Source organism: Leptinotarsa decemlineata, unplaced genomic scaffold (genome assembly GCF_025532065.1).
Source record: "Leptinotarsa decemlineata unplaced genomic scaffold, Ldec_3_MD MMD2_tig00001393_RagTag_RagTag, whole genome shotgun sequence".
Taxonomy (NCBI): domain Eukaryota; kingdom Metazoa; phylum Arthropoda; class Insecta; order Coleoptera; family Chrysomelidae; genus Leptinotarsa; species Leptinotarsa decemlineata.
Window position 1 is genome coordinate 1,962,948 of NW_027412562.1, and position 576,716 is coordinate 2,539,663.

The window sequence follows — 576,716 nt, forward strand, 5'->3', positions numbered from 1 at the left end:
TGGGAAAGATTTCACACAGAGTCAGACCATCTCTATTGACAAGTCGAAATCAGTTTGTAGAATCATGGAACTTGCGACAACAACAAATCCAGTGGGCCAATGATCTGTAAGGAGTAATTTCCCGATGGCCAAAGGCATCAGAACAGACGGGTCTCTCGAAGTTTTCCTGGCTATTGTTGGTGCTATCTGAATGGCCATTGAAAAATTCCTAGTCCTACTCCCTGTCAACTTCCTTCTGTAGAGACTTTCTTTCGTTGTACACTGCACTAGACAGGCTTATGCAGAGCATATCAGACTACTGGCTGACTCTGCAAGTCATAGCGGTTTTGGAATGACCTTTAATTTCATGCCTACAGTAGTCACCAATGATCTACTTTGTACAGACCTGATCCTGGGTAGAATTAAATGGACCCTCTGGGACGAAAAAATACGAGGAGCAGATAGCTGTTGGTTTACAGATGGATTGAATGCAGCTTCTGGTGATCTGGAGCAGGTGTGCACAGTTGCAGTCGCAGGAAAGTGATATCTACGTCATTGATTTATATATGGAAAAAGCTGAAACGAATACATTAATCGATTGAAATATTTTCAGATAGCAAAGCGGCTCAAGAAGTACTTGGTTCTCACCAAACTATCGAATATTCAATTAGTAGTGAACTGCCACAAAAGAGTTTTCTCGATGGAAAAATGTGAAAAACTACCTCTTGTTGGGAAATTTAGATTTTTACAAAAATAATCATTCTCAAGCATCGAGACATACATAGAGATCAGCAACACTTGCTTGTAGATACTCGTATATCTGTGTTAAGTTGAAGCTAATAATGTCTTCGTTATACATCAATATATTCGTATGTTTGTACCTAGTCAATATTAAACACGATTCACAAAAATAAAGCAGCCAAAACATTTCGGTGAAATTTTCAGCTTCAGACAATAATTAATGATGGCATAAAATTCTGAAATAGGATCACCGGGATTTACCAAATTCACAGCGTGAAATTGCCTGAACAACCCCGATATCCTTCCAAGGGAGTTTAGAAATAAATGGACAGTAACGAAGCGCAAAACGATCCATGCGGCCGACAAAGAAATGAGCGTATTTCAAAACAGATGTTCAACCTTCACACCGGCACAAAAAATCGTGCAGCTTCAGGACCATCTGGCCCTGAAAATGCCGTCTGAAAGCTGCGGCCTGAAACGCCATTTTGTAGAAAACGTAGGCGTGGTGATGAGCCATTCATCTTTGCTCATCAAATGGTTTTTTCACTTGAAACAAGTTCCGTATCCAAACAAAAATAGAAATTAATAACATTTAACACGATTTTTCAAAATTTTATTGAAGACAAAATTCTTCCACTCATCCATATCGATACAAAGAAGCGAAATTTGATGGCGCGTGTCAATTTGTAACAAATAACGTAACGTAAACGCGAACATGTTACGTTACGTTTAGTTGAGATGGAATACAGTTCATTACCACTTTCAAGTTTCCGAAAAATACTGCAGCTTCATGACCTGATTGTATTTTTCCCTCATCTATTCGATAATACCCACTCCAATGATCTTATTTTCTGTACTAGTTTGTAAAGATCCCCTGAATGTTTGTCTTTTTCTTCTGGTCGGAGTACAAAACAGTAGAGGAAGGTTGCCTAAATCGTACCTCTTTTTACATTTTATTTTTTTTACACCTTATAGGGAGAACCTGTGCAAAAGTACCGTAACCCTAAGAAGTATTGGTTATTTAAACAGGTAAATCTAAATTTTATTATCTGATATGGTAATATTTGACTAAGGTGAATCACTTTTTGTAAAGCGATGCAATTGGTACGATTAAGGAAACCAGTTACCCAAATCGTACCTCCAACTTTGTAAATCGTACCGCCTTAGATAAAGTTAAAAATGAAGTGAATGAAACAATGGAATGGCAAGAATGGTTGAAGAAACTTTTATTCAATGAAGTATTTTCTTTTACTTTTTAGATACAAAGTGTTTCTCTTGGTCTGTGTTTCATTAAGAACTAGATACAATTTGAGCAAACAAATTTCTTGATTTTTGCCTTTGAGCCGACACAACTTTCATGAACCCATTTATCACAAAGCATGCACTGCACCATGTCCTCGATTGAATTTTCCTCACAAACCGAGCAAAACCAATCTTCAGGTTCGATTTCAATGATGATGTTACTCTGGGCAGAAGTTCCAGCTTGGTTTAAGATTATTAGATTTGGATCTGTTTTCGAAATGACAGCTTTCTTTAGTTTTTTCCTTAACGGTGTCTCGGCAACTTTCATCTCTTCAGATAAAGGCCGTATTTTCATCTGGGGCTCTTTGACCTTCTCTTTAGCCAATTTCAGCTCGTGACATACTTCAATTTCATTTTTGTAGAGGCTACTGGTTAATATAACTGCTTTTTGCATCTGATCTGAGTTTAGATCCATTTCTCTTTTTGGGTGGTTTTGGAAGTGGAGACATTTCCTTGATCGAAACATTTAGTTTTGAAGTAAAACTTGTTGGCCTGTTAGGTGAGGTTACTTCAATATCAAGAGTCTGATTTTCACCCAAGCAAGTTTACTCTTGATCAAAACATTCACTGTCTTCTCGATTCTGATCTAAAGGTGTGTTGAGATATTCTGCTGGCAAAAGGTCTGACTCTTTGAAAATGGAGGAGTCAACGGGCCACACACCACTACATTTGAATCCGTTACACGAATTCTCAATCATCGCAGCCTTACCATATGCTTCAGTTACTAATTGTGAAATCTGGATTTGTTCGTAACCATTTTTCTACCGCTTGGGCAAAGTAACTTTTGAAAGGCTCAAAAAATGACCTGTCTAATAGCTGCAGTAGGTGTGTTGTGTGTCTTGGTAAATGCAGCATAATTACTCCAGCATCTCGAGCGATTACCAATGCTTCTAAGTTCTTAGAATGAGTAGAATGGCCATCAAGAAGGAGAATAACTTTTCTTTCTTTGTTTGGCTTTACAATATCGATGAAATGACGAAGCCACTTTACGAACAGATCTGAATTTATCCATCCACTCTCTGACACATCAACTAATCTTCCAGGTGGAGCTCCAACCATCAATTCATTACACATCCTCATTCTTTTGAAAATAATCAGGGCTGCACTTGAACAGCACACAGCAGCATTATTGACACCTCTTTCTCCACTAGATATCGACCCTATAGCACGTTTTCCCTTCTCAGCTATCACCTTCTGACATTTGTTTTGTATGGTGCTTACGCCTGTCTCGTCAATGTTGAAAATAGTAGTTGCATCAATTTTATTTTCATCAATAGTATTTTTCAAAATGTCAAAGAATTCTTTGACATTGTCTTTAGAAAACCCTTGTGCCCTTGCCAGGGATGTAGCCCGAGGCTCACGAAGGGAGATGCCCTTGTGACGTTTCATGAAGTTGTAATGCCATTTTTTACCAGCGATCTGTTTCTTCTCATTAAATGCGTGAAGGATACCATTTCTGACAACAATTTGAAGTGCGAGTTTACGCACGTCCGTTATTGTGATCCCAAAGAAACACGCTTCTAGTTTTTTTGGATGGTCTACAAGCTATTGCTCTACATCGGATGGTAATGTAGGGTGACGTCCCATAGCTTTGGTACCTTCATTGGCCTTTATATTTTTACTGTCTAAATGACGCTTAAGTGTCGGTTTTGGAATTCCATACTTTCTACAGCACTGATTAAAACCCATATCTCCGTTCTTATAAACAGCTAGAGCTCTTTTCATATCATCTTCAATCCACGTTCCATACTTTCGTTTTGACATTCTGAAACACGAAAATTGTGTTACAATCAATTGCGCTACTTTATTTATTCAAAAAACAAACTAATCCCAGCAATATATCAGTATTCACATACAAAAAATGTATGTGAATACATACATTTTTTGTATGTGAATATCTATCATGGTATTTAATGGGCTCCAAAATCGTACCGGTACAATTTGAGAAACCATTAGAGGTACGATTAAGGCAACTTGAACTCTCCGAAAACATTACCTTATTTCTAATATCACACACTCGTGGAAGCATAAAACGACTGATTAAAACACTCAATATTAGTGTTAGTTCTACAAATTATTAATGAATAATATCAGTACGTTTCTTGGCAGTCAGTAGGTTCTTACGAAAAAGTTTCCAAAACACTATCAACTAGCTCCAAAACAGGAAATCTTTCTCAACAACAAGAGTAACCGCACACGCCTCAAACTTAGTCTCGACACTACAATTAAGCAGTACTTGCTAGTAGCACTGTACGAACGCTGTAGTCACTCTATTTCGTATTAAAATTAATGTGGTAGGATTTAGGAGACGGTACGATTTTGGCAACTCTCCTCTACACTGCTACACAACGTAAAATATTCCCATTCACGTTGTGGGTCATTTGTTAAGATGGGTATCTATGTGAGACAATGATATGTAACGTAACTGCGACCATGTTACGTTACAACTAGTGAAGGCTGGGTACCTACACTAGGTATAGCAGTAGACCGTAACATGGTGAAATATTTTTTTTGTTACCAAGTTTTCGGAAAATAATGCAGCCTCATGGCTGACATAGTTTGGATGAACATACTAGTGATATTTCCATCAAACCAATTCATTGTTTGAAATTTTTAGGTTTATCTGCATAGATGAAGATTTAAATTGAAAAGAGTATTGTTTCAATCCGATTTTCCTCCTGAGCCATATCTGTTGGATGTTCGATACAACGAGCATGGCGGTCAAACAATTTTTCGATAACATTTTTATAGTACTTGCTTTTAGCCTCAAATGAGGCCTCAGTTTCGATGATTATCTCTTCATCGGCACTGAATTCATTTTCAGTGAGTATTCTCTTGAGGTTTGAAAAAGTCACTAGATAGAAAAAAGTCGCTGGGGGCTAGATCTGTAGAATACGGTGGATGTCGAAGCAATTCAGCAATTTGAAGCCCAGTTCAAGCCGAAATTACTTTCAAAAACTCAACATATCTACAGTTCCTTCTATTTATATTTATTTGAGTTTACTGGAGATTCACAAAAATTACCATACATATCCTAGAAGTGACACAAACCATACATGGTTCTTTCCTTCTAAATAAAAGATTTAGATTAGAGACTTCACCTTGATACAGTTTAAATTTGAACCTTTATAATTTTTTGCCAGAGTACTATAAAAATTTGAATTATGTCGAATTTAAATTCAAGATAAACAAACTCTTAATAGCTCACAGTCTCTACACAGTGAACGAATATTTTCAGATACCGACTATATGTTGACACAATAATTCTTTATTATACTTTTTTATTTTTATCTTATTTGTGTAATATCCTGTCTGTATATTTGTTTTTTATATGTGACTGTATATGTGCATGTATATATGTATGTATGTATATATTCATCTCATATTTTTATTTATTTTGATAAGGTGCTTTGATTGTCACATATATCTTGTAATTGACCTACTACAAATAATTTTTCTTGTAACGTAGTCAATAAATGAATTATTATTATTATTATTACTGCAGAGCATTTGTCACACTGTATCCTATACATATACCTACCTGATTTTTTGATTCTATCTCGTTCTGCCCAAATTAGTATTACCTACTTATGAAAGCTATTGTTATTTTGTATTCAGAGAAGTAATTTTGAACGTTTTCTGAAAGTTTACCTGTGTAGTTGATGCTAGTATACTTAGCTATATTGTGTTCTCTGCAGAGTTTGGGTGTAATTACACTCATAAGTGTTTTATGAATTTTACCTTATATTATCTTTTCTATTTGAGAAAATGGAACCTGATTGTTTACTGCAATTTGCTTAATTATTTTCAGTTCGTCCTGGAAATTATTTTCAGCTAAAGGGTTGCGAAAGTTCTGTGTACCATTGACCTAAACACGGATAACTTATGTGAGAGTGGGCTGAAAGAGCCAAAGAGAATTGTATAGTCTGTGAACGTGTTTTTCCGGTGAATATTGAATCGAAGACAATTATTGAATCTTGAAATATTCAAATATAAGAAGTTAATTTAATTTTGTTTTGCAAACTCTTCAGTGTCGAATTTTATAGAGGCACCCTGGTTCGTTTAACTACCTGTCCATCTATCTTACCTGAAAACTTCTGATATAACCGAGTTTGCAAATTTCACATTTTAGTTTTATTCTTGATAATGGGGTTAAACCCGAAACCGGTCGTATAAATAAAATTAACTAGTGGAAATTTGACGAAAATGTTTTTATACATTTCATTAAAGTGATCATGAATTACCACAGAATAAACAAGTCATCAGTCACACATATTGTTAGTTTTCGGTTACATAGCTGGTATAAGGGGGGCCCTGCTATAGGCTTATGCCTCGACATCATAAGTATTCGATATCTTCAGGAAAATAAATGCATTATTGAAAAATGGATGAGCACATTTGAAAACAGGTGTTAAAGCTTCACTCCCGCACAAAAATTCGTAAACTTTCAGGAGCATATAGTCCTGAAACTGCAGTCTGAAATCATCCTCCTGAAACGCCATTTTGTGGAGAATGTAGGCGTGGTGATGAGCCACTTATCTGTGCTCATCCAACGGTTTTGTAGTGAATATCAGAACGAATCACGGCGGAACCAGCGAAGACATGCGCGTGTTCGAATAACGCATCCTACTATCATTCTGTATCTGTCCGCTCTTTATTGAGCGCGTAGTTGTATCGTCCTTATTGCCTTGCTGAGGGAAATTCGCCTTCGGTTGTCGTGAATGCAGGGTTCTGGATTACATCAAATAGTAGGAAGTGGAACTAAGATATGAATTTGGTTTTTTGCAAGTCGCAAGTCGTAGCGTCTTTTGTGTTATGATCACCTAACTTTTTTTCTGTAATTCTCTAGTGGTTCACACTTCAATAAATTTTCTGAAACTTTTACCTTTCTGAATTCAAACATTTTCTAGGATTTTCGATTATTATCATCAAAATGCTACCTCTTCCTTGAGAACAATACTTTTTCATATGCAATTGCATTTTTTGAAATGTGGAGTGTTTTGCCTCAAATCTCTGATATTTTAGACTTTGAGATGATGTTGTTGAAGTTCTCTCTTTTTTTTTGAGAGACTCATTCTAGGGTTTCCGCCGAGAACTAGACCCTCTCTAGAGTATCCTCGCTGATCGAAAAAAAAATTAGCGTTTGTTCCTCGAGGTTACCCTGTAATTTTCTTTTTCGTGTTTTGTTTGTCGTTGTGTCTTGTTGATAAATTTTGTTATTGATAAACGCTGTTCCGTCTGATTATTAATTCACGAGTCCCGACATTTGCATTTTTCGAAATATGGACTGTTTTATAGAGTTTTCTACCTTTTTTTTCGCAATTGGGATTTTTCCTCGAAATCTGATTTTCTTCCACAAATCTCTAATGTTCCAAACTTTGAGATGACCTTGTTGAATTTCTTTCTTTTTTTGAGAGCTGAACCACTTTCTGTAGATCTGCAGTTTGAAATGTGTATATTTTATAGAGTTCCTACTATCTCTACTATTTCAGACTTTGAAATAACGATTTTGTTAAAGCTTCATTTTATATTTTTAGATCTGAACCACTTTCTGGGTATCTCCACTTTTCTGAAATACCTATTTTCTTTTCAAGATTTAGCCGTTTTCTTTGTAGATACTTGAAGTTTTTCCATCGGAATCTTGACTTTTTTAAGAACACTACCTTTTCATCTGCATTCTTGTTTTTGAAATATGCACTTTTTTCCTAATATTTCCGAATATTTCTTTCCTCGAGATTTCGACTTTTTCTTCAGATTCCTCAAACTTTTTCTTTGGAATATCAATTTTTTTTTCTCGAAATCAGCAGTGTTTCAGATTTTGAGAACTTAATTTTTTCGTTATCTTGTATTTTTCTCGAGATCACTACAACTTTTCCAAAATTTCAACTTTTTTAAATTCAGATTTTTCAAGACTTTTGCGTTGGCATTTTTTGAAATGTGGACTCTTCAAATATCGATTTTTTTTCAGTACCTAGGTACTCAGACATTTTTCTATCTAATTGCAAATTTTTTCATCGAAACCTGTTTTTTATTGCGATCGCTACTATTTTTCATCAGATTTTTCGAAGTTTTTTCTTAAATTTCAATATTTTTCTCGAAATAAGTAGTGTTTTAGATTTTGAACATAACATTTTTTTGGTATCATGTCTTCTTCTCGAGACCACTACAACTTTTCCAAAATTTCAACTTTTTGATATTCAAATTTTTTTAAAGACTTTTGCGTTGGCATTTTTTCAAATGTGGACTTTTTCAACAGTCCTCTACGTTTTGGGACCCTATGTTTTATCGAAATCTTCAGTATTTTAGACTATATCTAAAATTGTTGTCTCCGAAATCTCCCCTCAAAATATCGATTTTTCTTTCAATACTCAGGCATTTTTTAGGCAATTCAATTTTTCTTGAGAACACAACTTTTTATTAGAATCTGCATTTTGTTGAAATGTGGACCTTTTTCTAGTTTTCATCTTTTCTCCGAATTCAATTTCTATTATAAGATATTTCAGATTTTTATTATGAGATCATATTTATTTTCTTGATATCTCTACCACTTACTCAAAATCTCTACTTTATTGAAATACCTTTTTTTTCAAAATTTAGGCATTTTCTAGGTGAATCCAACACAAGAAGAAATCTAATCTCCTGAAAACTCCATCCCCTGAAGACGCAAACTTGATATGTGAAACGCGCGTCGAGAAGAGTGGATTGACGTTAGACGTTTCAGTTTTACTTTTTATTCTCGAGGTATCTAACTAATTGGATTTTTTTCATCAAAATATGTTTGGGAGCACTTCTTTTTTTCAAAATATTCACCGTTTTAGAAATTAAATTTTTTCAAAGTTATCTATATATTATTATTATTTTTTTTTTGATATGGACTTTTGGATTTTTTTCATTATAGGATCTATAGATCAACATTTCTCTCGAAATTTTATGTTTCAGACTTCAAAATTCCGACCTTTTTTGAGATCTCAACGTTTTCTCTACTTTTTTTTTCAGAATCACCACTTTTTTTATATCAAAATATCTTGATTTTTTTGAAATCTTATTTTTTTAATTCAGAATTTTTTGTAGAGATGAAGTTTTTTCAAATCAACTTTTATATCCATAGGTATTTTTTTATGGATATCTTGACTTCTTCGGGGCATTTACATTTTTTTTCATCAATATTCTGTCTATTTTAAATGTTAATATTTCGACTCAGATTGAGATCTCTATTTTTTTCTCAATATCTCTACTTCTTCGAAATGCCGATTTTTTTTATTGAAATCACTTTTTTTGTTATCTAGACATTTTTCTGTAAAATTTCAACTTTTTTTCCATCGGAATATAGACGTTTCTTTTTCGGTATATAGTGTGTTTTAGACTTTTTCATGGCTCTTATTGTTTCTCGATATCTGTTCATCGGTTTAGGAATGGACTTTTTTCTAAAATGAATGATTCGAAGGTGTTTTTGTATTAAAGTGTATAATTTAAAAAACTTCAATACAAAAAACCCCTTCGATTCATTATTTCAAATAAATGTATTCAGCTTCTCCAAATCTTTTTTTTTCTAAAAAATTCGAAGTATTTTTCGAAACATACTTTCCGTTATCTGGATTTTTCATAGAAATTTCTACATTTCTTTGAGATCTCAACTTTTTCAGAGATCTTGAGATTCCTCCAGAAATTTCGTTTTCATCGACTTTTTCAGGGATATCTGATTTTTTAACATTAACAATACCTCCATGTATGGTAATCATAGAAACGCAGAACAAGTCAATCGTTTCTAAAATCACTACTGTGAAACATTTTTATCTGATATTCAATAAAAACTACATGTTACTACATTATGACGTGTGTCATAATTCTCACAGAAAAACCATAACCAAATAAGGGCATTCTTCCGTCACCCCAGAATTTTATCAGGGTCATTATCGTGACCATATCGTCCCACTGTGTCCACTCAACAGATCAGTAAGGGTAGATAAATGATTACAGTGGCTCACTCTTGAGGAGGTATTTGAATATTTCGTCGATGAACAGGTATACTTACACAATCTTCAACGTTATTAAAATTAAGTACCATAATCAATATACCGGGTGTCCCAGAGCTTTTAGGCCAGCAGATATCTCAGTTACCTGCAGAACAAAAATTAAAACAAAAATATGTATCATAGGAGAACACAAGCACTTTCATGCAGCATAGCAAAATCCACCCCCTGGTAAACAACCCCCAAGAAACCACCCCTAACTTTTGTTTTTCAAATGGCACGCCCATGTTTGTTTTGGTTCAACTTACAGTCTTTTTCATTTCTCGGTCAATGATGTATCATGGTAGGTAGAATGACATGCAGAATCATAGAAAATAAAAACACAAATGAAATATTAATGTTTAAGGTCATCTGTATTTTGATACATGATACTACAGAAAATGTTCAAAATGTTGGCCAGCACTTGCCACACATGCTTCAAGTCGCCGAATCAGCGCGCGAGTACAGGAAGCCCTAATCATTTCCGGAGTAACGGTATGACAAGCCTCTAAAATTTCAGATATCCCCACAGGAAAAAGTCCAGTGGCGTGAGATCTGGAGAACGTGCAGGCCATCGCACAGGTCCACTATTTCTAATCCAACGGTCTCGAAAAGTATCATTGAGGAATGTAGTAACTACATTATGGTTATGTGCAGGAGCACCATCTTGTTGGCACCACATTTGTTGTCGTTCTTCAAGTGGAATATCTTCCAGGAGGGCAGGTAAACAATTTTCCAAGAAATGTAAATATCGGTGGCCCGTCAAAGTGTCTTGGAAAAAATGGGGCCCGATGAGTCGTCCATTATGTAAACCTCACCACACGTTCACACCCCACATTGTTTGGAAATTGGTTTCTCTAATCCAGTGAGGGTTGTCCTGTGACCAATATAGTGCATGTTATGTCGATTAACAGTACCATTATTATGGAAGCGGGATTCGTCACTCCACAAGATTTGATTGAGGATGTTTGGATTGTCATGGACTAAAACTTGAATGTGAGCAATGAATGCCGTTCGTCTTTCGAAATCAGTAGGTCTGAGTCCTTGGTGTAAATGAATTTTGAAGGGATGATACTTGTACTGTTTGAAAATTCTTACTGATCCCAAACTCTACCGCCAATGCACGAACCGAAATATGAGGATGTGCTTCGGCGTAGGCCAACACATTTATGCAATTTTCCTCAGTTCGCACGGGAGTAGTATGTACTTGATCTGTTTTTCCTGGAAATGATCTCGTTCGCATGGTATTTTCTACATACGAAAACGTATTACGACCTGGTTGTCGATGATCAGGAAAGCGCTGCCCATACAGCCTCTCCGCAGCACGTTTATTCTTTCGGCATTCACCAAAAATTAAAAGCATATCAACGTATTCGTTGGGAGTGAAGGTAAAAGGCATTTTGATATACAACAACAATATCACGACTGATGGCAATGTGTCATCCAGATATCAGAGGAATGAAAGGAAGCACAAAAAGTTCTAACATTTAATCGCCTCTTTTTCTGCGTAGCGTCCACTTTTTCTGGTGTCTACAGTGCAGAACAATTCGATCAGTCCAGTTAATAGTACCCACTAACGTATTCAATTTTCTCGAACAATTATGATATATCGTTGGTTGAGAAATAACAAGAGCTGTCAGTTGAACGACAAACAACATGGGGTTGCCATTTGAAAAACAAAAGTTAGGGGTGGTTTCGCAGGGGTTGCTCGCGAGGGGGTGGATTTTGTTCTGCTACATGAAAGTGCTGGTGGTCTTCTATGATATACATATTTTTTTTCAATTTTTTTCTGCAGGTGACTGAGATATCTGCTGGCCTAAAAGCTCTGGGACACCCGGTATATACTACTCCCAAGATATAGTTATAGTTGAATCGGCTAAGAAAAATGTATCCCAGTAACTCTTGCAAAATCCCCACTAGTCGTGGTCATAAATACAGTCAAAAGGGTCAACCACTTGTGCCCGAATTCATTGTCTAACTCGATAAGAGTGTTAACGATCAGTACCTACTCGAAACATCCGAAATGGTTTGGTTCTAAATATTCATCTGTTTTTTGGCATTAAACTTTCGTTTGGAGAGAAGAGAGCATTTCAATGATATGCGATGGAAAAATACGAGAAAAATAAGTAAAAATAGAAATAAAAGAATTAATATGAAAACCCAGGCAGATAGATATTTTGAACACCTGCGCGATAAAAGAGTTATGAAAAGTTAATTTTGTAATATAAATTTATAATACAAAATTAAAATCAATAAAGGAATGCAATGTTTCTAAAGTAAATAGTTATAGAAAAAACCCTACACTTCCAACCACTTATCTCATAATTAGAGTGACGGAAGTTATCGTATAGCGAAACACGTGTTGTGTTTTGTAAAGTTTCAAGTGGAAATCACACATTCAAGTGTGGTATTTGAATACATTATACTGGATTTTCATAAAATATCAGTCTGTTCCATCATGTTTTTCAGGGTATGTCATTTCCTTACCCAAAAGACGATTCCAACCCGTTGTTATTGGTTAGTATAATCTGAATTTTGTTATTGTTGAATTCGAAAGGCATGAAATATATATGTGGAGGTTCATTCTTTATATATTCATTTATATATTTCAAAATATCTTAAATGTTCCAAAGTGTTCAATTGTATATTTGCCTATGTACGAGGTCAGTTTAAAAAATATGTTGACTTTTTATTTTTCTCAAAAAATACTTACTCATTCATCAATAATCATTTTGTTCCCTTCAAAGTAGTCTCCCTCAGGCATAATACACTCTTCCCAGCATTGTTTCCAATCCCCATTCTTTTTTTTAAGACTACAGAAATAACCTTAAGGCGCTCTCAGAGCGGTGTCTGTGCGAAAGTAACGATTCACACTGGATTTGAATCGCTTAAGATTAAATCCATTTGGAAAAACGTTCCCAGGAAGTTTATTCCACATAAACGCAGTTCTCCAGATGAAAGAGTTAGGTTAGTTTAGTCAGTTAGTGAGTGGGCCTATTGGGCCCTCCACCACAACCCGCAAGGGTTTATTGTGGCATACAATCCTGGAAGATTCTGTCAGACGTCCATAAATCTTCTTGCCATCCAGGTGTTTCTGAATGGAATTCAGCAACTTCAGGGTATGTTTGGGGGCAGAGCTCCACACATGAGAACAATACTCCAAAGAAGGTCTGATCTGAGCTTTATAAAGCTTCAAAAGTTGCTGAGGTGTGTATAGTTTTCTGCTTCGGAACAGTTTTCCAAGCTTTTGAGAAGCAGCCTTTGCAATTACAGCCACATGATTGTGCCAAGACATATTGGTGTCCATTTTAACTTCCAACAAACTTATCGAAGCAGATGTGGAATTGGCCGCGGTGGTAGTGCGCCCGACTCACAATCTCAAGGCCGTGGGTTTGATTCCCGCCTCGATCAGATATTTTTCTCGAGAGAATTTATCTGGTTGCAAACGTGTTAGGAATCACACGTTAAAAGGTAAGACCTCGTTAGTTTTTAGCTCGCACAAGTTTCTCAACTTCTGAGAGTTGTCGTTCGTATGGGGGCGACAGCTGATTAACGGAAAAACAGATTTTAAACAGATTTTAACAGATTTTTAAACAGAAATAGTTTGACCTAACATTATTATATCGGGTTCGGAGACATTTATGCACTTGGAGAAAACCGATGCCTGGGTTTTTGTTTCATTAAATTGCACTTTTTGGTATGTTTTTGAGCTCTGTCAGCAATTCGCTTTTTATCTTCTCAATCGTCGCGAAATGCTATTCTTCCATAGATCTCTTCAATTTTGGGAACAGAAAAAGTTACAGAGGGTCTAAATCTGGTGAATACGGTGGCTGAGGCATGATAACGGTGCTGCTTCTGGCCAAAAAATCAGGAACAAGCAATATCGAGTCAGCAGATGCATTATCGTGATGCAAAAGCTATGCATTGTTTTCCACAAACCCGAACATTTTCTTCGTATTGCTTTTCGCAAGAAGCACATAACTTCAAGATCATACTCCTTATTGACCGTACGTGGCAAGAACTCTTGATGCATTACGCCACGGTTATCGAAGGAAACAGTGAATTCTTGACATTTGATCGAACTTGTCGTGTTTTTTTGGTGATGGCTTTCTGGTCTCTTCCATCGGCACGATTGGACATTGGTTTCGATGTCATAACCATGTACTTTTATGCTTCTCACCAATAAACTGAAATGCTAGACAGCAGAAATTAGGAGTTTATGTTCGAAATTAGTGTACCAACATAAAAAATCGCTATTTGAATCTAAGCCGCCCGCGAAATGTGAACACTCAGAATGTTTATTCATGAATTTATTGATTTTTTCAGGATACAAGCATCAAAACTTCAACATAATTTATTATCAAATATATGCTTATAAAAAATCAATTTACTGTATATAGATGAACTTTTTTATCGCCACTATTGAAATTTCATCAACGGTTGAGTTTCTTTGTGGTGATGAGACACCTGGTATACAAATAATTAGAAGCTGTACTGCTGCTTACGTCTTTCAAAAATTGAAAAACATTCCAAGTCACAAACCGAAAGCAGTATTTTTTCATAAACGACTTTGTTCTGGTGTCTAGTCATTTCCTGTCATCGCACGTTGAAAGGCAAGACCTTGTTAATCTTTAGCTCGCAAAATATTCAACTTCTGAGGGTTGTCGTTAGTAGGGGGCGAAATCTGCTTGATGGAAAAACAGATTCCAATAGATATGTAGGAGCTATTTCTCGTTATACAAGGTTTGATAGCGATGCATATTTTTTTTTAGAAAATGTAAATACTGTCCCAATACACTACACTGTACAGAATGATTACCCAAAAAAACTCGATTTCGTTTATGTAACCCTAATACCGACATCCAGTGCCACCCCCAGTCTCCGCCAATGCCTAATGGAGGAGTCCATCGTTCGGCTTGTCGTGCATCATACTTTTATTACATCGTGATTTTTAATGGACCCGATTTACATAATAGATTATGAAGCAAAAAAAGGGTTCAATCGTTTCGCACACAGGGGTGAGTTTCCCTTGAAAAGTCAGTAACGGAGTGCATTTTTCCATATCATTTTTTAGCGTTATCGTAAACAATTGCTGGAAACGAGTGTTCCAGAAGTGGGGCCGATTTGAATAATCGTTGTGGACGACTGAAATCGTGATGAAGGAAGAAGTAATAAGGACAGTCATTATCTTTGTCGTGGAATATGGAAATGGTATCGCCCAACTGTCACGGCACCTCATTTGCATTTATGACGAACAGGAAATTAAACGTGTGTTGGTGGTGGTGTAACTGATGTCCTTAAAGGTGGAATAGGCATGTCGACAGTATCAAAAAATCGTCGATTCAATGGTTTTGGGGGAAAATTCATATTGAAGAACGTTAATACACAGCTTTAGTTTCATTAAAAAAATCAGATTATTAAGATTTTTCGATGAAATAAATCATTTAAACACTGCAATTGGCCATTTTGACTGAAACACCAACCACAGTGCATAACGTCACGTTTAGGTAAACTCCGCTGTCAATACTCTCATTCACTGTTTTGTTGTGAATACTACTGATTACGCATTTGGATTGATTTTTGTTATTTTACGTGTGATTTATTGATTCCACTCTACTATAACAATTGAACCACGCATTGTGAAGACAAATAGCTCAAATTTGTCCAGGACTGATGTAATCTTGTTGGGCGACTTTCTCACAAAAACATTTTGCTCGTCTAAGTCTAGAAACGTGAAAACTTCCTTATAAGTAAATTTTGTATCTATCTTTACCCTAGTAATGTTTTGAAGTCATGCGAGTTTATTTTACTGTCATAGGTTATTTTTACAATAAACTTGTCATTGTTCATTTTTGAGATTGACTCCTTTACAGCTTGCATAAGCTATTTTATAGTTGATACCATGTTAATACCTGATGAAACTTATATGGATTGACGATTAAAATTGAAAATAAAAATGATAGTCAGGACCAAAACAAACATAACCTCAAATAATTAGTTATTCCATAGCCTCAATATTCCAAATATTTCACATCAAACAAACGTTTTGAGTTTAAAACCCATCGATATGTAGGTTATACCGATATTCGTGACTACGTCGTTCAGCTTTCGCCTTGCGAGCTTTAACCACTCATTTCATATTATTTTTTTGTTTGAAACATGTACAAACACTTTGTTATTTGTTCTTATTAATGTGTTTTTACACTGCGGTACTGCACACCACTTATAAACTTTATAATGAATTAATTCAATGTTTTGTTTACTTTCTTTGGTACGCATAGACACACTGACATGTTTACCTAAGCGTGACGTCAGAGCAGACGCCATGACACCTGCAAGCTGTTTTCATGCACTATTTCGTGCACTATTGAAAAAATATTAGAAAAATGGCTATGAACTTCATTAAACTGAAGTTTATTACCGAAAAAAAGGTTTTTTCGTTAATAATAAATGAGTACCCACATTACCGAAGAGTATTTCAAAATCTTTCGTCACGCCTTTTGCACGAATTGGCTGAATTATGTAAGGGGACAGTCTTTTAATTGAATCTTAGTCATTTCTTTGAGTTTAAGAACTGATGATATAAACAACGAAATTTGCAGATCCTTATGAAAGGAACGTTCATGAAAAGAATACAGTTTCTCAGTTTCCTGGGGGCCGTCTGACTTGTCAATTTCTTCTAAGATTGAGAAAAATTTGCAGCCTCAACACAGCAAAAAGAAAAGTGCGAAATTACATACATTATATTATGTACTTTTAGATGCGATTCGGTATAATACACACTCGATGTAAATATTACATGATAATTTATGTGAATATACTAATTAAACTCGTTATACTTGTCGTGAAATCACACAAGTTTTCATTATCGCGTTGAAATTTCAACAAAGTGTGAATTTTACTGTATGAAACTACACAAAAAATTTCAATTCACTAATAAAATTTTTTTGTAGAAATATTCGTTATAGAATTGAATCAGATATCATTCACAGAATTTTTACACAATATACTGAATGAGAGAGGTGAAATTTCTCTTTAATGGAACACTGTCATACTCACTGGTAGACATCGATGTTCCGCCGTAAGACCCTTGCTCCATCGACTCTTCAGTACCAACACCTGAGATATTGCCGATTCTAATGCTTCTTGTCTGGTAGATATTCTTAGGTGTGCCGCAAAATATTCCAAAATTGCAATTTCAATATTTGCATTTGTTAAGCACCGATTTATTTTTCTGCAGGAGTGCACAGTGGGCAAGAAAATCACAGGCAGTCGGTTTCGCGTTGCTCACAAGAACTCAGCCTTTCACAGACCACAAATTAGCGAATTTTGCGTCGTGACTTGGACCTGCACCTGTACAAATTCAACTGACCCAGGAACTGCAGGTGAATAACCATAATTAATGACGTGTATCTGTAGAGTAGGGAGGGTGGGTGTAGGATCACAGCACTTAGGCCACATATGACCCAATGTACATCCTCACGAGGAGTTGTCCTCCTAGGTCATCGTCCATTCTGCCCTTTCCAGGAAGGTGGACAAGTCACTGGAAGTCATTGTCGTTGTGCGGCTTCTTCAACCTTCTTGGGGTTCCCTCCGTGGTGGTGCACAAGTGAGGGATCTTTCTTGCAGGGGCAGCCAGTTCCTTGGCTTTTTTCAAGACGAAGCTCTTGACGTCCGCCGCAGAAAGTGCCCTTGCTGTTGAAGGTGGAGTGGGGGAGGAGGAGGATGCACTTATAGTAGCTGCCTCTCCTGCCTCTTTCGTTCTCTTTCTCCTTTTGGCCTCGACGCCGCAAATGCGCTTACGCCTTGGCCTTTATATTACATCTGCTATGCCCAGCCTCATTCCAAGCGGTAGATTGGGGTGGACATTTCTGTTTATCCCCAGCCACCACCTTAGATTGGAGTGAGCACTTCTGCCCAGCCTCGGGATTGTTTTATTTTGTTATTTATGTTTTTGTATTGTTTCTTTCATGTGTGTTCCCACGAGTAGCAAGGGAAGAGTTGGTCATCTCTGTTAGAGCCCCGCATTACCAGAGGTAGGCTGATTACAATGAGGTTTCGCTCAGTTCCCCAAGGGGATCGTTCGTGACCGTATATCACCCTGCTGCCATTCAGCTGTCGGCACGATTCCTTACACCTCAGCTTGGGTAGGCTGGTCCACGGTGGCATATTTTGCAAAGGCTTTTGAGGAGTTTTAATTCCCCTCACCCTACTCATTTCTACCACTGACCAGGAGTCCTGCGACTCCGCGATCAAGCCATTGAGATCGTGCGTTTTGCCACAAATTACAGCGATTCTCAAAGACAACATAACCCATGCCATTGGTCAAATTCAGCCTGATTTATGTGCCAGTGTTACGGAAAATTGGACTTTTTTGGTGCGCTCTACCCAGAGGGGCCATATGTTATTTTCAGATTGATGGCTTCATCATTTATTTTTGAGGAAAAGAGATATTGAAATTGCATATAGAACAAGTAGTACGTTGGGAAAGTTAGTTAAAAATGATAAAGAAACAACATCCAAATTGGGGAAATCAGGAGTATATAAATCAAAGTGTGGAACGTGTCCTAAGGTATATATTAGTCAAACTGGCAGAACTTTCAGGAATCGAATCCAGGACCATCATATGAGCAATTTAAATAAGAAAATGAGTTCAACATATCCAAATAATCTTCTAGAGGAAAATCATATCGTTAATGAAGAGTTCGAAATTTTATACACAGAAAATAAAGGTTTGAAACTGAATCATTTGGAAGCAATGGAAATTAATCAACTGGATTTGAATAGACCACTCTTAATAAACTTGTTTTCTTAGAAATACAGAAGTGAGGTAATATGCTTCAGGTGATTATAATTGAACAGGTACCTTTGGTAGATGTTTAGGTAATTTGTTGGAGGTAGTCTCAATTATGGTTACCTGTAGTGTATAAATTTTAGTGTGAAAAGCAAGTTGTAGTATTCAAATCACTGTTGATAAAGCTACTGTCTTAGCAAAACATGTCGTGATATATTTTTCAAATAAAGTTTGTGGATATCAAATCGTGAGGTGTAGTTTTCAACACATAATGGCATCGATAGGTCTTTCACTTTCTATCCGCCTATGAAACAGCTACTTAAAAACGATTCATTACTCCGCTGCTTCAGAAAATGAACTTTACTCGATACCCATGCTCCAATTTGGCTGAGTCAACTGAGGATAATAATGGGGATCGTTTCGTCCAAGGCCTCAAAGATAGAGAAATTGAAAGTCAAATCATATCATACCATTACGAAGTCATCTTGGCTGATACAGCATGTTAATACGAGTAATGTCTACGGAAAATATGACTATGAAATGGACAAGATCAACGGCAATGATGCCATTCATCTTTCCCAAAGGGTGGCACAAAGAGCCCTTGCAATCTATAATTGCATCTATGTGTCGCATATGAGTATTTTTATGTGAATGTGAAATGGGGTAATGCGTTATGAAATCACGGATAAAACAGTTGACCCTTAAACACCGTGTATAATTTGCTCAGATAGAGGAAACCGCACGCAATGGAATAGTGCGGTAGATTTGATCACTGTATGAAAAGAGTTTATTACACTCAAGCGTTTATAAAATATGGAAAATGAGGCGTGAAATACTATATTTCTTCCACTGTTACGATCTGTGATATATTTTTAAAACCCAATTTCTGGCTGTATGAAAGCTGGTGACATACATATTTCTGTCAATATGAAGAAATAACGCATTGTAAAGAAAATTTGCACAATCATTTTTTCATGACAGCAGATATTGACTTGATAGTTTCATGTACTTGTGATGCACTGTTTGAAACCTTTGGTGTAGTAACCGTTATTTTAACACCTCGACACGTGTTTCGATCACCAAGTGATCATCTTCAAGAGGAAGATCAAACTAAAAATAATTACAATGTTATCCTTATTTATACCGTAGATACTTCTTCTAGGTACTTGCGACTTGAGTGTCTTGAATTAATTTCACAATATTGTCTTATCTACTAGTCTTAAATTGATTTTACAATGTGACCTTATGTAATAGGCAGGTAAATCTAATAATTGAGAGATTATTTCAACAAGCTAAATAGTATACCTACTATTAGGTATTAGTCCACCATCGTTATTCATAATATTATTATGTTTACTTATTTCTGCACTCTCATAGGCATCTAGATGGCTGTTGTTAACTTGTCTAACTGATCTTAATGAACTAAAGTCTATGAAATGGTTTTGTTGCAAAATATGATTGGCGACTGCTGATTTTTCAGGTGTGTCAAATTTCAAGTGCGCTAAGTGTTTCTTATATCTTATATACATCGGCATCTGCGATGCAAAATTTTAACGGTTTGGTGTTGGGAAAAAACTCCAGTAATATTGATAGTTTCAATTGATTTGTGGAACTTACCACATGACTTTTTTAGGAAAGAAATTTTTTGGCTTCCTACTTCTCCATCTTTCCAAAAAGAGGAAGGAAACAATCAATTTCAATAAATTACCTATCTGCAAAAATCATGCATTATCTACACATCTCAGCAACTTCTCTAATAGTGTTTCGACGATTCTCCAAAATAATTTTCTTTACATTCTCAACATTTTCATCGGCTGTTGATAGAGTGTCCAGAGCAAGCGTTGTCATTCACATTTTATCGACCATCTGTGAAATGATTGTACTATTTGTGAACATTTTTCTGACTCGGAGTACACTCGCCGTATGTCACAAGGGTTTTCGAACGCTTAATTGAATTTTTTACACAAAATTTGATATAAATCCTTCGATCCATTTTTTTCGATAGCAGAAAATCGTCGAACATGCAAAACTTTTCTAACTGTTGACTGTTGTACCTCTCACCAACAAACCAAATAAGAAGTAACTTCCAGACATGAACTACAATAAAAAGCCCTCTCAAAACAGCTACTTTCATATAAAAATGGAAAATTCCTGATTTCTTTTGTATCAAGTAAACTTGTTCTGAATAGTTTCTAAACACGTTTTCATTTTGGTTTTGCCTGGATAACAAATGATTGGAATTTGATTTCGACCGGACCCCAAACGATTGCAGAAAATTTCATTCGACTCCTAATTAGGCTATAGTGAAAAGTTTTTATTGCTTGAATATTTTTGAAGTTGATCTTTCAACCAAACCTTGAAGTTTTTGTACAAGTATTGATGAGAAATGAAAATTTATTAACAAGAAATGAAAATTAAAAATTAAAAGATTCCAAGCCAAGTTACTTCACGATTGTTGGTATCCACAAACTTTTTCGGGTGATGACTGGACTTCCTCCGAGATTTGAATATTTATAGGTCATTCGAGTGCTTTCACCCTCTTTCCTCTCTTCATCGGTTTTAGCAGGAGATGACCGTTTGGCGGGAGTTGGTAGTGTTCCGCTTGAGTATAGGTTTCCATATATTCCGTACCTCTAAGTTAGTTTGGCTAAATGCGTTGTTGGATAACATATATGCGGCTTCTTTGAATTTCCTCCTAAACCGGTGTTTCTTCTTGTGGATGATTTCAGCTTGAGACCATTCGATATTATGTTGATGAGTCCAAACATGCTCCGCGTGTGTGTTTCTTGGCAATGCGAACTTCCAATGGCCTCTTAGTTTCACCGATGTAGGATTCTCCACACTCGCAGGGTATCCGGTAAATGCAATTCTTGGAATCGCAGTCCGCGTTTGGTGGCCTAGTTTTTGTAAGGCTGCTACGGATCGTGTTCCCTGATCTGAAGTACGTTCTGATGTTATACTTGGACCCAATTCTTGTTATCCTTTCCGATAATCCTCTGATGTAGGGAAGTACAAGGAGTGGTTGTGGCGACTTTTCGTCCCTGTGAGGCTCTTGCTGTTTTCTAGCCAAAGTTATTCCATCATCACTTTGGAGTAACCATTCCGTTGAAGGTCATTTTTGATGATGCCTATTTCCTTCTCGAAACCTCCCTTTGTATTACAGAAACCGAAAGCATGATCTACTAGAGTCTTGATGATTTCTTTCTAAGTCGAATGATGGTTCTTGGATTCCTGGTTCAGATATTGTCCCGTGTGAGTGGGTTTTCGGCACCCCCACGCTTGTATAAACTATCCAAAGTCCACAAGAAGAATGTTCCACTCAGACCGAGCATTAGCTCTGGAGATTCAGCTACTCACACCTGTCCAGATTTTAACTACCAATGATAAAATCACTGCAAGGAAAAAACATTTTTTGTGAAGAATTCAAGGCATTTTGTCGAACCACTAAGAGCAATCGTAGTCACAGAGCGGGATCAACTAATCAGTTTCGATATGGAAAGCCTCTACACTAAGGTTCCTGTCGAAGAAGCATTTCAAATCATACAGAAGAAGCTATCAGAAGGTGGGGACCTGAAAGATAGAACAAACTCACCGATACAAGTAATCATGGAATTACTAGGATGCTGTGTACCAAACTGCTACTTCCAACTGAAAGACGAATTCTTTACGCAAGATGAGGGACTGCCAATGAAATCGCCACTTTCACAAGTTATATATTATATGTTGACGACACCTTCATAATATGGAACCATGGGAATACAGAACTAAACACCACGTATTGGTGAAGAGGACCAACACTTAATGGAAAACATCTGTATACCGAAAACCAACTCACACGGGACAGTATCTAAATCAGGCCCTTCCTTTCAGGCCCTGTAATACAAAGGAAGGTTTCGAGAAGGAAATAGGCATCATCAAAAATGACCTTCAACGGAATGGTTATTCCTAAGTGATGATGAAACAGACTTTGGCTAGAAGACAGCAAGAGCCTCACTAGGACAAGAAGGAGGATTGTTGGAAAGGAAAAGAAGAATTGGGTCCAAGTATAACATCAGAACCTGCTTCAGATCTGGGAACACTAGCCATAGCAACCCTATGAAAACCAGGCCACCAACGCGGACTGCGATTCCAAGAATGGAATTTACCGGTGAAACTAAGAGGCCATTGAAAGTTCGCATTGCCGAGCACAAGAAATACACAAAGCGAGGAGAAACCAGCAAATCAGGAGTAGCAGAGCATGTTTGGACTCATTAACATAACATCAAGTGGTCTCAAGCTGACATCATCCACAAGGAGAAAATTCAAAAAAGCCAAGCTAGCGTAGAGATACGCAACATATGAAACCTATAATGAAGCGGAACACGACCAACTCCCGCCAAACGGTCAGTTCCCGCTAAAACCGTCATCACCCGAAGATGATATTAACAATCGAAACGTCGGGAATTAACTTGGCATGGAAACTTTAAATTTTTGTTTTTCATTTCTTGTTAATAATTTTTAATATTTCATTTCTTGTTGATAGTTTAATTTTCAATGGTTGCTTGTATTTTATTTTATTGTAATTTTTTTTTGCCTAATATAATTGTTAATTTTTAGGTTATCTTTTTAGTTTTTATAGATTCTTTCAGGGATTTCAAATCAATTTATATCATATTAGAAGATGGAAATCCAAACTAATGAAATGCACCACGAAACACTGTCAACCACCTTCAAACAAATTGATACTTCATTTATTTTCTTCGAGTATCAAGTCGTTATATTCAACAACTTGAACTTTTTCTTCAGGAATAACTTTACATAACATTGGATTTGGACTTTATAGAATTTCAGTAAGCTCCTCAACAGCCAAATAAACCTTCAACCTCCCGTACTATGTCGTAAGTGCTCAGATAGGACCCGCGAGCAAGTTATGACTGATGACGGCGATCCACGCCTTGTGCCGTGACAATTTCAACCCTCTGGTTTCATCGATATGGTAAGTTTTTGCGGCGGACACGAAAATGAAAAAAATCACGTTAATGACGCCTTTGACCGATGAGAAAAATGACTGAAGCGGATCGTTGGGCTTTGTATACAAATATTGCGGGTCGTGTTTTTACGAAGTGCATGATTTTAATTTACAATTGTAATTGATTGCAGGATTTCACGAAATGTGCATCTGGTGGTCGAAGAATAGGGTTTTCGAAACGTTTTTATAGCTTCTTATCGCCTCTCTTTGACTCAGGTTTTGTTTCGACCCATGCTCTTATTTTCAACTATCCGTCTCCACTGAGCAAGGGTATGTTTAGAAAGGATTAAATATTTTGCTGCTAACGGCCAACCAAGCACCGCAAAGCGTTGTATTCCTTGGTTCCGAAGGTCCGCAGTAGCACCATCATTTGCTTCCATGAGCTCCTGAGTATAGGTATTATCTTATAAGCATGCATTTTATTTTCTTTTGGAATGTTTACTATCGATATATGGCTAACATTGGATCTAGTGAATGCCTTTCTACTCGATGTATGTGGGGTTTTCTCAAACTCAAGCATCACATATAATTTGAGGTCATCAGTCATTGCATTGGCAGCTGCTTTTTTCATCTGCCCCACATGACCAAGCTCGCGAAACTGCTTCTCTATTTTGATTATTGTTCCTTGAGATTTCAGCGGTGAATTAGGAAATTTCTCATGAAATATGCGGTTTTTATCTCCGTAACCAATCATTTGTAAAACTGTTATTTTATGCATTTCCGTTAATTTTACCATTTGACAGACTTGAAGTTAACGAACTTTGAACTTGAATTGAAATACTGACAACTACTGTTGTCAAAGCGTTTTAAACTAACGTTGCCACGGAAATTATTTACAGTTTTTTAAAGGAAACTATCTAAGAAGAACATTGCTGTGGTTTTTGCTTACTTTCTTATTATCAATACCCCAACATGAAATAAGTTTTAGTATATTGCAATAAGTTTTGAGTGTATTTTATCGAGTTTCAGTAACTACATGATTGTTGCAATAAACTTAAAAGCGATAACATTTTTGAATAGAAAAAGAAGAGACCTGTCATTCGCCTGGAGTTTAAGGTAGGGGTAGCATTTTTCTGTTGAAAAATTAAATTTGACGTGTTTCAGGATTTTGTTAAAATATGTTGTGGAATTGGTCGCGGTGGTAGTGTGCCCGACTCACGATCGGAAGGCCGTAGGTTCGATACCCGCCTCGACCATATATTTTTCTCGAGAGAATTTATTCGGTTGAAGCTGGGATGATTCTGCAACCGTGTTAGGAATCACACGTTGAAAGGTAAGACCTCGTTTTATTTAGCTCGCACAAGTTTCTCAACTTCTAAGAGTTGTCGTTCGTATGGGGGCGACAGCTGATTAACGGAAAAACATATTTTAAACAGATTGTTAAACAGATGTACCGTAACCGAAATAATGAATTTATTCCATTCGACTTTTATACATTCTATGTGGTCTATCATCTTTTTCGAGTGATTAATCTGTACCCTGAAAATAGTGAACACTGACAATACCTCTTTTATGTGAATCAATATGATGGTTTCATTTTCGGTTGGGTTACCTACTATTTGATGACATTGAAACTTTTGAAACAACCTGATAATTTCAAATAAAATTTATTCTGGAGTATTCCATCTCTCACTGCCTACCACCCACTCAGTTGACCTGGTCATATACTCATATTCAATGATTATTCTCAGAATCACCGTACAGTAACCTGTAACGTATTCTGTTCACATTAAGTTAACGCGCAGAAATAAAAGGAGAACACATAAATAAAGTGAGTACGTGATGAGTTTGAGATGGTAGTAGCAGGGCGAATCTCTGAACACGTTCGGTACTAGAAAGTCTTGTTCTTCTCGGGTTATTTTCAATTTTATCGCTTGAGCTGCGAGCTGCTGATGTTTTAGAAATATTTCAAATGCAGGATGGGTACTGTGTTTCCGCAGTGATTTTCATAGAACCGATCAAATGGACCTTTTTCGTGAGTAGTTGTCTCAAAATCGAATCAAAACTATGGTCGTGACGTCACTAACATTTGATATGAACTTGGCAACACTGCAAAACTCATTCACATCGCAAAATTTGATTTTCTTCTTCCATTATTCATGTTGTTCTGACGGTGCGTGGGACGTTGCAACTTGTTTCTGAGGTCGATATGATAGTCAATCCCGAAATGAGGAAGCATTTCAAATTACGAAACAAACACTTCATATTTGTGATTTTGTATTCATGTATTCTTTCCTGCTTTACAAAAACCGCAAAGCAATACGATCGATTTTCACCTCATATCGTTCAACTCTTACCTTTTAACGTATGATTCCTATCATACGTTAAAAGGTAAGACCTCGTTAGTCCTTAGCTGGCACAAATTTTGAGTTTTAAGAGTTGTCGTTCGTAGGGGTGCGACAGCTAGTTAACAGATTTTGAAACAGAACTACTTTTTGGAGCGTTGTTTGAAAGTGAGGGGTGAGTTTCAATGGTAGTGACATCACATTCACTTGTGGGTGTAACTTTTCTATGAATTTTTTTTATAGAACTAACAAATTGCTTCCCACAATTTTTGTATAGAAATGATGAGGCCAATAGCCAGAAACACGTGTCCGCGGTCTGCCCTCTTTTTTTGGAGTGTTGTGTCCACTAATTGTTTCATTTTTGATTTGTATATCATACACACTCGATAAAATCTCTCTCTCTCTCTCTCTCTCTATATATATATATATATATATATATATATATATATATATATATATATATACACATATATATATACATATATATATATATATATATATATATATATATATATATATATATATATATATATATATATATATATATATATATATATATATAAATATAAATATAAATCGATTCAATTCATATTATTGTAGTTGTCCTGACGAAGGTGTGAAATATACCGATAGCTTGACATATAACAAAGAGTTTCCTTTGTAACAGCCCAGCTATTGACTGCAACCTCACGAATTGAATTAATTTATAGTTGATCCAGTCACTAATTATTCTGTTGCAGCCAAGTGTAAGGATGAGCAACACTTGGTTACTTTAGATATACAAATGCACGGAGCCACCAGCAGGAGCCAACCGCACATTTGTGGTTTCAGTTGATAGATCTTGTGTTTACAAGAAAACTATCAAAATCACAATGGAGGCAGCTATAGCTACCTGCGTGACATCCGGGTTCAGGAAATTATACAAAAATGAAAGTTATTGATTATCCAGATATAGAAACAGAAGTTAATAATCGGACATAGCACTCAAGAAAGTGGCAAACCATAGACACGTGTTTCGGGCTTTTGGCCCATCATCAGTATGGTGCAGCCAAGTGTAAGGATGGGAAATACCAAAAGATAGAAATACTATGGCTCCGTGCATTTGTATACAAAAATGGCAAGTAGCAAATCATAGACACGTGTTTCGGGCTTTGGCCCACCATCAGTATGATGTAGCCAAGTGTAAAGATGGGCAACACTTGGTTACCAAAAGAAAGAAATACAAATGCACGGAGCCACCAGCGGGAGCCAGCCGATGGGTTTCCGCGGTCGGTAGTATGTTGTCGTTGACTTCCAATTGACCCATGTCTGGACTTTTGTGTTCGACGTTTCGGCTTCCATTTTGGAGCCATTTTTAAGAAATTGATGTGACTTTACGCCGGGGCCCCCATCTGCCTACTCCCCAGTTCTCAATCTGCCTACTCCTCAGTAGTTCAATCTGAAAAGTAGGTCTCGACATGAGTTCTGTCTAAGGTCTCATTTTGCCTACTCCTCAGATTGAACTACCAAGGAGTAGGCAGATTGAGACCTTAGACAGAACTAATGATTTATATATTCTGATCATTTATACTTAAAAAAATAAGCGAATTCTACGCCTTCAAGAAATCTACAGGGCAACATATTTATTGCATTACCGGATAAATACAAAACGTATATACATCATATACAGTCGATAAGTTTATTCAAAGACATCATAAAAATTTACTTACATGTGACACGCAGACTGACTTGAGTGTTTATATATTGTTATCGAGTTAGTTTTACTTTCATCTGTTGCAACTATATTATATACATTATTTCATTTATTTATATTATATGTTACACACATGATTGTGATATTGTATGTTCTCATTTTTCTGTTTGTTAGTTCCCTTCAATGTACTAACTCTATTATATACTTCATTTTATGCATTTATACTCGTATTATCAGCTCTACTTTATTCACTGCATCTGCGAATTCTAAGTATTCTGTCGGTTGTATATTTTTCTTCTTACTCATTATTTTATTATAATATTTATATAAGCTGCAATTATATAGCCTGAATATTCATTTGTTACTCATTATTTCATTACAATATCTATTTTTATAGCCTGAATGTTGACTGTTATACTTTATAATGTTAAACTGTCTATACTGTTATACGTTATACTGTAACTAAATGTCTGGGAAACCCATGCGCAACTCTAGACTCCTCTTTGGGTGTCCCTGACTCATTTGGTTACATTTTGTGGAAAAACATACAAATGCAGATGGAAAAACATTCAAAAGCAGACCCATGTAAATAATTTCGTATATTACTGTTGTTTATTCATTGTTGAAACAAAAAATTTATTATTATTATCAACAAGCTCAATTTGGCGTCACCAGTCAAAATTGAATGAATGTGAAACCCAATGAAAACAACCGCTCGTGTTATCAGACGAAACAACCCCGTCAAGACAACCGAGTACAAATTAATGAACTCTGCAAACCGCAAGAATCTGTTTGCGGAGCTTTATCCAAACAAGAGCCAGAATAGAGCAAACAAATTACATATGCATCAATCTAGTGGGACCGGTACACAGCCCGGGGATGGAATCCGGGAGAATACCCGGACTATCCGGAGTATCGACCGTGATGTTCTTATCTACCCACCACTGGCGTGGCATCTCCGGAGGCGTGGATATGCGCACGTATTTGCGCACAATGAAAATAAAAACGCGCGACCTACGCCGCCTAGATATCTGTCTCTCCAGGTGGAAACAAACGAGAGAAACAAAAGAGCGGGCAGCAGTCTTTTATTCTGTCGCCGGCTAACCGCGATCCAAATCAAAAATTACGGCACAGTCGCCCCGGTGAAGTGATAAAACATGACAGCGAATAGAGCACTCTGATTGGTCCGAGAGCGTATGAAAAAAGACGATCGGGATTCTTATTGTCTCCGTCCATACTGTCTTGACTGTTCCTCCGATGTGTTAGTTCATGATATGAAGACGGTCCGAGGTTCGGTTGTTTTTATTGACATTTCCTGAGTTTCGACAATGAGATCTAAATCTGTTGCGCGTAGAGTCGCTGCACAAGGTAGGATTGTTTTCTTATTTTTGGCCCATTTGCTGGCACTGACCTAGATTGACAGATTCGACAGATATATTGATATTTTTTCAAAATGTTTTCAAATTGACACACGGAAAAGTATACTAGCACATTGAGCTTGCAACAAGTTTACTGAAAATAACATAATGACGGTTTCAGGATGATGTGGACCATAATGAAGCATCTACTCGTAAATGACCGAATGGGAGGGGTCTTTTACTAAAGACGCCCCTCTCATTATTTGAAAATTGAATATTATATAAGTAGGGGTCTGCATGCATTTTTAAATTTTGAGGCTGCAAAAGAGTTCTGAAAAACCATTGTGGTCATAACTTCTTTCAGGAAAGAAAACTTTTACCATTTCCAAATCAATTGCATGTCAGTAAAGTGATGACCAGACAAGTGTTTTCTTGTATTGAACATACTTTACAAGTTTTTCATTTTAGAGAAACTATACACCATTTTCAAGCACAGTTGTCAAAAAAAGCTCAATGAAGATCTAACAGCTCTACTGATGTGTTCATTGACAATTTGCTTACTGTCGGATATGATTCCTAAATATCTGAAACTCTCGAGAATAGCATGGCATATGGTCAAAAGATATTATTGAGATACGTTGTAGTGTTATCTACCATGTAAATATATAATTTATTCATTAAAGTCAGGTATTGAGCTTTCAACAACGAAAACAAGTCCCCATCATCTAAGCACAAATGAAAGATGTTCGGAATATATTACTGAAGATGAGGAACACCAGGGAACCAAAATTAGATCCTTGGGGGAAGTCGCTATGATGGTAACTTCCTTAAATTGACAGGAGTATAATTTTGGGAAAGGAATGTTTTGGGTTTCTACTTCTCCATCTTTATTGCTTCCTTCCTTTCTTTGGAAGATTCCCCAATTTTTTTTGTATCAAGATGGAGAAGTAGAAAGCCGAAACATTCCTTTCCCAATAAAGTCATTTCCTTTTCACAATCACTGAAACTTTCAGAAATTACTCGACTTACGCATGCCAAAAACGTTTCCTTTGGTATTTTGTTCACAAAACCTTGTCGATTATATGGGATAGTATTTATAACTTAATGCCAGATGAACCTTGCAAAATAATCTAAAATAACTCTCTAAGTTACAAGTTATTTCGATTTATCTTCTATTTTATGGTTCAGCTGAGTCTCCAGGCATTAGAACAAGACAGATATTTTTGTAGTTTGTAAAAAATTGGACATCTATTTCATTTTGAAAGTATGACTTAGTGGCTTTGATAGAATTAGTTTTCCTTCAAACAAGAACATTAAAACTATGTCAATCAATGAGTTATTCAAACAATTCATTCAATTATTATTTGAAGAACTATGTTTTCATAGGTGAAACTATACAATGTAAGTTTTTCAGGAAATAGGTATAGATAAATTTAGATCTATAATGATTATCAGTAATACTCACCTGTCGTTGAATAGCTGAAAAATGAAAAAAATATAAAGTTTTTTGTACAATTCAGTGTTCATATAAAAGTGGTTGCTTCGAAAGTATTTTTATTTCGTGTAATTCAATGTGTATATGAAACTAGTTGTTTAAAGAGAGCTCTTTCTTTCAGTCTGTCTGGAAGTCACTTCTCTGTATAAATTACAAATCTTTGTTCAGAGTTTATTTTGAAATTAATTGCTTCCTAATACCTTTCTCTGGAGGATTCCCGCATTTTTGTATGAAGATGGAAAAGTTGAAAGCCAAAACCTTCCCTTCCCAAAAATAAATCCCTTCCATTTGATAAAATGAAAATTACATAGAATTATAGATAATGACGTAATAAATAAAAGTTTTGTGTTTCGAAAAGTGATCAAATCATTGTCAGAACGTGTAAAAAATTCAACCAAATGTATCATGAATTAACACCAATGAACGAGAGGAAGTTTGTAAGGTTACAAAATAATTTCCTTAACTATGGCTCAAAGTTTCCAAGGAACAACTGTACTAAAAATCAGTCATTTCTAGGTAAAAAGTAAGATTTTGTGGGCTAAAACATGTGAAAGTACAGACAATAACAGAATAGGATGATTCAAAATAACAAAATTGTAAACAAAATATCACATTTTCACAATAAATGCTGAAAATGTTGTCCATTACATTCTGAACACTTTAAAATGCTTTTTTTGTAAGCGACTTGTGGTTGCTTTTTCAATTTCCTGGAGATACAGATCTTCAATACTCCGCACTATTCGCCGTCGCAATTCTTCTTTCAAAATACCCCATAAAAAAGTCAATTGGCGTGAGATCGGGTGATCTCGGTGGCCAATCCCACGGCCCTAAACGCCTAAACCAACGATCGTCGAATAGTTCGTCAAGTTTCTTGGAAACTTCCTGGGTGGAATGAGCTGGCGCTCCGTCCAGTTGAAACCACGAATTCCTATATTCCTCTAAAGGCAAATTTTCAAAAAAATCGGTTACAGTCCTCATTAATATTTGGAGATATCTCTCTGCATTCAGTGTGTCTTCATAAATAAAAAAGCTAATTTTATTGTTCTTCAGAATACAGAAAACATTCAGGTAAATTTTTTCTTGAAAACCCATTTCTTTTGTAACATGAGGATTATGATCAGCCCAGAAACGTTCATTCCTTCTATTGAAAATATCATCCCTTGTAAATTTCGCTCCAAATTATTTTTGACAAAAATTCCCGATCTTCCTGTGTATGAATCAAAAGGGATTCACAAAAATGCATTCTACGTTCGAAGTCTTCTGCTTTTAGAACTTGAACTTTAGTAAATTCATATGGATGCATTCCGTGATTTTTCAAAATTCGTTGTACTGAAGCATGTGAAACACCTAAATCTTTTTCTGCACTGCGAATGGAAGCTTCTGTATATGCATAAAAATATGCCAAAACGTTAACAGTATTGTCCTCATTTGAAGTAACAGGTTTTGGTAATGTTGAAGGCGCTTTTAACATGGAGCCATAGTTAAGGAAATTATGTTGTAATCTTACAAACTTCCTCTCGTTCATTGGTGTTAATTCAGGATACATTTGGTTGAATTTTCTACAAGTTCTGGCAATGATTTGATACACTGTCCGTGTATAATAAATAATTTCATAAGAACTTCGTTTGAATAGTCAATATTTGCATTCATTTTTGGCGATTTTTTGAAACACCGTCAATAACCATTTATCAATTACTTATAAAAGTCACCAAACTGTCATAAGCTTGATATTTCCACGGCTATCTAGAAATAAAATTCTTTAAAAATTATTTTTTGTACACCTGTTATTGAAAATCTCTTTGATAGAAACATTTCAATCAGAACACCTACAAAAAAATCATTTAGAAAAGTTCACACATACAGTTCATGCTACTGGTAATATTAAATCCCTGTGAAGTTACTGACGATGACGAAGTAGTATTCAGTCCAACTGTAGAAAGTCCTTCATGACTAACCAATAATCCTCCGTAAAATAACGTGAGTTGGCGTATGTATTTGTAACATATGCCTTGTAATCCAAAGATCGTGTGTTCAAATCCCATGGACCCTATAATTTTTTTCATTATCAGCAGTAACGTTATACAAAAAATTTGTATGATACGTTTGTTTAAAGTGATTTCATTTTGCTCGTGAGTTTGCTCCACTTGCTGACGCTCGTTTTGCAATAATCCCCACTCACAAAATAAAATGCCACTTTCAACACTTGTAGGTAAAACGTGAATAACTATTTTTCCACAAAAACGGCTTTATTAAGAAAACTAGACGATTTAGGTATAGGGACATGTATATCATCTTGAAGCATTTTTCACCATTCTTCAATTTAATGAGTAATATACAGGGGGTTTCATTTGAAAAAATGAACTTTCGACTACTTTTATGCACAATGGAAATAATAGTAATTTTAGCACGCCCTGTATGATATGAAGTCGATTTCTTGGTGTTATTTGAATATATCGAGTTTGTCCAAACTATCATCAAAATATCAACTTTTCATGAATTGAGAGTACTGATGTGCTTAATTTCAATTAAGGCTAGGTTTTGGACCATATTTAGCACAATTTATTTTTAATCTCGAAAACAGATAGAGATAGGTATAAGATATTATTGACAAAAAAGTATTAAAATACTAGAGCGATTCCAAAAATTTATTAATATACGGGGTGTTCTATTTAAAAAAATATAATTGCTAGGACTTTTTGATAGAAGTGGCAACGCCGCAATGCTGAAAATATTTTAGATCGATAGAAAATGTAAGGAAATGTGAGAGGTAAAGTTTTCAGAAAAATCATGCTCTGCATTTTCCAGAAACGTCTAACCTATCATCGACCGTGAGTCACGCTGTATATATATATATATATATATATATATATATATATATATATATATATATATATATATATATATATATATATATATATATATATATATATATACGACGTAATTGTATTGCAGTTTTTACACTCGAACACGACGAAGAACATTTTTTGTCTCTCTGCTCCTATCCTTGAATATATTTCGAAACGACCAATTGGAGGACACAAAAAAAAGGACAGGATCGGCATGAGTAGATTTGAATATCAGGAATAAGTAGTAGAATTTCATCAAAGTAAGGTTCTTGAAAAACAACAATTTGAATTATTTGTCCGCATAAATTGTAAATGCAACCTAAACCATATTTACTAGTGTGAATCAAAAATAATAAAAAAAAAGAAATAAAAATTTAATGTTTGGTAATGAGGCGGCTGAGGTTTTCATTGTCACTGTTTTTCGAGTTTGAAAGCCGTGGATTTTTGGAATTTCATCCTGACGTTTTGCTGGCGACAGTGGCTTGCTTCTTCAGAGGTTTGACCATCATGGCTTGCTGTCCGATGACTAACTTTTAGGCTTCGTGAAGCGTATTTATGCCTTGTCAGGTAATCAGTTGTATTGGTACCTGTATTTGTACCTGTACTTGTACCTGTACTTGAACCTGGAACATTAACAATCTTGCTGCCTGTTGTCATTCTGTTCGTTATTCTCGAATTCTTCAAAATGGGGTTCCATAATCGATTGAGGTTCACCGCTTCTTCTTTTCTGTTGAAATTCTCCGTGTGTTTGTGGATCTCTATTTCCTCCCCTACCAGTCGGCTATAGATTCCCTGGTTGGTGGCAATTAGTTCTGTGTTTTCAAACAAAATTATGTGGTCTCCCTCACTAAGAGCGTGTTCTTCAACGGGACCCAACGCAATCTAAGTTAAGGAACGTGAACAAAATCATTAGATCTTCCTCACTGACGGAAACCACACATAAAGCCATTCTTAGAACTGAAGCGTTCCACCTAGGCTCTACGGGCTTCCGAAAATCAATGAAACCAACATGTCACTAAGACCGTTAGTCAGTACCCCGGGCTCTCCGACCTACCACTCCTACAACCTCATGTGGGAAAGACCGACTCCTACGTCAAGGACTCGACAGACTTCGTTGGTAAAATTAGGGGCTTAACGCTGGAACCGACGGATATTCTGGTCAGCTTCGATGTGGTGTCCTTGTTTACCAATGTCCTACTGGAAGACTCTCTGAGGGGGTTAGCCCACGTGTTCCCGAAAGACATCGTCGAACTCTTTAGAGCATGTCTCACAGGAAGTTACTTTCAATGAACTTCTATGAGCAACTAGATGGCGTTGCATTGGGGAGTCAACTTAGCCCAGTGATAGCAAATTATTTCATGGAACGGTTTGAAGGAAAAGCGATAGACACTTTCGAATTGAAGCCGACCTTGTGGTTACGTTACGTGGATGATACTTTCGTCATGTGGAAACAGGGAAGAGACGTCCTGAACCGTTTCCGAAACCACTTGAACGCCCAACACTCTAGCATAAAATTCACCATGGAGATTGAGCAGGACCAACGGATAGCTTTCCTAGATGTACTAATAGAACGATGTGGTACCAAACTAACCCACAAAGTGAATCGAAAACCCACACACACAGATAGGTACTTGCACGCACTATCGAACCACCATCCTAGCCAAAAGAGAGGAGTCATCTCTACGAACAGGCTCGGAGAATATGTGAACAAGAACATCTTGGGAGGGAACTGATATACTTTGAAGTATATCAAATACAGATCCCGAGCTTGAGAGTTACAAACAAACAAACATACATACATATATACAGGTGAAGCTAATATAAAGCGTGTAAAAAAACCTTTCGAAAGTCGTATTCTATTCCATTTTTTCAAAAGATTTTTATGGTCGTCTGTATCCAATAATTGAAGCAGCATTTTTATATAAATACTAAAAAACTTTCAAATAAAACTTATGTTGGAAGTTGAAGACAGTGCGAGACTATAATTTTCATGATTTGAATAAATTAACATTTCCAAAATATCAACAATAAACAAATAGCAAATGATAGACGTAGAGTTTATAAAACAAACTTCGAAGGATGAATATAAATGTCTCTGCTGACTGTCAAACATACAATTTATGGGTTTGAGCGTGAAGCCCGAAGATATAAATAACGCATTGAGGAGTGGAAGAACGTTCAATTTCATAGTTATTCATTATAGCCAATTCGTTCCAAGACAGATTATTTCAGATTAGCAGAGGTCATATAACTAATATTAGATTTTATGATGTGCCCCGTTCATAATTTAAATGAAGTTTCTGTTTATAAACAGAAATGTTATAGCTCTTGGATCATGTAAAGGAACAAAAATTTCAGAGTTTTGAGTTACTCGAATAGTTGAGTCGGTTCAAATTGACCGAAGGAATCAGTAAATAGATACGTTGAAATTGTGTCGACACTATTTATGAAAATATAGCGGAATATGTGCAGTTGTGAGCTTTTCATCTAATTTTATTTCAGAAATTAAATACGCGATGAAAAATAATTACTTAGGATAACTGGTGAGATTATTAAAAAGTCGAAGAAGCAATCTATATTAAATCATTAAGTTGTTTGGGAAACACCCAACTGAGAGCGATATATTGGATGGTTGGTGTACAGACTTTCATTATATCTATTTATTGGCGATTTCAAAGTAGAAGTATTTGTTTTAGAGAAGTTCTTGTATATGTTATACACAAATAACAGCTTCATATAGGCTTTCTAAAGATTTTCTTCAGCAGTTTCGTCTTGGGCAATCAAACCACCAGCAACACTCTGTCGTTGAACGAGTATCCCATTTTTCTTGGTGACTCTCTTTCTTTTGTTTGAAAGTGGTTGACAATATTTCATGTTGAATTTTACTAGTTCGAACTTCCATTGTCTAATACGATTCTAAAATGATTCGAAATCTATGAAAAAACAAATAAAATATGAATGAATAGAAGAAATATCAATTATATCAATTGGCCCCATTCTGTTCTCTCTATATATATCTGACTTGATCATTACACAGTGCATCATTATGCAGATAACACTCAGTTGATTTATCGGTTTCCTCCAAGTAACTGGCAGGTGGCAATGTAAAAAATTAACACCGATCTACAAAAGTTACTGGATCTATCTATAGCCCATAACCTGAAATTGAATTCTAAAAAATCTCAGCTGATACTTTTTGGCACGGAACATAAATGGTGGGAAATTGAAGGAAGAATTGAAATCAAACTTGGACAAGACTTATTACAAATAATTACGTAAAGCAAGAACTTGGGTTTGTGGCTAGATGCTGATCAGAGATTTCACAAACATATGAATTCACTATGTCGTAGCTCGTAGAGTATCTTACCTCAACTCTATCAAAGTAAAGATATTATGACTTCCAAATTGAACTTGAAACTTTGCGAAACCCTCATATTGCCTAGATTAGCATATTGCGATATAATCTACGGACCTACCTTGATACAAATTGATGTAAATCGCTTACAAAAAATACAATTGCATTTGTGTTTCATATGATGTGAGAAAATTCGACCATATATCCCCCAAATTCGAGGAGTAAGCTTGATTACCGATTGCTAAAACCTGGCAGTTCCACCTACTCGTCAATAAACATAAATTCCTCATTTACAAAGAGCCAAATTATATTTATAAAAGATATAAAACTTTCAAATCTCAGAATAATTCGAGGACACGAAACCGTCACAATTTTATTATTCCAAAACATAGCCTGCTTTCATTTACAACTCTATCAAACAATATAAAACTCTGCCCAGTGAATTCAGACACTACTCCATATATAATTTCAAGAAAAAGTTGAGAACATATGGCTATATATAATACATGTTATCCCCTAGGTTAAGTTGTAAAACAGTCTCTGCTGAACTTCGCCTTTCACTGATTGTTCTATCTTCTTCTTCCTTACTAACAATGTATGTCAATGAATGAAGCCCATTTATTATTATTATCATATATATATATAAAAATGGATGTTTGTTGGTTGGTTGGTAAGTGATAAACTTCTACATCGCTCAACCGATCGTGATGGAAATTGACATGTATATGTAATTTTTCATAGAGAAGGTTTATAGGCTACCAATTTTTTTGTTACTCGCCACTAGATGGCGCTGTAGAACAATTTTTTGAAAGCACTGTTCTATAACGCTGCGCACGCCTTAGTTCGTTGATTCTGATTCTGTCAAAACATTGGAACAGCAGCGATACAGCAACATGATACTAGTTATTACATATAAGTAATAAACTCTGATCGGTCTACGAAGAGACAACACCTTCAAGTTCCTACCTGCAGATAAGGAAAACGCTGGTGTTGTGATGGATACTGATCTCTATGAACAGAAGATCAAAGATGTTCTTCAGAAAGGATAATATACTCGTAGATTGTAGGGATCCCTACTGCATCAATTGGGAAGAAGTACCAGACTCCAAAAAAATACCTAGTCAATCTTTCGGAAAAGGAGAGACCATCGCTAACACCATTGTGAGCCCCCTCACCTGTATGGACTACCTAAAATCTACAAGTAGGGTTTTCCGCTCCGACCGATCTTCATTTCCAAAGAGTCAGATACTCAAAACTTGTTTAGATTTTCACTTCTAATTATACAACCACTAACTACAAAGTAAAATTTCATCTTTTGTGAAGAATTCAAGACATTTTGTGAAATTATTAGAAGTCACAGACTGAGTCAATTAATCAGTTTCGAAGTGGAAAGCCACAAACTTCCCTTTCGAGAAAGCACTCCATCATACAGAGGAAAGAGGAAGATATTCGAAGACCAGGACCTGGAAGATAGAAAGAACTTATCCACAGAAGTAATCATGGAGTTAATGGGATGCTGTATCCAAATAAATAATTCTTTACGCAAGATAAGGTACTGCTAGTGATATCGCCACGTTCACCAGTTATAGCCATTGACCATTGGAGGAGCCCAGAAGAAGCCCCGAGTCTTGTTGAGATCCGTTAACGACACCTTCATGATATGGAATCGTGAAAATAGAGAACTACCTTCCCGAAGCACCTCAACAGCACCTCTCCAATGCGAAGGAAGATCTCGAAAAGAAACTAGCCATCATCAAAAAAGATATTTAGCGGAATTATTACTCCAGAGTGATGGTGGAACAAACCTTGACAGAGCCAGTGCTTGTATTTCCCCACATTAGAGGATTGTCGGAGAGAATAAGAAGAGTTGGGTCCAAGCACTACATCAGAACCTGCTTCAGATCCGGAAACACCATTCGAAGCAGCTCCACGAAAACCACGTAACCAAACGCGACAAATCCTGCAACGGTGAATCTGAAAGGCCACTGAAAGTCCGCATAGCTGAGCACAAGAGAAACACACAGCGAGAAGAAATCAGCAAGTAGAGAATAGCAGAGCATGTTTGGACTCATCGACATAACATCAAGTGGTCCCAAGTTCATATCATCCACAGGAAGGAATACTGGTTCAGGAGGAAGTTCAAAGAACCTGCATATTTGTTGTCCAACGAAGAGGGAATAGGTGGAAGCGCTCGATTGACCTATGAATAGTCATCTTTTAGAGGAATAGTCCAGTTATCACCTGAAAACGATTGGTTTGAAATCTTTTTTTGTATTTTATTCAATTTCTTTTTTATTATTTTGCTTTTTTGTCTTACTTATATTCCTTTTTTTCTGTGGTCATTTTCATGATTTATCTTGATTATTTCATTCATTTTATTGTATTTTCATTTCACGTTTTATTGCTTATATATAATTGATAGTGTAGCTATTAATTCTGAATTTATTTGTTCTTTCATACATTCAGAATATTGATGTCTGAACTAGCAAAACATCTTTCCTTGCTTTTCATTTTCTGATGGAATTACTCTCCTTAATTTTTGCTTTTATCTCTGGGTCTGATCTCAAACAACTGTTAGAAACACTTTGAGATATCTTTCGTCACGAACTAAACCCGAAAATACTTTTGGAAGAACAAACGATTGTATTCATAATATACCTTGTTCCTGTGGAAAAAGTTATATGGGTGAAACCTCCAGACTCATAGATGTGAGAAAAAATGAACATCGTGAATATATAAGGAGAAGACAGATGGCAGGATCGGGGTTAGTGGAACATATTCTAAAATCATCTGTTGATGACGCTATGAAATGGAGTGGAACAAAAATTACCACCAAAGAAACTCATTGAAAAATTAGAAAACTCAAAGAATCCGTGTATATTATTTTTGCAGCAGCTAGTGTTTTTCGAATAGTTATGTGGAAGTGAATCATACCTGGTTTGATTACTTGGAAGAGAGGTTTAAAATGGTAAGATGAACCTCAACTGAACAGAATTCTCAAAAATCTTTTAGTTGTGTGTTCATCTAGAGACTGCCCCATTGACTTGTGTCAAAAGAAATTAGAAATATCACAGTTTGAGGCGAGATATTTATAGTGAATACAGATTTTGAAAACGGAAAAGGGTTGTTTGCCGAAATGTTACCTTCTCAAGAAAGCTAAGTAAGTATTAATATTTATTTGAAGGTGATTGACAATGTTTCGTGGTGTATTTCATCAGTTCGGGCTTCCATTGTCTTATATAATATATTATATAGTATATTATATATTATTAATTAGTGATGAACGTGAAAAAATTTGAGTAACAATTGAATTTGAATGTAGAACAGTGAAATGCATCAGATTCTTCCTTTCAACAATATCACCAAACTTTTGATTGTCTGACTTGTTGGACTGCATTCCACAATTAATATTCCGGGACAATATGTAGCTACGCCCCTGAAAATTATTCCACTACTTTATATACTCTGCGTCAGCAGGAGAGGTCTCCGCAGGATGAGCAGGAAAGACACTCCCAGAGATCCTCTCTCTGTCTGAGATAAAAGATACTGCGAAACATCTTTGCTTTCACATTGCGCAGTGTTATTTGTAGAATAGGCGTGACCTTTTATATTTTTTGTCATGAAATATAGTCTAAATTAATGAAAAGTCCAATGAGATATTTGATAACAGTTAGTAGTTATCCACATTGTGGATATATACTCAAACAATGACTTTGAAGTTTTGAAAATTTCTGAAACTAGCTAAAATTTTCAGGTAACAATATTAACTTTATGGGGCCTTCACTGAAAATGTTCTCAATGTTCTTGGAGATTATTGAAATCACTTTTCTATCATGGAAGTCCACCGAAAACAAAAACTCATCGTGACCGTATATATATATATATGAAATGACAATTGAACAGAAATGACAATTGAATCATCATATTTAGTCACTATTGACAGTTTTATCATGGACAATAATTCTTTCAAAAACATTAAATAGACAAAGTGGGTCAAATTGGACACTTTTGAAGGTAAACTTCTGTTTTCAAACCAGATATATGAAAACTGATAGCTGGTCTCAGGGTCAAATCTTATGACAAACTCAATGGTGAAAATCGCAAATCGATATCTATCATAGTTTCTGAGTTGCAGCATGTTTTTCAAAAATGTGTATTTTCAAAAAGTTGCTGTAACTTTTTTCCTGTGGAAAATTTCTTGTTTCTATGAAAATATTCCCACAGCACTTTCTTACATAGAATTCAATGGTGTGAAAAACTTATTTTTTCAAATGAGATATCAATAGATATTGATGGAAAATTATTTTTTAATGAGACATCCTGTATATTCCTGCATATGTTAATAGATATTCAAATTATCTTTCGAAAAATGTAGAATAATTGATGTTTTGCTAGAGTCAACTATGAAATACAGAGCTTTCAAGTTTTTTCATATAGACTTTCATACGCACATTTTGATCAAGTAGGCTTTGGGATTGTTGGGATTATTCTTTCAGCAACAGCCTTTTTATATAAAATAGATTAATCGATGTAACCCTCAGCTACTGTTGTAGCTCCGTGCTTCTTAATATCCGTTATATTTGCTCCTGATTCTGCTAGCAAAAAAGCAGAAGAACTTCTGAAACGGTAACCTTTATATTCCTTTGGTTCCGAGAGGTTCAGAAACTCAGTAATGGTAGAGGGAATTTTTCCAAACGTGTTTATACCAACTGGGTTGGCACTGAATTTTTAATTTGAGTATTTCAGAAAAGAAACGTTGACGATTGATAACAGAAAGGCGTAATGCAAAGTATTTATTTGAATAGTCAATGTTTCTTTCAACAATGCAAAAAAAACGACATATTTTCGTTTTTGTATTTAGAATTTGAACAATCGATGATTTATCCATTAATTTAATGTCTTCTATTAATAAATGACACGCTGGCAGGCCCCATTTATACCGAAAATAGTAGCAACTTTTATCATAAAATATTCTTTATCTGGTGCCTCATTTATAAACCTCTGGACTTGTTCAAACGTAAGAGTTTTTGATTTTTTGGACCTATTACTTTCATTCTCCTTTTCAAGAATGCTATTACCTTGAAATATTCACTTGTACTCGAAACGGGTGATTTTTGAGAGGTATAGGATTTGATTTTCAAAACAACACAAAAAATTTGAAAAAATTGATGAAATCTTTAATGGAATCGATAGAACGATCAATATAATTTAATGTTTGGAGCTGTTGTCTGCGGCTCCGCTTTAGATGGCCCATGCCCAGGGTTCAATTTTGGCACACTCTCTCTAACATATCGCCCATACCGGGCGATATGTTATAATGCTTAAATATATGTATAAATACTTCAATATCAGCTTCCAGAGCGTCAGTCGTTGCTGGTTTATCCCTGTAGACATGAGCCCTAACATGACCCCACAAGAAATAATCCAAAGGCGTTAAATCACACGATCTAGGTGGCCAATTGATGGGCCCCAAACGTAAGATAAACTGTTCAACGAAGGCGGCTCTTAATTGGGCCATTATTTCGCATATGGTGTGGCAAGTGGCCACCGTCTTGTTGAAACCACATGTCAGGCATGTCCAATTCTTTCATTCTGGACAATAAAAAGTCGTCAATCATCACATGGTAGCGCTCGCCATTCATAGTAACGTTCCGGCCATTGTCGTACGGCCCGATGATGCCACCGACCCATAATCCACACCAAACAGTGACTTTTTCCTGATGCATCGGTAGCTCTTGCAATGCTTGTGACTGGTCTTCACTCCAGAAGCGGCAATTTTGCTTATTGATGTGTCCATTCAACCAGAAATGAGCCTCGTCGCTGAACACAATTTTTCGATAAAAATGTGGATCTTCCTCCAACTTTGCCAGCGCCCATTCACCAAATGATAGACTTTGTGGGAGGTCGTGTGGCTTCAATTCTTGCACCAGCTGTATCTTATAAGGTTTTACACTCAAATCCTTTCGCAAAATTTTCCACGTAGTAGAGTAACAGAGGCCCTATTGCTGCGAACGGCGGCGAATCGACATTTCACGGTCATCACGAACACTGGCGGATACAGCCGCAATATTTTCTTCGGTCCTCACTCTACGTATGCGTGTTGGTGGTATAATGTCCAGTAATGTAAAAGGGGTTCGAAACTTAGTCACAAGCTTCCGAATAGCTAGTAGGCTGACGAAACTGCCCATAAATTGGAAGAAGTGCACGATACACTTTCTTCAACGAGCATGAATTTTGATAATAAAATTCAATAATTTACAAGCGTTGTTCATTCGTAAGTCGATTCATGGTTGAATTATAGACCAAACTGAACAAGTTTGACAATTACACAAGACACGATTCACGAGTAATCTGTCAAAAAGCGTGTTGCCAAAAAGATACCAGCAAAAAAAATCACTCATTATTAACACCATTTTTAAAGAGTGCACTCGACTTTAACATTGAAAACTTGCTCAATAAAGTTGGCAAGTTGCATATTTTTGATTTGTCTTTTAGATAGGCTAAGAAGACGGTTTCGCTGAAATTTCCTTCAACGTTTTTAAATCTACACCAGCTAAGAAAATTAGAATATGCGATGTGGTATTACCGAGCCGATTTTTTTTGTAACAGTTCAATTGAAACTCTTTTTGCAGCCTCTTCCATATCGTCAGGAACACACAATTCCTCACTATTGTTCTTCATTATGAAAGACATTTTAAACACCAGCAAGAACTTTAAATAAAACGCGTGAGCTGTAAACAAAACTTTGTTGGTAACCAGTTGATTCGACGTCACATGACACGGCCATTTCACAGCAAATGCGATGACATGTAAATAGTTAACTGATAAGATATGTCAAAATGTGTATTCATAGAAATATTGAATTTATCTATTTTATTATGAAAACAGGACAGTTGTACAAAAAACTTTGTATGATATTTGTGTTGAAACTAAGTTTTACTTTGTTCGTGAAATCGCAAACTTTTTCACTCACGAAATAGAACCTTACTTTTAACACTCATATCACAAATAGCTATTTGCGTGGAGAATTTTTTATCAAACTGTTGTTTAATATGATCTCAGCATCAAAGTTATGTTGCATTTTCATTTGAAGACATCGATATCAGAAGTTGAACGATATTTTACTGTATATTTTCATCAAAATCAATCTCTTTGTTACATCAGCGCACCTACTTATCTGTAGTGGGCACACAAATCTATAAAATGCGGTCGTTTCAATTTTATGATAATCAACTTTGAAACACACAAACTTTTATGTGTTTTCATCTGAAATACGTGAGCAAATTCCGCGGAAATATTTCCGAATGGCCGAAACGATGTTTTTGAAGCGACCATGATCTCACCTGGCTACATCTCGCGTTTGTTTTATGTTCCATCACGCCATACACCTGTGATAAGATAAGGCGAAAACAATTGACTATTCAAAACCGCTGTACTTTATGGAAAACAAACGCTGCTACGTGATTTAAAGTCAAACATTAAGGCGTATTCTTCTTTCAGATTGTTTAATGATCATAGAAGTCACGACAGTGAAATCATTCAGCGTGAAGTTGTAAATATCGCCATAGGAAGAATACCGATATTGGTGTTCAATTGATCTTTTTAAACAATCATTTCATATAATGCTAACCAAGCTTGGTTGGTGATAAACACGCATGAAAATACTTACAGAATAATTACAAATATGTATCTTTGAAGGTTTAGCTAATATAGATAATTCAATGAATAGTTTTGGAGTTCAACTAGTTCTACGCAAATCTACATGGACTCTAATGGTTTTTTGTACAACTGTCATTAAAAGTGACATCTTTAGTGGTTGTCAAGAGTATTAAAAGATGATGTTTACAAGGTAGTTTGTTAGAAATATTTTTACCAAATAGCAGTAAACAAAACATAATTATTTAATTTTCAAGGAAGTTGGTTTTATTATGAACAACAGATATAGATACAATTAAATTCTGTTACAAATGTATTATATACATTAATCACATTATTATTATAATCAATATGAACATCAATATGAAAAGTACAATTGGAACAAGTGGTGATATTATTATATACCTTGCGATGTTGAAGAGCCTTGTAATATATTTGAATTATATGAGTTGACAATTTCATGGGCATTAATATTCAATTCTTGGAAGTAAAGAGGACGATGCTGTAACACTGGAGCCAACTGCTGCTGTAATCCCAACAGCTAGTTGGGATTACATCAGCAAAAGTGTGTATAACAACTGCGTTGACACTGCATTTATAATTTGAGTATTTCAGAAAAAACCTTGATGATTGATAACAGAAGGGCGTAATGCAACGTATTTATTGAAATAGTCAATGTGTTTTTCAACAATGCAAAAATAACGACTTATTTTCGTTTTTGTATTAGGGATTTGAACAATCAATGACTTATCCATTAATTTAATGTCTTCTATTAATAAATTGCACAGCGCTTCACGCCGGCAGGCTCCGTATATTCCGCAAATAGTAGCAACTTTTATCAAAAAATATTTTTCATCTGACGCCTCATTTATATACCTCTGAGCTTGTTCAAACGTAAGAGATTTTGATTTTTTGGGCCTATAACTTTAATTTTTCCGCTTCAAGAATACTATTACCTTGAAATATATGCTCATATTAACACCATTTTTAACGAGCGCACACGACTTTATCATTGAAAACTTGCTCCACAAAGTTGAACAAGTAAACGTATGAAGAGATATCCTTCCCCTTCATAAAAGGATTATGAATTGTAATTAAATTATTTTAAAATTCATTAATAAAATACATTATTCTATATTGGCTTCTCCACAACAAAACATATTTAAAATCCATAATGGATCCCTCCTCAAGTTGGTACCATTATTTTCAACATGACACTTGACTTGACACATTCTGTCTCAAGTTGACCTTCTTCCATATAATACTTTGACTGTGTTGCGGAACGGCTAACATATTCATTTTTATTTTCTTAATTTTGCCTCACCCTGTACCCTCAAAACGACTTCATTATGATTGCGCCCTCTGTGGTGTGTTGGAGCGATGAAAAGGGACGAACAGTGTTGTTGTATTGGTTTTCTATGTGCTTGATTGTCCGCCATTCTCGACTGCCCAGTTCAACTGTGAATATTCGTTTTTTTTTTGCTGATAATATTTAAGTTTACCACACCGCATAATATCGTGCTTCTTGATACACGGACTAGCTTCGACCACAAGAACTGGTACCAATCTCAGGACTCTGATGAGACAGTCGCAATCCACTCAAGGTAAGTCGTCTTTGAGGGATTTAATTTAACATTTTGTTAAGTATCATAACGGTATACAGTCCCTACTGTTCCTATTACCGTTCCGTTACATGGTCCTTCGAGCCGCGATTAGAATCATTCCTGTTAAGTCAGAGTTTTCTATAAGAATTTTTTTTATATCATTCAAAAGAAAAAAATTTTTTTTGAACCGCTCATTTTTGAATTTCATTCTGAAAATTGCTAATTTCAAAGTGACTCTCTCAAATCTGCATAATTTTGTGAATTCCGTAGCGAAATTATAATTTCTAATAAACATAAAATTGAATTTTCGTCTCTATTTTCATATTCTTGCCAAACAGTACTTTCGTTGAAAAGTGGAAGTGTATCTACAGCGCATGACCAACTAATTATCTTGCGCTCAACATACCATTGCTCCGTCGATCGCTGAACTGCTTTTATATTTTTTGGAATTCCTCAATTCCCGCTGTCGTTTTTGCTCGCGTTTTTTATCACCTGTTACTTTCTGGGTATTCCTTTCGAATTCACTTTGTTTATTTGCTCCCATATCAAAATGGATAAGGTTAAAAAATACAAAATTTATCGTAATTCTGCTATAAATGAAATTACAGTATTGAGAGCCCTTGCAGATAGGGTTAAAACTGATAAGTCTATTCGAACTTTATTTAAAGTTAGATGCGAAGAGTTGGACTCGATAAAAGACGAGTTCACAAAACAGCATAATTGTATTATCAGTACATTGCTTACACTTCCAGATGAAGATGCCGCTCCAGAGGACGCGGTAAAAGAAGCGTTTCTTGCAGAGTTTTACGCTGTAAAGGCTGTTTATATGGAATTCATTGATGACGTGGTTAATACCACACAGGCACCTGTTTCATTTCTTTAAACGAGTACGAATTATTCTAAAGTTAAGCTTCCAAAAATAGAACTTAAAAAATTTTACGGTGAATATAAGAATTTTCCATCCTTTATCGATCATTTCAACTCAGTTATTCACAATAATGATACCTTATCGAATGTGGACAAATTCGATTATTTGATTTCTGCTTTGCAAGGTCCGGCCTCAGGAATTGTAAGGACATTGAAAGTAACAGATGAAAATTATGAAATTGCATACAATGCATTGAATAAACGTTATTCGAATCGGAGATTGTGCGCCCAAGATCTTTGGTATGAGATTGATGGAACTTCAAGAGTGAATGGTGATTGTTCTTCTTCAATCCGAAAATTATTAGATACATTCGAAGAAAATATAGCTTCTCTCAAATCTATGAATTTTCCCACAGATGAATGGGATTTTATGTTGGTTATGATGCTTTTGAAACGTTTAGACGATAATACAGTCACCATGTTTGAAATGAAACATTGTTCATCCGAAGTTCCAACATTTTCAGTTTTAGTTGAATTTTTGAATGACCGCTGTGTTACTCTTGATACTTTGAAAATTTCTCGTACTCAATCGAAAAAAGCTATTGGCATATCCAATACTAGAACATACAATTCTCCAGCTCGAATAACGTCTTTATTTGCGAATAAATCTCCTGCATCAAATTGTTTATTCTGTCAGGAGAGTCATTCACTTTATACATGCCCAGCTTTCGCGAATAAACTACCTTCTGAGCGTTATAACTTTTGTAAAAACAAACATCTATGCTTCAATTGTTTGAGTAGATCACATGATTTGAATAAATGCCGATCGACTGCTTGTTGTAAAAAATGTTCTTCGCGTAGTCATCATACTCTTCTACATTTCGATAAAAATCCTGCTGTGGGGGGAAGTGGTGCTACTTCATCCACAACTACTTCTGTGGAAATTATTAATGCCAATCAAGATAATTCTCCTCATCTTACCGCTACTAGTATTCTCGCTGCTTCGAATGTTACTGCCAAATCTCATAATGTTTTATTGGCAACCGCTCTTATTGATATTTCTGACAATTCAGGAAATTATCAAACCTTTCGCTGTTTAATTGATAGTGGAAGTATGAGTTCGTTTATCACGAAACGAGTTGTAATGCAATTGGGATTGCCAAAAAAAGCCTTTTCTATTGAAGTCAAAGCGTTGGGTTCGATGAAATCCTCGACTTCTGAAGGAAAAGTTTCTCTTTCGTTCAAGCCCTCATTTAAAAATGAACCGATATTCCACACCGATGCTATTATTCTTGATAAAATATGTGACAATCTTCCCAATTTCCGCATTGAATACAAATCATGGAATCATATTTTGAATTTGCAACTTGCTGATCCTAAATTTTATTGTCCAGGGAATATTGATATTCTTCTCGGGGCAGACGTCTTCTCTCAGATCATATTGAATGGAAAAATATCTGGGAAGTGTGATGAACCATATGCTCTGAATACAGTTTTAGGTTATATTTTAATAGGAAAGACCAATAACCACCCGCCTGCCATAACTTCTTCTTTTTTTTGTGAGGCTTATGCGCCTAACAATGTAGAAAAAATTCTCAAATCGTTTTGGGAAGTAGAGTCTGTTCCTGATACCCCACACAATACCTCTGATGATATTGCTTGCGAAAAAAGTTTTGTCGACAACGTAACTCGAGATGAAACTGGTCGATATATAGTTGCATTGCCCTTGAAGAATGAAACGGTCCAATACCAAGGTATTCGTGACCTTGCTGTCACTAGGTTTTTATCATTAGAACGCCGCTTAATCAAAAACTCGGAGTTATACCAGCAATATTCTGCGTTTATGAAAGAATATTTAGACCTTAATCATATGGAGCTGATCTCTAGTATGGACATTCCATCCACATGTTATTACATTCCACACCATTGTGTTTTGAAACCCGATAGCACGACTACAAAATTGCGAGTGGTATTCAATGCCTCAGCAAAGTCTTCGAATCAAATATCGCTCAATGATAATTTATACACTGGTCGAAAATTGCAACAAAATCTTTTCAATATTATCGTCAATTTCCGCATTCATCCTTACGTATTGTGTATGGATGTGACAAAAATGTATAGAATGATTCTTATTAATCCTTCTCATCGAGATTTTCAAAGAATCATTTGGAGATTTGATCCCAAATTACCGCTACAAGATTATCGTCTTCGTACTGTAACTTACGGTATGAACTGCTCGCCCTTTCTTGCGCTCAGAACACTTGAACAATTAGTTAAAGATGAAGGTGGTACTTTTCCGCTCGCTTCACTCGCACTCAGTTCCACCTGCTATATTGACGACTTCGTGATGTCTATTCCTACCTTTGAAAAGGCTCACCAACTCAAAACTGAAATTATTACCTTATTACGAAGAGGAGGCTTCGAACTTCGAAAGTGGTCTAGCAATGACCTTTCTTTGCTCTCTGATTTGCCTCCCTCTTATTTGTCCAACGAACCGCACACGTTTTCTGAAGATATCGATTCTTGTCTGAAAATTTTGGGATTGCGTTGGAATCCTTCTGCTGATTGTTTTTCTTTTATTGTCTCTGCAATTCCAAATCGTCCTTGTACTAAACGAACAATTTTATCCGAATTAGCTCGCATATATGATCCCTTAGGATTCATTTCTCCAGTTACATTTTTTTGCAAACATCTCATTCAACAACTATGGTTGTCCGGTATTGGTTGGGATGATATTCCCAATAATGAAATTATTCGTATCTGGAATCAGTATCAAACTGATCTACCCGTTTTATCCAGTCTCAAAATTCCGCGGATGTTCACAAACTCCCAAGCAATCGCTTATGAAATTCACGGATTTAGCGATGCATCTGAGAAAGGATATGCTTGTGTTATTTATCTGCGTTCTTTTGATGCCAATGGACTGAATCATGTTAGCTTCGTATGTGGAAAGTCCAAAGTTGCACCAACTAAGAAAATTACTATTCCGCGTTTGGAGTTATGTGCAGCCGTTTTATTAACGAAGCTGATTTCATCAATCATTTATCTTATTACACCCCAATTAAATCTGAAACGTGTTTACTGTTGGTCCGACTCCCAAATAGTGTTATATTGGATTAAGGGTCATCCACACCGTTGGAAGACATTTGTATCAAATCGTGTGACATTCATCAGGGAGAAAGTCGCTCCTGAACATTGGTATTACGTAGATACCACCAATAATCCGGCGGATGCTGCTTCCAGAGGTTTGTTACCCCGTCAGATGATATCACATTCTATGTGGTTCACCGGTCCGCCTTTCCTTAAAAAACAAGATGAATGGCCTAATTCGCCTTCTCTGCCCCCTGCACCCCCGGTGGAGGAGGAAAAATCAATTCCAGTATTTTTAACCTCTAGTAATGACCATGTCATTGATATTTTATTAGAAACGCATTCTTGTTTTAGATCGCTACAAAATGTTCTAGTTTACTTGCTACGTTTCATCAACAATTCGAAAAAACCTTCTCAAAAATTCTTAGGCTCAATTGTGCCATGCGAGCGCCACAACGCTCTTGTTAGACTTGTTCGACATGTCCAAAGTATCCATTTTTCTGTAGAAATCGAAAGTAAACGTTTTTCAAAACCTTTGAGAAAACTTCAAGTTTTTTTGGATTCTGAGGGAATTTTACGTGTTGGAGGTCGTCTGAAACATGCCTCCCTCTCCCATTCTGCCAAATATCCTATGTTGCTTCCACGTTCAAGTCGTTTGACTATACTTTTGATCAAATATTTTCATGAGAAGTTTTTTCATGCAGGTTTTCGCACGACTCATTTCCTTCTGTCGCAACAATTTTGGATTTTATCTCCAAAAAGAGCTATCAATTCAGTTCTCTCTCAATGTATTCCATGCTGGAAACAAAATCCTAAGACTTTTCAACCCCTCATGGGCAATTTGCCTATTTCTCGAGTTTCTCAAGTTAAACCATTTTCTCACTCAGGTGTCGATTATGGGGGACCCTTTTCGATAACTCTCAGTCGCCATCGTGGTGTGAAAACAATAAAAGCATATTTATGCATTTTTGTTTGTTTCGCTACCAAGGCGGTTCATCTTGAACTTGCCAGCGATCTCTCTACTGACAGTTTTTTAGCAGCTTTGCAAAGGTTTATTGCACGTCGTGGACGTGTATCCCATATTTATAGCGACTGTGGCACCAATTTCTTAGGTGCCCAGCGTCAATTACTCCGTTTGCTCGAATCTTCAGCTTCTCACGAGAATATTGTTTTTCATCCTACTCCGGCAAGTGCACCTCATTTCAATGGGTTATGCGAAGCCGGAGTAAAGAGCGTTAAATCACATTTGGCTCGTGTTATCGGCCAACAAATCCTCACCTACGAAGAATTTTATACCGTGTTAACATTAATTGAATCCATATTGAATTCGCGACCCTTAACGCCCATGAGCGCCGATGTTGATGATCTCAACACTCTCACTCCCGGCCATTTTTTAACTATGGAACCTGTCTCCAGTCTACCGCTACCTGATTATTCTGATGTACCCCTAAATCGTTTAACGAGATGGCAACTATTACAACGCCTACATCGGGATTTCTGGCATAGGTGGCATAAAGAATATTTGCACACTTTGCAGCAAAGAGGTAGGTGGTTGAATGGCGGTACTTCCCCTCGCATCGGTACTCTTGTACTTATCAAAACTGATAACCTTCCCCCATGCAAGTGGTCGCTCGGTCGTATCTCCAAATTGCATTTTGGTGATGATCAAATTGCGAGGGTAGCAACAATTAAAACAACGCATGGTACCTTGAAGCGCCCCCTGGTCAAGTTGTGTCCACTTCCACTTGAATAGTACACGACTTTTCACTTTTCTTTTCAGCATTTTTGTTTTATTTGATGTTTTGAATATTTATTATTAATTTTATTCAGTTATATATTAGAAAATGCCTTCTGCATTTTGCGGGCCAGTAAATGTTGCGGAACGGCTAACATATTCATTTTTATTTTCTTAATTTTGCCTCACCCTGTACCCTCAAAACGACTTCATTATGATTGCGCCCTCTGTGGTGTGTTGGAGCGATGAAAAGGGACGAACAGTGTTGTTGTATTGGTTTTCTATGTGCTTGATTGTCCGCCATTCTCGACTGCCCAGTTCAACTGTGAATATTCGTTTTTTTTTTGCTGATAATATTTAAGTTTACCACACCGCATAATATCGTGCTTCTTGATACACGGACTAGCTTCGACCACAAGAACTGGTACCAATCTCAGGACTCTGATGAGACAGTCGCAATCCACTCAAGGTAAGTCGTCTTTGAGGGATTTAATTTAACATTTTGTTAAGTATCATAACGGTATACAGTCCCTACTGTTCCTATTACCGTTCCGTTACAGACTGAACCACATGGCCTCAATCTATAACATGTATTTCGTTAGTTATTAGCCTATTGAGTTTTATATAAATCAAATATTACAAATGTACTACGCCCTCGTTTTTGATACTTCCTGTTGCCTGACAAGTTGCCTACAGTTTAAAAACGAACATCTTGATCTTTGATTATTCAATAGAAAATGTTTCCCTAGTGAGACAATCAGAAACATTTACTGATCTTAGCGTCACATTTAACACTGCACTATCATATAATAAGCATATCGATAATGTTGTAACCTCCTCCTCTCGTTTGTACGGATTAATTGCACGTAACAGTAATGATTTCAAAGAAACTTTTATCAATCATATTGATAGAATAGAAGCAATTCAACGACGATTTTGAAAACTGCTAAGCCTAAAAACCGATGGCATTTATCCTCCAATAGGAACAACCCACTCTGAATTGCTACAAAAGCTCAACTTTTTCAGTCTCGAAAAAAGGCGTGAATAGTATAGTGTTTTACTAACCTATAAAATCATCAAAAGCATAGTTGACTGTCTAACATTACTAGAAAAGTTTAATATTTGCATTCCTAGAATCTGTTTCAGACACCCAAGTACTTTCTATATAAAATATCTCGCACAAATGTTCTGGAGAATTCTCCGATACATACCATGTGTAAAGTGACAAACTGTGTTAGCGATAATTTAGATATATTTAGTTGCAAATTATCAAATATAAAATCCCACCTCCTAAAATAATTGTTTTGTCACCTATAATAAATGAAAAATGTGTAGTCTTTATAGTCACTTGTTTGTATTGTTTGTAGTGTTTGTAGACTTTACAGTGATTTGTTTATGATGTGTTTATTATACTCTGTTATTTCCTGCTTTATAATTGGGCTATGTCCTGTAGAGTATTGTATCACAAATAAATAAATAAATAAAGTGACCATAAATAATTTTTCACAAATTCATAACCTCAAAAGATCTTCAGATGATGTGGTGCTGCAGATTTTTCCGGGTTTTCCTGCAGCTGAAAAAGCAAATGCGCCACTGGAGTCAATGAAGTCGCCCCTGAGCGCCAATTAATTTTTGTTGTTGTTTTATAATTTCATGATTTGTATAATAGTAACACATGGATCAATAAGTCCCGAGACTAACAATGAAAACAACATTTTTTTTACAAATTTTTTTTTATTCATCAACATAATCTCCTTTTAGGGTGATACAATGGTTCCAACGCTTTTCCAATTTTTCAATACCATGTTTATAAAAAAATGTATCTTTCGCTTCAAAATAAGTTTCAGTTTCAGCGATGACCTCCTCATTTGAGCCAAATATTTTTCCCTGGAGCATATTTTTAAGATCAGCAAAGAGCCAGTAGTCACTGGGGGCTAAATCTGGTGAGTATGGGGGGTGGGGAAGCAGATCAAAGCCCAATTCGTTTAATTTTGCCATTGTTTTCATCGACCTGTGGCAAGGTGCATTGTCTTGGTGAAAAAGGATTTTTTTTCTCTGCATGTGCGGTCGTTTTTTGCGATTTCCTCCTTCAAACGTACCAGTAAGTCAATATAATAATCACTGTTGATCGATTTACCTTTTTCGAGGTAGTCAATGAAAATCACGCCATGCGCATCCCAAAAAACTGACGCCATCACTTTGCCAGCTGACTGCTGCGTTTTCGGAGGTTTCGGACGGCTTTCGCCAGCTGTGCGCCACTCAGATGACTGCCGCTTTGACTCTGGAGTGTAGTGATGTATCCAGGTTTCGTCCATGGTCACGTAACGACGCGAGTAAATAGCGATAAACAGCTTTCTGAATCATCGACTCGTTGCTGTTTTTGTTCCATCGAAAGCAATCGCGGCACCCACTTAGAAAAAACCTTTTTCATGCTCAATTTTTCATGAAGGATAGTAAATACACTTCCATATGATATCTGTGTCATCTCAGCAATCTCACGGAGCTTCACTTTACGATCTTTCATTACAATTTTTGTCACTTCACTCACATTTTCCGGTGTAACAGCTTCCACAGGTCTACCCGAGCGTTCTGCGTCATTTGTGTCGGTACGACCACGTTTAAACTCGGCAAACCACCGACAAATCGTTGCTTTTGATGGACAAGAGTCCGGGTAACATTTTTCAATCCATTCTTTCGCTTGCACGGTGTTTTTACCCATTAAAAAACAATGTTTTATCAGAACAGGAAACTCGGTTTTTTCCATTTTTTAAACAAACTACAAAACGACTTTACTCTAACCTCGATAACTCTGCTGTTTCTGGTCCGATCGACTTAAAATTTCGACCCGTTTCAAGCAAAGGTTAGTACTCTAGAAAGACGTGGTTACTGGTTTACTAAGAGCGCCATCTCTGGGTTAGTCTCGGGACTTATTGATCCATGTAGTATATATAATAAATATTCCTTGGTGTTAGTACCTCAAAAATGATGATGACGAAAGTCGCTTTGCAATAATTTTATAAATACACACTTTCATACAAAACCTCTTCGATCCATTTATTACCTAAATAACCCCCTTACTCAATTTGCTGTCAAGTTTTGAAATACCCAGTATCAAGAACAAAAAATAGGATTTAAGTTGGAAATACAATTTTTGTGGATCTATTGCAATACAATTTTGAAAACCTGAGAAATAAGCTGAATATTCACAGAAAAAGTAGGGATTTTTGCACAACCCTGTATGTTCCCCCTAATTTGGGTCGCACGCAACCACAACGGCCTCTAAAACAAAACCCGAACCCCAACAAAACGGCGATCTTTCATCTCCTGGCAGGATGTTCTTTGAGAGATATTACAGACAACTAAAAGAATCTCTGAAAAATAATACGATCGCCGAGACAAACAGAAATTTCTTCTAATCTGTCTAGATCGCGGCGGAAATGTGCAAACTGACGAACCGGGGCGGATTGTTTACCTTTGTTTGCGCCGGATGAAATTGGGAGCTTCTTTTCTTCTTCTTTTCATTCAGATTGCTCTCATCAAGACAATCTCACGATGAGTACCTGACATCAAGGAGTGATTCGGGCTATTCAACACAAGTGAAACGACATATGATTTGGGATGGACTGCCTCATTGAAATAATAATATCAATAAATAACAATTATTCCTTTTAACAATAGTAATAAAAATAATCATAATAAGTGAAGCTTTATTGTTAGAGGAATGTATCTCATTGACAAAGCATGTATAAATGAATAAAAAAAAGTGTACAATATGAAACCTATGATGAAAACATATAGGTACATTCGAAGTCTGTTTAAAAAATAAGATGAATTTTAATTTTTCTCAAAAAATGTTTATTTTTTCATCAATTGTGACGATTTTCCATTCAAAATCAGGCAAATTCGTAATCAATCATATACAACGGGAAACTGAAAAATTCCCCAAAACTGGAGACAGGTTAGTAAAGGAGACTAAACTGAGGTTTTGTTGATCTGAAGTTATCCTGAGTATCCTTTGATGAGACCATAAAGAAAACTAATGCGGCATTGCGAAATATACAGCACAATTTGTTGTACATTGTGATTATATACCATATCAAATTATGTTTTCTGATACGTCACACTTGTGTTAGAATTGAATTTGATTTCTGTAATCTGGCTGTTGAAATGATAGATGTACCAAAGTAATGAGAACCCAGACAGGCGAATTGAATATTTTCCAGTTTTTCTTTCAACATGGTCCATTTCATATCAAATATTATTGAGTATTCAATTCCTCTCCACCTTTTTTTCAGTTTACATTCAAATTCGGTTGTTATCAGTGAGTATGAAGATATTCAATTGAACTCTCGGTTATTTTCTACATACTTATCCTCGGTTGTTATTCACAGTAACTCTGTTGGTTTTTTGTTACGTACTCTCGGTTTTGTGTCACTTACTTTCGGATGTTTTCTACGTACTCTCTATTGTTTGCCACTTACTCTCGCTTATTTGTCACTCATTCTTGCTTACTTGTCACTCATTCTCGCTTTTTTGCGATGTACCATCGGTTGTTTGTCATTCACTCTCGGTTGTTTGTCACTCACTCTTGGTTGTTCGTCATATACTCTTGCTTTCCTTTTCAAAAACTGCACTTGACGATTTGATCTCCACAAACTTTATTTGAAAAATATATCACATGTTTCGCTAAAACATTAGCTTTTTCAAGTGATTTAGGTATATATAAATTATACATAAATCACTTGAAAAAGCTAATGTTTTAGCGAACCATGTTGTGATATATTTTTCAAATAAAGTTTGTGGAGATCAAATCGTCAGCTGTAGTTTTTGAAATTACTATGGATCTTCATCAAGTAACGGCCGAATGAATCAGAAAAAAATTTTGCTTTTTTGTCAGTCACTCTCGACTGTTTGCTACATAATCCTGACTTCCCACTCTCGGTCTTTGTCAGTTACTCTCGCTATTCTGCCACTTACTTACTCTCGGTTGTTTGTCAATTACTCTTGCTAAGTTGCCACTTACTTACTCTCGGTAGTTTGTCACTCAATCTCGGTTGTTTGTCACTTACTCTAGATTTTCTGCTATGTACCCTCGGTTGTTTGTCGCTTACTCTCAGTTGTTTGTCACTTACTCTCGGTTGTTTGTCACTTACTCTCGGTTGTTTGTCACTTACATTTGCTTTTTTGTCACTCACTCTCGACTGTTTGCTACGTACTCTTGGTTTCTCACTCTCGGTCGTTTGTCAATTACTCTCGCTAATTTGCCACTTCCTTACTATCGGTTGTTTGTCACTCACTCTCGGTTATTTGTCACTTACTCTAGATTTTTTGTTATGTTATCTTGGTTGTTTGTGACTTAGGATAGGTTAGGTTAGGTCCAAAGTGAGTGGGTCTATTCGACTCTCCACCGTAACCCGCAAGGGTTGATTATTTTGTATGGTGAATGGTCTTTCAGGTCACATGGTGAGAGTACGGCTCTACCAAACTCCAAAGACCTGATTCGGTTCCCAGCGGGGCAGGCACGAAGTATATGCTCTGTTAATGAGGTAGTCAGATAGTCAAGATGCAAGATTCCCACCTCGATACCCACGACAACCTTCCCATATGAGGGTTTTTGCACGTCAGCTACACCTGACGATGCCTTAGATTCAGCCGTGCAGGGCTTTTCCGCCTCTGGTTTTGGTGAATCATATCTTTTGCGCAAACGTTTGCTAACCTGCTCATGGGCGGTTTGTTCTCCCACCTGAGACAGATTCTGCGTACGCCGCTCAAGAATTTGGTGCAAAGCGGTTTTATAAGGTACCTCGCTCTTGAGGAAACGACTCAATCATTTCCTGGCTGCACCACAAAATCTTTTTTTCAGGTTCAGTTGTTGGATAAGGAGTTGGGGATTTGAGAAGCTCTCGCTCTCGAACTAAATTTACAGGGAGGTCAGTTGGAGTCGTAAACTTCACATCCATTTCCTCTGTAGACTCGCCCCTGAAGTAAATTTACAGGGAGGTCAGTTGGAGTCGTAAGCTCGACATCCGTCTCCTCTATAGACTCAGCGTCAGAAAGAATTTTTGAATTTACTCTTTTGATAAAAGTCCCACGAGTAGCTAGAGAAAGAAGGTCAATCACGGCAGAGCCCCGCATTACCGTGACAAGGCGATGCTACGACGAGAGGGCGCCCAGTATCTCGAAGGTTCCGTAGAGACAGCTGATAGGCCTTAGGATAAAGCCATCGATAGGATGCCATTCAGTTAGGGAATAACAGAACCACAAGTCTGTCGTTTCCGTATCCAGCGGGGAAACGTGAAAGCAGGCATCCGATGGCCGGTTTGTTCAACCCCCACTCGCCGAAAACATCATACACACTGGTTCAGGCAATGAAAGATGAACAAGGACAGCCAACACGCCTGTTTATCACTTACTCTCAGTTGTTTTACACCCACTCTCGGTTGTTTGTCACTTACTATCGGTTTTTGGGCACTTACTCTTGCTTTTTTGTCACTTACTCTCGATTGTTTGCTACATACTCTTGGTTTTTTGTCAATAACTCTCGGTCGATCGTCACTTTCTCTCGCTTATTTGCCATGTACTTACTCTCGGTTGTTTGTCATTTACTTTCGGTTGTTCGTCACTTACTCTCGCTTATTTGCCACGTACTTATTCTCGGCTGTTTATCACACTATGTACTCTTGGTTGTTTTGTCACTTACTCTTGGTTGTTTGTTACTTACTCTCGGTTTTTTCCCACGTATCAATTCTTGGTTCTTGGTCATGTAGTGATAATAATCCCTTTATCACTGTAGCTCGAGTGAACCAGTACATGATCAAACATCCAAGGTGATTTATCAACTGATGTTTTCTGTTACAAAACACTTGTGTTAGAGTTGAACTTGATTACTATAATCTGATCGGTATAATGCTGGTGACGATGATGTTGACCAAAGTAAGAGCTACCAGAGGAATAAAGACCCAGGCTAAGGGAATATTCCACAGTTCTTATCTCAATTTGGCCCATTTAATATCAAATTTCACTAAGTAATCGATTCCTCTCTGCCTTTCTCTTTAGTTTACAATCAAGTTTCGTTGTTATGAGTGATTATCCAGCTTTTCCGACCTTCAGTCGCACAATCACTCAAATCCTATGTATTTTATGAGGTCCTAGAACGTTATCCTTCCTCAAATCTAAAAACCAGCGCGGGATGCTAGCAGCAACGGGGGTGAGCACTAAATCACCGGACATGCAACTGGACAATCTTATCGGCGACACAAAGGACAATATGGCGGAACTCGCGTGCGATAGCAGGATCGCGTGTCGTCTTAGCCTTTCCTTCAAATCCTTTCGCTAAAGCTCGGCCCGTTATGCTTTTCACGCCAGGAACATATAAAGAGCCTAATGTGTGTTTTATGATGACTACAGTTTGTTCTTTCAATATAAATTCACTCTCAACTTGGGGAGAACGACGGTGGAAGTTTTTGTTATCTGATTCGAGGAGGGTTATATTGAGACAGAAAGTGTTAGTGGTAGTTTTGATTTGAAGCTTTTCATTGAACAGACTTGTGTCAATGTTCAACTCAAAAATTAGTAGTGTTCGATGAGAACAATATTCGTTTGTATATGTATGAGAATAAAGTTGAAATTAATTAACAATTTTGTTTATCTGTTTCTGTTTAAAATCTGTTTTCCGTTAACCTGATTCATAAATATAAAATGCTGTGAAAATTGTGTGGATTTCAATCTACCAAGAGGGTAGATTTCACATTTACTGATCCTTGAGATAGACCAAATATACTTGAGCTCAATGCATAGATAATTGCACACTTTAATTATAAAATATAAAAATATAATTACATTACTGATGACTTGATTGTGTGTCGTACTGTGATTTTGATTTTTTTTTGCAGGAGGCTGCTTACTTTCAGTTTCTGTATGATCACTGTCAGACATATTCAAACTTTGATTATTTTTAGAAATTATTTTGAGCAAAACACAGGGTGTGATAATGATAATAATATACTTTATTGTCATCAAGAATAAATCTTGTGGACAAAGCTTGTGAAAAATAAATACAAATGTAAATATAGAAATATGAATTGTGAATATAAAAACACCTAAAAAAAGTAAAGTTAGAACATACACTATACAGTGTCACACATAATGTCCGCATCAAATGGGATTTTTTTTTGTTCATCTCTTCAAGCAACTTTTGATATCTCCATTAGGTTGTGCTTTAAAAATGTTGCCAAATGACATGCATATGACCGATCAAGTGATTTTTCTTCCCTGTCCAATTTGACATTTTTTCCAAAAAATGTTCAGAAAAGCAGTTATTGCTCAAAATTTCGAAAATCGGTAAGGAGAAAAGATGATTGTTTTTTCATTTTTTACCCATATACCAATTTTTAGCTCTCTAGTACAAATTTAGTTTTTTTTACAGTTTTTCGAAAATTTTACATTTGCCGATTTCTCAAAATTAGCCAAACCTCAACAAAGTTAGTGCTTTATGCCTAACTTATCTTTCCAACGCATATATATTACCAATTGCAATTCTAAATACAACGTATTTCGCAAAAATTTAAAACACCAGAAAAAATTATGCCAAAAATGATGCAAAGTTGATACAGTTTTTAAAAACAGATAAATATTTCACTTTATTTCTACTTTTTGCGAAATAGCTTGATACATAAGCATAATTAAGAAACAATATCAATGAAAAGTCGATAATTTATTCTTTACTGCACTTTTCAAACAGTTAAACTTTGATTTACTGATTACGAAAAATTACAACGCAATTAAACTAAGGGAAGGAATTATACGAAAGTAATTTCACATTAACTAAATATCTTTTATGGGGTATGAATGAACAAAATTACTTCAGAAATCAATTTAGATTTTGTTGCCTAGAAAACTAAACCGTAAAAAATTCCTAACAAACATCTGTTAAAATAAAGTTACAATTTAAATTAAGAACACTAAATCAAATCGAAACATATGCGTAAACCATGTAGATACGAATAGAAATACAAAATAAAAAGTCACATTTCGGTGTGCCTTCCACCACGTTCAATGCAATCAATTGTCCTTTTTAAAACATTTAACTGCATTCTTTATACTACGGGGTTTCGTGCTTACAACACATTCTCGAATAACTGCCTCTAAATGGTTTATATCTCGAAAAGGTCTTTACTTATACACCTTTTGTTTTAAGTAACCCCACAAGAAGAAATCTAGTGGGGTTATATCAGGAGATCTAGGCGGCCAAAAGTGTTCCATATTGCGACTGATTACTTTGCCCCTAAATATTTCCAAAAGACGCTCTTTAACCACCCTTGTAGTATGAATAGGTGCACCATCACACTGATACCACACAACATTTCTTACATGGCATATTATCCAGATAGTTCGGTATTCACAAAGTGTAGGTAGTCCGCAGAATTTAAATTATGTCTAAAAAAGTATGGTCCTATAATTTGATCGTTTAATATGCCACACCATACGTTCGTCTTAAACGAATATTAATCTCGACATTCGATTACGAAATGAGGGTTTTCTTTTGCCCACCACCTGCAGTTTTGCGAGCTCACAACGCCATTTGAAGAGAAGGTCGCTTCATCTGTCCATAAAATTTGATAAGGAAAATGATAACTTTCTTCTTTTTCCCCTTGAAACTAAAAAGAAAAATACAAGCGCATATCGAAGTCCCTTTCTTTTAATGTATTGATAAATTTCGGTTTATAAGGCGTGAATTCATTTATGTGTAAAATACGTCGTACACTCTCTCGGTTAACATCTGTTCTATCTGCAATATCTTGAATACTTGTTTTTTTATGTTCTACGACATCCAAACATATTTCAAATTCCACTTCTTCAGTATGTCTAGAAGGCTGATGTGCTTTTCTAAAATTACTCTCAACCGAGCCTGTAGATTTAAACTTAGCTATTATCCTACTAACTGTTAACTGATGAATATTTCTTGCAGGATGTCTGGCATTGAAAATATCAGCTACTTGTCGGTGACCGGTATTGTCGCCGCATATTGAAACGATTTCAATTTTCTCTTGAAGATTCAGCATTTTCAACAACACACTAGACAACGAATAAACTATTTTGAATCTGAAACTGATAAACACTATTTTGAGTTATTCAACAAATGTCATATGACAATAAAATATTTTGCTTATTCAGTTAAGTTCAATTGTTTCCACAGTACCCTTAGTTTAATTTCGTTGTAATTTTTCGTAATTAGTAAATCAAAGTTTAACTGTTTGAAAAGTGCAGTAAAGAATAAATTATTGACTTTTCATTGATATTGTTTTTTAATTATGCTTATGTATTAAGCTATTTCGCAAAAAGTAGAAATAAAGTGAAATATTTATCTGTTTTTAAAAACTGTATCAACTTTGCATCATTTTTGGCATAATTTTTTCTGGTGTTTTAAATTTTTGCGAAATAAGTTGTATTTAGAATTGCAATTGGTAATAAAAATGCGTTGGAAAGGTAAGTTAGGCATAAAGCACTAACTTTGTTGAGGTTTGGCTAAATTTGAGAAATCGGCAAATGTCAAATTTTCGAAAAGCTGTAAAAAAACTAAATTTGTACTAGAGAGCTCAAAATGGGTATATGGGTAAAAAATGAAAATACAATCATCTTTTCTCCTTACCGATTTTTGAAATTTCGAGCTTTAACTGCTTTTCTGGACATTTTTTGGAAAAAATGTCAAATTGTCAAATGTCAAAGCACAACCTAATGGAGATATCAAAAGTTGCTTGAAGAGATGAACAAAAAAAAATTCCATTTGATGCGGACTTTATGTGTGACACTGTATATAGTTCAAGCCGAAATTTTTTATCAACATGGTTGTGTACAGATTTGTTTGAAAATATTATCAACACTTATATAATAGACATATAAACATACAGGGTATTCCATATTCGAGGGTCTATTAGACGTATCTAGAGAACAAAAAAAGATGAAAGTTTCAAATTTTGGAAATCGATGTAGATGTCTGTGATCTATCGTTTGAAAATATTTTCATCATCCCATTGTTGCCACATCTAAATGTAACAGACATCAACGGAAATTTCAAATGGAACACCCAATATATTATATCATTTTTGAATTCTGCATTGAAATCAAAATTACTTTTGTAGACCATGTTCTATACCTATCTCTCACCGTTTTTAAAATACCAATTATATTTTGTAATTTCTATTGGCGAAAACATGGTATTTTTAATTTTTAATATTTAATATTGCATGAACTATCTGATACATCGAACTCAAATCGTATCTTTGAAAAACGACCATAACAAATTTTTTTCAAACGGAACACCCTGTATCAATCACCTTCAAACAAACGTTAAAATGTTTATTCATAATTAAAAATATTACGAGTGAAAGCTTTGTAATTCACTACAAACTGTAGTTATTGAAATACACATTTCTCAAAACTGTTTGTGAATAACTATTTCATTGAGGCATAGTAAATTTAAAAACGATTTTGAAAAATTTGGATATCCATTCAATAAGTCTGTCAATCAATCAAATATTAGTTATTGTATGTATACTGTAGTAAACATAATTATATACACTATATGTATTCCAGCGTAACGGCGAACCAGTGGAAAGATAATCGCACAGTCGCTTGCGCATGGGAAAACTGGAAATGTCAAATATCTCGAAAAGTGGTGCCCCACGATTGAACGTGATGGATATAAAGGTTCCTGACACAAGGTGCAGGGTCTGCTGCAAGGCGTCCGCGACCCTTATGCACTTACTATCAGCATGTCCAGCATCGACATAACGCGGCCCTAAGAGTACTATATTATCATCTACGGCACTCTTACAGTATTGACGAGACACCGGCGTTGCTCTACGCTCCGGACATATTGAATTCGTTGTGGGAAACAAGAAGTGCCGAATTTATTGGAACTATTCGTTCCCCACCCTCAGGCTCATACAAGCTAATAAGCCTGATGTTGTCCTTCTCGACTACCAGAGAAAAACGATATTTGTCGTGGAGTTTTCAGCTCCTGGCGAGACGAATATCGTCAGAACAGAGGAGGAAAAACGGATAAAATATCGAGATTTTCTCTTCGAACTCCGCAGACTCTATCCAGATCACTCTGTCAAGATGGTTGTTCTGATTATTGGAGTCCTTGGTTGAATGATGTTCTCTCTACTCTCGAATCTTAAAATCATACCGGCTTGCCGCACTAAGGCAGAAATCTTAGCCGAACAGATGCAGAAGGCTGTCATTCTTGGCTCACTGCGCTTGTTCAGGACACATGATTCTCGGACCCAGTGATCACTTGTCCCACGGTGTGGGAAGTGGTCATTGGTTGATAATGCTGGCGCGCCCTAACGAATGTATCAGGGCTTCGGGGGATAGGGACTGACTATCGCATACTATGGTAAAAAAATGTTACCACAAAACTTTGTTCTGAAGTCGTCGACAGAATAGAAGCAATGCCTCAGCAAATAATATTTTTCAATTTTCTCTTGTAAGGATTCAGACTGAGCTCTTTGAAATCTTGAGGCAAGATATTGTACAGAGAGTAATCTATATAATTTTTTTGCGGTAAGTGGAGACGAAATCGATTAATTCCAATGTGGTAAGCGTTTCGTGTATCATGTTTATGGATATGACATTGTTACGCCAAGAATGGTTTTTTCTTATGTATTTCAATCAAAATATGATGAAGGAATAAAGTTGGCAGTGGCATAATTCTGAGTCTTTAAAAATTTTCTTGACAGTGATCCCTGTATCCAATATTAGCCAGCACTCTCAATGCCTTCTTTTGCATACCAAATATTTGAATTGAATGACATGAATTTTCCCAATGTTGTACACCATAATCAATATGGGAGTGAATCCGTGAAAAATATGAGGTTCTTCATATATTTGCACTAGTGATATACTTCTATTGGCGAAGAGCCAATAGAGAACCCGAGAATTTTCTCTTCAGTTGAGAAATATATGCAGTCCAGTTGAGTCTATTATCTAATGTAATGGCCAGTAATTTAAATTTATTAGTTTCACAAGATCATTTGAATATTTGCAGAAATCTGGATGTATTTATTGTGACTTCTGACCATTTAGTTTCAGGTCATTCGATATAAAACACTGATTGACACTATTAGAGACCTCGTCGAGATGATGATGATTCAAACAAACTAACTTTTCCAAAACGTATTGCTACAAATATGACGCAAAACTTTGTGAACATGCCTATTCTTAAAATCAATCGCTCCATGACATGAAAGATCATAACCCAATATATTACCGAAATGAGTTTCGAAACATAAAACACCAGTCGAGTGTTTCTTTATAATCTCCAGTCAAACATCAAGTATTCATTACATCCATCGACGTGGCCACAGCTGCAGCTGACAATAAATATTTCAAGACAGACAAGAGGATAAAACATTTTTTAAAACAAAGATCGCATTCTTAAATGTCGTAAGTGGCGTTGAAACCCTCGTGATCTCATTTCTAGATTTAACCAATAAAGGCCACAACAATTAGTCATAACCGTTAAGATCTTTATGCAAGTGGTTCGAATGGGGTTTAGACTGAATACGAGTTCGATGAAAAAGTTCACCCCTCTTGTAGTTTCTGTCGAGATGAGAGTGTTTCGGAAGTTATAAGGTGCTTTCACTTTCTTTTTGTAATGCCGGGAACTCAAGTTTGGATTGAAGAATCACCCTATTTGGCGTATCCACCAATTAAAAAAACCCAGTAAATGAAAAACGGTTGGAAGATTGATACAACGGCATATGGTTCAGAAAAAATAATCTAATGTTGAACGAAAATACAACATATGCATCATTTTTACTTCAAACACCTCTTGGGTTGAAGGGCACAATATAAAACTTTTCGGTAAATAACTAGATGATACACAAAAACAATAATAATGTTGCAAAAAAATTCCGTAGAGATATCATCTAGGGCAGGTTTCTCAAGCTCCTGTTAACATCATTTTCTATCGTTGATAATAATGACGGAACTTTCTGTTAATCTGTATCAATTATTGATAGATATTCATTGAAATAAATCAACACAAAACAGAAACTGTAATTTCCATTATCATGAGACAAGAGGATGTGATTTGTTGACGGTAGATTCAGACTGAAAAAGTCAAGCAGAAACTCAATCGATGTTAACCTCTACACTATTCTACTTCGCCCAACTTTCAATGTCCATTTCATAATAATTACCACTTCTATATCTATATGTATCTCGTTCGTGAACTTGTATTTTAGACTTATCTTATTTGTATTGTTTTATACATCTTCCAGGTGTATAATTTAAGACAAAACTTCGAAGAAAACCATTGGGGATTATTATTGACCGAAACTCATCTTATCCAATATTTCGGAAGAGATGGAAAAAATTCTTGAGAACATAATTTATATTCCAATTGATAGTTAAACAGGGTTGTCAACCGAAAGATAAATTACGTTTTGGACAAATCGAATTTGTTATCAATCAGATGCAAAGAAAACGCATTCTATACAGTTTATAATAATATCTTGAACAATATACTCGGAGGTCTTGACTTTAGAGGCGAAGCTTTCGCACTAATGAAAACTCACCTCCAAGGCAAAGATCAGTGGGTTTGAGTGTACAACGCTTTGAGAGATATCTTCATTGTGAAATCTGACGTTCCGCAAGGCACTATCCTGGGGCCGCTCCTATTTACAATTTACATAAATGGGGTCTTGAAACTGGAAAGTTCTGAATATGTATCTTCATTTGCTGATGATACAGTCATTAAGTATGATGCTGAAAACTGGATGGAAGTGAAAATTGAAGAGAAAAAAATCAAACACGAATTGAGTAAATGCCTCTGACTTACTGACTAAAGATTTTGTAAAAAGAGAATACGTACCGATCAGCTGTCATCCAACCAAAATCCCGATGGTATTTTTGAAATAGATAGAGTGGTTCAAGCTTCCTACGACTCACCAGTTCAGAGAAACAGAGATGGAAAGGTAACTCTCATATGTGAACGCTCCCCTTTTATCTCTAATGAGGATTCCCCAGTTGTAATATCTGAAAACTCCTTCTTAGTATGAATCTAAGACCTAAGAACCACCTAAATATCAAATTTTAGTTTTCTACGACCCACCAGTAGGGAGAAAGAGAGATGAAATGTTAACTCTCATTTGTAAACGCTCGCGTTTCATCCTAAGGGAGAAGGCCCAGATGGAAAATTCAAAAATATTTCTTTAGTGCGCATCTAATACCTAAGAACTACCTATAATCAAAGTTTAGCTTCCTATGACTCATCATTTCGGAAAAACAGAGATGAAAAGGTAACTCGCATATGTAAACGCTCCCCTTTTATCATCAGAGAGGGCGCCCCAGTTGAAATATTTGAAAATATTTTCGTAATGCGCATTTTAAAGCTAAGAACCATGTATCTACCAAATTTTAACTTCCTACGGAGCTAGTACGGAGGAAGAGAGATAACTCTCCTATACAAACGCTCCCCTTTCATCCATAAAGGGAGCTCCCCAGTTGTTATATCTGAAAATCTCTTCTACGTACGCATCTAAGACCTAAGAATCACCCAAATATCAAATTCCAGCTTTCTACGACCCACCAGTAGGGAGAAAGAGAGATGAAATATCAACTCTCATTTGTAAACGCTCGCCTTGCATCCTAAGGGAGAAGGCTCCAGTTGAAAATATTTCTTCAGTGCGCATCTAATACCTAAGAACTACCTATATATCGAAGTTCAGCTTCCTATGACTCATCATATCGGAAAAATAGAGATGAAAAAGTAACTCTCATATCTAAACGCTCCTTTTTCATCATCAGGGAGAGCGCCCCAGTTGAAATATTTGAAAATATTTTCGTAATGCTCATCTTCCGAATTTTAGCTTCCTATGACTCACCAGTACGGAGAAAGAGAGATGAAAAGGTAACTCTCATATACAAACGCTCCCCATTCATCCCTAAAGAGAGCTCCCCTGTTGTTATATCTGAAAATCTCTTCTACGTACGCATCTAAGACCTAAGAACCACCTAAATATCAAATTTTAGCTTTCTACGACCCACCAGTAGGGAGAAAGGGAGATGAAATGTTAACTCTCATTTGTAAACGCTCGCCTTTTATCCTAAGGGAGAAGTCTCCAGATGGAAAATTTAAAAATATTTCTTTAGTGCGCATCTAATACCTAAGAACTACCTAAATATCAAAGTTTAGCTTCCTATGACTCATCATTTCGGAAAAACAGAGATGAAAAGGTAACTCTCATATGTAAACGCTCCCTTTTTATCATCAGGGAGGGCGCCCCAGTTGGAATATTTGAAAATATTTTCGTTATGCGCATCTAAGAGCTAAGAACCACCTATCTACCAAATTTTAGCTTCCTACGACTCACCAGTACGGGGGAAGAGAGATAAAAAGGTAACTCTCATATACAAACGCTCTCCTTTTATCCCTAAAAAGGGATAAAAGGGGAGTGAAAATCTCTTCTTAATACGCATCTAAGACCTAAGAACCACCTAAATATATATCAAATTTTTGCTTTCTACGACCCACCATTAGGGAGAAAGAGAGATGAAATGTTAACTCTTATTTGTAAACGCTCACCTTTTATCTCCAGGGAGAAGGCTTCAGTTGGAAAATTTGAAAATCTTTTTTTAGTGAGCATCTAATACCAAAGAACAACCTATATATCAAAGTTTAGCTTCCTATGACTCATCATTTCGGAAAAACAGAGATGAAAATGTAACTATCATATGTAAACGCTCCCTTTTTATCATCAGGGAGGGCGCCCCAGTTGGAATATTTGAAAATATTTTCATTATGCGCATATAAGAACCACCTATGTACTAAATTTCAGCTTCCTACGGCTCACCAGTACGGGGGAAGAGAAATAAAAAGGTGACTCTCATATACAAACGCTCCCCTTTTATCCCTAAAGAGGTCTCCCCAGTTGCAACATCTGAAAATCTCTTTTTAATACGCATCTAAGACCTAAGAATCACATAAATAATAAATTCTAACTTCCTACGAGTCACCAGTAGGGAGAAACAGAGATGAAATGGTAACTCTCATATGTAAACGCTCACCTTTTATCCCCAGGGAGAAGGCTCCAGTTGGAAAATTTGAAGAACTTTCTTTAGCGCGCATCTAATACCTAAGAACTACCTATATATCAAATTTTACATTTCTACAACTCACCAGTGCGGAGAAAGAAAGATGAAAAGTAACTCTCATATCTAAACGCTCCCTTTTCATCATCAGGGAGAGCGCCCCAGTTGAAATATTTGAAAATATTTTCGTAATGCGCATCTTCCGAATTTTAGCTTCCTATGAGTCACCAGTACGGAGAAAGAGAGATGAAAAGGTAACTCTCATATATAAACGCTCCCCTTTCATTCCTAAAGAGTGCTCCCCAGTTGTAATATCTGAAAATCTTTTCTTAGTGCATATCTAAGACCTAAGAACAACCTAAATATCAAATTTCAGCTTCCTACGACTCACCAGTACGGAGAAACAAAGTTGAATGTGTGAGTGATAAGAGAGTGACTTTCGAATTTATAAGTATAGAGGATAGAAGATAGATTGGTGATACTGATAAACCATTGAAAGTGCATGAAAATTAACATTGAGATTGAATTAGAACTAGACAATTGACAGGATCAACATTGTCAAAACACATTTTGAAACCAGACGGTGAACATCGAGTTGATTGGAACAAGACGAGAACGATTGCCAATGAACTTCACTGTGAGAGACGAGAACTGAAAGGATCATCGTATATTCTCAAATTGGGAGAAAAGTGTATTTCAAAAGCTTCTCAGAAATGGATCGTATTTGGCTACCCACCTTGAAAAAAAAATATGATATTACATCGAATGTTCCAGGAATTATATCAACAACATTGATATAATTAGTTTTTCATAGCAATTTTGAGACGTTTAAAGCTGCTGCACCTTATATGAAAATTTAGTATAAGAAATCAATACTTATAAAATTTGAATTGTCGCTAATAACCCTCGAGGTTGATGCGACATTATATAAATGTAAAAAAAATAATATAATTCACATTTCAAAACTCTGGACATTTGTCAATCGACAAAGGAAAAGCTGCATATAGACTTAAACATTGTTCATTTCTGAAGACGGACGCAAATTTTGGCCTTCGAATATATTGTATAATTCCTTAGATTTGATATGACAAGTTGATGATAAATAAAACATTTTTTGTGAAAAATACTTTCAACTTACGCAGTTACTAATCGGGGTGTACTGAAAAGTTTGCCCTTTCTACACTTGTTTATAGTTCTCCATTACAATTTTCATATTTTTCATATAACGGAAGATGAAAATTGAAAATACCCAAAGAAGGTAGGTAAAAACTGATTTTCCTCCACAAAAAAATGGCTTTCGTTCAATTTTTTTCATCTTGTTGCTGCACTGGTTGAGTTCAATTTAAATGAATCCTTTTCCTGTTTCATTGATGTCTGAATTGGAATCAATTGTTATAGGCAGTAACAACAAAAACTGAATGATTTATGTTACCCTGCCTTTGTGCCTTATGTACATTATTGTGAACGACAATTGTTTGTTTGAAGCTTGTGTGTAATTTACAGCTTCGTTTGATAATTTCAACATGCAACTGAAATGTTATGAAATGAACTGTCGCATTTGAGTAATAGGTATATGAATAGCGGTTTTGTCTGGATTTTGTTTTTCATTTACCTGCTTATAGAACAATAAACAACATAATACTATTCTGGATTTCAATAATTCAGGGGAATAATTCCTACTATATCAAAATACACAAATCATATTTTGAAATTTTCAACTACAGAACTTGCTATAAACCCACTGATGTTCAAGTGGTTTCTATGAATTTTTCGAATATGGAAAATTGTTTCCTTCCAACAGATAAATTGGAATAACTTTTTTCGAGATCAATTGCCCTAACACCAAACTGATATTTTTGCACTCGACACCTGTTTCGCCAACAAAGTTAGCATCCTCAGGAGAAGAAAATTGATACCTAATCTAGTCTGGTTAATCCTTATATACTAAAATGTGTTACCTGAGGTTGTATACCTGAAGTCCAATATGGAATTTCTCGGTAATTAACTACCTGCAAATTCTCAGTAATTATTCTCTTCCGAACAGAAGATTAAAAAGCGGGCTAAACGGGATGGGTCCCTTATCGCCATTCATGCTGTTCTCACATTTTGCTATTTCTTCTCACATGCACCGAGCAGCCTTGTGACATGCACATGCTTAATCAGTTTCAGATTGTTTTCACCAATTCTGTGGTCCTTGTCTAGAGCATGTTGAGCGATACTGGATTTTCCTATCCTTCCGTATTTCATGTGTGCACAAGGCTCCTTGAAGCGGGTTTTAATCGCTCGTCGGCTCCGGCCGATGTATTTGCTGATGCAGTCTTGACAACTGATTTCGTAAATTCCCGACCTTTCTGTGTTTTCTAGTCTATCTTTTGGATTACCAAGGAGCTTTTGCAATTTATAAGAAGTTTTATATGTAACTTTCATATTTACTTTATCGAATATATGTTGAAGCCCTCTCGTGTTTTGGTGTTCATATGGGATTACTATAAACTTGTTATTACTCTCCTCTTTTGAAAAGTCGAAGATTTACAAAGTGCTTCCCTAAACTTGCATTTTGTAATTATCTTGTCAGATAATTAGAAAATGCAAGTTTAGGGAAGCACTAAGCATTGGTGCATTGTGCACACATGAAATACGGAAGGATAGAAAAATACAGTGTCGCCCAATATGCTCTAGACAAGGACCACAGAATTGGTGAAAACAATCTGAAACTGATTAAGCATGTGCAAGACACCAGGCTACTCGATGCATGTGAGAGTCTAGAAATAGCAAAATGTAAGAACAGCATGAATGGCGATGAGGGACCCATCCTGTTTAGCCCGCTTTTTAATCTCCTGTTAGGAAGAGAATAATTACTAAGAACTTGCAGTTAGTTAATTACCGAGAAATTCCATATTGGACTTCAGGTATATAACCTCAGGTAACAAATTTTAGTATATAGGGATTCCCCAGACTAGACTTGGTATCAATTTTCTTCTCCTGAGGATGCTAACTTTGTTGGCGAAACGCGCGTCGAGTGCTAAAATAGCGGTTTGGTGTTAGGGCAATTGATCTCGAAAAAAGTTATCCAACTTTCACACCAACGGTTCCAATCTCATCACTATTAGATAAATTGGAGTCATGAATGAAAATAGTTTGGATTTGGCTCTGAATTCAACCAATCAGATTTGAGAAAACTTTTGGTATTAGATCGGATGAACTGGTTATTGCTTTGATGTGCTTTCTATTGCCATGCATTAGACCAAATAAAACATTGTGTGAAAATGATCAGTTGTTATCGTCTCCTGTTGATGCCAAAACAGTACAAGTGTAACATACGAAGTCTGTTCAACAAACAAGGTGAATGTTCAAATTTCGCTGGCTACGTTCATTCGATGAGCGTTTTTTTATATTAGTACACTCGTCTCAAACATATGATCACAGTTTTGGCTGTTTAGTATGTTTAGTTTGTTATTGAGAGACATAAAAGTGGAAAATATTTTGCGTGTTTAGCGATTTTCCGCTATTAGAAAAACTGGATGAAGGAATTTGAAACAAATTTTGTGTAAAAATGGAATAATGTAGTCAAAAAACACTTGAAATATTGACAGTGGCATACTGTGATTGTACTCTGGTATGGTATAAGCTTTTCACAGGAGATCGAGAAGATGTGAATAATGTCGCTCGACCTGAACGTTCCAGGACACCAACAACCGATGAAAATGTTGAAAAAATGAAAAAATTGTTAGTTATGGAGAATGATAAAATCACTGTCTTGTCTTCGATTGAAGACAAAATGAGAAAAAAACCAAGAAAGTACTTGATAAAAAAATCTGCGTAAACACAAGCGAAACATAAGTGGAACCACTTATTGGTGTGATACCCAAGTCAAATTGCCAAGTTTTTATGTAAGTGTTGGTGGTTTGACCAATCTACCGCATTTGTCGGTTTATTGGTCAAACCACCAACACTGACATAAAAACTTGGTTGACTTAGGTGTCATACAAATAGGTGGTTTCACTTATGTTTCGCTTGCGTTTACGCAGCTATTTTTATCAAGTACTTTCTTGGTTTTTTCTCATTTTGTCTTCAATCGAGGACCGCCCGCCCGGTACTGACGATGCCCAATAGGCTGAAACAGCTGTCTACCGGTGGCTCTTAAATTGAAATCAATATGGGAATGATCAAAAAGTACTTATCTATTTATTTTTTGATTTTCATGGAATTATTTTCCAGCAGCTCGACCGTATTAACCTTTCTAGAAATACTGCTGTAGTCTCTCTCATTTCTGAACAGACAATAGTTGGGTAGAAAACGTCCCAATATGCTCTACATTGTTTAAAAAATCTGTTTAAAATCTGTTTTTCCGTTAACCAGCTGTCGCACCCCTACGAACGACAACCCTCAGAAGTAGAAACTTGTGCGAGCTAAGGATTAACGAGGTCTTACCTTTTAACGTGTGATTCCTAACACGTGATCCGTTGTCACGTCGAATGCTATAAAGCTGTTGCCCACAAACTCGATTGCATTGACTTCAGATTTTACGGTTTTCCAGATTTTTCATTTGAAAAAAAATATATTTAACCAAAGTTTCTGTCAAATGAAATGAACAGTGTGTCCTAAAGCTTTTTTGGGTGCATATCTTTCAACAATTTACCTTTCTTTAAATTATTAAAGTTTCGGAAAATAATCGTTTTTGTTTTCAATTTCTAAAAAAATTCAGTTGCAAACAACACCTAATTTGACCAACATTGTATCTTTCAAATTCGCCCATTTTGCCGTGCTGACCCTCTTCATCTTGACTTATTGTAAATTGTAAATGTTGGTAATATTTCATCATCGTTGCATATACATTTTTTCAGTTTCAAATTCCTATCATTTCAAACTGAAACTAGGAATTTGTTAAAAAAATCTGTTTGAAATCTGTTTTTTCGTTAACCAGCTGTCGGCCCCCTATGAACGACAACTCTCAAAAGTCGAAACTTGTGCGAGCTAAGGACTAACGAGGTTCTATCTTTGAACGTGTGGTTCCTAAATCGAAAAACTGCAGGAAATATTCATCCTCTTATACTGCATCATGACTACTCTGAATCTTCCAGACAGGAAATTCGCAATACTCCGAAAAGAAGACCTAAAATGTCATGTTCACTTCCATCTCAAACGGCAAAGCAAACACAACTCCATAACTTTTGACAAAACGTTTAATCAGGTCTGTTGTTTATACTGACGCTTCACCCCAATTCAAATTAAGTTGAAGGTTTTCTCACGAGATGAACAGACAACAATCGCTCTATATTTACCTCATTGACAAACTTAACATCAAAGAGGATACGGTGTACAATAAATCAAAGTTAATCGACTTTCTGATATCATCATGCTGTCTTAATTAAATTCAGAAGGGCGTACCGTGGAGTAGTGAAAACACACATTAAACTTAAGAAGGGTCTTTATTGCACAATATATTCCAAATTGATTCCATCAGCATAAAGAGTGGGTGCTCGGGATTCGATGAAATCGATGGAGGCTGTTTTTGGCCTGGTCCTGATTGGTGAAGGTTCAACTGGTGAGAATGTTATGGGAGTGCTTGAGATGATGGTAGTTGGTTGAAAAGAGGTCTGGGGATTGTGGCGGGTGAGGTAGAACCTCAACGGTGAATTCGTCAATTTTTTTGGACGGTGATTTGTGAAACTTGCGGACAAACTTGATTGTGGACCGGGATCAAACCTCTTCTATTGACCAGTGCCGGTTGCTACTGACGCAGAAAGTTATAGAGACCACCATACAGTAATCATGATCTTTTTTGGGAAGTGCCTGGGTGGCTCATCGGTGTCTACTACTCTCCTGAACGTCTTCTTTTGTCGTAGGGGAACTACTTTCCATCACACGTGATGATACGATCAGGGCAGGACCGCCCCTGTGTGTGAAGTGTGCGGCGCACACAGGCTCTACGACAATAGAGGCGTCGCCATCGAAATTATTTTTGTTATACTTGCACAACAACATAATCTTTGTATTGGAGTATCGATAGGTATACTAAGATGATGCCGCCGAAGTTACGTCCGTGCCTCTGCCTGATACACCATTGTCACCGCCAAGACAATGGGCTTGTTTCATGATTTTTGGTTCATAGTTCACTTGATAGAAATTTTAAATTTGAAAACAGTGTACTTTGGTTCATCTCTCTAAGTATCGTAGTTTTCCCGTAATTAATTATCAAAATTCGAATGTGGTAGGGTGGTGACGTCACGCCCCTATTCCCACTTCTAGTTCGATTGACCAATAGGAACAATAGAAATAATCAACATTGCCAAATCGTAAAATTTAGGAAGCCTATAATTATTATTTTAATTATGGAAGTGTATATGAACTCGTTAACGTTTCAATTAAAAAAATATTCTCCACATGGAATAAAATGTACACAAAAAATCATGTTCGTGAATAAGTTCTATATTTAAAATCAGTACACAAAGTCGAAAGTTCACAAAATTTTTACCTAAACTATGATTTTATGCATTATTTAATAATATACAGTTATGAAAATCAAAAAATATAGCAAACTGGATCAAATATTAAATTTTTTCTACAATCCTCAATCTGTACAACTGCAATTTATTATAAAAAAAAAGATTCCTACATACATACCTCTTTCTAATATAGCTAATAAATTCAAGCGTTATAGGCTCGCCTAGGTAATCTGTTGAATCTTCCAAAACTTGAGAGGAAGGTTGAACGAGGTCAAGTGTAGACAGAATTGATTGTACTCAAACTGATCCAACAAAAGTTTCTGAGGTAATAATACCATTAATCATATGATAATATTTAATTAATTTTGTTTCATTCTTTCAGTTACAGAATTAACTCCAGACAATACTTTCTGTGGAGAATACTTGAAGTTGAAATAAAAAATTCTGCCATCAAATTCAATATTTTTGTTCCCCTTTCATTTATAGTCACTTTTTGAATGATTTCTATAAAGTCTTGGAATAGATTTCAAACAGATTTTTGAACAGTAGAAGGATTTTAGTTCTTTTTTTTCAATACTTTCACCCCTTTTTTTCTCATCATTTTATCCTTTGGGAACCTAAACTCATTATATGAAATAACTCACTTATAAACCAATGCGCTTTCTGTTTTCTTGTGCTTTTCCGCACAATTAAAATCAGCACAAGAATGCATCATATTATTATTCAAATATATCTCTGAAACACTTTCAAAACATACTAAACTCGATGAACAAACGAATTGTTCCTACGCGAGCTGTCAGCTGAGAAAAAGTTGAAACTCAATGTTGCAAAAACAAGCAGAATCGATCCGATCCGATATGACACACATTTTAAATGCTGAATAAAAATGCTGGAGGGTAGGTTGCCAACTGATCCAGAGCCTATTCAGCGAGCACGCGTCGTTGTCTATGGTCGTTTACCTTCAGTTCCAAGGTCATTTGATTTTTAGGGGTGCAGGCCTAAGGCACGATACTAAATTTTCCAAGTTGTAGTCTGTGAAAGGCCAAGTTCTTGTGAGCGAAGCGAAATCGATTGCTTCGAAATATCCTGCACACTCTCACACACAGCGGGGATGTTAACGGCAGATCTTGCGTTTCGTCGACGAACGAGTGTTGATCAATCGTTTACTGAACCAGTGGACTCAAAATTATCCACCAAATGGCGAATAGTCCTCTCGATAGGACGATTATGAAGACCGTGAAATAGAAGTAGCGCGCGGTACGTTGCCCGAACAGAACACCCATTTCATCGATGGTGATTTGGCAAAACAGACTGAATAAATGACAATTAATTTGACAGATGCAGAGCGTTATCAATTGTCAAGATGACCGTTATCAATCAAAGTTCGGAAGTCCCCGTTGAAAGATCCTTTACAAGGACTAGTTAGTATATTTAGACACTCGTAGGCCTCTCTCCATTCGTCTGTGTTCGTCAAAATGCTCTTTCTTGCATATTTAATACATGTAAAGCACAACAAAACTTTTATTTAGTGACGATCTGGATTTTTAAAAAACATTCGATAATTTCAACAACAAAATTTCACTGAATTAATGACATATCTCAAAAACTATTGAAAATTATTCAAATGATTGAAAGAAGCGGAATACAATAAATGAAACTAGAAAATGACAAGAAATGTTTTTGATGGTTATCATATAGGACACAGTTTTGAATCCTGATTCATCCAGACAAAAATCAGTCATCAGATTTATTTCGACATTCCAATATGTATTCCAGTATTCCAATATGGTGTTCATACGGCAGTTTATATGAATAGTTTGACGATCAGAAGCTCACATTGCGTTTTGTAACATGTCCAACAACAGTAACTTTAAACTGAAAAGCTGCAATTTCCAGGCCGAATACGAACGTCAGCACCAGTGATAAACCTAATTTTACTCATATCTGAGTTTTGAATGAACCACTCCTATGGTGACAGTCAATTGAAAGTTTATGAAGTGACCATTGGTCTGTCGTCAATATAGGGACAGTTGAATGTGCATGCACAGCTAACTTCGCGCTTTGTGAGGCCACGGTCGGTGACTCTGTTTGTGACAGGGGTATTTTGACCGCAACGCTTTGAACTTTATAGAGCTTGTAAATACACTGCTTTGTTCATTGACGTCCCAGGAAAGGGACTTGAACGGAGATGCATATGTTACTCACAATAATATCGTTCATATTTGAATACCTTCAAAAGAACCTATATAATTTTCATTTTCAAATCTTAGTATTGTAACACACCTGATTTCGAGTAAAACTCCTCATGAACAGAAAATACAGGACTAAATTTTAAATACAGGGTTTTTATTAAACATGCGACAAAAATCCAAGGAAGTTTTTTTTTGGCTATTCTAAGAATATTTTGTCCTTTGATGATTTTTGATAGAGCGCTTTGTATATATCCCTTTATTTAGTTGAAAAACTAATTCATTTACAATATTAAATACATTGTCTACTATATAAAAATGGATGTTTGCTGGTAGGTTGGTTGGTAAGTGATAAACTTCTACCCCACTCAACCGATCGTGATGAAACTTGACATGTATAAGTAATTTTTCATAGAAAAGGTTTTTAGGCTATCGCTTTTTCTGTAACTCGCCGCTAGATGGCGCTGTAGAACAATTTTTTGAAAGCACTGCTGTATAACGCTGCGCACGCCTAAGTTCGTTGATTCTGATCCTGTCAAAACATTGGAACAGCAGCGATACAGCAACATATTACTAATTAGTACTACAACTATCAAATTCTACGCGGGCGAAGCCGCGGGCAACAACTAGTCACATCATAAATAGAATAATATGAATATGAAAAAATACAAACATTCTGATTGAAAATACAAATGTATAAATAAATAGTTACATGAGAACGTCATGCATAGGAATATACCATATTTTCATTAAGAAATCCTTCAATTGTCTTTTGAATATATTTATCGAACCACTGTCTTTAATTTCTTGAGGAAGATCATTAAAATAATTTACTTCTTTATGAAAGAAGAATTATATGAACATTAAATTGATGGATGTAGCCGTTACTACGTGGTAGGAGATCATAATGAAAAGAGAAATGAAAATTTTTATGTTTTTCACTACTTTTATTTGTAACTAACGTTACTGCAGTTTCGTCCTGTATGGACATTCTCAAACTTATACAATAAACTAACAATGATTCATTACATTCGCCAATATATACCATTCAGGTACTTGATTGAGTACTTGAATTTACAGTTCACAATGCGGATGTGCCAATTCAAAAACCGGAGAGTAAATTAAATCGATTTGATCATTTAACAGGTTGCACTCGCAATGTTTATGCTTGTGAATTTCCAAGGATTCCAAATAATTGAGTTTGCAACCCTTTCTTGCATAGTGCAGAATTTCCGTATTGTTTAGATTCGGAAACTTGTGGTTGCATGCCAAGGAATGGGTTGAAAACGTCGAATCATTTTTTCCTAGTCTGAAGGACCTTTCATGTTCAGTATACAGTTTTTGGAAATTTCGTCCGCATTGTCCCACATAAACACTATTACACTCCGGACACTCAAGCTTATAAACTCCAGATTTTTCCAACTTGTCGACCTTATCTTTGGCATTGAAAAGGAAATTAGATAACCTGGCATATGGTCTGAATGCTACTTCCACATTGTTTTTCCTGAAGAAACCTGAGATTATTTCTGCTCATTTTCCAAAATATGTTAGCGTTACCCATTTCTTGATTTCTGGTTGTTTGACCTGAGGATATATTAATCTGTGAGTGAATTTCCGGCTTTGTTTCCTGACTAACTTCTGGATAGTATCTGCGTTGAAACCATTATTATGACCTATCTGTGTAATTGTATCAATTTCCCTAGCTAGATTGTCTGCAGACAAAGGCAGTGGGAAAGCTCTGTGCAACATTGATTTGTAGGCTGCTAATTTATGACTGTCTTGATGGAAAGAATCGCTTGGGATGGTGATGTATGTATAGCTAGGTTTTCTGAAAACATTGAACTCGAATTTATTCTGATTGTGTGTAATGGCCAGGTCTAAGAAATGTATCTGTTTCTCTATCTCTGTTTCGAGTGTGAACTGAATGTTGCTATTGAGATTGTTCATGAATGTCATAAATTGGATCAGCTGTCGTGTAGTACCTCTGAAACAGGCAAGAATATCATCTACATATCTGTACTAAAAATGAATATGTTTTTTACCCAGGTCGGAGTTTACTATAGTGGTCTCCAAGTTGTTCATAAATATGTCTGCTAAAAGTGGACTAAGTGGTGAGCCCATTGGTAAACCTGAATCCTATTTATAGAATTTGTTTTTGAACTGTAGGTAGCTCTGATTCAGACACACATCGAAAGCTGTTGAAACTTCAAAGGAAGTGATATGGTCTACTTTGGCTTGATCTAATATGTCTGAAATGAGGGGCTTACATTCGTTGTACGGTATGTTGGAGAACATACTCTTCACATCGAATGAAACTAAAATTGAATAAAGTGGCGTAGTTTGGTTCCTTATGTTTTCTACTAAAGTCAGTGATTTTTAATGCTGTGGGGTGGGACGAAATTGGTAATATTTTTGAACAACTTGTTAAGACGTATTCCTAGTTCTCTTACCGGACTATTTATATACGAAACTACCGGTCTTAGGGGGTTATCCTCTTTATGTGTTTTCATCAGGCCATACATTTCAGGACAGGAGGGGTTTATGTTGGTGATTCTCCGTTTCAATGATTTCGTGAAACTGATTTTAGCATCTAAGAGGAAATTTTTCAGTCCATTTTGACTATTTTTCATCTACAATGACTGACTCAATTTCATGTTCAGACGGAAATTCTGCACTATGCAAGGGAGGGTTGCAAACTCAATTATTCAGAATCCTTGGAAATTCACAAGCACAAACATAGCGAGTGCAACCTGTTAATTGATCAAATCGATTTAATTTACTCTCCGGTTTTTAAATTGACACATCCGCATTGTGAACTGTAAATTCAGGTACTCAATCAAGTACCTGAATGGTATATATTGGCGAATGTAATGAATCATTTCTCAACTTTTATGTTGTTTCTGTTTCCAGTATTATGCCCATGTATTTCAGCCACATAATTTAATTTATTCTGTAGACATTTAGATATACAGATAAATATCCAATTTTGATTTTAAAAATGAGAATTAGTGTTTGGTACTCGAAGAGTTTCTTCACTGGTAGCCATTGAAGGGTTTGCAACATATTTGCTATGGGTGTTATCCTCGAACATTGTAAAATTATTCGCATAGCACGATTCTGCATCTTTTGTAGTCTGTGTTCATTTCATTTTGATTGAGAAAGAACAGAATGGCAGAACAATATTTCGAATGTGGAAGGATTATGGAGTTCAAAACTAAAAATTCAGATCACTGGCTCATATATGGGGAACATCTTCCTAAATAGTTGATTTTGTAAGCTATTGTTTTGATAACTTGATTAGCATGTTTCTTGAATTTCAATTTGCTGTCAATAGTTACACCCAAGTACACGAATTTGTTTACTTTATCTATATTACTGTCATTCAATCGTAGAAGTAGGTTTTCATTATTGTGATCTCTATGTTTCACTAATAACATCCATTTTGTTTTATTTACGTTCACCTTCAACAAATATGCAGAACAATATCTATACACCCTTTCAAAACTAGCGTTTATAGTATCAACACACTCATGTACATTTTCACTACTAAAGTACAGTAGGGTATAACAATGGTCCCAAAATAGATCCTTGGGGTACACCTATATTATTTTGCATTTTATTCGAATAAACTTCCTCTAGTTTCAACCTTTGCTGTCTATTACTCAGATGACTCTTTATCCAGTTTAGTGATATTCCATCAATACCTACGCTTTCAATATTTCTTATCAGTCTGCATGTATCTACAGTTTCAAATGCCCTTTGAGGGCCAAGAAATACTGCAATAGTATACTGATCCATTTCCACACCTTTCTTCCAATGTGTTAAAACACATTGTAACGCAGTTTCACAACTATGTTTGCTCCGAAAATCTGATTGATACTCACAAAGGACCCTGTTACTTTCCAAATAATCCACTATCTGTTCATATACAGCCCTTTTCAATACTTCAGCTGTAACATTAATCATGTTTATTGGTCTCAATTGAATAGCTTGGTTTGTATTTGGTCCTTTTGGTATAGGTATAATAGTAGAAAAGAAGATACGGAGCGAAAAAAATTCGAAAATTACAATTTATTTCCAAAAATTACATGTAATGTTTCTTAATCTACAAGAAGTATTGAAAATGATAACCCCTTGCTCGGATGTAAGAATCCAATCTTCTGGTCATCGAATCCCGAACTCTTTTAAAAACACTCAAAAGATATACTACTTAAATTGAATGTATGCAGCCGTTTGTAGTAATCGGAATGTTGTTGATAGGTACTAACGGAATAGTTGGAATTTTCATCCCTTGGTAGGTCCAGTGTAGTACGCTATATTTTTATTTCAGCTATGTTAATAATTTTTGCTCCTCAAGGAATAGACCATACTTGGCTCCCCATCTTGAAGAAAAATTTGGATAGTGGCGAAATGGCAACAGACTGATATCGGAGAGAACCTTGTATTACATCGGATGTTTCAGTTGTCAATCAACAACATTGATATAATTTCATATTTTAAAACTCCTTTGACATCTGTCGAAGAAGTAAAGAAATAGATAATCAAAAAGAAATAACTGCCAATATATTAAAATTTTTTGTCCATTTCTGAAGACGGAGGCAGATTTTGGCCTCCGAAACGTTAAGATGAGTGTTGTTTTATTTTTCAAACATTTTTTTGATAGGCAAGATTGTCAAATACGACAAATTACAGATAAATAGAAGATGATTCTTTTCGAAAAATACTTTGATTTTCACGCAGTAACTCATCAGGGTAAACTAAAAAGTTTGCCCTTCTACACTTGTATAAAGTTCTTCATTATAATTTTTATATTTTTCAGATTATAGAAGGTAACGAATACTCAAAAAAGGGCGTTAAAAAACTGATTTTCCTTCACAAAAAAAATGAATTTCGTTGAATATTTTCATCATGTTTCTTTCGTGTCAGAAATGATAACTGCGGAGTACCCCAAAGGACGGTTCTTGGGCACGTGTTATCAATATTATATGTGGATTATCTTTTTCTACAGAAACAAAATGGACATATACTTAGTTTCAAAGGTGACACTGTAATATTTCACAGATTGGTATGAATTGAAAGTCGAAGTGTATTTGAAAATGGACACTTGATATGGATTGAGCATATATCATATCTAGTTAAAAAACTACTTTGCTTATCATTTGAATTCGAACAAATCATCTCTCACATAGATCTCAAATCAAAGTTAAGTGGAGACTCATTAGAGTTATGGGATCAAGATATTTCAAAATGATTCTGCAGAAAGATCCAAATCAGGGTTATAAAACAACTTTATACCGTATCATTATGCATCAAACTTTTTGATCTTTCTATCTTCACCATCTACCCTCTCAACTACTGGTTGCCTCGCCCTATCACAGTTTTCGTAACGCTGTCGTCACGCTTTTACCAGCTTACTCTCCAAATCAATAGCGTTGTTGAAGTTTCACTTCAAAAATTAGGCGTTGTGCTCTGCTAGTATGAACCAAACCGAATATTCCTAATTAGTTGATATCTTCGCCAAACGAAAACTGAACATGCTTCAGAATTGATTGATTTCGTGACAATGGAATATACAAGTTCACCTGAACAATAAAATTAGATTTCCATATAATTACACCCATTGAAGATAATAAATAAGAAATATCTGTCATCAAATAATAAAAACAGTCGCGCGCAATAAATCAAAACACAAACAGAAATACTTTTACATCTTTCGTAATATCATCCGAGATTTTCATTTCGTATTCCAACTATTCAATTCAGTTATTAATTATGAGACAAGTAATGGGTCGTATCTTCAGCCTATTTCAATTAGAGTTAATTAAGAGAGTGGGTCTCGCAATTCTCCAAGTCGTCATAGCGTTATTGAAGGCGTTTGGAGATCCAAGTTGGCACCACTTGTCACAGTTCTAGGGTCTTACTCCCACTATATTATCACTGCTTCCAAATTATGTCTTTGAGTTCGCCTTGAGCTGCCAAGAATAATTATGGTTCGGCCGTTAAAAGTTTAGAATTAATATCTCAATTTGTAAATGAAATCGTCGGTTTCAGAGACAAATATTTATTTTTGGTTCCACAGAGGATATTTCACAAATTGTACTCTCTACAAAGGTCTTTTGTTTGAACTTTTTCCAATGTTGTAGTACTTTATTGATGAATCAATACATATATGAAAGTCGACTGATTGAATGAAAAATTTTAAAAACCACGTCAAACATTAATTGGGAAAAATATTATGAAAATACTTTCACTAGTTCGGACTTCCATTGTCTACTATATAAAATGATTTGAAATCCCTGAAACAAGTAAAAAAGAATAATTAAAAAAGGATAGCTGAAAATAACAATTATATTGAGCAACAATAAACCTGAAATGAAATGATTGTGAAATAACCTACAAGTAAAAATATAATAATTGAATGAATAAAAATTAAAGGAATGGAAAAAGAAAATAATAAAAAAGTGTATAGATTCCAGGTCACGTTAGTTCACGACGTTTCGATTGTTGGTATCTACAATCGTCTTCGGGTGATGCCACAGAACGATTCGAAGAAATAAGAAGAGAGACATTGGAAGATGATCATGGATCAATCTTTGCCAAGATTGAAAGCACGTGCTTGAAGATCCGTCAAGACATGGAGAATACCCACAACAGAAAGTGGGGGAAGTTAGTGAGGAAACAATGCCCAAATACAGACAGTCATCACCCGAAGACGATTGTAGATACCAACAATCGAATCGTCGTGAACTAACGTGACCTGGAATCTCTACACTTTTTTATTATTTTCTTTTTTCATTCCTTTAATTTTTATTTTTTCAATTATTATATTTTTACTTGTAGGTTATTTCACTATCATTTCATTTCAGGTTTATTGTTGCTTAATATAATTGTTATTTTCAGCTATCCTTTTTTATTATTCTTTTTTACTTGTTTCAGGGATTTCAAATCATTTTATATAGTAGACAATGGAAGTCCGAACTAGTGAAATTCATCACGAAACATTGTCAATCACCTTCAAATAAACGTATGAAAATACTGTTCAGTTGATTTGATTGGAAATCAAAATCATACATCAAAAATGGACAAATACATGGGAACTTAATGAAGTGAAAAATCTGGAAAATTTCAGAAACTAGAGTCGCGGGAAATAACATTTAATTGAAATGTTTGGTTATAAAATCATTCACGATCAGTTTATTTTCTAATTTCAACTGTAGAAGTTTATAATGCATTTTAATTTTTGGAGAAATTTAGACAATATCAGAATAAATGTGTCCACTATCATTCATCAAAATACAATTGTAAATTATACATAATCTACAGTTTCAGCTGTCGTAAACATACAGGGCGTTCCAAAGAAAACTTGACCCACTGTAAGTCAGAAATGAATGTGTAATCGAAAATATAAAAAAAGACGTCGATTTTTTTTGGGGGACTAATTCTGATATGGAAATCATACCCGAAACTTCACTCCCCTGCGGTCAGCAACTACCACCCCTATTTTTTGAATGGCATGGGGGGTTGAGTGATACATCATTTGAAAAGCCTTTTGTCCTTCTATTACATCTGTAATTTTTTTCTAAATTGAGAAATTAAATGTTGAACGTTTTATTTAAGAAAAAATAGAAAATTCGCTGTCGCTCATTTTATCGAGGAAATTAACAAAAGTAATATTGAATGATAACACAATCAACGGATAAAGTGTTTAAAATAACCTTCATCTAGTTTCATACAATAATACAGTCTACTTTCGAAAGCGTTCCTCATATTATTGAAGATATCCGGAGTCAGAAATCGGCATTCCCAAACAATTATCTTTTGCAGGTCTTCTGGATTTGTATAATTTATTCAATCAGTAGTAAACGTTTTGAAATGGACGACAGTGTTAGTTTTTTCTGCACTGGTAGGTATTGTTGAATCTAATTGTCGCAGAACAAAAAGTAGATATTTGGCCACTGTTCACTTCTTCACGAATTATTATTCAGTCATCCTTGTTCACTATGTTCCAACAAGGTTTATTCTACTGCAGGAAGAATAGGAATTGTTGCAACCTATTATCAAAATAATGAATGTGCTAAAGGTGCTGTAAGAATTTATAATACGAATCATCCAGACCACAACGTTGAACAGAAAACCTGCGACAGATAATCGTTCGGGAATGCCTATTTCTGACTCCCGACATCTTCAATAAGAATAAGAATAGTGTTTCTAGCACATATGCAAGTATTGAATTCGATGATGTTATTATTGAAAATGATAATATCAAAATGTCAAATAGTCTCAATGAATACTATGTCAAAAGTATTAACGATATCACTGATTCAATTAAAATACCTCAAGACGAAATTCCTCTTATAGTTAGTCCTGTTTCACATAAATTGAGATATTTCATGATGATTACCATTGTGAATCTCAAGGAAATAATATTTTCAATGACAAATAAAAATAGTACAGATGAAATATCTACAAAATTGTTGAAAGAATGCTTCTCAACCATCTCTAAACCACTTTTGAATATGATAAATTATTCTTTCGGAACTCATAAAGTGCCTGATGAAATGAAAATTGCAACAATTATCCCAATTCCCAAAGTCCCAAATACGAATAAAGCTTGTGAATTGAGACCAATAAATATGATACCAATTATAAAAAAAGTACTAGAAAAAGCGGTCTACAATCAAATTGTGGATCACTTGGAAGGTAATAAGTCCCTTACATGTGTTCAGTCAGGGTTTCGTAATAAACACAGTTGTGAAACTGCTCTGCAATGTGTGCTCCACGATTGGAAGAACACTTTAGAAAAAAATCAAATAACAGTGACCGTTTTTCTGGATTTGCAAAGGGCTTTCGAAACTATTGACAGAACCAGATTATTGAAGAAATGGGAGTCAGTTGGAATTGTAGATGCAGCATTACAATGGATTGCAGACTATTTGAATAACCGGAAGCAAAAATTAAGACTTAACCATGTTACATCTGGCACACTCGATAATAATATAGGAGTACCTCAAGGTAGTGTTCTGGGTCCTTTATTGTTTCTAGTTTATATAAATGATATGGTTGAGGTGGTGAAAGAATGTTGTATACACCTCTTTGCTGACGACGCTGTTATTTATTACACTGGGAATAATCATTCAACATGCTTCAATGCAATCAACGAAAGTTTAGAAGCCATTCAAAATTATTGCTGTGGAAACTTATTGAAAATAAATACAAACAAAACAAAATGGATGTTAATCAGTAGAGATAAAATGTATAGGGAAGTAATGAAAACAGAGCCAAAACTTTCAATCGATGGTGTCCAGATAGAAATGGTTGAGACATTTAAATATTTAGGGGTTTTGGTTGATCGTCAACTGTATTTTAATGACCATGCAAAAAATTTTATAAGAACAATTGCCATGAAAATTTATTATTTGAGGAGATGTTCTCCGCATCTCACTCAGTGGAGTAAACTTATAATTTATATTACACTTATTCTTCCTCATTTCAACTACTGTGCAACAGTGCTTTATCTGGTAAATCAAAATGTGCTAAGCCGTTTGCAAAAATTGCAAAATCGAGCTATGCGAATTATTCTTTGTTGTGCACGTGACACGTCAATAAATTCTATGCTCGATACTCTTCATTGGTTACCGGTTAAGACTTATCTATTATATCACTCCTTAATATTCATTCATAAAATTAAAAGAGGTATAGCACCTGAATACTTGCAGAATATCTTAGTTCTCAATCAGGATGTTCATCAGCACGATACTAGATGTAGAGGTAATCTTCGCGTTCCTCTGGTTAGCAGAACATATAGCCAAAACTCTATTTTTGTTAAAGGTGTAACCATGTACAACAATATTTCGGTTTATGTAAAAAATTCTGAAAGTCTGAGTATATTTAAAATCAAACTCAAGAAGCACCTATTAACGGATGGAAGTATATTGTAGTAACATTTTTTTTTATATAAATGTTGTGTGGTTCATTTTATATATTATATTTGTTTGTAAGTTTATACACATGTGTGCGAGTCACCTATTTTATCTTTTATCATTGTATATTTGTATATTGTTCACAATGTTTTTATTAGTTTCATGACTAAATAAGGATCTATATGTATATATATATATATATATATATATATATATATATATATATATATATATATATATATATATGTAAATATTTTACTTTGTTGACTTCAGTTCTATAGAACGACGCGACGTTTAATTTATTAATTTCACTTATAAGATTTTACAATATATTTGAGGTGAGATGTAAATTAGTAATTAATTATTTTTAATATAAGTATATTACAGCTTAATGACATTGTACAATGTCAACTATTTTTTTTCAACTATTCTTTTTTAATTATTCTTTTTTACTTGTTTCAGGGATTTCAAATCATTTTATATAATAGACAATGGAAGTCCGAACTAGTGAAATTCGACATTGTACAAGTTACAAAAAAAAATACTATAATTTTTAGATTGTATCAATTTCTTTAAAATTGTTATTCACTTATATGTATAATTTATTAGTCTTTGACTAAATAAAGGATTTATATATATATATATAATAATGTAAGGAACGCTTTCGAAAGTAGACTGTATTATTGTATAATGTTTGTTCTTAAATAAAACGTTCAACATTTAATTCCTCAATAACGAATGAACCAATCTCGAAAAAAATTACAGAAGTAATGAAGGTACAAAAGTATCACTCGACCCCCCATGCCATTGTAAAGAATAGGGGGTAGTTGCTGACCGTAAGGGTTTCGGGTATGATTTTCATATCAGAATTAGTCGTAGAAATAAAAATCGACGTGTTCTTTAAAATTTACACGATTACACGTCCGTTTCTGACGTATATGAGGGGTTCAAGTTTTCTTTTGAACGCCCTATATATCCTATGAAAGCACGTCAATTTAGCCGACCTTGGGAGTACTTTAGGATATAGATATGGTCGCTGTTTTTAGACATAACTTGGATAGGAAATGTGAGGTTGTCTTTTCTTGTTGCCAGGAACTCATTATTGGTGGAGGAGTACAACTCCCAGATTGAGAAAAGAAATGGTGAAGAAGCTGAGCCGAAAAATCACGAAGACCACTACACTACATAGTGAAAATGATTATTTTAGGAACGACCAAGACATTGCTAATGTAACATTTTTTCAATTTCTGTATAAAACATTGAAGTCTCCTTTCTTCGCATAAAAATTGAACTATCTTATTCCTGATAAGAGTATTTGTAGGCATTATATTATGATTATGGAAAATAACAGATATTAATTCACTACTAAATGATATTCAGATGGTGCTGAATTGAAATTGACAAAATTTTCTAAGGATTATTGTGGGTTTTTCATTTTTTCTGTAGTTTTGGTGATAAAACCATAATAATTTTTTGAGTGAAATGTATCGATTTTTATAGATTATCATTCATGTATCCCTTCTATTGAGTGAGGGTATTCGTGAAATTTGTAATATGATGGTACAAAGTGGAAAAGAAAAAGGCGGTATCAGATTGAGCATAATTTTCAATAGATCAACATATACTCTTTCGAAGTGGGTGAATATCCCGTTCCAAATTTTTGCCTGTAAAAATTATCACAAATAATTCGTAGATTCCTCAAAAAATAATTTATCCACACCGTATTTTAAATACCACGTCAGCTATTTGTTAGGAATATATTATGAAAATACTGTTAAGTTGATTTGATTGAAACATTGCTTATACATTTCCTCATTGATCAGAAAAGGGCAAATACATTTTTTTGAACAAAAGCACTACAGAAAAATCCTCAGGGCGCTCTCAGAGCGGTGCCTGTGCGAAAGTAGCGATTCACATTAGATTTGAATCATTGGAGATTGAATCCATTTGAAAAAACGTTCTCAGAAAGTTTATTCCATATAAACGCAGTTGTCCAGATGGAAGAGTTCTTGAACAGTGAAGTTTGAGGTGTACTGAGTTGAACTTCAAAACGATGAGCAGCTGCAGCCCTTTCTGATATGTACCGCTCTTGGCGGAATCAAATGTGCCAAGTCACTTGAACACCTTCCGTAAAAGTATCTATGGAGGAAAGACAAATCTCCAACCTTTCTTCGATGTTCCATGCTATCAAGGTTTTACGTGATGTTCGCGTCTCCAATCAGTCGGATGGCTATTTTCTGGATGGAATTCAGCAACTTCAGCAACTCCATAGAGGGTCTGATCTGAGCTTTATGAAGCAACAAAAGTTGCTGAAGTGTGTATAATTTTCTGGTTCGAAACAGTATTCCAAGCTTTTGAGAAGCATCCTTTGCAATTTCAGCGACATGATTGTGCCAAGACATATTGGTGTCCATTTTACCCCCCAACAAACTCATTGAAGCAGAAAGCGGAATTGTCTGAGCTGACATTATTGTATCTGGTTCGGAGACATTTATCTTCTTGGAGAAAACCGATGTCTGGGTTTTTGTGGCATTGAATTAAACCAGATAACTTTCACCCCAATTCGAAATCATCTCTAGATCTTCATTAAGATATGCAACCTCCTGCTGCTGGTAAAGATGTGCATCCGCAACCGATATCCTGGAATCCAAATGTGATGAAGAGACAAGTGTGCTGTCGTCAGCAAAGCAATATATTGGATTTTTCCAATAAATCGTTGATATACAATTGAAAGAGGTTTGAAGACAGTATGGATTCCTGCGGAACACCAGCGTTGATGGTGAAAGTATTCGAGAGATATCCATAGACGGCGACTTGCAGGAAATGTCTCTTCAGGAAGCTGGAGAGCCATACACAGAAATGATCCGACAAGCCATAGCATCGAAGTTTGGCCAGCAAATCATCATGCCACACACTGTCAAAGACCTTAGAAATATCAAGCGCAATAGCTCTTGATAGAAGGTCGACTGTTGATCTTAGTTTTCGAAAGCCATATGATCGCTCAAGATGTTGAAGCCTTCCAAATATTTGGGGATATAGTGGTTTACTACTTTCTCCATGAGTTTTGATATCACTGATAGCAAAGCGACTGGTATATAGTTATTTGGAAAATTTTTCTTGCCTTTTTTGGGCAAGAATGCCGGAAAGTAATTTCCGGCATTGTGGATTCTAGTGTGAGAATAGTGGGTGGTGCCTTTTCCAGAAAATCGACAGTGAAGTGGGACGCAAATTGTTCAGCTAGTAGAATTTTCTACAGTTGAAAAATCTAGGAAACTCCAAAATCCGTAGTCGTCGTGGAAAATAACATATAAATGAAATGTTTGATTGATTATTCATCATGAAGAGTTCATTTTCTAATTTCAACTGTTAAAGTTTATAATGCATTTTTATTTTTGGGAAAGTGCAGGCAGAATCAGGCTGAATTTATTTATCGAAATACTCTGCTCATTTGTATGTTTTTGAAAATTTCTACAAAAATTTGCACATTCAGAAAGAAATATGAAAAATCTTATTGAGAGAATCATGATGATATTCTCTCAATGTTCCCAACTTCTCCAACTCCAAAATTCGCTTTCTCTCGATATAAACTCATTTTTTCTACACCCGTACTCTAACAATACACTTATATGACCATAATCCGTTTCATAATGATATCCATTATGATACAGATTTTTCATAACGATACAGATTATCAACCAATAGAAACCCATAATTTTTCAATCAATAATCCTGTTCCTTTGTTTGTCCTGGATCCTAACCTAAGTAACTAATTGCTTCATTTGTCAAAATCAGTTTTCATATTACCTACCTATATTATCAAAATGTCTGAAAACAGCGATATAGAAGGAATACCATTGATTCAATATTTTTAAAAGATCAGATTAATTACAGTTGTTATATTCAATATAAATTTAATTAGAATCTTTATAGTTTTCATATATTTATGATAATACCATTAAGTTTGTGTTTTTTTAAAAAAATATGAGTTAATTACTGTAAATGTGTTCAATACAAATATAATATTTATAGTTTTTCATTATTTATCGAGTTTAGAAAAAATAGCGTATGCAACTCTCATGTAATGGTTATTAACACACTCGCATATACCATACAAAACTCGCCTTCGGCTCGTTTCGTATCCCGGTTAATGCTCGATCATTACATGATCGTTGCATAATATACTATTTTTGGCGTCAATAAGAAATGATAACAACTGATGGTCATTTTCAGACGAATCATCTGTTTGGTCTTATATTAGGCGGTAGAAAGTTTCAGAGTAGAAAAAAGTAATCGTAATATTTACAGTGACTTTTTGTTATGTTGTTAGATCAAAAGTGAAATAACGTTAACAATTGAACCAGGATTTACAAAAACAAACTGCACTATTGAGCTTGGAATTGACTTATGAATGCTGATTGAATTTCTGGTCTTAAACAGAATCTCATATTTAGGAGAATTGATAAATGAAAAAACTTCCATGTGAGTACAACGATAATATTTCGAAAACAAAAAAATTAAATGATTCCGAAGCCTTCGAAAGATACTTTGGAGTGCTTCATATTAGGTTATTCTATTGATAGAATCAAATTGTGCCATACCACAAACTCACCCTACACGTCATCAAGACTTTTATGAACCTCAACTTCCCATCAACCCCCTTATAGAACGGAAATCATTTTCCAACTTCCAAACTCCTCATAACAGTGATTCACTCCATCCGACAAGAGTTCCCCACAATTCAAATTGATACCCTTCTATCTATATTGATGAAATAAGTACTTAGGTACAAGCCGGAGTCGTGTAACTCCGGATGGAGTTGTTCACGTGATCGCGTGTCGAAACACCATTGTCGGCTTGGAAGAACTAATTAAGGATTACGCTCAATCTGGCTGGTTCGAACTTTCCGCTAATTTGATATCTATTCTGGGTGTATTCCGGCAGTCTTCTAAAGGCTCAAGTTGATCCCGGTGATACAAACAGTCACGAAACACTTCAAAGCCATCAATATTTCCGCTTTCGCTATCAGTTCATTACTCACCTCGATTCGACAGATTAACTGGAATGACAAGCAAGTGTTTATTATACAGAGGCATATTCAATGAAAATGTGACAAAAAGGCAGCAAAACATATCTTGCAAGGAAAAGATTGTTGCCGGATCTTAGATTCGATAGATCTTCGTTATTTTAGAAGACCTGATAGTCTATTTAATCTGTCATAAAATAATACAAGGTGGGTCATCGAAAACTTATGGAGGTTTTGAGTACTAATCTTGCAAATCTTCCGGAATGATTTGGTGACATTCATTTATGATTCCTTGCCGTAAATCTTCAAGTGATGCAGGGGGAGTACAGTAAATTCTGCTTTTCAAATGACCCCCACAGAAAGACATCTAACGGCGAAAGGTCTGGTGATCGTGGTGGCCATTCGATAGTGCCCCCAATCCAGTGATCCGGAAAAGTCTGGTCTCCGCATTATACTCTCCCGAACAGGGAGAGTATAATGCGGAGGAGCCCCATCTTGTTGAAATATTAACAGATCCTCCCGATAATTGTGGTCATTTTCAATAATATCAGTGAGACAGGAATTATTGGTATCTTCCAGAAGCTCCAGATACATTTTTCCGGTTCATACATTTAATTTTTCAGTACCTATGCACTTCATGAAAAATGTGAGGGTTTGAATCAGCCCAATAGCGACAATTATGGCGATTAACTGTGTCATTTAGAAAAAAAATAATAGTCCTCTCATCAGAGAAGAATTACAAAATTTACAAAAAAATAGCGCAAAAAAGAAATGAAAGAGTTCCAAATACATTCCAACTTAGCAGTGACGTACAACAATTTGTTGCTATTAACAATATTGAAAAAGTAAATTATCGGAAAAAACTCTTTTCAATACTTCCGAATTCAAAAAAATATACACAATTGTTTAGAGAATTTCAAGATCTTTCGAATGTCGTGCGACTCGCCCCCTATACCCTATTGAAATTCCAAGGGTTGTTCACCCCTCTGCTCCAGGGTTGAAGTGACGATGCTGTAAATGGGGAAAAAACTGTCCCCCTCCCAATAAAAATCGACTTGTCTGAGCGTTTTTTGGGATTTGCAAGATTAGTACCCAAAACCTCCATGGCAAGTTTTCGACGGCCCACCCTGTATATTAGATTGTTTTAAAATTGTTGTCCGTTTCAATCTCATGTGTTCCAGTAGCTCCATATTTCAATCAATACTTATTCTGATGTATCATGGTATATAATGATCTATAGAGAATTTTGTACTCTATACATTGATGCTGTTGATTTTATTTCCAAATTGTAATTTCTTGTCTCTTCTCAGCTTATTACTATATGATATCGTTGAGCGATTTTTGGCCAATTTTTCTCTACGAATTCAAGTTGAACTGAAGCGCTAATAAACAGCACAAAAAATAACCCAGGTATTTGATGGTAATGAACACTGTTCGGTGTTGATTTGCAAAACTTTGTTTCGGAGATTTTAGCTTTGGAGATGAGCTCCGAAGTGCGACCAACGTAATATAATAAACGGTACGGATACAGAGAAGCCAAAGCAACACAAGATGCATACTAGAATTCACAATGCCGGAAATTACTTTTCGACAACGTCTAGTCAGGTGAACTTTGAAACAACTTAATATCAAAAAGGAGTCTGGTCCTGATGAAGTGCCCGTCTGTCTTATGGGGAAGGGGGTTTTCCTTCTTGTTGGAAGATTGCTCGCGTTTAACCTAACCTAACCTAATCTAACCTAACCTAACCTAACCTAACCTAGCCTATTCCTAGAAAGGGCAAAAAAAAATCTTGAAAATGACTATAGATCAATTGCTTTGCTATCAGTGATATCAAAAATCATCGAGAAAGTCAAAAGAAAAAGGCCACTCACACAAAATTCATAAAGGAACAATTAATGAGTTTTACGGTTAACCAAAAATTCATAAACCAACACTCCAACCCAGACCTACTATTTCAGGTATCAATAGGCCCAATAGGGATGTAGCACAACTTGTCACTAACATACTCACATTATCATATAACAGCAATAATAATTATTTTGTTTAAGACTCTTTTGAATTTTGCTCCTTCATTAATAAATTTCAACTCCCTTTTGATGCCAAAATAATCAGTTTAGACGCCGTCTCATTATTTAATAATATCAAAATACAATTAGCAAAAGAGAGTATTTCCAGACACTGGACGGATATTTCTTCACATTGCAATATTTCACAATCTTCATCCTTGGAATTAATCGACTTTTCATATGACACAACAGTTTTCAGTTTTGACAAAAAAAATTTTTAAACAAGTTCTAGCCATGCCAATGGATAGCCCAGTCTTTTCTATTATTGCACAATATGTGATGGATGATCTCATTGACGATTGTTTAAACAAATTTCAATTTGAAATAACCTTTTTAAAAAAATATGTAGATGATATTATATTGAGTGCCCCTCAGGACAAATTACAGCAATTGTTACTAGTTTTCAACTCCTATCATGAAAAATTACAGTTCACCATTGAAGACGAAGACATTAATTCTTTCCTTCTTAGATACGAAAGTTATCAGAAGAGACGAGAACAAATTAATCACTAGCTGGTGTACCAAACCTAGTGCTTCCGGAAGGTTCTTACATTATGAATATTACCACCAACAAAGACAAATAATAAACCTAGTGCTAGATATGAAAAACAGGGTAATAAAAATAAGTCACATTTCATTAAGCAATGACAATCTCAAAAAACTTTTCATCAACTGTGGTTACCCAAAAAAACTGTTACATAAATTAATCTTCAATAGGTCATCCATAGATATTTACCCCCTTAAGAACAATAAGGATAATTCTAATAATCATTCAATTCAACAGAATTTTAACCTTACAATACCTCACATTCAATTTTCGAATCATAAATTCAAAAACATTTTTTCTAAAATTTGGATTTAGATAGCAGTGGAATTATCAAGCTTATAGCAGTTCGGTTACTTTTATAAGTAATTTATAAAGAGTTTTCGAAAGTGTTTCGAATCATCTTCCAAAATGAATACAAATATTGAATATTCAAACGAAGTTCTTATGAAATTATTTTTATACACATGAACAAATTGATCAAATCATTGTCAGAACGTGTGAAAAATTCAACCAAATGTATCCTGAATTAACACCAATGAACGAGAGGAAGTTTGTAAGGTTACAAAATAATTTCCATAACTATGGCTCAAAGTTTCCAGTGAACAACTGTACCAAAAATCAGTCATTTCTAGGTAAAAAGTAAGATTTTGTGGGCTAAAACATGTGAAAGTACAGACAATAAAAGAATAGGATGATTCAAAATAACAAAATTGTAAACAAAATATCACATTTTCACAATAAATGCTGAAAATGTTGTCCATTACATTCTTAACACTTTGAAATGTTTTTTGTACGCGACTTGTGATTGCTTTTTTCAATTTCCTGGGGATCCAAATCTTCAATACTCCGCACTATTCGCCGTCGCAATTCTTCTTGGCACTGGAGTACTGTATAGCCTTACTTTTAAAACACCCCATAAAAAAAGTCAAGTGACGTGAGATCGGGTGATCTCGGTGGCCAATCCCACGGCCCTAAACGCCTAAACCAACGATCGTCGAAGAGTTCGTCAGGTTTCCTGGAAACTTTCTGGGTGAAACTCCGTCCAGTTGAAACTACGAATTCCTATATTCCTCTAAAGGCAAATTTTCAAGAAAATCGGTTACAGTCGTCCTTAATATTTGGAGATATCTCTCTGCATTCAGTGTGTCTTCATAAAATAAAAAGCTAATTTTATTGTTCTTCAGAATACAGATAACATTCAGGTCAAATTTTTTTGAAAACCCATTCCTTTTGTAACATGAGGATTATGATCAGCCCAAAAATGTTTATTCCTTCTATTGAAAATACCATCCCTCGTAAATTTTGATTCGTCGCTCCAAATTATTTTTGACAAAAATTCCCGATCTTCCTGTGTATGAATCAAAAGGAATTCACAAAAATGCATTCTACGTTCGAAGTCTTCTGCTTTTAGAGCTTGAACTTTGGTAAATTTATACGGATGCATTCCGTGACTTTTCAAAATTCGTTGTACTGAAGCATGTGATACACCTAAATCTTTTTCTGCACTGCGAATGGAAGCTTCTGGATATGCATAAAAATATGCCAAAACGTTAACAGTATTGTCCTCATTTGAAGTAACAGGTTTTGGTAATGTTGAAGGCGCTTTTAACATGGAGCCATAGTTGAGGAAATTATTTTGTAATCTTACAAACTTCCTCTCGTTCATTGGTGTTAATTCAGGATACATTTGGTTGAATATTCTACAAGTTCTGGCAATGATTTGATTACACTGTCCGTGTATAATAAATAATTTCACAAGAACTTCGTTTGAATAATCAATATTTGCATTCATTTTTGTCGATTTTTTGAAACACCGTCAATAACTATTTATCAGTTACTTATAAAAGTCATCAAACTGTCATAAGCTTGATATTTCCACGGCTACCTAGAAATCAAATTCTTTAAAAATTATATTTTGTACAACTGTTACTGAAAATCTCTTTGATAGGAACACTTCCATCAGAACACCTACCAAAAAATCATTTAGAAAAGTTCACACATGCAGTTCGTGCTATTGGTAATATTAAATCCCTGTGACGTTACTGATGATGACGTAGTAGTATTCAGTCCAACTGTAGAAAGTCCTTCATGACTAACCAATAATCCTCCTTAAAATAACGTGAGTTGGCGTATGTAGTTGTAACATATGCCTTGTAATCCAAAGATCGTGTGTTCAAATCCCATGTACTGTATAATTTTTTTTTATTATCAGCAGTAACGTTATACAAAAAAATTTGTATGATACATTTGTTTAAAGTGATTTCATTTTGCTCGTGAGTTTGCTCCACTTGCTGACGCTCGTTTTGCAATAATCCCTCCCCACTCACAAAATAAAATGCCACTTTCAACACTTGTAGGTAAAACGTGAATAACTATTTTTCCACAGAAACGGCTTCATTAAGAAAACTTGACGATTTAGGTATAGGGACATGTATATTATCTTGAAGCATTCTTCACCATCTTTCAATTGATCAAGTAATATACAGGGGGTTTCATTTGAAAAAATGAACTTTCGACTACTTTTATGCAAAATGGAAATAATAGTAATTTTTAGCACGCCCTGTATGATATGAAGTCGATTTCTTGGTGTTATTTGAATATTTTGAGTTTGTCCAAACTAACATCAAAATATCAACTTTTCATGAATTGAGAGTACTGATGTACTTAATTTCAATTAAGACTATGTTTTGGACCATATTTATATATATATATATATATATATATATATATATATATATATATATATATATATATATATATAAAATAAATTTTGCAGACAACGAAACAGCTCCCATTTTGATTTATTCATGAAATATGTACTAGTATCGACTAACTCGTTTATGAACCCATCGTTGACGAATTAATGATGGCCAAACTACACAAACTGAATGAAATTTGATTTGATCATTTTAAGATACTGATATTATCTACAACAACGTTTTGAATATCGAAATTGAATTCTAAAATTGTTTCCTTCTCACTGGTAGTTCAAAAATTCGACTGAAAATATAGACAGCATCCAGACAACAACATCATAAATAATTAATATTGACCGGCTTTTTACTGTCGAGAAATAGTCGTCGTTTGTCTGGAACGAAAGTGACACCAGTCGGACTTAAAAAAATATTTTAATTGATATTTGGAACCGAACAAATCGCCTGTCATAAAATTCTATCGATTTATCCCTAACAAATGGGAATACAATATAATTGGAAAGCTCTAATAAACTTTTTATGATCTGAGGCATTAACACTAACATATCGGGTTTCTCGGGTGTTAATCCCGTATTACACCGTGTTTACTTTACCGAAAAGACTATGCGGTTGGCCTCTTTGGAAGGTGTTGAAACTTGTGCCCGCAAGAGTATCAAATTTCCACAAGATTTTCGGCGAATGTGACATGTATTCGGCAAGTCTTCAGTGACCAAAAAGTTTTGTTTGTTTTGGATTAACATCTATGTTACACAGCCCTTATGGTGATAATTCAGCTTTCATCTCCATTTCATCCCGCCGTCAAGATGGCCAATTTGGAACAAATGAAGAAGTTTTGAAGTGAATCAATCTAGAGGACATTTTCATGCATTATTGTCAAAAATTCCTAGGAGTTTCTGAGCACTGTATGTGATAAAACATATTAAATAGATATGAAATCTAACATTGATGTAGGGGAAGTACGTCCAAAATGAACTATCGTTTTATTAATCATCAATAACTTTAATATTATTCATAATAGGAACATATTTTTTTCTTAAAACTTTGCTTATATTAATTGGTTAACAGGAGTCATATAGATTTTGTCAGAAAAATCAACACTTAAAAAAATATTCAGTATTAAATGAAGATCAAGAAAAATCCGTTTTGTCCATACCGTATGGACAAAACGACACGAGTCGTATGGACTAAATGACATACACAGCCATCAACATAACAAAAAAGATAAAATAAGATATAACAATAAAAATTAATTGCACAATTCGCAAACAAAATTTTTGGTACGCTTTGGCAAATCAGCACAGGCTGCGTGAACCCAACGACTGCACCGCCTGCACCTCAACCACCCCTCACCAGGCTTCGAACGTGAGTAGAGATCGTTGCAGTAAATACAGGCACAATCATCTTCTTCGTCTTCTTGATCAGAGCGCTCTTCATTTGAGTCATCATCAATGTAAAGAGACTTAGTAACTGCTTGTTTCCTTTTACGAGTTGGTTTTTCAGCTGCAATCTCTCGTTTGTACTTTAATTCTGCCATATTTGGTGATGACGTAAGTAGGAATGTTGTTTCTTTGGCTTTCGTTTACCCTGTCCACTTACAAATTTACCACTGGGAAGTGGAGAAACGACATTAACTGGAACAGCTAAAGAACTTGTCGATGCAAATGAACTTGTGGATGGTTGGGAAATGTCTAACGGGCCAGTTAGTGTGTTATGAATATCATTAGTGACTGCTATTGCGTCTGAAGAATCCGATGAAGTAAATGGTTTACAAGAACTAGTGGATGGCTTTGATGAAGATTCAGGGGCCTCATTCTGTTCCTGGGCCATAATCTCGCCAGCCTCCGGTTCTATTGGCATCGATGGAGATTCTGATCCTGGATTGAGTCTGAGTTATCAGCTGTGGAAGCTATTGGCATATTTGTTGTTTCAGCTGGTTCAAAAAAGTGATCTGGAAATATGTCTGGATCAACTGGCGATAGTCCAGTGTTTTTAAAACCATTGCATGCATTTTGAACTGAAGCAGTCTTTCCATAAGCTTGATTGGATAAATATCCGATCTGAAGAGCTGTCACCACTCTTCCTGGATGATTTCTAAGCCAGACAGAAATTTCTTGGTTAAAATATGTCTTTAGCGGTCCATAAAAGCACACATCGAGAGGCTGCATACGATGGGTGCAGTGTGGAAGAAGACAAACAATTTCGATTCCATTCTCCTTGGCAAAGTTCAAAGCTTCGAATGACTTATGGCTGGCATGGCCATCGACAATAAGAAGGACTTTATCATTATGACTAGATTTTACAAAGCTCTGAAAATGCTGGAGCCACTTCACGAAACTTTTAGTGGTCATCCACCCGCTTTCTTGAGCTACTCCTACCGTACCAGTTGGTGCTTCATCCACGAGCTCGTTTTTCATATTTTTCTTTGGGAAAATCATGAAAGGAGGTACATACGACCCAGCTGCGTTCATGCAACACACAATTGTCACACAAGATCCCCGCTCCGCGCTTGTAATGGTACCTAATTGCTTCCTGCCAGCGGTAGCCAGGATCTTTTGAGGTCTTTGGAGAGTAGACAGCCCCGATTCGTCCACATTGTAGATACGGTTTGCGTTTAATTTGTGTTTGTCTATGTATTCTTGATAGTTATCGGAAAACTTTTTTATTTGAGGTTTATTAAAAGCTTGGGCTCTGGCTGCGGAGGTAGGCTCCGATTTTCGTAAAGATATGTCTTTATGGCGTTTTAAAAATCCATCTAGCCACTCCTGGCCAGCTTTACCCTTATCTTCATTAAAACTGTGTGAAAAGCCATTTTTTCAGCCAATTCGAAAGCGAGTTTTTGGACCATTGTGCGCGTTAATCCAAACATGCGAGTTTCAAGTAGCTTGATTTGCTCAACCAAGTCTCTCAATTCCAAGAGGAAATGTTAGCTGAAATCGGCCTAAACCTTTTGCTGCAGGTGCAACTGTTTTATTTTGTTCCAAAGCATGCCGCCTTAGTGTAGCTTGTGGCACTTTGAAGGTCTTAGAAGCCAGAAGCCAACCCCTTTTTTTCTCTTTAACAGCTTCAATAGCTTTTTTCATCGCTTCTTGACTCCATGATTGCCGATTACTTGTCCTTTTATAATTTCGGGGCATATTGCCATTCTGTAAATTAAAAAGATTTACGTAGATTTACTTAAAAAAATTCTTCTTCTCGTTTTGTCCATAGTGGTTGTATGTCATTTTGTACATAGCCTCAAAAAATATTACGATTCGAAGAATAATCTTGTTGCAGTGACAATAATATTTTGAATTCTACGTGATCACCTTAAACACAAAATGCTTCGAAATATAAAATTATAGGACAGTAAAATAACAAAAGAAAACTTACCGAAAAACAAAAAACAAATAACCACTAACAAATTTCTTTCCAACCTCAAAACACAAATGTCAACATGGCGTCCGTTCTGTATTTTAAACGGCTCTCAAAAGTCCAATGGTATATTTCCGGTGTAGGTGCTTCTTGATTGGCTAACTTTTGACAGTTTATACCGCGCAGTTTTTTAAATATAACTAATGTATCGTTTTGTCCGTATATTTCATTTTGGACGTACTTCCCCTACATTTATAAATATATTCCAATCGGATATTTCACAAATAGACATGTTGTTGAAGTAGAATATTAAAACTTACAGGGTAGATATCAAAAACAGGCATCAGTTCAACAGATACAAATAATAATGAAGAATGGAAGTTTCAACAAGGAAGTACATAATGAATATAAAAAGATATTTACTTATATTTTATGTAAATATATTGACTGATACAGTTATAATAGTTCCCTTGTTAAAATAGAACACAGCTTTTTTTTTAAAGTTAAAATAAACAGTGGTAAGTTGAAATTATAAAAAATAATTGTTGTTTTCTTCAATTATACTGTTATCAAATTCGAAATACACATCACGAGGTGATTTCTCAATTATTTTTTGTATTAATTACATTTCTCACATTACTTCTGTTTGCTAATACTTGATTTTTTACCGAAAGTTCAAACTTCTTCAAAGATTCCATAGTTGAAATATTTTGAGGTAACGAGTTTTCAATAACATGTCTTAGATGAGTTGCAGTTCTATGTCCTTTTTTTCATGTGAGGAACATGACAAGTTATTTGTCCTGGTATTATATCGACTTGAAGAAATATCGATTGGTATATGATGCTTGAACATATGAAGACCTGTACTGAAAAAGTATGTTTATCTCATGTGAAAAAGTTAAGTTCTCTGTATAGTTTTTTTGATGAATATACAGCGTGACTCACGGTCGATGGTGGGTTAGACGTTTCTGGAAAACGCAAAGCATGATTTCTCTGAAAATTTCACCTCTCACATTTCCTTACCTGTTCTATCGATCTAAAATATTTTCAGGATTGCGGCGTTGCCACTTCTATCAAAAAGTCCTAGCAATTATATGGATTTGCATATGCGCAATACTTATCACCATGCGGTGTGCCACAAGGCTTCCATCTAAAACCCCTGCTCTTCCTCATCTTCAAAAATGATCTCACCTCCGAACTTTCGTATGGCAGCTTATTTTTTGCAGACGACTTGAAGTTCTTTTCATCTATCACAGGTTTAGAGAGCTGCTCTTATCTCCAGTCTCCATTACACCTGATAGATAACTGGTGTCGAATCAATAAAGCAAAGTTTGCTCCTTTACACGTAATGCCATTTTTAATTGAATATTTTTATACTTTCGAGGATGAAATACTCCTTCGCGAAGAAGCTGTCAAAATCTAGGGGTGACATTTGACAGCAGATTGACATTTGTTGGCCACACCAATACTGTCGCGGCATCGGCTAGAAAAATGCTTGGTTTTGTTATGCGCAACTGACTAGAGGAACTGAACACTCCCCATTACTTCATAGATACGGTCTGCCTTCCTTAGAGCAATGTAAAGTTTCATCAAGTTTATATTTTACAAAATTTTCAATTGTTTCATTGATGCACCCTCGATACTAGAACAAATCAACTTCAACGTATCTTAAGCTACTACACGTAGACAGATCACTTTCTATTCACCTTTTACTAGATCCAGCCTTGAAAACGTGTCTCCTATAAATTTAATATGTGATAATTATAATACCTACTGCAGTCAATGCGATATTAATTTCGACCCACTGAAGACCATATTATCCAAAATTGAACAATCCATCATCTAGCTTACTGTCTTCATTTCATGTTATTTACCAATAATAATCGAAGATGTTTTTTTTCTTAATTCAATGATATATGTAAATTTATTCGTCAATTTATCAAATTCTTGTCCTGTAAATGGATGCATCTGTTGTGCACTAAATTTTTTTGTTTTTCATATCTTTTCAATACTTTGAATTGAATTTTTATAAGAATCGGAAGTCAAACTGCGAACTCACGAGATAGTCATTTCCACCAGGGCAATACTATTATTTTCTTAATAAAATAAGAAAATAGTAAGAGTACGTCATAAATTATAGCAAGCTTTTTTATATCCTTTCACTGCACTTCGAAAACACCCATGTGGAAAACTTTTCATATTATGAAGAATCATATGTTGTTCATCAATAAAGTAAACAATCAAATCCTAATTCAGTGTTTAATGATCCGATTCATTTACATATGTCTCAGCTCTCTTTGTCTCCATATTTCCCATCTTCGCTTCACACATCAAGATCATCCTGGACAACAATATTAATTTAGAGTCAGCGTTAGTGAAAATGTCAGTACTGAAAACAAGCAAAGTATCCAAAAGTGTATCTGTTACCCTCGCATCTACTTGAATTCATAACTTTGAAACTACTTTCAGTGTAACTACAAATAACTGTATCGATATTGAAACAGATACAAGTTTGTGTTCACGATTACGGATGAACTTCTAACCGAACTGATTTCAAAATGAATGGCTACCAACAACAATTTTTTGGATTCATATGCAGAGGAAATTATAGATACAGTATCTGTGAAAGTAAAATGTTTATGGCTTTCTACTATTCCATTTCGATACAAAAAAATGTGGGAATTTTCCAAAGATAGAAAGGAAGCAATCAATTTCACTCATAAAAATATAACCTTTTAAATTGAAACGTTTACTATTTTTTTCTTTGATATTCATATAATCATCAACAACGAATTTCATTTCGACACAACACCGAAATCATTTCATTTGAGTCAATGAAAGAATACACATACGTCAACAATTTGTGCATAAGATATATATACGTATAGTCCAGAAAAAACAGGCTAAAAAAAGTCATAATTTTTGTTTTTTCCCATCTTTCTTGAATGGCGAAAGCTACCAACAAAATAATTCAGAGAAACTTTATAGATACTGAAATTCTCTACAAAAACGGTACTACAAATTATTGGTTGTTTCGAAAGTTGTTTCCGTTTTTACTACTTTGAACTGAATTTCACTGAATATTAATTGAATGCAATCGAAATAAGCATCATTTGGATTAGTGCACTTTTATCAACGACACACGAGTCGATTCATTCTGTCAGCATTAAAATTAGATGCTCGGAGATCGATGAAGTCAACAAAGCCGTTTTTGCTTAGTCCTGATTGGCGTAGGTTCTACCGATGAGAAACTTATCGAAGTGCTTGAAAAGATGGTAGTCGTTTGGCGAGAGGTCTGGTAGTCTAGTTCACATGTACTTTTTTTTGTAACATTTTTCAGCCCTGTCCAAAAATTACGACCAAGGTGTCATTCGATTCGTATTTTCGCCTAGAAAGTTTAAGGGAAGGTCCGAAAACGCGCCGATAAAAATTACAAAAGTTATAAACAATCTAGTGAAAAAAAATGGGGCTTTAGTTTTTTCTTAATATCTCGGAAAATTTTCAAAATTTTGGAAATTTGAAAAAAGGTTTGAAAAGATCAATGAATTTTTGTGAAAAAAGTCCCCACTCCCGAAACTGTATCTCGATTATTTATAATTTTTACACAGCTCTGAAAATAGAGCCATAAGCGGGTAGTCTGGCTTCCGCGCCTTTCGTCACTCTGACATAAAAACATAAAAAATATTTAAACATATTAAATGTGAATATTAAGGAATAAAAAAATTCATCAATGTTGGGATACATCAATGAACAATAATCCGCAGTCAAAAAATTTTTATTCCAATTTTAACGTTAATTATAAATTTGTTAATTAGGTTATAACTTTTTCTGAATTGAAAGTTAATATAAAAATCCCTATAATTATTGAACTAAAACCCTGGCACACAGAGTACTGGACAAAAGTACCTTGCAACAAACACAGTAGAACCTCCATTAGTTAACCATCCGAGAAAAGAGCCGAAGAACTACTTCAATACAGTAGGGATCGGCTCAGAATAATTACAGGGTTACTTACCGGTCATTGTCCGCTTGGACGACACCTGAATAAAATGGGGCAGTAAAATGGAGACATCAGCTACAGATCATGCAACGAAGGGATAGAAACAGCTCTACACATCTTATGCGAATAGGAGGCACTGAATCACAGGAGGCAGGCAATATATGGACGTACAAAATAACGTCCAGACGAATATGACGAACATCCAACACGGAACCTGTACAAACTAGTACAGGAAACGAGACTGATGGAATGGCTGTCATGAGATGATGGGAGAATAAACGCAATAAGCCCAAGAGGCTGCAGTGTTTTCTGGAGACTTGGACTAAATGGACAAGCCAGAAGCTCCAAAGGGACAAAAAAAACAGGTTTAATTCAATGCCACGGAATCCTAGCCATAAGTATTCTCCAAAAAGATAAATGTCTCCGATCCGGATATAGTGATGTCGGGACAGACAATTCTGAGTTCTGCTTCAATAAATTTGTTGATGGACACCAATATGTCTTGACATGTCACTGGAATTGTAGAAACTGCTTCTTAGGAGGTTGTAACAATGTTCCGAACTAGAAAACTGTACCCAGTATCTTTCGATACTTTATAAAGCTTCTTTGGAGTATTGTTTTCATGTATGGAGGGACCTTCGCCCCTAAGCATAACCTGAAGCTGCTGGCTTTCCTCCAAAAAAGAGCTATCTGCCTGATTGAAGACATAAACATCACATGCAACCTTAATAGTCTGGAATATCGAAGAAAGATTAAATATTTGCCAATATTTTATAGATACTTTCACGGAAGATTTTCAAAAGACTTGGCACATTTAATTCCACCAAGAGCGGCACCTACATCAGAAATACGCGACGGACTCTGGCTGCTTGTCGTTTTGAGGTTCAACTCAGTACACCTCGAACTTCACTGTTTAAGAACTGTTTCATTTGGATAATTGCGTTTATGTGAAATAAACTTCCTGAGCGATTCAAATGCAACATGAATCGCTACTTTCGCTATTAGAGCGCCTTAAGGTTTTTTCCTGTAGTGCTTGTATTTTGTCTTGCAAAAAAGGAATTTATCATCCATCCTTAAAGTACTCCGTTACTCTATTTTTGACGATTATCTCTATAATTTTCCTAATTATCGAATTAATTGATATAGAATGATAGTTTCCAGGTGAGTCCACTTCCCCTATTCATGTCATAGTTTCCAGACCTTTCCATATCAGTCATTACTCTAAGGACCTTATTGGGTGTGATAGGGAATAGAAAAAAGGACTTCGGCTTCGAAGGCAAATATCAATGGCCGACACTGTGGTTGCTGGTAATTGCTCAAAGAATCTACCCGCGATCGTTGAAAAATATGTAGGGAAACCGTTTGCAGACAGATTACATGGAGTTGTAACATTTTCAGTGAATTTTGGTAAATGGTGGATACATATCTACTCAATTTGTGGTAACCTCGGGTGTCCCTCAAGGTTCACATTTGGGTCCGTTAATGTTTCTAGTATTCATAAATGATTTGAAAGATTGCTTCAAGCATTCACAAATACTATTATATGCTGAAGAACATCTTCAGAAAAGTAACGACAATTAGAGATTGCTCAAAGATTCAGGAAGACCCCAATACTTTTTTAGAATACCCTTACCTCAATAAATGAAAACTTAATGTTAATAAATGTGCATGTATATCTTTCTACAGAAACAACATACCGAAATGACTTTCAATCCCCATTAGGATTATGTGATAAATTCCTAAAGCAAAACCTTGGTATTTTTCTGCAAAATATGCAGACTTCAACAACGAGGCAGGAATCAAATCTATTTACTATGCATTTGTTTACTGTGAACTCAATTTCGAGTGTCACAATAATTACGATTAGAAAGGCTCCAGAACTGATTCGTAAAGTTCTTGCATTTCAAAATAACGGAGACTTATGTAATACTTGGCATTAGCGAAATTCGATCTCACTACAAAATACAGCTTCTAGAACAACGAAGAATAATAACCGACTCAGTTTTCATTTATAAAATTATAACAAACTGTTATGACCCACACAATCTAGTATCAATGATTCTTTATCACGTTCCTCATAGAAACAGTAGAAACAGAATTTCAACACAAATTTGGGCAAAAACTCCCCAATTACTAGAATGTGTGATTCTTTCAACAAATACTGTATTAACGTAAATGTTTTCTTTATTAGGTACGTTGAATTCCTTTAAAATAACCATGAAAAGTATATTCAACACATAGCAGAAATAATGAATAATTGGTTAGTATGTACGAAATTTATTGTCATTAATTTTTATTTTTTCTTGTATCTGTTGACACCGAGTGTCTCTGTAACCACTACTATAAGTGGATGCTACTATGATTATTTGCCTGTTTGTATCCCAAATTTTGAATAAATAAATAAATAAATGACAGGTACAACGATAACCGTTCTACTTTCATTTCAACTGAATGCAGTATTTTGAAGAAAACTCTTTACAACATCAGTAACAGTATTGTTTTCAGTATTGACAAGAACGTTAGTGCTGATATATATCGAGATCAATTCTGACCTTAGATTCATCCTTGTCTTGTCCATATCCCAGCTGGCGTTTCTCCCGTTTCTGTCCCTGGCGATGTAACTGATAATCAACTTGCCTATAAAGGTACATCTTTTCCGATGATGGTCTATACATTATCTTCTCATAAGATTCTGGATCTGTGGCCCATTCTACAAATTCCTCATAACGCAAGTCGATGAAAGTGGTGCTTTCGTTCATATATTCAAGGTCCATTTGTATACCTAAGAGGGTGTCATTACCCGTACCTGAAGGTAGTGAAATCACCAGAGGTCTACCGTTCACCTTTGATGGTTTCTTTCTTCCATGGACTACGGCAGTTATATAACACTGTTTCGTCATCGTTGTATTGACATTGGAACAGAGCTCGAGATTGCGACAACAGTAATCCTTATCTCTATGCCATTTCGAAAAATGAAACGGGTCTGTTTTCATAATATCGACATGCGCAATCTGAAAAAAATAACACGTTATAGCAATATTGTCGTATACAAAACCATTTCTTGGTATTTTGACTTGACGACTCGTTGCTGAGACTTCGAGATATAACTTTCGTCCTGATGATGTATGTCGCAGTAGCGGATGAAACTTTTGATATCTAAGGTCCTATTCACTCTGGGTTTTCTTCTCTTCAATAGACTACATTTTATTATAGCCCCATATTGGTGGATGCGCCGGTCATCAAGAAAAGACTTTCAAAATTTTATTCAATCATTTCATCGGCTAAATATACTTGTGACCAGCATCAAATGGTGTTTTTCATCAACAATGGGGTATTATTTTTCAAAATATCGAAGGGAATCAACAGTTCATTGGGTTTTACTATCTATAGTAACTTCACAGGTGTGTAAGTGTAATAACATCATGATTGAGAAAAACACGGAGATAGTGGTATAAATTCAGGCTTTTCATTCCATCAAGTTATGAAATTTCAGTTCAAAATCTCTTGGGAGCCTCGTTTAGATTTGATATTCATAGATTTAGTCTTGTGTCGTTCCCATAGATGTCGTCTTTGTTGAGATCTGTCTTGAATTATGTTACGGAAAAAGTTTTTATAAGTAATAGCATTGTACTTCACAGTGATTCACGAGAATCGTGAGTTGAAAAAAATTCAATTGAAATTAAATAAAGGTCGAGAGCCCTTGCGTTGATATGACCATCAATCACTTACATTTTGTCATAGCGACTTTCATTTGATACTGCGCATGGAATAAAAATCAATTTGACAGGAGAAACGAAAAATTTGAAATTGTATCAATAAGAAATGAAAAACAAGTCAAATAATCAACAATCTTTTGTGAGTGAAAATTTAAATGTCTCCTATGGACTGAAAAGAAAATTGTATTCAAAAAACGAACAATTTCTTTCCATAACTGTAACTGATATTTTTATGAATAACCAAATAAAAAAAATTCCATATGATGGGTACCGTACCAATCACGTTGTACAAAAGGAAGAAGGTAAGTACTTTGAGAGATTAAAGGAAAATGTAGATACCGATATAAATAAAGTCCTTCTGGAATTGTCTTGATAATAGATAAAAATATTGTTCGAATTCAAACTATTTTTGTTACCAAGAAAATAAAGTATTAGTTGATGAAACTACAGAATACTTTGCAAAATTTTCCTTTTCCACTTTTTGCCAACAATGAGCCTCATGTAATGTGAATTCTAAAGATATTGTCCTGTGTTATAATGGCACATTTGTAGTAAATCGATCAGATAGATGAATCTGATTTTAATAATGCGGCAAAATAAATTAAGCCAAACAAGTCAGATGGTGTGGATGGCAAACGCCATATATACTTGAAAGCTGCCCTGAAGAGCTGAGAATGGCTGCTTTATATTTTCAACCTGATGATAAATAGTAAAACTTTTCCTTCTCTTTGGAAAACATCTATAATTACGTCAATACATGAATCACATGATGAAAAGGACATAGAAAACTATAGACGAATTTCAATACTGTGTTCTCCAGCAAAATTTGAACAAATTATTCATACATAGTTGTTTATTTATTTATATATTTATATCCAAACAGACCTATCGATCTCATTACATGGATAAATTAAACATTGTGACTTAATATTAAAAAGAAAAAAAGTGCATAATGTAGCAACAGCACACATAAGAGCATTATACACTCAAATCTAAGATATAATGCAAGCAAATACTTCTAAATTCACTTTGTGGGAGAGTCCAATCCAAATCAATATACCAATGTGCAACATGGAGTTATGATTAATGAATCAATTGAATCCAATCTATGTCTTTCCAGTATTTGTGTCTCTGAATGTTTTGAAAATAAGTCCCAATTGAATATAGAGAACGAAAGTCATTTTTTTGAGGAGGAAAATCACTTTTTTATCGACCTTTTTCGGGTATTTGGTACCTTCCACAATCTGAAAAATAAAAAAAAAATATAATGGAGAACTTTATACAAGTGTAGAAGGCTAAACTGTTTTGTTTACCTCTATAAGTTACTGCGTAAAATTCAAAGTATTTTTCATAAAGAAAAATCTTTTATTTATGAGTAACTTGTCGTATTCAACAATTTTGCCTATCAAAAAATTTGTTAAGAAACAATACAATACTTACCTTAACGTTTCGGAGGCCAAAATCTGCCTCCGTCTTCAGAAATGGACAAAAAAAATCAATATATATTAGCAGTTATTTTTTTTTGATTATTTATTCCTTCTTCGACAGATGTCAAAGGAGTTTTGAGGACCTTGTATTACATCGAATGTTTCAGTTGTCAATCAACAACATTGACATAATTTCATATTTCAAAACTCCTTTGACATCTGTCGAAGAAGTGAAGAAATGAATAATCAAAAAGGAATAACTGCCAATATATATTTGAATGTTTTTGTCCATTTCTGAAGACGGAGGCAGATTTTGGCCTCCAAAACGTTAAAGTAAGTATTGTATGTTTCTTAACAATTTTTTCGATAGGCAAAATTGTTAAATACGAAAAGTTACTGATAAATAGAAGATTTTTCTTTGTGAAAAATACTTTGAATTTTTCGCAGTAACTTATCAGGGTGAACTAAAAAGTTTGCCCTTCTACACTTGTATAAAGTTCTCCATTAATTTTTTTTCAGGTTGTGGAAGGTAACAAATACCCAGAAAAGGTCGGTAAAAAACTGAATATAGAGGTTAGGTTAGGTTAAAAGTGACTGGGTCTTTTCGACCATCCACCGCAACCCGCAAGAGTTTACTGTGGGTCATATCTATTCAAACTCGACCAAGTAAACCCAGCTTCTCAACGAATCCGATTAGTTTATATGGTGATTGATCTTTCAGGTCAGATGGTGAGTGTGTCTCTGTCAAACTCTGAAAACCTGATTCGGTCCGCAGCGAGACAGACACAAAGTATAAACTCTGCTGTTTCATCATTTTCCGAACAGAAACGACACAAACTGTCTTCCAGAAGTCGATAAATCTTCTTGCCATCCAGGTGTTCAATCTTAGTTTGGCAAAACCTAAAGCGATTCCAATTACAGGTTCTGGTCCGATAAAGCTTCTTGCAGCACCCTTTTTTGCAAGAGTCAGCAGCCTGATGGCTGCTGAGAGTCATAGTTACGACCGCACCGGGGGGCTTGGGGGGCCGGTTAGGCCGCCCAGGCCCAGGCGTTGGATGTGATCGGGTGTGGAGGGGTGGATTTTCTGGAAATCCTTGCGGGTACCGCCCCTCACCCCACACCAACAGGATTTCGCAGGGCTTCCTCCCGCTCACCGAACCCGGAATTTCTTCCTTACATCTACTTAGTGTGGCTAACCAAGAGACAGGACCATCGGCAGCGTTCGACCGAACGTTCGTACAAGTTAACTAAGCTCTTCTTTCGCCAGAGAGTGCTCGCGTCGCACACCTGCCCCCGCCAACCATGCCAAATCAATTGGGAATATGGTCCCGGAAGTGGCCGGTCGGGGTCCTAAGCTCGGATACTAGTAGCTCCGTCCAACCGGGGTCCGACACCTCAAGCGTCTGCCTTGGTGCCCTCCAAGACTAGACTCGGATACTAGAGCCCGGAAGGACCGCAAGCCCCGACACCTCGAACGCTCGGATCCGTACAGAAGCAGGCGAGAATCACGGAACAGCATAAGCCGTCCAGTGCCTCAGTATGGGGCTGCAATGCACCCATGAACGGACTACCGCAACCCTGTATCCCTTTACCCGCTAGCGGAGCCGCTTCCCCTAAGAGGCTAACGCCAGTTGGAGATGAGGCTCACTAGCCTCCAGCCGCGAGCGGGCACTCACCTCCCCCCTAGAACTCATGTTAGGAAAGTTCCCTTTCCAACGTTTGATGAGTAACTGTCGAGGACTCTCTCGAGCATCCTCTACCACACATCATATGTCGAAGATGTCGCGCCCATTACCCGTGTAGGTGCGGGATATGGCGGTTCATCAACAACTTTTGGGTGTACGCCGTGTGGTCTGCACCGCATACCCTTACGTTACCCCAAGGGGCACTCATGTTAGGAAAGTTACCTTTCCAGCGTTGGATGAGTTACCGCCGAGGGCTCTTGCGAGACACCTCTCCTACACATCTAGCTTGAAACCGGCCAACGCCTGTTACCCGCAGGTGCGGGATTGGGTGGTTGACCGATAACTTTACTGGGTGAGTGCCGTGTTGTCTGCACCGGGGGACTGTCAAACACCCATAAGAGAGAGACAGTGATCCCCCGCCACTCACCCCGGCCCCCACTCACCACGGCCCCACTCAGTATGGCCAGGAATCCAGACCGGAGACAATTTGTTAGGTCTTTCTATAGAGGAGAGTCGTTTTTGTAAATTTGCTACCAATTTAGACGTTGCTTGGTAGAAGCCAAGAGCTCACAAAGCAATACTGATTTCAGCAAAGCATCAGGTGAATCATGATGAATTACTGCATAAGTTAGGAATGTATGGAATAATAGAAGAGACATTACAGTTATTTTCAAATTATCTACAAAATATATTTTTTACGGTTAGACATTATCGAAATATATTTCCCTATAACTTCAGGTGTCCCACAAGACTCTAATTTGGGGCCTCCCTCATTCACATTGTTCAATAATGATCTTACATCAGTGCTGAATTATTCATACGGTTTTCATTTTGCAGACGATTTTACAGAAAGATCTGAATAATATAGTAATTTTTAACAGGCGATGATCGACTGTATTGTCAAACATGCGCCAAACTAACTGACTGTTATAAGGAAACAAGTATAGCTGAGGCACCAGTCAATCTAGTAATAACACTGATGATTTTCAAACAAGACTCAACTTCTAACGGAAGCAAGAAACTCATTGGAAGGTTCGAAATACATGAACATTTCAACCTAGCAGACCACTATTATGATATTCATGCAGTCATTGTTCACTGTGATTCTGGCGTTGAATTTGGTCATTATTACGCCTTGGTCAAAGAAGAAACGGACTGGTTTAAGTATGACGATAGTCGTGTCACGAAGTGTTCTGGTGATGCATTGAATTTATTGGAGCCTCTGGAGACACCCTACATTTTGTTTTATGAGAGAGAGGACATTGTTAGATCAAGATCTTCAGATGATGTGGTGCTGCAGGTTTTTCCGGGTTTTCCTGCAGCTGAAAAAGCAAATGCGCCACTGGAATCAATGAAGTCGCCCCGGAGCGCCAATTAATTTTTATTGTTGTTTTTATTTTATTTTTATCGTTGCTTCATTACTTATATTTTTGAAAAAAAAATATAGTAAATGGAGTCATGATAATAAATGTTCATTCAACATAAGTAAATGACATGTTTTTACTATGAGTAGGATAAAATAAAAATGTTCATCACACTATAGATACCTAATAAAGAGTGAATGAAGGAAGTTAAAATTTAACTTAAAATCCAACTTTTTTTGCCAACCATATTCGCAATATCAGGAAATCTGCTAATTGGATGTTAGGATAAACATTCCGAGAAATCAGGCATTTCACCAGTATAGAAACTATCGAAATACTTCATCATACCTTAGTTCGAGTAGATATCCACCCAAAGTTTGGTGATACTAAAATTCAACTCAATTAGGTGAGCTTGTAAAAGTGCAAAATAAATTGCTAGATATATGTACGAGTATTTTGAAAAATAGCACCAATAGGAGGATTATAGGACGGTGCGAATATAAAAACTTGGAATAGAATTTAAAATATTATCTCTGCAGCAAAGGTGTGTTTTGACTATCATGATACTGTTTTCGTCAATTTATATTGTATTATTTGCTAAATATTTCTGTATAATTTTTCCCTGGTTTTTTGTTCATTGACAGTTGCGGTTATGAACGCTTTGTATTGTAATTATCATGTACTATTATCATTGGGTATTAGTATTGAACTGAAATTATATATTTTATTTATGTAATAAACATGTAGCTAGGTTAATCAGCCTGTTTGGATAAATAAATAAATAAATCTGGTCTCAAAACTGAAACCAGATGTTCCTGAAATTATCTATTTTGATTCATTCACTCATTTCATTACCTCATTTCCACCCCAACCTGCTTCGATTGCGACCTTCCATTCCACTTCTGAATTACCAAGTGCTAGAATTTTCACTTTTTCGGAAAAGTCCGGAACAACTTCTAGGATATAAAGACCATCGTATGGAGATGGCAGCCCAACATCTTTTCCAGAGAAAACTTTCATAATGCGATGTTCAACACCTCCCTTCAAGAAATATCGGCTCTCGGATCTCACTATACTTCTATAAAAGTCATTACTGTTGAAGGGATCTCGGACACAGTCATCTCCGGTTAGAACTGAAATTAGATAAAAAATTATCACAATTGGGAAGATTTCATCATCCAAAGCTCAGCCTCAATTTCATTTCAATGTCTTAGTACTTTTTCCCATCTTAAACCCAAGAAGCGAAAAAGGAATGTGAATATTTTGAATGGAACAATTCATTATTGTATTTTTGTGCTTGGTCTTGATCGATGTAATAGTGGAAGCAAAATAACAGTTTCTGGTCGACTCGTTGTTACTTTTGATAATGAAATTAGAGAATACAGGATCAAAGTGTCCACTTGATATTATTCACATAAAACTGACAATTCTGAGAGGATTTTTTGACAGTTAGATTGCCTGTAGACACAGTTGTTGCTAATGTCCAAACAATCAATAAGCTCTACTTCATAATATTATTTGAACTATATTTGGAGAAAACTTTTTGGCGAGATCATCAGAGTAACCATAGTAAATGCTAGCTAGACACTCAATACGCGACGATGGGGGTCTATTTATATTTCGGCAACACTAATTACAATAGGTAGAATGTGGTAACAGTACGATAACTTCATCGTGTCAAATTCGCATAAACGTAGGGTAAAAGAGGGTAATGGGGGTCACTTAAACGAGAACTCGAATAAAAGTGTAATCATAAACAAACTATTTATTGCAACCGCCTTTAAACATCATATAGGTACTTAATTAACTATCATTAGAAATAATTATCAGCCACTCTGGCAATCAACATTGGATATTATAAAATTAATAAAAAAAACAGTTTTGACTCCCATTACACCAATATGAAGGTAATGGTGGTCACCCTGGGGGCAATCAAAGAAAACCTAGCACATATCGCAGACATAACCTTCAGCTGAGTTACACCCAGTGCATTTCGCGTGAGCCCATAGCCCACATGACGTGCATCTGAACCACATCTCGTTATTCTTTCCAAAATCGTTGCATACCAGGCATCTGTTTCCAGCATCTTCTGCGTCAGTGTCAACATCTGATACAGAAGTTTCATTTGCTTCTTGTAGTACTTGGCGCTTTGCATTTTCAGGACCCCTCTTCTGTATTGTAGTCTTTTTTCCCTGACCTTTACCTTTCCATCTATTTTCTTTTTCTTCATCCCCTGATTTTTTCATTTTCTTATTTTCTTTTTCTAACAGCTTTCCTTTGATTGGCGTTGAAGTTAAAATTGTAGCGTGGTGCTTCTTTCGGCCTTTTCTTGTATTCATAACAGGTGTTTTATCTGGCAACTTGATCAAATCGTGCAAATTAGCACTAATTTGATTTGACGTGGCAGCTGCTGGTGATTATAATATTTGGTTCAGAATCAAGTGGGCCTACTCGTTCAGACATCCCAAGAACCGGTGGATCAATTTTTTTTTGAAGTACTCGGAACTGGTGAGTGGAATTCTTTTGATGTGCTGGGAATCATGCTGGTAGCTGCGAGAGTTTCATTGCAGTCTTGGATTACAATAGTCTCAGATTGGAGAGTTTCTGCAGCGAAGACATTTTCTTCTGTGAATACTTCCGGATTTAGTGGATATATTCCAGTAGCTCTAAAACCCGATTCTCCTTTACTACTAGACGCAACTTTATTGAATGCTTTTCTCACCAACGATGCTACGTCATAAGGTGTTATCTTTTCTGCAAGATGGCTTTTCAAAAATAAGTCACATTCTTTTTTTAGGCCATTTTGAGCGGACCAAAAAAAGAAACGTCCAGAGGTTGCATTCTGTGTGACGTGTGTGGTGGCAGAGGCAACATATGAATATGATTGGACTTGCAATATTTGTAGATGGAAAGAGAAATGTGACTAGCATGGTTGTCTAGTATTAAAAGGATGGGTTTATCTGCAGACGGTTTAGCGTGCTGTTTAAAGTGCACCAACCATTCAAGAGAGAGATTCTCATTATTCCAACCGTTGTCCGAGAATTTGTAAAGCGCTCCTGCTGGACCATCCTTTTCGAGTAGAGGAGTCAACCTTTTCCTGGGGAAAATGAACATCGGTGGAATGTAACCGCCAGCAGCGCTCATAGCACACATCAAAGTGATGTTTTTTTCTCTTTCCCAACTGGTTATCGATCCCACTCTCTTCTGTCCTTTGGTAGCCAGAATTTTTCCAGGAGTTTGAACTGTTGAAATACCCGTTTCGTCGCTATTATAAATATTTTTTGGAACAAATATAAGTTATTCCATCAGCTGGCCAAGTACCTCGAAGAACAGACTCATTTCGGTTTTATTAAAAGCTGTTATTCTGTTTATGCTGGTCGCCTCAGGTTTCCTAATAGAAATGTTATGTCTGGTCATAAATGCATGCAACCAATCGCGTCCAGCCATTTTTGAAGATTGATTAAAATTGTGCTTCAAATTCAATTTTTCAGCATATTCGAAAGTCACTTTTCTAATTTGTTTAGCAGTGCAACCATAAAGAATATTTGCCATTTTCTTCACCAAGTTTGCTAGCTCGGCTTCTGTCTCAGCACTAAAACAGTAAACCGTCCTAGATGTTGTCCTAAGGTAGAACCTTTTTTATCCTCTTTTGGAGGCTTGAAAAGGGGATTCCCATTAACCTAGCAGCATTTCTCATAGAAGAATCTCCTTCAACAAGCTTTATAGCTTTTTCAGGCTATCAGAAGACCAGGAAGCCTTTGCAGTTATCCTGACCCGTACTTTCGGCATCTAAAAAGAAATAAAAATGACGTGATTCAACATGCAAAGTTGCGGGTAATAGTGATCACTTGCGGGTAATGGGAGTCACCTGACTCTCATTTCCCACAATTACACTAATGCGAAAAAAAATAAAATAAAAAAATTCTTCAAAACACTGACATAATCTGAACTGCCCATTAAAATTTCGAATGTCTAACTAATTTCGTGTTAAAGTCTCAATCGCATACTGCAAGGTATTCGATACTTACCTTCTAATTTGCAATGAGGTAAAATTATATCAGTGGAGCACAAAAACAAATCACCTTCGTATCTCAATAGCGTGGGCACTGACTGGCGCAGGCTGTTCCAGGCAGCACTGTTGGGTCAGAGCGGGGGTAGGGATGTCATTTTTGCGTTGCTCGCTCGTATTGTTTCGTGAATGTGAGGGTGACTCTCATTACCCGCTGACTCCCATTACCCTATTCTCCCCTACTTACAACGTTTTGATGTACAAGTGCTATTCGTTTTGTTTACAGTGAGTTGGGAAAATAAATTTGACCGAAAAATGGAAATTTTAAGAAAAGGTTTTCGTTGGTTTTTTGCTACAAATTTCGACCTGGATTGTCTCAACAAGAATGTGTCGATAAACGCAGTTCTTTGTGTGGCAATAAGCACCATCAAAAACCACAGTGTATCGCTGGTATAGTGAATTCAATCGTGGTCGTAGTGCGGTCGCCGACGAATTCCGTGAAGGTCGTCAAAAATCGGTTGTTGTAATACAAAATATGGATGCAGGGAGTGAACTGGTAATGCAAGATCGTCATGTGACATATTGTGAGGTAGAGGCATACTTGGACATTAGTTCCACTTTTTGGATGGAATCCAGCAGCTTCATGGTATGCTTGAAGAGCGGATGTCCATACTTGAGAATAATACTCCAACGAAAGTTTGATCTGAACTTTATAAGGCATCAAAAGTTGCTGAGGTGTGTAGAGTTCTCTGGTTCGGAACAGTGTTACAAGCCTTTGATATACAGACTGTGCGATCCCAACGACATGATTGTGCCAAATCATATTGGTGTCCATTTTAACCCGCAACAAACTCATCGAAGCAGAAATCAGAATTGTCTGTCCTGACATTATTATATATAGTTCGGAAACATTCATCTTTTTGGAGAAAAGCGATGCCTGAGTTTTTGTGGCATTGAATTGAACCTGGTTACTCTTACACCAATGGGCTTGTTTCATGCTATTGAAAATAATACCCATTTGCTTATAGACTGATCAAGTTAGGGGTATATTATACTTATCGAGCTTAATCGGTCCCAATACCTCTTTATATTTGCAGAAAAAAAAATCGAGAAGCAAGAGTTTAAATTGGCCGCGTGTCTATCGACCAATAAAAATTGATCGTGTCTACAGCGGTGTTGCCAAGTGGTCAATTATTTTACCAAAGATACGAAGTTATGAAACATTAGAAAGAATACATTGTCTCATACATTCAAGAGAGATATTGACAGGGCAATATGGCTAATATATAACGTTGAATTTCTTATTTTTGGTGTGTGGCATGAATGCATACTTGATTATTTTCATTGGATTCATGAGCCTTCGAGAACCATTTAAAAATATAGCTCGTTAAATTCTATTTGGAACCATGGTTTTCCAGTACATTTCATTTCATATGGAGAATTTTTTCATGAATTTAAACGTTAACGGGTTCATATACACTTCCATTATTAAAATTTCTGTGATATCAACATGAAAATGTCTATTGCCGGAGAAATTTCAAAAATGATGTTTTTATTGCGTTTTGTGTTATTTGGATCCCATGTATAATTAATTCTTCTTTCTAATGCATTTCTTACACTTTCTTCTTAGATTTAGTTGTCGGAAGTGAGTGTGATTTTATTTTGAATCACAAATGAATCAGAAACTGTTTATGAGCTCCGTGAATTTTACAATTTGGCAATGTTCATTATTTGTATTGTTCCTATTGGTCAATCAAACAAGAAGCGGGACTAGGCCCGTGACGTCACGGGCCTTTAAAGAGCCGAAACAAAGTACACTATTTTTCAATACAGAGACAAAATGGAACAGGAAACTGAAGAAAATATGATAAATGAGGTATATATGAGGTAAGTTAGACATTGTGTCCTTTTCAATAAAAATTAATAATTTGCAGATAAACATGAACCCGGGGAAATCTACACGTCAAATTTCCACCGAAATGAATATTTGTCATACAAGTGCTTGGAGACATCTCAAAAAAGCAGTTGAAAATATTACAAAATACACATATATCAAAAATTGCATCCAGTTGATCACGGAAGGCGATTAGAATTTTGTAATTAGCTAATAAGTATACCTGATTTTTCTGTTTTCCTGGAAAATGTAATTTGGACAGGTAACAGAACTTTTACGAATAGTGGGACATTCAACCAAAATAACGAACACATTTGGAGCATAAACAACCCCAGGTAGTTCCGAGAAATTCGACCTTGAGTGATATTTAGTATTATCCTGTGGGCCCTCATTTATTCCACTGAATTCTGAATGGAGAAACCTATCACCAGTTTTTAATGTCGATTTTCGAAGACTATTTGGATCATCTACCTTTGGCTACCTATAACAACATCTGATTTCAACATGATGATGCTCGACCGCACACTACCAGAAGAGTATCTACCTGACTGAAAGGTTTAGTGATAACTGGATATGGAATATAGGACCGGTGCGGCGGCCAGCAAGGTCTCCAGACCTGAGTGTTATGGATGTTTTCTTATGGGGTGCACTGAAAAAATACAGCATTGTTAGAGTGTTCGGAAAATTGAAGAGGGGGGAAATCAATCGTGCAGTGAATTATATTCGAAGAAGGGCACAGTTGTGTTATCATGAACAAGGCCAGCATTTTGAGCATTTGCTGTGATTTACTTTTATCTTTACATTTTAGTTAATTATTGTTATTGGTTCAAATTTCTATTTTCATTGAAAAGAACACAATGTCTGATTTATCTCATACACACCTCATTTATCAAATTTTGAATGTTGATTCTGTCTCCGTATTTTTTCATCGGCTTCTTAAACGAACCAAACTCGGTGAGATTTTGATTCGAAAACTTGAACATAGTTCGATGTGGTTGTCGTCTTTCGGCATACAAGTTTAAGTACATTTTCGATATCCTATTAGTGTTTCTATTGTATTTGTAATTGACTGTAACGAATTGAAAGTCAAATTTAGAAACATCAAAGTGAAAGCCTATTATGACATGAATTGATTTTTTTCAATATATCCAATATTTCTAAAAAGAATGATAACTTATAATACATCATTGAGAAGGTAAAATCTGGTTCTATTCAAAACAGAAAGAATCCAATGTACCGCCCTTAAGAAAAAATAAAGTTGATGATGTTGGCCGAAAGACGAAACGCCGGATAGCAAATCTGAAAACACCATTATGTAACAGGGAAAACGTGGCAATATGGAATTGCAATTCATTTTCGAATCATTCGAAAAATGAAGCCAGAAAAAAATAAAAACCATTTTCTGAAATTTCGGTATTTTCCGGATATCTCCGGATATACTCGGAATTTCAGAACTTTCTCAACGGCATATTGTTAGTTAGAAATGCGCAACTTTGCCCCAATTCAACCATCTTCGTATCTCTCATAATTTCCGAGATCCCAATGGGGAGGATCGAATTTGAAACACCCTGAATAAACACCTTGATCACTGTTTATAATTTTCCCGTATGTGTAGACATTTTCGACATAACAACCTATCTAATAAAAAAATACTTCACCTGTATTGATAGAAATGACTGCTCCAGTACAGGCAAACATCCAGTAGCTATCATTGACATCGAGATAACGGGGCATACTCACGGAAACTAACCAAGTGAAACCTGCGATGCTCCCATATTTTCTCACTTTGTTTCTTGCTCTGATATATCTGTTTACATTCAACTTCTGATCTTTAGGCACATAATTATCCCGAAGAAATTCCTCAGGCAAGACTAAGCCAACAAGCAATGCCATCAAGCCTCCAGTAATGATTATTAATGTTGTAGATACCAACAAAACATTCCTAGTAGTTATCGACATAATTGAGATTTTGACTATCGGATATACTCGTATTGAGACATGAATATCAATTTCACTACATTGACAGGAAAGTTAAAATGACAGATTTAATAGCAACAGAGAGTGTTGTAAAATTTACTTTGAGTTTCACTAATACATTTTAACCTCGAACTCGGATTGGCTCTGTCTAACTAATGCCGCATAGTAGAAAATTCAGGTAAATTTTCGTTTTGTGGACACCCGGCGATTTTGAAAAAAATTTTGACTGTACTTATTTTGATGCGTAGATTACGAATCCGAAAGAAAAAGCGGCGCTCTCCTCATTTACAAAGTTACTGCCCTTCAAAGTTCAGAAAAGGGCGACTTTTCAGCCTTCTTTTTCACAAAATAAACTATTTAAAAACACAAGCATTTATTCACTAGGTCACCTCCTTCCTTGTTGAGGAATGGAATGTGTTTTTAGTGAATAATTATTGAAGTGCTGATGATTTTTTTTGAAATTGACCCCTATGGTATATTTCAAAAATAAAAGCTATTGTTTACCTCAAGGTTGAGTTTTTCGGAGCAGTAGTCACATATTTCGTTTTCATTACTTCGTGTCAGTTTATGGACTCACATCGAAAGCACAAATTCATGACGTTTTGACATTTGTCCATTCTTTCGTCGACCCAACCATACCATTGTTTAAATAAGAAATGTTTTTTTCTTCTTCAACTGTTGTTGACGCATGAGTAGGCAGATAAAGACCCTCGCGGAGACCAGCGACGAGTCCTGGGGTGTGGGCAGATTTAGGCCCCGGCTTATCGCCAACTTGTCCGGCACAGCCCATCCCGTGGAAATACGTATAGAATTAGAACAATGAAAATGAATGAACAACTGCCCACTAGCCCGGCACGGCACAGGGAAGAGCATCCACCGCCGGAAAGGATTCCAGCTCTTCGATCCTGTCCGGCAAATAACGGTACGTGCTGTGACGGACTGGCCAAGTGAGCGCGTCGCCGGCCAGCCCTCGCCAGCCTCAATCCAAATGTGCCTGGGAAGTTTCTGTCTCTCTGTTTGGCTATCCGGGAGTTCTGAAAATTTGCCTGGAGTAATTCGGAAATACTGGAAAAATTTCCCCTTGTCTTCTTTCAGGTCGTTGAAAAGATGATGAGACACTCGCAGATTTGCACCTTCAGTATGCTGGTTGAAGCTGAACAAGTGGGCGATGCTACTACCCGTCGCCATCAGGCGACAGGTTCAATAAGTCGAAGTGCTGTGCTGTGTGGGCGACAAGCTTAAAGCCAGTCGCCTACTTGTCCGGCATAAGCTTGAAGCTTGGCGCCTACTTGTCCGGCACAAGCTTGAAATTTGTCGCCTATTTGTAGCATCGCCCACTCGTCCAGTTTCAAACAGCAAACTGAATGTTCTGTTTGTTCGATTTCAAGAGAATTTCAGTTGAAATCGAGCGGTGACAGAAACTTGTCTATCACTAGCAGTTTTGACGAAGAAGTCGTCATTATAGTGGGGGCGTTATGGAATGTAGAAGAAAATATCCACAAAAAAGAATGTTGTGGGTCCATCCCAATGATCAAAAGAGGGCAAATCTGGGAGTGTTTCATCATCTATTCAACGATCCGAAAGAAGACTGGGAGACATTTTTCCAGTATTTTCGAATGACTACAGGCAAATTTTCAGAACTTCTGGATATTCTAGAGCCTGCCTTAATGAGCAACTCAATTTTTCCTTGTCCATTTTGACAGGTATCGTCTGACACTGTGCTGTCAACTAATGGGATACCAAAACAGAGAGACAGAAACTTCCCAGGCACGTTTGGACAGGTTGATGCTGGCGAGCGCTGGCCGGCGACGCGCTCACTTGGCCAGTCCGTCACAGCACGTACCGTTATTTGCCGGACAGGATCGGAGAGCTGGAATCCTTTCCGGCGGCGGACGCTCTTGGCTGTGCCGTGCAGGACTAGTGGGCGGTTGAAATTAATTGTGGGCGACAGGCTTAATAAGTCGAAGCGAAAATGTCGAACTACCAAAAACACAAGACGCTGTGCAACCCGGACAACAGTGCAAAAATTGCCAAAGGCATTTATTCTGATTGATGAGATTATTTTGTATGCTTCATTCTCATAAGTAAGTGAGAATAGAAACTTTCCATTATTATTCAGCGAATTATTTAACGGAGAAAGCGACGGTTATCCTCGTCGCTTTCTCAAGTGCCATCCGTTAATGCGGATATTGAGAAATTATTAATTTCATTAGGATAATTTTAATGTTGGAGTATAATGTGGGTATTTTCGGAACTATGAGTCAGGTTTTTTAAAATATTTCCAAATATGTTCACCATTTTTTAACTGAAATTGAAGATAGCTCCCCTTTTCTCCCAATTTATTGCGTGATTTTCACTTCATTACGTGAAATTTGATATTGTTGCCAATACCCAATTGATTTATTTATATTTATAAGTGCCTTATTAGGCATCATAATTCTCAATGTTAACACTGTCAACACTTCCAAATAGTACTCGGCGTTTTCCTCTGCAAAATAATTTTTCATGGAGGAGATTTCATCTTCATTTAACGAAAATCCCTATCCCCTGAGCGCAATTGGCAGATGACGCAACAAAAAAAAATCGCTTGGGGCTAGATCTGGTGAGTTAGATTGATGGTCAAGCAGCTCAAACCTTGAATCGTGGATTTTTGCCATGGCAATCGCTGAGGTGTGAGACGGTGCTTTATTTTGGTGAAACAGATTTTTTTTCGTGAATGTGGCCATTTTTTCTCAAGTTTTGCCTTCAGCTTGTCAAGTAATATCTAATGCGTAGTATACTCCTGTAATGGTTTTTTTCCTTTTTGAAAATAATCAATTGGAATAACTCCATAATTTCTCTAAAAAGCAGTGGCCATCGGTTTCCCAGCCGTAAAATGAGTTTTTCCTATTTTTAGAGCCGGTTCCCCCTTTGCCGTCCACTGTTTGGACTGTAGTTTTGTTTCGAGCGTTTAAAGAAGTATACAAGTTTCATCAACAGTTATTATTCAGTGCCAAAATTTGATTGAACTGCGTCAACAGAGTGTTGAAAAAGTTCATTTGAACACGTTTTTCGTCCAACGTGAGCAAACACGGCACCCAACGGGCGGACAGTATTCTTGTGCCTGAATGTTGATCCAATATGCGACAAACACGTTATTTTGATATTTTTGTAACCTCTACTACCTCCCCTACTTCAATTCGGCGGTTATTGGTGAAAATTTGGTGAACTTTGGCGATGTTGCAGTTTTGGGACGTTCCGAATGTTCATCATTTCCCTGTCTCTTACGGCCATGTTTGAATTCAGCTAACCAAAATTTCACTATGGTACAAGATAGTCCCCAAACACCAATCCAAGTCATGTTCAATTTGAGTAGGCGACTTCTCCAAAGCTTTTGATTGTGTAAATCATGAACTTCTTTTGCAAAAGTTGGGCTACTATGGCTTTAGAGGAGTGTGTATTGACTGGTGAGATAATACGGAAAACTATCACACACTGAGGATATTTTAAGGGGCGATCCACAAGGTTCAGTACTGGGCCCGAATCTTTTTCTAATATATGTAAATGACCTTATTACTCTTTCAATTCAAGGAATTTTTACGATCTTCGCGGATGACACCACGCTCTTTTGGCATAGAAAAAAAATTCCCATATGAAAGAAACGATCTCTAGTGATTTAGAATTTGTGAAAAAATGGTATGACGCGAAGTATTTGTGCTTTAATATTGTAAAAACATATCTACTCACCTTCAGCTGTGATATTAACAATTTATACTTGAATGGATAAATTCTTGAGAATGAAAACCAATCCTAATTCCTGGGAATCTTCATGGAAAAAAATTAAAATTTGATCAACATATTTCAGCTTTGAATGAAGAATTGGTATTATGCACTACGAATAGTTTCAAATGAAATGAGTTCATCTACAACAACAAAAATGGTATGTCATTCCCTGATTGAATCCCACCTTAGATATGGTGTTGCCTTCTGGGGATTTTGTCAACAATTTTTTATTTTGGTGTTTGTTTTGCAATAGCGAGCGCTTAGATATTCATGCAAGGTGGGAGTGTGTGAGTCATGCAGATCATTATATTTAAGAAAAAAAAATCTCACTGTTACTTGCATTTTCATACTGGAAACTGTTTGCCTGATTTACAAAAAACAGAATATATGTACCTATGGAACATAAGCAGGCAAGAAAAAAAAATAAAATACGTCTTCCTGTTCCAAAAACAAGTCAGAACAAGTATTCTTCAATCAATGAAAGTAAGAAGCTGTACAATCACATACCTTACGAAATTAGGAAGGAAAAAAGCTATAAAAAGTTCAGAAATCTTGTTAAAGACGCCCTTGCAACAAAAGCATACTGCAATCTTGATGAATATTACAATGAAAGTTTATTGTTTATATTGACACCTATACAAATTATATTTTACACTGTGATATATCTTATTTTATTGCCATGACAAGTGAACTTATGTTCAAACTGTGTATACTTATTTGTTTTTTACATTTTTTGAAAGGAACCATACAAACTATTTCATCTACAAACGTTCTTAAATTTTATTTTTCATCGTTATATTTTATCTATCAGATATTTGTACTTCATCATGAATAATTATATATAAAATTATTACAATGTGTTAAAACAACGATAAAAATAAAATAAATACAACAATAAAAATTAATTGGCGCTCCGGGGCGACTTCATTGATTCCAGTGGCGCATTTGCTTTTTCAGCTGCAGGAAAACCCGGAAAAACCTGCAGCACCACATCATCTGAAGATCTTGATCCTTCAATGTCCTCTCTCTCATAAAACAAAATGTAGGGTGTCTCCAGAGGCTCCAATAAATTCAATGCATCGCCAGAACACTTCGTGACACGACTATCGTCAAACTTAAACCAGTCCGTTTCTTCTTTGACCAAGGCGTAATAATGACCACATTCAACGCCAGAACCACAGTGAACAATGACTGCATGAATAATATAACAGTGGTCTGCTAGGTTGAAATGTTCATCTATTTCGAACCTTCCAAATAGTTTCTTGTTTCCGTTAGAGGTTGAGTCTTGTTTGAAAATCATCAGTGTAATTATTAGATTGACTGGTGCCTCAGCTATACTTGTTTCCTTATAACAGTCAGTTAGTTTGGCGCATGTTTGACAATACAGTTGATCATCACCTGTTAAAAATTCCATTTTCAGATGATTTAACAATAAGCTTTGCACGGACTGGTAATTAGTCGTATTAGGAAAAGCTAGATGAAGTTCCAGAAATTCACATAAGTTTTCAGTACTTCTTGAACATTTACCACAAAGTGAACAAGTGAGGATTTTTCCAGCAAAAGATTTACAAACACAAGACGAGATGGGTTGTACATTCAGTCCAGAGCGGCTGGGAGTATTGATTTTGCTATTGTTTTGCTCACGAAGAGTATTCAACAAGAACCCCAAGAATTCGGAACAATCCTCTTGTTGTCCTAACGAGTATCTAGTGGACTTCAAAGACTCCAGGAAATCGGTTGGAGGGAAAGATGATACCTTCTTACGAAACTGCAGCTGCATAAACAGTTGTTTGAGTTTGATGAATAAGCAGGAAACATTCTCGTTCTCGTTCATCATTAAAACTTCGTTCTTGAAATTCTTCGTCATGAACAACACTTGTAAAATGCTATTCATGTAACAAGTGTTTCCTAAATTATCCAATCCAATTTTCTTCTCTAGATTTTCAGGACAACTCTCTACTGATTCGTAAGGAAGAACACGTTTCACAGAATCACCATAAGAACCATTTCTCAAGCTGCGATCGATCCTTCCAAATGAAAAAGGGTTTCGTACTTAGTTTGGCTCAAATTGTGTTTCTGGGTATTTGTGTTTTTGAATTGTTTCTTTTCTTTTATTCTTTGAAGTGCTATACAAACCAGCTTTTTTAACAAGCTTTGTCAATGAGATTGTATTTTCTTGAATAATACAGTATATGTCTATCTATCTATCTATTACCTTTCAAAAACTTATAGCATAGGACAGCTCGATATACTCGAATTTGTCCATTTTCATAAAAAAACTCACATCAACGCACTCGAACGACTGTTACATTACAACTGCGCGTTCAAAATGGCTGAAACTTTGGTGAGTAATTGTCAACAGATGAACAACGAAATTCACTAGCTTTTATTTACAAGTGCTGCTATCTTCATGTCGAAACCACCGTAATTATTCTAAATCGAACGAATTATGACTGAATCTTCTGAAATCTGTAAATATACACAACGATTGTGGAATTCATCCAAGCAATACTTTACTGATTCGCACAGCTTTTTGAAAGTAGGACTCGAATATACTGAAAATTGCTTTTTTCTACCACCAAACATTCGACTAGTGATTCAATCTCTGAAAATAATTATTATTTATGATCACCTCTGTGCAGAGCTATTTTCATCACTATTATTACTATTCCCCATCAATAATAGCACTTTCAGTAAAAGTGATGACTGCTTGGATTCCTATCTACTTGATAACTGCTAAATCACGACATTAACTTTTATATGCCAATAAGCCCCGAGTATCTCTCAATAGCGGCAGAACACTTAAGAGAGCTCATGTTGAACCACAGTCCCCATTTCTCTGCGGGAGAGAAAGTGGCGTTTATGTTGGCACAGCTTGACACAAAACAATGTTAGTATCATCAAGGATGAATCAAAGTAATTATCAATAAGGGGAATCAGCTTTGCTTGGTGTGGGACGTCCTAGCGTGAGGAGAATGGGGATGGTCAGAGCTGAATTTAATGGGGAAGGGACAGTTTGCTGTATCATCACAAACATTACGCTCATGGTGTGTAACTGAGTTCGTTAGGAACAAATATCACTGAAAATGATATCTAGAATTTCACATTGATAATACATTAAAGTTTAACGACCATGTCACGAAATTGAGTAAAAAATTTGTCATCTGGATGCTACTCCAGTAGGATAATATCTATTACTGAAGTTTTTTCCCCGAACACCAAATCGTTATTTTTAACACCTCGACACGTGTTTCGATCACCAAGTGATCATCTTCAAAGAGAAAGATTAAAACTAGAAACTAACGCGAAGCTCACCCTATTTATGCTATATAGATATCACATACAGGTAAACCATCCAGGTATACCACCCATACAGGTATACCAACCTAAATTAATTTTACAATTTTTTTTTATCTATTATTTTACAACATATGTTTAACTGTTATAGCCGTATATAAAACAATTTTCAGCTATATATAAATTAATTTCAAATTCATTTTTGCAATGTGTCCTTATATAGTAATCGGTAAACCCAACAATATTATTTTAACAAGCTATATAGTATGCTATATAGTATGCTCATCGTTATTCATAATATTATTGTGTTTACTTATTTCTACACTCTCACAGGCATCTAGTTGCCTGTTGTTGTTAACTTGTCCAACTAATCTTAATGAACTGAAGTCTATGGAATGGTTTTGATGCAAAATATGATGGGTGACTGCTGATTTTTCAGGTCTTCCATATTTTAAGTGTGATATGTGTTCCTTATATATCTTATTTCAATAAATCTTTTTGTCTGTCCATAATATTTCGCATCGCATTCCTTACATTCAATTTCGTAAATTCCAGACTCTTCCGAATTCTCGACTTTGTCTTTTGGACTTTCCAAAAGGCTCTCTAGTGTATGACTTGTTTTAAAAACCACCTTCATACCTAGTTCCTTGAAAATCTTTCCAAAGTTCCTCGTATATTGCTGGTATGGAACTGAGATGTGTTTATCTTGGTTTTTGTCCTTTCTGAAAGTCGAGATTTCGTTCATTCTTAACCTGAACTTCTTCTTCCTTATTATGTCATCTACAATACCCCTCGAGAAACCGTTAGTGGCTGCTATTTCTTGTATTGTACGTCTTTCTTTTGTGAACCTATCATGTGTTAGAGGGAAAGTCAAAAGACGATGCACTAAAGAATTCATACCAGTACGTTAGTGCTGTCCACAATGATGTGAAATATCAGGAATATACATGTACGTGCTTGTTTCTTTTCTAAATATATCGTATTCTAACCCGCCATTTTGACTCCTCATTACCAAAACGTCAAGAAATGGTAGTTGTCCCTTATTTTCTAACTCATACGTGAATTTTATTGATGGACATCTATTATTTAAAATGGAAACAAAGTCCTCAATATTCGATTTTTTGGTATCGAATATCGCGAAAATATCATCCACATACCTTAGCCAAATCCTAGGAAAATACTTCGACTTTTCTTTGGTGTTTCCATTTCGAAGCTGCTCATGAACAGGTCTGCCAGGTAGGGGGACAAGGGGTTTCCCATGGCCGTTCCTTCCTGTTGTTCCCCTTTCGTAGTAGTCCGATTTATCCAGAATTACAACTTTGTTACCTTTGTCGGCTTTCAAATAAAACGTCCTTGTCTCTCAATCGTTTTTATTGTTGTTTATTGAATGATTCCGTTTATCTGTTATCTTGTTCTTGGAGAAAAACTCCAGTAATATTCATTACTACACCAAAGGTTCCAAACAGTGCATCATAAGGATAATATTTCATGAATTGGGTTTTACAGCTGCTGAAACAGTTTTTTTCAATGAGCAGAACACAAGTACTACAGGAAAATCCTCAAGGCGCTCTTAGAGCAGTTTCTGTGCAAAAGTAGCGATTCACATTGGATTTGAATCGCTGGAAAATACATCCATAGAAAAAACGTTCTCAAGATGTTTATTCCACATAAACACAGTTTTTCTAATGAAAAATTTTCCAAACAGTGGTGTTCTAGGTGTACTTAGTTGAACCTCAAAACGATGAGGAGCCACAGTCCGTCGTGTATTTCTGATATGTACTGATTTTGCTAAAATCAAATATGCCAAGTCACTTCAACACTTCCCGTGACAAATATCCAACCTGGCTCTGTATCTGGTATCTGTAGAATAGGGAGGGTGAGTGTAGACTCACAGAACTTAGGCTACATGTGACCCATTGTACATCCTTCCGAGGAATTATCCTCCTAGGTCATCGTCCATCCTGTCCTTTCCAGAAAGGTGAACAGGTCACTGGGAGACATCTCCTTTATATTGGCAGGTGTAGGCCAAGACTCGCCAAACACACACTCTCTTTGGCAACCTTGAGGTGTCTCACGGTGGCCTCTGCGAAAGTTTTGGAAGGTGCAGCGATATTACTGTCGTTGCGTGGCTTCTTCAACCTTCTTGGGGTTCCCCCCGTAGAGGTGCACAAGTGATGAGGCTTTCCTGCCGGGGCAGCCGGTTCCTTGCTTTATTCAAGGCGGAGCTCTTGGCGCCCACCACAGGAAGTTCCCTTGCTATTGGAGGTGGAGTGGGGAGGAGGAGGGGGCACTTATAGTTGCTGCCACTCCTGCCTCCTTCGCTCTCTTTCTCGTTTTGGCCTCGGCGCCGCAAATGCGCTTATGCCTTGGCCTTTGTATTACATCACGAGGTGATCTGCTATATCCAGCCTCATTCCAAGCGGTAGATTGAGGTGAACATTTCTGTTCTTCCCCAGCCACCGCCTTAGATTGAGGTGAGTACTTCTGTCCAGCCTCGGGATTGTTTTTTGGTTTTGTTGTTTCTGTTTTTGTGTTGTTCCATTCATGTGTGTTCCCACGAGTAGCAAGGGAACAGTTGGTCACCTCAGGCAGAACCTCGTTTCAACAGTGGTAGGCTAATTACAATGAGGTTCGCATATCACCCTACGGCCATTCAGCTGTCGGCACGATTCCTCACACCTTAGCTTGGGTAGGCTGGTCCACGGTGGCATGCTTTGCAAAGGATTTTGAGGGGTTTTAGTTCCCCTTATCCTACTTATTTTTGCCACTGATCAGGAGCCCAGTGATCCCGTCCGTGAGGCAACATTGGTTTCCCGGACAGGACCCCTAGTCCTCTGGCCGTTCCCCTGTCCGCTACCTGGGGAAGTACCCGATAGGTAGATCAACCCACGGGGGCGGATGGCTCTTTTCTGAATCCAGCAACTTCAGGGTATGTTTAGGGGTAGAGCTCCATACATGAGAACAATACTCTAAAGAAGGTCTGATCCGAGCTTTATAAAGCATCAAAAGTTGCTAAGGTGTGTACATTTTTCTGGTTCGGAACAGTGTTCCAAGCTTTTGAGAAGAAGCCTTTGAAATTCCAGTGACATGATTGTGCCAAGACATATTGTTTCCATTTTAACCCCCAGAAAACTTATCGACGCAGAAAGCGGAATTGTCTGTCCGTCCTGACATTATTACATCCGGTTCGTAGACATTTATATTTTTGAAGAATGCCGATACCTGGATTTATGTGGCATTGAATTGAACCTGGTTACTGTCACCCCAAGTCGGAATCACTTTTAGATCTTCATCAAGATATGCAACCTCCTGCTGCTGGTGGAGATGTACATCCGCAGCCAATGTCCTGGAATCCAAATGAAATGACAACTGACAACAGTGCTGTCGTCAGCAAAGCAATATAATGGATTCTTGTTTTTTTTTCCAATAACTGAATGAATGCTCTGTTTTGTTTGCAATACTGCAAACAACAGTCGTAACATGACTTCAAATTTAATTTTATGACTCTTCAGCCAATCATAAACCTCGGTTAGTAAAAATTATTCAACACAAACCGCCAAGTCTACAGTCCACGTGGACTAGTTTGCTGCCAGTTCATTTCTATGTATTGGTTTATTTGGCCTTTGAGAGTGCCGTCACCTTCAAATATACACAATATCGTTTACTTCGAGTATACACTCTAACACACTTAATATACACCCTAAATATCTTTCTCTGACCTATCGAAAAACAACAGTTCTCAAATAGTGCATCTGATAGAAAAATTACTTATGAGCGGTAGGAACCATTTGAATTATCAAATATTTATACAAAATGCTAATCATTTCCAACAATACCATTCATCCATGGGAACAAATCGAACGTAACCCATCCTTATTATTTTAGGCTTAGCATATTCATATCTATAAAGATATTACGTATCCAGTTGACAAACCGGCTAGAGAGATTCCTTACTCAATTGAAGGCGCAATAAATATTTAATGAACCCTTCGACAATGGAAGGTGATCGATATGAATGGCGTGAATTATGATTTTATAATTAGACAACACTCTTCGAATACAACCCCTTGAGCGCTCGGGGTGCGGGGTATCCAAGGCATTTCCATGGCAATTGATTCCCGAGAGAATGCAATCGATATCGCAACGTCATTAGAACCAGTTTTTCGTATTAGACAGACATCTGGAGTTCCCTGCTTCTTCGTCTGTAATGAATATTCTATGATTGTGATTATGTGACAGTAAAAATTCATCAGATCACGAATGATGTTACGGGTCTCTGCTTTGAAACTTCACTTTGTTGAATAATCGCGAAATCAGTTTTATCGATGTCGAATTTCAAATAATACATTTCAAAGAAAAACTAGTGAAATTACGGTTTGAGAATATGAAATACATTCACCCTTATGATGATGACAATGTCACAGCTTGGATTGGTATCTACTTGTTGCTGTCACCGTGGAACTCAACAAATACTCATGAATACTGAAGGTGAAAGCATGAAACACTTTGCTAATATAGGAATTTTGAAGGAGAGGGTTCAAGGTTACACCTTCTATACATTCAAGGTCACATGATGTGGTTCTAGCTCAAGGTCTTGTGTCAAGGACAATGTCGATTGCCAAGGTAAAACTCTGTGCTCAAGGTCATATGACGTGACCATAGCTCAGGGTCATTTGGAGTCCTCAAAGCTTCAGGACGTGCATATAGCTTGAGGTCTTGTGATGTCATCCATTGCAAGTGTGGAGGAGGTTCAAAACCGTCATTATCACTACAGACTGTAAGGTGAAATGAAAATAATGATTAGGAGCGTTCCATTACTGACATTACTCTATTAAAGAAGTAAGGCGATTTTTCATTTATCTCAACAAATTCATCAGTTTCTATTCTGTTCCCGTTGGATTGTTGGTATCGTCAATCGTCTTCGGGTGATGACTAGAACAGTTCTCCAAGAGATGACTATTTATGGGTCATTCGAGGGCTTTCACCTATCTCCTCTTTTCTCTCCACTTCAGCGGTTCAGTGGGAGATGACCGGCAACTTCCACCGAAAAAAATTCTAGAGCCATCAGCAATTTCACCAATCTAAGAACTTTTTTCGAATCAATATTGATATATTTAGCAATATTATCATGGCAATGGTAAACTTACAAAACCTTTCAGTACCCGTTGGTTAACTGAAAAGAATTTCTTGCACCTTTTCTAGTAACTTCTTTAGACAATATTGAAAATATACCTCGTTAGAGTGTACTATTTCAGATTATGACATCACTGACTATCATAGATATAATTTTTATATTTGTATTTGAATTTCCTGATATTGAATCTCTTCAATTGCTCGGGCAATGAATTATAGAGTTTTACAGCACCGAAAAGGAATGAAACTGTGCAGTGCGATGTTGTGGCATAGTTATTTGTTTTTGTGTCTCATGTTTAGTTTAGAATTAGTTTTGTATCCGGTGATTGTGCTGTCCATGGCAATACATCAACTCCTTCGTTGGTGAGCCAGTCAGTCACTAGACGCGCGACATGTGGACGAGCATTATCGTGCATTAGGTGGAAGTTTTCACCAACAGCACCAGCAAACGGACGGACGATAGATAGAAGAATGGTGTCGAGGTACTGTCGAGCTGTGAGGGAGCGATTTGGAAAAACGAGATCGGTTCTGCCGCCGATCATGATTCCGCCCCATAGCATTACTGTACCACCTCTGTATGTGTGGACTTCCTGGACGTGTCTCAAACGTTCATTATTTCCAGGTCGTCTCCACAGTCTTACTCGACGAGAATCTGGATGAAATCCAAATCTGGATTCGTATGTAAACAAAACTGTGGCCCAATCATTTGCATCACAGTTTTGATGTTCTTGACACCACTCTAATCTTCTACCGCGATTGCCTCTCAACAAAGGTGGACATTTAAGTGGCCTTCTGTTGTGGAGATCTGCTTCATGCAGTCGATTTCTAACAGTATCACGACCAATGGTTACCTGGTGCGTCTGCTGCAACACGTTAACCAACTCAGGTGCTGTGATTGTCGGTTGTCTTCTTGCGGTTAAGACCAAAAATCGGTCTTGAACTGCAGTTGTAGCGCGTCCTCGCCCTGGATGTTGTTCGGCTGGACTGCCAGTCTCACGGAAACGCCGCCACAATCGACTGATAACACTTTGGGAGACCCCCAAACGAAGAGCTACATCATTTTGTCGCATGCCACTTCGAAGAAGCCCTACAGCTCTATTCATCTCAGCCAATGGTAAGTGATGGCGTTCCATGTTGAAGCACAATATTTCCAGTTTAATTGCTGAGCAAGAACTGCATAGAATGTACAAACTCGACACTTTCAGATTATTCATTTTAGCCGAAAACCTACAGTTTGTAAAAAACTTGATGAAAGATTAGTTACCGTTTTTGCAGGCTTTGTTCAACCCATAGAAATCTACAGGGTGGTCGAGTGTACCAATTTATTCGAAATTAAACGACCTCATGCATTTATTTTTATGATATTTAGTATGTTATAAAAATATCCCTAGACTTTTCCGATGTGTGTATAATTGTGTCATCAGCATACGCATATATTTGACATTTCTTGATGGACAAGATAATGTCAGTAGTATAAATGATGAACAATAAAGGTCCCAAAAGAAAACCCTGTGGTACTCTTGATAGAATATCAAGAGGTAAGGAGTGATGACCATCAACAACAACTTTTTGAGATCGATCAAGTGAATAAGACCAGATAAGAAATAGGGCAGCACTATCAAAACCATAATATTTAAGTTTCATACAAATCAGCTCATGATTGATGGTATCGATTGCTTTTAAAAAATCTAGTAGAACCAGAGTGCTAATAATTCCCTTATCAAATCCCTCAACAATATCTTGCTTAACAGTAGCAAAAGCAGTAGCCGTACTAAAACCCTGCCTAAAACCACATTGCGATAGTACCTATAACAGATTATTGGTATACAAATATTCATTAATTTGTAAATAAATAACTCTTTCAAAAATTTTACTCATGTTTGGGCAGTATACTGACAATTCTGAGATCAGGATAACTAGCTGGATCATTATTCTTGAGAATGAGTTTCCCAACGGCAATTTTCCAGAGGTCTGAAAAATATGAACGTTCAAAACAACAATTGATGATATGTGTGATATATTTTTCTATAAACGGGCTACAAAGTTTCAACATTCTGATTGAAATATAATCAACCCCTGAAGCTTGACTTTCAATATCATTCAAGATTTCATGAATAGCTTCTTCAGAAGCGAATCGAAATGAGAAGGTATCTTGCCTGATTAAATAATTATTTCTATAAAATTCAATATTTTCATCACAATTATGAGAAAAAATTTTGTACAAATTGGCCAAAATAGTTGTTTATTTCATCGGGATTCGAGAGGTGACTGGGTAATGAATATTGTTATTTTGAACGAACATTGAGGTTAGAGAGAGCATTCCAGGTTTTGCGTGGTATTTTTTCAGAAAAGAAGGACTTGAGATATGTCATTTTTTCAGTTCTAACTATTGACAAGGTATAATTTCTCAATTCTTTACACCCCATACGATCATTAACATATTTTGTTTTTTTTTATTTTTGAAAGGCTTTATCACGTTCTTTCATAAGAAGTCATAGATTTTGAGTGAGCCAAGGAGCGGGAGGTTTGTTGACTTTAACAACAGATTCATCAACTCTCTTCAGAGGGTTATGACAAATTATTATTTTCATTTATGTTTCTTATTTCGTGGTACCATCCCTGTAAATTACCTTTTTATTTTCGTTCGCGTGCATAATGTAGTGGTGCTTGTTGGTTGAATAGCTCTGTGCTAGACATCGCCAATGAGCACCAGAATCTCCAGTAAGTTTTCATTTTCAAATGTATCTTTGTATTGTTCCTTTTTTGTATGATCAATAAAGCCAATTTATTATTATTATCAGATCACAGAGCTGGAATCCTGGGAATTACCTAACTCAAAAGATAAAGTCATCATAAGGTCATTTCTACAATACTGTTACACATTTGAAGTAGGTACTCAGATAGAATTAGGTCGATTTTTTGAAAAACCTTCAATACTTTTTGCGGTGTTGAGAGAAACTTCAACCTTTGTCCCAAATTCCTCCCAAACTTATGAAAATGTCAAATGCTAATACTGTGGACATTTATATCAACGATTTTCTCGGTTTTCCAAAGCATGAAGCAATAAGTGTTTTCCAGAATGTAATATTAGCCTTGAAGTTATAAATAAAACTTGAAGTCACATATTGCCAATTGGTGATTATCGATCACCCACTGGAGTTAATACAAAATAAAAGACTTCGAGAAATATCTATTCCATGACATTTTTGAATATTTCCTTTCAATTATAGAGGAAACTGAAAGATATATGTCCCATTTTAAAGAGAATCATCAACTTCTAACAAAAATTTCCCATTTATATCAACGAACACTTTTTACATCCTACTTTTCTAATTTATTCAAAATTCCAAAATCCCAAAATAACTCAAACAAATAGTAGGTATTTCGATATTTCTCGGTGACAGGAAAATGTTTTGTATCACCTCATCGAATGATTAACTATGTGGAAAGTGCTCGCTTTGTAATTTAGATTTAATCAAAGTTGTCTGTGAACAAACCCCTAACGAAAACGATTAGGCCTGTTATCTACTTTATTTAACAGGAAAATGACTGGGGTTTAGGCAGTAAAGAAAACACGTGTGATTTTATCAGTATCTACATCTATCTGACGATTGCATAAACTTGTCTGAACTTGGGAACTGACGAGTGTTTAGAAAAGTTTACGTCATTTCTCACTTCAGACCTTTGTCAATACCCAAACTCAGTCTCTTAATTGGTTCCTATTCAATTGATAACTCTGATAGATCATAGAATGTTGACAACAGTTGACAACAATACTCATATATAAATGGTTAAAATCATAATAAACGTAATAAAATAAACTAGGGGTTCCCCTAGAAAAAAATCAGTTTCAAGATAGCAAAATTAGGAAAATTGAAAGAAAATAAATTATCAACCGAACAGTTTGGACTATTTTGTTGATGATTCTCCAAGTGTATTTGAGAACTCTCCTGTTGAGCAACAAATTTAGAATACTCTGTATTCGAGGAAAAAGCGGTTTCAAGTTGGCATGAACGAGGAAAATGAAAAAAAAAACTTGAAAGTCGGTCGATCGGTTTCAACTATTTTGTTGCTGATACCCGAGGTGTATTTGAGTATACTCCTCGTAAGCAAAAAATTCAAAAAACACTGTATTCCAGAAAAAAAACAGTTTCAAGGTAGCAAGAACAGGGAGAATTTTGAAAAATATTAAAAATCAGTCGATCAACATCAAATATTTTGTTGCTGATTCTTGAGATGTATTTGAGTCCCCTCCTGATGAGCAACACATTTGAAACACTTTTCCTTCCCAGGAAAACCAGATTCAAGATAGCAAGAATGAGGAAAATTGACCGAAATTGACCGATCGGTTTCAACTATTTTGTTGCTGATACTGAAGGGATATTTGAGTATACTTCTGGTGAGCAACACTTTTGAAATACTTTCAATTCTGAGGATAGCAAGATAGCAAGAACGTGGAAAATACAAAAAATATTTTGAAAATCAGCCGATCGGTTTCAACTATTTTGTTGCTGATACTCGAAGTGTATTTAATTTTACTCTTAGTGAGCAACACATTTAGAACATCTTTGATTCCAGGAAAAACCAGTTTCAAGATAGCAAGATCAGAAAAAAATTAAAAAAACATATTTAAAAATGTTTCGCCCTATCCAAGGTTTAGCAACTGAATAATAACTAAATCTTCTGTGAATATCAAAGGAAAAGTATATAATTTATTGAGTTACCTTGCTACCTTTATATCACGATAGTATTATTTGCGATTCCTAGGGATCAGCACGAGCAACAAAATCGTTGTTTTGGCAACTAATTAGCAACTATTTAGCTACAAATTGATGTATTTTTTTTGCAATTTTGCTGGATTCGCCTTGCTAGCCTGATAGGGCTGGCTATTTCGATAACTGAAGTGTTCACTGTTCACATAATATAAGGAATTTCATTAAGCGCTTCCTATCTTTGAATTTAAATGAAACACACTATGTGTGAGATATAATTGAAATGTATAGTCATTTGAAAGGCCTATTTATGCCTTTAATGAAATGAATAAAAACACTTTTGTCTAATTTTCACTAATTAATTTTATTTATACGACCGGTTTCGGCTTTGACTTAGTTTTATACTTAATAATGGGGTTAAATAAATTGTAATGTAGCTAGAGCTACAGTTTCTGGGTGAAAATCTATCTCAGACGAGAAACAGCTAGAAATAGTTGTGCCTGTATAAAATAATCCCTTGCAGTAAAGGATAAGAGTGGCTCACAACAGAGTGTCAACAACCATTGTCAAAAACTACCTCAGAAACATAAGTTCCACCCCTATGAACTGAAAATGTAACATGAATTGAATGAAGATGGCCCTAACAGGTAGTATTCAGTTTAGTGACCGATTCCTTTTTTGTCAAATGGAAATGTTAACAGCTGAAATGTACGATATTGGCCAGACACAATCTCACATATTTTTCAAAAAGGTCACACTCAAACTCCCGAGAAAATAAATGAGTGGGCAGGAATATCGACAAATCATATTGTTGTTCTCTTATATCTGGAGGAAAATATGACCTACGAATTTACGAAGTTATGGCCAACATTCGAAATCAAAAATCTAGTTGTTTCTCAATAATATGGTACGTCCTTTCATTTTCAGACCTGTTAAGGATTGCTTGCTTTAGTTATGATAGGTTATATGGATTGGGAGGCGCTTTCCTTGGCTTTCCGTGGAATGGCCTGAGTGTTAACCGGATTTAACACCTCACGACTTTTTCCTTAGGAGGATCAAAACTTTATGTTATGGAACCTGGGACAATACATTACCCGAGAGACAGTCCAAAATGTTAGGAATGAGTTCGGAGGCTTGAGGAGAAAATTTTGAACATTTGTTCAAATGATATTTTCATGTATGAGATGAATAACAATGGAATTAAAATAAAATTATACAGTCCCATGCCCTTGAAGTTAACACTCATTTAATGCAGAAGATGTTACGAATGTATATCGTTTACCATAAAACATTCATTTCAAAAATCTGACATTGTGTAACGATGTTACGAAATTCCCAAAATCACTGATACCTCCAACCGGTTATAGAAGTTCAAAAAAGTTAGAGTCAGTGTCTAGGGAATTCAAATATACCTGTCATCATCATTCGAAAATAAAGTTCATATCGCCCTCTAGGCGCTACCAAAAGTACCACGTCTGCACTGTAAACCATTATACTTTTTCTATCAACTGTTGACAAAAATTAAGATGAGCAGACGTGAATTTATTGATTTTGTGCCAAATGAGCTGTGATTCCCCCAGAGGTGAATCTTTTTCTAGAGTAAACATTGAATGATAATAAAATTCTCAGTATCTTCCTATCTTGTGAACCAACACGTGCGAAATAAAAATATGTGTTTCGGTTTCTAAGTGATTAGTTTCCAGGAAGACTCACATTTCGTTCATCCTTACATAATACTTTATCTGTAACGGAGATATTGACATGACAAATAAAACGGTGTGAAATTATGTTTGAAATCAATTTCAAATCGATGGGTACCTCTAAAAATTGATTCCCAGAAATGGCAGAGATATGAACCAATCTCCCGATTCAATAATTTCCTACATCATTCTTGAATCAACTTTAGAAATTTACTATTTCAAGAAAGCACTCGAAAGTGGAGGTTTTTATATACTGGGTGTAACTAAATAAGTGTAAAACATTTGAGGAGGTGATTCCTCATCAAAAATAAAATAGGATCTTTCATATAAAGAAATTTCATTGGAGCATCCTTTGTTAACATACAGCCCCTTAAAGAGGGTACATAAAATTTGTATAACAATTTTTTTCACAAGCACTGAAAAAGTTACAATATAGAAATTAATCTGACGTTTTGTACTACCGAAAAGACACTTAGCCAGAAATTTATTTGGTTTACCCATGGTTGTAAGGGGTGGAAAACGCAACCCCTAAAATGTATTTCCAATGTAACTTTTTGTCTTATTATTTGTTTACCATTTAAAAGTGTATTTCCGATAGCCTGTTTCATTCTAAACAAAAAATGTCTCCTGTGTTTTTTGCCCAAAATAAACCAGTTCGCAGCAAAAAATTATTTTACGAACAACTACAGAGATACATCGTCATAAATGCGAAAATACGAAACTAATCTAGTAGGTCGCTATTAGCGATAGTGACAATTAAACTGGTATGAGGCTGTCAGTTTGTGAATTTTCGAAATTCAATTAATACTAATTGTGTGTTGTTGTTCTGTTCTTAATTTATTACTTCAATAATTCACTTGTTATTAAAATTTCACTTGAATACAACAGTGTCATCCTTAAGGGTGGACATTCGATGTTTCGGAATGAGACACTTGTCTATTGCCTCTCCAGCACCAATGTAGGCAACATTACAAAATGAGTCACTCAATAAACTAATACAATTAATGATATTATATCACGAATAAGTTGAATCTACTATATCATCAATGATATACGGCACTCTTACGGTATTGACGAGACACCGGTGTTGCCCTACGCTCCGGGGGATATTGAATCTGTTGTGGGAAACGAGAAGTGCCGAATTTATTGGAACTATTCGTTCCCCACCCTCAGGCTCATACAAGCTAATAAGCCTGATGTAGTCCTTCTCGACCACCAGAGCAAAACGATATTTGTCGTGGAGTGTTCAGCTGCTGGTGAGACGAATATCATCAGAAAAGACGAGGAGAAACGGATAAAATATCGAGATTATCTCTTCGAATTCCGCAGACTCTATCCAGATCACTCTGACAAGATGGTTGTTCTTATTATTGGAGTCCTTGGTGGAATGATGCCTTCTCTACTCCCGAATCTTAAAATCATACCGGCTTGCCGCACGAAGACAGAAATCTTAGCCGCACAGATGCAGAAGGCTGTCATTCTTGGCTCACTGCGCTTGCTCAGGGCACATGATTCTCGGACCCAATGATCACTTGGGAAGTTTATTGTATATCCTGAATCCATTATATATCAAAGAGTTTCGAACCAAATATGTTTTTAGAATTGGTAGATTCAGTTCATTCGACCGTCTTGTGTGGTATATGGCTGAAGCTGTAGATTCGTAGGTCTCCCTATTTCTTTGTATAATGACACGGTTTCCAATATAAATATTGAAATAACCGTAAGCATTCTATGTTATCAAAAAAGGGGTTTACATGAATCCCGCCATTTCACTTCACATAAGTACCTGATAGCCATTTTCTGCAAGAAAAAACCGACTGCATAAGTTGTTTACTGCAAACACCCCAAAAGGGTGTACCATACCTTAGATGAGAGTCTATTAAGGCATAGTACATTACTTTTGCTGCAGCAAACCCCAGTTCCTTTGAGATGCTCCTCAGTGCGAAACATCTTGATGTGAATTTTTTGTTGATGTGTACAATATGCTGAGAGAATTTTAAATTTTCATCTAAATAAATTCCCAAAAATTTCAAAGTGGAGTTATTTTTCAATGTGTTATTGTCTAGGGGGATATCAGGTTCATTACACTCGAATGCTAATATATTTGTTTTGCTGGTATTCAATGATAAAAAATACCAATTCTTCATTTTTTTCATGTTTTGGCACATTTTGTTATGCAATCTGTTTTTGTCCTTGTCATGCCACACTAATGTGGTGTCGTCAGCAAATAAGGTAAAGCTTCCTGTAATCGATATGTTGGTCAAATCATCAATGTATAACAGAAACAGTATAGGTCCTAACTCAGAGCCTTGAGGTACTCCACAATTTATCTCTCCAACGTCCGAGTTAGATGACGTTCTTACAAATTGTTTTCTATCAGAAAGGTATGAACTAATCCAAATCTGACTGTTGTCCCTAAAACCATATCTTGTGCGTTTCCGAAGCAATATGCTGTGATTGACACTACCGCAGTGACTTCCCCGCTGTTGATATAGCTTCACGTGTACTCTTAAAATTCTGAAAGCCACCAACCGAGGTTTTGAGAATTGAAGGAAATGTTTCTTGATCGAAGGAGTTGTTAATCAGTTCAACAAGTATATTGAGCGCAGTCTCAGGAAAACTTTCACTGAACCAAATAGGTACGTAATAAAAATGAAAAAAACATTGTATTCATGACTGCTGAACATTAACATTGATTTTCATCCGATGAAAGGTTTCATTAATATAATGTTACTTTTTTTATTACTTCATGTCTCAGTTCATTGAATAATAATCGATTATTATACTCACTAACAAGAACCTTTGGCTCAACGAACATGATTACATTGACTCATTGGTCTTGTTCATGGAAGCACTGAACATTTTTCACAAATCTGCTAGTCTATTTCATTGCATCAATGGAACAGTACATCGTTTTAACGAACATGAGTGCGTTGATTCATTATGATTTGATGAAAAATCCATGGACTGGATTCGTCGTAGTGATGAATATATTGATTGAATAAATGAACATTTCGTACGTAATATCAATGTACTTTGTTCATAAAACTGATGAATGTGTTTATAAAGTAATTAAAGTGTTCACTGAATAGATGAACTTTGAACTATGTCTTAACGTTATACCTAGTATATTGTACTGATGAAAGTATTCATTAAATCAAGGATTGTGTTCAGTGGATCTATATACTTTCGCATATTATTTTCTTAATTAGTTCCACTGGAACCTTTATTTCACACCACTATGTAATATAGACATTTCTGACTTGTTAGAAGGATTGAAATTATCACTTTATAAACTTTCTGCAAAAAATTGGAAGGTGACATAAGATCTGTCTCTTCCGACCCTGATCAATTTAATTGTTGCTGTCATTATTGAAGCACCGTTACCGAAGTTCGATCGTTTTCCACTCAATTTTAATATTTTTAGTTGAAAATAAAATAATATACATTTTTCGTTGATTTTTTTCTATAATGGGCTTGGGGTTTGGTTGTCTTCGGCGCTTCACCCTCATCAATCATCATTTTTCTTGCTGACAATGAAACAGTTTCCTCCTCAATACGTAATAAATACGTAAAAATACGTAAAAATCAAAAGAAGTACGAATTTATTGATAATTCATTATTGTTGGTAACAATACTATGATTTTTATAACTATTGATGTTCATACAAAATACCTAAGCCTGATTAATCCTTATCAGTTTCCTGATTTTCCTTTAGATATTCTGATAATGTATGAACTTTTGGAAAATAATGACGGCCCTTTGTTTAAAAAAAAGAGTTCTATAAAATTCCAAAACATTTCTGATTCTAAAGGAAAATCAAGATCAAATAAATAAATGATTTTATAACATATATCTACAGCCCGGAGTATATGTGAAAATTGGTATCTGATATCATCAAAATAAACAGATATGTCTGTTGGGTACTTTATGTCATCTCCAGTACATGAGATAAACGGTTGAATCGATTTCTTCTTCGATTTCAAAAACCGTATGTGCTTTTCTACTTGTTGGCAATTTCCAATATACAAAAAAGATTCTTGGGAATCCTTGATGGTGAATTTAGTCACACTGGATTTTCCAGAACTGTCCTTGGTGACTATTCCATTGGTAGGGAAAAAATATCCATGGAGAGCCCAAAATACTACAGCATAGCGACCATCTAAAATCAATTAACAAAATATAAAGTTAGTATGGTGCTTGATGAATGGATCCATAAGCCATGTCGTGTGACACAGACCCATGCAGGGTCAGTCAACCTTATTTCCTTACAGAATCTCATATTCTTTCAACTATTTTTCTGGAATGTGGAAGACTGAGAATGCTTACTAAGACGGACGACTCTAAGAGCCTTGAAGATAATAGCACTATAAATATGCTGTCGAAAGTTTTCTGTGAACAAATGTTTTCAATGTTTCATTATTAACACGTGGTTACAAAAATGATTTGAAACTCAAATAACTTATTATTATATGCGGGCGCTTTCAATAGCAGACTCTGCTATCATCTTCATGACTCTATTATAACATATATGTATTCAACATGTCCACATTCAATAAATAATCATCACAACTTGATAATAAGCTATTGAATTAATTATTTATAAAAGTGTGTTTCCTCAAGTAACATTCAACGAAGTTTTCAGTAAAGGTTTCAAAAAAAGTTTTTCAATAGACTTCTGGGTATTAAAAACATCTTTTCGTAAAAAATTGTTATTATTGTGCAAATAAAGAACAAATTCTGCAGCACTTTGATTCAAATCTTCTTTGCATTTATGCAAAATGAATATCTCAGTCTCGGTAGATGTATCGTTCTCATGAACTTACTCAACTTGATGATCGTTAAAAATGTCTTGGGTTGGCAAAATTTCCCCCGATGGTAATAAGCTTGCAGAATCAGTAATAGAAGTTGCATTCATTACAACTTCACTCATTTCGAGATCTACATACAAAATGTGTTTTCAATTCATGTGTTTTTTGAAACTACTAGTATATAGAAAAACTTGACTACAATAATACTCACAATATCTAATGACGGAATTTGTCTCCAAATAGTGTCTTCGTTTTGACTGCAGATGAACACTTCATGGTCTTACATAAATGAAAATGAAAATAAGTAATAACGAATAAAACAAAATGAGCATATCTAATACGTACCTTCAATAAACTGTAGATTCAAATACCTAGGTACTTATTCAACTTGTATGCCGATCTCGTTTCTCTTGAAGGAAGTTATGTGAATATTTCTGATAACTGCACACTGTATCAATAGGTATACCTACGAAATCACGAACTGCAATAGCACCTTCGCGTCTTGTTTTAGTTATTGAGATCTTTATGATGTCAATAATGTCCTTTTAGCCAATGAGATTATGGAATTTCAACGTAGGAATTTGCGCTGTAACGAACTTTGTGCATCGATGCTAGGGATGATCATTGTTTTATGACTGAATTGCTGAATACGTACGTGGAAACCATGTATTATTTCATCATGCTACGAATATTGTACATTAAACAAACGTAAGGGTTCATGATTTCGGGCATGCTTTGATGTAATTTCGTACGTATTTAATAATAATAATAACGAAGACCTTTCGTTGAAACAAAGTATACATATGGTTATCTATCTTATGTATCAGTTCATTGATTTATTGACCTGGGTTAACGATTCATAAATTCTTTCGTTCAATCGAAAAAACCATACATGGATTTAGTGTACTTATTTATTGATTGAATACTAATGAACATTGAAATAATGTGCAGTATTCCTCAACTGCATTTTCGTGAGCTGAAGTAAATATTCCTTGAAACAATGGAACAATAATCAAATTGATAAAATATTTTCATCTGAAGGGTGAATACGTTTATTGAATTATGGAAATTGTTCCTAGCTTTTCAATGAAAATGATTTTATTGATGATACGAACGTGTATATCGAATGATGACTAACTATTCGTGATACTAAAGAATTTTTTATTGAATTGACGTAAAAAATAGTGATGAATGGGGTTTATTGATAATATGTATAGGAGTTTTTTCAGTGCTCAAGAATTTCAATAGAAATTTCATCAAAGCCAGATGCTTTCTTATTTTTTATGTAGAAGTGAAAAGGCAAAACTTTCTTTTCCCAAAAATAAGAAACAGTATTGAAAGTTCCCTTTTTGATATCATTTCGAAAGGAGTCAAAAAACGAAGTTCGATCATTCTTGTTTTTGGCCAATATTTTAAAAACAACCACTGATATTCTCAATCAAAAAATAGATTATTCTAGCTTTCCAAAATAGGAAACTTTTTTCCAATTCAACCGACCCTGAAGGTATCACCGTTTCCGACATATCAATAATGGGATCAGCTAAAAAAGCGACCTGTATATTTTATTCACAAGAACGCTAGACAACGTGATTTTGTATTTTTTTTTATACACAAGAATTCAAAAAATATTCTTACAAAAACGCATCTCCCCCAAAGGTTACTTGATCTGCATTCGAAGGACTACGCTATCTAAATTTTCTCTTACTATTTCATACAACTCGAACAGAAATCATTGCCGAAATCAGAATTCCATCATCAAACAACGTAACTGACGATCAAGGATAACGAACGATTAGTCAGACAGGATAAGCGGCATTCCGGAAATAGGCCTGTCAGGAGTCCGGAAGAGGCGAGGAACAGTCTGTCTGTCTGTTCGAAGACACGCGTGCCAAGCGATCGTTTATATAAAAGGAAATCGCCAGATTGAATTGTGATTTATCTTTTGTTGATAATGCAAGCTAGGATCGCGTTACGAAAGGTGTACGTAGAGGCAGATGTGAAAGGAGTTCGGTAATTGAATGAAAATTTTTTTAGGTGATCAGCTTTAGGGCCAATTGCAAAAAATAACTGTTTCGAGAATGATGTCACGCTTTCGGATATATTTTTTGAAAAATCCGTCGAGTCGCTACTTTTTGTTAAAAATTAGAGACCAAACACAACGCATTTGTGAATGCGCTGTTTTGATTCGATATAGGTATCGTCAGTGGTGCTAAACTAAACTACAAATGCAATCTATCTGAAAAGATCCCATTCAACTTTGAAGAATTTATGAGAATTCCAATTCTTGAATCTGCTGACTGATAAAAACCGTAGACCCATTACATCAATCAATAACTTCGCAAAAATATTTGATGAATGTTTAAAAAACAGATCACCAAAATTTTTCTCAACAACAATATTTGCGAGGAATTAAACTCAAAGTCGTCTCCACAATTTAATGTCACCATCGGATGCTAGTGCGGTAAAACCATCAATTAGAACATGTTTCGAACCTATATAGGTTCATCATCAGCTAATATTTGAACTACAATAAAAGGAAGAATCTAACAATAGTTGATGCAATGCAGTATAGAGAACTTACTTGGAGAAATAAATGGTTTTATTTTACAATGGAAAAGAAAACTATTGTTACATTGGCTACCGACTGACTATTGGTCGGTCGGTAGTGGGTGCTTTGTTCACTCACTCGAATTGACTGCCGTGTTGGTCGGTGGTTCAAGCCCTAGTCTGAACGATCGATCTTCACTTGCTATCGTCTAACCCGTGTTAGGAATCACACGTTAAAAGGAAAGACTTCGTTAATCCTTAGCTCGCACAAGTTTCTACTTCTGAGAGTTGTCGTTCGTAGGGGTGCGACAGCTGGTTAACGGAAAAACAGATTTTAAACAGATTTCAAACAGAAAACAGATTGTTCTTCCTTTAATTGTAGAAGTTGCAATATTAGCTGATGATGAACCTATATAGGTTCGAAACATGTTCTAATTGATGGTTTTACCGCACTGAAATCCGATGGTGACATTGAATTGTGGAAACGCTTTGAGTTTTATTCCTCGCAAATCTACTGCACTCCATTTTGAGATACAATGGACTTCTAGCAGAGTTCAATAATATCATTTCCACCTCCCAGTATATATTTATAGGAATCTTGTAGGCGTTGCAATGCATGTATTCAAATATTACTTATCAAACAGAATTCAGGCAGTAAACATGAATAATTGCTATAGTGATCCACTACAGTTTGCCATGGGTGTGCCGCAGGGAACTGTCATGGGCTCCATACTATTTTTACTGTTTGTCAGTAGGTAATATTGTCATTCATCCTGATTTTTCTGACCATGCACTGCAAATTATTGAAACTTCAATTAAATCCTGCTCTATCGATGAGCCCTACTACACTCTCAAACGAGCGTTCAATGACCAAAACATTTATTATTTCAAAACCTTACTGTCATGTGAATCTTGGGACTTCGTATATCTCAACAACATTGAGTTTGACACCAAATTTTCCAAATTCTACTCATTATTCCTCAATCTATTTCACAAAGTATTTCCGCCTGTTTTACGTAAAATCAGCAACACCCACCTTCCTAAAGGCAAACCCTGGATCACCAAGGAAATCATCAATGAAGGTATACTTCTTCGTGATGTTTTCAATCTGAACAGAACTCAATGTGGTGAAATAGTTATTGAGCAGTACAAAATTATGTTGAAGAATCATAGAAAAAAAAATGACCATTCAAAAAAAAAGTATTTCAGTAACAAATTCCTTGAAGCTGATAACAAATCTAAAGTTGCCTGGAATATAATTAAACAGAATACAACATCCAATAATATGAGCAATTGTTTTCCGAATTATTTTGAAACTGATGATGGAACTTGGGTTCAAGGTGGTCCTGTTTTTCCTCAAGTCTTTAATGATTATTTCATTGACTCTGTAAATTCTCTAATCAATGATTCTGAACCTGCTGGTGAACATCATCACGATATAAAAACAAACTCTTTTTTTCTTCATCCTTTAGACGAAACTGAACTTCTTGATATCATCAAGTCCATATCGTCTAAGAACTCTGGTGGCATTGATGAATTACCAGGTAGAGTATTGTTGTATGTTGCTGAACTAATCATTGAACCACTTACATACCTACTCAATCTCTCTTCCCTTGAGGGTTCATTTCCCTCGTGTCTTAAACATGTTATTGTTGTTCACAAGAAAAATGATAAGCACTTAATCTCCAACTACAGAGGTATATTGCAAAATTTTCGAAAAATCCTATCTTATCAGACTTGTATCCTTCTGTAAAAAGTATAACCTACTCGCAAAGAGCCAATATGGATTCCAATCTGGTTTATCCACCCAAGATGCTACTCTTTCTCTGGTCAATCATGTTTTATCCAAATTTGAAAATGGCGTATTCTATTTGATTTGTCACGTGCATTTGATACCATCAACCATCAACTTCTCCTCGATAAACTTTATGATACTGGAATTCGCGGCCAAAGTCTAAAATGGATTAAGACTTATCTGACTGGTAGATCACAATCTGTTAAGGTTAGGCTCAAATCTGGAATATATCATTCTGAAAATCGTAACATATTAACAGGTTTTCCCCAAGGTAGTGTCCTGGGTCCTACTCTCTTTCTCTTATTCGTCAACGACATCTCTAATATCAATCAACAACATTGTACTGTACAGTATGCTGATGATACGTTCTTCTTATTGAGTTCTTCTTCGTGTAAAGGGTTATCTGCCCAGGCTGATATTGCAGTTGCTAATATGCTTAATTACTGCGCCAGAAACGGCCTCGTACTAAATATCAATAAATGTAATACAATTGTTTTCTCGCTTAGAGAAATGAACTGCAGTATATTAGTTAGAGCTAATACTAAATCTATTGTGCAGAAAAAATCAGTCAAATTCTTAGGGTTGAACATTGACTCCCCAACATTGACTGGAATGATCATATTGACTTTATTTATATAAAATTATCCAAGCATTGTTTCGTCATTTGGAATCTCAGAAATTCTGTCCCTATAAATATTTTATTAAGTTACTACTATGCCTATGTTCACTCAAGTCTAAATTATTGCTCAGTCTGCTACGGTAACAGCAGCAAATTGAATGATCTGTTGATCGCTCAAAAAAAAGATACAAAGAACCATGTGTTTTAAAAAATATGGTGATTCTTGTAAGCAGTTATTTACTGAGTTACAAATTTTAACTGTGATATCCATGTATATTTTGAATTGTGTCACTTACATTAAGAATCATTACCATGAGTTTCAGCAAAGGGATACTATCCGCATAGCTGCTGGTTATACTCTCAGGCAAAATTATAATCTGATAGTTCCTGTACACAAATCAACATCTGTATCAAACGGACCTCATGTTATGTCTATAAAAATATTCAATAAACTTCCAACATTCATTAAGAAAATTTCAAATCCCATTAATTTCAAAAATAGCGTTAAAAATATTCTCTACAAAAATGCCTTTTATTCACTTGATGAATATTTTCAAACTGATCTGGCTGCTTCACATCACGATTGTTTGCTTGTCAATATTCTACTGTTTATACTATGTATTTTTTTAATTGTTTTATATAACCATCTCCTACATCTACTATTGATTTAATTTTTTTTATGTATGTTCCATATTTTATTACTTGATATTTTTCAACTCCAATCTTTACTGTGTATATGACGATTTTCATGCTTGTAAAAAAGTCTCAGGAAAAATAAAGTACTGTATTGTATTGTATTGTAATATTTCCAACATTGAACATCTTTAAAGCAATTCAACGTCTACGCTGATGATGCGGCTGTAACATTAGTAGGTAAAACGTGCAAAGAAGTATATGGAAAAGCACGAACTGACATGAAACAAATTTACTACTGTCTAAGTACCAACCTAATGAGCCTCAATATAGATGGAACAAAATTCATAACCACTTCTCCTACAAAAAATACCAACCACTTTCGATACACAAAGTCGCATGCCCAGGAAACGCAACTTACACCTGCCCTGAAATGAATAAAATAGAATAAACTGAGAACTTAGGCATCATGATTGATCAATCACTACGCTGGATCGACCACGTAGAATATACGGTGAAAACTAATTCACAAATTTCATCAACTCCGAAATGTTCTTATAAGAGACCTCATTTTGCTGGTTTATTACGCCTTGGCTGAGTCATACGCTGTTGTATCTTTGCCTGAGGTAGGTTATATATACGAAACATCTATACACAGTTGAGATATAATCCAGAACACTTCAATTGAAATAGTTTTCGAGAAAAATCTATACTTATAAATGCGAAAGTAATTCAACACGAATTCATTCATAGTATCAGCATTGCACCGTGCGGAGCCGGTGATATCCAACTGAGTATCAATATGAAGAAATTGGACTATTTAACGTACGGAAAATATACGTTTATGAATGTTAACTATGGACATCGAGTGAACCCACTAATATAATCAACTACATGAATAATACACACACCAAGCTACGACTAAACTGACTCATAACCTAAAATTCGTCACATACATTGGCCCTGCATACAATTAGCTACCTATACACATGAATAAATAAAACTATTCTTTGAAAAACAGCATTAATTAATTTGAAACCATCATCTATGCGCTCTCCTGTATAACTCCGTGCCTCTATAGTTGTTTTATCTACATTACTCTACATCTACATTAATAATAATAATGTCCTCGATACATTCGCCCTCCCGAATGTATCGGGGCTTCATGGGATGGGGTCTGACCAGCGCACACTACGGTGAAAAAAAAATAATAATAATAAGACCTTGTCTTATCAAAGCACCTGACGTTTGCTTTTCCTAGGTCGATTGGGCTGAAGTCGGAAACTGAGGGGTTCATCATGGCTTGCTAGGATGGTGTCTTCATCCGCAGTCGCGTGATGGGTATCGAGGTTCCTAACACAAGGTGCAGAGCCTGCTGCGAGGCGCCCGAGATCCTAATGCTCTTGCTATCAGCATGTCCAGCATATGCGGTCTCGTTCTATATCCATCGACATAATGTGGCACTAAGAGTTGTCCTACGCTCCGGGAGATATTTGATTCGTTGGGGTGAACGAAAAGTGCCGAATTTATTAGAACTATTCGTTTCCCACCCTCAGGCTCATACAAGCTAATAAGCCCGATGTAATCCTTCACGACCATCAGAGCAAAACAATATTTGTCATGGAGTTTTCAGTTACTGGCGAGACGAATATCGTCAGAAAAGAGGGGGAAAACGGATGAAATATCGAGATTTTCTCTTCGATCTCCGCAGACTATCCAGATCACTCTGTCAAAATGGTTGTTCTGATTATTGGCGTCCTTGGTTGAATGATGTCCTCTCGAATTTTGAAATCATACCGGCATGCCGCATTAAGGCAGAAATCTTAGTCGCACAGATGCAGAAGGCTGTCATTCTTGGCTCACTGCGCTTGCTCAGGGCACATGATTTTAGGACCCAATGATCACTTACTCCACGGTGTAGGGAGTGGTCATTGATAATGCTGGCGCGCCCTACCGAATGTTTCGGGGCTTCGGGGGATAGGGCCTGACCAGCGCACACTACGGTGGAAAATTTTATAATAATAATAATATGGAAGAGTACAAGCATGCTATCGGTATAAAACTGGGGATAGACAAATGTGTAATGGATGTGCAGCTCGTAAATGAAAGTATCCTACACCATTTGGATGCCGAAGAGGGAGTATACTTACCTCGGGGTGGAACAACTCCACTCACAAGAGGTAACCGCAGTGAAGAACTCTCTCCACGGCAAGTATCAGCACAAACTTCGACAGATCTGGTCATCAGTACTGTCGGGGAAGAACAAAGTTGCTGCAACAAATATGCTTGCCGTTTCAATCTTACTCTACTCGGTTGGAGTAGTGAAGTGGACTCGGGAGGAGCTGTATCAACTCGACGTAAAGACCCGAAAAATTATGCATCTCTATAGGAGTTTGCATCTCAAATCGTCCGTTCCACGATTGGACTTCCCCCGACAATAGGGAGGCCGTGGAATTTTGAGTTTGGATTTTGAGTATAGAGGTTCCTGACACAAGGTGCAGGACCTGCCGCGAGGCACCGGAGACCCTAATGCACTTGCTATCAGTATGTCCAGCATATGCGGTCTAGGCCTAAATCCATCGACATAAAATGGCCCTAAGAGTGCTATATCAACATCTATGGCACTCTTACGGTATTGACGAGAAACCGGTGTGTCCTACTCTCCGGGGGATATTGAATAAATGACTATTAATTAGACAGATGTAGCTTCAATAAAATGGCTGTTATCTATTGTCAGACTTTGAAAGTTCCTGTTGCAAGTTAGTTCTCATAAATACTCAATAACTGTCAATATGACTGAAATCATTGAAAAATGCAATGCGGTAAAATGAACTCATCTATCCATTTCTCTTTGTAAAATAACGTTTCGTCTTAGCGACTTTCGTCACCAGATTCGAAAGAAATGTTTCTCATCCATTCTCGAACCGAAGACACAGTTTCTTTTTCTCCCTATTCCGTTCTAGGCGCTCAATTATCATCTAATTTTCAACATAAAAGATCAAGGCATCAACGTCGGGCGGCTTTTCCACAGATTTTCCCAACACGGCTTTTTACTTAGTCGTGCCCAGCAAAGCGTTCACATACTTGGAGCAGCATCCGCGTTATAAACAATTTTTCATGGAGGATATGACTCTGGCAGCACCCAATTTAGAGGCGACCCCGAAAATAAGGCACGTGGCAGAGGCATTACGAAACCGAGTTTAGTTCCCGTCATTTCACACACTATGCCAAATTGTTTGATGGGTATAATAACTCGATCACCCCAAGTTTAACACGGGAGAGGGATGGATCGAGATGTTCTCGAGGCACTGGGATACGGTCGATTTGTTGCTGGGTTAAGACGTTGTAATAGAATAATAATAATAAGAATAATAGAATTTATTTATAAATCAAAGGTTATACAAGGCAGATGTATTGTCATTTTTAGATATATTAGAATTAATTTTAACCGATTTACCGATATAATCAAATTTAGTTTTGACTGGAGATCTCAATATAGATTATATGGATATGAATTCAACGACCATCCAAACACTTCATAATCTATTCAACTCTTTCAGTCTGTGCATGCATGTTAATTCATATACTCGCATTTCTCAATATTCGTCGTCTTGTATTGATTACACTGGTCTACAGTGGTTTTGTTGCCCTAGATATAAAATTGATTTTTGGTGTATTTATACTCACAATTCATGAAATTATAAATGGTTTTGTAAGATTTGCCCTCGTTTTCTTTTAAATATTTATTTTCATTTTACATTACAAACATTCGAAAACAAGAAACAAAATAACAGATATATTTATAATCTCAGTTTTATTTGGAACTTTCGAAAACATGTTATATTTCCATGGAACGCCTTTTAAGAGCTTTTCTTTTATAATTTTTCAGAGGACAATCTCTTTTTGAAGACCAGCAGTAATCGGCCATCATGTGACAATCCCATCGACCCTGATATCTTTCTTCCATTACTTTTAGATCCTGGTGGAACCGCTCTCCCTGCTCCTCACTATAATTTCCTAAATTATCTGGAAATTTATCCAAATGGTTGCGAAGATAGTGTAACTTGATACTCATATTTGCTCCTAGAATCTGAAAGTTTGTCAGCATATTTTGTACAATTTCTTCATAATTTGGTGCTTTATGGTTACCTAGGAAATTTTCGACTACCAACACAAAACTTTCCCAAGCTTTACTTTCCGGAACAGTCATAACTTTAATAAAATCAGTGTCTTTCATCAATTGTCGTATTTGAGGACCATCAAATATTCCACCTTTCAACTTTTCCATACTAAGTTTTGGAAATTTTCTATAAACATATTTAAAACAATCTCCTTCCTTGTCCAAAGCTTTTACGAATTGCTTTATCATTCCTAACTTAATATGCAATGGTGGAAGTATAATTTTGTCTCTGCTCACCAACAGCTCTCTTATTACATTAGCTTTACCGACAGTTAAAGAATTTCTTTCAGGCCAAACATCTTGTTCCCAATGACGTTGCTTTGCTCTACTGTCCCACATACAAATGAAGCAAGGGTATTTCGTGTATCCACTTCGTTGACCAAGTAAAAAATTAACCATTTTTAAATCCACACAGATCGACCATTGATGCTCCGAGTAATTGACTTTTTCTAAAACTAATTTGACATTTTAATATTCTTCTTTGAGTTTTGTAGAATGGGCAATTGGAATTGATGCAAATTTATTTCCATTATGCAGTAAGACGCATTTTAAACTTCTTTTCCAGCTATCAATAAAAAAACGCCACTCAGAAGGTTTGTATTCTTTCAAACCCATGTCCAGAAGCAGCTTCGCAATATTATTACAGTATACCAATCCTTCATTTTCATCAAAAAATTGTAATAGCTCACTTTCTCGCGTTCTGTACGTTGTAATTGTAACTGTCGGCGACAATAAATTTTTTCTTTCAATCTTGAAGCTAACAGTTCTGATCCTTGTTTTGATAAATTTAGATCACGTATTAAATCACTGAGTTCATTTTGAGAAAAGAACTTTGGCGTAGATGTTTCACCCTCCCATTCACTTCCACTGGTAGACTGATTCGATTTCTGTGAATTTGGCAACATCATTGTTTCTGAGGGCATGCGAATCACTATTGAAACATAAATAGGCCAAGGGAGATTTTCACTGTGTTAAACAGGACATTTTGTAGACTGTAAGTCTGGATATCTCCACGTTTGATTTCGATTGAAACCTTTAGCATCTACTACGCAAAAATAACAATCATCGAAATGATTCTTAGGCTCCATCCAGATCATAGGAATACCAAAGTCTAATCCAGAACGTTCTCCTTTTTTCCACAACCGCAAAGACTCAACGCAAGACTTACAAACTTTATTAGGAACCCATGATTTATCTGATTTGTCCATTTTCAAACCGAAATATTCCGCATAAGTTTCCTTAACAAAGTCTGTGATATTCCTTTTTTGTTTTTTTGATATATAAATACCACAAATATAACAGAATAAATCACTACTATATTTGCACTTTCTTCGTGACAAACTCATGTTTAAAAAGACAATATAAATATATTAGAACGGACACTCAACAATTGAAACAAAATATCAACATATAACAACTTATTCAGATTTCCGTGTTAGTACTTCAATATTATCAAATAACTGAGTTCTCAGCTGTTTTGCAGAGCAAGGAGCCCGAGAATTGGGGAACACGTGATGTTTGTACGCGCAAAGAAGTTGCGCAGAAGCCTAATCATGACTGAAAAAATTAATTTTTTTTTACTAAGAAGCCGATTATTATTAAAAATACAAGATACGTAAAAATCATAAAAAATAGAGCACATTCAGTACTTTCATAAATATATTCGTGATTTAGGCACTTGAAAACATAAAAATTTGCAAAAATATCCAGGGCAACACAAAAAAAAATGTTTTGCAAAGCTGTGTTATATTTCGAGTAATTTTCACTTGGAAAATATTAAGTGCACAGTTATTTCCTCAGGACTTTCAGATCATGAAGCCATCAAATGTACCATAGATCTCGATGTTATGAAAAGTAAGAAATATAAATATGGAAGAGTATACAGCAGTGCGAATTATAATAGGTTCTACCGAAACTGTCTTGAACTTGACTGGAAAAACATATCCGAAAATGATCCTTTTCTTGTTTTCCATCACCAACTCACCAAAGTGTTCAATTTTACATTTTCTGTTCAAAAGATCAAAACAAAAAATAAAAAGCCTTGGATGACGCAAGAAATTAAAATTTCGTCAAGAAATCTTCGCTCTTTACACCATGTGCGAAAATTCACCGATGATCCTTAATTTCATTTATATTTTAATAATTATCGGAGAATTTATAGGAATACCATTAGAGAATACCATACTAAAGAAATTAACTTCAAAAATAGAATTGATAACTCACACAATAAAATGAAAAAAGTTGATCAATCATGAATGATTTGAGAAAAAGTACCAAAAAAAGCAGGTATATTGAAATACCAATTAGTGTGGAAGTTTTTGGTGATATAAGAAATAAATCAACATCTGGTTATGATGAAACTTCAATCAAAAGTATTGAAAATCTTCCGATAGAAGCGCTCAGAACTCTTGTATCACTAATGAATCTTTCATTGAGAAATGGCAGGTTTCCATCCTTTCTAAAATTGTCGATAGTGATTCCTTTATATAAAGGTAACTCTGTAGATGATCCTTCAAATTACACAACACAACAAAGTTTTTGTTTCGGGGTTGAAATTAGATGATTTTAATGTATTTCCACGTGTTAAAACCGAAAGTGACCATAAAAATTATATATTAGCTCTTGTTTTCAAGATATAGTATCATTATATTATATATATGTATATTGAGTTTTCAACAAATGAAATATTTCATCACCAACAGTTGGTACACATGTTTGTTTACATAACACCCCTCTCATCAGCTGTTCTTAAGTAGTAAACATAACCTATGTGAGTTTGTCAATTGTACGCACGTGGTTGCTTTTAAAATTATCGTGTGAAGTTGATTTTTGAATTAATTTAAGTGCTGATCTGAAATGCCTCGAAAGTGTGTGAATTCTGTCGATAGCTTTTGCTATATATGTGGTGAAATAACATTTGAGGCTCAGAAACGTAAAATGACACCTATGAACATTATTTTGGTGTGAAAGTTGGGGACCAAGATAAATCATGGGCTCCTCATATATGTTGTAATTCTTGTTCCGTCATATTGCGAGAGTGGCTGAAAAATAAAAACTGGGCAATGGCTTTTGCAGTACCTATGGTTTGGCGTGAGCCTACCAATCATACAGATGACTGTTATTTCTGCTTAAATCCTCCCATTAAGCAAGGTTTATCTATGAAGAAAAGAGGAACGGTTAAATACCCTAATCTCCCATCTGCTCTTCGGCCTGTACCACACTCAGACAATTTGCCAGTCCCGTCTCCACCCCAAAACTATGAAATTTTAGAGGAAGGTGATGAAAACTGTTCAGAAGGAGCAACCCATCCTTAGGGTCAAGACTACAACAGGAATCTTCTAAAACATGATGTGAAAATATCTCAGTACAGACAGCGTCAAAAAGATATGCTTCCTTTTTTTGAGAAAAAAGAAAACCTCGTAGTTTGTTCTGATGTTAATGGTTTGATGGACTGCTTGAATTTGGATCACACTCCATCTGAATGGAGACTGTTTATAGACTCTTCAAAACTAAGCTTAAAAGCTGTACTTCTGCATAATGGAAATCAGCTACCCTCTATTCCTATAGGTCATGCAGTTCACATGAAGGAAACGTATATAAATATGAGAACACTTCTCCAATCAATCAAATATGAACAACACAAGTGGCACATCTGTGGTGATCTGAAAGTCATTGCTATACTCCTAGGAATGCAATTAGGGTTCACCAAGTACTGTTGTTTTTTGTGTCTGTGGGACAGTCGGGATAGAAAATCTCACTATAAAAAAATGAACTGGCCTACACGAGACCTAGACCCTAATGAGAAAAATGTAGTTCACAAGCCTCTTGTAGATCCTAAGGATGTTCTCCTTCCCCCATTACATATTAAGTTGGGATTAATGAAAAACTTTGTGAAGGCCATGGACCAGGAAGGACAAGCTTTTAAGTACTTGAGAGCAAAGTTTCCCAGGTTGAGTGATGCTAAAGTCAAGGAAGGCATCTTTATTGGGCCTCAAATCCGTAAAATCGTAAATGATCCTGCTTTTGACATGATTTTAACAGGAAATGAGCCTGGGAAGCCTTCAAGGGAGTTGTACATGGGTTTTTAGGTAACAAAAGAGATGATAACTTCACAGCATTGGTTAAAGAGCTTCTTCAAGCTTACCACCAACTTGGATGCAACATTTATTAATTTTGTACTTAAAATATTCTAAAAGAAACATAACAATATTGTTTTATGTACTTTCACTTTTCACGTATAGTATAACTACTCTTTAAGCTTAAGTACTGTGTATCTCAAAAACCAGAGCTAATAAAAATTTTTCATTGTTATTTTCGTTTTTATCACCCCAAAATTAGTAGAAATTGACTAGTTTAGTGTAGGAAACATTCAAAAAATATTTTTTTGTTGTGTTGTGTTATCGACCAATATCTCTCACTCCTACTATTGCAAAAACAATTGAAAAACTAGTTGAGAAAAGACTTAATGAATTTCTCCTTCACCATAACATTATAAGGAAAAATCAATTTGGATTCCAGAGCAATCCAATATTATCTTTCCTGTTTGAGGTGTATTCCAATATGAATGATAGAGATGCTGCTGCAGCAGTATTTTGTGACCTTACAAAAGCGTTTGACTGCGTTGATCATAAACTACTGCTACGAAAGCTGAATATCTATGGATGTAGAGGGATAACACTACGGTGGTTTGAGTCGTATCTCAATGGTCGCAGTCAGATTTTAAAAACGATTAAATGTTCAAACAGTATTGAAATAAATACTGGTGTACCACAGGGATCGGTTCTTTGTCCCATATTGTTCCTGTTGTATATTAACGATTTTATGAACATAAGTATATCTGGATCATTCACTCTTTTCGCTGACGACACCACTATATTGTGGCATAGTAAAGGTATATATATACCCAATGAGATAATAGCTCATGATATACATAAAATCAAGTCTTGGTGTGATTCCAATCTACTCTCCCTCAATATTTCGAAAACAAATATTATGACTTTCAAATGTTCACTTCAAAATGTATCTGTAGCGAGCGGTATCATTGAGAACAGAGAGTGTACTAAATTTCTGGGGCTGTATATAGACGGTGGACTGAAATTTGATGCTCACATCAGAAAAATGAAAAGTAAAATTTCCACCCGCTGTTATGCAGCGGGTGAAAATTTAATTTTACTACAAAAACAGTATATCACGCTTTGGTAGAGTCTCACTTTCTGGGGTGTGTATAGCCTTAATTTGCTGGAGTCTGTATTTCTATTACAGAATGGAGCTATACGATACTTGTGCAAAGCTAAACTGTTTATAGATAAAAAAAAATTGACGGTTGTATTTTGGAAACAGTGTGTTTAATTAAGAAACATCTTGTGATATTTGGGGTTACCACCCATCACTGTACAACTCGTTTATTCCGATCATTTTCAACTTAGCATGTTTTATGTGTTTGTATGTTTCAACCATAGTTTGTGGTTTTTTATTCAGTCTTTTTATACTATAGTTAACATTATATTTTATCTATATAGGTTAGGTTATATCTGGAGTTTCTACGTAAGATAGAAGGACATGTAGTTAAACGAACCAGGGTGTCAACTATAAAATTCAACTTCGAAGATTATAATAGGCGTTGTTAAACTTATAAATTCAAGAATGGATATCTACATAAATCGAGTTGCTTCAGGGGTATATAATAATGATAATAATAATGGGACGTTTATTAATTTATTAATCCGAATTCACAATTACATGATCAGTATGATAATACATATATTTTGTGATATACAGATTGATCGGCCTATTGTCAGTTTTCTGATACGAGATCAAGTGCTGTTGAGGCCCAGAGGGAAAATGCATATACTGAGAATAAGATTGAGATTATTATATTTCGAATATTAAGGAAACTGTCAGTTGAGTACTAAATATATTAATGTTGAGACAGCTTCTCTTTTATTATCCGTTTGAATGACGCCATCGATTTTGTGAAGTCAGTGATCCGGAATTTATTCAGAAGATTTGCCGTGCAGTATGTAAAGGAACGTTTGAATATCTCTTTCTTATGGGAGGGTTTAGTTATAATTCCTCTTCTACGAATATTTACATTATGAGCATGGCTTCTAAAGATGATTTTTTTGTGTAAATAAGGAGATTTTTCGTATTCTACAATTTTATAGAAGAAACAGGTTGTGTATGAAGTAGTCTTCGATTATACATATTCATCCAATTTATTTCCTTCAGTTTATACGACACTCTCTGTCTTCGCCTTATACCAAATATCAACCTTAAATAAGAATTTTGTGATTTTTGAACCCGTCTGGAATCTCCTTTATTTGAATACGGCACATATATGCTATCACAGGAGTTCATGTGTGAGAGAACAATAGAATCACATATTTCTTTCATTGTGCTTTGATTTAGAAATATTCTCTGGGGGTAGATCATTTTCAAATTAGAAAAGCCAATTTTCATCTTTGACATGACGTCCTCCGTGAATTTGAGTGTATTGTCAATTATCAAAGCCAGATTTGTAGCCGATGTTCTGAAAGAAATAATCTCATTAGCTATACTAATGTTCAAAGATGCCTGCAATTCTTCTCCGATTCTATCATTACAAAAAAGTATAGCCATGGATTATTTTGGATTGATTTTCAATAAATGTTCATTTGATACTTCAAAAAGTTTTTGCAGATCATAGTTGAAGGAATATTCTGCTGCTGCAGTATCTGATGGATTGAAGGAAAAGTATAGCTGCGTGTCGTCTGCGTATAGATGATACTTACAAAAAGTTAACGACTTTACGAACTGTGCAGTTTGAATCGCATGAAATCATGGGCCCAAAATACTCCCTTGAGGTACACCAGTGGTGACAGTAATCGCCATCGATGTCTCATTTTTATACACTACTCGCTGTAGTCTGTTCGTTAGGAATTATTTTATCAAATCGCAAGCTCGCACAGAAAAACCGATATGATTTAGAATTGCCAATAGAATTCTATGATTCAACATCTCGAACGCTTTTGTGTAGTCCAGGAGTACCAGAATCATTGCCTTACTTTCGTCCATTCCCCTCAGAACATCATCTGACATATCAGTCAATGCAGAGCTACAGCTGTAACCTGTACTATTTGAGACTCAATGGCTCTTTCGAACACTTTCGAAAGAACAGGTAGAATCGAAACTGAACGTAAGTGTGAAAACTCTGATGGTGAACTTATTTTTGGCAGAGTATTGACGAGAGCTTCCATAACTGTGGAAAATAGGAGTTTTGTATACGAAAGTTAATTATTCACGTTATATGTGGCACAATTAAGGGGCAGCATAGTATTATTAGAGTAATATTAAGGTTATTACACCAAAATGCGTCAGGCTTAATACCTTTCAAAGTTTGAAAAACAAATTCTTCATTCACCTCCACGAATGTAAAAAAATGTGGTAATTTTTCAGCAGTATATTCATCTAGTAAACTAGTGCTTGGCTGGCGTGAGATTTTATATGAGTCAACAAATTACTGATTGAGTGCCTCAACGTCCTGTAGTTTTTCTGGTAAAGAAGCATTGTTTTTCTTTTTAATGTTTAGTTTTTTCAGTTCTTGCCATTTCTGTTTTTGATTGAGTTTTTTGAATTTATAATTCAGATACGCTTTTTTTCGGTCCTTACAGCAGCAGTGACAAAATTTCTCATAGTTTTGTAATGTTTCCTATGTTCCAACATTTTTGTTAACCGATAACGATTGAGTGATTCATTCCTTAGTTTTTGCATTCTGCGAATATTATCTGTAATTGATAATTGATTTGTAAATTTCCATGGTTTCTAATGAATTCAGTTTTTCCCTTTGTTACTAATTCCACTTAATAGAGAAACTCGAAAAATATGGATACTTTGCTATAAAACATCCCGCGCCCTCTTTCAAATTTCAATAACCGAGTATCACCAAATATAATCTACTCTACCCAATTGATACCACTGCATTATCAACCAGATCACGTACAACACCCATATGTACAAGCAGATGCGTTGAACTTAAAGTTGTTAATTTCATCAGGGAGTAATTAGATAACAGCATTATCCAACCACTCTCTTATCAAAACTCCTTCAAAACATATTATATAATTATGCCGTAACGATAAAACATCGTTCAGAGATAATGAAAAGCGAACTGTGAAACAAAAGAGACAGCAATCCCAGAGCCTCCTATTAAGAAGATAAGAAGTGTGGGAAAGCATTAAAACTTTATCAATGGCTCTTGTCATATGAGTCTTCTGCTTCGCCATTGAGATGAGAAAACTGGATACAGTTGGCGAAGTAGTTCAGTTTGGAACTTTCAAGTTGGTTGTTCTGTTTTGTTTTTGTATCGAATTTGACCTATCTGGTCATGAATTTTATTCTAAGGTGGGTGAGTATATACAGTGTGCTCAGTTGAAGAACTAACAAAAATCTGTAGTGAATAGACTGTCTAATTTTTTACACAGCAGAAATATTAGGGTTATTCCAAAAGTTCTGTCCGTTTTGATGAGTCTACTTCAAACTGTAATAATTCAATCAGTGTATCTTTGTCAATGTGACACAAATCAATTAATTCTGTCAGCATAAAAATTGTGTACCCGGGATTGGATGAAGTCTGGGGAGTATGGTGGCTGGAACAGAACTTTGACACTCAATTCGTTTGATATTTGGACTGACTTGTGAAACGTAAGGACAGGCGTTGTTGTGGAGCATTGGACCTCCTCTGTTGACCAGTTCCAGCTGCTGCTGACGCAGTTTTTGGTACAATTCGTCAAATTTCTCACGATAGGACTACCATACAGTAAACATTGTCTTGTTTTGATGGATTTTTGTCTTAAGGAAGGACCTGGGTGGCTTATCGGTATTCAACCACTGTCCTGAACGTCTTCAGTTGTTGTAGACTCATAGAGGATCGAGAGAAGAATCTCCATCAGTCCTTGAGAGTGGTGGAAGAGTACACGCATGCTATCGGTATGAAATTCGGGATAGACAAATGTGCAACGGTCCTTATGAAGAGAGGACGATGCGAGGACTACGTAGAGGATATGCAGCTCGTAAATGGAAGCATCGTACACCATCTGGATGCCGGAGAGACTTATACTTACCTCGGGGTGGAACAACTCTAATCACAAGACGAAACAGCAGTGAAGAACTCTCTTCGCGGCAAGTATCAGCATAAACTTTGACAGATCTGGTCATCGGAACTGTCGGGGAAGAACAAAGTTGCTGCAACAAATTTGCTTGCCGTTTCAATCGTACTCTACTCGTTTGGAGTAGTGAAGTGGACTCGAGATGAGCTGTATCAACTCGACGTAAAGACCCAAAAAATAATGCATCTCTATAGGAATTTGCATCCCAAATCATCCGTTCCACGATTGTATTTCACCCGACAACAGGGAGGCGGTGGACTTTTGAGTTTGGAGTGTCTACATGACAGAATGTTACTGGATACAGCCTGTAAAGTCGTCAGGAGTTTGGATTTCCTTCTCTGAATGGTCTGTGACCATGAGTGAGTAGGAATTGGAGCATTTCTCTATAGGGCAGCTGCCCGAGCAGCTGATGAACTCGGTTTAGTTTTCGACACAGTTTTCGAGGTGACCACAACTCTGTCACCGAGTTGGAACTCGTTCAGCAAAAGTCCCATATAAAAGCCGCAGAGATCACCTCACTTCTGCGGCAATACAAGGATGAGCCAATTCATGGGGTCTTCTTCAATAACATTGAAGACCTTGACTTATCAAGGCGCCTCACTTTCGCTTTCCTCAGTTCGAATGGGCTGAAGTCGGAAACTGAAGAGTTCACCATGGCTTGCCAGGATGGAGTCTTCAACACCTTATTCTACCGCAGTCGCGTGATGAGTATAGAGGTTCCAAAAGGTGCAGGGCCTGTTGCGAGGCGCCCGAGACCCTAATGCGTTGATAATGCTGGCGCGCCCTCCCGAATGTATCGGAGTTTCAGGGGATAGGGCCTGACCAGTGCATACTTAGGTTAAAAAACCAAAAAAAAATTATATCAATAATAATAGCGTTTATTGCACAGTTCCAATTTATAGGGCAAAAAGTAATAATTCAATCATACTAATTAAAGCACTATTCCAATCAGATACAAAAGGAAGTGAATTTTATATAAAACAAAAAATAAAATAAAAATGAATTATAAAAATTAACAATCATCCCTAACTCAAAAATAACAATTATTATCTATGACTCACAAATTTATTTTTCAGCTCTTTGCAGAACTGCAAATAAAATTTACTGGTTATTTTATTAATAAATTGGTTTGAGCTCTTTTGCACAAGAAAGTGGTATTATTTCTAGATTTTGTTCTTGGTACAAGAACATTTATTGCAGAAAGTAATTCCGCAGAATATTTTTACCATTCAAAAAATTATGGAAAAAAAATAGAGGCTTGTTTTCTTCTCTTTTCAAGAGATGCAAGATCAAATGTTCGCATTCATATGCAAATGTTGCATATGAATGCAATTTCTTTGAGGATACACGCCAGTAGTTTTGAAACTTGAGTATTCCAAAAACTTCTCTTGGACTTTTCCAATATTTGATATATACTAATCCTGAAAAGGATTCCATATTGAGGAACCATGTTCTAACTTTGACCTAAGCTGAAATGTAGGAATACACAGGGTGTATCATTGAAAAAAATAGTTTTCCATCAATAACTATAGATATCTCATTTGAAAAATAAGTGCTTTGGAAATGTTTTCATAGAAACAAGAAATTTTTGACAGGAAACAAATTACAGTAACTTTTCGAAAAGACACATTTTTTATCATTGAGTTTGTCGTAAAATTTGACCCTCAGATACAGGGTGTTGATTAAGTATGTACCATAAATTTAATAGACGCTTCTTTAGGTAATTTTAAAATGAAATATTCATATAAACATGGGTCCGCAAATCCTTCGTTCTCCAGATACAGGGTGTGCGAAATTCAATGATGCGGCGGCTAGACGGTTGTATTGAAGCCGAAGAATGCCATTTCCAACACTTAATTTAGTGCAATTCGTTAGTCTAGATGTTAATGGTATTTAATATTTGTTGTTATTGTTACATAATTAGGAATGAAAAATTGTAAAAATAATAATTTCCAAAAGAAACAATTATTCCCCATGTTATTCCTTGTGAGGTCCAGGGATTTGCAATTAGGTCAACTTTTTTTTCTTAAAAACTAAGCAAGATACGAAAAATATTCAAAAAACAAAAAAGTTGTATTTTTAATTGTTAGATCCAAAAAAATACTGAAAGTTTCACAAAAGTCAGTGGCGTACATTTTTAAGTCAAAAATATTCGTTCAAATCCCGCTTGAGATGCCACTGGACTTAATAAATTGAATCACGTTCGGGCTAAATTAGCTCCTTAATGTTTTGAATACCATTGCCAAATTAAAACAAAATTAGGTGGAGGATATTTGAGATATTTACGAATAACTTTTTTTTAAATTTTTATTTTAACACCCTGTATCTTGAGAACGAAGGATTCGCGAAACCATGTTTATGTGAACATTTCGTCTTAAAATTACCTAAAGAATCGTCTGTTGAATTTATGGTACAAACTTAATTAACACCCTGTATAGCTTCGCAAAGTTGCTGAGCACTGAAATTGGCCTATAGTTACTAATAATGTTACGAACTGGAAAAAAACTGCCGTCTTCAGAATAAGATTGAAAAGAATTTGTAGTAGATGTAACAATACACTCAACCGGTCCTTTATTAGAAAATAAGTTAATATTTCATCAGGACCTGAAGTTTTTAAGTTTTTCACCAGCTTGTAGGTAAGATTTCACTTTCAGCAATCGGCTCGACAATTATATACAATGAACAATTATAAAGCAAAGAAGAACAGACCTCGACCCCTGGTGGGGTCCTCAAATTACTGTAGTGGGGTCTTGGATTACTGTAGGTTGACCACTTCGAGGATAATCTGCGAAGCTGAAATATCCGAAACGAAATTTCGCAAATCAACGTTCATTAACACTATCATTTGCCTAAAACCTGGTTAATTTTTCGGGGTGTTTCTGCAGCGCTTTAGTTCAATTCGAATTTGTAGGGTACAAAATTCTATATCGATCAGTATATACATCCTAATATATAATTGAGAAATTTCGATGATGAATTCGAACGCATGTGGTATTTGAATTCATTTATGTTTGACTTCAACTTTGAAGAATTCAAAATTGCACACTTCAAAGAGGAGAGACTTTCTATCATTACAGTCTCCTTTAGATTACATATTTGTTGCTCTAGTTATAACCCGCAGAGAAATATTCCCATGTAGAATTACCAAAACTTATTGATGATTTCATTTCAGTCTACTTGAAAATTTGTTTAGTCCTCGTCTCCATCGATATTTTGTCTGCCACAGACAAATTAACAATAATTCAGAGTCAAAATAAAAATAAATGTTGTGGTGTTAGTCTACACGTAATTTGTTCAAGCAATAAAACATGAATATATTTCCCGGGACTTTGTTATTATACCATGACAACTCAAAACAGAGAACATCTGAAAGGAGAATACGTTGAAAGTCACGTTCAAACATCATTTCATCGATAGTTATAGCTCTGCTCGTATTTATGATCTTTGTTTCTAGCCAATGATGCATTACACTCATGTTTTACTGGGTTTCTGCTGAGACAAGAAAAGTCGATACGTGGAACAAAGAAGACATGGATCTTGTTTCGTTTGATATATTTTTGTACAAAAGTACATAGGATGAAAATAATGAAAGATATCATTCATGAGCTGTTCCAAAAGTTTTGTCCGTTTCTATCAGTCTACTGTACACTGTAATATCTCAGTTAATACTGATCGAATTAAACGACGTTCGAAACTGTGCACTATGCTAGCCTGACAAAATTAAATTGATTCCGTCAGCATGAAACTCGTATGCAAGGGATTCGATGTAGTCGACGAATGTCGTTTGTGTATGGTCCTGATAAGCTTAGGTCCAACCGGTGAGAAAGTTATCGAAGTACCTGAAGAGTATATATACAGTGTGACACATTTTTAATGGAAACACCCCCCTAAAATTTGAAGTTGTATATCGATTTTAATAATTTTTTTTCAATGCCAAGTACTAAAAGGTCTACCTTGGGACAAAATTTGAAATGTTCATTAAAGTTTCAGGACATACTACGATATTTTTTCTTAGTCGAAAATCAGGATTTTTCATTAGCGATTTTTTTATTGAAAAAAATCACTACGCCACTGGATTCAGAGTGCCTCTAAATAGGTGTAACCAGAATTTCATGGAAAAATATTCATTATTAACAAAGTTATGACAACTCAAAAATTCGAAATCTCACACAGCTAACAGTCACAATATATAATTTTTTTATGATTTCAACAATAAAGTGCCGTCAGATGAAAAAAAAAGCAATAGCGTGAATATTTTCAATAAAAATAACAGAATTACATTCACACAATTCAACTAACAATGAAGCAAAAAAATTTAATAAACCTAACTAATAACTAATTATTGAAATATTTCGATTCAGTGCAACAATTAATTTTAACTCATATTCTAGTAGCCTCTACTAATCTACCACTTATTTCGATACATGTATCGCAGCGCTTACGAATGTTTCTGATTACGTTCCTTAGTTCTTGAGGGCTAATATCTGCACATACCTGTCGAATTCTTGCACAAAGCTCATTTCTATCTCTTGAGCGGTTTTTGTAAACCTTTTGTGTGAGAAGTCCCCAGAGAAAAAAGTCCAAAACTGTGAGGTCTGGAGATCTGGGTGGCCACTCCATAAACGGACTACCACGGCCTATCCATCGGTTTGGAAAATGTTCGTTAAGCCATTGCCTCACAGCTCTGACATAATGAACTGAACACCCATCTAACTGGACAATTAAATTTGATCGTTCATTGATTGGCAGCTCGTGAATAGCATCCCAAAACTCTGTGTTTAAAAATTCTAGAAACCTCTGAGCATTATTGTTTTCCTCAAAAAAGAGAGGACCAATGAGTCGTTCGTTCAATATCCCACACCAGATGTTGATTTTTTGGGATTACTGCCTTTTACAGTTCATTACCCAGTTAGGATTATCCGCTGCCCAAGAGCGACAATATTCTCATTGCTATATCTGTTGATATAGGGTGTTTTTGTGACTGTGTGAGTATTCGAATTTTTGAGTTGTCATAACTTTGTTAATAATGAATATTTTTCCATGAAATTTTGGTGACACCTGTTTAGAGGGACTCTGAATCCAGTGGCGTAGTGATTTTTTCAATAAAAAAATCGCTAATAAAAAATCCCGATTTTCGACTAAGAAAAAATATCGTAGTATGCCCTGAAACTTCAATAAACATTTCCAATTTTGTCCCAAGATAGACCTTTTTGTACTTGACATTTAAAAAAAAATATTGAAATCGGTTTACAACTTCAAATTTTAGGAGTGTTTCCACACTGAGTGGGTCACACTGTATATACCTAAAGAGTGTCGGAGAGACCCATACCCTAAATCGATACGACCAATCAGCCTCACATCCTTTCTGTTGAGAGGACTTGAGAATATACTGGACGGACACATTAGAAGGGTAGCATTATATGCATCTCCCCTAAATAACCACCCGTATGCTTATCAAACCGACAAATCGACAGATTTAGCATTGAACATCCTCGTTGAGAAAATCTCCCAATCCCTTGACAACAAGGAGATTGCGGTTGCTGTTTTCTTGATATTGAAGGAGCATTTGACAATGCACTACCTAAATCTATAGGATTGTCTATGGCTAGAAAGGGTATAGAATCGACCATAACTGGCTGGATCTATGCCATGCTAGTAAGCAGAACTGTAACTACGACCCTTCAAGGAGAGGCTATCAGGTTCAGGGTCACCAGGGGCTGCCCTCAAGGTGGGGTTCTATCTCCCATTCTGTGGTCGCTCCTGGTGGATAGTCTGCTTGATGCCCTCGACAGTAGAAAAGTTGATCTGCAAGCTTATGCAGATGACCTCGTCATTTTGGCAAGGTCCACGTCGGGAAGGGTAGCATGTAATATCCTCCAAAGCGCGTTGGACGTTGTGCACAGTTGGTGCCTGAGGGAGCAGATGTCTGTCAACCCCCAGCAAAACTGTGTTAATCCCCTTCACCAAGAGGAGAAAATTGGACGATCTATCGCCACTCTCCCTCAATGGTGAGGTCATTCCATTTGGAACGGAGGTGAAATATCTTGGCATTATTATTGATAAAAGACTAATCGGGAACGCTCACTTGAAAAAAGTTTTACACAAACCCAGACTATCTCTATAGACATGTCGAAGGATTTGTGGTAAAACTTGGGATTTAGGTCCCAAACAAATCCAATGGATTTATGTCATGATTGTTAGACCAATGATCACTTGCGGTGCGATTGCCTGGTGGCCGAAAGCTTTACAGAAAACGGCCCAAGCGAAGCTCTCTGGCTTACAGAGACAGGCTTGCCTGGCTATCAGTGGCGCCATCAGTTACACACCGTCAGCGGCCATGGAGGTCCTTCTAGATCTACCTCCCCTTCACATTTTTCTGGAGAGAGAGGCTAGATGGACTGCATACAGACGTGTACACATTGCCAATTACACAAATCAATTTAATGCAGTGTGCAACAGACTGTTGCTTGACACTGGAAGTCACAGCATTCTAGAAATGACCTCTGACTTCATGCCTCCAACTGTCAACAACGAACTGCCTTATAACATAATATTCCCGAGTAGAGAGGACTGGATCCTCCGGCGGAAGGAAATATTAAGAGCAGATAGTTGTTGGTTCACAGATGGATCAAAAACACCTTCCGGTTCTGGTGCAGGTGTTTTTAGTCGCAGACCCAGGACAGATATATCTACTTACCTAGGAACTTATACGACTGTTTTTCAAGCGGAAATTTACGCTATTGACATGTGTGCGGAGATATTGAATAAATGCAACCTCACACACAAGTCTATGAAAATATTTTCGGACAGTCGAGCGGCGTTGGTAGCTCTTGGCTACTACCGAGCAACGTCTGAATTGGTAGCAAATTGCCAAAAACGACTCTCCTGGATAGGAAGACTCAACAGATTGCCTCTGGTGTGGATTCCTGGCCCTAGTGGCCTGAAAGGTAACGAAGCTGCTGACGCCCTTTCAAAGGAGGGTGCTGCAAGCAGCTTCATCGGACCAGAATCTGTCATTGGCATCACTTTGGTCTTTGCCAAACGAACACTGAACACCTGGATGACAAGAAGATTTATGGACTTCTGGCAGAATCTTCCAGGATTGGTTCACTCCAAGGCGTTTATTCACCCTTCGAAGCTTGATACCAAACAGATGTTGGACTACAGTAGGGATGAACTACGATGTCTAACAGGCCTTCTTGTAGGTCACTGTCATTTGAATCATCATATGCAGAGACTCGGACTGTCGGGAGACAGTGTGTGTCGCCTCTGTTTGGAAAATGATGAAACAGTAGAGCACATATTTTGTGCCTGCCCTGCTGGGGACCCAATCACGTTTTTAGAGTTCGTCAGAGCCGTACTTTTATCATCTGACCTGAAAAATAACTCACCATACAAACTGATCGGCTTCGTTTAGAAGCTGGGTTTATTTGGTCGAGTGTGAATATAAGTGAGCCACAATAAACCCTTGCAGGTTGCGGTGGAGGGTCGAATAGACCCATTCACTTTGGACCTGATCTAACCTAACTATTCTGTTCAAAAACATTAAGTGAATTTTAATTTTTCTCAAAAATATGTATTTACTCATCAATTTCTATCTTGTCCCTTCAGAGTAGTCCCCTTGGATAAAATACACTTGTGCCAGTGATTTTTCCAATTTACTTTTTGGGATGTCTTCGAAGTCTCTTAGCCATTCGATTTTTGTCTCCTCAGGTCCCCAATCATCGTAAAACGATGATTGGGCCTCTTCAATCTTGAGAAGAGGAAAAAATCGCAGCGGACCAAATAGGGTTATTACGGTTGTTGAGGCATAATTACGATTTCGTTTTTGACTTAAAAATTACAAACAAGCAAAGATGAGTGAGCAACTACATTATCGTGATTCAGAAGCCATGAATTGTTTTTCCTCAAGAAAACAGTTGGGAAAACTTTGACATTTGATCGAATTTGACGTGCTCTTTTGGTCTTGGCTCTCCTGTGATCAAATGCATCAACATGAACAAATAAAGAAATCGCTAACCGACTGTACCTGTTCAAAATCTATTTTTTCCGTTAATCAGCTGTCGCCCCCATACGAACGACAGCTGTCAGAAGTCGAGAAACTTGTGCGAGCTAAGGAATAACGAGGTCTTACCTTTTAACGTGTGACTCCTAACACGGTGTTCCTATTCAGGGAAATTTGAACATTCACCTTATTTTTTGAAAACCAACGTATTCCAAGGGATCGACGTATACATGGGAAGACTTGATACATGAATATCATTTTTCATTTCATTTCATTTCTCATTTGTCATAAAAGAAGCTATTCATACGCCACCTTTATTGAAAATTTTAACTGATGTACTCAAATTTGCAATGTTTTTTTTCCAGGTAAGGAACATCAACACCCACGTACAAAATTATTGGACTGATCGTGAGAGACTTAGGTATGAATACTTCTTAATGACTGAGTTGATTTTCATCGTTGTTCAAAAACTATTTAATATATAATGAAACTTATGATGCACTGTTTGGAACCTTTGGTGTAGTAATGAATATTACTGGAGTTTTTTTTTCCCAACACCAAATCGTTATTTTTATCACCTCGACAAGTGTTTCGATCACCAAGTGATCATCTTCAAAGAGGAAGATTAAAACTAGAAACTAGTGCGAGCTTATCCTATTTATGCTATAAAGGTAACCCATACAGGTAAACCATTCAGGCGTACCAACCATACATACCAACCATACATACCAACCTAAATTAATTTTACAATTTTGCCTTATCTATTATTTTATGTTTATATAAACATAATTAATATATGTTTATATAAAACAATTTTCAGCTATATAAAAATTAATTTCACAATATTGCCTATCCAAATTTATTTTGGCAATGTATCCTTATGTATTAATCAGTAAACCCAACAACATTATTTTATTTTATTTTAACAAGCTATATAGTATGCTCTTTGGTATAGGTCCGTCTTTGTTATTCACCATATTATTGTGTTTACTTATTTCTACACTCTCATAGTCATGAGAGCAGAGCAAACAGAGCAAAAAGCAGAAATGCAATGCAGTTCTGGATGTATTCTTCGCCAGAGGTTCCAGTTCCAACTCTCAATCCTTTTCAGTTTACGAATGCAATGTAAAAACTTCATATGGTATTACATAACACTTTGTTTGCTTTCCACAACAGTTCAAAACTGCCCCTGTACCTGCATAGGCAGTAGATATCTCTTCCTTCAATCCAAATTTCATATTCAATAGCCCATTAGGATACCTACCCCTGTTAGTGGACCACAACTCGATTCCCTCTCAAATTCTATGAGAATTATTCTACAAATTTTACAAATTCCGGGAAAAATTACAATGCTTTCTATTCATTTTGGTTTCTTCTTCTTATTTTTGCTAACAAAAATTAACCGCCTTTCGTGTGATTTAATGTTCATGTTGTTAAGGTAGGGTTTATTCTTCCAATTCATATCTGAAAGTAACTTCTGTGCATGCTATCTCTTTTCTTGGAAGTACCCCACAATAGTTGTGGGAGAAGTAAAAGCCCAACAGCTTTTTGTCAAGGAATATCAAAATATTTAGGACGTCCTATTTAAAAAAAATTATATAACAAATCGCACAACTGGCAACACCATATTTATAAAAATATTTCAGAATCAAAGACCCTATTCATTGATAACGAGGCTTGGCTTTGCAACTCACAGCATTGGATTGCCTTGTTTTTTCTTGATATTCGAGGATTCAGTTCTCTGTCGATCCCATAGATGGCGTTTCCGTGAGGGAAGATGCCATCGCCCTTCATTACTTAGGCTTGCCTTCAAGAACAGTTGAGTACAACAATGCATTTGTGGTTCAGTCCAAAACCACTGATGAGACCTCTGGCGGGTCGAAACAGCGCTGCCTGGTGTTGGATCATAAATGCGTTGTGTTTGCATTGCCAAAGATCCAAATAACAAAATAGCGTTTTTTCACTAAATAGTCCTTTAAGATAAGGATTCAGGATGGATATTCTGAAGATCTGGCAAAAGACCCTCATTAATGCGATTCACTGACGTGAATTAGCGCCTGAATCAATCAAGACGACTCAGACGACTCAATTAGATCCAGAGAAAAACCACAATAATCGAAATTAACAAACCGAAAACGAAACCTCTCCACTGCCATCTGCATGTAAACGATTTAATGCAGGGTACGGAGGCAGCGTTCATTTGTCTGCCGTTCAGAGAACACTTGATGAGTGCTCTCATCTAACCGCGCTATTACAAGAGTGGATCACAAATTGTTAATAATTGAGGGAGTCTTTGAACCGTGGCTTTGTTGAGTGCGCCCCTACCGTGTTTTTTAGGATAACTTTAGGGCTTTACGTTCTCATGCACGTGCTACAAGTTTAATCGATGTTTCAAAATAACAAAGGCTCGAAATTAAATAAAAATTACCGCCGGCGTGGCTGGCAGTGATCTTGGAGCGAACCAAATACGCGATTCTTCCATTATGAATTTATGTCATATCTTCAGAGACAGTGAGAAAAAAATGACAGATAATTTTCCTGGCTTGCTTCTGGATCTCAAAGAAAGGCATACAACTCCGTCATCCGCAACATGTACAGGGTGACCGAAAGTGAGGACGATGATCTGAGGCATAGGAAATTCATAATGAATTCAACAAATTGATGAAAAACCTACATGAAAACAAATACATACACAGCAAATGTGCCAACAAATTTCATGAGGATATAATTCTTTTCAGCCCCATTGTTGGTTTTGTTGGTACTCTCATCTGCAGGTTATAGAAATGAATAAGTGAAATACTGATACACGGTTTCGAGAAGGATGGATACTATGTGGAAGATTTTCTTCTTGATATTATCAGGAACAAAATTATACCTGATAAATATATATCAAGATCACTTTATGTGGTTTCTCTTTTCACCAATATTTCGGTAGATTTCTTGATAAATATAATCAGGAAAAAGTGAGAAATAATTTCGAATATCACCATGTCACCCTCAGAACTTTTCATAAAAGTTTATGAATTCTGTATTGATTCGAATTACTTTTGTTACAAAGGATTTTTACAACAAAATTTTTTGTATTGGAAATGGGTAATTGCACCCATTTGTTTATAATTGCTCACGGCAAAGCTACAAAATAGCTACACCGAAAAGCTTTCATTTCCATTTCAGAAGTATATTCATGATATTTTCACTTTCATTCCAAAAAATTAACTATCGGAAATATTAGAAAATTTTTACAGTTTTCATCCAAAGTTCACTCTGGAGAAAACGATTCGTTAGTATTCCTAAACCCAAAATTATCGGAAATGCACACCAAATTTCAATAGTAGATTGGTATCATGAACTGATTTTTTCCTGAGAAATTTTTGAAATACTACTCAAAACACAATATTCACAATAAAATTAACACTATAAGAAACTTGAAATCAACACTAATTACCATTTCCAATCCTGGGTTTCATTTGAAAAATCCCCAACTAGTCGAGATGTTCCTGGTGAAAAATAAGTTTTCAAGAGTTCTTATTCGAAAAATAATCAGAGAAAAAGTTCCTTTCCTCAAAATACTAGAGCAAACACAAAATATCATAAAATTCCATGTGTGAAGATTTTACCTAAAAATAGTTGCCTGACACTAATAACAGACACATTGTTTTGGAAAATATTTTTTTCAGAATATAAAACTAAAACTCAGCTAGTGTTTCTTCTTATTTTAAATTGAAATAAAACAAAGTATATGTGAGATATCATCAAAATAGTTTATTTATTTGTAAGACCTTTTGATGTCATTATGTGTGGAATATATCGTTTATATTTCGGAATTAGAGAACAAAAACAAATATTAATCATCAAAAATCACTTTATTGTTTTCCAAAATATTCCCCATGAAGATCTATATACTTCTGCATGCGTTTGAACCAATTGTCGAAGCACTTTTGCCACACTGATGGAGTGCAAAACGTGCATTCTGAATGCAGCAACCGCTTTTTCAGATGTTGAAAAATGTTGATCTCTCAGTTCGTTTTTCACGTGCGGGGATATAAAGAAGTCAATCAGTGCCAAGTCGGGACTATCTGTATCTGTAGAGTAGGGAGGGTGGGTGTGAGCCCACAGCACTTAGGCCACATGTGACCCATTGTACATCCTCCCGAGGAGTTGTCCTTCTAGGTCATCATCCATCCTGTCCTTTCCAGGAAGGTGGACAGGTCACTGGGAGACATCTCCTTTATATCGGCAGGTGTAGACCAAGACTCGCCGAACACACCCTCTCTTATTGACGATAACTCCGGGCACTCGCAGAGGACATAGAGGTGTGTCCTCCAGCGCCGTATTATGGAGGTGTTTCCTTAGTTGACAGTGACCAGTCAGAAATCCTACTGTTAGGCGTAGATTTTTCCTGGTCATTGCCAAATATTTCTTCGGCGCCAGCTTCCCAGGGTCACCGAAGGTGATCCTGCCAAGATTACATCCTTTGGTTTCGTCCCATCTTTTTAAGGATTGAGCATGGGTGTAACACTTGACTAGTTCCGCAATTGTCGAAGTCATCAGGTCGTAGGTGCCACTGGGTCCTAAAACTCTTAGTCCAGCCGCTTCCTTGGGTGAAAAGTCGGCCCTTTAACCCACCTCAGGATAATGTTATTATCTACCGAAGCTTTGGCTAAATCTTGGTGACACTCTAGTACTAGCACTGAGGTTAGGTTTATAGTCAGGTCTATACGGCGGATGACTCATCAAATCGATATTTTGGGTGATCAAAAATGCAGTTGTTGAGCCGATGTGTGAGAGCTTGCATTGTCGTGGTGAAGAGTGATTCGTCTTCGGTGGTTTTCCTTATTTCTTGAAGACAACTGGAAATCAAATGGTTGCGTACCACTCAGAATTGACTGTTCTGCGGTGTTCTAGTGGTACGGTTGCGACATGTCCACTTTTTCTGAAAAAACAGGCGACCATTTGCTTGAAAGTACTTCGTGCGCGAACAACTTGGATTTGGCTCATCTTAAAACATCCATACAGTCGACTGCTGTCGACTTTCGGGCTCATACGCGTAAATCCACGATTCACCACCTGTCACGATGCCATAGACGTGTTTCAAAGCATCGCGATCATATTTTTTGAGCATTTCCTTCGACCAATCGACACGAGCCTTTTTTGAGCGTTTGACAAATTGTGTGGGATCCAACGCGAACAATATTTTTGACAGTCAAATGTTTATGCAACATTGAATGTATACTGGTACCACTAATGCCTAAAGTTGTCTCAATCTCACGAAAGGTCACACGACGATCTTGCAATATCAGTTCGCGCACAGCATCAATGGTTTCAGAACAACAACTGATTTTGGAAGACCTTCACGAAATTCGTCTTGGAGTGAACTACGACCACGATTGAATTCACCATACCATCGATAAACACTGGTCCTTGATGGAGCTTCATCTATGCACTGTTGCTGTCGTCGAAAGTTGTAAAAAATAATCGCACGAGAATGTTCACGATTTAACTCCATTTTTGGGACGAGATGAATGTTTTATGTTACTGTAAACAACACAAATAGCGAGCGTATGTCAAAACGTTCGTCAAAAATGTCCAACTTTTCGATAGAGCTATCAGTTGCCAGATTGCAACACTAGGGTTGCCAAAATCCGAAACATAAAAGGCAACCTATCCTATTACATTGTTCAAATGTCCGTTACGGCTTCTCTGAGTGGAGTGCATCCCAAACGTCCAGTTTTCCGTGACTCCGGCGCAATTAGACATAATTTGACCGACTGCTGTGTTATGTAGGCTTTGAGGATCGCTGTAATTTGTGGCTCATTCGCATTTAACTGCGACTTAGAAAGCCGCAGGGAAAAAAGTCTAATGGTGTCAAATCGCACGATCTCGGAGGCCAGTTCACATCTCCTCTACGTGAGGTTGCCATCGCTAGTGTGAAATATCCAATGTGGCATGAGCTCTGTGGCACGTAGCGCCGTCCTGTTGAAACCACATGTCGTTGGTGTCTAGATCAATTAATTCAGGCCAATAGATGTTGATAATCATCGACCTATAGTGGATGTCGTTTTTAAAACAATTTGGACCGATGACACCGGAATCCATACCTAACAGTGACTTTTTCAGGGTGCATTGGACGCTTTTTGAGTTTATGTGACGCTTTTGGAGTTCATGTGGATTGGTATCGTCCCAAATTCAACAAGCTTGTTTTTTCACGTACCCATTTATCCAAAAATAGGCATAATCGCTCAAGATGGTCATTGGCAATGGCTCCCCATTCGGCTAACACACTTCGTTGTCTATGGTCGTTTACCTCCAGTTCCTAGTGCAGGCCCAAGTCACTGAGCAAAATTCGCCTTGGATTGCCCTTCACATTCTTACAGATAGCAGCGAGGCTACAGATCTTGTGTTTTGTCCACCTACGGGTGTTAGTCGATCGTTTACTGAACCAGTGGAGTCAAATTTGTCCACCACATTGCGAATAGTCTCCTCGGTAGAACGTTCATGGCGACTTTAAAATGGGCGAAGCGCGCGGTACGTTGCCCGAGCAGAATACCGATTTTGATGAAACACTTTCATTATTGGCACGTGTTGTTGAATGCTATAATCGGCCATGCTGATTTGATATTTGTAGCTGCAACAAGATGGCCGTTTTCCATTATCAAATTTCGGAAGTCCCTGTTGCAGGACCTCATAGAAGCTCACATATTATAAAAATTGTCCTGTGGAAACTGTCCCAAATGCTATGTTGGTCAGACCGGTTATTATCTCAAAACACGATTTTTAGAGCACAAGACAGAATGCAAAATCTCAATATCAAGAGCACCACAGTCCTTGTTGATCATGAAAAAGAGCATACTTCAGCAGACACTCTGTTGATCTAGATTCAATCAACGAATTTTTGATATCTTCGACATAACAGTCTGGATCTACTGTTTCATTCAATTTTCTAGGAATTTTTTTCTCAATTTCAAGTGTGAAACACTTTGTTTTACGCCTTCTGCTTCCAGGTCTAGAATAGTTCAATTACTGAGAATAATCTCAACTACCCTGGAAGATTGATGGACAAGTAACTACCACAATAATGTTTTCTGCTGGACAGTGGTAGAATTTCTACTACTGGAAAATTTTCTGTGAGAGACTCACCTCTATGAACATAATCGGTATACACTCGTAAACACCAGGAAAAGAGTTTAAACTCGTAGCGAATAATGATCCCATACAAAAATCGTATCAATTGGGAGCAATATCTTCTGAATAACTGATTGAATAATATAATAGAGTTTTTTCCCAACACGAAACCGTTATTTCAACACCTCGACACGTGTTTCGATCACTGAGTGATCATCTTCAAGAGAAATATTAAACTCTTGAAGATCCCTTGGTGATCGAGGTGTTAAAATAACGGTGTGGAGTTGGGAAAAACTTCAGTAATATTCATTACTACACCAAAGTTTCCAAACAGAGCATCACAAGTAACTAATTGAATATTTCGTCATTATTATTCAAAATAACTGATCCATGTATTATGAATTAAATAATACATGATATTCCTCGTAGTGAAGAAGACCCCCTTCAACAAACCTGCTCTTTTCGAAGTGGCTTTAGGCGATTGCCTAACCTAACGTCAGCAATATGCCTTTTGTGTACTCTTCATGAATTAATGAAGCTTATGTTAGTTAGTTTACTTCGGTGGGTTAGATAATATGAAAATCAAACAGTAATCTTCCAATTGCTTACTTTCCTCTAATTATATTTAGATGTTCAATCCAGAGAACGGCAGATATTGATATACGCTACTTGAGAAAGTAGTATATCATATTTTTTCGACTTCAGTGGATATTGTAGTTGGGATACTACCATGATGATGATTATGCAATTTCACACTGGAATTTGTTTAAAGACGCATTAAAGATGCATACACGGTAGTTTCCTCAGATGGACTAGTACATGGAACTATTGTATAATGTATTTTATTTAACAGTCAGTAACTATAAAACTTATATTAAATGAATGATTCATTCTGATGATTTATAAATATGTTGATCATTGGTATTTTATATCAAAACAGGTAATTTATAAATACGATGATTATTGGTATGGTTTTTTCCCTGTAGAGTTAACAGATTATTTGAGAGAGAGTATGGGTAATCAGATGCATGTGGATGTGATTTATACGGATTCCAGCAAGAGTTATATATAGCAGATATATATAGGGCTTTTCATGATGAGCGTTAATTAGCCGTTTCTGGCAAACTATTCAACGGATCAACCTGAAAATTCCACAGTATGCATAAGTCAATATGACCTACACGCCTAAAATATTTTAGACGAAGCGGCGTTGTCGCTTCTACTGTAAAGTAGCGGCTTCTTTGATTTTTCAAATGGCACACCTCTTATATAATATCATATTATGATTCATTATCACTTTGTCAACAAATTCATATACAATTTTCCTATACCTATCTATTACCGTTTAGAAGATATAAATTAATTTCGATATTTTTTTTACCAAACATGAACTTTTATAAATGCTGATAATCTTCACTCCGAGTCATATTTTCATTTGCCTCATACAGGGTCTTCAAAAAATGCAGATACTTTGATCTCATGAAAACATGGGCGGAACTCAATTTTTTCAAGTGGAACACCCTGTATATTTCAACATTTTTGAGCTCTACATCCAATTTTAGATTAACTTTGTTCGGATAACACTATTTGTATTTTGAAACGTGAGACATCCATATATAGAGTTACTCATTTTCATAATGATTACTTCCTTCCTTTCTTTGGAAGATTTTCTCATCTTTTTTGTATCGAGATGGAGTAGTAGAAAGCCAAAAACTTTCTTTCCCATAAATTGGATACTTTTTTACAATGACCATTTCAGAATATCTGTCAAATTCTTATAAATACAATTTTTGTTTCAAGTATTTAATATGGATTCACTTTGTCTCTCACACTAAGTAATTTAGATGAATCGTTCAAAAGTTATCACGATAAAATTAACTTGACGCAACGCAGTAGGCCTTTGCGCGTCGCGTCTACTGTAAGACAACGGAGGTTGATGCGCGCGGTAGAGGGGTGCTCTAAGCAATGAAGCACCATCGACGAAAACGCGACTCAAACGCGGGCAGACGCGTGAGGGCAGATGTCGTTGTTGGTTTTGCGAATTTCTTTATAGGTAACATAATTCGATTTTCCAAGCTATTCGTTGCTTAGTACAGTTGGCATACTTTCCAGTTACTGTATGTTCAAAGTAAAAATATAAAATATTAGCTGTTGCCCGCTCATATATTAATGTATAGCCGAAGCTGCTGGACCTAAAATCTTGAAATATGCAGGTGGGTTCTTTGTATAGCTTAAATAAGCAGCAAGACATGGAATTAGGAATTTCCACCCCCAAGTGGGAAAATAGGGGATTAAAGATGGTTTTGAATTTCGTCAGTTTTGAAGTTGGAAACCTAAAGTTGTGGGATAGTAAAAAATATTGTAACTATTTGTTCAAAATGGTCTGTCACGAAACTTTTGACAAACCAACTTCTACGCGGGCAACAACTAGTAAGTCATAACTCGATAATTGAAAGATATACAAAGATTGGCATAGATCAGCATCTTCTGCTGTGGATATTGTCGGATACTACAGGAAGGGATCAAGTTGTAGATGTTAGCGGTTACCAGTCAAAACCTTTCGTCGTTACATCAGGTGTGCCACAGGGAGGGCACTTGAGACCATTATCCTTTATAATCCTATAGAAGTTATTATGGATTCCAAAATGAATTTCAAATCTCATATAGAAATATGTATGTTATCAGAAATCAAGAAATTTCAGAAACGCAAAAACTCTATTGAATCTTTATTACTTTTCTATACATAGTCATTTGAATTTTGCATCTGTTGATTTGAGTACGCAGTATACGATTTACCAACATAGAAATGAAAGTTTTCAAAATGAATTCGTCAAACAATTAGCCCGTAAAACAGACATTCCTGTCGTCAATGGAAGTTTTCGTCCCTGTTGTCTCTTACAGATATGAGAAAAATGTCAGATCTATTGATGTTGAACAAATTATTTAATAATCGTGTCGATTGTTTAAAGTTACTATTGTAAAGTACTGGTTCACTCAACATCTTTTATTTGCAAAATGAGGATACTTTTTGGATCTACTCTGTTTGCATCCCTAGTCATGCAATAAAGGAATAAACATAAAGGTGGATGAAGTATGTAAAATTTTGAATTATGATACTTCCCATAATACTTTTCAAGGCTTTTGCCGTATCTTAATTTCTTCCACGTTTCTTTTGACCCAGTTCCAGTTTTCTCTTCGGAAATTTCAAATTCAAATAGAGTGCTTGTATCTAGTTCTTTTCTCATTACATTTATTACGTGTGCCCTGGACTTGAAAGAGAATAAGTAACTACTCAACGTCATATATTTAATTATTCACAATCGTGTCATTGGAACAAATCGAGAGATTTTTCCTTTTGCACTGATGGTGAAAAACAATAACCCACCGATATTCAAAACATTATTGCGGTACTCGAGAGCCATTCACATAGGTACAATTCTTTTCCAATCTGAATTAAATACAGATTCAATCACTTCTCTAGCAGAATAATTGTGGGCACACGCAGATGTTTCGAAAATCTATTATGTTTAGATTGGCTCACGATAACAATTGCATAATGCATTGATTAAAAGCTTGTTTCAACCGATTCAAATCACTGCTAAAGAAGCTACTGTGTTAGCGAAACATGTCGTGATATATTTTTCAAATAAAGTTTTTGGAGATCAAATCGTGAGTTGTAGTTTATGAAATTACTATGGGTCTTATTCAAGTAACGGCCAAATCAATCAGGGAATTTATATTGGCAAACTCTTGAGTATTTTTAGAATTCATCAACGGCACTATAAATGAAATCATCACAAATAACATGTTCATACATAATCTATTTCAAACAATGGGAACATTGTTAAAATGTGGAAAAATGTTAGGATATAACGAACAAGACGATGTTTAGGGGCTTATTCGGCCTCTTCGCGAATAGACTGACCATAATTCCAGGGTTTATATTGGGTTTCTTCAAAAATTTTGTCCGTTTCAATGTTATGTGTTTTTGTAGCTCCACATTTCAATAAATATTTATTCTACTATGTCGTGTGAACTCATCGATTAAGAATTTGGTATTATATACATTGATGCTGTCCTTTTTTCCAAATTTGAGTTTTTACATCTTTTTAGCTCATCACTATATGATCTCATTAGGTGATCACCAGCAAATGTTTCTCTACGAATTCGAATTGAACCAGATGGCTACCCAAACAGCCCGAAAAATCAAACAAGCATTTGGCAATGATAGTGTTAATGAACACACTGTTCAACGTTGGTTTGCAAAATTTCGTTCCGGAGATTTTAGCCTCAAAGATGAGCCTTGAAGTAGTCAAACTACAGTAATCCAGGACGGAAGGATTGGGCGTCAGCTTCCATACCGTTTTTTATGATTTCAAACGTATTGTTAAGGTCAACAAGCTCGAAAAATTAGTGCCACACGATATGAACATGGACCACTCCCCACATTCAAAAATTTTCATTTGCATTTTGAAATATCGAGTTGATTTCCAACTTTTAATGACTACCCTGTAGTTTTGGGCTTTGGTATGATTCTGTAATTACTTACACAATGACTCTTTCGACAGTACTTCAGCGAAAACTCCTGCATTCGGCACTACTTTTGGTACCCCAACAATTTCACCATCTAGCGGTTTTGGGGTTTTTGGTTCTACTTTTGGTACCGCCACTTCTCATCCTTCAGTATTTGGTTCAACTTTCGGTTCTCCAGAGGCCGCTCAACCAGCTTTTGGTACTCCAGCGGCTATTTAACCAACTTTCGGTTGCACCTTTGGTACTGCAGCGTCACCAACTCCGAGTTTCGATTCGGCATTCCGTGCTCCAGCATCATCATCCCCGCCCAATTTTGGTACTAGCTTCGGTTCCACATTTGGGTCCACAACAATATAGATTGCTTTCGGTACTTCCTTCGGTAATCAACAAGATCGGTCTTATTTATTTGATGCCACTAAGCCAAGCTTATTTGAAACTGCACCTTCCACAACAGGGTTATTTTCCAGTAGCGGTACTGATAGAATATCTGGATCGACGAATTGTTGTCAGTGATGATGGTAGTTATTTCACATGAAACGCTATAAAAATATAAAATGTGTTATACCCTTGGATTGTGAATGTATTGCTTCATCAATATCTGTAATAAAAAAGACAGATCCGTATTAAAAAAAAAGTTGATGGTGGCCATGTTAACAAGAAACATTTTATCGAATATTCATTATTACATCATCATAGTACACTCTGAACACAATAAAATTTTCCGTTTCCAGTTTTTAGTATTCTCCAAAATAACAATTCCATTCGAAAAAAACGAAAAACGACATTTTTGGTTTTCCCCGTATGTATCGAGAAGGGCGACCATTCGACCATTCTTCGTATCTGTTATGGTTTAGAATATAGCAATGTTACCACATGATAAAATAAACGGCCTGCATACTTCCCAAACCTCTTGCCAATCGGCTACCATCTTTTCAAGCACTTCGGAATTTAACGATTTGAGTTACGTTGACAGAAGTGCAATGATTCAAATAGCGTTTATTTCAATTACATTGAATAAGTATTCACGTATTACCGTTCAAAATACACTATGAAAAGCGGACAACACTTTTTAAACAATAATAGAACGTTCGTGGGCAATTTCGTTGAATATGAAATTTGAATTTGAATCGCCAAAATCGCATCTATAGCTCTGCAATTTGATATGAATATGTTTTACGAGCCCTTTACCCAATTTTTTTTACGTCTTGGATGCTATTTTCGAAATAAAACATTCATTTTTTCATTTATTTATTCCAAAAATGTGTCCCAGAAAATATTTTTTTAAGCGTGATCTCTGCACATAACCTTGCGAAGTTCCATTTTGGGGTTGAAAAAATCATTAAATTGATATTTCTCTTTGAAGTTTCTGAAATTTTGGTCTCTCAATTTCAAAAATAAATTTTTGCTCATTATTCACGAATATTTGCATTACCCAGCAAAAACTTTTTTTTATAAACATTTTTTGTAAGTATAGAGTACCGACAAATATATTCATGCCAAATTCAAGCTCTATATATTAGGTAAAAATAAAAAATATTTTAAGTTGTTGCCATTTCAAATTATTGATTGATTTAATCTGGTAGAAGATTCAAAACCTGTGGTGGGGCAGTCTGCGACGGATTAGAAACAAAATTAACCAAAAAAATTACCTCTTCAAATATTAGCATGTTTTAAAAAGCACCCTATAAATTTTTCATTGCAGTCTTTCTTTGGAAAATATATACGCTATCCAAAAATTACGTTCTCCTTCAAAAGCAATCTTCAGAAAGACTCGACAAGAATCGCTAAGAAGTTCCCCCTAGCTACGAACGAATATGTTACAAAGTGATAAATTAAGAACAAGTGAAGTCGAAACAAGTTTTTATTAAACATGTGTTGCTCTTCTTTTTCACATTTAATTTCACCCGTTTGTCGTTATCTTGCGAAGAGGGTGTACACGACGTGATTGCGAATTTTATATTATGATGTGTGCTAGATAGCACTAATGGATTTGCATCATTTGTCTCTTCGGGTGACAGTTCGAGGGTCGGTCTTTGTCAGACTCGCCATTATTACTGCACTCTTTGTGAAGTTTACCTTGGCAATTTTGACGACCCTTCGTTATTTATATTGAGCTGTTTCTGGATGTTTCAATTTGCGACTTTATTATATCAAATGTGGAATTGTTCAGACGACGCCAAAATTCTTTTTCAGCAATTTCAGATACATGTTTTTCATGACGGAATATTTACTTCTTCATAGCAACATTTCAAGTTAACGAATCATAATACAAAATTGTTCACGACTACGACTATCTTCTATTCTACCTCGTTTTTTCCTCTTATAAAACTTGATAATTTGATAATTGATCGTGTCTAATCTTTATTGTGATTCTTCAATAAACTGAAAGTTGGCTTTCTACTTCTTCAGGTGAAATTTGAATAAACAAACCGGTAAAAGTTTCATTTGTCTTGGTGGTCAGGCTAACTCGAAACCAGAGTCAGCCACAGTCCTCTTGACACCAAAGTGGTCACCTCTTAACTTGTAGTAAAAAAAATACCCGAAGTGACAAATGTATCCCTTTTAGAAACCAGAAGAATTGAGAAATATAACATCCACAGAATATTTCAAACAGTTCTGTTCAACATATCCCAAAAGCTGTTCATTTCTTCCTTCAACAAAATTGCAAGCTTCTTCAATTTTTCTGCTCAAAAATCTTTTAGTGGACTTTTTTTTCACTTTTCCGGGTAGAGCTCACGAAAACATATATCTATGAAGTTACTTGTCTCATCTGGTGGTCATGCTGACACGAATCAGAATTAAGCAGGGTTTTTTTGATCTAAAGAGCACACCTGCTTGATTGATAGTAGAAACAAGAGCCGAAACAACGATATTTGATCCTTCCAGGAAAAAAGTGGTTGGAAAGAATGATCCACTGAATATTCCCAACAATTTCGTGCAACATATTCCGATAACGTCTCATTCTTTCCTTTCATAGAATTGCAAGCTTCTTCTATTCCTCTGCATTTGGTGATTTGCGAATGTATCTGGCCTCTGTCTTAATTTTCCAATAAACGCAAAGTGGGCTTTTTTTGCTGCTCGAGGTAGAATTCAAAACAAACTTTTACGGAAAAGTTTAATTTTCCTTCTGTTGCTCATGCTGACTTGGATCCAGAGTCAAGCAGAGTCATCTTGACTCTGCTATCATGCTTGATTAGTACCAGAAGGAAAAGCCAACATACCAAATTGATTTCTTTTGGAAATGAGCAACTTATCAAATACATCTGATAGTTTCACAAAAGTTTCGAGCATTTTTACAAGTGACAGTTTCCAAAAGTATCGCCCACCAACAGCGGCTCGAAAGCATATTAGATTTGTTGTTTCTCGCATCAAATTCAAACTGAGAATCTATGAAAATGAAAAAAGAGTCAACCAGAGAAAAGAGAATGAATTTTTTGTCAGTCCCAATGGTTGTAAATTTTTGGGACAGTGTCCAAAGTTGTTGGACTAAATTAGACGACTGACACAAACAATTATCGTTATTAGAAATCGTGAATATTACTGGAGTTTTTTCCCAACACCAAATCATTATTTTTAACACCTCGACACGTGTTTCGATCACCAAGTGATCATCTTCAAAGAGGAAGAAGTTTTGATCTTTGAGAGAGTAGGTTAGCCAGAAAATTAAGAATGAACTTTTTGCTAGTCCTAATGACTGTAGATTTTTGGACAGTGTCTCAAGTCGTTGGACACAATTTGACGACTAACAATTGTTGTTCAGTAGCAACACCAGCTAGACAAAAAAGAAATCAACCAGTTGACCAATCAGCATATAACTCCAGAGTTGAATGTATTCATCAGATTTTACTGTCATTCATGAATTAGCAAATTCCATGCTAGAAAAATGTTCTATCAAGTACGTGGTAGTTGATAGCAATATATTTCTTCAATTCTTTCCTCAATGTGGAATTGCTAGAGATGAATTCGTAGGCCTCAGGTGGGACGTTGTACAATTTGGGGTCAAAATAGGATACGAATTTTTGATTATTAGTACTCGTAAGTCTGCAAAGTAGAAGATTTATTCTGCGACTTGTATTTGGGGTACTGTATGAATGCTTTAAAAATGTGACTGGTGAACTGGTAGGAAATCAAAAGTAAGCAATGGACACTTTAAGCGTACTATAAACAATCCAGTTTCATTACATAGCGTCTTATGATGCATTATTTCAATTATTGGGTTTTGTGTCATTTGTAAGTTATGTAGTGAAGTTTTGAATATTCCTCCCCACACCAGAATACAATAATGGATTTCACAAGGCAGCACACCAAGTCATCATCAATTTTCATTTAAAATGTTCCGGAGTTGATGGATTTCATGAAAGAGTTTACAGATTCTCATGCACTTCGCTCAATCTTCACTTTTGGGAACATTTCTCGTTTTATCATTTTTTGCAAACAGGCGCTATTTAAGAACATTTAGAAAGTATTCATTTCGAGGAAGTTCATGATTTTTGTATCTTCATATGATTATTGCATTTTTTAAAATTTTCATTGAAATTTCATTTATCCCTACCAAGTGTACTTGAAAAATGGTGCATAGTAAAATGTGTTTGAATTAAAATCTTTTAGGTGGTGTTCATCAAAATACTGCTAAGAATAGTTTCAAAATTATCAAGTTGTTCTATTGATAAATATTTTTCGAAATGTGATTATTTTACAATCTTCCACTGAAAGTATTCAATAAAATTGTTGAATATGAGTAATGAATGATAAATATTAATTAATGATAGTTTTATTGAAACAACGATAAAAATAAAATAAAAACAACAATAAAAATTAATTGGCACTCCGGGGCGACTTCATTGATTCCAGTGGCGCATTTGCTTTTTCAGCTGCAGGAAAACCCGGAAAAACCTGCAGCACCACATCATCTGAAGATCTTGATCTAACAATGTCTTCTCTCTTATAAAACAAAATGTAGGGTGTTTCCAGAGGCTCCAATAAATTCAATGCATCGCCAGAACACTTCGAGACACGACTATCGTCAAACTTAAACCAGTCCGTTTCTTCTTTGACCAAGGCGTAATAATGACCAAATTCAACGCCAGAACCACAGTGAACAATGAATGCATGAATATTATAACAGTGGTCTGCTAGGTTGAAATGTTCATCTATTTCGAACCTTCCAAAGAGTTTCTTGCTTCCGTTAGAGGTTGAGTCTTGTTTGAAAATCATCAGTGTTATTATTAGATTGACTGGTGCCTCAGCTATACTTGTTTCCTTATAACAGTCAGTTAGTTTGGCGCATGTTTGACAATACAGTCGATCATCACCTGTTAAAAATTCCATTTTCAGATGATTTAACAATAAGCTTTGCACGGACTGGTAATTAGTCGTATTAGGAAAAGCTAGATGAAGTTCCAGAAATTCACATAAGTTTTCAGTACTTCTTGAACATTTACCACAAAGTAAACAAGTGAGGATTTTTCCAGCAAAAGATTTACAAACACAAGACGAGATGGGTTGTACGGAATCATTCAGTCCAGAGCGGTCAGGAGTATTGATTTTGCTATTGTTTTGCTCACGAAGAGTATTCAACAAGAACCCCAAGAATTCGGAACAATCCTCTTGTTGTCCTAACGAGTATCTAGTGGACTTCAAAGACTCCAGGAAATCGGTTGGAGGGAAAGATGATACCTTCTTACGAAACTGCAGCTGCATGGACAGTTGTTTGAGTTTGATGAATAAGTAGGAAACATTCCCGTTCTCGTTCATCATTAAAACTTCGTTCTTGAAATTCTTCGTCATGAACAACACTTGTAAAATGCTATTCATGTAGCAAGTGTTTCCTAAATCATCCAATCCAATTTTCTTCTCTAGATATGTTATTCCTTCTGAGATATACAATGATATGAACATATCATATATATGTTATTATTTTACAATTTTTCACTGAAAATATTCAATAATTGTTGTATATGAGTAATGAATAATAAATATTAATGAATGATAAGTTATTCCTTCGGAGGTATACAATGATATGAACATATTATGTATATGACGTATAAAAAAAATAATGAATGAAATATTCTTTACTGACTCATTGACAAAGGTTATTGAAAGAATCTGGTATGTATGTAAGTAACTTGAAAGGTTGAAAATGAAGAAAGAAAATATAAGTTCACATTTCAAGAAAATGAAATATAATAATATAAAATAAGATTTAACATATAGGTTTGACAAAGTTTGTGAAAAAAAAGTTTTTACTGTCCTTTTGAATAATATAAAACACAAATACACACAATGTCATGGAAATAAAATATGGTATATTACAGTTTAACATGAGATTTAACGTATAAGTGTCAATATAAACTACAAAAAATAAGAAATATCAATCACAGTAAAGTTTCATTGTATATTTCTTAAAGTTGAAGTAGATTTTTGTTGCAAGAGTTACTTCACCGAGAATTTTAGTTTCTCTCCTTCTTAATTTAATGAGGTATGTGGTTATACAGCGTGTAACTGGCATAAATTAAAGGATACATTTGGAACAGGAAGATATATTTTAGCTTCTGTTAGTTGTCTGGTTCTATAATTTGTATGTTCCGGAGTTCCAACCATATTATGGTTTTTGCAAACCAGTTAAACAGTTTTCAGAATGAAAATACACGTAACAGCGAGAATGTTTTATCTTATGAACAATGGCTTTTTCAAAACGAACACTGAATGAAAAAAACATATATTGAAGTACACTACTGAAAAACGAACAAAGAACATATTCATTCATGATTTTTCTTCCTTACTCACTTATTTTTGCTCATCATTTTTGTATTTGTTCTCGATTTACTAATTTATTTAAATTATTTTACCTTCACTTCACTAACTATTCCAAATTTCTGAATTTTCTCCAAACAACTACAGATGTTCTATTGCAGAGACAATTACAAGAATGATGAATGTTTTATAAATGATGTGAAGATTCATGAAGAGGTAACAAAAAAATCAGCCTGTGAGAACTCAATTATCCCGATTGTGCAAAATTTTGCGTATCATCACGCCTTTTAATACAAGGGTTGAAAAGATAAAAAACCTCCGAATTCGCACCCTGTAACGATCATCAGGAATCCTAAAAATATACGTAGAAACTATAAAAAAAAATCAATTTCACACGGTCAAATGTTAAGGGTTAAATTTAGGTATTTTCACCCTTTTCCAAATCTTGTTAAAAAAGTATTAAATGCGGAAGTCACCACCGTGTAACCGCTTTTGAATAAGAATAGCGGCCGGTTCAGATTGAGGAACCCTTTAATACTTCGGTATATTGGATTGAGACAAGATCAGGTAAAGAAAGTAGAAAGAGGTAAATATCCGCAGAGTGAGAATTAACCTTTCTTCAAAAAATTGACGTTCTCGGTTATATTCTGAACCATAATTAGGCTTATTGTTATTTTTATTTCGAGTATTTTCAATACGGAAAATGGGTAGTGGTTTGTAACGAAATATGTTTCCAGTTGGTTTTAGTTACTATGTATTTACTTGTATTCTTGAGAGGTCCTAGTCATGAATATACGTTGTTGAGAAAAGAACTATGCAATTTTCACGTTTCCGCGGTTGAATTTTTAATGAAACTCAATCTGATGTCAACTAATACACAAGCAGTGTTCATTTGTTTTTTCATATTATTTTCAGGATTATCTAAAGGGTTGATATGATTAGTAGGTACTCAAATTTACTGAAATTCAATAGATTGCAAAAGTATGAAGGGAAAAAATTATGAGCGTTTATATTTCTATTCTATTATGCAATGAATATTGCATAATAGAATAGAAATATAATGAAGATATCGCATTATAGTGTTTTAGAAAGGTAGCGTTTTTGCTAAAGTTTTCCATTTGAAAAATAAATAGAGAATATAAATATCCATAAATGAACAAAAAAAAGGGGTATACAACTTTAAATGAACGGTATTTATTCAAGCAGAATCTAGTTGGGCAGGCAGACGAAGAATACTACAAGAAATATACAGAGTGAGTCAACAAGATTTCCTCGGTCCACTGCTATCAGGGCATTTTTTTTCCAAATTGCTCAATTTTTTTCGAAGTCATATTGATAAATACTGTTTTTTTAAATTATTCTCCCGCATACTGGGTGATTCAGCTGAGCATGGCCAACCAAAGTTTAATTTTTCAAATGGAACACCCAGTATATGAATATATCATTCGATTCCATATTTTTTAGCTCTCCTAGAAATTTTTGTTATCGAATTTCCATTGCGGAATTGCCAAATTACCTCAGAAAAACCTATTTTGTAGACAATATTTTCTTAATTCACCACCCGCGCGTCTACAGCAATTAAGTGATTTTTTTCAGAGATAGTTAGTCAACATCACTATGATATTTTCTGGAATCTCAACTTTCGGAAAAAATATATAGGGTGCTCGGTAAAACCGGTCAAGTTTCATTAATTTTCAAATATACATAAGTCAACTTTTTCAAATAGAACACCTTATATTTTTTCATTTGTGTGGAATGTTTAAACAGTTCACTACATTTTTTATCGGAGAGGTATACTATACAGAAACTAGATATTTTACAAATTATACCCGGTTTCATTAATTGTTGGCAGTACCTTATCGAGGTGACCAAAAAGTTTGCCTTTTCCACAAATGTTCAAAATTCTCCATTAAAATTTTTTTGTTAAATCGCAGAGTGTGTGAATATCCAAAAAGGTCGATTTTCAACATCTAAGGACCAAATGAATGGATGGGATTTGAGGATCTGGTGTGTGAATAGCTATAGTAATTCACAATACTAATAGTTTCATATTTTGTTGCATTTACTGCATTTGATGTCGATGTTAGGTAAGAAATTATTTTCAAATCATTGAAATGTTTCTTAGAAAACTATTAAATACAGATACTTCGAAAGGACAAGGGGTATTTTCATTTTTTAATTGACAACAGTCGATGCGAATTGTTGCAGGAAAATCAGTTTGGTTTTCTGAAAAACACCTCCACCATAAAAGCTATAGTTAGGCATTTGAAAACATAGTAGAAGACGGCAGGAAATCTGCACTGATTCCAATCGACTTAACAAAAGCATTTGATTGCGTAAATCACGAATTGTTTTCAGAAAAATTGAACCTTTACGGCGTAAGAGGTATAGACATAGCTCTTTTCGACTCGTATCTGAAAGATAGAAGACAGTCAGTGTGCTTGAATGGTATTATTTAAGAACCAGTAACAATGAAATACGCGGTGCCGCAGGGATCTGTGCTGGGCCCCTTCTAATTATCATTCACGTGAACGATCTATTTTATCATTGAATTGTCTCAACCTGTATTATGTTCGCAGATGACATTAAAATATAAAGGAGAAAATAATAAATGAAGCTACTAAAAATAATGTTTGAAACTCAACACAAGCAAAACGAATCGTTCAGCTTTTTCTTGGGGGTTGCTTGTTTCACAGGCAATAAGTACTAATGAACCCACAAAACTTGTATACATTTTTTAGATCCCTCCCTTAATTGGACTTTTCGCAACGAGAAGTTCAGCTCGGAACTTTCCATTTTTATTCTGAGACAACTGAAATATAATAAGTTCTGACATACTAATGAATATCTACTATGCTTTTTTCCATTCGCATATTTCTTATGGGATAATTTTATGAAGTAGTGCATCAGAGTCTGTCAAAGTATTTAGGTTTCAAAAAAAGCTATGCGAATTAATGCTAATGTTGCCTTCAGATATCAATGTAAAACTTTATTCAAGAAATTCAATGTCATGACACTACCTGCTCTTTATATTTCCCACCAAGTACTAGAAGTCCATAGTAGAAAAAATGGACTAAGTAAAAATTCAAATAAACATAACACTCACGGCGCTGGGTATCTCAGACCATAGAGATTTAGATTGAACAAATTCGCAAATAATTCCCTAGATATTGCTCTCTACAGTAAATTACCATCCAGGTGGAAGATTCTGGATATGCTTTACTTCAAAAAATAAAAAGATTTTTTCAGAAAATAGGTTCTTTTTACCTCAGGAGTATATGGAGTTTCGACCTATTTCAGGACCTTACAAATGTTCATCTTCTTGGACCTGCTACAAATATACATTGTATTTACGTAGTTAAATAATGTTATCTATCTATCTACCTATCTATAATTTGTGAACTTTCAACATCTTTGTAGTTGGAATTTAAATTAACTTATTTGCAATGAATATGTTCCTTCTTTGTCAGTTGGATTCAGTATCATTTTTAATACGGTTATTATATTAGATTTGTTCACTTTTGTGTCAATGATTTCGAAATGTCATTGCTATTTTAAGATCTGAGTTCATACTGTATGCTAGCTTTCTTAAGAACCCGAAGTTCCATGTAACTGAGCAATCAATCAATCCTTCTGTCTCTCATACTTCCTACAAAATACTCTCTATGATCATTAAAATCGTTAATGTAAACAAAAAATAGTGTTTTAAAATTTCCTAGGGTGCAATGCCCCGCAATCAAACCCATAATTCAATTTTTAATTAAAACTTTCCTCTCAGAATCAACCGACCTACCCAGAAGACAATGTTAATCATTTAAGGGCAATACTTGAACATAATTACACTAAAATTTACAGCACCTCCGGTATTTATCTTCTCCGGTTCAGCTGTAATAATCTCGATGAGATATATGAAGCAGCGCCCTGTCAGAAACAAGTGACAGTCGCAAAGCGGGGGCTTTGTATTAGAATCCCTGCTCTAAAATCGAAGTTGGCCCTGGAAACATTCGAATTACGAACGGAAGGCACCTACTGCGATGGAGGCGCTATTTTAATATTAAATTGAATTTATGATGGGTATTTTCTAACACTTTGATGATACGGCGTCATGTGGACTTCATAATTACGTATTTTGCGGGAAGTCTGCGTCTGAATTTTCGAATCTGTTCTTGTCAGGATTCCTGAAAGGAGACGTAGTTCCAGTCGATTTTTGCACTCATTGATTCGTTTGATGAAGCAACGAATCTAGATCAGGCTGTTTTTTGACAATTTCGACATTTACACGGGGGATTTCTATTTCTGTCGACTTACTGAAGCTTGAATGTGGCCGACAATATTTCTTGGCGAAGTACTTGTGTTCATAATGTGAAATGAAGTGAATTTGTTTGAAATCTGTGACGAGATGAAACACAACAAAACAAAAATGAGAAATTATTGAAATTGGAAAAACATTTGAAAGTATTTGATAAAAATAAAGAAGCTTATGAAATCCAAAAATAAAAGCATAATAATTTACAAGGAATACCATTATTGCGACCTGAATATGTTAAAAAAAAAATTTGAAATATGTTTTTTCCGTTAACCAGCTATCACACCCCTACGAACGACAACCCTCAGAAGTAAAACTTGTGCGAGCTAAGGACTAACGAGGTCTTACCTTTCAACGTGTGATTCCTAACACCGGTTGGACGATAGCAAGTGACTTATACCGTGACATAAAAATCGTAAATTATGTCTGAATTTTGTATTTTTTCTTATAAGAGTCCTAAGGCAAGTGTCTTACGGCGAAACATGTCTACCTGCGAGGAAGACTATGTTCCATGTAAGTGAAATTTTTACCTTTCATTTAGTATATTCTGTAGGAATCCTGTGATTGATATCTAATTTAATTTCATAACGAATGTTTGGAATATAAACTAAGTAGTGAACATTGTTTTTTGTATAATTCAGTGTTCTGAAAGTTACTTTTGTTTTCTGACTGATTCAGTCGTTACTCGATGAAGATCCATAGTAATTTCAAAAACTACACCTCACGATTTGATCTTCACAAATTTTATTTGAAAAATATATCACAACATGTATCGCTAGCACAATAGCTTTTTCAAGTGATTTATACTTCAAATTGTTCTCAACATTGATATTTATATACTACAAGTAACCATAATTGAGACTACCTCCAAAAAATTACCTAAACCTCTACCTGAGGTTCCTGTTCAATTATAGTCAATATTGGTCTAACTGGCAGGACATTTAGGAATCGAATCCAGGAACATCATACGAGCTATGTGAATAAGAAAACAAACTAGAAGAAATTCTAGAAAAAAATCATATCTTCAACGAAGAGTTCGAAATTTTGCACATGGAAAATAAAGGTTTGAAACTGAATCATTTGGAAGCAATGGAAATTAATAAACTTAAAAATTCAAACATTCCAAGGAATGACCAACTAGATTTGAATAGATCACAATTATTGAACTTGTTTTCAAAAAAAAACCGAGAGAGAATTATTATTGATCTAGATCTGAGGTAATATGCTTCAGGTGATCATAATTGAACAGGTAGAACGAACGAACGACAATCCTCAGAAGTCGAAACTTGTGTGAGCTAAGGATTAAGGAGGCCTTACCTTTTAACCTAACATGGTCTTTCCAATTTTGAAAACGAAAAGTAATCGAGTTTCTCATAATAAATCATCATAATATGTTTTCGGTTATTTCGAAAGTTTTGTCAGTTTCAATTTCATGTGTTTTTGTCGCTCCACACCCCAATAAATTTTTATTTTACTGTGTCGTTGTATATACCGAAATTGCCGTTCATTTTTCACCAAATTTTATTTTTTCACCTTTTTTCAGTTCGTAACTTATGATGTGGTGCGATTTTCGGATAATTTTTTTCTACGAATTCAAATTGTCCAGGCATTTGGCAATGATGACGTTGCCGCAGTGTTCGACGTTGGTTTGCGAAATTTTGTTCCGGAAACTTCAGCCCCGAAGATGAGCCTCGAAGTGGATGACCTACAGTAATCCAGGACGAGGATTTGAGAATACTGGTGGAGACTGACCCATAACAAATGGTGCATGGAATGGCGAAAGAAGTGGAAGTCAGGTATCATACGATTTTTGATGATTTAAAGCGTTTTGGAAAGGTAGAAAAGTTCGAAAAATTGATATCCAATGATTTGAACGGTCACGTTTCGAGGTCTTTATTTTGCTTTTGGGCAACCAAAACAATCCTTTTTTGTATCTAATCGTCACGTGTGATAAAAGGTGGATCCTCCACAACAGAAGACGTTGAGTACAGTGATTGGACCAAGAAGCCACCCAATCACTTTCCAAAGACGTAATTCTACCAACTAATCCGTTTCGAAATCTGTTCTTCTTCTTTTTTGAGCGACCAAAACGATGCTTCTTTTGATAGTATTCTCACGTTCCGTTCCGACAACAGGAGACGTTTAGCACAGTGGTTGGCACACGAGAAGCCACCCAATCACTTCCTGAAGGTGAAAACCCACCAAAAAAGACCATGGTTACTGATGTATGGTGATCAGTGGCACTAGTCAACAGGAGAAGTTCGATCCTGCTCCACGACCACGTCCATCCGTAGGTTTCACGAATCACCGTCCGAAAATCAAACAAATGGAGCGCCGAAGTTTTGGCTCACACACCATACTCCCCAGATCTCTCGCTAATCGACTACTAATCATCTTTTCAAGCACTTCGATAACTTCCTCAGCGGTAAAATCTTGGCCAATCAGGATCAGGCAAAAATGTCTTCGTCGACTACATCGAAGCCCGATCACAGAAGTTTGATGCTGACGGAATTATTCGATTGAATTGAATGTGCATTTACAGAGAGCATCACAGTTCGAAGTAGAATTATAAAGACGGACAGAACTTCTGAAACAACCTAATATAATAATTACATATCACATACAAATGAAGCCTGTTCTGGTGTTCCCCAGGGTAGTCACTCTGGGTCATTACTTTTCAATATCTTTATTGATGATCTGGTTGCACACCCAGAGGGAGTGTTATTTGCTGATGATTTCAAGCTATACCGTGTGATTGAATCGTATGTTAATTGTCTGAAACTTCAAGATGACGTGAACCATTTAATCAATTGGTGTAGAAAAAACTGCTTGGAACTTAATATTGTTCCGTTCCTTTTCGGACACCAATCACATATGAATATTACATAAACTCTTTACCCTTCAGCCAAGTTGACGAAGTTGAAGCTTTTGGTGTTATATTTGATAAAAAGTTTGTCATTCTCATCCCAAATTATTAAAATATCCTTAATGACTTGAACTTGTGTGATATTTAGATAGGATAGCTAAAGACTTATTGGCAAGTACAATGACTATTCTGCTCACATTTAGAGTACGCATCCATGGTATGGTGTCCCTCTTACTTAGTGTACAAAACGTCACTGGAAAAGGTTCAAAATATTTTTTTGCTACAAAATAAATGGACGTTCAAATGGACCAGCGATATAACCACACTACATCAAACCACATTGGAAAATAGGCGAATTCAGGCTGTCCTAATATTTCTATTTAAATTATTGTCAGTCCAAATTAATTGCCCAGAACTTATCTCTTTGGTTGGCCTGAGAGTCAAGCAAAGAGTAACGAGGGATGATGAGCTATTTTCGTTGAGAACTCAGATTCTACTAATTATGGATTTGATAGTCCAATATCAATAATGTTGAGGGAAGCTAATGCATCAGAACTTGATTTTTCATTGAAGGAGTTATATTTTTAGGAGTGATTAATTTTTGGGAAAGAAAGTTTTTGGCTTTCTACTACTCCATCTGATACAAAAAAAGTCTGCAGTCATCATGTATTTAGTCTATACATTTATGCCGTGTCTGTTTGTCAGTTTTGAGTGCTGGTGTTGGTTTTGATTGTTTTATTAAGCATTAAGTTTTTACATTTTGAAATTGTTTTTCGATTGAAGTATATTTTTATACATGTATGTTTCACAACGCTGCAACTTAGGGTGTTCCCATTCATACCAAGTAACTAATAAATGTGTCACAGGCAAACATAGAATCAATAAATTGATGGATGTAGCCGTTACCACGTGGTAGGAAATCATAATGAAGAAAAGAGAAATTGAACTTTCTATGTTTTTTACCACTTTTATTTGTAACTAACTTTACTGCAGTTTTGTCCTATACGGACATTTTCATTACTGCAGTAAAATCAGTTACAAAAGTGGTGAAAAACATAGAAAATATAGAATCTGTTGTAACTTTTCATTTTAATTTTTTTCAATACGATGTACAATTTCAGTTCACCAACACAAAACGACATGAAACAAACAGATAAATCCATTCGTTTGTTTCATGTCGTTTCGTGTTGGTGTTGTCTCGGAAACTTTGGTTATCTGCAATGTTTTTCATTTTTTCAAATATGTATCTAATATATCTAATGGTTTTTAAAATAGTAATATTATCAACACAAAAAAACTACTTTTCGTTGAGTAATTTAACTAAGAACTCATTATTTCTTGTGAAATTGAAACAATAACATTCGTATAACTTTCGTGGAAGGTATGTTAGTGAAAATGCATTGTTACAGATCCATGAAGAAGAATTTAACTGAATTCGAAACGTCGGCAAGAAAACAATTGTTTTTCTTCTAAGACAAAATTGAACATGTTACCAACCAACCTTTTTTTCCACACTGACACCACTCTCAATGAAAATTTACATATCCGTTATGATTCTCATAACGGAATCTGAATCCGAAATCTCAAAAAAATCGTAAAATATAAAATTTCATCAAGAAGTCACCGCAGATTCCAAAAACTATACCAGCAAACAGATACCTGAGGAAGTCACTGACTTCTTGGCATGCAAATTAATACAGAATAGACTTTTAAAAACCGATATGTAACAATAATGTCAGAGCCATTGTTGTTTGTGTGCGTACCTGTGATCCTTTCGTGTAACCCTTAATAGTGAATATACTGCCACCCTGACATTTTTTATCAGTGGCGCATAAGAATCTTTATAAATGTTTTCGATATTATTATGTCTACAGGACTGTATCAGCTACAGTGATTTCTCTATGAGAGTATTTATTCTTGCTTTCACGATATTGGACAGATAGGAAAATCATAACAAACTTATCATTTCTATCACGAACAAAGAGAATACGAATATACAATAATTTTAATCAACAAACTGATGAAGATATCCATATCAATAATTATAGGTACAATTTTTACAGTATTTATCGTATAATCATTATCATGAATATTGTTATTAATTGTCATCAAGTAACGGTCAGTTTATACATAATGTGAAACTGATAAAGACCGGTAAATAAATGGAAGCAAATCAAACAAAAGTTGAGTACATGCAGTTACAATATAAAGAATGACAACATGCAAGTTGTGCAATCAATGATGATAATTATTGATTTTTCACAATTTCATTTGAGAAGCGTTTCGATAAACGGTAACTTCATCAGTGTAACTGGTATATTAAACTGTTCTATAATGTATTCAATATAACATATTATTGATTTCAGAGATTTCAGCAGGTTTAATTTCTGTCCTTTATTATCTGTATGTAATATGTTATAGTTTATTTTGAAACAGCGGTTGTTCTTAAAAAGTGGCAAGTATAGTTGAAATTGGTGTTCTTCAGTTCAAAACTTCATTCATGATCGGAGATTCTCATTTTGAAATTCCTTGAAGTCCATCTAATGAAAACTTTTTGACATGATTCACATGTTTCGAGACCTCTGATTTGTTATCCTTGTCAATTTTTTACTTGGTAAATGTCCTGTTTGAGAAGTTTTTGTCAAGGATGTGATGAATTTTGTTCGATTTGGAATTGTTGTTTAGTTCAGTTTGTTTCATCAAATTTGATCACTTATTGAAATTATCTGTGAACATCGGGATACTGATGAGTCTCTTGATCATGCTATGATCAGCTACTGAATTATGATTTGATCAGGGTGATCAGAATGGTTATCGACAGTTGCGTTTGTTGGCGGTAAATTGCGAAATTATCGAATTATTGGTTTCTAGTTCTGTTGCGAATTCTATGTTTTCGTGAATAGAACTGATATACTGAAAAAAATCACTGTGATTGTCCATTTGCTTCTGTGAAGCAGGCTAGAACATCAACGTACAACATATGTATACAAATAAATGAAATTTTGGAAAATTGGAAGTTCCTGAATAGTTTTCTCAAAGAAGAGGAGGCTTAGAAGATTATCCATTACAAGGTCTTCTGTTTCGTTGTATGTTGTGTTATTGAGTTCAAAATAATGTTGGTCTAGACATACTGACAAAAAAGGAAGGATCAGAACGACTTAATGGATTTGTATGAGTTTTAGTAACATTTTACATGAATTTCACTAGTTCCGACTTCCATTGTCTACTATATAAAATGATTTGTAATCCCTGAAACAACTAAAACAGAAGAATTGAAAATGAATAACTGAAAATAACAATTATATTCCCCAAAATAAACCTGAAATGAAATAATAGTGAAATAAAATACAAGTGAAAATAGAACAATTGAATGAATAGAAATAAAGAAATTAAAAAAGAGAATAAAAATAAAAAAATAAAAGTCTTCGGGTGATGACAGTCATCGATTGTAGATACTAACAATCGAAACGTCGTGAACTAACGTGACTTGGAATCTCTCCACTTTTATTTTTTTATTTTTATTTTCTTTTTCCATTTCATTATTTTTATTCATTCAATTGTTCTATTTTAACTTGTATTTTATTTATTATTTTATTTTATTATTTGGTTAATATAATTGTTACTTTCAGCTATTCATTTTCAATTTTCTTTTTAGTTGTTTCAGGGATTTCAAATCATTTTATATAGTAGACAATGGAAGTCCAAACTAGTGAAATTCATCATGAAACATTGTCAATCACCTTCAAACAAACATTTACATGTTTTGCAAAGCCAAGAAAAATGATTCGCCTGCTAATATAGACAATATATCAGAACATAATTACTATTATGATAAAATGCTAAATATAAATGAAACGATTGATAGGCCAATGAAGTTATGAAAACAGAAACTCTCTTACAGAAAAATTTACAGATGCCAGGTCAAATCCCTTATATACATAGAGGATGACCGTGATAATTTTCTACATCTTATTCGAAAAGAAGCTGGCACTTTCTATATAAAACTCCACCCAACGTACATTACAAAATACTGGCGATTAGAGTATAAACTGGCTGTCGATAGCTTTGAGACAGTCTGTGATTAAATGAGGAAGTTTCAGAAATTTCAGAGCACTAAAAATAACACACCCTACACCCTAAGAGATGGGATAGAATCAAGATCTTACCAGGATCACCCTGGGCGATCCTGGGAAGCTGGCGCCAAAGAAATATCTGGCGATGACCAGGAAAAATCTACTCTTAACAGTAGGATTTCTAACTGGCCACTGTCAACTAAGGAAACACCTCCATAATATGGGGCTAGTGGACTCACCTCCATGGAGTATGTGTGAACAGGAAGTGGAGACTGTCAGGCATGTCCTATGCGAGTGCCCGGAGTTATCATCAATAAGAGAGTGTTTGTTCGGCGAGTCTTGGCCTACATCTGCCGATATAAAGGAGATGTCTCCCAGTGACCTAACACCTTCCTGGAAAGGGCAGGATGGACGATGACCTAGGAGGACAACTCTTCGGGAGGATGTACAATGGGTCACAGGTGGCCTAAGTGCTGTGGGCTTACGCCTACCCTCCCTACTCTATAGGTACAGAGAACACACACTACACTGAAATATACACTTGGTGAAAATAAGAGAATAGGCTTGAAATGGTTCCTAACTTGAAGATGACTTACACCAAGTAGAACTTTGCCATCTCAGAAAATTATATGATAACATGAAAGAGAATTTGATTTGAAACGTATAGGAAAGTTGTGAATGGAGAGGAGGAAGAGCATGTAATATTTATCATTCGTTGATGTGAATAATATTTCTATTTCATCTGGCCCTATATGGCAATAGGTTTCACTACACTACACTACACTACATTCTTATGGCAATGTGGTGTATATTTGTAGTTTCCATTAGTGTTAGTGTTTATGAGTGACTATATTGTCCTCCATCAATTTTCACTGCGAGAACTTCAACAACTTCCCGAAAAAGATCAATTCCTGAATCTTCCATAGCCGGACTGAGACCACTGAGTCACAAAAAGTTGTAGTGCTACAAATGGAAATTTCTCTGATGAGAGTTTTCCTTGAAAAAAACTATATCAATATATGAAAACAAACTATAAAAACTTGAAACCTATAACTAGGGAAGTTCGAGTTTGATGGTCACTTTGGATGAATTACGTAATTTTGGAAAACATTGAAACTAAATCATTTCACTTCATAAGACACACTCACCCTTCCTTAAAATTTTGTACTGTGGCAAAATTTCCCCAGTCCAACTCTTTCTTGATCAGACAGAGATGTCACCAGAGAAACTACAGGGGAAGGAAACAGGAAAGAATCTCCATTCTCCCCTCGCATGTGTTCGAATAATAGGGTTAGCATCTTGTTTGCATGCATGTATATTAGAGTCATATATGAAAGTTTTTATTTATGACCTCATTTGTTATGTGACAATGTGAAACGGCTTTCATTCTGTGATATTTTGGAATTGAAATATTCCATATTCTGAGCGATATTGTGTTTTCATGACTGGAAGATTGGGTGGATGATGCTATTTCATCTAATATGATTCAAAATCTATGAAAGAACAAATGAAATTAGAATGAATAGCTAACATATCAATTATATCAGGCAATAGAACATTATATGAGAATGCAAAAAAACGAATAAAATGATCAAGTTAAAACATTAAAGTGACCACAGAGTAAAAAGAAAAAAATGGGGGAAAATTTAAAAATAACCAGAAAAATAAAAAAAAATTCAAACCAACTTACTTCACGACGTTTCGATTGTTAGTATCCACAATAGTCTTCGGGTGATGCAGTCATCACCTGAAGTTTATTCTAGCCCTGAAAGTCCTTTATATATTGCAAAAATGTTACCCAAATTTGGGCACTGCTTAAAAAGACTCAAAAAAGAAACACATCTTTCTGATTAATCAATAGCGTAAATGTCATTATCAAGATGGTATTTTGAATGCTGAAAATGATATGGAGGCCTCTTGGAAAGCAGTGGCTGAATTGACTAATCAACGAAGAGAAAGAAAAAATATTGAGTTGAACTTGAATGGAAATTAAGAAGAGGATCCTGATAAAGTTGCTGCGGAATTTAATAACTTTTTCATAGATACGCCCAGACAACTGACAGAAAATATATTTGTCGATGAATTTTCTCTACCTAAAAATGACTTCAATTGTTACAGTATGTTTCTGAACCCTCTCTATGAGGAAGAATTATTCACTCTGTTGAATTCTCGATTGAAAAACAAAAACTCTGCTGGATTGGATGAAGTTCCGGGATTTTTGTTGTTGGGAGTACTGAAAGTGATCATAGAGCGTTTGACAGCTTTAGTTAATATGTCTTTCAAAAATGGAGCGTTTCCACAAAGCATCAAAACAGGAAAAGTTGTACCTCTCTTCAAGAAAAAAAATCGTACTCGCCCAGTAACTGTGCCATATAGTCTCGCAAAAGTTTTTGAATATGCATTCTTAGATACACTCTCATCATTTTTGGGAAAATACGAAGTAATTAGTAATAATCAACATGGTTCTCGACGTAACATGTCTACATCTACGGCAATGTATTCGTTCCATAAACGAATTGCACAGTTTATCGATGCGAATGAATGCCCTGTTGCAATATTCTGCGACTTGAGAAGGGCCTTCGATTGTGTGAACCATCAGAAATTGATGAAGATACTGGAGAGATACGACATAAGAAGTATATCATTAAACTGGATTTTAACTTTTTTAACAAAGAGAAAACAAATAAAAACGCTCCAGTTTCAACATAATAGCCAAATTAAAATCATATGCTCGTATAGTAGGGAAATCGAAATGGGCGTTCCACAGGGATCGGTCTTGGGTCCAATTCTATTCATTTTGTATGTGAATCACCTTGATGCGATAATTGATACTACTGATTACACTGCGTATGCAGACGACTTTTCATTGTTTCTGTCCTCTAAAGACATGCAGAGGTTAGGTTTTTGGGAGTATCTCTGGATGAACATCTCTCTTGGAAATTCCATTGCTAACAATTACCTTCCAAACTGAATTCTTTAAAATATATCTTTATTAATTTACGATCTATTCTAGAAGTGAAACAGATGGTGAATGTTTATTATGTCCAAGTTGAATTGAGACTCAGATATGGCATTTGCCTATGGGGCAATGCACCAGGTGCGAAAGATATTTAATTGCACAAAAACGAATTTTGAGATGTATCGCAAGAGTTTCTGACAGATAATATTGTAGAGCTATTTTCAAAACATTTCGTGTTTTGACGCTTCCATGTCTCTTCTTTTTCGAAACGTGTGTTCATGTTTTTAAAAATGAGAACACTTTTATTCGCAATTCGGATATTTTGGTTATGGCACAAGAAGAATGCACCATTTTCATGTTAATTTTGCAAAAATGCAAACACAAAACATTTGAAATAACATTTTCATAGGCGTCTGAAAATTTGTTGTCGTGTATCAATCTTAACAGCTTCAAACATTGTTCGATAACTCTGTGGCAGTTCATCGAGGCATGTTGATCTGCACTAGAATATGTGAAACAATGTTCTTTAAAACGTGTTATTATCGTTTCCGCATTTTGACCAACATACTTTCTATCGCAGTTTTGCCCTGTTTTGAAAGCTACGTTCATATTTGATTTTTGGAAATTCAATACAATCAATTGTTGTATTTTGGTTCGAACTGAAAAACTATGAATTTTTTAATAAGTTGAGGATTTCCGAAGACACTCTCGAGAGTAATCAAGATACAGTGATTTTCTTATAGTGGGGGAAAATTGCAGAATCTACATGGCTGAAAAGTCTGGGGACTAACACATAGATAGCGCTTGTATTATTGCAATCATCGCTTCTTCAGTTACTAACCTTCAAAATCCATGATTAGATGATCGAAAAATGTAGTTTCGTGAGTTAGCTCCTTGTCTAGGCGAAGCTCTCTGGCTTGCTTAGACAGGCTTGTCTGGCCATTAGTGGTGCCATCACTACCACACCGCCAGCGGACATGGATATGCCCCCTCTCCACATTTTTCTGGAGAGAGGCTAGATGGACTGCATACAGACTTAGGCATATTGCCAATTGAACAAATCAATTCAATGCAGAGTGTAACAGACTGTTGGTTGATACTGGAAGTCACAGCGTTCTGGAAATGACCTCTGACTTTATGCCTCCAACTGTCAACTACGAACTGCTTTATAAAGTACTTTTCCCGAGTAGAGAGGACTATATCCTCCGAGTGAAGGGAATATTAAGAGCAGATAGTTGTTGGTTCACAAACGGATCAAAAACACCTTCCGGTTGCTGTGGAGAGTCAAATAAACCCACTCACTTTGGACCTAACCTAACCTAACCTAGCTGACATTGAAAAGATATTAAACGAGGTGTTGGCTTTATATTGCATGAGTATTCGACTATGAGAAAGCTCTGTTCGGAGTGGGTGCCGAGCGAGCTCACTGTTGATCAAAAACAAGAACGGCTTGATGATTCTGAGCACTGTCTAGCCATGTTTGAACATTACAACATGGACACATCACTTCACCCTGGGATCAAAACGATGATCGTCATCTGAGAGTAGAGCAAGTGATGAATCTCGTCCAAAACGCCCGGAAGCACAACAATCCGCTGGTAAGATTATGACGTCGGTACTTTGGGATGTGCGTGGTGTAATATTCATCGACCCCGTTTGAAGAAAAAGAAAGTGCTGCTCCATCAAGATAATGACAGTGTCACAAATCAATGTTATAATAGTATATTATGCAACGATCATGTAATGATGGTTATTAAGAAACGAGCATTAACCGGGATACGAAACGAGCCGAAGGCGAGTTTTGTATGGTATATGCGAGTGTATTAATAACCATTACATGAGAGTTGCATACGCTATTTTTTCTAAACCCGATAAATAATGAAAAACTATAAATATTATTTTTGTATTGAACACATTTACAGTAATTAACTCATATTAAAAAAAAAAACACAAACTTAATGGTATTATCATGGATATATGAAAACTATAAAGATTCTAATTATATTTATATTGAATATAACAACTGTAATTAATTTGATCTTTTGAAAATATTGGAGTCGATGGTATTCCTTCTATATCGCTGTTTTCAGACATTTTCATAATATAGGTAGGTAATATGAAAACTGATTTTGACCAATAAAGCAATTAGTTACTTAGGTTAGAATCTAGGACAAACAAAGGAACAGGATTCTTGATTGAAAAATTATGGGTTTCTATTGGTTGATAATCTGTATCGTTATGAAAAATCTGTATCATAATGGATATCATTATGAAACGGATTATGGTCATATAAGTGTATTGTTAAAGTACGGGTGTAGAAAAATTTACTTCTATAGGTATTCAGAGACAATTTGCCTTGATTTAGACATTGTGAGATTTTTATAAGTCCCTTTTCAGCTTTATAGATTATCCCAGTTTTTATCAGTAAACAAATTTGCTGTATCGTCAGCGTATGAAAAAAGATCCCCTTAGAAATTTCCAATTTTTGCTATCGAATTGATGTACACAAAGAAAATAATTGAGCCTAGAACTGTTCCCCGTGGTACACCTGTTGTTATTGCAAGTGGTGTGCTGCGAATGTGATCAATTTTCACTCTCTGATATCTGTGTTTTGTATAGTTTTTTAAAATACCATTGCTGGACCGCGAATACCTGCCTCATTTAGCCTTTCTATCAATATTTCCTGAGACACTGTATGAAATTCTTCTGCTGAGCCGAAAGTTATACATACACATTTATCTGACTTGTTCAACCATGCATTTTTATCTAGTTTCTTTTCTGTAGAACAATACCCCATCAAAAATACATCACCGACGTCCATGCCTGCTGCAACGTGTGATTCGGTTCGAACGGTTTCTTGTTTAACGTATTGATATCTCGAGAGTTGGGCTGTTTGATTTTATAACCTCTTGATTTGATGAAGCTTTCAGGGGCGCGAACAGTTTTATACAGTTCACTGCACAGAAGATCCATCTGATTAAACTCTTTGTTGACGTAGGGATCTTTTTTGACTTCGGAATGACATTTTCTTTTCTCTGCGATTAGATATTCAGTGGATTTTCGAGTATGTTCATCCTGCCTTGCAGACAAATCCATAAGAGGAAATATATTGGTAGGCTCTGAGATAACAGTTAAGATTATCAGCATTAGATTCACTTTTTTCGATCTGAAAATTATATACCAGCTTTAAAATCATTTTATAGAAACAAAAGAAAATATTGGTCAGTATATGAAATAGGTTAGTTCTGAATGACCTTGGAAAATTTGGCATGGACGTCATTATTATTATCATTATTGTTAAATGATAGAAACTTAACTGTTCAAGAAAATTGTGGGTTACCCATTAGCCAGAAGATCAAAATCCAATTATTTCCACAGATAAACACTAGCTGATTATAGCAGAAGTACAGAATAGTTCACGAATGTTTTTCTCACTAGTCAGCAAAGGCTACCCAATCAACTCTAATATACAGTGTCACCATTGAAGTGGGCACCATATGGGATTTTTTTTTCGAAAAGTTTCAATGAAGTTTAACTTCGGCACTTGTTTGTGCTTCAAATTTAAGTTAAAATGATGCGGCCAACTGCGACCCACTGACGTTCAGTGTTTGTCAAATTCAACTTTTTTTTTTAATTGAAAAAGTGCATTTCTAGATCGAATTTAACAAAAAGTTACTTGAAAAAGTTGTGTCTACGGCAATTTTATATCCATTTACCAAATTTTATGCAACTAGGATAAAGTTAACATTTTGCTTTTTTTTGACAGATATCCCCTTTATTTCAAAAAACAAGTTCGGTTAATTGCCATCAATTCATGTATACATAACAAACTCATCATCGAGTTTGACTTTTCTGATAAATTTTTACTTATACGGACATTTTCAGAGAGAAATTAAAAATTTGCTATAAAAATTTTACCATGGCTGGTGCAAAGTTTCGATCACTTAGCTATTTTCTTAAACAAACCTTCGATTTCGAAAAAGTAGAGGCAACTAAATAAAACTGCAAATAATTTCGATAGAACTATTATTATTATTATAAATTTTGAAAAACAATAATATTATAGAAAATACAAATAGGTACAAAAAATTACTTATTGATCTAAATCAGGTTGTCAAACACTTATAGCCTACATTTCAGTAGGCTCCACGTCCTCCACGTTCAATACAAATTATGGTCCTTCTACTGACATCTGTAACTGCGTTTTTAATAAATCGGGGATTTATATTTGCACAGCACTCGCGAATGGTATTTTCCAGATGTTGTATGTCAGGAAATGGTCTACTTCGGTACACTTTTTGTTTCAGGTAACCTCACAAGAAAAAGTCTAAAGGCGTCAAGTCGGGTGATCTAGGTGGCCAATAATGTTCCCGGTTACGTCCAATAACTTTGCCTCTGAACATTTGTTGGAGGGACTGTTTTACAGCAACCGTGTGATGTATTGGTGCCCCATCAAGCTGATACCATTGGTCGTATTTAATATTCAAAGGAAAAATGGCCCAATTATTTGGTCGTTAAGTATCCCACACCATACATTAGTTTTAAAGGAATACTGATCACCACTTTCAACTGTGAAATTGGGATTTTCTTGGGCCCACCATCGGCAATTTGGAGAACTTATCGTTCCATTTGAAGAGAGCGTTGCCTCATCTGTCCATAAAATTTTATACGAAAACTTTACATTTTCTTCTCTCTCTCCTTGAAACCAGAATGAAAACCCCAAACGGAGATCAAAATCTCGTTCTTTCAATGTGTTAATAAACGTTGGCTTGTAAGGCCAAAATTTATTCTTTAATAATCTCTTGTAATCGGTATTTTTTATAATATCGGTTATGCTCGTTTGCTCGTGTTCAAAAATGTTAAACAAATGTTAAGTTGGGCCTCCTCATCATATTTACTTGGAGTGTGCTTTTTCTTAAATTGATTTGCTTCGGATCCTGTTTCTCTGAATTTCGACATTATCCTTGATACAGTAATATGTTGAACATTTTTTCCTGGATGCCGTTCATTAAAAATGTTAGCTACTTGTCGGTATGGTGTATTCTCACCACATATTAAAACTATTTCTATTCTTTCCTGAAGAGACAACATTATTGCAACAATAACTGTTAAAATTTTGACAAGTAAATCAACAACTTGACACTACCATAGCATGCATTTTGTTTGTCAAGACCTACTTAAAATTTTATTCAACGTAATTAAGCATCCTTACCGCCCTAGTTAGTGTTTATAAATAATCTGTAAATACTCTTTATTGAAATTTTAATGTAATTTCAACTCTAGTAATTTTATTAATACTTATTGCAGTTTTTGAGTTGTGTCTGCTTTTTCAAAATTGAAGGTACTGACGTTTGTTTAAGAAAATAGCCAAGTGATTGAAACTTTGCACCAGTCATGTTGAAATTTTCATTGCAAATTTTTAATTTCTCTCTAAAAATGTCCGTGTGAATAAAAATGTATCAGAAAAGTTAAACTCTATGATGAGTTTTTTATGTATACATGAATTGATGACAATTAACCCAACTTGTTTTTTAAAATAAAGGGGATATGTGTCAAAAATAAGCAAAACGTTAACTTCATCCTAGTTGCATAAAATTTGGCATATGGATATAAAATTGCCGTAGACACAACTTTTTCAAGTAACTTTTTGTTAAATTCGATCTAGAAATGCACTTTTTCAATTTTTTTCAAAAAAAAAGTTGAATTTGACAAACACTGAACGGCTCCCTGTAGTATCATATTTCTTCGTAGCTGGATTCTGTTCAGTCTGATAGACCATTGAAATATGTTTTTTGTCATATATAAATTGTTGCTGCCATTCTGTTTCTGTGATTCTGGAGGAATAATCTGAACATTTTGTTGTCTTTTTTCCATTTCGATGTTGAATATTTTTTTGCACTCTCTTGTTTTCTGGTAATCATTTTTTCCCTTGATTTTATATATCATATCACGTGACTAAATAATCAATTCTGCTCACAGAAAAACATTGATTTTTGTTCCAATATAATAATGAACATAAAGTATATTTCAATCCTTCAAGTTTTCACAATAGTTCCGAATATTTTATCGAACACCAACAAAAAAACCATGCCTTCCAAATGCCACTTCTGAACCCATAAGCACGTCACTGGTAAGGAAGCAAAATTCAAGAAGTCCCGTAGACAAAACACTGTAGGCGCACTCCAGGTTTCAAGACCAACGAGTCCAACATATTATTAGAGGCCTCCCTTGATGAATATGAAGCATAAAAGGTGCGCGGAAGTCCTTTATTTCACGAAGAAAGCGGAATTGAATACGATCAGATCAAGTCATGTCGTTGCGGGATAAGTACAATGCAATTTATGTCTGCGCTTCTAAAGACTATTTGGCAGGGGGTGAAACTAATCATTATAGTCGATGTCGCTCAACGGACTTTTGCCTTCCAGAGGAATTTCTATCGTTTGTGTTTTTTTCTCAGCGAAACAGTTCACAAGCTCTTTCAGACGTTAGAAGATTGTTTTTAATTGATAACGACTCAATCGTTTGAATCTATCATGAAACCCTCAGCAATTAGTACAAATGAAAAGGGTTGTTAGGTTGCCAAAAATTCATTACATTTCAATTATTCTGATCTTTTGATAATTGTGGAGAATATCACAGAATTGATGAGTATATTTGAGGTATCTACAAATGAACAGAAGAAACTGAAATGATATTCACTGAAATAAGAAATTGAAGGATCGAAATTGTGTGTCATCATTTGATGATACTGGTGAGTCAAAACATATTTGATGGAATTATGGTTATCAGGAACTAAGCTTTATTGGCTATCTTTGTATCTGTCTGTAGAGTAGGGAGTGTGAGTGTAGGCCCACATCACAAAGGCCACATGTGACCAATTGTACATCCTCCCGAGGAGTTGTTCTCCTAGGTCATCGTCCATCCTGTCCTCTCCAGGAAGGTGGACAGGTCACTAGGGGACATCTCCCTTATGTCGGCAGGTGTAGGCCAAGATACGCCGAACATACACTCTCTTATTGACGATGACTCCGGACACTCACATTGGACAGTTTCATATTCCTGTTCACACATCCTGCATAGAGGTGTGTCTCCTACTGATAAGCGTAGATTTCTCCTGGTCATCGCCGGATATTTCTTCGGCGCCAGCTTCCCATGGTCGCCCAGGGTGATCCTGGCAAGATTGCATCCTTTGATTTCATCCCATCCCTTTAGGGATTGAGCATGGCTGTGACGTTTGGCTTGTTTCGCAATTGTCGTAGTCATCAGGCCTTAGGTGCCACTTGGTCCTAAAAGTCTTAGGCTTTATTGGCTATTTTGCTATTATTGATTTCAACAAGGACTTCCGAACTTTGACAATTGATAACGGCCATCTTGTTGAAGCTTCACCTGTCAAATTATTTGTCATTTATTCAGTATGTTTTACCAAACCACCATGGACGGATATAGCATTCAACAACACGTGCAAATGATAAAATTGCCTTGTTGAAATGGGTACTCTGTTCGAGGAACGTACCGCGCGCTTTGCCTATTTTGCGGTCTTCATGATTGTCCTATCGACAGGAGTATTCTCGAATGTGGTGGATAATTTTGAGTCCACTGGTTCAATAAATGATCAACCAACAGTCGATTTCGCGTGGCTCACAAAAACTTGGCCTTCCGCAGACCGCATATTGGAGAATTCTTCATCTTGATATGGGCCTGCACCAGTACAAATTTCAACTGACCCAGGAACTGAAGGTAAACAACCATAGAAAACGACGTGTGTTTGATGAATGTGCTCTGGAGTAGTTGAACATTGATCCTAATTTTCATCGAAAAACTATATTCAGCTATGAGGTGTGGATTTTGGGCTTGCGGCGTCATAGGTCCATATTTCTTCGAGAACGGCGTTGGTCAGGCCATCATTGTCAACTGCGAGCATTATAGGTCGGTGATTACCAACTTCTATTGGCATAAATTGGATGATCTCGATACCAACGACATGTGGTTCCAACAGGTCGGACCTACGTGCCACACAACTCATGTTGCATTGGAAATTCAGCACAAAGATTTGAGGACATGATCTGCTCACGTGGAGGTGAAGTTAACTGACCACCGAGATTGTACGATTTGACCCCGTTAGACTTTTTCTCGTTGGTTTTTTTTAAGTCCCAGGTGTATGCGAATAATCCACAAACTACAGCCCCTGAAGAATGTATTTTGCAGCTGTTGATTTATACACTGAACAAATTTGTTGATTCGTTTAGTTCAGTAATTACAAACTGGAAATGAAAATCATATTGAAACTGCACTTTCAGAATATAAAATCATTTTGATTTCCACTGCTATTCGTACATAGTTCATTCGGATTTCAAATTTTCTCTTGAAAAGTTTGACTCGACACACTGAATGTTCTTCACTTCCCTTCCGTTTTCTCGATAGGAATATTTATCTGATCAGTAACACAATTTAGGGGCTCACCCTACATTGAACCCTACAACTTCTTATCGCAATCAGGAGTTGTAAGTAACCATCAATAACAAACGATTTTTCCTTTCTACTCCTTTGATAAAGATCCAGAATTCTGGTAATCTTTATCAGCAGATATGTAGGATCTATGTGCTCTGATATTCTAGCCAGCTGTTGAAGGACTCACTTCTCTTCTGGGATTCGACTTTAGTTTTTATTTCGAGTTAGATGTGAACTTCAACCACAAGCATGATTTTTCATAATTACCTGAATTTGCCTGGCAAAACTTTCCAAAGTTGGAATATTTCCTGTTTTGTGATCATTAGTATTTTCTTTTTTTCTGATTGATAGTAATTTCTTAAACTACACCCCAAGATTTGATGTTGTAGAGATTTTGTGTTGATCAAATCGTGACGTGTAGTTTATGAAATCAATATTTCCAATTGAATCACCACTACGTGCTCTAGAAGTGAAGCAAGGCACAGAAAAGACCGTTTCAGAATTCCATCCTTCACGCATGGAATCTCGGTTTTAGTTCGTAAACCAGGCAGTGTTACTATCTGTTCCATCAGTCCTTTCGAACATATACACAGAGGGCGCCTAACGATTCAAAGTATGACATATTTGCAAACGTGGGTGGATATCCTTGTCCATACCCCACTTCCAACTTCATGTCAATCACTATGACCTAATGAAAGAAGGAGAATGCTTCATATTAGTTTGTCAACCTTACCATTGAATTATTAAATTGATCAAAATTAACATTTGTTATGGAATGTTAATAGGTGTCAGAATTCTGCCTATAACTTTCGAAGCACTGATGCAGACTGTCCACAAGAATCCTAGATCTATGAAAATAAAAAAAGTACTTCGAGAAGAATTTAATCAAATTCGAAACGTCGGCAAAAAAACATATTTTTTTAAGAAAAATTGATCCTGTTACCCAACAAACGTTTTTATTACTGGATCATTAACTTAGTAAACGTAATTCAAATACTTGTGATGCATTGTCGTTTCTATTTGAAATCTGTTTTTCAATTAACTAGCTGTTGCACCCCTACGAACGACAACTCTCGAAAGTCGAAACTTGTGCGAGCTAAGGATTAACGAAGTATTACATTTTAACATGTGGTTCCTAACACGGGTAGGACAATAGCAAGTGAAAATCGAGCGTTTAGTCAATTCGAGTGAGTGAACAAAGTACCCACGTCGAACCGCCTGGCTACCGATCGACCACTGTTTGAAACCTTTTTTGGTGATTGAAACATATGTCGAGGTGTTGAAATAATGGTTTGGTGTTGGGGAAAAAATCTCCAGTACTATTGGTAATCCAAATAATTGGTATGTTAGAATCTACTACTTGAAATTGACAAAAAGTTTTCTTCCAGTTCAGTATAGAACAATATAAAATGAAAAGTGGAGAAATGAAATGTTATAACAAAACATACTGAAGACGAGACTGCTATTCTCAAACTTTTGGACCATCTGTCATATTCCGATCTCAAAAATTTCATGTAATTTAGATTATGTTCTATTAATATCAATGCCTCTAGTGCTTTTTGAATAGAATTCTGGAAATTATTATCGTCTTACCAATATACATCCATTCCATTCCTTACAGCTCATTCAGTAAATTCCAAAACTTCCCAGTTGAATTCAGAACTAGACGCGAACTCTTGAAGAAACAGAGAAAATGATGACGATGGCGATGATTTTCTGAAATATATCCTAGAATTCAAACAAAAATCTGTATTATCAGTAGGAATGCCATGAAGAAATGAATGAACTTGCAAACAGAAACAAATTAACTTTGTTCTGGGTGCCAGGGCATTCAGGAATCACAGGTAATGATAAAGCTGATGAATGCGCTAGACCCCCCCCATGCCCCCTCCCGGGTTGAGTGCCCTGAAGAAGAATTTTCCCCGCCCCAGCTATTTAGCGAGGAGAACCTACCACCCCACTCCATCCACCCCCTCTCTCCGAGCGGTCCTCAACTTACTGATGGGCACTTCAGCAAGATTGACATCTAGCCTCTTTTGGTCGAAAGTCTGCCTTTAGGTGCTTTTACTTTCTTATCGAATCGTTGTTTTATCTGACTATTCCTAACTGAATTTAGGCATGGGGGCCCCCAAAAACTAACCGGCGGCTTTGTGTTGAGGCATCGAGCGTTTCTCAGTTCATCCAAGAAAACTTTTTAAAGTTGCGATCGCGGTCGAAGTTTTCTTCGCTGAACCTACCTGGAACAGTGTATCTGGTTAGTGTTATACATACCTAAGTCGCCTGACGGCGACTAACAGGGGCGGTCTATTATTCTGTTTAGTCGGCCTGGGATGTTTGTCCCTTTCTCGGAATTTGGGGTCATCCATATTTACCGCATCGTATAGATCGCGGAACGCTGGATTTGAGTGCGATCTGATTCTATCGAACGTGCTTCCTGCATGTTCTCTCATATACACGTCCACATATTGCGTGTCCAGGTCTAAGTCTCTGTATATAAATCTATTGGGTATATAATAAGGTGCGTTTACAGCTGCCCTTACGCTCGCATTCATAAACGATTGGATCTTCTTCCTGTATGTCTGCGCACACTGGCCCCAGGTAGTGCATGCATACAGTATTATTGGCACTAGAATCGTTCTGATCATTAGTAACTTGACTTTCAATGCCATGTTACTACTTCTTCCTATGATCGGCGCCAGGCGTCGTCTGGCCTGTCTGGCCATTCCTATTCTCTGCTGTACGTGGGCCTGGAATGTTACTTTCCTGCCTAGGATGACCCCAAGGTATGTCGCTTTGTTTGTTCACGGAATCTCTTGTCCGTTGAAGGTGACGTTGCCTTCCGGTTGTACGAACCTGCGAGTGAACAATATCGCCTGACTCTTGTCAGGGTTGATACTGATCTTCCACAGGTTAGCCCACTCCTCCAATCTGTCTACCTGTTGTTGAAGGTATCTCGTAACGTGTGCTTGACTCGTAGATCTCGCCACCAGGGCCGTGTCGTCCGCGTAGAGCGCCAACTTGTTAAAGTTGTTCTCTGGCTTGGGCACGTCTGCCGTGTATACGGAATAGAGGTGTGGCGAAAGGACTGCACCTTGCGGGACTCCTGCCTCCAGTAGTCGAACCGTTGATAATTCGTCTCCTACTTTGCAGCGGCATCGCCTGTCAGTTAGAAAAGACTGAATTAATCTTACCATTGGTTTTGAGTATCCAAAATCGCTCATCTTGGCCAGTAGCGCGTTATGCAAAAACTCTGTCAAACGCCTTGGAGACATCTAAGAAGATAGCTCCGGTGTGGTATCCTTTGCCAAGGTTGAAGCCTTCTGCCGCAAAGTCCACTACCCTCAGGACTTGTAGCTCTGTTGAGTGTTCTGATCTAAAACCGTGCGCGGATCATCAACTCCATATATAGTTCCTGAACCAGCTCTGGGGGTACCAAAATCATTGGTACGAAACCAGATTAGGACATGGACCAGTAAGAAGCACACAGAGTACTGGACAATAGTACCTAGCAACCAATACAGCAGAACCTTTTTCGTCCGAGAAAAGAACCGAAAAACTACTCCAATATAGTAGGAATCGGCTCAGAATAATTACAGGGTTACTAACCGGTCACTGTCCGCTTAGAGGACACCTGAATAAAATGGGGCTGTACAACGGAGACCTCAGCTGCAGATTATGCAACGAAGGGATAGAAACAGCTCTACACATCTTATGCGAATGTGAGGCACTGAATCACAGGAGGCAGGCAATATATGGACGTACAAAAAAGAATATGACGAACGTCCAACACGGAACCTGTACAAACTAGTCAGGAAAAGAGACTGATGGAATGGGTGTCATGAGATGATGGGAGAATAAACGCAGTGAGCCCAAGAGGCTGCAGGGTTTTCTGGGGACTCGGAAGATACAAAAAAAATTCAGTGGGAAAAATAAGGCCTTTGCGAATATAAGTAATGTGAATATTCAATGATTATAGCTCTACAAAGACAAGAAGCTGAATAACGCTGTCTACAGAATCAGTCTTGAGTGGGAATATTTTCAATCAGATATAGTCATAATTCAAAATTGTTTATTTTGATATTTAAAACAGCTAACTCAAAATTGGGATCGTCTAGTTCGTTCTTGAAATGACAAGTTTGTTGACGAACGCACAGTTACCCGACCCAGACAGAAAATCAATTTCAAATATACCACGAGACAACGAAAAGTTTATCGATGATCCAACTTATCGGGCAATATCATTTCATCATGAAGTGCTTATTACTGGCCACTTCATTTCATAGTTGTCAACATGAATCAACTCCATCGTCATTGATATAAGGTGTAAAAATGCTAACATATCTGTGATTAATTTCAACAAGAGAAACAATTTTCTTAGAAAAATTATATAATAAAGTTTGTTCCCGTTTATTGATGTTTTAATAGGCTTATAACATGGTGTCAGAAGTAGCTACTCATCTGTGAGAATTCCAGCCCATAATTCAAGAAAAATATGAAAAAAAAATCATTTAACATTTGATGAAGTCAAAATGACGTCTCTGTACGAACCCCCGAGCCCGGGGGTTCGTACAGAGACCGGCTTTTCTGAATATAAGATCAACATAGTGTACAAGACTGTTGACACGTCAGGTGGAAATGTAAAAAACAAAAAATTCAACATCGACAAGTACAACACATCAGGTGTCTACAAGCTGAAATGTGGCTCGTGCTCAAGAAATTGATATTGGAAAAACATCTAGAAATTTTAAAACCAGAGTCTCCGAGAACAAAAAAAGTTATGAATTGAAGAAAACTAATTTAACCTATGTGTTAGAAAACAACTACGACACAAACTTCGACGTACCACATACAGAAAATAAAGGACAGAAATTAAACCTGCTAGCGAAAGTAACCAATCAAATTGAGAAGAACGACAAGACGTTAATTCATTTGTGATGCACTGTTTGGAACCTTTGGTTAGTACTGAATATTACTGCAGTTTTTTTCCAACACCAAACCGTTATTTTAACACCTCGACACGTGTTTCGATCATCAAGTGATCATCCTCAAGAGGAAGATCAGTTTGATTGAAACAAGTGTCGAGATGTTAAAATAACGGTTTGGTGTTGAGAAAAACTCCAGTAATTTCTAAGAAATTGATATGTCACCAATTTTGTACTCATTTTCAACAAAAATTTCCAAGAACTAGTCGATTCATAAGTAACAATAACAAAACCTCCTTCCTAACTTTGCTAATTCTAATCAAAGCATACCACGAAGAGTAGAAATCCTTGGTAGAATACAATTCTTTTGCCTCAGCCCCGAAATCTTCGCAAAAATTCAGAAATATTTTTATAGCTGTCAAACACCGGTCCTATTACATTTATATTTTAATAAAATTGATTGAATGGTTTTTCAAGGACTGAACTCTATTTGGTTACTGTTACATCCAAATGCAGAGTCCAACAGACTGTTGGTTGACATTGGAAGTAGCATTCTGGAAATGACCTCTGACTTTATGCCTCCAACTGTCAACTACGAACTGCCTTATAAAGTACTATTCCCGAGTAGAGAGGACTGGATCCTGCGGGAGAAGAAAATATTAAGAGCAGATAGTTGTTGGTTCACAGATGGATCAAAAACACCTTCCGGTTCTGGTGCAGGTGTTTTCAGTCGCAGACCCAGGACAGAGTTATCTACCTGCCTAGGAACTTATGCGACTGTATGTCAAGCGGAAATTTACGCTATTTAAGTGTGTGCGGAGAGATTGGATAAATCCAACCTCACTCACAAGTCAATAAAAATATTCTCGGACAGTCAAGCGGCCTTGGAAGCTCTTGGCTCCCACCAAGCAACGTCTAAATTGGTAGCAAACTGCCAAAAAGACTCTTCGATAGAAAGACTAAACAGATTGTCACTGGTCTGGGTTGCAATCATTAACAAATTTGATATGATTGAAACATTCGTAACTTCAGCACTTTTGTAGTTTTCAGTACAATTAATTGCTTTCCACACTTCACCTCCGTTCCAAAAATTGCTCTTGAATTACAATTGTACTCAAGTAATTCGTCGTCAGCTCAAGAGGTCTTAATACTTTCCTGGTGATGACAATATTGGAAACAGCTTCTTTCAATTCACTTCCATTCATTATTTTTGGCATACATCATGTCTAGCTGTTAGATTACTACATGATAATTATAATGTTTTTTCATCCAGCGAAAACTTTGACGTCACTTTTGTTGTCATCATAAAAACTACAAGACGCACCACTCGATTTATTCTCCATTGAATTGCACCGTATCAAGTAGAAATATCAGTGAAAAAATCATTCTAGACATTCGCTGACAAGAGCTTCATCAATAGAGAAAGGCCGCTTGAATTTATTGGATTCTCCATCCAAATCTCACTGGCGATAACATCAGTTTGGAGTATTGGGAATGGCCAGGAGCCGAAATGACCAAATTTAAATGCAATGGTCCCGAAGTTTAAAACGCATTTAGATAAGACACGGCCATCTATTTCTCCGAGTTCTTTTGTCGAAAGTTCTATGGAGAATCGTTTGTGTAATCCTGCGAGAATAAAACTAAAAACCCAGCGATTCTGCAGGATAGCAGTAGTTTCGAACTCTCTTTGATGTATGTACTAAGGAATAGCGATGGATGTTTTGAAGTAGAAGCGTCGATCTTTTCAATGGACGATTGAATTCAATTCCAAAGAGTTGAAGTCAAATGGGCATTGAATTATTTTAATTTTATGACTTTCTTATACTGACAGCTTACAGTTTCTCGAAAGTAGGTTCATACTATTTCTGTCATCATGTAATTTTGAAAAAGGCTATTATAAGGTATAAGATACTAATTGTATTTCTATGGCAATCAAACCATCTTCACAATTACTTCGTTTGATTTTTCCAGTTTTTGATTGAACTTCAGAAATGAATGAAACATATGAAACATTTTTATGGTACTGAAACTTTCACAAATGTCAAAAGTGACTTGAATATGTGGCCAAAGACCCTTCGAGATATTGGTAGCTGAGGATTTATGAGAGGGCGACGATGATATTGAACATGTATGACGTGAAATTGATGATACGAATAGTTCTGATAATGAATACTGATGAGCAGTTAGTTCACGAGTTGAAACGCTGGAACCAAACTGATTTCTTAATAGTAATTTGAAGTCATCGTAAACTCTGGAGAATCTTCTATTAACTAATTTATCTTTTAGTAGGTATCTTCTAAACAGTTTTTGTGTGCCATGATGACATCCACCCTAGCTTACTATTTTTAATACAAGATAATGAACATACATATAACAGAGGGAATCATTCGGGTTGTTTTACGTTGACAGAAAGAACGTTCGAAAGAACTGAGATAATACAGTTCAAAGTAGGCTCAAGAAAATGGACAAAACTTTTGAAACAACCTAATACATTTCTGGAATCAGTTCGGCATGGCAAAGGCGAGAATAGGGAAAAAGAGATTTTACTCGTATTTTAACAATAGAAGCTCGAAGATATGCCAATCTCTATACTTGAACCATTGTTTCAAATTTATGTGTTTTGGGAACTTTCAGTACTATTGTTTTACCATGTTTTTTAACTACTATACGCTCTGTACATTTTAAGTCATAATCCTGAATATTCACAAACAAATTTTTCCAAACTGTGCTCTTTAAAAAAAGCGATTTATTTCCAACCCAGTCACAGGAAAAAATGCTATTATTACAGAGTATATATGGAATAAACAATAAAAATAATGGAATATAGAAATGTATAAATGTGAATGCTAAACAAAAAAAGAAATTGTTTAATGTCTGAACAGGAATAAATCCCAATAACAAGACATATTAATATTATTAACAAGCATTTTACAGTTTATGTCTGCCTATATACACACAATACACATACATATATACATACATACACATATACATGAATACAATACTAATTTATCAAGTAGAAACACCTGAAGCGAGTAAACAAAAAATGAAATAAAGTAAAAATTTAGGAGAGTTGAGCAAAAAATTAGGTGGAACACTTGTATGCAGCAAGCTAGGAGAGTAATTGAAAAAAAACCATAAGTCAGATATAGAGCTAAGAAGTAAAAACATAGTTCAAGTGTATTACAAAAAAAAAATAATTCAGCAGTAATACAGTAGTAGTAATAAGCTCACCTGGTAGAATAACTTTCAATTTGGGCTCATGTATTTTGACTAGAGTGTAAAAGTTTCTTAACGTGGTTCTTAACTTGACCAATAGGTTCATAATAAATGTCGAGATTCTCACAGAGTTGATTATAAAGTTTGCTTATTGCAACAACTGGTGACTTGAGTGATATGTTTGTTCTAGAATTTGGTAGATAAAAAGTCAGTTCATTTTCTAGAATTTATTCGTGGAACATGAAAGTTGAAGTGGGAGAGTAGTTCGGGACAGTCAATCAGATCATTCACTAGTTTATAAATGAAAATTATAGAGTAGTAGGTTCTTCGGTTTTGAAGGGATAATAGATTAAATTTATTCAGCAGTATTGTTGTTGTTGTTGTTCAGGATAAACTTCTTCTAGCTTGTAAGTAATATATTTCATGAAGCCTCTTTGTATATACTCGATTTTGTTTATGTGGACATTATATATGTGGAATATGTGGACATTGTATAAGGGTGACCATATAAGGGAAGCAACAAAGTATATATATAAAATATTGAGTATATAATACAAAAAAAGTTTCAAATCATGCAATTTAGCAGTACTGACACAAAAGTATTTGTAGTATTATTAAAAGTGATTATGGATACAAGAAACCAAAGCGTTTAGAGAGTCGAAATGAATATCGCAGTGTTCATAGATTTTATTGAAGCTACTGCACATAAAATTCAATGGTGATCGTAGCATTATATTTGTGCGTGATGCTTCGCAATTTATGCAGGAATTTTATACCAAGAATAACTCTCCTATTTTCCAAAGAAGTCATATCAAATCGTGTCAACAATATGAAAACCGATTGCCGTCTTTCTCAAACTTGAAAAATCAAAAGAAATTTCCGTGATCATCCCACCCCCAGCCTAAAGGCAGGTCCATGTCAGGCACGTGCAACGTTTATCTTTAAAAAAGGCCGGAATGGCTGCAAACAAAACAAACCGAAAACAGCTTAATAGAGTTATCAACGTCAATGAGATAATGCTTTTCACCCTGCAGACTATCCGCAGATATGTCCGGGTGGAGGAGTGGGGAACGCTATCCTGAGGGATAGCCCGTCCCATTTCGCCCCTCCCCAAACACGCCCCTGTCAAGGGAGCCCAATTTCCAGGAGCATCCCGATTGCAGTGCCGAAAGAGATTTCGAACATTGCATGTTAACTGTTGCGTAACGAAGTTTGAGATCTGTGTTTGGGAGAGTGGTGATTTTCGTGAATTTCGGCCATCAGGAACTGTTTGGTTTTTAGTGATATCGTTTCATGGACTGTTGTCGTTTGTTGGTTCTGAATGTTGAATAAAATTATGACAGGTATGTTTTCTGTAACAATTTTCCGTGGCGGTAACAACAATTGCCGATTCTTTTGTGTCAGAACTTCAGAGGCATTGTGTAAATGCATTTTGTGAATTTCTGTGTCACCGAAACGAAAATTTAAACGCAATAATATTTTTTAATGTTGAAAAATATACCTCTGGCTATATATTTCATTTTCACAAATTGTTTTTGGAATTTTAATTGATGAATTACCAAATAAAAGTGACATTTCTGAATATTTGACAATTGTGAAAGGTAAAGTGGAACAGTGGGAACTGTTGGTTTCTTAATGATATCACTTTTTTTTGTCCTAAATTTTTAATGATATTATGATAATTATGTTTTCTGTAAAAATTTTTCGTGACCTAAACAACAAGTGTCGATGCGTTTGTGACAGGATCTAAGGACCTTTGTTTTTGTTCTTTGTCCTGTACTGATATCCTTCAACTATTTATCTTTTTGTGAATTTGAGAGTCTTTCAATTAGAAATTTGGGCACAATATTAAAAGTAACCTTTTATAAGTAACGGTTATTGAATTGTTGAAAATTCCTCAGCTGTTTAGGAACTGTAGTTATTGAAATTATTGACATTATTGATAATGATGGTTTCTATCAATGTACTCCTGACTAATACAGTAATTTTTATTTTGAGATAGATTTTTGAGAAAGACATTTACAATATTTTCAAAATGTAGCGGAGGTGTCAAAACTTCAGAAGAAAAGTTCTAACAAATGAATAGTATTTTTTGAACTGGTGTGGTGAAGTTCGTCGAGAACTCTACTTGTTCGTTATGGACGTTTCGGATTTTAAAAGTCCATCGTCAGGGATCTACAACGAGAAGAAATTCTAGTAGGTTTTAAATTTCATATATCCAGGTATTATTTTTCGTTTTAGAATCCTGATCAATCAACTTATTGAAATTCAAAAACATCGGCAATTGAAGAGTATCGATTCCCTCCGAAACTAGTTCCTTAATGAATCAAGTAGTATTTTTTTCCATCAGTATAATAATAAATAATAGTTTTTTCCTATTTTTCTTATTCCTTTTAATTTAAATCAATTTGAGAAAATCACAATGACCAGATGTCGAATTATTATACTTTCGAAGGAAATTCCTATTATTGAACAATTAGTACTGGGTTGAAACCACGATAAATATTAACAAGAGTAAATAATAATAAAAATAAAACGTCATTATTCACCTGAAGTGAGAACATACAGAACATACATATACTAAAAAACTGAGGTGAATGGGAGGAGTGTCATCAAAGTTGTTTTTGAACTCAACCTTCGAGAAAAAAAGATAAAAATTAAATACGAAATGAGTAATGAAACCTACAGTACGTACATTTTTAAAAAACAAATATTATTCTGTCACCAAATCTTTTGCATAAAAGAATGAGCCACGGTCAGCATGAAAAAAAGAACTACTCAAATATGTTCTTCGAATCTTTTTTTTAAGTTTTTCAACATGTAAGATCTGAATTCAATGGGCAGGAGATTGTAGAATTTAGCTGCGTTGTATGAGAAGCTACGAGTAAAAACAGAAGATCTGTATTCAGGAATGACCAGTAACGACCTGTTTCTAGTGGAAAAACTGTTAATATTCGAGAGAGAATTCAAACTTTTTCATTAAATAATGTGGCTTTTAAAAAGTTTGTGGGGATCAAATAGTGAGGTGTAGTTTTGGAAATTGCTGTGGATCTTCATCAAGTAAGGGCCGAATCGATTAGAAAAATAATGTGGCATTCCGGTATTCAAGGCCTTGTGGATATTTGTAAATAGGGGCAATGTCCTGAGTTTCTGTAGTTTTAGTGAAGCATATTTATCTTCAATATTTGTCGTTTTAGGTACTTTGATGTAATATGGTAATTCTGTTGTTTGTCGTTCTGAGGGGAACTTTAATTAAATAAAAAATAACAGCAAAATATCTCACAATAGGTATATATGATCATACAATCTTTATATATTATTCTATTCTGTTTCCATTAATTATAAAAAAAAAACATATCTGAATAATAATTCATTGCGATCATCACTGAACAGTTCACAAAACCACAACACGTGTTTTATTATACAATAGCTTATCGACGATTGTTTATACACAAAACGTCTGAAGGGGTGACCACATAAGTTATTCATCAACAACGGGATATTCCGATTCAATATCAGAAAACGTCAAATATATGAATATAAACACAATTAAAATAACAATTTTGAATACACGTTTCAAATTATAAAAAAATACCAACTGAAAAATGATGTACCGTTTTTGTTCGATGAGTCGCTTGTAGCGAACAAAATATTATTTTACTAGATACTAGATAAAGTTCAATAGACTTATTTTTTTCAAAATGAATCTTGCCATGGAATCGTCCATGTTCTCGAAATGTGCACTACGAGATTATCAGTTAGTTATTTCATTTACATATACCTAATTACCTGTTCCACTGATAAAAACGTAAATTCAACTACCTGGTATGATTATTCGAACCTATGGACTTGTTTGCGATATTTCCTTGATTCAATGACAAACACAGAAAAAATTTAGAGCCCACGTATTGAACCTTGAAGAACGCCTTGCGTATTGGTGGCTGGTGTTGTCAAATATAACAGGGTGGAGCTGTTGAAAGCTCTTGAAAATTGATTGCAATCGCGGAATACTGTGTCTTAATTTCGAAAAAGCCATTTCAGTAGTGATTGTCGAAGGTAATCAGTTCATGAACTCACATTTCCTTCACTGATTCCATAATCGTTCAGACTATTATTGAATTGAACCATTTATTGGTTCAATTATGTTATGATGATACATTTCGAACAAAGGAATTGAAAAACAATTACGCTTTCTTCCATGCAAATTCAGAACAGAGATTCAACAGTATTTATATAAATGTTTCTCAGATGTTTGAGACGAGAAATTGTCAACAGGTGAAGCCTTTTTGAAAAAGGGTGCAATGAATAGTTGGACCTTTATTATTTCTGGATCTATTCATCATTCATGCATCAATCAGGTAAATTGCAGACTTGTTTTTGTTACATATACGGCTTCGATATCTTCTAGCTTTGAAATGTAAACGAATTAACAGAAACATTTCATTCGGGTTACGAAACCATCAAGGAAATGTTTGTCTAATTTTCTTGTAAGGCAAATAACCTTTTTCTCTCCAGTACTGTTCAATGGTTGTTCCATCTCCTATTCAGTGAATCTGAAAGACGTTTATTTCTCAAATTTGAAGATTTCAAAACAACCCTTATAGATAGATAGATAGATAGATTTATTGAAGCTTTCAATTTAAACAATTGATAAAACTCAAGTCATAAAAATGAATACATTAACAATACAAATGTCAGTTAATATTAATATAAATAAAAGCACGTGGTATAGGTAAATACAATAATTATATTAAAATGACAGGAACAAATGAGTAAATATCACATAAAGATTTATGAGTAGAATGTAATACTGAAGGAAGCTTAAATTTGATACAGACTGAAAATGGTTATTTGTCCATGAATTCTTGTAATGAATATGGCTCAATGTCACACGACAGATCGAAAACACGTTTTTTAAAAATTTGTTTTGTCCGATCTTCTTTGATAATCAAGGGTAAATGGTTGTAGAATTTAATTGATGCGTAATGCGGCCCATGCTCTGTGTTTTTCAATCTATGTTTAGGAACAATATAATTGGATTTCTGTCGGGTGGAATACTCATGTCTATATTTGTCATCTTCAAAATTCGATTTGTTCTCGTTTACAAAAAGTACAGAAACATAAATATATATAGCATATATAGTAAGCATTTTGTTACCCTTGAAGGTACCACGACAAGTATCTGTGTAATTCATATTGAACATTGTTTTCAATATACGTTTCTGCATTATGAAAATACGTTCCAGTTGTGTACTCCCTCCCCATACTAATATCTCATATTTCAGCAGAGGATAAACAGTCCCATAATATGCCGTTTTCAGTGCATCGATTTTCAAGTGACGTCTCAACACTCAAATTGCATAACACTTATTTGCTAGTTTTTTTGCAAGATAGTCAAGATGTACCTCATAATTCAGTTTATCATCTATATAAATTCCTAACAGTTTTGTACTCGTTGAAATATCTAGTCTTTCACTACAGAGCTGAAAATACTCCGGAATACAAATATTCATGTGAACAGTTTTAAACAAAATGCAGTCTGTTTTAGATGTGTTCAACAATAACTTATTGGTATTGAAATATGTGGATGCTATAGAAATGCTATTTGAAATGGATTTTTCCAAGTTGAGGTTCCTGTTCACTGGTACCACAACTTTAGTACTTGATTTTTTGTAAATTTCAGAGAAATCATTTATATATATAATAAATAGTAAAGGTCCAGGTACACTTCCCTGTGGTACGCCTTTTTCTATTTCAGTGAAGTCTGAGAAAAATTCAGTATTTCGTTGCCTAAAATATACTTTTTGCTTCCTGTTACTCAAATACGATTTCAAGAGATTCAAGACATTTCCTCTTATTCCGTAATTGAAAAGCTTTCGAAGTACCTACGAGTACCTATATACTGTTGATATCTTCGACAAAGTACAGAAGCTGACAAAAAAATTATCAATGATGATGGTGTGAAAGAAAGGATTGATTTAGGTAATTTCTGGGGTCATTCTCAATATTTCATAATGTATACCTAGATTTTAATAATCTGTCTCTAATGTATGTCGTTTTCTGTTTGGCCCATTACCAAATATTGGATTATACTTAATTATTATTTGGGGCATCATCCGTCATACTTCGAAACATATTCAATTATTAAAATAACTAATAAGCAACAGCTTCAATCATTGTAACTTTGTGAAGTATGCTTTGTTGTTAAGTCAGACCCGAATACTTTATTCAATAACTCATTTCGATTTTATTAACACAATTTCCGATTTCAAAAACATTTCTATTGGAATAAAAAATATGTAAAGTATTTCAGGCTCGCTTCCAAATTGACATAATGTTGTTCAAACTATCACTTGATAACTTTGTTTTCAAGAGAAATAAAGTTGACTCATGTTATTGTATAATTTCCTAGGCAATAAACACTAATAAGACAGCAATAACAGTAATAAAATTAAAAGTTGGTTACGTTATAGAACATTCTTCTAGAAATATAGACATACAAATAAATAAAATGCCAAGAAACCATAAATGTCACCTTGCAACTATATATGCAGAGTGTGACTGGAAGTAAAAACAAAGACACTCTGACAATATATAATAACCCATCATTATTTTGAAACATGATTCTCAGATCTCAGATGATGTACGATCGAGGAACCGCATACTGCATGGATCTTCGCGAAGTCGCTATTCTTCTGACACGTTCTTCCTACAGAACACTATTCTTTCAGTTTTGAGAAACACTGTTTCGATGAAGAGACACAAAAGCGTGAAATTTTGCGTCAAAGCACACCTCCTAACTATTGTATCCTTCCTTTATTCTGAAACGCACATGAGTGAAGGTGACTGACTTCAGTGGTATTCCATACGAGCTCACAGATCATTTTGGGGTGGTACTTCGGAATACATATTGTTTTTCACTAATATTAATGATCTCTTCTGAAAATCAAGCTAAAGTTTTCTAGTTTTTGCACCATTTCTTTCCTTTTTTTGGAGTATAACTTCAAGCGCGCTTTACTTGAGGAGAGAGCTAGTGAATGCACCACGAGAGCGTTACGAAAAGTGTGATCGGGCGAGGCGAACGGAAGTTGAGAGGGAGGCATAAGTTAGTAACGTAAAAAGAGAGAGAATTGCGTTTCATATATTATTGTAGGGACAAAAGAGAGAGGTGCGAGCACACTTTTAGGGTCGAGCAGACTCTGTAGAATTGGGAGAAAACTATTGCTTTGGTCTCACAGTCAACCATAGGAATTACTAGATAATGCAAATAACGAAAATAACAAATAAAAATGAAAAATCTATTCAAAAATGTCAATTCATCAATGAAAACCCATAATAAATTTAAATATTTGTAGAAAAGTATTATATGTATGTGTATAATCATACTCGCTTTTTTTCTTTATTTCTATTACTGATAGTTTTCAATTCAATTGGCCATTTTATCTCAAATTAAATTTACCAAGCGATATGTTGTTGTGTAATTTTTCCATGAATAGTAAGAAAAATGTATTTTTATCTCTTCAGTCTTTTGAATGTGATTTCTAAAGTTGTTCTTTTATATGTTCATTGTGATAAATGAAACATGATCCAATCGTTTTAGAAATACTTCAATCACAACCTCATAACTAACTGAAGAATTAAAAGGTGAGATCTATAGACATGTGTTTGAACACATAAATCTGTTTAAAAAAACTGTTTTTCCGTTAATCAGCTGCCGTCCCCATACGAACGACAACTCTCAGAAGTTAAGAAACTTGAGCGAGCTAAGAACTAACGAGGTCTTACCTTTCAACGTGTGATTCCTAACACCCATTTCTGGAGAATAATTTATTGTGGACAACTCCCTATTTTCTATTCAATTCAGTGTTATTTTTAATTTCTTTTATTTACCACATGGAAGATAACAAACTGGATATTGACTTATTTGGATCTGTCTTGATATTATTAAAATAATATAATAATATTGATTATTGATTGATTATGAATTGATGAGTTTTTCTGGATTTTCTTAGTTTCACAAGTGATAACAAGTATGAAAATAAATCTTTCGAAATAAAATCTTGAAACACTCATCTTCCCCAACGTACCTACAAAGTAGTCTGTGGTAAATGCCTACCAGATGCTTGCAGATGATTCTCATTCATCCAGCTGCAGGACCATGCTGAAATCAGTCGATAAGGTCATCTAAAGACCTGTTTCAAGGTATTACCTCTCGTCAGTGCAGGAAAGATACAACCAAACTCGACATATATTGTTTCATATACTGTTAAAAAAAGGGTGAATTTTAATATCAATCTGTTCATCAATTTCTATTTTGTACCCTTCAAAATATTTCCTCAGATAGAATACAGCACCGCAAATGCCATAAAATGAAAATAGTTAGTAAGTTTTATTTTAACACTCATATCATAAATAGCTATTTTCCGGTTATTTTTCATCTTGATCGAAAACGAGTATGATGCTAATGCCAATTTTCGAATGAAGCTATTTGAAAAAAATCCTTCCTGATGCGGACTTTACTAGTCACACTGTATATGGCATATTATAATGATGTACCTGTATTACGAAATTAAATTCAGTTGATGAAAGTGAATTCGGAAATCAAAAATATTTCCAAATAAAAATGTTAGATTTCAATAAAAACTAATTAGAAACGTCAGCATTTATGATTCATTCACCACTAGACAGCGATGCTTCGACCCGTCATTGGTCTCATCAGTGGTGCTAGACTAAACCACAAATGCTTTATTGGATTCAACTGTCTTTAAAGAACAAGCCTGAAATCCTCGTTTATCATTTATCGTGATAGTGCTACAATCAGGATGAGGTTGTCATTTCTTATCTCAGTGATTTGTTTTGTATCACCACAAAACCGCATGAATTGTTGCGGTTTTGTACGGAAAAATCTCAAATACTTTATGAATTCCCATCAAGTATCAGTCAATTCATAGTTACTTCATTATCAATATCCTCACATTCCAAATCCTGCATTCACTAATAGCCAGTAGGTGAAGTCGATGTTTCATTTTTAGAATGTAGTGTAAGTTTTTGGCGATGGAGGGAATACTAAAATATCTTCAATCATATATTACCCGTAAAAAATGAATATTTGTTTAATTCGGTCCAATAATAAGACCTAAGTGTCTTTGGAAGAAATGGAAATCAAGGAGAGCTGTGAATACAGTCCATTATTTTGGAACCAAAGGGTCTTAAATTTAAAATGCCATGTTTTTGGCAGAGATTTTTTTTGGAAAAAAGTTTCTACATCTCCAACTCTATTCATCTTTGTAATGAGTTTATCCTTCCGTTCAAAATTTTCCACATTTTTTGTATGAAATTGAAGAATTAGAAAGCCAAAACCTCTCTTTGCCAAGGGTTTTTTTGAGTTTTCCAAATATAGTTACCATTATGTCATAATGAACGGAAAACAGTCATCTTTGGTTGAAATTATATTAGAGGCAATGTTCAGTACAAGTTTCCTTAATAATTTGAAGATTGGGGCCAAAAATAACATATAAGTATCGCTGGTAAAACTAAAATTTGAGAACATTACAGAATAAACACAGATACTGCAAAGACTGCGAACTTTCTGGGACAAGTGATAGCATATCTCTCACGTAGGTAGTTCGGATAGTCAAATACGATATTCAAAGAGCATTACGTCTCAGTTTGGGATTATTAATTAAAATTAATAGATACCCTTGCGGTTTCTGTGGTCCTGAACTGCTCTAAAAAAACCGCGTTCAAGATATGATATTGTATCTGAGGATATCCGCCAGAGGTTCGTTTTTAATTCTATGGCAATTAGGCAGTTTATGTGAGTATTGATAAGCCAAATTGAATCGAATGTTGACGTCATTTGTTTATGTTATTATGAACTATTCACTCCCATGGAATGAATTGACTTTTTGAAAAAAATCAAATTCAGTTATCATTGTAATTGTTGTCTCTGATCTCTGAAAGAAACAGTTGAACAGTTGTTGAAGAAGAATATACTTTCTTTAATAGGCATTTCGGGAACTGTCTCTGTCTCCTTCTTCGACACCTCAATGGAAACTTTTCAAATTGAGTAACCATATTGGCATTGGATATGAAAAATTTCCAATGTTTTGAAATGACGTCATATCCTCCTCTCCTCTTCCCATTTCATTAATTTTTCACATCTCCATTTATCTCTAAAATATGCTCTGCCAGTCAAAATTTTCCTACCTATCGGTTTTTTATATTACTTTTATGTTCTGATTCTCTTATTTCAAGAGGTCTTTCAGTTTCGCCAATATACTTTCGACCCCATAAACATAGAACACTGTCAGCGAATTTTTTTCATTTTTTTATTTCTTTCACTTCTTAAATATGTTAGTTATGGTAATTTTAAGAGAAATTTCAATTATAATAAATGAATAATTTTGTCAAAACAGGTAGATTTTGGAGAAACAGTTATTTGTAGGTAATTTATAGACATGTCAATTATTTGCATTTAATGCCAAAACTCAATTGGATAAATGATTAATCCTAATAAATCTTAAAAAGACAGGTAGATTTTGATAAGGTAATTATTGGCATTTTAAGACAAATTTCAAATTGATAAATGATTAATTCTGTCAAAACAGGTAGGTTTTGAAAAAATGATGAACAGGTAATTTATAAATATGGTAATTATTGGCATTTTATGCCAAAACTCAATCAGACGAATGATTCATTCTGGTGAAATAGTTATATTTTGTTAAAGTAATTGTAATACAACCTTACTTCTGAAAAACAGGTAACTAACAAATTTGAAAATTATTGGCATTTCAAGACCAATTTCAATAAGATAAACGATTAAATCTGTCGAACCAGGTAGACATAAAAAAACGATTATATCTATGCCAAAACTCAATTGATAAATTTTAGCAAAACAGGTAAATTCTGAAGAAACAATAAAATGACAATTTTAGGCAGGTATTTTAAAATATGTTAATTATTGGCATTTTATTCCAAAACTCAATTAGATTAACGATTAGTTCTGGTAAAACAGTTATATTTTGAGAAAATAATTAAGATACAAATGCACTTCTTAAAAAATAGGTAATTAACAAATATATTGATTATTGGCATTTCAAAACAAATTTCGGAAATATAAATGATTGATTATGTTAAAACAGGTAGATTATGAAAAACCAATTCTAGGAAATCAGGTAATTTATGAATATATTAATTATTGTCATTTCATGCCAGAACTCAATTGGATAAGGGATTAGTTCTGGCAAAACAAGTAGATTAAATAAAAACGATCAGTTCTGGGAATACAGGTAATTTATAAATGAGTCACTTATGGGCATTTCATGTCAAAACTCAATTGGCTGAATAATAAGATTTGACAAAACAGGTACATTTTGAAGAAATAAAATGACAATATCATTTCTTGGAAAGCAGGTAATTTATAAATATATGTAATAATGACTTTTTATGCAAAAACTCAATTAGATGCCTGGTTAGTTCTGGTGAAACAGTTATAACTTGAAAAAAGACTCAAAATACAACCTCACTTCTGAGAAAACAGGTAATTAACAAATATGTTGATTATTGGCATTTCAAAACACATCAATGACATAAATAATTGATTCTGTGAAATCAGGTAGATTGTGAAAAAGCAATTTTTTCAGGTAATTTATTAATCTGGTAATTATTGTTATCTCATGTCAAAACTCAATGGGATAAATGATTATTTCCGGCAGAACAGGTAGATTTTGAAGAAACATAACAATATTACTTCTAGGAAGTAATATTTTGATTTTTATCCTTTATTTTTTGTATGTTATATGTCGTAGTCCATATTGAAGTTGTGGTTATAACACATCTAATGTAGCAACCAACAAAAAGTTATTCACTCACCCTTCTTGAACAAGTTTTCATAAAAAGTAATTTTCTATTGTAATTTTTTTTTCAAAATCTACCTGGGTCACCAGAACTAATCAATTTTCTAATTAGGATTTGTAATCTGTTGTTAAATAAAAGACATTGTAGAATAGTTCGATATATAATTATTATCATGGATAATACAGTGATATCATACCCAGGAAAAAGGACATCGACCCAAAACAAACTTCAATGTATCCCCTTTCTTTCTCTTTCAGTATTGAATAACGCACATTTTGCGTCTGATGAGAAACCACGACGCGCTGGAAGAGATCATTTTCAATTTTTTCAAATATAAACATACACATCTGAAAATCGCACGGAGGCACTTTTCGGTGAGGTTATTTGCAAATACAAGATAGTGTTCCAGGAAATGTCGCGGGGATATTTTTAGATATTATGACTTCGAAAACGTCGAGCTGCACGTCTAAACAATAAGGAGACCGATTCGAGGCACTTTATTTTGTAGTTGAGTTTCTGTTTTGGCGAAACACCTGAGAGGATTGAACTTGATATTTATGAAGAAACGGTATTCTAGCAGAGGGTACTTTAAAATACATAACGGGTCTTTTGGGTCTTGCTGGGCATTCTACTAATTTATATTTGTTTATCTGAAGATGAATCAGTGATTTCTCGTTGCTTATGGTGGACTGTAATTACCTGCCTTTGACAAATGTGTTAGAACATTGACACATGGGAAGTAGCAACGTTCTTCTGCAAGTGTTTACTTGGGCAATTTTGATTTATGGGTGTTTAAAAAGTATTATCTTTTACGTTAATGAAGACAGTTATGAACCACGTAATTTACACGAGGCTCACTTTTGAAGTTGTTATAATGACTAGAAAAAAAACTTTTGTAGAGAAAACTCTTTCATTACAGCTGATATTTCAAAACATGAAATGTTTCAACTGCTTTTTGAGCAGATGAAAATCGATCTCCACGTAAACAGAAGGATACAGACAATCATTTATACAGGGTGTTTATTAAACATGCGGCAAAAAATTATTCCTTGGACTATTTTAAGGATATTTTGTTCTTTGATGGTTTTTGATAGGGCGTTTTTTTTTTCGAAGATACGAGGCAAAAAATAATTCCGACAATAAAAATGTTGGAAATTTCAAAATCATTAACGTAGCCAAAATAAAAGTATAGCGTACTACACTGGACCTACGAAGTAATAAAAATTCATTAGTTTATACTACTCCAGTGAAAGATGTGAAAGATTTGGAAATCGAATAACTGATGGGTGTAACGCAATCAGAAACGATCCTGGTGTTTTTGAAAGAGTTCGGGAGTCAATGAGGAGAAGATTGGACTCTTGCATCCGAGCGGGGGGTAGTCATTGTCAACAGTTCTTGTAGATTAAGAAACATTACATGTAATATTTGGTTGTAAATTGTTATTGTCGAAGCTCTATTTCGCTCGGTATTTTCGAAAAAAGCGCCATATCAAAATATTCTTAGAATAGTCCGAGGAATAGTCCCTTAAGTTTTTGCCGCATGTTCAATAAACACCCTGTATGTTTTCTTCTTCTCATTGTCAATTGTATGTGAAAACTGATGTCATGAAGAATAACCACGAAACATTGAAGTTTGATTTTTTTAAATTTCGTTTACCACTTCTTGCAAACAAATTATTATATACCATTCAGCATTCACCAGTGTTTTTCAATCTCTTAACAGAAAGTTGGCAATATTTCCAGTGAAAATAAAAGAACAAATGATTATTTTCTTGAAAGTGCTTCGAAATATTCGTATAGTGAACAGTTATATAGTTTCCGCTTCATGTAAATGTATACTTGCTTCCTCACCTCACAAGTTGAATTTTATGCGCATTTCGTTACATCAAATCATATAACCCTTTTTTAAGCGTCGTTCAATCATGCGAAATTCATCTGAAGATCTTTCTCACAACGGGTAATGTTTCTCCTGACGAAAATCAAGTATTTTTCATAAAAGAGCTCTAAAACAATGCATTTTAAACTTATCATTTCAACTTTTTTCTCTAAAAGGAATGAAATAATGCATTCAATATTTAAAGGGATTCGTTTCTATTTCACCACTTGGCAACATCGGTCATAGCTAATAAAGGACAATGAATCTGTTACCTGTATGAGACAAACAAAGATGACATATTTCAGAAGCGTGCTGTTCTGTTTACTTATGTTCCGAATTCCGAGACATTCTGTTTCATATGACATTTTGTGCACCTAATCTGTCTTCTTCTATATAAATAAATAACAAAACAACTGTTGTTTATGTGGCTTGTGGAGGTGATATTGAACTATGATTTATATTTTGCCTCAATTGTTGATTTATAAAGATAATGTTTCTTTTTTAAAGTAGAATATCTAGGTACGTATAAATTATTTCAACTTGATAAAGGCGCTGTTGCCAATATGTGAATTAGAAACAAATCCCTTTAAAAATTAATCAATCTGAATACGTATCGAAGTGAATTTGAAAAACTCATGAATTACACTCAACTTTATTTTGTTCAAACTTGCATTTGCTGTAATAACCCGAATTGAGGAACATTTCCCACTGCAAAGGTTCAGGACGAGTTTATTTCATGCCCACCAATTTTTGAAGTTTACCCTGTCAAAAGACACTACTTGAAGTTCTTATTGGGAGTCACATGAGGCATGTATAGAAGAATCGTCAGATTGTTTAGTTCATTAAGCATCGGTAGATAATAACACTATCCTGAGGTGGGTTAAAGGGCACGACAGGAGTGAAGGTAATCGCATTGCCGACTCTTTAGCCAAGGAAGCGGCTGAACCAGTGGCACCTACGGCCTGATGACTTCGACAATTGCGGAACTATCCAAACGTTACAAACATGCTCAATCCCTAAAGAGATAGGATAAAATGAAAGGATGCAATCTTGCCAGGATCACCTTGGGCGACCCTGGGAAGCTGGTGCTGAAGAAATATCTGGCGATGACCAGGAAAAATCTACGCTTAACAGTAAGATTTGTGACTGACCTCTGTCAACTAAGGAAAGACCAGCACAGTGTGGGGCTAGTGGATGCAGGATGTGTGAACAGGAAGATGAAACTGTCAGGCATGTCCTATGCGAGTATCCGGAGTTATTGTCAATGAGAGAGTGTGTGTTCGGCGAGTCTTGGCCTACACCTGCCGATATAAAGGAGACGTCTTCTAGTGACCTGTCTACTTTCCTGAAAAGGAAAAGATGGACGATGACCTAGGAGAACAACTTTTCGGGAGGATGTACAGTAGGTCACATGTGGCCTAAGTTCTGTGAGTCTACACTCACCCTTCCTATTTTACAGATACATCATCAATAAGAGCGGTCCCAGAACAGCCCCCTAAGAATTCACATTTCTCTCAGTTCTGAGTCAATCATTAATTAGTGTATTTGACTGTGAAAATTGTAGATTGCGTCATGATGTCATTTCTACAAAGCTCTTGATTTTTTAGTTTTCCAAGAGAAAAACATCAGTTTGTTATTGTGAATGGAAAACAGTCAGCCTTGGTTGAAGTTACACATGGGGCATCTCAGGGTTCAATATTGGAGCCATGTTAATCTGTCATTCAATTCTACTAGGTAATTTATGCTGGTATATTCAACTTGTGAATTGTAAACTATTTGCAGATGATACTTCCTAGATGAAAATTGATAAAACGATTTGAAAAGACCAGTGGTTCAATACCTAGTAAAATGATAGTGAATTAGTATTGGTATTAGTATCGAAATGAATCAGTAAATGGTCAGTTTTATCATATTTTCAAAACGAAAGTAGAAGTCAACAACTTGAAAACTCATTATGAAAAAAATTGGGGATTGTCACCATACTATGTATGATTACATTTGAACTGAATTGGTCGCATCATATTAACCAGTTTCATAAAACTGGAACTGGCGTTATATTCCTGTTTCAAAAAATGGAATATTTTTCTTCTCTATCTTGTTGAATGTTCCAAAATGAAATATTTTGGGATCAACATACTTTCATAAATCATAGTCACATATATTATAAAATTTAATTTGGGAAATGACCAGTCATGCGAATGAAATACTCATTTTTCCAAAGGAGGAGAAAGTATAAAATTTTCCAATGTAAAATTTTTCTGTAGACGGTTCCTTATTCGAAACTTTCTTTTTTACTAGAACTTTGCCATCTATGTAACTCAGGAAAGTCTTAATCCAACCGAAATTTCTGAAAGAGTAATTTGGAAAGTGCTCTAACGTATTATTTCTTCTACATCACTGACTTATTTGCGTCACTTGAGAGTAAACCGCGTTAACTTCATCACAGAATTGTGTTATATTCCTATAACGTTGGAAATACATTATCAATACCATAATCAATAGAACGGAGAATTAGCTAAAGTTCGGTTATCTTCCTCCCTACAGACTAACAGATAAATCTGTGTCAGAATTCTAGAAGCCCTTTGAATGACCGGGACATGCGAAAAGCGGCATCTTTGGGATTGGATATATAGTCCTTCGCAAACAAGTCGGCAATGCAATACTAAAGGAAATCATTTTCGCTACAATAAAAGTTTGGCTTCGTGTATTGATAACGCTCATCATAAAATCCGGAAACAAATACAGAGAGAATTGACTTTTAGAAGGCGGATATCGCCGGCAGGTGAACTTGATTTGGCAAAGTGAATTTTTGTATTTTGCAGAATGAATGGCGCAAATTAAATGTTTTGAATTTTATTCAGATGTATACTGTATGATGATATTTCGTCGGCCGATCTATTGCTGTCTATAAAAATGTATTGGAGCTATTAATGATAAATGTGTGTGCATTCACGTATATGTACATGGATTGAGAGTCATTCAGAGACAACGAATCAACCTGAAAATTTCACAGTTTGCATAAATTATTATGATCTACACTCCTAAGAAATCTCATACGATGCGGCGTTGCCGCTTCTACTATAAAGTAGCGGCTATTTTGATTTTTCAAAAAGAACACCCTGTATATATTATCATATTATGATTTATCATCATTTTGTTAACAACTTCATGTACTATTTCCCGTTACTGCTTAGCTTGCACAAGTTTCGACTTTCGAAAGTTGTCAACTGATCGACGGAAAAACAATTTTGAACAGACAGAAAAGGTAAATTAATTTCGATTTTTTTACCAAACATGTACTTTTATAAATACTAAACATCTTGAACTCTCTAGTACTAAAACGATCAAATTCGAATTGGAGTGGAGTATTAACATGAGGATCTTCACTTCAAGTCATAATTTTCTTTGCTTCATACAGGGTTTTGAAAAAATGCAGATATTTTGATCACACATGAGAAAAATGAGTAAAAGTCACTTTTTCAAAAGTAACACATTCTTGAGCTATACATTCAATTCTATTCTATTCTGTTTTCTATTATATCCTTTTCCATTTTCTTTTCTATTCTATTCTATTCTATTCTATTCTATTCTATTCTATTCTATTCTATTCTATTCTATTCTATTCTATTCTATTCTATTCTATTCTATTCTATTCTATTCTATACTATACTATTCTATTCTATTCTATTCTATTCTATTCTATTCTATTCTATTCTATTCTATTCTATTCTATTCTATTCTATTCTATTCTATTCTATTCTGTTCTGTTCTGTTCTGTTCTGTTCTGTTCTGTTCTGTTCTGTTCTGTTCTGTTCTGTTCTGTTCTGTTCTGTTCTGTTCTATTCTATTCTATTCTATTCTATTCTATTCTATTCTATTCTATTCTATTCTATTCTATTCTATTCTATTCTATTCTATTCTATTCTATTCTATTCTATTCTATTCTATTCTATTCTATTCTATTCTATTCTATTCTATTCTATTCTATTCTATTCTATTCTATTCTATTCTATTCTATTCTATTCTATTCTATTCTATTCTATTCTATTCTATTCTATTCTATTCTATCCTATCCTATCCTATCCTATCCCATTCCATTCCATTCCATTCCATTCCATTCCATTCCATTCCATTCCAGTCCATTCCATTCCATTCTATTCTAATCTATTCCATTACATTATATTTCATTCTTGTTTATTCTGTTCTATTCATTCAAGAACATAGATATTCATTCAAAAAATAATGTTTCAGAAATTTGAATACCTCTCATCAATACATTTTTGCTAGGAGAATAATTCGGTTTTTTTTTGTATTTCAGAAGGTTCCGAAGATGAAATAGAAACCTCCACCAAACATTTAGAACTAGAAGACCACTCCATGGAAAGAGCAATGGTACCACCCCATACTGAATCTGACATCCACCAGTTTGCACTAGCACAAGAATACAAAAGGGGATTCTTCTCCCACACCGACAACATGTTACTTGAAGGCACTCCCAAGATCTCCATGAAGAATCCAGAAGTTCTTTACGATAAACCGAGCGTTGACTCAAATCAGCAGAACGCGAGAGTTGATATTTACTATCTTAGAGCTAGGGAAGTCATACTTGCCAGTGGGTCACTACCAAGTGAACTGGAACTGAGAGAAACTGGAGTTTTCGCCAAGGTGACCATTCCTAAGGGTACGAAATATGGACCGTTCCAAGGAAAGTGGGCTAGCGTTCCGCAAGATACAAGATTTGCTTGGGAGGTAAGTGATATGTACTAGTTAGCTTCAACATAGACTGATGAATAGGTACATACTGGATCAGCCTAATATTTCCCAAAAAATATCATTTCATTATTTCTTTATGTTAGCCGTAACTGTGGTTATATAATGTTGGTGCCCAATTCCTCAACCGTATCTGGCTTATCCCTCTAAACTTTGAACAATGCATAAGTAAAAAGATTTGTAGGTTTATTGCAACCTTCTAGGGTTTATTGCGGCCAACACAAACTCACTCATGTATTTTGCATGTAACAAACCAACAAGTGTCCAATTACATGTTCAAGTGGAAAAATCAGCTTCAATATCCAATTGTGAAAGCAATGTGTTGAACAATTCAATAATAATAACGATATCCCCTACGTTTCCACGCCAACAGATTGATCTGAACAAGACAAATTATAATGTTATAAATCATTAAGAGAAGCATGGCACTGAGATGTCAAAGTTATTGTGATGTCTTTTTAATCTTACATACATAATTTACATACAAAATTATCTGGAAATTTATCAGCGTAATTATTATACGTTGCACGAATTGTGTAAAACATATAAAGTAGTCCTGGAATATTGAATGTTGATGATTTGGGTCGATGTAGGTGATGTGTACATTAAATTTAATTTGGGCTAGCGAATAATCAGGCTGACTCCGGCCACTGAGTAACTTATGTAGAAAACAAACTGATTTTACTGACTCAAATTTTGAAGCGATTTGGTGAGTTTCATAATGAAATCATGGCAAATTTATTTTGTATTGTTTCTATAATTTTCAAGTTAGTTTTTCTGGTTGGCTTCCAATTCAATGCCACAAAAACCCAGGAATCGGTTTCCTCCAAAAACATATATGTCTTCGAACCGGATATAATAATGTCGGAAGAAACAATTCCGCTTTCTGCTTCGATAAGTTTGTTGGGGGTTTAAATGAACACCAACATGACTTGGCACAACCATGTCGCTGGAACTGCGAAGGCTGCTTCTTAACAGCTTGAAACACTGTTTCTAATCAGAAAATATTACATACCTCAGCAAGCTTTGATGCTTGATAAAACTAGGATCAGACCTTCTTTGGAGTATTGTTCTCATGTATGGAGCTCCGCCCCTAAGCATGCCCTGAAGCTGCTGACCTCCATCCAGAAAAGAGCCGTCCGCCTGATTGGAGACGCGAATATCAATTGCAACCTGATAGTGTGAAACATAGAAGAAAGGTTGGATATTTGTTTCTCTTCTATAGCGATAGAAAAGTGTTCAAGTGACTTGGCACCTTTTTTTCCACCAAGAGCGGTACATATCAGAAATACGCGACGGCTACTCACTCTTCCATTTGGAGAACTGCGTTTATGTGGAATAAACTTCCTGAGAACGTTTTTTCAAATGGGTTAAATCTCCAGAGATTCAAATCCAATGTGAGTCGCTACTTCCGCACAGGCACCGCTCTCAGAGCGCCTTAAGAATGTTCCTATAGTGCTTGTGTTTTGTACTTAAAAAAATATCATCCATATCAAGTTTGCTTGATGGAAGTTTTTCTGAATTCTTATGTTGATCTGTTTACGAAACTGCTTTCGCAACATCAAGTATATAGTTTTTGGATTTAAGATCCTTCTGGAAAGTAAAACCCAAGACATATTGATGCTTTTTCACGAAGAACTTTACTATTCACATTGTAATCGAATTCAATTGACTGTATTGTTAGGAATCACACGTTAAAAGGTGAGACCTCGTTAATCCTTAGCTCGCACAAGTTTTGACTTCTGAGAGTTGTTGTTCGTAGGGGTGCGACAGCTGGTTAACGGAAAAACAGATTTCAAACAGATTTTTAAACATATCTTGAGTATGATATTGTGAAGCACTTGTCGAAGTTATGGCAGGATTTATTTTTGATTGACCAATTGAAGATATGACAGATACCATTTTGGGGTAATATACAATCGTTTTGACCAGTACGTTTTCAAATCATCAGTGTTAATACGACAATCTGACACAACCACCTGAACAAAGTTATTTAGGAACAAGAAATGGAGTAGGGGTCCCATATATGACCCCTGAGGTACACCGGATCTTTCCAAGAACGTAACTGACTCAATATTCAATATATTAGAAACGACTCCTGAGATAACTCATCATAAGGTGAATTGGGCTCAATTGAACAGGAAATTTTGAACTATATCGAAAAACCATTGTTCGTCTTATACAGAATACATCAAAAGTTTCTGACCCATGGCGAGCTGAAGTTTTTTAAATATTTTATGATATGGAATACAGGTATCTTGATTTACCCCATTTATATTATGTTCAAAGGTTTTGATTGTCTTGATTGGTAATGTCGAACAAAACATATTTTTTTTCAGGTAAAACTCCACAAAACTTTGTTTTTTCTCAACAAATGTAAGGTTCAAGTATACAATCAATTATAAAAATATTGTAATAGATATTTCATTGTGTAATGACTAGATAGGTGCAATCTTTGGCGTTAAATAACTCTAAAATTCAGTTTGCGTTGAAATTCAGTTTGTCTGCCATCACAATATTTACTTTTTAGATTATGGAAGAACCCAGAAAACATTAAAGTCCATCTATTTCTTCACAAAAAACAATGTCTATCAGAAAATACGTCACAGGCAATATTGTGTTCCACAAAAATAAATGAAAATTTTAAAATTGATTTTGTTCTTTCTTTAATTTTTGACTTTTATTTTTCAAAAATCGTGCCAAGTATGTTCAAATCACATTTAGGTAAAATTACCTATTAACTTTAATTTTCATGAAATAGATAAGCAATTTCTGAATAATCACAAACGATGCCAGAACCACCAAACCGAATATTTTCAATGCATTTCATCGAAACCGTTAAAAATGTTTGATTGACAATATCATTTCATCGCATTGTAACTGAGAACCTCATTTTGGTGACAGAAGCATTCGAATTGTCGGAAATAGTACAACTGAAGATGGGCTTATTTCGTGAGAATGGGGTAGCTATTCAATTTTAGGGTGGGAATTGGCAAAATATATACATTATTTCCTGAAATAAGGGAGAAATAATCCCTGCTTATCGGGGTGTGAAATTGACACATATTCGAGGAAATTTGAAATTGGATCTTCAGTAATAGAATATACGGGATATTTATGATCAAGAATAACAAAGAGAGACGATTCAAACATTTGAGAGAAAAAATGAAACTTTAAATCGAGAATGAAATTGCATACTATATGAGGAAAAGTTCTTAATATATCCAGTCAGTATTATACAATAGAATATTATCATAGAAAAATATATGTTTATTTAAATGAAAGTGATTCCAGATAGAAGTCAATAAAACTGATAGAATATACTCATAAAAGAAGAGGAATTACATCATACATTGAATTAATCTTTTTTAATACTATAATCAGTTTTGAGTGGCTCTTCTGGGAATCACAAGAAATCTTATTTCACGCATAAACGTATTTTTTCATATAAATCGGTGGCCATTTCACAAACGTTTGTGATAGACTGAATGATAAGATAAGGGAATCCAATAAGTATCCGGCACATTCGATACATTAGTTCCCCGAATTTAATTTAGTGTGTTCAGGTTTGTCTAGGATATCATCCTTAGTTGGAATATCGTTAGTGATATCATGGTGAGTTTTTTCAATGAAGTTTTTTTAATTTCTATGTATTTATTGTTGGGAGTAGATCATTACTACTGGGTTGTTTCAAAAGTTTTCTCGGCTATTTTTTTGAGTATACTTTAAACGGAAATGTCTCAGTGAATATTATATATAATAATAATAACTTTATTCATTCATTTGAAAGGTTTCGTACATCATAATAAAAATAATAGTTGAATAAAGAAAAATGGCGATAAGTGCAAAAGCACTTGCTTCGCATAACAGGAACAATACAATTTCAAGAATTTAGTAAAACACAGATATACTATACATATATAAAGTTAAATCTATAAAATTAACGATAGTCAAAAGGTAATGCTTAAGAAATAACTATTGTTAGTGACAATTTCAGTAACACAACGTAAAATACAATGTAAATAAAACCAAAACTTTTGAATAAATGGAAAAATTATTACATACCTATATACTAGTGAAAGAAAATGGCACAATAATTAAAACACAATAAAATAAAAATTAATATAACGATGTAGTGTGTGATTTCCTAATTGGAATGATAGTAATCATGTACATTGAATTCAAGTATTTTTTCTCGCTACAAGTGCATGGTACAAAATTTTGAGGTTAGAGTTTGTTAATATTTTCATCAAAATGTTGAGTTTAAAAAGTATGCAACGCAACTTATTACAAATATACTGAATACTAGCTTCTACCCGCCGCTTCGCTCGCATTTATGCCATTAAATAAGTGTCAGTAAAATAGAAATTAATCAATATGAGAACTATATTTCAATGCTTTCATCTAACGACAAAAATGACACCTAACCTGTTCACGAATTTCTTTCTTTTTGTTAAATTTTGTAAATCCGGCTCGAAGGACCATGAAAATTTCTGTACTTGTGTTGTACTCTTCAATAGAGTGGACTGTATAATCTGAGATGAATTAATTGAGAATTTTGATTGAATAAAACGAATGCATAACTAAACTACATTGTATTACATTCGACATTCGAATTAATTCTGTCACGTAGCCCTATCATCATTTCGTACCAAAACACTGTCGTTGGTGTTGTTGCCGGGCTTTAATAAAAAGAAAGAAACTCGTAAAAATAAAAATGACAGAAGAAAATAACAATAAATATAGAAACATTACAAACAGCTGAAACTACAGTCAGTTGGATTGAAGTGGATTGGATTCGATATTGTCATGACTGTAAATAATACAGTGCGACGGTATTACGGTACTAAGGGTTGGAACTTCATTACTGGAATGCTAGATGACGTTGAAGAAGCTAGATTTTGAGATTTATTTTACATAAAAAATATTTTTTTTACTGTTACTTCTAATACTTCCAAGAACATGTGTACAAAATTTCATCACGATCGGTTGGGTAGTTTTCCTCTGAAATCGTAACAAACAAACTTACATTCGCATTTATAATATTATTAGGAAAGTAGGGACTTGTAGGGATGAGCATCCCATTTGAAATGTGAATCTAGTATTACTCCTAAGTATTTTACTTTAGATTCTGTATTTATTATAAGGTTTGCTGGAATTATTGCAATTGAAAGGTATATAGACAGACAAATTCACTGTCATTAATCGATGTTCGAGTCAATTTTTAACCAACATCAGATCCAATATAAAAACATGTTCTAGTTACTATTTGCCTTGTAAAAAATTGCTGTATCATCTGTGAAGCCCAATATTCTACCTCTGCTTATTCAATTTATTCGAGATAAGCGCCATTTGAATCATTGCACTTTTGCCAACCTAACACAAGTCGATTAATTCCGTCAGCATAAAGATTGGGTGCTCGGAATTCGATGAGGTCGACGAAGGCCGTTTTTGCCTGATCCTGACTGGCGAAAATTCTACCGGTGAGAAAATCATCGAAGTGATTGAAAAGATGGTAGACGGTTGGTGAGAGGTATGGGAAATATGGTGGGTGAAGTAGAACTTTGACGCTCAATTCGTTTCGAACGGTGATTTGTGAAGCATGCAGACGGGCGTTGTCGTGGAGCAGGATCGGACCTCTTCTGTTGACCAGTATCGCCCTCTGCGTACGCAATAGAACTCTGCTGTGATCGTTTACAGTGAATCACACCAGCCGATGACCACCATTCAGTAACCATGGTCTTTTTTGGTGGGTTTTCGCCTTCAGAAGGTGCCTAGGTGGTTTGTCGGTGTTCAATCACTGTCCTGAACGTCTCCTTTTGTCGTAGAGGTCCCACTTTTCAACACACGTGACGATCGGATTTAGAAAACGATCGTTATGATTGCACAAAAGTTAAGAAATACAGAGTTTGAAACGTAACAATTCCTGTCGATCATTCAAATCTTGGGGCACTCACATTTTGAGCTCATTGATTTTTTCAATATGTTTAAAACCATCAAAAACCGCATGGTTGTTGACGCCCAGCTCTTCCGCGACCCCAAACACCGTTTTTGATGGGTTAGTCTCCACCAGGGTCCTCAAATCCTCGTCCTGAATTACTGTATGCCGAAAACTTCGGGGCCTATCTCGGAGGAAGAAATCTCAAGAAAGAAATTTCGCAAACTTACACTATCATTGCCAAATGCCTGCTTGATTTTTCTGGCTGTTTCGGCAGCGCTTTGGGTCAATTTGAATTCGTAGTTTTAAATTGGCCCAATAGTTTATTATTCATTCAAGAGTCATAGAATGCCTATATATTTCATCCAAACGGAAAGAATATTTCTAATGAATGAAATGAAGTTATAGTTTGATGACAGAATGACGAATTCAACCGTAGTATTTAATTAATGGAAATTAATGAGTCAATAATTCAGGAAAACTTCTATCTCTCATTGAAATTATTCTGGAATAGTAATTATGACTGCATAACATTTCTCCACATATCCATATATAAAGAATATTAAGTATTAGCTACTAGTGCTATTCTTACAGAAGACTTAACTTCCCAAGTCTTCAATGAAATTTTCAAAAGTGTAGCCGAAAACTTTATTGAAACTTTACCTTCAGTACCTGACCTGCAACTATTGCATTTCAAAAATTTTCCTAATCCATCCTCCTCTTTCTTCATCCAACCAGTGAACACAAACAAGGTCGCAGATGCCATCTCATCCCTGAAAAACTCCTCCTGTCCAGATATTCATGATCTAAACAGTAAAATACTGAAAGCAGCTGGTGATATATTTGTGGAACCCCTAACAGAACTAATTAATTCAATCTTCCAAGCAGGAAAATTTTCTGACGTTTTTAAATATTCAAAAATAATCCCTATCTATAAAAAGGGTGACCGTTCGGATACTGGAAACTATCGACCAATAGCTATCATTTGTATATTTTGGAAACTTATTGAAACCTTACTGAAGCAAAGACTGACCAAGTATTTCGAAGATAATAATTACTTCAGCAACTCTCAATTTGGCTTTCGATCCAATCGTTCAACCATAGGTGCAGCATCAAGGATCCTGGAGAGCCTGGTCCAAAGTCTTGAACAGGGGCGCCATATGGGTATCACCCTGTGCGACCTATCCAAGGCTTTTGATTGCGTCTCCCACGATATTCTACTACAAAAACTCAATTATTACGGCATAAGAGGGGTAGCCTTGGACTTAATTGAGTCCTACTAGATTTCAGGCGGTGCTATACAATAACTGTGTATCCGGTTTCAGAGATGTCAAACTGGGCGTTCCTCAGGGCTCTGTATTGGGTCCGCTGTTGTTCATTATCTATATAAACGATCTGACACCTTTCCTATATCCACTCGAAAGTATTCTTTTCGCAGACGATACCACATTAATTTATCCACACAAAAATCACAACTCACTGGTCAGATTGGCTAAGGAAGCGGAAGAGAAAGCCGAGTCTTGGTTTCTCGCGAATAGACTCAAACTAAACAACGACAAATTTCCAGTAATTAATAGTAACCACAAATACATCTCTGCAGGAAGACAGAAATGTCAGACTGCTTGGCCTTGTCCTGGATGACAAACTCACCTGGTCAAACCATGTCAGTCAACTATGCCTAAAATTGTCCAGCTCACTCTTTATAATCCGCCAACTGAGGCCCGTAACAAACTCGTACACCCTACGAACCGTCTATTTTTCCCTGTTTCAAACCCATCTTAATTACGGTTTACTACTTTGGGGAAACTCAACAGCGGCACCAAAAATATTCATACTACAAAAAAAGGCTTTAAGAATTCTCTCCAACGCTAATTATCGTGATACATGCAGACCACTTTATGAAGCACTGAAAATTATGACCCTTCCATCTCTCTTTATTTTGAGAACACCACTGGTAATACATAAGAACCTGCCGAATTTAACTTTGCAATCCGCTGTCCACGAACACAATACCCGCGGGACCAATAACATCAGAGTACCCAGATGACTTGCAAAATCTTCCATAAACTCACTCAACTACAAACTATATGATGTGCTACCAGATAAGTTAAAGAATGCAACCATGTATACGTTTAAATTCACTATTGAACTTTTCTTGATGGACAACGCTTTCTACTCACTATAGGAATATGAAACTTGTGTGATAAACGGGGGCTTGATGACGTATACTCGCTGAGCAGTCATAAACCAAACCTAAACTAATAGTCTCACATGTATGTATCTATGTTTAATCTTAATATTAACACTTAATTTTAACTAGTTTCTTTTTTTTGTAACATCTGCACTTTATATTTTATATTTTACATGTTTTTTATGACTTTATGTATTTATCATAGTCAAGTGACTTACTATTATTATTATTGTTTTAACTTAGTTATAGTAATGTATCTCGAACTGCTTCAAGCATATGTATTGACGTGTCTATAAACTGTATGTTTCCGAAGATTAAATTTATTATTATTATTATTATTACTGTTTTTCACTTCACGTAAATCATTGAGAGGAATTTTTCCGTACAGGTATTGTTTAATAATACTTTAGAAAAAGATCCCCACTAACTTTTCATCGGCTCCGCTGGGCATTTTACTCTTTTCCAAACAGTACGTCATACAGTACTTTTCAGTTGATCCCGATCAGATTTTAGAGGTTGAAAATCCCTAACAAAGTCGATAAAAAATTCTGATTTTCACCGCAAAAACTGACTTTTGTTCAATTACACCAAAAACTGTTTCACAATAATTTTGAAGAGATTCTCTAACGTCGTTTGTTTCACATGTAAAAATTCCCACAAAACTGGACTTTCTTCCACTCTCTCTCAAAAATCAGCATATAGAAATCAAAGATTGTCATATTTCTGACCTATTGTGCGAATACAATATCCATTTGAATAACAAGATATCCTTCTCACTTACATTATTTTTTATGTCAGGACGAGTAAGAATAACATGTTTGTCCACGTCCGATTTGACAGGGTCAATAAATGGGCTGGTAGGTTCGTGACATACGTTTGACGGGTTTTGTGCTTCCAATTATAATAAAATTACGAGTATATTCTCTCCCTTGTACAACTTGACCTCCGCATTATCACTGTCTTTGTGTTGTTGAAAACACAACGTTAGAAAAGAAATCCTTCTAAAGAAATGCATTCAATTCAATTTCATTCGTAGAATTTCTGCAAACTATAGGAATGTTTGTTTTCGAAAGATTGAAAAAAATCACTCATGAAAAGTTTTGAGTATGGGTTCTACAAGGATCAGTATTGTGTCACTTTGTTCTTATTATTTAGTAGGTCCATCTTAGTAATCTACAATGATTCAACTGTTTCAGCTTTCATTGAAAACGCTCACTAATCCCTTTGAAATATTATTTTGAGTCCATTGAAATTTTGAGTGTAAAACAAAGAATATATCTAAATACATTCATAATTTCACATAAATTCATAAATGATATGCTTCCTGAATATCTCAAAGATAAAATACAGTTCTCAAGTAACAGCCAATATAAGAAATTGAACTGATATCCAATTGAAGAGATATAACACTAGTTTCGGACAAAATCAATTATTCTATAACGGATTGCAAAATTATAAGTTGCCATTAGAGATGAAAATGGTGTGAATTTTGTGTACAATTTTTGTACAGAAGAACATTGATGTCTAAGTAATGATTTGATAACTCAATTAAAATATTTATTCTAGTTATTTCTCTTTTATCAAATCGACTTACTTGAAAATGATATAATTTTATGATCTGTTTCTATTCTGTTAGGCAATATTTGTATTCAGTAGATTTATTATTGAAGTCACTTTTATTTATTTGTTTCAAAATAAATCTTTACATAATATTCTTAGAAAAGAAATGTTTTGGCCTCATACAGAATTTACTTAAAAACAATGTAATTTTATAATCCATGTTATCAATCATTTATAATGATCTGTTTGTATTGCGTTATTGGATATTTTTATTCAGTATTATTTATTTATTTAAAACAATTCCTTCCATGGTATTCTTGGGAAAAAAGGTTTTGGCTCCATACAGAGTTTACTTGAAAACAATGTAATTTTATAATTCATGTTGTTAACCTTTTATAATGAGCTTTTTGAATTTTTTAGCTTTATATTCAAACTCATTATTATTTATTCTTTATTGGGAAAGAAAGGTTTTGGCTTTCTACTTCTCCATATTTATTAAAAAAATGTGGGAATCTTCCAGAGAAAGACAGAAAGTAATCAATTTCAAAACTTATGCATTTTTTCTATGAAGATGAAGAATTGGAAAGCCAAAACCTTTTTTTCCAAAAATTGATTCCTGCTAAACATATAGGCCTTTCAATTATAGATTCATAAAAAGTACGCGACTGCATATGTCTATCTTTCAATGATAGTCAGAAATAATGTACAGTATGATAGAATATTAATTAAATGAAATACATAGTTACCTCATTTCATGTACATTATAATTGTCAGTTATACCATACAATCTATATCAAGAACTTAGTTGTCATAAAATCATAACTATAAGGTAATGAATTCAAGCAGACTTACATATCGATGCAATATACGCATCATGAAGAAAGTTTGCAATTGCGTTGGTTTTGTTTAAAAGACAGAATCACTTCAGAGGTGGAGTACGCATTTTCTTATGTTGATTTTAGCTAGATGGATACTCACCTACTATAAAATTGAAATAAGTAGTAGACCATTCTTTGGTTTGAGTGAATTTCATCAAAGATCATGATAATCAGTTACAATTTGATGCGATACAAAAAGGTAAGCATGCTCTGCGAAGCAGGGTCACTAGTTCACCAATAATTTCGGTTCAAAGAGGCATGTTACACTCATCCGGGCTGTCGATATATGCAAATATTCATTTGATATGTCAATCATGAATCCTGGGGTAAATAATATTGGTTCGTCCCACAAATTGACATTTGCATGAAGAACAATGTGGTTATAATTGTGAATATATCATGTATCCTAGAAGGAATTGTGACTGTGGGAAATTATAAAGTTTACATTATTGTGTGGTAGGTTCACAATGTCAATAATTATCAACTCCTGTTAACTCTACGTTTCAAGGTTATCTATGTCGCTTGATGTATCTGTATAACATATGACGCACAAGATACCTATTTAAAATCTGTGATTATCATAAAAACAGACTTTAAACAGATATCTTGTGTGTGTCACATGTTATACAGATACATCAAGCGACATAAATAACCTTGAAACGTAGAGTTAACAAGAGTTGACAATTAGTGACATTGTGAACCTACCACATAAAAATATCGTCGAAAAATTCACAAAATTGCATCTTGATCCAACAATAATTAGGTCGATCTTCAGTTTTTAAAATTCACAAGTTATTTTTTTTTAGCTATCTCGGAAATGGTAATACCTACAAGGCCGGTTAAATTGGACAAAAGTTTTTTTTTTTGGGAAACTAGAATAATCTCTTTTTTCGATATGATTCTATTTGCAATACAACATTTCGTTCATAAGATTTCGTCATCAACTTTATTTTATAAATACGGATCTGTATTGTTATAGTTTTTGGCGAATATTTCAAAAACATCGACTGGTAATCTGGATCTGGAAAGAGATTATTATAGTTTCCCAAAATAGGAAACATTTGTTCGATCCAAGCGACCTTGGAGGTCATAAGGTTTCCAAAATAGCAATAGTGAGATAAGCTAAACAAACGGCCTGTATATTTTTGTAGCCCTTTCAGTCCTACAGATCAACCTCTTCAAACTTTGTAGTGAAAGTCGGTTAAACTATACCTTGTATTAAAGGTTTTCAAACTGTTAATACAACAGTCAGTTTTTTTTTCCAAAAATCTATTATTTTCAAAAAAATATCATATCGCTCCATACTGTAAATACCCCACACTTAGGCTTTAAAATGCTAATTCGAAAATAAGACTGACGTTTTGCAGCGCATGGTAAAATATAAGTGTTCATGCTTCAGTTGAAAATTCTCAAAAAATAACGTAATTTCCAGACACTAATCAGTAATAAATTAAAAATGTGTCCCTTCCACTTACTGACAACAACACAGTCTAATACAAATTCTTTTTTTTGTGTTTACAGATTGTGTTGAATATATTTTGTTATTGAGATGACCTCATAAGGTCTGATGAGGGTAAGGTCAGGTGATATTGCTGGCTACCTCTCTGATCTATCAAAAATTTTCAAATTTTGAAGCACAATTTGGTTGAAGCCCTGAAGGAGAATATCTGATATGTTCACTCCATACAGTTTTGTCTTCATTGGATGTTTATTCGTCAGATTTTCTTCAAGAATCGACAATGCAGTTTCAAAATATGTCCCTTCCACTTATTGACAACAACAGAGTTTATAACAAATTCATTTTTTGTGGTATACAGATTCTGTTAGATGAATTTTGTTGTTGAGATAACCTCGTAAGGTCTGATGACAGTGAGGTCAGGTGATCTTGCCGGCTACCCCTTTGATCTATCTCTCTATTCGGTAAAATTTTCAAATTTGAAGCCCAAATGTGTTTTGAAGCTCTGAAGAAGAATATTTGATATGTTTACTTCAAACAGTTTTGTATTATTTATATAGTAACTCAACAAATCTCTTCTAGCTTCAGCAATGCACATATTTTAATATCGATCAATGAAATGAAGCCATATGTGGAAATACTTGACATGAATTTAATTTTCATTCCTGTTAACTGTTTTTGGTGAAAGAGGTGACAATTGAGGCACTTATTTCTGGACAAATGAACAACAGAAGCCTGTACTCAAATCGAATTTCAATTCTAAAATTTCAAAATATCACTATTAGCAACTCACAATTAATGTTATATACATCGTTGAGAGTTTTTGCCAAACAACAAAAAAATTAAATTCAACAAATAAGTTATTTATTTCAATATTCAAAAGTAGTGATTCAATTCTGTCAAAATAAAAAAAAAACTTTGATTTCAGTTGACTAATTCGATACTTTATACATTAGTCTTTTGTTTTGAAACCTGAAAACGAATGAGAAGTAGATAGCAAACTAGATACCAACTATAGGTTCAGGAAATTACCATTTTCCAACACTGGTGCTTTATGATATGGGTAATTTTTCCATCTGGTATCTATTCAATTTCCACGTTCCAATTTATTCAGATCTGTTACGATTCAAAATCTATCACAACAAGTTTATTCAAGAAATACTTCATTGAGAGATTTACACTATACAATTTCACAAAAACACAACAGGTGTTTCGCTATACAATAGCTTCTTCAGGCGTGTCTATACTAAGAGTTAATTAATATAGACTGTCTATTTAACGGTCTATATAGTATAGACACGCCTGAAGAAACTTTGGTCAGCGAAACTCATGTTGCTTCTTTATAAAACTGTATAGTGAAAATCTCCCAATAAAGTGTTCCTTGGATACGTTATGGATTTTCAACAAGTGTCGGCTTATTCCATCATGATAATTGATATCATAAGGCTTGGCTGTTTTTATTAAAATTCATCTCGAATGATTATACTTACATGATAAGGAGTGAATTAATATCTTATACAATCACTGTGGAAGAATCTCCTACGAAACTCTCAATGAATGCATGATATAAACGATTCAATTCTGAGAAATCTAACTTTCAATCAGCAAACTTTGAACTGTGATTGATAATGGATTCCTTTTTGTTTCTGAACAAATTTTTTGAGTACCTGAATAATCAATTCACTTCTTTATCGGTATCATAAAAAGGATGCGATACAGAAAAATTCTCAGGAAAGAATCAAGGAATCGTCAACCCATTTTTGATGGTTTCTTTGAAACAATTCTATTGTGAAATTATAAAAGCAATAACAGTTGAAAAACTATCTAACATTTCCGTTGAGGAAATCATTGATAGAAATTCAAAATGGTATCGCTTTACTTTGACTCTGGCAATAACAAATACATTCATTTATCTATCTGATTATTTCTTTTCGAGAAACATATCGGAGTTTTCTCGCATTTCGTTTTTAGTAATAGAAGTCATAGTTGATTCAAAAACAATTTCGTTCCAGAAATTTTATTAATCCTTATCTTATATCTAGGTAAATAACTTTTTGAAAAAACTTAAGTGTATATGTGTGACTTGAAAACATATCTTTTTAGCCGAATCAAGTTATACGTATAGCATATATCTCTTTCTAATGCTATGTTGGTTGGATTTTTTCGATAATAGTCAGTCATACATATCTTCGTATTGATTTAGGTATTTCACGGGGTTCTTACTTCGGCTTTAGAAATTTCTTTGAATGATGTATGTGATGTCATACATCACATACATCAATGTAGCTTCTTTGCCATGATTTACAAAATACATCGAGTTGGTACATAGTTGGTCATTAAATCTGTCATGTTTGGGTTTAATGAGCATTTAGTCTGTTTTCAACTCCTATGATGTGTGTGATCGGCTTTCAGTTTTTACATCTTCTTATTATTTCTAGTTGCTGATTCCAGGTGAGTCTAAAATCTAGTCCAACTAGTTTCTCTCCAAGTTTCCTTTCAAAATTTTATTTCCGTCTTCTTGGTAGTTGATTTGAATCGACCTATGTTTAGCCCCTAATCTCAGAGAACATAATAACAGAAACACCTTGGAATTACATTTCAATACATTGCATGAACGATTAGTAGATAGTCGGCCGTGAGTAACCTGAAAAGGACTCGAATTAATTATGTGCGGTAGTTTAATTTGACATAATATGTGATAATTTTTTACATATTATTCGACTTGAAATTTGTATGTACCAGATAAAGAGACTTTTATGATAAAATCATTCAAAGCACAAATTAATTCAGGCCAGTGTCAACTCCCTAAACTGTAGGTTAATGGACTGACAGACAGACAGACAGCAAACAACGACTCCCCTGACTAATACCACGAAGGACATTGGATAATATCCGACAGGTGTTAGTGTAGGATTCTTTACTGTTCTTATTCCTGCATATTCTGTTGGCAATACAACTGCGGCAATCGATTTTCAATAATTGGAACACACTTGCAGGCCGGTTTCGGTCAGTTTGGCCACTCTTCAGTGCAAGGTAGTGTCTATCATCAACATTTCGATGATTTCCGATATTCCTTCACAGTATCATTCCTGGAACTAGGCTGAAGCGGACAACAAACACCAGGATTGTAATCGCCCCATCTGCCTGTGAACGAGGTAACCAATCGCATATCCGAAATTTGCTCAGTCGGATATGATCTAACGCCCTTCGTGGTATTAGCCAGGAAAGTAGTTGTTTTCTCATAGGTGTCAGTCCATCAATCCACAGTGTAGGGAGTTGAGGCTAGCCTAAACGAATTGTTTTTTTAGATGATTTGATGATTTGAATTATAGCCAGTCTTCAGGTATGCCTACTGAATATATGTGAAAAACTTTTCTGATGATGATAATTTGAGTAACTTATTGAAAAAAAAAATACAAATCACGATATTGGATCCGAATGCAAAACCATTCTTTTATTCAACTTTCACATATAAGAAATTATCAATTGAGATTTATTTCGCTGAGCAAAAGAATAATTTTGCAATACAGTCACTGAACGAACAATCTTGTTTTCATCAATTCGCAATTTTGGGGTGTGCCACACTCATTATGATACGTGAAGTGGTCTTTTCCTGGAACAAATTGATTATCTGTATTGCATCAGTTCTTTACTTATCTATTCAATAAGACTTATGAAAGCATCATCATAGTACCGATGAATTCAATTTGTTTATTTCGGTGCGACAGGTTGATTCTTTGTTGATTAGCAAACCAGATATTACAGGATATCGAATCAGACAAAAATTGTTTTCGGAATATGGTTTGACATCATATATGATTTCGCTGAAATTATATCGAAAAACTCAGTACTCACAATAGTTAATGTATTATAAAAACACTTTATTGTGTGATTTTCACTAGAAATACGTGTTGCGTTTTTGTAAAACTGTCTACTGAAAATCACACAATAAAGTGTTTTAAGAATACGTTAGTTATAGATTTTCATCAAGTATCGACCGATTCCATCATATATCTCAATATTTGTTCAACTTATTGTTTCGAAAAATCAAAATTGCAAATTTAAAATGAAATTAAAATAGCATGCATAGGTGGCTTGAAAAATTTTCTACATGTGTGACTTTAAGACAGCGTTTCAACAGTATTTTCCTGAGGACAGCACACTGTCTCGTAATTCCTTTTGGTTGCGGATGCACATCTTCACCTGCAGCATTTGTTAATGAGGATCTAGAGGTGATTTTGAATTGGGGTGAAACTAACCAGGTTCATTTCAATGCCACAATAACCCAGGCAAAAAGGTAAATGTGCAGTTATAGTTGCTGCCACTCCTGCCTGCCTCGCTCTCTTTCTCCTTTTGGCACAATCATGTCGCTAGAATTGCAAAGGCTGCATCTCAAAAGCTTGGAAAACTGGTCCGAACCAGAAAATTGTACACACCTCAGCAACTTTGGATGCTTCATAAAGCTTAGATCAGACCTTCTTTGGAATATTGTTCTCATGTATGGAGCTCCGCTTCTAAGCATACCCTGAAGCTGCTGGATTCCATCCAGGAAAGAGTCACCCGCCTGAATGGAGATGCGAACATCACAAGCAACCTTGGTAGTCTGGAAGATCGAAGAAAGGTTGGGAAGTTGTCTCTCTCCTATAGATACTTCCACTGGAAGTGTTTGGCACATTTGAGTCCACTAATAGCGATACATATTAGAAATTCGCGACGGACTGTGGCTGCTCATCGTTTTGAAGTTCAACTCAGTACACCTCGAACTCCAGTGTTTGGGATTTCTTTCATTTGAATAACTGCGTTTACATGGAATAAACTTTCTGAGAACATATTTCCAAATGGATTTAATCTCCAGCTATCCAAAACCAATGTGAATCGCTACTTTCGCACAGACATCGCTCTTAGAGCGCCTGGAAAATGTTCCTGTAGTGCTTGAGTTTTGTCTTCGATATTCTAAATGTAAGGTTTTCAGAAATAAAAATATCTTTAAGAAATTCAGCCTCAATTTGAATCTGAAACGATTCACTTTGACCATGAAATTTTATAGAATGATGTCTAATCATAGGACACCATTCCATGATCCTATCAAAGGAAACTTTTTATTTCTGACTGTAACACATTCATATCATCGTCATAATTTTGAGTCATTATTGTGAAACTGGGAACAGTCAGACTGTACTCAAAACAAGTTTACATACATGCTAGCAATGAAATTACATGATGGATTGTCAGTCATATAATATAAATAATGATGTCATTTCTACCAGAATTGTGTAGAATGGATGTTTTCCTTATTCCAGAAGATTTTTAGCACAGAGTTTCGTCAGATTTGTCTGATTAGCTTTAGGAAGTACATTCTCTACCTAAATGATTTTTCTCAATTGAAACAATATATTTTTGTCCTCTATGATTCGTATGAAAAAAAAATCGATAATTTTCCACAGCAGCTTCCTGTCGAAAAAAAAACATTTTGCATTTTTTTTCGTTGTATTAAAAATTTGGAAATCACTTGCAGAAAGTCATCAAAGTTATTTAGTATTAAAGTATAATTGTTCCAAGGAATTGAAATGGGAAAAACATCGTTCCACAAATCAAATTCAAAATTAACTATCAAGAATTACCTGTTTCTTGTGATAATTGAGTAGAAAAAGAACTGATATTTTACAGTTTTTTTTTTTTCAAAAAGTGTACAGACTCTTTTAGAGAAATCATTTGTACTTAGAATGAAACGAGACATTCTTGAGTAGTTTGTTCCTTGTACAATGTTCCATTGACTTACAATATATAATTGTACAATCAACTTACAATAAACATTACTTGTAAATAATAGTGAATTTTCAGATAATTGGTCACTACTTTGGTACTACTTGGAGTCTTGAATGAATTCTCTAGACTCCTGACCCTTGTTCCTGGTCTCCCCCCTAAAAACTCATTTTTGTTCGACAAGTTATTAATAATTTATCAGATGTCCAACCCCGATAAAGCCTTAGACTGAAACTAATTAGTGAGGTCGTCACTTCCAAGAGTGTAAAACATAGAGGGTGTGTAAGAGGAAGGGTGGCGGGGTAATCAAAGTGTCGCGTTCGTTATTAGCTCGTTTATCAACAGACAGCTGCCAATGATGGGTTATAGTTGACCTTTCTCTCCTTTGAGAGAAGTAGTCCTTCTTATCAGTGTTGGACTCAGGAAAAAAATTCGTCTCAAAGTCTTGTTTTGTGAGTAAAGTGAGGAACAGACATATTGATTTCAAGGAAAAACAGCTTTTTTATAAACAGTTATTTCTGGATATCCCCAACTCATATCAGACCAAGAATTCATCTTCAATGTTGAAATTGAAGTATACATTATTCTGGAAGATACTCCAGATTTGGAATTGGATCCAAGTTAGCAAAATAATTTTTGTAAGAAAGATCTAGCGTTTGATCATCGTCGAAGCTGATATCGTCTTTTTTTATTCCTATCTGAATGTTGGTTTCAAGTCAGTATGAGATTTAGTACAAATTCAGTATAGACTGAGTACAAATTCATTATAGAATAGTATAGCTACAGTACAAATTACTTCAGAAGCAGATCGGTTTAAAGTTCACAGTACAGAACAGTACCGTACCGTAAAGTACATTATTCAGTATATGATACAGTATATTGTATACAGTATAGATCACAGTACAGATTCAATATAGTATTTAGTACAATTTTAGATTCAGTGCAGTTTATTCCTCAGTGGTGGTGTACATTATTCTTTCTCCAACTATGCGATCCATCCGTCTGTAACTTATAAGGTTGATTTTTCTTATCTCAGAAATGGAATATCTAAGAGACAAATCAATTTCGAAAAAAATAAATGTCTTATCTATGTTTCCGTAACAAATAGTAAGGTCAGAACAAACTTATTTCGCTTTGTAAGTATTGTCATGTATAGAGAGAATAATTTTTCTTTGATTTCTCCGTCTACGACCTATTATGAAATATCTTTCCAGTTCCATGATATTCCCATGAAGAAAACCTGTTCAAGATACAGTTCTGCAGACACTAAACTTTCTAGAGATAGATAGGTACTCCACTTTCATCCACTGATCAAGTTGATACATGTATTTTGAATTTCATTAGATTTTTCCACAGGTTTCCTTCATAATGAAAAACTACTCATATGTGTTTCTTTCTGAAAACTGGCGATCCTAGTACTTTGGAGAATCACCAAGATATATCAATACTGTGGATTTTCAATTAAAAACAACCTGTTCAAATTACAGTTTCTAGAGATGAATATGTGCTCCAATGTCATTCACTGATCAAGTAGATACACGTATTTTGAATTTCATTAGAACTTACTACAGGTTTCTTTCATGATGGAAAACTGCTCATATGTATCCCTGTCTGAAAAATGGCGATCTTAGTACTTTTGAGAATCACCAAGCTTTACCAGTACTGTGAATTTGCAAACGAAAAGATATTTTTGGCAGGTACCACATATCAGTACTTTAGCATGGTTTAATGCAATGTAGGTCTTGCCTTCAACCTAGAAAGTTCTTATAAATGTATGAACATATTTTCTGTCATATATCGAATCTGAAAATCGCACGTTGGATGGTGGGACCTTGTTAATGATTAGCTGACATAAGTTTCTACTTTTGAAGGTGGTCGTTCTTAAGGGGCCACAGCTGGTTAGCAGATCTCAAACAGATTTTGAATCTTCTGTTAGCTCAGGTGTGCCACAGGGTGCCAACCCAGGCCCATCGTTGTTTATAATTTTCATAAGGGATCTATGTTAAACCATAAATATTCCTAATTGATTTTTGCTTAGCTCTACAGCAAAATTCAATCTATTTCAGACTGTCAACAGTTGCAATCCGGTTTTGAGTTGGTTTATAGTTGGTGTTTGCATAAAATTGAATCTGAGTATTCAAAAATAAAACATTGTATCTTACAGTAAGATAACCAAATCGAAATCGTTCGAAGAAATGAAAAACTTCAGCGTTATAAATGATAGTGAGTTAATGAGATTCATTCATAAAATCTCTTAGAGATTCAGGGACGGTTCTATTCTGAAATTACTTTTGATATGTGCAGTATGGAAATTCAATCTGGAATCAAGTCCGGCCAATCTGGTTGGCATCTTCAAGAGATGAAGTAGACAGTTTACTTCATGCGTACTGAAATGGCAGAGCACTTATTATGTGCATGCCAAGCTATGTTCTGTCAAAAGCCTGTTTCTTGTCTGACATTGGGAAATTGTGAAACTAAAACACCTACTCAAGGTATTCAATAGATTGAAGTTGTAAAAAAAGTCTTTGTGGGTCACAGTTCTGAGAAGTTGTCAGACTTATGACTCATTGCAATCTACATATACTACTGAAGGGAATAATTTCATATTATGTGAATGAAATAAGTAGTTGTTGAAGCGAACAAAAAATGGTAAATGTTCATTATTATTACATATGATTCACATTCTTCTTTCCCTGCTGAACAAACCAAAAAGTTGATAACTTACTTGAACTCACCTGTAGAACAGGAAACATTATCAACAAAATGATTGTGATTCAGGGTCCTCAGGTTTCTCACACAACGAATATATGAATACAATATTCAATGGGGGGTATTCAAATTTATTTTCAGTAAATTTATACACATGATAAAGTCAATGTCAAGGCATATAAAAACTATATAACAGACCTATGATGAATCATCGAATGAAACAGCGATTTAAAAAAGACATACTGTTTGTTGATAAGAAGTGGCGGTGAGTCATTTGACAATGGGTGAATCGATGATGAATGAATTCATTATCTACCATTGGGGATTCCGGAAGTTTGTATCGAAATGCTCGTCAAAAATAAATTGATAAGGATTTATTGTATCACAGTGGTGTTCATCATCTAACAGTGAATTTCTTCTATATGAATCGCGGCTATAATTTGAGATGTTGATCAGTAACTGATCATTTCTATTGGAATGTAAGCGAATTTCTTAGTGTGATTTGGGCAATACTAAAACAAATATGTTACTCAAGACAATGTACTGGAGCCCCAGTTTTCTCCTAATGATGTCTTCTTTAGAAGAAAGTAACTCTTTATGTTCCAAAAGGTCATTACCTGGACTTATTTAAGTTTATTATTATTCTAGGGAACTCATCTCATGATACTCTTCAGATACACCATAGTTGTTTTCAAGTTGTCTAATTTATATTGCAAAACTATCGATTTCATTACCTGCTGCATATATTGATCTTCAAAAATCTCAATACAAGCATTCGCTACGACATTAGCAACTCATTCTTACGTATAAAAATAAGTTATCCGGTCCTGTCCTTAAGGCTTCTTGTGTGGTAGTATCTGAACTGTGTCTTATATGATCAATTATCTTGTTCTTGTTTTGACATTTAGGAAATAACTTGTAGATATCTTGGAATTGAATTAAGTTGCCGACAGCATTCTCGATCGTTTATCACAAAATTATTGAGGAAAATCCTTGTGTTCGGGAAGTTAACCGTATTACAACTAAGTTGGTAGTGGATGACTCTATAGGAATTTGTGATGTATTACTTTGATAAGAGATTAATGGCAGATTATGGTCTACTTCGCTAGAATTAATAGATGCAATAATGTTCACCATGCAAGTTTTGGAAACCTAGTTATCGCATTCATTTATTTTTCTAAAATTCGAACTGAACCTTTTCTGAAAAACAATAAATTTTGTCTCCAATGACTCAATAAAGCAGAGCTCTCTTATTTGTTATTGATTACAGAGTTATTATTAGCAACCATTATTTCCAATTTAGAGAGTACCAGTACCAGAGTACCATTCATATTAATATTCGAATTAATGAAGTCCTCAAGAAGAGCCCTGCTTCAATTTTTTATAGTATTTGAAATCAGAAACTGGTTGAAATCTGGAGAAAATCATTCATTTTATTATCATTATCCTGAGGTGGGTTAAAGGGCACGACAGAGTTAAAGGTTATCGCATTGCCGACTTTTCACCCTTCCTACTCTGCAGATATAGATTCATTTCATTTGAGCAATACGTATGATAGCAATGTGAAAAATTCGGTTTTGTTTTTTTTTTTAATTATATAGCACCGACGGAACGTTGAAGTTATTTTTGAAGAAAATAATAATGATGGAACTAGAGTGGCTGAGAGAAATCGTTGATTTGTGAGTTATACTCCAATGGATCTTACATTTCAAGAATTTATGCATCCGAAGACAACTTAACCGAAATTTCCAGAAAATAAAAATAGATTCATCTGTTTTTTCTGCAATACAAACTGTCCAAAAACAATCACGATATGAGTTTAGATAATGAATTATATGATGAACCGGAATAATGAAACCAACAGGTAGTTTCTCGACAAGGATCAAAGTGAATTATTGTTAGACCATTTGCAAATAAAATTGCATTATATCTACCTGCTAACAGCTTAAATAATTTTGATTCCTGTCGAGTTCCTATCTGCCGATTTTTTGGTACAGAAATGAATTGTCAGTTTGGTATATCTCTAAAAACACTATACAACTCAGTTCGTTATCAACAGAGGACGCAGTAAAATTACATATCAAAAGAGTTTACTTGCAAGTTCAACAAAAAAACAATAATGCTCTGATACCTTCTGAAGAATGATTATGGCAGAAAGGTAACTACCTACTTGAAATCAATCAAAATAACCCATTATCAAATCCATCAAAACAACTTCAATTCTGTATATGTACCATAGTCATTACGTATAAATATATAGTTATTTTCTTTCTTACTTTATTCTTACATTTCTCACATATTTTGTATAAAGATGGAAAAGTAGAAATCCAGTCTGATGTACTGTTGTTATACTAATTAATATACGAAGAATGTCTCTACTAGAGTAAATCAAAACTTACTAATATTCATAAATATCATACATTTCTTCTGAACAATATACATAGATAATCAGGTTTCCAAGTCAAAAGGTTTCTGATTCCAAATAATATAATAAAACAAAAATTTGGGAAAAGAATCATAACCATCAATTGATAACCATGAATTGATCTTTCTCTTGAAGATGGTCACTTGATGGTCGAAACACGGTTCGAGGTGAAAAAATAACGGTTTGGTGTTGGGAAAAAACTCCCGTAATATTCATTACTACACCAAAGGTTCCAAACAGTGCATCACAAATCAATTGCCTGATGAAGCTCTTGAAACTTTAGTGATAGCTGTAAACTCGTCGTTTACTACTGATGTTTTTCGTTCTAGTTTGAAATCAGCAAAAGTGATACAGCTTTACATGATGACCCCAGCAATTTTAGACCGATCTCAATTTTATCAACGTTATCAAAAATCATTGAAAAACTAGTCAAAAGTAGGATAGTGGGTTTCTTAGAAAAACATAAAAAATTATAGCTTCCGTACAGTTAGGTTTCCGACACGAAAGAAACACGAATGACGTCATCTTCCATTTACTCGAAAACGTCTACACGACCCTAAATGATAAAGAAGTGGCCGGCAGTATTTTTGGACCTTTCTAAGGCATTTTATTGCATGGAACATGAAATTCTGCTGCAATAACTCTTCCATTATGGAATTCGGGGAACAGCCTTCAAATGTTTCAGATCTTATAATACTGGTAGAAATCAAAAAATAACATTGAGCAACAACACTGCTGATAGTGGAAAATTTGTACGCGGTGTTCCTCAGGAGTCAGTCCTAGGCCCAATTTTATTCTTGCTATATATTAACAATATGGCAAAACTTGATATATCTAGACATTACGGTACTTTGGCGGTACTTTGACATTACGGTTACTTTGACTCTGTCTATCCACTCAGATTTGGAAAAAATTTAAAAATGGTGTGAATCGAATATGCTATCGCTGAATGTTTCTAAAACAAATCTGATAACATTCAAATGGGACTCAAAACAAGTAATACTGGGTGAACACATGATTGAAAGTAAGCCTGTAACTAAATTTCTTGGTATATTCATTGACTGTAATTTAAAATGGGATACGCAAATTACTGCTTTAAAAAAGAAATTATCTTCTGCTTTGCCATAAATGTCATATCTCGTGAATTCGGATTTTCAGCAGCAATGAATACATACTATTTACTTATAGAGAGTCATCTCTGGTATGGAATTCCTTGCTGGGGCTCAGATAGTCAGATTTTGATGCATAGTATATTCGTTAACCAGAAAAGAGCTTTGAGAATAACATTCAAATTGAAGATGTGTGACTCGTCTAGGCCACTTTTCTGCAGAAATAAAATATTACCAATATTTGCAATATTCATTCTAGATACTGTCTGCTTACTTCACAAACATAAAGAAAAGTTTGAAAACCATACAGAAAGGTCTACGCGTAGCGATAAGAAACTTGCCCTTCCACTGCCCATATCATCTTTGACCAGGCAGTGTCAAATCTATAGAAGTAGACAAATATATAATTAACTACAAAAATATATTACATCAAACAATGATCTTAAAAAATAGAAAATAAGTAAAGAACCTTGTTTTGGGAAGGTGCTTCTACAGTTTGGAAAAGTATTTTGTATAGAAATTCTAGTCTTCATGATGTATATTACGATTTGAGTCGAGTAATTTTAAAATTGTGTTGTTCTATTGATAACACATTTGTACATTTTTTCTTGTTTTCGATATTTTTTGTTTTGGCTTATCATTTTCATCATTTTATGTATTTATAAACATGATACTATTTATCGACAAAATGTATTACATTTTAGACAATAATGATCTACCTATCTATCTATCATCGTAGCTTTTTTAGAATTCTCACCATAATAGAGTTTATTTCACAAGGAGTTCAGAATTATTATAAATGTCTATAAACATTGCACTTTCAACTTCTAAATCATAAGTTAGTAAATCAGTCTGAGTCGACTATTTGTTATAACAATTTTAAAAATTCAATAACTTGAAAATTGCAATTCATTAAGTGATTCAAGAAAAATGTACCTATAGAATAATATATTACTTTTTGCTCTTTCATAAATAACTACCTATTGTATAGTCATTGCCATACTTTTTTCATAAAAACCATCCACTGATATACATCAAGATGATAACACTGTTACAACAGCATATTCAACATCAATATCACCGATTTGCAAGCGACAAAGACGAGTTAAGAAAATGACACGTATTTAATTCACTTCACATATCCCCCATGGAATAAATCACAGGAAAACAATATGGTTCTGACCTTTATGTGATGGCGACAAATGTTATTGGTATCCCCCTAACCTCCGGTCCATCTGCTATTTGATCTGGAATTAGGAAAATTGAATTTTATCGGAAATCACAACTTATGTTGCCTGCCATAACTATTTATTCCATAGCCATAGAGGAACTCAAAAAGGGATTTGAAAAAATGGCCAAATATGTTATATCACAGCGAATCTAGGGAAGGAGTATTGATTTGTAAAAATGCAATAATAATAATATTAATATCTTGATACTGATCTGTCAATGAATGAGTTTAAAAATTCACTTATCAATGGCTTGTCTTTTGCTTGAGAATCCTCCATTTTTAGTCCATAACATAATTGAACCAGAGAACAGAAATACTGATTCATTGTTGAATTAGCATCCATCCCAATACAAAGTCTGAGCTGAAAGACCTGAATCCAATCAATAATAATATTGGGTTCATAATTGAGAAATAATTGAGAAATAATTTCTCACTGTTATCACGAGAACCCAAGTCAGTCATGAATTGTTACATATCAGATTGATATGACAAGTTCTCCATGTTGACAACGCTACGCCAACGTTTCGCGTGCAATATCCAAGTAGCCCATTGTCGGCATTTCCATAACAACAAAACCGAAGCACTGCATAATTATTGCGTCAACTTACCCAACGAAAATACTTTTATTGTTGTTAGTATAGTATACAACGTTCAGATTTATTAAATATTGAATATAATGGAATACAAAGATTTGGAATTGGAAAATACACCTCCAGAAAGCAATAGATAACTGTTATCATCACCCGAAGACGATTGTGAATACTAAAAATCGAAACGTCGTGACATAATTTGGTTTGAAATCTTATAATTTTTTATTTTTTGTTAATAATATTTTTTAATTTTTTTTCAGCTTTTATTAATATTTCTATTTTTTATTTTTTATAGATTGTTGCTTGTATGTTATTTCTTTGTAATTTCAGTCTTTTGTTTAATAAAATTGTTATTTTCGGTTAATCTTGTTAATTTTTATAATTGGAAGTCCGAACTGATGAAATACACCACGTAACATTGTCAACCACCTTCAAACAATATCCTTGTTAAAATTTTCACCGAAGAAACTCCGTTTATCGCGAAACGCGAAACTATTTGTGAAAATTGTTCGATTATCAACATGGTGTTTCCACAAAAATCAATCTGTATGACTATGTTATATCCTGCATGAAAGAAATATTGCTTTGAAAAAAAGCTTTCAAAAAATGTTAAAGTATTTAAAAAAATAATTGACATTCTGATGACACGAACGTCCAGTTGAACATCTGCACTTCTGCTAAAATATCATAATGCCAAATGTAAATGTTTACGAAAAGTATCTCATTCGCTACGAAGTCAAATTTCGTTGAAATTCGACCCGATATTACCCTGGAGATACACATCAGTGGTCACTGTAAGAAAACGACCCATCAACTATCTATTTATTCGGCCTATTCAGTCCATCTCCCATTGGTACCTACATTTTTGTCAGTAGGTAGATTTCATTATTTTTGTTGTAACCAACATGGTATAGATAACAATCACAGGTATCTTTTTCAACAACCATGAGCCATGTCACAAGGAGTGTGAAAAATAGCAAATATTCTAGACATTCTTTTGAATTGTAAAATGAAAAAATTGTATGTCTCCATGTTCTAAGAATCCGCAGGATAACAAAAAAAAACAATTATGAATTGTTTGATGGTACAGTGTGTAGTTATGAGAATTGACCATTCGATACCAATCTGCTTTTGTTTCAGTTTGAAGACTGCCACAAATATGTAAAACAGAGCAACCCATAGAATTGTCTATATCAAAATGTTTTGTTTTTGATTTCTGCCAAAAAATTAGGCGTTATCAACGTTCGGTTCATCGAATTATTAAAGTTTGATATATGGGAGCATTAATTTCTCTGTCAATATACAGTGTGACCCATTTTTAATGGATACACCCCCCTAAAATTTGAAGTTGTAAACCGATTTTAATATTTTTTTTTTTAATGTCAAGTACTAAAAGGTCTACCTTGAGACAGAATTTGAAATGTTTATTAAAGTTTCAGGGCATACTACGATATTTTTTTCTTAGTCGAAAATCGGGATGTTTTCATTAGCATTTTTTTTTATTGAAAAAATCACTACGCCACTGGATTCAGAGTGCCTCTAAACAGGTGTGACCAAAATTTCATGAAAACATATTCATTATTAACAAAGTTATGACAACTCAAAAATTCGGAAACTCACACAGCTAACAGTTACAAAAAACACCCTATATCAACAGATATAGATATTATAGTTTGACACTTGTGAAAGATTTAAGTGTACTATTGTCAACAATATTCATCTTACAGTTCTTCGAATTATTTTGTGTCATGGCTGCAAGATTGAGCGTAAGAGAGAAATTTGAAATTGTACGCCTTTCGGGAGATGACGTTAGAAGTGCTAGAGAGGTTTGTTGAGTATTTAATGAGAGGCATCCAGATCTTCCTTGTATTAGCTGCGGTACGGTAAATAAAATAAATGAAAAATTCAATGAAACTGGTGCAGTATCAAAAATTATGTTAAAAAGTAGTCCTGTACAAAGACGAAACAGGAATGACAGGCATGATCAAATCATTTTAGATTATTTCGGAAATAATCCTAATGCCAGTATAAGGAATGCCACTTCAGATTTGAATATTGCACGAGAAACTTTTCGGAAATGTCTCAAGGCGAAGAATATTACAAGCCAAAATTTTTACACACACTTCAACACTTCAAGGCGACGAAGCAAGACGCCTGGAATATTGTCTATGGGCCCAAGAAAATATTTAAACAATAGAAACTTCCTAAAAAATATTTTATATGCCGACGAAGTCACTTTCACTACAAATGGAGTAGTGTCATCACATAATTGTCGCTATCGGGCAGCGGATAATCCTAACTGGGTAATAAACTATAAAAGCCAGTATTCCCAAAAAATCAACGTCTGGTGTGGGATATTGAACGAACGAATTATTGGTCCTTTCTTTTTTGAGGAAAACATTAATGCGCAGAGGTTTCTAGAATTTTTAAACACAGAGTTTTGGGATGCTCTTCACGAGCTGCCAATCAATGAACGATCAAATTTAATTGTCCGGTTAGATGGGTGTTCAGTTCATTATGCCAGAGCTGTGAGGCAATGGCTTAACGAACATTTTCCAAACCGATGGAAAGGCCGTGGTAGTCCGTTTATAGAGTGGCCACCCAGATCTCCAGACTTCACAGTTTTGGACTTTTTTCTTTGGGGACTTCTCACACAAAAGGTTTACAAAAACCGCTCAAGAGATAGAAATGAGCTTTGTGCAAGAATTCGACAGGTATGTGTAGATATTAGCCCTCAAGAACTAAGGAACGTAATCAGAAACATTCGTTAGCGCTACGACACATGTATCGAAATACGTGGTGGATTAGTAGAGGCTACTAGAATATGAGTTAGAATTAATTGTTGCACTGAATCGAAACATTTCAATAATTAGTTATTAGTTACGTTTATTAAAATTTTTTGCTTCATTGTTAGTTGAATTGTGAGAATGTAATTCCGTTATTTTCATTGAAAATATTTCCGCTATTTGTTTTTTTTTTCATCTGGCGGCACTTTATTGTTGAAATCATAAAAAAATGATATATTGTGACTGTTAGCTGTGTGAGTTTTCGAATTTTTGAGTTGTCATAACTTTGTTAATAATGAATATTTTTCCATGAAATTTTGGTCACACCTATAAAGAGGCACTCTGAATTCAGTGGTGTAGTGATTTTTTTTTTTAAAAAGTCGCAAATAAAAAAATCCCGATTTTCGACTAAGAAAAAATATCGTAGTTTGCCCTGAAACTTTAATAAACATTTCAAATTTTGTCCCAAGGTAGACCTTTTAGTACTTGATATTTAAAAAAAAAGTTATAAAAATCGATTCACAACTTCAAATTTTAGGGCGGTGTTTCCATTAAAAATTGGTCACACTGTAGATTCACTTAATGAATTAGAATCAAATAATTTCGATTTCTCAATTTTTTAAAATTGTCTTCTGAGAAATGAAGGGAAGATTCAGGTGTAGGGAATTTCTACAACGAACTAGTTTAGAGTTTTTGGATACTGGCTGACTCAAAGGGGACTGTGTAAATATATGTTATGAAATAATGAAAAATGTTCTAATAATTTCGCCAGAACTAGATAATCTTTCTCATTTTCTATTATACATCATTTAGAAGAAGGTGTAACTGTTCTCAGAAGTTATGGGAAATTGATATTTGAAAGGATTATTGAATACTCAATCAATCAGACATGAAGTGAGATCTGAAACAATTTGTCGATAATGAAGAAAAGAGAAATGAAACTTTCTATGTTTTTTACCACTTTTATTTGTAACTAACGTTACTGAAGTTTCGTGCTATACGGACATTTTTAAACTTATACAATTTAATTTGTCGATAATTAAGTCCAATATCTGAGTAACACTTCCAGTAATAATTATTGATATGAGAAGTGAAATTCGAGATAATCAGAAAATTCAACTGGTAGTTAGCCTATCAAAAAAAGTTCTACTAATGAAAGTAGAACTTTGGTATTAGCACCAAGAGAAAGTTCATTCTTTGATACAGTTTGACTTAAAGGGATTGGTGAGAGTGAATTCATCAACCGCGTGAAAGTAACTTTGGTATAATAATTTTTTGGATACCAGAGTCATAGTGTCAGTTATTGTATATCATACATTTTGATTCCATGTTTCTAATAATTCACTTGGCATTGTCAAAAACAGAACTATTGAAGTGTTAGTAGTTTGATAGAATGTCAACATCAGATTCAAAATCTGAAAGTAACTTTTACCACGACAAGTTTGTGATTTTTTTCTCTGAAACGAATCAGAAGTTTCAAGATCCCTTTTGTTTCTTGGTTGACAGTTGTTGAGCATCCCAATTTTTGCATATTCTTAAGGTCATTTATATAAGTGATTGATAAAAGAGGGCTCAGTACTGTACTCTGATGTATTCCATACATTACTCTTCTGATTTCTTGAATGAGTACGGCAATTGCCAATTTACACTATTTCATCTATTATATATTTGGTATCTTTTCTCGTCCTATCTGTAGTAACAATTAAGAACAGGAAATCAGACCTCAAACACCAAATAATGTTATTTCGACCCACTATGGGTCCCATCGGTGGTGCTAGGCTCAACAACAAATGCTCTACGGTCCTTAAGAGACAAACCTGAGTGAATGTGAAAGATGACACCTCCTCAGGTGACAAAATTTGACCTTTAAGAATGAGTTTTCTGTCGATTTCATGAATTGCGTAACCGTTCACATTCACTCAAGCTATTCCCAGCACCACTGATGACACCCATGGTGAGTCGAAACAGCGCTGTCATGAATGCGTTTTGTTTGGGCTCTGGTTTTCAGTAGAACGAATCTTGTTGGAGCCTCGTTTATCTTTGAAATTCGAGCATTGAGTTATCTGTCGATCCTATTCCATTGAAAAATAAGTATAATAACCATGTATTAGTGTGAAAACTACTATGTAATTTTCTCTACACATTGATATCTAGGTTATGTTATTGCTTCGTATAAAAAGACGGCATTTTGTCCAATTAGTTACATTTTTAATAGCTTCATTTTTCTCAGAACCTGATTATCCATGACACAAAAAGACAAACATCTAATAAAAGTTGCCAATAATTTGTTTTTTTGTATAATGAATTACTATTGATCGGTAACCCTTCAATCTCATAAAAACCACCAGGAAATGTCCAGGTATACAAATTACCATACAATCGTAATTATCACACCGAACAAACGACAGATGATCACCGATTCACAACTGAAGAATTTCTGTAAATCATTCACAACTACTACAATACTCCAGAGGCCTATAATAGGCTTAAACTTTCGGTAAAATGAAAAGGATACAAAGATGCTACCGTTTACCTACTCCCCACTTAGACTGTGCCGCTTATATGACGATCGAACCGAAACCATCACAGTCTATATTTAGGGATGAGAATAAGTTATCATGCGAGGGTTGACACCTCCGAAAAGGGCCGCCCGTCGCGTTTAAAGTGACGTCTACATGGTAAAGCTCTATCCTGAGGGTTTAAACATGCTTTGAATCATCAGTTCTTTTGTTGGCTTAATCTGGACGTAATATTTCGATTTTTCAATGCCGTTTCGGTCATTTTGTGTCACTACTATTATTGATCTCGAGGGATTTTTTTATGGGAAATGCGGGGGAAGTTCAGTTCTAATCTTTGATGCTACTGATCGAGTTCTATTTGATATTATAGTTTTTTTTGTATTTCTCTGTATAAATGTTCCTTGTAGCTCAATAGAAGCTCACATGTTCATCAAAAATTTGTTTATATACGGTTATTACGAATTTGAGATCCACAATGGTCTCCAAGTTTTTTAAACCTCATACTACCGCATACTGCCTCTTCGTTGACCGGATATCTCCCCACTCGATTTTACCTTAGGGGTTAATGCAAACACTATGGTTTGAGTTTGTCGATCAATTGAGAAAACTAGATTCACTAGAACTGTTCAAATTTAGAGAGTTAGAATCTGTTGTTTGCGTTTGTTTGATCTTTCTTTATGATCTACATCAAATTGTTGTGTATTCAATAGTTTCAGGAGAACTATTCAATGAATCAACATATTACATGCTAAAGGTTTCAAATCTTCAATAAGGCGACTATAGGTTTCAATATTTTCATTGAAGCTGAGCCGTTACTTGATGAAAATTAAAAACAATAACCATGATGATGAAACAATGTTCACACTAATAACCTTACCAGAGATGACTTCATGATTCATTTTTTAGAAATTTATGTTGAATATAGAATAAAGAAAATAAATTTTGTCTAATTTCTACTAAGTTTATAGTTATGATATTACAATAAATATATATAATAAATAAACCGAAACCGGTCGTAACAATTGATAAACTTTGTAGAAATTAGACGAAAGTCTTTTTCTTCGTTTTATATTTTATTACCAGAGATGCGTTTCGCTACACAGTAGTTTCCTCAGGCGAACTGGAACAATAAATAATTCCATAATGCATTTTATATGACTAGGAATTGTGGAGTTGCACATAAACAGATAGGTTTTGAGAAAAGGTAATTACTATACAATTTCGATTCTAGATTCGCAGGTAAACTGCGAATAAATGGAACTTCATCTAGCTTTTCCTAATATGACTAATAACCAGTCCGTGCAAAGCTTATTGTTGAATCATCTGAAAATGGAATTTTAAACAGGTGATGATCGACTGTATTGCCAAACATGCGTCAAACGAACTGTCTGTTATGAGGAAACAAGTATAGCTGAGGCACCAGTCAATGTAATAATAACAATGATGATCTTCAAACAAGACTCAACCTCTAGCGGAAGCAAGAAACTCTTTGGTAGGTTCGAAATAGATGAACATTTCAATCTAACAGACCACTATCATAATATTCATGCAGTCATTGTTCACTGTTGTTCTGGCGTTGAATTTGGTCATTATTACGCCTTGGTCAAAGACGAAACGGACTGGTTTAAGTTTGACGATAATCGTATCACGAAGTGTTCTGGCGATGCATTGAATCTATTGGAGCCTCTGGAGACACCCTACATTTTGTTTTATAAAAGAGAGGACATTGGTAGATCAAGATCTTCAGATGATGTGGTGCTGCAGGTTTTTTCGGATTTTCTTGCAGCTGAAAAAGCAAATGCGCCACTGGAATCAATGAAGTCGCCCCGGAGCGCCAATTATTTTGTATTGTTGTTTTTATTTTTATCGTTGTTTTAATAAAATTTTTATTCATTGGGAAAAATTATAAAATAATTAATTAATTTCTACTTTTATAAGATATTAATAAAATAAATGGTTTATAACTATCAATTCTAGGAATTTCATGAAAATAAGTTCAATAATGGTCGTTTAATAAGCAATTTGATTGGTTTTTTTTTCATGGATTTTCAGGGATTCAAGCCAGGTATTTTCCAGTTCAAAACGTTTTCGTGTTCAGAATCTCTCCTTTCGGATTTTCTAGACTTTCTTTCTATATAAACTTTCGGACATAATCCACATGTTAGTTTATAGACCTCTGATTTGTTATCTTTGACTAGTTTCAACTGGTTGTTCTTCATATGTCTAGCCAAGAAGTTATCAGTTTTGTATGTTGATATTTTTTCAGTCAATATTCTTTTCGTTTTCCGGTAAATATGAGTGTTTTGTAGGTGTGAAAGTATACTTGGTTAATGACTCCCACACAAAGTTTTTCGTTAGGGATTATTCATGTTGGTTGGAGTTCTTCATTGCAATTTTTTTTCATCAAATTAAATTCTTCTATAAAATTATCTGTGGATATGGGGATACTGATGAGGAATGATATTCAAAACAGGGTGTATCTCTTTTACAATCATATAAAAAAATTAAGGTAATGACTATATTTCCTAAATAAAAGCATATAAACTACGAAGGAAGGAAATGTTCAATTCTTTTTAATTTCTGATGGTGTCAGAACAGATTAATCGATGAATAATATTTATGAGGTCGCTTATGGTTAACAAAAACATTGCTTGAACAAGAAGTTGGCCTCAGAAAAATATTCCACGTCGAAGTTCAATATAAACTGATTCATATTCAAAAGTTATCTGAGGTTCTCGATAGCTTCCAATATGTGAAAAGATCAATTTGTAGACCTGGACAATTTCACTGTCATCGAAGACAGTTGATTATGACAAATTACCTATCCCAGTGATTTTCTGTCGCGATTGTAGAATTATTTTCTCTGTTATTATTCGGCCAGTAATATTGATGAGATAATGTAAAGTCGCTTTTGGTCACCAGTAACATTATTCTAATGAGTTTCTAAGCCTCATAAACATAGTCCACATCAAAGTTTACCACAAACTCCTGTATGATTCAATGATACTAATTGATTTGTATTCAAAAACTCTCTCAGGGTCAATTTTACTGTCATCAGAGATGGAAAATCACCTGAAAGGGGTATCTACGTCTCCATCTTCATTCGAAGAAAGGTAAAGAACAATCAGTTTCAAAATAACCTCTTTATAAAGATGTGTCGATCATGCAAAAAGTTACTTTCTGACAGGAACTGGAAGAAAAAGCTCACTCGAAATAACTTTTTCCATATAAATAGTGAATTACACGAAAAAAATATACTTTCTGAACAACTACTTTGCCAAACTACTTATGCCAAAATCACTTTTTCAGATTGTTTTTCGAACATTCTTAATGGAATTGAATAAGACATCATTCACAGGATTGCTACAATACAATTTCATAATAATAGGCATTAAATTTTCAGAAATATTGCATTAAAACGAAAACATTGTTTTGTCAAGTGCTGTTTTTTAATTAGTCGGATCAAACTTTTTTCGTAGATGAACAATTTAGTTTTTTGCTAATGTTTCGGACTTTGGTAAATCCATCATCAGGGCTCAACCATTAGTGTCTGTGGTTGTATGAGTTTCATTTAGTTAGTCCTTATTTTCGTTTGTTTTTCTACGTATGTTGTCTAATATATATATATATATATATTTTTAACGTTTTTTTGACATGGATAAACTAATGTTTAAACTTAATTGTTCATCTACGAAAAATAAATTCTATCCCTTTCCCAACTGATAATAAAACAGCATTAAAGCAAAAACGGCAGTCATTTTCAGGAATTTAGTGGCTACTGTTTTGGCTACTGTTTGAAATTTCACTTACATGGAAAGCTGTCATCTTTAATGGCGGACTTCCGTTGTTTCAGAATAAGACACTTGCCGAATTGCTTCTTCAGCCGGAATCAAAATAACACTACAAGATAAATAACTCAATTCATTCATAAAATTACGACTTTATCCCACGAATCAGTTGATTCTACTCCATGTCATCGACGACAGTACATAATGACATTCATTCGCTTTTTGATTTAATCCCAGCTATAGGATTTTTGTTTGAATTTAAAAGAGTATATTTTCAGGAGGGATTAATTTTTGGTAAAGAAAGATTTTGGCTTTCCACTTCTCCTTCATGCAAATCAGTGGGAATCTTCCAAAGATAGAAATGAATCACCAACTATTCTTTGTAAAGAGTTTACTTTGAAAATAATTGCTTTCTTTCTTTTTTTGAAATATTGCCACATTTTTTTGGATGAAGATGGAAAGGTAGAAGGCCAAAACCTTTGTTTCCCACAAATTATATGATCCAATAGACATAATCCCAGTGATTTTCTTGCGATCGTAAAATGTAATTGACAAACAATTGATCCGTAGAGTGCCAGTGATATAATAGTAAGGATTCCATTAAAATACGTTTCAAAATATGTTCATATATTTATTTATTAATTTATTTATTTACGGGAAAGCTCATTTATAGTGTAAGGTACAATGTAAAATTATAATTAAAATAAAATCAGATAAGGTACTGAATCACAAATTCCAACTAAGACTCGTTTGGAAGGGATAAATTTTCAGTTCAAAAAGAGGTTAATTTTAGAGTATAAAATAACAAAAAACAATGAACGATAATAAAATGTATACTATATACTACCATATACTAATATATACTACCATGAACTATACACTAAATTATTAAAGCACAGTATTCCGTAACTGAGCTTTAAAATGATGCAAGGAGATGTTGAACATCTCAAAATCAATTGGCTAATCGTAAGATTCTTGAAATGCAGCTATTGAATGTGTGGTTCAAACGATAAAATGGTACATTAAATGTTTGTTGCTGTCGAGTTGAGCGGTTCTGAACATTTACATAAATTTTTTCTATAACAACTGAATTTGCCGGTAATAATATTGCTGTAATATCTCGCTGTTTCCTCCTAGTTGTTGAGTTGTTCAGATATTTCCAATGGTATCAGAGATACCATCAGCACCATAATTCAATTTCAAATAATCGTTGTACATTCAGAACAGATCTTCTTAATCCCCTCTGCTATTTCATAACACACCAACCAAAGTAATATATTCTTCCCTTATCCCTTCACACTCCAAAAACCCACGGTTGCTTTAACTCTAAGCAGACTTCACACATTTCAATTTATCGACGAAATTGGACTTCTCTGTTGCCAAAATCGTGGAAAAGGTCTCAAGTAATCGGTTTAATAACAGATGAACGATCGCGTATCGGAAGCTCTTTTTCCCCATTGAAAACTAGTCTGAGGTGTTAAGTTAGTGGCCCATTACACACACAGATGGTTTTTAAGGCCGAACTTCTACCATTACCGATTTGATCTACTATCTCATTGACAGCTGAGAGTGATGCATCTGTTTTCGTGTACAAAAGTGACCGGGACTGGGACGTGATTGATTTTTGTGTATCTCTTTGAATGGGTGTCAACGGGAATGTTTGAGTTTTATCTGGTGTTCGATTGTTCTTCGGACGGGGTTCCTCGAACTGAGTTGCAGGAAAAGATTTCGAAATTCGGATATTTTCGTTGAATTGACCAATGCATTCTCCAGAGGAATCAGTTGACACTGATAGATCAAAAATTAATTCCATTATGAGAAAACTTGTGTATTCATGGTTGAAAAGTCGAACCATCCTTTTTGATTATTTTGCGGTTAAATATATATTGATAATAGTAATAATACAGTTTATAAGGATCTAGATCTTCTCTTGCATACATGCTTCGATTAGATAATCAAATTGGTGTCTCAACCTCATCGAACTAGACTTGATCTCATAACAGTTTTTGACAAACAATATTGAATTATTTATTTGATATTTTTGTATAATTTCTCGCTGTGGTTATTGTATATCAACAGTTGCGGGTATGACGTCGTTTAAATAGTTTTGTTCCATCCTTCTGAAGGTATTTGAAACTTCTGAAGCAAGGAACATGGCAATATTGTTAGGAGAATATTACAATGTTGCTGTCAAATAGTAATCATGGCCTGCTTACAAAATACCGGATAGAAATACCACTCCGAAACTTGACTAGTTAGGTATAAGCATGACATGCCTAGAAAGAAAGCAAATTTCAACAGCTTTGTGAATTTGTAATAATACACAGGGTGTTCTTTTTGAAATAACCAACTTTCAGTCACTTTTTCAAGCAAACGAGAAAACTGTATTTTTACCACCCTGTATTGAATTAACGGATTCTCCACTGAAGATTGGGAAGGCTCCAAGTATGACATAACTGCAAAACACATTTCGATACCATAGTATTCCTCAACTCAAAGATATCAGCATTCTTAGAGGTCATAATTTTCGAAGAAAAAAATTTGAATTAATTAATATTTCGAAAACGGTACCACATTGGTAGAAAAGTATCAAAAAAAGTTGTCAGGTAATTGACGTATATTCAAAAAATGATATTATATACAGGGTGTTCCATTTGAAAAATCAAAGTTTCTACTACTTTCCAATTGAAGTGGCAACACCCCATTGTCGTAAATATTGCTCTCCATTGAATTTTGGAAGTGATCCGATGGTTGGTTCACCAGAAACTTTCATTATGGCATCCTTCGTGAATCAGCCTGTATATTTTATTCATGTTATATCCATGTAGCCGACTAATTAACAATTTTTATACTGGTATAGATATGGAGATAATATCTCAGTTTGTTTTATTGGTGCAGGCCGGCAGCTGGGCAAGTTTATCAAATTTGTTGATTTCATCTACCCTTCGACTAATTTTACGACTGATATAGAAGTGACTAGCTCTATAAATTTTCTAGTGATTTTAACCATCACTAGAATTGCCAATAAACATAATTTTGCAATTTTTCACAAAAAAATCCCATAGGGACATCATTATACATAATTCATCTACGAGTATACATCGATATCAACATGAAGTTGCAGCATTCAATTGTATAATTCGCAGACTATTGAATATTCCCCTTTCAGAAAACAAATTTCAAAGGGAAATGATTTTCATGAAACATATTGCTGTCAACAACGGTTACGAAGTGGATTTATTGACTCAATTCTTTGAAGAAAATTGCAGAAACAAGCTCTGAACCAGTTATATCCAGTTTTGGTGATCCTACTAATAACATTGTTCGTTCTTAAAAAGGCAACGAATTGGACCTAGCCTACAGAACAAATAATAATTTGAGTAAATTCACTAAAAACATTAAAGATAAATCTTCAGGTTGAGATGGATCGTGAGTGTACAAGTTGATTTGTGGTTCCTGTAAAATTCTATATCAGACAAACTTTGGAAAAGAGCAAAAGAATAAAAGAGCATAGAAGTAGTTTTTTGCGAACCGTCTCTTGACAGAGGGGTTTATTGCTCAATAATCAAATATATTTGAAATGTTCCTTTCTATTGAAGTAACTATAACCCTGAGGAAATTTGTCTATACCCCTTCCTTTCCTAACTCTACTCCCCCACGAGGGAGAATGTTTGTTTTTGTAAATATGTAAATAGATTTTTGTTAGTGTTGTAACCATATAGACAAATAAAGAATTTTGGATTTTGCTAATTAGGTCAGATCTTAAAAGTGAGTAAAATGATAACTCAGGTAAAATTTGTTATTCATTATTCTCAAGTCTTGCGAGGTGTTCCTAGATAGATGAATAGTTTAGATAATGAATCATGTAGAAATTTGGCAGGAAGTAATATTCATTATGATTCTGATTACTGTAAAAGCACGGCTGTATGAACAGTATCATGATGCCCTGAGGATGCTATCTTATAGCGAAACAGGTTTTGTAATGTTCCAAGTGGAAATCTTACATCAAAGTGTGTTTTTGACGATACAAATGAACATAATTTGTGTGTGTCTGGAGTTAGGAAAAGGAGCTTGTATTGAATTTATTCTGCACCTGAAGTTCCAGTTTGATCTTTCATCACTATTAAATAGTGTTTTCACTGGATTCATTTTACGACAGAGGTTTCCAGTGTACCCGTCAAGTACTGAAATCGAAATTGACGTAGAAATCAATTCATATATTTTATATATTCATCTATTCTCTATAAATAGTTGGACATATCGGAAAAATATTTTTATCCGATCCCAAAAACTTAATTTATAGTTTTTTAAGGCAAATGTCAAAAAATCTCATTTATTCAAATAATAAATTGTTATTAGAACACGTTATGGATTTTCATCATGTCATCATCAATCACAAGAATTAATTTTGTCGACGCGAGTACTGATCATTCCTCGCGGATAGAATACCATACTTTTTCTATGACTTACATAAGGAATATTCCAACATGAGATTCATTTATGGAGGATATCGGGCGGTATCGACAGAAAAATTTCATAACAAGGAGCCACCTAATAATATCGTTAAAAATTCTCCCTGTTGTTAATTTCTTCAACTTTGAATAGTTTCAGAAGTAGAGGATTGAAAAAATCAAACAAACAGTGCATTTAATCAAATTGTCTTTATGTATTGGAACAAATTTATATTTTCAAACAGTTTATTGGACCATTGTGTGAAAATTTTCCTTTGATTTTGTGAAACCAAATATTGAAATGTAACAATAGCAATTAAAATATGTTAGTCAAACATATATTTTCTTCCAGCCAGTGTGCTTATTGGACTCGAGAAAATTCAAAATAATACTCAACAGAGAAAAATTGCTGAAACATGTTTATTATTATATCCCCTTTTTTTTCCACGAAAAAATAGTCGACACTAAAAACCATCCACTGTTCCTCCATCATCTAGAGACTTTTGCAATTTCGCTAAACCATAACTCATCAATGTTCAGAGATGCTTACACAGAAGTCAGCTGCACATTTTCTCCATCGTTTCCCCGCGTTTTTTCTGCCATCATAAGGTTTTCCAGAAAGTTTTCGCATGATTTCCCCGCCCTGCAGCGGCATATCCTCGTATATCTTGAAGAAACTTTTCCGGCAATAATTAATTACCTCGAGACAAGCTTCATTCGAAGCGACGTGAAGTCAAAATTATATTTTTTGTGTTTCTTTGAGTTTGAAATTCAATCGAGTTGAGGGGAGTTGAGGTTCTTCTCAACTGATGGATTTGAATATTTCATGATTTAATTTAGTCAGTTCAGCTTTTTACATTATTAGGATATATGTGTATATATTCGAAGTGAAAATTTTCTGTGTTTCCCGCCTATACCACAATATCAAAGTTGGGTGTTTTTGGGCGGAGTGACATATATTTCTTTCCATATCAGGATTTCATCAAAAAATTACTTATGAAAGAATATATCGCATTGTTTGGGTATGTGCCAAGTGATTCAGAAGATGCCAAAAATAACGTCAAAAACGTTATATTCTCAATGTAAACTCCTTCACAGAGACTATGATAAAACATATTTGAAATTTGTTCAATAATCATTATCGGTTAATAATTTGGCCATAATAATTCTCATACTTGATTTTTCAAAAAGAACACTGAATTTTGTATTGAAGATCTCGTTTCGAACATATGCAGTTGTATAGATGAATATCTAGCGGTTCGAAACGTACAACAAAAATAGTTTTAAACAATTTATGATTTTCAACAAAACCAAATTTCAGAGTGAAGTGAATTCTAGTCAAATTTTCAGATCTTCAGTTAATCAACTGTTATCAATATATCAGAAAGCCCTGCTTGCTAGTTTCCATTTACTAACAATTTTTTATTTGATCTAGCATTTCAGTGGAAATATTCTATTTTGATGCGTAATTGGAAAGGAAAATAGAATGAGTAAAAAAAACGAAAAGCCCTGCAGGTTATGTTTACAACTAGCTTTACAACTTGCTTCTTAGAGCTCAAAATTTTGAAAATCATTTGACTAAATTATTTTATTGAAAATTTTTAAAAGACACTATTCATTCTTTTTTTGCAAATTTTTGATTTTCTTAGCCGGAAGCTGAAAGCTGAAAATTCAACTTTTATAAAAACAAATAAGGGGACCATCGTGTTCCCTGTTTCTTATACAGTGTGTAAAAGCCAAATGAAATAATTTAAGTTATTCAAATCTGAAGGTTTAGTTTTGTATACATTGCTCTTTACATATCTCCTTAACAAATCTAATGATGAAAGATCAGGTGATCGCGCTGGCCATTCAGTCGATCCTCGCCTTCCTATACTCCGATTGGGAAATGTTGTATCAAGGACCTTGGTAATGTGCTGGTGCTCCATCCTGCTGAAACCATATCCTATTCACTGGAATTCTTGGGTTTCCTGAATCAGGATATAAATTTTCTAAACTTGGGATAACATTATTTTGAATTAGTGCCAAATAATTATCGCCATTCTAGTTGCCGTCAATGGAAAAGGGACCGATGGTATGATTTCCTACAATCGCTGCCCAAACATTAACTTTTTGAGGGTATTGCGTGTGTTCTTCTCTCATCCCGTGAGGATTTTCTGTTGACCAATAGCGGCAATTTTGCCGATTAGCATGACTGTTAACAGACAAAGTACACTCATCAGAAAACATAACTTCTAATTGGATGATATTGTTATCCAACATGTCCATCATTTGCTCAAAAAAATAATCTCTTCCATCAAAATCGTCTTTCATGTGCTCCTGACTTGGTATCGTTTCACAGGGATGCATTTTATTTTCTATCAATATGTTTACCATCGATGTATGGCTAACACTGAATGTGGTAGATGCCTGTCTACTCGATTTATGTGGGTTTTTCTCAAACTCAAGCATCACATCTAATTTGAGTTCATCACGTATTGCATTGGCAGCTGCTTTTTTATCTGCCCCACATGACCAAGCTCGCGAAATTGCTTCTCTATTTTGCTTATTTTTCCTTGAGTTATGGGCGGTAAATTAGGAAATTCTCATGAAATAGGCGAACTACTTCCTGTTCTGTTCCGGTTTTATCTCCGTAACCAATCGTTTGTAAAACTTATTTAATGCATTTTCGTTAATCTAACCATTTGTCAGACTTCAAGTTAACGAACTTCAAACTCAAATCAAAATTCTGACAACTAATGTTGTAACATACAAAACAAGATAACAAGGCGTTTCAATCTAACGTTGCCACAGAAATTATTCACAGTTCTTTAAAGGATGCCGTCTAAAAAGAATATTGCTTTGGTTTTTGCTTACTTTCTCATCATCAATACCTCAACATGAAATAAGTTTTGAGTACATTGCAATAATTTTGAGTGTATTTTATCGAATTTCGGTATTCACATGTTTTTAATTTATTTTATGTTAATTCTTGTAAGAGATAACATTTTTGAATAGAGAACGAATAGACCTTTCAAACGATATATCACAAGCCTATACTTCCCATTTGAGAAATTGGGGTTTGTACTTGTCACTCAACGGGGGTTGTTAAAATATGTACTGTAACCAAAATCATGAATTTATTCCATATGGCTTGTACACACTGTATATATGTTAGAGTAATTAGTTTTGAACAACTATTCTCTTTCATAGCAAAAAAAACTAGGGGACTCTACTTTTTCGTTTCTCCAGGGCTTCCGTACTTCCAACTAAGCCCTGCTGGGTTGTATAAAATTGAAACGTGGCTTCTAGAAAATAATAACGTGTCTGTTAAAAAAATGAAATTGTTTTCAAATAGTGAATCCCCTAGCATCTCAGTCGAATTTCGTTTAAATATTGAGAAAAAAATAATGCAGAATCTTTTTCTGAGAAGAACAACTTTGTCAATAAAATTGGCAATTGAATTTCATTTTGACTCTTAGTATGGTATAACTCATCCCAACCACTGGGTATACACTAATGCAACTCAATATTTTCAGAAAGCGCCCTTTACTGGGAAATGGAATATGGGTTGCTCGTTCTATTTATTAAAAAAATCAAGAGTGAAGAGTTTTGATTCACTTAAAGTTTTTGGTCAAATCACTGTTTGATGATGAAAAAAGATCTTAATAACAAAATTGACTATATAAATAAGTTTCTGTTGAAAGTGGAACAAAATAAATAGGTTAATTTTTCTTTGAAAACATTTATTTGATGTAAGTAACTACCACATCAATCTATTATGAACTCAATGATCTCCCGAACATCTAGATGAATATTACGTTAAAGAAAGAAAACTTGAAACCGCAGTCAGGTTCATTCCAAGCCTGAGTGGTAGTAAATTTAATCAATATCAATCACAACATTCCAGTAGCAACAAAACCATAATTTCCGAATAGAAAAAAAATTGTTTGGAAGTGCTTCTAAAACAAAAAGTAATGTCGGAAAATCTGGTGAGACAATTGGATATGTTATTATGGATTCAGATATCGCAGAACTTTACCTAATTTTGCATAATAGATTGAGCTGAAATTATGATTTTTTTCTATGAACCATGTGGCGGTTTTTGATCCATAACTAACAACTGCGCATGAAAAACCCGTGGAAGTTTTGAGTAATTTCGTTAATAAATTGGCCAGATTTTCCTGTAGCAGGGTAATTATTATGTGTAATGACGGTCAAACGTGCTACAGACACCTACTTTTTACAGCTTCCATTTATCTCTCCCACTGTGATGCATATATCACGTCCCTTCGGACATTGTCGCCAACCCTTATAATGGATAATTGCTGTCTATTCGTTTACATCCCCTTCTATTAACAATAACGTCGTAATTGATCTCCGAAATCTCAATTTTGGTGTAAAAAAGGGACAACTGCATTTTACACATTTATGATGGAAGGGCATACTGCTGAGGGTAGTTTTCATTTTGATAGATAACATTTTTTGTTTGCCATAACTCTAGCTCTCTGTGATTGTACAGAAAAATATACTCTTCTCAATAAATTTTAATATTTTGTTGTTGTTGTTGTATTTATTCATCTTTCAGATCATTATGATATTAGACATACTGACATACTGATGCAAATTTCAAAATCATAGGCAAATTATTATAAAACAACATAATATAATTATATACAATTAAAAGGTTTAACATAAAAATAGGAAGGAAAAGCAGTGAGAACAAGTTATATCAAGACATCCCTTTGCAGGAACTCATCTAAGCTATAATAACCCCCGTTCGTCAATAATTCTTTGATATGGTTCTTGAAACTTACCAAGTGTAGGTCCTTGACATCCTGTGGCAATGAATTATAAATTATGATGCCGTTATACCTAAGAGATTCCTTGAATGTGGAAGGTTTGTGTTTTGGGATGGTCAAGTGTTCAGTTCGTGTTGCATAATTATGAGTAACTGACTCGTGAATTTGTTTAACAGTGCAGATAACTGGAGAAGACATATAGTGAGTTTATTGTTTCAGAAAAACTCCTCCCCAAAAAGACTAATATTTTCATTTCAGGTTTTATTGCATGATATAACTGATATTTTAGCTATTCATCCTTCCCAAAATGTTTGTTCCCATTGTCAATATTGAGTTATTGAACCTCCCAAGGCTCAAAAGAATGGCTGCTTTCTTATTTTTGAGCTTATTGAGTACGATTTATTACCGATTACAGAAAGTATCTGAGATGAATATCAATAGATAAAAATGTTATTGCAGTACTCTAATTTATATTCAATTTTGTTTTATAATTATATTTATTTTTTCTCATTAGTTACATGTGAATTTCATCAGTATTAGATGTTGATTGAAATAAAATATGTTGAGTATTTAGAAGACATAATTGTCAACGTATGTCAGTGAGAATCTTAAAGTTGCCATTATAAAATGTTAGTATAAGGAAATGTAATCACAATATGTCTTTCGAGAATCATGTCACACCTTCCCAAATTTTCATTTCATCTCCATATATTTTCAAAGCCCCTCTGGTACGATTATTTGTATATACTGCTTCTTGAATTTAGCCCGACATCTATCGCGACTCTCTGAAGTTAGATTTTGACCTACTGAAGCTTGACGAATATTTTACCTGCGCAGGTAGTTTCTTTCGCTAGTTACAGGTGCTGAAAATGTTGGGTAACCTAGCAATAGATGTCGCACTGCTATAGGTTTTGAAGAGTGCTGTATGGGGTTCTTTATTGAAAACATATAGGTAATTTGTATTAGCTATATTTTATATTAGCTTTTTGGCTTTTTTAAGTCACAGTTGCCTTAGCCAATTTTGATTCATTGAAATACACTGGTTTAATTTATCAACATAATCGTTTCCAAAAAATTACAGGAACAATGAAATTTTTCAATATTCAAGTAGCGAAAATGTAAATTCTTTCTGAATTTGAAGGAGTTGATGAAAAGCCTCACCCAAAATGTTCATTCGCAATATATTATCATGAGTAAAGTAGGCATATTTCAAAATAGATATATCGCCAACAACCTTTGTCCAGACTCAATTGAAATGTATATTGAATAACAAAAGAATCACATTTATTTCGAAGTATAAACATTTTCAACTGTTTATAATAAAATACATACATTTTCGAAGAACTTTCCAAATTTGGTTGGTCCAGAATCAAAAGGAACTTTATTTTATACTGACATATCAGAAGTCAAATCACTAGTAAAGAAGAGAGGAATGATAACCAATTTATATTTCATTTTCATATATTTTTGGAGTAAATATTGTAGAAAATTTTTCAAAACCTATGATTTGTTTTGTGAAAATGGAAAACAATTTAATTCAATCCAAACAGCTGCATTTTGAATATATTCAAAATAAGTTTGTTACAAAATATACTGAAGAGCCTTAGGGCAAGTATCTTACGGCGAAACATCGATGTATACCAGTGAGGATGACAGTGTTCCATCTAAGTGCAATTTGTTACCATTCATTTAAAGTAGAACCCATGTGATTGATATCTGATTTTATTATTCCACAACGAATGTTTGAAATACAAACTGAGTAAAGAAAAGTATCTTCTGTATAATTCAGTGTTCATATAGAAGTATTTGTTTCGAAAGAATTTTTTTCTTTCGTGTAATTCAATGTTTATATGAAAGTAACTGTTTCAGGAGGACTTTCTTTCAGTTTGTGTCTGAAAGTTACTTCTTTGCATGATCTTGATTTATTTTCAAATTGATTACTTCCTTCCTTTCTTTGGAAGATTCCCTCATCTTTTTTTGTATCGAGATGGAGTAGTAGAAAGCCAAAAACTTCCTTTCCCAAAAATGGTCAAATTTCTATGCATCCAGAAATAATAGCCGTGCCAGGGAAGTAATAAATATATGAGCAAGGTACGAAGCCTATAATGGCGGTTCAATTTTAATTTATTGGTTCCGCATGGTCCCATGGTCCACTAGAATATTCCGATTGAAAATTCGTGTCTCATTAGTTGTACCTCTAAATAATACTGTTAAGACAGCAGTGGAAATAAAATAAACAAAATATCAGAAAGAATATGTAGTTAGATAAGTCCAAAGTGAAAGGATATTTTCAATCCTACAGTGAAACCCGCGAGGATTTATTGTGATCTTCACCTGTTCAAACTTGATCAAATAAATACAGGTACTCAAAGAAGCTAATTACTTTATTTAGTGAGTGATCTGTCAAGTTAGCTAACGGGGCAGGTACATAGTTTATGCTTTGCTTCTAGGGCCTAATTTCCTTGTGAAGAATGATTCACTTCAAGGTTTATTTCTGAAAAAGCAATGGAAAATAATTTGTCACCTTCTTGGCATTTAGAATTATGGAAAATATTACAAACAATTTGATTTTGATAATTGGAAATGAAGGAAATGAAGAAGTTAACATGATTATTAAATATTTGAAGATATTTTCATTCCGCTTCCTTCAGCCTTTATATATGAAACACTGATTGAAATTCATAAAAATAGATATTTTAAAATCGCAACAACATGAATATCCAACGAGATAAGGAAATCTAATAAGAAATGATATATTCAGACTAAACACTAAACACTACTATCCTATCCTATCCTATCCTATCCTATCCTATCCTACCCTACCCTATCCTATCCTATCCTATCCTATCCTATCCTATCCTATCCTATCCTATCCTATCCTATCCTATCCTATCCTATCCTATCCTATCCTATCCTATCCTATCCTATCCTATCCTATCCTATCCTATCCTATCCTATCCTATCCTATCCTATCCTATCCTATCCTATCCTATCCTATCCTATCCTATCCTATCCTATCCTATCCTATCCTATCCTATCCTATCCTATCCTATCCTATCCTATCCTATCCTATCCTATCCTATCCTATCCTATCCTATCCTATCCTATCCTATCCTATCCTATCCTATCCTATCCTATCCTATCCTATCCTATCCTATCCTATCCTATCCTATCCTATCCTATCCTATCTATACTATACTATACTATACTATCCTATCCTATCCTATCCTATCCTATCCTATCATATCCTATCCTATCCTATCCTATCCTATCCTATCCTATCCTAACCTATCCTATCCTATCCTGGACACATCGTCCAGGAAAGTATTTTTTTTATAAAACATGGGAAATTGACTTCTATATGATATTTACCACTTGTATTTCTGCGAACTGGCCTTATTGTCGACGGTGTCGATGGAGGCAAATGATGGCTGTGTAGAGAAATTCGATGACACATTGTTTCTTTTGATAGTTTTGATAGTGATAGCGATATGAAGTTGGGAATGATTATTCATTCATTGTAGTGCGTTAGTCAGTTGCTGTTTGGAATATTATTATTGAAATATAAGTGTGTTACAGTGGAAGTTCCGTGTATCATATTTAACTGAAGTTCACCTTTGTTACTAACGTCACTTCAGTTTCGTCCTATGAAGACATTTTCAAACTAATACAATAAAATGAAAATAATTGATAATAGTAGCCCTTATATATCTAAACATCACTGTAGGTGATAACAGGGTTATTTTTTCGGCAACCTTTGGGGAAGTACCCATTTCCTGGATGCTTTTTCATTGAAAATCTTTATTTTGTTGACTTCTTTCTTCAGTCGAATTAATGTTTTCAAATATCATATTTGAATTTCCTTTTTGCAAGTTCATTCGCGCCACTGGTGATGGTGATAACTGAAGTTCTTTAACGTGCCCCAGGCAGAAAGAACACATAAAATGAGAAACGTGCCTGCTGATCTATATATCGATAGGCTGCAGACACTTTCCAATAATATTACTTACTTTCTATCCATATTTTACCGGCGTTTTTCTTTCGACAATAATGAATTATTTAATTAACTTGTTTAATTGATAGTTCTGTTCGTTCATAAATATTTATTCGATTGGATTTACATTGGGTCGTTAGATTTTTTCATTACGTAACGGCAAATTGTATATGCCTTCGATGTGAATGAAGAAATAAACAGTTTTTTAGTAGTTTTTTTATACATCTATCAGATTTATTCTGGAATTTGCAGGACTGTTCGTTATTATGCGCAGTATTCACTTGTTTGGGTTATTGCTGTTTTTTTTGTTAAAATATAATATAACTGTTTTGAAGTAAAGTCGGATTTCCACCAAACGAACTCGCTTGCGACTGGTTTAGCTTTCAGAAACAGAAACAGAAAACTTGTTTTAATTTCGAAAACTCAATGATATAAAATATAAAATGATTTGAATTCCCTGAAAGAAATTAAAAAGAAGAAATTGAAAATTGAAGAAGAAGAATAAAAAAGAATAGCTGAGAAGAAAAAACAATTATATTAAGCAATAAACCTGAAATGAAATAAAATACAAGTAAAAATGAAACAAATAGAACAAAAAGTAAATAAAAGAAAATCAAAAAGTTGCGAGATTACAAGGCAAGTTAATTCATGACTACCCACAATCGTCTTCGGGTGATGACTGGACAAATTGGTCTGTGAACTGACTATTTATAGGTCATTTGAGTACTTTCACTTATCTCTGCTTTCCTTTTTTCGCTTCACTGGTTTAGTGGGAGATGACCGTTTGGCAGGAGTTGTCCTTTTTTCGCTTGATTATGGGTTTCCATATGTTTTGTATCTCTACGCTAGCCTGACTGAATACATTGTTGGATAACATATATGCAGCTTCTTTGAATTTCCTCCTAAAACAATGTTCCTCTTTGTGTATGATCTCAGCTTGGGGCCATTCAATGTTATGTTGATGGTCCAAACATGCTCTGCTATTCCTGATGTGCTTGTTTACCCTCGCTCATAACGCTCATGTTCCAAGTAGAAAGAAACAACTACATTATACCACAAGATTTTGAAGAAGCTCTAGGAAGACATCAAGTGGAGAATATTATTTGCTTTTTAACTGATTGAACCTCATCAGATAAATGCGGCTGATTTTAAATACAAATATTTACAGAACCCTAAGAAGTGTTTTGCCATGCATTAGCTTCCTCAAGCCTAACGAAATTCAAAATAATTTGAACTTTATGTAACAATTTGAACCATATGACCATCTACGTACTAAATGACTAATAATTACACCTGAGTCCGTGAATAAAACAATAAAAATTTCACCATTAAGAAAGAAATTTCACCACCTCATTGAATGGCCATGTGATGAACTGATTACCAAAAGTCAAAATGTTAGCCATCTAAAGAAAGATAAGTATGACTTATGATTCTTTCCAAAGATTATTCAATTTGTAGGAAAAATTCGTGAAATAATATTATCGATTTGTAAACAATGGGTGATAACTGGACTTATTCCACCAAGATCTGCCAATTTAGATATCATTCGAGTGCTTTCACCTATCCCCTCTTCCCTCTCTCCGCTTCATCGGTTTTAGCGGGAGCTGACCGTTTGGAGGGAGTTGGTCGTGTTTCGCTTGATTATAGGTTTCCCTATGTTGCGTATCTCTACGCTAGCTTGGCTAAATGCGACGCCCTTCGTGGTATTAGCCAGGGGAGTAGTTGTTTTCTGATAGGCGTCAGTCCATTCAACCTACTGTGTAGGTATATTCGAGACTGGCTTGAAACTTTAAAGTTCATTTATTTAGATTTGTTTACTGCCACTTCAAGCATAGCCCACTGACTAATAAAAAAAAAATGGAAGAAAATGTATCACAGATTCATTAACATGAAACATACTTCCTAATGCGGCGAGATTTATACACATTATACGGGGAAAATCAAAGTTATATTTCTGTCATCTCGTTTCAAGACATTCTGTAATGAAACACATCTCTTGATTGAACACATTTATGAATTATTGCATTGCATTCGTCATGTATGCAAATGCATGAATGGATGCAAATCCTATTGAGCATGTCTGAGAAGTGAGTGAGAAGTGTGAAAAATTACGGAAGACCATTTGCAAACAAAACTGAACTCTCTCATCGATAAGTAGAATAATATGCCAAAGAAGTATATTCGAACACTAATTTGTGAGATGCATCGGAAAATGGAAGCCGTTGTCCAAGCTAGAGGGGGAATCATCTTCTTTTTTTCCCAATTGTTAGCTACGAAGGTTTTCGTCCAGTTTGTGATTTTTCCATAATTATTCGGTAACCGGGCGGTTCGACGTGAGTGCTTTGTTCACTCTCTCAATCGACCGATGTGTGAGTCGGTGACTCAAGCCGCAGGCTGTATGATCGATTTCCACTTGCTGTCGTCCAACCCGTGTTAGGATTCACACGTTAAAAGTAAGTAAGTCACCTCGTAAGTCTTCAGCTTGCACAAGTTTCTACTGCTGACATATATACATAACACATGGATCAATAAGTCCCGAGACTAACAATGAAAACAACATTTTTTTTACAAAATTTTTTTTATTCATCAACATAATCTCCTTTTAGGGTGATACAATGGTTCCAACGCTTTTCCAATTTTTCAATACCATGTTTATAAAAAAATGTATCTTTCGCTTCAAAATAAGTTTCAGTTTCAGCGATGACCTCCTCATTTGAGCCAAATCTTTTTCCCTGGAACATTTTTTTAAGATCAGCAAAGAGCCAGTAGTCACTGGGGGCTAAATCTGGTGAGTATGGGGGGTGGGGAAGCAGATCAAAGCCCAATTCGTTTAATTTTGCCATTGTTTTCATCGACCTGTGGCAAGGTGCATTGTCTTGGTGAAAAAGGATTTTTTTTCTCTGCATGTGCGGTCGTTTTTTTGCGATTTCCTCCTTCAAACGTACCAGTAAGTCAATATAATAATCACTGTTGATCGATTTACCTTTTTCGAGGTAGTCAATGAAAATCACGCCATGCGCATCCCAAAAAACTGACGCCATCACTTTGCCAGCTGACTGCTGCGTTTTCGGACGTTTCGGACGGCTTTCGCCAGCTGTGCGCCACTCAGATGACTGCCGCTTTGACTCTGGAGTGTAGTGATGTATCCATGTTTCGTCCATGGTCACGTAACGACGCAAGAAATCTTTTTTGTTGCGAGTAAATAGCGATAAACAGCTTTCTGAATCATCGACTCGTTGCTGTTTTTGTTCCATCGAAAGCAATCGCGGCACCCACTTAGAAAAAACCTTTTTCATGCTCAATTTTTCATGAAGGATAGTAAATACACTTCCATATGATATCTGTGTCATCTCAGCAATCTCACGGAGCTTCACTTTACGATCTTTCATTACAATTTTTGTCACTTCACTCACATTTTCCGGTGTAACAGCTTCCACAGGTCTACCCGAGCGTTCTGCGTCATTTGTGTCGGTACCACCACGTTTAAACTCGGCAAACCACCGACAAATCGTTGCTTTTGATGGACAAGAGTCCGGGTAACATTTTTCAATCCATTCTTTCGCTTGCACGGTGTTTTTACCCATTAAAAAACAATGTTTTATCAGAACACGAAACTCGGTTTTTTCTATTTTTTGAACAAACTACAAAACGACTTTACTCTAACCTCGATAACTCAGCTGTTTCTGGTCCGATCGACTTAAAATTTCGACACGTTTCAAGCAAAGGTTAGTACTCTAGAAAGACGTGGTTACTGGTTTACTAAGAGCGCCATCTCTGGGTTAGTCTCGGGACTTATTGATCCATGTAGTACATATAATAAAGAACACGCACAGAAAACGCAACGTTCAATTCAATTAGTGATACATTCGAAACGAATCGTGACATTCAAATAAATCAAGAAACAATGTATAGGGAATGGACCAAGCTTGCTTCCAGGATGATTATGAATGTTATTCAAAAGCTGTATTTCATCACGGGGTTCAAAAAATGTGTATGAATCAACCCTCATTATGAAATATTTTTGATGCAAATCAGTTTGGAATAAATTTCCTTCTATATATTTGAAATTTTGTCAAAATTGGGCTAAAGAAACGAAAGTTATTCTAGATAATTTTTCTTAACATTTCGAAGTGACCGTTTTTCATGCACCTGAGTGTAAATTAGACCCGAATTTTTCCTTATCCTTCATGGACTCTTCTTTGGGTAGTTCTGAGTGAATTTCCAGTCGTGTGAAAACCGCTGAAACAGCTGAATTGTACAACACGCACCGAAACCACGTCTGCGATACAGAGATTCAATAATAGCCTGATTTATTCCTCGCCTTTTCTTTCATGTCCTCGCAGGATGTATAATGACAGGATTAAGGATCAGGCCATTAGGGGATAAGGGCGGTTGCTTCCGACAATTAGAGTTCATTCCACAACTTCGCACGCCCTTGTTTCACCCTCAACGCGATCCCGAGTTTAATTGGTGGGACGCGGGGGAAAATCAACCCTATGTGGGGGTCCTGTAAGGACGCTCGCTCGGAAACTGACATTGTAACGTTCTATTCGGGCGTTATGTTGATGAATTGCGGGAATCCTATCAAAGGAAATGAATTGTGGCCTCTAATCAACATCTGAAGTTGTGTAATGGCCAAATTGCATCTTCTTTATGGAGTTGTATCTGTTGATGGTGATTTATTGGATGGTATGATTAATGGTAGTTACTCTCTGTTGTACAACGGGACTGAGGAAGGATTTGTTGTTATCAGGAGCTTCAGATGGGTTAGTTATTGTTTGGATCAATCTGGAAAGCTATTAGTTTTTTGTTACAGTTACAGAGTGGTTTCATCTGATCTTCTATTAACGATTGTAAATGCTTCTGTTCCATTGTGAGTACTATTTTGTCATAGATGTATCGACTCTGGATCACTATTTGAGAGTACCATAGAGTGGGCAACATTTACATGCTATTTACTTCTGCACGTTTTCTTCCCAGTAGTAAATGCCAGGGTCATACAGTTGGCCAAATGTAATCAACCAACGGATTACTAGGCTTTGAGACCTATCAGTATTCTTTCTGGCATTTTCACAACTCACTCTGCCAAGGTTGGTCTCATGGGAAATGTTCAATTGGGATTTCGCAGTACCACCACCGCACTTACTCAACTAATTGATGTTATTATCACAGCACATGATTACAGCAAGTCGTTTGATACGTTGGATCTCTCAATTTTGTATCAAACACTGAGTAACTTTGCTATTTCTGCTGATGCCACTTTGTTTCTGAGTAACTATCTTCTAGGTTGGTCTCTTCTATATTATTTTCCAAAAGCAATAGCATCCCTCAAGCATTTCTTTCAGGTCCATTTCTTTTTACTCTTTAAATCAGTGACTTCCAAAGGTATAAAAATTCATGAGAGTATATCATTATGCTGATGATACACAGCTTTACAGAATGTTTAGACCCTGTGAATTGAAGGCAGTTAAAGACTGTATCAAACACAATCTACAGTTGTTGTTCAATGTCTCATGTGCTCATAACCTGAAAATCAATCTGAAAGGTCGACAACTATAGTTTTTGAACCTATAATGAAAGTTCTGGAGTGGAAGAACCTCTGTACATTCGCTCAAATAATGACTGACTGCTGCTACATGTGAATATTGCCTTCATCGAAGAATAAACTTTATATATCATTAATATTATTTTAATTATAATTCATTCGTTATCAAAATATTTGCTTTGCGAAAATGACTGTTTCATCAGTCCCGATAACGTTAACTACTGGTAAATTTATCAGTGATTCGTATTAGATGTTGGATTTTAGATCATGATTTGATAGGTAAAGGAATTTAAACCGAAGTTGCACCTTCAACTGAATGAAGATGATTTTTGTTGTAGGTAGTTGCCGGATCAGGAGTCCGTGGTTGGCTAGATGGTTCTGTCGAACATCAAAATTGGCTGAAACTCATACAGAGTGCTCCAGATAAGTCTGAAGCAAATTTGAGATATAATTTGCAAGGAGGGCAGGTGAGTCCTTTACACCAATTTGTAGTCTTGATTGATACGTGAAGCTGTCTTACAGTTTTGTTCCTTGTATGTTAGAACATTCATTGTATACAGGGTAGCTCTGAATTCAACCATGATTCCTCTGACCCAAATTTCCAAATATATATTTCATCAATATTATATGTGTTCTTTGAATGCTCTCGATTCTATAACATTTCATATTGCTTTCTTCTCGTGTGTCAATTTTGTCACGATTGAACTGAGCCAAATACAAATAACAATTTCAATACTTGTGATGGACTGTTTGGAACCTTTGGTGTAGTAATGAATTCAACTGGAGTTTCATCCCAACGCCAAACCGTTATTTTCAACACCTTGACACGTGTTTCGATCATCAAGTGATCATTTTTAAGAGGAAGATTGATCTTTTAAATCCTCCTCTTCTATCCCAACACCAAACCGTTATCTTTAACACTTCGACAAGTGATCATCTTCAAGAGGAAGATTGATCTGTTCAATCTTCCTCTTCTCTCCCAACACCAAACAGCTATTTTTAACACCTCAACACGTGTTTCAATCACCAAGTGATCCTCTTCAAGAGAAAGATTGAAGATGATCACTTGGTGATCTTGGTGTATCTGTAGCACTATTTATTATGTTTTTGCTGTTCCATAGAGCTAGATATTTGTTATGACTCCTCATCCAGATCAAATGAACCATACGGTGAACTGCCAATCATTTTTCAGCTATGGTACGAAACATTTCAAGAAATACCGCCAGGAGCAGAGTTGATGCTAGCCCAAAGAGAACCTCTGAACTTGCAGGACATGTTTGGAGATTCAGCCGATGAAAGGTCCGACAGAGAGACAGGTATGAATAAATTCAAGTATACAAGGTGCTCCATGATATTGTCAAAAATGAAATGGAAGCTTCTTTCCTTTGGAAAATGTTAACGTTGTTGGATAGATGCTATGAAATTTAGAACCTTAGAGAAAATAAGGTATTATAACTTAATGGAGGACATTGATATAAAAGATTTGAATTGTAATGATAGTAAAAATAATTCATAACCCTTTCTGTGGACTAGTTGTATAAACACATTATGAGTGAGGAGATTAACCGCAAAGGCAGATACCATACCCGATTTGGAAGTCAACTTGTCCCTAATGAACAAATGGGATGTTTTTTTGATGAAACAGTTTTATGATATTCATATAATGATTTTGGGAAGGGAGATTGGAGGTTATTTGCTCACAATATTTAGCCCAACTGAGCAACTTTTCAATATGGAGTTCTCAAGACTTCGCCAAACACTCGTCCTCCGAATTCAGTTATACTTAATTGATGGAAATATCTCCACATAACTTTCGTTGGAGATGGAAATGAAGAAGTTTGATTTTTTCGGATAAAGGTATAAGAAAACCATATATTCATATTAATCAATATTTTATTGCTCATTTTCTGAAAAAACGACATTCTCAGCGTCTATTAGCGCAATGATATCATCTGCAGTTTTTTCAATAAAATTTTAGAGGTCATTAATATACAGAAGAGATAGTACTGAATTTAATACGAAACCCTGAGGTAGACCTAGGTTATTCATAGACATTGCAGATGAAAAACTGTTTTGTTGAGTCTTCTTGAAGAGAAAGGTCCACAGAGTTTCAACAATGCAGAAAATTTTGTTAACTACTTTAGAGATTCAATAAGTTTTCTGAGAAACGGTTGGTTGGGTAGCCGACATTTCGAATTTATTTAAATTCTTCTTCGGGGCTCGAGAAGGTAGTTTCTTTGCATTACTATTTAACAAATTATCAGACATACTAGATACATATTACAAAAAAACATTACAACCAACACAAAACGACATGAAACAAAAAAATCATTTGTTTGATGTCGTTTTGTGGTGGTGTTGTCTCGGAAATTTTGGTTGTTGCAATGTTTTTTTATATTTCTTCATTATGTATCTAAAAAGTAATATAATAGTAATATAATATAATAGTAATATTAACATAATCAACACGAGGAAACTCCTTTCCGAGCACTGAAGGAGAATTTATTTGAATAAAAAACGTCGGCAAGGAAATAATTGTTTTTTTAGAAAAAATTCATCCTGTCACCCAACTAACCTTATTCTAGCAGAAAATGTTCTTCAAATAAATTTTTCCAATAATGACATTGAATATAAAGAATGAATTGAACGAATTATTTTTTCTGTGCAGAATATTCCTTCATTTTTCAATATTCAACATTCAAGATAAGACGATGACATCTTCCTTTACTGTGATGCCATCTATGGGTTCGACAGAAAACTCAATCCACAAATTTCAAAGGTTAACGAGGCTCCTGTTTTAAATATTCAAGATATCACTTCGTATTCATCTCTTAGTGTACATATTTTCCTTTTGTGTTATTTAGAAAACTACTCTGACAAGATGAGTTGTAAATTCAAGTAATGAGATAATTATCAAGTTTGATTAAATGAGGGTTTTTTAATGCATAGAAAATATCGATATCCGTCGCCTCAAATTACTTTCATCATCCAAGAATAGACAAGAATAGACAAAAATTCCCTCCAGCTTTCTGTAAAAAAACTTTTTCCACTGGCTCAGCCTAATAATTGTCTAGTATGATAATTTTAACATTTTTTACTTTGTTGTGAGACTTTCACTAAACAGTTTTACAAAAACGCAACACATGTTTCGCTATACAGTAACTTCTTCAGGCGTGTCTAACTAACTGAAATCTATTTATTTAATGATTTATATATATTTTTACAATTTGAAGTACCTAAATTTCAAGTAACTGAGTTTCACCTAGCCAATTAATTTTGAATGTATACCTGAGTTTGGGATCTTATTGAATAAACCTGTAATGACTGAAATTACCTGTGCTCATGTAGCAGTTTTCATATTTGTAAAAATATTCAGTAACGGGGAGATATTTGATTATATTTCGTTATTCAGTAAGTTACCCAAATTCTTGAATCTCTTTATTTCCAACTATTTTGAAAGATTGAGTTTCAAACTTTTCTTTTCTGAATGTAACACGTCATATTCATGATTGAATCCATGTCCCTATGCAAATCTGTAATTGGTCTTTTGATTCAAGAAACCACTTCTATGACCTTTAATTCTTCGGGAAAAAGTTCCCCATGTTTGTCCAATATAAAGGTTTGTGCAAGAGCCACAAGTCAACTCACATACTCTTAATCTATACGACACTGAAGTTTTGTCTTTATTGTTTTTGATAAATTCACTTACAGTATTATTCTTTATTGAATACGTTATGGATCTTCATCAAGAATTGGCCGATTCCATCACACAGTTAGTTTATGCTGGTAATCAACCAAGCAATACTCTTGCAGTTTTGACAATGAGAAAAAGTTTCTACATTTTTTTTAAACGAGAGGAAAATGAATTGTTGTGCACTTGTGATAAAAACTAGATAGGTCATGAAATGGATTCATTATATTATAGACTTATTGCGGTAATCTTCATATCTTTTCCTCTTTCAGTACTGGCTGTAATTCATAAATTCCATTTTATAACAAATTATCAACTGGTAACAAACCAACTACTACGAATCTTTCATTTTGTTGGAAATAAAAACTGAATTGTTTCGCCTTTAAACTGTAAAATTACCTACATACTATTCATTTCAACAGAAACTATTTGTCAAATTGAATAACGGGGCATATGAAACAAACGTGCAATTTATCAAATGTCGCGGTATGAACAATACTGCTAACGGCTATGGTGCTACTTGATATCAGAAAACTCACCATGATTATTATAATTTACAACAATAAATCAGTTTGCATTTCAAAAGTATTGCAGAACGTGATGTTGCAAATTAATACCTGAGCTTATTGGCACAATTAAAACGGGCGAGTTTCGAAGTAATCGATTCGTAATATCAACAATTAAAAATGAGTTGGAAACCAGAAACCAAACACAGCGCATTTACGATTCAACACCCTGTTTATCTTTGATATCCGAGGATATAGTTCTTTGTCGATCCCATAGATGGCGTCTTTTCAAATGAAGATATCGTCGATCTTACTCACTCAGGCTTCTTCTTCAAGGGCAGATGAGTACAGCAATGCATTTGTGGTCCAGCCTAGTATCACTGACGAGACCTGGTGTGTCGAAACAGCTCTGTCTTGTGTTGACCCGTGAATGCGTTGTGTTTGGGCTCTGGTTTTCAACTTGTTGCCTTGCAGTGAAAGCTGCACTAAGAGACAGCGGACGAATCTCACCAGCTGTCGATGTCTAACCTTGGCTTCACAACTTGCTTCCTCAGGGAGCCTCGTTTATCTTTGATGTCCAAGGATATAGTTCTCTGTCCATCCCAGAGTTGGCGATGTTTTAAAGAGGGACAGGAGGATATAGTTCTATGCCTATCTCATAGATGGTGCTGTTATAAAGGGAGACAGGAAGAGAAGAAGAATAATTCCTTTCAGGGTCTCATTTGTTCACAAAATAATAAAGTTTGAAATAAATTGGCTTAAACATATTTTCCATGTATAAATTAAGAATGATTTTTGGACACAATATCAATATTTTCTATATCATTGACATCATCACCCTGATATCAAATATGTGTCAGTGTTCCAACAATCAGTAAAAATGGTATCAAAATCAACTTTTTGCCGAAATCAGGAAACAACACAAACGCACGGAGTACGTGATCAAAGAGTACTATTTATAGTACTATTTATAGTACTATAGTACTATTTATAGTACTATAGTACTATTTATATATATATATATATATATATATATATATATATATATATATATATATATATATATATATATATATATATGTATAATATTACCCAGAAGTATGAAAGTTGAGAATATAAATACATAATAATATAAAAATGAAAATAAAACGGAAAATATGATAATTGGAAATAATACAATCGGAACTGTTGCAATCAAATGATTTCCAAATCAGCCTGGAAGTATTCATTGAGGGAATAAAATGTATTGTTATGTAACAGTTTTTAATTTTTTTTGACGGAATGCAGGTTTGATGGCTGTTTAAGAGAGATAGGTAGTTTACTGAATAATTAGATGAGCATAATTGGGGGGCCGTTTGCTGCTTTCGTCAATTTATGGTGGGGAACAATAAAATTATAGTTAGATCTTAACGTATATCCTGTGGCGAGCCGAAGATTATCTCTTGATTCAAATTTGTCGAGATGAGTTTTGACATAAATATCACAGTTGAATATATATATAGTGAAATAATGGTTGAAATATCCAAATCGGTAAACAGCTCCCTACATGAGTTATCATATTTTTTTAAACACATTGTTCTCACTAGCTCTATTGCTCTAATAAACGAATTGCTGATGGCTCTATTGAGCTATTAGCAATTCGTTTATTCTTGTACAGTTACCAAAGTTGATCTGACAATAACTGAGTGAAGATTGACTTGCTTTTTACGCAATCGTGATATGGAAACAAATTGATATTATCATTATTATTATTATTTTAAATCTAGAATTCCAACAATATTTGTGCTAGTTTAATTTTTTATGATTGTCCAACACACAAATACCAATAACGCGTGTCAAATTAAAAATCTCTTTATACAAACACGCGACTGATATGGTTTCTGATTTTTTCAACGATTTCATCGATAGACCGGAAGAAGGTGACCATATCCGGCCAGATGCCATTTGAACTTTCCGAACTTCTGACTTCACTTGACAGTGTAATTGCCGCAATCTACGGGGGGTGATTTATTAGGAACAGGATGCAATTGATGGCGGTTGGGGTGATTATGAAAATATGATATCGTTGCATGAATTTCGATTTTTTCACTGATTTCACCCTTAGTAAGGCTGAGACGCATAACGAATTTTTATTTTATTCAACCAGTTGTCAAAATCATGTGTCAAATACCGATTGTGATGAAACTTTTTCTTGTGCCTCACATGGAAAAGTTGCTGCTTCGGGCATCAAGATGGAAATCTTTCACTTCGAACATCGGATGACCTTGATGTACAGATCAACTGAAATCTGTTCAATTTGCTGCTAGCACTACCGTGGAGAATGGTCCACAGTAGATAGTCCACAGATACAATTACAAATCTGCATACTTCTTCTAAAAGACATGAAATAACTACTTTTGATTTTTGACTATGTATATTAAACAAAAATTACTTCTTCTTTCAAAGTTGATTCAACTTTCAACTCTAATTCATCTGGCTAGGAAAGGTATATAATCGACCATAACTGGCTGGATCTATGCCATGTTGGTAATCATAACTGCAACTACGACTCTTCAAGGCGAGGCCATTAGGTTCAGGGTCACCTGGGGCTGCCCTCAAGGTGGGGTACTCCCATTTGGTGATCGCTCCTGATGAATAGTCTGCTTGATGCCCTCGACAGAAGAAAAATAGATCTGCAAGCTTATGCAGATGATCTTCTTATCTTGGTAAGATCCACGTAGGGAATGGTAGCTTGTAATATCATCCAAAACATGTTGGACATTGTTCACAGTTGGTGTCAGAGGAAGCAGATGTCTGTCAACCCCAGCAAAACTGTGATAATCCCCTTCAACAGAAGGAGGAAGTTGTACGATCTAACGCCACTTTTCCTCAATAGTGAGGTCATTCCATTTGGAACGGAGGTGAAATATCTTGGCATGTCCTGGACAAAAGACTCGCCAGGAACGCTCACTTAGAAAAAGTTATACACAAAGCCAGACTGTCCCAATGGACATATCGAAGGATTTATGGTAAAACTTGGGGTTTGGGTCCCAAACAAATCCATTGGATTTATGTGATGATTGTCAGACCACCATGCGAATCTCTTTGGCTTACAGAGACAGACTTGTCTGGCTATCAGTGGTGCCATCAGTTCCATACCATCAGCGGCCTCTCCACATTTTTCTGGAGAGAGAGGCTAGATCGACTGCATACAGACTTATGCACATTGCCAATAGGACGTCTTAACAGATTATTTTTGCTCTGGATTCCTGGCTATACTGGCCTGTAAGACAATGAGGCTGCTGACTCCCCTGCAAAGGAGGGTGCTGCAAGGAGCTTCATCGGACCAGAACCTGTCATTGGCATGGCTTTAGGCTTCGCCAACAAATATTGAACACCTGGATGGCAAGAAGATTAATGGAATGGCAGAATCTTCCAAGATCGGCTCACTCCAAGGCGTTTATTCATCCTCCGTAGCTTGATACCAAACAGTTGCTGGACTACAGTAGGGATGAACTACGAAGTCTAACAGGCCTTCTTACAGGTCAGTGCCATTTGAATCATCATAGGTAGAGACTCAGACTGTCGGAAGACAATGTGTGTCGCCTCTGTTTGGAAAATGAAACAGCAGAGCATATACTTTGTGTCTGCCCCGTTGGCGACCGAATCCGGTTTTAAGATTTCGGCAGAGCCATACTCTTACCATCTGACCGGAAATACCACTCACCATACAAACTAATCGGCTTCGTTAAGAAGCTGGGTTTATTTAGTCGAGTGTGAATTGGTGTGAGCCACAATAAACCCTTACGGATTGCGGTGGATGTTCTAATAGACCCACTCACTTTAGACCTAACCTAACCTAAAGTTGATTCACCAATTATTTGTGATGGAATTGAAATAGATAAAACGGGGTCACTCACCAGGATAACCCTAAAAGTTTGGTGGAGGTTTTGGTTGGAAATAACTCAAACTATTAAAAAATTTTACGACTTTATGATACTGAACGACACAGATTTGCTCAATCACAGATTTCTCAAATATCATTGATATAACTTAAATACAAACCAAAGGAAACCTATTCATTGAAAAAGGAATATTTTCAGAGAATGTTATTTTTTGCTAGAAAAACTTTCTGGTTTATTGCTCGCTCGTTAGTATCTATATTAAAATCTCTACAGAGATTAGTAGATCATGCACAAAATAATCACTTCCCATTATAAATATTACATTGCCTAATTCATGAAATCGTAAAAAACTTGTTCAGTTATTTTATATATTCTTGAAAGCTTTTCCTACAACCGACAAAAATATTTTTGGTTCATCGATGACCATTGATTTATTCACAAAGTGAAAAATGTTCAATATGAGAGTGGTCAACTTTATATTATCCGTATTTGGTACTGAATAGCCAATAAAGCAAGTGTCTTACTGCGAAACATCCGGGTGTCTACCGGTGAGGATGTCAGTGTTTCATGCAAGTAAAATATTACTTCTTCCATTGATTATATTGTGTGGGAATCCTGTGAATGATATCTGATTCGATTCCATTACGAACGAAATAGGTAAAATGTTTATATGAAAATGACTCTTTCGAAAGGGGTTTTCTTTCCAGTTAGTGTCTGAAAGTTACTTCTTTGCATGATCTATACTTCTATGTATAGAGACTTCTTTTTAAAATTGATTGCTTCCTCCCTTTCTTTGGAAGATTCCCAAATTTTTTGTACCAAGATGGAGAAGTCGATAGCAAAAACCTTTCTTACCAAAAATTGATATCTCCTAAAAGTATACCCTTTCAATTTGAACAATATTTTTTCTTTGAGGAGATTACGATCCTGTTCATTTCTAAATCAAATCAACTGTTATTTCCAAAACGTATTTATTACTCTTATCTCATGCAGCTTTGCATATCGCATCGAAATTTACCCCTGTTTCACCCGTTCTCCGCCCATTATGCAATATCTGCAGCACAATACTGCAAAACACGTTCATCAATCACACGGTTACCACCCAAACATAATATAACCCTAAATAGTTTATCTAATACATCCGAAACGTACGTTTATATAAAGATCCGTGACTTGACGCATCTGTCCGCATCCATACGAGGTCTGCGGGGCCGTAGATAGGAGAGCATTACTCATAATAAATATCATAAATAAAGTTTGACGGGCTGACAACTCCATCCGAAAGGGTGAGAAATGTCATACAAAGCCCGTGATAATCCGGCCAGACCTCGAAGTCACGTGACCGTCATAGACTGCATTCAATTGTTTGTCTCTGGGACACGCGCGCATTGCAATTTAGAAGATTTGGATAATGCAATAACGATTTTGCCAGAAATTTGTATTACGTTACGGGGATAATAGTGAAATATAAATGTCAAGGCTGTTTAAGCTATATTAGCTCATTCATTACTGCTATCAAATGTATCTGTTCGATATCTAAAACATATGAATTTGTCTATCGATCAATACATTCATGACAGGTTCATACACCAGCTATTTGAAGTGATAATGATGAAATATAATTGTCAAGACTCTTTGAGCTATTTCATGTATCTATTCGATCTCTTAAATATATGAATTAATTTGTCTATCGATCAATACGTTTATGACTCATTCATACACCAAATTTTTCAAGTGACAATGATGAGATATAACTGTCAAGGCTCTTTGAGCTATATCAAGTTCTACATTACCATTATCAAATGTATGTATTTGATCTCTGAAATATATGAATTTATTTCTCTATCGATCAATATATTATGACTGGTTCAACACCAAATTTTTGAAGTGATAATGATGAAATATAGCTGTCAAGGCTCCTTGAGGATTATCAAGATCTACATTACTATTATCAAATGTATCTATTTGATCTCTGAAATATATGAATTTATTTCTCTATCGATCAATATATGGCTGGTTTATTCACCAAACTTTTGAGGTGACAGCAATGAAATATAAATGTCGAGGCTCTTTGAGCTATACCAAGTTTTACATCACTATTATCAAATGCAGTTGTTGGATCTCTAGAATATATAAGGTAATTCATCTGACGATATGGCGTCAAATTTGACAAAAACTTGAATGCCTCTTTTTTATTCAGAAATTAAATATCAATGTGATATATTTCTGAAAACAGTATACAACTCAGATTGGTATCAATGGCAGATACACTGTTTGGAACTTCTGGTGTAGTAAAGACTTTTACAGCTTTCCAAATATTAAAAGATATGGTGGTTAACGGCTTTCTCCATGATATTACTGATAGCAAAGCGGCTGGTTGAAAAGTCTCAAAAATACTGATGTAATTCACTGCACTGCAATACGATAAGGTTCATTTTGAATTTGAATATTGCGTTCAAAACGCGAAAAATTGATATTTGATCTGATTTGGAAATATATTTTCCTAAAACGAATTCATATTGTTGTTCTTTCCATTTATGAAAACTGTACCTAACAGACTTGCAGTTTTTATGTTGGGCACATAACTAATTTTAAGACGGGTAACGGACTGGAAATGAATTTGATATTTCTTCAATAGTCGAAAGTACATTATTTCACAGCTACTAACCAAACACCAATTTGGTACATCTACTCGTATAATAATACTTTTATACAACATTAAAAGAGAGTTGTTTGAATATTCTCCTTAGGCGCCTCCCCATATTACTATAATGATATTTTAATGCAAAATTCAGTCCAATTTTTCATTCGAACTAGTATATCGATATTTGATGAAAATAGTTTGAATTTTTACTAGTTTTTTGGTGCAAAATTGATATTTCACTCTGTATGTATGTTCATAATAAATGTCATTATGTTTTAATGACAAGAAATAATCGACTCAATCAATTAATACTAAACAATCAGGTAATACAAATCTGTAAGTTGTACTAATACTCTTTATGAAGCTAGAACATTAAAAATGGATTTTTTTGTTTTGTTACGTAGGTGGGTGTGAAAAAAATCAATTTTTGTCATTGCTAACCAACATACTCTCACAGATCAATTATTACTAGAACTAGTATTATTGAAAATTCATCTTCAACAGTTTAGTTTTGCTTGTGAATTTGAAGTTATTGTAGGAAAATATTCACTACACATTTTCATCTATATGTTCAATGGAGAAATATTGGTGATAGTATCGAAAATATTACAAAAAATATTCATTCCGAATTCTCTATTTCGGAAACTAGGAATCACAAATATTTCTTCTAGATGCCTCCAGTTGAAATTCTGTGGAAGTTATAGATGGGCTTTTAAATAACAGAGGAATACATATGCAAAATCAACAACATTCGAAGCTCAATCAACAGTTTCTCATTATAAAACCATACTTTTGACAAACTTTCATACCACTCAAACAATGTGTTCAAAAATCTGATCATTATCAAATACAATTTCTAAATCTACCATCAGCAAGAAACAGTTTAAAGTACGTAATCACATTGCTTGAATATGTAATATGAGGCGCTTTCCTCATATTACTATAATGATATTTTAATGCGAAATTCAGTCCAATTTTTTATTCCATTTCATTCATATCGTGTTTATTGAAAATGGTTTGAAGATTTACTAGTTTTTTGGTGCAAAATTGATATTTCACTCTGTATGTATGTCCATAATAATCAGTATGATTTAGTGACAAAAAATAATTGACTCAATCAATTAATGCTAAACAATTAAGTAATACAAATATGTAAGTAGAACTAGTACTCTTTATGAGGCTAGAACCATAAAAATGGATTTTTTTGTTTTGTCACGTAGGTGGGTGTAATTCCAAATCTGAATATTGTACTCAAATTTGAATAAGTTTTGCCAATAAACTTTTTCAATAATGTCGAAAACAAGGAATAAAAACTTCTATTTTTTGTTCTCCCTGGTACACCGTTCGAAAATTTATTATTTCGATAACTCAAACCCAAGTTTCCTGCAATGCCCAAATTTTGATCAGGAATGAAATTTTTTGACAAATGGATAATAAAGGAATTTCCCATAGAGTTGAAGTTTTTTGAATCTCACTGTAGTTGATGTCCACTAAAGAATGTTTAGTACTCAAATTATATATCACCACGAGATGATTTGTATCCTAATAACTCTTCTTTGTCATTTCTTGGATTTCCTCATTGGTCACTAATTCAAAATATATTCAAAAATATGCACGTATATTTCACCAATTACTCAAAAATCTGCCCATAAAACGCTCATAAAACCCTAAGTAGGTAGTAAATTATTAAAAACGTTATCCCAGCAAATTGAATTATCACCCAATAATAGGCCAACCACTACCTTCATTATCATTTTATGCAACGGTGAGTCGAGTGCTGGTGCTGGAACAGGTGTAGCCTTACCGACTCCCACAAAGAAACGGTAAGGTACCATCCGTTCTGCCCATAAGGCACAAAAATTTAAATTATAACGTTTTAAATTAATTACGCGTGGGAATTCTTCTCCTGGTTCTACCAACAATACACGGTCTCTTGATTAACGGGTTTTGATGGGTGTGAAAACAAACCTTTATGAGAAATTAATAGAAGTTATTCTATATCTCGATGAGTTAATTGATTTATGGTTGGTGATGCGTTGAATGGAATGTGTTTAAAAGGTATAGGAAACGTAATGAATTCATTGGTCATTCATCAGTCATCTCGGCAATTCAACGTAATTCAAACGGAATTTATGAGGTGGACGGAATGTCATTATATATTTCATTAAATCAATAAAATTGTCATCTAGGTAAAAATCTGAATGTTTATCAGATATCTTTTTTTTGGCCGTCGGACGCATAGTCCATAATAGCCAGCAACTAAACTTTTTTTCCCAATTTTCGAAAACAAGGGAACGGGTATTAGACTATTAATTTTCATACCCAGGGGTCGATCAGGGTTCTTTGCAGGGGTCGATCAGAATAGATAGACCGCGGAAAAAAAGGATTTTAAGGCCAGGGACATATGCACATAGAAATAACATCAAGTCTCCTCTGCAACTTCAGATTTCAATCATTCATGAATTTCATCAAAGCGTCTATTACTTGTGGTTTGTTCAATGCTAGTAAGTGCCGTATATTTAACGGTGGTATTATGTTTTCCCGTCTTAATGTTTCCATGAAATATTTGGTTTGTTCCTGATATTCAGAACTGTTGAAAAATATATGATCTTTACGTTACATGTGGCACATGAATCAACGATTCCTATTTTGTAAAGATGAGCTGGATAGCATGCATGTCCTAATTTCAGTCTGGTTATTGGGACAATTGTTTTCCGCCCGTACTTCATTTTTTGTGCCAAATTTCAGCTGGTATTTTTGGTACCAAACGGGTGTACTGTGTAGCAGACTTTTTCAAAATAGACTGAGTAAAAGGCTTGCTACAGTTTCTATATGTAATTGTATTTCTGTATTACCACTTAACTTGATTAGGTAGAGCATTGTCAAATGCAACGATGGTCAACAATATCAAACAACAACAAAAGCGAAGCGAAGTGAGCTCAAAATTCTTTTTTTTTTGTACCTTGGGAGCTGTCTGACTTGTCCCATTCCATCAATCTCGTTCCCTGTACTAGTTTGTACAGGTTCCGTGTTGGATGTTCCTCATTTTCTTCTGGACGTAATTTCGTACGTCCATATATTGCCTGCCTCCTGTGATTCAGTACCTCACATTCGCATAAGATGTGTAGAGCTGTTTCTATCCCTTCGTTGCATAATCTACAGCTGAGGTCTCCGTTGTACAGCCCCATTTTATTCAGGTGTCCTCTAAGCGGACAATGACCGGTTAGTAACCCTGTAATTATTCTGAGCCGATCCCTTCTATATTGAAGTAGTTCTTTGGTTCTTTTCTCGGAAAGTTCCCTAATGAAGGTTCTACTGTGTTTGTTGCCAGGTACTTTCGTCCAGTACTCTGTGTGCTTCTTATTGGTCCATGTCCTAATCTGGTTTCTTACCAATGATTTTGGTACCCCCGGAACTGGTTCAGGACCTGTATATGAAGTTGATGATCCGCGTTTAGCGCATTCATCAGCTTTATCATTACCTGTAATTCCTGAATGCCCTGGCATCCAGTACAAAGTCAATTTGTTCCTGTTTGCAAGTTCATTCAGTTCTTCATGGCATTCCCAGACCAGTTTTAATGTCACCTTCGGGTTTGTCAGAGCCCCCAGTGCGCTTTTGCTGTCTGTAAAAATATTGATCCGCTCATTTCTTTAAGGTCTTAATATAATAAGCCTTCCACACTGCAAGATAGCATATGAAAGACGGATATGTATTGTCCTAGCGGATAGCTGTACTTTATTTTTCTATCCGCTCGGAATATTCCAGCTCCCGTTTCATGTTTGGTCTTCGATCCATCTGTATACCATGTGTTTGTATCAAACATGTTTTCGGAATGACTAATGGTCTTCCACTCTTCACGGCGTATGATATTGGAAGTGAAGTTTGTGTTGAAGGTGTACTTCGGTGTCATGTGGTCCGTGCACATATTCAATATGTGCTCCTCCACTTGTTCCGAAATTTCTATTCGGTCCGATCTTTTGTAGTTAGGTGAGTTTTACAGTCTGAATTGACCCATCCTGGCCTACCCCATTATCACAAAGTGTAAAGGAGGTAGATTCTGGAGTGTCTCCAATGCAGCTGTTGGGGTAGTTCTCATTGCTCCCGTCATTCCCAAACATGCAAGTCTTTGCACCTTGCCTGGATGCGTATGTTATCATGGGCTTAACCACCGTCGTGTATAGCCAATATACCATGTCTGGTTTTAGCCCTCATGTTTTTCCATAGGTGCGTCTGGCGAGCATCAGTGCTACTACCTCCGCTTTCCTCTTTATCATGCCCAAGTGTTGGTTCCAGGTCAGTTTGGAATCTAGGATAACTCCCAGATGTTTAACCTCCCCCGACACTTGTATTTCTTCACCTCGAAGTTTCAGATGTCCGAGACCCTCCGTTTCAGTCCTCTTGGTGAATATTACTATGGTCGATTTGGGTGGGCTTATGTTCTTTTTCGGTCTATCTTGTTATAATGTTCAGGGCCTGCCACTACATTATTGTATTTACCCTGGACTAAGATGACTTAGTCGTCTTGTATTTCTTCACCTCGAAGTTTCAGATGTCCGAGACCCTTCGTTTCAGTCCTCTTGGTGAATAAATAATACTATGGTCGATTTGGGTGGGCTTATGTTCTTTTTCGGTCTATCTTGTTATAATGTTCAGGGCCTGCCACTACATTATTGTATTTATCCTGGACTAAGATGACTTAGTCGTCTGCATAGCCCAAAAAGTCCTACTCACTCTATGATTATTTTTATTTATTTATTTATTATATATTTATTTATTTCAAGGTACATAAACTTGGCTCAGTTTATGTACCTTGAGGAACTTTAATTCTGAAGACACAAGTTGATGAATGACAGTATTTTCTTTCGTATTTCTACGAAAAACCTCATAGTATATCAATCCAAACCAATGGTCAACAATGAGATATACGTTGTGTCCAAATTATTTGTATGATACAGCAGAATAGTTGAATATAGTACCGTAACATCGAGATCTACCAAGATGTGCTGCTGATGAAACTTTGATATTTAAGGGGAAGAGGTCCCATTCAATTATATTTCTAACATTAGTGTGTATAGAGTAGTAGACTGTAGATCTGTAGACCAGTCTGTAGACAACAGTGCCTGTAGACCAATTTCAAAGTTTTTCTATGTCTTTTTATTTTTTCTCCAGCAGTTTCGAAAGATAGAAGATATTTTTCGTTGTTCAATAATATGGACAAACACTGCTGTGGTCTTCGGAGAAAAATAAGCAATGCAAAAATATGTATGTTTCATTAAAAAGTTAAATTCCCTTGTAGGGGTAGAAAACGGCTGTATCTAAATTTGAATCTGATATAATAGTCACTATTCTCACGCGTCATTGTTTGTGGCATTTCAATCAACTAGTTATTTGACTAGTTATCTGATGCCTGATCGATGCCTATCTGTGGATTCAAAAATCATACTCGACGCTACTCAATAACAATGAAAAGCTAGAGAACGGCCAATTCAAGAGCTAATCTAACGAACATCTCAATTTCAAATGAGTCGAAATAATCCTCATGGTAAAGTCACTCGATGCCACGCAGTTAAGGGTTTTTAGAGGGTGATTTCACTTTTTTAAGGGTTGTGATATCAGTTTGTGTTTGCCAAATGCACAGCTGGGATTAATCCGATTTATTACGGGGTGTATTGATATCGTCACCTATTGTTACCCCTCAACTCACAATGGGGCCGTGTCCTACGCCTCTGTGACATATTTATTCTTTGTTGTTAATGGTTTTCGCCGAGTCTACATGTGTAAAAGGCGTGTGGCAGATAGCTTAATCATTTTTTATGGTCGGGAGGAGCAAAATCATGTTTTCTGATGTTGAGGTTAGGCGATGATGTTTCAATTCTAGCTGGTCGGTATCGCGATATTGTCAGAGATATTCTGGAGCTTGGAGATTGGGAACCCAGCGATGTGTAAACCTCTCAAGTATCGTCAGCAAGTTCACATATTGAAAGCAGTCCTTAGAACATTTATTTTGATATTTGTGTTTATTCGTATTTAAAAGTATATCTTGTCAAATTCTGGGATAATTTAATACATACTCGAATTTGTCTTAGATGCTATGTTTGTTCGAAAGAAAAATAAACATTTTCCGAAAATTTCTAGTTTAGTTAGTCCAAAATTATATGCACAATTTTGGGAAAACTGTTTTGGGCATTCTACTTCTTCGTCATTGAACAATGAATGTTTTTCCCAATATACTAAGGTTTCCTAAAGATATTTCTTTTCAATTCATATGTACAAATTGCAACAATTTCTACTGAATATATACCTACGCCTTCGTTTGGAAATGGTCTAAAATAATTCATTTTGATCTCTCCCGAATACCTACCTAATGGCTAGATCATTGAAGTTTGGAATATCAGTTTCTTATATCTTCGAAAATGCTAGACGGTTATGTGGTCAAAAAATATTTCAATGAAAGGGGAATGAAACGTATTGAAATTGTAACAATCACTAAGAAATATAAGACTGAGTGTGTTACTAAAAGCATTGGAGTTAACGTAACACATAAGTCCATGCAATTCCAAATGAGAAATTTCTAAAAGCAGCACCTGTCTCTGTCCTCTTGAAAATGTCTTAAACCTTTTCTAGAAAACAATTATAAATAAATTAGCTCTACTATAATTCCATAATAGTGAGCACAAAACATATCAATTATCCAAAAAACACTTTAATGTGAGATTTCTACTTGACAGTTCACGAAATCGCGGCACGCGGCACGTACAAGGTTAAAATATCATTTCCAAAAATTGAAGGAATGTAGTTACCTGAATAACAAAAAAATTCAACGAAAACATTTGTTTAGAAGTACGATTATCAAAGACACAATGGTAGAATATATGAACAAATTACGTAAATGACTTAGCTCGTATTTTTCGGGCAATATGATTTCATTGTTATAATATATCGTGTCTTGAAATGAAACGGCAGAACCTGTACCCGATCTTCTTGACATAGCTAGATGTATCTTCAGAAATTAAACTCGTAAATTCCCGTAGGAGAAATTTCAACATTTAGTCACACTCATATATGAATATTATATTTCATTGGTTAGATTTGTATTTATGCTGTTGGGAAAAAGCGTTTTATAACTGAAAAACTCTGTTTTGTTCACTTGGTCTTTAATTTTTTTCATCATTCCAAAGGTTTGAAAGAAATAATTGAGGTGCATATTTGGTTGTCAAAATACTGAATTTAAGTAATTCAATGAAATGACTTTTTCAACAGCAGTGGATAAATTTCATGGAATCCTAACATCTTGTTTCTCTTATTGAAGATTAAAAATTGATTGGAGACGTTACGGCATTAGACGATACCAAAGCTATGTGACTAATAAAAACGTGAATAATTGTAGGTTATTCTCAAAATTCAGTGTACTGAGATTTATCCAAAGTTACATAAATTCAATACTCAACTCACATCCATATCATGTTTATTGTGACAGTGATTACAAGAAATATATATAATTTTTTATAAATGAAGACTATCGTTGAAAAAAATCGATATCTTGAAGCAAAACATATCTCTTATTGTAATTTTGAAGCAATAACTTTTCCCAACGTTCCTACACAGCAGATTCTGCTGAATGTCTGGCTGAAGACAGCTACTACCCTGGCTAATACCATGACGGACCGTGAAATATATCTGACAGACATTATTTATACAAGTGACCTCAAAAAGAATAGACTTACAAGCTTCTAGTTCATCTTGCAGCAGGACCAAGCTGAATTCAATCGAGTGGATCACCTACAGACCCGTTTCGAGGTATAACCCCTCGTCAGTGCAGGAAAGATCTGACCCAAACAGCACAGTGTGCGAAATTTAATTTGAAAATATCTAGTTTCTTGAGAATGGCTGAAGTTTTACTGATTTGATAATTGTATGATATCGGTACTACTGATTTACCAATTTCTAAGATTCCGTGTTCTATTCTTTGATGAAAAACATAAGAATACTACATTTCACCGCATTCAATGAAATTACCTCTATGGCAACATATGAAGTGGTAGATATTTTCAATAATTATCTTGTAAAAAGTTATGTGTTACGACATTATTCTCAACTAATTTTGAATTTTTTTGGATTTATAGGAATATTACCTTGATAGCTTTTTTGCAAACCAAAACTAAAACTTCCAACCCTATATTTTCAACCCTCTTCCAAATCAGAATCGCATGTAAATCATATTTGTTGTTGCGTCAAAAGTCAGGTGGGTATTAAACGTATTTTAACATCTGTCTTTCAACCCCTCAATTAAGAGAATTCATCACGTGAAAATTCAAATCGAATGAAAAGAGACGCAGACAACCAGTGCAGTAAAACAAAAGAATGCCATATGGCACGGGCTATCAAACAGCCATCTTTGACATTTCACGGTGATACCGTTTTGGAAACAGGAAGTAGATATGATCACAGTTTGATCGTTATATCAAAGTTCTTTGAGTAACGTCCGATTCACTTACTTCTGTTCTTTTCAGATTATTTCGAATTATGAAGCTCAAACTTTATTCTATCTACTTTTCTTGAAGTGGAAACATGCAGTCTGTACCATTAGTATTAACCTTAATGTCATTAGTAAACAGTTAAAAATTGCTTCGACACATTTTATTTCATGCAGCATGAAAGGTACCTTTAGTAGGTACTGCTCAGCTTTCGAATGTTTATTATGATTTCATTTATTCCCACGTCTTTCATAATATTACTAAACGGGGTTGCTCCACCCCGTGTAGTTGAAAATCGAGAAAAATATAGAAATCCGGCTCATGATATCTAAAGAAATGTACTGAAACAGGTTTTTGGCACATAAAAAATTGCAAAAGTTATAAATGAATCATGGTTTTTGCAAATATTTCAAAAATTATAAAGAATTGTAAAATTCTGAGTAAATATCGTTAAAGAGAAAGAAGTTTTCAATAAAAACCTCCCACCTCTCGAAACTCTATCCCTATTATTTTTAATTTCAATTGAACGCCGGAAATAGACCTTCGCGGGTAAATTTGGAAATGCTAACGTGGCATCTGAAGCGAGTTACGAAAAAATATTTTTCTCAACTAATAAATATCAATATTAAAACTGATAAAAATCAGGGTGTATTCTGCATGTTGAAATAATTTTCCAGTTGGTTCACTATCAGCTTCTAAATATTGATATTTCGACCTTTTCCCCATTCTTTCGCCCATATTTCAAAGTAATCTTGTGTTCTATCGTTCTATGTCATACCTGTCACATAGTTGTGCCTGGCTGAATGCTCTTCCCGTGGCTTCTTTGGGTATCTTTTTAGATGATGCATCTTGTTGAATTTCGATAGGTCTTCGGTAAGGTTCTTCAATTGGTGTTAGTCATGAATGCAGATGTGGATCCACTGTAGAAGAAAATGGTTACCATGGCCTGAGTTATAAGTATGGTTCTGGCAGATTTTCAAGACATCATTCCATTAATGATCTTATAAAAAGAGCTCTAACCACTCCAGAGGTTCCTTTAGTTCTTAAACCCCTGGGTGCTAGTCGAGATGATGGAAAGCATCCAGACGGGACGAGTCTAATTCCTTGGTAACTTGGGAAACCTCTGGTTTGGGACTTCACCTGCGTAGATGCAGTTGCAGCTTTACACCTTGCCGCTACGTCTGATTCCAGTGGTGCAACTGCTATGATTGCAGAAAAATCTAAATTTTGGAAATACTCTGTTTTGCTAAGTTCCTACTGTTTATTTCCTGTTACAATTGACACTTTTGGTGTTTTTGACTCTCATGCTTCTGAAATGTTGAGAGAAATTGGGTATCGCCATTCAAAGGGGTAATGCCACATCGTCTACTCAAAAATTAGATGAAATATTTCTGGACCCACAGATCAAATCAACATTTCCTATGAAAAACACAAAATGGAATTGGCAGATTGATCATTTTCCGATTTTCTCAGAAGATGCAGAGGAAAATAAACAAGTCCTGGAATTATCATTCTTTCACCGATTCAAAAAAACTACCATGAATCTATCTAATTCAGTTTCAAGCAATTTAACTTCAAATTCATCATTACGTTGGTCCAATGATGGGGAGAATCATCGCATCCGTGATTACTGGGAAGAAAACAGCAGTGGCGAACGTATCATCAGCAGCTACAACACAACTAGATCAGTGATACTGATCATTGATTAGTTGAATGGGTTGAAAAATATTGTTTCATGAACAGTGTACATGAAAGATATCAATTCTAATATTGCTAGTATGGAAGGTGCTTTGATTAAAGCTTTCGCAGAAGTTATTGAGGAACTGTAGTCAGGAGAATCATCTGATAGAGCAGTATATACTGTCTCCTTAAAAAGTCAGATTCAGAGTTTTGTCCCTCGATTTATGGTCTTTCGCACCAAGACGCCCAGGAGTTCCTTCGTTATCTTCGTTAATGAGAAACCTAAACTGACCTTGAAGGAGATTAACGCAAAATTGTGCGACAGCGGAAAAGCTCAAGAGTTGCTGATTTATTTGAGTACATATAACTCTGAGATTGTAGATATTTCCGTTGGTCAATTGGAATCTACGATGGAGTGCACACACTGTGGACACTCATCTATAACTTTCGAATATTTCTGGATTTTTCACTCCACATACCACAGAGAACTGGTCAATTGACTTTATCATAATGTTTGGATATTTTCACAAGAGAGAAAACTTTGGATGAACATGAAAAACCGACGTGTTCGAGTTGCAAGGAAAGAAGAAAATGCACAAAGTCTCTATCGATCCATAACTTTCCCCGTATTTGAGTCATTAATTTGAAAAAATTATCTCTAACAGAAAGATTCAGAGGCAAGTTAAATGTTGCCATTGAATTTTCTCCAGATTGATCAGATATGAACATTTATGCAGCAGACAATGTGACTTCTTGTCGTTATAATCTATATGTACATTATCATTAATTTCACCAAAATCGCTAGTGAATGGAGATGCATACATTCTCTTTTATGAAAAGAAGATCACGACTTCGCACCTTTGATCGTTTTGAAAAGTTATTTTTGAACTGTTAATCTTCAGTACACAAAATATACTATAGAAATGTAGCCTTTCATGGCTGGCGTCAATGTTTTGATTGGCTTTCGGGTTTTGTCATGGTTTTCTTTGGTTTTAATCTTCAAACTACAACTGCCGCAGTTGCAGTTGAAACTATTGGAGATTATTACCAAAGAAGACCGAAGAAGAATGATAGTTTCAGTTTTAGTTATTTCAAAACATTTATTCAATTGATTTTGACTATTTTATCATGTCTATACCTTATTATTCAGAACCATTAATTGAAAATCTGACTTAAATGTGAAAATTACAAAAAAAAATAAATTTCGAACTCTGCGGAAAGTGCGGCATGTGAAGGTCTACCCTGTACCCAGAATGAAATCTCTGCTTTCAAAAATGCATGGGTGTCTTCATCATAGGTGTGTCGTACTTTACAATCTAATATCTAAAGGACGAGGAAGTTTTAAAAATTTCTCATTATTCAATATTTCAATTTCTATTGAAACAAAAAAATAAAAAAAACTACCTGTCACATCGATTATTTTGGAAATATCAAGTTGAATCATTTCGAACATATAATATACAGATAGGTTTTTATGGTCTTTTTTGGTATTTTTACCTTTCACTGTCTGAAAAAATATGAAAATTATAATGGAAAATTTAATACAAGTGTAGAAAGGTGAAACTTTTCAGATTACCTCGATAAGTTACTGCGTAAAATCAAAGTATTTTTCACAAAGAAAATGTTTCTATTCATCAGTAACTTGTCGTTTTTAAGAATTTTGCGTATCAAAAAAAATGCTGGAAAATAATAGGTACAATACTTATGTTAACGTTTCAGAATCTGCCCCCGTCTTCAGAAATGGACAAACAATTCCAAGATATTTGCAGTTATTCCTTTGCTGATTATTTATTTTACAAATTCTTCGAAAGATGTCAAAGGAAAGGTCATTTGACTAGAATAGTAAATTAATATTGTCCACGTCCTGCTGACTTCGATGAGTATGATTCAATCATAACTGAAATCACCCCATTCAGAATTATTGACACGCAAACCAAACTCTCGAAAAGAGGAAACCCCCACTGCTTCCCGATTTTCCGACAACTATCGTCATTATAGAAATAAACGGGGTTAACAAAATCATTTCATCCATGCGTTTGATGTTTCAACCCTCTTCTGTCACTGTTTCACCCGCACCTTGTGGGGGTTGAAAAGAGAGGGTGAAGACGGGCGAACCCGCCAATAAGGAAACAGGTGAAGGTGCAATATGTTGTGGTGAACTTTGGTAATTTAGTTCAAATTTGTGTTTTGGTACCTGTGGATCTGTTTTTGACATTGTTTGTGTTCAGTTATTACAGGTGACACAGTTGATCTTCTTTCTGATACATCTTCAGGTTTGTCAATAACTCAAATATTTTTTCATATACTGTTCCTGATGACTATGAACATTTGCATCACATTTTTTTATAAAAAAAAGCATCAGAGCTACAAAAAGTTGACTCATACCGAGTAATATTTCTTTCTTTTTCCTCCTCTAGAGTAGTCGTGGGATCCATTATGCTTTTTTTATTGGCCAACCAAGTTGGTGTTACAGGGGGCTGCGTATAATGTCAAAATATGTTTCTCTGTTGATTTGCCCTGGTTGTGGTATCAAGACAAATTCCTAATCAATTTCATACAAATAATCACATCGTATGTGTAAATTGCAGTGCTGATAGATAATATATAAAAATTGGTCAAAATATACTAGGTAAATATTTGGAGAAATTACTTTTTCCAAATTTGAAAAATCTATATACTAGTCCTACAAGTGAAAGTCAATTGTTTCCAAAAAATAAATCTGCAGATCGAGCTCTCCACACAAGATATCAAATAAATTATCAAATATTGAATCAAATTTGTTATTACTATTTCATATAGATTTTATTTTCAACGAAAGTTTTTTGTGGGGAAAATCTGAAAAATATAAAAATTATAATGGAGAACTTTTTACAAGTGTAGAAGGGCAAACTTTTTAGTTAACCCCGATAAGTTACTGCGTAAAAATCAAAGTATTTTTCACAAAGAAAAATCTTCTATTTATCACTAACTTGTTGTATTTAAAAATTTTCTAACGTTTCGGAGGCCAAAATCTGCCTCCGTCTTCCGAAATGGGCAAAAAAATTATAATATATTGAATCGTTAATATAAGTTAAGATAAGTATTGTATTATTTCTTAACAATTTTTTTTATAGGCAAAATTGTTGAATACGACAAGTTACTGATAAATAGAAGATTTTTCTGAGTGAAAAATACTTTGATTTTTTCGCAGTAACTTATCGGGGTAAACTGAAAAGTTTGCCCTTCTACACTTGTATAAAGTTCTTCATTATAATTTTTATATTTTTCAGATTGTGGAAGGTGAAAAATAACCAAAAAAGGTCGATAAATATAGATTTTATGTTTTACTAATTTCTATTGATTTAAATTGATCATTAATCGAACCTGCCGCATCCATAATGATGCGGTTTAAGAGTTTCAACTAGCTCAACAAAAATGTCCGTATATTGATTCTAGAATAAATGTGATAAATCAGGTGAAGATGAATTCAAAATGACTGAAATATTGTGGAAATATAGTTTTTATTATTTTTTTATTAATTTTCAACTATTCGCGAAGAATGATACCGGCATTACTTAGCAAGTATTATTTTTCCAAAAATATTAAGAAATGTTTTCCTATTAATTCTGAATCAAGTTCTTTGAAAGTAGTTAAGAAATTCATATAAATTATCAGCAAATATCAGGTATTACCCGGGAGAGTAGTTGTTTTTCGACAGGTATTTATCAGAACCTACTATGTAGAAACGTTTGGAAGAGTTGAATTTATCGAAATGTCATTTTGAAATGTTTATTTTCCCAGAAATGCATCTGAATAATTTCCTCAAAAATTGAAAAAAAACATGAAATCAAGTTAAAACTTTTGTTGTAAAAAAATAAATATGGAGTTTTTTCCAACACTGAACCGTTATTTCAACTCCTCGACACGTGTTTCGATCACCAAATGATCATCTTCAAGAGAAAGATTAAACACGTGTCAAGGTGTTAAAATAACGGTTTGGTGTTGAGAAAATTCCAGTGATATTCATCGATGATTGTATTTATATTGAAGAAAAAATGAATGAAGACGGAAAGAAAATCTTCACAAAAGGCTGTAACTTTTTTATGTTCCCAGACCATATTTTTAAGATGAAAATCAATCATGTATTCATTCACACATAAAATATTTTTTATGTTGTAATTGTATTTCTTTTTTGTTATTTCGACTCTATTTGAATTCACATAACTCAATAAAAAATTTTCGTCGAATCATCATTGGCAACTAAACGCTATATATGATGAACAACGGCATCCAAACTGATCCCTGTGGTAACTCGCTCAAAGTGTATGCCGTAACACCTCGATACCATTCCGATGTTCAAAATATCCTTTTCGTTTCAGCTTCCCAGCACAGTGGGACTCTTGATGAACGAGAAGAAGACGACGAAGAATCCGAAATCCGATGCTACGTTTGCGACCAGGCCTACAATGACATCGACAAGTGAGTATTACCACAGACCAAATCAGAGATATTTAGGCGTAGCCTTCACGGATGGTATCACATTCAGAAGTGATATCTCGTGCATTTCGATGTTCACGTGAAAGTAGTTGTTCTGAATGGATTTTTTCTTCACGTTTGTAAATGAAAGCAACGTCTACGTTTCTTTGGCATTTTCCCTATTTTTTGTTTCATTAATAAAATAGCAGAAAACCGAGAAGCGTTTCCCCTTTCAAATCCTACGAAATTGGTGTGACTATAAATTTCTTTCTATTTTCTTTGGTCTACTCTAACATTTCTCTCTGTATTTCTTTATTCTACGGAAAGAGGAGAAAAAGATACACCCTGAAAGCTTCCCGAATAAATAATTCAAATCATCGTATGCGCGTCCGGCACTTAATTAGTTGGTACAGGATTTATCAGCGTAGTCGATCATAGAAACTGTTTTTTCAGTGACAACACCGTTCGTGACGATTGCTTTGGTGTATGTTTATTTTATTATTCATGAAGATAAAACAGGAATTACTGAAAGATTAACTGTGACGGTTTCGGTAGGTTTTTATTAGTATATTCAATGTTGTTTTTCGTATTTCATCCTATTGTTATTTAAAGGGGTTGATATACAGGGTTTTTCATGATGAGCGTTAATTTGCCGTTTCTGGCAAACTATTCAACGGATCAACCTGAAAATTGTACAGTATGCATAAGTCAATATGACCTACACGCTTAAAATATTTTAGACGAAGCGGCGTTGTCGCTTCTACTATAAAGTAGCGGCTTCTTTGATTTTTCTAATGGAACAGCCCGTATATAATATCATATTATGATTCATTATCACTTTCTCAACAAATTCATATAATATTTCTCTATACCTATCTATTACCGTTTAGAAGATATAAATTAATTTCGATATTTTTTTTACCAAACATGAACTTTTATAAATGCTGATAATCTTGAACTCTCTTGCACTAAAACGATCAAATTTGAAATGGAGTGGAGTGAAACTATGAGGATCTTCACTTCGAGTCATATTTTCATTTGTCTCATACAGGGTCTTCAAGAAATGCAGATACTTTGATCTCATGAAAAAATGAGTGGAACTTTTTTCAAATGGAACACCTTGTATATTTCAACATTTTTGAGCGCTACATCCAATTTTAGATTAACTTTGTTTAGATGATACTATTTCTATTCTGAACCGTTCTCGAGATAAACTGTTTCAAACGGAAAATGACATGGTTTCCTTGTTCATCACTCATTTTTGTAAAACAGATTTCGTTTGATGTTTCTCAATTAGTCACAAATAATACAATGAAAAGATAATTAATAAAATACTCCTCAACCATCGAATGAAACTTCTCTTCAAACAATAGTTTTATTAACGCTGAAACACGAACTGAAAATAATAAACCCATAAATTAATGAGTTAATTTAATCGTCAGTGTATTTCAGAATATGTTCAAACACATCTTCACCTCTACTTAAACAAACATGTAATCTCTTCAAAAGATTGTCATGTGTAGCGCTTCTGATCAAGTCTGGAGTCAAACTATTGAAAGCAGTTGTAACTCTCGATTTCATATCTTCCATTGTTGTTATTGGAGTAGTTAACCATATTTTTAATGAAACCCCACACGAAATAATCTAATGGATTGCCATCTGGTGTTCTAGGAGGCCAACGAAAAGGTCCATTATTACCAATCCATCTGTCGTTGAAGATTTCGGTTGAAGCTCCGCTGACTGAATGAGAATTATTGGGTGGATGGAGCACCATCCATTTGGTACCATACACGTTCTCTTCCTGGTCTATTATTTGAAATAATTTGAATTCCATTCCTCAGTAAATCTTCATATTTTGATGCATTCAAATTATCATCATAAAACTCGATATAAAAAATTGACTCATTCTTTATGGCACAGAATACATTGAATTGCCATCTTTCTTGGAAACTTCTTTGGCGGACAACATGGGGATTTTCTGGTGCCCAATAATGACTTTTGTGTCTATTGAAAACTCCATTTTTTGTGAACTTGGCCTCATCTGTCCATATGATATTGTCAAGGAAATGTTCATCCTCTTGAGTCTTGACAAGTAACCATTCAAAGAATTTCACTCTACGAAGTAAATCAGTCTCTTTCACTCTGTTAGGGTGCTTATTAAGAATTCGACAAATTGTCACGTAGGGTATACCTATCTCACTTTCAGCCTCGTGCAGAGAAGCATTTGGAAATGCATGAAAGTATCCCAAAACTGTTATACCATTGTCATCATCATCCACTTCTTCTTACGAATGATTTTTGGACGGAAGGTTCCATTCAACCTACATTTTTTTAGTAGTCGATTTATCACATTATTATTCGGCTTCGGAAGTTGTGGATATTTTTCATGAAATACTTGGCATGTTCTACTTGCAATTCTATTGCACTCACCATAAATTATTAATAAATTCAAGAAATCTTCATTACTGTAACCTAATCTTGACATTATTCTATTATAATTGGTAGCTATCACAATCAGTCAAAACCACCAACGAAAGTCTGACGTTAAATAATTGGTTTATTTATTTTTCCAAAGCACACTATTAAAAAATATCAATGTGTACTGTTGTACGTTAGAGACCAATACCTCAATGTATACAAATTGTAACATTTTCTAAGGTAAGTACATACCAATTTCGAATTGACTGATCTGAGACAGTTGAAAAACTGGATCAAAAAGAAATATCTAAGTATAAAAAAAATGTTGAATATCCAAAATAAGTGATTAATTCAAAAAAACGAGCAAGAAAACCACGTCAGTTTCCGTTTGAAACAGTTTATCTGGAAAACGGTTCAAAATAGAAATAGTATTATCTGAACAAAGTTATTCTAAAATTGGATTTAAAGCTCAAAAATGTTGAAATATACAGGGTGTTTTATTAGAAAAAATTGAGTTCCACTCATTTTATCATGAGATCAAAGTATCTGCATTTTTTGAAGACCCTGTATGAGGCAAATGAAAATATGACTCAGAGTGAAGATCCTCATAGTATCACTCCACTACATTTCAAATTTGATCGTTTTAGTGCAAGAGAGTTCAAGATTATCAGCATTTATAAAAGTTCATGTTTGGTAAAAAAATATCGAAATTAATTTATATCTTCTAAACGGTAATAGATAGGTATAGGAAAAAAGTATATGAATTTGTTGACAATGTGATAATGAATCATAATAAGATATTATATACGGGGTGTTTCCTTTGAAAATTCAAAGAAGCCGCTACATTATAGTAGAAGCGACAACGCCGCTTCGTCTAAAATATTTTAGGCGTGTAGGTCATATTGATTTATGCATACTGTGAAATTTTCAGGTTGATCCGTTGAATAGTTTGTCAGAAACGGCTAATTAACGCTCATCATGAAAAGCCCTGTATTGTTGAAATCCTTATTTTCTTTTTGTGAAGAAGTATTGATGGTATTATGTTGCTAGTTGTACATTTCGAATACATCTGAAGATCCCATTTCAATAACACTTCACCCGACTATAACAAGTATATCACTGATTCGCTTTGCGAGTTAAGGCTGTCATGTCTTGTAATGAACTGAATAAGTTCATTACAAGATATATAATATTTATCGGAGTAAATATTATATATCTCATAATTTTTTTTAATTTCTTATGGAACTGACCGCCAATAATTTAGTATCCACTTGTATACTAAATGAGCCATTACCTATCTGCTGTCAAACACGTAATGATTACTTTAAAATGAAGGGAGTAGAAAATATCAGTTACAGGAATGCAGTGTATACATAGCATGTAACAATGGTCCCAATAATGAACCTTGTGGTACTACAAAAAGCCCAGAAATGGAACTATTATTTGCACCTCCTGAGAAAAGTAGTTTTTAAAAAACATTACACCGTTTTTCGCTGGAACGATAACCATTCAAAAGTCGATTAATTTTTATGGAGAATTTTGATAGTTTTATGAAGTCAATAAAGAGCAACTGGAACAGTATCATTATTGAATTGAACCCACAGTTTTTATTTGTTTACAAGAATGATCCACATGTACTTTCATTCAACCAATTTTCCTGATCGATAGACACACAAACCGCTGGGAAAGCCCTCACCTGGTGCACTCCACTAATATGAAAATAAAAATAGTTGTCGTGTGATACATATAAATATTTTATTAATTAGTAACCCATCAGTGATGCGCGATCAAAAAGTACCTGTCGCTTGAAAATGTTTCGATATTGATGATCCGAAAAACAAAGATTCACTTCGCGTGACTATCGGTGATCAGGGGCATAAAGCATTCGAAAATGATAATAATATTTTCAGAAGTGGGATTACTTTCACAGGAAACTTTAATGGGTTATGAGTGAATGTTATTGGAGTTTGATATTTATTATTTAATTGCAGGCCAAGCGGTTTTGTTATCCTTTTCAATCTCCCCACATGTCATCTGTACACACATATTCATTTCATTCGGTTCCTTATTTTCCAATCATTTTGAATTCCATAAAGTTTTGGTAAGATCGTGAATTGATTTAACATTTGGAACGAAATACATTCATTCATATGGTCAGATATGTATGTTCAAATCACCAATCACTCTACCAACTGTTAATTTATGTATTTCCAGTACATAGTTTTATGAATTGAGTGAATATATTTTCGAAGAAATATTGAAGAATCGTGGATTTTTGTTATTGACAAACATCAAATTCTTTCAATGGTTGAGTACACAAAGTCGTAAAAATTTGAGATTCGCAAAAATGTCTACAGCTTGGTTGGTTACGCAAAAGTAACATTGTAAACTTGTTACAGGGCAAAATGCTACAGGACGTTAGAAAATATTAATAAGGTTCACGTTTGTTTGAAGGTGATTGACAATGTTTCATGATAAATTTTATTAGTTCAGACTTCCATTGTCTAATATTATATAAAATGATTTGAAATCCCTGAAATAACTGAAAAGAAGAATTAAAAATGAAAGAAGAGGAATAAGAATGAATAGCTGAAAAAAACAATTATATTGAACAAAAACCTGAAAACCTGTAAGGTATCCACAATCGTCTTCGGGTGATGACTGGATCGATTTCTCCGCGAGCTGACTATTTATAGGTCATTTGAGTACTTTCACTTATCTCTGCTTTCCTTTTTCCGCTTCACTGGTTTAGTGGGAGATGACCGTTTGGCGGGAGTTGGCCATTTTTCGCTTGATTATGGGTTTCCATATGTTGTGTATCTTTACGCTAGCTTGGCTGAATACATTGTTGGATAGCATGTATGCGGCTTCTTTGAATTTCCTCCTAAACCAATGTTCCTCTTTGTGTATGATCTCAACTTGGGACTATTCGATGTTATGTTGATGGGTCCAAACATCCTCTGCTGGTTGGTGGCCTGGTTTTCGTGAGGCTGCTACGGATAGTGTTTCCGGATCTGAAGCAGGTTCTGATGTTGGATCCAAGTACAATTCTTGAATTTTTAATTCTTCTTTTTAGTTATTTCAGGGATTTCAAATTATTTTATATAATATTAGACAATGGAAGTCCGAACTAATGAAAATAAGGTTCACCTTACATTGATTTGGCGAAAACTGAAAGACTTCATGTTTCATCATAAAATAAAGTTCTAGTAACATTTTACATGATTTACAAAATTTAGATCTTCAGTCCGTAGACATGTTGAGAATTTATCAATTTAACAATTAGTTTTTCTGTTATGTTTTATTTTATTTTTTTTGTTGTGAGTTTTAATAAGTACTGTTCGTTGTTAGATAATAATACATCCCCATATTATATTATATTGTTCTATATATCATCCTTGTAAGGAGGCCGTCAGGCCTGTTAGGGTGAAATAATTAAATAAATAAATAAATGAATGATTTAAGTTTGCCTTCATCGAAAATTTCAGAATTCATTCGATTTGTAATTTCACACAGTTATTTATGATTTGAGCCAAATTTCGCTAACGAATGGTTAGAGAGTTATATACAATTCAGTTGAAGAAAATGGGGATTTCGTTTCTCAAAATTCAACAAGAACTATTACAGACATTCAAAGTATGAAAAAAATTTCCAAATAGCAAAAAAGTTAGACAGTGAGGACATTAATGATCTGGCGAACAATTAGACTTGTGTTTATCAACAAATTTTTCGAGTTGAAGTTTTACATAGAGCCTTGATAAATTTCGAAATTGAAGCCTAGTTTTTTTGGAGCTGTTCTTTGAAGACTTTAAAAAAGTTTTTTTATTGAAAATATGGAAAAAAATCATATTCATTTACGGAGGATCAAACATTACAAATTGAAAACATGAAATATTAAAAAAAAACAATTAAATCGATTTGTTTCCACATCAATGAAAGCCCCATTGTAATGTTTTTCATTGAATTTATCATTCCTATCTTTCGAAAACTTGTCTGATGATGATTTGAATGTTTTTGATAAAACGTCAATCAACTGTTCATTCTTCCAGTGGAAATCATGTATACCCTTCTGTATTCTGAAAAACATTTTTTCAATTTTTTTATTTGTTTATTTGGTAAACAGTTTGTTATTATAGAATGGATTTTTCACACACCATGTATCATTTTGTTATAACATTTTTTCTTTTATTTTTCATTACATTTAAATTTTTTTTCTAACACTATTATTTTCTTTTTATTTTTTGCTATTACAAAAAAATTGTTTCCATTGTTTCCATGGCACAAGAAAACAATGAGAATATTAATTTTGAAAAAATAATCCCAAATATTACTATTTTTCCAGCATAGTGTAGTTTATTTTAAAATAATGAATGTACCCAATTTTATCTATTTAAATGAGCATTATCATTTGATTGTTATCAACGATAAATGTATTTTCATGTAAGAAAAAAAATTTTTTTGAAATAATTTTTCCATCATCAAATTCTTGAAAAATTCAAAATATCTTTTGAACAATGAATTTGTTCGAACAATTAGAATGGTGAATGAAAAATAATTATTTGTTCTGCTGTCAATGAAAAAACAAAAGAATTGGAATATAAATTTTAATGCCTCATTTACGTTATTTATTTTTACATTTTGGATTGTTTGTAATTGGGAAGACCATTGCATTTTTAATCGTTATTAACAAGGACCTTTCTTGAATATTTTAAAGAATAGTTCCAAGAAAGAGAATATCCAGCTTGAAATTGAAAAAAAATATAGAAATGTTTATACAAAACCTCCAACTTGGAAAAAATTGTTGATCAACATAGGCCTGATTGTGGAGAAAGTTTCGATACTTTTTTCCAGCTCATTATTATTCATTCATTCATATATCAAGTGTCTGAGAAATAATTTAAATCTCTAGTCAAAAGTTAGGTCTCCCTTTTAGGATATCGTACAAATACACCCTCAAAAGAATTCCTGGATGTTGCAGGATTCTAAACTATAGATATTTTGAAAGCAACCCCGTGATTATAAAGGGGGATTGAAAATATATTTTGGTATCCCATACAGAAATGAAAGACAATGGTTATTTCTACATCTCCGATATTGAAAATTGTTCAAATAGAGCGTAATTCAAAGCATAAGCGAAATTTTTTGACAAAATCTCAATCTGGTTCGTGATTTCTGGGGTTGTGGTTTCAACACGTCGAGTGATTCGACTACATCATGTTTGTGATTCGACTACATCATTGGCAAGTGTATTTTTTGGGAAACAATTGAAATGAATTCAAGTAAACTGTTACTGATATGAATGTTACAGGTTCATGCTTTCCATGTTATTATAATTCTGTTTTCAATTTCAGATTAGATGAGCACCTCATCGCAAAACACAACTACCGAAGAGACGAATACCAGTGCGAATACTGTCCAAAAGCGTATTCACATCGCCCTTGTTTGATCAAACATCGAGCCATTAAACACGGAGAAACGAAGAAGTATCATTGTGAGAATTGCCCCAAGGTGAGTTCAGAAGGTTTCTCATCACCAAAAAAAGTTCTGTGACAATTCAGTTACTCATTTCTGTTAATCAATTGAGTCCCTGGTCGAAGTATCGAAACTTCTGCAGCATTTTGCAGCCAATAACAAACACATTCTCCTATTCAAATAGCCTCTTTAGTCGAAAAATTTCTTCAGACCTACTGTATGTCTGCAGCCGTAATATCTTCAATCAATCTGGAATATGTAATATATTGATCATCTGTGTCGTCCATCTCACATGTTTTAGTCATGATGACTTTTCTTCCTTCCAGCCTACAAGCTTGGATGAGCATCATAGAATCCTTAAGATCCAGCCTCTCCATAATTTGACAGACAATAAAGCAGCTGATTTCTTGGTATGTCACTCCCAATCCTATATTTTTGTTGTATTTGATGTGATTTGAGCTAACTGCTTCCATGATATTCCTACTAAAGTTCATCAAGGGCAGCTTTCGCATCGATTCAAACATTTCTGAAATATTCTAGAGTTGTCCTTTTGTTCTTCTCTTGTTGAAATTTTTAGCAATATGAATTGCTCTTTGTCCTCAACAAATTATGCGAAACAAATATTTTCACTGTTCTAATTATTCAAACTGATGAATCAAGAAATGAATGATTATATGTTATCTAACAAATTGATAAAATTATTTTTGTTTCAGGTTTTCACTGATCCCAGCAACCTTCAGAGGCATATAAGAACAAACCACGTTGGTGCTAGATCTCATGCTTGTCCCGAATGTGGAAAAACATTTGCAACTTCTTCTGGTCTGAAGCAGCACACTCATATCCATTCTTCTGTGAAACCTTTTCAATGTGAGGTCTGTTTTAAGGTGAGTTTTAGCAAATCTTTCCCAAAATATATATTTTACATTCAATTTGGTAGACCCATGGACCAATTTGCACTGGACCAAAGTTGCTTTTTAGAGAAGTTCATAGAATTTGTTTTGGTTTCAATATCTACTCACTAACTTCGTTACTTGATGAGGCATTTTCTCCATGAGTTGCCTGAAAAAATTGGTAATGTACCAGGTAAAATGGGAATGGGTTGACTCAGTATGTCTATTTCGGTACATTGGCTTCATTTCCACAGAATGATCTATGAAGTGTCTGTGGAGCTGAAATAGTAAATCTGGCAGCTTTGTTTAATTTTCAATCTTTATTTCAAAATTTTTACTTCACCAGGAAAGAAGACTCATCTTCACGACCAAAGGTGTCATGTAACTAGTATCCTCTATTTTTGATCTGTAAACCCAATGAACTCTCGCCTATTTCATAAAAACTGATCCTTATATAGCTCAAGAATAACAACGCTCTTTATCACTACATCTACTAACTGATTCGTTTTTGTTTCAGGCCTACACCCAGTTCTCCAATCTGTGTCGCCACAAGCGAATGCATGCTGACTGTCGAATGCAAATAAAGTGCGTCAAGTGTGGGCAATCCTTCTCCACCGTTACTTCTTTATCGAAGCACAAACGATTTTGCGATTCAACAGCACCGACCTCTTCTCTAGCTTCACAACCACAACTACCTCTCAGTGCAATGGCTGGAACTAATCCCTTTCCACTGTACAGACCTGGTTGCTCTTTACCTTTTGGATTTCCTCCCCAGTTTCCTCCCTACCACCAACTGTTTCCTTCCGGACCGATGATCCCTCCCCTATTCTTCAACCAGATGCATAAGCTCAACTCTGGGGAAGAACACTCTCCTCCGAAGAAGCTGAGGTTGAGCAGCGAAGGTCTTTCCCCAAAGATGGAGCGGTTTTCGCCTAAAGCAGAAAGATCTTCACCTTGTGTTGAGAGATTCACACCTCCAAGAGATACCACCTTCATGGCGAAAATCAGTCCCCCTAAAGGTACCGAAGCCAATGTAGCCCCTTCCCCAGCAAGACCTAGCAAAGTGTTCGCAACAACCGAACACATACGAGTGGAAATCCCTGAGGATGAAGACGAGTTTCCGAAGGACTTGTCCAAAAACTCTTGCAGCCCTTCATCTTCGAGTAGTGATGATGGAGATCAACCGCTGGACCTGAGTGGGTGGAAGAAGTCTAAGCAGACCCCTGATGCCAAGTTTATTGAGCCACAGCGTCAGACCACCGCTTCTCCAGAGTCAACCAGAGAGGAAAAAATTGACGTAGTGGACGTAGAGGAAGAAAAGTCTCTGCCAATGGATGAAACTCCAGTCAAACCAACAATGGCATATCCCCGACCCATACACCCCATGATGCCGGACATGTGCAGGACGTTTCCATATAATTACCCGCATCCTCAAAGTAACGACAGGTTACTGCCTTACCCCTTCCACCATCACAGGTTTCCATTCTTAAATGCTCTGCCTCCTCAAAGGATTGACCTGCTCCGACCCGCCCTTCCAGGATTCAATAACAGCAGACCCTTCCATGATGTCATGCAGCAGAGTCAAGGCAAGATCAATAAGGACAGATACGCCTGTAAGTTCTGCGGGAAAGTGTTCCCCAGATCTGCAAACCTAACCAGGCATTTGAGGACTCACACAGGGGAGCAGCCATACAAGTGCAGGTACTGCGAGAGGTCCTTCAGCATATCCAGTAACCTCCAGAGGCACGTGAGGAATATCCACAACAAGGAGAAGCCGTTCAAATGTCCGCTTTGTGACAGATGCTTTGGTCAACAGACAAATTTGGATAGGCACCTGAAGAAACACGAATCTGATGATGGTAACGGTGGGGTAGCAGTTGCAGATTCGCCAGGGAGTAGTAACGAAAACGAAAGAGAGGATGCTTGCTTTGACGAAATCAGATCTTTCATGGGAATTGTGACCTCTGGTGGAACTGACTACTATAACAATAGCAGGGTCTACAATACGTCACCTCTCAATAACGACATTGACGTTGTAGGCAAAGAAGATGAGGATTCAGAAACTTACTCGGAAGTAGCTGATGAGTATTTGACTCAAACTATGAAACAAGAGAAGGAAAAATTGTTGAACAATAATGACCAGACAATCGAGGTTTCTACCTAGTTATGAGCCGTCAGTAATTTTCAAAGTTAGCACTTTTTTGGGAGAGTTTTATAATGTGATCGTCTTTTTTAAAGTTCTAGAGTAGAATTGACTTAATTTATTGTAAATATGCATATCTGTCGATATATAAATTGTATAGTATTTCTTAAGTAAGATTATAAAGTTCCTACACAAATTTTGTCAATTTCGGATATATTCATGCACTTGAATCTCATGTTATTCCTATAACAACCTCCGAAGTGTTGGAGTCTATTGTATTCATTCTCCGTATCACAATCTAGCAGTAGTTTTGCTAAGTGACTTGCTTTATTGATATTACAAATGTACTATACAAAATTATCCTTGATATTCTTTAATATGTTACTTTCCAATAGCACTATTGTTTATTAATGACATTCGCCACTTGTATATATATATCGATGAATTTTCGAATTATCTGATAGGTTCTAAGAGAATAGTGTATGTAGGTTTTTTGAGATATATGAAAGGGAAGTCTTATTTACCAGTGATATTTCGATTTGAAAAATATAAATCGTGAATTCGAAACCAAAGTTAATGAATATTCTGTACAAAGTATTTTTGGTTTTTACCAAGGTGAATGTACTAAATCATAGTTGTTTATTATATGTATTTTCCTTTTATCATCACTTATGAATAGTACTTAGGGCATCATCACTTATTGTAAAATATATTTAAAAAAATAAACACACATATATAAGACGTGCTTTTCATTTAATAAAAAATATTATCATGAGAGAAAAGAACAGATACATTCATCAGAAGTTGTGAATATCTTGAACTAAATTGTAAAATTTTCTATGGCTTGAATTTGAAACAAAGATAAATTTTCTTTTGAGACTCAGATTGATATCGTGAAATTGTATGTAAAAGAAAGTTTTTGGTTTTCTAGAATAAAGTCCTCGTTCATTAAAGAGGTATCATTTTACTCATATGGAACACTGACATCCTCAATGGCACACGTCGGTGTTTCGGAATAAAACACTTGCCGTAATGCAAATCTTTCATGAAAATACGATTATTTTTCTATTCACATACCGCAAACTTTTGTTTTGTAATTTATTCAGAATCATTCACAGGATTGTTACACAATATCGTATATAAAAAAGGTAAAATTTCACTCACGAGTATCTTCTTCTGAAACATCGATGTCCCGCATTGAGGATGACAGTGTTCCAGGTAAGTGATTTTTTTTTTCAATTCTGTAGCAATCCTGTACATGATATCTGATTCAATTTTATTGAGAATGTTTGGAGTGAAAATTGGATAGGAAAATGTGTTTTCGTATAATTCAATGTTCATATAAATGTAGTTGTTTCGAAGTTTATTTGAAAACCAATTGCTTCTTTCCTTCGTTGGGAAGATTCCTATATTTTTGTACAAAGATGAAATAGTAAGAAACCAAAATATTTCTTGCCCTAATATCATTATCCCCATTCAAACCAAGAAAAACGGATACACTTTAATTTTGTTCTACAAACTTTTTTCATTACGACTGGAAATTCATATATTATACCCAATACAAAAAATGTTCATAAGTTATAAATGTACCCCAGTGAATAATGTTTTATTAAAGCGGTAATGGTCTCAGTGAAAACCTTGAAGTATACTTGGTGCTACAATCATAACAAATGATTATTAATTTTTAATTTTTGACCAAGTAACTCCTGCTGACAGAAAATTCTCTACTCATTGAAGTTTTGCTTGACGGAAATCAAAAAAAAGGAGATTAATTTTGAAATTAGATAATAGTACAGATAAACATGAACTAACAAAACAAAATAGGATTCAGTTGGGTTGAAACTGGAAGTAATAATCTTCTTGAAATTATTGCTGTTTCTATAGTCGTTATAATACTACTTCTTTTGATGAAACATTTTTTAAGAATTAACACAAGTGATCATACCTTGAATTGAACGGGTTATACAGTGTGTAACTGAATAAGTGTAAAACATTCAAAGAGGTGATTCCTCATCGAAAAAAAGATAGGATCTTTCATATAAAGAAACTTCATTGAAGCATCTCTTATTAAGATACAGCCCCTTAAAGGGGTTACATAACATTTGTATTTTTTTTTTTTTCACAAGCACTGAAAAAGTTACAATATTGAAATCAACCTGACGTTTTGTACTATCGAAAAGACACTTAGCCAGTAATTTATTTGGTTTACCCCATGGTTGTAAGGGGTGGAAAATGCAAGCCCTAAAATTTATTTCCAATGTAACTTTTTGTCTTATTATTAGTTCACCATTTAAAACAAAACAAAACTAAACAAAAAATGTCTCTTAGGTTTTTTTCCCAAAATAAACCAGCTCGCAGCAAAAAAATATTTTACGAACAACTACAGAGATACATCGTAATAAATGCGAACTGGATTTATTGTTATTTTTTAGTTAGTGCCTTCATTAAACGATTAAAGTCTACCTTCAGACTTTACGCATGCGTCTAGACGTCGGCGCATTGAGTAACGTATTCGCTCAAATATTCCTGGAGTCTCTTTGATTACCCTGCACGCATCGATGGTGCTGTTTCTTAAGTCCTCTACATCGCGAACAGGGGTACGATAAAACAAATGCTGCAAATGGCCCCAAATAGAGAAATCGAGAGGATTGAGATCCGGGGATCAAACGGGTAAGTTATGTGGTCCTCCTCGACCTATCCACTGATTTGCATATGTTTCAGTTGAATGCTGACGTGCTACTTGACTAAAATGGGCGGGAGCCCCATCATGCATAAAAAACATTTCCCTTCTGACGCCCAAAGGAACTTCTTCCAGCAGTACTGGATGCACTTCTCTTAAAAATTGAACGTATGCCTCACCATTTAATCAAGGAGGTAGAAAATGATGCCCAATTAAATCATCCTCAATAACTCCGAGCCACACGTTAGGAGAAAACTGTTCTTGATGGTTAGTTTCGACAATAGCGTGAGGGTTTTCATTAGCCCATATGTGGTATTTATGAAAATTATTAATCTTGTCACAAGAAATACTACATTCGTCTTTGAATTCTATCGTCTTCAGAAAGTCACAATTTCTTCTAATCATTTCCAGCATCCAATTGCAACATTCAAGACGGTTCGGAGAGTTTCGCGGTAACAGTGCCTGTACTCGTTGTAGATGGTACGGGTATAAGAGTTGTTCCTTTAAAATTCGAAATACCGTCATATGATCAACATTTAGCTGGAAAGCAATCTTTCTAGTACTGGTAGTAGGTTGTTCTTCAATCAAGTACTGCTTTCTCAAGCTGTGGTGTTCGTACTTCTCAATGGCGACCACAATCCTGCGTTCTTTTGTAGAATGAACCATATTTTCGTAATCGTTGATGAAGTCGAGCAAATATTCTATGTGAAGGATGCTGCTGTTGAGGATACATTTCAGCATATCTTCTAGAAGCTTCTAACCCATTCCCCTGCGACAGACCGTAAACGTAATGCATATCAGCCATTTCCTCATTTGTGTATGCCATTTTAATAACAAGTGAATTATTAAAGTAACAAATTAAGAACAGAACAACAACACACAATTAGTATTAATTCAACTTCGAAAATTCACAAACTGACAGCGTCATACCAATTGAACTGTCACAATCGCTGATAACGACCTACTAGATAGATTAGTTTCGTATTTAAGCATTTATGACGATGTATCTCTGTAGTTGTTCGTAAAATAATTTTTTGCTGCGAACTGGTTTATTTTGGGCAAAAAACCCAAGAGACATTTTTTGTTCAGAATGAAACAGGCTATCGGAAATTAATTTTTAAATGGTAAAAAAATCTTACAACCATGGGTTAAACCAAATAAATTTCTGGCTGTCTCTTTGGTAGTGCAAAACGTCAGGTTAATTTCAATATTGTAACTTTTTTAGTGCTTGTGAAAAAAATTGTTATACAAATTCTATGTACCCCCTTCAAGGGGCTCTATCTTAACATGGGATGCTCCAATGAATTTTTTTTATATGAAAGATCCTATCTTTTTTTCGATGAGGAATCACATCCTTGAATGTTTTACACGTATTTAGTTACACCCTGTATAGTTACAAATTTTAAAATATCAAGATGATCAAAACTATATCATATAGTCTTAAGATATTAGTCTGAGATGAGCCTGGAATGAACAAGCTCGTTATTTCCATTCCTATTGAAAGAAAAGCGAAACACATTCTAGAAATTTTTTCTGGAGGCAATCTATTCAAGTTGTTCCTAAAAGGGCATTACACTCTTACTTTATTTATCAATGATAATTTTTTTATCAACGGTATCATATTCCTCGAATATTTTCACCATGATTTCTGCTTATTTGGGTTGAAACATATCATAGAAATCGATAGTTCCAACAACCCCTCATTCGGTAGCCCGATCATAGATGGCACTAGAATCTGAAATAATATGAAATAAAAGATATGAGCAATAGAAACTGATTGGTGACATGATTTGGTATAACTATAAAATTTCCAAATTAGAATGCTTGGAACTGGTGAAAATTTTATACACCACTATGAACTACTAAATCAATCAAAATATTATATGGAGTGTTTATTGAATACACGGAAAAAATCAAGGGACTATTCCTCGGACTATTCTAAGGATATTTTGTTCTTTAATGATGTTTGTAGGGTGCTTTGTTTTGAAGATACGGGACGAAAAAGAATTTCGACAATAACAATTTTGGTAATTTTAAAATCATCAACGTAGCCGAAATGAAAGTATAGCTTGCTACACTGGACCTACCAAATTATAAAAAATCCTACAATTCCGTTGGTACCTATCAACAACATTCCGATTACAACAAACAGCTCCAGACATTCAATTTGAATTGTATGTCTCGTAAAAGATCATTTGTATATATCGAATAGGTTGAAACTGATTCATTTCAACTATTTGACGTGCATTTTCTGTGTATAACATTCAAAGTCTTGATACTGAAGTCCTCTAGCACGAATGGCTACAGTAACGCAGATATGGCTGACATGCATTTCATTTATGGACTTGCTGATGGCAATTTATTAGAAGCTAGGCGGTTGAACAGTGAACCATTTCCTAATTATAATGTACCTGATAGAAAAACCATTCAATGTATACATCAACGACTTCGTGAAACAGGAGCATTGAAGTAAAATGGAGGAACAAGAAGGCCAATGACAGTAATAACGGTAGAAGTAGAAGAAAATGTGCTGGCCATGGTAGAAGGAGATCCAGGCACCTCTACTCGAAAAATTGTAGACACTTTAAATGTAAGTAACGGGACGACATGGAACATTCTTAGAGATTATTTGTTGTACCCATACCAAATACAACGAGTTCAGGCACGTATTGCATTCTGTCAATGACTTTTGGTTCAAATCTCTCAACTACTGACACTCATTTTTTTTTTACCAATGAAGCCAGTTTCTCAAGAAATACCATGAGGAATTTCTACAATAACCATTTCTGGGCTGAAGAAAATCCACATGAGGTGCTTTAAGATCGCTTTCAACATCAGTTCTCCTTGAACGTTTGGGTGGGAATTGTAGGTGACTTTCTGTCAGGAAGACTTACCGGCGAGGTATACCGCAACTTTTTGGAACAAACGCTACCTCAGTTTCTGGAGGATGTACCATTGGTTACAAGAAATACAATGTGGTTATGCACAATGGCGCACCAGCGTATTTTAGCATATTGGCTCGAGATTTTCTAACAGTAACATACTGAGTTCGCTAGATTGGTCGAGGTGGACCTCACTTATGGCCTGCTCGATCACATAATTCAAACCCCCTGGATTATTTCCTACGGGGCCACCTGAAGTTATTACTTATTCTACTCTACTCTACCTTCTGGGAAGTAACTTGAAATTCTCATTTACTAAAATAACTAGTGATCATGTCTGGGATGCTCTGAAATGTCTGAAATCGCAGGCATTGGGTTTAGATAATATTAGTCTGAAAATGATAACAATTGTGTTGCCTTTCTGCATAGAAGAAGTAAAACACATTTTCAATGAATTTTCGAGAACAGGTACATTTCCTGAATTGTGGAAAATTGCCAATGTCATTCCGTTACCTAAAATATCCACACCTGAAAGTTTTAATGATATTCGTCCCATATGCATCTTACCTACATTTTCCAAACTTTTTGAAAAAATACTTTCTCTACAGATCAGACAATACCTGGATTTCAATAGTATCTTACCAGAAATACAGTCTGGCTTTCGTTCGAAACATGGTACATACGGCTCTATTGAAAGTCATAAATGATATATGAACTTATGGTGATGAATCTATACCGTCGATCCTAGTTCTCCTGGATCAAGGCAAAGCCTTCGATCTTGTCAATTTTCAGCTTCTTCTTGCGAAATTAAAATTCATAGGGTTTCAAGAAAGAGCTTTGGAATTAATGAATAGCTATATCCGAGGTCGTTCACAAAGAGTAACGCTTGATAATAACCTGTTATGCTCAACCCTTAAAGAGACTATTTCTGGAGTACCCCAAGGAAGTATTCTTGGGCTCTTATAATTTGTAATTTTCATTTTTGAATTTCCATCATGTCTAAACTTTTGTCAAGTTCACCTATATGCCGACGAATTTCAATTATATTCACCTTGCGATTTGACTGATATAGAAAACCATGTGAGCATTATTAACGAAGATCTCCAAAACACTCAAGTTTATTCTGAAAAACATGGCTTACGTATCAACTCAAACAAAACTGTTGCAATCTGCTTAGGCCCTCAGAGACAGACTTATCAGATCAAACAACATAGTCTTAGGATGAATCAAACGGACATTGAATGGGTTGACTCAACGAAAAATCTCGGATTGATTATCGATCAAAACTTGAACTTCAATGACCATGTCCAAAATATATTTAAAATAGCGTTCTTCAAACTGAACTCACTTCAAAAATTTAAATATCAACTATCAACCGAAATGAAACTTGAACTAGTCAAATCCCTCATCTATCCACATATAGAATACTGCGCTCCAGTGTATTATAATTTTCTACCGGAATATAATCGACAAAAGTTGCAACGCTTTCAAAATTCTTGTATGCGTTTTATTTGCTGTGTACCTTATAGAGAGCACATTACTCCTTTTCTGATAGGATTGAGAGAATTAAACATAAAGTGTAGAATGGAATATCTGATCACAATATTTCTTTTTGAACTCATCAAAAACAAAATACCCCTGTATTTATTAGAGCTTATAGTACGTAGTTATAATATCCGTAGCATCAATACCAGGTTCAATAATTTCAACATTCCAAATCATGTCACATCTAAATACGAAGGATGCATTTCCTATCTGGCACCGTAATTTTTGAACAATATAACAAAAATCATTTATTTTTGTGACAGCTTCATCGACAATGACAAGACTATGTGATTTCAGAGTGATCGTAGAAGATTTTTTCTCTTCATCGTTTTCATTAATGATCATCAGATATTCCTAATCTTTTCACTTCCAGCTCGTACCACAAGAACGATGAAACAAACTGAATTCTGCCGAATTCAAGTTTCTCTTTCATCAACTGATTTGTAGATTTCCTATCCTGGGAAAGTCGTGCAGCAAACCTTCAATTTTAGACAACAAAAATCCGATGTTGAATTATATTCATCAACGGGAGTTCAGAGGCAATAAAAAAACCGGGATGAAATCTAAGGAAATAGAATGAACGATATGAATATTCGTGTTATGGTTCGCCAGATCGTTATTGTACAGAGTTGGCCAAATTGGACACTTTCAAAAGAAAACTCCTGTTTCCAAAGAAAATGTGCATTTTCGAAAATTTGCTGTTACTTTTTTCCTATCAAAAATTTCTTATTTCTATTGAAACATTTTCAAAGCAGTTTTATACGTACAATTCAATGGTGTGAAAAACATTTTTTCAAATGAGTAATCGATAGTTATTGATGAAAAACATTTTTTCAATGAGACACCTTGTATATTCCTACATATTTCAGTAGAGCTCGAAATCACCTTTCCAAAAATGTAGAACACTTGATGTTTTGCTACAGTCATACATACAGAGCGTTTATGTTTTTCATGTAGAATTTGAAACGCACACTTTGATCAAGAAGGCTTTGCGGCGATAAAACAGAATGAAAATCTTCACTGTCAAATTTTTATTTAGGCAGTAAAGTCGCTCTTCAGTTAGTGGCTTTTGTTCACATTTCGAACATATTCGCAATGAAGTATCAGAGTATGATAGTCTGTTTGATACAAACTGGGGTAAATCCAGAAGCAGCAAGCAATTTGTATCACGAGAGTTATCCAGAAAGATGACAACCTTTTAGAGACACATTCGCAAGATTGTGATACAATTTAATTGATGGTGGTCAATTTGAAAAGAGAAGGCAAAAATTATATAGAATTATCGGCCCGTTTTGAGCTCAGAAAAATATATTCCCAACAAGACAGGACTTCGCCTCACAACACTGCATTGTCACCAATTTTTTGGCTGAAAATTTTGGTAATAATTGGATAGCCAACAAATGACCCAACCGTTTTTCGCCCAGGTCACCGGACCTAACGCCTATGGACTTTCTTCTCTGGGGAAAGTTGAAAGATCTTATTTTCAAATTGCCTACCATTTGTAGATACGAATTGGGATTGGCAGTGATGCAAAGTTTTGCTTTTATCACTCCTATTGAACTAATTAATTCGGCAAAAAAGTTCAGAAAATAGGTCGCCTATTAGTAGGAGAATCTGGGGGACATTTCGAATACCTTCTCTGGAGAAATATATTGCATTGTTTGTTATTTATCATCATTATTATTGATGAAGTTTCATTCATTAATAGTGAATGGGATGCACATATTGATTACTTAGTCAAAAAACTACGATTCGTTACATATAGATTAAAATACGTGACACCATACCTACAAACAGCCCAGTTGCGAATGCTATTCTATACATAGTTCGAAACCCACCTCACATAAGGAATAATTGCTTCGGTAGCAGCAAAAACAACTTTTCTGAAACCCCAGAACAAGCACAAAAATCACTATTAAAAATTATCCACCTCAAAAAAAGAACTTACCCGACCGACTTATTACATAAAGACACATCAATTCTAGACATCGGACAACTCTACTTTCTCAAAACTATAATAAAACAACGTATTAATAGACATGAATTAAAGAAAAGAGAACACCAATATGAAACTCGACACAAAAATAATTCATATGTCCCGAATTCAAGGAAAACATCCTTCAAAGGTCTTACTCGATCTTATAATCTCGTCCCACATCATAGTAAAAATATCAGGAGTAACAATTCATTTAAGAATAAACTCAAAACCTGGGTCTTAGGCTTGCCAAGGCTTCAGATACACCAGAACTTTGATATGAAAAATGTTTACTATCACAGTGACATGCACAGAAACTAATTCACATCTTCATATGGAAAGTTTGAAGATATAATTAAAATAATATATCTAATATTTCTAAAACGTCTCACCTTCTATCTATTTATTTATTTATACTATTTTATTTTTTTATTTATGAAATTGTATGCATTAGTATGCCAATTTCTGCAGAACCCACACACTGGTATATCCTTCTGTGGGATTTCTTTATTTATTCGGAATTTGCCTCGTGCAACTTGTGACATTGAAATATGTATATTTGCGAATAAATATTATTATTATTGAATATGATATAAAGTGTTATCAATTTTGATGAAACTTTGCGTTTCATTTACTGATGTGGAAAGGTTTCTCAAAATTTGATAGCTACTAGATAAATAGATAGGCATATACTTTATTGTCCAAGAAAATACAATCTTATTGACAAAGCTTGTTGAAGAATCTGGTATATACAGCACTTCAAAGAATAAAAAAAAAAGAAACAATCCGAGAACACAAATATACAGAAACACAATTTGAGCAAAACTAAGTTCATATATCTAATAGATAAAATATAATAATAGAAAATAAAATTTAACACAGTTCGAAGACAAAATAGTTTGTATAGTCCCTTTCAAAAGATGTAAATAAGAAATATATACAATTTGAACATGAGTTCACATGCCATGGCAATAAAATAAGATCTTTCCCAGTATAAAATATAATATAAAGTATAGGTGTCAATATAAAAAAAAAAAAATCACCTATATTAAATCACAGCAATGTTCCATTGTAATATTCATCAAGATTGTAGTACGCTTTAGTTGCAAGCGCATCTTTAACATGATTTCTAAACTTTTTATAGCATTTTTCCTTCCTAATTTCGTAAGGTATGTGATTATACAGCTTTTTACTTCCATAAATCAAAGAATACTTTGTCTGGCTTGTTTTTGGAACAAGAAGATGTATTTTATATTCAGTTACTTGCCGGGTTATGTAATTTGTAGGTTCCGGAGTTCCAACCATATTATGATTTTTGTAAATCAGGCAAACAGTTTCAAGTATGAAAATACAAGTAACAGTGAGAATTTTTTCTCTCAAAAATAATGGTCTGCATGACTCACGCACTCCCACCTTGCATAAGTTTCTAATTGCTCGCTTTTGTAAAACTAACACTGAATGAAAAAGTTGTTGACTGCAAAATCCCCAGAAGGCAACATCATATCTCAGGTGGGACTCAATCAGGGAATGATATACCATTTTTGATGTGGATGAACTCAGTTCATTTGAAACTATTCGAAGTGCATAACATCTTGATGCCAATTTTTTATTAAAAGCTGAAATATGTTGATCAAATTTTAATTTGTTATCCATGAAGATTCCCAGGAATTTGAATTGCTTTTTATTCTCAAGAATTTGTCCATTCAAGTATAAATTGTTAATATTACAGCTGAAGGTGAGTAGGTTTGTTTTTTTTAATATTAAAGCACAAGTAGTTTGCGTCACACCATTTCTTCACAACTTCTAAATTACTAGAGATAGTGTCTTTCATATTAGTAGTATTTTTTCCATGCCAAAGGAGCGTCGTGTCATCCGCAAAGATGATCAAAATTCCTTGAATTGAGAGAGTAACCAGGTCATTCACATAAATAAGGAAAAGAATCGGGCCTAGTACTGATCCTTGTGGTATGCCCCATAAGATATCCTTAGTGTGTGATAGTTTTTCGTTTGATATTACTAACTGTTTTCTATCACTCAAGTAAGACCTGAACCAGTCATTACACACTTCTCTAAAGCCATAGTAGTTCAACTTTTACAAAAGAAGTTCATGATTTACACAATCAAAAGCTTTGGAGAAATCGAAGAATACTGCAGCTACGACCTCACCATTGTTGTGTGTAGACATGTTCAAGAAAGGAAAAGATTGCATCATTTGTGTCTTTTGCCTTCTGAAAGCCAAATTGACAGTTGGTTAATATATTGTGTTTATGAAGAAAAGCTAATACCCTTTTTTTCACCATTTTTCCTATGATTTTTGAGAGTGTTGAGAGCATGGAGATGGGTCTGAAGTTATTTGGATCTTCTGCATTACCACCTTTGAAAATAGGAATTACAAGAGCTGTTTTTAGACACGGAGGGAAATTTCCAAGGGAAAAGGATTTATTTATAGCCATCACTGGTGTATTCAAAGCGGAATCGGGAAGGTTATTTAAAATTTTTACTGAAATTTCATCAATGCCTGTTGCATTACTACTGAACAATTTCTTTCTGTTTTATCGCCGCGTCGTCCAAAGCCTACTTGATCAAAGTGTAATATTTTTGTTTTTCAAAGATAACTCCAGCAAAACATAAATTGTGCTCCATTTTTGGAACAGGAAGTCTGATCTCTATTGAAATATGCGGGAATATACGGGGTGCCAAATACGGTTTTCACCATTCTCCATCTATCAAGTTTGAAAACAGAAGTTTCCCTTCAAAAGTGCCCAATTAAGCCCACTCTGTACATATATCTCTGCCGACGAAAGCAAAAATGTTACTGAAATATCAGATGTAGTTCCCGAGAAACATGGAACTACTTCAAAATATTCCGCACTTTGCGATATTCGCGTCTTTCCTCGTCTTTGCGTATCACCAGCAGCCGGCACTGGTCTGCAGAAGAGGTCGAATCCTGCTCCACGACAACGCCTGTCCGTACGTTTCACAAATCATACTACCCAGACCTCTCGCCAATCGACTACCATGTTTTCAAGCAGTTCGATAACTGTCTTCCCGGTATAATCTACGCCAATCAGGAACAGGCAAAAGCGGCTTTCGTCGACTTCATCGAATCCCGATTTGTATGCCGGCGGAATTATTCGACTTGTGTTTTGTGTTACGTTGGCGAATGGTGCTTAATTCGATTAAACAGAATAAGTAATCAGTGAGATATTACAGTTTAAAGTAGAGTCATAAAAACGGACAAAACTTCCAAGACAACCTAATAAAATTATTCTGTTAGAGAGTCGATCAGTATATTACATTCTAAAATTGAAAACACTTCTTTTTATCATCATTTTACAGTTAGCAGAGCGAGATAATCAAACTACCTCAATTATGAAGCACCAGAGAAAAAATCTTGAAAATATATTGATTCAACTCGAAACGCATTCCCGAATTGGATTCGTTGATTTTCAATCAATAAAATAGGATTCCCATCATTTTCGAAATAATCGACCTAGAAAAAAGCTCCCACACTCGCTTCATTTGAATATTCCACATATATTTTTTCCAAATCCCAGCACATTGGAATCGATTACGAGTCAAAAACTGAATTACCCATATTTTTTCTGACACACACACTCGCAGCGTGAATGTCTATATTCTATTAATTCAGAAGAAGATTGGTTTATAGTCCAGCATTATTTGGAAATGAGGTACTAAACACGCGTGTAACGAACTGCCTGCGAGAAAAAAGCCAAAGTGAATGTTTGGTGTAAAATGGGAGAAATCGATTCATTAGGAATTTCAACTTTAGCAAAACTCGTCCACATCGAATTGATTATTTCCTTTCTAGTAAACGCAATTACCATTCTTGAAGTGGGTATTTGTGAGAAATCACTACATCCGTATGGATTCGATTGGACTTATGATTCTTTGAGTTCAGATCATTTGGTGGGATTTGTAATAATGATAATGATAATATTTCTTTATTGCCCAACAGAAAATCCCATTATTGGGCAATATACATTTGAAGAAATATACAGTGTGTAAAAGCCAAATGGAATAAATTCATTATTTCGGTTACTGTACATATTTAAAAAATCCCGAAACGACAACTTTAAATTGTAATTTGACATACTTTAAGGAAAAAATTCAATTTTTTAAAGGGAAGTATAGCTTTGTGATATATCGTTTGAAAGATCTATTCATTTTCTATTCGAAAATGTTATCGCTTTCAAGTTTATTGCAACAATTAAGATAAAATAAATTAAAGTCAAGTGGTTACCGGTAAAACATCCTCAAAAACTAAAATGTTATGCAAAACGTAATGAAATATAGAATACGAAAAAAAACTATGAACGTTAACGAAGTATATGTTCAAAATATTCTCCGTGAACGTCTTGGCAACATCCTAATCTCAAATAAACTGTCTTCTAACATTATTTAACATATCAGGCGTGACCAACCTAATCGCAAGCGTTATTCGTTCTTTCAAGTCATTAAAATCTGAAGGTTTAGTTTTGCACACATTGCTCTTTACATATTCTCTTAGAAAGAAATCTAATGATGAAACATCAGGTGATCCCGCTGGCCATTCAATCGATCCTCGCATCCATACCCACGGATTGGTAAATGTTAAATCGAGGTATTGCCGGAAAATATCTTTGTAATGTGGTGCTCCTCCATTCTACTGAAACTATATCGTATTCACTGGAAATTGAGGGTTTCCTGGATCAGGATATAAATTTGCTGAACTTGGAATGGCATCATTTTGAAGTAGTGCCAAATAATTATCGCCATTCAAGTTGCCTTCAATAAAAAAGAGACTAATGGGTATTGGGTGTGTTCTCCTCTTATCCAGTGAGGATTTTCTGTTGACCAGTAGCGGCAATTTTGCCGATTATCATGACCGTTAAGAGACACTCATCAGACAACATAACGTCTTCTAGTTGGATGATATTGTTTTTGCTCACCAGAATAAGTTCTTTTATCAAAATCGTCTTCCATAAGCTCCTGAGTAGGTATCATTTCATAGGGATGCATTTTATTTTATTTCAATATGTTTACTATCGATGTATGGCTGCATTGAATGTAATGGATGCCTGTCTATTCGATGTATGTGGGTTTTCCTCAAAGTCAAACATCACATCTAATTTGAGTTCATCACTCATTTCATTGGCAGCTGCTTTTTTATCTGCCCCACATGATCAAGCTCGTGAAACTGCTTCTCTATTTTGCTTATTGCTTCCTTGAAGTATGAATGGTAAATTAGAAAATTTCTCATGAAATAGGCGACCTACTAACATGCAAAACAAGTTGACAAGGCCTTTCAAACTAACACCGCCACGGAAATTCTTTACAGTTTTTTAAAGGATACCATCTGTAAAGAACATTGCCATGATTTTTGCTCACTTTCTTATTATCAATACCTCAACATGAAATAAGTTTCGAGTATATTGCAAAAAGTTTTGAGTGTATTTTATCGAATTTCGGAAATCACGTGATTTTAATTTATTGTATCCTAATTGTTCCAATGAACTTGAAAGAGATAACATTTCTGAATAGCGAATGAAAAGACCTTTCAAACGATGAATCACAAACCTATCAACAAGTAACTCTATACATGGATGTGTAGATCATGCGAAGAAGTAACTTTCAGACACAAACTGAAAGAAAGTCTTCCGGAAACAGCTACTTTCATATAAACATTGAATTACACGAAAGAAAAGAATTCTTTCGAAACAAATACTTCTATATGAATACTGAATTATACAGAAGATACTTTTATCTACTCAGTTTCTATTTCGAACATTCGTTGTGGAATAAAAATCAGATATCATTCACATGAATTCTACTTTAAATGAATGCTAACAAATTGCACATACATGGAACACTGTCACCCTCGATGGTATACTTCGATGTTCCGCCTTAAGACACTTGGCCTAAGGCTTTCAGTACCAAATTGGATAACGTTATAGAAAATACACACAATTAATTCATGAATTACGATTTTTCAATGTCACGGAATAAGCTTGATCTGCTTATGTCATCGATGACATCGTAATAACATTCATTCACCTATTTGATTCAATCTCAGCCAAGAGGAATCTTATTTGAATTGAAGGGGTTATATTTTTAGGAGTGATTAATTTTTGGGAAAGAAAGTTTTTGGCTCTCTACTACTCCATCTTGATACAAAAAAAGGATGAGGGAATCTTCCAAAGGAAGGAAATAATCAATTTGAAAATAAGTAACTCTATACATAGATGTGTAGATCATGCAAAGAAGTAACTTTCAGACACAAACTGAAAGAAAGTCTTCCGGAAACAGCTACTTTCATATAAACATTGAATTACACGAAAGAAAAGAATTCTTTCGAAACAAATACTTCTATATGAATACTGAATTAAACAAAAGATACTTATCTCTACTCAGTTTGTATTTCAAACATTCGTTGTGGAATGAAAATCAGATATCATTCACAGTTCTACTTTAAATGAATGGTAAAAAAATATCCAGCTGAAACTGTAAATCAATACACTGTTTATAATGAACAACAAAATCGTGAATGTTATGTCGTCAGATATTCGTGAACATGTGAAGGATCCAGAAAAAAATAATTTTTTGGTGAATGCTACCCCGTTTTATGAACCTTCAGATACACTTCTAGACTTCTATAAGAAAAACCGATTGAACGATTAAAATTTTGAGTTTCGGGAAGTTAATGACGTATTTTTAATTCCTTCTTTTTTAGTTCTTTCAGAGATTTCAAATCATTTTATACATAATATCAGACAATGGAATTCCCAACTAATGAATTTCATCATGAAAGGTTGTCAATCACTTTCATACAAATGACGTATTTGTTTACAAAACTATTGGTGAGATTAGCACAAATGCATGTCATGTGATCAATTAAACTGGATTAATTAAATTATGCAGTTTGTTGAATTAGCAACTTCCCACGATAATGCCATCAACTTTACAATATTTGGATGAAAGGCTTCATGAATGATTATTTCGAAAATGTTGGATATGGAACGAAATTTGTAAAGAAACATCGTTTCCATTTTCAAATACAGAATGACTTCTACTATTTTTCATACTGCAGTATATCATTTTCAGAGAATTTTGGAATATCGAGACTGGGTTCGGCTTTGCCAATATGCCTTTTAATTGAAACATTTTGTTGATCACTATAAACGCTCCTGAAATTAGTAAAACTTCCTGCATTTTATTCGGGTCCATTTAATCACTTATCATTATATGACACCTGTACAGGATGGAAATTTCAGAGAAATAAAGGGGAAATGACCAAACTCACTGTTGTTCATTTGTGTCTCTATAAGGGTTAGATTGATATCTAACGTGATTCTCCAAATTTTTTAAACCAGTAAAGTGATACTTCACTTATTCAGTATCTAGTTTTGCTTTGCTGTTGGAAATTAATTCACTCATTTAAAAGATATTAGGTTTGAAGTGACAACAACCCAAGTACCTAATTATAATAATAATCATTCTCTTCAGTATAAAATAATCACATAATAATGAAATTCTATACCAAAAAAATATTGAAGAAACTCACAGAAGCAACGTCAAGATTTTTCGGCGGTTTTTACAGCGGTGCACTGGGAATTCTTGCCAGAACGCCAGCCAGTAAACAAATGAAATTATCTGAGCGTATTGCGGTTTTTAAAAGAGCAAATTTGTCGAACAAGACCAGATTTATGGGAATGAAACCCATGGATTTCTGGTCCAAAAGCCCCTGTTCTATTAGACAAACCGACAAATCGACCGAAGCTGAAAATGCTCTCATAGAAAGCACTCTCATTATGTTATTGCAAGATACACTAATACTCGGAAAAACTTAGAATTACTATCCAAGAATATGTATAGAGGCAATGAAAATTCAGAAACACAGGGATAATTCAAATAGAAAGAAACATGTTATGAGCATTAGTGAAATCTGGCTACCTGTCTTTAATTGATCACAAACAAGGTCATTCAGTTCAGAAAGAAATGAAGTCACGCCCACCAATGATGATATAAAACCGGAGATGAATTCCAACATTGTAGTTTCTGCGTTGAGAACAGCTCGAACACTTTGACCGTTTCACCGCAGAAGTAGACGAAACGTTAAGCCAGAAGACTCACGGACCACTGCTAAAAAACCCGAAAAATAGCTTATTCACAGTAATCTCCGTTTCTTTGATCAAAGGAAGTATCATTCATATTCACGATACAATGGACCAGTGTTGCCGTTTCAGTACTTTTGTATTGAAATCAGTAAAAAAATACAAAACTCAATTCATTCAACTTGAAATACGTTTAATTCGCCTTTCAATATCATTCAGTCAATCTAACTGACCATATCAAATGGTCATCGTAACTTATATGTTATCATCTACAATGAAATCCTTCTCTAATAGTCTTTTGAAAAAAATTTCTTCGACAATTTCATGTCAATCAGTAGTTAGTTAGTAATATCTACCCATGAAACTGGGAATCAATGAGAAATTATAACCATAGCGAAGGAAAGGGTGGACATTCATTGAATAGATCAGTTATAGCGAACCTCCTCAGCTCCGCACGGGTGCAATACTGATACCAAAAATTGTAAATATCTCGAAAACAATCACCTCCAGGGTAGTTGAGGAGATGTACCTTTTTTACTTGAAAAAGGTGTGGGAATTATGTTTTTTCATGAAAAGTACCAAAAGTTTACTGTCAAAAAAGTTAGGGCAATTTGAAATAAATAATGACAGCTTACGCAGCGCCCTCTAGATGTTACACGAAAATTAATACGAAATTATGATTTTCCACGTCAAAATACCCCGGGTACCAAATTTCGTGCAAATAAGTTATTTTTTGCAAGAGTTATTTTTAAAGAGCGAACAAAAAAATTCATTTTCAACACCCCGTATCTCCGAAACGAAGCATTTTCGGACACAAGTTCACTTTTTTTCTTAAAATTGTCTAAGCAATGCGTCACTTGAATATTTTAACGTACTTATGTTACACCCTGTAGATTCACGGTTTGTATTAGTACGTTTTCATTGAATCTGTAACGTTTTTCGTTAACTTGTAGTACTATTTCCAAAAGGGTTGTGGCAACGCTGCAGTGTCTCCAGTGGCCGGCGACGTATTCATAAAAAAAGTATCCAGTAGCGGGACAAGCGGGAACACGCCGCCACGCAATGATGAATAGCGGCGTTCTCCTAATTAGAATTACGCACGCGGGTGGGGTGGGTGTAGTCACTTTCACCGCGGTAGCTGTGGTACCGCTTGCGTCACCAAGGACAACTGACTATCACGCCCAACGCTCTAGATACAGTTTCATCAGGACGACGTTTGTAATGCAGATTCGACCAGTGGCGTTACTAGAGAATGGAATGGCACGCAGATGAAAAGGGTTCTTTAAAGGCACCTAGAGAAAGTTCGACCAACTCCATGATAATTTGGAAGGGATATCAAGATAGCCAGTGGTGTCAACACTATACAGTTGTTTTCGGCAGGTTGAAGTCAAAAATTCGCAAAATCTCATCGAAAAGTGAGGGTGCATGGTTGAAACATAACCTCAAAAAGCTCTCTCTGAAATTTTCCTATTTTGCAATGAAGTAACAAAAATAAACAAATACATGAGTTTCGAAAAAGAATTGGAATACGGCGATCGAAAAGCTTACTTGAAAAAGTATTCCTGGAATTCCAGATGACATTACTCTCAGTCAATACCGGAAAAAGTAAAATCCAATATATAACCGTGGAAAATTACACCCAAAACCAAGTTGTTCTCACATATCTTCTTACTGGCCACACTCGCTACACTCACGGACATTTACTGAAAAAAGTTCAAGTAAGAATGTGTGACAGATGTTCAATTTCAGTGTTTGTGAATCAAATGAGTGCCCAAAGTGCCGCGTCAAGCATTCATTCTAGATGCTGACTTATCTATGATATCGAACTTCTCAAAGAACTTCAAGTATGTAACATATATTTTAGACATAATCAGATCCATTCTTGTTTCTTTTTTCTTTTTTTCGTATCTGTTATAATTAAACATAATGTAACATGTTGCCAATGACCCTTGCGGTTGGTGCAACTTCTTCTTAAAAAAATAAATAAATATAATTGAGGATCACGGAGACAGTTTCCCATGGCCGGTGATTTCAGTATGCAGTTGCAGACTAAATTTCTAGCCAAAATATTTGCATGACACAGCTATATAGATTGTATCAAAAATTCAATCCTAGCGCTATTTCCGAATTTTCATTCGTAGTATTGATACGAGGCCACTATTTGGGGCAACGATAGAATATCATATCAATATCATAACATGAAATAGCTTCTCTAGTTCAAGTGAAATATGGTCTATAAACCTGAAAATAGGTGAAACTGATCTGCTGAAACAAATGCTCTGAAACACCGAGGAAAAAAAATTAAAAGAAGCGGGTGTTTTTATCAATCTTTTTTGATTGTTTGGTTCGCCTGAAAAAATATGAAGCTCACTACAGAGTCAACTAATAAATTAGTATCTTTGTTACGGAAGAGAGAAGCCTTCAAAGATAAATGATGTGGTAGTATTTGGGTTGAAAAGTGAACTACAAAGTATCAAATTACTCATGAGTGGAGCAACATCGGCAAAAATTTGGATGATCATCATCAATGAATCTCCTCCGAGATCTATAAACTTCTGTGTGAAAAAGGTATGTCAAAAAATGGCAATTATTTACTCTAAGAATGCATTGATGGCATTAAGAAACGAGATGATCTGAATTCAGGTATAATATTACGTATTATTGACTAGGAAAGGTTATTGAAGTCCACCTACTCATATGGTATTATTTCAAGGTGAATATCAACTATACCTGACTTCATGGCCAGGGAACGGTATTGGCAAACCGGTATTGGCAAACCAATAAATGATGAAAATTTATTGGAATATTTTTTTCACCCATTAGATACTTTCTGATATACCATGAAGGCATTATTACGAAGGCATTTGGTTTATCTGACAAATTGTCCACAAGGACAATTTCTGCATTATCCAAAGTAAAATCCCTGAGAGTAACCTATCCCTAATAAGAATTTGACAACTCTTTTAAAAATTTGGAAAGAAAGCAACCTACAAAAAATTGTATTGAATATTGAAATGATCAGTTGGACCTGTAACAATTTGAGGTGAAATTGCTCTGTGGCAGCAAATTGATAAGATGCAAAATGCACAGAAAATGCGCAAAAACTAAACCTTTGTATACATTTCCATTTGGAGGATGTTTGTAATGTAGATTCCACTAGTGGTGGTGCTAGAGAATCGATTGGGCCGAGGATAAATGGTGATATTCGAAGAGCCCAAATTGATGATAGTTTGAAAAGGGGTCTTCAAAAACTTGGGCTGGTTGAAGTGGTTTCAGCCTATGCTTGAACACAATGAACCGCAAAAGAGCTTCTAAATAAATCAACATTCACATATTTATCTATTTATTCATGAATAATACCATTCAACAGATGCAGATCCAATAACTACAAATCATATTGAAGTAACGAAACAAGCCAGGCATAAAGTATTATAATCTGAGCTGTCACATGCTCCTTAAAAGCTTGTATTCCAAAGCAAAAAAATCAACAGAATCACATATCGTATTGAAAATCACGGAAGATCTTATGAGAAGTGAGTTGCCACAATAGTTGCTTGATAAATGAGTAACGAAGAATATTTGTCTATGCCGAGACTTATACACATATCATGCAGTTGAAGAGAAAGTAACTGATACAATACTTGGAGTCAAATAGCTCAATAATTAATACACAAATGAGATGTCAGCAGTGTCTTTGCGTGTTGCGGATTACTTTTGTTCTAGTGAAGAAAAATTACTTTCAACAGATTCATTACATGGCAAAGGTCTCGATTTTACTCATCAGGGTATTATAATAATCAACTTTAATTCCTGTAGAGTACCTACCTGCTGGTTTTTTCAAGTGGTATAACTCTGAAAACACTATACATCTCAGTCAGTTACCTCCGATATAGAAATAAAGAAGTAATGCTCCTGGTTTTGGAAAAAACATACTCAAAATGACTCGTTTTACAGCTGTTCATCAACAATTCCTCTCAGAAGCCTTAGTCATATCATTATTACATAGATTGAAAAGATATTGTTGATGCCACATTCAATTACGTGGATATCTTAGTAATGATAAAATGGTTGAGGCTTTCGCGGCCGGGGTATTCAATGACACTATTTTTCGAGTTTGATGGCTGTCGATTTTTGAAATTTATTCCTGGCGTTTCGCTGGCTGGCGTGGCTGGCTTTTTCAGAGATTTAAAAATTCTAGGTTCATCTCCGATGATTGGAAATTACGGCTGTGTGAAACGTACCACTTATGTTAACTCAGATAGTTTGGTGTGCTAATACCTGTACCTGAATTAGATGAATTGTCGACCCTCTCCTACCTGCCGTCATGATGTTTCCTTCTCTTGAACTTCTTAGAATGGTACTCCATATTCGGTTGAGGTCCACAGCTTCTTCTTTTCTGTTGTGAATCTCCCGTACCAGTCAGCAATGGTATTTCTAGTTGGAGGCAATGAGTTTCGTGTTTTCGAACAGAATCCACGTCCGCCTTGTCTGTCTAGTCTGCAGTTTCATTCTCCATCAGTCTTGTTCTCATGTATTTTTTAATGGTTCCGATGTACACTACCCCAGAAGTGTACGGTATGCGATATACCCCTGCTGCTGATAGTGGGTCTCTTTCGTCTTTAGCCGACATGAGGCTTTGTTGAATCTTTTTTGTGAGTTCAAAAACAATTTTAGTGTAGTGCTTTTCTAAGAGTTTTCCAATCCTGTCTGTGACCCTGGGGATATAAGGCAGATACTCATGTGCAACCATCTGAACCTTCTCCCCGTTTGAACCGTGGAACTCTTCAAGTTTCATGGCCTTGTTAATTTCGGGTACGCTGCATCCATTCGGTCTCAAGGTCATTCGAATATGTTATGGTTGACATATTCTTCCATCCTCTACAGATAGAGTAGAGATGACTCCTCCTTTCTGACTAGGATGGTGGTTTGATAGTGCGTGCACGTACCTATCCGTATGCGTGGGTTTTAGGTACACTTTGTGGGTTTTGTGAGCCTGAATGATGTAATTATATTAATTTTTTGCATCAACTATCTATTTTTCTTGAAAAAATGTAAAAGACTGGAGCCGCATTAAAAAGATCTCTTCAAAACTGTAAAAAATGTAATTGATGAAAATCGATGTCGTTTCTAAAAACTTCCAAAGATTGAATATTTTACGTATTCCCTGACGTGATTAAAAGATAATCTAGAACAAAATGAGTGTTAGCTTGAAATTTCTCTCACTTTTAACGTGTTTCCATTTTTAGATTTCATTATAATGTCATACGAGTCGGTGGAAGGATTTTTCTTTTATTTCCCGTTTGAATTACAATATTCGCTGACCAAGATTTCTTGCCAAAAACCGGAAATATTTCGAATATTCATTTGATTGCGTTATAAATTCCTTCCAGGAATGGTTTTCCTGAAATTTCCGAAAATAGGTTGAAGTATCATACATACCGTTTTTGCCAGAAATTCCTTTCCTGGTGATTTCTTTTGTGGCGATTGAGATACCAGCCAGTTCTGTTTGAACCACGCTGGTATTTTTTTTCATTCCCCACCTAATCCTTAGGCTTAGTGATTTGGAGTACACTCCACATCCTGAGCCTTGTTTGGTTTGTGAGCCATCTGTTTATATGCGTATTGCATTTGTAGCATCTGAGTCTGTGTTCTGTAGGGTTCATCAAACACAAACTTTGGGTTCAATTGCATCACTGGTTGCCTGCAGCAAAGGTTGCGCAGTAAGCGCTTCTCGCCATAGGCTTAGCCTCAACTAACCCATTCCTACTTCGAGGTTTACACCAGCCGTGCGCAATCGTAACATGGTCATTAACGCAAAATCCTTAACGTACAGGTCCAGAGGGGTCAGACCAGTAATTGATTTCATTGCCGCAATTGGTGTTGTTCTCATGGTTCCTGTGATGTTCAAACAAGCCAATCGCTGTATTTGATATAATTTTTGGATGGCCGTTGCTTGTAGAACTTTCGATCCCCATGCAATGACTCCATACGTTAACATAGGTCTTATTATTGCAGTGTAGATCCAGGTGACCTCACGGGGTGACAGACCCCATGCACGATCTTTCAATCAGTGGGCAAGCCCTATTAGCCTTGAACAAACAACGTGTTACCTCAGGGCTAGTACTAGAGTGGCACTAAGACTTAGCCAAAGCCTCGATATATAATTACATTACCCAAAGGTGGGTTAAGGGGCACGATAGGAGTGAAGGTAATCACATTTCCGACTCTTTAGCCAAGGAAGCGGCTGGACTAAGAATATCAGGACCCATGTGGCACTCACGGCCTGATGACTTCAACAATTGCGGAACAAGCCAAACGTCACACCCAAGCTCAATCTCTAAAGAGATGGAATAAAATCAAAGGATGTAATCTTGCCAGGATTACCCTGGGCGACCCTGGAAAGTTGACGCCGAAGAAGTATCTGGCGATGACCAGGATAAATCTACGCTTAACAGTAGGATTTGTGACTGGCCACTGTCAACTGAGGAAACACTCCCATAATATAGGGCTAGTGGACACACATCTACGCAGGATGTGTGAACAGGAAGATGAAACTGTCAGGCAAGTCCTATGCGGGTCTCCGGAGTTATCGTCAGTAACAGAGTGTGTGTTCGACGAGTCTTGACTTTCACCTGCCGATGTAAAGGAGATGTCTCTCAGTGACATCCTGTCCACCTTCCTGGAAAGGACACGATGGACGATGACCTAGGAGGACAACTCTTCGGGTAGATGTACAATGAGTCACATGTGGCCTAAGTTCTGTATGCCTACACTCACTCTCCCTACTCTACAGATATATAGATATCACAAAGACTAAAAACGTCCTTGAGAAAAAACGTTTTTTGGTCTTTAGGCATATATGTATACAGGTCTTGAGGAAGACCTGTATATTATTTTTTGTATTCTTTCTAATAAAAAACGTTTCAAACACTTTTTTGTTACTTTTCATATTATCGTAAATATCGCTCAAATCGATAATTGTAGAATTGTCACTTTGGCAGAATTGCAATTTTTTTTCATATGCATGAAAGATAAATCAAACTGAACTTTACCAAATATCATTTATTTGCGAATCAGTATCCATAATTACCAATCTCAGAAAATTAATATTTTTCATTCTTACTAGGTTCATAGAATTTGTGACTGAAGACGCTACTGATCTTGCGGTAAACCATTCATTGTAATATCATTTTACCCAGATGACCTCATTTCAATATGTCTAAGTGTTCATTGCTAACATACATTTCACAATGATTATTATTTACGGCTAGATGATAATTGAAATTGGTTTTTATGATATTGATACTTTTTATCTCCTCAGGTAATTTCATTGGGAACATAACTGCAAGGTGATGATGGCTTGTCAGAGGAAATCAAACTGGTCTCTCGAAGGATTATTAAAATTATTAATTTGTTGCTACTGTTTTAGTTTTGAGAGTGTTTTTGGCAGAAAAATGTGAAGGTGACGAATGATTTACGAGTGAGTAGTCACCTCACAAATGTTCATTGGCATATTTTTCACATTAGCATCCTTCTCATGAAATCATTAAAGTTATATGGAACAGGATAATATGGGGAGTCATACATAGAGACAGTGTAACAGTTATTTAGAAAACGAAATATATGAATATGCAAACAATGGTACAGGTCTATGGAGGCGTTTTTTTTCTAACCATGTAACAGTTTAATCGAAAACGGACTCAAAAATCAATAATTTTCAATAGAATCCTTTCTATTATTTAATAATCATTCATCAGACTATCGCAAAATTGAAGATATTATCAAATTGTTTTCTAATTCCTGGAAATTCAATTTCCCATTGAAGTGTTTTCTGACCTATAATCACTCATAAATAAACTAGCACCAATATAGATCTCTCTCTCTCTCTCTCTTGTCCAAAAAGAGAAAGAGAGGGTAGCAGATCTTGATGGCATTACCTGACCAAGTCTTGCGTATGATATATTCCATAATATAATTCATTATTACTTCGAAGTGGCTTTTCCACCAATTCGTTTTCGTGGACAGAGAAAAAGAAAAAAAATCTAATATTATCACCCAGGAACTCAAAGGCTTGGTTTCGCTTTATTCAGGGTGTGCCAGGGAAGATGATCGCTATAAAACTGTGAGCAAGCATCTCGCACAAATATATAGGGAAGAATTGAAGGAAAATCATAAACGCCATGATGATCATATAATAACAAAATCCAATAATAAGTCGAAAACAATGTGGCAGATGATTAACTATCTCAGGAAAAATGACAAACGAAGCATTAATATTGATATGAATGATGGTAATATTGAGAAATTAAAAATCGAGGTGGCTAATAATTTCAATGCCCTTTTTTCCCCTATGAAGTGTCATGATGAGATAGACATAAAATTTATGGAAAATAATGTTCCCATCTGCCAAAACTCCTTTTATATGCATTCCATTAGTGAATTTGACATAATTGATTTAATAAAAACACCACAAAACTCGGGTGTGGTGGTTATGATGAGATTTCAAACAAGCTCCTAAAAAAATGTGCTCATGAGTTATCATATTCGCTGCATCACATCATTAACCTATCACTAGAATATGAAATGTTTCCTGACAAACTGAAAATTGCTAATGTTATACCAATTTATAAAAAGGGTGATAAAAATTTTTATGAAAACTATAGGGGCATCAGTTTGCTTTCTAGTGCATCAAAAGTTTTTGAGTTATATATCAAAAATCAATTGATTTCCTTCTTTTCTATGAATAACATTCTCTCATCAAACCAACATGAATTCACAAGGAATAAGAGTACAGAAACAGCTCTATGTGATTTCAGTGAGCACATTATAAATACCCTCGATTGCAAATTACACATTTGTGGTTATTTATAGATTTTTCAAGAGCTTTCGATACCGTGAACCATGAACTACTACTACAGAAATTGGCACGATATGGCGTGAGAGGGACTGCTCACAAGTTAATTAAATCATATCTGCAAGGCAGAATTCAACGAGTTATTTTGTTGACGACACTGTGAGTGAACCACGGAAAATAGAGCAAGGTGTCTCTCAAGGATCTATACTTGGACCACTTTTCTTCATCATTTTTGCGAATGACTTGTTTCACTATTTTCAACAACTTTCATCAGTACACGTGGTAACATATGCGGATGATACAAATTTCCTTTTAATAGAGAAAGACTCGGCAACTCTATCAGATATTACTGGAAAGGTATACCAGCAAATTATAACATGGGCAAGAAAAAATCACCTGAAATCACCAATATAACTAAAACTGTGCTGATGAAATTTACTATGGTTACAAATAAGTCCGAGATTTTCAGTATATATGAGGATGATGATTTTCATGTAGATTCCTCTGAAGAAACTAAATTATTAGGCATCACAGTTGATTACAGACTCACCTGGACACCACATATCGACTCACTTTGTGAGTCGGGATTTTGAATTGGGGTACGGGATCGTCCCTGAAAAAAATTATCGTATAACAAAAGTTGACAGTCCGAATAATTGCTAAACTTGGATGGAGAGAGTCATGCAGGAGCTGTTTCAAAAACCTGAAACTTCTTACGGTTGTTGGATATATATTTATGAATTATGTGTTTTTGTTTATAATAACAAATCAAGTTTTTTATCGAACAAGCAAACTCATGATTATCCAACTCGCTCGGGAAATTTGATAGTACCTCGATCACATCGAACAGCCCTCTACCAGAAAAGCCATCTTTATCTCGAACCGAAAATTTTCAACAATTTAGACGTAAATATAAAGACAGCCCCTGATATAAATATTTTTAAATCAAGATGAAAAATTATTTGAAAAAAATTGCTACTCCTTGGATGAATTTTATCGATGATTTTATCCCTCTCCATATTATCTGTGTTTCTTTTTCATTGTGGCAAATCATTTGTGAACGTAAATATTTTTTTCTTTTTTTCAAGCTGACGTTTTCCTTGGTTTTGTATATTGGAAGATATGTTTTTCATCTTATTTTCTATTGTACCTTTCAACAAGTGAAATATTTGAAAATACATAAATAAATAAATAAATAAATTAATAAAGGGTACTCCTGGTGCCGAGTTGATAATGAGTGACCGAACGTAATCTATTTGTAATCTGTCCACGATTTGATTTGATATTGATGATGATTCACAATGGAGAAGGAAGTCCACAACAAATTGCCATTCTTAGACGTATTGGTGAAGAGGACCGACACCAAGTGAGAAACATCTGCATACCGAAAACCCACTCACACAGGACAGTATCTGAACCAGGAATCAATCTACCAAAAGAGGTGTGGCATAAATTTTACTTATATATACACACAGCGAACGGCAGCTCTTCGTCTGGCGGCATTGGGCATGGGTTCAAGTCTAAACTAAGTATCGTTTGATAGCACAAAAAAATGTCAGGAATGTTGGAAGGAGAACAGGCCAAGCAACGAAAGATCACCGTTCTACCTCTTTTTTGATAGAAAGAATTAGTATTGCTATTCAACGTGGGAATACTGCTTCAGTACTTGGAACTATTCCTCCATCACATAATTTTGATGAGATTATGCATTGTCCTAATTTCAGTACGGAACTGAAACCTCTTCGAAATAAGCCGAGATATGTGGATATTCATCAGTCTCCTATCAAGGTTAATTCACAAGTGATTGATCCACTTTCTTGCCCCCCAAATACGAGTTGCAGTCCCCGTAGAACTGGTTCCCTTTCAGTGGAAGAGCTTCATGAAGCAAGAGCCGAATCGATCTCTCTACAAAACCCTTCTTCACTAGAAAGGATCGATCGCAGCTTGAGAAATGGTTCTTATGGAGATTCTGTGAAACATGTTCTTCCTTACGAATCAGTAGATAGTTGTCCTGAAAATCTAGAGAAGAAAATTGGATTAGATAATTTAGGAAACACTTGCTACATGAATAGCATTTTACAAGTGTTGTTCATGACGAAGAATTTCAAGAACGAAGTTTCAATGTTGATCGAGAACGGGAATGTTTCCTACTTATTCATCAAACTCAAACAACTGTTCATGCAGCTGCAGTTTCGTAAGAAGGTATCATCTTTCCCTCCAACCGATTTCCTGGAGTCTTTGAAGCAAAACAATAGTAAAATCAATACTCCTGGCCGCTCTGGACTGAATGATTCCGTACAGCCCATCTCGTCTTGTGTTTGTAAATCTTTTGCTGGAAAAACCCTCACTTGTTTACTCTTTGGTAAATGTTCAAGAAGTGCCGAAATCTTATGTGAATTTCTGGAATTTCATCTAGCTTTTCCTATTATGACTAATAACCAGTCCGTGCAAAGCTTATTGTTGAATCATCTGAAAATGGTGAAACAGGTGATGATCGATTGTATTGTCAAATATGCGCCAAACTAACTGACTGTTATAAACAAGTATAGCTGAGGCACCAATGAATCTAATAATAACACTGATGATTTTCTAACAAGACTCAACCTCTAACGGAAGCAAGAAACTCTTTGGAAGGTTCGAAATAGATGAACATTTCAACCTAGCAGATAACTATTATAATATTCATGCAGTCATTGTTCACTGTGGTTCTGGCGTTGAATATGGTCATTATTACGCCTTGGTCAAAGATGAAACGGACTGGTTTAAGTTTGACGATAGTCGTGTCACGAAGTGTTCTGGCAATGTATTGAATTTATTGGATCTTCTGGAGACACCCTACATTTTGTTTTATAAGAGAGAGGACATTGTTAGATCAAGATTTTCAGATGATGTGGTGCTGAACGTTTTTCCGGGTTTTCCTGCAGCTGAAAAATCAAATGCGCCACTGGAATCAATGAAGTCGCCCCGGAGCGCCAATTGATTTTTATTGTTGTTTTTATTTAATTTTTATCGTTGTTTTAACTTTAAGTATCTTCATTTTACTGTGTTGATAGTTTCCTATACAACTTTATATAGTCTTTATTGAATGGATAGGGTGAAAATAATACTTTTCAATTTACACAACACTAACAGCTGTTTCAACACATTGTGTCATCTTCTGAGCGTGTATATAACATTTGCCTATTTCATGACAGAACTGTGCCTGATTTGAAGAAAAGATGGATCAGCTCCAAAAAAATTGATAATGCTCTTTCTAGCAAATTTCAAATGATTCTCATTGATATTTCGGCAGAAATATTTCCAAGATTCGAAAAAACTTGAATGATTTGCGCAATAACTCTTCTATTACTTTTCAGTAGTCGATATACCCTTGGCCGATTCTTTGATTCTGTTTAAAAAATCTGTTTAAAATCTGTTTTTCCGTTAACCAGCTGTCGCACCCCTACGAACGACAACCCTCAGAAGTCGAAACTTGTGCGAGCTAAGGATTAACGAGGTCTTACCTTTTAACGTGTGATTCCTAACACGGGTTGGACGATAGCAAGTGAAGATCGATCGTTCAGACTAGGGCTTGAACCACCGACCAACACGGCAGTCAATTCGAGTGAGTGAACAAAGCACCCATGCCGAACCGCTTGGCTATCGACCGACTATCACCCTGTATCATGATTTACAAGCCATGGCCCGATCGGCGATTAGAAACTGCAAGTGATGAAGTGTGGTCTGGTACTCGTGTAGCTCGCGTGCCAGCATCTGACCTACATTTTGACCCTTCACTCTCGTTATGCATCTCGATCCACGCCCGACACAGCCATCTAAGTTTGGAACGATTCAAAAAATGCCGAGATTTATGAACGCCAGCTGTTGTCTTGCGTCGGAAACTCGTGATAGGTTTTGAATTTTTCCAGATTTCGACATTTGTGTGGACTGTCGAGTGGGACTACAGTATGCGGAGAGTCGTTGTCCATCGAACATGAAATAATAATGATGATAACAATAATAAGGATGATAGGACTTTGCATCCCAAATCGTCCGTTCCACGGTTGTACTTTCCCCTACAATAAAGAGGCCGTAGACTTTTCAGTTTGCAGTTTCTATATGACAGAATGGTACTGGATGGAGTTTGTGAAGTCAACAGGAGTTCGGATCCCATTTTCTCCATTGTTAGCGATAATGAGAGAGTAGGAATTTGAGTATTTCTATTTAGGAATCTACCCAAGCAGCTGATGAACTCGATTTAGTTTTCGACACTGAACGAGGTGATCATAACTCTGTCACCAACTTGGAATCCGTTCATCAAAAGGAATATATGAGAGCTGCAGATATTATTTCACTCCTGCGGTAACAAAAGGATAAGCCATTGCATGGGGGTCTTCTTCGACAACTTCGAAGACCTTGGCTTATCAAAGCGCCTGACCTTATCATGGCCTGCCAGGATGGTGTCTTCAACACCATAGTTTATCGCAGTCGCGTGATGGATAAAGAGGTTTCTGACAGAAGGTAAATGGTCTGCCACAAGAAGCCTGACAACCTGAAGCAAGTGACAGCAAGTGCTTTACGTCCAACATATGTCGTCTCAGATACCGATGTTGTTCTTCACTCCAGGTGATATCGAATCCGTTGTGGGAAACGAGAAGTGCTGGATTTTTTGAAATTATTCGTTCCCAACTTTCAGGCTCATATAAGCTAATGAACCTGATGAAGTTATTTTCGACTATCATAGCAAGACGACATTTGTTTTCGATTTCTACTGAAATAAGTATCGTCACCACTAGGGAGAAAAAATTGATAAAATACAGGGTGTAACTAAATAAGTGTGAAACATTCAAGGAGGTGATTCCTCATCGAAAAAAAGATATGATCTTTCATATAAAGAAATTTCATTGGAGCATTACTTGTTAAGATACAGCTTTTTAAAGGGGGTACATAACATTTCTATAACAATTTTTTTCACAAGCACTAAAAAAGTTACAACATTGAAATCAAACTGACGTTTCGTACTACCAAAAAGACACTTAGCCAGAAAATTGTTTGGTGGAAAACGCAACCCCTAAAATTTATTTCCTATGTAACGTTTTATCTTATTATTTGTTTACCATTTAAAAATTTATTTCCGATAGCCTGTATCATTCTAAACAAATATGTCTGTTGGGTTTTTTGCCCAAAATAAACCAGTTCGCAGCAAAACATTATTTCACGAACAACTACAGAGAAACATCGTCATAAATGCGAAAATATGAAACTAATCTATCTAGTAGGTCACTATTAGCGATAGTGACAATTAAATTGGTATGATGCTGTCAGTTTGTGAATTTTCGAAATTGAATTAATATTAATTGTGTGTTGTTGTTCTGTTCTTAATTGGTTATTTTGATAATTCACTTGTTATTAAAATGGCATACACAAATGAGGAAATGGCTGATATGCGTTACGTTTACGGTCTGTCTCAGGGGAATGGGTTAGTAGCTTCTAGAAGATATGCTGAAATGTATCCTCAACGGCAGCATCCTTCACATAGAATATTTGCTCGACTTCATCAACGATTACGAGAATATGGTTCATTTGACAAAAGAACGCAGGATTGTGGTCGCTATCGAGAAGTACGAACCACAGCTTGAGGAAGCAGTACTTAATTTGATTGAAGAACAACCTACTACCAGTACTAGAAAGATTGCTTTCCAGCTAAATTCATTTCGGTATTTCGAATTTTGAAGAAACAATTCTTATACCTTTTTTTAGGAGTGATTAATTTTTGGGAAAGAAAGATTTTGGCTTTCTACTACTCCATCTTGATACAAAAAAAAGAAGGATGAGGGAGTCTTCCAAAGAAATATAACCCCTTCAGTTCAAATAAGATTTCTCTTGACTGGGATTAAATCAAATAGGTGAATGAATGTCATTACGATGTCATCGATGACATAAGCAGATCAAGCTTATTCCGTGACAATAAAAAATCGTAATTCATGAATGAAGTGTGTGTATTTTCTATAATTTTATCCAATTTGGTACTGAAGAGCCTTAGGGCACGTGTCTTAAGGCGAAACATCGGTGTATACCAGTTAGGATGGCAGTGTTCTATGTAAGTGCAATTTGTTACCATTCATTTAAAGTAGAACTCATGTGAATGATATCTGATTTTTATTCCACAACGAATGTTTGAAATACAAACTGAGTAGAGAAAAGTATCTTCTGTATAATTCAGTATTCATATAGAAGTATTGTTTCGAAAGAACTTTTTCTTTCGTATAATTCAATGTTTAGAAACTAAAAACTTGAAAATAAAATGAGTATAAAAACTAAGTTGAACGGTTTCATCAAAAAAAAAAATGATAAAAATGTTGTCGGTAATGTACTGAAAGCCAAAAAATAATTCGGAAGGTCCTAGGTATAATTCATCACACCACTATCCTCAACAATACACGGTATTGATCAGATAAAAAATTAATGAAATCGTTGGACGAAGTAATCATATGTTCACTCAGGTTTTGTTACGCCCAACCATTTTAATATTTTTTAGTCTGATCAATGCCGTAGTTTGCTGTTTAGTAGTACTTATGACCATCCGAATCATTGTTCAGTTTCAAGGACATCATCTACATCATTACCATTTTTTTTTAAATAAAACCGTTCGACATAATTTCCTTTAATATTTCATTCATACTGCGATTATCTGAAAAAACAAACAGCTAGTGCAAGTCTCTCAAAGACTTCCGAGGGCTGCGACGGGATGATTTCCTTCGACAAATCAATGAAAGGCTGTCGGAAAAGAAACCGTTTGAAACAAAAACAAATGATTAACATTATCGAACGCGATCTCCAACGGCAATCAGATCATTTCATGGCTGGTAAATCCCGAAGAAAAAACGAACTGTCGTTTCCTAACTGAATAATTATAAGCGATTGGGTCGTGACTACCGAGGGACAGAGACCGGTCGGTTTCTGTGTACTAGAACTGGGGTATGGCTATAGCTGCAGCTATATCGGAGGTGATCGAACATAAATACACATCATTAGGTTGCACCATCTCGGCCGCGGCCACACCCAGAGAGAGTGTCGGAACTTCGCATCGAGATTACTTTGTCACGGGATGCACAGAGGTTAGGTTAGAAAAAATCCGCAATAGCAAAACAAATCTTACGGGGTTGTATTCGAGGTTCATCTGCAAATGCTGAAAGAAATTGGAAAAAGAGGGGACTCATCTATGAAGGTACTGAAAACTCATTGGATGCTGTACCGTTTCCTTGTTCTTTTTTTGGTTTGAATCAAGGAAGCGGTACCTGTACCCCATTACTCGAATAAAGCAGGTGTCCCGCAGGGGTTCTGCTAATCACCAAACCTATATTCACTGTACATATGCAACTTTCATATGTTTCTCGGAAGAGGTGGTGGAGCAGCAGCTGCAGATCCACCTCGAAGGGACGGTCGTGCCGTACTTTGACAGGAACAAAATTGAGATGAACACATCGAAAACTGAGCTCGTCAACTTTCCGAAAAGATTTACCAGCGTGTAGATCTACGGGAAGTTGGAATCAACGGCGAAAGTGCTAATGAGTGGAAAAGCGCGCGACATTTGGGACTTATCCTGGATAGGCCGCTGAATTATCAGGAACACTTGAGTCTGACGATCCAACGAGCGGCTGCGGCGGTGAAACGCACGTATCCGCTCATTGCACAAAACTCCAAGCTCAGTGTTAACAAAACAAGTTGCTTACTCACAAACAAGTAATAAAACCAGCTATGTTGTACACGTGTCCTGTGATCTGCAGCCTCAAGAAAGCTCCTCGACACAGACTTGAAAAGATGCAGAACAAGGTGCTCCGTATTTGCTCGAATAGTGATAGATACATTTCAATGGTTGATCTGTTGAATTTGGCTGAAGTGGAGACAGTCACTGAATGAATGAGGAGGCCGTATCAGAAATTCTTCAAGTTTTTCTTGTCGGAAAGTCCGCTGACAAGGGACATCACGGCTATTAGGAGTTATCATAATCAGTCCCGTAAACATGAGCTGCTCAATGATTCACTGGATATCTTCCACAAATGGCGAAAACACGATCACTTTCAGTCCATAGAAAAAATGAATGAGAGTGTTTCAGGTTGTAGCGTGATAGCAAAATTACTCTCACCTGGCTTTTTCGCGAACTGTTTCGAGGATGTTCCGGATTACTAATATAAGCTTAGGTACATAGGGTACATGAATCGTGTGCGGAAAGATTGGTAGCGTTGAAAGCTCTTGGCTTCTACCAAGCAACGTCTAAGTTGGTAGCAAATTGCCAATAACAACTCTCCTCAATAGAAAGACTTAAAACTTGTCTCTGGTCTGGATTCCTGGCCAGTATGGCCAGAATCTTTCAGGGTTAGCTCACTCTAACTAAGGCGTTTATTCACCCTTCGAAGCTTAAAACCAAATAGTCGTTCGACTACAGTAGGAATGAAACTACAATGTTTAACAGGCCTCCTTATAGGTCACTGTCGTCTGAATCATCAATGCAGTGACTCGGACTGTCGGAGGATAGTGTGTGTCGCCTCTGTTTGGAAAACGATAAAATAGCAAAGCGAATACTTTGTGCCTCCCCCACTGCGGACCGAATTAGGTTTCCAAAGTTTGGTAGAACTACACTTCTATCATCTAACCTGAAAGATCACTCATCATATAAAATAATTGACTTCGCAGGAAGCTGGGTTTATTTGATCGAGTTTTATTAGGTGTGAGCCACAATAAATCCTTTCGGGTTGCGATGGAGGAACGAATAAGCCCACTCACTATTGAACTAATCTTATCTAACCTAGGATGAATGAGATAGAGCAATATCGAAATCGCACTACAAGGAGATCTCTCGCGTGACTTTCAGCAGGAAGCAAGACAGCATTGACGAAGAGAAGAGCGAAAATCTGATGAGTGGAGAGCTACCTACTAACATCAGCGGAAACGCCTCCCACTGCCCAATCGTGGGACTGTGTGGCGACGTGTTGGGCTCAATAAAACAGTCATCTTCCTGTCTCTCCACCTCTATACCTATCTCCCTTTCATCCCTAACCCTACTCCCGTATTGAGAGAATGTTTGTTTTTGTCAATATGTAAATAGATTTTTGTTAGTGTTATAACCATAATAGGCAAATGATAACCATAATGATACAAATTTTGATTCTGATTTAGGTATTGGTACTATGCCCAGTTGAAACGACCAGCTCTTCATTTGCGGATGTGAAGGCGTAAGTCGGTTCTTGACTTCCTTCTTATAGAAATTCAATTATAAGTACTGAAAAGTGTTACCAAAATTCGGACGCTATCTACTGAAGTTTCTAGGAATACTGTACCCCTTTTCAATACCTGTCACTGTAGACCAACTTTGTTCCACTGAGACACTTCCAGCATACCAATAATACAAGGAATACGGTGCACTCGAGAGTTTTGATGGGGTTTTGCACCCCCAACCGTGAAATGATAAATCAACAAAAATATTGAATAATCAGTACTGAACAAGATTCTATATCCGTACACCGTCATTGAAACTCAAGACTTATGTTTTACACTCCTCCAACTAGACTTCTCTGATTGTCGAGATCCTTGACTTCAGCAGTTTCCAGCAGTAGACACCTCAGATCTATGTTTGACAGTGCAGCCAGATACGCCCAAGATGATCTCATTGTGTCCAATTTATTGCTGTTCTTATGCTTGAATTTCAATAATTTAAATGTCACAGAAATTTTGCCAATAGCTCTTTTACGTGACTCCTAACCATGAAGGTTTCATCAACCTATCGTAGTCAGCAGGAGGGTCGAACAGGCGAATGTTATAGAGCTTAGCTTTGTAACTAACCGCCTTGGGAAGCCTCGTTTGTCTTTGATATTCAGGCATTGAGTTCTCTGTCGACCCCATAGATGGCGTCTTCGGAAGGAGATATGTCATGGTCCTCAGACTTGTCCTTCAAGGACAGTTGAATCCAGCAATGCATTTGTGCCATACCATCAGTCATGTACCCATTGGTCCTTCTCGTGACCAATAATCAGCCAAAAGAGTAAGGGAGCTGGACTCCAAGCCTGAACGACACGAAGATGACTTTCCAATGCATTTGTTATTTGGCCTAGCACTACTGATGAGAATTATGGCGGGTCGAAACGGGGCTATCTGATGTTGAATTATAAAAGCGTCGTCTTTGGGCTATGGTTTTCAACATGTCTATCATGCATTTGAGTTTCTTGACTTCTCCAATTGAATCATTTTTTAAAATTTCAAAGTGTCTTTGAAACATACGACAACCTGATTGAATTCACTTGCTGAACCCTCGGCAAGCTATTACTACTATCGACAACCTCAGACTACGTAGTTGAGATTTTCAATTTAGATGGTTTTATTGTTGGATCGAGGTGTGAAAGGGACATAAGTTAACTCTTTATTGTCTGCAGGCTTCAGGTTGATAGCATACGTTCACTTTATGGGATCAAAGATAGTGTCGCTGCCAATTAGAACAAAACTATCTCTATCTAATGAACCAATTTGAATAGTTTTCCATTGTAATCAGGAGTTAGTTTCATTTATAGAAGAAAAGTAACGGTATATCCCTAGAAGTTCACTTGGATACAGGGGGAACTTAAAATGAAAAGTTTCCATTTCAAGTATTGATTTTTTCATCTTTTGTTCGTGCTTGAAATATTTCTTTTTCAATAAATAAAAGTCTGTATTTCTGCTGATGAATTGTAAACATCACAAAGAGGATGTTTTATTTCGGTATCATTACGAATTAATCAAAAATGAATATTTGAAAGTGAAAGTTATTAGTGATATATACAATTATCATTCAAAATACATAATGTAGAAATCATTTCGAAAATTCCAAAAAAATATGTATTTATGACCGTCATCTAAAAGTTTTTTTTTAGTGGGCGAGATTTTTGTCGGCCTTTGTTTGTAGCAAACAAAATTTTATCACTGTATGCTCTATTCATTTTAGAAACAGTTTGTTTAGTGCATAAACATAGAACAGAACTTTCCTCTATTGTCTCTCATTACACCACACGCCAGACCCTAAATTTAAGTCTTCCCATACCTAACACTACTTTAATTAAGAATTCTATATTGTATAATGGTCTCAAGATGTTCAATCATCTTCCTAACTACCTGAAATGCGTAGTCAACTGTACTGAATTTCGAAAATCTCCAAAGGATTTTCTTATCGAGAGGCCCTATTATAGTTTGCAAGAATTTTATGACGATAGCATATTTTATACACATTTGTTTTTATACATCATTTAAAAAAAATAATGTTTGTGTTTGTATGTGTATGTATGTGTGTAATGTATATATGTTAGTACATGTATGTATATATATATATATATATATATATATATATATATATATATATATATATATTTATATATATGTTTATATATTCATGTAGATATATTATTTTGTTTTAGTTCTTTATATTGCATTTATATTGTATATAACCAATGTTTTTCAGAAAATGTGACATTCAATATTTTCAGTTGCACTTGACTATATTTTTTCTTTCTCAAAATGTTCACCAAAACTTTGTTAATAAGAGTTTTTCTTTGGACAATAAAGCATATTTATTATTATTATATAGTAATGTTACATATAATTTTTTTCGTGCTCCCCACACCCATGATTTGTTTTGAGCTAATGGCTATTATCCAGCCAGCTTGTCAGATTCGAAAATGGGGAACATTGGATGTAGTACAAGGTATTCAGTTTGTTATTAGTAAGTAGCAACTCTATCATTTCATACACTTCTTCGATAAAATCAAACTTACAGTAACAAAGAAATGGCGCCTACCAAATCGTAGAGTCCCCACACCATGACTGTGAAGTACCTCAAGGTTCCGTGCTGTTGAATCAGAATTCTCCCACATAAAATATTGGCTGGATAAGAAACTACTGACGGTGAATATTGACAAAACGCATTACCTACCATTCTGTTGTAATGCAGCTGAAGAACCCCCGTTCGTCCATTTAACAATAAAAACTGATACTCCTTTCGACATCTTCCCTGAAAAGGAAATAAAATACTTAGGAATAATTCTAGGTCCAATTTGAAATGGGACCTCCATATTAAATATACCGTCAATAAATTGAGGGCCATTCTATTCAAATTTAGGAAACTTAAAGTAGTCCTACCTCTAAAATATCTCAAAACTTTATACTACTCGCTTGTGGAAAGTCATATCCGCTATGGAATAGTGATTTGGGGAGGAGCATTAAATAGTCATATATCTCAAATTGAAATTATGCGAAGGCGTTTTCTTAAATTATTATTCTCTAAAAATGGTAGGTATCCCTCTGATGAATTATACATCGAAACTTGTCTGTTAGACATACGACAGTTGTATTTTTTGTGCTCTAGCACAAAATATCATACAAATGGACATACGGCATCGCTTCCTTCACAACAGTACCACACCCGCCAAAGAGATCAGTATACTACACCCCTAATGGTCAGGGTCGTTACACAAAGATCATTTATTTACTTTGCGCCTAAACTCTACAATCGAATTCCTGAAAATATAAAATCTATCACAAATATCAATCGCTGCAAAAAAGAGTTGAAAGAGCATATTATTTAAAGTCAGAGACTTGAACATCTACGTCTATTTGAGTAGATGAAAAAAGCCATACGTACCTTTGCTATATTGTCCACTTACAATTCTGTAATACATATGTGTTCATATATGTATGTATATATGTGTATATATGGGCACTATCGTTTTGTTAATATCACATCCATTTTCAACAACATCCATATCGATTTCAACATGTTTTTATATATTATTAGTAGTACACGTATTTTACAATTGTGATTTTATACTTAATTGTCAATATAAATTTATGTTTGTATGATTTTATATTTAAATAATATTATATGTCAAAACTGACAAATTTTTATATTTGTACTGATATTTGTGATTTTATATTTACTTATGTGTTTTTAATTCCATATATTAAGTATATTTTCATATGCAAATCCCCTTTATATATAATACATTCCATTCTCATACTTTATTGTTTATCATATATTCATTTTTCTCCTTTGGATCTCCTTTTCACCACATACAAGCAACATCTGATGCTTCTGTGGTTTCTACAATGTTTATTCAACTGTTTGTGAGTTGAATCTGAATAAACATTATTATTATTATTATTATTATGAGAGTATTTATATTACAGGAGCGCGCGGTCAGAATAATTGCTAGTTTAGGATGGCGACACTCATGTAGAAGCTCATTCAAAGACCTAGAAATACGCACAGTTGCTGGTCTGTATATATATGAGATGTGTCTCTACGTTCATTAGAATAAAGAAAAATTCAGCGCAAATCAGCAAGACCACCAATACGCAACTAGAACTAGAGGGTTATTGATAGCGAATCCTCACCGAACCTCCCTCTATCAGAAGAGTCACCTAAACCTTAGACCCAAACTATATAACAAGCTAGATGTTTCTATTGAGGACTCAATGAATATCTGCATTTTCAAAAGACAATTGAAAAAATATCTTATCGAAAGAAACTGCTACATCGTTGACGAGTTTCATTAGTTACTCTCGATAAAAAAACTGTCAATTACCTTCATATGTACATTTTAGTATCTGTCGGGTTTTATTGTTTTATATTTATATGTATATATACATGTTCTACATGGGCATCTTCCTTATTACGGTATGTAAATGTTTATTGTAATGCTGTCATACTGTTCACCAAGTGAAATAAATATTATTATTATTATATAAATATTAGCATAAGGAGCAACCTGCAGTATTCAAATGACTGTCGAAGAAGCTACTGTGTCAGCAAAACATGACGTGATATAATTTCCAAATGAAGTTTGTGGAGATCGAATCATGAGGTGCAGGTTATGAAAATAACGTTTTTTAGGAAGCTGAAGAGCCATACACAAAAATGTTCCGACAAGCTACACCATCGAAGTTTGGCCAGAAAACGATTTTTGGATAATCAATTTTCCTCAGCGACCCGGATACGTGATCAAGTCTTCTCATACCTTGAATCAAACGCACACATGATTTCTTAACCGTTTCTAACCGATAATAGACTCTTCTAGAAATTGCAGGACTAATCTTGTCAGATTAGTTGAGGTAGGAAAGGACTAATGACCACATTTTTGAAGTGATAACTTTTTCATAGAGGGGTAAACCGCTTCGTTACCTAACGCGTAACGGCGCCTATTAAGATAGTGTCTGTTTGAATACAGAGGTTTCAGTGTACCGGACGACCTTTGAATGACTTGATGAACAAATCTGAGGTTGTTGTCTTTATGAAGCCCTAAGCATTTTATTTTGTCAGTCAATTCCACAGAAGGTCCATCAATACGCAAATCGATATTATCTATGGCCATTACACGATCTTTGGCTTTTCCAAAATAATTGAACATGATTTACTAGGATTAAAGTTTAGACAGTGTTGCCGAGCGATGTTTCTTGATCAATAAGATGATTTACTTTATGCACAAAAATACTGTATCTTGTCTTAGTACTAGTACTGGTGTGGAACTATATACCACCCAGTTGGTTGACAGCAAGGGTGGTATGTATACCTAAAGTGGGCCGGAGTGACCCATACCCCAAATCAGTTCGACCAATCAGCCTTACATCCTTCCTGCTGAAAAGACTTGAGAGAATACTGAATGGACATATCAGGAGGGTAGCATTATATGCATTCCCCCTGAATAACCACCAGTATGCTTATCAAACCGGCAAATCGACAGATTCAGCATTAAACGACATCGTTGAGAAAATCTCCCCATCGCTTGACAACAAGAAGATTGCGGTTGCTGTATTTCTTGATATTGAAGGAGCATTTGACAATGCACTACCTAAATCTATAGGAATATCTCTGGCTAGGAAGGGTATAGAATCGACCATAACTGGCTAGATCTATGTCATGCTAGTAAACAGAACTGTAACTACGACTCTTCAAGGCATGGCTATCAGGTTCAGTATCACCAGGGGCTGCCCTCAAGGTGGGTACCATCTCCCCTTCTGTGGTCGCTCCTGGTTAATAGTCTGCTTGATGGTCTCGACAGAAAAAAAGTTGATCTGTAAGCTTATGTAGAAGACCTTGTCATCCCGGCAAGGTCCACGTCGGGAAGAGTAGCTCGTAACATCCTCCAAAGCGCGTTGGATGTTGTTCACAGTTGGTGCCTGAGGGAGCAGATGTCTGTCAACTCCAGCAAAACTGTGTTAACCTCCTTCATCAAGAGAAGGAAATTGGATGATCTAAAGCCACTTTCCCTCAATGGTGTGGTCATTCCATTTGGAACGGAGGTGAAGTATCTTGGCATTGTCCTTGATAAAAGACTCACCTGAAACGCTCACTTGGAAATAGTTTTACACAAAGCCAGACTGTCTCTATGGACATGTCGAAGGATTTGTGGTGAAACTTGGAGTAAAGGTGCCAAACAAATCCATTAGATTTATGTGATGATTGTCAGACCAATGATTACTTATGGTGCAATTGCTTGGTGGCCGAAGGCTTTACAGAAAACAGCTCAAGCGAAGCTCTCTGACTCACAGAGACAGTCTTGTCTGACTATCAGAGATGCCATCAGTACCACATTGTCAGCGGCCATGGAGATCCTTCTAGATCTACCTCTTCTCCACACTTTTCTGGAAAGAGAGGCAAGATGAACTGCAACTGCAACTTGTGAACATTGCCAATTGCACAAATCAATTCAATGCAGAGTGCAGCAGACTGTTGGTTGACAGTCGAAGTCACCGCAATCTGGAAATGACCTCTGATTTTATGTCTCCAACTGTCAACTACGAACTGCCTTATAAAGTAGAGTAGAGAGGACTGAATCCTTCCGGAGAAGGAAATATTAAGAGCAGATAGTTGTTGGTTCACAGATGGATCAAAAACACCTTTCGGTTCTGGTGCAGGTGTATTCAGTCGCAGACCCAGGACAGAGTTATCTACTCGCCTAGGACTGTATTTCAAGCAAAAATTCACGCTATTGAGTTGTGTGCGGAGAAATTGGATAAATCCAACCTCACTCACAAGTCAATAAAAATATTCTCGGACAGTCAAGCGGCGTTGGAAGCTCTTGGCTCCTATCGAGCAAACGTCTAAATTGGATAGCAAACTGCCAAAAACGACTCTCCTCTATAGAAAGACTTAAGAGATTGTCTCTGGTCTGGATTCCTGGCCATACTGGCCTAGAAGGCAATGAAGGTGCTGACTCTCTTGCTAAGGAAGGTGATGCAAGCAGCTTCATTGGACCAGAACCTGTCACTCGCTTTGGGCTTTGCCAAACAAACCCTGAACACCTGGATGGCAAGAAGATTTATGGATTTCTGGCAGAATTTCACAGGATCGCCTCACTCCAAGGCGTTTATTCACCCTTCGAAGCTTGATTCCAAACAGTTGTTGGACTACAGTAGGGATGAACTACGATGTCTAACAGGCCTTCTCACAGGTCACTGTCATTTGAATCATCATATGCAGACTCTTGGACTGTCGAAAGACAGTGTGTGTCTTCTCTGTCTGGAAAATGATGAAACAGCAGAGCATATATTTTGTGCCTGCCCTGCTGTGGACCGAATCAGGTTTTTTGAGTTCGGCAGATCCGTACTTTCACAAACTAATCGACTTCGTTAAGAAGCTGGGTTTATTTGGCCGAGTGTGAATAAGTGTGAGCCACAATAAACCCTTTAGGGTTGCGATGCAGGGTCGAATAGACCCACTTTCTTCAGACCTACCTACCTAGTACTCATTTGTCTGGTGTGAGTGTGAATAGATGTGAGCCACAATGAACCCTTGCGGGTTGCGGTGGAGGGTCGAATGGACTCACTCAATTTAGACCTAACCTAACTTAACTGACTTGTGTTTGTATTCATCAAATATGTTGAAATTGTATTATGCAGGCAATATTGAAGAATATAAATGGCGGTAGGTCTTATAAAGAAAACAACACAGCATCACTATCGCCAGTGCTTTCTCTAAAGTTGCTGTAAATCAATAACTCTCCTAGATTTATTCCAGTACAAGACAGAACAATAATAGAAATGCAAAACAGGTGGTCGGCTACAATGCAATTATAATCAGAAAGATAGTCCGAGATAGCTATCTAGTTTATACGTATTCGTAGGCCAAGCCGGTGCATCACAATTAGCTCCAAAGTGGACATTGGTGTTCGTAAATTGAAATACCTAGTTAGTAGCATTGTCTCCGTAATGTAATTGCATTGAGGAATGATGCCGTATACGGTATGATAAAGGAATGATATAGGTCTCCTCTTCGGTTCATTCGTTAGCTCTCTTAGTGGATGAGATGATTTCCAATGAATGTCCGCTACAAAACTATGAACGAGGCTTTCAAAACCATTAACAATGGTATTAATAGTTGGGGATAGTGGAGGTTGAGCTTCTCACAGAATACAACTTTGCATATAGAAGCATATGGTTGTGATCAATTGTTTGATAAGGGCATCAAAAAGAAGAATCGAGATATGTTGAGAGGAAGACCTTCAAATTTCAATTTGTTTCGCAGCAGAAAATATGAGAAACAACGAATAATAATTTACGAAACAAGTATTGAATATGAAAATTCGAACAGAAGATAGAAACTACAGAAACATTCTAATTCTCATTTCTTTTGAAATTCATATGAAAATTCGAGCAATTGCTGATACTGAAGGGATTCAATTTGTAATACCAGGTATATTCGAATGTCTTTTGCTGAAGTTAGAACAATAAGTAAGGTTTCCGTTTTACGTTGATTGTTTTCATGTGATAATTATTGAAGGGTTTTGACAATTTCAATTTTGTTTGTGAGTGAATTGTCTATATATCCTTCAGCCACATTGGTAGACTTCCAGCCACCGTGTCTCTTCAAATTTGTTATGTTTCCACCATTATCAGAAAATAACGTCGCTGAAGTTCGACGAATGCTATGATCTGTGTAATTTTCGGTATCGGGTAAATTTTACAATGAATTTTAAACCAAGATTCCCGAATAACAAAGGGCTGAATCGAACATCTCACTTTTTTGTAATTCAGGTATGATTTGTTATGTGAAGTATCTGATGGCCGTGAATACAAATATTGTCAGTACAATAGCAGGGTATTCAATAACAAAAAAGGTCTTTCAGTAGGTGTTTTGGAATCCCGCATTTTCACAAGCGACATGTCTTCTCATTATATTATCATTATTTGCTTCAATAATCAATTTGTTGATCTGGTCGCTGTTAAAGACTTTTGATTTCTTTACTCTTCAACTAACATTGTTTCTTTTGAAAAATGTGATAACTGTTTTCTCCGCTGAACTGGCATTTTACAACATAAAAAACATGTTTCAAGAGGTGGTAGATTTGAGTTTCAGATTTTTGCGCCAAATAACCTGAAATTACATTCGCTGTAAGAGTTTTGAATTTCTTCATATCCATCCATGTCGAGAACAAATTATTGGTCCTTGATTTTTCAGGCAATAATTCTGCTGTAGCAGTAGCTGCTGTATTGGAAATTTCACAAGGAACATTTTAGAACTCACTATCACTGCTGCTTTCCATAGTTTTTTGCGAACAAAACCATACTCACCAAAGTTTTCATATTAACAACGACAACGATCTTCCTCTTGAAGATGATCATTTGGTGATCGAAACATGTGTCGAGGGGTTGAAATAACGATTTGTGGTTGGGATAAACTACTACACTAAAGGTTCCAAACAGTGCATCATAAGTACCCAGCGATATTGTTATTTGTATAATTCAATGTTATTTTTTATCCGTGCAATTCAATTTTTATATGAAAATAGTTGTTTCGGGAGGGTTTTTTTTTCAGATTTGTATCTGGAAGTTACTTATTTGTATGATCTTCACATCTTTGTGAAGAGTTCATTTCGAAATGCATCGCTTTTTTCCTTTCTTTGAAAGATATAAAAAAAAACTATGAAGATGGAGAAGTAGAAAGCCAAAACCTTTTTTTCCCAAACTAAGAATATTTTGAAAAATGAACTTCACAAGTTCTTGATGAAAAAACGTCACCATACCATGGATGAATTCATATGTTTCAGAATATATTTCAAATATTCATTTCATAATATGTTTCAACACAAACATAACTTTGCATGCCTTACGTGAACATTCAATATTTGGGAACGCTACATAATTAAAATAATTTATTCTTGCATGCTGTTCGAAAAACTGTGTACTGATTGCATGTGTGCAGAAGACAGTGAAAGTACACGATAATTGATATGTTAGGAATCACACGTTAAAAGGTAAGACCTCGTTAATCCTTAGTTTGCACAAGTTTCGACTTCTGAGGGTTGTCGTTCGTAGGGGTGCGACATTTGGTTAACTGAAAAACAGATTTTTTTCATATCACATGGATACGCGATGGTATTTTTACACTTTTTTTTCGAAAATAACCTGAAAAGTTTGAAAATTTAATCGAATCAAAGTATATAATTTTCAATTTCAAAAAAGTACCTATTGCATTCGGTATGGGGAAATATGATTTTGATGTATCACAGTGGTTCGTACTATGTATCATTTCCCAATTATTTCTACCAGTCATCATTCTACAATCGATATTTTGTGGAAATTGCAATGTACAATAACCATACAAATATAATACTTCTATTCAAAAGCGTAGCAAATATTACTTTTATCGTTTTCAGTGAATGTCACGACCGAAGTATCTCAAACAATCAACTGAAAAACGATGATGACAAAGGTAGGTATGCCTTCTCGGTAAGAAGAAACAATATAACCTCACTTTTAGTTTCAATTGAAGCAAGCAACTTACAGAACAGTCAGTTACATTGGATTTCGAGGAAACGTTATGATTCAATCTTCGTGAACTAATCCGATAGATGCATTTTCGACGAATCTGCTTGTATTCAAAATTGATTATCTTCACTGAGCATTAAACACTTGGTGCTTACTTTGAAAAACAAATATTTTGTTGATTATTTTCAAGGAATCCGCGATAGCGTGGCATCTCAGAGAATATGATTTAACGCGTTTTCTCCGAATGTAAGTATTTAAATTTCAAGGATGTTAGATGTCGCTGGAATGTTTTTTGATGGAACTATTGAAAAAGAACGAAACGAAGTTACCTGGGATTAAATTACTTCAGATTTTCACTTTACAAACTATTTTTCCAAAATCCACTCCTTTGGAAATACCCCTAACTCATTCGAAAAGCACTCCATCATTATTGATTGAGAAAAAGATTGCAACTTCAAATTCACTGCTATACTATAAATAAAAATAAATAATAAATGACACTGATATTTTACATGTTTATCTTCTAGACAACTTACAAACAACCGAAAAGTGAAGTATAAGTGTTCCTATCTCTAGTACAACTATTCCTATATTACCATACTCGTACAACTCATCTTTTGAAGCGAAACATAATAATAATAATGTGTATTTGCATAAAAAAAAAAATCCTACAGAACAAACAAAAAAATTACATTTCTCTGTGGATCGAGGTTATTTTCGCCATAGTTTGGGCAATTGATATTACGATGAGAGAGTTGATCCAGAATATGAGACAGACAGAAGATCTATGAAAATAAGATATAAGGAACACTTAGGTCACTTAAAATATGGAAGACCTGAAAAATCAGCAGTCGCTCATCATATTTTGCAACAAAACCATTTCATAGTACATTAAGATTAGTTAGACAAGTCAAGAACAACAGGCATCTAGATACCTATAGCTTGCACTTCATCAGTTCGGACTTCCATCGTCTACTATGATATGAATTGATTTGAAATCCCTGAAAAAATCTGTAAAAAAAATAAAGAGATTAGCTGAAAAAACAGTTTTATTAAACAAAATACTGAAATTATAATGATATAACATACAAGCTACACCCAAAATAACAAAAAAAAAATCAACTATTAACACGAGCTGAAAAATTAAAAAATATAACAAGAAATGAAAATTCAAAATATAAAATTGAAATATTTCAAACCAAGTTACTTCACGACGTTTCGATTGTTAGTATCCACAATCGTCTTCATGTGATAACTGGACTCATTCCTCAGAGATCTGACCATTTATAGGTCAATCGGTTGCTTTCACCTTTCACCTGTCCCCTCTTCCCCCTCTCCGCTTCATCGGTTTTAAGCGTGAGCTGACCGTTTGGCGGAAGTTGGTCGTGTTTCGCTTGATTAGAGGTTTCCATATCTTGTGTATCTCTACGCTAGCTTGGCTAAATGCGTTGTTGGACAACATATATGCGGCTTTTTTGAATTTTCTCCTAAACCAGTGTTCCCCCTTGTGGATGGTTTCAGTTCGAGCCCACTTGATGTTATGTTGATGAGTCTAAACATGTTCTGCTATTCCGGATTTGCTGGTTTCTCCTCGCTGTGTGTGTTTTTTGTGCTTGGCAATGTGAACTTTCAATGGCCTCTTAGTTTCATCGATGTATGATTCTCCGCACTCGCAGGTTATTCGGTAAATGCAATTCTTGGAATTGCAATCCGCGTTTGGTGGCCTGGTTTTCGTGAGAATGCTACGGATAGTTCCCAGATCTGAAGCAGGTTCTGATGATATACTTGAACCCAATTGGAGGTCATTTTTGATGATGCCTAGGTCCTTCACGATACCTTCCTTTGCATGGCAGAGCCCGAAAGCACGGTCTAGTAGATTCTTGATGATTCCTCTCTCAGTCGATTGATGGTGGTTGGATTCCTGGTTCAGATACTGTCCTGTGTGAGTGGGTTTTCGATATACATATGTTTCCCATTTAGTGTCGATCCTCTTCACTAATACGTCTAAGAATGGCAGTTCGATGTGGACTTCCTTTTTCATTGTGAAAGTGATGGAAAGACTTACATTGTTGATGTGCTTCAGATTCTTTCTGGGATTTCGAATCACTTTATATCATATTAGACAATTGAAGTCCAAACTGATGCAATCAACCTCGGAACATTGTCAACCACCTTCATACATACCTATAGCTTGTTGAAATATTTGAATTTTTAGATTCATTCGACTATTACATAAAAACACATTGTAAAATGAATTTAAGACTAGCAGGTAAGGCAATATTGTGAAATTAATTTAGGATACTCATCACGCAGGTACCTAGAAAAGGTATCTATTTTATAAATAAGGATAACATTGAACGTATATTTAGTTTGATCTTCCTCTTGAAGATGATCTTGGTGATCAAAACACGTGTCGAGGTGTGGAAATAACGGTTCGGTATTGGAAAAACTCCAGTAATATTTCTTACCTACTACCTGTTACTGATCATTTGCTAAACTACCTGTTTTTGAAACCTCTAATTTGTTATCAGGACACATCTGAAGGGTAGCATTATATGCACAATGCACTACCTGAATCTGTAGGATTGTCTCTGGCTAGGAAAGGTATAGAATCGACCATAACTGGCTAGATCTATGCCATGCTGGTAAACAGAACTGCAACTACGACAGCTACGAGAGGTCATTAGGTTCAGGGTCACCACGGGCTGCCCTCAAGGTGTGGTAGTATCTCCCCTTTTGTGGTCGCTCCAGATGATTAGTCTGCTTGATGCCCTCGACAGAAGAAAAGTTGATCTGCAAGCTTATGCAGATCACCTTGTCATCTTGGCAAGGTCCACGTCGTGAAGGGTAGCTTGTATTATTCTCAAAAGCACGTTGGACGATGTTCACAGTTGGTACCTGAGGGAGCAGATGTCTATCATCCCTAGCAAAACTGTGTTAATCCCCTTCATCAGGAGGAGAAAATTGGACGATTTTACGCCACTTTCCCTCAGTGGTGAGGTCATTACATTTGGAACGGAGATGAACTATCTTGGCAGTGTCCTTGATAAAAGACTCACCCGGAATGCTCACTTGAAAAAAGTTTTACACAAAACCAGACTGTCTCTATGGACATGTCAAAGGATTTGTGGTAAAACTTTAGGTCCCAAACAAATCCATTGGATAACTGCCTTATAAAGTAACTATTCACGAGTAGAGAGAACTGGATCCTCCGGGAGAAGAAAATATTAAAACCAGGTTTTTGTTGGTTTATAGATGGACCAAAAACACCTTCTGTTTCTGGTGCAGGTGTTTTTAGTCGCAGACCCAGGACAGAGATATCTACCTGCCCAAGAACTTATGCGACTGTATTTTAACCGGAAATTTACGCTATTGAATTTTGTGCGGACAGATTGAAAATATCTAAACCCATACACAAGTCAATAAAACTATTCTTGGACACTCAAGTGGCGTTGGAAGCTTTTGGCTCCTGCCAAGCAACGTCTAAATTGGTAGCTAATTACCAGAAAAGACTCCGTTCGATAGAAAGAAGAGATTGTCGCCGGTCTGGATTCCTGGCCATACTGACCTGGAGGGCAATGAAGCTGCTGACTCCCTTGCAAAGGAGGGTGCTGCAAGCAGCTTCATCGGCCCCGAACCTGTCATTGACATAGCCTCAGGCTTTGCCAAACAAACATTGAACATCTGGATTGGCAAGAAGATGTATGGACTTCTGGCAGAATCTTCTTGGATTGGCCCACTCCAAGGCGTTTATTCACCCTTCCAAACTTGATACCAAACAGTTGTTGGACTACAGTAGGGATGAACCACGATGTCTAACAGGCCTTCTTACAGGTCACTGTCATTTGAATCATCATATGCAGAGACTCGGACTGTCGGAAAACAGTGTGTGTCGCCTCTGTTTGGAAAATGAATAAACAGCATAGCACATACTTTGTGCCTGCCCGCTGGAGATCGAATCAGGTTTTCATAGTTTGGCAGAACCGTACTCTCACCATCTGACCTGAAAGACCACTCACTATACAAACTAATCAGCTTCGTTAAGAAGCTGGGTTTATTTGGTCGAGTGTGAATAGGTGTGAGTCACAATAAACCCTTGCGGGTTGCGGTGGAGGGTTGAATAGACACACTCACTTCAGACCTAACCTAACCTAACCTTGTTATGTTTTTCCTCTATGTTATTGATTACCACTAATATTCATTTGTTTTGTATTTAAAATTATTACGCCGGTAGCCGGGCGGTTCGATGTGGGTGCTTGGTTCACTCAGTCAATCCACCGATCTGTGAGTCAGTGATTGAAGCCCCAGGCTGAACGCTCGATTTCCACTTGCAATCGACCAACCCGTGTTAGGAATCACGAGTTGAAAGGTAAGACATCTGTCGCGTCTTCGAATACTTAAAAAATAATAAAAATGAAAACAAGAGTGGACTGTATGAATTGAGGCATAAAGCGAACTCACCGAATTCCTAGCACAAATCCCTGCTTCTGAAAGGGCTCTTTCTTGGAGTGTTCTTTCTTCAGCTTCGCTGGATTGTACAACAAAACGGGAAGTTAAAATGAGTTACCAAACAGTCGAAGATGACACAGAGTCTAGAGCACACACGGCGAAATAAAAAAATTAGCAAAATAATAGCGATTCACGTAGCGTACTTAGCATGAGATCGTAGGTAGGTCTCTATTCATGTGGTTTAGATAGATGAGCATACTTCAATTGAGTTTTGAGCATGCGCCCTTAGAAGTCGCTCCATGCCAACAATAATAATAGTAATAAAAACAGAAAATTACAAATAAAGACGCAACAACATCATTAGTCCTTAGCTCAAATCAGTTTCGACTTCTGAGGGTTATCGTTCGTAGGGGTGCGATAGCTGGTTAACGGAAAAAACATATTTGAAACATATTTTTTAAACATATTAGACCAAAACAAAGTGTGTTCGAAATAGGACCTTTGTCGCTATTCATAAAAATCATTCCACACTTTTTGATTTCCAAGCTTTCGAAGGCATCCAGAAACCTGTTGTCATGTACCGGTCACAACAATTTCAAACATTTCCCACTTATTCTATGGTCGTTCTCTATGGCAGAGCATATGGCATATGTTCTGGTGTTGGAAAAGTGTTTTTGATAGATTAATTTTACGTCAAAGTTTCTAGCAGGAACTATCAAAATGGAGATACAGTTTAGGGAGGTGGGTCTTTTTTTCCTAAATTTCCTCCTCTTTGAAGTTTTTTAAATTTTTTTATTTCTTATAGTTTTTCAATCATTTGCAAAAACCTAAATACCTTTTCTTCACATTTCAATTTGTTTATAACGTTTGCAATTTTTTATGTGGTAAAAAACGGTTTCAACTCTTTTTTCTAGATATCATTCCTGATCAATAAGCCATCGCACGTATTTTTCGGATCATTATCCCTATTTTTCACCATTTTCAACTCGTGAACTACACTAATTGTCCAAAAAAAGTCCACAAAAAATAATCACCTTTTTCTGAAAATCTACATTCAAATTCCATCAATATTCACAGCCTGCCATATAACGTGATGCACTCAAAGCCAGCACTAATAAATACCTTATCCATCTCGCATACACTGATTATCCTAAGATATCCGAGCAAATCCGCAAGAGACTCGGTGCTAAATCAGAAAATGAATCATTTCATGGTGAGTGCACAGAGAACGTACTTGATCTTGAGCACCAGCCACTTAATCATCTCCTATCAAATCAGTCGCAGCAAACCATGGAATCAATCGTGCATCCCGAAGACTTGTTAGTACGATGTTCATATGTTGTTGCAGTCGTCAAGGTGAGGGTGAAATAGAGGACCACCCACGAGTCGGCCTCTAATAAAGCATAGCAGACCGTGCATCTCTTATTCCCCATGTCGCTATCAATTAAGTACTTAACGGTATAAATCTGGTGCGATCTGTGTTATGTATGGGTTACTGTGTGGAGCAGATATTTTTGCGATGTCGGTTAGATATCCTGTTAGGTTCTTTAGGAAGTGTATTCAGATCGACGTTCGAAGGATAACAGGATTTTCGACGATAATCACATATAATTTACTTTAAGTTTTTTAAATTTTTGTCTCTCCCTTCAATCAAATATGCTATTATTTTACTATTTGCAGTATATACTGTTATTTTGCCATTGCATTGGAAAGTACTGTTTGAAACATCTGTGATACATTTACAACTCGACTGTCAAGTATGTTATTCTATCGGTTCCGCCAAATAACTTTTTTTAAATGCTATAAAAAAATCTACTGAATATTTTCTCAAATTTCTTCTTTTATTCGAAAGTACAATCGTTCCGGTTAATAATGGAAAATAATTTCATTCAAATGGCTGCTTCGGCTGGCCATACAGTAGGCTACACGATCGATCCAATTTTTAAGCACATTATCGATTGTGTGCAGCTGCATTTCACCAATGGCTTCACGAATATTGTCCTTTAAAGCGTCAATTGTCTCTGGCTTGTCGGTGTAACACTTATCTTTGACGGCACCTCACAAATAATAGTCCAACGGTGTCAAATCGCAGCTCCGAGGTGGCCAAACGACATCAGCTCTGCGGCTGATAATGCGATCTTCAAAAACAGGGCGCCAAACATCAAGTGCAGCTTCGGCTGTGTGGCACGTAGCGCCGTCCTGTTGAAACCAAATGTTGCCAATATCCTCCTCTTCAATTTTTGTGAACAAAAATTCGTTCAACATGGCCCGATAACGATCGCCATTGACTGTAACGGCCACTCTTTGCTCATTTTCGAAGACCTCTGGACCAAAATCCGCACCAAACAGTGACTCGTTTGCGTTCAATGTATGCGTACGGGCTTTCTGTGCCCAAATGCGACAATTTCGCTTGTTTACATACCCGCCAAGATCAAAATGAGCTTCATCTAAGAAAATGATCTTTTTTTGCAAAATCGGCATCTTCTCTAAGTCGATCGCAGGCCCACTTAGCGAAGCGAAAACGCATTGGATGGTAAGTTGGCTTTAACTCCTGAACCAATTGGACTTTGTAAGGCGTCATACCAAGGTCTTTATGCAAAATTCGTCTCAATTATGTCTCCGAAATGTTCAATTGTTGAGAACGACGGTGAATTGATGTTGATGGCGCTTAACGCACACTTTTTGCCACAACAGCAATATTCTCGGGTGTACGCACTGTTTTTGGCTTTTCACGCTTTGGTTTATCGATGAGGATACCAGTTTCTTTTACTTTTTTCACAATATAACGAACATACGGAGCTGACGGTGCTTCTCTTCTTCCAAAATCCGTTCGCAATTTTCGCACACATTCTGCAACATTACCATGATTTTCAAAGTAATGTCGCAATATTTCCCAGCGAAATAAGCACTAGTTGAAAACAAAAACGTTAGATGGTATTTTTTGCTCCTTCCCTGTAATCTTGTGCCATTATTCTGTACTTGTATTGGTGGGTTCTGCGAACAGCAAAATCCCTTACGTTACATTTTATATCTTATTTATTTGCTAATTGTTCCATGGTCATCGAGTATGCTATTTTTTTATTTTTTGCTCCTTCTTCGAAGTCTTATGTTATTATTCTGTCATTTAATCAGTAAGTACTGGGATCAGCATGATTTTTTACTTCACATTTTGTAGCTGATCAAGTTTTTCTGTTCAGTTGTCAAGTATGCTATCCTGAGCTGACAAGTATGCTTGAAGGTCAAGTATGAATTACATTAGTTCGGACTTCCATTGTCTGATATTATATAAAATGATTATAAATTCCTGAAAGAACTAAAAAATAATTAAAAAATTAAAGGAGAAGATTATAAACGAATAGCTGAAAATAACAATTATATTAAGCAAAAAACCTGAAATGAAATAATAGTGAAATAAAATACAAGTGAAAAATGGAACAAATTGGACAAGAATAAAGATACAGAAATACCAAAAGATATAAAAATACAAATAAAATAAAAATGAAACGATGAAAAATTAAAATGAAAAATATGAAAAATTGGCTTGGAATCTATCATCTTTTTATTTTTATTGTATTCTTTGTATTTTCATATCTTTTTGTATCTGTGTATCTTTATTTTTGTTCAATTTGTTTAATTTTTTTTCTATTATTTTATTTCAGTTGTTTTTGCTGAATATAATTGTTATTTTCAGCTATTCGTTTATAATCTTCTTCTTTAATTTTTCAATTCTTTTTTTAGTTATTTCAGGGATTTCGAATCATTTCATATAATATCAGACAATGGATATCCGAACTAATGTAATTCATCATGAAACATTGTCAAACACCTCCAAACAAACGAGGTCAAGTATGCTATCCTTGGCTGTCAAGTGTGGTATCCTTCTATTTTTCGCTCTTTCCTGATGTCTTATGTTATGTTTCTGTATTTGTATTGGTAATTACTGGGATCAGCATGAACCATTGCGTAACATTTTGTACCTGAATAATTTCATCTGCTAGCCAATTGTATAAAATACCTAATGCATTACAACTTGGCTATCGAGTATGATAGTCAGGGCTGTTGAGTATGCTATTCTTAGCTCTTGAGTATGATTGGCTGTCAAGTGTTCTATATTGTTATTTTGTCATTTCATCAGTGAGCTGATTCATTTTATTTGCTCTCCAATTTGTCAAATAACTTCGCAAAATTCGGGAAATTGGTTAATTGAAAATCACAACACTTGCTAACAAACAGTTATAATTTTCTATAATATTCCATACACTACGTCTTGGCCAATTATATTATTCTTGGCTGTCAAGGATACCATTTTTTTGTCAAGTGTGCTATGGCTATCAGCATGCTATTCTTGGCTTCCAAGAATGCTATTCGTAGGCGTCAAGTATGCTATGGATGTCAAAAGTACTATTCTGGGCTGTCATGTATAATTATCTTCTATTATTCGCTCCTTTACTGAAGTCTTATGCTATTATTTCGTTCTTGTATCGGTACAAGAGATCCCATGGTGTTTCACATTACATTCTTTAGCTGATTTATCTTTTTCGCCGGTCAGTTTATCGAAAATCAGTAAATTGGAAATTTCACTTATGTGAAGAGTACTTGGAAAGAGTTACAATTTCCTAAAATATTTTATAAACTACAGCTGGGCTATATATACATATATACATATCTGATTGTTAAATACTTCAGATATTTGAGATGAGTGAATCGTTAGGAAATCATTTGCCAAAAACAACTACAGTAACCAATGTCACTATTACAAATAAATAAAGAGTTAGCCACATGAAGCATTGCTTTGTATAGTGGTTGAGAGAAAAGAGAAAAAAGGGGAAAGGATTAAAAAAAAAGAATGAAAGTTATCACCTTATATACATTAATGATATATACTAACAGTCTTTAGTCAATATCAATGCATATCAGTCGTTTACTCATGTGATCATAACTAACAATGTTTATGTACCGGCAATTATAGAACGGGCTTAAAAAAATCTCAGATTTGAACATAAACCGTCTTTTATCATTCAGCAGTACTCCAGAATTGTGATATGTTTGATAATCATTCGATGAGTCATAGTTTGGCTCAATAATAAGAAGTATTTTAAGTTAAAAAAACCGTGAATAAGAAAAAACGTGAAGGAAGAAAGAAAACAAGGATGAAAAGGGTCTACGAACTATAGTTGATTCAAACAATTCAAGGTAGCTCCTTATAAAAACACATTTTATTTTCTTTATTTTTTTTTTTCACTCATCATAGTTTTGTAATGTAGTAATTATTTTTTGAATTGATGAATCGGTGTAACTTTTCCCGAGGTATACTAAGAAACCATTTTTTCAGTATGACTTCTGAACATTTCTAGGATATTAATTTTTTCATCTCATATGTCCAATGTGATATGTAATTCAGGTCCTAAGTAAATATGACATCTTTGTGCAGTGGTTTTTTCTGGCTTTGGTATTCAAAGGGGGTCTGTTTTGTGTCTTGTGTTATGTTGAATGCAATTTTTAAAAGAAATTTCTGTATAGTTTCAAGATTTCGTATCAAAGTTTTATTTGCTCCTCCTCAGACTGCGATTCCATAGAATAAATGCGATTCCGCTAATGAATGGTAAATTATTTTCATTTGTTCCACTTTCAGAATATTTGATAAATATTTGAGCTCATATAGTGAGTATCTCAGTTTTTTTATGATATTATTGATATACGTTTCCCATTTCAAGTGACTATCTACAAATACCTCTAAATTTTCAATACTTTCGGTAGACGTAATTCAACTTGGGAAGTATTATGCAAGAGTGTAAGCTTAGTATACTATGGTAAATGACTTTCATAAGATGAGAATGGAATGTAATAACTTCTGTCATAGTTGATTGTTAGTAATTTTGTATCAAACCACTGCATAATTTAAGGAAAATCTCTTTCAACCTTAACTTTCACGCCTTCCCACGATAAATCAGTATAAATAACAGCGGTATAGTCTGCAAAAATTAATATTTTCCCTTCGGTTTCTAGTTCAAATAAATCTTTTAAGTGGATTAGTAATAATATTAGCCCTAGAACCGTTCCTATTCTTACACATTGTTTCCTATCTGATAGGTAACTCTTCATTACGTCAATTCCTTAGAAACCAATATTTTCCATCACTTCTCTGAACAATGAAAATATCCAATGAGTTATACATGATTTTTTCGATTTTGGATGCAAATCGATAATTGACAAGTGGAAATTTTCATTGCCCACAGTTCAGGTAGTAATGAGAATATTCAATTTCCATTGTCTTCCATATGCTGACCCCGTTTCATCTTAGACAATCATCTCTGTTGATTCTTTTATTGAAGTACTGGGTTTTGAAGCTTTCTATTGTTGTTTCGTGAAGGGAATTCTCTCTCTGCATCTCTGCATTATTGTTTTTGGATATTTTCAAAGACAGTCAAGCTTCTATTATTTCCACAAGTTCAAGTTTGAAATCTGAATTTAAATATTGAATTTTGGGAACGCAACCTGCTAAAAAACATTGTTCTGCACCAACTGTTCTAATTGCAAATCAAACTTCAAATGCTGGAATTTCTTATTCGCGACTTATCTCAATCTCAAATCGTTTCTGCAATGAGGCAATGGAGAGCAATAACCGTATCGGCATCGTCCTCCTACGCAGCAGCACTGTACACTTTGATATATGTGAACTGTCTATTATAAAGTGACTATGTAACTAACACACCTGAACTAAATGTGAGGATACGACGTATATTCATTTGGCAACGTTTCTGTTAACTATTCAGGTGATATATGTTGTAGTTTCGATGCTGACTTCAAACTTGCTTTGATAAATTTCGTATTTTTACAAACCCGTTGTTGTAATCAATAATGCTGGGTACTCTATTGGTATGCTCGAAAATAACAAAGTTTGGGTTGAAAGAGATTGACACTGGACACGTAGCTGAAGATATTTTTAGGTCGATACTTTATGAAACTCCATCATTTATACAAGTAACACTTTGTTAGTCGGTCGGTAGCGGGGCGGTTCGACGTAGGCGCTTTGTTCACTCAGTCGATCGGCCGATGTGTCAGTCGATGGTTCAAGCCGCAGGCAGAACGCTCCATTTTCACTCGCTCCAACCCGTGATAGTAATCGCACGTTAAAAGGTGAGGCCTCGTTAGTCCTTAGCTCACACAAGTTTCGCTTCTGAGGGTTGTCGTTCGTAGGGGTGCGATAGCTGGTTAAAGGAAAAAACATATTTTGGACATATATAGGGTGTAACTGAATAAGTGTAAAACATTCAAGGAGGTGATTCCTCATCGAAAAAAAGATAACATCTTTCATATAAAGAAATTTCATTGGAGCATCCCTTGTTAAGATACAGCCCCTTGAAGGGGGCACATAAAATTTGTATAACAATTTTTTTCACAAGCACTAAAGAAGTTACAATATTGAAATTAACCTGACGTTTTGTACTACCAAAAAGACACTTAGCCAGTAATTTATTTGGTTTACCCCATGGTTGTAAGGGGTGGAAAACGCAACCCCTAAAATTTATTTCCAATGTAACTTTTTGTCTCATTATTTGTTTACCATTTAAAAATGTATTTCCCATAGCCTGTTTCATTCTAAACAAAAAATGTCTCTTGGGTTTTTTGCCAAAAATAAACCAGTTCGCAGCAAAAAATTATTTTACGAACAACTACAGAGATACATCTTCATAAATGCGAAAATACGAAACTAATCTATCTAGTAGATCGCTATTAGCGATAGTGACAAAAAGGTACATTGAAAATAAATTTTAGGGGTTGTGTTTTCCACCCCTTACAACGATGGGGTAAACCAAATACATTACTGGCTGAGTTTCTTTTTGGTAGTACAAAAGGTCAGGTCAATTTCAATATTGTAACTTTTTCAGTGCTTGTGAAAAACATTGTTATACAAATTTTATGTAACCCCTTTACCTAAGGGGCTGTTTCTTAACAAGGGATGCTCCAATGAAATTCCTTTATATGAAAGATCCTATCTTTTTTTCGATGAGGAATCACCTCCTTGAATGTTTTACACTTATTCAGTTACACCCTGTATTGTGAGATGAGAGATGATGCTTTTCATGAAGTTTTATTGAACGATAATAGAGAAATTGATGATTTTTGTGTTATAGTAGACCCCAATGACGTCGAATGATCTGAAAGTACCAACTTTTTGGCAAATTCATTGATGACCTGGGATTTAAGTATCAACCAAGTCAGTAAAATGATCAACTGTGAGCTTTATATTATTAGTTATTGTCAACGGCTTCGCCCGCGTAGAATTTGTTTTATCACATTAAGTTTCGTGACAGACCATTTCAAACAAAAACCCAAAAGTTTCCAACTTCGAAACTGACGAAATTCATTACAATCTTTCCACCCCACTTGGGGGTGGAAATTCCTGATTTCCTTTCATGACGCATATTTACGTTATACAAAGAACCTACCTGTATATTTCAGAATTCTAGGTTCAGTAGCTTCGGCTGTACGTTAATATAAGAGCGGGCAATACCTAGTTATTTATGTTTGCCAACTGCACTGAGTGATGAATAGCTTCGAGAATAGAAATTATGTTACCTATAAAGAAATTCGCAAAACTATGATAACTGTCAACGACGTCTGCCCTCACGCGTTTGCCCGCGTTCAAGTCGCGTTCTCGGCAATGGCGCTCCATTGCTTAGACCCCCTTTTACCCCCGCGCATCGTCTTCCGTCGTCTTAGTGTGGACACTACGCGTAATGGCTTACTGTGTTGCATCAAGGTATTCTTACCGAGATAAATTAATGAATAGAAATGTATTTATACTGAACAATAAACACAATGGTTTCCACTTACATAATGTACAGTTTTTTTTTATTTTTAAAAGTTCCTCACATATAGTATTCATTGAGTACCATTGATACAGTTAAAATCGATATAAAATATAACAATATTGAACAATAAATAATAAAATGACCGTTAAAAGATTCAGACACATTTGAGCATTCGAAGGAGTTGTCCCTCTGTAACACTGATTATATCCAGTTCACAGTTCCTCACCATTTTGTTAATGGTTATGAGACATTGTTGAAGAGGAGACAAATTGTTTGAGATACGAAATAGATTGTCTCTTCTTCTCAGTCTTGGTACAGTCAACACTTATTGACTGTAGGCAGATGTGGTAACACGCTTCATGGGTTTTGTTACTTGAAGTCAGGATCTCAATCTGTCTATTCCCCAGGTCATGTCTCTGGTATTCTCAAGGTCTCAATCCTACTCCCAAGTGTCGACTGTAGACAGGTAGTGACACGCTTTAAGGGTTGTGTTACTTAACGCCAAGATCTAAATCTGCCTACTTCCCAGGTCTCATCAATGGTGTCCGCAAGGCCTTAATCTGCCTACACCCAAACGTTGACTATAGGCAGGTAGTGTCACGCTTTAAGGGTTTTGTGACTTGACGACGGGGTCTCCATCTCCCTACTTCTACATGTTGATTGTTAGTGATATGCTTTAAGTGTTTCGTGACATGACACCAAGGTCTCAATCTGCCTACCACCAAGCGTTGACTGCAGGCAGGTGTGGTGACACGCTCCAAGTGTTTTGTTACTTGACGTCAAGATCTCAATCTGCCTACTCCCCAGGTTTCGTCACTGGCGTCCGTAGGGCCTCAATTTGCCTACACCAAAGCGTCGACTGTAGGCAGGTAGTGACACGCTTCAAGGGTTTTGTGACTTGACGCCGGGGTCACGATCTGCCTACTCCCAAGAGTATGCAGGTAGTAATACGCTTTAAGGGTTCCGTGACTTGACACCGGGGTCTCAATCTGCTTACACCCCAGGTCTCGTGACTGGTCTCTGCGGGGTCCCAATAGGCCTACTCCCAAGCGTCGACTGTGATAACCGATCCATTTTTGATAGATCCATACTACTTTTAGGTCACTTTTTAATTTTTTTCTCTCCCATCTCTCTTTTCGGTTTTCCTGTTTAGTGCGCCGTAGCCCGTTTTCCACTAAATTGGATTTTTCTATACGTAATGGTTATGTTGCATTATTACTATTACAGCCCAGTTTCATTGTCGAACAATTATTTCTAGAACCCACATGTAAATTAACTGGCTTATGAATATCATTGTTCATTTACTGTTTCCAATGCACAATCAAATAAACTGTTTCTACTACCTACATAATATCTCAGTTGGTCATCTTTTTTACGAACATCAAGCTTGTGTTCTGCATCAAACATTGTATGCATATTGCCTCACAAAATAATTGCTGAAAAAGTAAAAGATGCCGCTCGCCGATAACACTGACACTAAGTGAGTTTGTTTGAAAGGCATTTTGTGGTAAATAAGACATTCGTCGGAATTATAAAAAGCCTATTTCTATGGTGCATAGTAATTCTCTGCTCAGTGACGTGCGCTTCTTTTGTGGTTCGCCCCGTTTTTCAAGCTTACTGCATAGTCGATGCGACGGACAATCGAAACATAATTTACGCTTGTGGATTTTTATACTGCTGCCGGAGTATCTAGCTCTATCCGATATGAATAGCTGTTTCCACACTTAATAGTGGTTTTTATTACAATGGGCCATGACTGATGATGATGTTTACTAGGAGATGAGGGTTTTTTTTATTGCTCCGGAGGGTGAAAAAGAAACACTGAAAATACTTGTTGTGTCATCGCAAGGTTTGCTGAACTATACTCTCTGTAAATGCTGTGAAATGACGAAACAATTTGCCAGTCTTTGCTTCTCAACTGTTTGGAATATTTTCAATCAATAGTCATTTATACGAGATGACGGAACTGCTTTTCTGTGGGACCATATTGCCGAGTCCATAAGACCGACCACCATATTAGGCTTATTCTGGTTCTAATATTCGAAACTGTTTGGAAATTGCGCAAGACACGATGCGTACAAAGGAAAAATTTCACTGTGCCACCCATCGTATATATGAAGAAATGTAGACAAGAAAATACTGTTGATCATGTTCATTTTGTTATGTAGCGTATTCTTGATCAGTCAGTCCAAATGTTGTCTACTCTCAATCGTCAATTATTTAAATCAAATAAATAAATGAACATCTTAGAAAATAGTCCAAACAAATTTTCACATGAATGCGCATGAGTAACGGGAACAGTTCTCAACAGTTCAGCCTCGAGAGAACGAACGATTCGGGACGGTTCAAAACAGTTTAGGATAATTTCGCAGTCGAAACCAGGACAGAGGAGTCATCATTGCTGAATGCTGATAACAAGAATACCGTTGATTATCTGAACACGCTGAGTGAATTTGGATATATATCCACAATAAACGCACCCACCAGAATACAAGGAAACAGTAAATCACGTTTGGATCATATTTCCATAAAATGGAAAAATCCTGATCTAACTGAAAATATTCTTCCCATCGTATTGAAAACAACAATAACAGACCACTTCTCTAGTTTACTTCAGATTGTATTTGCGGAAAAGATAAAACCAAACGTTAACAAAAAAGATTTGTAAAATGCATCAACACCAACAAAATACACAACGCCTTCAGCAATATTTCCTAGAAGGATGTATACACTGCACCAACACCAGACTCTACAACAAAACATTTCATGAAAATAACTATAATAGCACTAGAAACATGCACAGATAAACGCCAGATTCTCCGAAAAAATAGCAAAATAGCACTCTGGTTAACTGATGGATTATTACACTCCATCAACAAAAAAATATATCATGTTAAGCAACATGCAAAAGCATGATCATGATGAGGATCTGAAGAAAGAATAAAAAAACTACAGAAACAGGCTAACATCTTTGATCAAAAAAACTGAATTCAACTATTATTAAAAACAAATCGACAAATATCATAATAACTCAAAAATGCTATGGGACGTCACTCAACAAATATCTAAAACAAAAAAGACACAAAATTGTTATAGATAAAATAAAACATCCCACAAACAATGAAATCTTAACCGATGAAACGCTAATTGGAAATACATTCAATGCAGCATTTGGAGAAACGGGTAGAGTTCTTGCTAGCAAGATTCCGAACAACACAAATTTCGAAATCAAAAGAACACCGATCTTAAATTCTTTCCTCTTTGAACTAATTGACCCGAAGGAACTTAAAAACACAATTTTCGAGCTTAAAAATAATAAGGCAGTGGATGGTGATGATTTGAAAGCAGAAAATATAAAATCAATATCAGATTACATTCTAGATCCCCTCACTTATATTCTCAACCGATGTGTTTACACCCCTGTGATTAAGAAAAACAATTGTTACTTCACTGTTTGAGAAAGGGGATATATCTATTATCACAAATTATCGTCCTATCTCATTAGTAACTCATCTCTGGAAAATTTTTGAAAAGATTATCAAAAAAAAGCTCATCTCTTTCCTTGATAAATACAATCTGATTTCCAACAATCAATTTGAATTTAGAGAAAAAATGTCAACCCAAGATGCTATACTCACTCTATCTTCGAAAGTAAGTGAGGCCTTGAATGAAAGCAAAACCAGTCTGTGTGTCTTCATTAACCTTACGAAAGCATTTGACACCGTCAGTCACCATCTACTCCTTAAGTCTTCAGAAGATATCGGAATACGGCGTGACTCATTAAAATTATTTGAAAGTTATTTGACAGGAAGTGGAAGCTATGGAGGAAAATGCCATGGAAACTATGAACATGCTTTCAGGAAATAACTCAAATCATCGTTTTGTTTGAGGATACAAAAAGATGTTTATCGTAATTTGTATGTTTCATATAGTTGTTTATGATTTGTATAGGCATATCTGCTTCATGACCACAAATGAACAAATCAACAACCACAAGGTTGGTAATTTGTTTATTTATCGTTATCATTCATCATTAATAACTTTAATAACATCAATAACGTAACTATGTTACGTCCAATCTTGATAAAAAAGTAAAAAACCAGGTAGAATGTAATACTTATATTGAGGACTTGTACTCGATTAGTATGACATTACTAAAAGTAGATATCTTTCTCTTTACCTTTATTCCCACTCTACTTTGCACTATACTATGAGAATAAACAAAAGAAGAAGAACATGTATTAATGATGCTGTCTGATACAAAAAAGTGTTCATGATTGCAATGAATGTACATGAACATTGTTGATTAGTGTATATTCGAACGCTCTCAATTGTATTGCCAATAGGAAAATTATTGTAACAAATATGTAATAACTCTTGCGGTTTTTATTCCTTGATGTGAAATAGATGTGGTTAACTGCGAATTCAGATCTCGACTCAATGTCAAATAGTGGTAAAATATTAACAAATGAAGAGACACTATATTTCCTGATGTAATGACTGTGAAACCCTCTTTCTCCTCATGATAAAGCAATAGAAGGTGAAGTAATCCATTTTCGTCATCTATTACGACAACTTGATAATCAGAGAATTGATTCTATGTCAGAAACTATTGATATTCATGAAAAGCATACTAAAACAGTAGAATTGAAACATCCAAATTCAGAAATGAAAAAAATAAAGAAGGATAAAGTAGGTGAAAGACAATATCATAATATGAATACAACCGATAAATTGTTGAATTCGCCCTAATAATTTAGAAACCACTGAAAAGTTATTTTTATTGAATAAGCAATTGACAAGACCACGGAAGGGATTTTTCAGTGAATGTACCAAGAACCAAAACAAAATCATTGGGAAATCAACAGTAACCGAGATCTTCAATACAAAAATATATGCCATAAATTATTTTAGGTTTTCATCCAGCAGAATATAAATGTGCTAACAAAGGATTGATAATAATACTGTTACCACAGCGACAAAAAATATGTTAATTTCTTTTTCAGTATCGAAACCAGAATGTTATTCAATGTATAATTTTCGCATAACTCCTGCAAGTTTCGACAAAACCGTTCTGAAATACCATGGATGATGGAAGTCATCAGTAGTGGCAGAAAGCTATACATTTGATTCTTTAACATATGAAGTAGATGATGAAGAACAATTTGGTTTCATGTCATGCAATAACAAAGATAAAAGTTCAGTTTCAGTATAATCGGGAGTGTATGAATTATCATGTTGGTCATGTCAGATTTTATATATAGGTCAAACTGAAAGAACGCTCAGAGTCTCCATTAAGAAACACAGAAATAGATTCCAGAATGAAAAAATGGACTCCACATGTTCTACTCATTTGATCACAGAGGAACATGAGTTCAATCATGAATTCAAGCCCCTCTATTTCCAGAAGAAAGGTTTACAACTTAACCTGTTGGAGAGTATGCAAATTAACAAATTTAAAAACTCTCAATATCTCGTGAACGATCAAACTGAACTGAATAATTCGCCATTACTGAATCTCCTTATTTCCAGGTGAGAAAAGTTAAGTATAATTACGTTACTTTTGAAAATTTGATTTATTCATATAGTTAATGAATTTATACCTGACCTTTCCAGGTAGATTCATCCGTTAGAAAGTAAGCATACAAGTAGGTGATATGTTAGAGTATAAAATAATTGTAATTTAGAAGTAACTTCAAGTTTATGTTCGAGAAAGCTATTGTATAGCGAAACACGTGTCGCGGTTTTTGGAAGATCCTTTATGGTGAAAATCATGCAATAAACTGTATTGATGAGTTCTAATATGGATTTTCATCAATCATTGAATCATTCAAAAAACAAATTTCTTTCATTCAGTTTGTACTCCAAACATCCATTATGGAATTGAATCACACATCATTCACAATACAGTATACAAATTCACTCACTATGAAATGTATATTACCTACTTGGAAAATACAGAGGGCTGGCCTATTCACTTCAAGAATGAATATTGTTCGCAGAAATCTACTCCTATTCTGATAATTGCTCGATGTCTTTAGAATCACTCAAAAGAAAAATCAAATATTATACTGAAGGATGTAAAAAACCAATATCAATTGGGATCAAGCTGAAAGTGTCGAGCATGCAATTGTATGATCATCGGTAGAACTTCCATGATGCAGTTTTGTAACAGACGACATCAATGTGTTAGTGGTATTGATGGCGTAAGCACCTGAAGATATAAAACTGTTTTTACACAGTGAAAATAATGCTCAACCATTGCATGGCGACCAACATTTCTACAAGCAACGGCCATCCAAAAATTATATCAAATACAGCGATTGACTTGTTTAAACATCACATGTGCCATGAGAACAACTAACCGCGGCAATGAAATTTATTACTGGTCTGATCCCTCTGGACCTGTAAGTTAAGGAGATTGAGTTAATGGCCATGATATGATTGCGCACAGCTGGTGTAAACCTCGAAATAGAAATGGGTCAATTAGGACTAAGCCTATGGGGAGAAGCGCTTACTGCGCAAGAACTGCTGCAGGAAGCCAGTGATGCAATTGAACCCAAGATTGTGTTCAATAAACCCTACAAAATACATATAAAACAGAACACGGAGTTAGACGCTACAAATGCAGTACTCATATATACAGACGGATCAAAAACCAATTAAGACTCAGGATGTGGAGTTTACTCCAGATCACTACGCCTAAGGATTGAGTGAGGAATGGGAATACACCAGCGTGGTTCAAACAGAACTGGCTGGTATCACAATCGTCACAAAAAATAACAAGAGAAAAATCTGGCTGAAACAGATAACGTGTTACCTCAGGACTAGCCTCGGTAGATAATAACATTAGCCTGAGGTGGGTTGAAGGGCACGACAGGAGTGAAAGTAATCGCATTGCCGACTCTTTAGCCAAGGAAGCGGCTGGACAAAAAATTTCAGAACTCAGTAACACCTACGGCCTGCCATTGTAAAGAAGATATCTCCTAGTGACCTGTCCACCTTCCTGGAACGGACAAGATGGACGATGGTCTAGAAGGACAACTCCTCGGAAGGATGTACAACGGGTCACATGTGGCGTATGTGCTGTGGACCTACATTTACCCCCCATAATCTACAGATACAGAATGCTCTACCTCGAATTCCTTTGTCAAAAACTTCGTTGATTAAATATCTCGATATTACAACAAGTCATCTCGTCTTCATTGATGCATGAAATGAGGATGAAAATCACTTTTCATAATGGAGGGAAAAATACTACAAACTTCACCTATCATCAAAAGTTACTTGCAGTAACTGAAATTTCCATGGTTGAAACTTTTTATTCAATGAAAATATATATTTGGATAAGGTATTCATTGTATTGGCACCAAATATTATATGGCAACTGCCGAAAACTTGAATGTACTGCGATACAAACGTTTTGTAGGATTGATTCCAAAAAACAATAGTTTAAAGAGTTCTCAGTGATCATTGTTGGCAAAGGGTATTCACCTGACGAAATGAGCAGGTATTCACAATAATCAACTTCCATTTCTGTAGCTTATCTACCTGCTCGTTTCATCATTCAGGATTATCATTTTGCATATCTCTAAAAATACTATACAACTCAGTTGTACACAGTCTAATACCGACTGATAAGGTAATAACAGCCTGAAATCAATCAGAATGGAGCAACCTGTAGCTCTTTTCAAAAAAGTTCGAAGGTGAGTTTTCTTCAACATAATGAACTCATCTATCTAGATTTCTTTCAGAGGCTTCAGTTCCATCTATATTGTATCAGTCGAAAATAGCTTCAACATTGGTGACATAGACACAAGGTGAATTGCTGATGTTCTGTTGTTGAATTAATTGATATGATATTTTTTCGAATAACACGCAAAAATGGATCTCTCAAATGAATATCACAAATATTTTTTCAAAACAATATAAATAATTCCATTTCAGTTTCAAGAAGTTTCTGATATTGAATAATTCTAAAAACAAATATTGTCGCGTCTTCGAATACTAAAAAAATAATAAAAATGAAAACAAGAGTGGACTGTAAGAATTGTGGCATAAAGCGGACTCACCGAATTCCTAGCACAAATCCCTGCTTCTGAAAGGGCCCTTTCTTGGAGTGTTATTTCTTTAGCTTCACTGGATTGTACAACAAAACGGGAAGTTGAAATGAGTAACCAAACAGTCGAAGATGACACAGAGCACACACGGCGAAATAAGTAATCAGCAAAAATAATAGCGATTCAAGTAGCGTACTTAACATGAGATCGTAGGTAGATCTCTATTGATATGGTTTAGATAGATAAGCCTACTTCAATCGAGTCGTGAGCTTGCGCCCTTAGAAGTCGCTCCATGCCAACAATAATAATACTAATAAAAATAGAAAATTATAGATAAAGACGCAACAAAAATGGTTTGTATTCTTTAACACGAATATGTGCTCTGCTGGTTTTTATGAAGTTATAAACTAGGTTGTTTCAAAAGTTTTGGCTTTGGCCAAATGCGCCGTACGTAAGCAAAGGCCAATAAAACCTAGAGAAAGTTTTATTCACTTTCTTTTTTTTTAGATTGTAATGTATCATTGAATACTTATTCAATTCAATCTGAATAAGCGACATTTGAATCAGTACACTTTTTTCAACGAAACACAATGGGTAATGTTCCTCCTGACGAAAAATCAAGTATTTTTCATAAAGGAGCTCTAAAACAACGCATTTTAAACTAATCATTTCAACCTTTTTCTTTAAAAAATTATTTTAATACTTTAAAAAGAGGAATGAAATAATGCATTCAACATTTAAAGGGATTCGTTTCTATTTCACCATTTGGCAACATCGGTTAGAGCTAATAAAGGACAATGAATCTGTTACCTGTATGAGACAAACAAAGATGACATATTTCAGAGGCGTGCTGTTCTGTTCACTTATGTTGCGAGTTCCGAGACATTCTGTGACATATGACAACTGTTTATGGGGCTTGCGGGGGTGGTATTGAACTATAATTTAAATTTTGCCTCAACTCGATATAGGCGCTGTCGCCAATATGTGAATTAGAAACAAATCCCTTTAAAAATTAAAACCCAACATTTGAAACATCAATTTGAATACTTTCCGAAGTAAATTTAAAAAACTCATGAATTAAACTCTATTTTATTTTGTTCAAACTCGCATTCGCTGTAATAACCCAAATTGAGGAACATTCCTCATTAGATTAATTCCGTCAGCAAAGAAAATTGTGCTCGGGATTCGATGAGGTCGAGGAAGGCGGTTTTTGCTTGGTCCTGATTGGCATAGGTTCTACCGGCATCTACATGGCGTTGAAACGGTCAAAACTTCCGAAACGACTCAATATTTCAGTTGTTCGAATATTAAATTACCCCATGCTCTTCATTCAGAATTTTCAATGATTCTATCAACCCAAATTTCAAAAAAATGTTTTTTCCACAAGGAATAAACGACCCGCCAATGCTGCTACCTGTTTTACGCAACGTTCGAAACCATCATCAATTCTGTGAAATTGGGAGCAAACGATTCAGATATAATTTATTACCGGTTTTTGCGTTGTTTTAAGTTGCATTAATCTCGTTAGCCAGAAAAGTAGTAATCGATAATAATGAGAGGTTATGTAACCGTAACTATATGATATCAGTAAAATACTTATTATTATTCAATATGATTCGAAGCAAAAGTGCACAGAACTGAAATGAGCAATGTGTTGAAAGTTATTTGACATAACATCTCTGCTAATTATAAAAAACTGCTATTTGAAACTATGAGCATGAATTAGTAGTAGTAGTAGTTCAATATGCAATAAACATTTTCATCTGTATTATTTCATAAGATGATCCCAAAAGATTTTGTTAAGTGGATCTTATTTATCTAGTCTAGGGACTCCTCAGGGGTCTATTTTCGGACCAATGCTTTTGATCATATATACTGCCTATATTTCAGATGAGTTAGAACGTTGTAAAATGCAGGCTTATGCAGACGATATACATTTGTATCTCAATTCCCGTTTGGAGAGTTCAGATGCAGCTATGAAAATCATTTACGATGAACTCAAAAAGGTGAAAAAATCAACTGAAAAACAATTTTCGAAGCTGAATTCGGATGAGTTTGAGATAATTCTCTCGGGTAATAAAAATTATTGTAATATTCTGAAAAATAACATATTTATTTACATAGACAACAATCCCTTACAAGTAAGTGACTCAGCAAGGAAATTGCTGAAAATTCGCTCATGTGAGTCACTTGCTTTGGGTCACTTCAATCTACGATCACACCAAGCCTGATACGTTGCCTCAATCCTCGATATCATATCTATTCAAAGAATATCAGGAACAAGTGTACCTTTACCATGCCTCAAAACAGAATAGAAATTTTTCAGAGGTCATTTGTCTTCAATGCAATTCATATATACGTACAATATGCTACCAGAAGAGTTCAAAAAGCAACAGAGCTCAAACAAACCGCGCTCATTATTCAACACCAGATAGTGCTGTTTCGACCAGCCATAGTTCTCATCAGTGTTGCTGGGCTGAGCTACATAATTGTGTTGCATATTGTTTGTAAATTATTTATAATTAATCAACATTGAACAGGATCTGAATGATAATATTCAAACTTTCAAAATCGTAGACCACAACATATTATAAACATAGGTTGAAACATGGAACTGACAAGCATGGATAAAATAATTATGAAAGAGAGCGTTGAATTGGTCGAAAAAGAGAAATTTTGATATTGCACTAAGTTAATATTGACCGAAAAACCTGTTCTAATCCATATCTGGTGGACTCACTTCATGTGATTTCTCAAATATTAATACAAAATTATAGGAGCTTGCATCCTAAGTAGATTGTGACGTACTTATATTTCTTTTGGAAACATTCAGAGACCAGTGACTTTTGAGTTTGCAGTACTTATCTAACTTCAGAATGGTACTGTATGGGACACATCAGGAGCTTGGTTTGTTTTATGGCCAGTAACGATGAGAGAGCATTTCCAACTGAATCAGCTAACACAATTTTCCAAACGAAGCAACGGAAACTCTGAGTTAAGCTTTTTCAGCATCAGCATATCTCTATAAAAATGAACAAACACCACCAAAAACAGACCATAATCATGCAACAAAAACAAAATTCAAGTGATATATTGAAATGAATAAAACCAAAATATTCACTTAATGAATTCTCACCCTCTCGTCAGAAAGCTTTACAAATCTTCTTCATCCAGCATCGATTCAAGGCGATAAATAATCTTTTTGTGATATATGGAAGTTAAATTGTTCATTGCTATTGGTGAATCGAACATTTATAAGCACGTCTGCATGGTGTGTATGTATGTTATAAATATTTTCCTATATTTTGTGTTAGCTTTATAATTCTACTTGATTTTTCACGGCCAGTGTCAAACAAATTGTCCGATATTTCCGAGTTCATTGTCAAACTGGGGCATGAAGTAAGCAGAAAACCAACCTATATATTTGAACAAGAACCCCAATCATCATTCGCAGCAGAATAGGAGGGATATCAATACCCTGGTAGAGAGAGCAAGTGTTGTCTGTTACCCGAAAGGCCTGCAAGGGGAAACGTATCATCTGAAGAATGCGTTTTTGAATAACGGATATAACGAGGCTGAAATCAACCAAACCTTACGACCCATACAGAAATACTCCATGGTGACACTGGGGCGAACGAAGGAACTTTTCTGCTCTACATACGTGGTGTGATGGCCAACTTTGAAGAGTCACCAAGGAATGTGAAGTTGGGACCATTTTCAAGCTCACAAGAACGATAGAGGTTAGTCTCAGTTTCACAAAAGACTCCAGAGATCCATTAAGTACCCCGGGAAAATACCGAATACCATGTAGTTGTAGTTTGTTCTACATCGGAACCATTAAAAAAAGGGTTGAAACGCGCTTAACTGTGTATGAAAGAAGATGTCGCTATTGCCAAACAGATAAATCGGCAGTACCAGAACACGCTCTTCCAGAGGGTACTATTCGAAACTATCCAGAGAGGCCATAGACATACATGAACATAAGAATAATTTCAATCGCAAGGCTTGAACATCAACAAGACATTGATATATCGGCTCTTTATGATGAAGAGGGGTTGGACCAATCAGGTAGGTGAAGGGCAGGTGAAGAGCAGTCGGCCGATAGAAACTTATTTCCATTTGGTATAAGTACAATCGCACCAGAATCATTCGAAGTTTGGGCTTTGCAGCAATGTGAACCCAACTAGCAATTTCGTATTTTATAATAGTTGCAGAAACGTTTCGGAGAAACAAATTATAAAACTACATTTCTCCCAGAAATGTTTTCAATGTGTTTATAAAACTGCTATAAATAGAAGATTGGCACTGTTTTATAAAACATTATAGTTATTATCAATATTTTGTAAGGCCTTTCACAAACACTACAAAACAGTTTGGCAGTTACTATAAAATTTGTCTAACATTCTTAAGAAGTGGTTTTGTAAAGACTTCACTTACTGCACCTTTGCAATATATTCAAGCGATACTTATAAAATGATCAGAAGACAGTTGTATAAGAGTCTCTTAGTAGTTCCAAGTAGGCGTTATAAAATATAATACAGCCAAAAACGATAACAATGAAATGAAAAAGTGTTAAAAATGTTTCCTTGAAGACGCAAAAAGTAATTTTGTATTGGACACTAGGAAAATATAATTGTTATGTCACCAACTGAAAACCAAGAAATAGAAAGGTTGAAGTCATTTTAAAATTTCACTACTGCACTGATAAAACTGTTAAAGACATTGTTTGTGTTTCGAAGATGGATATTTTTACTGCAAATGAAATTTTATTGACAAATATATAGCCTATTATTAGCAAAATTCAAGCACGCCACCCATTTATAAATGTTTTCGGTAAAATTATTAATTATACAAAAATTCACTCTGTCGACGTATTGATTTTCTAGTCACAAACTTAACTTACTTTATTCTTAATATTATGATGTTATGATATTTATGTACTTTTCAGCTGTAAATATAATTGTGTGCGGTATTTCATGTGCGGTTTTTCATATTTTCAACTCACCTAATTTCAGTATCCCGTATCGCTATCATTTAAAATTTCGTCATTCTATAAAATAAATTGGTATCAGTAGCAAGCATCTCAACACATTTTAGCTACTATGTTACCCCTATAAAACTGTTAAGAAACACTTAGTTCTGGGAGTGATGGTATTGCGGTAGAGTCGGACTACTTTTAAAGCTGTAGTTTTCTACAAAAGTGCTTGTATGAATAAAGGATTTCTCACATACAGTTTGGATAAATATTTGGAAAAGCTGAATACACTTATTTGAATTAATGAATCGAAGAGGTTTTTGTATTAAAGTGTATAATTTTTAAAATTCTTGCAAAGCGCTTTCGACTTTCGTCATCATCAGTGCTCACTTGTCAGGCAACAGGAAGTATCAAATTAAGTAAATTGCACATTTGTAAAATTTGACTTATATAAAACAAAATAGGCTTATAGCCAAGAAAATACATTTTTGGATTGAGGCCATGTGGTTCGGCTTCATATGATACTTTGACCGAACCACATGGCCGAAACAACTTATCATCTCAACCTTTTTCTTTGAAGAAATATTTAAATACTTAAAAAAAGAAGAATGAAATAATGCATTCAATATTCAAAAAGATTCGTTTCTATTTCACCATTTGGCAACATCGGTTATAGCTAATAAAGGACAATGAATCTGTTACCTGTATGAGACAAACAAAGATGACATATTTCAGAGGCGTGCTGTTCTGTTTACTTATGTTCCGAGACATTCTGTGATATATGACATTTTGTGCACCTAACCTATCTTCCTCTATATAGATAAATAACAAAACAATTGTTGTTTATGTGGCTTGTGAAGGTGGTATTGAACTTTAATTTATATTTTATCTCAATTGTTGACTCATAAAGATAATTTTTCTGCCAATATGTGAATTAGAAACAAATCCTTTTAAAAATTAAAACCCAGCGTTTGAAACATCAATTTGAATACTTTTCGAAGTGAATTTGAAAAACTCATGAACTAAACTCAACTTTATTTTGTTCGAACTTGCATTTGCTGTAATAACACAAATTGAGGAACATCCCCCATTCAAAATTGGCAAAAAAAGTTGTTTTGTGTTCATATTGTCTCTCAAACAGTATGAAATGAAAAGTGGAAAAATGGAATGTTACAGAAGATGAGACAATGTGGGGTTTTTTGATAAAATTGAATAAAGTCTTTGATCAAAGTGGCTGACCCTAACTTTCCTTGGTAAACCAATTCACTCAACAGGATGGTGAATCTACTATCAGCATGTTTTTTTGTGTTCATATTGTCTCTCAAACAGTATAAAATGAAAAGTGGAAAATTGGAATGTTACAGAAGATAAGACAAGGTGGGGTTTTTTGACAAAAATGAATAAATTCGTTAATCAAAGTGGCTGACCCTAACTTTCCTTGGTAAACCAATTCACTCATCAGGATGGTGAATCTACTATCAGCATGTTATTTTGTGTTCATATTATCTTTCAAACAGTATGAAATGAAAAGTGGAAAAATGGAATGTTACAGAAGATAAGACAATGTGGGGTTTTTTGACAAAAATGAACAAAGTCTTTGATCAAAGTGGCTGACCCTAACTTTCCTTGGTAAACCAATTCACTCAACAGGATGGTGAATCTACTATCAGCATGTTTTTTTTGTGGTCATATTGTCTCTCAAACAGTATAAAATGAAAAGTGGAAAAATGGAATGTTACAGAAGATAAGACAATGAGGGGTTTTTTGAGAAAAATGAATAAATTCGTTAATCAAAGTGGATGAACCTAACTTTCCTTGGTAAACCAATTCACTCAACAGGATGGTGAATCTACTATCAGCATGTTTTTTTGTGTTCATATTGTCTCTCAAACAGTATAAAATGAAAAGTGGAAAAATGGAATGCTACAGAAGATAAGACAAGGTGGGGTTTTTTGATAAAAATGAATAAATTCGTTAATCAAAGTGGCTGACCCTAACTTTCCTTGGTAAACCAATTCACTCAACAGGATGGTGAATCTACTATCAGCATGTTTTTTTGTGTTCATATTGTCTCTCAAACAGTATGAAATGAAAAGTGGAAAAATGGAATGTTACAGAAGATAAGACAATGTGGGGTTTTTTGACAAAAATGAATAAATTCGTTAATCAAAGTGGCTGACCCTAATATTCCTTGGTAAACCAATTCACTCAACAGGATGGTGAATCTACTATCAGCTTGTCTAGCAGAAGCTGCTAGACACGCTGATAGCCTGTCTAGCAGCCTACCGTGTTTTTCAGTTCACAATACCGCAATACGTGTTTCAGTATACAACAGCTTCCTCAGGCGTATTCATAGCTTCATTGTATGCACACGCTTGAACATGCCTGACGAAGCCATTGTATAATGAAACATGTTGTGTGGTTTCGTGTGATGGATATAGAGTATTTACTAGTTCTCCGTCTTCAAATATATCGGAGAAAAAATATCGGGGTTTCCTCCTGTGGGGCATTTTTCCACCCTAAAAAATTTCCGCTGGTATCAATTCGACTGCTACAAACAGAAACAACTCTCAAATACATTTTCTTTCGCATCTTCAATTCGGCTCCCGCACTATTGAATGCCCACTATGATTATGCAAGTAGAAGAAAAATATTCATCAACTGTTTCGCATACATTTTGTTCATTAAGAGTTTCTTAATCGTGAAGTACGAGCAAAATAATGAATAAAGTATCGTATTCATAGCGAAGTACCGTTATAACGTTTATTTCCGAAATATAACCTACAGTTCGATATTGCATTTATCTATGGCACACACAAGGTCGTGCATAATAAATTTATTTATAACTAATCCGCTTTTGTCTCCGATACAATTTTTTCTTCAGAAACGCCTTCGCTTGCTAGTAACACCGGCTCCACCCATATTGACTGATCATCTGTCACCATCCAACGTCGTCTAGCCAGGGTTAACTGGATCAAATTAGGTGAGACTGACATTCAGATGATCTATTTCGCATTAGTCAACTTATTATTTTCTATTGTTAAGCTCCTACATGATATCTCGACTTAGATATACAGGATGATATATCAACTGCGATTTCATTGAGACATTTGTTGCTGTTGATAAAAACTGTGAAATCGAGAGGTTAAAGCTCCTGAGAGAATAGCAGGAAAATTCTTTATTCAGTGGTTCAATCCATATTTCTTCGTGGTGCAAATATATAGCATCGATCAATGAATCAAGAAGGAAACATACGATGAATGGAAATCCCCTAACAAATCGATTTTCAAATTGAGAGTGTTATAATTTCAGGAGTGATAGTTTTTTGAGAGAAAAAGTGTTTTGCTTTCTACTACTCCATCTTGATATAAAAAAAATGTAAGATTCTTCCAAAGAAAAAAAGAAAGCCATCAATTCCAGGAAAAGTTACTCTATATTCCTGGAAATATAACCTATTCAATTCAAGGATTTGGAAAAGCTGAATACACTTATTTGAATTAATGAATCGAAGAGATTTTGTATTAAAGTGTATAATATTTCAAAATTCTTGCAAAGCGCTTTCGACTTTCGTCATCATCAGTGCTCACCTGAAAGTAAGTGATCTAGTTGAAAAGGGAATTTAGTGAAATTGAAGTTGAAAAATTTTTTTAAGGTCAAGAAATTTGGAAAAATTGTTTGAGATTACTTACTTGTCAGGCAACAGGAAGTATCAAGATAAGTGAATTGTACATTGTAATATTTGAATTATATAAAACAAAATAGGCTTATAGCCAAGAAAATACATTTATGGATTGAGGCCATGTGGTTCAGTCAAAGTATCTTATGAAGAAGGACAACTTGAGACAGAATGTGTCGAGTGTCATGTTAAAATAATGGTACCAACTTGAGGAGTGATCCATTATGGGTTTGATTGAATATGTAGAGGAAAAATATTGAATAATTATATTAATAAACTGTGATTAATTAATAATTCATAATCCTCTCATGAAGGGGAAGGAAATCTCTGTTTAAGTTTACTTGAGTATTCAAACAATGATCATTGTTGGAAAGTTCTTTAGAAAACTCCAACTCTTCAAACAAGTCAAGTCTAAGGAAATTTTTATTATCTATTTTATGTAATATTTTGGAATTTCTATTGGGACTAAAGTTGTGATTGTGAAATTTTATGTGGTGGCCAAAAGCAGATTTATCAGGTTGTTTTATATGTTCATTATTACGAGTGAAAAGAGGTCTACAGGTTCTACCAATGTAAGATGCCGAACAATCAGAACAGTTAAGCTTGTAGACTCCACTTCTGTTTAATTTGTTGAATTTGTCTTTAGAATTTACTAAAAAGTTACTTAAGTTGTTTTGAGATTTAAAGGAAATTTTTGTACCAGGTATGGTATTTTCTATAAATTTGGAAATAACAGTACACATATTTTGATCAAAATAAGGTAAGGAAAAATATCTCACAGAAGGTGAATTAACTAAGGTGGTGGACTTAAAGGCCAATCTTCTATCTGATCTGAGTTTAAATTTACTAAATAATTATTTCTTCTTCTTCCATCTTCCAATTTTACCCCCAGAAGATCGTTTCACGCCCAGGTTAAACAAGTGATCTGTTCAGTTTGTGATGGCAATCATCATATTTACAAATGTTCACAATTCATCTCTCTGAATGTTAAGGATCGCTTTAATATGGTGAAAACGAAAAGATGGTGCTTCAACTGTCTCGGTTCAAGACATGTGATAAAAGATTGCACTTCAAAATCACACTGTCTTAATTGTGGGCAGACACATCATACTTTGTTACACTTTGGCATCACCGCTCCTCCCATAAATCAACTTCATCAAGATCAAAGCTCATCTCTGCCTCCTGTAGGAGATAATCTACCACAAAATCAAGCTTCTTCTGCTTTCACGAACATCAAACCCTCAACTCATTCTCAATGTCAACCGTCGAACATGAATACTTCCATACTCTTATCAACAGCTCTTATTGAAGTTCTTGATGCCCGTGGTGACTATCAGCAAATTCGTGCCCTCCTCGATTCAGGTTCACAAATCAACATTATAAGCCAAAGTTGCTGCAATCGTCTTGGATTATATAATCAAAAACACAATATTTTCCTCTCCATCCAAGGTATAAATGAAATAATTTCCTCAGCTTCTAAAGCAGTCTCCCTGCAGATTCGCCCGTGCACTAGCCCTAAACCTCTTATCAAGTTGAATGCCATCGTAATGCCCAAGGTTTGTAATAAAATGCCTAGTCATGACCTCAATGTTACGTCTTGGTCTCATTTGTCGAACCTCAAGCTTGCTGACCCTCATTTCAACATCTCCAATGAAATCGATCTTCTTCTAGGAGCCGAAATATTTTCTTTGATCCTAAATAGTGGTCGCCGGCCTGGGAAACATAACGAACCCAACGCATTTCATACCATTTTTGGTTGGATTCTCATGGGATCAATTCCCAACCCTTCTAGTTCGGAATTACTCACATCTTTACATTGCTCTTGTAATCCTTATCTCGACTCTACACTCAAACGTTTTTGGGAACTGGAGGAAGTCCCAAGAATATGTAAGTCCTCTCCTGAAGATTCTGTTTGCGAAGATATATTCTCTAAAACTGTGTCCCGAACAGCCTCAGGCAGATATATAGTCTCACTTCCCTTTCGAGCCAATGCACCTATATTCTCTAATTCTCTAGAACTCGCTCTCCGACGATTTCATCTTCTCGAACTCAAATTGAATAGAAATCCTTCATTAAAAGAACAGTATTCCGAATTTATGCGGGATTATCTCTCTCAACACCATATGTCACAAATTATAATTTGTGAATAATGGATGGTTGATAACCATTGTTGACAGCAATCTGTTTTAAAGTATTTAATTCTAAATTGAAATTGGAGGGAGATAAGGGGATGTTCAACAATCTGTTAACATAACAATAGAAGGAAGCCATTTTATTTTGCATGGGATGAAATGAATTGAAAGGAATGACATGATCAGTCTGGGTTGGTTTTCTGTAAATGGAAAAATCTAGTTTGTTGTTAGTTTTTGTTATAGTAAGATCTAAAAAGTTTAATTTATTGTCTTGTTCTATTTCAAGTGTAAATTTGATTTTTGGATGTAAGTTATTTAAGGAGTCAGGGATATCATGTGCTACATTAGAGTTGCCATCTATGAAAACCAAGCAGTCATCAACATATCTGTGCCAACTGAGAATCTTATCAATTTTATTAATTATGAATGAATTTTCTAAATTTTCCATGAAAATGTCAGCCAGGAAAGGTGAAAGAGGGTTACCCATTGCTAGGCCTTCAGGTTGACTGTAAAATTTATTGTTAAAGACAAAAAAATCTTGGGAAATGCAAAATTTAAGTAAAGTTAATATATCTGTTTTGGTGGAGTCAGAAGTTAAGTGTTGAGAAAGCAAGTTGAAAACTAAAGGTAGGGTTTCAGATTTTGGAACAGAAGCATCATGAGGGTGTTGGAATTAGGTTGAAAGTTTTTGATTTTATTAATTGAATCTAAAGTGTTACTTACTGAATTGGCAGGTTTGTAGTTGGTTACATGTTTTATGACTTGTAAGACAAATGTTGACAAGATAGAGACAGGAGTATTGTAAAAGCTTACCACTGGTCTGATTGGAGTACCATCTTTGTGTATCTTCGGGAGACCGTATAATCTTGGAATTTGTGGATTGCTAGGGATTAAATTGTGAGTTTTATTGAATTCAAAGAAAAGGTTTTCACAAGTTTTTATATAACTTCGAGTTTTTGAAATAAATTTGTTGAGAGGATTTAAATTTAAAGAAATGAAATTGTTGGAGCTTAAAAAGTCTTCAACTTTGTTAACATAGTCAATTTCATCAAGAATTACAAGGCAATTGCCTTTGTCTGCTTTTGTTAAAATGAGATTATAATTGGAATTTTTTTTAAGTAATTTATGTAAGGAAATATTCAAATTCCTATGACTAGACTTATTCAAGTATGAAAGAGTTTCTTTGAGAGAAAGTTGATATTTTGTAATAGTAAACTGACAGAAATTTCTAATTTTCTGTTTAATCTTATTATTTTTGGAAAGATTGTCGATCAAGACGTCTAATTCGATGGAAAAGGAAGTGAGATCTTTCTCAGACCGGTCTGAATTCAAAGAGAATTTAAGACCTAAAGATAGAAGAGCTATCTCGTCATCATTGAAAGAAGCACTAGAAAGATTTTTGATACGTTCGTGAAATTTAAATTCGGAAAACTTTTCAACTGAAGGTTGAGAGTTAAGTTGGTTCCTAGTGAGAATAAGGGAGTTGAGTTTCTTGCTTACTTTTTAAAATTTTAAATTGCTTTGATAAGCCACTTGGTCTACAATATCATTGAATAAATTTTGTAACAAAGGAGAATTATTAGAGATAAGATTGTCATAACAAATTTTCAAGTCCACATTAGTACGGTCTAGTTTGGCATAGTGTTTGCAAACAGCACTTCTGATGATTTTTCTCTCAGTGGAGTGTTTCAAGTGAGATGGTATATTGGTTGGCATTGTGGTTCTGGCAAACTTCAATTTCACTAAATTCCCTTTTCAACTAGATCACTTACTTTCAGGTGAGCACTGATGATGACGAAAGTCGAAAGCGCTTTGCAAGAATTTTAAAATATTATACACTTTAATACAAAACCTCTTCGATTCATTTATTCTATTCAATTCAAACGAGATTCCTTTGGCTGGGTTCTCATCAAATAAGCAAATGAATGCTCGAAGTCTCCCAGAAGAGATTTCTGAGAATGATCCTACAGAAGGATAGAAGATATCCTAGCGAAAATCTCTTCCTCGAGACACAAATAATGGATATCAGGCAACTTTTTTATATTCAGGTTTGTATAAAACAACATTTAAATAAAAAAAATCTGATATTACCTGCCCATTCATATAATACTAGACAGAGAAATAGATATGTCATTCCCAAAATGAATAAAACAGTTGGACAGAAATGTTTTCATCATATAGCACCTAAAATATATAATGACCTACCTGAGAACTTAAAATGTGAAACATCTTTGAAAAAATTCAAAATACTGTTGAAAAAACATATATCAAGTAAAGAAAGAAGAAAAATACGAGAATATATTGATTGAATTCCGTATAGTACCTCTACCTTACTTTGCTTATTAGCTTTTAATAAAAAAAAAAAGGTTACTTTTATATTCCCAACTTTCATATTATACGTAACTTGAGGATTTATTTTTATTTATTTTTATTTATTACATTTTATATTTTATGTCATATCATTTTATTATTGTATTTACTTAATATTATTATTCGTTCCGATATATGTATTTCGTATTTTATTATATATTTCTTAATATTTTTAAATTTTTTAACCACACACAGGTTTGTAACCTCAGTGGGATTTTGAATTTATTCTCAAATCACTTAAAATTGTATTAATTGTTATTCTTACATTCTAAGTCTTAAAATAAATAGTATGTATGGTTTCCATTTCATATTTGAGAATAAATGATTTGATTTGATTTGATTTGATTTGATGTCATTACGATGTCATCGATGACATGGGTGGATTGAACTCATCCCTTGACATAATGATAATTTTAATTTGCACCAAAATAAATGTCATTACGATGTCATCGATGACATGGATGGATTGAACTCATCCCTTGACATAATGATAATTTTCATTTGTACCCAAATTGCACCTAAAGTCGTGATTTATCATTAAATTGTGCGTTTTTTCTGATAATGTTGTCTAGATGATTAGGAGCCCTAAGGCAGAGGTCTTACGGCGAAATATCGATGTCGACCAGTGTTCCATGTAAGTAAATTTTTTTACCTTTCATTTAGTATATTGTGTAGGAATCCTGCGGAAGATATCTGATTTAATGCCATAACGAATGTTTGGACTACAAACTGAGTAGAAAAAGGTGGTTTTTGTATTCATATTTGTGTTAATATAAAAGTTTTTGTTTTCTTCCGTGTAATTCAATGTTTGTATGGAAGTAGCTGTTTCTGGAGGGCTTTTTTTCCCAGTTTGTATTTGAAAAATACTTTTTTGCATGATCTATATATATATGTAGAGAGTAACTTATTTTGAGATTGATTGCTTACTTCACCTCTTCGGAAGATTCCCACATTTTTTTGTAGTCAAGACGGAGTAATAGAAAGACACAAATTTTTTTCCAAAAAAATTGATTTTCATTTTTGAAAATCAGCCTTCATTTAACTTCCAGCCCTACTGATCAACCCTTTCAAATTTTTAAAGTTGACGAGTCATCCCTAATTCAAAAGGTAGGACTGAATACCATGGTATTTTTGAATTGGATTTGAAAGGTTTCAATTTTTTTTGGATTAAGATAAGAATGGTTCAACTATGTATTTGACAAAGTACGAGAGCACGAAATAATATGAGTAACGAGAAAAATCCACAAACACAAACTGTAAGGGACACTGAGGAGTGAATAAAAATATGCAAAATATCTATAATTTCGATTGAAACAGAAAGAGAGATAGATGATATGTTTATTTACCCTTATCGATCATATACATGACATTGAACAAGTCAATTGAAAGAACAAGTGAAACCAAAGATCAAAAACACAAACTAAAATCAAAATATGCACATCAAAATTTTGTTTCATGAATCGTTTCTTTATGCTGCAGTCTCAAATCTCTAATTTGAGAGCTCTCCATGTTCGCTGAAATATTCTTAATTCTTGTTTTGTAATTGTAACTATTTTGCAGGTTGTGATATTTTGGCTGAAATATGCTAAATTCTTGTTTTGTAATTGTATTTGATAATATTTTTCAGGTAATGATGTTTTAGTTGAAATATGCAAAATTCTTCTTCTGTAATTATAATTGTAACAAATTTTTACATAGTGATGTTTTGGCTGAAATATGCTAAATTATTGTTTTGTAATTGTAATTATTTCGCTAAATATCTATGTATAGAGTAACTTCTTTTGAAATTGATTGTTTCCTTCCTCTCTTCGAAAGATTCCAACATTTTTTTGTAGTCAAGACGGAGTAATAGAGAGCCAAAAACAAAAAAAATCGATTTTCATTTTTGAAAATCAGCCTCCTGTCAACTTCCAGCCCTACAGATCAACCCTTCCAAATTTTCAAAGTTGACAAGTCATCCCTCATTCAAAACGTATACTTAATACCATCGTATTTTTGGATAGGATTTGAAAAGTTTCAAATTTTTTAGAATTTCCGTCCAAATTGTTAATAATGATTGAGAGTGTTTCACACTATCACATTGTTGTGAAGTTGCTGCAGCAATTCAATCAAAATAAGTTTTTGCTACGGAATCACCGTGTGTGTCTTCATAGTCTTCATAATTTTTGTCAGCTGTAACATTTCATTTTTCCGCTTTTCATTTTATAGTGTTCGCGTGACAATCTGAATACAAAAAAAACTTTTGGACAATTTCGTAGATTGTCACATATCAATTATTATTTTTTTTCATATTTTCACAGATCTGGGACTCGTCTGAATAATTTCACAGTTATGTATACAAATTTACGTCGACTGAAACTCTTATTTTCTTTTCAGTAGTAGACTTGTTTTCCAAGATAGGTACCTACTTTTAACAATGTTATACTCAGAATCGATGGACCCCCTGTATACTCCTTGAAGGGACGGATGTAACAGGTGATAGCATTGCCTGAACTTTGAACTGATTCTGACTTTATGTGTGAAGGAAACATTTTCTAAATATTCTTTCCTGTGTCTGGTTTCACATAAAGAGCACGTAGTGGTGATTTAATAAGAAATTTCAAGAAACATCCATCAGATTAAAGTCCAACATTCAAGGTACGTGGAGATAATAATTTGAAAGCATGTCATATTGAATCATATTTTAGATTTGTTGATTTTAATGGGATTTTTAAAGGAATTTTTAAAACGGTTTTTTTGTTTGGAAATTAAATATTCATTGAAAAAGTGTATAATTCAAACTTTATTTAGAAGAAGATGAAGAGTATTTTTTATTCCGTATAATTCAATATTTATTTGGAAGTAGTTGATTCAAGAGACCTTTTTTCTCCAGTTGACATTACCATTACATACATTACCAAATTTGTTTGAATAAATATGGAGGAATAGTAAGGCAGAAAACCTCTCTCCTGGAAATATCAGTTTGATAACTTATATATTCCTGATCCATCCGACATTGAAGATGAATTTTTTTGTTTCCAATAGATTTGCTCAAATTATTATTTGTTTTATGAATCACATCCAAGTCGTTCTTATTCACAAACAAACAAACAATATTTTTGAAGGGTTCACCAAAATAAATTTGTCAATGTCATATATCGCTCATTATTTGAAGTGAGTTGTACCTGGTCAATTTCATCACATATTCTATCTATATCATAAATTTTTACCTTTCCTGTCGAATGTACAATGAATGAAGTTGACTTTTCTTTGTTACTTGAAAGATGAATTTTGGAAAACGAGAAAAAAAATCGAAAATTGCATATTTCAACCTGATTTTCGATTCTCAGAAGAATTTTCGATATTGTCGATAACGTAAAGGTATCTTTAAGTTTGAGAAACCTCTCACATGCTCGAAAGAGTTGGGTTGTATTTCAGGCTCAAGTCCTATGATACAGTGAATCCTTTTTCTCTATACTTTTCCGGATAATTAATGCATTTTGTATGGAATCCTTGTTACTTGTTCTTTCACTTTCATGAAAATTAAACTTCTGTAGATACTGTAGAACGATATATTTTTTCGAAGCCATAATGAGCTTGTTAGTTTCTGAGCATTTAACAACCCAAGATATGATTTATCATGAGTGTGCATTTCGATTCCACCAATCATTATAGCAATCATTTTTATCTACCTCCTTCAAACAGTTTTGCTCAGTTGTTGAAATGTTGAGATGCAGGGTATTGTGGTTATTTATTCTGGCGTTGAGTCTTTCTTGTTCTTCAGAAGGTAAGCATACTCTATACTGGATTGAATTATTGAATTTTTTGCTTTTTAATGAATTTGTTCCAATAGTTTTGGAAATACTCATATCAAAAATTCATTTTCTATGTTATGAAAATATGAAATGTTGAAATATGTAAAGAAAGATGTATAAATAGTTCAATGGATAAAGAAAGAACTCCATTAGGGATTGAAGAATTAAGATGAGAATGGTTCAACTATGTATTTGAGAAAGTATGAAAGCACGAAATAATATAAGCACACGAGAAAAATCCACAAACACAAACTGAAAGGGACACTGAGGAGTGAATAAAAATATGCAAAATATCTATAATTTCGATAGTAACAGAAAGATAGATAGATGATATGTTTATTTACCCTTATCGATTATATACATGGCATTGAATAGGTCAATTGAAAGAACAAGTGATACCAAAGATCAAAATATGCACATTAAAATTTTGTTTCATGAATCTTTTTTTTATGCTGTAGTCTCAAATCTTTAATTTGAGAGCTCTCCGTGTTTGCAGAAATATGCTTGATTCTTGTTTTGTAATTGTAATTGTAACTATTTTACAGGTAGAGATATATTAGCTGAAATATGCTAAATTCTTGTTTTGTAATTGTAATTGATAATATTTTTCAGGTAGTGATGTTTCAGCTAAAATATGCAAAATTCTTCTTCTGTAATTATGATTGTAACTATTTTTCACGTAGTGATGTTTTGGCTAAAATATGCTAAATTATTTTTTGGTAATTGTAACTATTTTGCAGGTAGTCATGTTTTGGCTAAGATTTGTTGAATTCTTGTTTTATAATTGTAACTATTTCACAGGTAGTGATATTCTGGCTAATATCTGCTAAATTCTTGTTATTCAATTATAAATGTTACTACTTTGCAGGTAGTGATGCGGAACTAAAAAACGTCAACAGCTATTGTACAGTTGCTGATATAGTTACTATAAAATCCATGAAAACAGGAGAGTATGTAACTGCTGGAAATTCTGGAGATACTTTAGAGATGAATCCTGAAGAGAAGGCAGAACAAAGGTTCTGGAAGTTACTTGCTGGAAATGGATTTTACATTTTCCAAAATGTGAACACTTCGTGAGTATTTTGATTCTTTATTCGACGATGGAGTTTATCATGTCAATTATTTCCTTAACACCGATGAATTGATAGAAAAGTTGGAGGTTGAGCAATCACAAAATATTACAGCGATGGCTTCTTCCCAACAGCGATAACAGTAACAGCATTGAAACTGACATAGTCGCGTCTTTGCACGCTTTGGAGTCGGTTCATCACGTGTAGTTCACTCAGATGACGAACATTTTCATCATAATCTTTGAAGATGGTGTTATATTTCATCCATTGTCACATATTGACGCATAAATTCGGGTTTTTATGGTGAAACAGCTTCAAACACAGCTCAAAATCATCAATTCGTTTCTGTTTTTAGAGCTGTTTTTGAACAACTTCACTTCGGATCATCCAAAATTTTTTGTGGACCTTATTGATGTTTTCGTTGGTAACAGCCACTTTGGTGTGTTCACTGTGTGCATCGTTCTCGTTGCTGATTTTAGCTTATTTAAACTCACCAAACCTCTTGTCAACGATCGATTTTCCTGGTGCAAAGTCCAAGTAATGTTAATCAAGCCTTGGCTTCAACAATATTTTGTTGCCAGAAAGCAATGCTTTATTGTCACACATAATTTTTTTTCATCCAGTTTTTCCAAACTAACAGAAGTTGTTTCAGTCAAAATTTTGTATCCCATGAACTAGCAATCGGACAGCTGTAAAATTTGTACATGTGACTTCAAAAGGTTGGAGTCAACTGAAAATCATATGGATTCTTACTAGTTTCGCCATCTGTGTGTTACCCTGCAGATTTCTCAGCCCACTTATTACGACACAAATTAAGTAAAATTAATTCAGCATGAAACCTTTGGGAACTATTGCATAGAGAAATACGTGTTGAGATTTTGTAAACTGTCCAACGAATATCTCACAATAAAATTTTATTGTATTTCCAGACAATTCACTAAAAACCACAAAAAAGAGAAACAGTGATTGCAAAAGTTTTTTTTCATTTCAAGATTAGCGCATCAACCAACATGCTTTTTGTATTCAAATTGAATGATACATAGTGATATCTGTCAGGAATGACATGAGATTTTCAATATTACAAGTGTTATTGAGAGTTTCTCGTAGTTCTTTCCGTATTCCAAATTATATTCTTGCTTCTTGATACTTGGGACAAATTTTAAATACGTGTTTGACAGTTACTGCTATATCACATATATCACAGATAGTTTGTTTCTCGCGTGATAAAAGGAATTCGTGCGAATATTTGATCTAATACGAAGTCGATAGAGGATTACCTGATGATTTCTGGTTTTTGGTAGGTGTGTTCACGGTTTTACGGATGGCTTTATTTCGTTCAGTTTCGAATTCGTCTGGAGACATTCCCTCTGCCACTCGTTTATTATCATATTCTTGAAGTATCTTTTCATATCAGACGGAGTTATTTTGGTGATTATCCTTGACCTTTGATCGTTAATCGCTCCTTTGGCTGCAATATCTGCCTTTTCATCACACAATAAGACGTATTGCTTTGAAATTTTTATCTCTATTGGAAAAACTATTACTTTATGCCAACATCGCCATGTTCCACCAGAAAATCACACTTTTTTCGACAAAGGAATCAAATTTCTTTGCCTATCATTGCGAAGATGAACTATTTTGAATCAAGATAATATAATATCATTTCAAAATCCACCACCTATTTGAAGGGGAAAATAAACTGTTTCAAATGAAGAGCAATATCATCTTGACCTGAACACACAGTGTTCATATGAATTTAATACTGTATTCCTTCAAATAACTCAATGCGTTTATAACAAGAGTTTTGTGAATCTACATACAAAACTATATTATGATCGACTGAAAATAACAAAAATTTTATATAGAATGAACAGGGTTTCTTTTAAAGAAGTATTTCATTCATTTCAGTTTGAAAAAACCTGTGGTATTCTGGTCTTTCTATGACCCTCTTAAGTGAGAGGGGAGCGGGGAATTCTGTCGTAAGCATCGCGTACGCGCCAGTATGCGTTGAAAAGTGATGTTGGTGTGTTGCGTTTTTGAGAAGTGTTTTATGTGTCTGTAGGCAGTGCAATTTCTTTCCAATAATTATTTTGTATCTACCATAATGGAACACATTTTACAAGACTGGGGTCTTGCACAGTTGAGAGATATTTTCATGGGTAAGTATTATGATTGGATAAAACTCCCCTATATCAGTAAGTATCGAGTTGTATACGTAATACCTGAGAGAAAGTGGTAAACTTTGACGGCAACTCTTGATTTTGCGAAAATTATAACAATGCTCCGTAATTTTTCACACTTGAATTATTACATTTGCCGGGCTCTGCAAGTGTATATTGACTTAAACTGAAAAATCCTCCACGTTGATTCAAATTTGCCAATCTCTTGTTTTGAACATACATTTGATTTTAGAGCAAATTCATTTTTTATTGAAATATAGAGGTACTTATAGTTTCGACAATGAATTATAATACAAAAAATACCAAAATAGGCACCAGTTGGTATAAAAAGCTTCCATATGTGACAGCCACTTTCTGATTTCAAGATGTAAATATTTGTTGAATTCCGAAACATATTTGCTTTCTGTAATCACTTCAGAAATGTTTTTATGTTATTCATTGGGAACAAATTGAATATACCCTACTCAGCTTGAAATTATTTGATAGATTTCCTTCAGGAATGTAAGAAATAGGTAGAAATATTACCAAACTCACTAGATATGAAATATGAATTTCCAAAAACGTGAATGCTGTTATTTAAATAGCCAATCATATTCCTTTAAGTATGTCTGTATGATAACGAGTTACATTTTTTTAAAGAAACATTTTATATTTTTCATTGATCTTCTAATAATACTTACACGACACTTTGAATTCCTATAACGGTTCCAAAATTATTATTTTGAAATGCAATTTTTCTGTATAGACCTCTGTTCACTTCAAATATATTTGAAACAGTGGCTAAAAATGATGTGCTGATTTCTTCTTTCGTTTCAGAATCCAAGTGATGTTCCGGCAATTGTGGATAAACAAAAGCAGAATGCAGAACATGATCGACGATAGTGATTTTTTTAATGTTATTTACCAGAATGGCATCTAGTTTTAAAAACTTCATATGTGTAAAATTACTAATGAATTAATTAATTTTCTTGTCTGAGTTGTATTGTTGTTTAATGGATTCGATTTCATTTTATTTGTTAATTTGCAATTTGTCAAGAATATGTCTCTTTTTCATATATGTTTTCTTATTGAATATTTATTTATGTTATTTGTATAACTGTATGATCTGTCAAGAGTTGGAATATGATATTTAAGCAAAGACTAGCAAAGAAAATTTAGTTCTCTATTACGTTTTGTTTGTAATTGCTTCAAATGAACCCATCATTATATGTAATGCATTATTTAGTTTCTTTCCTCACCACCACTAAATACATCCAAATGAGAGGGACACTTTATAAACAGAAGCATAAGTTAATCTTTGATGAAGTAAATGAGTTCATTTGATTTATACAAATAGAAGCGTTCCAATGAAAAATGCTTCTCTTCAAAGGAAAACAATTAATTTCTCATACGGAGACATTTAAATAATGTTCCAAGTAAACATATCATTCCTTCAAAACCCAAAACAGTTCTGCTTCAAAATTGATTTTGCTCAGACTAAAGAATGCATATTTACTTCTTTTGAGCTAATGTGATGATTTTTATAGAAATGTATGCACAATCTTGGTGGAATATTTTTTTTTACTTAAAAGAAGCGTTTATCCAGTCCATTCGAAATAATGATTCAAATTCAATTTGAGAGAATATGTTTTTCAGTTGAAAAAAATATTTCTTCATGAATATAGGAGAGCAAGATTTCTTTAAATCGAGATAATTTTCTTCACTTTGAGATTTTTATTTTTACTGTGTACCAGCGATTTCAATATGTTATGGGACCCATAATAATATTACTTCCTTCCCTAGCTTTTCGATTCTATATAGTTTATTTTTTATTAGTAATAATTTGGGATTGTATCTATAAACTGTTGCGTATCCTTGATAGCTCTCAAAGAGTTTGTTACAATTAGAAATCTATCAGCAGGATGATTTTTCAGAAATAATAATGCTTGTAGTATTGCGAATAGTTCAGCTGTGTATATACAGGTAGCTTGGGGAAGCTTGTATTTTGAAGTTTCGTTCGGCGATACAATAGCTGACCCAACTCCCTGATCTATTTTTGAAGCATCGATGCACAAAATTACATGGTTCTCATGAAGGATCAGTTTTTGTTTGAATAAGTCCAGTAGAATTTGATGAGGAGTATAATTTTTTGTGAAACAGGACGAAAAGGAGTCATATATAGGAGTATTGATCATCCAAGGAGGAGGGGTAGCTATGGAGTTGTAAAATAATTGTTCCTGTTGTTCCTGTTGTTGTTCCCTGATTGTTCTAAATATTTGTTTATTCTTTCGTGAAAAAAGGGGCCGTTCTTGGATATCCCATGAAATTCTGTTTGAAATGACTCGGAAAAACATTACTATATGTACAATGTGTTGGTTTGGTTGCAATAGAAGTAGCATAGGAGAGACTCATATACTGTCTTCGGTACCTTAGTGGGGTTTCATTTGCTTCGCATGATAAGCTTTTGATTGGGTTTCTTTGATGGGCACCTATATCTATTCGAACTGCTGTATTTTGAACAACAATGTCTAGTTTTTGGATTATCGACTGGTTTGCAGAAGCATATGCTATTGATCCATAGTTGATTCTAGATCTGGTAAAAGACCTGTAGAGTAGAATAAGTGTAGTTGGTCGGCACCCTATGTTGTATTGGATAGCATCTTCAACAAATTCAAACCTCTTTGCCACTTTCTGATGGGATAGTGTATGTGTGATTTCCAGTTTGATTTGCATTTGCTTATTCTTTCTTCTTCAACCTATAAGTAATAGCATTTTTGTTAATTTCCAGGAATATCATAGACATTATGGGTGGATGTTACGAAGGGATGCAGCAGGAAAATGTTATAAGCTACAACCAACAGGAGGTAGAGTCAAATAATAGATTCTACATAAACGCTTTGGATAATACAATTGGCGTTCAATGTTTCGGGGGTGGAAAACTGAGACTGAAAGTACAGCGAATATGGCTGGTTGCTGAAAGCATTGAAAATATCAAAACCAGTGAAGAAGACATACATTTTGCCATCGAACGTGTTTCCTGAAAATGAGAAAAAGTAAACTATAGATTAGGTTCATCATTCCAAAATATGATGTACTTTATACTATAAATACAAAGTATGCAGAACTAAAATATCACACCGATTTCTTTTATTCTGAAATACTGATGTGGAGTTGTTTCATCACATTCTCAAAATCGGCTGCAGATAGGAATACTGGTGCCACTTTACTAGGAAATTTCCATTGAAAACACTTTTCCAACACCAGAACAAAAATTACGGTCACTGGTTGCATCCTCAGGAGATCATTATGACTCAAACTGAATCACAATATCCCGAGGACGCTAACTTGGTTAGCGAAACGCGCATCGCGAAACCGCAATTTTTGTTCTGGTGTTGAGAAAGTGTTTTCAATTGATTAATTTGAGAGGTTCCAGTACGAACTATCAAACTAGGAATTTCTTTCAATCCTGATTCTCGAAATTGTGATGCGGTAAGTTTCAAATCACGGTAAATAAAATAGTTTTATTTTTCACTCCAACAACAATAGTCAACCGAGTATCAACATTTTTCTTCTTCTCTCATACTCTAATCCTAGCTTTTTTAATGGTTCAGCCACTGGTGAAAGGTGTGTGGCATGATTATAGTATCTTTTGGTAACTCCACAGTACACTTACATATTGAAAGTCACAATGAGTATCTTATAAACAAACTGAAATTAACAAAGAAAATTATATTGAAACAGAAGTTATATATTGATAAGTGAATGCAAAAGGCAGAAGCCGTATCTTCATTCTGCATATTTTTCCAAGTATCTCCTTAGCATTGGTTCGGAATAAATATAACACATTCAATATCGAAATGATGAGAATGTTGACTGAGGGAGTAAAAGAGAGAGAAAACGAGAAATTTTCCTAATTGTCTTATCTACAAAAATTCTTGAAATTCTCATTGACAAATAATTGAAGGAATCAGCAACGAAGTAGTATGGTTTCTCACTAAACAAAGATTTCAATGCTTCAGTAAAATCGAAAGCTCAAGATTGTTGAGCTTTTTGATTTTACTCATCTCCAGTGATACATTGTTGTGAATTTTACAGCCATTGTTGAGGCTTTAAAACAGTTTTTGTTTCACTTTCAGGACATACTAGATCTCAGTCATGAAAAACTCTATTTTATAGCCTAGTGCAAATCCACAAAACATATTGCATGTTTGGTAGGGGGAGCATCTCAAAAACTTTTTTACGTCCACTAGAAGTCATTCAAAGGAGATTTCTGAAATTATTGTTCAACAAAAACATGAGATATGCAACCGAAGCACTGTATAAACAATCGAATATTCTGGATCCTAGACAACTAATTTAAAAATCTCTGCTCTTTGAACAATATAAAGGCTGAAGTGAAGTCAACAAAATAACACATATGTATACGACGTGAAATAAAATCCGGTATATAACACCTATTGTTGTAAAATCTAAAGGACAAAAATCGTATGAGTTCATCAGTTAACCACTTCATATTCAAAGTTTCAAGTTCTATTCAAAAAATAAGTCTGTAAACATATAACTGAAACACCTTGTTTGTCAATTCATATACTTTTTGAAAATAATTTCAATTGATGACATATTTATTTAGTTTTACTTACTAAAATTACTTTTATCTATAGTTTCAAATTGAATCATGTGAATTTGTTAGTTATATGTCTACAATACCTGCATGAACTTGTATATAATGTATGTATGTGTATATAGAAGGGTAGTCCTGACTGACTAGTTAAGGAGAAATACGGAATATTGTTGAGGATGCAGTCAAATTACTGGGCTGTTGTTTAAAGAATACTCTTTGTTATATGGTCGAGTTTTCGAAAATGTTCATTCCCTTTATCAAGACATCTACAAGAAATTTAAAAACATTGCAACAAAATTGTAAAAGGAATAGGTGTAAAATGTACTTGTACTTGTAAAATAACTTGAGGTTATAGTATAAAAAGTCTGACGTGGTAATGATAAAAACAAAGTTAATACTTTTCACCATGTAGAAAAGTGTCACACATTCAATTTAAGAGTTTCAGAGGAAAAGTACAAAAAACTTATTTTATTCAAACATCTTTGCAATTGGCTGCACCGCGCTGATGAGGCCAATAGCGAGAATATATATATATATATATATATATATATATATATATATATATATATATATATATATATATATATATATATATATATATATATATATATATATATATATATATATATATATATATATATATATATATATATAGAAATAACGAAGGGAATGAATCGGGCATAGCAGTCAGAGGCAGAAAGATTGTAAAACTCTTTTTTCTGTTCAAGCTTTCGAGGCGTTTATTGTCTCTTCATCGGGAACTCTACAATAATTATTGAACAAACAAACGGGTATGGACAACGTGTTCATACTTACGAAAGTGAGGTTAAAATGAAGTTAACACATAAGTAACAAAGAGGATCCTCATATATGTATGTCAAGATTAAAATTGGTTAAAAACATGTAATATTCAGTCAGAATTTTGCAATAATGTGAGATGATTGCACGAATAATATGAAACAATGAATTTGATATGTATATATATATATATATATATATTATTTTAATATTTATTTTAATGCTTTATTCAGCCTGTTATCAATGTGTGACTCCTGGAATTTTTTATGACGTTTCTTCTCAACTGACTCTTCCCTCAGTGGAATATTTTCAATCCGCTCTCAGAAAGCGGCAAAATTGGTCCTTGAGACATTGAAAGAAAGCTCATTCAAGTTATATCAATTTTCAATTACGCTGACATCATTATGAATTCATTTATTTAGGACTCTATTGCCACATTATGGTGCTGTAATCGGCATGAAGTGTATTCTGACATTTGGCAAATCATTGAGATACACCAAACAGAAAAGCGGGTCCAGAATTGGGCCGTGAGGTATGCCAGTCTCCAGAGAATATTATTGATTCAATCATATGGCTTAGACACCATTCCGTGAAAATTTTTTGTCGGGTTTATGAAAGATCTCAAAGAATTGTTGTCCACTCATTCCATTGAAAATATTGAAATATATGATATTTAACGAGATTTTATGGAACTCAACAATACCAGTATGGCAGTAACAACGCAGGCGACTTATGAAGTTGATCTCTAAGGATGCGCTTTGATGTGGAAATAAATCTGTTGAAATTACTGTACGAATTTTGCAGTATATATTGCAATTTGCAATGATGCATAGAAAATTATCATTGGATATGAGCGAAACATGCAAGAGCAAGAGAACAATAAGAATGTTAGAATGCATTGCATATAACTTCAATTCTGCAATTCTCTCGAAAATGTTTCCTTCTCGATGGAAACATGCTTTATTAACACGCCCATATATGTTGGTATAGATCTAACAGAACTTTCCAAATTGTGTCCGATAATTTTCTTGCATACTCTCGCCATTCTAAATGTTTGTTTCATAATTGACGATTTCTATCATGCAGAAATGTACTATCAAGTAAAAAAGGTGGATATGTCAGTTTTCATGGTTGAAACTTCATGTGAAATTTTGTTGTGAATACGATTAAGATTTTCAATTTATATTCGGTGAAAATGCACAAAATTCTTAATATTGATGCAGATATTGCATTTTGGATAATTATTGTAACAATCTCTGTTTCTACTAAGTATGAAGAAACTGTACCAAAATCGGTCGATACCCAAAGATTTCCTAATTGTGCTAAGAGTATTTGATGCTCAGTAATATTTCATAAGATATGAACCTAGTGTTGTTTTCAGAGATAGAAAGAACATTGAAAATTCTGTATCTTATAATTTGGCGAAGGAGACGGGTTATTTTACTCATTTTAGTTCGATTTGTGTTTAAAACTGTTGTTATACATCTGGAATTCATAAGCTCAGGTGTCCGGAGTGTAATAGTGTGTATGTGAAACAATGTGGTCGAAATTTCTCAAAACGGTATGCTGAATATGAAAGGTCCTGCAGACTAGGTAAAAATGATTTGACATTTTGAAACCGTTCCCGACGTTTACAAACCGTTCAACCACAACCCGAATCTAAACAGTACGTACATTTTGTACTATACAAGCAAGGATTGGAAACTCTATTGTTTGGATTCCTTGAGAATTCATGAGCATAAGCATTGCGGATGTAATCTGCTATGTGATCAAATCGATTTAGTTCACTCACCAGTTTTTACATTAGCTCATCCACATTGTCACAGGTAAAAAAAGTTCAAGTACACAATTGAGTTATGACCTACTGTAGATATATGAGGTCTTACGAAACTGCAGTAACATCAGTTACAAATGAAAGTGGTAAATGAATATAGTTTGAAATACTACACGCTTTCAAAGAACATGAAACTGAAAAGTTAAAGATATTTTTTTAAATGAGCCTAAAACAATAACGAACGAAAAAAAAAGCGACAGGCGCTTGATATACAAAAAATTGGGCACAAAACGCCCACGCTTTTTCCACAATAATACTAGAATTTTTTCGTTCGTTATTGTTTTAGGCTTATTTAAAAAAAAGTTAACGTTTTTATTTCGATGTTCTTTAAAAGCGTGTTTTTTTGTTTCTTAAACTATATTTATATTTCATTTTTCAGTTTCGTGTGATATAAAATCGTTTATTTTAGTCTTTTTAAGGAAGTTACGTACAGCGCCATCTGACCGCGAATAGGTCAAGCAATAATAAAAAAAACTAATTAATACAGTTGATTATATGATTTTTTCTATGAAGGGATTTACAGAAACCGCGACACGTGTTTTGCTGTACAATAGCTTTTTCAAGAATAAGAAGTTTATGCTTGAGGAAGCTATTGTATAGCAAAACACGTGTCACGGTTTTTCTAAAACCCTTTATAGTGAAAATCATGCAATGAACTGTATTATTTGGTTTTTTAATATGAATTTTCATCAAGTATCGGCCAGTTCTATTCAGATGTTATGTACAGCGCCATCTGCCCGCGAATAGATCAAGCAATAATGTCGATAATCCTGTCAAATACAGATCCCGAGCTTGAAAGTTACAAACAAACTGACAAACAAAGAAGCATACATACATACAGATGAAGCTAATATGAAGCGTGTAATAAAAACACAGGAAGTTTCATTTTTCATGTATATCAGTTTGTACAAAAATCAAAGTTTATTGCAGAGGTACCATCTCCAAGTTATCTCCAAGTATGTCATGTAAATTGAAGAATTTCACTAGTTCGGACTTCCATTCATCATGAAACATTGTCAATCACCTTCAAACAAATGTAAATTGAACTACGCCTTTTATCTTCATATAATAAACGAACTGTTCCTGATTAATGTGTTTTAAATGTTTTAGAAGATAATCAAGATGATATTATCATTATTATTATTATTATTATTATTATTATTATCAAGTAAGATAGCGGATCAGATTCACAAGACTCCTTTGAATATTTCAAGATTGAGCCATTCTGCTCGAGTAGTATCTTTAACTTCTTCAGTATCTTCTTCAACTTCTTTCATAACTTTTTCATAAAATGTCCTATATTTATTGAAATAATTGAGAAATTCCACATTCTCGCACAATATTTCGTGATTCTGTGCAGACAGCAGTCTTGATGAAAGATCAGCAACTCATCAAGTTGAGGAAAATGAAGAAACTCAGCTTCCCTCTTTTGAAAAATGAAAAAGCATACTCTGATATCTACCCATATCAGACGAGCAACCGACGATATTTGAAAGGTTGAAACTTTTGTTAGGAAAAACATCTCTCCAACTAAAAAAAAATACAAATGCCTGGAAGTGACAGTAAGATCTATTGAGATGTTTTCACTTGTTGTATTAGACCATATGTTCCAAAAATTTTAAGAAAGGACATATTCAAAAAATTGCACAGTCTGTCTCACCCTGGTATCAAATCAACTATAAAACTCATCAAAAATAAAAATATTTGGCCTGAAATTGAGAAAGATATCAGAGAATGGGTTCAAAACTGTATCCCCTGTCAAAAATCCAGAGTGAATAAACATGTGGCTACTCCTGTCGGCAAGTACAATATCCCAAACTCAAGATTTAATACATCAATATTGATATCGTTGGACCTTTGCCATCTTCAAATGGTTTCTCTCATTGCCCAACATACATACACCGGTTTTCCAGATGGGTAGAAGCACTCCCTATGGAAGACATACGTGCTGAAACAATGGCTAGTGGATGGATCACTAGATTTGGAGTACCTTCTAGAATAACCACAGATCAAGGAAGACAGTTCGAGAGTTCCTTATTCCCTGAATTTTCATAAATAATGGGTTTCAATTACTTGAGAACTACACCATACCATCCAAGCTCTAATAGCATGATTGAAAGGTTCCACAAAACTATGAAAGCTGATCTAACAACAATTCTACTTGGTATACGAGTTACACCGAAATAAGATTTAGGTGGTATCATTAGCGCTGAGATGGTATATGGAATGACCCTAAGAATTTCTGGAGAGATGGTTATCACGAATAATTTTGAAATAGTCTCAAGAAGAAAATTAATGAAATGAAGGAAGGTCCTATATAAATAATTACCAACTGTTACACATGTTTCCGTTAGAAGACATGTGTAACAGTCAGAAAACTTTTGCAACAGCCATATTCTGAACAATACACAGTTTTAAAGCGAAATGACAAATATTTCACGGTTTCAATCAACAATAAGAAAAAATATATCCATAGATAGACGCAAACCAGCTTTTATAGAGAATCATCTGGATGAACCAGATATCAACGAAATTGGCCATTAAAATCTTACTACTAAAAATGAAGATGATATAGAAAAATTTTCTACGGAAAGGTCCTACACCACCCGCTCTGGAAAGTTAAATTTCTCATTCAAGACATCCATACTATCAATCAGAGGGGGGAGTAAAGTGGTATCACATCATCACAGTCATTAGCGCCCAGTATAAAGTTTTCAAAAGAAACAAAATATAAAAAAAGCAATGTGTTTGTGGTTGTTGATTGGTTTGACAGAAATTAATATAGATAGTTGTCAAAACTTCTATTTCTATCAAAGAAGTTATTAGTAGTTATTGGTAAACTACAAGTAGTATCATTAACTTCTTCAGTATCTTCGGCTTTTTTCCTAACTTTTTCATGAAAGATCCCCTATATTTATTGAAGTAATTGAGATATTCCACATTGTCGCACAATTTTTCCTGATTATGTTCAGGCAGCACCCTTGGTGAAAGATGAGCAAAGTTATCAAGTCATGAAAAATAACAGAGAAACTCAGCCTCCCTCTTTGAAAAATGAAAAAGCATACAGAGCGTTGTCATCTACCCATATCAGGCGAGCAACCGACGATATTTGAAAGGTTCAAACGCGATCGCAACCGGCGATAGTTCTGTTTCTTCTGGTGGGGAGAGATGGAGAGAAATAGCGTGCAATGCTGATGGTAACGGTACCCAAGGCCTGCCACGCCGAGCCCTGAGGCTGCCACTTTCCTCTCGCAAGGCCGCGCCGCCGCGATGTAGCCGAGCGCCTTCCTCATCATTATTATCTTCGGCTGACATTGACATAGCGTTTGTATAAGTATCGGTTCGGGATGTTGGGTGTGTGTCGTCGACAATGAGAACTGCAAGGCATGTAGAATTTTTTTAGTTGAAGGAGGAACCGTGATATTATTTTTAGTTATCATGCATCTCAGAATAGCAAACTTCCTTTATTTTAGCACCAGAGCATGCATTTCCGAAATCTGAGAAAATGGAATGAAGAAGCTGAAAAATGGTTGATTTTTAGTTCGGATGGAATTATAGATATGCCATTTCATCATAGAAGGCTTACATTCAGTATCATAAACCATTCTTTTCCCATCACTATTATGGTAGACCATAAAGCTATTCCGATATCAGACCCGTCAGTATACTGCAATGTCAAGAAATCGTAGAATTCGTTTCGTTCCAACCAGCAAAATTGTTTTATAATCTCTTGGTGCTGCAAGTTTCATTCGGTTGGTATTTTATAATTACTTCCAAAATGCTAATTGATCATAATAGACGAGCCATGAACATAATACAGTTGTAGGCAATAGAAGTGTTTTATAAATTTGTCAAAGAAACGTTTATAAAATGAAATTAAAAATTCGTTTGAAATAGTCATGAAATTATCACAGAAACGATTTTACAACAAACTTATAAAACATATTTTCCTATAAAAGTAAATTGTTTTGTATTATAGCACTTTTCTGTGTTCTCTATACAACTATCTCAAGATTATTTTATACCTGCTTTCTTTAGCGTTATTGAAATCATTTTATTGAAATGCATTCAAACACAATTTTGTTTTCATTACCATATTGTCACTTCAATGATAATTTCCTAACTATTTCATAGTATGGTTGATATATTTACTACAATTCCAAAACAATAAAATAACTGTCGTAAAATCAAATTACTTAAGCTGATATATATTTGCTGTCGCCAAGAATAAAATGCAGCATCAAAGAAAAACCAGCTGACATTGATTTTAAAAGTCGTGTAATAAAGTATAATTTGTCAGTTTCCCAATAACTACATACCTAATAAGGTCGTGTAATATTGGTCATTGGAAAAAAAAATTAAGGAGAGTGGTTCGTTTTAGACGAAGAGTCCCTAACCCAGTGCTTCAATTTCGTACTTTCTAAAAACAGGAAAAGTTAATTAATTATTTAAAGCGATCGATTTAAGTAGAGCACCATGTGCCTAAATCACCAGCTCAAAACTCTTTTGCAATTCAGCCTTTATAATCGATGGAAGAAACATCTTAGCCGAAACATCCTGACAGATAATATTTATCCAAATAATACGTTAGAAAACCTATCTTCATTTTTATAGAAATCTATAGCTTTAAAAGCAGTCCGACTCTGTGCAATACTATCACCCCTAGAACTAAGTGTTTCTTAACAGTTTTAAAGGGGTAACAACTAAAATACATTAAAACTCTTGCTATAGACCAATTTGTTTTATAGAATTACGCCATTTTGAAATGATAGCAATTTGGAATACTGACACTAGATGAGTTGAAAATTAGTCTAGTTCACATGTATTTTTTTTGTAACATTTTTCAGCCCTGTCCAAAAATTACTACAAAGGTGTCATTCGATTTGTATTTTTGCCTAGAAAGTTTGAGAAAAGGTCCGAAAACACGCCAATGAAAATTACAAAAGTTATAAACAATTAAGTGAAAAAAAAATAGGGTTTTAGTTTTTTCCTGATATCTCGGAAAATTTTCAAAATTTTGGAAATTTGAAAAAAGATTTGAAAAGATCAATGAATTTGCGTGAAAAAAGTCCCACCTTTCGAAACTGTATCTCGATTATTTATAATTTTCACAGAGCCCTGAGAATAGAGCCAAAAGCGGGTGGGTAGTGCAGGTGGTGCGGAATAAGTAGACTGTTCAGGATTTACTACCATCTCACCAATTATTTGCACTTGCTGTTCTTCCGGAATGGACAGATGACGTGGGGGCTTTCTGTTATGTACACTACCGGTAGTTGTGAATTTGGATACAAGTTTCGTTAATATTTTCTACAGATAGGACGATTCGGAAAGCGGTTATTGAAAATCCTTTCGGTCTCGTGAAAGTTACGCGTCACACCGTAAATAAAAATCGCTTAAATTTTTTTTTTCCAATAGAAGAGAATTGACCATTTTAGAGATTGTTGACGTGGTACTTTTCTACTAGTAAAACCAAAAACTAAATGAGAATATTCTAACTGAACAATGATGTTCATTGTCGAACTGACATATTTTTTAACGTTTTCATAAACAAATAATAACTTAACAAACCGCATCGGGTTGTTGGAATTGCCATATGGTAGATAAAAATGAATATTTCTAGAAATATTGATATTAATGTGTTTGTCTTCAGGACATTATTAAATGTTCCGCCATTTTGTAGTAGGTGAAGATATTGACTTCATATTCTAGGGTTATGAAGTATTCGTCAGGAGCTTCAAAATGATGTATCACAAGACCCCCCTTTCCATATAATTTTTTCTCCAGATGTCGACCAGTCGCTATCTTGAAAGTTCCATCTTCAAATTGAAGTAATCATGCATTAATTTCATTATCCCAAATTTCAATTTTTTGAGTTGACCCGTTCAAAATATAAAGGAGGGGACATTAAAGAAATGCACTGTATATAAAAACCATAATTCTCCTAGAACAAGTAAAGTAGACCAAAGACCTATCTAAAAATGTGGAAAATGGATTTCTGTCGATACTTGAACTTTCACTTGAATAAACGGACCTTCTGATATTCTTCTTTTCTACTTTCATGCATTCTTTTGTCGTACTGCTTTGTCCCCAATGAAATAAAAGCAGATGATAGTCTTGAAAAAATGTTCCTTTATTATCCTTGTAATTTATAATCTTCTTCAGTTGCGAAAATATTAATATTTAAGAATAAGAAGAACAAAAAATCTAATAGAGTTGTGTTCGAAATACCAGTGATGTCTTCATTCATTGATTCATCTCGGTAATAACCAAATCGTGATTAGTGGGTGGCTCCTTCATTATACAATACCGAAGGCATGATCTTCTGACCTCCGTAGCCTTGACTCTCATTATGCTAGATTTAATCTCCAAATAACAAGAGTTATTAATTACGTTTAATGAATATTACAGCTAATGATGTCAAAACTTCGTCAGCGTTACACAACCGCCTTGCATTAGGCTTTTTACTTACTGAAAAGGTGCAGTACTATTCGAGGTTGCCGCTTGGGATTTCTCTGGATTTAATTAACCCACTGTCAGTTTGGTTCGGTGGATTTTAGTCTTGTGGATGATGCCGTGTAAAACACAATAGATCGTGATCATGGACGTAAAAATAAAATGTTCCCTGTTATTCACCTCATTAAGTAAATTCTGCGTTTGGTAATATTCTGAGGTCATGGTGCTAAGCTGGGTGATAATCCCTCCACCAACACTTCATCGTCAAAAAGTTCCATTAAATAACTTGAAATAACGACCTTTCTCATGAAATGAAAATTGACAACAGGCATGTCAACTGGCTACAATAATCGTTTAGTGTTTTCAAATAATTCTGAATCACTGACCACTCACGATACAAACTAATCGGCTTCGTTGAGAAGCTGGGTTTATTTGGTAGAATGTGAATAGGTGTAAGCCACAATAAAACCTTGCGGGTTGCGGTGGAGGGTCGAATAGACCCACTCACTTTGGACCTGACCTAACCTAACCTAACCTACACTTCTTTTCATGAATCCAGTGTAGGACGATTCGTGGGTACAAGGATACCGACATACCCCCGATGTTGCTAAAAGTTGTCTGGGGTCCTTAGTACACCTTACACTCAGTCTGATAGTTTCTGTTGGTTTCACGTCGTGTTTCTCCAAAATTCTCCCAATCCTGTCTGTACTCAGGAAAAAAAAGCTAGCTTACTTTGACGTTTTCTTTCCTGGGTCGGATGTCCAGCTCGAATACTCCTTTGTTATACCCATTTCGTTTTAGGCGATTGACTTCCTCAGGAAGACCCACAGGGTCACGATTTATCGTGCTCTCCCAACCAACGTTTTAATTACCTCTCTATTTTTATGTGGCTGGGGGTCAGAGTTTTTGTTCAGATACCTGTCTGTGTTTGTTGGTTTCCTGTAGACTCTGTGGCCCAATGTACCATCTTCACATCTTCACAAGAACATTCAAGGAAGCTAGAGTCCCTTGGCTTTCTCGTTCCATTGTGAATTGAACTTTTGGGTCGTAAGAGTTTAGATGTAATAAAAAAAATTTCAGTGTTTTTGGGTTTTTCTTCAAGAAAGAATGGAATGGTAATGATATTGAATTTGATTGAAATTCTCATCTGGCTTAATGAACTTAAGTTGAGGTTAAATTTCAATAAATGTTAATTTATGAATATTCTCCTGAGACCGATTGATAATTCAAATAATTCGATTATGTTTGATCGAAATTCTATCAAATATACAAGAACAAACAAATTTTCAGGTTTATACCTTACAAAACAAAATAATGAGACAAACCAAATCACTGTCACAAATTAGGATACAAATAAATTTTGGAAAACAGTCGATACATCATGATTGGATCATTATATATGATTCAATTCCAGAAAAAATAAAGAAGCATTTCATTACAATTTTATTTCTTTCACAGTTTGCATTTTATTTCTATTACACCTGAATCCGTTTTCAACATATACTTTCTGTAACCATTTCCATTATTTGACTGTATTTCATTTGTGTTTTTTTTTTTCTAGATATGATATAATGTGTTCATTGTAAAATATGATATTTTTGTTATTTTATTCAACTTTTTAATAAGGTATGGTCCCTGATTATAAGCATTCTTTTTTTCTGGGGACAATGAACTGGTCATTGAGAGAATGGGAAATAAAGTGTGACCTCTAAAAAACCTTTGACTGTGTTTCTCATCCTATTATTTTTTAAATATGGATACCTAAGGTGTGGAAGGAATAGCTCTAAATCTGTTCAACTTATATTAATCGGAACACAAGTAAGAGTTGTCTCTGATCATGCATTTTCTTGTGGGTGCTCTTCCTTTCTTTAATTCTGTTGATAACCTTGATTTCAACATGAACGATAACATGATTTCACAACTCCATTATGACAGAGGGTAGAGTTTTCTCTTGTTCTCAGCAAATAAACTCGAGTTGATAAGAATAAAAATCGAATATTGGTTTTCTTCCTACTCGGAGTCGTCTCATGGTCGGTTCATATTGTTAGGCTTAGAAATGAATAATAATAGAGGAGCCCAAGCGGGGATTTCAATATTTACTAAATAGCGGCAGATTAATATACAGGGGGATACCTTGCACATTATAATAATGACCGCGAGTTTGGTTCAGATCGAAATCGTCAGATTATTGAATGAGAGCTTTTTTCTGTTGCACTTAACCGCTCCTTAGAAAACCTGACGCGCTCGATTAAATTTTTTTCCTTCTCACTTTCAACCCTTACGTACAACTACACGCATCATGCAAACGATCAGATTAACATTAAAAATACGTAGGACATTGATGCAATCAATATCTGACGCGCTCGAGTATGTCCATGCAACAGTATTTTTTTACATATTTTAAAATCTATAGCCGCTTCCCCCACCGATGGAAAGGTATATATTATATATTTTTTTTTTCTTTTTATCATCTAAGCTTTGCAACCTAATATGTCTCTATGACGCTCAAGTAAATCCCTATTTTACATCGTGACCACCCCTACTATATTTTATTTACATCTTTGCCTTGAGTCAACTGCGAAATTTTTTGAGCTTGGATGCTGTGTTAAAAGCCTACCCCGCACTTTCAGACGAAGTGCGAATATGGATTATTATTATGGTTTGATTCATCATAATTCAAAGTTTTCATCCTTCAGAAAAAGCTGATAGAAATAGTGAAACGCTATACTCAGAGATATACGCAGATAAAGTGATGACTCAGTTTGTGCATTCATTCATAAAGATCTTTCGGAAATTGGTAAATCCAACTATAATTATCTTAGATATTCCGAAGTACACAACTATGATATTTAAAACTACAATTACATCAAGATGTTGAAGTAACTTCCTGAATCTGGATCTCTACAATGATTCACCAAATCACATGAAAGATCCTCACCTGAAACCTTGAAAAAAATCTGGGTAATTATTGTGCTCAATTATTTTTATAGTATCAACGAGTTCCTGAAACTACTTCCAATGATTTATGATTTCTATTTTCCAAGTACTCAGGGAAAGACTTTCATCTGCTTCAGGTTTTGTGTGAGAAATTAAAAAAGACGCCTAAAAACACTCGTAATGTTGACAGAAGCATACGGTGACTGTACTCTGAGCACAAGTCGTACAAGCTATTCACAGAAAGTCTGGAAGATGTGAATGACGACACTCGCTCTGGACTCCCCAGCACACCGACAATCAATGGGAAGTTAGGAAAGTGATGAAAATAGTCGAATCAATACCAGACAAGTTGCTGAATATTGACCAAAAATACCGTCGGATGAGTATCGCTCAGGAATTGTTGAACAACGTCAACGGCGATCCAGTTTGCCCAAAAGGGTTGTAACTGGTGACGAATCACGGGTATATGGTTATGATGTCGATACTAAAGTCCAGTGAAACTCCCAATGAAAGAGCCCAGGAAATTCAAGACCGAAAAAAGCACGCCATGTTCGTTCAAATGTCGAAGTTTTTGCCCACTGTTTTTTTCGATTACCATGGCGTAGTGCATCAGGAGGCCTTGCTACGGTCAATGAGAAATATTATCTTGAAGTTATGCGTTGCTTACGAGAAGCAATACGGAAAAATTGTTCGGTATTGTGTAAAAACAATTTATGGCTTCTGTATCACGATAATGCACCTGCTCACTCATAATTGCTGGTTCGTAATTTTTGGTAAAAAGAAGCAGCACCTTAATCATGCCTCAGCCACCGTATTCACCAGATTTGGCACTCTGCAACATTTTTTTGTTTCCAGGATTGGAGAGGCAAGTGAAAGGACGGCGTTTTGCGACGATTGAAGAGATATAAACCGAATTGTTGATAGAGTTCAAGGACATACCAAAAAGTGAAGAACTGCTTCGAAGATTGAAAGAAACGATGGCGTTAGTGAGGAGATTACTATGGAGAAGGCAAAGTAGAAAGTGATGAATAAATATTTTTTGAGAAAAATTAAAATTCACCCAATTTTGTGAACAGAGTTGTATGATTTTTTCAACTTCATTATTTATACTAGTTTTTCTCAAAGTGGGTGATAACGCCCCCTTGTAAGCGCTGGAGGCCTATAGGAGGGCAGTAAAGGGCACAGAGAATATTGGGGGGGCGTTGAAGCGATGTCACTAGCAAGTTTTTAATACTCGATTCTTCACTTTGATATTTTTGAAGACAAAATTATGTCGGAAACAAAAAAGAAGAAACGGCAGAATAGCGCGAAATATATAAAACATGGATTTATTGAAAATTCCACAAATCCATTTTCGCCTATGTGCCTTCTTTGTCAGGAAACATTTCCGAATGAAGCGAATGATCTGAATATAATGCATTCAGATAAAAAGGACAAAAGTGTGACTTGTTTTCAAGAACTGAAAAATAGACACTCAGCTCAGCCAACAGCTAAATCTCACATTATTGGAGAGGATTTAATTTTACCGACAATAAAAAAAGTATTAACTACTGTGCCCCATGAACCAGCATCAGATATCTGAAAAATTCCTTTGAGCAATAGTTCCGTGCAAAGAATCGATGAGATGGCTAAAAACATTGAAGAGACATTGTGCAATCATCTCAAGTTTTCCAAGTTCTCAATTCAGTTAAATGAGTCCACTTCACTAACCAATGTAGCATTGTTGTTCTCATACGTGAGGTGTAATCAAAATGAGAAAATATATTAAGAACTACTATTTGCCAGAAATTTAGAGACGGATACAGAAGGAGAAACCATATATAATACACTGGAAAAATTTTGTGGTTAGAAAGAAATTCCACTGGATAATATTATATCAGCTGCTACGGATAGTGCTCCTGCTAGGACAGGACTGTTGCGACATTCATAGGCAACATTTGGTTGCCAAAAATTTGAGTGAGCGCCTCTCTCAATCACTGCAATATATCATCAAAGCAGTCAATAAAATTCGAAACAGCTCTTCAAATGACAGATTTTATTTAATCAGCTTTGTGTTGCTAATGATGAAGATTTCAACCGATTGCTATTTCACACAGAAGTGCGTTGGTTATCAAGAGGTAACTGTCTGACTGGCTTTCACAATCTATTTGACTCTGTAATAAAGTGATTGGAAAACAAAGACAAAGAATTGCACGACAACCTCATCACTTCAGAGAATGATATTGCGTTCTTCACAGACCTGTATAAAATATTCAATGATGTTAATTCCCAACTTCAAGGTGACGACTTGAATTTGATTAGAACTTAAAATGTCATTGCTGCTTTTGTAGCCAAATGGCTCTAATACAAAAATAATATCGGTAGACGTGAGTTTCGCAATTTCCCCAATTCGTCAGCAGTATTCTTCAACAACGATGACTTGCTTGTTTACTACCAAAATTTGGAGAGCCTTCACAGTGATTTAGCAGAACGATTCCAGGACATTTTAAAATTGGAAATACCGGACTGGGTGTTGGATCCTTTTTCAAATGTCAACACAGCAGGATCACCCCAGCTGAAAGAAGAACTCATAGAAGTGATAACGAACGAGGAAATAAAAATAAAATTCAAAAATGCATACCAAGAATTTTGGCTACAAAAGCCAATCCTGCAATTGTACCCTGGATTGTGGTCCATCGTTCAACGATTTTTGATAGCATTCCCATCATCGTATTTATGTGAACGTGGATTTGAGTGATGTGGCAACGTTGCTAACTAAAAAGAGAAATCGGTTGCAGAATACCGAACGCTGTGACTTACGGCTGGTTTTGAGTTAATTCGAGCCTGATATTAAGAAACTTGTTAAAAATTGTCCAATTTATCCCTTCATATCGATTCCGTGTTAGGAATCACACGTTAAAAGGTAAGACCTCGTTAATCCTTAGCTCGCACAAGTTTCGACTTCTGAGAGTTGTCGTTTGTAGGGGTGCGACAGCTGGTTAACGGAAAAACAGATTTTAAAACAGATATCAGATTAGTTTCAAAATTAAAATTGAAATGTTTGTTTTAATAACATGAATAAACGTTTTCCTAATATTACAAAACGGTGTTTTACATTACCCTCATCACAAAGTCTTATTTTCACATGACACACATAATTTTATTATTGAAATAATGACAGTGATTGTGATTCTGAAGATGTAGTAGAGTAAAAACAATTAGGGGGGGCGCTAGAAAATAATTAATTCTCGAAGTAGGCGGTAGACTAAATAAGTTTGAGAACCTCTGACTTATACCAGTGACTTGCACCAAAAAATTTCATTGTGAGCTATATGCAATGAATGTCATCAATCTCTCTGTTATCTCAGTATTTTATCATTGAACTCTGGTCGAATTCATTTGTCACCTATGAAATTATAATCTAGGACGTTGTTAGATACATTCATTTACTGATGCCACCCCCAGAGGCTTGTTACATCACCCATTCTACAGTAAAATGTGTTTGATTCCTCCATTTTTTTCAATAAGAACTTACTAGTATGAACTAATAATGAACATTACTATCATATCCATTCAGCTTTTCAATCTGCGTAGTTAATACTCGAACAATAACGAATAAAAATTCTGCATATACATTTAAATTCCTCATAAAAACACTAACAGTCCTCGAATAGCTAGTATAATTTGAGAAATGTCGATTTACATTTGTATCAGATCATCAAGTCCTTATAAGTTCAGTGGATCACATACTCACATTATGTTGGGATAAACACATTGGCAGTCATCCTGGCCATATTTATATTTATAACAGTCGAAGGAGAAAGCTCCACAATGCCTTCTTGGGATAGCTGAGATTTTCCGTTGTGGCTTTGCACCTTCTAATTGGTTACAGATATAGAAGTTGTCGTTACAATAACGCCTTTTTTGTTTCATTTCCCTGTTAACTCCTGTATAAAAGCTGCCCTGTTGAAACTCAATCAAGCCAAAGAGAATTCTGATATTTTCATTACATTAAAGGATATACAATAAAGTTTATGTATGATGGAATTTTTTATAACATTTCCAAAAATTTTGAATGATCATGAAATGTTTTTCTGTAGCTTTTGAAGCATAAGCACTTGAATGGGCCAGTGAAATAGTTATACAGGGTGTTTTTTGAACCTGCGGCAAAAATTCAAGAGAATATTCTTTGGACTATTTGAAGGATATTTTGTCCTTTGATGATTTTTGATAGACGTTCTGTTTCAAATATACAGAGCGAAAAGGAATTTCGTCAATAACAATTCATTACCAAAAACTACATGTAACGTTTCCTGATCTATAAGGAGGGTTGAAAATGATTAACCCCCGCTCGTATGCAGGAAAAACACCAGGATCGTTTCTGATTGAATTTCACTAGTTCGGACTTCCATTGTCTACTATATAAAATGATTTAAAATCCCTGAAACATTCTAAAAAAGAAGAATTGAAAATGAATAGCTGAAAATAACAATTATATTAACTAAAATAAACCTGAAATGAAATAATAGTGGAATAAAATACAAGTAAAAATAGAACAATTGAATAAATAAAAATAAAGAAATGAAAAAAGAAAATAAAAATAAGAAGTGGAGAGATTCCAAGTCACGTTAATTCACGACGTTTCGATTGTTAGTATCTACAATCGTCTTCGGGTGATGACTGGACTGATTCCTCCGAGAGATGACTATTTATAGGTCGTTCGAGTATTTTCACTTATCCCCGCTTTCCATTTTCCGCTTCACTGGTTCCGTGGGAGATGAACGTTTTGGCCATTTTTCGCTTGATGATGGGTTTCCATATGTTGCGTATTTCTACGCTGGCTTGGCTAAATACGTTGTTGGACAATGTTCTAAACCAATGTTCCTCTCTGTGCAAGATATCAGCTTGGGACCACTCGATGTTGTGTTGATGGGTCCAAACATGGTCTGCTATTCCTGATTTGCTGGTTTCCCCTGGCTGTGTGTGTCTCTTGTGCTCGGCAATGCGAACATTCAATGGCCTCTTAGTTTCACCAACATAGGATTTTCCGCACTCACAGGGTATCAGATAAATGCAATTCTTGGAATCGCAACATATGGAAACCCATCATCAAGCGAGAAATGGCCAAAACGGTCATCTCCCACGGAACCAGTGGAGCGGAAAATAGAAAGCGGGGATAAGTGAAAGTACTCGAACGACCTATAAATAGTCATCTCTCGGAGGAATCAGTCCAGTCATCACCCGAGGACGATTGTAGACACTAACAATCGAAACGTCGTGAACTGACGTGACTTGGAATATCTCCACTATTTATTTTTATTTTTTTTTTTCATTTCTTTATTTTCATTTATTCAATTGTTCTATTTTTACTTGTATTTTATTTCACTATTATTTCAGTTCAGGTTTATTTTGGTTAATATAATTGTTATTTTCAGCTATTCATTTTCAATTCTTCTTTTTGAGATGTTTCAGGCATTTCAAATCATTTTATATAGTAGACAATGGAAGTCCGAACTAGTGAAATTCATCATGAAACATTATCAATCACCTTCAAACAATCGTTTCTGATTACTTTACACCCAGCAATTATCCGATTTCTCGAATCTTCCATATCTTCCACTGGAGTAATGTAAACTAATGACTTCAGGTGGCCGCATAAGAGATGATCCAGGGGGTCCGGTGATCGAGCCGGCCATAAGTGAGGTCCACCTAGACCAATCCAGCGATCTCCGTATGTTACTGTTAAGAACTCCCGAGCCAATATGCTAAAATGCGCTGAACGCGCTGAACCAAGTTACATTTTTTCTAACCAATGGTACATTTTCGTCCAGAAACTGAGGTAGCGTTTGTTCCAAAAAGTTGTGGTATATCTCACTGGAAGTCTTCCTGACAGAAATATCGATCCACTCACGAAGTCATCTTTCAGCCCAAACATGGTTATTATGGAAATACCTTATGGTCTTTCTCGAGAAACTGGCTCCATCGGTGAAGAGAATAAGCGTCAGTAGTTGAGGGGTTTTGAACCAATGTGCGCAAAAGGCATTGATATAATACGAGGCAATAAGTTGAAAAAATCTGCAGGACGAAGTGCCTGGTATACGTGCAACAAATAGTCTCTAAGAATGTTCCAAATCGTCCCGTTACTTACATCTGAAGTATTTGCAATTTTTCGAGTAGAAGTACCTGGATTTTTTTTCATCATGGCCAGCACATTCTCTTCTACCGTTCCTACTGCCATTGGCCTTCCTGGTCATCCATTTCGTTCCAATGCTCCTGTTTCACGAAGTCGTTGATGTATACTTTGGAAGGTTTTTCTATCAGGCACATTACGATAAGGAAAGTCACATTTGAAGTTCTTGCTGGTGTTTGATGTCTTGCATAATGAAGAACAATAGTGAGGAATTATGTGTTCCTGACGATATTGAAAGGAAAATCAAAAAAATCGGCTCAGCAGTACGACATCGCATATTCTGATTTTCTTAGCTGGTGTAGACTTGAAAACATCGAAGGAAATTTCAGCGAAACCGTCTTCTCAGCCTATCGAGGAGAGAATTAAAAAACATGGAAATCGTCAACTTTGTCGAGCAAGTTTTCAATGATAAAGTCGAGTGCGTCCTTAAAAAATGATATAACTACAAACAAATGCTTCAGGGTAATAGCATTCTCAAAGCGGAAGAATGAAAGTTATAGGCGCCAGATGAAAAATATTTGATATTTTCGGAATATATGGAGCCTGCCATTCATTAATAGAATACTTTAAATTATTGGATATATTATTGATTGTTCAAATTCCAAATACAAAAACGAAAATAGATCGTTCTTTTTGCATTGTTGGAAAAAACATTGACTATTTTAATAAATAAATACTAGAATTACAAATGCAGTGCCAACCCAGTTGGTATAAACACGTTTGGAAAAATGCCCTCTCCCATTGCAGAGTTCCTGAACTTCTCGGAATCAAAGGACTATACGGGTCACTATTTCAGAAGGTCTTCTGCTTCTTTGATAGCAGAATCAGGAGCAAATATAACGGATATTAAGAAGCACGGAGGATGGCAGTCTACAACAGTAGCTGAGGGTTACATCGATCAATGATTCTCTTATGAAATGGCCTTTGCTGAAAAAATAATCCCAGCAGCTGGCTCTTCACTTCAAGAATTAAATGTTAATGCCCATGAAATTGTCAACTCAGATGGTTCAAATATATTACAAGGCTCTCCAACATCGCAAGGTATTAATGTCATCTGTTTTTCTGATTGTACTTTTCATATTAATGTTCATAAAAAATTATAAATAATGTATTTAATGTATATAATACATTTGTAACAGAATTTAATTTTATCTATATCTATAGTTTTATCTTCCTCTTGAAGATGATAACTTGGTGATCGAAACACGTGTCGAGGTGTAAAAATAACGATTTGGTTTTGGGGAAAAAACTCCAGTAATATTCATTACTACACCAAAGGTTCCAAACAGTACATCACAAGTCTATATCTATTGTTCATAAAAAAAACTACCTAAAAATTTAATAATTATGTTCTGTTTATAGCTATTTGGTAAAAAAAAATTGTATTGAAAATACTTTCAACACTTTTTTTGGGTATTTGTTACCTTCCACAATCTGAAAAATATAAAAATTATAATGGAGAACTTTATACAAGTGTAGAAGGGAAAAACTTTTAGTGTACCCCGATAAGTTACTGCGTAAAAATTTAAGTATTTTTCACAAAGAAAAATCTTCTATTTATCAGTAACTTGTCGTATTTAACAATTTTGCCTATGAAAAAAATTGTTAAGAAATAATACGATACTCATCTTAACGTTTCGGAGGCCAAAATCTCCCTCCGTCTTCAGAAATGGACAAAAAATTCTAATATATTGGCAGTTACTCCTTTGTGATTATTTATTTCTTTACTTCTTCCACAGATGTCGATGTTGTATAAAGTTCTCCATTATAATTTTTATATCTTTCAGATTGTGGAAGAATACCCAAAAAAGATCGATAAAAAACTGATTTTCCTTCACAAAAAAATTACTTTCGTTGAATACCTTCAACACCTGCCTTAAAAATATTTTCAACACGCTACTTTATAAATATTCCTAACAACTATAGAAAATGTCACTTTTAATGACAGTTGTACAAAAAAGCAATATTTCGAAATAGCTTACTTGAAATTCACTGTTTATTTGTTTTCTTCAGTTATTGAATTTGTATATCGTAAACGATTATCATTATTATAATCATCGGATGGTAACCCGCTGGTTAGCATTAGCATGCGTAGTTCATTCCACTAAAATTAACCGCTATGTGGTCATTCGTCCGATTCCAACTGTGACATTTTTTATTGTCACTGCGTGACCTGTGCTAGGAATCGTATGTTACAAGGTACAACCTCGTTAATACTTAGCTCATAGGTCGCCCTCCATGGGAGCTGATGTAGAAATGAATTTCAACATTTCTAAATAATCTCAGCCGTTTTGATACAACGAACAATATAGTAAATACGCGTTAAAGAGGGCACAAGTTTTATTCAGCAAATTCTTTCATTTCGACCGAGTTTTTCGTAAAAGGTTTCTCAGGTAAAATGTTACCGGCAAATTGCTGCTTGTTACGGCTAATTAATTTGGACACGATTTTGAGAAATTTCAAAACACGCCGTCCTAATAAAACACTTTAATGAGTATGCACGAGTTACCCGTGACTGTCAATTCAAATTGCCTCGAAATAAAAACGATTACCTCTCTATTGTCTTTTTACGAAACCGAATAAGATGGATTCTGAGATAATCCCTAATTAAATTATCAACTCCATGTAATTACATTTGATTAAACATTGATTAGCTCCAGCTTATTAGGTAGTTTAATAAATATGATTTTGCAATCTTTCTACAGTACGTTTTGCAAGTTTGAAAAACAGTACGAGATTTTCCGTTCAATCGATATTAAATATACAGGGTGTTCTAGAGTTCAGTTAACAAGAATATACATCTCCGTCATTTGTGAATTCAGGAAAATCAAATGAAGCCGGTCTTGAATGAATTCAGAGTGTTTGTTCGATTAATGGCCTATTCATTGCCTATTTATTTTGTAGTGATTCATATTGAATAGATAGATTATTATGAATAATATACAGTGAGTGGTGAATACGGGAACAAGCAATAACGTGTGAGCAGAAGCATTCCCAACCAGCAAAGTTGTTTCATAATTCCATGGTGTTGCAACAGTTTTATTCTATTAGTATTTTATAATTACTTCCAAAATGCTAATTGATTATATTAGATGATCGGTGAACACAATACAGTTGTAGGCAATAAAAGTGTTTTAAAAATTTGTTATAGAAACGTTCAAGAAATAAAATTAAAACGCCATTATAAAATAGTCAGGAAATTATCACAGAAACGTTTTTGCAACTAACTTATAAAACTTATTTTCCTATAAAAGTAAATTGTTATGTAGCAGTTTCATAACACTTTTCTGCGAGATTTTTATGATAGTTATAAAACTATTTCGAGTTTATTTTATAACTGTTTCCTGTAGCTTTGATGAAATTATTTTATAGGAATGCTTTCAGATACTATTTTATTTTCATTACCATATTGTCACTTCAATGATAATTTCCCAACTATTTTATAGTATGGTATATTAACTACAATTCAAAAACACTAATATAACTGTTATAAGATCAAATTACTTTTGCTAATATATATTTGCTGCCACCAAGAATGAAATGCACCATTTAAGAACAACCAGCTGACATCGATTCCTAATCACAGCCTTGATAAATTATTCAAAATTTTAGTTATGTTTAGTAAGAATATTTTTGTTTAATTATTCTAGTGAGACACCATCGATGTCGTGGTGGAAATTAGTTCTTCAGCAACAAAATAAATAATAACCCAATGGCGGACATATTGAACATTTATTGGGGGGTATATAACAGTTTTAGATTCAGTTCGAGGTGCTTCAAATAGACGAAGAAATGACTTGGTGTTCCATAAAAAAACTTTCTGGAAGCTTTGAGTCGCCCTGTATATTGGAAATATTAAAAAAAAGGCTTCAAACTATCCCACCTAACCTAGTGTTTCAATTTTTTTTGCGAAAAACAGGAAAAGGTTATTATAATGGTTAAAACCCATCGTTTAGCCCTTATAATCGATGAAAGAAACTTTTTAGCCAAAACATCCCGACAGATAATATTTATCCATATTATATGTGAGAAATCCTTTATTCATACAAGCACTTTTGTAGGAACCTACAGCTTTAAAAATAGTCCGACTCTGCCGCAATACCATCACTCCCGGAACTAAGTGTTTCTCAACAGTTTTATAGGGGTAACATAGTAGCTAAAATACGTTGAAAAGCTTGCTATTGATACCAATTTATTTTATAGAACGACGCCATTTTTAATGATAGCGATCCGGGATACCGAAATTAGATGAGTTGAAAATATGAAATACCACACATATTGTGATATTTTCAGCTGAAAAATACATAAATATTATAACATTATATTATTTAGAATGGAGTGAGTTAAGTTTGTGACTATAAAATTAATATCTTGACAGAGTGAATTTTTGTATAATTAATAATTTTACCGAAAACATTTATAAATGAGTGGCGCGCTTAAATTTTCCTAATAATACGCTATATATTTGTCAATAAAATTCCATTTGCAGTAAAAATATCAATCTTCGAAACACAAACAATGTCTTGAACAGTTTTACGAGTGCAAAAGTGAAATTTTAAAATGGCTTCAACCTTTATATTTCTTAGTTTTCAGTTGGTTACATATCAATTATATTTTCCTAATGTCCAATACAAAATTAGTTTTCGCGTCTTCAAGGAAGTATTTTTAACACTTCTTTATTTTATTGTTGTCTGTATTATATTTTATAACGCCTACTTGGAACTACTAAAAAACTCTAATAATACTGTCTTCTGATTATTTTATAGGTATCGCTTAAATATGTTGCAAAAGTGCAGAAAGGGAAGTCTTCACAAAAATACTTTTTAAGAGTGTTAGAGAAATTTCATAGTAACTGCCATAATGTTTATAAAACTGTTTTGTAGTGTTTGTAAAAGGCCTTACAAAATATTGATGATAACTATAAAACGGTGCCAATTTCCTATTCATAGCAGTTTTATAAACACATTGAAAAAATTTTTAGGAGGAATGTAGTTTTATAATTTGTTTCTCTGAAACATTTTCGCGACTAGTATAAAATACGAAATTGCTAGTTGGATTATCATCATGCAAAAGCTATGAACTGTGTTTTGACAATACCAGACGGTCAAACATTAGATGACCCTCATTTAATAGCCAGAGAGTTCAACAAATTCCTCGTGTGAGCGCCTACTAGATTGATCTGTTTAAAAAATCTGTTTTTCCGTTAATCAGCTGCCGCCCCCATACGAACAACAACTCTCAGAAGTTGAGAAACTTGTGCGAGCTAACGACTAACGAGGTCTTACCTTTTAACGTGTGATTCCTAACACGGTAGATAACTGATAAAGAATTTTTTATTCCTGAAAATCAGCTCAACAATAAAACTATGTTCCTTTATCCGTATTCAGAAAATAAACTATACTCATTAGTGAAAAAGAAAACGTCATCAGGTCTGGATATTGTTCCAGCATTCCTGCTGAAGGATATTATTGATACATTGATCCACCCAGGAGAAGTGGTTCCTCTTTTCAAGAAGGAATATTTCTCTTTATTAGATAATTACCGAGCGGTAGCAGTACCTACAGCTTTCAAAAAATATTTAATTAGTATTCTTAAATAGATATTGGGTGCTTAGTGAGAAACAACATGATTTCCGTTCGGGAAAGTCAACCACTACCGCAATGTTTTCATTCTATCATTCATTCCATTCATCATATAATATTGGAATCATTTGGTTTGTGAGGTTCAGCACATGAATGGATCTCATCATTTCTAAATAATCGGAAATAAATAGTCACCTTACAATTTATACATGGTGGAATAACTAAAGTTATCGAATCTGAGACTGGGAGTTTGACTAGAGACTTGCCACAAGGCTCAATATTAAGGCCCATACTTTTCATTTTGTACATGACTCATCTGGATCACATTATTGAAACAGAGCATTATACTGCATACGCAGATGATTTCTAATTAATCGCTCCCGATTCAGATACGAACATCTCAGAAAAAGAATTCAACGATACCATAAATAAAGTAGCAAAATTGTTCAATGGACGTTAGCTTTATTTCAATGTTGACAAAACACAAATTATAAGGATTCATAATCGTCAAAAAAATTTAGAAAATCTGCAGATTCTCATGGAAGACATAGTTCCGACTGATTCTCACGAACCGGCAAAAATTTTGAAAATTCATCTTGATGAATTCTCAAACTAGAAATCTCAATGTGAAAAATTGATCACAAAATTGAGTTCAATGAAATATGCAGTGGTTTTCTTTAATGTCCCCTTCCTATTATTTTTTGAACGGGTCAACCCAAAAAATTAAAATTTGGGATAATGAAATTGATGCATGAATACTTTATTTTGAAGTGAAATTGACAGATTAAACTGTCAAGGTGACGACTGGGCGCCATTTAGAAAAAAAAATCAATAGAAAGGATGGTCTTGTGACACATCTTTTGAAGCTTCTGACAAATGCTTCACAACCCCAGAATATATTGTCCATATTCTCAACTACTACAAAATGGCGGAACTTTTAATAATTGTCTGAATACATTGACATTTAACTGCATAATATGAGGTCATTTCGGAGGATGCTCGATATGTTTGTCTTGAACTTCTTGGCATATGAACAGCCTATCCGCTGTTTCACGCCGAACATTTTTGAACACAGTAACGTCAATATCTCTACAAATATTCATCATTCTCTGCCGTATATCCAATATTGAAGCAGGTAGAGTTTCGTACACCTTCTGCAACAAATAGCTACATATAAAAAGTCCAAAGGTGTCAAATCTGGCGAGCGGGCTGCCCATTTTATAAGACCTTGACGGCCAATCCAACGACCAGGAAAAGTAGTATCCAAATAGTTTCTTATTCATCTGGAGTAATGTAGTGGTGCTCCATCTTGTTGGCATACAATATCGATATCGAATTCATTAGGATTCGCTTCGACAATTTCAGTGATGAGTGAGTCAACAGTAGTTTCCAGCATATTCAAATATAGTTCCCCGTTGAATTTTGATCAATAAATAGAGATCCTACAATATGGATTCCCAATATTCCTGCCCAAACGTTAATTTTTGTGGATATTGGGTATGTGTTTCCCGGAAAACGTGACGATTGGTGTCACTCCAATAACGGCAATTTTGTCTGTGTACCATTTTAATTTTGTATGGATGATACCTATTCCTCTTGAAAAGTCTCCACTCAGAAGAAGAAGACACCTCACGAACATTCGCGACGGAATGAGTAGACTGTTCAGAATTTACTACCATCCCAGCAAATATTTGCACTTGCTGTTCTTCCGGAATGGACGGATGACGTGGGGGCTTTCTGTTATGTACACTACCGGTAGTTATGAATTTGGATACAAGCTTCGTTAATATTTTCTACAGATAGGACAATTCGGGAAACTTTCATTGAAAATCCTTTCGGTCTCGTGAAAGTTACGCGTCGCACCGTAAATAAAAATCGCTTCAATTTTTCCTTTCAATAGACGAGAATTGAACATTTTAGAGATTGTTGACGTGGTACCTTTCTACTGGTGAAACCGAAGAAAACTAATTGAGAATATTCTAACTGAACAATGATATTCATTGTCGTACTGACATTTTTTGTCGTGTTCATAAACAAAAAATAACTTAAGAAGCCTTATCGTATTGTTATAAAAAAGGATTATTTCTAGAAATATCGATAATAATGTTTTTGTCTTCAGGAAATTATTAAATGTTCCGTCATTTTGAAGTAGGTGAAGATATTGACTCCATATTCTAGGGTGTGAAGTCTTTGTCTTTTCATTTAATTTTTTTCTCAGATGGCACCCATCCGCCATCTTGAAAGTTTCATCTGTTAATTTTACTTTAAAAGAAAGTATTCGATGTATTTATGCATTAATTGTACTACCCCAAATTTCATGGGAAAGAAAGTTTTTGGCGTTCCACTACTCCATCTTGATAAAAAAAAAAAAGAAGGATGAGGGAGTCTTCCAAAGAAAGGAAGGAAGTAACTCCATACATGGATGTGTAGATCATGCAAAGAAGTAACTTTCAGACACAAACAAAAAAAAATAAAAAATCGTAATTCATGGAGGAAGTGTGTGTATTTTCTATAATGTTATCCAATTTGGTACTGAAGAGCCTTGTGGCAAGTGTCTTAAGGCGAAACATCGGTGTATACCAGTGAGGATGGCAGTGTTCTATGTAAGTGCAATTTGTTACCATTCATTTAAAGTAGAACTTATGTGAATGATATCTGATTTTTATTCCACAGAGAATGTTTGAAATACGAACTGAGTAGAGGAAAGTATCTTCTGTATAATTCAGTGTTCATATAGAAGTATTTGTTTCGAAAGAATTTTTTCTTTCGTATAATTCAATGTTTATATGAAAGTAGCTGTTTCAGGAGGACTTTCTTTCAGTTTGTGTCTGAAAGTTACTTCTTTGCATGATCTACACATCCATGTATAGAGGTAAACCTTCCTTTCTTTGGAAGACTCCCTCATCCTTCTTTTTTTTTTGTTTCAAGATGGAGTAGTAGAAAGCCAAAAACTTTCTTTCCCAAAAATTAATCACTCCTAAAAAATATAACCCCTTCAATCCCAAATTTCAATTTTTTGAGTTGACCCGTTCAAAAAATAAAAGGGGGGGGACATTGAAGAAATGCACTGTATGTTTGCCAACCTCCGCACTGTTTTGGATACGCATCAGCCCCTAAATTTGTACTATGCACAAATTAAATCCCGGCTAAAATATGGCATAACTTCTGGGGCAATTCAACTCATGCACACGATATGTTTACCATTCGAAAACGAATTGTGAGGTGTATTTTCGAAATTTCGCGGAGGGGTTCATTCAAAAATATTTATAAAAGTTGCAATATATTGACAGTTCTTTGTTTATATATATATATATATGAATTATGTTTATACGTCTTCCAAAACATTGGAATATATAACATACATGAATTTCTGCACAATTTGGTGTTACACGAACATAATACGAGACAAAAAAGGAACATCAGAATAAAAAAGATAAGGCTGAATATTTCCTTATGTGCTCCTAATGTATTTTGGCCAAAAATGTTTAACATCCTGCCAAAGGAAATAAGGTCTTGTGACTTCAGGAAAAGACTCAAATTGTTTTCAACTGACGGATCATTTTATAATAAAAATGAATTTTTATTATTTGATAACGTATGAAACGCATATACTTGTATTTCAAAGAACATTTCATTATATGATTTTATAACTTTCGCTGAATTGTTTACAATTTCCTAAATTTGTATTCAACACAAACTGACGGTTTCTATTCATGTAAATATCACACGGAAAATAAACTGATTGATTGGTTAACAAACATTCCTATGACTATCTCTTCATTAACATAAATTTTTGAGAATATTTTGCTCTATCTGCAGACGTCTTACAAAATTATCCTATGACTGATATTCTCCAAATACAAATAACCGGTAAATGATTTTTTTTTTACGTAATATTGGGTAGCAAAATTGAGACCGTTCTAGGAATCGGCTTTCAGAGAAATAAAATGAAATTTTGCCATGGAAATAATATTTAGAAATAGATGAGTTTATTCATGATGATAATCTCAACCAGTGGGGAATTATTTCAATCAGAATTTGATACGCCATCATTTTTGTAAAATTTCAAGAGGGGTTTCGTAGAAAAATTATTTCGATGTTGAAACCTTGAAAAATTCACTTCGATACATGCTTGAAGATATTTCTAAATTAATTTCAAATGATTTGATATAATGAAAAGTTCGACATATTATAATATATACCGTCTAACACCTGGAAATCTGAATAGTAATTAATGAAAATAAAAAGAATAGCATTTATCTAAATGAGGTTTTGGAGTGTCCAAACATATGTTTAAATTCGTGTTATTCCAAGCATAATTATCCACTATGACAAAATGGTTAATGATGCCCAGTCAAGAAAAATAACAAGTTTAATTTTTAATTCTTAAAGTTCAAGTAAACCAGAAAAAAGCAAGGTCGTTAACAATAGAAACAATATAAATTAGCATCTCATAATGATAACTCTCATAACTAGTAATCCTCTTATATAATACAGAGCAGCAAAAAAATATTTTTCTTAGAACTTCGTGCTAGATAACGGCATATAATTGACTTGCATTTATTAGCTGGGAGCTTGTGGTTTGTGCCAACATCCACGAATGAGTTTTTATATCGTCAATGAGTCGTTTTCAGAGAACATTTGTTATGGTTACACTTATCAGGAGTTTTTCCATGTATTATAATGATATTACCAATAAGTTATAGGTGATTATTTAATATTTCTCAATGTCAACTCTCAGTTCATGGGAACTAAAACTGAATTGCTGATTTGAACAAAAAACAAATAATTGGATTATTTTTACTTATTTATTTCATTTCCTACTGGGTTGATTACGTGTTGAAGCTATATACGGATAATCCAGAATATATCCACAGAATGATTGAGCTTCCAACCAACATTTTTCATGGCACTGAATAGGTAGAACCATTGAATGGTCTCCAAGATCACCAGATTTGTCGCCTCTTGGTTTCTGTTCATAGGGATACCTATGAAGTGGAATCTGTATAACATGATTAGTATCTCGAGGATAATTGTGTAAGATGTAAGTGTAAGTGTAAGATGAGCAAAATTTTTCCTTGAAGATATTTCTTTTTGAAAGTTTTCAGAACGTGATGATGTTTATGAGATATGTGACAAAATTCAGTGATACTTCATGAAAATTCATATAGAAGTGTTTAGGTGACACTTCTTTGTGAGATTTTCACTAAACCGTTCAATACACCGTTCAGTTTGTAGTGAATACTATGAATAATCTATTGTATAGTGTTGTGGTTTTGTGAAACTTTCAGTGAAACTCTTACAATTTAGTACCAATTGAACACTGAACGTGTGTAAGAGATGGGTTAGAGAATTCTGAAACACAAAAACACCAGGTAATACTATTTTTAATAAAATTACAAGTGGATATCATATGATCGTCATCCTGAAGATTAAAAAATTGTGACGATTGAACTTGACAAAAATACATTCGTGAAAATGTCTCCTCCATAATTAGAGGTAAATTGTCAAAATGGGTAGAACTCAAATTCTAATCAAATTCATTAATTTAATCATCATTAACGAATTTCAGTGAAAAGGTTTGTCCTGGTCGACTCAACTCAAAAATTACATATATTATTCTGCAAAGTTTCCCGTTCTCAAAGAATTCAAAAGACTTTTGAATCAATAAAGTGAACTCAAGTAGCGTCATTTGAAAATAACGGGGTAAATGGACAAAAGCTTTCTACTTCTAGGTTATCCAATGACTTAAATACTCTCTCCAAATCGTATTTTTACAACCGTTAACAGCAGTACCTCCAACTATATGGCCTCAAGACTGTCGAATATGTAGCCACATCTGGTGTACCACAAGGATCAAACCTAGGACCCCTAATATTCAATATGTTTATTATTTACTTATGATGTACTGTTTGGAACCTTTGGTGTAGTAATGAATATTACTGGACTTTTTCCCCAACACCAAATCGTTATTTTTACACCTCGACACGTGTTTCGATCACCAAGTGATCATCTTCAAGAGGAAGATAAAACAAGAAACTACTCAAAACTGAAGGTATTTATGCTATTCAGGTACATCATACAGGTAGGTAATCAGTAATACCACCCATACAAGTGTACCACCCTAAATTAATTTTACAATTGGCCTTTCTATTATTTTGCAATATGTCCTTATGTATGTTTAAATGTTACAGCCATATATAGAACAATTTTCAGCTATATAAAATTAGTTTCACAATATTGCCTATCTAAATATATTTACAATGTGTCTTTTTGTAGTAATCAGTAAACCCAATAATATTATTTCAACAAGCTATATAGTATGCTATTTGGTTCTCGTTATTCATAATATTATTATGTTTTCTTATTTCTACACTCTCATAGGCATCTAGTTGCCTGTTGTTGTTAACTTGTCTAACTAATCTTAAAGAACTGAAGTCTATGGAATGGTTTTGTTGCAAAATATGATGGGCGACTGCTGATTTTTCAGGTCTTCCATATTTTAAGTGTGCTATGTGTTCCTTATATCTTACTTTAATAGATCTTTTTGTCTGTCCATAATATTTTGCATCGCAGTCCTTACATTCAATTTCGTAAATTCCAGACTTTACCGAATTGTCGACTTTGCCTTCTGGCCTTCCCAAAAGGCTCTGCAGTGTATGACTTGTTTTAAAAACCACCTTCATACCTAGTTCCTTGAAAATCTTTCCAAAGTTCTTCGTATATTGGTGGTATGGAACTGAGATGTATTTATCTTGATTTTTGTCCTTTCTGAAAGTCGAGATTTCGTTCATTCTTAACCTAAACTTCTTTTTCCTAATTATGTCATCTACAATACCGTTAGTGGCTGCTTTTTCCTGTATTGTACGTTTTTCTTTTGTGAACCTATCATGTGTTAGAGGGAAAGTCAAAAGACGATGCACTAAAAAATTCAACCCAGCACGTTTGTGCTGTCCACAGTGATGTGAACTATCAGGAATATACCTGTACGTGCTTATTTCTTTTCTAAATATATCGTATTTTAACCCTCCATCTTTGCTCCTCATTACCAAAACGTTCAAGCATTCAATAAACAACGAGAAAAACCAAAAGAAACTTATCAAACGATTGAAAGACAAGAACGTATTTTACTTGAAAGCCGACAAAGGTAACAAAGTAGTAATTCTGGATGAATTGGACTACCACGAAAAGGTCAATACTCTCATTACTAATGGACCGTATGCGAAATTGTCCAGGAACCCGTTACCAAAGATGACTGCCGAAGTAAAAGACGTCCTTAAGAAATGCGACAACATACTTACCCCTCAACTGAAACGGAAGTTACAAGTTTCCAACCCAACGGTGTCAAAACTATATTGCCTCCCAAAAATCCATAAACCGGGAAAATCAATGCGCCCCATCGTGTCAGCTGTTGGAGCTCCTACTTACCAAATAGCGAAGTGGCTCACTAAGGAATTTGAAACCTTGTCTATTGCGGAACCAGGTTTTAGTATAAAAAACCCTTTAGAGTTCATGCAACATACAAAAAGCATGGTTCTGCAAGAAGGTGAGATTTTGGTTTCTTTTGATGTTAGTTCATTATTTCCTAATGTCCCAATTCCACAGACCTTGCAATACCTCAGGGAATTACTGGAGAAAAATAATTTCAATAACAATGAAATCGATGAATTCGTTTCTCTTACCAATTTGTTAATGAAACAAAATCGTTTCCAGGTATAAGGTTGCTTTTATGAACAACAGGAAGGAACGGCCATGGGAAATCCCTTGTCCCCCTATCTGGCAGACCTGTTCATAAGCAGATTCGAAATGGAAACTAAAGAAAAGTCAAAGTATTTTTCTAGGATTTGGCTAAGGATTGTGGATGATATTTTCGCGGTATTCGATACCAAAAAATCGAATATCGAGGACTTTGTTTCCATCAATAAAATTCACGTATGAATTAGAAAATAAGGGACAACTACCATTTCTTGACGTTTTGGTAATGAGGAGCAAAGATGGAGGGTTAGAATATATAGATATATTTAGAAAAGAAACAAGCACGTACAAGTGCACGTACAAGTATATTCCTGACAGTTCACATCACTGTGGACAGCACAAACGTGCTGGGTTGAATTATTTGGTGCATCGTCTTTTGACTTTCCCTCTAACACATGAGAGGTTCACAAAAGAAAAACGTACAATACAGGAAATAGCAGCCACTAACGGTTTCCCGGGGGGAACACAATTAGCCACAATTAGATGACACAATTAGGGAAAAAAATAGGTTGAGAATGAACGAAATCTCGACTTTCAGAAAGGACAAAAACCAAGATAAATACATTTCAGTTCCATACCACCAATATACGAAGGAAGCTTTTCAAGGAACTAGGTATGAAGGTGGTTTTTAAAACAAGTCATACACTGCAGAGCCTTTTGGGAAGTCCAAAAGGCAAAGTCGACAATTCGAAAAAGTCTGGAATTTACGAAACTGAATGTAAGGACTGCGATGCAAAATATTATGGACAGACAAAAAGATCTATTAAAGTAAGATATAAGGAACACATAGCACACTTAAAATATGGAAGACCTGAAAAATCAGCAGTCGCCCATCATATTTTGCAACAAAACCATTCCATAGACTTCAGTTCTTTAAGATTAGTTAGACAAGTTAACAACAACAGGCAACTAGATGCCTATGAGACTGTAGAAACAAGTTAACATAATAATATTATGAATAACGATAACGGACCAATACCAAATAACATACTATGTAGCTTGTTGAAATAATATTGTTGGGTTTACTGATTACTACAAAATGACACATTGTAAATATGTTTAGATAGGCAATATTGTGAAACTAATTTTATATAACTGAAAATTGTTCTATATTTAACTGTAACATTTAAACATACATAAGGACATATTGTAAAATAATAGAAAGGCCAATTGTAAAATTAATTTAGGGTGGTACACTTGTATGGGTGGTATTACTGAGTACCTACCTGTATGATGTACCTGAATAGCATACATACCTTTAGTTTTGAGTAGTTTCTAGTTTTATCTTCCGCTTGAAGATGATCATTTGGTGATCGAAACACGTGTCGAGGTGTAAAAATAACGATTTGGTGTTGGGAAAAAACTCCTGTAATATGTTTATTATTGATATCGGAGCTGAGATTTATGTCAATTCGCTTTTATACGCAGATGACTTGAAACTCTATCACAATATAACATATTCTAATGATTGCTACATGGTGTCGGAAGAATAATCTATTTCTCAACATATCTAACTGTAATGTAATGTCTTACTAACTGGAACGAATTTGACTTTACACAACTACGTCAAAAACAATCAGTTCTGGAGCGTCCTGACACACACACTTGCGATTCATTCCTCTCTTTCAATAAATATATTGACACTACTCTTTCAGCTGCTAAACTAAAATTGTATTCTTTTCAATTAAAAAATCAATGCATTTTTCACAAAGGAATTTATTTGTAAATTGTTAAATTGCTGAATACAAAAAAAGACTGAGAATTACATAGATACCTATCCTAATGTTAAGGCTTTAGTTCGATGGACAAAATTATCAAATATGACAAGTTACGAATACTAGTAAATTGCGCGTCTTGTTTGAATTTTTGCAGAGTGACCTGAAAGTTTGCCTCTTTTACATCTGTATGAAATTTTTCATTACAATTTTCATTTATTTTTCTCACATTGTGGAAGGTGAGAATTTCTAAAATAATCAATTGGGAAAATTCTGTGATTTTCTCCACAAATGAGCTTTTTTGAATACATGAGGTAATAATATATGTTGACTTCTACACAAGTAAGTCAGTTTTTTGGAATATTATGTAGAATTTTTTTTCAAATATGAATCATTGAATAGAACTGGCCGATACTTGATGAAAATGCATTTTAAAAAACTAATTAATACAGTTTATTGTATTAATTTTTTTTTTCAATATGAATCATTTAAATTTGAAATATCGTTGGAAAATCTCATGGCGAGAATCATGAAAGAAATATGGCCATTTGCAAATGACCACATTGAGTTAAATTTGGTCATATACTACCAATATAATGGTTGCCACATATTTTGAAGAAAATGCTGGTAGTCTGAATAAGAATGGATGAAAAAACTGAATAGCATGTGAAAAAGCTAATTCAGTTCTGACTCCAATCATTTATAGTAAATTGAAAAATACTCACACGAAACAAGAAAAAATAGTCACTTATATAAGCCATTTTATGAAATGTGTTCTATTAAATGGAGCCCAAGCAAATCAACCAATAAGTTGAACGCTTTTTCACACTCTCCAGATCGTATTGAAGGAAATATAAACATTCATAATTGATTGCCATCGATTATATTGGTAATTACGGAATTGTAAAAGACCACAGCAACTATAGTAATTGTAGAATTACCACCAAAAAAAGGAGCAGGTGTTCACGAAGTTGGTCTATAATGGTAATAAATTAACTAATTATAATGATCTGTCTTGGAATTAGTTGCACCTGAGAAACTAGATATGTATTCTTCATACGTTGATTATATACTTAAAATTATTTTTCAAAAATGAGAAATGTGGAAATAATTATACTACGGTAGCACAAGAGAAAATTATGCGCCGTATTCCACAGCAAATGTGCAAATGAAAGTCCAGAAGGGTGGGTTATCAATCATGTATTATTTCTAAAAAAAAACATTTATTTATATTTCATATGAAATTTTAAAATTTGGTATTCCCTCACTCCATCATTCTGACCTGTTTTTCATGTTTATGACATGAGATATGATGAAAAAACTCAAGACTTTTTCATTCTCTAATAATTGAAAAATGAATTCAACAAGTAATTTCAACTCTCACTCAGTTATTTATCCCATCTATAGCATTTGTTCATGAAAAAAATCAGCCTTTTTTTATTTTTATGTCTGAATATCTTATAAACTATGATGATTATGCCTATATTATCAACATAACTTTTTATCAGAAGTATATTTATTAATAATTTCAGCTTTTCAATTTCACTATTCTATTAATTTCAGAATGAAACTAGGTTGACGATATAATTTTTTCTCAAGTTCATTAGCATATTTAAGCATCTTACAAACTGAAAATCAAAAGTTTTTTTTTGCAATTCAGAAAACTGTCTAGAAAATAATTGTAAATTAACCAATGCATTATTAACTGGAAAATTACGATGAAATTTTTCTGACCAGGGATTATTGTTCATTCATTTATTCAGTATGTGTCTGATTTTTTCAAAACTCAGTTTTATTATTAAGTTGAAATATTATTTTTTCCTTAGGGCGTGTCTTGCCTAAGCTAGAGTACCCGTTTTAAAAAGAAAATATTATAAATATTGGTTCTACAGTTCCCGGAGATGTTTTTTTTTAATTTCCTCCTCTTCAATTTTTTTTCTCAAAATTTAAAATTGTCAAATAGATTTTGCAAAAAACGAAACTCCATTTTTCAGGTAATTTTTCATAACTTTTGCAATTTTCGTAAGCGATAACTGAATTATTTCAAAAATCATCTACACTCCATTCCAAATTGAATAAATGTTAGGCCTGAAACGCACTTTTTGACCAGAGTGATATGGAATACGGAAATAATATACAGAATATGTTCGAAAAATAGGGTGAATTTTCATTTCTCTCAAAGATATATTAATTTATTCGTCAATTTCTATTTTGTTACGAATCACACGTTGTAAGGTAGGAACTCGTTAATCCTTAGCTCGCACAAGTTTCGACCTCTGAGGGTTGTCGTTCGTAGGGGTGCGACAGCTGGTTAACGGAAAAACAATCTACTTAATCGTCGCAAAAACGCCTTTCTACCATAAGTCTCTTCATTCTGGGAACAGGGAAAAGTCACAGGTTGCCAAATCTAGTGAATACGGTGGCTGAGGCACGATTAGGGTGTTGTTTTTTGCCAATGAATTATGATCAAGCAATGACGAGATTTTACTACTTATTGACAGTACCATCATGTGGCAAAAACTCGCACCACGTGACGGTAATCGAAGAAAACAGTGATCAAAACTTTCACATTTGATCGAAATTGGACTTTGGACTGACGTCATAATCATAAAAGTTCGACACTGATAGATTTGATGATAATTATACGAATAGTATTCACATCCAATTTTGGAGTCATTGTTTGTGATATATCGAACCACAATGCGGTTTTTGCAGATCTTTGGTATTTCGAAGCCGAAACCTGTGAAATACTGTAGAATGTAGAATCTTCAAAATTGTAGATGAAAACCTGAAAATACGCAATTAATTTATCCTAACAGTAATTGTTCATCATTTCCCAATGTGGTTAGTAAGATAAACAAAACCACCTTCATTCTGGTTGAACGATATTCTCAGATAATTAATGAACCTCAGAGACAAAGCAAAACAATAATAAGAGCAAACTAAATCGGAGAACAATTTAAGTCATTATCAAAATCTCCGAAATATCATCGACACTTCTATAAATCATGGAAAAAGTTTATTTTAACCATGTGTGTGCCAATGAAGACCAGAAGAAACTATGGAAAGAGCTGAGAAACCTAAATATGACAAGCAGAAAACCTTACGTTGCAATTCCAGAAAATTTGAATGACGCCAATCAGATTAACTCCTATTTTGTAAACAGTGTCCCAAATTTCGATAATGACAACAAAGCACTTATTGAATTTTATAATAACAACTCATCCCCGAACCTGACAATGATAAATATCTGCTTTCCTATAATAAAAATGCTTTATTACATCTAGTCAATAGCTGAATTCTTGAAAATGTTTTCCCAGCTCAATGGAGAATTGCGTTTGTTATACCTGTCCCCAAAACAGCTGACATTTTGGACTACAAAGACCTCAGAACCATTAGTATTCTCCACACCATGTCTAAGTTATTAGAACACATTTTGAACAAACAAATCAGGAAATATATCAGTACCTCATGCCTATCTTTCAGTCGGAATTTAGGCCTCTACATAGCTACACAAGAGCTTTGCTTAAAATGAAGGATGACATGTTGGCAGCAACAGATACAGGAGACATTTCGTTATTGATCTTACTGGAATACAGTAGAGCATTCGACTCATTAAAACCAAAAATACTTATATCCATGCTCAATTATATTGCCTTCTCAAAAACAGTCGCTAAGATGATGCAAGAATACTTCACAAACAGACATAAAATGGTGAAACTCGAAGGTGAACTGTCTGAATCTGAACCCGCAAGGATCTATACCTGGGCGTTTGCTCTGTGTCATGCTTACGCTGATGATACCGAACTTTATGTATCGTTTGTACCAGAATTGCTGAATGAAGCTGTTGCTGACATCAATACTCAACTTCAAAACATTTATGATTCTTCTGTGAAATACGAACTGCAACGCAATCCTAATAAAACGCTGGTTCTTATGTTTGGTCCCAAGTTATTGTGCCAAAGATTTCACCTCAAGTAAATATTTATCTGTATGGAACAACTCTAAATATAGTACCAGAAATAACAAATCTCAGCTTGATGCAAGAGAATAATTTAAGGTTCCAAAAGCATGTTTCATTATATATCCAGAGAACTTACGCGAATTTAAGATCAATTTACCCTCACCGAGCATATCTAAATACTCAGACAAAAACCAATTTTTGCCAGTTCATAGGCATATTCTCGTGAAGATTACATAAAGTTTTATCACGCCGAGATTGTAACATATAGTTGGATCTATTTTTATGAATTTCAATCAATGTTTCATATATGGAGTATACTATACTATTGTATAGCTTGTTAAAATAATATTTCAATCATTAGATTTCACATAAGGTTACATTGTAAAATTAATTTTAACCCTTACTTAGACACCGAGTCCCGGGGACTCATACTGAAATTTTAATCGCTCGTGACCCCCACTGTTTTGCGCCAAATCCGCCGTGCGTTACAGAACCTTCCTGCAGTCATTTCCCGAATCGACCGCTGGACGGATGCTCCTTCGAAAAATTATTTACGGTACGTACCATCCGGAGGTGAGTCCGTGGGACTCATAGTGTATTGTTACGGTACGATTATATTTACATAAATATTTTGTTTTTAGGCAAAAAATGGCAAATTTACCTGGCCCAAGTAGGGTGAATCCATTAGATGATAATTACGAAACCGTCGTTAGTACCTGGCTAAGGGAGTTGGAAGCTTTGGACGAAAATGAGGATGATGCTGGTACTCAGCCACAAGAACATGTACTAGAAGAGCTGCTATCAGATGTTGATGATGGTGATTATACTGAAAGTGAACATCAAACAGAATCAGAAATGTCCAATGATTCAGATCCAGAATTAGAGGATCCCGATACTTCAATCATCGAAACACCATCGAATACTTATTATTATGGTAAGAACAGGTTCAAGTGGTCTTCCAAACCTCCAACACGAAATATTAGAACTTTAGCGCATAATATAATTCGTCTTCCTTGTAATAAACCCGCCGTTGCTCAAGAAAATCCATTTAGCCCATTGGAGTCTTTTCAACACATTTTTGATCTACGTATGATGGATATTGTTCTAAAATGGACTAACAAAAAACTTGAAAAAATAAGATCAATACATGTTGGGGAGTACAATTTTAGAGAATGCAATATTATTGAGCTGAAGGCCCTTTTTTCCCTTCTTTTCTATAGTGCAGTGTTCAAGTCTAATCGCGAAAGTATACTTTCACTATTTGCTACAGATGGAACTGGGCGTGAAATCTTTAGAGCCTCTATGTCAATCAAAAGATTCTGTGCATTACTGGTCGCATTACGATTTGATGATTTTGAGAACCGAGAAGCACGCAAAATTGTAGATCCAGGATGCGCTATTTCTGAAGTCTTGGATTTATTCAATGAAAATTCTCAAAAGTGCTATAGTATTGGCGCCAATGCGACAGTTGATGAAATGCTTATTGCATTTAGAGGTAGATGCAAATTTAAAATGTATATGCCTAGCAAACCCGCCAAATATGGCCTCAAAATGCAATGCTTAGCAGATTCTAGGACTCATTACATTTGTAATACCTATTTGTATACTGGAAAAGGTTCTGATGCAAGCAAGTCACTTCCAGAAGACATAAGAAAGTCTATTCCCACCCAAGCGGTTTTGCGGCTTTGTAGGCCTATCTTCAACTCAAACCGCAATGTAACAACAGACAATTGGTACTCTTCAATGGAGCTACTTACTTCCCTACGAGAACGGAAACTAACTACAATTGGGACTCTAAAAAAGAATAAAGCCATAATTCCTAAAGAGTTCCTTCCCAATAAAAATAGAGATGTTGGCACTGCATTATTTGGATTTACAAATGATTGTACCTTAGTAAGTTACGTCTCAAAGAAAAATAAAGCGGTGGTTCTTTATTCTTCTATGCACCATAGTAATGAAATTGGCCCCAATACTGGTAAACCCATCATTATAGAAGATTACAACAATACAAAAGGAGGTGTAGATTCTATTGACCAGAAGTGTTCGATTTACAGCTGTAGCCGCAGAACTACACGTTGGCCCATGGCTATATTTTTTAGAATTTTAGATATGGCTGGTCTAAATGCCTATATACTGCACCAAAGCCATAAAAGGGCTAATAAGTTATCCAGACTTAATTTTTTAAAAGCATTGGCTGCTAATCTTAATGAAAATAATCTTAGAAGTCGCCTATACAACACAAAGATTCCTCGCCAGCTACGAACCTCAATATCAAGTATCATAGGCATAGAAGTACCAGAAGAAGTTGACCCAAGAATTGAGAAACTTCCAAGAGACCAAAGACAATATTGTACCTTATGTCATTATAAAAAAAGAACAAAAACAGCATACCTTTGCTGTAAATGTTTTAAACCCATTTGTTTGTCATGCGCAAAAAAAATTTGCAATAATTGCGTACAAAGAGAATAATTTTTTTTTACATGTTTAGCATATGCACGATTTTTCTTGTGATATATGTTACCAAAACTAATATTTTTTTTGAGTTTTTTAGTATATTATATGTTTATTTTTTATAGAATATTATAAGGTTTTTGTTATCTTACATTTTTTTATTTGATATAACAATAAGCATACACTTTATGTTCCTATTTTAGTAAATGCAGTGTTTCGGTTATTAGAATAAAGTTTTTTTTTATATAATTGTCGTTTTATTTAACGAAAATACTTATATTGTAACAAAAAAATAGTAGTTTATGATATCATCAAGAATAATATTTTTTTTAGCCAATTTTAAAATGTGAGTCCCCGGGACTCATAGTTTCGTTTAAAAGTTAAATTTTCGACCTATCTAATTAAGGGTTAAGTCTAGTAGATAAGTCAATATTTTGAAATCAATTTACGGCGCAGGTATCTATGGTATGAATCAGGATAACATTGTAAATATGTTTAGTTTGATCTTCCTCTTGAAGATGATCACTTGGTAAGGTGTAAAAATAATGATTTGGTGTTGGGAAAAACATTAAAGTAATATTCATTACTGGACCAAAGGTTTGAAACAGTGCATCACAAGTTCAAAGTTTTTTTGAGCAATTGAGTATTTTGAACACAATATTTGATCCGTTTTTACGATAGCAGAAAATCTCTGAGCACGCAGATCACTACTAACTTTTATGCGTCTCAACAACAAACTCAAAATGCTAAACAACTGAAACTGGAAACATATATTCGAGACCAGTGTGTAACGGTTTTATTTTTCCTTTCTAGATATTAAGAATTTTAGACTGAAATGAAAGGAAAGAAGGAGAAAATAAATAGAGGAATCTGATTGTCAACAAATCTATATTATATTTTTTTATTTCAATTCTTCTCAAACTTTCCTACTCTCACTATCTCTGGCGGTAGACTTGGTCTCTTCAGTCATTTGGGTCATTAAACATGTAGCAGTTATTGCAAAATAAATACATTTTCAAAACATAACCTATACTTATCATCCATTCAGGTTGATTTATGCCTGTATTGAAATTCTTCTCTATGATTGAAATTTCGTCCACATTTGGTATCATTGATTTGGGAAAAAGATAACTAGAACTTGCACAGATGTAAAGAGAAAAAAAAACTGAAAAAAAAATTGAAGTCCTCCATTTTGATGGTGATATTCAATTTACGCATTTTGCCGATTTATTCTGGAAATCTCGTTCAAAAACACTAGATTATTGATAAGTTGGGTAATCTTAACCACCTCCACTCATTTGTGGATATATTTTCTGGAGTACTGAACATTCCAACCTTCTTCGAGGTAAGTTCTACGTAATCATTTTCGAGGCCACATAACATCTAGGGTATGTTACCTTCCTCATTTGAACATTCACTACAATAGAATGTCATTAGTACTGAATGTATTTATTGTTTTCAGGCCTGTTTCCTCCTTTTATCATCCTGGATTTGTTCTGCTTTATATATCAAGAAGTAGGGTAGTGGAGTATAGTGCTAAACCTGACTTCCCATTTCTTCCTGCTTGATAATGGGGATTTGGGAGCTGTCATGAGGCCAACTCTTAGGAGACTCTCATGAAGTGGATCAGGACTTGAAGGAGATACCGACGAAACAGATAAGCCCTTTTCAACTGTGCTTTATTTCTATCATGGTCTTTCATTTCGGCATGGTCGCTTTCACTGATTGTGCATGAATTACTGCACATATTGTTTTGTTTTCTTTCTTTATAGTTGTACAGTTATTAAGTTGTGCTAGACCATTAACTCAGTCACATCCTCATTTCCTGAAAAGTAAAAGCATATAAATAATAACTTCAAACAAACCTAAAAAGAAAAAACCTGAAAAGAAAAAGCATATAAATAATAACTTTAAACAAACCTAGTAGTTGGTCAAAATTAAACAACTTACCTCTAGTGTTAACAGTGTACACTTTCAGTATATATACTAAAAGGTTGAAGAATTTAGCGCATGTAACTAGTACATTTATGACGAATAATATTACCATACAATTTACAAGATTGCATTTTTACATCTATTGCAATATTTACATGAAGATCGACCTTTGACCCCCGTCTACCATAGCCCATAGCCCCTCTTTTTCATTCTTTTCCTGTCACTCCTCTCACTCTTTTCTTTACTCAAATCAGGCTAGCCATCATTTATAATTGCGATTTCCCCAACTGTCAAACGTCTTTCATCGACGGACTCTTGTTTTGAGATATTTATCCAGCTCCGGTTCCACAACATTGTCACCCTGTCAATTGTCAACAACAAGCAATTAAGATTTATTTGATTTTATTAAGGATTATCAAACTTGATAGTTTAATTAAATAATATAGTTGGTATAACGATTCGGGTTGTATTTATTTTTTTTGTTCGATAAAGAACCCCACCCGTCTCCACTGAGTAAGGGTATGTTCAGAAAGGATTAAATATTTTGCTGCTAACGGCCAACCAAGCATCACAAAGCGTTGTATTCGTTGGTTCCGAATGTCGGGAGTAGCAAGTGTACCAACTAAAAAAAAAGCTAATTGAATGTACCCAACTCGCGAAATTTGAACTTTCACCTTGTTTTTTGATCAGGCCTTGTATATTTCAGTTTGCTCCAGGTTGTTCCCTTCAAATATGAGCAGACAGCAGTTTTTACGTTTCCTTCCGAAATACCCTTCATTCTGCGGCTGCTTTGTCTGCTGAGAACAATGATAAAATATCTGCAGAAACCTGGAGAGAATCAGTCATATACTCCCATTTCGATTACTCTCAGTCTCGCTAAGGCACACCTCTTACGAAACAGATCGATACTAAATCAAATCCGAACAATCACGATCACTGTCTGTCATAATTGATAATTGCGTTCGCAATGAGATCAACTTGCCACTTTAATGAACTGATAATGATATTCCATGTGTGACTAACATGAACTAATTGTGGCACTGTTGTGTTCCCACGTTTTTTCTCACAAATCAAAGTGAGCTTTGATAGTCCGTAAACGCTCTTGTAATTGCAGTACTTTACACAGGCACGTATCGAGGTACCGGACGGCAGGCTCCATTTTTGGCTGGTCGTTGAAGGAGATTGCGTGAAATAAGGAGATGTTTCAGTGCTGAAAAAAGGAAATAGCTTGCTAGATTGATGGGAAGAAACTATTTTTTGCCGGCCCGGAATCGTGAAGAAGATACCACACAGATACTTGATGATACTTACACTTTATGAAAAAAATAAAGACCTAGTATTTTGGAACTGTTTCGGGCGTCTAGATAGAAAGAAAATTACTGAACTATTGGGGAACTATTGTTATCATCAGGTAAACTACAAAAATAATGATGTGTTGTTTAAATAGTGCTGAAGTATTGATAAAACTATAGCTATGAAATATCGAGTAAATATTCAAAAGCACCGCTTTTCTGTTGAACACACATTTGCGCCCTTTTCTTGACACTACGTGTTGCTTTCAACAGAATTTGGCCATCAATTCTATTGATTATAGGGCCATTTATAGCAATATATCTGTTAACCCATTTCATATCATCGTACTCATTTGAGTACACTTTGAAATTAAAAATTTTGCATCAACATCTATTGACCAAATGCAGAAGTTTCGAACCGATGTCATTAGCTGCACTGTAATTCATAGTAGAATCCGAAATAAAATAATAACGGTCATATTGTTAACCGCAAAAATTATGAGTATTGCATCACTGATCGTTTAGTGAAGATACAAAATAAATTATTGTTCTATTTGTGCATATCTGTGATAATTGATGAAAAATGTAAGTTTAAATTACTGTTAGATAGCTAGATAACCAAAAAATTTATTATCTGGAATTCTATACGTTGTTCTTTCCATGTGTGCTCGTATGAGTACATTGAGCAAATAGTGCTTTTGATATATGCAAATGACCTGATGAAATATTTTTAAGGATTGTCAACTATTCACACAGTAGCGTATGCAGATGACACAAATTTCATAGTGAAGGAAATTGATGTAATGACCCTACAGGAAAGAACCTAGGATGTACATAAACAAATAAACATAAGGGCAGAAAAAAATCACTTAACACTCAATACATCTAAAACTGTGATGATGAAGTTCACAATTAGTAACTGGCCCGAACATTTTGTTATTCATGAAAATGGGGATCTGATAATTGAATCTTGTGCTTCTACAAAAATGTTAGGCGTCACCTTGTACTACAAACTCACATGGACTCCTCATATTGAGACCCTCTGTAATAAATTGAGAAAAAACTGCTATGCTCTGAGATTCATGGCTAATTTTTGTAGTAAAGAGATTTTACTGAGCTTATACTATGCGACCATGAACTGCCACTTGAGATATGGAATTTTGAATTGGGGTACCGGATCTGCTGCTGAAAGAATATTTATTTTGCAAAAAAATGCAATAAGAATCATTGCCGGTTGGTTGGAGAGAATCATGTAGAGATGCTTTTAAAAATCTCAAGATACTAACTGTTGCTGGTCTCTATATTCATGAATTGTGTATATACGTTTATAGAAACAAGCATAATACACCTTCCCAGCAACATAATTATCCAACTCGTTCTAGAGACAAACTGATGCCAAATATTCATAGAACAACTCTTTATCAGACAAGTTTTCTTCATCTTGGAACAAAAATGTTCAATAAATTAGAAGAATCAATTAAAATATCACCAAATCTTAACATTTTTGAATCAAGACTGAAAAAGGCACTTATTGAAAAAAATTGCTACACACTTGACGAATTTCAAACTCTTTTTTTATATTTTAATGACAAAATATCACAACTATGTGATAAATTAACTTTTATTTATTTATAGTTATTTTTTCTACATAATCTTAGCCAAACAAATAATTATATGTATATACCTATATGTATCATATTTTTGGATTATTGGTTACTACAAACATTATACTCTGTAACGTGTCCTACCCTCAGACGTTTTCCTTGTCACTGTACGTATAACAATGTACTTTTTAACAAGGAAATAATAAAAAATTATTATTATTATTAACCTGATTTCCTCACTGATTTTGAGGAATTCGATGGAGACGATCTTTCAAAATGATATTTTACTAAGAGATATTCCTGGTGAGGTAGAGATATTCTTACGAAATGATTTGATTATAGATATGACAGTGAAGATGAAATTCCTTTGGCAAGATTATATAATCAAGAATACGATAGTGAAGATGACATTCTTTTGGCCATATTACACCAACAGCTACTATCCAGAAAAAATCCCAAATGGACTAATACTGAAGTTGAAAGCTAGTGAAAGCAAAGCTATCAGATCTAAGCCCAATTTAAATGTTTGAAACATTATTTGATCAAAATATCATTGCGTATAGTATCCAATAAACTATCAGATATGCATGCGATAAGAATAACCACACATTCACCGTCTCTGAAGGAAAAATGGAGACTTTCATAGAAATTCTTCTATTGAGTGGGTATCATCGTTTAGCTCTTGAAAGATTATATTGGTGCCTATATGGAGATATGCAAATCCCATTAGTTGCTGAAAGTATGAGTCGAAACAGATATTATGAAATAAAAAAATATTTTTATTTGGCCAACAATGCAGAACTCGATAAAACAGATAAAATGTTCAAGGTACGTCCCCTGAGGAATTAAATGAATGAAAACTTTTTGCAGTGGGGTATATTTCATGAAAAGCTCTCGATTGATGATGCTATGGTGAAGTATTTTGGACAAAGCAAAACCGTGTTCATCTACAGGATACTGTTATAAATTTGACACTTACTTTAGTGCAAAATCAACTGCTCCCAATGTGGTTGGTGTAAATTTGCCTCGGGGATCCAAAATTGTTTGGAACTTGTTCAAGTCATTGAACAACCTGGAGATCATGTTATTTTTTTCGAAAACTATTTCTCGAGTCATGGTTTTCTAACTACTCTGATTTCACACGGCCCAAAACAAGACATTATCTAAGAATGTATAGGAATCCACAGTCATCTAGACTTTCTTCAAGGAATATTCCACGAAGTTTGGTGACTGATGGAACAGGACACTACCCAATGAAATTAAAAAAACAATTGAGATGCAACTAGTGCCACTTACGTGCAAGCTGGAGCTGCCAAAAATGTAACACAACATTATTCTCACACTGGTAATATTAGTAGTGAAAAAAAATATTTCATAGATAACATTTTACTTCACTTGTTCCCAGCATTACACTCGTTTGAGTACGCGTATTTTTCTCTTGGATTTGTTGAAAAAAAATTCGTCCAGAATACCTTTCAATTTATATAAATCTAACAATAAAAATAGAAAAAATCAGTAACTCAAAGAAAAAGGTCAGTTGGGCACAAATGGGTAAAAACAGTTTTGCAACATTTCTTTACGCCACTGAAATTATGTGCTGGTACTCCATCCTGCTGAAAATAGATCATTCGATGAGCTTCCAATTCAAGATCATCGAAAAACTCTTCGAAAACTCTTGTTAATAAATCATTGTAACGGGGTCCGTTCAAAGAACCATGGTATAAAAATTGACTGATAATTCTTCCTCTAAATAAACCACAACAAACATTAATATTAATCGTCTTTGCAGATTGAGGGAATGGACTGCAAATGGATCACGTCTACTACAATAATTAAAATTCTCTAATTAAGTAATGGAGGCTAATTATCCTCATCGCTCCATAAAATATTTCTATAGGAGTTTGGATCTTGTCTGCATTTATTTTTAAATCCCAGTCGTCTCTCAAAGTCACCAGGTTTTAGTGTTTGCACTGGTCCTAACTTATAAGGAGAAATCTTATGTTTCTACATAATTCGTCGAATAACAGACGGTGGATCAGCTTTTTCTTTAGATAATTCTCTACTGGAATTATTTGGAAGTAGGCTAAAACGTTAATTTGTGTATCTTCAGATATTGCAAAATGTTTTTTAGTTCTCCTCTTCCCAGAAACTTTTTCATTGTTCCTGAATCGACGATAAAGCACAGCAAAAAAATGCCGATTAGGTAATTCACGATCGGGGAACGAATTGCTGTGGTATAAGAGATTTTCGAAAATTCTGTGTCATTTTATGGCATTGAAGCCATGAAGATATTTGATCAAGGTCTACTGAAATATTAATTTTGATATCTTGTACACTATTTCCATTGTAAATTAAAGTGATGTCATCAGCAAATATTTGTTAGTAACCAAATGAATTTACTGTAACTAAAGAAATGACATATATAAGAAACAAAACAGGTCCAAATATTGATCCTTGCGGTACCCCACATATTATTATTTTGAACTTATTATGTCGCCAACATAAACATATTGCTTTTTATCCATTGAATAATTTTGAACCCAATTATAAACTAAACCTCTGATACCTATATTATTCAGAAGAATTTCATGGCCCACAGTATCAAATGCTTCCTTCAGGTCTAATGAAAGGACTCCACATTTTTTGTTTGAATCTAAATCTAGCTGTAATTGGGTTATGGCATCTAGTACTGTCGACTCTGTGTCGTATTTTTTTCGAAATCCATATTGCCCATCATATAATAATTTTGTCTTCCCAAGATTTTCAAACAATCTAGAATGTACTGATTTTTCAATAATCTTAGATGAAACTGCTAAAACTGAAATTGGTCATTTGGTCTTTTTTACCTGCTTTAAATAATGGTTTAACTTTGGCAATTTCAGAATTATTAGGTACCAAACTTGTTGAAAAAGAAAGATTTATCAATTTTCTTATCAGTGGTGCTAATTCTGATTGAACTTTTCAAAGAGTTTTTATAGTAATTCCATCGAATCCTGGAGCTTTTCTTGAATCGAACATACTAATTATTTCTTCTATTTCTTCGGTTCGGTAGGCTTGAGATACATAGACGATAATTTTGATTGAACTGCTGGACTTCGCAAGTGGTACAATTCATTTTCAATGGATATGAAAGTGATAAAACCATTAGATGTATACTTTTTGAGTGACACTGTAAATCATTCTGCGTTGATCTATTACGGTTCCGACAGAAAGAAAGACAATTACACGCAACAGTCCCTCATATAGTTGCACCAGTTTTTGTAACGAGTGTCGACATAAATAATCTCGAGATTTGTTGAAAGCGATTCTCTATTGCAAAATTTCGATCGATATATCATTAATTATTGATAATACTTTCAAATCACTCGCCTTGCCTTAGCAGAGTAAATGTCAACTCACCGACTCCTACTTTAATGAACTAATATAGTTATTCTCACGCAATTATTGCGGTCTGATTTTGACGTGTCATTTGATTAATATGTTATAAAAATTCTTTGTTTTCTAATTTTCATAATACAACAAGGAGTTTTAATGATTAATTCGTTCTTACTACCACCAATCGACTGTGTCTCCTTTTGAGTGAGACCGACGACATGCCTCAAAACGGATCAATGAGGTCTCAATTTTCAACGTGAGATTGTGGGAAAGTATCATTGTGATCATATCACAATAATCTCTGTGACTTTTGAAGGCTTCTGAAAAATAAAAAAATCTATAAAAATCGAAAATTTTCATAATCGAAAAGCTTTCTGTGTAGTTGTACAGTTATATTCCAACAAAAACTATATTTTCAATATTCTTCATGTTACAGTTTACATTTTTTCAATGTCAGGGTAAAATTCATTTTATTTTACTATTTTTCTGATAGATGCTAACATTAATTACTACAGGAGTTTATTCAAAATATTGTGTAATTCAGTCGAATTTAAAATACAATTCAGTCCAATACAAATTATCTAAAAGAATACCAAATGATCACATTAAATTTTGAACAGTGCAGACTATTCGATATACATACTCGATTTTTCAATTTTCATATCCAGAAAGACCGTAAGTGATTCCTAATGTTAAATACTCAGCTATTTCAAAAGCTTTGAAAGCTGGTCAAACCTGCGGGTTCGCCAAAATATCATATTTGACAGCCTAAATACAACATAGTATATAGATACATATGAAATGAAAACAATGTATTAATTTGAAATTCTATTCTCAGCACTGTGATCTCACACATACATCGGGAAAAAGTGAGTCAAATTAGGGCTAACTTGCCTAATTTTGCAAAGGCCATTTGAAAAACATTTCACTCACTACAAAAATATGTTGAACGAACTGTATTCTTTCGCGCTTCTTCTTCGGGAAATACCCACTTTTTTTCGAGAAAATAGCATGTATCCGGCCTAGTCCAATTCGGGAAGTACGTACTTCTCGGAATAGGTCCAAAAGAATTACATCGTTGTCATTGCAAATATGAAAATCTTGGTGGTATGGTTCTGATAAATGCAGTTGTTTGACATGAAATCGGTTAATAATTCGATTTTTGCTAGTTTTAATGGTTTTCTTCGCAATTATCGCAATAGAAAATAACAGCGACAGTGAGTTTGAAAATAAATGTGCAATACAAAATTTATAATGCAACTGCTGCAACTACAGCAAAGTCCGGATTCGAAAACGTTTAGGTATGATTTGTTCCCGAAATTGATGAATATAAAAAAAAACAATGTAACAGAGAATGTAATTTTTGCTCATTTGGCGCAAAAATATGAAATTTTCAATCACTTTCCTTGTGAAGAATATATATTGAAGAATATATATTGAAAAGTAAACATAGCCACTTTCCTGAAGTTCATTGGACTTCTTGAAATAAAGACCGTTGTTTGTAGAATAGAAAACCCAGAAGTCTTCAACAGCGAGCAGATCAATAAATTTATTGAAGAAGCAAATAATGAAGCATTCAATGTTGAAGATGATTCCAACAAAATATCAAGATTGTAGAATTTGAAGTATCAACTAAATTTGCTTTATTTTCAGGTAGCAACATTCATTAGATTAGCCGGTACGTGTAGATGGAAAGAACTAACACAAATGTCAATTGACCTATAAAATGACAAATTCGACGTGTTGGTAGTGAGAATACCAGATTCCAGAGAACATATTGGGAGAACTTTTGTTGTGATTGGGCAGAAAAACCTGCTGTCGTAAAGGCAATATCTATCATTACGACCACTCTATATTCCATATAACATATTATTCGTGAATTACCAAAAAGGAAAATGTTCGATTCAACCTGTTCGTATCCATAGTTTTAGAAATCTCGTATTAGGAATAGCAGATGATAACAATCAAGCTGAAACGTAAACTTTACCTTCAAAAAAAGTCATTCGAATATACTAAGAATCTCAAACAAATTGGATCATTTGAATATCAGCAATTGCTCAAATTTTCATATAAATCATTACATTGTGTAAAACAAAGTCGCTTCCCGCTGTCTGTCCCTATGCATGCTTAGATCTTTGAAACTAGGCAACAGATTTTGATGCGGGTTTTTCAATAGATTCAAGAAGAATATTTATATCTATATAACATGCACGACAGTAGAGAAACACTGATAATTTTTGGGGTTTCTAACGTGAAATCGTAAATAAACACATTTTGTTTCCGCTTACATTGCAAACGCTGGATGAAACCTACGAGATCAAATAATGTATTACAGTATTGTACACCTAAAGAAGGTCTACAGAAAAATCTACGATGTCTATTTCTTAGCAATAACCCACAATAACCATTTTTTACCCTTTACATTTATTCAAAGCGATTTTTAACAATAGAGAATTAATTCTTATCTAATTAAGTACCTTAAATACTGTTGTGAATCATGCCCTAAAGAAAATAAAGCCGGCCCCCACTGGTAGCCATAAACCAATAGTGACGTAGCTAACAGCGCGCGAATATACGATATTCGCTGCCGCTCTAGATGAAGCATGAATAATGCTACCAATTTCAATTGAATTTCGGCGAAATTTTCTATTGCAATAAGAATATGATATATAAATGCTAGCCACAAGCATATCGACACAGTCAAGCGGAAGTAACAGTGCGGTACGCGAAGCGTAGCATCTAGTAGCATTCGAATAATAGTTGAAGTTCCAGTTGAGGTTTTTGCTGTTTTTGTTGTTGTGTTGTGGAATTGGCCGCGGTGGTAGTGCGCCCGACTCACGATCGGAAGACCGTGGGTTCGATTCCTGCCTCGACCAGATATTTTTGTCGAGAGAATTTATCTGGTTGAATCTGGGATGATTCTGTAACCGTGTCAGGAATCACACGTTGAAAGGTAAGACCTCGTTAGTCCTCAGCTCGCACAAGTTTCTCAACTTCTGAGAGTTGTCAATCGTATGGGAACGGCAGCTGATCAACGGAAAAACAGATTTTAAACAGAATCAAACAGATTTTTTGAAGTGGAATAAAGTTAAGTTTGATTATTGTTCATTGTAGTCAATTATCGGTCAATCCAGAGGGAAAAACGTTACAATACATTGTGCATTCGATATAAATCAATAATTTGAATGTTTATGTTAGTAACTATCTGTTAGGATTTCAATATTTGATACAAATGAGAACCAAAATATTCGAAATTTTGCTCTACAAAGGAGTAAATTGAAGATTTGTGTCCTATTGATTCGTCATTGGACACGGTTTCCGGAAAAACAAATAACCTAACATGTTCGAAAACAGTTTCTTTGGACTACTTTCGAAAATGTTAAAATTTCAACAAAGATATAAAATAATGTAAATGAAGACAAGATTAAATGGATTTCTAACAGGAATATGCAACATATTCAAATTTCAACATTTCAAAACCAGAAGGTGAATTTCCATTTCAGTTTGATTGTTTTCATCTGATAATTTTTCAATAGTTCAATCATTCAACTATCCAGTAAGAATTCAGAATTCTCAAATCAAATAAATTCTGAGCATTCCAAAAATTGGATTTCGAACATTTCTCTTTCAAATATAATACACCACAGTCATACACCTCTGTCAAATGATAATTTGCAAATATGGAATTGGACTTCACATTCAAGAAACTACTTCTATGTTCTTCAATCCTTTGTGAAAAAAATCTTTCCGTTTAGCCAACATATAGTTTTGGGCAAGAACCTAAGTTATCACTTCTGTTCAATATGACACTGCAACGTTATTGGTATCATTTCTGTTTTATTCTTTGACATTATCATTTCAAAATGTCTTCAAACATTTTTCAAAAATCGGATACACTCCCGGACATGCTCATTGTCCCATTAATTAATGCCTCTTGCGAAATGATTCGAATCACCGAGCATTCCATTCTGTCGGTGATCAGATAAACAAATCATAAGTCAACCATAAATAGTTTTACATAAGAATAGAATCGAAAGTGACCAGAGCCCACAATACGTAAACGGCATGCATGTATCCGCAACGGTGCACTAAATCTGGTTCTATGACAAAAATCGTGGAGCTTGTAGGTCGGTAATCGGGCGTGGCCGAGATCCATCTCTGCGTAAGGAAATAGAGCGGTGAAACCATGAGCGCGGACGTAAAAGAGAGTACAGGGTGGAATTCACTAGAGGAAGGAGGAACTGAAACGAAGGATGGCCTGTAATTCATTAAAGTGATCTATGTGCGACATGACATTTATTCAAAAAGCCCCAGCATTCTTTACCTTGTTGCACTTTTCATTTCATACTGATACAATTTGAATGCAAAAAACCCTTCTTGCCTATTGTGACATACCAGATTGCAGATTGTGACGTATCAATTAATTAAATTTCTATTTTCACAGATCTTGGATTTTTCTGGGCAATCTGCAACAGTACGGCAAATAAATCACTGCTGACACTTATTCAAAGCCATATTGTTCATTTTTATTATTTTTATTAATTTATAGACGGTTATAGACTTTTTTGAAGTGATAACTTCTTATGGGAGGGTGAAATTTTTCGTTACCTAATGTGTGACGACGCCAGTTTGTCTGGCTTCCCTTTCTCTCACGCATACATCAGCAAAAGGTAGGCTTCTCCTCTCTTGTCGGACAAACGATCAGTGTTTAGTGTTCGTTAGACATGTACTATTGACAGTAATTTAAAAGCTAACCAGCAAGCACGTAATATCCTTTCATTATATGCAAAGTAGCTTGAAAATGATGATACTAATTTTGTGTACCTATATACATTATTAGTATCATCATTTAATCTTGCAGCAATTGTATTATGATAGCTATAATATATTACATATATATAATGATCAATAGAAGTTTTAATGATGAATTATATTGAATATTTCAACTTAGTCTAGTTTAAGTTATCACTTCTGTTGGGCGTCCCGAAACGCACACTTTTTTATTCATAGTGATTGAAGTAAAGTGAGAAGTGAAGTACAGATATCTACTTTTAGAAATGTCATACTTGGAATTGATGGGCTACCTGTATGTATACTTGAATGGTTGAATGTAACAGGTAATAGTATTGCCTGAACTTTTAACCGATACCAATTCTATGTGTGAATATTACTGGAGTTTAATCCAAACCCCAAACCGTTATTTTTAACATCTAGACACGTGTTTCAATCACCTAGTGATCATTTTCAAGAGGACCATTTCAATCTTTCTCTTGAACCTCGATACGTGTTTCAATCACCAAGTGATCATCTTCAAGAATCCAATGTTTTTCGTGAAGATGATCACTTGATGATTGAAACACGTGTCGAGGTGTTAAAATAATGGTTCGATGTTGGGATTGAACTACAGTATTATTTATTACTACACAAAAGATTCCAAACAGTGCATTACAAGTCTATGTATGAAGGAAACATTTTGGAGAGATCCTCTATATGGCTGGCTTCGCCTAAGAACACACAGTGTTGATTTTAGTGAAAATTTTTTAAGAACCACCCATCATGATAACTTTCAAAATAATAATTTTGAAGGGGATTCATTGAAATCGTATTCTGGGTTAATTTCAATCAATCGAACAGTGATCACAATTCATTCACAACAGTTTTCTGTATTATTGTTCTGCCAGGTAAAATCACAGCAGCATAAAAACAACCGAAGTATGAAAACAGCTGAAAATATGAAAACAGAAATGAATTGAACCCAAAAAAAATATTGAAATATTAGAAATTCGACAAAATCGACGAGAGTGGAGTACATTGACTGCCCGAATCCCAGATTTTGAAAAGTCAGAGGACTGTAGTTGGAGGAGTGTAAAACAAAAGCTTTGAGTGTTCTTGATGGATTTTCGACATAGGATTTCGATCAGGAGTTGTAAGGCTTAGTGCATCGAACCCTATGATGATTCCCTGTATTTTGCTACTTTTTCTATTAAAGCAATCATAGAAAACGGTAGAACATTAACAATTTCATATCCGTTTACAGTGGCAGTTTATGTTGTATACCGATCACCTATTATTATTTCATTCCTCCATTTATTTCAACGTAAGGGATGCAAAACCCTTATGAATTTCTCACGTAAACTATTCTGGTGCAACTGAGTTGGTCTACAGTGACAATTGTTGAAAAGTGGTACAGTATTCCTAGAAACTTCTGTATATGGCGTCAAAATAAACCTTTCAGCAGTCATAATTGAATTCCTACAAAGAGCAGGTCGTTTCAACTGGGCACTAATACTGCAATTCTGCTCTAAATAGCAAGGAAACAGTATAATTATATCACCTCGGCAGTGTTCAATAGATCGTGCATTTTTTTTTTCGGTGGAAATCACTTTACAGTTAGAGTAACAATGGATTATAGGTACTCTGCTTCCTAATAATAAAGAGTAACTCAATATAAATAAAAAACGACAACAGAGTGCTCGAACAAAAATATGTGATTCGGTAATGATTTTCCAAAGTAGGTTTAATATACATTATCGAGTCCATCCAATTTCAGTACCCCAAACAAGTCGCGTACAAAATATTTTATGACCCATCGGGTCGTTTTATTACTTGGGAATTCATTCAAAAATAGTTGTTACCAATAATTGCTATGTTTCCTGAGTACAAACGAGCTCATCGAGATTAACACTCATGCTGTGTCAAAACAAGGATGTAGAAAATCATATGGGCTCAGCAAACTAATATTTACGACACTGATTGTGTCGCAGTGACTAGATTCGAGGAAAGGCGGGTTACGAGGAAAAAGGAGACCTGCGATAGACTGTGACTTCCCCTTCAACGACAGTGGCGCACATTAATACATATACAGTGTGTAAACAATGAAAACTTAACAGAGCCGTTTTTGAATATAAAAAGTAAGATTTTTGGAAAAAGCTCGGACACGTTTATTTTTAATTAAAGAGGGACACCTTTCAGCATAATCAGTTTTTTTGTAATACGCACCCCGTCGGAGGGGTGCGTCCGACGACCCTTATTTAGATAGGGAAAGTAGGTCGAGTGGCACCTTGTCTCAAAGGTCTTTCGAATACCTTTACAATACTGTTAAAAGAAAATTTTTGTAACGATTATTTCTCGAGATAATTTGAAGTTAAAATTGTCATATTAATAATTCATTAGACAGACCACTCGGTAACTTGTATGCCTAAATAAAAAAATTTTCAAGCAATTCTTCTTATCAGTTTTTTGTTAAATAAAATCCCTTCTTCAAAATCAATATCCACTTCTTTTCTTCCAGTTTTCATTAGCACATCGTTCAATTGTTTTATTTAAACGGGTCGTGTATTGTTATTTGTTAAAAAAATGCCTTACACTACTGCTGAAAGGATTTCAGTTATTGCTTTATTTTTTGGCAACGACCAAAATGCTAATTTCATTCAACGAGTAAAACTCTGGTAAACACCTAAGCAGAAATCACGTTCTGGATTTGGTCACAAAGTTCAGGGAGACAGGTTCGGTTTTAAATAAGGAAATAAATGTTCAGAGAAGGGTAGTGAATAACGATAATGCGATTGGAGTGATTGGTCAAGTCATCGCCAAACCCAGGTTAAGTACCAGAGGTTTATCAGCAATGGCCGGAATAAGCCATATGAGCGCATGGAGAATCCTTAAAAACCACAAATTCCATCCTTACAAAATCAAACTTGTTCATGACCTCAATGAGGATGATTTTGACCGAAGACAGGAGTTTTGTGAGGGCATGAGTGAGAGATTAATGCAAAATCCCGAGCTGCTTTATAACATCTGTTTTTTGGACGAAAGCTCATTTCATTTAAATGGTTGCGTGAACCGTCAGAATTGCCGTTATTGGTCGGATGAAAACCCAAGATAATACGCAGAAATACATACTCAACATCCCCAAAAGTTGAATGTCTGGGCCAGAATATTGGGCAATCATGTCATAGGTCCATTTTTAATTGATGAAAATTTAACCGGTGATTCTTATTTACAATTTCTTGAAGAGGCAATACATCCTCGTATAGTTCAAATAATTGAACAGGATCCCAGATGTCAAGATGAACTTATCCATTTTCAATAAGACGGTGCACCACCCCATTATGCCCAGCAGGTTCGAAATTTTTTGAATAATCATTTTGAAGGACAATGGATTCGCAGAAGAGGTCCAATTGAATGGCCAGCACGATCACCAGATTTAACACCACTGGACTACTTTTTGTGGGAATATTCAAAGTCTGAAGTTTATGCTACACAGCCAGCCAATTTGGATGAATTACGTCGTATAATTGTTGATGAATGCCGAGCTATAACTCCTGAAATGTTGAATAATGTGAGAGAAAAATTCGAAAAAAATCTTTATTGTTGCATGGAGCAAATTGGCGCACATTTTGAACATTTACTCTAAATTTCCTATGTGAGTTACCCTTATTAGGTGTTACTTTTTTGGTGTGTGCTTTAAAAGCAATTATTGGGATTTATTAACCCTAAAACAGTTTTTAAACTTTTCTGTGTCATCAGCATTCAAGGAAATCAGCAGGTTGTATTCGTTGTGTAGGTAAATTTTTAGTATGATTCACCATTTTTATAAGAAGCATAAAATATCCACGTCAAAAGGCAACCTTCATAAGGAGGTGCCACTCAATTTACCTGAAATGTAAGGGTGGTAACCAACCCCATCCCCCGAAAAAATCTCCTCGTAATAAACAAATAATTCTTACTTTTTTACGAAATCAAATGGACACGTATTAGCAGGTTGTCATGAAAAGGAAACATTTATTTTTTTATGAAAGTTCTGAACGTAAATTGTACCTTAAAAACACCTCCGAGGGAGTGCGTACTACAAAAAATCTGATTAATTTGAAAGGTGTCCCCTTCAATTAGAAATCGACGTGTCCGAGCTTTTTTTAAAAATCTTACTTTTTATACACTGTATATTGTTACACACTGTATATTAATGGAAGCTTCCCACATAGATGTGATATTTTCCTTAAATATATAATCAATGAAAAGTTTATTTGAAGTCCAAATGGTAATTGGAGAAAATACCCATCATATCAAAAGGAAACATCACGTTTTTGTGAGGAAATTTCTGATCACAGAAACATATTTTTCTCTTTATACCATATGTAGAATATGAACACCTAGCATTCTGAGGAATGAACACTACAGAAGAATAATGTAATGGTTTCATGAACAATAAGGTTGACCGTTGAAAAATAAGATTGATAACTTTTTGGAAATGATATCATGTACATTTGAATCTTGAGTCGATTTTGAAAAAAATGTTTCTGCATCATTTTGGAGCTATGAAAGTTTCCAAAAAATACACTGCACTCTTATCAACGTTTATTCTCGTGTTTTTTATCAAAATTATATTTTCTTAGGAACGCAAAATAACAATTCATCACAAAATTCCACTTCTTCAAATATTCAACGTTTTTCATCGACTATTTTTTGGGTATTTTTCACCTTCCACAATCTCTGCGTTTTGGAAAGAAATAACTGGAAATATCTTCGATTTTTTTGTCCATTTCTGAAGACGGAAGCAGATTTTGGCCTCCGAAATGTAAAGATTGTGGAAGGTAAAAAATACCCAAAAAAAGTCGATGAAAAACTCACTTCTTTATTATGACATAGTAACAATTGTACAACAGGGAATCTACTTACACAAAAGCATGTTTTTATTGATCATATTTTATGGATCATTTCAGAACAATGAACATATCTACGACACGACTATGACGTGAGTGGGAAAAAGTATTTTCATTTCTGGCCAATTTGAGAATTTGAATTGCGGGTTATTGACATTGTACATATAACTTTCAGTTGAGAAATAGTGAAAACTCAGTATTCGGCTCCGGGGAAATGGCCACATTTCTCATCTGTTCATTCATATATTATCATTTTATTGATGTCGAAAAACTGAACTGTTTTTGTTGAAACACTTCTAACTCGTTTCACCCATATAAATTATTCAGTGTATGTCTTGAAATATGTATACAAAATATGTTCAAACAGCTTTAACGAATTACCACCTGTATTGTTGTGGAATTGGCCGCGGTGGTAGTGCGCCCGACTCACGATCGGGAGGTCGTGGGTTCGATTCTCGCCTCGACCAGATATTTTTTTCGAAAAATCACACGTTAAAAGGTAAGTCATTGTTAGTCCTTAGCTCGCACAAGTTTCTCAATTTCTGAGAGTTGTCGTTCATATAGGGCGACAGCTGATTAACGGAAAATTTAAACAGATCATGTTCATATCAATTTGAAGCCCACTGTGATGCTATGTGATGCTAAACAGCAACAAACTTTGTATATTACTGGAGTTTTCTCCCCAAAACCAAATCGTTATTTTCCGATCATCAAGTGATCATCTTCAAAGAGGAAGTTTAATCTTCCTCTTTGAAGATGATCACCTGGTGATCGAAACACGTGTCGAGGTGTTGAAAATAACGATTTGGTGTTGGGAAAAAACTACAGTAATATTCATTACTACACCAAAGGTTCCAAACAGTGCATCATAAAACTTTGTTGTGTTGGAACTCACCTATGAAAGCTTGAATTTTGGCTAGAACAATTGGATTGCTCATAATTATTGCTTTTATTCAGTCTTCCACACCGACATTCCATCAACAGTTTTCCTACGTGTGGCGTTGCAACTAATTATCCAGAATTATCAGAAACACAAAATTATTTCAAAAGCAATCGCCCCAGTGCAGGTACTAGAATATTTGAGGTCATTTTTTTTTCATGGAGAAGCTCGTAATTTCAAGTTGAGTTAATATCAGTGTTGGAAGATATCGAAGATCTATCACGGATTCGATGTGACAACATCCAACTCAGCAGCATTACCCTAGAATGTTCCCGAACGAAGACTCTAATGAAAAGGAAGAGTCAATAAACATCAGTAAAATCTGGCTACCTGTCCTAAATTGTACAATAACAAGGTCATGTAATCAAATCGAGGGAAATAAAGCTAAGTCAACCAATGATGATGTAAAACTGCAAAATTGCAAAATTGTGCGTTGAAGATAACTCGAGCCTTAAATCTTCCCGCCAAATCTCTATCAAGGTCAAGTGAAAGTGACTAATTATCCAACAACGAAATCTGCCAATAAACAATCAGCACAGCTTGTAGAATCGAAATAAGGAAATGTTAGATGTCAATGATAACAGTGTACAACGCTGTCGGTGAGTTCGACATTATTTTTCAAAGCATAGTTCTATATGAAAGTTGCACCATGTTAAAAAAATTAACATACCGTTCAGCAACGATCCATCATTTTATCCACCATCCGAATCTACTCCTTGCACGCATAACGAAATAGAAGCCCGCAGCTACTTTTTTTATCCGCTCGGGTGGAGGTCCAATCGGTAAAAAATCACGATTGGGCTATAAAAATTCATCAGTAACTGATTTTGACATATACTTGGGTTCACCTACAACGTTCAGAGAGAAAGTAAAGAAGCTAATTATTATTAATTATTCTAATCTGTATCCCAGATAATACCCGCTTTCATGCGTCAACTAGACACCTTAGGGTTTTTTCGAAGCTCAATTACAATTGGAACGAATGGATAATATAATTGATAGTTGGATGTGGCGTAAATTGTTTTGATTACTATGTTTTCAGCATGAAAGTGTATTCTTTGGAAATTCAATATTTGATCGCTTGTTACGAGATCATAATAATAATGAAAATAATAATTATCAACTTGATGAATTGAATTATTAATATAGTACCTACTTTAAGTTCAAATAACATTTTTGTTCGTTTGTTCAATTCATATATACTGTCTTATTTCTGTCGTTTTTTAATTGAATATTTGCAATGGTTGGATTTTCTTCATTATTTATAATTCGATATGAAAAGATACTTATAGGTATACGTACATATTCATAATAGTTATCCTTTATTATCTCATGGGTTTTAAGCACTCAAGGCGCTTGTTTTGTGCATCCCTTCGGAATGATTCAGGATTTTCATTAGCTAGTTGGAATGAATGGTGATTATATCATATGTAATAAAGTACTGGTCTTAAATGTATGTTTTTCCGTTAACCGAGCGTTCAGCCTGGAGCTTGAGCCCTCGACTCACACATCGGCCGATTGACTGAGTGAATAAAGCACCCACGTCAAACCACCCAGCTACCAACGAAGATATATCTTATACTGAATAAGTGTGAAACATTTGAGAAGGTGATTCCTCATCGAAAAAAAGATAGGATCTTTCATACAAAGAAACTTCATTGGAGCATTCCTTGTTAAGATACAGCCCCTTGAACGGGGTACATAAAATTTGTATAACAATTTTTTTCACAAGCACTGAAATGTTACAATATTGAAATCAACCTGACGTTTTGTACTACCAAAAAGACACTCAGCCAGTAATTTATTTGGTTTATCCCATGGTTGTAAGGGGTGGAAAACGCAACCCCTAAAATTTATTTCCAATATAACTGTTTGTCTTATTATTTGTTTACCATTTAAAAATTAAATTGATGGATGTAGCCGTTACTATGTGGTAGGAGATCATGATGAAAAGAGAAATGAAAATTGCTATGTTTTTACCACTTTTATTTGTAACTAACGGTACTGCAGTTTCGTCCTATATAGACATTTTCAAACTTAAACAATGAACTAGAATTAAAAATTCACTTCCGATAGCCTGTTTCATTCTAAACAAAAAATGTCTCTTGAGTTTTTTGCCCAAAATAAACCAGTTCGCATCGAAAAATTATCATAATAACAACTACAGAGATACATCGTCATAAATGCGAACTGGATTTATTGTTATTTTGTAGTTAGTACTTGCATTAAACGATTGGAGGGTAATAAACAAAACTAATTTATTAATAACAAAACACACAACATGTAGAAATCATAGTAAATGTTCAATATGTCTACCTCCAGACGTTACGCATGCGTCTAGACGTCGGCGCATTGAGCCACGTATTTGCTCAAATATTCCTGGAGTCTCTCTGATTACTCTGCACGCATCGATGATGCAGTTTATAGCGAACATGAGTACGATAAACCAAATGCTGTAAATGGCCCCAAATAGAGAAATCGAGAGGATTGAGATCCAGGGATCGAGCGGGCCAGTTCTGTGGTCCTCCTCGACCTATCCACTGATTTGCATACGTTTCAGTTAAATGCTGTCGTGCTACTTGACTAAAATGGGCGGGAGCCCCATCATGCATAAAAAACATATCCCTTCTGACGCCCAAAGGAACTTCCTCCAGCAGTACTGGATGCACTTCTCTCAAAAATTGAACGTATGCCTCACCATTTAATCGAGTGGGTAAAAAATGAGGCCCAATTAAATCATCCCCAATTACTCCGAGCCACACGTTAAGAAAAAACTGTTCTTGATAGTTAGTTTCGACAATAGCGTGAGGGTTTTCATCAGCCCATATGTGGTGATTATGAAAATTAATAATCTTGTCCCGAGAATTCACAGACATTCGTCTGTGAATTCTATCGTCTTCAAAAAGTCACAATTACTTCTGATCATTTCCAGCATCCAATTGCAAAATTCAAGACGGTTCGGATAGTCTTGCAGTAACAGTGCCTGTACTCGTTGCAGATGGTGAGGGTATAAGACTTGTTCCTTTAAAATTCGAAATACCGTCATATGATCAACATTTAGCTGGAAAACAATCTTTCTAGTACTGGTAGTAGGTTGTTCTTCAATCAAATTAAGTACTGCTTCCTCAAGCTGTGGTGGTCGTACCTCTCGATGGCGACCACAATCCTGCGTTCTTTTGTCGAATGAACTATATTCTCGTAATCGTTGATGAAGTCGAGCAAATATGTGAAGGATGCTGCCGTTGAGGATTCATTTCAGCATATCTTCTAGAGGATTCTAACCCATTCCCCTGCGACAGATCGTAAACGTAATGCATATCAGCCATTTCCTCATTTATGTGTGCCATTTCAATAACAAGTGAATTATTAAAGTAGCAAATTAAGAACAGAACAACAACACACAATTGGTATTAATTCAATTTCGAAAATTCAAATTCAAAATAATTTTTTGCTGCGAACTTGTTCATTTTGGGCAAAAAACCCAGGAGACATTTTTTGTTTAGAATGAAACAGGCTATCGAAAATGAATTTTTAGATGGTAAACAAATTATGAGACAAAAAGTTACATTGGTAATAAATTTTAGGGGTTGCGTTTTCCACCCCTCACAACCATGGGGTAAACCGGATAAATTACTGGTTAAGTGTCTTTTTGGTAGTACAAAACGTCAGCTTAATTTCAGTATTGTAACTTTTTTAGTGCTTGTGAAAAAAATTGTTATACAAATTTTATGTACCCCCTATAAGAGGCTGAATCTTAACAAGGGATGATCCAATGAAATTTATTTATATGAAAGATCCTATCTTTTTTTCAATGAGGAATCACCTCCTCAAATGTTTTACACTTACACCCTGTATATATGAATGAAATTTTCATAGGAATGGATAAATATTCATAGTCCGGTTATTATACAAGATTGAATTAACGAAAATTGCGACAGAGGTAAATTTTTCTGAAGACCTTTATTTCAGCATGAAAAATAAAAATTTGAAAGTCCCAATCTGTCCCATGAGCGTTTCGAAAGTTATTCGGGGTCAAAGGTGGAAATTTCAGGTTTTTTGAGTTTTTTTCGAAAACCGTAAGGTTTATCAAAAAATATTATACAAAATTATACAAAAAAGTTGTTCATGATTTTTTCTGTAAGTATCACCATTCCTGAGATATCGCAATTATTAAAGTCACGTTCTATGTAATATGCACATATTAGCCACATATATACACATTCAGCTACTTAAACAAGTAAAAATGCCTGTTTGAATCTCTTTCATGTATATATATATATTATGTTCAGAAAATATACATTTAAAGGACCGTCAGTCCCTTCGAAAATCCCCTCTACCCGTATGGCCTTGAATATAATATCTGGCTACCTATTCTATTGTCCATGTGGCGTCGTTCATGTGCCTGCTTCTTTAAGTGTTGAACGTTCTGTTCGAATGAATATACATATATATTTATTACAAGCGTCTACTATAAGAGTTTTTAGTGATGAATATTTGAAAAAAATTCAACAATTTTGCTTTATTTGCTCTAAGCTTTTGACTGAAGGTGAAACTGTTGTGGTTAATCGTGGAATGCAAACTTCAATCGATGCAAGTGATGCGAGAAGTGATGAGTTTACTGAATATATAAGAGATCCGTTTCAATCAACGTGGATTGCCGAAAATAATACGCCCGGAAAACTTCAATTGCCGCTGCAAAAAGACAACGTGAGGATGAACAGGCCAGTACTTCAAAAGTAAGTCCACCTCGTACTAGAGCACGAGTAAGTGAATCCAGCTTCAGCAGATGAACAGGCTGAGAAGAAGAAACCGCACAGTCTTCAAAAAAAAATTACAATGTTTCTACACTCAAATTTAGAGAATCTATTTTGAAATTAGCTGAAGATCGTTCTTATGACTTATCAAAAGCTGTCGTTGATCGTAATAATTTTGAACATGATTTAGTTGCTGCTGATGCCAGTATTAGGTCTCAGAAAAGACCTAATACTGGCGGTAGAATTGGGCGTCCACAAAGTGAGGCTTCAAACTCTGCGATGGAGAAAATTTATGAATATTTGGAAAATAGTAACGACTGTCAGTTACGTTAGATGAATTAAAAAATGTTTTTTTATATGTAGCTTTAGATAACCGAATTCTAAAAGTACGATTGAAGTTGAAATATGTTAGTAGAATTTATTACAGAGAAACCCAGGAAATTAACATTTATTTGTTTTGTAGACAATTGTCAAGACATTTTGAGTCAAGCCTGGTCTAATAATAAGAACTTGGCTGAAAAAGAAAAACGGAGGAAAATTTTGAAAGCTGCCGCAGCGATCGTTCGAGAAGATATTCAGTCTTGTGTGTTTGACAATAAATAAGTATTGTGACTGAAAATTACGTAATAACGATTCGTGGAATAGGCCTACTGGGGAAACCATGTTGAAAAAAGGCGCCCAGTACACTACCTCATAGGTGGTGTGGAGACGTGTGCATATTACATAGAACGTGACTTTTACAATTTCGATATCTCAGAAACGGTAATACAAAACGAAAAAATTATGAGGAACATTTTTATAGAGAATTTCGAGACTACAACTTTGGTCTCAGGTATTTTTCTGATAAAACTTACGATTTTCGAGAAAAACTCAAAAAACCTGAAATTTTGACGTTTGACCCCGAATAACTTTTTAAGCACTCATGGGATAGATTGAGACTTTCAAATATTTCTTTTTTTTTTGGTTGAATGAAGGTCTTCACCAAAATTTAGTTCTGTCGCAATTTTCGTTATTTCATTACTGTTTTCACGTAAAAATTGACCGGACTATCAATTATTAAATGACACTTTTCTCTTTGGGCAATATTTGTAATTTTTTCATTTCACTTCATCTAACTTTTGTTTTAATTTTTGTATCATTTTCTCATTTTACATTTCAACCTTCGGGACGGTTGTTGTGGCAAGGATCCATATCTTTATACGCATTTATATTACAAAGTTCATATGAACTTCTAATCATACTAACATACAAACATATATGTCTATCTTCATCCAGGGATACAACTGCATTTTAATTATTCATATATATTTTTCATAGTAACTTCACTAGTGTTAGATAGTTGAAGTTGGTGAATTGTTTAATACCAGTTTTATATTTGTTGAATGAGAGGTTTTCTTTCAAACTGCGATATAGTATATTGTGAAATTCAAACCCGAAATAGCAAATTGTTCGTTGTGTTTTTTGAAAATAGAAATATTACATTTAAATTTTCGGTAGATCTAGTATTTTTATTTTCTCGCTATAGTGAAGATGTTCATTATTATACATGAGACAGTGATAAATATAAATACATCTTCTCTTTTACAACCTGGTTTCTTCATAGAGCTGTTTTTTATTTTTCCTGCAAATCATTGTACCAAAAGTTATTCAGGGTGGTTCGTTTTGAAAGGAATGCACTGTATACAGTGATTTCTTCACTAGTGCAGGAAGCAAAACATGGAAAAAATGCAATGAATCTATTAGGCTGTAGTTTTTCGGAAGTTCAAAAAAATAGAGATTCGTGCCATGTATTAACGACAACTGAGAAAACCAGAAGCAAATAATAATATATTGAGATAAAATTAGGAAATAGAATAGTTGGAGATGGAGAATGTAAAGCAAATATTCTTTGAAACACGAAAATAATGAGAATTATTCCACTATCTTTCAAACTTTCCTGTGTTCAGTATTGTCCTAGTATTCTGATTAATGTAGTCATTGAAAATACAAATTGAACACTCACTGAAACATAATTTACAACTGCAACGAACTCTAAATCATAAACCTGAAAAATTGAGCCATTAAATGTAAGTTGTTGTTGATTATAATGAATTGATAATTAATACTATAACTGTTGCTCACCAGGACTTTTTAGTGGTTTGTTTAGGATTAACGATATCTCTTTACAACGGGTTATTTGTATCAACACCCACAATCGAAAAAAATACTCTACAACTGAATCCGTTCTTGATTTTGTACACGATCATCAATGTTGGAAATGAAGATATAAATTAATATGATATTAACATATTTGGAATGAACCTGGTAATGACTTTGCAGAGGAGAAAGAATATATAAACATCAATATAGAGAAACATGCAATTTTTTCACATGGAGTGTTGAAAGAAAAATTCAACTCATTCAATTATTATATTCCAAGCATGACATGATGGAAAACATTCAGAATTGCACTAATACAGGAAATATTTTCTATTTAAAATGGTAAAAAATATGGAGATGGTGTTGGATGGAAGCTAAATAAGCTCTGAGAGGGATGCAAAAAAAAATGTTGCTCCACTCATGTGTCTGGTTTAATGAAAATGATTTCGGGAACCCTCTCACACTTTCTTATTGAATTATAGCATTGAATCATATCATTGTATTATATTCTTCATCCGTCCCTTTGGATTTTCGAATGCTTTTTATGCTTTATATAATGAAAATGTTTGTTAACATCATAAATAAAATCATAAAGAAATGGTCGTGTAAAAAAACTAATTATAATGTGTGCTCATATAATAACAATTAGAATCAAATGACCTTCATCCTTCTAAATAACATCGTTAGAGATTTTTTTCAACAAACTTACTAAATAAGCATGTGATAAACTAATCACCAATTTTCACATATTCAGAAGAAGCGAATAATTCAGAACTATTTGGCTTTCCCAAAGATTGAGCTTCAAAATTTCCTGTCCAACTTCATAGTTGTGGTTGAACTCTTCCTTCTCTACCAAAAGATGATACATAAATGTGTAACCGGTCTTCATATTCCAGAAACTATTCCTATATTCATTTATTCTTCGCGAAAAAGTTCCCTCCCAGTCACCTTATATACTCTTGATCTGTCCGATCCTGAGGTTTCATCTTTATTGCTTCCACTGAATTCACTTGATTCATTATTCATCCGATTAGCTATTTCCAACTCTGTCCTTTAAAAAAAATAAGCGACGTTATTGGTGGGTCCACCAAAGTATGTTTCATTTTTGTTTTATATAGTGAGACAGACCTAGTAAATGGTTTGTTTTCGCTTTTGTGTTTGACCAAAGATGTTCATTCAATCCCTCCATAAACAGGGCTTGAGAAATCAACCAAATGTTTTAAAACAATTCCTTCTTAGATCTATTGTCAAAATGATTTTCATTAGTTTCGACGATTGATCGCAATATCGTACTCAAAGAGGTTTTTGATCAATATATCAAAAGAAATCAAAAGACAAATATCATTTGACATGTCACTAAACATAAAAAATTGTGTGTATCAGATTCATGGCAGTCATGATTCATGATTAATCACCTCAACAATAATGGATTCTACACAATTTCATATGCGACGTCCTTTTCACCAGGAAAAGAAGTTTATCGGGCTTGAAACCTCTCTAAATTTTCAAAAGCAAACTAAACTTCTCTGAAGGGGTGAAAGACCTTGGTACTATCCTCGACAGGAAACTGATATTGAACTCTCACCTACAGAGTAGAGCAAAAAGAACATATGTGGCTTTTGAGCAATGTCGGAGGACAGTGGGACGCGCATGGGGTCTTTCACCTCGTGTGGTCACCTGGATCTACACTGCAGTGGTAAGACCTATGTTAACGAAGGGAGCCATTGCATGGGGACCGAAAGTTCTACAAGCAACGGCCATCCAAAAATTATACCAGCGACTGGCTCACAACATAGGAGCCATGAGAAGAACACCAACCGCGGCAATGGTATTAATTACTGGTTTGACCCCTCTGGACCTGTACATTAAGGAGGTTGCGTTAATGGCCATGTTACGATTGCGCACGGCTGGCTTATACTTCGAAGTAGAAATGGGTCAATTGAGGCTGATCCTATGGCGACAAGCATTTACTGCTGCAGGCAACCAGTGATGCAATTGAACCCAGGTTTGTGTTCAATAAACCCTACAAAATACGAAAAAAAAAACAGAACACAGTGTCAGATGCTACAAATACTATACGCATATATACACACAGCTCAAAAACCAAAGAAGGCTAAGGATGTGAAGTGTACTCCAGATCACTAAGCTTCAAGACTGAGTAGGGAATGGGCAAAATATCAGCATGATTCAAACAAAACTGGATGGTATTGCAATCGCCACAAAAGGAATAACCAGGAAAGGAATGTATGGCAAAAATATAACAATCTGCACTGATAGCAGACAAGCCCTATCAGCCTCAAACAGACAACATGTTACCTCAGAGCTAGTACTAGAGTGCCACCAAGATTAAGCCAAAGCCTCGGTAGATAATAACATTATCCTAAGGTGGGTTGAAGGGCATGATATTAGTAAAGGTAATCGCATTGCCGACTCTTTAGCCGAGGAAACTGGTGAACTGAGAATTTTAGGACCCAGTGGCACCTACGGCCTGATGATTTCGACAATTACGAAACCAGCCAAACGTCACACCCATGCTCAATCCCTAAAGAGATGGGATGGAATCAAAGGATGCAACTTGCCAGGATCACCCTAGGCGACCCTCGGAAGCTGGCGCCGAAGAAATATCTGGCGATGAACAGAAAAAAATCTACGCTTAACAATAGGATTTCTGACTGGCCACTCTCAACCAAGGAAACACCTACTCAATATGATGGGGCTAGTAGACACACCTCTATGTAGGATGTGTGAACAGGAAGATGAAACTGTCAGGCATGTCCTAGCGAGTGTCCGGAGTTATCATTCATAAGAGAGTGTGTGTCGGCGAGTATTTGTCTACATCTGTCTCTTTTCTGACAAGCAAAATTTATAAATCACTAGATACAAACAAAAAATCGTTATGCATTTTCTTGGATGTTGCAAAGACATTTGACACAGTGTCTCATAATAGGATGTTGGAAACTTTACAGGATTTAGGTTTCAGGGGCAGTGTTTATAATTTGATGGTAAGCTATTTAGCTGGAAGAAAGCAAAAAGTCAAAATAAATGATAAATTAAGTGAAGAAAATTTAATAACATATGGTGTGCCGCAAGGTACGATTCTAGGGCCTACTCTGTTCACCATTTATATTAATCATTTACTTACCTTGAATAATGAAGGTTCCATTATTAGTTTTGCAGATGACACGGCTGTTTTTTATCAGAGTGAGTCATGGGCTGACCTACAACAAAAAATTAATCAAGATTTTATTCACATTATAGACTGGTTTGATTATAATTTATCAACTGTTAATTACTCAAAAACGTGCTTTGTTCCATTTAGTTGTTATGAAAATGGTTTACCAGATTTTAATGTTGTACAGTTACATGTCAACAATAAAATAATAGAAATAAATAGAGTTAGATATATAAAATATTTAGGTATAACAATTGACGATACTATGAAATGGAATATACATATACAAAATGTAATTTAAACATTAAGGCCTATGCTATATAAAATAAAATTTCTGAACCGATACTTAGACTTACCTGTGATAAAGATTGTATATTACTCTCTGGTTGAATCTAGGCTAAATTACGGAATATTGGGATGGGGTGGAGCCGCAAACTGTCATTTGTCCAAACTTGAGACTCTACAAAAAAGATTCCTGAAAATAATATTTAAAAGAGACATGTTGTATCCTACAAACCTTCTTTATCAAGAGGCTAAAATATTTGATATTAGTCAGTTGTACTACATACAGTTAGTGTATTTTCAATATAAACATAAACGTCACGATTATTGTATAGACCACGTACATAACACTAGAAATAAAGTAAAAAAAATAATCAAAACAGAACTGACACTCAAAACAATTGGTCATCGAAGTCATTTGCATTCAGCTAGTCGAGCCTATAATATACTTTCGGAGTCCATTCGACAGGCAGAACATTTAAAAAAATTAAAAAAATTAATTAAAAAATTCGTTTTGGACGAACGACATCAAATTAATTTGTTACTAAGAGCCTGACGTCCTAGTAACATAGTATGTTGTTCTTTTTTTGTATTGGCAAATCCTATTGTTTGCAATGGTTTGTAGTTCTTTTTGTTTATTATTATTTTTATTAACTACTACATACAAAAGTTTTATTTACTGTCTAGATTATTTCTTCTGTATTTCTTTCTTGTTTGTTGCTATAGTTTATTTCATAAAATACGTATATTTTTTTATCGAAAATTTTGGCAGTTTCATCGCATACAAGCTCTGCTTTCGCGATGTTCTGTGTTGGTGTTTATTTGTATTTATTTGTATATTATATATAATATAATCGATGTAAATTAGCATGTGAACAATTGACAAATAAACATATTATTATTATTATTATTATTATTATTATCTGTCGATATAAAGGAGATGTCTCCCAGTGACCTGTCCATCTTCCTGGAAAGGACAGGATGGACGATGACCAAGGAGGACAACTCCTTGGAAGGATGTACAATGGGTCACATGTGGCCTAAGTGCTGTGGGCCTACACTTAGCCTCCCTACTCTACAAATTCATGGCAGTCGATGATATCCTTCAGTATTTTAATGCAACTTCACGTAAAAATTGTTTTTTTATGAAATTCATGTTTTTTCAAATGATAATTTTATTATAGAGATCCAGTTCAGAAACAACACAATTATACGCGCCAGATAAATATTGAATAATGTGGAGCGTTACATAAACAGTCAACTGTGGACGTGTTCGTCAACTAATAACATCAATTATTGAGTCGCAAATTGCCTATGATCGTAATGACTTGTTTTTATGTATTTTCTCATAGATTCAATTTGTGGGAAACATGTAAAATAGTGTTATACCTTCGTTAGTGCATTTCAAGTGTTTTCTCATTATCATACTGGGACATTCTTCGGGAGAAACTGTTAAAATAAAATATTCCGTGGCCTCGATCCAATCACTCAATATCAAATGATCTGGAAATAGCAATCTTGAAAATAACCTAAAATTTCGAAGATTTGTGAAGATTTGAGCCAAAAAGGACAACAAAAATAATTCAAAATTCCTAGGGATATCTGTTGATGACAAACTGAAATTTTATCTGCATATTGGAGCATTGACAAAAAAATTAGCGGCGGGATGCTATGCACTTAGGGTTGTCACAAATGAACTGAGTACATCTACAGCGAAGATGCTGTACTACTCTATGATTGAGGCTCATTTGAGATATGGAATTGCGTTTTGAGGATTTTGTAGCCAACAATTAATACAATCAGTGATTGTCTTACAAAACAGGGCGGTTAGATACCTATGCAAAGCTAGAATGCGTGAACCCTGTAGGCCATTATTTATCAGCAAGGGCATTTCAACCCTCACCTGCAATTTCATTCTGGAGTCTGTATGTCTAATACACAAAAACCTTGATACACTTGATACTCCAAAACCAAGCAGTCAAATGAAATATGTTACAGACAAATATCGGAAAATAAAATATCTTTCTCTATTCCGAAATCTACTTTGACAAAGGACTCTCTGATGAAAGCAAAAAAAATATATGATTACGTACCTTCCAAAATCAGAAAGGGGAAAAATTATTACAAATTCAGAAAAATAATGAAAGAAACTTCTCAAAAAAGTATTATATACTCTCGAGGAATTTTACAGAAAAACTCTGCTGTGATTTTATTTTAGATATGATTTTATTCTCAGTATGTATTATTTATATTTTATTTGCTTTTTTAGTTGATTTTTATGTGATTTTTTTTATATACCCACTCATTTTATCTATATTTGACATATGTTTATTTTTCAACTGATTAGTAGCTATATGGTTTTTTTACTTTCGTAAATATTTTGTATATTTAAAAAAGCAATCTTTAACAATTTTTTTTAACATGCTTTGTCAATAAGAACTTGATTTCTTGGACAATAAAGTGTATAATTCTCTCTCTATCTCTCTCTAATTGAATATGCCTAAAACAACTGTTTTATATTGAAAAACTTGTGTTGTGCTTGCCTCAAATTCCAAGTGAACCATGCACCAGGGGTTGCATTCACCCTGGGGTTGAATTTCCCCTTCTTGTGGGTAGAAAACGTTCATTGATAATAAAGTTCCGGAATAGATGAATTGATTGATTCTGAGGAGATTTTATTTTAAGTTGTTTCCGAAAGTCGACTTTTTGATTAATAAAACATAAGAATAGTATGTTGATGATGTCTGTCTACAGATTCAATACAAATGGTATATGAGCTTGTTGATCGTCTAAAGCAGGGGTCTCCAAACTACGGCCCGCGGGCCAAATCCGGCCCGCCAGTGTCATCAATCCGGCCCGCGACAGCCAATGATTTACTGTCATCAATCTGGTCCGCGACAGCCAATGATTAACTAATTGTTGTTACTATTGCTGTGATAAGTTGAAGAAGAAAACACAGAATGATAATTACTTGGTTTTATTTACTTGCAAGGTAAAACTTAACGACAGAAAAGATGACAAAGAAAACTTTACTTAAGAATCCAAGTTTAACCATATTGATAACTAACAAATAATTGAAATGAATCACAGTAAAACAAAAACACTAATGTGATTTATGTAATTGATTTTCCACCAACAATACTTTGTAGTTGTGGATCAATTTTACTTGTACCAATTATCAAAAAAAAATAAGATGCTCATCGGTTAATTAAGATCTGTGAACATTCTTTATCTTCTTCATCTTGGAAAACGTTTTCTCATGCGAGTAAGTTGTACCAAAAACAGAAAACAACCCACGAGCAAATTTATGCAAATTATCAAATTGTTCCAGTGGAAGACTCTTATGAAATTCCAACAAAGATGAATTTTCATATTTGTTCTTAAGCATATCACTGCATCGTAAATCAATAATTTCCATTTGGACTTCCGGAGCCAGGGTTTCAATGTCAGAATCGAAAGGATTTTGAAAAAGCTTAATATCATTCGCAATGACATCAAAATCTGAAAAACGACTATCAAAATTTATCTTCAAAGCACTCAAAGTTTCGATTGCAAATTTGACGGGAAATTCAGTCTCTGTTGTGTGGCTGAATATTTCACATGTTTCAAAATGTGTGAAACATTTTTTACGTAATTGCGATTGAAATAGTATTATTTTCTGCCTGAAGGATTTAATATTGGTGTATAAATCAGGGAGAAGCTGATTTTCTCCTTGCAATCTCAAATTCAGTTCGTTCATATGATTTGTCAAATCGACATATAAGGCTAACTTCCACATCCATCCAGTATTTTTTAAATCGGCAAAAGGGCGCTGCTTCTCATTTAAAAAAATTTCGATCTCTGTTGGAAGTTCAAAAAAGCTTTCAAAAGGACTTTTCCGCAACTAAGCCAGCGTACGGCAGTATGATATTGTAAATCATTTTCTTCAATCTGTTGAATGAATTCGCGGAATTGTCGGTGATTCAGCCCAGTGGATCTGATGAAGTTAACAACTGATATAACTGGTTTTAGAACTTCAGACATATCCAAACATTTTCCGCACAAAGACTGTTGATGAATGATACAATGTAAGACTAATGGTGTTGAACCACCATCATTTTCTACAGCCTTTGACACAAGTGCAACCACTCCTTTATTTTTACCATACATATTTTAGCCTTCATCAGTTGTTATAGATTTCAAATTTCTCCATCGAAGGTTCTTTTTATTGATGGCATTTTCAACTCCCTTAAAAATATCTGCCCCAGATGTCGTGCCGTGAATACTATCAATATCAGGAAGTTCTTCATACACTTCATAGCTTTTATCTATTCCGCGAATAAAAATCAACACCTGAGCAGTATCTGACACATCCGTTGACCCATCCAATGCTAGAGAAAACCACTCATGATGTCCATTTTTGTCAGACAGTTGAGATTATATATTTTCTGCGATGTCTTGCACCCTCCGAGCCACGGTGTTTGCTGACAAACTGACACTTTTAAATAAATTTACCTTTTCGGGGCATATTTCTTTGGCTACTGCAATCAAGCATTCTTTTATCATTTCCCTATCGGTGAATGGTTTGCCACGTTTTTCGATTTCAATAGCCACACGAAAGCTGGCGCGAGTTGCAGACTCTTGTTCAGTATTCGCTTTGGTAAACAAAGATTGCTGTGATTTGAGTCCGTGTTTCAAAACTTCAAATTTTTTCCTTCCACAAACTTCCTGTATACTTGGAGTACCTTTGAAGATGTTTCGATTCATAGTGTCGTTTGAGAACAGCTATGATTTAATTACAAATTAAACATAGCGCCTTATTACTGGACTCAATCACAAAAGACTGAAAGTTCCATTTTCCTTGGAACGTTCTGCATTCACTGTCGATTTTTCGCTTCTTTTCCATACTAACAAATCACACATAAAAACAGTAAGTCAAATCAAAATACTTTTATTGACGGGTGTTACTATATTCCACAATAGACAGTTTCGCTTCCTTCGCCTTTCCTACGCAGACTAACTCGCAGTTGCGCCGCTAGCCTTCTTATATGCAATCATTACTGCCATCTCGAGGTGATCGGAATACACTAACTAGAACCAGAACTTTCTCGAACCAACGCGGTAATTCCAAATATTCAATTATGCCGAATACCACCTAGCGGGTAGCTGAAAAAGATAGTACATAGTACCACTACTCGCCACTAGATGTCGTTAAGTGTCACAATACACAATAATAATTGAAATGCAAAAAAAGCGTAAGTTTGCTTAGGTCACGCACTTTGCGAGTATCCTAGTCTAGAAATATAGTTAAGGGCAGAAATTGGCCCTTGGAATAAACTAAAAAAATCATTATAGCCCCAAGGCTTCAAAGTTTGGAGACCGCTGGTCTAAAGTGAAAGTTTCTACGTGAAGTTAGCAAACTAAGGTTTGTTTTCCAATCGACCCCACTGCCTGAAAGTAGGGGAGAGTGTGTATGAAAAAGCTAGGCTTTGGAAGAGCCGATGTGATTTTCTACCACTTACCAAAATCTTACCATAATTTGATTTTAATGTTTGTATGGCAACACGGAATAGCTGTCATCTACAAACATTCAACAGTTCTGCGAAAACGAATGGCGTCGGTAGGCCACATCAAAGATTTTAGGATCAAAAATTAATTTTTTTTGCGTTCACTCAATTTGTTTTACAAAGAAAATTGCAGTATGAGTTGATAAAGTTGATATGTTGTATTGTTAGTCATATATTTAGCATTATTTCACGATAATATTGATGTCATAATGTTTACGCGAAATAGCTGTATTTTGAGGTTACAACTTAAATGACAAAATGAGCCACTTGTGGAGGCTTTTAAAGAGCCGGCTTCAGGATGCAGCACTGTTTCAGCTCCTCCTAAAATCATCGCTGAAAAACGGTCAAAACAAATTGGACAACTTACTTCTTCTGATATTTCCGCCTCATTGTATCCATAGCCTCCAACCTCTTGATGTTGCGGTTTACGGGCCTCTCAAAACAAGATATTGAATAGTTTTGAACGAGTGGAATGTGATTTGAGACTGATAAATAACTAACTTTCACAAAAATGAGCTATTTTACAATTTGATAAGATTTATATAACAGATAAATAGTTCAATAAGTGATTTTTATTTGCTGAAAAACTGTCGTTTTTTGTAAAGAGGAACCCAGCTCTTTCATACACATGTTGCTTTGAAAGAGCCGATTTCCCTTTTCCTTCAAGTTGTCATATTACTGATATCTGTCATAGTATCTCATTTTATTTTGATTGGATAACCATGACTATTAAACTAATCATTTACAAAAAGCAATTTTATTCAATAACCATTTTTTTGATGTTTTCCAAAACTGGCTCTTTTATACACACTCTCCTATAACATCTATGTGTGAAATTAATTTTGAATTCGATTGCTTTCTTCTTCTCTTTGGAAGATTCACACATTTTTTTTCAAATATGGAGAAGTCGAAAGCCAAAACTTTTCTTTCCCTGAAATAAGTCTCTCCTAAAAATATACCCTTTTCAATTCAAACTTTGATTCATAATTCGACTTTTCTGTCTATCCCATAGATGGCGTAGTTATAAAACATACTTGTTATCACCATTTCTCATAACATCAAGTACTGGTGGATATTCAAAAAACTTTCCTGGACACATGATCCTCTCCGTTAATCAGCTGCTTTCGCACTGAAATTGATATTTTCGACAATAGTAAAACGATATTACATTACCAATTCAAATAATTGCATATTCTATGCCTTATGCAACGAATACGATCGCTTCAGTAATCCACCCAGGCTCCCGTAACAACAGGATAGCTTACAAAACAAACAATATCGACTTACCGGCAAGTCATGATTAGATTTTTGTGCGTAGGAATGATGCCATATTGCACGGTTACTTCTAGGAAAGTAATACCTACGATCTTATTGACGACTTGAATGAACTGAATGAATATCATTATCTCCTTTCATCGACAATGGGCTTGCGAAGTTCACGATCCAACAAATTATACTGTTGCAATGGATTATTCAGTGGGAGGATACAACGAGATCGTAGTTGATATTAGAACTTCAAAAAAGGAGTACGGGACTGATGAAAATAAGGATTTTTGAAGTAGTATAGGATCCCAGTGTGAAACGACCTTCATCGAGCTGGTTAATGGATAAAAAGTATTTTATATCAAATATGTCAATGAATATAAGGCAAATGGGTTGACTAAAAAATTTCAGTCCAGAATATGATTAATTAACAATTTGAAAATTATTTTTTCAATATATTTCACTGGTTTGGTTAGTAGACAAATTCCTTAATAATGGAAAGTATTTAGCCCATAGAATATTCAAAAGTTAGGTTAGATCACAACTCTTGGGTAGGCAGGTAAAAACACGTAAATCGAAACTAGTAGGGGAGATCCTTGTACTTTGGGACACTTTTCTTCAAACCTCCATAATTTAAACAAGAACCGACTTAAAGCATTGATTTTTTTCAATATCGTATAATAAATATCCCAACTAGCAATTTTATATTTTATAATGGCCGTGAAAATGTTTCGTAGAAACAAATTATAAAACTCTAATTCTCCCAGAAATATTTTCAATGTGTTTATAAAACAGCTATGAATAGGAAATTGGCACCGTTTTATAAAACATTATAGTCTTTATTGATATTTCATAAGGCCTTACACAAACACTACAAAACAGTTTTATAAACATTTCGGCAGTTACTATAAAATTTTTCTAACACTATTCGTGAAAAAACTTATAAAATATAATGCAGCCTAAAATGATAACCATAAAATAAGAAAGTGTTCAAAATGTTTTCTTCAAAGGCGCAAGAAGTAATTTTGTATTGGACACTAGGAAAATATAATAGATATGTCACCAATTAAAAGCTAACAAATGGAAAGTTAGGGGCCATTTTAGCAATTTCATTTTTGTACTTATAAAACTGTTGAAGACATTGTTTCTGCTTCAAAGATTAGTATTTTAACTGCGAATGAAATTTAATTGACGAATATATAGCCTATTATTAGAAAAATTTAAGTGCGCCACTCTTTTATTAAAATTTTTGGAAAAAAATATTAATTATACAAAAATTCACTCTGTCGACGTATACATTTTTTAGTCGCAAATTTACTCTGTTCTAAATAATATAATCTTATAATATCTATGTATTTTTCATCTGATGTGAATACCACTATATTGTACACTATATCATATTTTCAACTCATCTAATGTCAGTATTCCGAATTGCTATCATATTGAAATGGCGTCGTTCTATAAAATAATTTGTTATCAATAACAAGAGTTTAAACGTATTTACCTTATACGTTACCCCTATAAAACTGTTAAGAAACATTCAGTTCTAGGAGTGACGGGTATTGCGACAGAATCGGACTACTTTTGAAGCTATATATTTCTATAAGAATGAAAATAGGATTTCTCGCGTATTTTTTGGATAAATATTATCTGTTAGTATGTTTTGGCTAAGAAGCTTCTTCCATCGATTATAAAAGCTGAATTTCGAAGAAATTTTGGGCTAGTGATTCGAGTGTATATAAACATGGTGTTCCACTTGAATCGACGGATTTCAATCATCAATATCCTTCTCCTGTTTTTCGCAAGAACATAATTGAAGCACTAGATTACGTGAGTCCTTGTCTAAAACGAACCACTTTTCTTATTTTTTTTTCCAATGACCAATATTACACAACGGTATTAGGTATATAGTTATTGGGACGCTAGTCAAATAAAACTGGCAAATTATACTTGATTACACGACCTCTAAAATCAATGTCAGCTGGTTCTTCTTAAATGCTACATTTTATTATTGGCGACAGCAAATTTATATTAGCGAAAGCAATTTGATTTTATAACAGTTATTTTATTGTTTTGGAATTGTAGTAAATATACCATACTATAGAATAGTTGGGAAATTATCATTGAAGTGAGAATATGGTAATAAAAAAAAATTGAAGCTACAGAAAGGAGTTATAAAATAATCTTGAAATAGTTTCATAAAGAGCATAAAAACCTCACAAAAAGTGCTATAAACCTGCTACAAAACAATTTACATTTATAGGAAAATATGTTTTATGAGTTAATTGTAAAAACCTTTCTGTGATAATTTTGTGACTATTTCATGAAGGATTTTTAATTTTATTTTAAAAACGTTTCTATGACAAATCTATAAAACACTTCCATTGCTTACAACTGTATTATGTTCACGGCTCGTCTAATATAATCAATTACCATTTTGAAAGTAATTATAAAATACCTACAAAATAAAACTGTTTGAGCACCATGGAATTACAAAACAATTTTACTGGTTGGGATGATCATCAAAATATTCTAATGCTGAGAAAATAAACACGATGATTTATTTGTGAGAAAATAAAAAAAAAACTGAATGGGTTCTATGTCCCAAGGTACAAAGTGAGGCTTGTACTTTGAGACACCGATATTTGTACCTTGGGACAAATATCTTCAGGATTCTTATTGGAATTTAAAAAACATAATACATTGTATGACTCATATTTGCTTATTTGCCAGATAAAAAAGTGACAACTGAAAAATCAACTCTTAGAGAGAATAAGTAATAAAAAGCCTGATTTTTTCAATATCATTCATTAATAATCATTTTCTCTATTGAAGTTTTATTAAAACAACGACAAAAATAAAATAAAAACAACAATAAAAATTAATTGGCGCTCCGGGGCGACTTTCAGCCCGGAAGCTGCAGGAAGCCCCGGAAAAACCTGCAGCACCACATCATCTGAAGATCTTGATCTAACAATGTCCTCCCTCTTATAAAACAAAATGTAGGGTGTCTCCAGAGGCTCCAATAAATTCAATGCATCGCCAGAACACTTCGTGACACGACTATCGTCAAACTTAAACCAGTCCGTTTCTTCTTTGACCAAGGCGTAATAATGACCAAATATTATAATAGTGTTCTGCTAGGTTGAAATGTTCATCTATTTCGAACCTTCCAAAGAGTTTCTTGCTTCCGTTAGAGGTTGAGTCTTGTTTGAAAATCATCAGTGTTATTATTAGATTGACTGGAGCCTCAGCTATACTTGTTTTCTTATAACAGTCAGTTAGTTTGGCGCATGTTTGACAATACAGTCGATCATCACCTGTTGAAAATTCCATTTTCAGATGATTTAACAATGAGCTTTGCACGGACTGGTTATTAGTCGTATTAGGAAAAGCTAGATGAAGTTCCAGAAATTCACATAAGTTTTCGGTACTTCTTGAACATTTACCACAAAGTAAACAAGTGAGGATTTTTCCAGCAAAAGATTTACAAAAACAAGACTGTACAGAATCATTCAGTCCAGAGCGGTCAGGAGTATTGATTTTGCTATTGTTTTGCTCACGAAGAGTATTCAACAAGAACCCCAAGAATTAGTAAAAATGAAGATTTCACATATACCTAATTTAGTTTAAGAACAGTTATGCTTTGGAACTTTGGTTATTACCACTAATTAAAAATTAATTTACAAACTAAGGCAGATCGAGACAAGACAATAAAATATATCCTATTTTTTTCACTTTGGCCCACATTTTTGACAATAATTATCAAAACTGGTGAAATCTTCGTGCATCCAAAAGCAACAAGTAACACATTGAATACAGTCTTCTTTACGTGAGGTAACAAAATAATTTTCTCCACATCCGACACAATTATTTTCCTCTTGATCACATGGATCGTCGTCACTTTCTAAAATCAAATTAATGACTTCCTCTGAACTAGAGTATTCAATTTTTTTCTTGAAAACTGTCTTTTTTTACAGTCGTCATATTTTTTTGAAATGCATTTTTCCTTTTCTTTGCAGCCAACTGCTCCAATTCCAGTTTTTCAGGAGTATCGGTTGAAACTCTTGTTTTCTCACGTTTTCTTCAAAGCTACTGCATACTGATATGCTAGTTCCAAGAGTTGCTCTTTAGGTATGCCATAATGAAATTTGGATGTTGTTAAACAATACTCGATTTATTGCTCTTCCTCTTCATCATTGAAGACTCTATTCACAGCATTATTGAGTTTATAAATGACAGTTGTAGTTTCGTTTTCTTTATTCAGCTTCACGACATATTATAGATTTTGAAACCTTAAACTTTTCGGCAGCTTTTTGAATAGAACATCATTTTTCAATCAATTTTTTAACGGCATTTTTAACATTTTCTCCAATTGGTTGGGGTCTAGTAACGTTATTTTTACCCCGAGACATCTAAAATAACAGTAAAAAGAATAATTATAAGTAAACTAGAGTAGGCTATAGAAAATATCCAATGCTTGTACCCAGGGACAGTCCCAAGGTAAAAAAATATCACTGTCCCAAGGTACGAATTTTGTTTGTTTTGCTAAAAAGTGTGTTTGAGTTTTTTCAATCGGAAATCCAGTATTTAACTGCTTTACAAAATTATTACTAATGTAGTTGTCACCTAATCATACTCATATCAGATTACTTACTTTACAAATTTTCAGGAAACACTACAATTATTACGCATATGAAAAAAAAACGCACGCGAAAAATTTGAAAACGCACCACAATGACGTGACGAGTCAAAATGGCCGACTTTGTTGAGTGCAATCGAATTATTGTTTTAAATGACCGCTAGATGTTGCTTGAGGCAGTTTTTGGGCTAAATTTTGTAATGATTATAAAGTTGTCCCGAGGTACATGGAGTCCCAAGGTACAAGGATCTCCCCTAATAATTGATTGATTGAAAATGAGTAAAAATGTAGATTGTGCCTGTTTGAATCTGTTAAAAATATGTTTTTCCGTTAATCAGCTGTCGCCCCCATACGAACGACAACTCTCAGAAGTTGATAAACTTCGAGCTAAGGAGCTAAGGACTAAAGAGGTCTTCCCTCTAACGTGTGATTCCTAACACGGTTGCAGAATCATTTCAGCTTCAACTAGATAAATTCTCTCGAGAAAAATATCTGGTCGAGGCGAGAATCGAACCCACGGCCTTCCGATCGTGAGTCGGGCGAACTACCACCGCGGCCAATTTCACAGCACAATTTCATTACAAACGCTATGGAATAGGGTTGTCTGCGAATAAACCGTCCTGAATTCCGGTTGTGGAGTTTTAAAAAAAGAAATATTGCTGCGAGTGAATGGTTGAATGGAAAAATCCTCATTAATTATGTTACAAAAAACAGAAATCAGATCTTGTTCTTGTTTATTTTATCAACAACAATTTTTAAGGTAATTAAAAAAGTTTATGTGTGTCGACAATCAATAAAATCATAGGTGAATTTCATTAACAATTATTTCATCCATGGAAAATATATAGAAGATGTATTAGGTAAGATAATTTCGAAGATACATTTATTATGTACATACTGTATTCTCTTCATTATACTTTTTATTCAAAGCAGTTACTTTTTATACCACGTGGTGTGATAACCTACAAATTACAGTGACGCACTCTTTTTTTTATTTTACGAAAAAATAACTTTAATGAACAGTTTTTGGAAGTTTCATCATTAAAATAAATGACACCATCATCCGAATTACACAAAAAACAATTTTTTCCCATTTTCAGACAACAAAAAATAGTAGCACGTTTTTTCAACGAAGTATACACAGCTACAATGCTGTGTCCTCTTCTATCGCATTAGATGTTTCGCTGGGACCTCTTTGTTGCACATATTCACTCGCAGCAATATTTAATTTTTTAGGAGTCGAAACCGGAATTTATGACTTATTTTCGAATACAATCCTATAACACCGTGTTTGTAATGAAATGATCTTCATTTTGACTTAATTCCAATTCATTAACCAGACCATGCCTGCCTGGTTTATGCCTGCCAACCCAAGAGTTGTGAAGGGAAAAAAACTAGGCTTCATACTTTCAATTGGTATGGAATTTGTCTAACCAAACCAATAAAAAATAATTTTTAATTGTTATTAATTATATTCTGGACTGAAATTTTTTAGTCAAACCATTTGCAATATATTTATTAATATATTCAATTTGATATAAAATACTTTTTTCCCATTAACCAGCTTGGTGAATGTCGTTTTATACTGGGATCGTAGACTAAAAGGTGCAAACTGAAGTGTGTCGCCTTGGTGGATCAGGTTATGTATGAATCATGTCAGTTGATTTTATATAATGAGATTATAAATACCTGAGAGGCTAGCAATGTCGAATCTTCATTCAGAAGCCATAGAAATTCACAAACCAAAAAAAAAACTTCAATAGAGAGGAAGAGAGAACATATCTATCAAAGATCTAGCACATAGCATTGAAAGGCGCCAAAACGAAGCCATGTCACTCAAATCGCACGGGAAGTACGCGCAAACCTACCACTATAGAAACTGTGGGAAAAATCAACACTATAAATGTGTTCCTTATATCTTATTTTAATAGATCTTATCGTTTGTCCATAATATTTTGCATCGCAGTGCTTACATTCAATTTCGTAAATTCCAGACTTTTCCGAATTCTCGACTTTGTCTTTCGGACTTCCCAAAAAGCTCTGTAGTGTATGACTTGTTTTAAAAACCATCTCCATATCTAGTTCCTTGAAAATTTTTTCAAAGTCCTTCGTGTATTGGTGGTATGGAACTGAGATCTATTTATTTTACTTTTTGTACTTTCTGAAAGTTGAGATTTCGTTTATTTTCAACCTAAACTTCTTATTTCTTATTATGTCATCTACAATACCCCTATTTCCTGTATTGAACGTCTTTCTTTTGTGAACCTATCATGTATTAGAAGGAAAGTCAAAAGACGATGCACTAAGAAATTCAACCCAATTACAATCGAAGTTTTAAAGAACGAGGGAAATGAACCTGTAGAAAGACTGATTGTCTTTGTCAAAGTATTTAGTCCAGCAACAGAAAACTTTTCAAAAATTTTCATCGATAATTCGTCGTTTTCAAATGTCGTTTTATTTTCAAATGAACCGATTACCGCCTGTAATTTGCAAACATTAGTGGGGTACTTATGATGCACTGTTTGGAACCTTTGGTGTAGTAATGAATATTACTGAAGATTTTTACCGAAACCAAATCGTTATTTTTAACACCTCGACACGTGTTTTGATTACCAAGTGATTATCTTCAAAGAGGAAGATTAAACTAGAAACTAACGCGAAGCTAACGCTATTTATGCTATATAGATATCCCATACAGGTAAACCATGAGGTATACCAACCAAAATTGATTTTACAGTTTTGCCTCATCTATTATTTTAAAATATATGTTTAACTGTTATAGTTGTATATAAAACAATTTTCAGCTATATAAATAATAATTTCACAATATTGCCTATCTAAATTTATTTTTGCAATGTGTCCTTATTTAGTAATCAGTAAACCCAACAATATTATTTTATCAAGCTATATAGTATGCTCTTTGGTATGGGTCCGTCATCGTTATTCATAATATTATTGTGTTTACTTATTTCTACACTCTCATAAGCATCTAGTTGCATATTGTTGTTAACTTGTCTAATTAATCTCAATGACCTGAAGTCTGGAATGGTTTTGTTGCGAAATATGATGGGCGACTGCTGATTTTCCAGGTCTTCCATATTTTAAGTATGTTATGTGTTCCTTATATCTTACTTTAATAGATCTTTTTGTCTGTCCATAATATTTCGCATCGCAGTCCTTACATTCAATTTCGTGAATCCCAGACTATTCTGAATTCTCGACTTTGTCTTTTGGACTTTCTAAAAGGCTCTGTAATGTATGACTTGTTTTAAAAACCACCTTCATACCTAGTTCCTTGAAAATCTTTCCAAAGTCTTTCATTAGTGAGGTATAAAATTAGTTTCTCGTAAGAAATAACATTGCGGCTATTGAACAATAACATTTCTAGCTAGAGAAATGCACAACATTCCGATAATTTTTCCTGTTAAGACCAGTTGAATACATTTAATGTACTATGGTTCCGATCCATTTTTTCTAAAGGGTATATTTGTCATATTTCTTCAGTTTCTTGGCTCTCACAGATTGATACAGACTCCCAGATTTGTAACCGAATATTCAAAAGTTGAATTTCTCAGAAGACTCAACATTGAATGCATGGAAATCACCCGAAAATTTGCATAAGCAGAGAGAAATGATCACGGTATGCATATGCGTTCAACGTCTAGTAGTAAATATCGTAGGAAGAAGCAAGTCGAGTTATAAAATACGTAGGTTGGCAAGACCGCAATATAAATGTCTCATAAGTTGCAATTATCCCCGCTTTATATACGTCCTCCCATTGTGCACTGTCGCCAACCTTGCCAGTTCCATAACTAATACCCCTTGGCTGATATTTTTGAGCGCAAAAGTGAATTATTAGACGCGATATTTATTAGAGTTTTTGCAGACGCGGATCGTTTCGGACGTTTATGAGAATTTGTTCATTTTATTTCCGATAATGTTGGTACACTTGAATGAGTTACTGTCGATTTCAATGCTATAATACGCCATTGAATAATTGCTTCAAAAATACTACTTTATATAGTAATAAGGAAGCGAGTTAGCACATATTTACGGGAGAAACGTTTCTAATGTAAACAATAAATAATTTTGTTCATGGAAATGAGAGATTAATAAATATGTTTGTTTTGCTCAAACTTATCTATTCACTCAGAACAAATATTCCATTTCATCAGTTCGGACTACACAGTAAAAAGTATTTCTTTAAAAGAAGATCATAGGTTGCTTTGAAATTTTTATCTCTATTGGAAAAACTATTACTTTATCCCAACATCGCCATGTTCCACCAGAAAATCACCCTTTTTTCAACAAAGAAATCAAATTTTTTGGCCTTCCAACGACATCATTCGTTTGATTATATATTTGCGAAGATGAACTATTTTGAATCAAGAAAATATAATATCATCTCTAAATCCAGCACCTATTTGAAGGGAAAAATAAACTGTTTCAAATGGAGAGCAATATCAACTTGATCTGAACACATAGTGTTTGTTTGAATTTAATACTGTATCCCTACAAATAAGTCAATTCGTTCATAACAAGAGTTTTGTGAATCTACATACAAAACTATATTATGATCGACTGAAAATAACAGGAATTTTGTATAGAATGAACGGGGTTTCTTTCGAAGAAGTATTTCATTTATTTCAGTTTGAAAAAAACTGTGGTGCTCTGGTCTATCTATGACCCTCTTAAGTGAGAGGGGAGCGGGTAATTCCGTTGTAAGCATCGCGTACGCGCCAGTATGTGTTGGAAAGTGGTGTTGGTGTGTTGCGATTTTGAGGAGGAAGTGTTTTATGTGTCTGTAGGCAGTGCAATTTCTTTCCGATTATTTTGTATTTGCCATAATGGAACCGATTTTACAAGACTGGGGTGTTGCACAGTTGAAAGATATTTTCATGGGTGAGTATTATAGTTGAATGAAACTCCGCTAAAACTCCGCGTTGTATACGTAGTACCGAAGAGAAAGTGGTAAACTTTGACAGCAACTCTTAATTTTGCCCTCATTTTGCGAAAATTATACCAAAGCTCCGTAATTTTTCACACATGCATTATTACATTTGCCGAGCTCTGCAAGCAAAGTATATTAATTTAAATTGAAAACTCCTACACGTCGATTCAAATTTGCCAATCTCTTTTTTTGAACATACATTTCATCTTGTTTCAAATAAGAGCATTTTCTCTAAATAAAATTTGATTTTCTCTTAGACCGAATTCATTTTTTAATTAAAGATAGAGGTACCTATAGTTTCGACAATAAATTATAATACAAAAAATACCACCAAAATAGGCACCAGTAGGTATAAAAAGCTTTTATATATGACAGCCACTTTCTGATTTCAACATGTAAATATTTGTAGAATTTCAAAACGACTTTGCTTTCTGTAATCACTTCAGAAATGTTATTACGTTATTCATTGGGAACAAATTGAATATACCCTACTCAGCTTGAAATTATTTGATACATTTCCTTTAGGAATGTAAGAAATAGGTAGAAATATTACCAAACTCACTAGAGATGAAATATGAATTTCCAAAAACGTGAAAATAGTGAATGCTGTTATTTAAATAGCGAATCATAATCCTTTAAGTATGTTTGTACGATCATGAGTTACATTTTTTTAATTAAATATTTTATATTTTTCATTGATCTTTCAATAATACTCACACGACACTTTGAATTTCTATAACGGTTCCAAAATTATTATTTTGAAATGCAATTTTTCTGTATAAACTTCTGTCCACTTCAAAGGGATTTGAGGTACGTCTTTCGAATTGATTATTTATTTCTAATGAAATAATGTTCAAGCACCTTTTAACTTGCTACGAATCGTATGTTGAATAATAAGACCTCAGAGAAGTTTAAAATTTTGAGGGTTGTCATTCGCATGCGAACAACAATTGGGTTGGTTAACGGAATAAACCCACTTAAACAGTGTTTTATTGATTTTTTTTTTATTGTGGCTGCTGTTCTCATATTTTTACCTTTCAATATATTTGAAATAGTGACTAAGGATGATTTCTTCTTTCGTTTCAGAATTCAAGTGATGTTTCGGCAATTGTGGATAAACAAAAAAGCAGAATGCAAAACTTGATCGACGATAGTGATTTTTTCAATGTTATTTACCAGAATGGCATCCAGTTTCAAAAACTTCATTCGTGTAAAATTACTAATGAATCAATTCATTTTCTTGTAATGTTGTTTATGGGCTTCGATTTTATTTTATTTGTTAATTTGCAATTTGTCAAAAATATGTCCCTTTTTTATATATGTTTTCTTATTGAATATTTATTTCTGTTATCTGTATAATTGTATAATCTCTCAAAAGTGTGCGGTTGGAATATGATATTGAGGCAAAGATTAGCAAAGAAAATTTACTTCTCTATTACGTTTTTTTTATCACATGCTTTTTCAGGATAATATTTATGATTTGCAATTGCTTCAAATGAACCAATCATAATATGTTATGTATCATTTAGCTTCTTTACTTTCACCACTTATAGCTGTTCATATTATAGATGAGATACTTTGGATTCAAGTAACTAAAGACATCCATATGAGAGAGACAGTTTATAAACAGAAGCATAAGTTCATCTTTGATGAAGTAAATGAGTTTATTTGCTTTATACAAATAGAAGCGTTCCAATGAAAAATGCTTCTCTTATAAGCTGTTGTTGAAGTGGTTGTCAATCAATAACATCTTTGTTTTCAGTATAGTTCATTTTGATCAGTCGCTTATTTCGAACTCGATTACCGAATGAATGATTATTTTTAGTTTGTTTCAGTATTTCCATAGGTGAGTCTAGCTGATATCAGAGCATATATATTTCCTTCCTGTCCAAAAGTTGGTTCCAATTCAGTCTCGGATCTATTATCATTTCCTAATATTTGAACTCACCCGATAATTTTATCTCTTTAGCGGACTAGTAGTTTATATCCATCTCATCCAGATGATGTAGTCATTCGTATCTCACAAGGTTCAAGAAAAGTGGAAACAAGACCCATTACTTTTGGGACAGCCTTATGTATCCCTAATAATGATCGTGCAAATCAAATATCCTCTGAACATGTAGTCTGTACATCTGCATTTCCTCTACTATTGGGAGATTGGTTCTGAATACGTATTATCGAATACAGCTGAAGGTTATTTCTTGTCCAATGAAACAAATTCTAGTTTCTCTATAGCTTTATATGTGCCCTTGTCATTGGAGAATCAGCCCTCTGCATATATTGCTCAGTTACCAGCGATGCGTCCTTCATATATCTGTTAGGTAACTATTCTGATGATACCGTTGGAAATGATTCAATAATAACTATGTTAACAGGTATGTATATCAAAGCCAAACTGTGATGACATTATCAGATGTCAGTAGCAGTAAAAAAAACAAAATATCAGGCAAATAGTTTGTGGATCACAGCCAACAAACATAAAAATGAGTTTATTTCTGACCGGGATATTATAAGCTTATATCGTCATAGTTACGCTATCAATAAAGAGGGTCATAACTTCCTTGGGACATTATAGATTTTATAATTCCCTCTACCTTTCACAAGTAAAAATAAATAGAAATGAAAACTGAAACATATTTTATTTATTCACGTCATTACAAATAATGAATATACAATTTTGAAATGTTCCCTGAAAATTACTTCCGCCACTGGAAACAATTTCTTCTTTTGTATGGCTGGAGCTTCTGTTCACTACAGTCGAGGTACCTGCCTCTTCTGATGACAAAATAGACAACATACGCGCCGTTTTATTTCTCAATTCGATGCTATCCTCCAAATACCCCTCCGCCACCGTGGAACTTTTCCAACCTCCGTGTCTTTTTAAGTTAGTCATAGTTGCTCCTGCATTGGCTAGAGCAGTAGCAGAAGTGCGACGAAGGCAATGTCCCGTATAGGAAGATGAGTTTGGCAATCCTAAATACATTGCGATTTTGCTGGGGATTTTCCCAAACATGTTTTTTCCAATTGGCTGAGATGTACATTTATTTTGTCGGAAGCTCAAAAAAAATCGTTCAATACCTTTAGGACGCAAAGACATATAAAGTCTTAATAAAGGCAAAGCGGAGAACTCTTTTTCATCCACAACTGTAAATTTCTTCGATACACCAGTTTTACTTTCCGGTACGTTCACTACCATAGCGGAATCCCGGTCCTCTATATCCGATATCTTCATATTCAAAAGTTCCTGACTTCTGCATCCTCCAAAATAACCCATAATCAGAACAACCTATAACAAAAAAAAGGAAATAAATACACACAAAAAGGAAAATAAGAAAAAAATTACTTTATGCAATAAATGAATATCATTAGGAGCGTCCTTTAGGAATCTGATAACATCTTTAGGAGATAAAACAGCAGACTTTTTCGGCTTATAACTCTTACTCTTCCGTTTAAAAAAAGCCTGTAGTTCGTTGAACTTGTTGATATCTCGTTTCTCATGTATAGTCACCATCGATTTTAGCATTGACCATTTAGTCCATAAAGAATTCGGACTATACGTTTCTGACTGAAACGAATAAACACAATTACTACCAAATCTATCGAAAAACATAGAAAATTCCTTAGCAGTTCTTGAAAATATGCCAGAAATACAGTTTCAGTGACATCTTTTGGCATAACATTTTTCCGTGTCAGCCAGTCCAGATATATCTTGTATTCTTTTTGGTATACGGCTTCACTTTTCGTTGGAATTAATGATTCTCTTGCTTGTTTAGCTTTTTTCAAAATATCCTCCATTATATTTGCGTTTTCACCGCAAACACAGCTTGATAACAAAGTTCTGTTTATAAATAAGTAACATAGCAACAACCTAGCAACAAGAAAACTCTACTATAATCAACGGTACCTGATTCAAATATACCGGGAAGGTAATGAATTGGTACATTTTTCCGTTTCAATAATGAACAAAATTTTATTGAAATCGGTCAGAAATAAAATTATCTATGTACCACGGGAATTAATGAGCCTTAATAACCTCAGGCAATTGCTGTCCCTCGGGCCAGAGGCCCTCGGGACGCAAACTTTGCCATCGGTAATTAAGGCCCTCCTAATTCCCTTGATACATAAATAACTATTTGCATTCACCCAGTTTGAGAAGATCATGTTCTGAGGAACGGACTTGATGCCAAGGTTATGGCACTGAAATAATTCCACTGTATCCATCTCTATAACCACAGACAGTTTTTTTATCACAGTTTTTGATCACATGAAATGTCAAGTGCTCAAAATGGAAGCTCGCGTATTCCTTTTTTTTATTTGCTTTATTTATTATCTCATTAACTATAACAGTTATTAAAAACATTCATATTGATAACGAATACATTGATATTGTGTACCGGTACTAAATTTTGTTCAAGAGATTGGTTTGTTTTAAAAAGTTTATCACATTTTCGGCTGCGCTGCTTTCTCCTACGGTCTGGATGATATTCTTCGGTATGTTACTGTCCTCTCTTTGCTGGTAATATAATGGACATTCTTGAAGAATGTGTTAGTAGATTTTGTCTGGCAAATATCACAGTGTGGTTCTTTTGTTTTGTCTATGATATGTCCATGGGTAAGCCTTGTGTGTCCTATATGTAGTCTAGCGAGGATGACATGATGTTTTCTAGGTTGAGATGTATTTCCATTGATATACTGACGGCTGTATTTCCTTCAGCTTTGACCCATTGATATTCCATTGTTGTTGCCGGCTATTTATCAGAATGTTCCTGACATTTTTTAAAAATCGGATTGTATAATTATATTCGTACATAGGGGTACTTCACTCTTTGTTGCTTTTTTGCGAAAAGGTTAGTTTTTTCATTTCCCTTAATGCCGATGTGTGATGGAATCCATAGGAATATAATATTCTGTTTACTCGTTTAAAGTTGTTGAAGTTCTATTTTTATCATTCGAAGAATTGCATTATGAGGATAGATTTGGGAAAGGCTCATTAAGGAGCTGAGAGAGTAAGAAAGGATAAGGGAGTTTGATAATTTTTCATTCTTTGCAAATTCCAAGGCTTTCCATGCAGCGTAGAGCTCTGCATTGAAAACATTGATTGTCGAGGGGAGTTTGTAGGTGGCATTGTACTGGTTTGTCGAGAGTGCTGCAGCTGTTCCTTCAGGAGTTTTGGATCCATCAGTATATAAATGTGAGTATGATGGCATTGTGTTGAGGATCTGGTATAGGTAGGATTAGTATCATATTTGTTTTATTGCAGCAAGGATGTATTCATTTTCGGAATATTTATTGCCCATGGTGGGGACGAGTGATAGGGATGGCATTCTGGTATGCTGATGTTATATTTAACCTGATATCTGTTTATCCTTTCATAGAAGGGTGGATCAAGTCGCGTATTCCCGATATATTTTTGTAAAATGTTAAACATTTTTTACAAAATTGCTTCTTGCTAATGAATATTTTGATAAAACGATTCCTCTTCTACAACTTGGTTCAAAAGTTTCATGACCTTGAAACAATCTGAAATGAAATAATCAAAAGAGTCACGTCACCTGGAGATATAGTCTACTAACTTTTCTGAATCCCGAGCCAGTCAAACCCGTCCCAAAGCTGTAACTTATGCAAAACCGCATTACCATAATTATCGACATATCCACAAGAATTAACATCACTTTCGAGCACGTGCAATTTAACGTATTGCACATTACAAAAAGAAATGTACGTTTTTTGAAACGTTCCACATATCTGCTAACAACATTCTATCGCATACTTCCCGAGCCATTGAACGATAGTCGAACTGGGGGGGTAGAGAGGTGTCTAGTAGCTCTCTGCGGGGGCCGTAGCCTGAGGCCTAGGCGGGGCTCCTTCGGAGATGATGCCCTTCCTTTCACCGCGTTACACAACAATCGAGATTGTGTGTGTGTATGTCTTGTAGCCGTTCCACTGTTATTGCAAGGTTTCTTCGGATCGCCGTCAATAGTCCGGGAAGAAATGATAATATCAAGATTTTTATGAAAATTGAAACTTCGCGGTAGGTTACAGTATGTGACAAAGGTGAAACGGTATATCAATACTTACATTGTCACGTTTCATTATCCGACACCTGTCGGATATAATACAACGCCCTTCGTGGTATTAGCCAGGGGAGTAGTTGTTTTCTGATAGGTGTCTGTCCATTAATGTACAGTGTGGGGAGTTGAGACTTGCCTGAATAAACTGTACCTTCTAGTGTGGCTACTGACTATATGTGAAGTTTTTTCCTTAAACGAGAAACTGGGCTAATTTCAGATATGCGGTTAGTTACGTCGTTCACAGGCAGATGGCGCGATCACAAATTTGCTGTTCGTTGTCCGCTTCAGCCTAGTTCGAGGTAGGAATTTGATTTTCAATTATTGGAAATTGTAATAACTTGACTTCTTCAATAAACTATTTGAATAATTTCCTTATTTATCAGGTACAAATAATACCAAACACGTTCCATTTAATAATGACAATAATTTCAAACCCTTGAGAACATAAAAACCTGAAATTTACAATATATAAAAAACCATGTAAAACACTGCCGCCGTGACACTGCAATGTTGGGACTTATACCCCGTGGCCCAAATCCAAATATATCTCACCTTTTCACCATTAAATTAAGTTAACCTATGGTTATACCATTTTATATAATTAAATATCTATATAATCCTTATACTATTTCGTACAAATATGCACGTTTACAATTTAACAACATCAATGTAAAACAAACAAAAAAAAAATAAATACAATTCGTGATTTCAAAATAACACAAAAAAAATTCTTTATGAAAACAATATTTAAATTTATAAGAATACAGTGCAAGAAAATTCCCTTCTGATTCTGAATGGCTAGTATCATATTTTGTTTCGGAAGTTGTAACTTCCTCCGATGTGTCACCTACCTTGGCAGTCTCGTTTAAATTATTATCTTTAACATCTGCTAAAATGTCCCCTGATAAAGATTTTCTGGAAATCGATGACCTGACTTGATTTGACTGACGCCTATACTCCTTCCCTTCGTGTGTTTTAACATCATAGATAACGGAACCCTCTCTGCCTACTATCTCCCCTTTTTTCCAGGTAGGACGTTCAGAATTTTTAAAATCACGGAATAATACTGACTCTCCAATATCAAAACTTTTAGAAGTACCCCCGTAGCTTTGTTGTTGCTTATCTACCCGTTCTTCTACAATTTTTTGCAAATTTGGAATTAATAAATCTAATTTTTCACGTAAATTTCGATTAAACATTAACTTTGCAGGAGTTTTTCCTGTTGTGCAATGTGGAGTGTTACGATAATCAAAAAGAAATTTGACAAAAAATTGTCTGAATCTTTGTTCTCTAGGAAAGACTTTCTCAATGCCAATTTGAAAATTTTTACCGAATTTTCAACTTGGCCGTTACTTTGGGGGTGTTTAGGAGTATTAAATAATTGTCTAATTCCATTTGACTTCAAAAAATGCCTAAAATCGTTAGAAGTGAAAGGTGGACCATTATCCGATACAAATTTGGAAGGTAACCCAAAATCCGAAAAAAGTCTGTTCAAAACTTTTATTATATTTTTAGCATCGCTGTGATTTGTTTTAAAAACTACAGGCCATTTACTGAAAGAATCTATGATTATCAAATATTTGTTTCCAAAAATAGGTCCAAAAAAATCTGCATGCACTCTACTCCAGGGAGTTTTTTCATAGGGCCACGAATGTAGAGTTTTTTTTGGTGGATTATTTTGAACTGCATTTACAAGTTTCACAAGTTTTACACATTTTTTCAATCTCTCGGTCTACTTTTGGCTACCAAAAATAAGATCTTGCCATCGCTTTACATTTACTCACTCCCATATGACTGATATGAATTTCATCTAATAAAAATGATTGTAATCGCCTAGGAACGACCACCCTGAAACCCCACAAAATGCAACCATGTTCTAAGTGCAATTGATCTTTTTTTAAATAAAATAATTTCAAATTCTCATGAATTTCGTTTTTATCGGGCCACTCGTGTAAACAATAGCCATACACTCTGCAAAGAACGGGATCTTTTTTTGTATAAAGTGCTACTTTTTTATAGTCAATAGGCAAATTTTCTTCTAAATAAAATATGTGGGAATAATCATATTTTGTTTCTATTTTATTTTCAAGTGGTAATCTAGATAGAGCATCTGCAGGATTTTTTGATGAATTAACGTATTTTATTTCGTAATTATATGTGCCTAAAATAATACTCCACCTTTGTAACCTGCTAGCAGCATAGATTGGAATTCCTTTTTTATTACCAAAAATATTTACTGAAGCTTTATTGTCACAAAGAAGAAGAAAATGCCTCCCATATAAATAATCATGAAATTTCTTTAAACAAAATATGATTGCTGCTTCTTCTTTATCCATTTGACTGTAATATTTTTCAGCGGAAGTCAAGGTTGCGCAATAGGTGCAATAGGGCGAGCATCTCCGTTATCGTATAAGTGCGAAATAACTCCCCCCACTGCATACGAGCTTGCATCACAAGCCAAAGTTATTGGCTTTTTTGGGTCGTAATGTGCCAGTACTTTGGGAGAAACTAATTCCTTTTTTATGTCCTGAAAGCTTTTATTTTGATTTTCACCCCACTTCCATACGGATTTTTTTAACAAACAGTGTAGAGGGTATAATTTTGAACTCGAATGTTCAATAAATTTCCCCAAAAAATGACTTCAAACTGGTAATATCCCTTGGAATTGGAGCTTTTAAAATTGCATCCACTTTATCTTGTGATGTGGATAATCCATAATTACTTATAGTGTGTCCCAAAAAATGTATTTCTTTTTGAAAAAACTTGCATTTGCACCCTTAATCCACATTCATTTAATTTTTCGAAAACAATGAACGTATTTTTTTTATGATGTTCAACATCCTCACCCGTAATTAAAATATCATCCAAGAATACCACAACATTTTCAATTCCAGAAAAGGTATTTTCGATAATTCTCTGAAAAATTCCTGGAATAGAAGCTATTCCGTACGGTAACCGATTCATTTGAAACAGTCCCTTGTGTGTATTAAGGGTTGTGAGCATTTTTGAGGAATCTTCAAGTTCTATTTGAGCATATGCTTGTGATAAATCAATTTTACTAAAAAATTGTCCTAACCCCATTGCAGCAAAAAGATGTTCAATTTTAGAAACAGGATATCTATCAATTAATAAATGTGGATTTATTGTCACTTTATAATCCCCACAAATTCTCACTTCCCCAGTTTTTTTTAACACAGGTTTTAAAGGAGTGGCCCAGTTGCTATATTCAATAGGAGTTAAAATACCCGATGATACCAATTTATTTAATTCACTCTCAACTTTTTCCCTAAGAGATAATGCTAGTGAGCGTGTTTTGCAAAATATCGGAGTTGTATTTTCCTTCAAATGAAGTTGAGCCTTGCCCTTGTTGAATTTACCTAACCCTTCACGAAAAACTTCGGGAAATTTGTGTTGTAAAATTTTTGGAATGTCTTCTATTACATTCATATGATTAATTCTATGTGATTTCAGTAAATTATCTATGGAAATATTAAAATTTTTAATCCATTTCCTCCCGATTATCGGAGGACCGCCATTTTTTATGACAAATAATTTCAATTCGCTGGTGACACCATCGTAAGAAGCCTCAACTTTGATATAACCCACCGTTATTAACTTATTTCCTATGTATGATTTTAAATTCAAATTAGAAGATAGCAAAGGAACATTTTTGAAATTTTCTGTATAAAATTTATCAGAAATTGCCGAAATGGGTGAGCCAGTATCACATTCCATAGCTATCGCTTTTTTATTTATAAGCAAAACAACTTTGATAGGTTTTTCGTCAACTTGAGTAATATTATAAAAATTCAACTCATCCAAATCAGAGTCGTCACTATTTTTATCAATACTAAGTTTATTACATTTGGTCTGACGTTCTAAAACTAATTTATTACCCTTTTTCTTGCATACCGTGCTTATATGGCCTCTTTTTTGACAAAGTCTACAAATAGCATCTTTGAAAAAAAAGACAGCGCCACTGTGATTTCTTTTTCCGCAATGTTAGCATTTGCTACTTCCGCCACGATGTGCGCGATCTTCTCTAAAAGATGGCGGCCGATCTCGTTTGAATTCCTTGGATACATCGGCGGAGCTTCTGGAAGTATCGATGCGGCAGACTGATTATTTGTGCAAATCATGCCAGAATTTATTTCTGCGGCCTCTAGGTTTATAGCCAAATCATATGCCTTGACATATGTAAGATTTGTCTCTTGAAAGAGGCGTTGCCTAATGATATCATTTTTCAAGCCAAATACAACCTGATCTCTCAATTCGGTTTCTAAATTTGTACCAAAATTACAGTTCTTGGAAAGTTTTTTTGGAACTGCCACGTAACATGCTATGGACTCACTTGGTTCTTGCTTCCTTTGACGGAATTTATACCGTTCTGCGATTTCTGACGGTGTTGGTTGGAGATGATTTACCACTAATTTCACTAAATCTTCATATGATTTATTTTCCACCATTAATTCGAATGTTTCATCACCCACTGCAGTGATGAGAATTGCTGTTTTCATTTCATCTTTAACTTGGTTGGCTTTGAAATACTGTCCAATACGAGCAATATATGTTGTAAAGCTACTTTCGCCAAATTTAAATGGTTCCAACTTTCCAATTGACATTTTCAATTTTCATTTATAACTGAACTTAAAACTGACTTCCGACTGCGCCAGTGTAATAACTTGACTTCTTTAATAAACTATTTGAATAATTTCCTTATTTCATCGACATTAAGTTGATGATAGACACTATCTTGCACTAACGAGTGGCCAAACAGCCCGAAACCTCTCTGCAGGTGTGTTTCAATAATTGAAAATCTATTGCGGCGGAACTTCAGTGAAGATTCTTGAGGTACACCATAAGTGATATCACGTAAACTAGATGCTTTCGAGTTCAGGTGAACTGTATGTCTATATGCCCTGTGAGGGAAGATGTACCGACCGCGAAAAAAATACGAATATCATCCGGCTTTGATTTTGAGGTTATGTTAGCTTTATTACATACACTACAGTTTTTCCATTTCTTTTGTAATCAATCCGCCAATAAGTCGTTCAATTTGCGTTCATATGCAGCTATTCAATCAAAACAATCTGCAACGACACATTGAATAACGAATTATTTGAATTTTCTTGTGACCCTAAAAAAATATTCACCTTTTCCCAAATGTGGGTGGCAAAATTGAACACCCACAACGACGCTTTGTTTGTCGTGAGTCTACTGAACGTCAAAAAAGCTCATTACAAATTGCGAAATACTCTAAACGGTTCTCCATTCACTGTGCGCGTATTTGAATTGAATATTTCAGCAACTTGTTAATAGCCATATCAAATGCACGTTCTGATGAAAGAGTAGAACATCGAAAGTAAAACCATTATCTAAAGATGCGAATGATCGTGATGAACCCCTGCAGCTTTGAACATTCTCAATAATCAAAGAAATGGTCATCTAAAGCCTACACGAACCGAGTTGGGAGTGATTGGAGCTGATGGATTTTAGATATTCGATAAAACAAATTGGTTTCTGTATGAACAGGTTCCCGTGAGCTTTCTTTTATTGTTTTTACTGAATGCTCCACATACTTATTTCAGAGAAATGTCCTGATTAAAACCTACAGATTTATTTATTCAGATTTATTTATTGATTAAATTAATATTTGGTGATGAAAAAATCAATGTATTTTTTTTGGAAAAATATGAACACCAAAAATTTGAACTTTCCACTATCGCTCTTGTTATTTATTACAGTTTTATCATTGAAAAATTTAAGGAAATCTGTCGAGTGAAGGAATCAAAAGGGATATTTCAGGAGATCTACAAATTTTGAATTACTAATATTTCACAAAATCATTCATTTACGAAAACATACACAAATATTCCTGATGAATTATTATTTCGAGATAGATTGAAAATTTCAGAATTCTTGAAAATTCCGACACTAACTTTTTAGAAGAAACACATACAATTATGTTATATAAATTTTTAATCTATTTCTCCTACAATTTTCACTCCATAAAATGTTGTAAATGAGTAAATTCTGCAAGAAAAGATAACTCTTTTCGAATACATGAAATTCCGGAAAAAATAAAAACATTTAACAAATCAACAAAATCCAATTTACAATGGCAATTTACACGGAACCTTCAGAAGAGATAAATGCTATGAAAGATTGAGCAGAAAATACAGTGTGGTAGGAGAATGAATAGTCAAGATGCTCTCTAGTAGAGCAACAAGTATCTATGTAGAAGACATTACAGAGAGGACTGGTCATGAGTTGTGTCCACAGGAAGCATTCTTATCACCCCTTCTCTGGAACGTAGTTCTGGATACCCTGAATAATCACCTCAACAATAATGGATTCTACACAACTGCATATTCACAAGACATAGTTATTTTGCAGACTGACAAATTTGTGAACACACTGTGCGATAGAGCGCAGGATGGGCTCAAATTAATAGAAACATGGTGTAAGGAACACGCACTGTCGATCAATCCCTAGAAGAATGAGATGGTCCTTTTCACCAGGAAAAGAAGTTTATCGGGCTCAAAACCTCCAGAAATCTTCAAAAGCAAACTGAACTTCTCTGAATAGGTGAAATACCTTGGTACTATCCTCGACAGGAAGCTAACATGGAACTCTTACCTACATAGTGTAGCAAAAAGAGCATATGTGGCTTATGAGCAATGTCGGAGGACAGTGGAACGCGCATGGGGTCTTTCACCCCGTGTGGTCACCTGGATCTACACTGCAATAATAAGACCTATATTAACGTACGGAGCCATTGCATGGACACCGAAAGTTCGACAAGCAACGACCATACAAAATTCATATCAAATACCGCGACTGGCTTGTTTAAACATCACAGGAGCCATGAGAACAACACCAACTGCGGCAATGGTATTAACCAATGGTCTGACCCCTCTGGACCTGTACGTTAAGGAGGTTGCGTTAATGGCCATGTTACGATTGCGCACGGCTGGCGTATACTTCGAAGTATGAATGGGTCAATTGAGGCATTTACTGTTGCAGGCAACCAGTGATGCAATTGAACCCAGGTTTGTGTTCAATAAACCCTACAAAATACAAATAAAACAGAACACAGAGTCAGATGCTACAAATGCAATACACATATATACAGACGGCACAAAAACCAAAGGAGGCTCAGGATGTGGAGTGTACTCCAGATCACTAAGCCTGAGGATTGAGAGGGGAATGGGAATGGATACCAGCGTGGTCCAAACAGAACTAGCTGGTATCTCAATCGCCACAAAAGAAATAACCAGGAAAGGAATTTCTGGCAAAAACATAACAATCTGCACTGCCAGCAGACAAGCCCTATTATCCTTGAACAGACAACGTGTTACCTCAGGGATAGTACTAGAGTGCCACCAAGATTCAGTCAAAGCCTCGGTAGATAATAACATTAGCCTGAGGTGGGTTAAAGGGCACAACAGGAGTAAAGATAATCGTATTGCTGACTCTTCAGCAAAGGAAGCGGCTGGAATGAGAATTTTAGAACCCAGTGGTACCTACGGCCTGATGACTTCGACAATTACGAAACTAGCCAAATGTCACACCCATGCTCAATCCCTGAAGAGATGGGATGGAATCAAACGAAGCAATCTTGCCAGGATGACACTAGGCGACCCTGGGAAGCTGGATCCGAAGAAATATCTGGCGATGACCAGGAAAAATCTACGCCCAACAGTAGAATTTCTGACTGGCCATTGTCAACTAAGCAAACACCTCCATAATATGATGCTAGTGGACACACCTCCATACAGTATGTATGAACAGTAAGATGCCTTCCCCATCATCAAAAAGTGTGAAGGAGGTAGATTCAGGAGTGTCTCCAATGCAGCTGTTGGGGTACTTCTCATTGCTCCCGTCATTCCCAAACATGCAAGTCTTTGCACCTTGCATAGTATCTTGATGGCGGTCGCCTGCTTCATCTTTGGCCACCAGACCAAAGATGCGTATGTTATCATGGATTAAACTACCATCTTGTATAGCCAATATACCATGTCTGGTTTTAGCCCCCATGTTTTTCCATAGATGCGTCTGGCGAGCATCAGTGCTACCTCCGCTTTCCTCTTTATCCTGTTCAAATGTTGGTTCCAGGTAATCTAGAATTACTCCCAGATATTTAACCTCCCCCGACACTTGTATTTCTTCATCTCGAAGATTTAGAGGTCCGAGCCCCTCCGTTTAAGTCCTCTTGGTGAATGCTAGAATGCTACTATGGTCGATTTGGATGGGCCTGCTGCATGCATCCCTTCACTACATTATTGTGCAGAAGAGCATGCTGCAAGCAGCTTCATTGGACCAAAACCTGTCATTGGCATCGCTTTAGGCTTTGTTGAACATTTTTGAACACCTGGATGGCAAGAAGATTCATGGACTTCAAGGCGTTTATTCGCGCTCCATAGCTTGATATCAAACAGTTGTTGGACCATAGTTGAGATGAATTACGATGTCTAAGAGGCCTTCTTACAGGTCACTGTCATTTGAATATTCATATGAAGATACTCACACTGTTGGAAGACAGTGTGTGTAGCCTCTGTTTGGAAAATTATGAAATAGCATAGCACATACTTTGTGCCTGCTCCGCTGGGGACCGAATCAGGTTTTCAGGGTTCGGCAAAGTCGTACTTTTACCGTCTGACCTGAAAGACCACTTACCAAACAAATCGTTCAGTTTCGTTGAGAAGCTGGATTTATTTGGTCGAGAGTGAATAGGTGTGAGCCACAATAAACCCTTGCGGGTTGCGGTGGAGGTCGAATAGACCCACTGACTTTGGACCTAACCTTACCTAACCTGCTCACTCTTCATTGCTTGTTCCTAATTTTTTAGCCAAAAAACAACACCGTTATCATGCCTCAGTCACCGTATTCACCAGATGCGACTCTCTGCGCCTTTTTCGTGTTTCCATGATTGGAAACACCAATAGAAGGATGGCGTTTCGCGACGATTGAGGAGATCAAAATCGAATTGCTGAGAAAGCTCAAGATATACTTAAAAGTGTATTATATCTGAGGTGAATCACTTTGGAGAAAACAAAATAGAAATAGATGAATAATTGAATATTTCTGAGAAAAATGAAAACCCACCTCATTTTTTAACAGGCAGTATAGTTTTGTAATGACTAGAGAGCATGACTTCCAGTGAAACTACACTATGCCTTTCTATTATTTGTACAAGAAATAAAAATACTTGAGCACGAAATTTGTTGGAAACACTAAGAAACTGGCGCAAGTACATTATGAAAACAAATTTTTGGATAATGAATTGGTAAATATATCAAAAAATGTTCTCAGCTCATCATCTGTTTGTCTGCTTATGACCGATAACCCTCAGAAGTCAATTGAAAGTGCACAAATTTTGTCAATACGAATCAGTATTTTGTATTCATGGAACAATAATAGCTCAGAAGATGATTCCAATAAGTTTTCTGATCATCAAAAATTTTAGAAAGAAGTATAGGGAAATTTTGAAGTGTTCAATTTCGAAAACTACTCGAAGGTGCGTTTTCGTGAAATGTGAAATTTTCTAGATATTTCAAAATTTATTTCATATCAAATATCTATATTTTGCACCAACATATGCCTTTGAACTATGAAATAAAACGGATTTGCTATCGTTTAAAGGATCGTTTTCAAATTGCCTCACTTTCTCCCATCTGCTTCAACCCGATCTCATTTTCATTTGGTCAGACGGACTGTTACATAATAATTAGATCATCTGGTTCATTAGATACTAATAAATGAATGAATATTTAGCAATCTCTGAAAAATATTTAGAGAGTAAATAATAACTACTTCATACCAGCTGATGTTGATTATTCTGAAGCAATATTACAATTTTTTTGAATAATTCAGAGCTCAAGTCATAATTCAGAACTCAAGCCATGGTCGTTCTGAAGCAATATTACAATTTTTTTGAATAATTCAGAACTCAAGCCACAGTCGTTAAGGTTGTAAAATTTTAGCTCGGAAAATTTGAATAAAAACGAAAGTTTGCAATTGGGTATAATTCTAACAGTATTTTATTGAATATATCATTGCAATGAATTTCACAAAATATCTTATGAGATATGATTGATGACAATAGTTTTATGCTTTCTTCAATCGTTTTCTGGTGACCACGTTGGGAATGAACATCAACTGGAACTTATGATGCACTGTTTAGGACCTTTGGTGTAGTAATGAATATTACTGGAGCTTTTTCCCAACACCAAATCGTTATTTTTAACACCTCGACACGTGTTTCGATCACCAAGTGATCATCTTCAAAGAGGAAGATTAAAACTAAGAACTAGTGTGAGCTAATCCTATTTATGCTATAAAGGTAACTCATACAGGTAAACCATCCAGGCGTACCAACCATACAGGTATACCAACCTAAATTAATTTTACAATTTTGCTTTATCTATTATTTCACAATATATTTTCAGCTATATAATTATAAAAATTAATTTCACAATATTGCCTATCCAATTTTTTTTTCAACAAGCTATAAAGTATGCTCTTTTATGGAACGCCGTTTTACTTTTTATTGTCACAAATATTTATTCCTCAATTTATTCAACTAACAATGTATTTGTTTGAATTTAATTGATTCATGCATTTGTTCGACACATTAAAAACGATTGTTCCCAAAATTTGTTCTATTTTAAATGACACTTGATTTAAAATGTTACATGAATCAATTTGTTTGATGAAAAGTTGCGAACAGTTATAATATAGATTCATTGTTTGAAATTTTTGGAAGTAAATGTTTGTCATATATACTTTTTTTGTAACTATCGAATAATTTACTACAATTTCTGTGAAACATGAATAAAATAGTTTGTTGATAATTATAGTTACATGAATTAAAACGATTGTTGATAATTTCAATTCGGCGCTAGCGTCGAACGGATTCTTGCAGAAGCTGAATTTTTAAATCTGGCAACATGATAGTTTAATGATAGTAACACAATATTCCGTCCGACCGCAGCGCCGAATAAAAATTATCAACAATCAATTTAATTCATGTATCACCTAAAAGCAACGGTTTTACGGAATGTTGTCGTACTATAAATGAACTAGCATGTTGCCATATGTAACAATTGAAGTTCTTGATAAATCCGCTCGATACCAGCGCCGAATTAAAATTATCAACAATCGTTTTAAATGTATCTTTCAAATACAACAAACTTTTAAAATCATCAAAAAATTTTAATTTTTTGTCAGAAATTAGCTTTTTAAAAAGACTGATGAAATAAAATGATACTTGCTTGAGAATGTTTTGCACAAAAGTTGTAACCAAATTTTAAATTGAATGCATTAAAGTGAATGTTGCAAATATTGAACACTTTCAATAAAATTGAAATATCACAATCTTTATTATTCATAGAAAAATATTTAGTATGAAAAGTTAATTTGCTATATTTTCAGACAAACGAAAGTCTATTTTTATTATCAACAATGTTTCATTGAAAAACTCTGACAGTCATTCAAATATATTCATTATAATTTTATTCCCAAACTTACTTTTAGAAAGTGAATTTAAAGTTTCATTGTAATTCAACAGTCATATAAATAACTAACATTTTATTGAAAAGTCAAAATTATATGCGGAATTGAAACGTTTGTTGAATTTACTCGAATAATACATTCCATTGATTGTTGAATTAAAATGTTGGTTTATTGCTGAGTTGAACTATATGTAAATAGATTATTTTTCAGCATAATATATAATAAATTGGCGTTCAATTTTCCAATACTCTGAAACAATATTTTTCTTCGGAATCAATAAAAGCTTCAAGTTATTTCATTACTCTTTTTTATTCAAATAACAATTTTATTCATGTAACATTTTAAATCAAGTGTCATTCAAAATAGAACAAATTTTGCGAACAATCGTTTTTAATGTGTCGAACAAATGCATGAGTCAATTAAATTAAAACAAATGAATGGTTAGTTGAATAAATTGAGAAATGAATATTTGTGACAATAAAAAGTAAAACGGCGTTCCATACTCTTTGGTATAGGTCCGTCATCGTTATTCATAATATTATTGTGTTTACTTATTTCTACACTCTATCTAGTTGACAGTTCATTAAGATCAGTAATACAAGTTAACAACAACAGGCAACTAGATGCCTATGAGAGTGTAGAAATAATCAAACACAATGATATTATGAATAACGATGACAGACCTATACCAAAGAGCATACTTTATAGCTTGTTAAAAAAAATAAATTTGGATAGGCAATATTGTGAAATTGATTTTTATATAGCTGAAAATTGTTTTATATAAACATATATTGTGAAATAATAGATAAGGCAAAATTGTAAAATTAATTTAGGTTGGTATACCTGTATGGTTGGTACGCCTGGATGGTTTACCTAGATGAGTTACCTTTATAGCTCACACTAGTTGTTAGTTTTAATCTTCCTCTTTGAAGATGATCACTTGGTGATCGAAACACGTGTCGAGGTGTTAAAAATAACGATTTGGTGTTGAGAAAAAGCTCGAGTAATATTCATCAACTGGAACATCTGACGTGTTTTCTTTAAACATCATGTATGACCTTGCCATAAATGACCGCAAAAAACTCATCTAACTATAACAATACTAGGAAAAGCAAGAACACAGTGCATACATAGAGCACCTTTCAAACGACATGAGTACCCACACCAACCAAGGAGTATATTGATCTAATCAGTAGCGGTCTAATTTTCTGTTCAAATGGCTGGCACTAGAACAGAAATCGTTAATTGATGTTGAGAGCCAGAGATTTGTAAGCAATTTCTTTCTTTTCTGCTGATTGCCAATAACAAAAAATGTAATTTTAATAATGATAATGGTATTCTTCAATCATTTCAGATGTCCTAGGGACAGCTACGTCTAGACTAGTCTAGAGGTTTAGAATTACTAGACCCTTGATTCATAATAGACAGAGAATACGATGCTGTGGTCAGTTAAGTTCCACCTTCATCTTCATCACTGCTTTCACTTTCACTACTGTCATCTTGATCCTTTTTTCGTTTGAGAAATTTTCTGCCTGAAAATAATAGAAATCGAAATACTATACAAAAATAAAAAACTGTCAACTAACACCAACGATGGTAAAAAAATTATCTGATCAAGTATAAACTCAGTCATCCCAGTTTCTTCTTAGTTTCTGAATATTTTTGGAATCAGTTTCATATATCCATCTGGGCAGCCTCGGTGTTCTTCAAAGTTTGAACTTCAAGCTTGAATAAATATGTAAACTATGAAACTATAACTGGAATAGATTCGAGCAATTGGTTATAAAAAAAAACGTATCGAATATCAATTGTTCAACTGAAATACTATCAACTAGCGCAGGGGTCTCCAAACTACGGCCCGCGGGCCCAATCCGGCCCGCCAGTGTCATCAATCCGGCCCGCGACAGTCAATGATTTACTGTCATCAATCTGGCCCGCGACAGCCAAAGATTACCTAATTGTTGTTATTACTGCTGTGATAAGTTGAAGAAGAAAACACAGAATGATAATTACTCGGTTTTATTTACTTGCAAGATAAAACTTAACGACAGAAATGATGACAAAGAAAACTTGACTTAAGTATCTTAGTTTAAGCATATTAATAACTAACAAATAATTGAAATGAATCACAGTAAAACAAAAACACTGATGGGATTTATGTAATTGTGATTTTCCACCGACAATACTTTATAGTTGTGGATCAATTTTACTTGTACCAATTATCAAAAGAGATTTAAGATGTTCATCGGTTAATAGAGATCTGTAAACATTCTTTGTGTACTTCATCTTGGAAAACGTTTTCTCTCACAAGTAAGTAGTACCAAAAATAGAAAACAACCCGCGAGCAAATAGCAAATTATCAAATTGTTCCAGTGGAAGACTCTTATAAAATTCCAACAAAGATGAATTTTGGTATTTGTTCTTGAGCATATCACTACACCGTAAATCAATAATTTCCATTTGGACTTCCGGAGCCAGGGTTTCAATGTCAGAATCAGAAGGATTTTGAAAAACCTTAATATCATTCGCAATTACATCAAAATCTGAAAAACAAGTATCAAAATTTATTTTCAAAGCACTCAAAATTTCGATTGCAAAATTGACGGGAAATTCAGTCTCTGGCTGAATATTTCACATGTTTCAAAATGTGTGAAACATTTTTTACGGAATTGCGATTGAAATAGTATTATTTTCTGCTTGAAGGATTTGATATTGGTGTATAAATCAGGGAGTAGCTGATTTTCTCCTTGCAATCTCAAATTCAGTTCGTTCATATGATTTGTCAAATCGATATGGAAGGCTAACTTCCACATCCATTCACTATTTTCTAAATCGGCAAAAGGGCGCTGCTTCTCATTTGAAAAAATTTCAATCTCTGCTCGAAGTTCAAAAAAGCGCTCAAGGACTTTTCCGCAACTAAGCCAGCGTACGGCAGTATGATATGGTAAATCATTTTCTCCAATTTGTTGAATGAACTCGCGGAATTGTCGGTGATTCAGCCCAGTGGATCTGATGAAGTTAACAACTGATATGACTGGTTTTAAAACTTTAGACATATCCAAACATTTTCCGCACAAGGACTGTTGATGAATGATACAATGTAAGACTAATGGTTTTGAACCACCATCATTTTCTACAGCCTTTGACACAAGTGCAACCACTCCTTTATTTTTACCATACATATTTTCTTTTATTAATGGCATTTTCAACTCCCTTAAAAATATCTGCCCCAGTTGTCGTGCCGTGAATACTATCAGTATCAAGAAATTCTTCATACACTTCATAGCTTTTATCTACTCCGCGAATAAAAATCAACACCCGAGCAGTATCTGACACATCCGTTGACTCATCCAATGCTAGAGAAAACCACTCATGATGTCCATTTTTGTCAGACAGTTGAGATGATATATTTTCTGCGATGTCTTGCACCCTCCGAGCCACGGTGTTTGCTGACAAACTGACAATTTTAAATGAATTTACCTTTTCGGGGCATATTTCTTCGGCTACTGCAATCAAGCATTCTTTTATCATTTCCCTATCGGTGAATGGTTTGCCACGTTTTTCGATTTCGAAAGCCACACGAAAGCTGGCGCGAGTTGCAGACTCTTGTTCAGTATTCGCTTTGGTAAACAAAGATTGCTGCGATTTGAGTCCGCGTTTCAATACTTCAAATTTTTCCTTCCGCAAACTTCCTGTATACTTGGAGTAACTTTGAAGATATTTCGATTCATAGTGTCGTTTAATGTTATAGTCTTTGAGAACAGCTATGGTTTCATTACAAATTAAACATAGCGCCTTATTACTGGACTCAATCACAAAATACTGAAAGTTCCATTTTCCTTGGAACGTTCTGCATTCACTGACGATTTTTCGCTTCTTTTCCATTCTAACAAATCACACATAAAAACAGTAAGTCAAATCAAAATACTTTTATTGACGGGTGTTACTATATTTCACAATAGACAGTTTCGCTTCCTTCGCCTTTCCTACGCAGACTAACTCGCAGTTGCGCCGCTAGCCTTCTTATATGCAATTATTACTGCCATCTCGAGGTGATCGGAATACACTAACTAGAACCAGAACTTTCTCGAACCAACGCGGTAATTCCAAATATTTAATTATGCCTAATGCCACCTAGCGGGTAGCTGAAAAAGATAGTACATAGTATCACTACTATGTCGTTAAGTGGCACAATACACAATAATAATTGAAATGCAAAAAAAGCGTGAGTTTGTTTAGGTCACGCACTTTGCGACTATCCTAGTCTAGAAATATAGTTAAGGGCAGAAATTGGCCCTTGGAACAAACTGAAAAAATTATTATGGCCCGAAGGCTTCAAAGTTTGGAGACCCCTGAACTAGCGGATGAAAACTTTCATTGAATGTTATGGGTAGATAGAAAATGTTAGTGTATAAGGTGTGGGGTCTCTTCAGGGACTGTGGTTATTTCAATCTGTATCTTAATTAGGTAAGTATATCTAGAATAGTGATTAGTTTTAAAATACAAAACACTTTTCTCGCGTTCCTTAGGCATTGCGGTTCTTGTTCCATACGCGGTGTTGTCCTATTATAGTGTTCAGCGAATGGTCCGATAGCAGTAGCTTGTGGTCGAACTAGCGGGTTTTGGTTCAGGTACTGGTAAGCCTGGAATGAATCAAACTTTGTAGTGCTCCGGAATATCCTTCAGGGCTCCTAGGAGCCTGGCTGGAGAAAATAAGAGCTTCTTTTTTGGACTATTTCTAGAGCCCCACGGAGCATTCAGGAAGTGGCGAGCGTGTCTATAACATTAGTGTTGGTGCTGCTGATGTTTCTGGGGATGTATTGGGCTTGAAGTTTCTGAAATCTCGAATTCATCGGTGTTATTTTCACTGTGCCATACGGTTCATTGGAAGGTAATCTGTATGTCACGTAATATTCTTTTCTCAGTTGTTAGTTTGTGATGGGATAGTCTCGGGGAGATCACAAAGTGTGGCTCATAGCTTTATAATCCAGGATCGGTCTTAATGGTCTATATGGTGGTCTACATTTTGTATGTATGTAGTAGAGTCTTATTGGTGCATCTTCCGAGCTTTCCTCTCAAGGCTCTGCTCTTTCTCGGACTGTCCAAAGTGTCTCGTAGATCTGTTTCCCAACTAAGGGTTGTCGTGTAAGTAACCTTCAAGTTGGTCACCGAGTCTTCGAGTGGAACGTTCTCTCCTAAAAGTATGAGATCCATGTTGTTAGCGTTTAGTTTGAGGCGAGTTGTGATGTAAGGCTTCCTGAAGAGGATGGTTTGGGTTTTGGAGAGATTAATTTTGATACGTCAATTGCTGCAGCATAGAGCAAAGTGGTTTGTCATCGATTGTGTTTGTGCTTGTAGTGTGCGTGTCGTCAGCGTATTGTAGAATTTTGTAGGAGGTAAGAGCGTCATGTACATATATTAGAAACAGCGAGGGGGCTAGGACAGAACCCTAAGTGACTCCATATTCAGGAGTTGGAGGGGAAGAAAAAGTGTTACCGACTTTGACTCTGATTTGTTGGATGGAAAGGTGACATGCGTTTAGTCTTTTGAAGTGGGTGAGATGTGTATTTATCAGGAGGTCCAGGAGGGCGGCAACAGTGCCGAAAGAGAAATCAACGTTTTGGGTGATGTGGGTGTGTAGTTTGATAGACTATCTGAGTGGAGTGTTCGTGTCTGAATCCGTGTTGATGAGAGAAGATGATGTTGTTTTCGTGTGTGGTCTTTGTGAGGTTTGGAAATCATATAATATTCACTCGTTTCCAAGCAATTGGGGAAGTGGGAGAGTTTCAGGCAGGCATCTAGGATGTGGTGGAGGTAAGGAAGAATTATCTCCGGTAGGTTGTTTAAGACTTGGCGGTTTACTGAGTCTGGGCCTGGTCGGTATTTCTATCGAGATGGATAGAATTGATGATGTTTTCCTCGCTGATTTGGGATTTAAGGTGACAGTATTGATCAAGAGGGATTTGTCCTGGATGTCTGCCAAAGTGGATGGTGGCTATTGCTGAATAAGATTGAAGCGTTCATCATCGAAGTGTGTGTCGATGGTTAGTTTGAAAATGTTTCTTGAGTCTTCGTGGAAGGCTTCTGCCTTTTTGTTGGCTTGGAAATAATAGTCATTTTCAATACAACAGAATAACGTTAGAGACCTTTCCTCCTCCTTACCAACATAGCGACCAATCGCTAGGTGGCTCTAGATCATTGTTGCGAATTGTACGATTACAATAATTATCTATTTGTAGTATTACTTTTCTGTTTTCCTAAAGAAAATAATTGTGCATGATTGTATGATAATTTCGATCGTCAATAAAATAACAACAAATTACCCTAATTTCATAATTTTCAGTGGTATTTTTTTTGACTAATGAAATAGTTATTTCAAAAATGACAAGAATCATAAAATATAATGACTATTCATTATAATTCTGCTTCCAAAAAGACAGCTACCCGCTGCCTCTCCTTTGATACTAACCTGGGTGTCAAAGCTACTTTTCGGCTTTTTTCGGTAGTGATATACAGGTTTCGATACCTGCAGATGAGAAAGAAAAGTTTGATTTGATCTGATTTGGAAATACACCCAGTAATCTCCAGTTGAGAAGGCAAGTCAAACAGATATTGAAATTGCTGTGTTCCGATATGGCTTGTTGAAGGAACAGGGATCTGAAAACAATGCATGATTCGAAGATTTTAAAACATTCGTGGAATAAACGCAGAAAACATTTATAACAGGATTTTTGACAATTCTCGAAGACATTTATAGCTATCTCTTCAACATGCTATAACCGATATATTGTCAAAATGTTCATGTTGCCACATACTATACGACAAACAAAATACTATATTGATCGTACCGTTACCAATGACAAAAGATACATTGAATGAAGGCCCCACAAGGACTTTCCCGCCTATTGCGACAGAGGACGGTTGTTCTGTAAGCTCAAAATAAAGTGTAATTCAAAATGAAGTTTGAATGAATATTGAAGTGAAATATAAGCGGATTGGCGGCCCCCTACGCCACTAACCAGGCTGGATGTCGACGGATTCGATGAGGTCGTTAGTTATACAAACTATATGAACATGTGTATTTGTGTTAATTTTACTCAAAGGCCCTCCCAGAATGACGCGACCATTTAAAAAATGTTTTTGTTAAAAGAAGAAGTGAATACAAACAAACTTAGGTTGGCAGCATTGCCTTGAGCTAGACAGCTGCGCCCCCGGACGAAGCTCCTGTTCACTACGAACAGAAAGATGCTGGCCAAATGCGAATGAGAAACAACGGCCATAAAATTAAAGACAGAGAGAGAGGGGGGAAATGCCCCACGAACCCAAAAAGTATTTTCGACACAGTTGCATGAAAGCTTGTATTTTATCTAACAGAAATCTTTGTCGTATTTATGAGAGGGCCAGCTAGATTTCAAATAGAAAATGAGTTGAGTTTCATGAGACATGTTTTTGAAATTAGCCACAGTAAAATCAAAGAAAGGAAAGATTTTTACTTCCTCATCACAGTGAGCTTTATATTGTTACGTACATTACCAACGAACTAATTATGGGGCGTTACTTTTTATTATCGCCTGAATAGTGATTGAATGCGCTTCACTAGGAGAGATGTACATGTGAATAATAAACGACAATCCGACTCGGCACTCCTCTCGATAACAAATTACAATACAAGCGAAATTGCTTTATATAATATGTTAACATTTTTACGATGTTTGCATTCCTCTTCGATGGTTTTTATAAAATATGATTGTGATATTTCAAGCGTAGAATATTCCTTTGATAACTGGTAACGCCCTCCAAAGGTATATAGACGGAATAGACAGGCTAGTTTGGAATTTGCAAAGGTCAGTTTGTTTGCAACATATTGATTGATTTGGTTGTTATTGCCGGGTATATTGAACAATGTTTATCTGTTGAAAGATGTGAGTTGAAGCTTGTTAGAATCTTCGAGAATTAAATGGATCTGGTGAAATCGAGAGGACGTGAAAAGAGGAGTTACCAGCATGTAAAAGAACGAGCCTTGAAATAGGTTTATTGTAAAAAATCGTGAATCATATCAATGAAAGTAAAAGGACGCTTTTTTGCTGCTCAAGAGCTATCTGCCAAATATTTCTCTAAAAAATACTAGGTTTATTGTATTTTACCGCTCGTTTTTTGTGCCACACACTCCAGATTGTTAATCCCTTCGTGTCTGTGTCAACGTCTTTCAGGAACCTGTGTACGTATTTATATTTTATGTCGAAATTATTCACTTCACCCTTCAACTCGGAAAGCCGCCCTAAATAGTCCTGAAGATGAAACAATAAAGTTTCGAAACGTCGACAATTTAGAAATTGGTTTTCTTCAACATTTTGACTGAATTCCCGCCAACTTGACAATCAAAATCATGTTCAACGGTCGCCATCCTATTCAAATACACTCCTAAATTTTTATTGTCTGTACCAATCAACATGTCCTTTGTTGCATGCCTATCATGTTTTTTGAACATATTTCAGATTGTCCATTGATTGTTCTTTCATGTTATCCCATGGCAGTAGCGGATCCAACCAGAGGTGAAGAGTCGCCCTTCCCTAAATAGTATCACCTTCTTCATTCTGTCTTGTTTCTTGTTTCATGGTTGCTAAAAGTGTTCATTGATATGGCAACATGTAAGAAAACCGACAACGCACGAGTGTCATTTGTGCAGGCAAAATACACACTAAAAAGTGCAGAGTGTAATCAGGTCTTTCCACTGGTCTTTGAAGGGGCAAGCAGTCTAAGGAAGAGATAGGCGTAGAAAAACGTCTTTCGCGTTCAGTTGGAAAACAAAGCAGCTGACAGAATTATGCTGCTGGCAGCTGAACTTGCGGATTACTGGAAACGATTCTTCTACATACCGGTTTCATCATTTGATCATGTATCCAGTCAGAATTGCTAGACTTTTTCAACCTCTTTACTCTAGTTCCAGTTAACCTCGATGAAGTAACTGATGTTGCAGGTTCAAAGGATACAATGGAGTGGATCAGTTTGCTCCTGTGCTGAATCAAGATGAAATGCTACTGAAACATAGACTACTCAATGAGATACTATTGGTAAAACAATGTTTGAATAATGAAGAAATGAGTAGAAGTGTTAATGCATATTCAATTCATTATTATCAAGTCTTCCGATTTCAGTGGCAACTGCAGAACGTAGTTTCTCAACGCTTCAAAGAATGAGAAGATGTCTGAGGTCAATCGTTGACCTAGCAATGGATGCTATGAAAGATCGGTTCTCTAGATAAAAAAACAGAAGAGTTCAGTTCATTTTGTAGCGTGAATGTATATAAACACAGATGTAATTTTAGAGTCCTTTAGGGATCGACGATTTGATGGATTTCCAGACGAGAGTAATCCAGTATAAACTTTTTGAATTGTTTTTTGAACAATAATTTGTCTAGTATCACTTTCCCCAAATCTATTGGTAGAATATTAAGAGATTTTGGCACGAGTTAGTTGTAGCATTTTTGACCCACTGTTTTCGTCAGGAATGTAAGTGGAAATTCGTCTTTGCATTGAGTATCATATAAATAATTGAGAACCTCAAGTCACTCTGGTCCAATACTTTGGTTCAATAAAAATTGTGAGCAAGCTGTCACCTCCAAAAATCTTGCTTACCGGCAGTGGCGCAAAAATTTCAGTGCCCAAAACCGAAATAGGTTTGTTAATGCTCGCAACAGCTGTAAACTTAGGATAAATGAAAGCAAAGAACTTCACAGTCACATAATTAGGGATAAACTGTTTGCCAATTCCAACGGGTCTAGATCCTTCTAGTCAGTAGCTGAAGCTGTTAATCAGAACTTCATAAAATCCACAATTCCACCACCAATCTACTAGCAGAACAATTTGCGTCCCACTTCACAGTCGATTTTCTGGAAAAGGCACTAGTCACACACTAAAATCCACAATGCCGGAAATCGTAAACTACTATATCCTCAAATATTTGGAAGGCTTTAACAAATTGAGCGATCATCAATATGGCTTTCGGAAACAAAGATAAACTGGTGACCTTCTATCGTATGTCATCCATATTTATAATAACGCAATAGAGAAACATTCAAAATTAAGAGTGGTGGAGCTTGATATTTCCAAGGCCTTTGCCGTGTGTGACATGAGGGTTTGCTGGCCAAGCTGGCCAAACTGGCTTGTCGGATTATTTCTGTGTATTGCTCTTCAGCTCCCAGAAAGAACGTTCCCTGTTAGTGACCGCCGATGGATATCTCTCGAATACCTTCACCATCAACGCTGGTGTTCCCCAGGGATTCATATTGTCTCTAACCCTCTTTTTATTGTATATCAACGACTTATTGGAAAAAACCAAGAATCCAATATATTGCTTCTCTGACGACAGCACACTTGTCTCGTCATTCTATTTGAATTCCAGGACATCGGCTACGGAGGCGCATCTTCACCGGCAGCAGGAGGTTGCATATCTTAATAAGGATCTAGAAGTGATTTCGAATTGGCGTGGAAATAACTAGGTTCAATTCAATGCCACAAAAACCCAGGCATCTGTTTTCTCCATGAGGATAAATGTCTCCGAACCGGATATAATAATGTCAGGTCGTATAATTCCGCTTTCTGCTTCGATGAGTTTGTTGGGGGTTGAAATGAACATCAATATGTCTTGGCACAATCATGTTACTGGAATTGCAAAGGCTGCTTCTCATAAGTTTGGAACACCTACAACTAGACCTTCTTTGGAGTATTGCTCTCATGTATAGAGCTCTGCCCCCAAACATACACTGAAATCGCTGGATTCTATCCGGAAAAGAGCCATCTTCCTAATTGGGGACGCGAACATCATGTGCAACCCGTATAGCCTGGAACATCGAAGACAGGATGGAGATTCATATACAGTGTGACCCATTTTTAATGGAAACACCCCCTTAAAATTTTAAGTTGTAAACCGATTTCAATAATTTTTTTTTGAAATGTCAAATACTAAAAGGTCTACCGCGGGACAAAATTTTAAATGTTTGTTAAGGTTTCAGGGCATACTACGATATTTTTTCTAGTCGAAAATCGGGATTTTTTGTTAGCGATTTTTTTAATGAAAAAATCACTACGCCACTGGATTCAGAGTGCCTCTAAACAGTTGTGACCAAAATTTCATGGAAAAATATTCATTATTAACAAAGTTATGACAACTCAAAAATTCGAAAACTCACACAGCTAACAGTCACAAAAAATACCCTATATCAACAGATATAGCCATGAGAATATTTTTTTTATGATTTCAACAATAAAGTGCCGCCAGATAAAAAAAACAAATAGCGTAAATATTTTTAATGAAAATATCGGAATTACATTCAAGTTTTCACGCAAATTAACTAAAACTAAGACCTAATATTTCAATTTAAATTTTAGTTGCCATGGAAATGATATTACGGTTGAAAACTTGTGAAAGATTTAAGTGTACTATTGTCAACAATATTCACCTTACAGTTCTTCGAATTATTTTGTGTCATGGCTGCAAGAGAGAAAATTGAAATTGTACGCCTTTCGGGAGATGACGTTAGAAGTGCTAGAGAGGTTTGTAGAGTATTCAATGAGAGACATCCAGATCGTCCTCGTATTAGCTGCGGTACGGTAAATAAAATAAATAAAATATTCGATGAAACTGGCGCAGTATCAAAAATAATGTTAAAAAGTAATCCTGTACAAAGACGAAACAGGAATGACAGGAATAATCAAATCATTTTAGATTATTTCAGTATAAGGAATGCCTCTTTAGATTTGAATCTTCCACGAGAAACTATTCGGAGATGTCTCAAGGCGAAGAATATTAAACCTTTCAAGCCAAAATTTTTACACACACTTCAAGAAGGCGACGAAGCAAGACGCCTGGAATATTGTTTATGGGCTCAAGGGGAATACTTAAACAATAGAAATTTCCTAAAAAATATTTTATATACCGACGAAGCCACTTTCACTATAAATGGGGTAGTGTCATTACAGAATTGTCGCTATTGGGAAGGGAATAATCCTGACTGGGATTTTGGGATAACTGGGAGCCAGTATTCCCAAAAAATCAACGTCTGTTGTGGGATATTGAACGAACGAATTATTGGTCCTTTTTTTAAACACAGAGTTTTGGGGTGCCATTCACGAGCTGTCAATCAATGAACGATCAAATTTAATTGTCCAGTTAGATGGTTGTTCAGTTCATTATGCCAGAGCTGTGAAGCAATGGCTTAACGAACATTTTCCAAACCGATGGATAGGCTGAGGTAGTCCGTTTATAGAGTGGCCACTCAGATCTCCAGACCTCACAGTTTTGGACTTTTTTCTCTGGGGACTTCTCACACAAAAGGTTTATAAAAACCGCTCAATAGATAGAAATTAATTTTGTGCAAGAATTCGACAGGTATGTGCAGATATTAGCCCTCAAGAACTAAGGAACGTAATCAGAAACATTCGTAAGCGCTATGACATATGTATCGAAATACGTGGTGGATTAGTAGAGGCTACTAGAATATGAGTTATAATTAACTGTTGCACTGAATCGAAACATTTCAATAATTAGTTATTAGTTACGTTTATTAAAATTTTTTGCTTCATTGTTAGTTGAATTGTGTGAATGTAATTCCGTTATTTTCATTAAAATATTTACGCTATTTGTTTTTTTTTTCATCTCGCGCCACTTTATTGTTGAAATCATAAAAAAATTATATATTATGACTGTTAGCTTTGTGAGTTTTCGAATATTTGAGTTGTCATAACTTTGTTAATAATGAATATTTTTTCATGAAATTTTGGTCACACCTATTTAGAGGCACTCTGAATCCAGTGGCGTAGTGATTTTTTCAATAAAAAAATCGCTTATGAAAAATCCCGATTTTCGACTAAGAAAAAATATCGTAGTACTTATGCCCTGAAACTTTAATAAACATTTCAAATGTTGTCCCAAGGTAGACCTTTTAGTACTTGACATTTAAAAAAAAAATATTTAAATCGATTTACAACTTCAAATTTTAGGGGATGTTTCCATTAAAAATGGATCACACTGAAGATACTTTCATAGAAAGTGTTCAAGTGACACATTTGTTTCCACCAAGAGCGGTACCTATCAGAAATATGCGACGGACTGGGGCTGCTTATCGTTTTGAGGTTCAACTCAGTACACCTCGAACTCCACTTTTCAAGAACTATTCCCTATGAAGAACTGCATTCATGTGGAATGAACTTCCTGAGAAGGTTTTCCCAAATGAATTTAATCTCCAGCGATTCAAATCCAATGTGAATCGCTACTTTTGCCCAGGTACCGCTTTGAGAACGCCTTAAGGATTCTCCTGTAGTACTTGGAAAAAAACTGAGTGTGACAAATGTTGTGACTGCCAACAATTAAAGACTATTGTTTCTGTGGATAGTTTTTCGCTGAAATATCGCTGTGATAGCGGTCTAACATTGAACTGTTTCATAATTTTTATCATCGAGGAAAGTTATTACAATAGTTCATGAATATCAAAAACCAATAATTCACACACAAATAAAGATGAACATTTCAAAAATGATTTAATGTTTACTTTTCAGGCATACCTCAGGCAATTTCTCTTACAAGAACTACCCATATCGTAAATTCAAATAGAAGCCCGGTCAAAATCCGAAGGCGTTAATAAAAGAAAAGTTGGAAATGCAGTTATTCGATGAACAACACTGAAATAGGACTACGCTTCTATAAGATCAACGGATTAGAGGTCAGAAGTCATATATAGGTAAGCTTCACCCTCAGGTAGTAGAGGCTGATCTTGGTTTTATTGAATCAGTGGCGGACCGTTATAGATCCCAAGCATACGTTAAATTTTCAGGGAATCATAGATTACACTCTATTCTACTATTGAATGAACAGTGTTAAAGGTAAAGCTACTGAAGAACCTGATGGACTAGGACATGTGTGCAGACTATGCTTGACATTTTAGATGAAACGATACCGATTTATCAGTTTTGTTGCCAAACTCGACATTTGACATCTTTCGTGTTTGTTTTCAAAATACTGGAGTCTGATTAATATGATGGGGGACTATTTATATTCGGGGAACTGGCAACACTACTGTCAATAGGTAAAATGTGGCAACACCATAATAAAGCTTGACATTTTTTAGCAAAACTAACAACTCACAGTGCTACTCGTTTTGTCTGAAGTGAGCTAAAAAAATTAATTTAGACAAAAAATGGGAACTTGAAAGAAAGTATTTCGTTTGAATATTGATTGATTATTGACGTCAACAAGAATGTGTCGATGAACTCAGTTCTTTGTTCGGCGATAAGGCACCATCAAAAATCATAGTATGTCGCTGGTATAGTGAATTCAATCGTGGTCGTAGTTCGGTCGCCGACGAATCCCGTGAAAGTCGTCCAAAATCGGTTGTTGTGCTACAAAACATCGATGCAGTGCTTGAGCTGATAATGCAAAATCGTCATGAGATAATATTGTGAGATAAAGGCATCCTTGCACATTGGTTCCACGTCGATACATTCGATTTTGCATGGAGTTGTAAAAAGTTGTAGATGTTAAAAGAATGTTCCCGTTTGATACCCTATAATTAATCAATCGCTCACAAAAAGTCTCGCGTCAAGTGTTGCAAGGAAATGACTAGAAAGTTCGACCGTTCGTTCGACCGAAATTACGCAATTTTTTACCTGCGCCAAAATCCTTCAAAAACATTTTTCTAGAGGTGATTCCAAATCGAATGAGCTATCGCTCATATTTTTAGGACCTTTATCTCTATTTTTCATGTTTTTGAACTTGTTGATTAAACTAAGTCGCCTGTTTCTCCGGCCGAATAGGTCAGGTGGCCAATTTTCCGCTTGATCAACGTAAAACGGTCAATTCTGAGTGGTACACGACCATTCGTTTGCCTGAAGTCTACGGAGAAATTCGAAAAACTAACTGCCGAAGATGAATCATCGTCCATCAAAACAATGCGAGCTCCCACATATCTCGTCAAAGAGGTGAATTTTTGAGCAGCAAAAACATCGACTTGATGACTCATTCTCCATACAGTATTGATTTGACACCCAATAACTTCTTCTTGCTCACGAAAATCACAGGTAAACTGCGTGGTAAACGATTTACGAGCGTCGAAGTAGTAGTTGAAGCTTTCAAAAACCACGTTTTGGAAGGGTGCAAAAAGATTGCAAAAGTGTATTGATCATCAAGGGGAATACTTCGAAAAACAACAAAGCCGTTTACATTGAAAAACATTTGTTATCATTTGCTATTCTCTGAATCTAAATAAATCCCTTTAACAAAGCTTGGCCAATCTAGTTGTGCCTCTGAGATGCGCGAACGATAAAGAGAGTTGGTAACTGTTCCCTACATAGTTCTATAATTGAGAAACTAATTTTGGCTCTAATGAATTCGGCAAGTAGGGAATGGCAACTCCAATTTTTTTCTTTTTGTGCAGATGGAAAATAATTGAAAGATATTGAGTAATATATAATTGCAAATAATATATACGTACTATCTCATTAGAGATGGATGGATTGAGAGAAAATGTATAAACTCACAATCGATAATTGATAGATAATTGAATTCATAGTTACTAGAAATGATTATGAAACGAAACAGGTACATAATCTACAAAACACTGCTTGCAATATTGATAATAACATACCATTTAATGCATTGATACAATTCGTAAAATATTTTAGAAGGTTGGTTGCCCAAAAATTATAATATAGCTTTTAGCCTACTGTTAAAAGCAGTTTTCCGATTCCGGATAGATCACTATCTTCATACTCTGAAATGTCATTCACGTTCCGATGCAGTGTAGGTATCCTTATAATTTGAATCAATAATCATATCATGCACGATGATGTCTATCATGAGTTTATTTAAAATGGAATCGTCCTCTTTTCTTTGCCTGTTCAAAACGAGATTTCCAATAATTAGAAGAACACTGTTGAAGAAATCGTCGCACAACATCGTTGAAATTCAATGTAACATTTTTATTTGCCACGTAATCTATCCTAAACTAACTCAACTGAATTCAAATCCGGGTGATATGATGGTGATCGTAAAATATTGTAATTTTTTCATCACGAATACATATTTTATTTACAATAATACAATAATGATACAATAATTGGTACAAGTTCATAAATAAACAAGTAATTGGGACGGAAGCATGTATCAATTAACATAAATCTAAAAATTTTGAATGTTAAATTATGTAAATTAAATGTTAATTAATTGTAAATTAATTAAATAAATAAATAACTACATGCTGTATAGGGAGGGGAGTCATTTAGGCACTAGTGCCTGTTATGCCGACCATCCTCTTACAATGAAGCCAAAAATTCATTAATACATAGAAAAATTGAAAAAGAATGAAAAAAAAAATAAGGAAGATTGATTAAAATAACACTTATCGCGATTTCAGCTATTACAATGGTAAGAAAGGAGAAAAAATAAATAAAAAAGAGGTAAATACAGAAATAATAAAGAAATGATAACAGATAAAAATTATAGTTGAAGCAATTTCCAGCAATTACAATAATAAAATTACTATAGGTTGTTTTAATTTGTTGGCAAATACAAAACAAATTATATTCAATGGCAATATGTTATGTAGTTTTTGGCGCGTCGGCTGTTTTTGTTCATCTTTCACTGCCTGAACAACTGTGCATGCTGTTTTTGGCGAGTACATTAGCTTGGGATATTAAGGTTGACCAAACCGGCCATCGGAGGCCTGCTTCCACGTAGCCCCGATGGATACGGGAATGACATAATCACTTGTGGTTCTGTTATTCCCTAACTGAATGACATCCCAACAATGACTCAATTCTAAGGTGTGTGTATCCGTGCCGAGAGGATGAATGACACTGAGCCTATCAGCTGTCACCACGGAACCTTCGAGATACCGGGCATCCTCTCGTCGTATCATCGCCATGTCACGGTAATGCCGGCCTCTGTCGTGATTGACTTTCTTTTCCTAACTACTCGTAGGACTTTTATGGACGCAGAGTCGACTGAGGAGATGGATGTCGAGCTTACGACTCCAACTGACCTCGCTCTAAATTCAGATCAGGGGCGAGAGCTTCTCAACTCCCCAACTCCTGAGCCAATAACTGAACCTGAAAAAAAGGTTTGGTGGTGCAGCCAAGAAACGCCTGAGTCGTCTCCTCAAGAGTGCGGTACCTTATGAAACCGACTTGCACCAAATTCTTGAGCGGCGTACGCAGTATCTGTCTGAGGTGGAGGAACAAACCCCCATGAGCAGGTTGCAAATGTTTGCGCTCAAGTGATGATTCACCAAAACCAGAGGTGAAAAAGCCCTGCACGGTTGAATCTAAGGCATCGTCACGTGTAGCTGACGTGCAAAAATTCTCATATGGGAAGGTTGTCGCGGTTACCAAGGAGGGAATCTTGCACCATGACTATTCGACTACCTCATTACCCATGAAACAGTATACCATATACCGTTGTGCCTGCCCCGCTGGGGATCGAATCAGGTTTATAGAGTTCGGCAGAGCCGTACTCTTACCATCTGACCTGAAAGATCACTCGCCATACAAACTAATCAGCTTCGTTAAGGAGCTGGGTTAATTTGGTCGAGTGTGAATAAGTGTGAGCCACAATAAACCTTTGCAGGTTGAGGTGAAAGTCTAATAGACCCACTCAATTTGGACCTAGCCTAGCCTAACCTATATAGTTTCGGTCCATGATAGAAAAATGATTTATGTGTTAGAGATGTATTAGAGAAAACAACATTCATATCCCAATTTGTGGCTGCCCGACTGTTAGACTTCTCCCTTTCATATGATTCACTCTTAAGATAAACTCGTAGTAGGCATCGGTAAGTGTAGATTTGTCTGACTGAATAGTTTAGTTTCTTTATATATTTTCTGTGAAATTGTTGTGAATGTGCCACTCCAGGTAGTCATACAGTATCTTGAAATTGATTCGCATAGTGAATTGTACATCATCATCAAGATGCTAGAAAGAGCTGATCTATTTCATACCACATAAATTTTGGCTCATGGTTGTTTACAGTGGCTTGATACCCTGATTAATCACCTCAGCAATAATTTCATATGCTGATGACATAGTTATCTTGTAGCCGGCAAATTTGTGAATACACTGTACGATAGAGCGCAGGATGGGCTCAAATTAATAGTAACATGATGTGACTAACACTCACTGTTGATCAATCCCAAGAAGAGATGGTCCTCTTCACCAGGAAAAGAAGTTTATAGGGCAAGAAGAGCATATGTGGCTTATGAGAAATGTCGGAGGACAGTGGGACGCGCATGAGATCTTTCACCCCGTATGGTCACCTGGATCTGCAATAATAAGACCTATGTTAACGTACGGAACCATTGCATTGGGTTAGGTTAGGTTAGGTTCTATTCGTGAGAGAGTGGCTCTATTCGACCCTCCACTGCATTGCATTGGGACCGAAAGTTTTACAAGCAACGGCCATCCAAAAATTATATCAAATACAGCGATTGGCTTGTTCAAACATCGCAGGAGCCATGAGAATAACATGAACTGCGGCAATGGATTTAATTACTGAGCCTGTGGCAAGAAGCGCTTACTGCGCAACCACTGCTGCAGGCAACCAGTGATGCAATTGAACTCCGGTTTTTGTTTGATAAACCCTACAAAATACAAATGAAACAGAATAGTGTCAGATGCTACAAATACAATACTCATAAATACAAACGGCTCGAAAACCAAAGAAGGTTCAGGATGTGGAGTGTACTCCAGATAACTAAGCCTAAAGATTAAGTGCAGAATGGAAAAAAATACCAGCGTGGTTCAAACAGAACTGACTGGTATCTCAATCGCCACAAAAGAAGTAACCAGAGAAGGAATTTTTTGCAAAAACATAACAATTTGCACTGATAACAAGTCCTATTAGGCTTGAACAGACAACGTGTTACCTCAGGGCTAGAACAAGAGTGCCACCAAGATTTAGCCAAAGTATCGCTAGATAATAACGGTATCCTAAGATGGGTTGAAAGGTACGGCAGGAGTGAAGGTGATCGATTTGCTGACTCTTTAGCCAAGGAAGCGGCTGGACTAAACATTTCAGGACCTCAGTGGACTTCAACAATTGCGGAACTAGCCAAACGTCACACCCATGCTCAATTCCTAAAGAGATGGGATGAAATCAAAGAATGCAATCTTGACAGGATCACCCTGGGCGACCCTGAGAAGCTGTCGCCGAAGAAATTTCTGGCGATGATCCGGAAAAATCTACGCTTAATAGAAGGATAAGAATAATAACTTAACTCATGTGCGAATGAAATGATGTAAAATATGTTGTTTTGAGTGAATTTGAATTGATCATAATCAAAAGTTGTCTTAAGGCCGAACAGGTCACTGCAGAGTTTACTTTTCAATTTGGTAATATGAGGTTTCCAAGATAGATCCAGAGTTACTCCTAGTGACCTTGCAGAATGAATTTCTATGGCATTCGTAGATAAAAGATAAATTGACTGTGACTAATCTTTGTTAAGTTTGAGTTTATTGGTTGCGAACTAGTTTCGGATTTATTGGCGAAATCTTCATGATTTCTGTGCAGATCTGATCTCAGTTTACCAGAATGGATGAACGTCATACCATCTGCAAACAAAATAGTTTTCACCGGAACCATATAGTTACTCAAGTCGTTAATTTATACTATTAATAACAACGGTCCTAATATTGAACCTTGACGGACACCATACTCATTGTATTTGAAATCAGATAAGGAATTTTCAATACTTATCGCTTGAAAGCGGTTTTCCAAATTTTATTGTATCAGATTGAGTGGTACCCCCTAACCTGTAATAGATTCATTTTTCAAGCAATATATCATGTGAAACGCAATCAAATGCCTTGGAAAGATCACGCAAATTGATCCAAAGTAGATACTATGTCTTTTTTGACATTAAAACACTTGCGTGATGGTTTGGTGTGTAGCGATGCTGTATTAGTATGTTTTATTTCGTGAAGCTATTGTATCAAAAAGACGACATTTTCTACATCTAGGAAGTTGATCATCCTGTTCAATCTACATGTTCAACTTCCATTCATATAATTAGTAAAACCACTCATATCATTATAGCTTTCATGCCAAAAATGATAGCAATGATATCGTCAATTTTTCTCCGCAAAACGTTTGGATTGGAAAATGGAAATTCCTTTTCAAAAGGTTGATGAAACACCCTGATTTTCCACAAACAATATATTTTGTTGATTTTATCATTTGTTTTTTGTTTGTTCCTTAGTAAACTTGGGAGACAGTTGTTCAAATCATCAATTATGACTTGAAATTCTTCAAGAAAATTGTTCTAGTATGGACATTTTGACCAACCAGATTTCTATATCCTTTGCCCGTGTTTGTTATCCCCGCCCCTGGTTCGTCCTAGGAATGCGGGATATCACGTCAAAGCAACAGCGGAAGCTCTAGCAGATGTTCTTCTAGCCTAAGGTATCTAGATTGATGTACTGCTTCGCCGTTGTTTCACGGAACGTCCGCAATTAAAGCTAGTTACTATATTGCAAAAATAAAATAGTCAGATACACGATTTATGAAGGAGAAAATTGAAAAGAAGCATTACGTTCAATTAATAGAAACATGCTGGTTGGAATTACTCGAGGTGCAGGGAAGAGCAGGAGATTGTAAAAATATTATACCGGTTGAAGACTTTTTCAATTCATAGTCCAGCGGAAAGAAAGATTGATTTATGTTCAGTACTATTTAATTATATTGTAATGAAATGTTTATATTGTGAGAAAGATGAGAGGGATGAAGGAAAAACTATATATAGTCTCAGGCTGTGGATCAGCCCCGGTTTTTTTTTTCGGCGGGGCAAAAACTCAGTATGAACATAGGCCTTCCAGAAATAATGCATCCATCGCTATTCTTTCTGTATTGAGCCTATTCACTAGGGGTCGCCAAGTTCTTGAAAATTTCAAGATCTTATCTTGATTTCAAGACAAGACAAGAAGTACTTTTAGATTTGAAGATGAGACAATTGTCAATACAAATATTTCTTGTAAAGAAAACAACAAATCCTGAAATATCTTGACTAACAATGAAAACCCTGAGACATATTTATTCGCGAAAAAGATGATTTATTTTAACGTAACATAAATGTTTTGATTTATTGAACACTTTTTTCGCTAAAACCTTTCGCAAAAATGTAAATTGGAAATAATAAAATTATATTTATTCACTCAATCCTAGATTAAGTGAATAAACAAATTTAGTACTATTTTATTGAATCTAAACAAACATTCTCTTCACTGTGACTTTTGTTCATTCAATCTAAAATACTATTACTTCCACTTTCACTTGATGCAGAACATTGGAACTTGCGTCAATCAGGCACCCCTTGAGAAAACTCTTTGTCAAATAACATCCTATGCTTTGCTTTCAAATGTCTTTTCAACACAGAATTTCTTGAATTTTTCAATTTCAGGAAAACACTTTTATTATGTTTTTGAAAACATGGTATACATTTGGATAATTTATCATTTTTGTTTTGGTACTGGTGTCCACCTCAATTTCAAGAAAGTCACAGAATTTTTTTCTGTCTGTAGTGTCAGTATCGCCTCTAGTGCATCTACTACTAATACTACCACTACCTGCATATATGTATAAATGCTGCTGCCACTATTGCGGACAGCAGGAGTATCACTGGTTTCAGTGAGTAGGTTTCACTAGTAGCCGCGTTGGTCTCGCTGATTATTTCATATTTACCTGAACCGTAATGCTTACGTTTCTGTCTATTGCTTTTTGGTAAATATTCTGGGCCAGGATCGGAGCCAATGCAGACATATTTATTGAAGAGTAACTCTCTCATAGTGAAAAATAAGTGATAATTTTGATATAATGTATTTTTTATCACCAATATTTACAAACTAGCATCAGAAATATAACGAAACCGGTACAGAATACTTGGTCAGTGGCAGAAATAAGTAGGGTGAGGAATACCAAAATTCCCCAAAAGCCTTTGCGAAACATGCCACCGTAGACCAGCCTACCCAAGCTAAGGTGCAAGGAATCGTGCCGACAGCTGAATGGCCGCAGGGTTTACGAACGATCTCCTTGGGGAACTGGGCGAACCCTCATTGTACTCAGCCTTCCTTTGGTAATGCCGGGCTCTGCCAGAGTGACCAACTCTTTCCTTGCTACTCGAGGGACATACATGAATGATACAAACACAAAAATTGACACCGAAAAAACAAAAACCAATCCCGAAACTGGACAGAAATTGACGGTAACTGGGGATGAACAGAAATGTCCACCCCAATCTACCACTTGGAATGAGGCTGGACCTGGCAGATCACCTCGTGATATAATACAAAGGCCAAGGCATAAGCGCATTTGCGGCGCCGAGGCCAAAAGGAGAAAGAGAGCGATAGAAGTTGGAGTGGTATCAATTATAAGTGCACCCTCCTCCTCCCCCACTCCACCTCCAATAGCAAGGGTATTCCTGCGGTGGGCGCCAAGAGCTCCGCCATGAATAAAAGCAAGGAACCGGCTGCATCTATAAGTAAGCGCTCTTGTTCAAGCACCTGCACGACCCAAGAAGGTTGAAGAAGCCGCGCAACGACATTATTGTCGCTGCACCTTCCAAAACCTTCACGAAGGTCACCATGAGACACCTCAAAGTTGCCAAAGAGAGTGTGTGTTCGGCGAGTCTTAGCCTTCACCTGCCGATTTAAAGGAGATGTCTCCTAGTGACCTGTTCACCTCTCGAAAAGGACAGAATCGACGATGACCTTGGAGGACAACTCCTAGGGAGGATGTATAATGGGTCACATGTTGCCTACTCTAAAAATACATAAATCCATGGCCTTGTCATAATTTAACTCATGCGTAATTCGATTTTTTACCGCAATGATTGCAATACTCGATAAGCGTTTTTGACTCATAGAAGATGGCAAATAATTTTTAATCAGTTTTAGTTTGCGGGTTTAGTAGGACGCGTAGCGTAGAGAGAATTCACAGGGCAATAGAAACATTGAAAAAAGCATACTGTAAATCATGCGCATAGATATGTTGCAAGAGATAGAAACCGATAGCCTTTTCTATATCACCAAATAAAAGTGGAGCTTGCTATTTGAAAACGTAGAGTTCCTGGCAGAATTCAACGGTACATAAATCTTGCTCATATTTTCGAGCCAAATCTGCGACATACTTTTGCAATTCTTCAACTGACATTTTCTAAATATCACTACCATTGAGAAAAGCAAAATTCAGCATGGTAGCACATTCAAATTTCTCTGTGATTTCTGATCACATACCATCATTATTTCTTTAGAATATAATTGAAGAGATTAGAGCGTTTGTAATTCATCTCCACACTTTTCCAGCCTCTTTTATTCAATATTCCACTGAAATTTGTCACATTTCCTGCAAAGTTTTGAGCAGATCATCCATCAGTGTGATGGAACAGGCAAGAATAATGTCTTCTTTCCGAATTTTTATATTGACTCCATTGATTTCGCGAAGAATATTTACCCAAGTAGCTAAATTAAGAATGAATTTGAAATTCTTCGTAGCAGTTGAGAGATTACCTGCCTTGTACTTAGCTTCTGGAGCATAAGAAATTTGCCTCACTTCTTCTAAGACTTTCGCTACTTCTGGAAAATTATTCAATATGGCATTCACAGCAACCTTTTGAAACAGTTCCAACTTTTGTTCATAATATCCTACCTAGTAGTAGAGCCAACAAAAAAGCAATATACTTTTTGAATCAATCCAAATAGGTTGAAAGCTTCCGGGCATGATGAGGTAGAATGAACACCTAAACGATATAAGGATTGAGCCAAGCACGGTACGAACTTGCCAGCTCATTCCTTTCTGCGATCCTGTTTTGTAGGCCACGAAATTGTCCAATATCTGAATCATCAACTGCCAATTTTTCTATTTCAATCAGTGGACTAAAATTCATCCATCATTTTGGGCATAGTCCTCTCGGTAGGACGATTATGAATGAGCGAAGCGTGCGGTACGTTGCCCGAACAGATTACCCATTTTGATAAAACAATTTTTTTATTTGCACGAATAGATCACCCATTTTGATAATACAAATTTTTTATTTGCACGTGTTGTTGAATGCTCTATCCGTCCATGGCAACACGAACTCAAGAAATAACAACTAATTTGACAGATTTAGCTTCAACAAGATGGCCGTTATCAATTGTCAAGTTCGGAAGTCTCTGTGGAAAGATTCTATATTCATGATTTGTTCAATTTGTCTATTTTGAATGCTTTGTTTAATGAACAACAATATCGTTATTATTATAACTTGTTATTTTAGAAACTGCTAAAGAAAATATGATGCAACTTCACGTTCAAATATCGTTTTCCAAGGAAGAATTTCTTCCGGTTTCAAAACCACTTCCGGGATTTTTTTTTCACCAAAGAAGTTGTTCCAATTACCGTCGACTATTCACGCAGAACGAAATTCGGCCGAAATTTTGATAAGCATCAAAAAGAACAAGGAAGCGTCTTGCTGAATGAGTCGCTAAAGCGAGGACAAATTAAATCGATCAACCGCGCAATACAAAAACCAAGAATTCCCAATCTCATACGTTAATCTTCAATCATGAAATGATTAGCAAAAAGACTTTGCCGCATCAGTAGTTATGGCTGATATTAGTTTCACCTGACCAGCCTACTTAGATAAGCCATATTTGAAGAAAATCGAAAGTTATTTAAACTGGAGCAAATCTCAGTCGCCTCGAGGGACGTATCTATGGACGGAAGACTGCTTAAATTAATTGTCTTATATCAAACTCGAGCTTGCTCATGGTAATTTATAATTGGATTGAATGTTCTTTTTCAACATGAGTTTTGACATTCGTAACTATGGGTGGAGATCTTGTAATCGATAAGAGATTTTTATATTCCCAAAACAAAAAAAAATTTCTTTTATTCTTACTCAAAACTTTTTTTAGTACCGTATGGGATGAAGTACTATACTTAATATCATTTACAATCGGCAATCAGTTGAAATTTATCATATAGAAATGTAGGCTTTCACGGATAGTGCCAATGTTTGGGTTGAATTCCGTGTTTTTTGCCGTAGCTTCTTTGGTTACAATTTCCAAACGTTTCAACTGCAGCAGTCATCTTCAGTGGCATGGTGAATGTACTCTTCTTGACGTGTCAACAAAAACTGAAGCCTCTTATTTCTACCACATCTTTTATAGTGCTGATTTTTCACGCACTTTCTGTAATGGCGGGTTCGCGCGTACTTTACGCTCGATTTGGGTGACAAGGATTCATTTTAGCGCCTTCCAATGCTGTGTCAGATTTTTGGTAAATATGTTCTCTCTTCCTTTCCGTTAAAAAATCTATTTATGAAATGAAATGAAATCAAATCAAAATTTATTCAATTCAGAATAATATAAAATATAAACCATTACAACTTATTTTACAGAACTATCAATTACGTCTATGAAGGATCGTAGCTATCTAAGCCGAGCTTGTGTTACAGCCACGAATCCAATACAAACAATACATTTACAAACTAAGATGATCGTTCTAATTAGTTCTGGAAAGTCCTAGACGGACGACTAAAATGATGAGCAGTCTTTTAGCATAACTAGAGCATCAAATACGAAAGAAGAAACAGAAACAACAGCTTGTGACATTGTTTTTGAGTGATTGCAGTATGGTGAATTGGTCAACTATCCAGTATTGTTTCCAATCTGTGATTGATGAATGTTTTCAATTCTATTTTCAATTTAGTATAACTTCTGATACATTTTAGTGACGGTAGTAAAGAACTGTAGAGTTTTGGTCCAATGTATGTAATAAATTTTTGATTGTGAGTGAGTGACATTGAGAAAAAAAATTATTATTTTCTAAGAAATGCACCTCTCTTTTTTTATACATTTTTCCAAAATTTTTGCAAAATTATTTATGAGTGTTATAGGTCTATAATTAGTTACAAGTTTTTTATCCCCAGACTTAAAAGTTGGTACTGTAATTCATTCTTTGAAGGAGGCTGGCATTTCTCCTACTACGAAGATTAAATTTAATATATGACAGAGGGGTATAGCAAAGTAAGTGTGATACTTTTTAATAATATGAAAAGAAATTCCATCAGGTCCAGGAGATGTGCAATTTTTGAGTCCAGCTATGACAGAGATAAGTTCTTTAGTTGTTATCAGTTGAAGAAATAATGAGTTGCACATTTTTACATGGTTTTCAAAACTGGTCGTTTTGGGTTTCTTGATTTTTCGGGCCATGTCTTCCCCAATTTCAATAGTTAATTAAAATAGTTGGCTTTCTCTGTATCTGATGGAATTTCAAGTTCGTTGTCAGTTACAATATCAAAATGTTTAATTTTTTTTTTCTGGTTTGGTGTTGGTTATTTCGTTTATTGCTCCAGATTTTTTTCATGTCATATTTTGCTTCCGCAATTTTATGTAAGTAATACTCATTTTTTGATACGCGTAGATTAGTTAAGTAATTTCTGTACAGCTTATATTCCGTTTCATTTTTATTGTAGAATTCTTCAAAAATCTTTGTTTTAATTTGTCCCTGTGAGTTATTGATTTAAGCAGACCGTCTGTCATCCATGGTTTTATTTTAAGCAATTTCTTTGACTCCACCCTAATTTCCGTACAATTATCCAAATACTTTGAAAGTTTATCAAAAATGCCTTGTAGGCAATATGTGGGTTATCTGAATGAAGTACTGTTTCCCAGTTCTCCACTCTCAAATATTTTTCAAATTTGTTATGATTCAAAACTTCATACAATGCACATGTGTCAATATTATTAGTTTCAGTGTTGGCTTTGATCGCCATGAGTACTAAATAGTGATCGTGTGTATCGCATTTAAAAATATAGGGACTGATATCTGTTTTCTTCATCATGTTGCTGGAAAATTTCACATTGGCGTGATCTATTAGAGTTTTACTAATAGTAGTAACTCTAGTAGGTTCGTTGATACATGAAATAAAACCTAATTCAGCAATTCAGTCATTGGGCATAAGTATTTGTTAACTAATGCATCAGTACTATTTGCTATATTGATATTCATATCACCCATAAATACTATCAAGTCGGGCCCGGTAAGAGATGATAGATAGGATTCAATTTATGATATGTACATTTCCATATTGGATGCAGGAGGGCGATAGGAGGCTGTTATCAAGAAAGATTTTTTATCTAGTTCAAAACTTAATTCAAGTAGATCAATTTCACTCATTATTAAAATCTGTTTTTCCGTTAATCAGCTGTTGAATTTCTCTTGGTGTTTGTGTATTTCTATGAATTCTAAATACAGTCTTGAATGATGATTCAATGTTACTAGCCTCTCCGTATTTTTGAAAAGGATTTTGTGCTCCTGACGGACAATGCATTTTCAGCATCTGCAGATTTCTCGGTCTGTCCCAATCAGCAACTACACTTGTGGTCGACTAGGCGAGTACCAAAGCTCCTTTTCATCTGACCACAGTGACATGGAATCATGTAAACTTCCGCTAATTTGGGTGGATGTCTGCTGTCTTTTGCTGGTCTCAGTTACTCCGATTTTTTCTTCCTTGGTTTGAAGACGATGTTAACTTTCTCCTTCTATAAAATGTTTCCGACTCGGTTGGTTACACCTTCTATGTATGGCAGATAGACAGTGCCCAGACACGAACTGAAAATAATAAACTCATAAATTAATGAGTTAATTTAATCGTCAGTGTATTTCTGAATATGTTCAAACACATCTCCACCTCTTCTTAAACAAACATGTAATCTCTCCAAAAGATTGTCATGTGTAGCGCTTCTGATCAAGTCTGGAGTCAAACTATTGAAAGCAGTTGTAACTCTCGATTTTATATCTTCCATTGTTGTTATTGGAGTAGAGTAAACCATATTCTCAATGAAACCCCACACGAAATAATCTAATGGATTGCCATGTGGTGTTCTAGGAGGCCAACGAAAAGGTCCATTATTACCAATCCATCTGTCTTCGAAGATTTCGGTTAAAGCTTCGCTGACTGAATGAGACTTACGGGGTGGAGCACCATCCATTTGGTACCATACACGTTCTCTTCCTGGTCTATTATTCAAAATCATTTGAATTCCATTCCTCAGTAAATCTTCATATTTTGATGCATTCAAATTATCATCATAAAACTCGATATAAAAATTTTACTCATTCTTCATGGCACAAAATATATTGAATTGCCATCTTTCTTGAAAACCTCTTTGGCGGACAATATGGGGATTTTCTGGCGCCCAATAATGACATTTGTGTCTATTGAAAACTCCATTTTTTGTGAACTTGGCCTCATCTGTCCATATGATATTGTCAAGGAAATGTTCATCCTCTTGAGTCTTGACAAGTAACCATTCAAAGAATTCCACTCTACGAGGTAAATCAGTCTCTTTCAAATGTTGGACACAGTAGAACTTATAGGGATGCCATTTATGCTTACTAAGAATTCGACAAATTGTCACGTAAGGTATACCTATCTCCCTTGCAGCCTCGTGCAGAGAAGCATTTGGAAATGCATGCAAGTATCCCAAAACTGTTATACCATTGTCATCATCATCCACTTCAGTCTTCTTACGAATGATTTTTGGACGGAAGGTTCCATTCAACCTACAGTTTTTTAGTAGTCGATTTATCACATCATTATTCAGTTTCGGAAGTTGTGGATATCTTTCATTTCAAAACCACCAACGAAAGTCTGACGTTAAATAATTGGTTTATTTATTTTTCCAAAGCACACTATTAAAAAATATTAATGTGTACTGTTGTACGTTAGAGACCAATACCTCAATGTATACAAATTGTAACTTTTTCTAAGGTAGGTACATACCAATTTCGAATTGACTGATCTGAGACAGTTAAAAAAATGGATCAAAAAGAAATATTACCAAGTATAAAAAAATGTTGAATATCCAAAATAAGTGATGAATTCAAAAAACGAGCAAGAAAACCACGTCAGTTTCCGTTTGAAACAGTTTATCTCGAAAACGGTTCAAAATAGAAATAGTATTATCTGAACAAAGTTGATCTAAAATTGGAAGTAGAGCTCAAGAATGTTGAAATATACAGGGCGTTCCTTTTGAAAAAATTGAGTTCCACTCATTTTTTCATGAGATCAAAGTATCTGCATTTTTTGAAGACCCTGTATGAGGCAAATAAAAATATGACTCGGAGTGAAGATCCTCATAGTATCACTCCACTCAATTTCAAATTTGATCGTTTTAGTGCAAGAGAGTTCAAGATTATTAGCATTTATAAAAGTTCATGTTTGGAAAGAGATATCGAAATTAATTTATATCTTCTAAACGGTAATAGATAGGTATAGGAAAATAATATATGAATTTGTTGACAAAGTGATAGTGAATCATAATATGATATTATATAAGGGGTGTTCCATTTGAAAAATCAAAGAAGCCGCTACTTTATAGTAGAAGCGACAACGCCGCTTCGTTTGAAATATTTTAGGCGTGTAGGTCATATTGATTTATGCATACTGTGAAATTTTCAGGTTGATCTGTTGAATAGTTTGCCAGAAACGGCTAATTAACACTCATCATGAAAAGCCTTGTAGAGCACACCCTAAAAAACGTCTTTAGGTAATTTCATCCAAAAATCGAAATTCATGAACTACTGAATTATTACTAATCCATAACCGCCTTTTAATTGAACCCAAATGGCTTTGGGCATATCTGTGTTGATGCATTCAATGAAAATTATCCTATCGTCAAGAATTTTTCATCTATATTTTCATAAATATTCTGAACTAAAAAACTTTCGTCATCCTTTTTTTACATTTTTCAGACATGGCGATATTCTTGATGAGCCAATTAAATTTTCTCAAGGAGAAATCACATCTCAAATTCAATTCGAATCAAAGTCGATTGCCTCAGCGTCAGCGATTCAACAGGGGCGTTTCCCCAGCTACGAAACCGATTCATTCTCCAAGTAAAAAAATCGTTGAATTATTCCGCAACGAATTTTTCAAGTGATAGCCTCACTGACTAACGAGAAGACGAACCCATAAATTATTTTCATAATTCATTATAAATTCGGAGGTAGTGTAATTACCACTCGGATCCGGTTCTTCTATCCAAACATTTCGGGTTAACAAGATCATTAGCAGCTGGATTTATTGATTTTCTCACTGATAAATTACTGTTTAATCAATGGAAGAGAATATCCCGTGCTTGAAATTTCTGGTAGTTTAAACAATTAATATTATTTATGAGTTCAAATATTTGAATGAAAGGCCCATTTCGAACATGCGAGATGTTAGAGCTACGCTTCTTTTTTTACTTCACCAATTATCTGTTTCATAACAGGAAGGTTTAATGAAAAAATTATAATAAAATTTCTAAGTCAAGTTGAATCTATGATATACTTGAGGTATATCGCTTTACTATGTTGTTTAAGAAGAAATCACGCTCATTATATGAAGATATAAAGGAGCCTCATCAGTCTACTATCAAATAAAGTCATTTCATCCTTCAATATGCTCTTCACTCACTAAATCTAAAAAAAAAATCGATATTGGTCTGCAAAACAAATCACCACCTACATTGAGTGGTCAATAATTTTGAAACTTACGAATCAAATCAAATCTCTACACTTGGCTGCACCGCGCTGATGAGGCCAATAGCCAGAAACACGTGTCCGCGGTTTGCGCCCCTTTTTTGAGTGTTGTGTCCACAAATTGTTTAATTTCTGATTTATATCATGCACACTCGATGAAATCTCTATTTGTATTTATCCTAGACCCGGATGTCACGCAGGTAGCTATAGCTGCCTCCGTGGTCATGTTAGATGTAGCCTGGGAATTCTAGGTCTTCTAACTGGAACCACAAATGTGCGGTTGGCTCCTGTTGTTGACTCCGTGCGTTTGTGTTGTTTCCTGATTTCGGCAAACAAGTGTTTCCCATTTTACACTTGGCTGCACCGCGCTGATGAGGCCAATAGCCAGAAACACGTGTCCGCGGTTTGCCCCCCTTTTTTGAGTGTTGTGTCCACAAATTGTTTAATTTTCTATTTATATCATGCACACTCCATAAAATCTCTTTTTATATATATATAAAGTTGAGAATTTTAGCGACTGGAGAAATGTACAGTAGAATGGAATAACGGGGTCTCTCAGTCAAAAAATCAAAAACTCTGCTTTACTTTGTCAAGCTTTCGCTTCTACTGGGAATCTTCTTCAGGGCCTATAATTTATTGAGTTGTGGGTTTTTTTGCCAATGAATAAAATTACAAATCATACTTACAGTAAAAATGAGTAAAAAAAAATTAATTGAACATATAAATCGACGAAAAAAGTTAAACATTAATGGCGTTTTTTGGTTTGACAAATGTCGTACCTTCACATAAATGTCATTTTTCAATGGGCATGATGATTTGATAATCTTTGACTCTAAAGAGAAAGTTGATTCATACAATTTTCATTATTATCAATATGAGTTTTGGTATAGTTCCAGCAAGTTACTGTATATTGTCAATGTCAGTTCTCTTATTCATACAATTAGAAGACTTATTAATTTCAACCATTTCAAGAAAAAGGCGTTTGGAAATATTTTTTTCTGTATGTAAAACTGTGATATTAGAGTAATTTGGTTTATGTCCTGTTTCTATAGAATGTTGCGCTAATGCACATGATTTCTTATTAAGCTTTATATCACTTTTATGTGAAGTTATTCTATCTTTAAGAATTCTAGATGTTGTTTCAATATAATCCAAATTACAATTATTACAAGGAATGTCATAAATCACATTTGACTTTTTGGTAGCATCCGTTTCATCTTTTAATTTGGTATTCAAATTCTTTATAGTTTTAATATTTTTTTGCTCCTTCCGTCTGCTGAAAATTCTCCAAGTAATGAATTTCTTGATAAGTTCCTTGGTTGGAATTGGCTTATACAGGTTAGTACTATAATTTAATATAATTACTCAATGTCTACTAACTTTCCTATCAATTTTAATTAAATTCTGGGAGAAAAAGAGTATAGACATTTCTCAACCAGGTATCCTTTGATTTTTTTCTTTTGAGAGTACGTTCATGTTTCAAGCTTTTGATACAGGAAAGTAAGTTGTTGAAAGTCTTTGCGCCGATTCGATCTGGAGCTTTATAGGAAATATTGCGTTTAGAGAGTGGTAATCGTAATACATCCTTACGACGTGTGTTAATGCAGTCAAGCTGCTGGAAAATAATTCTATGAGAATCAAAAGATAAGAGATACGTACTATTCTGATCATTCCCGTATTGATTTCAGTGTAAGAGCCACTGGTAGACAGCTGTTTCAGCCTATTGGGCATCGTCAGTACCGGGCAGGCGGTCCTCGATTGAAGACAAAATGGTGTCACACCAATAGTTGGTTCCACTTATGTCTCGCTTGCGTTCACGCAGTTATTTTATTAAGTACTCTTCTTGGTTATTCACATTCAAGATGATAAGTTTGGAAGAAATTCATACTGAACTCTTCACTAATTCCTGTCCTCATAAAAAACACTTTTCTCAGAAGCAATTTGCAGAAGACTTCAGAATTTAACATGAGACCTTGAAAAACTACGAATACTTCTTTGTATCAATTATAATTTTGGGAATCTGTCAAATTTTGTTATAGAATTTCGAAAATCTAGGAAACTCGAAGAACTCTAAGAGAATTTTATATTGGGGAAGACATGCATTTTTGCTGTAATTTTGACTGGAGCCGCGGACTGACAATTTCTGACTTTCAGAGATATTCCGCCGATTTTTATATTCAATGCTGAACCATTTAATCGAAGAGGTAGAAAATGAGGCTCAATTAAATCATCACCAATAACTCCGAGCCACACGTTAAGAGAAAACCTATATGTGGTAATTATGAAAATTAATAATCTTGTCCCGAGAAAAACTACATTCGTCTGTGAATTGTATCGTCTTCAGGAAGTCACAATTTCTTCTAATCGTTTCCAACATCCAATTGCAAAATTCAAGAAGGTTCGGAAAGTCTTGCGGTAAAAGTGTCTGTACTCGTTGCAGATGGTAAGAGTTGTTCCTTTAAAATTCGAAAAACCATCATATGATCAACATTTAGCTGGAAAGCAATCTTTTTAGTACTGGTGGAAGGTTGTTCTTCAATCAAATTAAGTACTGCTTCCTCAAGCTTCTAACCCATTCCCCTGCGACAGACCGTAAACCTAATGCATATCAGCCATTTCCTCATTTGTGTATGCCATTTTGATAACAAGTGAATTATTTTTTTGGGAAAGAAAGTTTTTGGCTTTCTACTACTCCATCTTGATACAAAAAAAAAGGATTAGGGAGTCTTCCAAAGAAAGGAAGGAAGTAACTCTATACATGGATGTGTAGATCACGCAAAAAAGTAACTTTCAGACACAAGCTGGAAAAAAGTCCTCCTGAAACAGCTACTTTCATATAAACATTGAATTATACGAAAGAAAAAATTCTTCCGAAACAATTATAATAGTATATTTCGAACACTCAATTATATAGAAGATACTTTTCTCTACTCAGTTTATATTTCAAACATTCGTTGTGGAATAAAAATCAGATATCATTCACATGAGTTCTACTTCAAATGACGGTAACAAATTGCACTTTGGAAGACTCACTCATCCTTTTTTTTTGTATCAAGATGGAGTAGTAGAAAGACAAAAACTTTCTTTCTCAAAAATTAATCACTCCTAAAAAATATAACCCCTTCAATTCAAGTGAATTATTAAAGTAAAGAATTAAGAACAGAACAACAATACACAATCAGTATTAATTCAATTTCGAAATTTCACAAACTGACAGCGTCATACCAATTTTATTGTCACTATAGCTAATAGCGATCTACTAGATAGATTAGTTTCGTATTTTCGTATTTATGACGATGTATCTCTGTAGTTGTTCGTAAAATAATTTTTTACTGCGAACTGGTTTATTTTTGGCAAAAAACCCAAGAGACATTTTTTTAGAAAGAAACAGGCTATCGGAAATTGATTTATAAATGTTAAACAAATAATAAGACAAAAAGTTACATTGGAAATAAATTTTAGGGGTCGCGTTTTCCACCCTTTACAACCATGGGGTAAACCAAATAAATTTCTGGCTAAGTGTATTTTTAGTAGTACAAAACATCAGGTTGATTTCAATATTGTAACTTTTTTAGTGCTTGTGGAAAAAATTGTTATACAAATTTTATGTACCCCCTTTAAGAGGCTGTATCTTAACAAGGAATGCTCCAATGAAATTTCTTTATAGGAAAGATCCTATATTTTTTTCCATGAGGAATCTCCTCCTTAGATGTTTTACACTCATTTAGTTACACCCTGTATTGTTGAAATTTGACACACATCTACAGACACAATGTATGCTGGAGGCTTTGGACGAAGGGTCTAACGTCTAACCGGAAAACTATTTCCACGTGTGAAAATAATATTATTTTTCATTTGAAAACTAATGGAACGATTGAAAACAAATTCAACTGAAGATCAGATCAGAGTGATTTCTCTATTTTTTTGCTCAGTGCAATAAGATAAATATAATTTAAACAGCTAAAAAACACGCTTTTGAAGAATATCTAACTGAAAAGTTGAAAATATTTTTTTTCAAATGAGCTTAAAACAATAACGAACGAAAAATACTAGTGTTATTGTGAAAAAAGCGACGAGCGCTTGATATACAAGAAATACACAATAATACTAGTATTTCTCGTTCGTTATTGTTTTAAGCTTATTAAAAAAAAAATAACTTTTTTGTTTGATGTTCTTTATTAGCGTGTTTTTAGTTTTTTGAACTATATTTATTTTTCATTTTTTAGTTTCGTATGCTATAAAAGCGTGTTTTTGATTCTTTTTAAACTATAAGCAAGGTGAACCCAGCAGAATTGCAAAAAAAATACATTTTTTATGATCTTGCTATCTTGAAACTGTTTTTTCCTGGTATTAAAGATGTTCTAAATTTGTTACTCGCCAAGAGTAATCTTAAATACACCTTGAGTAACAGGAACAAAAAAGTTTTAAGGAGTTGCAAACAAACAAACATACATACATACAGGTTAAACTAATATAAAGCGAGTAAAAAAGAAATCGAATCTAAATAGCGTTTGTTGAATTCTTTGTCCATTTTTCAACTGACAAGTGGTTTAAGCGATATATTTATTGACGAACCCGTTCCATTTGACGCACAATTCATTATTTCAAATATTTCAAGAATTTCCTTTCGAATCAATTTCCAGAAACTCAAGAACAACTGGCCGAATTCATGACATATCAGAATTTCAATCTGTACAATTTGGATTCGGGCGAAATCAATCATAGCGAAATCACTCCTCATGAGCGTACAAATGATTTACATATTGAATTTTTTCAGCGATGTCTGCCGCTTTTTCATGTGTCATGCTGGAAGCTTCTGATACTTCTGGTATGTGTGATTATCAATTTTAATTAATTAATTTCGGGGTATGTAAATTATCACGTCGACATAGGTAGATGCCGAAGAGTTAACGAGAGTGATGACGAAATTCGCTTTGGGGAATCTGGGACAAATATTTGATTTGATTAATGTTTGTCAATATGATTTTGATATTCATATTATTGAAATCAAGTCAATAGTTATATTTTTGGACAAAGAAGCCAGAGGCTTCCAACAAATTAAACTCTCGAATCAACTGTGTGGGCAGAGGATTTATATCAGGAAAAAATGTAAAATTAAAACTGGTCACAAAAATATAAATAAGATCAATAAAAAATCAGAGATTCTTTGGCTTGAAATCGTACTCATAAAAAGTGGGTAAACGAGGATACGATGCGCCTCCACATTCAAAAATTATTCGTATCCTTGTCGGAGCTTTGGTTCTGTGCTTGATCCTCAGCTTGTGTAATTGACTTTCGCTATATTTTTTCAAAAATGTCAAAGAGGCGTTAGACAACTGACATTTGAGTTCTATATTGATCCTTAAACCTAGGTAGGGTATTCTGTAGAAAACGTTTTTCTCTGAATTGTTCCTCGGGGCATTGGCTATGGGATTATCTATGTGTATGTCGTCACGTCTTCTTCCACTTCTTCGTCGTTGTCTTCCTTTGTATTGAACTCTTGAATGAAGGCTCCGTCATTCATAACTCCGTAATAAAAATATATATCTCCCACATCACCATAACCAGTGTAAACGTTATTTCCGGGCTTCTTGATCCTCATATCTGGATCCGGCCGCAACATCAGTTCTCGCTCGTATTGTGCCTGCTGTAGAAACATATCGTTGTGAGCTAGAACTATCCTCCGTAGTCGCATGTACATCATTCTTTGCCTCTGACTCCAGTCCAGATCTTTTGTGCCAGATATGGGAAGGGCCACGAACCAGTACTTGCGGAAAAAGTAGTTGTAGTGTGCTTCGAAACAGTCCTTACTCGCTTTTTCCATGGTTACTATCTTCTGAATGAATTTTGCGCAGTCCACAATATCTATCACTTTACACCCGCTGTTAATCAAACATCCATCAGATGGTTCTTCAGTAATTTTGTCGAAATGGACACAAACACTTTTGGTCAGTTGAACAATTTTCGTTACTTCCGAAGGAAGGGCGTAATCTCTCATCACTGCTGGCGCATATAAGGTATTCGGAGAATGAAGAAATTTCCAAATGAACCAATAGTGCGCATCGATCAATTGTCCTCCATACATACATGTTTTGTGCGTTTTATAATATTCGTTGTAAACGTATCTCCAAATTGTAGAAATAACCAATATATACTGCATTTTCAAAATTTCCAATAAATTCAACAGTTTTGTCACACACTTGATTTCCATGTCGTCTTGAGTATATCCTACAGCCATTTCTACAGTTTTGATGAGCATATTGAGTTGTTTTTCAATTTTTTTGTAGCCAATGTTCAACATGTTCTCAGAAATTATTCTGAATCCGCGATTAACTAAACGGACGGTTTGACTTAAATCATGGTAGGATAAGTGTGTGAAAACAGCTTGCAATATCTTGACGGGAACGAACATGATTGGATTTTTCCTTTTCCTTTCTGAATACTCTTTATAACTGGTGGTGCATTTCTCAGTGTCTTGGCTGATTTTCCTTCTTTTAGATTGAGTGTAGTATCCGGGAGTAAGATCAGAGGTTTCTTGTTCACTTTCATCGTATATTTCTTCGGGTTATCCATTTTTGTTTTCACTATTGTTAGTCTTCGAGCAGTATTTTTAAAACCATATAAATTTTATATAAATTTCAATAGATTGGGTTGAAATTTTACAAATTAATGGATGTGTCAATTCTGTGTCAGGAATACCTTTGGTCGTTAAGTCAACTCTGTTCGAACTGAAAAAATGTTACATATTATCGGAAGTGTAGTAAAGAGTGTTTCCAACAAAAAGATCACTCTCATCCAGAATTTTCTGATTCAAAATCACTATACTCCCTAAAATCTGATACCTAATATTATATGAGGATAAAGGATCGTTCATTAAACACGTAAGGCTCGAAAGGTAGGAAGGGGGATAATCACAAAATAAACACGTGTTTTCATTATTTCCAAATGTTTCCGAATATCATAATACAGATTCACCATTTTGCTTTTTCGAAGGTAAGTACATCCTGGGTTAATTTCCGGTAACTGGATAATACGGCTGCATGAAGCGTATTTATGTTGAATCAGGTAGTTTGAAATGCTGATACCTGTTAGGCTAGGTTAGGTCCAAAGACGGTGAGTTTATTGTGGCTCACAACTATTCACACTCGGCCAAATTAACCCAGCTTAACGAAGCTGATTAGTTTGTATGATGAGTGGTCTTTCAGGTCGGATGGTAAGAGTACGGCTCTGTCGAACTCTTAAGACCTGATTTTGTCCCAGCGAAGCAGGCAGAAAGTATATAATCTGTTAATGAGGCAGATTCTGCGTACTTCGCTTAAGAAATTGTTGCAAGGCGGTTTTATAAAGTACCCTTCTCTTGAGGAGACTACTAAGTCGTTTCCTGCACCAACAAACCTTTTTTTTTAAGTTCAATTGTTGTATCACGAGTTGGGGAGTTGTGAAGCTCTCTCTCCTGACCTACATTTACAGAGAGGTCAGTTGGAGTCGTAAACTCGACATCCATTTCCTCTGTAGACTTGCTCCTGAACTAAATTTACAGGGAGGTCAGTTGGAGTTATAAACTCGACATCCATCTTCTCTGTAAACTCGCTCTAGAACCCAATTAATTCAAAGGGAGGTCCGTTCGAGTCGTAAACTCGATATACTTACATCTCCTCTTTACACTCTCTGCTGACCTAAATTTACAGGGAGGTCCGTTGGAGTCGTAAACTCGACATTCATCTCCTCTGTAGACTCATTCCATAATTTAATATACAGGAAGGTCCATTGGAGTAGTAAACTCGACATCCATCTCCTCTGTAAACTCGCTCCTGAACTGAATTTACACGGAGGTCCGTTGGAGTCGTAAACTCAACATCCATATCCTCTGTAGACTCGCTCCTGAATTAATATCACATGGAGGTCGGTTGGAGTCATAAACTCGACATCCATCTCCTCTGTAGACTCGCTACTGATTTCAATTTACAGGGAGGTCCGTTGGAGTCGTAAACTCATCATCCATGTCCTCTGTAGACTCGCTCCTGAATTAATATCACATGGAGGTCGGTTGGAGTCATAAACTCGACATCCATCTCCTCTGTAGACTCGCTACTGAGTTTGATTTACAGGGAGGTCCGTTGGAGTCGTAAACTCAACATCCATGTCCTCTGTAGACTCGCTCCTGAATTAATATTACAGGGAGGTCGGTTGGAGTCGTAAACTCGACATCCATCTCCTCTGTAGACTCACTCCTGAACTTAATATACAGGAAGGTCCATTGGAGTAGTAAACTCGACATCCATCTCCTCTGTAGACTCGCTCCTGAACTGAATTTACAGGGAGGTCCGTTGGAGTCGTAAACTCGACATCCATGTCCTCTGTAGACTCGCTCCTGAATTAATATTACAAGGAGGTCGGTTGGAGTCATAAACTCGACATCCATCTTCTCTGTAGACTTACTCCTGAACTTGATATACAGGAAGATCCATTGGAGTCGTAAACTAGACATCCATCTCCTCTGTAGACTCGCTCCTGAACTGAATTTACAGGGAGGTCCGTTGGAGTCGTAAACTCAACATCCATGTCCTCTGTAGACTCGCTCCTGAATTAATATTACAGGGAGGTCAGTTGGAGTCGTAAACTAGACATCCATCTCCCCTATAGACTGAGCGTCAGAAAGAATTTTTAAGTTTACTCTCGCTATAAAAGTCCCACGAGTAGCTAGGGTAAGAAGATCAATCACGGCAGAGCCCCGCATTACCGTGACAAGGCGATGCTACGACGATAGGGCGCCCGGTATCTCGAAGGTTCCATAGAGACAGCTGATACCCTCAGTGTTATTAATGCTCTCGGCACAAGTGATTCTGTCATTCCCGTATCCAGCGGGGCTACGTGGAAGCAGGCATCCGATGGCCGGTTTGCTAAACCCCCACATCCCAAGCCAATGCACTCACCGAAAACAGTAGGTAGAATGATGTTTCAAGTGAGAATTGTATTTGCTATTCTCCAGTTCTATGAGTTGTTCTTAGAAAGGTGAATAGTTGAAATGATGGATTCATGATATAGAAATTTGTATGTTAGTAAGAGTCACTTTGATCCATATCACTATAAAAGTATAACAAAGAATTTGTTCAAACAGTATTGTGACATCCGAAGATGGTATTGTATAGCAAAACATGGTCGTGGTTTTGTAAACTGTAAAGTAAAATTCTTGCATTGAAGTTTTTTTCAATGCGTTCTCGTCTGCTTTTGCAGTCGATCATTATATCAAGGAATCAGAATTATTCATCCACTCTACTTGACCTTGTTTCGGTTAACCATATTGAGTCAAATCACATCCATATAAAATAATTACTTTTGCTTTTTTACAAAAGTATAAGAACCAACCTTTTGTGAATAAGTATATCTAGATGAGAAACAGACACTATGATTCAGAGGCTTCAGGCATTCAATATACCTATTAATATGTCATTATGTTCTTGATATCGATTGTTCTTAGTAATAAATAACGCAGTCGGGCAATAAATCATAGGAAAACGTTGGTATAGTGGTGATAATAATAATTATTACAACAGTTATGCAAGTAGTATGTGAGCATGTATCGTTTTTTACGCCGATAACAACAAAAATCTAAGTACCAGTCTTCATTGCTTTCCGTTATGAGCGGATGAGAAATTGTTGCTTCGAGGTAAGTTATATTGCTGATTCGATTCATTAGGTGATATATTTTACGATATAAAGCACGTTTCCGCTTCTAAGAGTTAGTTGAGGAACCACGTATACTGCAAAAACAGTAGTTTGGTGCAGTGCACCAAACTACTGATAAATTAATTATCTTTTGCATAATCTTGCATACAAGTAACTGTATACAGTGTGTAACAACGAAAACTCAACAGAACCGTTTTTGAATATAAAAAGTAAGATTTTTAATAAAAGCTCGAACACGTCGATTTCTAATTGAAGGGGAACACCTTTCAGACTAATCAGATTTTTTGTAGTATGCACCCCCTCGTTGTTTCTTACGAAATATTCAACTTCACCATCTCCCATTGGAAGTACAAGTGATAGATTATCGACATTACATTCATTGACACTTTTGTCTCAGACATTGACACCGACAGACATTCTTGAATAAAAGAACCGTCATGTGAATGAATAACATTTCAATTTCGAAATTGGGTACCTACTTCTTGTCAATATTTATGAGATCTTTTCTTATTGATGGATCCGCCGAAGAAGACCTGTAGTGGCCCGCAAGGTCACTCGATTTAGGTTTGTTATATTTTTTGTGTGGTCTCTCGAAGGCTTGATTTACGTTAGCACAGTTTTGCAGAATGTCCAACCATTACACCGAAAATACTCAAAAACATTCGAAAGCTTTTTAAACAAAACCTTTTACACTGAATGGAAACAAAAGGATACCATTTTGAATCTTTACTAAAGTGAAAAGTTACTGACTATACTTTTTATTGCTGTTTGTTTTCATTACACCCTTCTGTAGAGTCCTAACTTTGAGTTAGGCCCATAAAGAATGACCAATTCTCCACTTGAAATCTATCACACGAACATCTTTCATAACGGAAAATAACTCATATGAAACTTAAAAAGGTAGTTAGCAATGAAGAGAAATTAATGACCTTGGGATTCGAAGGTTGAAAGGCACTCCGCCGATGAGGTAGAAATTAAAATATTTGGAAAGAAAAAATGAGATTTGAATATTCATCCCACAGATCAAAAATCGGCAAGTCGGAGTTTTCCAAAATGTCGACTGTGAGGAATCAATATAAGAATCTTATCTAGGAGAGGTTAGTTTATGGGCTTTTTGGCCTCCTTTGTTTCTCCATATAATGGTACAGAATCTGAAAGACAAATATCTTTTTTCTATGAGAAATTGCACTTTGTTCCATTTTTGCTGCCCTGTTAATATTGCACTCTTTTTATTTTGTTCATCTAACTTCCTTTCAGATAGTTTCAACTGAGTTTTTAGGACTATGATATCTATTTCAACAAAAAAAATCTTCGACCTTTTTCTTGAATATTAGGAGTATTTATAAAACACCATTAAATTCTATCCACTCATTATGTGACTGATTAATTGATCACCATTATCGGCAATAAATAATTAATAACGGAGCTTGTAGACTGTGCTCATTAAGATAAAATGTTGAATAAACTTCAATAATTTCAATTACCGAAGACTGAAATCCATCTGACAACTGTGAAAGTAATATTTTTGCTCGTTGTTTTTGCAAGATTTCTTCAATGAATCGGTTTTGCTTCGAGATTATTATTCAGAATAGAACGACGAGAAATCAATGAGAATGCATGAAATGGTTTGATACAATTATTAAACAGAGAAATGAACTCATTTTTGGTATACAATTCTAAGTACATCGATTTGCAGAAACTTTTTCTGGGAAATGTGTGATGAAAATCAATTAAATGTTTTGTAAAACGGTTTTCTTTCATAGAAGAATAGCTGATCAGTAGCTGTAACTGCTGTTAGATTCATTAGTTGAATATGGAGCTGTAGATAACTAGAAAATGAATAGACAAAACTCAATACTCACGATAGGAAATGTCAAGGACAATCAAATAAGTTACGTGATTGAAACAGTAACAGATTTGATCATTTCATATGCTATTCCCAACTATGGGATGAACTCTCACGTTTGTATGATTTGGTATTTTCAGTACATGATTGAAAAAAATCAAAATCATTTAGAAAACATTATGACTCTTGTCTTCGAAAGGCTTATGGTTCATAAAAAATGCTTTACCCTAATAGACATGTTTTTGATACACTTCTCGTGAATCATTTTAATTTATTTGATGTTCTGTATGGACCATGTTTAGATCATAACGATATCAATCGTATAGAAAAAATGCAGAAATCATGTCTCAGATTCGTCTACGGTATTCGCAAATATGTTTCAATATCTTACAAGCAAAGATCCGCAAAATGGTTAAAATTGCAAGATCGTCTGAAATTCCTTTTTCTTATGTCAGCCTATTCAGTAATCAATAAACAGTATCCCCCATATCTTTACAATGAAATAAAATATACAACAGATTATCATAACCTTGATTTACGTCATAGGGGTCATATCTCGTTTCCACCTTACAAAACTTTTCTGTCACAAAAAGCTTCAACTACAATGTCCACAAGCTTTATAATGAGACCGATCCATCACTTCGTACTATGAAACTATATTCATTTCGAAACAAAATGAGAGACAGTCTTTTGCTCAAGAATGAATAACTCAATATTGCCACATGTAGTATTTATACATTTCTAAAATAAAAAAAATATTTGCACGTGAACAATTATGATTCTACTTATGTTATCCACATTGGTAATGAAGAGCTCTGAGGCAAGTGTCTTACAGCGAAACATCAATATCTACCAGTGAGCTGTATGTGAAATTTTTACCTTCCATTTAGTATATTGTGTAGAAATCCTGTGAATGATACCTGATTTGATTCCATAACGAATGTGTGTATTTCAAACTGAGTAGAGAAAAATGTTTTCTCTATAATTCAGTGTTCATGTGAGTATTTGTTTCAGTTTGTGTCTGTAAGTTACTTCTCTGCATGATCTACACATCTATGTATGAAGTTATTTCTTTTAAAATTGATTACTTCCTTCCTTTCTTTGGAAGATTCCCATATTTTTCTGTATTATGGTTGAGTAGTGGAAAGTACGAAACTTTCTTTTCCAAAACTTAGTCACTTAGTCACAATATATAACTCTTTCAAATTAAATATGTTTATGTTTATATTGGACCATGTAATTCAATGCAAATAAAAATTATTATTTTTATTATTTATAAGCACGTACACAATGGTGTCGAAATGGGCGCATTCAAAGACATATGTCTGCGTTGAATCGTTGGTTGACAATCATAGAAGGAGCTGAAGAAAATGTACTTGATAGTAGAAAATACTATCATTACGGTGCTTTGTTGAACACCTTCTGAAATACGTCTGTACAGAAATACTCGCTAATGAAATAGCAAACTAAACATTGGTACTGTGTAGCACGAAAGTTATAGAAAGTAGGGGAAGGTAGGTATATTTGGGACACTTTGGACATAAATGTACTTTTTTGTGGACAGGAAACCTCTATTAACAATTTTTGACTTATCTTTCGACTAACTGCTTTATTGTCAACAATTAGGAGTAATGAACACATTTGCCTAAAAGTAATTATAGTAAGTACAAACATTTTAAGCTTTCCCCAAAATATGTCCCAAACATACCTACAGGTGGTATGTTTGGTACAGCAAGTAGGTATGTTAGGGACAATACAGTTTTTGGATAAAATCTAAAGTACAGACAACTATATATTCCCAGGAACATATAAAATAGCCAAAATTTATCGTAAATTAGAAACGTTAAGGCTGTTTAAATGAAACTTAAAATAATTACGCTGTCTAGTAACCATAGAGACACGTTTCACTATATCACTTTCAATATCATTTTGAATATCATCTATTAAAGGATAAGAAAAAACGTTGGAAATTCCGCGTCTTCTCAAAAATTTAACTGAAAAACCTCCTTCTTCAGAATTTCCACTGTTTTTTTCTATAATTTGACCGATATAGTGAACAAAGGTACCATTATGTTTTATAAAGAACTTGACAATAACAAAGTCCTTTATTTTAAAACCACTGAATTCCTCTTCATTTTCATCGGAAGGTACTTCTTCTTCATAGGGAGACTGATCACTTTCTTCAAACAATACCTCCTGATCCTCTTCCGATGATGATGAAGAAGTATCAGCTTTTCTCTTGCTTCCTTTCTCATTAGTACTGGCTTTGCTAGTATTTGGTTTATTAAATATTTGCCTCTTGGTATTCTTCATCATTTTTGCTTTAAGGTTTTCTTCTATCTCCAGCTTCTCTGGAGTGTCTGTTAATATTCGGGTGCGGCCTGGTTTTCGACCAGCAGTGGTCTTCTTTCTTGGAGGCACTACTGGATAGGGGCGGACTAACTCCGGTGAAACAAATGTCGGGTTTCCGTTTCCATCACCTGCTTTTGAAGAACCAGCAACAGCTAAATCTTCAGTTATCGCGTTAGAATTAGACATGCCATCGATATTGGGTTCATTTGGAACTGGACGATCTGTTACGGATGAAGAAAGAAAGTCAATGTCTGTAAAAATATCTGCATTACACGGATAAACGTTTGAAAGCGTATAATACGGATACGTCCAATGGCTCGAGTTTGTTGCTGCAGTGCGGTGGTAATATTAGTATATGGATACTATTTTCTCTTGAAAATTGATAACATCTATCGAAATATGGCTTTCGTGATTGTCTAATATTAATAATATAGGCTTTTCTTTGGACGAACTAACATTGGCAGCAAAATGTTTCATATAATCCATGAAAATTGACATTGCCATCCAGCCTGATGGCGACGCTGTCCCAGCAGACCCATGTGGTGCATTTTTCAGCATATAGTCCCTAAAATTGACCCTTGGAAAAATAAAGAAGGGCGGTACTGAATTTCCAATAGCATTTATAGCACAGCAAACAGTGACTAAGGACCCCCTCTTCGCAGATGTTACCTTACCGACCTGTTTTTTTTCCCTTTTCTGCAATTATTTTCCCGGGATTCTGGACTGTAGTAAACCCAGTTTCATCAATATTGAAAACTTGAGATGGGTCAAAATTGTACCTTGCATACAACGCTTCTAACTTCTCAAAAAATTCAGACACATTCTTCCTATTAAAACTTGTGGCTCTTAACAGGCTGGTAGCCTCAGGTTTTCGTAATGAAAGATTTGAGTGTCTGTGGAAAAAACCTAAAAGCCAAAATTTTCCTGCTGTTTTGTTAGTTACCCAAGTTTCTGGAACAGTTTTTTTGTTGGCAATGGCAAACTGCTTACCAGTTTGCCATTGCCATTGCCATCGTCTGCTTCAGATCGAGACCAGAGTGCATATGGCTTGCTTTGATCAAATAGGTGGCTAAATGATCTTCTTCGGCCTTTGTGAAAATCTGTGGAACTATCGGGTAAGTTTCTTGCTTTGACGTATCTGACTAGTGTTGACTTTGGGACATCATAATCTTTTGCAGCGGTTCTTATTGATTTTCCATTGTCAACAACATCTGAATGAGCCCTCTGGATAACATCAAAATTCAGGGTTTTTCGTGGTTTCCGCTTTGATTCTGCGCCTGATTTTTTTTATAAATGCTCGGCATTTTTATCTGAAAAGTAAGAAAACAGGTATTTCGATATACCTCCCCAAAGTGAGCAAATCAGCATCTATAAACTGAATTTGTATACGCTAAAAATGCAGTAGGTATGTTTTGGACAGTGCGTGTAGGTATGTTTAGGACATTTGGCTCGTCCCAAACATACCTACCAGCTTGTGGCCCAAACGTACCTACTGAGCAATGAATATTTCAAAGCTGATTTTAGAAAATATAGGTTATATGTATAAAATTCAAATGTAGATATAATCGTTTGCTATAGTAAACAAATATTAAGACTCACTTACCTAACTTGGTCAGCAGATATGGTCCTTAACAATAAAAACAACTTCTGGTAGTTAGAAATTTACTTTTTGACCCACTAAATTGAATAATTCCACCTGTTGAACAGTAAAACCACATGTGAACTTCTAACTTCGTTTTAGGAATGGCTGCAATGGTGGTAACCATGTGTCAAGACATTAAAGCGGTAAATTCAAAAGTTTCCTATTTAATGAGGGTGTCCCACACATACCTACGTCCCAAACGTACCTACCCTCCCTTACTAACGCGTCTTCCAACAAGGACTTTTGAACTTTGACAATTGATAGCGGTAATATTGTTGAAGCTATATCTGTTGAATTAGTTGGCGTGTCTTCACTCAGTGTAAAAATCTCGCAATGAAGTTATTTTGAATACGTTATGGATTTTTATCAAATATCGGCTGCTTTCAAACGAATAAAAAATTTCAATGGTATCTCGCACACACTTTTTTCATTTTAATCTGAAAAAAAGCGCTCATTGAAGGACTTTTTATATATATAAAAAACAAATGTAAAATTCAGTCACTGTATACAAAGCATGTCTCGGCAGTATATTGGTGGCAGACAGTGACAAAGGTGGAAATGGATACAAGTTGTGCATGCACAAAGCTAACCAGCTAGCTCAGAACTAAGTTGACAATCAGAGAAGCAATTAATTTGACTCTTTTCCAGACTCACAATGCTCCACTCTGAACGCTGCAAAGGTAGCAAACTAGAAACCAACAAATTGAAGCTACCGGTTACCATCCCGATGACAATATGTACGTATCTTTCCAGGATTGAAGCCACATTTACTCCAGAGTGATGTGAGAGATGGATTAGAAAGACATTGTTGATTCCTTCCTCAGCTTTCACTGACATTGAATGCTTCGAAAGAAGTCATGAATATCCATGGTTTGATCAAACTTTGATTGAGTTTTCGTGAACTACGTCAAGGAGTGAACACAGTTCTCCAGAACTGTTTTAAGAATTGTAGATAGCTCAACCACTGTATCATGCAATTCAAAATACAATGTCAGAATCTCACTGAAGAGGTTATCAAACTTTGTTGAGTGTTTCTCTGTAGTTGTTTGGGCATATGTTTTTGCTCTCCAGTCACCTAATCGTTCCAACTAGATGTTGAGAAAGTAGTTCACAATATCTCCCAACAACACCCAACCATAGGTCAAAAAGCAGTTTTATCGGAGAGTTTCAATTTTGCTATAGCTCTCAAAAAATCTCTAGCGCAGAGGCAGCTGTGGATCACCTACCAAAAGGAGAAGCCAAAGAACTACGACAAGACATAGCCGGATTATTCAAAACCCGTTAACATCCACAACCAAATCTAACTAGAGAAGAATTCGAAGCACTCAGAAAACTCAGGGAGAACACTAACATCACTATACTACAGACAGATGAAGGTAAGGCTACTGTTGTTATGAAGACAGATGAATACACCAGGAAAATGGTGAACATACTCATAAGACATTCAAACAAATCGCTCGAAACCATCAGTGGGAAATCACCAAAACAAAAATGGAAGAGTCACTAATCGCAAAGAACCCCAAAACAAATACTACCTAGAGAAAAGTTTATTCGATGTCCCAAGTCATATGCATCACCAAAGATTCATAAAAGAAACACTTCTCGAACCCATCATTAGAGCAATTGGATCTTCACCACAGCCATTTGGAAGATACCTGGCCAGCATAATGCAGCCACTGAGACTCCATTTCATCATCCTAATAAAAAACATCACATTGAACACGAACGATATATCTGCCAGTCTTTATTACGAACCAATACATGGAGCACTAGGCCAGGTAATCGTAAAGGAGGACCTAGCAGCTCACGTTATCGAACTCTTAGACCTCTACTTGAATAACAGATAATTCGGCTTCAACGACATACTTTATAGGCATGAGAAAATACATTTCACCACAGAAACAGAAAGAAATAAAGAATTACCTTTTCTAGTTGGAAGAAAACCCAATGGAGAAATTTGACACGGAGTCTACAGGAAACCAACGCATACTAACAGATGAACGCGGAGTAACATCATCATCTTACACAAATTCAACCGGTAGTCTACACCCTTATATTCAGATATGAAGGCCTAACAAACCAAGACACGAAATATCAAGAAATTAAAGACATAAAAAGCCCTTCAGTAGAATAAGAAAAACAATCGGAATTGAAAAAATCGGCAGTCTCAACAAAAGAGATGACGGATACTACCTCTCAGCTGCGTAGAAAACCATCATATCCAACGTCAGCGCATTACCAAAAGCAAACACACCGCCCAGAAAACGAATAATTATGCCTTCAGTAGCGGGAGGGTCATTTCATATGGAGTGAACCGTCTGAACATCCCTAACAACCAAAATCGAATCCAACCAGCCATGAGCTAGCTCTTCCTGCAGTTGATTCAGCAGGATTTACTGCGCAACCAGCAGAAAGTCCAAAAACAATTCCACAAACACATAGTCCGAAGTGTGAGGCAGAATAATGAACGTATTCATTCTGGAGAGGTGCATTCGACATGCTCAAGTTTAGGTGAAAACACCTTAGTCTTGCCTCTCAGGTGAACATACGACTTTCTAGGTACGTGTGGCAGATTCCCGACAGAAAAACAACAGATAACCCAGCTGATGGCGCGGAAGTAAAACTAACAGGCACCTGTGCAATGCCTTCAATTTGAAAGATTCATCGCAAGTAACTTCCTATATATGAAAAGCAGAAATTAATTTATTTGGTTGGGACGACCACCGATAGACCGGTTTCAGAGTACCAGCTCCTCGTCAATACCGGTAGGGTCATTTTAGACGGAGAGAGCCGTCTGAGTATCATGACCACACTAAATTAATTTCCACTAGTCATCAGCTCATCAGCTCTATCTGTAGTTGATTCAGTAGGATGTACCACTGCTCCACCTGCAGACAAAATACCGAAACAACTCCCCAAACATATACTCGGAGATGGGAATTAGAATAATAAATATTTTCTGAAGAGGTGTATTTGACATGCTCGAGTTATGGTGAGAACACCTCACCCTTGCCTCTCATGTGAACCTATTACTTTGTAGGTAATATCTGCAGCTCTATCTGCGCCGGGGTACCTGCCACCGCAGATATAAGAAAGAGGTGAAATTAGTGGACATAACACTCAAAAATTGGACGAAAACCGTGAACAATATTGGCCTTGTCAACGCGGTGCAGCCAAGTGTAAGAATGGGCAACACTTATTTACACGAAGTCACCAACAGAAGCCAAGTTTATACTGACACCGCGCTGTCGAGACCAATAGCCAGAAATACGTGTCCGCTGTTTTGCCCCTTTTTGTTTTTTATTTTCATTACAATGACATTTGTCATTGAATTTATTATGAATCTATTCCTGTGTCTATTTATCAATGTGCAGATATGTTTCTATCAGTATGTATAGATATTACACAACACAACAAAGTTTTTGTTTCGGGGTTGAAATTAGATGATTTTAATGTATTTCCACGTGTTAAAACCGAAAGTGACCATAAAAATTATATATTAGCTCTTGTTTTCAAGATATAGTATCATTATATTATATATATGTATATTGAGTTTTCAACAAATGAAATATTTCATCACCAACAGTTGGTACACATGTTTGTTTACATAACACCCCTCTCATCAGCTGTTCTTAAGTAATAAACATAACCTATGTGAGTTTGTCAATTGTACGCACGTGGTTGCTATTGAAATTATCGTGTGAAGTTGATTTTTAAATTAATTTAAGTGCTGATCTGAAATGCCTCGAAAGTGTGTGAATTCTGTCGATAGCTTTTGCTATATATGTGGTGAAATAACATTTAAGGCTCAGAAACGTAAAATGACACCTATCCTTAAGACAGCCTATGAACATTATTTTGTTGTGAAAGTTGGGGACCAAGATAAATCATGGGCTCCTCATATATGTTGTAATTCTTGTTCCGTCATATTGCGAGAGTGGCTGAAAAATAAAAACCGGGCAATGGCTTTTGCAGTACCTATGGTTTGGCGTGAGCCTACCAATCATACAGACGACTGTTATTTCTGCTTAACTCCTCCCATTAAGTAAGGGTTATCTATGAAGAAAAGAGGAACGGTTAAATACCCTAATCTCCCATCTGCTCTTCGGCCTGTACCACACTCAGACAATTTGCCAGTCCCTTCTCCACCCCAAAACTATGAAATTTTAGAGGAAGGTGATGAAGACTGTTTAGAAGGAGCAACCCATCCTTCTACATCCTATGACCCTGATTTTGAGGTAAGCGATAGGTCTAGTGATCCGCACAGAATTAGTCAAGCAGAGTTGAGTGACCTTATAAGAGATCTTCGCTTGTCTAAGGAAAAGGCTGAGCTGTTAGGGTCAAGACTACAACAGTGGAATCTTCTAAAACATGATATGAAAATATCCCAGTACAGACAGCGTCAAAAAGATTTGCTTCCTTTTTTTGAGAAAAAAAAACCTCGTAGTTTGTTCTGATGTTAATGGTTTGATGGACTACTTGAATTTGGATCACACTCCATCGAGACTGTTTATAGACTCTTCAAAACTAAGCTTAAAAGCTGTACTTCTGCATAATGGAAATCAGCTACCCTCTATTCCTATAGGTCATGCAGTTCACATGAAGGAAACGTATATAAATATGAAAACACTTCTCCAATCAATCAAATATGAACAACACAAGTGGCACATCTGTGGTGATCTGAAAGTCATTGCTATACTCCTAGGAATGCAATTAGGGTTCACCAAGTGTTGTTGTTTTTTGTGTCTGTGGGACAGTCGGGATAGAAAATCTCACTATAAAAAAATGAACTGGCCTACACGAGACCTAAACCCTAATGAGAAAAATGTAGTTTACGAGCCTCTTGTAGATCCTAAGGATGTTCTCCGTCCCCCATTACATATTAAGTTGGGACTAATGAAAAACTTTGTGAAGGCCATGGACCAGGAAGGACAAGCTTTTAAGTACTTGAGAGCAAAGTTTCCCAGGTTGAGTGATGCTAAAGTCAAGGAAGGCATCTTTATTGGGCCTCAAATCCGTGAAATCGTAAATGATCCTGCTTTTGACATGATTTCAACAGGAAATGAAAAAAGAGCCTGGGAAGCCTTCAAGGGGGTTGTACATGGGTTTTTAGGTAACTAAAGAGATGATAACTTCACAGCATTGGTTAAAGAGCTTCTTCAAGCTTACCACCAACTTGGATGCAACATGTCCTTAAAAATTCATTTTCTTCACTCTCATCTTAATTTCTTCCCACAAAACTGTGGAGCTGTGAGTGACGAACATGGAGAAAGATTCCATGAAGCAATGCTTGCAGACTACTGCTGGTCTGTGTGTAGGGATGCTCCAGAAGTGTTTTATAAAAGACAAGCTAAACGACAGCGATCTTACAATGAATCGGATGGACTTAATTGAAATTTGGTGGTTCAAACTTCTTTTATTTGTCAAAACACTAAGAATAATGTTTTTTTTATTAATTTTGTACTTAAAATATTCTAAAAGAAATATAACAATATTGTTTTATGTACTTTCACTTTTCACGTATAGTATAACTACTCTTTAAGATTAAGTACTGTGTATCTCAAAAACCAGAGCTAATAAAAATTTTTCATTGTTATTTTCGTTTTTATCACCCCAAAATTAGTAGAAATTGACTAATTTAGTGTAGGATGAACAAATGTTCATCAACGAGACGTTATCTACACCTCTATCAAAACTATCTAAATCTATCTAAACAAACACCCAGTATGTATACCCCTGTATGATAGCTCAACTCCTGAATGAACACATCACACTGGGTAGGTACTTATATCCACCACTCAATACCAATAAAGCTCATGAAAGTTCGATAAATCCGATATTTGTACTGGAATAGATCCAGTAGAGAGAGGTCTTGTGTTGCATAAGGACTATTAAAAATAATTAGTCCTTTCTTTTCAGCGCGTGCCACTATTTCTGATATAAATAACCTTAACGGGGAGACCGTGTTGGTGAAAGCGTGTATTCAACTGTTTTAGCTGCACGCTTCATCTGTTGATGTGATCTAAGAGGAGCGGGGTGAATATTCTTCAATAATGATTTTTTCCAAGATTAGCTACTAGATTAAAAAAGGAATCATTTGGAGTGAAGTGAAAGCGAATAACTCAATTTTGGACTTTTAGCAATCTATTTCTAAAATGCGAGAGTTTTTTACGAAAATTGAATATTTGGAATTCTCTTCTGGATTCCTCTATTCATACAAGGTATTCATCAAACATACGGCAAAAATTTAAAGGACTATTTCTTGGACTGTTCCAAGGACTTTTTGCCCTTTGATGATTTTTGATAGGGTTTCGAAGGTATGGAGCAAAGAAGAATTTTTAAAATAACAATTTATTACCAAAAATTATATGTGATGTTTCTCAATCTACAAGAACTGTTGAAAAGAACTACCCCCTGTTCGGATGCAAGAAGCCAATCTTTTCCTCATCGACTCCCGAACTCTTTTGAAAACACCAGGATCGTGTCTGATTACGTTACATCCAGCAATTATCCGATTTCTTGAGTCTTCATCATCTTCCACTGTGATCGGAATGTTGTTGACAGGTTCCAACGAATTTGTTAGATTTTTCAGTACCCGTTCCACCGCGTTGAAATTGCCAATTCCTTTAACAAATTTGGTCAAG

The 576,716-nt window shown here is 35.1% G+C and overlaps 5 protein-coding genes and 1 long non-coding RNA gene across 12 annotated transcripts; 3 read left to right on the forward strand and 3 right to left on the reverse strand.

Annotated features, from left to right (window-relative positions):
• The first annotated feature begins 28,871 nt into the window (after window positions 1-28,871).
• Window positions 28,872-329,464, forward strand: LOC111515167 (transcription factor hamlet). Of its 4 annotated transcripts, none has more exons than XM_074176082.1 (9): window positions 28,872-29,179; window positions 238,837-239,267; window positions 293,341-293,469; window positions 294,195-294,318; window positions 318,240-318,339; window positions 326,106-326,262; window positions 326,553-326,636; window positions 326,940-327,110; window positions 327,634-329,464. In XM_074176082.1, exons 1-9 carry the CDS (start codon window positions 29,140-29,142, stop codon window positions 329,278-329,280), a joined length of 2,883 nt encoding a protein of 960 aa, XP_074032183.1. In that variant the 5' UTR covers window positions 28,872-29,139; the 3' UTR covers window positions 329,281-329,464. The 4 variants fall into 4 exon arrangements, with proteins under 4 accessions (XP_074032183.1, XP_074032185.1, XP_074032184.1 ...); XM_074176083.1 differs by lacking the exon at window positions 28,872-29,179 and adding an exon at window positions 221,968-222,127; XM_074176084.1 differs by lacking the exon at window positions 326,553-326,636 and having other exon boundaries at window positions 28,873-29,179.
• On the reverse strand, window positions 103,420-121,327 carry LOC111505780 (uncharacterized). 3 transcript variants are annotated; one of them, XM_074176080.1, is made up of 4 exons: window positions 120,928-121,327; window positions 114,222-114,499; window positions 107,727-108,185; window positions 103,420-103,563 (listed from the first exon to the last, which is right to left on the reverse strand). In XM_074176080.1, exons 1-4 carry the CDS (start codon window positions 121,226-121,228, stop codon window positions 103,558-103,560), a joined length of 1,044 nt encoding a protein of 347 aa, XP_074032181.1. In that variant the 5' UTR covers window positions 121,229-121,327; the 3' UTR covers window positions 103,420-103,557. The 3 variants fall into 3 exon arrangements, with proteins under 3 accessions (XP_074032181.1, XP_074032180.1, XP_074032182.1); XM_074176079.1 differs by having other exon boundaries at window positions 103,420-103,515; window positions 120,928-121,326; XM_074176081.1 differs by lacking the exon at window positions 120,928-121,327 and adding an exon at window positions 114,584-114,608 and having other exon boundaries at window positions 103,420-103,515.
• An 83,833-nt stretch (window positions 329,465-413,297) lies between the features above and the next one.
• Window positions 413,298-419,715, forward strand: LOC111513186 (uncharacterized). The gene is made up of 4 exons (XM_074176087.1): window positions 413,298-413,317; window positions 414,086-414,146; window positions 414,214-414,418; window positions 419,363-419,715. The coding sequence occupies exons 2-4, from the start codon at window positions 414,092-414,094 to the stop codon at window positions 419,613-419,615; spliced, it is 513 nt and encodes a 170-aa protein (XP_074032188.1). The 5' UTR covers window positions 413,298-413,317; window positions 414,086-414,091; the 3' UTR covers window positions 419,616-419,715.
• A 39,222-nt stretch (window positions 419,716-458,937) lies between these two features.
• LOC141482556 (uncharacterized) lies at window positions 458,938-470,729 on the forward strand. The gene is made up of 2 exons (XM_074176048.1): window positions 458,938-459,336; window positions 470,713-470,729. The coding sequence occupies exons 1-2, from the start codon at window positions 459,051-459,053 to the stop codon at window positions 470,727-470,729; spliced, it is 303 nt and encodes a 100-aa protein (XP_074032149.1). The 5' UTR covers window positions 458,938-459,050.
• An 18,965-nt stretch (window positions 470,730-489,694) lies between these two features.
• On the reverse strand, window positions 489,695-490,354 carry LOC141482586 (uncharacterized). Of its 2 annotated transcripts, none has more exons than XR_012465600.1 (3): window positions 490,244-490,354; window positions 490,083-490,186; window positions 489,695-489,772 (listed from the first exon to the last, which is right to left on the reverse strand). It is a non-coding gene; the product is annotated as an uncharacterized lncRNA (long non-coding RNA). The 2 variants fall into 2 exon arrangements; XR_012465601.1 differs by having other exon boundaries at window positions 490,083-490,201; window positions 490,244-490,342.
• A 26,044-nt stretch (window positions 490,355-516,398) lies between these two features.
• Window positions 516,399-517,103, reverse strand: LOC141482557 (uncharacterized). Its single transcript, XM_074176049.1, has one exon. It carries the CDS (start codon window positions 517,101-517,103, stop codon window positions 516,399-516,401), a length of 705 nt encoding a protein of 234 aa, XP_074032150.1.
• Between the last annotated feature and the right edge of the window lie 59,613 nt (window positions 517,104-576,716).

Coding starts and splice junctions, on each gene's coding strand:
- LOC111515167 (XM_074176082.1), top strand. CDS start 29,140: ATGAGATCTAAATCTGTTGCGCGTAGAGTCGCTGCACAAG. Junction 294,319..318,239: donor AAGGTCCGACAGAGAGACAG/GTATGAATAAAT, acceptor TTTTCGTTTCAG/CTTCCCAGCACAGTGGGACT. Junction 318,340..326,105: donor GCCTACAATGACATCGACAA/GTGAGTATTACC, acceptor TTTCAATTTCAG/ATTAGATGAGCACCTCATCG.
- LOC111505780 (XM_074176079.1), bottom strand. CDS start 121,228: ATGTCGATAACTACTAGGAATGTTTTGTTGGTATCTACAACATTAATA. Junction 114,500..120,927: donor AGTCATTTCTATCAATACAG/GTGAAGTATTTT, acceptor ATCTAATTTCAG/TTCTAACCGGAGATGACTGT. Junction 108,186..114,221: donor CAGGTTGGGGTGGAAATGAG/GTAATGAAATGA, acceptor TATTTTTTTCAG/ATTGCGCATGTCGATATTAT.
- LOC111513186 (XM_074176087.1), top strand. CDS start 414,092: ATGTTTTGGCTAAGATTTGTTGAATTCTTGTTTTATAATTGTAACTAT. Junction 414,147..414,213: donor TAATTGTAACTATTTCACAG/GTAGTGATATTC, acceptor ACTACTTTGCAG/GTAGTGATGCGGAACTAAAA. Junction 414,419..419,362: donor TTCCAAAATGTGAACACTTC/GTGAGTATTTTG, acceptor GTTAATTTCCAG/GAATATCATAGACATTATGG.
- LOC141482556 (XM_074176048.1), top strand. CDS start 459,051: ATGGCAAATTTACCTGGCCCAAGTAGGGTGAATCCATTAGATGATAAT.
- LOC141482557 (XM_074176049.1), bottom strand. CDS start 517,103: ATGTCAATTGGAAAGTTGGAACCATTTAAATTTGGCGAAAGTAGCTTT.